The sequence below is a fragment of the Gorilla gorilla genome, chromosome X, assembly GCF_029281585.2.
Source record: "Gorilla gorilla gorilla isolate KB3781 chromosome X, NHGRI_mGorGor1-v2.1_pri, whole genome shotgun sequence".
In the NCBI taxonomy this organism is placed as follows: domain Eukaryota; kingdom Metazoa; phylum Chordata; class Mammalia; order Primates; family Hominidae; genus Gorilla; species Gorilla gorilla.
Genome location: NC_073247.2, coordinates 51,867,354 through 52,444,069, shown reverse-complemented (window position 1 = coordinate 52,444,069; position 576,716 = coordinate 51,867,354). Strand labels below are relative to the sequence as shown.

At 39.2% G+C, this 576,716-nt stretch overlaps 4 protein-coding genes, 1 non-coding gene and 2 pseudogenes across 24 annotated transcripts; 4 read left to right on the top strand and 3 right to left on the bottom strand.

Moving 5' to 3' along the window:
* Window positions 1-142,067: 142,067 nt before the first annotated feature.
* Window positions 142,068-554,767, top strand: CASK (calcium/calmodulin dependent serine protein kinase). Of its 17 annotated transcripts, none has more exons than XM_055376433.2 (27): window positions 142,068-142,337; window positions 211,956-212,086; window positions 277,809-277,914; window positions 321,230-321,307; window positions 327,414-327,486; window positions 396,699-396,801; window positions 402,776-402,951; window positions 407,665-407,787; window positions 431,474-431,557; window positions 441,426-441,525; window positions 445,495-445,512; window positions 458,736-458,857; window positions 479,177-479,254; window positions 481,784-481,864; window positions 490,278-490,466; window positions 499,059-499,137; window positions 508,096-508,181; window positions 509,894-509,962; window positions 512,641-512,709; window positions 514,109-514,144; window positions 515,832-516,028; window positions 526,936-527,051; window positions 534,763-534,828; window positions 534,935-535,015; window positions 538,493-538,695; window positions 545,685-545,768; window positions 549,121-554,767. In XM_055376433.2, the coding sequence occupies exons 1-27, from the start codon at window positions 142,279-142,281 to the stop codon at window positions 549,295-549,297; spliced, it is 2,784 nt and encodes a 927-aa protein (XP_055232408.1). In that variant the 5' UTR covers window positions 142,068-142,278; the 3' UTR covers window positions 549,298-554,767. The 17 variants fall into 17 exon arrangements, with proteins under 17 accessions (XP_055232408.1, XP_055232410.1, XP_055232407.1 ...); XM_055376432.2 differs by having other exon boundaries at window positions 142,072-142,337; window positions 534,748-534,828; XM_019019388.4 differs by having other exon boundaries at window positions 142,075-142,337; window positions 211,956-212,068.
* LOC115932511 (uncharacterized) lies at window positions 145,914-146,009 on the top strand (annotated as a pseudogene).
* GPR82 (G protein-coupled receptor 82) lies at window positions 336,724-342,675 on the bottom strand. Its single transcript, XM_004064026.4, has 3 exons — window positions 342,567-342,675; window positions 340,014-340,084; window positions 336,724-339,866 (listed from the first exon to the last, which is right to left on the bottom strand). The coding sequence occupies exon 3, from the start codon at window positions 339,830-339,832 to the stop codon at window positions 338,822-338,824; it is 1,011 nt and encodes a 336-aa protein (XP_004064074.1). The 5' UTR covers window positions 339,833-339,866; window positions 340,014-340,084; window positions 342,567-342,675; the 3' UTR covers window positions 336,724-338,821.
* GPR34 (G protein-coupled receptor 34) lies at window positions 371,419-380,401 on the bottom strand. Of its 4 annotated transcripts, none has more exons than XM_031005772.3 (3): window positions 379,600-380,401; window positions 378,849-378,941; window positions 371,419-373,140 (listed from the first exon to the last, which is right to left on the bottom strand). In XM_031005772.3, exon 3 carries the CDS (start codon window positions 373,058-373,060, stop codon window positions 371,915-371,917), a length of 1,146 nt encoding a protein of 381 aa, XP_030861632.1. In that variant the 5' UTR covers window positions 373,061-373,140; window positions 378,849-378,941; window positions 379,600-380,401; the 3' UTR covers window positions 371,419-371,914. The 4 variants fall into 4 exon arrangements, with proteins under 4 accessions (XP_030861632.1, XP_030861633.1, XP_055232419.1 ...); XM_031005773.3 differs by having other exon boundaries at window positions 371,419-373,066; window positions 378,849-378,938; window positions 379,600-379,711; XM_055376444.2 differs by having other exon boundaries at window positions 371,419-373,066; window positions 379,600-379,697.
* LOC101138239 (14-3-3 protein zeta/delta-like) lies at window positions 391,730-392,589 on the top strand (annotated as a pseudogene).
* Window positions 497,780-497,886, top strand: LOC115932492 (U6 spliceosomal RNA). The gene has a single exon (XR_004068768.1). It is a non-coding gene; the product is annotated as a U6 spliceosomal RNA (small nuclear RNA).
* LOC115932141 (thioredoxin domain-containing protein 9-like) lies at window positions 507,067-508,007 on the bottom strand. Its single transcript, XM_055376446.2, has one exon. It carries the CDS (start codon window positions 507,889-507,891, stop codon window positions 507,211-507,213), a length of 681 nt encoding a protein of 226 aa, XP_055232421.1. The 5' UTR covers window positions 507,892-508,007; the 3' UTR covers window positions 507,067-507,210.
* Window positions 554,768-576,716: the final 21,949 nt, after the last annotated feature.

Sequence of the window (576,716 nt, the reverse complement as noted above, 5' to 3'; positions counted from 1 at the left end):
AATAAAACTTCTAGAAAATAATATAAGAGAAAATCTAGATAACCTAGTGCATAGTGATGACTTTTTAGATATAACACCAAAGGTATGATCCATGAAAGGAATACTTGATAGGCCAGACTTCATTAAAATTAAATTTTTCTGCTCTGCAAAAGACACTGTCAAGAGAATAATAGAAAAGCCACAGATTTGGAGAAAATATTTGCAAAAGATAGATCTGATAAAGAACTTATTAACATCAAAAATATACAAAGAACTCTTAAAACTCAACAATGAGAAAACAGACACACTGATTTTAAAATGGGCAAAAGCAAACTAAGCTTCATAAGGGAAGGAGAAGTAAATGTTTTCCAGATGAGTAAGTGCTAAGGGAATTCATTAATGTTAGACCAACCTTACAGGAGATCCTTAAGAAAGTTCTAAACATGAAAACGAAACAATATCTGCTACCACAAAAACACACTTGAGCACATAGCCCACAGATCCTATAAAACAACCACACAGTAGAATCTACAAAGCAACCAGATAACAACTTCATGACAGGATTAAAACTTCACATATCAATATTAACCTTGAATGTAAATGTTCTAAATGCCCCATGTAAAAGGCACAGAATGGTAAGTTGGATTACAAAAATAAGACCCATTCATCTGCTGTCCTCAAGAGATTCATCTCACATGTAAGACATCCATAGGCTCAAAGTAAAGGATGAGAGAAAGATCTATCACACAAATGGAGCACAAAAAAAATAGCAGGAGTCACTCTTCTTACATCAGATGAAACAGACTTTAAACTAACAAGTAAAAAAGGACAAAGAAGGACATCACATAATGATAAAGGGTTCAATTTGACAAGAAGACTTAACTATCCTAAATACATACATACCCAGCATCGGAGCACCCAGATTCATAAAACCAGTACTTCCAAACCTACAAAAAGACTTAGACAGCAACACAAAAATAGTGAGGGACTTCCAACACCTCACTGACAGCATTAGACAGATCATTGAGGCAGAAAACTAACAAAGAAATTCTGGACATAACTTTGACACTTGACCAATAGAACCTAATAGACATCTACAGAATACTCCAGCCATCAACCATAAAATATACATTCTTCTCATCTGCATATGGAACATACTCCAAGAATGACCACATGCTTGGCCATAGAGCAAGTTTCAATAAATTAAAAAAAAAAACTCAAAATCATACCAACCATACTCTTGGACCACAGTGGAATAAAAATAGAAATCAACACCAAGAAGATCTCTCAAACCCACACAATAACATGGAAATTAAACAATTGCTTATGAACGACTGTTGGGTAAACAATAAAATTAAGGCAGAAATCAAGAAATTATTTGAAATAAATGAAAAGAGACACAACATACCAAAATATTTGGGATGTAGCAAAAGCAGTGTTCAGAGGAAAGTATATAGGGCTAAATGCCTACTTCAAAAAGTTAGAAAGATTTCACATTAATGATCTAATGTCACACCTAAAGGAACTAGAACAACAAGAGCAAACTAACCCCAAAGCTAGGAGAAGAAAAAAAAATAACTAAAATCAGAGCAGAACTGAACAAAACTGAGACCCAAACATCCAATGAAAGACCCAAAGAATCAATGAAGCCAAAAGTTGGTCATTTGAAAGAGTAAACAAGATTGATAGATGAATAGCTAGATTAACAAAGAAAACAAGAGGGAAGATCCAAATAAGCACAATCAGAAATGACAAAGGTGACATTACAACTGATCCCACAAAAATACAAAAGATCTTCAGAGACTATTATGAACACCTCTATGCACACACACTAAAAAATCAAGAGGAAATGGGCAAATTCCTGGAAACACACAATCTCCCAAGATTAAATTAGGAAGAAATTGAAACCCTGAACAGACCAATATAAAGTTCCAAAATTCAATCAGTAATAAAAAACCTACCAACCAAAAAAAACCCTGACCAGATGGATTCACAGCCGAATTCTACCAGACATACAAAGAATAGCTGGTACCAATTCTATTGAAATTATGCCAAAAAATAGAGGAGGAAGGACTCCTTCCTAACACTTTCTACAAAGCCAGCAACTCCCTGATACCAAAACCTGGCAAAGACACACTGAAAAAAGAAAACTACAGGCCAATATCCCTGATGAACACAGGCACAAAAATCCTAAACAAAATACTAGCAAACCAAATCCAGCAGCACATTAAAAACTTAATTCACTATGATCAAGCATTCTTTATTCCTGGGATGCAAGGTTGGTTCAACATATGCAAATCAATAAATATGATTTACCATATAAACAGAATTAAAAACAAAAATCATATGATCATCTCAATATTTGCAGAAAAAGCTTTTGATAAAATCCAACAACCCTTCATGAAAAAAACCCTTAAGAAACTAGGCACTAAAAGAAAATACCTCAAAATAATAAGAGCCATCTATGGCAAACCCATAGCCAACATTGTACTGAATGGGCAAAAACCAGAAGCATTCCCCTTATGAACTGAAATAACAGAAGGATGCCCACTCTCACCACTCTCACCACCTCTATTTAACATAGTACAAGTTCTTGTCAGAGCAATCAGGCAAGAGAAAGAGAGAAAAGTCATCCAAATAGGAAAATAGGTCAAATTATCTTCATGGATGATATGATTCTATACCTAGAAAACCCTAGACTCTACCAAAAGGCTCCCGGAACTGATAAATGACTTCGGTAAAGGTTCAACGTACAAAATCAATGTACAAAAATCAGTAGCATTTCCATACACCAATAGTGTTCAAGCTGAGAGCCAAATCAAGAATGCAATCCCATTTACAATAGCCCCCCACCAAAATACCTAGGAATACATCTAACCAAGGAGGTGAAAGATCTCTGCAAGAAGAACTACAAAACACTGCTCAAAAAAGCATATATGATACATACAAACAAATGAAAAAAAATCCCATGCTCATGGATTAGAAAAATCAATATCATTAAAATGCCCATACTGTCTAAAGCAATCTATAGATTCAACACTTCCTATCAAGGTACAAGCATCATTTTTCGCAGAACTAGAAAAAACTATTCTAAAATTCACATGGAACAAAAAAAGAGCCTGAATAGCCAAAGTAATCCTAGGCAAAAAGAATAAAGCCAGAGGCATCACATTACCCACCTTCAAACTATACTACAAGGCTACAGTAACAAGAACAAAATGGTACTGGGACAAAAGCAGACACTTTTCAGTTCCATATACCAATGGAACAGAATAGGGATCCCAGAAATAAGGCCTGTACACATCTAATTAAACTAAAGAGCTTCTGTACAGCAAAAGAAACTGCCAACAGAGTAAACAGACAAACTACAGAATGGGAGAAAATATTTGCAAACTATGCATCTGGCAAAGGTTTTACCTGTCTAAAGATTCTACTCCAGAATCTGTAAGGAATTTAAACAATTCAACAAGAAAAATGCAAAGAACCCCATTAAAAAATGGGCATAAGACAGAAACAGACACTTCTCAAAAGAAGACACAAGCAGCCAACAAACATATGAAAAAATGCTCAACACCACTAACCATCAGAGAAACAGAAATCAAAACCACAATGAGATACCATCTTGCACCAGTCAAAATGCCTGTTATTAAAAAGTCAAAAAATAACAGATACTGGTGAGGCTATGGAAAAAGTGAACACTTATACACTTTTGGTGGGAATGTAAATTAATTAAGCCACTGTGGAAAGCAGTCTGTAGATTTTTCAAAAAATTTAAAACAGTACTGCCATTTGACCATTTAACAGAATCCCATTACTGGGTATATATCCAAAAGGAAATAAATTGTTCTACCAAAAAGACACATGCACTCATAATGTTCATCATAGCACTATTCACAATAGCAAAGACATGGAATCAACCTATGTGCCCATCAACAGTGGATTGGATCAAGAAAATGTGGTGCCTATACACCATGGAATACTACACAGCCATATAAAAGAATGAAATCACGTCCTTTGCAGCAACATGGATGCTGCTGAAGACCAGTATCCTAAGAAAATTAACGCAAGAACAGAAAACCAAATATCGCATGTTATCACTTATTAGTGGGAGCTAAACAATAGGTACTCATGGACATAAAGATGGTGACAATTGACACTGGGGACTACTAGAGGGAAGAGAGAGGGAGGGGGCTAGGGCTGGAAAACTAATTATTGAGTACTTTGCTCAGTACCTGGGTGACAGGATCAATCATGCTTAAATCCTCAGCATCATGCAATATATCCGGGTAACAAACCTGCACATATACCTCTTGAATCTAGAATAGAAGTTGAAATTATTTTGAAAAAAAGAAGAAAGAAAATTATTAATGTAGCATGACATACATAAACATCTAGTTCATTTTTAAATGAAATATACTGGGATGCCTACAAAGTTTTTACTACTTTTTACTGTCTTTGCCATAATGCAAAGGCAATTTTCTTCTTACATCACTAAGAAAATTTTAATGAAGAACAAAATTTTGGAGAAAATGCTATGAAAATTAATCAGTTGCAGCCTAGGTGTTGCCATGAAAATCCTCAGGAAAATTCTGTTCTGGCAGATGTCTTTGGCATCACCATGCAACAGTCATTATATCCTCATAACAAGAAAAGAGGGCTTCCACACATGAATTGTGGCTAAGCTGCATGGATCTATTCCCTCACAAGAAAATAAGCTATACTTTTAGAAGTAAGAAATAAAAACTTGTTTTTTGGTTATTCGAATAAATAAGTAAATAAAATGGGCAAAAGACATGGACAGATACCTCACCAAAGAAGATATACAGATGGTAAATAAGTATATGAAAAGATACCAAGATGCTCACATTATGTCACTGGGGAACTGCAAATTAAAATAGAATAAGATATCAACACATACCTATTAGAATGGCCAAAATCCAACACATTGCCAACATCAAATTCTGACAAGGATGTGGAGCAAAAGGAACTGTCATTCATTGCTGGTGGGAATGTAAAATAAGGCAGCCACTTTAGAAGAGAGTTTGGCAGTTTCTTACAAAACTAAACATCCTCTTTCCATACAGTCCAGTAACCACATTACTTGGTATTTACCCAAATGAGTTGAAAACTTAATGTCCATGCAAAAACCTGCACACAGATGTTTATAACAGCTTTATTCATAATTGTCAAAACTTGGAAGCAACCAATATGTCCTTCAATAGGTGAATGAATAAATAAACTGTGATACATCCAGACAATGAAATATTTTTCAGTGCTAAAAAAAATGAACTATACAGCCATAAAAAGACAGGGAGGAAGCATAAATGCATATTACTATGTGAAAGAAACGAATCTGAAAACACTAACTAATATATAATTCCAACTACATGACATTCTGGAAAAGGCAAAACTATGGTGACAGTAAAATGATTAGTGGTTGCCAGGAGGTGATGGGAGGAAGGAATGAATTGGTGGAGTCCAGAGAATTTTTAGGGCAGTATCTGTATGATACTACAATGGTGAATACATGTCACTATATATTTGTCCAAACCCGCAGAATGTACAAAACCAAGAGTGAACCCCAATGTAAACTGTAGACTTTGCGTGTGATATGGTTTGGATCTGTGTCCCCACCCAAATCTCATATTCAATTGTAATCCCCAATGTTGGAAGTGGGGCCTGGTGGAAGGTAATTGGATTATGGGGATGGATTTCTCATGAATGGCTTAGCAGCATCCTTTTCATCCTGTTCTCATGATGGTGAGTGAGTTATCACAAGATCTGGTTGTTTAAAAGTGTGTAGCACCTGTCCCCCCACCATTGCTCCCCCTTCGCCTTCCACCATGATCGTAAGTTTCCTGAGGCCTCCCCAGAGACCGAGCAGATGCCAGCATCATGCTTCATGCAAAGCATGTGGAACCATGAACCAATTAAACCTATTTTCTTTATAAATTACCCAGTCTCAGATATTTCTTTATAGCAATACAAGAACGGCCTAATACAGGATGATAATGATGTGTCAGTGTAAGTTCATCAGTTGTAACAAATGTACCATTGTAGTAGCGGATATTGATAGTAAGAGAGGTCGTGCATGTATGGGGGCAGCAGGTTTATGGGAACACTTTGTACTTTCTGCTCATTTTTATGGTGAACCTAATACTGCACTAAAACGTACAGTCTATTTCAAGGGGAAAAAAGTGAAAAGAAACAAGTGACCTTGATTTTGATATTACATTTTATTTATCCCAGTATATGAAAAATATTATCATCAAAACATGTAAGAATATTATCAATGAGATATTTTATATTTCTTTTATCACACTAAATCTTTAAAATCCAATGTTCAATTTACATTTACAGGTATCTCAATTCAGAGTAGCTACATTTCAAATGCTAATTAGCCACATGCAGCTAATGACTACTATACTGAACAGTGCAGGTGTATGGCCTATTCGAGATGAGTTCAGTGAATATGTACTTGGATATATTTGTAATGTCGGTTTTTAGATGCTTACTCTCGATTTTTAACTTATCTCCTCATGAACCAGTAGTGACTACTTTACCAATCACATAGAACGGTCCTCACTACGGGCAGATCTTGTTTAAAAAGCCTCATTCTCCTCCAGAGAGGAAGCAATCAGTAATGCAACTGAAGGCATTATGGGCATGGATGCCTTCTCAAGAATATTTTGTTTAGAGTGGAACCAAGCTAAGACATGAGAGGCTCTTATGTTGGGGAACAGTCAGAGACCCAGTGTATAAACATCTTTTCTTCTTGCAAAGAAAAGTGGAAAACACCAAATAAAGCTCAGAGCAGGTAGTCTCTTACAGCTCTGGGTACCTACTGTCAAATTTTACAAGGTGCTTGGAAATGAGTAAATACAGCTTAAAGTGAGATTTGAATAGATAAAATAAAATAAAAATCTATTATTTTCAAATACAGTATAGGTTTGAGTGGAGACAAATAAAAAATTCTCTCAAGTGACAATGGCAGTTCTGGGGAAATGGCCTTGTTTATAGATGTATTAAAACCATCACAAACCTGCAGGGAATCATTTTTCTGAAAAATAGTTCCCTTGAAATAAATAAACAAAACTTATTTGCTCTAAAAGAGGGGGCAAAATTCACATAAAACAGCTTCAAACAGCAACTTTTCAACCTAAATGAAACAGAAGAGCTTCATCTCTGAAAACTAGTCATAACATAGCAAATCGGTGCTCAGGAAAAAAAAGTTTAAAATACAAAGAAAACTTGAATAGAAAACAGGAATTAAAAGTTAAAAACTTAAACCACCCCCAAGTGACCATCCAACTGGGAATAGCCAAATTTAACAAGTCCTCATTCTACAAACCTTATAAGAGGTCTGAAGATGTTTTCTTCCTTTTGACAATGCAGAGCCTGTGAACACTTAATATTCTTGAATAATTATTTAGGAGAAAGTCAACATCACTTTGTGCATATTCACTTATGTATAGCTAACTCTTCCATATGAACAGCTAATGACTTACAGCAGTGAGTGATTTGCTTAACTGATTATCTAGTAACTAGATAATTACACAAGTGCCAATACCAAATTTAGATTGTTATGGACTGTATTGTGTCCCCGACTCCAATTCATATATTGATGGCCTAACCACCAGTGTCACCGTATTTGGAGCTAGGGCCTTTAGGGAAGTAATTATGGTGAAATCAGGTCATAAAAGAAAGGTCCTAATCTGTTAGGTCTGGTGTCCTTATTAGAAGAGGAAGAGTGAGGGCTGGGCGCGGTGACTCACGCCTGTGATCCCAGCACTTTGGGAGGCCGAGGTGGGCGGATCACAAGGTCAGGAGATCGAGAACATCCTGGCTAACATGGTGAAACCCCGTCTCTACTAAAAATACAAAATTTAGCCAGGCGTGGTGGCGGGTGCCTGTAGTCCCATCTACTTGGGAGGCTGAGGCAGGAGAATGGTGTGAACCCAGGAGGTGGAGCTTGCAGTGAGCCGAGATCTTGCCACTGCACTTCAGCCTGGGTGACAGAGCAAGACTCTGTCTCAAAAAAAAAAAAAAAAAAAAAAAAGAGGAAGAGAGGGATCTCGCTCTCTCCCTACATGCATACAGAGGAAAAGAAATGTGAGGACACAGCAAGAAGGCAGCCATCTGCAAGCCAGGAAGAGAGGCCACACTAGCCTCCAGAACTGTAAGAAAATTAAATTTCTGTTGTTTGAGCCACCCAATCTATGGTATTTTGTTATGGCAGCCCAAACAGACTAATAAGAGATATTTTGGAAGTACAGAGCGTACAAAGTGATTCCCAAATCATCTGTAAGATCTATCAGTACACACAGCAGCCAACTGACTGAGCTGCTATAATGTCAATTAACCAAAGTTTGTGTCTGTGTCTGTGCCTGTGTCTGTGTGTGTATCTGTGTGATTCTAATGGTGATGGTTGGTCACAAGGGTTTTAGAGTTAATCAATCAATAAGAAAATGGTCCTGCAAGAAATAGGAGAGACCATTCATCCCAACAAAAAGCTCGCAGTCTAGTTAGGGAGAGAAAGCTAATGTATAATCTATAAAATACTTAAATATTCTCATTTAATGTCCTTCATGTAGTAGGAATTCTTCCTTTAAAGACAGAGGATCAGTGCTTCCCTCACAAGAAACTGACAACAAAGAAATATCATTTTGTGCCATTGGTCCTGAAACTGTCCCAAAAGACTCTCTTCATGTAATTCTTCTAATTATCAGAAAGATCTGAATACACAGAGCACTGGGATAGCCAATGTAGCTCATTAAAACCAAGGTGATAATAGTGAGAATACTAATGAGATAAGAATTAATCATGCAGTGTGCTCTAATGCATTGAATCGCCAAATGTTATAACTTTAAAATGTTGGAACTAAACTGACATGGTTTGGATATTTGTCCCTGCCCAAATCTCATGTTGAAATGTAATAATCCCCAATGTTAGAGGTAGGGCCTGGTGGGAGGTGTTTGGGTCATGGGGGCGGATCCTTCATGGCTTCATGCTGTCCTTGCTATAGTAAGCTCTTGCAAGATCTGGTTGTTTAAAAGCGTGTGGCACCTCTCACTCCCTTCTCTTGCTCCTGCTCTTGCCATGTGACCTGCTTGCTCCCACTTTTCCTTCCTCCATGAGTAAAAGCTCCCTGAGCCTCCCCAGAAGCCAAGCAGATGCCACCACCATACTTACATAGCCCAAAGGACCATGAGTCAATTAGACCTCTTTTCTTTATAAATTACCCAGTCTCAGGTATTCCTTTGTAATAATGCAACAACAGCCAAATACATAAACTTAAAGATCACGTGATCCAAGCTCCTAATTTTAAAACCCAGGCCTCTACTTAAGAAGAACTATGCAAGAATATTGCGTACACAAGCTCGACATTGTCAAAAGGAAGAAAACTTGAGAGAAATGCTAGAGAGGATGAGGAAGGAGCAAGAAAAAAGGAAACTCATATGAATTGGGCATCTTCGAAGTGCCAGGAGGCACAGTGCTAAATATCTAATATTAGTCATCTTACTGAAATTCTTGTATCTTACCCCTTAAAGGGAAAGAAATTGTTTACAACATTTTACAGATGAAAAAAAGGCTGAGAGAGTATAAGTGACTTGCATAAGACCATACAGATAAAACAGCCAGAACTAGTGTTCTGATCCAATCTCCATCCAACTCTGAAGCCCTCACTCTACTTTTCCACCTCAAACACATCTCCAGCTTTAATCCTTAAGCATACCTTAGAGTAAGAAAGGTTTGCACTGTAAGTATATCTCAAAAATAATAAAGTCCCTGAGAAAAATCACCCAGATCCCCCTCCAGAGCCAAGACACATTCTCTTCTTGTTGAGAGTGTTGGTTGCTGAAGGCTGGAAACTGAGTCCCTTCCAAGAATTTGCCCTTGGTAAGCAGGAACTTGCCAAAGTTACACTCACTCGCTCAAGGACAGTCAAATTCAAGGTTTGGTCCATGGGTGTGGGATATGAAAGTCTGGCTCCCCTGTCTCAATTTGGGGTAATTCTGAAGGACCATGCCAGTTTCAGAGCTCCCCACAGGGTCAGCTGAGGCCTCAGTTGTCACTGCATCTCAACTTAACTCCTCCCTCTACCCAGTCATGCTTCTCTTATCTCTGAAAAATTCTAATCCTAAGGACACACTCCCATATACAGAAAAAACTGAGAATCTGGCCTAAGAAATACATTGTTTTTAAATTCATTGATAATTTTACATAAATTTTACATAATGTTTCTGAAACAATGTGCAAAAATATTGTTCTTTTAACAGCCGCTACATCAGAATCACTCCTCACAATGGGAAAATATTAAAAATCCCTTGGAATGTGAATCCCTTGGAGGTGGGGATGACAGCCTCAAATGGCATGGCTGATTCACAAATTATGGTCACTAATTGGCTGAGATAGTAAAGGACATTTGAAGACTGAGAAGAACTTGGTGAGATTGAGTGCCATATGTAGGAAGAACTGAAAGAAGACCTTGGACTATGGGTCAACAGAGAAAGGAAAGGGAGGAACTTGGAGGTAAGTAAAACATCCAAAGATTTCAAGTCATTTGCAGTGAGGTGTGCAATACCAGCTCTCTCTCTTCTGTCTCCTCTGAAAAATCTTCAGTGAATTGGACACTGTTTGCTTTGTGTGAGTAAATTCCCCTTGGGGAGTTCAGAGAGGTTGCTATGGAGCTATCTGTTCCTGGCCTTCACTTTCAATGAAAAAGAGTCAAGTTCTAGCTCAGAAAACGGGAATGTGAACTCTCAGAATCCAAGGAGACAGACATACTGTGCCTCTCTGATTGTAAGGATCCGAAGATGAAGCCCACAGTTTATTTAAAAAGAACCTATATCAATACAGCAAAAAAGGGCATATTAAAACCAACAGCATTTTCACTATCAGTTTATCAAAGTGATTTTTAAAGAAATTACCAATATAGGAGAATAAACTGCACAGAAATGGACTCTCCTACACTATTTGAAAAATTGTACATTGTTACAATCTTTCTTTTCTTCCTAAACTGGAATTATATTAGAGAAAAATGAAAGTTCTCAAGTTCTTTATTTTCCATGAAATTGTGTTACAACCTTTCTAAAGGGCAATGTGGTGATATAGAGCAAGAAGCTTAAACACGATCATGCTCTTTGAACCAATAATTTGCCATTAAGAAACATATCCCAAGGAAATGGCGATAAACACAAAAATTTATGTACATGGAAATATTTTGAAACATTATTTACGGTAGCTAAAAACTACTCAACAGTGGGAAAATGTTTAAATAAATTGTGCTGCATTACTGGAAATTCTTTCCTCAAAGAACATTTAATTAGATGGGAAAGAGCTCATGATAATATTAAGAGAAAATATATGTACATCAGCTTTTACACACTAGAATCCCAGTTCTGCTAAAAAGAAAAAAAAAGACTATAAATCTTTAAACTATTTCATCTAGGTTATAATGCGTGTGGATGTGTGAATAAGCTTACAGATATATTTGTATGTAGATATATTTGTGAATTAAGCAAAATGGGTCACAATTTTTTTTTTTTTTTTTTTGAGACGGAGTCTCGCTGTCACCCAGGCTGGAGTGCAGTGGCGCGATCTCAGCTCACTGCAACCTCCGCCTCCCGGGTTCATGCCATTCTCCTGCCTCAGCCTCCAGAGTAGCTGGGACTATAGGTGCCTGCCACCACGCCTGACTAATTTTTTCGTACTTTTAGTAGAGACAGGGTTTCACCATGTTGGCCAGGATGGTCTGCATCTCCTGACCTTGTGATATGCCCGCCTCGGCCTCCCAAAGTGCTGGGATTACAGGCGTGAGCCACTGGGCCCGGCCACAAACTTTTTTATAGATGGAAAAAACTGACTTGAAAATGAGAAGTCAAACTAAAAGGCAAATGCAAAACGAAATCATTTAACCATGCAAACAAAGTACCTGCCCGGTTGTATAAACTATGGAACTAACAAAAACATCCTTCCATATTTTCCCAGGGTATGAAAGAAACAATCCCTATGAAGTCCAGTTGTTGGATCATCTTATTTAACAACATTTCACTGCAGGAAATGTGATTATGACATCCAAAGAATAAAGAGCCTTGATCACTGTTCTGTGGAGAAACCCGCTTAGTCTTCCCCTAAGGTTTCACTCGGGGGTTTTCATTTCCTTCCTAACACGGCAAGCACTAATAGAGAAGTCCTTCAGGAAGCATGTTCAGGTTTGCACTTTTGTTTTGCCCTTACCTTCTCTATGAACTGTGTGTGCTCAGGCTTTCCATAGACAAAAAGTTCATCAAAGTGTTTTCCCCTTAAGTAAAACAGCAGTGTAGGATCCTCCACAGACTAATCAGCTACCCCTTCAGGAACAATAGGAAACAAACAAAATAATTATTGTTAGCTTTAAAAAATACTTTGTTACTCCTACCAAAATGAGAGGAGACATCATTTCTCCCCTACAGGACCTCACAAACTACTAAAAGCATAAAACGTGTAAACAATTACAACATAATGAGACACATATTATAAAGAAGTATGGACAAAAGGTGGGGGGACAATAAGGAGTTTGCTTCTGGGTTTTCACTGCTCAGTACCTGGCTTATAGAAGATGCTAGATGTATTTTCTAAGTAAATGGAAGAATGGATGGCTGAGACAAATAATGCCTGTTCTCACTCATGTGTGAGAGCTAAAAGTGGATGTCATGAAGATAGAGAGAAGACTGGTGATTACCAGAGGCCAAGAAGGGTAGGGGGAGGAGGGGATGAAGAAAGGTTGATTAATGGATACAAATATATACTTAGATAGAAGAAATAAGACCTGTTGTTCGATAGATCAGTAAGGTGGCTATAATTAATATTAATCAATTCTAGTTAACATGAATCAATTTCAGAATAGCTAGAAGAGAATAATTATAATGTTCCTAGCATAAAGAAAAAAATAAATGTTGAAGCTAATGGATATCCTAATCACCCTGATTTGATTATCTGAATGTATCAAATTATTACATGTGCCCCCAAAATAGATACAGCTATTATGTATCAATAAAATAAATAAGTAAATAAGAGAAAAAAATCTTCAAATTCAAGTGAAATAACAGAATGGATGGCTGAATTTAAAAATAATTAATGAATAGGGAATGCTTGCAGATGAACTTGACCTTAAAGTATATATGGGGCTGTGATCAATGTAGCCACAAGATTTTGCAGCTCCTCCCATTAAGATGTAGAGTATATTTCCCTACCTCTTCAATCTGGATTGGCAGCCTGGATATGCGAGTGAGGCCACCTTAGACCTTCCAATGCCAGCTGCGCTGGCAGCTGACTGCAGCTGCATGAGTGAGTCAAGATGCGAAAACCCAGTTAACCCACAAGTTTATGAGAAATAATAAATTACTGTTATTTTCAGCCAGTAAGTTTTGCAGTGGTTTGTTACACAACAATAGAAAACTAAGAATTAGGCATTATTTGAGAAAGGACGGAAGGAAAGAGGGAGAGAGGGAGGAGGTGGAAGGGAAGGAGAGAGGGGGAGGGAGAGAGGGAAGAAAGACGAAAAAGAAAAAAGAGAAAAGAAAAAGTTGGGGGAAAGGTCATTCTAAACAGCAAGCGCAACATTGCAGAGTGTGAAAGAACACAATGTGTTTAGGGAATGGCAGGAAGTTTGGGTGGCAGGAGTATAGAATTCCAGTAAGAAAGTGGCAGGCAGATGAGGCTGCAGAGTTTTGTTGAAACTAGATTGTGAAGAACCTTGTTTGCCGAGTTAGAGATGGTGGAGAATGGGAAGGCTATATCTAGCACTTTGAAATTGATATGACTGGGCTTGTTTTCTAGAAAAATGACCCTGGCAGGGGTGTGACACTGAATTGGAGGGTGAAAGACTGGTAACAAGAAGAGTGGGTGTGAGACGCGTGGATGGTGGATGAAAAGGAACAGAACATGCTATGCTCACAGGGTGGGCACATGCGAACTTGAAGGCCTCAAATGAGAGCAGGTGAAGTGGCATAAAAGAACCACCAATTTATTATGCACATGGACTCTGTGGGCTAGGTATCTGGACTGAGTACAGTGGAGACATCTCTCCTCCACAATGTCTAGAATGACTTGAACAGCTAAGACCAACTCAAATAGCTGGGGCGGGAAGATCCTCTCCCAGATGACTTCCTCACTCATATGGAGGATGAAAGACTGGCAGTAAGAAGAGTGGGTGAGAGATGGTGGTGCAGATTCAGGCACAAGACAGTGAAGACCCAAATGAAGGCAGAGTCACGTGGATGGAGGATGAAAAGGAACAGGACATGCTATGCTCACAAGGTGGGCCCATGGGAACTCGAAGGCCTCAGATGAGAGCAGGTGGGTCTGGTCTGTTATGGCAGAAGGACAGGCTGAGCTGAGACTTTGACTGGAGTACCCACACGTGGCCTTTCCATATGGCTTACATTTCTCATGACACAGGGACTGGGCTCTGGGAGGAAGGGCCCTGAGAAGGAGCGCCCCGAGAGCTAGGATTCCAAGACACCCAGGTGGAAGCTACATGGCCCTTTCTGACCTAGCCCACAAGTAGTCATTTCTACCACATTCTATTAATAACTAACCTTCATAAATATAAAAACTACAAGTAAATTTCCCCAGTAGAACGTGGTGGAAGTGATGTTCTGTGAGTTTCAGAGCCTAGACCTCAAGAGCCTTGCCACTTCTACTCTTGCTCTCTTGGAATGCTCCTGCAGCCATGTAAAAAAGCATGGGCTAGACTCCTGAGTGATGAGAGAGCCAGCCAAATAATCATCAATAGCATTAATTAATAAGAATCTTAATGTTAATTATTGAAAGAGTCACTAAGGCCAGCCCACGTTCAAGAAGAGTGAAATTAGACTTCATCTTCTGATGGGGGAGTGGTAAGTCCCATCATAGAAGAGCCTGTGGGATGGGAGCTTTGGTTTGGCTATCTTTGGAAAATACCATCTCAGCAATGTTGAGGGGAAGGAGAGGAGGAAGGTGGGGACAGGCAGAAGAGGGTCTGAGGAAAAATGGACCTTCGATGGACAAGGCCCAGCTAGCAGCACTACGGCTGTGTCAGAGGTAGGGGAGACTGTCATTAACGTCTCAAGAGGGCAGAGCACAGTGGCTCACACCTGTAGTCCCAGCACTTGGGGAGGCCAAGGCAGCAGTGCTTAAGCCCAGGCATTTGAGACCAGCCTGGTCAGCCCCGTCTCTACAAAAAATACAAAAATTAGCTGGGCATCATGGCACACACCTGTAGTCCCAGCTACCCAGAAGACTGAGGTGGGAGGATCGCTTGAGCCTAGCAGGTCAAGGCTGCAGTGAGCTGAGATCATGCAAGACCCTGTCTCAAGAAAAAAAAAAATTCAGGGGCACAGGTCCTGTGTGCAGGGCATGGTGGGTGATTCTCAAAGTCGGGTGGGAGGTGGCACCAGGTCAAAGCAACTCATCCACTCTCTACTGACCATCCACCCACCTAGCAACGTGACAGGAGTTTTAAAAGTAGAAGAATCAGGCCAGGTGTGTTGGCGCACGCCTATAATCCCAACACTTTGGGAGCCCGAGGCGGGAGGATCACTTGAGCCCAGGAGTTTGAGACCAGCCTGAGCAACATAGTAAGACCCCATCTCTACAAAAAATATAAAAAATTACCTGGGTTTTGTGGGCACATCTGTAGTCCCAGCTACTCGAGTGGCTGAGGTGGGAGGATCACCAGAGCCCGGGAAGTCAAGGCCACTGTGAGTTGTGGTCACACCACTGCACTCCAGCCTGGGCGACAGAATGAGACCATATCTCAAAAAATAAATAAATAAGATAGAAGAATCAGAGCCTATTAACTCACCATCGCAAGCAGTGAAAGGTGGCGGGATAAGCTACAGATTCATGGTCACAAAGACACCCAGAGTGAATGCCTAACCCAACCAACAGAAGGTTTTGGGCAGCAATGTTTTATTCTAGGCCATACCACACATGGCAGCTAAGGCTGATAATGAGCATTCTACTGTAATAATAGTAATGATAACTACTAACATTTATTAAGCACTTACTATACATCAAGGCACTGGGCTAAGCACTTCACATACATTAAATCCCAGAGAGCTGGATACTATCATTATAAGCATTTTTCAGAAAAGAAATTATAATGCGGAAATGTCATAAGGCTAGTAATCATAGTGCCACACTCATACATGGGGCTCAGCCTGTCCTACTTTCTAGGAGCCAAGCTTTCCTAGACCATCCTGGGACAAGTCACGGAGCTAATAGCAAGGGGCAGAGCTAGGATTGGAGCCCAGGCTGTCTGATGAGATGCAGGCATTTTTCCACTAAGAATTTCTACCTTCTGTGACCAGCCTAGCAGCAAGGTAGGCCTAGCCTCCAAGGAACACATTTCACAAATGCAATGAATGGCTGATTGCTGTTCAAGGCACGGTTAGGAGATGCAGGAAGGAGCTGACAGGGAGGATGACTTGGAAGTTTCTAGATTAGGAAACTGGGTGGATGTGGTGCTGTTACCCAAGGTGGGGAATGCTAGAGAAGAGGGGATTTGTGGAGAAAAACATGATGAGTTCAGTATTGGACATTTTAAGTATGGGGGAATGCTATTTATTCACTTTTTGAACACAGAGTGCAAAAGAATACCATCCCTCTCTTGAATTCCCTACTTAAAGAGAAGGAAAAGAGCTATTAAAGACAATTTCAGTCAAGCAATTTAAGGAATCAAATATAGAACATGGAATTTCATACATGGACGAGATCTTAAAATTCATGCGGCACCAATCTCCTCATTTTACAGATAAATAAATTGAGGCTCAGAAAGGCTAAATGTTTTGCCCAAAGTCAGCCTCCACTGTAATGAAGTAAGGGTCATTTGCCAAATCCTAAATTGCCAAGAGTTTTCTTTTTTTCATTCCTTCTTTGGCTTGGAAATACACGAACATTTTAAATCCCCAAACAAGAACTGCAGCTATTTGGGGAAGAACCAAAAAAAGACCCACCATGGTTTGTGCTCTGCTTGCAGCTCTGAAGGAACCGTTATCCAATCACTGCAGTTGCCATAGCTCAGCTCACATCCTACAGAAATCCCCTGACAGCAGCAAAAACTCAGTGCAAAGAGCCGGCTTATTTTGAACAACGCTCAGAACCAGACGGAGAAAGGAGGAGACAGAAATCATCATTTATCATTCAGGACAAAAGGCACAGTCAGTGGGAAAATCTGATTTTCAATCATTTAAAGGGTATTAAAGTGAAAAAGAGATAGACCTGGCAAGATGTGTCTGAGGAGGATTTTTTTTTTAAATGAAAACAGCACATGGTGGGCTTAGTTACTGTATGGATTTAAATCAGATGCGATGTTAAATCTATATGCCGAAGAAGAGTATGAAAGTCCTGTGGCTCACTGATTCCCCTCATTCAACCCCAGCTCGATATTATTTTATTAGCTCGTTATTGATATTTTGATTCATAGTGCAGTGTTAAAATGCAGTACATAAGCGTGAACACAGTGGAAGTGATTACTTGAACACCAACCAAAAAACACTCTAACATAAGGATAATCTAGGTGGCGTCATCAAAGCTCTCAGGCCATCATAGTGCTTTTTTTCTTAAGCTCTCAGGAAATAAAACAGAAAAATGGAAGCAGTCGGGGGCACTGTGCAAACAGTGAGTTAATACGGGGAGCCAAATAAAAATACATATTTCTTTGGACTCTTTTCTCAGTAGCCAGCATATTTGTCCCCAAATTGATTGTCTCCAAAATTAATTGCTTGAAATTAAAGTAACTGAGGAGCTCAAGACCACGTGAACAGCAACAAAAGCTTTCATATACAGGCCTCACCGGAATGTGGCTGAGCTCTTGCAATAGAGAGATGGGAGGATGGATTGGTCCTCCTCTCTGTACCCACACTTGTTAATATGGCCAAGCAAGATTTATCCATGCTTCTCTTTCCCAACTCCATTATCCCCCGCCATTTTGGCCTTTATTCATGAATGTGGAAGGAGAAGGGAAAAGAAGACAAGAAGCAGCAGCAAGAAGGGACGGCTTGAGGGAAAGCAAAAATTAAGCTACTGAAATACCTGTTCCCAGCAAGCAACTCCACTCTAAAAATGGTTGTTCCACAGTCTAGAGAGTAGGCTTTCATATGTATATTCTCTCCTATGTCAGGGTAGGGCCATATTCCATTCAGATTCTCAAACATCTGTAGATATGGCTATGTCCCTGCGGCAAAAATAATTACTTGTCCACTAAAGTTCTTGCCCCTTCAATAAAATAGACGTTGCTAAGACACACAGAGCTACATTTCCCGGCATCCCCTATTATTTAGGTGTGGCCATATAACTAGTCATTACCAATGGAATGAGAACAAAAAATGAAGTACATCATTCCAAGTCAAGACTTTTAAGAAACAGGTGTACCTTCACCATACTCGTTCCCTTTCCATGGCTATATGCAGATAATGAATATAAGGTCCTAGGGTATAGCTGAACTGTAAGGTGGAAGGATCCTGGGTCCCTGAATCGTCATGCAGAGGAAAACCAACCATTAATGAAATTAATGAGAAATATCCAATTGGAATATTAATGAGCAAGAAATAAACTTCTATTATACTGGGGCCATTGTACATGTCATAGTTATTTGGCAGAAACAGAATGGACCACCACTCAAAATTTGGTTTGGATATTGAGATTGATGATGCCACACATACACCAAGAACATACAAAAGGGTTTATTACTTCACATAATGAGGCTTTCTGGGCAGGCTCCCAACAAGGTCAGAAAATGACTTTGAGTGAAGATGAAAGAAAAAGTGAGTGCCTTGGTCCCTCTCCATAATGTCTGGAACTCTGAAAGGGATAATGAGTGTGTCCATGAAGTCTTGTATTGTGACTTTAGGATGTGTAGACACATGTGATATTCATTTATACTTTGAGGCTCTATGAGGTAGGAGCTTCCCAGAGCTCCTTACCTTGAAGAGGGCAAGCTTGGACAAGGAATTGTTGCTGCTGCCATTGCCCAAGCCAGACAGCCAGATCATTGGCAATGGCCCATGAGTGTATAAATGTGCAAATGGGGCTAACTATTGGCCAGGGAATTCATTATTAAAATGACTGCCTGAAGTTCAGCCAATTGTGCTGAGGTATCATCCTTGATCAGGTAAGATCTGGCTAAGGGATGAAAACAGCAGCTCTCCCACAAGATTCATTATATGTAATGGTGGTGATACCATACATAAAATGTATAAAGTCCCATTGTCGCTCACTCAGTTGATCCCAAGGGGTTTCCCAGATAAACAACGGGGACTTGGAAAGGGGTGACCTCCAGCTCCATGGCATCTAGCAAGAAACCAAGGACAGAGGAAGCTATCTACCACCTTCTGCAAGTGGGATACACCAGAAGACCCAGGTTTGACTCCATTGGATAGCAAGGAGTCCTCAGTGTCCATGACAAGCTTGCAGGGTGCTGCTCTCATGACATAATAGGCAGCTGGGTGTGGAAGGTCATAGGCTCAAGGTCTATGTGAGCCTTCATCTTCAGAAGCACCCAGTATGTGGCCAGCACTTTTCCCTCTAATGGTGTATACATGACGGGGGAAAGGAGGGCAGTTTCTTGCACCAGAAGGCATTGGCAATTTATGACCATCATGGGTGGTCCAGAGACTCCAGGAGGCCCAAGAGGAGATTGCTAAGGCCTCTACAGTAAAGGAGTCTCAGGGTAGGGTGGGGCAAGAACAGGAGTGCCTGTTTTATTGAAATTTGGACAGATTCTGGAGGCTTTTGTTGTTGGTGACTCTACTCAAGGTAAGCCAATCTGTAAGTAACAAAAATGGGCTTAATAAAATTTGTACATGAGGAATGCATTACCTCCAGAACCCAAAAATGACTAAAAGATGTTGGGCTTTCTTTAACGTTGTGGGCACTAAGAGAGTCAATGTTTGTTTCCCGACAATAACAGGAATTTAACTGAGATAGCAGGGCCTAGTACTATGTGTGAGGCAATGGTCCATCCCCTTTTTGAGAGTTCCTTTGTGTTTGTATGGCCTAAATAAGTATGTCAAGTGAATCCCGTCAGAGGAGGATGTCATCAGTTTGATGTGATACCTGTGTTCCTTGAGAAAGATAGATGTGGCTAAGATTTTACCTGTGAAATTGTGTGGGACAGCAGGACTGCTGAGATACCCCATGAGTAGCCTGGTAAAGGTGAATTGTGTCCCCTCAGAGGTGAAGGCAAATCGTGGCTGAGAACCTATTGAAATGGTCACTGAACAAAACATATTAGCCAAGTCTATGACTGCAAAGTATTTACCAGTTGCTGATTGGATGAAAAAATAATTTCAATAGTGCTTGCTATGGGGCCTCAATGGATGGGACCACAGGATTAAGATTTCAATAATCCATCCCGAGGTGCTATGCATTCTTTCCATGCTTAAGAACAAGTCAATTTGGTTTGTTAAACGGAGAAGTGGGAAGGATAATCAACCCTTCCCTAAAGTATAATGGATTTCAATCCTTGAAGGCCCTGTTCTAATTAACATTAGGCTGTCAGACAAAATTCACCTTTATTTTACAGTTTTTTCCCAGCTGCAAAAATGGAAACTATGAAAAGACTTATTTAGTTTCCACAGCTGGTTGTTTATATGATTACTTCATCCTACGAAGCATTCTGAAATCCAGACTCTAAGAAAGGGTGGCCTCCGAATCTACCGACCAGCTGCGTGGCAGCTTGTTTTCTGTTTCATGCTGTCGTTGTCTGTGGTGGTCACTTCCAATTCCATTGGGAACTTGCCATCTAAGTTACTTGTTGCTTCCAACTGAGCTTGCAGTTGTCTTGGAAACTCAAGGGAAGCAGGACTTATACAAAGGTGAAGAGAAAGGGGTGAAATTGCCCTTCATTATCACGAACTCAGCTTTCCTAAGGAGGAGACAGGAAGCTGATGATATGCCTTCTGCATTTGTTTCCTGTTAGAGCATTGATTTATTGACATATGGCTGAGAGATGTTGCCATTAATGAAGCTTCAGCCTGCTGAATGATGCCAGCCTAAACTTTTCAGCAAGGTGAAGCTTCCAGCTCTTGAATCTGGGATCGAGACCAACAGCTTCCACATGAAGAATGCCACTAACACAGGAAGAAAAAAAAAAGCACTCTGTGCAGAAGTCAACCTTGAAGACTCAAGTTAAGTACAAATATTGCCGACAAGAGTTTTTTACATTTTTGTTTAGCTTTCTGCCTGTTACGCTGTTTGCATAATTTCAAGTATGGTAGTTAATTTCTAATTATGCAGGCTGCTCATTGCTTTCTTTAGAAAATAAATACTGCCCTTGGACTCATACAATTAGGACATATCCTTGGTGTATCTACCGTGCTATTTAATGTCCCAACAAGGCCCAACAACTTGGGCCACATGATCTGCCTGTTTTGACATTGGTTTTCCTGTGATTGGCTCTGGTTGCTGAGCCCCATTTCTCAGGAAAATCATTTTCCTGCCCCAGGTTTGCTGCTGGAAAATATGAGATCTCATAAAGTAGGATTGCAGACGTTCCTACTTGTTAAGTAATTAATGCAGAGTTAATTCCTTCAAAGTTCATAACATCAATTAGGAAACTGCCTTCTTTCTACCTTCTGAGGATGCACAGAGGGGCTACAGGCATAGAAGCAGACACACCTGAGTTTGAATCCTGCCTCTCTCTAACACCTCATCACTTAAGTAATTGTTTCACCTTGGGCAACTTAACCCCTCTAAGTCTCAGTTTCCTATTCTGAAAAATGAGGATGGTGACAGTGTCTACCTCAAAAGGTTGTTGTGAAGTGTCTGGGAGACAATGTATGTGTTCTTCGTTTTCCAGGGTTGGTCAGCCTCCCTTCCCATTCAAGCCTAGAGTCAGCTTTAAGTTCCTTGCCTGGAGGAAGGGTGGGGAGAGGAACCGGGCTGAAAGCTGAAATAGTCTACACATTTCCCAGCTTCAGTTTACAAAAGCCTAATCCCCTAGGACCTAGGAGAACAGAGAGCCTCTGAACTGCAGAACAAAAGTTTGAGGAAAAAAATGAAGGAAGAAAGATTTCAGAACCCCGATTGGAGCAAGATTCCTCTAAGGAGAGATGAGGGGAAAAGACAAGAAGAGCAGGGACAGTTCTCAACTCTGGGCTCTGAAATCTAGTAGGTTGGGCTCTAAACTGTGCTTCCCAGGAAGAAAAGACCCTAGAGATGGGCCAGGCCCTCTCCAGGGGACTTAAGGGTTGATTGTTATAAGCAATCACACTTGCTTGTCCTAAACTATCCTGTCTAAAATGTGTTACATTCATTCCTCCTTCCTGAACAAGGCACCTTTTCTTCTTGTCGCAGTCATTATGCACATTCATTACTGGGCAGCTCCAGTGAGTGATACCTTACGGTTCTTTCAAAATCCATAGGGCCATTTACCTCTGCAATCCGTGGCCCTAGACTACAGTGCTAAACTAATGTTTGAATCTTCTTTTCCTTTTTTTTTTTTTTTTGTCTCCTGATGGCTGGCAACCTCTTGTCCAATGTCCCTTCCCGCCTGGGGTCAATCAGTATGTCTCCCCACAGCAGTTCCTCTCCTTTTTCACTTTCATTTGCTATTACAAACTTTACGTTGCCTTAGAAATGGAATAAAAAAATTTTAGGCTGGGTGGAGTGACTCATGTCTGTAATCCCAGTACTTTGGGAGGCTGAGGCAGGAGAATCGCTTGGACCCGGGAGGCAGAGGTTGCAGAGAGCCAAGTTCGTGCCACTGCACTCCAGCCTGGGTGACAGAAGGAGCCTCCGTCTCAAAACACACACAAAAAAATTTAGAATTGAAAGGTAAGCAGATTCTGGGTGAGAGAGCAAGGAATGTTATAATTTTGAAATATCTGTCTTGACTGTGTTATGGGCCAAGTTGTGTCTTCCTAAATTTCTGTTGAAGTCCTAACCCTCAATGTGACTGTATGTAGAGACAGGGCCTATAAAGAAAGAATAAAGGTTAAGTGAGGTCATAAGGGTGGGACCCTAATCTGGTAAAACCAGTATTCTCATAAGAGGAAGAGACACTGGAGAGCTCTCCCTCTCTCCATGTGTGTATAGAGGAATGGCCATGTGAGGACACAGGGAAAAGGTATGACCATCTACAATCCAGGAGGGGAGACCTCATCAGAAACTGGCCCTGAGGGCATCTTGATCTTGAACTTCCAGCCTCTAGAACTGTGAAAAAATTAATTTCTATTGTTTAAACCACCCTGTCCTTGGAATTCAGTTACTGCAGCATGAACAGACACAGACCACATAGGGAAGTGTTTTTGTGTTTTTGCCTCTGTTTTTTGAAAGGGGGTGGGTGTATTAGTCCTTTTTTATGCTGCTGATAAAGGCATACCTGAGACTGGGTAATTCACAAAGGAAAAGAGGTTCAATGGACTCACAGTTCCACATGGCTGGGGAGGCCTCACAATCATGGCAGAAGGCAAAAGGCACATCTTACATGGTGGCAGACAAGAAAGAATGAGAACCAAGTGTAAAGGGAAACCCCTTATAAAACCATCAGATCTCATGAGACTTATTCACTACCACGAGACCACAAGAATAGTATGGGGGAATTAATTATCATTTGATTATCTCCCACTGGGTCCCACTCGCAGCACATGGGAATTATGGGAGCTACAATTCAAGATGAGATTTGGGTGGGGACATAGCCAAACCGTATCAGTGGGGTTGCCAACTTTCATATTCTGCTTGTGTTATGTCAGAGTGGAGTTACTGGATAAGTAAGAAATTACTTTAAAAAATTCAAATATAGTATTAGAAAAGAAAAATTAATGGAGATACTTCATTATGTGGCCTATGGAGAAATATTTTCTAAGGTAAAAGTCCAGTAATCTTCATCCACATACTTGTGCAGTATGTCCTCTTGGTCAATGTAAAGCACAAGTAGCTAGCACACTGATGATACAAATCTAAGCAGAAAGACAATACATTATTATGAAGCCTCTGCAGTGACTGTGTTTTAATTAAACTCTAAATACATTTTTACAATCACCACTAGTTTTCCCAATGCGCCATCAGAAAATATAATTTTTTTGGTTCTCATTGCAAGACCTTCTTGCTGTGGTGGAGAAAATAAACCCAAGCTTCAAGTACTGTCTGGCAGCTTCGTTTTCTTTTCTTTCCTTTTTGTAAGAGAATATCACCAACTACTCAAAAATAGCTGTGTTGAGATGAATATTAGCCATTCAAATGGGGCCCATACTCACTGCCATGAATATGCTTTTTGCTATTGTTCAAAAAGAAAAAATAAACAACCAGCTAACTAATGCTAGTCATGCATTACTTAACTCACAAAGAAAACATTTAAATTTTAATTTTTTTTTCTGAATTCTTCTAGATCAGCAATGGCCAACTACAGGTCATGTGCCAAATCCAAATCCAACCACAGCCTGATTTTTTGTAAGGCCTAGACCTAAGAATGGTTTTTACATTTTTAAAGGGTTGCAAAAGAAGAAGGAGGAGGAGGAGAAAGAAGAAGAGGCAGAAGCAGTGAAAGCAACGGAGACCTTATATAGCTGACAGATCCTAAAATATTTACTACCTGGCCCTTTACAGAAAAAGTTTGCTGGGTGGTAAAATTTTATATTGACTTTGGGGTAGCGTTATGAATGAAAGTATAATTTATATGAAATCACAAAATAGGGACTGAATGTACAAGGCTCTGCATACATTCATTCCATTTACAGTATAAATACCAAATAATCAATCTCTACTAAAACAGAGTCTGTGAAAAAGTGAAAGTATCTGGGAAAAGTGTTTGTGATGAATCTCTGGTATATCCCTTCCAATGCAGAAAGTAGGTTGGTGGTTCTAAAATCAGGGTAGGGAAGGGGTGCTAGGGGCACAAAGGGTGATGAGTATCCAAAGAGATTAATTGGCTACAGTTGGTGGCAAATCAAAACAATTCAATGTCCACTGCAGCACTGTTCAATGGACAATTCAGTGGACAATTCGATGTCCACTGCAGCACTATTCACAATAGCAAAGACATGGAATCAGCCTAAATGCCAATCAGTGACAGATTGGATAAAGAAAATGTGGTACATATACACCATGTAATACAATGCAGCCATAAAAAAGAACGAGATCACGTCTTTTGCAGGGATATGGATATAGCTGGAGGTCATTATCCTTAGCAAACTAACGGAGGAACAGAAAACTAAATACCACATGTTCTCAGTTATAAGTGGGAGCTAAATGATAAGAACTTAGGAGCACAAAGAAGGAAACAACAGACACTGGGGTCTACTTGACAAGGGAGGGTGGGAGGAGGGAGAGAAGAAGGAAAGATAACTACTGGGTACTGGGCTTAATACCTGATTGTTGAAATAATCTATACAACGAACCCCCATGACATGAGTTTACCTATGTAACAAACCTTCACATGTCCCTGCAAACCTAAAATCAAGTTTAAAAAAAATTCAAGAGGAACACTTTTGTATAGCACATGGCTAGAAGGCACACAACGTGACTAAATAGATCATAGATATTAAAATATACCATTTAATTTGGTTGAGAAAAAATCAGAAGCTAAAGACATTTGCATTATTCTTGAGAGGCTCTTTTGCTAGCAGAAATCTGTTTTTTCATCAAGGACAAGTGTACCAAAGAACTCTTATTTATATTGCAGGGGCTGAACTTCAAGAGGAAATTTTTAAAAATAAAGACTGCTTTTGCTGTGAGCAGCCACCCCATGCAGAAGGTGAAAAACAAAAGAGCGTTATTTTACATTAAGTCTTCATTGGGATAGGTGGAAGGGTGTGCAGTGTGTTATTTTGGTTCAAAATCAAATACATCAAATGAGCAAAAGATATAAAGAACTAATTAACATTAGAAAATAAAGATATGAGGAAATGTTTATCCTTCCAAGTAAAGAAGTACATTTTAAAGTAACCTTGAGCTGTTATTTTACGCTTACATCAAATTAGCAAGATTTTTTAATGGCAAGAACATTGTGTGCTGGCAACATAGGGATAAAACTGGTACACTTCTACTGCTCTAGGGTGAGAGTGAGGGAAATACCCCTGGAAATGGGAAAGAAATTTGGCCCCTCATATTAAGAGTCAGCAAGAGTTCCTTCACTTTGACATAGAATATTCACTTTGGGGGAATTGATCTTAAGAAAATAATTTAAGAGAAAAAATAAATTCTTGAATCAGCAAAGATGTTCACTGCTATCCTACACACACGCACACGCATGCATATTACACAGAGGTCATTGGACTCACCAAATGTTCAAAAATAGGAAACGTGAATAAATAGTTGATGTCATATTGACTTGAAAGAATACTATTTAGTCATTAAATCCTAATAATAAAGACCATGTAATAACATTGAACAATATTTTAGGATTATTTTCAAGTCATAAAGCAAGTTGGAAATACAAAACAGTACACGTGGTGTGTTTATAACTATTAAATATGTGTTTACTGGCCGAGCGCGGTGGCTCATGCCTGTAATCTCAGCACTTTGGGAGGCCAAGGCAGGCAGATCACTTGAGGTCAGGAGTTCGAGGCCAGCCTAGCCAACATGGTGAAAACCTGTCTCTCTCTACTAAAAATAAAAAATAATTAGCCAGGCTTGGTGGCGCATGCCTGTAATCCCAGCTACTCAGGAGACTGAGGCAGGAGAATCGCTTGAACCCGGGAGGTGGAGGTTGCATTGAGCCGAGATCTCACCATTATACTCCAGTCTGGGTGACAGAGCAAAATTCCATCTCAAAAAAATAAATAAATAAATAAATAAATAAAATAAAAATAAAAAATAAATGTGTGTATTGAACACAAAAGCAATATCCCAAAATAAAACATTGTATAGTGAGTAAGGCTGTAAGAGGGTGGATGCTTTCTTGCCTGTAATTTTTTTTTAATATTGCTATATTGTTTTCCCTGTTGAAGAAAAAGCTTGCCAGAGCTGCTTGCATGTGCATATGAGCATTCTGCTGAATTAACCTAGGCACTGGAATTTAACACATCCCATCTTGAACTTGTTTGAAACTCAGCTTCCGGGCATTCAGTGATGAAACACTTGAAACTAGCCACTGGCATAGAAGAATTTACAATCTGTTTTATGAGCCAGCCGGAGACCTGAATTCAGAATGTCTCATCATTTGATGTACTTTCTCCCTTTTCACTCCATACCTAGACCTTTATTTCTGCTAAGAGAGTCTGCTGATCCAGTATTTGTGTTGTCAGGCAAGCAAATAAATTTAGCTTTGTTACAAACTGCCATTTGGTAGTCTTCTTTTTTTTTTTTTTTTTTTTTTGAGACAGAGTCTTGCTCTGTCGCCCAGGCTGGAGTGCAGTGGTGCGATCTCGGCTCACTGCAAGCTCCGCATCCCGGGTTCACGCCATTCTCCTGCCTCAGCCTCCTGAGTAGCTGGGTCTACAGGCGCCCACCACCATGACCGGCTAATTTTTTTGTATTTTTAATAGAGACGGGTTTTCACCGTGTTAGCCAGGACGGTCTCGATCTCCTGACCTCGTGATCCCCCCCGCCTCGGCCTTCCAAAGTGCTGGGATTACAGGCTTGAGCCACCACGCCCAGCCTGTAGTCTTCTTTTTTATCCTTTCCATCCCATTACAATGAGATGTATTAGCTATAGCTCTCACTGCTTCTGGGAAATTGTCTGCCATGGTAGCTTCCCCCTCCCCGGTAAAGACCACAATGACCATTTGACTTCAAAAAAAAAAAGCACACCATGAGCCCCTCTCCTTCCAGGATATGGCCAGCCATAGAAAACCCTTCATCCTGGCCAGGCACGGTGGCTCACGCCTGTAATCCCAGCACTTTGGGAGGCCGAGGCAGGCAGATCATGAGGTCAGGAGATCGAGACCATCCTGGCTAACACGGTGAAACCCCGTCTCTACCAAAAATACAAAAAATTAGCCAGGCGTGGTGGCGGGTGCCTGTGGTCCCAGCTACACGGGAGGCTGAGGCAGGAGAATGGCGTGAACCTGGGAGGCGGAGCTTGCAGTGAGCCGAGATCGCAGCACTGCACTCCAGCCTGCGCGACTGAGCGAGACTCCGTCTCAAAAAAAAAAAAAAAAAAAGAAAAGAAAAGAAAGGAAAACCCTTCATCCCAACACTAAGCAATCCTTCCTCTTACGAAATGTTCCCAAACAGCTCACTTGCCCTTGCAGCCAACCTATGACTGCTAAATGTACCTAGGGGCCATTAGAAAGTCTCCCTCCCTTCCAAAAAATCTCACCTCGATAGAATGCTTGCCAATCAGACTGTCTCAGCACTTCTTCACTTGCTATAAAACTGACTCTCCTCTCCAACACCTTTGAACCTGTGCGGAAATGGAAATGACCTGGACAAGGGTTCCCTTGCAGCAAGCTGATGAATAAACAGCCTTGGTTAATTTTGCCACAGACTTAGTTTTGTCTTTGACACTTTGTTTTGATAGTTTCTCTAAACGTTAAATAATTAAGATGATACAATCAAGAAGGAATAAAGACTCTATAGTTCTTTAGAATTATAACTCAAATCCTATTAAAGGAAACAAAAAGCTAAACTTTTAGGAGCTCAACTATGAAACAACCAATGATGAAGCAAAATTTAAAAACTTACGAATGTGAAATTTCAATCACTTCCCAAATCTATTTAAATTAGAGAGATGTGTTTTACTCAAATCATGGATCATTGTACCAAGATTTCTTTCCTTCTGGACTCATCTGAAATATCACCAAAGTCCTTTAATTCCTATTTTTCTGTCCAGCTGTAGCTACTGTGTCTTCTCAGCCTCCTCTTTTTTGTTATGGTCAAATTGGCAGAGAGTCACAGGGCCACAGCAGACCCACCCTCAACATTAATGTGCAGTTAACAGCTCATTTCCACTCTTTTCTATCTGCCCCATCCTCCATTATCCTGTCTCTGATTCTGAATTCCTTCTCAAATAAAGTCTGCTAAAACTGCTCCCACTAAACTGCAAGTAACTGACAATAATTAGTGTTAACGCTTATTGTAGGTTCCACTGCATCCCCCAAAAGATATGTCTAAATCCTAATCCCTGGTACATGTGAATGTGATGTTATTTGGATATAAGGTCACTGAAGATGTAATCAAGTTAAGACAAGGTCATATAGGATTAGGGTGGGCCCTCAATTCAACGATAGCTGTCCTTATAAGAAGAAAGAGATTTGGAGAGACGGAGAGGCAGACAGGGAAGAAGGCCATGTGACCACAGATACAAAGATTGAAGTGATGCAGCTATAAGCCAAGGGATACCAAGAATCGCAGGCAACCACCAGAAGCTAGAAGAAAGATGTGGGACAGTCTCCTCCAGAGCCTTCAGTGCTGGAGTGTGGTGCTGCAGACAAGATGATTTCAGACTTCTAGCCTCCAGGACTATGAGAGAATACATTTGTTTTCTAAAGACACCAAATTTGTGGTCTTTGTTACAGCAGCCACAGGAAACTAATATAACCCTCTCATTTGCACTTTTAAGAAAGGTGTATCTCTGATGATGGAATTGCAGGAATCAGTCTGCTGGTGGGGATGATTTTTGAAGAGTTATAGGGCCTATGGGTAATCACCCTTAAAGCACACCAGGTATTTTAAGGCAAAAACCAAACCCTTGAGAGAGCATAGGGATCAGTGTGGCCACCACAGGTATAAGGAGAGGGAAGAAAGAATATTTGAAGTGTTACCAAATACTGTTCACGCCTAGCGTTGCTACACATGTAGTTTAATATCAATTAATAACATAGGAGCCTACTCATCGAGCAGGCTAAATTAACCTAGTCCCCTAAACTTCTTCTTTACTTTTTTCTCTCTTTCTTTAACCATCTTGCTAAGACACTCCACTAAAGAGTAGACAAGGAATAAGGAGAAAGTGGTCCCTACAGGCTATTAGTAACCATGAAAAAATTATTTATTGATGAGCTGATTTGACTTTGCTTTTGCTGTATTTTTCCTTTCCCCAAAGAAAGGACAAATGCCTTTGTATTCCTTTGTGTGGGGTATGGAAAGATTGTGCAAGCAAGAGGGGAAAACGTTGTTACACAGCAGAAAGCAGGAGGCACACACACTTTTTGGATTTGGTTTTCAAATCCTTGAGCTTATTGGGGTGATTAAATTAGATCCTAGAAAGGAGGGGAAAGGGATTATCCCCTTTGGCATTGGGGAATTCAAGAGTAGAAGCAGCTAAATCAGAGGAGAGGGCATCTCTGAGTCTGGTATGGAACCCTGACCCCTCACTTGGAGAGGACCTCAGTAGGGAGAGACTGGAGAACCACCTAGAGACCTGCACCATGGCATTAGAAGCCCCAAGAAAAATTTCCAGTGGCTGCTTGAGCTGGAAGCAGCCTAGACTTCAAAAAAAAAGGCAGTAGTAATCATGTGATCTAAAAACCAGTCTCCAACACAGCCCAAGGAAGGAAGAGATAAGGACCTGTCTGTATCTGAGGTAGTATTTCTCACAGCCCAGGCAGGATGGAGACTAGAGTCAGATTTGATTTGATTTTAGAAAAATAAAGAGTGCAATGTACTGTCTCTTATCCACTCAAGTTTGTGGACTAAAATAAAATTTAGTTGAGGAGCCAGGGGGTTTATTAACTAAATTTAGTTTAGGGGTTCATAGGTGGATTTAGGGGTTCATACGTGGATTGCAGTTTTGCAAGCGTTTCCCCTGAACTAAATTAACACAGAGAATTAAAAGGTGGCATGAACACACTTGTCCTTCATTTGCGAAGAGGTTTATTGCTGCCAAATGACAGGTATTCTGCCTATGTGGGAGCATCCACATATGCCAAAACCTTGTTCTATGACAACTAAAGCAATTACCCACAAAATAGTTCCTGGGAAACTGAACTCTTGATGGCCATGTTAGAAACTCTGAAATCACCAAGACTTAGTCCTCAGGCAGTAAAAGCAGGCTTCCTGCTCACCTGCTGCACTGTGACTGGCAAATGCCCAGAACAAAATTCAACTCAGTTTAGTTCAGTTCACTCAGGGCAATGTGTGACCATAGGTTGCACTGACCTGTGGATGAGACAGCAAATTTTCCATTAAAAATTTTAGAATTGTTCATAGCTTTGAAATATGCTTTAAAACACAGTTTAACCTTTCTTTTTTATTTTTTTTAAACTTGTAGATAGTCCTAATCAATGTATAGAAGACTTTGATTTAGTGTTTTTTCACTCCTGCTGATTAGAGGACAACATTAAGACAGACGACTATGGAAATCAATACAGCCAGAATCTGGTTATGGAAAAAACAATAATCTATGCTTGGAAATGAAATCACTGGAGGAGTTCAACTTCTGACATGACAACACAAAAAGCTCCATGGACCTGCTCCTCAGCTATTAAGAAATTGGTGAAAACTGTTTTAAAATAACCATTTAATCCTCTGGAAATGGCGATATGAGCATATGGCAAATGAAGAAATGTTTACTCAAGAAAACCTACTAAAACTTGGTAAGAGCTGTAAGAGTCTGTAGTATAAGAACCAAAACCTATGCCCTTCCACTTCCAAACTAAGTGAGCTGGAAACTCCACTTCGGATTGGTACAACCAGGAATACAGTACTCCCCTTTACCATGCTCCCAGTCAGAGGGCTATCATCCAAGGAAGGGAGCAGGAAAATAGCATTTCGCATCCTGCCCCCAGCTAGCTGCTGCTAAATTTAAATTCCAGGTGAGTGAGACAGAGAGGTATGTGCTCCCTTCTTCTGCCTAGCCACTACTCACAAAATAGAAGTTCTACCTTTGGTTCAGTGCCTCTAAGAATAATGGAGCCCCAGTTGTCTTTGCCTTAGTTCCTTGGACAGGGTTTTCATGCCAAAATAGGCAAGTCTAGGAGATCAGGATTGTTGCCCCCACTCTATCCACCAAGTATTCAGCTCCTAATACAAGGATGTCGTTCAGAGACCAGCCATTGACTCTACCATCAGCACCAGAGCCATGACTAAGAGATGTTGCCTGAAGGGAGAAGCAATCCATAGAACAGAGAGTTCCAAATCCCACTACAAAGGAATTGGCTTCATTTGGAACAGAGAGTGAAGAAGTTCAAGCCTAAGGGCACTCTCAAAAACAGTGGAAGTTGTGCTGAAAAGCAATGGGGAAATGATTAGTAGATTCATTGGAGATATAGGCTAAATTGTAGGCCAACTAATGTGCTGGAGAGAAACAAGGAAAGAAACAGCTGAAAAGACCTCTCTTGGGGTCAGAACATATCTAAAACACTGACCTCAGGAACTATTCCTTTAAAGGAGTCCAGATGTTATTGGATTAGATTCAGAAGTAATCTATGCACCAGGGCTTTGTTGGAAAAAAAATAGAACATTCAACTGACAATTAGAGAAGCATCTTAACAGTTGAGTGTAGTCAGGGAAAAAGACAGTCAAAGAGAGTACTGCCAAAACCACTATCATCACAAGGTGACTATGGGCATACTCAAGACTGACACTTCTGAGGAGCAACATCAGAGCCTCATGCTGTGAGTGTAGGAATAAGTATACTTCACTAAAATAATCCAGCTGGTTACTAAATAAGTAAGGAAGGAAGTAATAATAACAAGCCCTGAAGACAGTGATGGGGAAGTGCCCATGTGCTGTAATATATTATTGAAAATGTCTAGTTTCAAAAATATGAGATATTCAAAGAAATGAGAAAGTATGACCCATATGCTAAAGGGGAAAAAATCAAGCAACAGGAGGTGCCTGTGAGGGTGACCAGATGTCAGATTTAACAAAGATTTCAACATACCATTATAAATACATTCAAAGAACTAAAGGAAATAATAATTATAGAAGTATGGAAACAATGTTGCACCAAATATAAAATACCAGTAAAGCAAAATGTGTATAGCAAGAGTACCAAAAGGAAAAATGAGAGAGAAAGGAGTAGAAAAAATATTTGATGAAATAATGGCTAAAAACTGCCAAAGTTTATTGAAAAATATTAATCTATACATATAAGAAGCTCAATAAGTTCTAGGTAGGATAAGTACAAAGAGATCTACAAAGTGACGCATCATAGTAAAAATGCTAAAAGCCATAGACAAGGAGAAAATCTTGAAAACAAAGGAAAACAATCACTTACATGAGAACCGCAATAAAAATAACTAACATCTCATCAGAAACAATGGAGGTCAGAAGACAATGGAATAACATTTAAAGTGCACAAAGGAAAAAAACCTGTCAGTGGAGAATCCTGTATCCAGCAAACCTAACTTTCAAAAATGAAGACAAAATTTTAAAAATTCCCAGATAAACAAAAACAGATATTTGTTGCTAGCACAGCAATCTTGCAAGACATAGTAAAAGTTCTTTAGGCTGCAACCAAGTGACTCCAGGTAGTAACTTTAATCCACACACAAAACACAAAGGACATCAATAAAGCTAATTATGTAATTATAAATGACAGTAAAGATGCATATTTATTCTCCTTTCTTTGCTTAACTGCTTTTAAAAATCAATATTATTAAACAATGTGTATATAATGTATCATTTAGCCTATAACATATAGGAATGTAATATATTTGCCAATAAAAGCACAAAAAGTAGGTGGAAGTAAGCTGTATTGGGCTAAAGAAAAGAATTCCAAATGGTAACTGGAATCCACAAGAAAAAATATAGAGAACCAGAAATGATGAATAAGAAGATTAATATACTGAAAGCTACAAATATATACTTATTCTCCTTTTCCTCTTAGACTCTATAAAAGACATAGAATTTTATAAAGTAATAATTATCACAGTGTGTTTTTGGATTTTTAACATTTATAGATGTAATATGTATAATAATGCTGCAAAAAGTAGGAAAAGAAGAGAACTATAGAGAAGTAACATTTCTGTATCTTACTAGAATTAAATTAGTATAAATCTGAAGCTATTTCTGATAAATAACTAATAAATATACAGTGAGAAAATCATTAAAGAAATGAAAATGCTACATTAGAAAATATTCATTTAATGCCAAAGAAAGCACACATGCAGGAACAGAGGAACAAGAAAAATATAAAGACTGAAGACGTATAGAAAACAAAAAGTAAAATGGCAGATATAAATGCAGCTATATTGATAATAACATTAAATGTGGATGGATTAAACAATCTAATAAAAAACAGATTGTCAGACTGGGTTTAAAAAATAAGATCTAACTATATGCTAACTAGAGAAGAAACGATTTAGATTCAAATGTGCAAATAGATTGAAAGCAAAAGGATGCAAAAAGATATATCATGCAAATAACAACCACAAGAAAGCTGAAGTGAAGTGACTCTAGTAATATAAGACAAAATAGGCTTTAATGCAAAAAAGTTCTAGCGATTAAGATGGACACATTATAATGACAAAAAGTTCAATCCATCAGGAAGATAAATGAACCTAACAACAGAGCACCAAAATACATGAAGCAAAAACTGACGGAAATAATGAGAGAAGTAGACAACTCAACAATGACAGACAGAGATTGCCATACTTTCTTCTCAATAATGAGCAGAACAACTAGTTTGAAGATCAATGCGAATAGAAGCCTTCAGCAACACCACAAACCAATTAGAACTAACAAACATCTACAGAACACTCTACCTAATAAGGACAGAATACACATTTTTCTCAAACAACTCAAACAAATCAGCAAGAAAAAAACAAACAATCCCATCAAAAGGTGGGCTAAGGAGATGAATAGACAATCCTCAAAAGAAGATATACAAATAGCCAACAAACATGAAAAAAAGGCTCAACATCACTAATGATCAGGGAAATGCAAAGCAAAACCACAATACCATACTCCTGCACAATACTCTTGCACAATACTCCTGCAAGAATGGCCATAATCAAAAGAATTAAAAAAACAGTAGATTTTTGGCGTGGACGCAATGAGCAGGGAACACTTCTACATTGCTGGTGGGAATGTAAACTAGTACAGCCACTATGGAAAACAGTGTGGAGATTCCTTAAAGAACTAAAAGTAGAACTACCATTTGATCCAGCAATCCCACTACTGGGTATCTACCAAGAGGAAAAGAAGTCATTATTCAAAAAAGATACTTGCACATGCTTTTTTACAGAAGCACAATTCACAATTGCAAAATCGTGGAACCAACCCAAATGCCCATCAATCAATAAGTGGATAAAGAAACTGTAGTATATATATACATTATATACATATATAGAGATAGATATATAATGGAATACTATACAGCCATAAAAAGGAATGAATTAACAGCATTTGCAGTGACCTGGATGAGACTGGGGACTACTATTCTAATGGAAGTAACTCAGGAATGGAAAACCAAAAATCATATGTTCTCACTGATATGTGGGAGCTAAGCTATGAGGACACAAAGGCATAAGAATGATACCATGGACTTTGGGGACTTGCAGGGAAGAGTGAGAGGAGGAGGGATAAAAGATTATAAATATGGGGCAGTGTATACTGCTTGGGTGATGGGTACACTAAAATCTCAAAAATCACCACTGAAGAACTTACTCATTTAACTAAATACCACCTGTACCCCAATAACTTCTGGAAAAATTAAAAAATAAAAAAAAGTTTTAAAAAAGAGAGCTATGGCCCTATGGCCATTTGTCATGAGGGAGAGGGACAGCTCTAGGATTCATTTATTCATTCATTCATTCAATATGTGTTTATTGAGTGTCTACCAGTTCCAGGCACACTGCAAACTTTTCTAGAATGACTGACAGGCTTAGGCTGGGTTTCCCAGAAGCAGATCCCTGAGTTGAAGATTCATGTGCAAGAGATTTAATAAAAACTTGCCCTCCAGGGAAGCCAGGAAGGGAGTGGGGGAAGCAAGACAGAGATTGGGAGGAAGCCAAGCAAGAGGGTGATTGCAGGCGAAGTCCCTTGGAGAGGAGTGCATTCTGGCCCCAAGAGGAGAATTCTGGAGTGTAAGTTACACTGCAGAGTTGTCCAGACTTAAGTAAGGCAAGGGAGCTGGGCTTTGATACTCCTAGGTGGAACCACCACAGGGTAAGCTTTCTAAATCAGCCTTAACTCTTAACCTATTTACCTTGCTTGATTTAATCTAGTGAGAGACAATTCTACCTCACTGAGTGATTTCCTCTCACCTGCATCCCAAATGCCTCCTCGTTAATCGTCACTATCACTCTTTAAAGTTTTCTTCCCTCCCCTCTCCACTCAGTTCAGGCATACCAACTCACTCATTCAACAAGCATTGATGGAGAGCTTGATATGTGCCAGTCATCGAATTAGGAGCTGGAAGTAGGAGAAACAGCAAATATAAATAAGGCTCAAACCCTTACCCAGACAGCTTCTGATGGCACCATGATATATAAAGACCTCTAACTTTGTAATTAGATAGAAAGAGCCCTTTATTTACTGACAATCTTGGACCAAACCACATAACCTCTCTAAACCTCAGTTTTCTTAATCTGTAACATGAGGATTCTAATTCCTCCCAATAATCTTTGTCTCCAAAGGTTTTTATAGAGATTAAACAATGTATGTAAAGCACCTAACAGTGTCTGGTACATTAACAGTACACAAAAAGAAGTTTTGTTAATTGTGGAGAGTTTTGGAAAAGTGAGGGAAATGAATTCTCTGTCCTCTTTCAAATAGTTGCGGTAAAACAGCTATAGTATAATGGAAAGATCAGTCAGACTTCGAAGGCCTCGGTTTTGTTCAGCTCCAGTGCTTACCATTGTCCTTGGACATATAAACTCTGCTTTCCTCATTGGAGTAGATATTTACTAATGGGGTTTGGAGGCTTCCCAGCATCTGATCTCCTTTCCCATAGGGGAGAAGATCCCGTTGTGTGAACCTTGGAGGAAGCAACTACAAAATCCACAAAGCTGCAGACAGGACACAGGCACGTGACCCAGGCTTAGCCAATCAGAGGTCTGAGCCAGCATTTGAGGACTCTGATACAATGGAATCTACCACTTGGTGGGAGCAGTGGGCACAACAACCAGTGGCCCTTGGCAACGGTATTAGCAGAGATAGTTCAAGGTTCACTATTTTTTAAATGTCAGGATACATTCTCTTCTGAAAATGAAGAGAATATCTACTTCACAGGGTTTGGGGAAAATTATGCCAAAATAAAAAACTGATCACAGGACCTGGAGCAAAATAGATGCTTAATAGATGTTTCTTGAGTCTGTTTAGGAGGCTTTCCCAAGTTTTACAAAAAAAGGCTGGTAGTTTCTGGGTTGGCTTCTACCAAAACATAGAATTCCCAAGGACTATTTTATCCAGCTCCCATCCCAGTTATGTATTTCTCTTTGATCACCACTCCAAGTTCAAAGTACATTTAATTCTGATATGCAGAAGAATTCAGTTCATTATCTCTGGTTAAAAAGTAACTACTTTATCTGGTGCCTTCTGAAAGGCAAGATCAGAGGGTTTTGTAAATAGCTTCCTTCCCTCAGTGTAAGGTCTAGGTGAAGGAGAGAAAACTCACAACCAGAGAAATCATCTCAACAGCTACAGTGAAACAGATGGCTAAGTGCTAGATGTAATTTATGTCAGCAAATCTTGTCACAAAAAAGGAATCTCCCGTGGCAATGCTCTGTGCATCCAGGCATTCACTAGGGTCTACTTCATAGCCCTCTTCCTTGGCTCTACAAGGTTTTCTTTTGTGAAATCTCTTTCACTGTTTCGGTTTCAACCATCACCTCCAAGCTGGTGGCCCTCCAAGCTGGTGGCCCTCCAAGGCTGCAATGCCACATTGCCAGCCACCTGCTGTACCTCTCCACCTGGTTCCACCTACACTTCTAACTCAATACCTAAAACACTAAATTCATTATCTCCTACCTACCCTGCCCCTTTGCCCAAACAACTCCACTCTGAGTTTCTTATTTTTGCTCAGGATGCCACCATTCTCCCACTTACCCAGGCTCCAATCCTCGATGTTATTTCTATTTGTTTCCCCTTATCCTAGAATCTATTCTCTGTGTAGACATTCATATCCATTCACCCCTTTGTTTCCATTCCCACCCTGGTTGGGGCCCAAATGTTTTTTATGTCTCGATTACAACAAAGGCTTCCTAGTTGTCCTTTATCATCTCTTTCTTCTAGTCTGGATATGTGCTCTCTCTCCTCCTCACAGACCTTAAATGACTGAACATTGCCTATTCAAGCCAAAAAACATTTATTGCAAACCTAATTGTGCATAACACTATTCTAGGTGTTCTCTGAGATTCGATAATTGAAAGACATAGTCCTTAATTGGAGGGAAAAAACAATTGCCCTTAAAGTTATTTGTGTATTTGTGTTATTTGTGTAAGTGCCTTGAGAGAAGTATACGCAAAAACGTGCACACACATCACATCACATCACATCACATCACATCACATCACATCACATCACATACTAAACCCTATCAGTGTTCACAGAGAGGGATCAATAGATTTGGTGTAAATTTGAAAACCAAACTTTAAGACTCCATCATTTGCACAACACCTTTGAGGACGATTAGGATTTTGACAGGAGAGTTCAGTAAAAGGGCATCAAGGGGAAAAAGATCATATTAGGAAAAATCTTGGGGCGAGGGCATGCAGGAGAGAATTTCAAGGAACTACAAGGAGTCCAGTCAGGATGAAACAAAGGGGACTGACCAAAAGATGAGCTGGGGAAACAAGGTAAAGCCCCGATGATAGTGGGCTTTGAGTGCCAAGTTGTGAGATTTATACTTCACTTCCTCTACATTATGTGGTAGGTTTGGAGCATTTTGCTTGTTTTTAAAGAATTGAATATTTTCAGGCTGGGTGTGGTGGCTCATGCCTGTAATCCCAGCACTTTGGGAGGCCAAGGTGGGTGGATCACCTGAGGTCAGGAGTAGGAGACCAGCCTAGCCAACGTAGTGAAACCCCGTCTCTACTAAAAATACAAGAAATTAGCTGGGCGTGGTGGCAGGCGCCTGTAATCCCAGCTACTTGGGAGGCTGAGGCACAAGAATCATTTGAACCTGGGAGGCAGAGGTTGCAATGAGCCAAGATCAGGCAACTGCACTCCAGCCTGGGTGATGGAGTCAGACTCCATCTCAAAAAAAAAAAAAAAGAATTGAATTTTTTTTTATCATGGAAGTAACACAGTCAGTGCTATTAGTCTAGTGATGATCAAACCTAAAAATAAAACAGCTCAAACAATATCAGGAAGTTTGCCAAAAGAAAATAGAGCAGGTACAGAGTGAGAAACTTCCTGTCTTATTGTGGGAGCACCTAGTACAATGGTTACACAGAATAAGCACACAGTAAATAGATGAACAAATGGATGGAGAAATGGGTAGTTAAAAGAAGTGATGGGAAAAGGACACTGTCAAAGCATTTTTTCTACTTAATAATTTAGTTTAGAGAACCTGGATATCAGTTCTGGTACTTCATATCTTGAAGACTACGAATGTAACTTTTTTTATATTGTCATTTTTAACATTCATCTCAGCCTAACAACTGAATATTAAGCAAACTTCTGGGGAGCTTACCTATTACAAAAATGAGTAGGTACTCTGAGCCTGCCAAGTCCAAATGAATTCAGGGTGCAGTAAAGTAAATGTTGAAAAGACAGCTAATAGACATAATGTCTACATCTTCAGAAGAAGACTGAGATACTCAGAGAGAAGTAGAGAGGTAATTCCAGTGGAAGGAAATGGTGACTACGGCAAAGATTGGTCTGCATAGATGGATGGGTTTGATTGGATGCCTGGAGGCAATATTCTACAGAATTTTCAAAAACCAGAAACATCAGGAAAACCTGGTAAACTGAGTTACTAAACAGGAAGGTAACGAAGTGTCAGCAGCTAGATTAGCTTTTTGGTACTGTGAACCTTAGGTTAATAAGTTTAAAGAGCTCTTTTTAGAAGCTCTCATATAATTTTCTCCTTCTTTGTTGCACCACTCTCCTCATTGTCTTTTGTATTCTGTATAAGGCCTCTTGCTTTAAGTTTGTTTTCTCTTATACGCTGATGAGTCCTTGTACTCCTCAGGAAATGTCCTAGATTTTGCTTTATAAAGAAGGTAAAATTTTGAGGTCTAGATGGTAGGCAGTGTACCCTAGGAAATGACTTCACGGTGACATTTTCAACTAGTAGTTATGCACAGTAGATTGTATGTAAGGGACTGTCTCCATGGGTGTTAATTGTAACATGTCAGTGAAAGGACCCAGCTCCCTGGGCTGGTGGGCCGAGCCTCCCGCTGCTGCCAAGTGTTGTAATGTTAAACAGGGACACAATTTTTGACCCTGACAGTTTAGAATTTGGTGGCTTCCCTCAATCAAGCACTCACAAAGGCATACAATAAGTAATATTCTGAATTTATTTAAAATGCATACCACCCATGAGAGGAAGAATGGTGAGGTAAACAGGTACCAGATGGGAACAGAGGATGAATCAAAGATCTTGTGTTTGAAAAACAGCAAGTGGTCCATTTTAGCTGAGACATTTTTAAAAGTTAGAGAAATATTGGAGGATGAAGCCAAGTTATTAGCTTGGGACTATGTTCTTTGGGGGTTGAATACCAGAGTGAGGAGCTGGTACTTAATTTGGCAGACGGTGGAATGTCACAGAATCTTTGAGCAATTTAACTGTTATAATTAGAGCTACTTAATTCATTATCAATGTGTAGGCTAGATTTAATCAAGGAGATAGAGCAGACCAGAAAACAAGTTAGGAGAGTGTAATAGAGACAGCTAACTGACCAGTAAAAATACACCCTTCTCTGGTATGGAGTTGGGGCTTGAACGTGGCTATCCAGACAGACTACACTCACCAGCTCCTCCTGCCCCTATCCTGCAACTATTTGAGATTATGTGATTAATTCTTGCCAATGGAATTCAGCGGAACTGATGCTCATTACTTCCAAATTAAGGTGGTGCTGTAGTTTGGTTTGTTTGTCCCCTCCAAATCTCATGTTGAAATTTGATCCCAAATGTTGGAGGTGGGACCTAATTAATGGAAGGTGTTTGGGTGATGGAGGTGGATCCCTCATGAAGGGCTTGGTGCTGTCCTCAACGTAATCAGTGAGTTCTCATTTTATTAGTTCCCCCAGAGAGTTGGTTGTTATAAAGAGGTTGGCACCTCCCCACCTCTTCCCTCCTCTCTTGCCATGTGATCTCTGCACATGTTGGTTCTGCTTCCCCTTCTGCCATGATCAAAAGCAGACTGAAGCCCTCACCAGATACAGATATCAGAGCCATGCTTCTTGTACAGCCTGCAGAACAATGAGCCAAATAAACCTCTTTTTTTTTAATAAATTATCCAGTCTCAAGTATTCCTTTATAACAACACAAATGGACTAAGTCTGGTGGTTACATGGTTGATCCTCCATGCTTTCTCTTGACACTGTCTTCCAGCCCCTTGACACCAGGACATCCTTGGAGCCATAATACAGTAGAGCCATAAGATGGAAGCACAGACCTTTTTCACACTCTGGGAAATTTTAAAGGTGTAGGAATATGTTCAGTGAGAGACACTTGGTTTAGTTACAATACAAGGCTCACAAACTATAAATCATAGATTTCACTTTCAGGAAAGCTAGTTTCTTTGCACAGAGAGAAGCTAGAGTTACTCTACTGACATTCCTATCTTTGTCTGTCTGACCCAGGTCTTTCTTCCCATCTCCCACCTTAACATCTTGTCCCAAGGAGGATCTGATGAAGTAGTGTGGCTCCGTCATTAAAACCTGATTTTTTACTGATTTTTTACTCATTTATGGTATAAGGAGCCAATTGGTGATTCAATGGCCTAAGGACAAGTCTTTCCCAAATATCTTCTTTATATTACTTGAACTTCAAACACCTGGAGGCTCATTTACCACTTAAAGAAACATATACACTTTTATAGGCTAAATGTGCTTGCCTTAACGTCTGAGGAAACCACATGGCCTATGGCTTCACAGAATAGGTGAGTCAAGGTAGCCATGTACTATGTCATTTATTGGTAGCATGAGTTGGGCAGAACTAGGCAGAGGGCCCAAGATTAGTCAGTACCCTCAAGACCCCTAGCCTTCAAGTTAACATTTCCCAAGAAAATCAGAGCACCTCACTCCATAAAGTAACTTGGAGTTACTTATAATCCTGAGTGCCTCACAGGATTATAAGAAGCAGACAGTAAGGCGGGTGCGGTGGGTCACGCCTATAATCCCAGCACTTTGGGAGGCCAAGATGGGCGGATCACGAGGTCAAGAGATCGAGACCATCCTGGCTAACACGGTGAAACCTCGTCTCTACTAAAAATACAAAAAAATTAGCTGGGCATGGTGGCGGGTGCCTGTAGTCCCAGCAACTCGGGAGGCTGAGGCAGGAGAATGGCATGAACCCAGGAGGCGGAGCTTGCAGTGAGCAAAGATCGTGCCACTGCACTCCAGCCTGGGCAACAGAGCGAGACTCTATCTCAAAAAAAGAAGAAGAAGAAGCAGACGGTAGAAAAAAAGAAAAGAACAGACCAAAGCCAAGTCAGGGCAGATCCTTGTGTGAAGCAAAGATGATGCACAGAACTGAGGGAGAAAGACTGGTTTCTAGAACCACATCAATTGCTGATGTCTTCCTACTCTTTATTTCTAGTATGTAGACATCCAAACAATAAGTCCTCCTTTCTCCAGAGGTAACTTGAAGGAGGGAGCTTAAAAGGTAAATTGGCACAACACTTAAACAGGATTACAAAAAAGGCTTTCATATGCTTAAATAACCAATATTGATGTTACTCTAAATCCTCTCTCAATTTTTATCAATATACAGCAATATATTTTTTCTTAGTTGGCCAGTGTATACTTCCTAAACCTTGTCCTTTTTTCACTTAACATTATTTTGTATACATATTTCCAAGTAGCAGCATACTCACATCATTTCTTCCATCTATGTGTCATGCTCATGAGTGTATGTGTCTATTTTGAGGTATTTGAGTCATTTTCTATAAAGTAAATTACCAACATAGTAGAATTCTGGACACAAAATGATACAAACCAATACTGAAGTTAAAGTAGGTAAACAGGCTATTGGTCAGTCAAATGTGCGTGACCTTTCCTTCTGACTTGAAAGCAAGTGCATGTTGAAGCTGCAATAGGGGTGAGAAAAGTAAGATCCAGGATGAAGAAGAAAATGTTAGAGCTTGGGAGGAAAGGTCTCATGGGCAAGCCTCAGTCCAGAGACTCTTTGGTCAATAAGCTCAAACAACAAATGTTTGTGGGGTCTGCACTAACTCCCAAGTAGTTAATGTCACAATTGAATTAAATCGCAGGACAACCAGTTGGTGTCAGATAATTGCTGTCAGAACAAAAGCATCATCTACATATACAAATGGCAAAACAGTACTCAAGAATGTTTAGAGCTGGGAGCAGTGGCTCACACCTGTAATCCCAGCACTGTGGGAGGCCGAGGCAGGCAGATCGCTTGAGCTCAGGTGTTTGAGACCAGCCTGGGCAACATGGCGAAACTCCATCTCTACTAAAAATACAAGGTTGATCTTTGTCATTTACCATCGTGATATAATAAAGAATATATCTGGTCTTTGTCCACTGTTCCTGGCACAGAGTTTCAAAACTCTTGGAATTCCCCATAAGAGTGTCTTTATTTATAACAAGCCCCTTTCCTTCACATCTGAGTTTATGCTAATGAAGTGACTTATGGTGGCTTCCCTAGATAGCTTCAGGACAAGAGCTGGTCATCAGAAAGACAGCCCCAAGAAAGGGAAAGGGAACTGGAGATTGGGTTCAATCATGTGGCCAGTGATTTAATCATTCCTTCTATATAATGAAAGCTCAGTAAAATCACTGGACCTTGAGTCTCAGTAGAGCTTCTAGTTGGTTAACACACTGATGTTCTTGGAAGGTGGTGTGCCCTGATTTCATGAGGACAGGTCATAAAAACTCTGTGCCTCCCACCACACACATTTCCCACCCAGACCTTGCCCTATTCATCTCTTCCATTTGACTGTCCCTGTGTTGTATCTTTTATAATAAAACTATAATCATAAGTATAGCACATTCAGTGAGTTCTGAGTCATTCTAATGAATTAGTGAACCTGAAAGGATGAGTGGTCATAAGAACCCCCAAATACGTAGCCGGCTGGGCAGAAGTGCAGGTGGCTTGGGAACACCCAGAACTTGTGACTGGCATCTGAAGCAGGGGACACCTTGTGAGACAGAAACCCTTAACCTGTGGGGTCTACACTAACTCCTGAGTAGTTAATGTCACAGTTGAATTGAATAGCAGGACAACCAGTTGGTGTCAGATAATTGCTGTCAGAACAAAACCATCATCTGCATATACAAATGGCAAAACAGCACTCAAGAATGTTTAGAGCTGGGAGCAGTGGCTCACACCTGTAATCCCAGCACTGTGTGAGGCCGAGGCGGGCAGATCGCTTAGCTCAGGTGTTTGAGACCAGCCTGAGCAACGTGGCGAAACCCCATCTCTACTAAAAATACAAAAGAATTAGTTGGGTTTAGTGGTGCACGCCTGTAGTCCCAGCTACTCGGGAGGCTAAGATGGGAGAATTGCTTGAGCCTGGGAGGCAGAAGTTGCAGTGAGGCAAGATCATGCCACTGTACAGCCTGGGTGACAGAGTGGGACCCACAATCTCATGGTTGGATGCAATAAAATTTTTTACTCATACGAAATCAAAAAGTGGTGTTCTTCATTGGGTGGTCTTCCATCTTGGGTGTCCACCTTCTACTGGGCCTCAGAGTACTCCACACACTCAACAAATGGGGAAAGAGCATAGGAAGGCATATACAGAAAATGTTCTACTCACATTCCATTGCCTAGAATTTAGTCTGCCTCTTACTACAAAGCATCTCAGGAAATGCACTCTAGCTGTGAACCCAAGAACAGGAAATGGGTTTGATGAGCAAGCAGGAACTCTCTGTCACAAGGATATAAAATAATTTCCTTATTCCTGAAAATACTATAACATAACTGAGATTTTTAACCTGTTTAATCTCAATAGTCAAGAAAGTTATAATGAGGTAGTTTCCTCATTGCCAGTTGTCATGCTAACATATTTCAAAATGGAGCAGAACTACTATAGTATTTCAGTTCATTGCAAGAAAGGTTTCTTCAGCACTTACCATCCAGGACCTATGATAAGCAAAGGGTATATGAAAAAGAATAAGACTTAGTCCCATTCTGGAGAATCTTACAGTCCAGTAGAGAAGCTTATAGACCATTGGAACTTTCCATTTAACTTTCATACATTAAAACTGTACACAATTAATGCAAAGAGAAAAGTTATTTGCAAGTAGGAGGACAGTTCAAAAGTAGGAGGACAGTTCAAAAGTAGAGATGCCTTAAAAATACTATATCAATACCACATCAAAAATGAGCGTATTATCCAAAGGAGCAATTGGACATATTGATGGATGGATGAACAGATGTTCTAGTATAATATCAAAGAAAACTATTTTAATTGATGTAGTAAAACACACAAAGCAAGATTCAGAAAAGTATGGCTGACTTAAGGAAAGAAGAGGAAAAGTCACTTTTTAAAAACAACTACATCTCTAGCTTCCAAAACAAGCAGTTCCCAACTCAGGCACTGACTGTGTTTTTAAAATCATGTTTTAAGTCCATTATTTGGAACACTGTGTGCATATTTCTTTAGGAGCAGTGTCATAAAAGGTTATTTAGATTCCCAAGCCAACCCGAGCTGTTGGTCTATTTAACCCATAATGTACCTGCAAAATTGTACTAAGCGTCCTATTTCCTACAAGAAAATGCATCTGGTTTCTAACTCACAAAAGGGCCACCCCCACCTCCACTATTCCAACAAAGATTACAGCAGGTGAGGTGGGGGGATATATTGTAGTCCAACTGTGGCCCAAGTAGCAATAGATTCTTTAAGAAACCAGAATACAGCATGGAGAAAGAGACGAAGTTTTCATCATATGGGGAAGTCACAAGGAATAGATGTTTCTGGGCTTCAATACCAGGTTAACATCCATAGATCCAGATTCTCTTGAAAACTCGGAAGACCTCAATTCACATTCTCACACAGCAAAAATCAGCTCTTCGGTTTAGCCAGTCCCCACCCTCCCTAGTATCTTACCCTTGTTCACTGCTCTTATTTAAGTTACCTGCCCAGCATGGTCAGTGCTACAGACAGCTAAAGTAAAATAAGAACTGAAAAGTCAGGGCCGGGCGCAATGGCTCAACCGTGTAATCCCAGCACTTTGGGAGGCAGAGGCGGGCGGATCACGAGGTCAGGAGTTTGAGACCAGCCTGGCCAATATGGTGAAACCCCGTCTCTACTAAAAATACAAAAATTAGCCAGGCGTGGTGGCACTCATCTGTAGTCCCAGCTACTCGGGAGGCTGAGGCAGAAAAATCGCTGGAACCCAGGAGGTGGAGGTTGCAGTGAGCCAAGATCCACTCCAGCCAGGGCGACAGAGTGAGACTCTGTCTCAAAAAAAAAAAAAAAAAAAAGAACTGAAAAGTCCTAAATTTACAGAGATGGAGTGTAAAACTGTGGGTCTTCATGTCTAACATCTATCTATCTTCTCCTTGAAACTGTCAGTTCATTTCATCTGTTGAAAGTAAAAGGGCAGAGGTGGGGTAGGCGGATTGATATGGGCATTGTAAATTAGCTAAATTTAGAGGCCATTATTATTTGTGATGTTATCCCCAAGGTTGCTTCATTTTCTTCAGCAGAGATCAGCAGATTACGTGTTTAAGTGGAAAAACCAGAAACATCTCAAAATTTTCATAACAGAAGGTACTTCTTGAAAAGTTATTTCCCAGAATGTCCGAATTGGAGAGAAAAAGAGCAGCTATATCTGAAAGAGGAAGGAGGATAATATAATGGTTTTTCTTCACAGGCCATCACTTGATCTGTGTAGGTCATCCTTTAGTTCAGAGTTTCCTTTATCTGGTTCTCAATCTTCCCAGGTCCCATGAACCAATACTTCACAGAACATGACAGACCAATAGAAAGTAAATGAAGTCATATTTTTAAATGAACTACTATTATATGACAGTGACATATTCCAATACGGTTTACTTGGATGAAAATTTTTCAGTTTGGGGCTGTTTAAATCTTGTGGCAGTTTCAGGTGACTAACACTTTTTGAGGAGAAACTGCTAAGCAGCTATGATCGAATATTTACTCTGGAACTTTTTCCAAAGAAAAAGAATATGACACATGAGTTACTATGAATAAAGAGCTTGAGGAAAGGATGGGTTACTCAAGGAATCTAGATAAAAATTGTCATCAAATGGCTCACTTGGAAAAAAATTACTTCCAACTTGTAAATTATTAATTTCAAATATTGTGCTTTTCTTTTTATTTTATATAATATTTTATCCATGTGAAAAGATAAATGCTTAAGTTTAAAAAAGGAAGGAATGTAATAAAAGTCAATGAAACCCTTACCTAAGCACTATAACATTGTAAATAACTTGTATCTACTTACGTGTTCTTCCCTATCCAAGTCTCCCACCTCCCTACAGAAGTACTTACTATCTTGATTTTGTGTTCATCATTCTATTCCTTTTTACAGTTTTATCAAATATGTATGTGTGCTTGAACCCTATATTATTAAGCTTCCTTATTTTGAGTATAAAAGTGTGTATTACTAAAAAAGTAATACGGGCTAAATACTGTATGAGTCCATTTATATTAAATTCAAGAAAAATCAAAACTCTAGTGATAGGAAAAGTTTATTACTAAAAAAAGTACAAACGTTTATAGCTAGATTTTTCACTAACGTTATGTTCCCCAAAATAATTCATATTGTCACTTGGAGATATAGTTCATTCATTTGTGTATAATATTCTATTTTAATGAATATTATTTTCATTTGTGTATAATATTCGATTTTATACATACAGCACATTTTGATACATTCTTCTGTGGAACATTCAGTGATTTTGTTTTATGTTTTTTCCATGTGTGTATATTCCCTGGAACACACAGGAAAAATTTTACTTTGGGTATTTAAAAAAGAAGAATTGCTAGCTCATAGGGTAAGCAAATGCTTAACTCTACAGCATAAATGCCAAAATTTTTTCAGGAATGGTTGCAACAACTTACAATCTATCAACAACATATGAGTTCCCATTAATCGAATCCTCTCCAGCGCTTGGTATTGTCAGACTGCATCATTATTACAAATATAGTGAGTATAAAATCTTATTTCATATTGATACACAAAACAACATGGGTGATCTCAGATATTAACACATGCTAAGTGAAAAAAGTCAAACATAAAAGGATATATACTGTATGAGTCCATTTATATTAAATTGAAGAAAAATCAAAACTCTAGTGATAGGAAATAGGTCAATGTTTGCTGGGGCCAGAAGAGGGGATCATTAAGATGATGGAACTGTTTTATATCTTGATTGTGGTGGATGTTACATGAATGTATGCAATTACCAAAATTCATCACACTGCACTTAAAATGAGTGACTTCTATTGTATGTAAATTGTATCTTAACAAGCTAAGAATTTTTTTGTTTTTGCTGTTGTTATTGTTTTTGTTTTTGTTTTTTGAGACAGAGTTTTGCTCTGTCGCCAGGCTGGAGTTCAGTGGCAGGATCTCGGCTCACTGCAACCTCTGCCTCCCGGGTTCAAGCGATTCTTCTGCCTCATCCTCCCGAGTAGCTGGGACTACAGGTGCGCACCACCATGCCCAGCTAATGTTTGTATTTTTAGTAGAGACAGGGTTTCCCCATGTTGGTAAGGATGGTCTCAATCTGTTGACCTGAGGTCAAGATCCCCCCTCCTCAGCCTCCCAAAGTGCTGGGATTACAGGCGTGAGCCACCGGGCCTGGCCAAAATGTTTTTAATATTTTATTTTGGTCACAATTTCCATTTCCCTGACTACTAACAAGAGTGAGTGTAGCAGACACTATTGGTGCCCTGAGCAGATCTCCTTTATTGGGCCAGTGCATTTTTCCTTCAGATGTGGCCAGATTGGCTGTTAGTGGCTCATAGCTTCTCTCTTCTCTGGAGAAATGCTCTTGGCCAATGTGAGTCATCTCACCTGAAGAAGCCTGGGGCAGCTCACTGCCAACGACTGGCCATATAGGAATAAAAAGGCCCAGTCCCTTCTCTTCTAGTGGGACAAATTTATCAACAATTTTTTTGTAGTTTGAAACTTATCTTGTTTAAGATAAATCTGTAGTGCCATACCATGGGATCAGACTGAGAACATATCTCTTGTTTGGCTTCTTCTCCTGCTCTGTCCTACTTCTCTCACTTCCTTACAGGTTTCTCCTTACAGCACTCCCCTCTCACTCAAGAATCCCTGTCTCAGGCTTCTAGAGAATCTAGCCTAAGATAGTCTCTCTCTCTTTGTCTCTCTCTCTCTCTCTTTTTAATAAAATGCTAACTAATGTCTTTTGCCCATTTTCCTAATGGGTTGCTCTCCTTTTCTTATTAATTTTAGGAGTTCTTCACATACTGTCAGTTTTACGTGTTATAAATATCTTTTCACAATATGTGGCTTATTTTTCATTTGCTTTTCAGATGTCATTTGATAAACAGATGTTCTTAATTTTAATGTAGACAAATTTATCAACAATTTTTTTGTAGTTTGAAACTTTTTATCTTGTTTAAGAAATCCTTCCATGCCCCTAGGTCTGAAATATATTCTTCTAGATCTCCTGTTAGAGGTTTTTAGCTTTTGCTTTTTACATTTTTCTCATTTATCCACCTGGATTTGAATTCTGTGTATGGTGTAGGGTGGGGATCCAATTTTACTTTTTAATATATTCATATACATTAATATCCATTTATTTAAGAATTCCTCTTTTTCCCCACTCATCTGCAAGGACATCCACAGCATAAATTATAGTTCCATATATGTATGGATCTCTTTCTGAGCTACGCATTGCATTCCTGGGATAAATCCTATTTTTACCTTTCTTATACGTGACTGGATTGGGTTTCCTAATGTCTGTTAAAGATGTCTGCATAGATTCAGTAATAAGATTGGTCTGTAATTTCTTGCTATAATGTCCTTGTCTGGTTTTGGTAACAAGCTTATAGAATAAGTTGGGAAGTATATCAATTGCTAACTTTTCTAGAAGACTTTGAATAAGACTTTGTGGAAAATTAGGATGATCTGTTGCTTACAATTTCAATAAAACTTACCCACAAATCCAAGTAGATCCGATGATGTAACTTACTAATTAAATAAAACAAAATCACCAAATCAATAAAAGTCAAACTGCAATAATTTAATGTAACAGATAATAACTGGCTTACACTAAATTATCCTCTTAAACTTAAGTATGGAACTGAATGTTATGGCCCAAGTTTGGTGGTGGTGGTGGCTATTGCTGTTATTTTTGGCACACCTATATTGCAATGCACCTGTGATGACTAAATCCTCCCACTTCTTTATTCAAAGCCCTGGAACATCTTCATTGTACACTGGTGATGTCATTTGGCTTCAACTAGGGCAAAGACATCAGGATCATTTACTTTTTCCGACTGTCTCTAATTGCCTAGGGAGTCCTAATAAAACAACTCAGTTGGTATTATTTTGTGCCATCTAATCACTGAAGCCAGTGCAGCCTCTGAAATCTTATGGCTGTCCTCAGTTTAAAGGGTCATCCGGAACACATTGAATTTATTTTTTTTAGACTGTCATTTAGATAAAAATAAAAAATTCTTCAATTCTCATAGACATTATTTGGCCAATGAAATGCATCACTTCTGAATAAAAGCTTCAAAGGACATTGTATGGCTTCCCATAGTTGTCTTTGCTTCTGCCCTGCCAACCAGGAATGTTCCAGATAGATGCCATTGTAAAAGCTTGGGCCCTGGGGTAAAGCAGAGCCACAGCTGGCCCAAAACGTAGATGTAATGTGAGCTGGAAATAACCCTTTGTTGCTGTAAAAATAATCTAAAAGAAAAGACATGGATCTTGTAGACTAGGTCTGTAGATCCCATTTTAAGAAATACTGGTCAAAAAAGTAAGCATCTTACACTGGCATGTTTTAAAAGCCTTAGATAATCTGTTAAAATCAACATTTCCCAAATATTTGCTTATCACTGCACTGAGCAATCCCTATACTTTCTTATCATTGAGATTTTACTCATGGAATTCTCTCTCCCTAGACATTTACCTCTCTCCCCATCTCTGCTCCCTACAGATAATCAAAGACTCAATTTTTCTTCAATCATTCCAGTGGAATGACTATTGAACTTTACATCTCTTTAGTGACACATATTACATCATTCCTTCTATTTTACTTTTTCTCTATGTGTCTTATATTCCGTACCAGATTCTCTCCCTGAAAGCTGGAATGGGTCTTCTACATCTTTGTATACCTCCCAGTGCCTAAAACAATGTGTTGTTTATACTAAGGGTGCAATAAACAGTTGTTGAATTACTGAGTTTATTTAATCTTTATTAATGTGAGTTTAATAGCAATAACATTAAGATTGGTAGACATGACAAATCTAGACCATGCAACTTTCTTTGTAATGCAGCTGCAAAAACTGCTGTCCTACAATGGCTGATTATGTTTTTGAACAGTTGTAAAACATTAGTTATGGAAAACGCCACAGAGGCAGAACTAATTTATCTGGTATTTAGTTAAAATTCCACAGGGCATGAGGCAAGAGAGGAATTATTGTAAATGCTCGTTCTTATGAATGATTTAATTAGCCTTCTCTACCTATAGAAAAAAATTAATTTAGAGACAAATATTGCTGGAAAATTTTTCAAATGTAAACTTTTTCAAAACCTAGAAGTTCTTGTTAAATTTCATAAGGTGTCTTTAAAATAATGCAAAACAGTCTCCTTAAGCATCAAGATAATTTTTCATCAGCCACCTTTAGGAGGTGGGGGTGGTGAAGACTAGCTAGACAAGACAAAAACCAAGGGACAGATGAGGGATTAGACTCTAGGACCTTCAACTCTTTGCCCTACCAGTCTTGTTTCAAAACCCCACACTGCTCTAGAGTCTGTGTTCCTCTAGACCCTGACTTCTGGCTGCTTTGGTCAGCCTGTTCAATGCCCTGGCTTCACTCACTATTAGCTTCATGAGAGTTGAGGCAGGAGCAAGAATAGGGGGCTCAGCTCTGCACCACATTTCCTTAAACACCACACCCAAGCCAGCTGACATTCTACTACCCAGTGCTCACCCCCATAGTCACAGTAGGAGACTAATGCAAAATGCCCTGGAGCCCTTGTGGGTTGAGAATTGAGGAGTGGGGGAGTCACACTCTGGGGAAGAATTAAAGCATAATCTGAGGACAGAGGGAAGGGGCCACAATTGTTACAGGCAAAGAACCATCATGTGTAAAGGAAGAGAGCATTGTTGTTTTTAGGAAGCTATTACATGTTCAGATGTGTGGGACCCAGATAGAGGTTGAGGAGTGATGAAAGACAAGGCTTGAGAATATCATCATGATTCAGTTTTTGTCTTGAAAACGTCATTCTGGAATAGGAAGAAGTCAGATGGGAGCCAGGGAGACCAATTCAGAGGGGATTGCAGTCATATGGGTGAGAAATAATGAAGGGGAAACCGGGACAGCTGCAGTGGGGACAAAGAAAAGTGAACGGATCTGAGAAATTTATGAAGATACAATTAAAGAATTAATCACTGCATTCAGGGGGATGCCCAGTTAAAATCAAGCTGAATGGTTTGGTGCAACAGAGCCAGTGTGTTAAAAAGGCAGTGAGTTCTAGACACATCATGGGAATAATTTCCCTCTGTTAGTCAAATCAGCTTTGCTGACCTAAGCTATGGATCCTGGACATTTGTTATTCAACCCAAGTCCCTAACACTCTTACAGCTCCATTGCCCAGTCACTTCAACTTCTCGCTCTCCATCCTCCTTCAGTCCAGGTCTCTGATTCAGAGACCTCACGTAAATTTCGGACCCAGTAATTACCCTGGCTTTTCTTCTAATTCAGCCCAGGGAACAAAAGATGCAGATCTGTTTAAGTCAACTGAGGCCATCCCGGGAGCCTGGAATTGGGTCAGCTCTCTCCAACATACATGGGCTGTAAGGGTAGGTTACAATTAGGAAGGGGACTGGGTAATATGTCTCTTGTGAATGTCCTCCTGCATGCCTATTGAAATAATCCTACCAATCTGTCAGGATAAGATTCAAATGCGACCTCTTTACTTTTTTTTCAACCTTTATTTTAGTTTCAGGAGGTACATGTGCAGGTTTGTCACATGAGTAAGTTTCATGTCACTGAGGTTTGGTGTACAAATGATCCCGTCACCCAGGTAGTGAGCATAGTACCCAACAGATAGTTTTTAAACCCTTGCTCCTCTCCCACTCTCTCCCCCACAGTCCCCAGTGTCTATTGTTCACATATTTATGTTCATGTTTACTCAATATTTAGCTCCTGCTTATAAGTGAGAATATGTGATATTCAGTTTTCTGTTCCTGCATTAACTTACTTGGGATACCTGCCTCCACCTTCATCCACGTTGCTGCAAAGGACATGATTTCATTCTTTTTATGCCTGCATAGTATTTCATAGTGTATATGTACCACATTTTCTTTATTCAGTTCATCACTGATGGGAAGCTAGGTTGATAGCATGTCTTTGCTATTGTGAATAGATGCTGCAATGAACATATGAGTGCATGTGTCTTTTTGGTAGATCCATTTATTTTCCTCTGGGTATATATCCAGTAATGGGATTGCAGGGTCAAATGGTGGTAGTTTTGCTTTAAGTTTTTGAGAAATCTCCAGACTGCTTTCTACAGTGGTTTAATTAATTTACATTCCCACGAACAGTGTATAAACATTTCTTTTTCTCTGCAACCTCACTAACATCTGTTGTTGTTGTTTTTTACCTTTTAATAATAGCCATTCTGACTGGTGTGAGATATATCTCCTTGTGGTGTTTATTTGCATTGCTCTGATGATTAGTGATGTTGAGCTTTTTTTCATATTTGTTGGCTACTTATATGTCTTCTTTTAAGAAGTGTCTGTTCCACTTCTCAAAAGAAGACATTTATGCAGCCAAAAGACACATGAAAAAATGCTCACCATCACTGGGCATCAGAGAAATGCAAATCAAAACTACAATGAGATACCATCTCACACCAGTTAGAATGGCAATCTTTAAAAAGTCAGGAAACAGGTGCTGGAGAGGATGTGGAGAAATAGGAACACTTTTACACTGTTGGTGGGACTGTAAACTAGTTCAACCCTTGTGGAAGACAGTGTGGCGATTCCTCAAGGATCTAGACCTAGAAATACCATTTGACCCAGCCATCCCATTACTGGGTATATACCCAAAGGATTATAAATCATGCTGCTATAAAGACACATGCACACATATGTTTATTGCAGCACTATTCACAATAGCAAAGACTTGGAACCAACCCAAATGTCCATCAATGATAGACTGGATTAAGAAAATGTGGCACATATACACCATGGAATACTATGCAGCCATAAAAAAGGGATGAGTTCATGTCCTTTGTAGGGACACGGATGAAGCTGGAAACCATCATTCTCAGCAAACTATCTCAAGGACAAAAAACCAAACACTGCATGTTCTCACTCATAGGTGGGAATTGAACAATGAGAACACTTGGACACAGGAAGGGGAACATCACACACCAGGGCCTGTCATGGGGTGAGGGGAGGGGGGAGGGATAGCATTAGGAGATATACCTAATGTAAATGACGAGTTAATGGGTGCAGCACACCAACGTGGCACATGTATACATATGCAACAAACCTGCACATTGTGCACATGTACCCTAGAACTTAAAGTATAATAAAAAAAAGACAAAAAAAAGTGTCTGTTCATGCCCTTTGCCCATTTTTTAATAGGTTATTTCCTTTTTGCTTGCTGAATTTTTTAAGTTCCTTATAGGTTCTGAATATTAGACCTTTGTTGGATGCATAGTTTGTGAATATTTGCTCCCATTCTGTAGGTTGTCTGTTTACTCTGTTGTTAGTTTCTTTTTTTATTTTATTTTATTTTATTTTTATTTTATTATTATACTTTAAGTTTTAGGGTACATGTGAACAATGTGCAGGTTAGTTACATATGTATACATGTGCCATGCTGGTGCGCTGCACCCACTAACTCGTCATATAGCATTAGGTATATCTCCCAATGCTATCCTTTCCCCCTCCCCCCACCCCAAAACAGTCCCCAGAGTGTGATATTCCCCTTCCTGTGTCCATGTGTTCTCATTGTTCAATTCCCACCTATGAGTGAGAATATGCGGTGTTTGGTTTTTTGTTCTTGTGATAGTTTACTGAGAATGATGATTTCCAATTTCATCCATGTCCCTACAAAGGACATGAACTCATCATTTTTTATGGCTGCATAGTATCCCATGGTGTATATGTGCCACATTTTCTTAATCCAGTCTATCATGGATGGACATTTGGGTTGGTTCCAAGTCTTTGCTATTGTGAATACTGCCGCAATAAACATATGTGTGCGTGTGTCTTTATAGCAGCATGATTTATAGTTCTTTGGGTATATACACAGTAATGGGATGGCTGGGTCAAATGGTATTTCTAGTTCTAGATCCCTGAGGAATCACCACACTGACTTCCACAATGGTAGAACTAGTTTCCAGTCCCACCAACAGTGTAAAAGTGTTCCTATTTCTCCACATCCTCTCCAGCACCTGTTGTTTCCTGACTTTTTAATGATTGCCATTCTAACTGGTGTGAGATGGTATCTCATTGTGGTTTTGATTTGCATTTCTCTGATGGCCAGTGATGATGAGCATTTTTTCATGTGTTTTTTGGCTGCATAAATGTCTTCTTTTGAGAAGTGTCTGTTCATGTCCTTCGCCCACTTTTCGATGGGGTTGTTTGTTTTTTTTCTTGTAAATTTGTTTGAGTTCACTGTAGATTCTGGATATTAGCCCTTTGTCAGATGAGTAGGTTGCGAAAATTTTCTCCCATTTTGTAGGTTGCCTGTTCACTCTGATGGTAGTTTCTTTTGCTGTGCAGAAGCTCTTTAGTTTAATTAGATCCCATTTGTCAATTTTGGCTTTTGTTGCCATTGCTTTTGGTGTTTTAGACATGAAGTACTTTCCCATGCCTATGTCCTGAATGGTAAAGCCTAGGTTTTCTTCTAGGGTTTTCATGGTTTTAGGTCTAACGTTTAAGTCTTTAATCCATCTTGAATTGATTTTTGTATAAGGTGTAAGGAAGGGATCCAGTTTCAGCTTTCTGCATATGGCTAGCCAGTTTTCCCAGCACCATTTATTAAATAGGGAATCCTTTCCCCATTGCTTGTTTTTCTCAGGTTTGTCAAAGATCAGATAGTTGTAGATACGCGGTGTTATTTCTGAGGGCTCTGTTCTGTTCCATTGATCTATATCTCTGTTTTGGTACCAGTACCATGCTGTTTTGGTTACTGTAGCCTTGTAGTATAGTTTGAAGTCAGGTAGTGCGATGCCTCCAGCTTTGTTCTTTTGGCTTAGGATTGACTTGGTGATGCGGGCTCTTTTTTGGTTCCATATGAACTTTAAAGTAGTTTTTTCCAATTCTGTGAAGAAAGTCATTGGTAGCTTGATGGGGATGGCATTGAATCTGTAAATTACCATGGGCAGTATGGCCATTTTCACGATACTGATTCTTCCTACCCATGAGCATAGAATGTTCTTCCATTTGTTTGTATCCTCTTTTATTTCATTGAGCAGTGGTTTGTAGTTCTCCTTGAAGAGGTCCTTCACATCCCTTGTAAGTTGGACTCCTAGGTATTTTATTCTCTTTGAAGTAATTGTGAATGGGAGTTCACTCATGATTTGGCTCTCTGTTTGTCTGTTGTTGGTATATAAGAATGCTTGTGATTTTTGTACATTGATTTTGTATCCTGAGACTTTGCTGAAGTTGCTTATCAGCTTAAGGAGATTTTGGGCTGAGACAATGGGGTTTTCTAGGTATACGATCATGTCGTCTGCAAACAGGGACAATTTGACTTCCTCTTTTCCTAAATGAATAATACCCTTTATTTCCTTCTCCTGCCTAATTGCCCTGGCCAGAACTTCCAACACTATGTTGAATAGGAGTGGTGAGAGAGGGCATCCCTGTCTTGTGCCAGTTTCCAAAGGGAATGCTTCCAGTTTTTGCCCATTCAGTATGATATTGGCTGTGGGTTTGTCATAGATAGCTCTTATTATTTTGAGATACGTCCCATCAATACCTAATTTATTGAGAGTTTTTAGCATGAAGTGTTGTTGAATTTTGTCAAAGGCTTTTTCTGCATCTATTGAGATAATCATGTGGTTTTTGTCTTTGGTTCTGTTTATATGCTCAATTACACTTACTGATTTGTGTATATCGAACCAGCCTTGCATCCCAGGGATGAAGCCCACTTGATCATGGTGGATAAGCTTTTTGATGTGCTGCTGGATTCGGTTTGCCAGTATTTTATTGAGGATTTTTGCATCAATGTTCATCAAGGATATTGGTCTAAAATTCTCTTTTTTGGTTGTGTCTCTGCCTGGCTTTGGTATCAGGATGATGCTGGCCTCATAAAATGAGTTAGGGAGGATTCCCTCTTTTTCTATTGATTGGAATAGTTTCAGAAGGAATGGTACCAGTTCCTCCTTGTACCTCTGGTAGAATTTGGCTGTGAATCCATCTGGTCCTGGACTCTTTTTGGTTGGTAAGCTATTGATTATTGCCACAATTTCAGATCCTGTTATTGGTCTGTTCAGAGATTCAACTTCTTCCTGGTTTAGTCTTGGGAGAGTGTATGTGTCAAGGAATTTATCCATTTCTTCTAGATTTTCTAGTTTATTTGCGTAGAGGTGTTTGTAGTATTCTCTGATGATAGTTTGTATTTCTGTGGGATCGGTGGTAATATCCCCTTTATCATTTTTTATTGTATCTATTTGATTCTTCTCTCTTTTTTTCTTTATTAGTCTTGCTAGTGGTCTATCAATTTTGTTGATCCTTTCAAAAAACCAGCTCCTGGATTCATTAATTTTTTGAAGGGTTTTTTATGTCTCTATTTCCTTCAGTTGTGCTCTGATTTTAGTTATTTCTTGCCTTCTGCTAGCTTTTGAATGTGTTTGCTCTTGCTTTTCTAGTTCTTTTAATTGGGATGTTAGGGTGTCAGTTTTGGATCTTTCCTGCTTTCTCTTGTGGGCATTTAGTGCTATAAATTTCCCTCTACACACTGCTTTGAATGTGTCCCAGAGATTCTGGTGTGTTGTGTCTTTGTTCTCGTTGGTTTCAAAGAACATCTTTATTTCTGCCTTCATTTCGTTATGTACCCAGTAGTCATTCAGGAGCAGGTTGTTCAGTTTCCATGTAGTTGAGCGGTTTTGAGTGAGATTCTTAATCCTGAGTTCTAGTTTGATTGCACTGTGGTCTGAGAGATAGTTTGTTATAATTTCTGTTCTTTTACATTTGCTGAGGAGAGCTTTACTTCCAAGTATGTGGTCAATTTTGGAATAGGTGTGGTGTGGTGCTGAAAAAAATGTATATTCTGTTGACCTGGAGTGGAGAGTTCTGTAGATGTCTATTAGGTCTGCTTGGTGCAGAGCTGAGTTCAATTCCTGAGTATCCTTGTTGACTTTCTGTTTCATTGATCTGTCTAATGTTGACAGTGGGGTGTTAAAGTCTCCCATTATTAATGTGTGGGAGTCTAAGTTTCTTTGTAGGTCACTCAGGACTTGCTTTATGAATCTGGGTGCTCCTGTATTGGGTGCATATATATTTAGGATAGTTAGCTCTTCTTGTTGAATTGATCCCTTTACCATTATGTAATGGCCTTCTTTGTCTCTTTTGATCTTTGTTGGTTTAAAGTCTGTTTTATCAGAGACTAGGATTGTAACCCCTGCCTTTTTTTGTTTTCCATTTGCTTGGTAGATTTTCCTGCATCCTTTTATTTTGAGCCTATGTGTGTCTCTGCACGTGAGATGGGTTTCCTGAATACAGCACACTGATGGGTCTTGACTCTTTATCCAATTTGCCAGTCTGTGTCTTTTAATTGGAGCATTTAATCCATTTACATTTAAAGTTAATATTGTTATGTGTGAATCTGATCCTGTCATTATGATGTTAGCTGGTTATTTTGCTCGTTAGTTGATGCAGTTTCTTCCTAGTCTCGATGGTCTTTACATTTTGGCATGATTTTGCAGCGGCTGGTACCGGTTGTTCCTTTCCATGTTTAGTGCTTCCTTCAGGAGCTCTTTTAGGGCAGGCCTGGTGGCGACAAAATCTCTCAGCATTTGCTTGTCTGTAAAGGATTTTATTTCTCCTTCACTTATGAAGCTTAGTTTGGCTGGATATGAAATTCTGGGTTGAAAATTCTTTTCTTTAAGAATGTTGAATATTGGCCCCCACTCTCTTCTGGCTTGTAGAGTTTCTGCCGAGAGATCTGCTGCTAGTCTGATGGGCTTCCCTTTGAGGGTAACCTGACCTTTCTCTCTGGCTGCCCTTAACATTTTTTCCTTCATTTCAACTTTGGTGAATCTGACAATTATGTGTCTTGGATTTGCTCTTCTGGAGGAGTATCTTTGTGGCGTTCTCTGTATTTCCTGAATCTGAACGTTGGCCTGCCTTGCTAGATTGGGGAAGTTCTCCTGGATAATATCCTGCGGAGTGTTTTTCAACTTGGTTCCATTCTCCCCGTCACTTTCAGGTACACCAATCAGACATAGATTTGGTCTTTTCACATAGTCCCATATTTCTTGGAGGCTTTGCTCATTCCTTTTTATTCTTTTTTCTCTAAACTTCCCTTCTTGCTTCATTCCATTCATTTCATCTTCCATCGCTGATACCCTTTCTTCCAGTTGATCGCATCGACTCCTGAAGCTTCTGCATTCTTCACGTAGTTCTCGAGCCTTGGTTTTCAGCTCCATCAGCTCCTTTAAGCACTTCTCTGTATTGGTTATTCTAGTTATACATTATTCTAAATTTTTTTCAAGGTTTTCAACTTCTTTGCCTTTGGTTTGCATGTCCTCCTGTAGCTCGGAGTAATTTGATCATCTGAAGCCTTCTTCTCTCAGCTCGTCAAAGTCATTCTCCATCCAGCTTTCTTCCATTGCTGGTGAGGGACTGCATTCCTTTGGAGGAGGAGAGGCGCTCTGCTTTTTAGAGTTTCCAGTTTTTCTGCTCTGTTTTTTCCCCATCTTTGTGGTTTTATCTACTTTTGGTCTTTGATGATGGTGATGTACATATGGGTTTTTGGTGTGGATGTCCTTTCTGTTTGTTAGTTTTCCTTCTAACAGACAGGACCCTCAGCTGCAGGTCTGTTGGAGTACCCGGCCGTGTGGGGTGTCAGTCTGCCCCTGCTGGGGGGTGCCTCCCAGTTAGGCTGCTCACGGGTCAGGGGTCAGGGACCCACGTGAGGAGGCAGTCTGCCCTTTCTCAGATTTCCAGCTGCGTACTGGGAGAACCACTGCTCTCTTCAAAGCTGTCAGACAGGGACATTTAAGTCTGCAGAGGTTACTGCTGTCTTTTTGTTCGTCTGTGCCCTGCCCCCAGAGGTGGAGCCTACAGAGGCAGGCAGGCCTCCTTGAGCTGTGGTGGGCTCCACCCAGTTCGAGCTTCCCGGCTGCTTTGTTTACCTAAGCAAGCCTGGGCAATGGCAGGCATCCCTCCCCCAGCCTCACTGCCACTTTGCAGTTTGATCTCAGACTGCTGTGCTAGCAATTAGCGAGACTCCGTGGGCGTAGGACCCTCCGAGCCAGGTGCGGGATATAATCTCGTGGTGCGCCGTTTTTTAAGCCCGTCGGAAAAGCACAGTATTCGGGTGGGAGTGACCCGATTTTCCAGGTGCCGTCCGTCACCCCTTTCTTTGACTAGGAAAGGGAACTCCCTGACCCCTTGGGCTTCCCAAGTGAGGCAATGCCTTGCCCTGCTTCGGCTCGTGCACGGTGCACGCACCCACTGACCTGCGCCCACTGTCTGGCACTCCCTAGTGAGATGAACCCGGTACCTCAGATGGAAATGCAGAAATCACCCGTCTTCTGCGTCACTCACACTGGGAGCTGTAGACCGGAGCTGTTCCTATTTGGCCATCTTGGCTCCTCCCCCGACCGTTAGTTTCTTTTACTGTGCAAAAGCCCTTCCGTTTAATTAGATCCCACTTGTCAATTTTTGTTGTTGTTGCAATTGCTTTTGGGGACTTAGCCATAAATTCTTTGCCAAGGCTGATGTCCAGAATAGTATTTCCTAGGTTTTCTTCTAGGATTTTTATAGTTTGAGGTCTTACATTAAAGTCTTTAATCCATCTTGAGTTAATTTTTGCATATGGTGAAAGGAAGGGGTCCAGTTTCAACCTTCTGCTTATGGCTAGCCAGTTATCCCAGCACCATTTATTGAATAGGGAGTCCATTCCTCATTGCTTGTTATTGTCACCTTTGACAAAGATCAGATGGTTATAGGTGTGTGGCTTTATTTCTGTATTCTCTATTCTGTTCCATTGGTCTGTGTGTCTGTTTTTGTACCAGTACCATGCTGTTTTTGTTACTGTAGCCTTGTGGAATAGTTTGAAGTTGGATAATGTGATACCTCTGGCTTTGTTCTTTTTGCTTAGGATTGCTCCAGCTATTCGGGCTGTTTTCTGGTTCCATGTGAATTTTAGAACTGTTTTTTGCTAATTCTGTGAAAAATGACATTGCTAGTTTGCCAGAAATAGTGTTGAATCTGCAAATTGTTTTGGGCAGCATTGCCATTTTAATAATATTGATTCATCCAATCCATGAGCATGGAATGTTTTTTCCATTTGTTTATGTCATCTATGATTTCTTTCACCAGTGTTTTGTAGTTCTCCTTGTAGAGATCTTTCACCTCCTTGGTTAGATGTATTCCTAAGTACTTTGTGTCTGTCTGTGGCTAGTGTGAGATTGCATTCTTGATTTGGCTCTCAACCCGAACAGTATTGGTGTAAAGAAATGATGCTGATTTTTGTACATTGATTTTGCATTCTGAAACTTTACTGAAGTTGTTTATCAGCTCTAGGAGCCTTTCAGTCAAGACTTTAGGGTTTTCTACAAATGCTACCTCTTTAAAGAAGTCTTCCCAGACTCCACCACCATTAACCCAAACTGTAAGTATATACTTAGTTAAAAGTCTTCCTCTTTTATATTTTTTTAACATTTTTTTTTTGAGATGGAGTCTCACTCAGCAGTCCAGGCTGGAGTGCAGTGGCACGATCTCAGCTGGCTGCAACCTCCACCACCGGGGTTCAAACGATTCTCCTACCTCAGCTTCCCAAGTAGCTGGTATTACAGGCTCATGCCACCATGCCCAGCTAATTTTTGTATTTTCAGTAGAGACAGGGTTTTGCCATATTGGCCAGGATGGTCTTGATCTCTTGACCTCATGATCTGCCTGCCTCGACCTCCCAAAGTGCTGGGATTACAGGTGGGAGGCACTGTGCCCGGCCTTTTTTTTTTTTTTTTCTTTTTTTTTTTAACATTTTTAACCTGTCTTTGAGTACTTACACAGTCTATAATTTATAATATTTATAAATTTATAATTTGACTACATATGTTTTGTCTCATACTAGATAATAAATACCTTAAAGTTGAAAACTGCCTTCTTAATCTTTCATTTGTTCATTCAACAAATATTTGAATGATTGAATGAACTAAGGGATGAATCTCTCTCTACTCCCCAGTGCCTTATATATAACATCATCCTTCCTCAGAAAATCTTCCCAGAGCTATTAAAAAGAGAAAACTTTATCAACCTTAAAAAGAAGGAAATCTTGCCATATGAAACAACATGGATGAACCTGGAGGACATTCTGCTAAGTGAGATAAGCCAGGCACAGAAAGGCAAACAGTGCATGATCTCACTTATACACACAAATTTTAAAAGTTGAACTTATAGAAAGAGAGTAGGAGAGTCATTACCAGGGGTCAGAGAGTGGGGGAAATGGAGAGATGTTGGTCAAAGGGTACAAACTTTCACTTATAAAACGAATAAGTTTTGGACATCTAATGTACAGCATGGTGACAATAGTTAATAATCCTGTATTGTTTGCTTGAAATTTGTGGTTAAGTATTCTCATCACAAAAAAAGGTAACTGTGTGAGGTGATTAGTATGTTAATTAGCTTGATTGTGATAATCATTTCACAATGTATACATATATCAAAATATCACTTTGTGCACCTGAATGTATACAATTTTTATTTGTCAATTATATCTTAATAAAGCTGGAAAAAAATAAAATGGGCTACTTTTGGTAGTCATGACTGATACCTCCTTCCTCTAGGCTAGGAGTGAAACTACAAATAGATAAAATAAAGAATAGAGTAAAAAGAGGAGCTTAGAAGAAGAGGGCTAGATCCAATTGATCTTCCTCTTTCTTTCACATTACTTTTTCCATTTTTTTTTAAAGAAATTGCTTTGAATGGCTGATAAAATCCCAAAGGCTTCAGTATTTTTATAGCCCAATTTGAGGTAAACTATTTTTCCTTATCCTGTCAAATCTCTTCTCTATAAATATATCAAATAGATTCACCTTATTTTCCTTCCATCAATATAAGTGTAAGTAAAATGATTTACGGGCTGGGGGCAGTGTCTCACTCCTGTAATCCCAGCACTTTGGAAGGCCAAGGCAAGAGGGTTGCTTGAGGCTAGGAGTTTGGGACCAGCCTGTGCAACATGGAAAGACCTTGTCTCTACAAAACAATTAAAAGAAAGCCGGATGTGGTGGCGCATGCCTATGGTCTCAGCTACTCGGGAGGCTGAGGTGGGAGGATCACTTAAGCCCAGGAGGTCAAGGATGCAGTGACCTGTGATCTCACCACTGCACTCCAGTTTGGATTTACAAAATGATGATCTGTAATAGGATGCCAATATGTGGCACATATTTGAAGCACTGTCATAATGGAATTTTTAAGTAATTAAAATTATTTCACAACTAATTAACAACAGTTTATAACCCCATAAAGCATTCCAACTTAAGCATTTCTATTCATACTCCATCTGCTAAATATTAAGTAGAACAGTACAAAAATAGGAAAGGGGAAGCCATTTCCAATTATGTTCCCATTTTTTACTTATTTAGGGCAATAGCTTAACTCATTTACTTCTCTTGATTAATAGCATTTAATATATATAAATGACTATAAACATTCATTATGAATGCAGAAGAAACACTGTTTATTCTATTTTAAAAAAGCAAAATGCAACTATCCTGACTTTTAGATTTGTCTAAACAAAGGCCAGTACTAGTTAGAGAAAACATCTGTCTGAATAAAGTCAGAAAATTCCCAAGGATATACTTAACTACTTCTAAGCATGCTTTCAGAACAGACGTACCCATATACGTGTCTTGCAGTCCAGATGGAATGATGAAACTTCCAAGACCCTCCTGGCATTTATTTAAATGTTTGGCTGTCCAGATACAAACTTTATCCAACAAATAAGAATTGCCATTCCAAAAATAAGTGGTTCAAACCATCCACTTGCTTGTAGAAGTAGCAAGTGAATTCTTCATGCTTTAATTCATACTGTGCTAACACTGTTTCTATTCTAGAATTTGAAGACCTTCAGTCAACACACATTGACTGGGCTCCTGTCCGGCACAAGCCACTGTGATACAAGTCTAGAAAAATGAATGAAATACATCTATCTCTCTGCAAGTGTCTTGGTAGGAGAGAGAGAATTTACTTATGAATACCTATAATGCAATAGCAGGAAATTACACAAGAGAAGACATAGTATTTGACATAGAATGTAAAGTTGGTTAGGATTTCAAGAAGCAGCAGTACCAGGAATAAAGGGAAAAAGGCAGAAAATATACAGTGTAAATGCATGAGCTTTTGCGATATTATTTACGATATGTGGCAGACACTACTGACACTCAACCCATATCCCCTTGTGACTCTCTGTTCTCTACACACAACCCTCAGACGCAGAAGCATGAAAGCTGGTTAATCAATTCCTCTGCTTCTTCGCCTCTCAAGTAGGATGTACTGTACCCTCTCCTAGAGGTCCCCAGCGGGATAGAACCCAATTACCCACATTAATAGACTATGTATTGGCTAATTTTCCTTCCTTGTCTAACTTCCCTATGTCCCTAGCAGTGCTTCCCAACATTACCTCCCATGTAAAATTCTTCACTCAGACTACTCATAAGATCAGCTTTTTGGGGAATCCAAACTAAAACACAATAACTCAGCCAAGTGGGAATGTTACTGATGACTGACAGAATGATCTGTTATTTCACAAGTCACTGGAATAGAGCAGCATTTCCCCAAACAGCTATACACAGGATATCTGTGACCACTGATTTGTTCTTCTTGGAGATTTACAATACACATTAGGATAAGGACAACATTAAAAAGTCCATTAGCATGCCAGGCACGATGAGTCATGCCTGTAATCCCAGCACTTTGGGAGGCCAAGGCAGGTGAATCACCTAAGGTTGGGAGTTCGAGACCAGCCTGACCAACATGGTGAAACTCCATCTCTACTAAAAATACAAAAAATTAGCTGGGCTTGGTGGTGCACACCCATAGTTCCAGCTACTTGGGAGGCTAAGCCAGGAGAATCGCTTGAACCCAGGAGGCGGAGGTTATGGTGAGCCAAGATCACGCCATTGCACTCCAGCCTGGGTGACAAGAGCGAAACACCATCTCAAAAAAAAAAAAAAAAAAGTCAAGTGGCAAAACCAAAACCTATTTAACATTGTTTAAGAGTTAACCAAACTTTTTGGCACCCTTATTAGCCTCCCAGTTAAAGCCAGTTTGGAAAGTTCTGGAATTGATATTGATGCATTTCTAATTTTAATGAAATGTACCCTTCTTTCATAGAGACCCAGAGCTAAATTAAAACATGTTAACTAGTGTCCAAATATTCAGAGTTTTAAGCCAAATTTTCATTTTTTTCAAGTATATTTTCAGTTGTTTGCTAATGATGAGATCGATTTTTGAATGCCTTAACCTAAGCAATGTTCAATACTGTTCAGACTCTCAGCTCACATGGCTTTCTATGCACCAATGGCCTTGACCTAATTTTCTGTGGGAACCCCCTACACTCAGAGGTGGAAAGAGGGTTAAAAAGGATTCTAGAAAGATGTCAACAGAAACATGCATCCCTGCTGCCCAATGCCTCACATCGCCAATCCAATGTGTTCAGGGGCAGCCACAGGGCCCAGAGAGCAGGTGAGGGCTGAAAAGCGTGAGGAAGGCCTCGTCAGACATCTCGGAGTTCTGAGGAAGGAACTTTCACACAATTTTGCTTCCCTCCAGACTGAACTAGAGTCTAGGAAATTCCTGTGGCAAGAAACTCTAGGATTGAGAACCAGAGCTTCTCAATTCCTAGAGATACGTTTGCTCCCTAAAAATCTCAGAACTCACCCCACCCAGAGGTAGGGTAGTGAAAGCCACTGGGAGTGGTCCAGAGAGGAGCTGTCAGGGAGCTAAATCTGGAAGTGAGTCCTCGATGCCAGAGAGATTGCGAGGATCTGGTCTTTCATTCTGAAAAGACAGTGAACAGTGTAGCAAACAACTTGCCCAGGAGGAGCTGCAGTACTAAAACAGATTTCCTAAAGGACATCATAAAGGAAAAAAAAACCACCGAATGAGGGTCAAACAGTTCAAAATAAGAGTTTCTGAGGCCAATAAACATGATTTTTTTTCACTTTTAAGAAAATCAGTGGATGAAATGAAAGAGAAAATGAACACTTTTGAGACTCATATTGATGGTATGAACGATCAAAAGGGAAAAATATTACAAAACACAATGCAAAGAACTTCAGCTTCCAGCCACAAAGGAGCAATATTTCCGGGAACAATCTTCCTGCCAACAACCATTATAAAAGTTATTGGATACATCAAGTATCTGTCTAACATTATTGGACAACAAGGCAGGCAAAACTTCAAGGGTCAAAATGTTAGAATTGGGAGGTACATTGAGGTGAGCCCCACATTCACCTGTGACTTTTCCTTTAGGACATTTGCAAGTTCACTGCACTGAAAGTTGGAGCCTAGCAGAAATCAGTGGTCAGGGGCTTGTGGAAATCTCTTTGGGCTGCAGAGAAAAGAGTTAGTTTTGTGTTGCCCAGGGGACCAGTGTCTCAAATAAGAGGAGAGAAGTAAACTAAAAAAATTCTAGAATCAACCTCACCTTGAGATGTTTTCTAATTCCTAAGTTGTGTGCATGCTTAAGTGAGAGTCCCAGAAACCAAGACGAAAGCCACATCTGGGAGGCTAAAGAGTTATTAAAGGACTTCAGCAGTCTAATAGCGCTAGGGAATCAGCAAATGAAGTTCAAGCTCAGCAAAGTGTAATGGTCCTTTTAAGCATACAAGGGTTTAAGTTGGGACTCCAGAAGGGAAAATTCCTAAGTGTAAAGGTAATATTCTGCCAGTAACAACAAACTGGAAATAGACCAGCCATGACAAAGGCTAACACCTGCCATCATTTGAATCAAGGCGCTCTTCCAATGCTGTGTGCTTGTGAGCTAACATCAGTTGAAGCAGCCGCAATTTTTCATGCACAGTGTCCTGCATCCAATTAATAAGAATTTATTGACACATCAAGAAACATGAATAGATGCCTGAAAATCAAGAGATAAACTAGACAATAAAAATTGGCGATTTAAGTGTTGGTGTTATCAGACATGGAACTTAAAGTAATTATGAACAATATGTTTAAGAAAGCAAAGGATGAAGAATCTCACCAAAAAACTGAAATTATATACATATAATTCAAGAACTTCATTATATATAATTCAAGAAATTATATATAGATAGATAGATAGATATAACTCAAGAACTGAAAAACACATTTATTGAAATGAAGAATTCAATAGATGAATTTGGTAGTAGAAGAGAGAACTGGCAAACTGAAAAATAGATCAATAGAAAATATCCATAATTGAGAGAAAATAAAAAGATGGAAAATGCAGAAAATAAACATATGGGACAAAATTGAAGGATCTAAGATGTGTAATTGAGTCCCAGGAAGAGAGAAGAAACAAAAACAATGATTAAAGAAATACTGGCCAAGATTTCCCAAAACTAAAAAAAAAATTAATAATAAAAATATCAATTCAAGAATCTCTATAGACTCCTAACAGGATACTTTATAATAAGCTTCCTAAAAACTCAACACAAATAGAAGACATTTAAAGCTTCCAGAGGGGAAAAATGACATATAACCATCAAAACAGTAATAACACCAACAACTGTCTTTTGCAAAGAAACTGTAGAATCCGGAAGACAATGGAATGACATCTTTAAATGATTTAAGAGAAAAGTGCCGACAGAGAATTCTACACTCAGTGAAACTATTTCAAAAACTAAATGTTCTAACAAATAAAAATAAGACAATTCCAGCAAAACTCCACCAAAAGAAATACTAAACGGAGTTTTTCAGATGGAAGGAGAATAATCTCAGATAGAATAATTCAAGAAGAAATTAAAAGCACTGGGAAGAATATGTGACTAAATCTAAATGTATACTTTACTTTCCTTAGGGTTTAAAATGATAACTTTAATATAACCTCATAAAATTTTAAATATATGAAGAAGTAAATATTGATGTCAGTAACACAAAAATGTGAAGGAGAACAAATGGAGTTGAGTTATAAAGAACCGGGTGCAATGGCTCACACCTGTAATCCCAGCACTTTGAGAGGCTGAGGCAGATGGATTGCTTGAGTCTAGGAGTTTGAGACCAGCCTGGGCAATATAGCGAGACTCTGTATCTACAAAAATTAGCCAGGCATGGTGGTATACACTTGTAGTCCTAACTACTCAGGAGGCTGAGGTGGGAGGACCACTTAAGCCCAGGAGGTCAAAAGTGCAGTGAGCTGTGATCACACCACTGCAATACAGCCTGGGCGACAGAGTGAGACCCCGTCTCAAAAAAAGGTTATGAAGTTATTAGGTTGCTCAAGAAATGATAAAAGCATTCGTTTAAACTAAACAGTAATATGTTGATTATGCATGTTATAATCTGTAGAATGGGCACTAAATTAAAAGTTTTATACCAGCTTCATTAAGATATAGTTCACGTGCCATGCAATTCATGCACATAAAGTGCACAGTTCAATGGCTTTTTGTATACTCAGAGATATGGGCAACCATCACTACATTCAATTTTGCGCATTTTTGTCACCTCAAAAAAAGAACCAAAACCCTGTACTCTTTAGCTATTGCCCAATCTCCCCATCCCAGTCAGCTCTAAGCAGATTTATCTATCCATGATGTTTCATATAAATGGAATCATACATCTTTAGTGACTGGTCTGTTTCACTTAGCATAATATTTTCAAGGTTTATCCATATTGCAGCATATACCAGTACTTCATTCTCTTTTATGGCTAAATAATATTCCAGTCTAAGGATATATCACATTTTTTAATCCTGTGTTTGGTTGAAAAAAATGAGTAGTTTCCACCCTTTGGCTATTATAAATAATGTTACTCATGAATATGTTTTTGCGTTGACATAGGTTTCCATTTCCTATGTGTATATACCTAGGAGTAGAATTCCTGAATCATAGGTTAACTCTATGTTTAACCATTTGAGAAACTGTCAGACTGTTGTCCAAAGTGGTGGCACCATTTTACATTCCCATAAGCAGCGTATGAGAATTCCAAATTCTCTGCACCCTCACTAACACATGTTATTATCTTACTTTTTAATTATAGTCATATAGTGGGTATGAAGAGGTATCTCACCATGTGGTTTTGATTTGCATTCCCCTGACAAGCAATGAGGTTGAGCATTTCTTCATGTGCTTATTAGCCATTTATATATCTTCTTTGGAGAAATATCTATTTAGATTCTTTGCCCATTTTTAATCATGTGATTTGTTTTCTTATTATTGAATTATAATTGTTCTTTATACACTAGTCCCCCCCTTTATTTGCAGTTTCACTTTCCACAGTTTCAGTTACCCATGGTTAACTGCAGTTCAAAAATATTAAATGGAAAATTCCAGACATAATCTACATTTTAAGTTGCGCTCCATTCTGAGTTGCATGAAATCTTCCTCCATTCCACCCAGAATGTGAAGCATCCCTTTATCCAGCATATCAATGCTGTATATAGTAGCCAACATCACTTAGTAGCCGCCTCAGTTACTAGATTTTAAAAATAACATAGTACCTATAGAATTCAGCACTATCTGTGGTTTCAGGCATCCACTGAGGGTCTTGAAATATATCCCCTGCAGGTAAGAGGGGGAGATTACTATACTTCCTAGAAACAAATCCTTTATCAGATATATAATTTGTGGATATTTTCTTCCATTCTATGAGATATTTATGCTTTCTCTTGATAGTGACCTTTGAGGCATAGCAGTTTTTTATTCTGATAAAATCCAATTTACCTACTTTTTTTTTGTACTTTTGCAGATTTACCCCTATGTTTTCTTCTAAGAATTTTATAGCTTAAGCTGTCACATTAAGGTCTTTGATCCATTTTGAGGTAATTATTTTACATGGTGTGAAGACAAAGGTCCAACTATATTGTTTTTCAACCAGTTGTTCCAGTATCATTTGTTGAAAACACTCTTCTTTCCCATTAAATGGTCTTTGTACCCTTGTAAAAAATCATTTTCTCTGTTATGTAGTCTCTATATCATTTTAGTCTCTGTATCATTAATTTCCTTTCTAATGTTTATTATTTCCTGCCTTCTGCTACCTTTAGCTTTACTTTGCTCTGCTTTTTCAAGTTTCTTAAGGTGGAAGGTTAGGTTATTGATTTGACATTTTCTTCTTTTTTAATATAGGCATTTACAGGTATAAATTTCCCACTAGCACTGCTTTAGCTTCATCCCATACATTTTAGCATCTTGTGTCTTCATTTTTATTCATCTCAAAGTATTTCTAATTTCATTTTTTATTTCTTCTTTGATCTATTGGTTATTTAGGAGTATATACTAATTTCCACATTTGTGAGTTTCCAAAATTTCTTTCTGTTACTGATTTCTAATTTTGTTCCATTATGGTTGGAAAACATACTTTGTATTTTTCTGTCACTTTAAATGTATTCAGTTAATGTATGTAACATATGGTCTATCCTGGAGAATGCTCCATCTACTCTTGAGAAGAACGTTTATTCTCTTGTGTTAGATGCAGAGATGTTTGTTAGGTCTAGATGGTTTGTGGTGTTTTTCAGTTCTTCTATTTGCTTGCTCATTTTCTTCCTGGTTGTTCTTTCCATTCTTCAAAGTGGAGTATTGAAGGCACTATTACTGTAGAATGGCCAGTTTGTTTGTTTTTTTCCTTTATTTCTGTCAGTTCCTACTTTATGTATTCTGGTGTTCTGCCATTAGATATACATATGTTTATCATTCTTACATCTTCCTGATGGTTGACCCTTTCATTATTACAAAATGTCCCTATTTATCTCTAGTAATATTCTTTCTCTTAGGGTCTATTTTTTCTCATATTAGTACAGTCACTCCAGCTTTCTGTGGTTGTTTGCATAATACATCTTTTTCCATACCTTTACTTTTGATTTATTTGTATATTTGCATCCAAAGTGTTTCTCCTATAGACAGCATATGGTTGGATATTGTTTTCCTACCCAGTCTGAAAATCACTGCCTTTTTTATTGGATTATTTAATTCATTCACTGGCAGCGTGCTTAACAGTGCCCCACATTTCTCTAAGACTCTGTTTATCATCATTCTTTTTTCTCGGTTGCTTAGATTGCATAATCTTTTTCAATCTGTCTTTCAGTTTGCTGATTCTTTCTCCTGCCAGTACTAATACATTAACAGCACCTCTAGTAAATTTTTCATTTAAATTACTGTACTTTTCAATTCCAGAATTTCCATTTTTTAAAATTTCTCTTTATCATTTTCTCTACTTGATGTGACATTGTCATTATACATTCTTTTACTTGTCTAATAATGGTTTCCCTTAGTTTTTTAAACATATTTATAATGGCTATTTTGAAATCTTTGTTAATTCTGACATCTGGTCACTTTACACAAACACTTCAGCTGCCTGCTTTTTTTTTCTGGTGTAGGGACTATACTTTCTTGTTTCTCTGCATATCTCATAATTTTTGTTGAAAATCAAACATTTTAAATAATATATTGTAGCAATTCTGGGTACTTACCCTCCCTGTCTGGGCCTGGTCATTGTTATTTGCTTGTTTACTAGTTTAGTGAATGGCTTGTTTTAAGGAACTCTATTCCCTTCTCCCCTGTAGTGTGAAGTCTCTGATGTTGCTCCTCAGGGATACAGCCTTGGATATGCCCAGAGTCACTCTAGGATGACAGTGGTTTTCCACCGCTCTCTTTGACTATCTCATTCTCTGACCACATCCCATTTTTAAGCTCCATTAATTGCAATTCTAGCTCCTTTGAAGAGATAGTTCCTGAGGTCAGGGTTTGAAATTTGTTCTGACTCCAGGAGGTCTCCCCAGCTGTCTCTCCTGTTTCTCTCTAGCAATATGGCCTATATGTCTAATAAATCAATCAATCTTTTTGCAGTTGCCTTTCACTACCATTTCCACTGTTTCTGTGAGCTTCTTAGGCTTGAATTGCTCCAGGTGTGTTGCAAATAAAATTAGTTTTTGGGAGTAGAGATTTGTAGCTCTATGTTCTACAGTCTGCTTTCTCTTCCCAGCTCAAACCTTTGAGCCAAGGTTCTAGCACTGAGTACAGAGAGAACATGCTTCTTTCCCAGTGACACCACTGCTTTAGAAGCTGAGCACTCAATGGATGGGGGAGGAGAGAGCATCAGCTTACACCTTTCAGCATTGAGCCCCTGCCCTATGGGCTGGGTGCAAGGGCAATCTGGACCCCAATATTCTAAGCAGCACCATGCCCAAGGTAGAGCCTTCATCTCACAAGTAGTGCTGGGCAGAAGGGGGCCCCATCTCTCAGCCCCACTCATGTGAAACTTAGTCTCAGCAACAGGTAGCTAGGAGCAGGATGAGAAATGTTAACACTCTGCCTCTCCTTGGAAGCTAGCCTTTTTTCTGGGAGCTGGGGAGAGGGAACCTTGTGTTCTTGGTTTACCAGTCTGGAGTGGAGCTTCCATCTCACCAAAGTGGGAAGGGGAAGGATGGCACAGATATTGGTTCAAATACCAAAGACTCTTGCAATTCTTACCAAGTTTTAGAAGATTTTCTTAAATATATGTTTAGTCATTTGTTGTGTGTCCATAGGGCCACTGGACCAGCACAGTGTGACAGAGCTTGTCACACTATCATATTGGAAGTGGAAGTACTAAAATAAAATTGTAAACTATATAACTAATAAGCTAACAGAAGATGAAATAATAAGAAATACTTCAATAGTGTATGAGAAGTCAATAAAGGAAGAAAAAGGAAACAAGAACAGATTAGACAAATATATAAGTAAAATAGACAAAATCAACTCTATCATTAATTACATTAAATCTGAATGAACTAAATTCTCAAAACACAGTTATCAATCGATTATCTTCTTTTGAGAATGTCTTTTCAAATCATTTGCTCACTTTTAAATCAGATTGTTTTGTTTTGTTTTTATTGATGCATAACAGTTGTACATATTTAGGGGTACATGTGATATTTTGATAATGCATACAATATGTAATGATCAAATCAATGTAATTAGGATATACATCACCTCAAACATTTATCTTTGTGTTGGGAACATTCTAATTCTTCTAGCTATTTTGAAATATACAGTAAATGATTGTTAGCTATAGTTGCCCTACTGAACTATCAAACTCTAGATTTTATTCCTTTATCTAACTGTATTTTTATACCTACTAATCAACCTCTCTTCATCCTCCCCTTTCCCTACCCTTCCCAGCCTCTGGTAACCACCAATCTACTCCCTATCTCAATGAGATCCACTTATTTAGCTCCCACATATGAGTGAGAACATGTGATATTTGCCTTTCTGTGCCTGGATTATTTCGCTAATGTATTCCCGGTTCATTTATGTCTCCACAAAGGATAGAATTTCATTCTTTTTTATGGCTGAATAATATTCCATTGTGTCTCTATACCACATTTTCTTTATTCATTCATCTGTTTATGAACACCAAGATTGATTCCACATCTTGACTATTATGAATAGTGCTGCAATAAACATAGGAATGCAGATATTTCTTTGATATATTAATTCCTTTTTTTTTTTTTAGATATACACCTAGCAGTGAGATTGCTGGATCATATAGTAGTTCTATTTTTAGTTTTTTGATTAACCTCATTGCTGTTTTCCATAGTGGCTGCACTAATTTACATTCCTACCAACAGTGTACAAGGGTTCTGCACGTTAATCTGCATTCTTACCAGCATCCATTATTTTTTGTCTTTTTGATAAAAGTTCTTTTAACTGGGGTGAGATGATATCTTATTGTAGTTTTGATTTGCATTTCCCTGATGATTAGTAGTAATGAGCCTTTTTTCATGTACCTGTTGGCCATTTGTATGTCTTCTTTTGAAAAATGTTTATTCACATCTTTTACTCAGTTTTAAATCAGATTGTTTTTTTTTTTTTTGCAATTGAGTTGTTTCAGTTCCTTATACACTTTAGTTATAAACCCCTTGTCAGATGGATAGTTTGAAAATAGTCCCTCCCATTATGTAGGTTGTCTCTTCAATCTGTTGATTGTTTCTTTTGCTATGCAGAAGCTTTTCAATTTGATATATTCTATTTGTCTATTTTTGCTTTTGTTGCCTGTGCTTTTGAGGTCTTATCCATAAAATCTTTTCCCACCAATGTTCTGAAGCATTTCCCCTAGGTTTTCTTCTAGTAGCTTCAGAGTTTCAGGTCTTCCATTTAAGTCTTTAAACCATCTGGGGTTGATTTTTGTATATGGTGAGGGAAAGAGTTCTAATTTTATTCCTTTGCGTGTGTATATCCAGTTTTCCCAGCACCATATATTGAAAACTGTTCTTTACCCAGTGTATGTTCTCGGTGCCTAAATGGCCAGAATAAATGTAAAAAAAACAAAAAAAAAGGTCAGCATCACTGATCATTAGGGAAATGCAAATAAAAACCACAATGAGATATCATCTCACTCCAGTTAAAATGGTTATTATAAAAAAGACAAAAAAGAATGCTGGTGAGGATGTGGAAAAAGGGAACTCTTGTACACTGTTGGTAGGAATGTAAACTAGTACAACCATTATGGAAAACAATATAAAAGTTCTTCAGAAAACTAACTATAGAACTACCATATGATCCAGCAATCCCACTGCTGGGTATATATCATAAGGAAAGGAAGTCCCTATGTCCAATAGATATATGCACTCCCATGTTTATTGCAGCACTATTCACAATTCAACATATGTAATCAACTGAAGTATCCATCAATAGATGAGTGAATAAAGAAAATGTGGTATATATACACAATGGAACATTATTTAGTCATAGAAAAGAATGAAATTCTGTTATTCACGTCAATATGGATGAGTCTGGAGAACATTGTGTTAGGTGAGATAAGCTAGGCACAGAAAGACAGATACTGCATCTTCTCATTCATATGTGAAAGCTAAAAAAGCGGATCTCATGAAGCTACAGAGTAGATTAGTGGTTACCAGAGACTGGGAAAGGTAGGGGAGAGGGAGGATGAAAAGAGGTTGATTAATAGGTACAAAAAATGCAATTAGAAGAAACACGAGCTAGTGTTTGATAGTTTGGTAGGGTGACTATAGTTAATAATTTATTGCATATTTCCAAATAGCTGGAAGAGAGGTTTTTGAATGTTCCCAACATAAAGAAAAGATAAATGTTTGAGGTAATGGCTATCCTAATTACCCTGATTTGCTCATCACATATTATATACTTGTATTGAAATATCACACTGTATCTCCAAAATGTATACAATCATTATGTATCAATTAAAAATAATAACCAAAAAAAGTAAAATAGAAAATAAAAGACAAATTTATCAGACTGGAATTTTTAAATCAACTATACACTGCTTACAAGAGACACACTTTATATATAATGACACAGAAAGTAAGAAACTAAAAGGAAGGAAAAATACTAACCAAAGGAAAACTGGTACAACTATAATATTAGATAGAATGTTATTTAAAGCAAGAAATATTATTTGAGATAAAGAATGATATTTTATAACAATAAAGCATTCAATTCAACAGGAAGCTATAACAATCCTAGATTTGTATGTGACTAATAAAAAAGCTTAAAATATGTATAGCAAAATTGGCAAAACTTAGAAGAATATTATAGGGAAATCAGAAATAATATTTAGAAATTTTAATATACCTCTTTTTAGTAACTAATGGTATCATTAAGAATGTAGAAGAATTGAACAACAGGACTAAAAACTTGCCCTAATAGACATATATAGAACATTGCAATAAACTGCAGAATAAACATTATTTTCAAGTGAATATGGAACTTTTGCCAAAATAGAACATAAGGTAGAGCCATTAGTCAAGTCTCAACAAATTTCAAATGGTTAAAATCAGACACAAATTGAATTACCTAAACAGGTGAATTAAACTTGAAATAAAATCCCCAAATGTGTTAGAATTAATCAGCATGCTTCTGAATAATCCATGGGACAAAGAAGAAATTGCAAAGGATATTAGAAAATATATGAACCATATGGTAATGAAGATACAACATATCAAAAGCTTATAGAATTCAGTGCTTAGAGAGAAACATGTAACCATAAATGCATAAATTAGAAAATAAACAAGGCTGAATAATAAATAAGTCATCTAAATATCCACTACAGAAAGCTAAGAAAAAAGCAGCAAATCAAACCCAAAGAAAGAAGAAGGAAATAAATAATAAAGATGAGAATAGAGCACCATAATATAAAAAACAATTGTGCAAAAAAGAAAATTACCAGAGCCAAAAAATATTTCCTAAAAAGATGAATATAACCAATAAACTCCTAGCAAAACTGATCAAGAAATAAAGAGAACAAAATTATCAATTACCAATATGGGGAATGAAAAAGAGGACATCATTACAGATCCAAAAGACACTAAAAATATAAGAAGAAGATATCATGAATAATTTTTTAGAAAGTAATTTGGCAATATTTATTAAAACTGTAATTACATATACTTTTCAACTCAGAAATCCTACTCCTTGAACTCTAATGCATAGAAATAAAAACACCAATTGAAAAACAAATCTCCCATGTATATGGAATGTATCCAAAGATGTTTATTGCAGCAATGTTAGCAGTCCCAAAAAAAACCCATGAAAATAAAGTAATGTAAACTAATTGGAGAATGGAATATTAGGCAGATATAGAAAAGAATGAGGGGAAAAAAAAGCAATGTACAATGAGAAAAGGAAGATACATCACAAAGATTCTGGGATTTGGGTTTTTCCATTTTAATTAATTGATTTTTAAATTGATGAGTAAAAATCATATATTTATGATATATGATGTGATATTTTGATATATGTATACATTGTGGGATGAGTAAATCAAGCTAATTAACATATTCATCACCTCACATACCATTTTTGTGGTAAGAACATTTAAAATTTACTATTAGCAATTTTCGAATATGCAATACATTATTATTAACTATAATAGTCATCATGCTGCACAATAGATCAAAGCAGATCTCCAGAATTTATTCATTCTAACTGAAACTTTGTACCCTTTGACCAACGTTTCCCTACTCCACTCCCCCAGCCTCTTGTAACTACTGTTTTACTCTTTGTTTCTATGGGTTCCACCTTTTTTGTTTCCACATGTAAGTGAGATCGTGCAGTATTTGTCCTTCTGTGTCTAGCTTATTTCACTTAGCATAATTTCCTCCAGGTTCATCCATGTTGTTATGAATTACAGATTTTTTAGAGCTGAATAGTATTGCATTGTATAGAATACTGCATTTTCTTTATTCATTCATTTGTTGATGGAACTTAGGTTGCTTCCATAGCTAAGCTATTGTGAATAATGCTGCAATGAATACAGGAGGGCAGATATGTTTTTGATATACTGATTTCATTTCCTTTGGATATATACCCAGTGGTGGGATTACTGGATCATATTGTAGTTCTATTTTTAATTTTTTGAAGAGCCTCCGTATATTGGTTTCATAATTGCTGTACTAATTTAAATTCCACCAACAGTGTACAAGAGTTCTCTTTTCTCCACATCCTCACCAACACTTGTTATCTTTCATCTTTTTGATAATAGCCATTCTAATAGGTATGCACTAATACCTCACTGTGGCTTTAATTTGCGTTTCCCTGATGATTAGTGATATTGTGCGTATTTTTATGTATCTGTTGGCCACTTGTATGTCTTCTCTTCAGAAATGTCTATTCAGGCCCTTTGTTCATTTTTTTAATCAGGCTATATATTTTCTTATATTGAGTTGAGTTCATTACATATTTTGCATATTAACCCCTTATCAGATGTATGGCTTGCAAAGATTTTCTCCCATTCCATAGGTTGTCTCTTTACTCTGTTGACTGTTTCCTTTGCTGTGCAGCTTTTTAGTTTGAAACAGTCTCACTTGTTTATTCATGCTTTTGTTGCCTGCGCTCTTTTTGTTTTTTTGTTTGTTTGTTTTAGAGACGGAGTCTTACTCTGTCACCCAAGCTGGAGTGCAGTGGTGCGATCTCGGCTCACTGTAATCTCCACCTCCCGGGTTCAAGCGATTCTTCTGCCTCAGCCTCCTGAGTAGCTGGGATTACAGGCGCACGCCACTACACCCGGCTAATTTTTGTATTTTTAGTAGAGACGGGATTTCACCATGTTGGTCAGGCTGGTCTCGAACCCCTGACCTCGTGATCCGCCCGCCTCAGCCTCCCAAAGTGCTGAGATTACAGGTGCGAGCCACTGTGCTCGGCCGCCTCCAGCTTTGTTCTTTTAGCTCAAGATTGCTATGGCTATTCATGGTCTTTTGTGGTTCCATACAAATTTTAGGATTGTTTTTTCTATTTCTGTGAAAAATGTCATTGGAATTTTGATAGGAATTGCATGGGATCTGTAGACCACTTTGGGTAGTATGGACATTTTAACAATATTAATTCTTCTAATCCATGAACATGAGGTATCTTTCCATTTTTTTGTGTCTCCTTCAATTTCTTTCTACATTTTATAGTTTTCAGTGTACAGATCTTTCACCTCCATGGTTAAATGTATTCCTAAGTATTTTTTGATACTACTGTAAATGGATTGTTTTCTTGATTCCTTTCTCAAACAATTTGTTGTTAGTGTATAGAAATGCTGCTGATTTTTGTATGTTGATTTTATACCCTGCAACTTTACTGAATTCATTTGTCTGTTCTAACAATTTGTAGTGGAGTCTTTAGGGTTTTCTATATAACATCATGTTGTCTGCAGAGAGAGACAATTTAACTTCTTACTTTTCAATTTGGATGCCTTTTATTTATTTTCCTTGCCTAATTGTTCTGGCTAGGACTTCAAATACTATGTTGAATAGAAGTGGCAAAAGTGAGCATCCCTGTCTTGTTCTTGCTCTTAGTGGAAAGGCTTTCAACGTTTTACCGTGGAGTATGATGTTAGCTGTGGGCTTGTGATATATGGCTTTCATTGTATTGAAGTATAGTGCTTACATACCTAAATCCTGTTTCTGTTAAATGATTCTTAACTCTGTGTGTGTGTGTGTGTGTGTGTGTGTGTGAAATTCTATGATCTTGAGAAAAGGTCTGGGAAAATAAATACCAAGTCATTTATACAGGTTAGTGGAGGTGTCAGTGGGAGGTTGAAGTATCAATAAAAAATTAAACAAAATTCATTTTTTCAATGCATGTCTGTATCAAAACATCTCATGTACCCTCATAAATATATACACCTACTATGTACCCACAAAAATTAAGAATAAAAAAATTTAAATTTTTTAAAAAGAAAAATCCTGTTCAAAAAAAGTTGTCCACAATTTAAAAGATAGTGTGTATCATATTTTCTCTTTTATGTAAAAGTACCCATGTAAATATGCATGCATCAACATGAAAGGATAGTCTCCCAAAACATTAATGGTGAGGATCCTGGGGTGGTGAGATTTCAGAAAACTTTTATTTTCTTCCACACATGTTTTTCTAAATAGTTTGAATTTTTTGAAAAGCAAAAATGTTTTAAAAGCTATTTTCATTGGTAAAACAATAAGTAAAAATAAAGGTAGAAAGCTGAATGGAGGGAAAAGCCAAAGCAGAATTAGAAACTGGGCAACGAAGCATCCCAGAAACATGGTGAGAAAATCTCTCTGTGTCTTCTTTTAGTGGAACCTGTCACCATGGCACCAGAGTCAGAAGATTCCAGATAATCTCTCTTTTATTGTTTCTTAAATGACCGTCACCAATATCTGAACCAGAGATGACGGACAATCCAACCATGAATAATTAGCCTGGGTCCCTCTGAGAAGCCAGAAGAAACCAGGGCATAATATTTCTGGCAGGCCTCCTTGCTTTGTCAGTTTTCCTGTGATTCTGCTTGGTGTGGGCCAGTGTAACTGTTTCCTTAGATTTGCTTATTCAAGATGATGCCATGGTCCATTATACTCAGGTACCAGGTTCCATTATCCAATCGGTCACCTTCTGCCTACTCTGTGTCAGTTAAAACAACTGTGCCCCAGCCACCACCCATGCAGGCTATAAAACCGGTTTCAGGTTTTCATAGTGAATCACATCCCTGCGATGTTAACAGGAGCCTGCTTTTCCCAGACTGACATGTCTTTCCTTGAGGGTAACACCTTTCATTTTCCACCCACACACCACCCATAAAAGTTCTTTAGTCATCTTCAGTTCTATTTGCTCTGAATAAATCTTATTCACAGTTCCTGATGGGCATGTGGGATAGAAGTATGCTATCACTTTTCCTTTGCCCAATAACAACACCCATTTTCTCTTTCCTAATGACTATTTCCGAGTTTTTCCAGAACCACTGAGATCATGTCACATTTAACCCTGTTTCTAAATTCTATCCACCTCTTTCATTATTATTTCGCTCAGGCCAAAGTCCTTGAAATCATCCTTAACTCCTCACTCTCTTTCGCATTCCACATCCATCACATCAGTAAATCTGGCTCTACTTTGCTCAACATCATTAGTTGTTAGGAAAATACAAATTAAAATCACAATGAGATACCACTTCATACCTAAGAGAATGACTAAAGTAAAAAGTACCAACAATATTAAATACTGACAAGGTTACAGAGCAACTGGAACTCTCTTGCATTGCTGGCAGGAATGCAAAATGATACAGCGGCTATGGAAAGCAGTTTGGCAGTTTCTATAAAGTTGAACCTGCACTTACCACATATACCAATCATATTCCCAGACATTTACCAAAAAATGAAAACTTATGTTCATACAAAAGCCTGTGCACAAATATTTATAGACACTTTATTCATAATCACCAAAAAGTGGAAGCAACCCAAGTGTCCTTCAGTTGGTGAATAGAAAAACAAACTGAGGTACATCTATACAGTGGAATTCTACCCAGCAGTTATTAATAAAATAAATAAACCTTGATTCATACATCATAGATGAATGTCAAATGCATTTTGCTTAGAGAAAGACGCCAGACACAAAAGTCTACAAACCATATGATTCCATTTATGTAAAATTCTGGAAAAGACAAAACCATGGGGGCAGAAAACACGTCAGTGGTTACCAGCTATTGGGCTTGAGGGACTAGTGTGACTACAAAGAGGCAGTATGAGGCAATGTTTAGAATATGAAACTGTTTTATACCATGACTTTGGTGGTGGATGTGTGGGTATATGAATTTGTCAAAAACCCCCTTGTCCAAGCCACCATCAACTCTTCCCTAGACTCCTACGGTGGTCTCCTAACTGCTCTCTTGCCTCCAGTATTGCCCTTTTACAGTGCATATGGTAGCCAGAATGATACTTTCAGATCTAAGTCATATCATATCATATCATACCCATGCTCAAAAGGCTTAAAATAAAATCCAATGTTCTTGCCATGATCCCTATGGCCCTACATGATCTGGCCCCTTGATAACTTCTCTGACCTCATCACCTAGTATTGCCTTCCTCACTCGTTGTATTCCACCTACACTGGCCTCCTTGCTTGTCCATGAACAGGCCAAGGATACTTCAACTTCAAGGTCTTAACCCTTGTTATTTCCTCTCGTGGGAATATTTTTCACTAAATACCTGCATGGCTTATTCCCTTGCTTAAAACTACACTGGCTCTCCATTGTGCACAGGATAAAATTTCAACTCCTCAGCATGGCACTTAAGACCCATGATGTAACCCACACCTATCTCTACATTCTTATCTGTCACACATTGTGCCCTGAACATAGCAAATTGTGTTTCTGAATTCTATCCACTTCCCCTTTTTTGCCTGATGAATATCTACATATTTTATTTTTTGAGACTCCCTTCAAGCACTGCCTTCAGATAAAACAGATGGCTCCCTCTTCATGTACCTACCATGTCCTGCACGTGCTTCCATCTGGACATGTGTTTCATCAAGCTCTCCAGGTGATTCTTATGCATATTAACATTTAAGAAGCACTGACCCAACATTTATCACATGTGATGTATGTGATTATATGTCTGTTTCCCCTGGCTGGACTGAAAAGCCTTTTGATCTATCCCCACAGCCTAACACGTCTGACTCCCAGTAGGAGCTCAATAAATGTTAGATGAAAGGACAATTGAATGAATACATGTCCACGTTTTCTACTTCCATGTTCCTGACAAAACAGAGTTCTCTCCCTGTAATGATCACATGTCCAACCAGAAATTAGAACAGCACAGAAGTGCAGTTGGATCTGGCACATACCTGCCTTGTGTTGTTGGAACCAGACTGTGAGTTTTGTTTCTTTTTAGGCTGGCTCACTAGGTCATCACAGACTTACTCAGGTTGTTGTTAATTTAGCTAGATATTTAGTCACAAGACAGTCCCTGAAATCTAAGTTTGAGGGCTACATTCATTAAGTACACAGCCTGAGTGCAAAGGTCTAGGGGTCATTGTAGATTTTTAAACCTAAACCATGTATTTCACTGACTAGATCTCCATCTTTCTTTGAAGGAAACCATCCCTTAGATGTAGAAAATTTGATATATTCATACTAAGTTCTTTTTTTAAGTTGACGCATTTCATAGTTACTGCTTCTGATTAAAATTCACTATTCTAGGAAATAATATGTTGAACAAAATCTTTATCAATGTTAGTTTTTTATTGAACTTAACTCATACAAAGAATTTTAATCTGTAAAGTCCTTGACCTTCTCAGGCATTTACTGAAAGACAACATAGGTTCTCTCCACCCAGCTGCCTTTTAGTAGTATCACAATTGTTCCTTTCCGAGTGGGGATGATGAATTGCTAAACAAGGCCACTGGCAATTAAGAGTAGGGTACATGATATTTGTTACTATTAATGCCATCAATCCTGAGAACTGTCATGAGGGTTTATTTCTACCATCTAACAACTTATCTTCACTGTTTCAACAACCTACTCCAATGCTAATGCTTTCCAATAAAGCAGTGGTAGGTTGGAAAGAAAGAAAAGAGTAAAGGGAAGTAAGTGTCTTTCTAATTGTTACAAGGAAGCTGGGGAATCGGGGATAGAAGGAGGTGGCTGCCCAGACATTTCGCTTGGAGTGATATGCTCATGCCTACATCAGCCTGAATATTAGGTAGGTGTGGCCAGGAAAAAAAGAAAAGGTTTTTAACTGATCGTGACTCATTCCCACATAGTGTATACTAATTAAGCTCCCACCCACTTATTTTTCCAGCCCAAAAAAAAAAAAAAAAAGATTTATGACAAGACAGTCTGGGTTGCTTGCACTGTGACTCAGCAGTTTCTGTCTATGAAACCCAAACTGCTATAAAATCTTAAAGAAATTAGGATCAAGCATCTCTAAAGTTGGAATATTATATATTAATGGATCTTCTATCCCCAGATGTGTTTGATCTAATTTTTCCAAATAGACTCCTCTAGTGGGCTTTAGGCATACACACAGCCCTATGGCTAGAAAACAGAACATGTCAGAAGCCTACCAATGCCATCTGACACTTTCCCTCTTGCATCCCTTCTATATGGGTTTGTACAGGAGGGTGTGAGGCTCAGTTGAAAACTGACACTGGTTTTTGCATGATTAAAATTATCGCTGTGTAAATTTTCTGAGAATTTATTTCTGAGAATTTAAACAAGAGGCTGTGGCTGAGACTGCTTGTTGTCCTCCTAAGTCCATTCTCCTTGACTTTCATAGTGACGGCAATGGCACATGACCACCCAGAATACATTACCCAACCACCTTTGCAGCTAGGTATAATAAATTATCCAGTTCTGGCCAATGGAATGTGAATGGAAGTAGTATGTTCAACTTTCAGGTTGTGCCCTTATAGAGCAGAGGCCTGCCCTCACCTTGCACTTGGCTCATTCCTATTTATTAGACCGCTGGCATGACGGTGGGAACTGAAGCAAACATCTTGGACATAAGTTGGAAGCAATGAATTAAATGTAGAGGAGAAGCAAACAAGATAGAAGGTGCTTGAGTCCAAGATGATTATGGAGCCAATATACCAGCCTTGAATGGTCTACCTAGATTTTTATATTAAAAGGAAATTAAAAACTACCATCTTGTTTAAGCCACTATTAGTTTGGGTTTCTCTGTTACAACAGCTGTAGCAATATCCTAACTAGTATAGATACTTTCTTTTTTTTTTTGGAAGCAAAATCAACCCTGTAGCAGGCAGAAAAACAGAATTTGAGATTAGACCACACCATGCTCAGTCATAGCAGCAAATAAGGATAAGACAAGGTATTATCTTAGATGGATGGGCCAAGACCAGGCCTAGAGGCAGGACCAAATTACCTTGGAGGAAAGTAGTTGCCAGCAGTCTCTGTAAGCAGGAATATTAAAACCCTTCCTTAGAGAAGCTGAGAAGTATGGAAGCAAGTCTTTGTTGTTTTCAGAGAAGGAAAGAAAGAGATGTTCCTAAGCCCTGTGGCATAATGAGATTGGAATGTATCCTAATATTCCAGCATTTCATCTCTGATCATCCCCTTCTTTACTGTATGAGTAACTGTATTCCCTTGACTTCTACCTGTATTCCTTCTCAAACAAAAATGGCCAGAGTGGACAACTTTGGGTCAATTTGAACATCAAAGTAAATAATAATGGTAATACATTATAACACGTTGACTTTTACAATAAATATTCAAAAGTCTACAGTGATACTCTAGAAAAGAGGAGGGAGGCAAAGTATTTTTTCTCAGAAGAATGCCAGCTAACAACCATAAGAAAATGATAAAAATTAGAACACTATCTGATATGGTTTGGATCTGTGTCTCCGCCCAAATGTCATGTCAAATTATACTCCCGAATGTTGGAGGTGGGGCCTGGTGGAAGGGGATTGGATCATGGGGTCTGATTTCCCTCTTGATGCTGTTCTCTTGATAGTAGGTGAATTCTGAGTTCTCATGAGATCTAGTTATTTAAAAGTACGTACCACCTCCTTCCTTTTCCTGTTCCTTCTGCTCCTGCCATGTAAGACCCCTGCTCCTTCTTCACCTTACACCATGAGTAAAAGCTCCCTGAGGCTCCCCTAGAAGGAGATGCCACCATGCTTCCTGTACAGTCTGCAGAACCATGAGCCAATTAAACCTCTTTTCTTTATAAGTTACCCAGTCTCAGGTATTTCTTCATAGCAGCGCCAGAACAGACTAATACGTTATCATTTTGCAACCACCACTGTAATAATTTATTCAAACTTTGGTGAAAATCTTGTTGAAGAACAAGATATTTATACACAGTCTTGCTTTCTTCACCATAGACCACTTTTTTTTTTTTTTACTTTAAGTTCCGGGATACACGTGCAGAACGTGCAGGTTTGTTACATAGGTATACATGTGCCATGGTGGTTTGCTGCACCTGTCAACACGTCATCTAGGTTTTAAGCCCCGCATGCATTAGGTATTTGTCCTAATGCTCTCCCTCTCCATACCAACCTGAACGTGCCCGTCTCCTCTGACCATAGAACACTTTTTAGGCGCAAAGGAGAAAAGGTCCAATGGAGAAATCCACTCAACACTTACCTTAGCCAAGTGTTCAAATTCAGTGCAATGATGAGAAAGCCTGAGACAATATGCATCCCGATGTGATGCACTGAACACTACACACTAGCGATTCTTGCAAAAAATGTGTAACTGAATCTAACCATAAGCAAATATTTGGACAAATTTGAACTGTGAGACAACAAAACAACTTGTCTGGACTCCTCAAAAATGTCATTGTCGTAAAAGTTCCCTCCTCGACCTTCCCAGAAAATAACTTCAAAAATTGTTCTAGATTAAAGAAAATAAAAGGCACCATGGTTAAGTGCAATATGCGGTCCTCGAAAGCATCCTGGATTTTTTAAAAATAGCTATAAAAGCTGTTACTAGGGACAATGGGGATATTTTAAATACAGATTTCAAAATAGATATTATTATAACAATATTAATTTCTTTGGTGTAAAAATGATAGCTCATTATGTATTCTCATTATGGCCATGTTCTTAAGAAATACGTGCTAAAGTATTTAGGGGTGAAGAGTCATAATGGCTACAATTTACTTTCAAATGGTTTGGGGGAAATTTTTATGTATACAGAGAAAGAGGGAGAGAAAAAGAGAACCAATTTGAGAAAGTGTAAATAATTGGTGATTCTAGGTACATGGTACATGGGTGTCCATTGTTCTGTTTTTCCAACTTTCTTTATTTGAATTTTCATTAAAAACAAAGGAAAATGGCCAATTTGCCTAATGATCCAGATTTATCTTTATTCCACATATTTCTCTCAGTAAACAAATTAGTTAAGAAAAGCGGGACTATGCTTTTATATAGTCACTCACAATTCCTTCTTAACCTCCAAAGGCTATTATTTTTCAATGAAAGCCCAAAGATTATGAAATATTTATACATTCTAATCAAAAATCTTACTGCTTATTTGACAATTAATAAATGCAAAGGGGATCTTCTTCAAAATTGTGTTTTGATTCTGGCAACTTTAGTCTGGTAGGCTCTGATGAATTGAACAAAATCTTGGCTTTCCTTCTGAAGAATATATGTACCTGTTCCTTTCTAGACCAACAACCTTGAGCATCTATTGACACATGAGAAATAGCTATTTGAAGTCCTTGAAGCTTGTCAGTATTTGAGTTTCTGTCCCAAATATTTCCAGTGGAGGATTCAGCATTCTTCTATGAGTAGGGGAAATTAGAATAATGGCGAGATGGGTACATATTTGAGTTTTGCTGGGGTTAAAAGAACATTGTTTCATATGGTTTTACAATACACTGATATAGTTCAGTAATTTTACAGAAAGACTGTTCCACTGTCCTTGCGATGGTTCATAAAATCATCTTGGACCATGCAGTGAACCAAAAAGTGGAAAAGTGGACTTCATCTTGAAAAAGAAGAATTAAAACTCAAAGAAATTGGTGGTTTTCAAGATGAAGCCTACTGTCGATTACATGGAATAGACTTTCTTCACTGAAGGAAATAGGGATATGGCTGTCTCTAGGGATGGAATTGTTTGGCTCACTTGTCCAGAAAAAAAGCCTTACAATTTAGAGCATTAGTGTAGTTAGCAAATAAGTGTCCACTCTCTATATGAAAATTACTATTTCCTTCAATCTGCTCATTTGGATAGGTAAACTGAGGCACCTCAGGAGCTATTATGATGTAACCAAGTAGCAAGTTCTATTTTCACTCTTTATATATTTCCAGGGCACTCTCATGGATGTCCATAGCTCTGATTACCATCTCTACGTGCTGACAGTTTCCAAATCTGTATCTGTAGCCCAGAGTTTTCTTCTAAGCTTCACACCCATATATCCAATTGTCTAGATGTTATTCTACTTGGAAACCCCACAATTCTCTCAACCTGCATGTATCCAGAACAGAATCGGTGATGTGCTCCTTAAATCCTGCCCCTCCTGAATCCCCTCTTCAGTGAAAGGCATTACCATCCACTCAGTTGTACAAACCAGAAAGCTTGGCATCATCTGTGACTCTTCTCTCTCCCTCACTCCCCACGTCTAATCAGTTACAAAGTCCTGTAATGTCTGCCTCTTATATATCTCCCAAATCCACCCACCTTTTCCATCCCCCTGGATTCAGAAGATATACTTCCAAATAGATTATTAAAATTGTCTACAAGCTATACTTCAATTTTCTCCTCTTCAAAGCACTCTCTATATTGCGACCTCAGTAATTTTCCCAAAGTGAAAATCTAGTTCTAAATCTCTTCTGCTTGAAATCTTTTAATGGATCTCCATTGCATTTAAGATGAATTTCAGATTCCTTGGGCTTAAAAGGTGCTGTAAAGGTCCTGTATGGTAGGGGCCCCTGCTAACCTCTTCCTAATTTATCTCTCACCAGTCAGCCCTTCAAACCCTGTGCTCCAGGAATACTGAGCTTCTTTCAGTTTCTCAAAAATGACTTGTTCATAACATACGGTATTATACTGTATTGTGGGATAACTGTGTGGATTGAGTGTTTGCTTATCTATGTTCCTTCACCAGACTGTAAGCTCCATGAGGACAAGAATTGTGTCTATCTTGTTCACCATTTTATCCCCAGCTCATAGTGCAGTGCCTGCATGATTTCGCTTTTTGAAGTTTTCTTTAAGACATAGTAAAATCAATTTTGTAATTATGGTGTGGCTAATTAGAAAGAAGATATATTCTCTGCAGGGTATTAAGTTCAATATTTTTATTAAATTAACTTTATTAATTATGTTATTCAAATTCTACACATCCTTTTGTTTTTATAAATAATAGGGTTGTATCAAAGTCTCTCAAAGCTATTAGATTTATGTGAATTTGTCAATGAGTTTCTAACAGCTTCTGCTTTATAATAGTGACACTAAGTAATTTAGCATATACAGTTTATTATATCTTTGCTCTGTATAATGCTTTTGGTCTTGAATTCCACTTCACCTGAAATTAATATTGCCACCTCTGCTTTCCTTTTGCTTGCATTTGCGAAAAAGATAAATTTTTGTCCGTCTTTTTCTTTTTAAGACTTAGTGTCTTTTTGTATGCTATTTTGCAATATATAGGTATATTTTATATTACAATCTAATCACAGAGTATTTGTATTTTAATAAGAAGTTTTAGCAATTTATGTTTGTTATAACTGATGTTTTGTTGCTTTTATGACATTTTTCATGTTCTCATTGTTCCTTTAAAGCCACATATATTCTACACATTGTGCTTACCTCATTTGGTCATTTAGAAAATATAAACTTTGTTTATATTAAAGAGAATATTTAATTTTTAAAGAATAGTCTTTAACCTAGTACCTAAGTCTTCCAAGTTAAAAATGGTAGTATGATATCCTCTGGCTCTTCCACTTAACTTGCCCTCACTTGTTATGCCATTTTCAAATTTTTATTATTTGTTGGTAGTTATATAATCTTAATAATTTATCTTCACTTTCAGGAAGTGTGTGTGTATATATATGTGTAATCCATATAGTAAATGTTTACACAGAAGGAGTATATCTTCAACTTATTTTTCAAGAAGTAACATGGATGGAATATTTTCTGAGTCCCTGATATTCATGTCTTTCTATTGCCTTCATTCCTAAAAGAAAATTGACTACTTGAACCAAATATTTTTCTATCCAAACATTTTAGTCATTGCTTTGTAATCTTTTAGCACTTGCTTTAGTGGAAAATACAGACGTTAGCCTTATTTTTTCTTCTTTTATATGCAAATTAATTAAATATCTAGACACTTATAGAATATGTTTAAATCTTTAGGATACAAGATATGTCTACGTGGGAAATTCTTTTTATTTTCCGTGCCTGGAAGATTCTAGACTCTTTCAATCTTCACAATCAGACCTTTGTCTACTCATGAGCATTTTTTGCAATTATATCTGATTGTTGCTTGTATTCTAATCATTTTGATCTCTTTCTCTAGTATATCTATAATTTTTAGGTTTGATAATTGTTCTTACTCATGCTGTTTCACTTTTTTCTACTTGTTCCATACATTCTAGGGCAAAAAAAGTGTTTGTTTTCTGCATTACCACTTCAATTTTTAGTGTCAATTCTGCTCTTTTCCATCACCAGAAAGGATTTTTGATTCTGCTATTGAAGTTTTAGCTCTCTCATGGTTTCTTTTTTAAATTTTTTTCTTTACCTCAATTGTTTTTCTGTTATTCTCTTACAATTTTCTTCATTTCTGTTAGTTTCCCTAAGCTTTCAGATCCTCCTTTATAGAAGTCACATCTTCTAGCCTTAAAGATATGATTTTCTTTCTTTAACTTTTATTTTAAGTTCAAAGGTACAAATGCAGGTTTGTTATATAGGTAAACCTGTGTCATGGCGGATTGCTATACAGATTATTTTGCCACCCAGGTACTAAGCCTAGTACACATTGGTTGTTTTTCCTGATCCTCTCCCTCCTCCTATCCTCGACCCTCTGATAGGTCCCAGCGTGTGTTGTTCCCCTCTATGTGTCCATGTGTTCTCTTCACTTAGTTTCCATTTATAAGTGAGAACATGCGGTATTTGCTTTTCTGTTCCTGTGTTAGTTTGCTAAGGATAATGGCCTCCAGCTCCATCCATGTCCATGCAAAGGACATGATCTTGTTCTTTTTCATGGTTGCATAGTATTCCATGGAGTCTATGTACCACATTTTCTTTATCCAGTCTATCATTGATGGGCATTTAGGCTGATTCCACATCTTTGCTACTGTGAATAGTGCTGCAATGAATGTATGCATATATGTGTCTTTACAATAGAATTATTTATATGCCTTTGGGTATATACCTAGTAATGGGATTACTGGGTCGAATGGTATTTCTGTCTTTAGGTCTTTGAGGAGTTGCCACACTGCCTTCCACAATGGCTGAACTAATTTAAGACTGCACACCTACAAGATATACTTTTCTACTGGTTTCAATAGTAAATCATTTCCACAGTCCTATTTTTCTCCTGAGTCTTCACTGTGGTGTTTCTCTTGTTTTGCAGAGTTTTTTTCATAGGTTCCTATGTACCTCTTTTCTATTTGCACATTCCAAAAATAAAGAGAGACCTAGCCTGGCCCAGTTCTTGACAAAAGACAGACTTTGGTTATTCTCATTTTCCTTTGGGTATTGCTCAGTTCACTTTCTGAGAGTTCAATCATGTTGATATTCACTGTTCTCAATCCAATTTTCACTGCCCAGAAGATATTAATTTTGGGCAACTCTGATATACTAAGTTGGAACTTTCTCCCACCCCTATAGCTTGGTTTTGTAATGCTCTAAGTCAATAAAGAACGTGGAAAACTATAATGACATTAAGTTGTTTCCAAAAAATTAGTTCACCCCCAAAATACAAATGACAACATAGATTGAATCAAAAGTGCAACGCTTATGTACATGTAAGGGTTCTTTTGGTCTTTTCAACTGCAATGAGGTATTATTAACTGTTTTCTGAAAGATTTTTGGTCTCTACTAAATATAAGAAGAGATATACTAATATAAAAGTAGATATGCAAGAAAGAATGCTCTGGCTGTCTCATAAAATCTCCCCGCTAGCAAATGGATGGCTGCCATGTTTTCTGGTAGGTCCATACCTGATGATTCTGAGCCACAGAACAGAAAGTGAAGGAAGCATGAAATAACCTCCTTTATAACACTGGCAGATTTTGTTTTCTGTAATTGATGGCAAAGTACCAGATCACAAATTATACTTTTCAAACAAGTATATCACCCTTGTAATTAAGTGAAATTCTACAGAGTTGGCAAACGACAAAATGTCAGTCTTGATTTTCTTTGTTATTATGAGCCTTCATCTTTTTCTGTGTTCATGATTATTTTAATGACAAGAATTATAGCAGCAGAAACCACCAGCCAGATACCATCTTAAGACAAAAATTACACCTTGATTTTGACACATTACCTCCAAAATCCCTCTTCCCAACCTGTCCAAAAAAAGTAGAATCAAACCTAATTATATAACTTGTATTTACGATGTTTAGCTTGGAAATGACATTAAGTTATTTCCAAAAATTTAATTCACCCTCAAAAGACAAACAAGTGACAACAGAGACTGATTCAAAAGTTCAGGCCACAGGCTCTCAAAGCAGGAGTTTCAAAGGTTCTTTGAACCATGGCCATATTGAAAGAATGAGTTGAAAAAATTCCCATGAAACTACTTTGAAGAGAATGGTTCTCATTTGTATGCTGAAGTTTTAGCATGTTGTTAAAAATTCAATCACATTACTTTATAGCCACACCTCTACATAAGGTGTTTCTTTCTCACTCACATACTGCCTCATTAATTGCCATTAATCAAGCACTCATGTTAATGTTCTTAGGCCTGATCTTCACTTTCCTTGGGATAGAAATCTTAACTTTTCTGAGTTGCCTTATTGTCAAAAGTTGTTGTGCCAGTTCTTAAGCTATTCTCTCTCAGCTCCAAATCCAGCCTTCTATACTTTGTTTTATGATGCAAATAAATACAAACCACATTTCTGCTTTGCTAACTGCTCCCTGTTAGGCACTGCCTGTAGGGAACGCTAGAGAGAGATACAAGATTAGAAGGGGAAGAAGAGACATGCTCCTTCTGGTTTACTTCCTCTATTTGGGATTTTCTATCTGCTTCTTGCTTCTGTGCGAGTCACCCCAACCTCACTTCCTAATTCCAGCAGTGACAGTTCCTACCTGCAGCAGCAGCTGAATCCAGTTTGCAGCTTTTCCCACACGCATAGAACCAGTCTCATTGTGCCCCCATCCCAGAGACACCCAGCCAGCCAGCACCCCCTCCTCAGGAGGCTGGGTCCAGGCCCCATGAAACCTCTTCTCTCAGCACAAAGACACCAACACCAGCCAACTGGCTGGTGTCCCTTCCTCAAGCATCTGCAGCTCAGCCTCATGTAGTCCCTCCTCCTGGCCTTTAAGTTTTAATGATTTCAACTTCCTCCCTTTGTTTCCTCGGCCATAGGGATGGTAGCTGTTTCCTAAAGTTGCTACCTACATGATATGTTAGAATTTTCTTTTTGCCTCTTTAAGTATTTTTTGGGTTGAACTGTGTCCCCTAAAAAGATGTTGAGCTCCTAGACCTCAGTACCTGTGAATGTGACCTTACTTGGAATTAGGGTCTTTGTAGATGATCAAGTTAAGATTAGGTCATTAGGATAGGCTCTAATTCAATTTGACTGGTGTCCTTACAAAAAGGGGAAATTGAGGCACAGGGACAAACATATACAGAGAGAAGGCAATGTGAAGACACAGGGAGAAGACCATCTACAAGCCAAGGAAAGCCTGAAGCTACCAGAAACTAAGAGAAAGAGACCTGGAACAGATTCTCCCTCATAGCCCTCAGAAAGAACCAATCCTGCCAACACCTTGATCTTAGATTTCTGACCTCCAAGGATGTGAGGCAATAAATTTCTCACTATTTAAACCACCCAGTTTGTGGTACTTTGTTATGGCAGCCCCCCAAAAAAATAATATAAATACTAAGTTGACTACTTTACACTTAATTAACAATTTTTACAGTAAATTCTCTGTTAAAATAAGTGGTGGGGGGCCAGGTGCAGGGGCTTATGCCTGTAATCCTAGCACTTTGGGAGGCTGAGGCAGGCAAATCACTTGAGGTCAGGAGTTTGAGACCAGCCTGGCCAATATGGTGAAATCCCATCTCTACTACAAATACAAAAATTAGCTGGAAATCACTTGAACCCAGGAGGTGGAAGTTGCAATAAGCCGAGATCATGCCACTGCACTCCCGCCTGGATGACAGAGCAAGACTCTGTCTCAAATAATAGTAATAAGTGGTGGGATTTCTGTCTCCTGACTAGACCCAGACTGATACTTGGGATTCCCTCCAGAAGCAGACCCTGAAAAAAGGATGTGAACGCAAGTAGTTTATTTGGTTTCCAGGCAGTGGGCGAGCAGGTCTGAGAACTTGCCCCAGGCTACCAGCCTCGCAGCTGAGAAAGCAAGCAGGGCTTTTGCGCCTCCCTGCCTGTCAAGTCTGCACACTGGATTCAAGCCCTTCCCCAAGTTCTGGCCAGGAGACTTTGCGATCAGTTGGAATTGTTACAAAGTTCAGCTAGAGGTTTCCTTCTCCCTGTGGTCTTTTCCCAGTACCTCTGGCAGCCCTTCCCAAGGACCCCTGTGAGACAAGTCAGAAATAGGTTTCCTGGGGACCCAGAAAGCCCACAGGGCTTTTCCCGCTGCTTCCTCTACCCCTGTATTTCACTCAGCTCTCTAAATTGACTCAGCTTCAGTTAAGGTTGAATCCTTCTCCTGTGATCTAGACCTTCAGGTTCCCCAGTGAGGGTGTGTGTTCAGAGGCGGACAATCCCCCTTTCCCACTTTCACAGCTTTAGCACTCACAGTATTTGAGCTGTCTCCCAGATCCTGCAGGAACAATCCACTTCCTTCAGAGGATCTGTGGATTCTCTCAGCTTTCCTTGTATATTTCTGCAGTAGGTCTGGAGCAAAAGTTCACAATGCAAGTCTCCACATGCTGCTCTGACTGTCTGAGTGGGAGCTGCAATCTAGTCCTGCCTCCTATCTGCCATTTTCCCTTTCTTTTCCAAGCAGCTTATTTGGGATGTAGTTTATTGGGGAGTAGTTTATTTTGGAGGTGATACCAAGAATAACCAGTAGGAGAGACAAGGAAAGGAAGGAAGGCAATACAGGGTGGATTATGAAGTTACTGCTATGGGCAATTAGGGTTTAACCCTGCTGGGGGCCTCTGAGTGACCCTGTAGAACATGCCTCAGGATGATGAAGCTAGGATATTTATCCATCAGCTCCTGTCCTTCATTACTGGAGGGCTAGTCCTGGAGACATTAACTCCCTAGCACCTCCAGTCTTCTTTGTGCAGTGACTAAGCATGCTCCTATGGTCAGAGAAAGCCCTCAGGCAGAGTCACAGGTGCTTATGGCAAGAACCAGTCTCATTATGTTCCCTTCCCAGAGACACCCAGGCAGCCAGTACCCCTTCCTCATGGGTCTGGGTCCAGACCCAGTGAGACTTTTAGAGAAAAAGACACTCAGCACAAAGACACCAGCACCAGACATATATATATATATGGTCATATGCAGGAATGGTGAGGACAAAAAGATAGGTGAGTACCAGCAGCATCTGCTACATTGATTGTTAAGTCTTCAAGGTCTAGCTATTCAAAGCCCAAAGTTACCTTAAGTGGCACAGGAGATTATGAAATGTGAGCACCTTTTATTTTGCCTAAAGAATTGTACTGAAGTGGCTGGGTGCAGTGGCTCACGCCTGTAATCCCAACACTTTGAGAGGTCGAGGCAGGCGCATCATGAGGTCAGGAGTTCGAGACCAGCCTGGCCAACATGTTGAAACGCCGTCTCTACTAAAAATAGAAAAAAAGTAGCCGGGCATGGTGGCGCGTGCCTGTAATCCCAGCTACTCAGGAGGCTGAGGCAGGAGAATCACTTGAACCCAGGAGGCAGAGGTTACAGTGAGCTGAGATCACGCCATTGCACTCCAGCCTGGGCAACAGGGTGAGACTCCGTCTCAAGAAAAAAAAAAAGAATTGTAGTGAAGCCTTTGCAAATCAAGAGCCTCAGCAGAGTTGCACAATACAATATAATAACGCTCCCTTTGCACTTGCTGTCTGAACTTGTTGAATGCATGAAGGTATATTATGAAGATTTATTTAAACTATTTTGTTTATAGTCCTGATCCTATATCCTCTTTCCAGTGACTTGACAGAATCACAGAAAGTAAGAGAACGTCTAAGAGATCAACTTGTTTGCAAGTTTAAAAAAAAAAAAAATCAGACTCAAGTCTTTCTGCAAACAAAATCTTACAATAGCAAAAACAGCTGAAAGTGGAGTTGTTCGAGTTGACACTTGTGACAGGGCAAAAGTTGAGGGGTTTTATCTTTTTTTGTGTGCCCTCTCCCTCACATTCCACTGGCACCCTCGAAGGGAGGTCAGAAAACCCCTAGTGCTCATTTGGCCCAATTTAACAAGCAGTGATCTACTCCAACCTTCTCTTGCTAATGGGGAGAGAGAATTCCCATTTTTCTCCCCCAAAGTCTACAAAATAATACCATGTTATCTAACATTGACTTTATCTTTGTTTTTAAAATCCTCATAATTTGGATCAGAATAATTCAGAATGGCTGACTGGATTTTTACTTGAATGCTTACTACTGCAAACAGGATTCGCAAAGCGAATTAATTAGGTTAAAATAAAATGGTTTGATGACCATTTCCACTTAAAAATCCTTCCAGCCACTTTATATAATGTGTTTTCATTTTTTAAACTGGGAAAAACAGCTCAGTGGAGGGACAGAAGTGAAAAGTGAGATAGGAGAAAGAACTGGCAGCTACCGATGTAAGAATCAGCAAGTAGTTCTTGAAGGAGTACTGACATCGTATGCGTGGATAAGCTTCTTGAAAGTACGAAGCCCAAAATGAAAAGAACAGAAACCACAGGGTGGGGCTTAGAAGCCAACTATAATTAACGGAGGAGAAAAATTAGCAAAGACACAGGAGAGTCAAACAGATAAGAAAAAACACAACTAATGTCAGAATTTAACAGAGAAGAGAGATTTAAAGAGATTCAAGTAGTTAATGTAGCACAGCTGAGTAGTTAAGAATGAAAGTTAAATTTGTGCCACTGGCTTTGGCCAAATGGTTTTAATGGTGCTCTTAAATGACACAGTTCTAATGAATGGTAATGCAGATTCCAGAGGATTCTAAAGAACATAGGTGTGGCCACCTGTTGGGATCTTTACTAATTAAAAAAGAAAAAAGTCTGCTTTTCATGAGGTTCTTTTCAATGAATCTTTTGTTAAACCTCAATTACCCGTAGTCTACTTATTCCTTAATTTGTCCTCTAGCCAAGGTTATGGGTACCAATTTGATGAATCTGTAGTTCAGCTAAAGGCTCTCCTATTTTAATCTGCATCACAGCTTGATTTCTTAGTATAGTTATGTTTGTGGAATGCTAAGAGGCTGTTAAAGCATTTTTGTTGTATCTTCTGAAGATGGCTCGATTCTGGACATAATTCTTCAGTCTCATAATTTTTTCAGTTTTATATTTATTGAACAGTCATAATTTATTTGAAAAGGCCTGCAGCAAGCATCAGTGGTAGTTTTCATTATTTAACAGTTTTCATAAGAATTCAATATGTTAGAATGCATTCCTTACTGGCACTTCAATATGCAGGTCTATACTCTATCCAACTGACAATAATTCTTGTGGGCTGGTCAATCCTTACTCAGGGTCATCCTTGCTGCAATGAATTGAAACTTTAATACTTTTGAGAATTTCTGTGGTGTTCCTCATGGTACTGAGAATGGCAACAGGGAGATTTTTATCAAAACAGAAGGGATCCCTCATTTTGATGCTGCTTCTGAGGGATAAGTGATGATCACGTTTCTGTCCTTCCCTGATTCTTCGCTATCGCTGGCAATCTGCATGTCATGAGTAATGAGGACCACCATTCCCTTAGCCCTCAAGCAAGAGACTCAGGAACGATCTTTGCCTCTTCACTCTAATGCCTCCCTGTGGGTGTTACTAAATTCTGTTTTTTCTTCTTTCACACGTATTCTAGGTATCTATTATTGTGTAACAAAACACCCTGCAATAGTTTGTTTCATGTTTCAACTTGACTGGACCACAGGATGCCCAGGTAGCTGGTGAAATGTTATTTCTGGGTGTTTCTGTGAGAGCGTTCCTGGATGAGATGAGCATTTGAATTGGTGGACCGAGTCAAGCAGATGGCCCTCCCCAGTGTGGGTAGGCATCATCCAACCTGTTGAGGACTTGAACAGAACAAAAACGTGGAGGGAGGTTGGATTCAAGCTACTCTGCCTGACTGCTTGAACTAAGACATCAGTCTTCTTCTGCCCTCCTGGTTCACAGGCCTTCAGACTCAAACTGGAATCTACCCCATCAGCTCTCCAGCTCTCAGGCCTTTAAACTACACCACCAGTTTTCCTGCATCCCCAGCTTGCAGACAGAAGATTACGGGACTTCTCAGCCTCCTTAATTATGAAGCAAAACCACACACATACACACACACACATATCTTATTCTGTTTCTTTGGAGCATCCCGACTAATACACTAATACACACCTCAAACTCAATAGCATAAAACAACAACCATTTAATGCTCACAGATTCTGTGGATTAGAAATTTAGACAGGGCCCAGAAAGGATGGCTTGTCTATGTGCTATAATTTGGGGGACACACAGATTCAGATTTAGCTGGAGGTGGCTCAAATGACTGGGAGCTGGAATTATCTGAAGGCTTCTTCATTCACCCATCTGGCACCTGGACTGGGATGACTTCAAGGCTGGGCTCGGTTGGGACTGTTGACCAGGGCACCTACATGTTGTCTCTCTGTGTGGCTTGGAGTTCCTTACAGCATAGAGCCTCACTTCCAAGAGGCAGTGTCCTGAGAAGTAGCATGTACAGGATTAGTATTTCAAGGGAAGCAGGTAGAAACTGCCTGGTCTTTTCTGACATAGCCTCAGATATCATGCAGCATCACTTTCATTACATTCCATTGGTTACAAGCAAGTCACTATGGCCACCCCATATTCAAGGGGAGGGGCCCCTTGATGGAGAAGTGGCAAGTTCTCACTGCAGAAGAGCATGTGGGATGGGAGATATTGTTGTAGCCATCTTTGGAAAATACAATCTGCTACAACACTTTTGATGGTCATTTTTGCTCTCTGTTTTGTAACAACTCAGCAAAACCCCTCGTCTGAGCCCTGGCTATCTTCCAGTCACATAGTAAAAGCCTTCTCTGCAATAGCTTCTATATTTCTTTTCTTTTCTAAAACACAAATTTATTATTTTACAGTTCTGTAAGACCAACACAGGTCTCATCAGATAAAATCAAGGTGTCGGCAGTGCTGCGTTCCTTTCCACAAGGCTCTAAAGGAGAATCTGTTTCTTTGTTCATTCAGGTTTTTGGCAGAATTAAGTTCCTTATACTTGTGGGACTAAGGTCCCATTTCCTTGCTGGCTGTCAGCTGAGGGCTGTTCTCAGCTTCTAGAGGTCTCTGAATTCCTTGGCTCATGGCCCCTTTTCTCTAGCTTCAAAGCCAACAACAGTGGGTGAGGCACGTCCCTCTCACACTGCCTGTCTCTCCTGACTCTTCTTCCATGACATCTCTGACCTACTCTTGTGCCTTCCTCTTCTACCTTTAAGGCCCCTTGTGACTACATTGGGTCCACCTAGGTAATCCAGGATAATCCCCTTATCTTTGGATCCCTAACCTTAATTCCATCTGCAAAGTCCCTCTTGCCAGATAATATAACACATACAGGCATAACAGCAGGGATTAGGATATAGACATCTTTGGGGGAGGAGGGCCTTATTCAGCCTGCTGCAGTGACTCCACATGAGAGCATTGCTTCTGTTTCTCGTTTTATTATTATTGTTGTAAAATATACGTAACATAAAATTTGCCATTTTAACCATTTTAAGTGTACAATTCAGTGGCATTAAGTACGTTCACAATGTTGTGCAATCATCCCCACTATCCATTTCCAAAATCCTTTCACCATCCCAAACCAAAGCTCTATAACTGTTCATCAATAACTCTCCATTCCTCTCTCTACCCGGTAACCAATAATCTCCTTTTTGTCTCTACAAATTTGCCTACTCTGGATATTTCATATAAGTGGAATCATATACAATTTACCCTCTTGCATCTGGCTTATTTCACTTTATTCCTTTGTATGGCTGAATAATATTCTGACATATGTATATACCACATTTTATTTATCCATTCATCTGTTGTTGGGTACTTGGGTTGTTTTCACCTTTTAGTTTGTGAATGATGCTGCTTTGGACATTAGTATACAAGTACCTGCATGAGTCCTTGATTTCAGTTCTTTTGGGTAAATACCAAGGAGTAGAATTACAGGGACATATAATTCTAAGCAGGAACCAATAGTTCTATGTTTAACTTTTTGGAAAAAATGCCAAATTGTTTTCCACAGCAACTTCACTATTTTACATTCATATCAGCAATGTATGAGGGTTCCTATTTCTCAACATCCTTGCCAACACTTGCTATTTTCTGTTTTTTTTTAAATTATCCTAATAGGTGCAAAGTGATATCTCACTGTGGTTTTGGTTTGCATTTCTCTAATGACTAATGATGTTGAGCATGTTTTTATGCACTTATTGGCCATTTGTATACCTTCTTTGGAGAAATGTCTATTAGAGTCCTTTGCCCATTTTTAAATTTAAGTTGTTTGTCTTTTGTTTGTGGAGTTGTACGAGTTTTTCATGTATTCTGGATATTAAATGCTTATCAGATATATGAGGTTTTAGTCTGCTCAGGCTGCCATAACAAAATACCATAAACTGGGTGGCTTTAACAACAGAAATTTGGCCGGATGTGGTGACTCATGCCTGTAATCCCAGTCCTTTGGGAGGCTGAGGCGGGGAAATCACCTGAGCTCAGGAGTTCAAGACCAGTCTGGGCAACATAGCAAAACCCCGTCCCTACAAAAAATACAAAAATTAGCCCGGCATGGTGGTGCACTCCTGTAGTCCCAGCTACTCAGGAGGCTGAGGCAGAATGAGCCCAGGAGGTGGAGGTTTCAGTGCGCCAAGATTGTACCATTGCAGTCCAGCCTGGGAGGCAGAACAAGGCTCTGTCTTTCAAAAAAAAAAAATTATTTTCTCACATTTCTGAAGGCTTGTGAGTCCAAAATCAAGGCACTGGCAAGATAGGTTTCATTCTGAGGCCTCTTTGCTTGGCTTGCAGGTAGCTACCATCCCACTTCTTTTCTTTGTGCAGCACAGAGAGCAAACATGCTCTGGTCTCTCTTCCTCTTCTTACATGGACACCAATCCCATTATGAGTTTCCACCCTCACGACTTCACCTAAACCCAATTACTTCCCAAAGGCCTCACCTCCAGATGTATCACATTGGGGATAGGGCTTCGCCATACAAACTTTAGGTAGGCATGAATATTTTGTCCACAGCATATGCAAATATCTTCTCCCATTCTGTGAGTTGCCTTTATACTCTCTGAACAGTGTCCTTTGATAGACAGAAGTTTTTAATTTTGATGAAGTTCAATGTATCTCTTTTTTCTTTTGTCACCTGTGCTTTTGGTGTCATATTTTAGAAACCACTGCCAAATCTGGGTTATGCAGAACTTCCCGTTATGTTTTCTTCTAAGAGTTTTAAGTTTTAGCTCTTATCCTTAGGCCTTTGATCCACTTTGAGTTAATTTTTGTATATGATGTCAGGTAAGGGTTTGACCTCATTATTTTACATGTGGATATTCCAATGCCATTTGTTGAAGAGATTGCTCTTCTCCCATTGAATTGCATTGACACCCTTGTTGAAAATGAATTGAACACTTCTCTATTTCTTGAGCAACTTTTATAGGGTAATTGCTATTTGTTGCTTCTTTAATTTTTCCCTCTATTCTCATTAGTTTTGTTGATCCTGTCCTCAGAATATCACAGTAATTTCTGTGAACTAAGGTCAAGGCTGTTTATTTCAGTGAGCAGTGCTCAGTCCACCTGGTCTGTCCCCAAGTCCCTCTATACTGTCATATAATTCTCCCCTAGCAGAGAATGTCCTATGGACAAACTGCCGTTTGTAAATTGTCCTCCTACTCCTCTTTCAATAGTTTTTATAAGCACTCCCACCCCACCCTTTGTTGCAGATTGTCAGATTGTCAGAACTAGATCAAAGAACATTTCCAGATCCTGCCTCTCATTCTTCTCCCAGTCACGCATTCCATCTTGTGGCCTCAAGTTAAAGACTCATTGCTTCATTCACTCATTCATTCATTTAACAAATACTTGTCAAATCCTTCTATATGCCAGGCACTGAATTTGATGCTGGAATTTTCTATTTTCTGCCAAGTTGCTTTGGAGTAGTATTTCCCTAGGGCTAGCTCTTTAATTGTCTGCTTCAGCTTTGGCCCTGGTTGTAGCTTTCTTTAACGCCTTTGGCTCCATGCCTATCTTTCCTCAACTTCCTGAAATTCTACCCTGTGTTTGAACCCTGTACCTCCCGCTTGGCTAGAAACAGAGATTATACAGTCTTCCCAAAAACATTATTCATCTCCTCATGATAATAAAAGAGGCTACCTTGAATTGACACCTACTCTGTGCTGGATATTGTGCTGGACACTTGACAGTTTATCTCTAATGTTTATTCTGCCAATCATTGTTTTGGCCCTAAGGATACAACAGGGGACAAAACAAAGTTCCTACCTGAAAGGAGCTATGTTCTCTTGTAATCCTTGACATGATTCCGCAAGGCACAAAGAAGCAAAGGGGCCCAGAGAGCTTAAGTAACCTGCCCCAAACCACACAGCTATTAAGTGTCAGAGCTGGAATTTGAACCTAATTCTCTGACCCCAACGATTATATTCTCTATACTGAATCAAGCTACCTCTCATGGTCTCACTGTAGTCAGTAGCTCACATTTTCCAGCAGAAAATTTCTCAACACCAAAACTGTCACATTTTATAAATGGATTAAAACCTTGATGAACGATAACAACTGCATGTATTAAAGTACATGTAATTTGTAGATCAACTAGAAATTTTTATTTGTTTCAACCTTAATTTTTGGCATCCTTTAAAAAATATATTGGTTAGGTTTTCTGCTTTTATAAGAATAGTGCCGGCCGGGGGCGGTGGCTCACGCCTGTAATCCCAGCACTTTGGAAGGCCAAGGCGGGCGGATCACGAGGTCAGGAGATCAAGACCTTCCTGGCTAACACGGTGAAACCCCGTCTCTACTAAAAACACAAAAAATTAGCCTGGCAAGGTGGCGGGCGCCTGTAGTCCCAGCTACTCGGGAGGCTGAGGCAGGAGAATGGCGTGAACCCCAGGGGGCGGAGCCTGCAGTGAGCCGAGATCGCGCCACTGCACTCCGGCCTGGGCGATAGCGAGACTCCGTCTCAAAAAAAAAAAAAAAAAAAAAAAAAGAGTAGTGCCTTGGGTTGCTCTTTATGTGCAGCAGTAGTATCCCCTTTCTATACTAGACATGTTTTCGAGGTGCAATAGTTTGAGCGCAGGCAGGCTACCTCCAGGTCAAATAGCTAATTTTTGTATTTTTAGTACATCTGAGTTAGTAGTCTATATTCTAGCCTTGGCTCTGCTACAAGTTAGATGACTTCGTACAACTTGGGTCTTTTCTTGAGCCTCAATTCTGCCTTCTTTAATATAAAAGAGATTGGGTTAAAAGCTATACTGTTAGACCGGGCACAGTGGCTCGGTCCTGTAATCACAGCACTTTGGGAGGCCAAGGCAGGCAGATCACCTGAGGTCAGGAGTTCGAGTGCAACGTGGCCAATGTGGCAAAACCTTGTCTCTACTAAAATTACAAAAATAAGGTGGGTGTGGTGGCACGTGCCTGTAATCCCAGCTACACGGGAGGCTGAGGCAGGAGAATCGCTTGAACCCAGGAGGTGGAGGTTGCAGTGAGTGGAGATCATGCCACTGCACTCCAGCCTGGGCAACAGAGTGAGACTCTGTCTCAAAAAAAAAAAAAAAAAAAAAAGAGTAATACTTTTCGTGTAGTGTTTTACATTTTTCAGTCAATATTTGCATATCAGCTGATTGATCATAATAATGACCTCATTATCCCAATTTTATAGATGTTTCAGATTATGTTTAAGGACATGCCCAAGTAATAAAGACTTAATCTTACCCTTTGTCTGTAGACCCCAATCCCATGTTATTTCAGAAGAAAGGATCTTCAATGTCTCCTGCAGTTTCTACAATCTAAAATTTTACAGCCATGCTACTTGAGTTCTGATTAATCAAGGTTGTACTTATTCCAGCTCTATTTTATCATTTTTCTGAATATGTGCTACTATGTTCACCAGTATGAACAAAATAATTATGAAAAAACTTGTTGGAATTCAGGTTACTAGAAATCAAGAACTTTTGACTTTTCTTGCTTAGAAAATAGCTTAAGTATGAAAAGTTGACATTTATTGAGCTTTTACTATGGGCAAGGGACTGTTCCAACTACTTTATACATATTAACTCATATAAGTTTCCAACCAGCCCTCTAAAGTAAATAACATTATGATGCCCATTTTGCAGATGATGGCTACTGAGGTACAAAGAGATTTGCCATATTAACCAAAGTCCCATGGTGTGTTAGATTGCATTATTTGCTCGCAATTTTTGCTTCTTGCCATGTCCCCCCTCCATAGGAGAAGTATACTTCCCTGCTCCATTGACATAGGCTTTGGCCAATCAAATGTTAGTTGGCGTAACACAAGTAACGGTTTTAAAAGTGCCTGTGTAGTTTGGCTTTCTTTCTTAAACTTCTGCCCATCTGCCATGGGGCAACATGCCCTGAGTAACTTCTCCAGAATACGGAGACACATGGAACAGACCTGAATCCAATCTGCACCCTGGAATTAAGCCCAGCTGATTCCAGCTGAGCTCAAGAGAACCACAGTCAACCCAATGGCTTACTAGTGAGAAAAATAAGGGAGATTTGATAGTTATTTGTTACACAGTATTAGTTTAGCAAAATCATGAATAACACACAGAGCTGAGACAAGGTACAACCAGAATTCAAACTCCATAGCCCACATTTGACTTGAACTACTTCTAATCAATTTAAGACACTGTTCTATAAGTACTCAGTTCACAGCTATTTGACCTGGAGGCAGCCTGCCTGTGCTCAAAGTATTGCACCTTGAAAACATGACCAATATATAAAGGGGATACTATTGCTGCACAAAAACAGCAACCCAAGGCAGACAGGCTTGTACTTACTTAGACAGGCTCTCACTCCACTAAAAATAATTCATAGATTTTGCTCTTGGGGGCCACATAGCCCAGTTCAGTATGTTCTGCAAACCAGCTTGGACAAAGTGATGTGTACTTAATCACTTTTCTTAGATTTACTAATCGCTTTATTTTTCTTTTGTACTAGAATCATAAACTTGGGTGAGATATCCTGTTTTAATGGTGCTGCACAAAGGGCATGGGAAGTCTTGTAATGGTTCTTTCAAGATTTTTTTTCCTCTGGTAGCACCTGAGGCAACATTATTAATTGTGTCTAACTCCATGTGGCACCCATAAATGTCAGTACTTGTTTCTGCCCACTAGTCTCTCACTTGGCTTATCTGTGTGGGGCCAAATTGAATGGTGCCTTCATTCCCAGATGGCGTCCCTGCCACTCCCGGATGCCTGGCTCAAGATTCCCTGGGTCTTAGGTAATCAGGAATGTAAATCTCTTCATCCACTCAGTAAATATTTGTTGAGCATTTGCAAGATGAGGTACCATGCTAGGCAGGCACTGACATGTCCTTTGTTGTTTTCTCTACACCATAAACAGGTGACAAAAGAAGATGTGGGTAGACTGAGGCTAGAAAGCTCTTCCTGCCTCTTTTCTTCACTTTTCTTCTGGTGAGTCTTGGTATTGTCACCTCCCAGGTATCCTTCCAGTCTTTCTCAATTCTCTCTAGCCTCTGGCTACCCTCTTTCCCTTCCACTCCACACATTTAAGCTCCTTCCTAAGGCAGATCTTTTCCATACCCCTTAAGTAATATCATTTGCCCCTTTACATGTCAATCGAATCTACCTTGACTACAGTTTAGGAATTATACACTCAGGGGCAGCTGATATTTCTGGCATATGTAGATAAGGCATCATCACTGGTGGGGATGAAACTGCTATTGACAATATTTCCAAGTGTAGAGGCACAGAAAGTGGTGTTACTTTTGGTATGATCAGGCTTCTCTACCTCTTTGAGCCTCAATCCCCTCATTTGTTAAAAAAAAAAAAATGCATGCAAAACAACTTGAATACACCCCAGCAAAAGGGTGGTTAAAGAAGATATGGAATATACACAATTTGGGATTCTATGCAGCCATTTTTTAAAATGAGGTAAATTTATAGGAACTCACATGGAGAGATAAGTTATTACTGCAAGTAAAAAGCAAGTCAGTAATGCATGATCGCATTTGCAATACAAAACACATATTATTAGGACTTATTTTAGTCAGAACCTGTGCTAGGCACTCCTCGTGTGTTGTCATATTTAATCTTCATAATAACACTACAAACTGGTCATTATTATTTTCCCCCACATTAAAGGTGAGGAACTAAGAGATGATAAGTCACTTCCAAGGCTAGTAAGTGTTGCAGAAAAGATTTGAATGCCAGACCCCCCAGCTTGAGATATTCCTTGAGTTATAATTCTCCTGTATAGAAAATGGAGTAAAAAAAAAAAAATAAAGCACTGTTCTGATTCTTCTCCCTGATTCTAGGCTTTTAGTCTCTTCAGAACAGTGGTTTCCCATTGTGTGGAATTTGTACTACTGATGGTGGTAGGAGAGATAATTTCAGAGATGGCTTTTGGCAGGCCTCACGCCTACCATTAAATAACATTAAGTCACATAGTGACAGCATTATTCCTTGTTCAATTCTTTTTAATCCTCTGATTACATCACTACCAAAGTTTCAATTCAGTGTGCTAGTCTGTAATACTCTGTAACACTTTCTCTTTCTCTCTCTCTCTCTCTCAACAGAAAGCTGATCTCAGGCCCTGAGCAAGCAAGTGTATCTAGTTAGAATTCAGTAACACTGTGCTGTTTTCATTATATTTTTCTCTATGGTAATCTTCTATTTAAGGCAAGTGATACAGGATATTCATTTATGGTGATAATGAAGTGTTTCCTCCTTTAAGGTAACATAGTTAACATTTTTCTTCATTTAAGCTTATTAATTTAAAGACAAATATTAAGTAGTAGGATAAGTGGTAAAATAAAACAAGTCAGTACTTATACGACTAAAATGTGAAATACTGTACTGTGAAATAAAGCAAATGCCTCCAAATAGTCATAAAACTGAACTTACCTGTCTACACACACCAACTATTTGTCAATCAGTTGATATCAATAAGATAACATGAATAACATATATTTTATATAAACAAAATTTGAACAGTAAAGTGTAAATAAAGTTTTGACTGCTAAGTAAGGAACCTAAGTTCAGTAAGGAACATAAGAAATATAAAGTCACAATAACTGATGCTTATTTAACACTTAATATGAGCCAGGCACCATAAGCCTATGACCTATTGTCCAGTCAATGACACCCAGTCATCCAATGAAGTCTGTGTTGGAGACTCCAAATTAACTAATTAATTACATGTATTATGTTTTACATATATTAACTGACAACAATGCTATAAGATAGATATCATTATCTCCATTTTATAGATGAAAAATCTGAGGTACAGTGAAGTTAAATAACATGTCCAAGGTCACATAGATTGTTAAGTCTGACTCCAGAGTCCACATTCTTAATTACTATGCTATACTGCCTCTTGATGTTTAGATAACAAAATTATTCTAAACATTTATTCAAATTCTTCTTCTTCCTAATTACTTTCTGAGAATCAAGAAACTGAATCTCAGCCTTCAGTTGTCATGCCAGTCATTACTTTGCCACCTATATTCTCTTCTTTGAAAACTTGCTTTATCTTCCACCATAGAAATGGCAAGCTTACTACATCCCATGTTATGTCATCCCCATCCTTAGTCACAGTTGATTGCACCAGGGGATTACACCTGACCCAATCTGTGACAATCAGTTACTTTCTCCTGGAAATTTGGAATTGGAACATGGTGAAACAATTCAGAAATCAGGGTGCTGAGAGACTGAATCTTGGATAGAAAATCGAGTAGAGACAGGGTAGGAGCCAGTGCCATGGCAAGCTAAATCCACACATGAGCTGAAGTTCTGGATGTATAAAAAAAAGCCATGCAAGACAGCACCAAGCAACCTTGCCAAGAGAAGAAATTGTGCTGTGGCTCCACAAGAGTTGGCAGGACCCCCTTCGGTGCCTGACGTCCCAGTTCCCATTCCTCTGTGGTGTGGCCACAGTCCAGTTCTTATCCTTGAGTGCTTATGAGATTGTAGCATTTTATGTGACAATAAATCCTGCTTTACTTCTAGGTAGCTTGAGTCGATTTTTATCTCTTGCTATCAAACATGTCTAAATAGGAATGAAGTTGCATACAATAGAGAGATAATCTGAAACTACCCATAGAGTGATGGTAGAATCAGTGGTCATAAGGTGTCCCCAGCCCCGGGCTGGGAAAATGGCAATACGTGTATAGGTGGCAAAGCAACTGCTTAAGTTATAGCCAGCAGTCTCAAGTGCCTGTGAAGGGACACCCATCGAGAAGGAGGGTTTAGGGGACTTGGTAGCCAAATGTAAGGATGTCTGGGTGACTGAGCTACATCATGGTAGCCAAATGTAAGGATATCTGAGTGACTGAGCTACATTAAGTAAAGAACATCAAGAAAAAGACAAATTCTTTCCAAAGTGCCCAGCTGGAGGAAGATAAAGAAAAGCAAGACACTTAGGTCATTTTCATAGGCTGTTCTTCCTGTCTGTAACAGTTTGTCCCAGGGAAATACTGGAAAATCTCTGAAGTCTGAAATGTCTTCGGCAGGAAAGTTTATAATACTTTACTGAGTGATGATTTGGAAAGTTGTTAGTAGGACTGATAGTCATAAATAAGTCATCTTGCAGAGATAATTTAAATTACACATCATTGGTAATGATTATTCAGGTGTAATGAGTTTAATTGATTACAAGAGAGTGGCTTTTTTTTTTTAAGATGATGTAATAACTACCAGTGCTAGTTCGCTGTTTGAAGTGCATAGTGGTGGGAATGACTGAAAATTTTAAGGTATCTGATTTGCATTCGTTGTGAGAGATATTTTAAAATATGTAAACAGGATTGACGCTCTCCCATAGCCCTGGATTGCCCTATCTGTCACTAAAAGATAAGGCTTTGGTTAATGCTCAAAAGCTCCTATTTTAAGGCAGTTATCTCAAGCAAATTCACAAAATCCAGTGTTATTGGTTCTTGTCTCCCCCAGCCAAAGAGGGAAAAAAGAAGAAAGAAAAGAAAAGAGATCTTGCCACCAACCCCTCCTCAGCTAATTGAGGGCAGGCCTACAACCCCCAGACACAGTGAATTATTATGTAAGCCTGCCTTCCTTGTTCTTTCTTCCCCAATCCACCATGGGCCAATTTGGAGATCCAGGAGTAGTCAAAATAATAACAATAAAGTGAGTATATGTGGCAGTCATAGAGATGTGCTGCTCAGATTGTCCTTCAAGAAAAAAGTTGTCATCCAGCTGCAAGAAGCTCAGGCAGCTGACCGCACCCAGATGTAATGTCTTCAGCATCTGCCTCAGCTCAACCAACCCCAGCCAATGACTCATCATGGCAGAAGAACCAGGGACTGGCCATTTCTGCCTAATGCAGGACTCCTCTAATGGCAATCAGATCATGTAGGGCCTTGTAGGCCACAATGAGGACTTTGACTTTGACAAGAGTGAGGAGTCTGGAGGGTTTTGATAAGAGGAGTAACATGATCTGGCTTATCAGGATCACTCTGATTGCTCTGTGGATGGGGAGCTTGAGTGGAAGAAAGGAGGCCAGTGGCAGTTTGTTGCAACAGTCCAGGAGACAAAGGTTAAAATGATATTGATTTGAAGCAAATGGGGTAGCAGTGGAAGTGAGAAGAAGTAGCTGGATTCTGGATATATTTTGAAGGTACAAATGATAGGATTTGCTGATGGATCGCATGTGTATGGTGTAGACGAGAGGCACTAAGGATGACTCCAGGGGATTTGGCCAGAGCAACTGGAAAGGCAGCTGTTTCCTGAGATAAGGGACACTGCAGGAGGAGCAGTTTTAGAAGGAAGACTGGAAACTCCGTTTGGGACATGTTTTGTGTACGATGCCAATTACACACCCAAGTGGACCTGCTAAGGAGGCTGTTGTATCATCAGAAAATTCTCAGGATCTGAAACAACACAGCAATCTAGCCAAATAATTGCTAGGCTTCAATTCAAAGGATGCCGACCCTTGCCAGAAAGATACGTTTTGATGATATATCTCCCTACAAGAGACTCCTTGCCAGTTTTCTTCCTTCAAAGCTGAACTTGCTCCAATGTTCCGTATCTCAGTAAGTGGCAACACCATCTATCCTGAAACCCAGAAGCCACTATCTTTTCCCTAAATATTCCTCTCAAACATACATGCAATCAACCACCAAGCTCTATTTATTCACCCTCCTCTATATGTCTTAAATTCATCTACGTTTTTCATCATCACTCTTATCTCTCTGATTCAAATACTGCCGTTGTTCACCCCGACCACTGCAGATGGTCTCCTGTGTTCTTTCACATCCCTTATATCCATTCTGGATTCTACAGAGAAAGGGAAAATTAACACACAAGTTTGCCCAGGAGTACCCAGGATCCCACCCCACCTTGGGCTCAAAACCTGGGATGGACAGTGCAAACTCAGATAGTTGTGTGAGAATCCAGGAATATCAGGAGTGGTGTTGGATGGTGGCAAATAATAATAATTGACATCCTTTTGAATTGGTAGTGACAAATAATGGTTATTGAATTTGGGGAAATATTTAATAAATATAGTGGAAAATGATAAAATAAGTTATCTGCTTTAGCTAAAGTTTCCTTGATCTAGCTTGATATGGTTTGGCTCTGTGTCCCCACCCAAATTTCATCTTGTAGCTCCCGTAATTCCCACTGTTGTGGGAGGGACCCTGTGGGAGATGATTGAATCATGGGGGTGGGTCTTTCCCGTGCTCTTCTTGTGATAGTGAATGGGTCGATTTTAAAAACTGGAGTTTCTCTGCACAAGCTCTCTCTTTTTGCCTGCTGCCATCCATGTAAGACGAGACTTGCTCCTCCTTGCCTTCCACCATGATCGTGAGGCCTCCCCAGTCATGTGGAACTGTGAGTCCAATTAAACCTCTTTCTTTTGTAAATTGCCCAGTCTTGGGTATGTCTTTATCAACAGTGTGAAAACAGACTAATACATAGCTAAAGTTGAGTTTGATAACAAAAAATGATGTTATATTTATTTGCACATTTGGGCCATGATATGTGATGTCAACCTGGCTCAATGAACCATTATTACCTTTTCGTCTATAAGAAACACACCATTCCTTCTACCCAAATGCTCTTTCCCCACCCCAAATGGATTGCTATTTATCCTTCAAAGCTCAGCTTCAATGGCCCTTCCTCAAAGAAATATCCACCCCCAGATTCAGTGGGTTCCCTTTCTACCCATTCTTAACACCTTCAGCATGTCCTTTCCAGCATTTACTACAAGTGTAACTGTATACTCATTTAAATCACTCTTTCACGTCTGTCTCCTCTAGAATGCAAGCACCTAAACGGAGACTGTACTTAACTTGTTTACAAATTGTATATTATAAGGGCATAGCACAGTACCTAGTATATAGTAGATGCTCAATAACCATGTGTTAAATGGATAAATGAATATGGATATTTTGCAATTTCATAATTCCAAATTCATAATCTGGAATTTTTCCTTTTTTTTTTTTCATTCACACCTTCAATCAGATAGCCAGGTCTGAACCTCAGGGAAGGTATGTGACAAGACAGAGAGTGGAAAAAGTCTGCAAATCTTCCTGACTTTTGTTTTCTAAAAGCCTAAGTCTTTTGGAAAAGATGTGTAGGTTTATATAGAGTTTCTTGAAGAAACATGTAAAGAAAAGGATTTCCCTCAGACTAGAAAGAGATTTCCTCAAACTGGCAGAAGTAAGGGCTCATGGGACCTTAGAGCAAAGGGATTGGTGCCCTGCTTCTCAGCAATGCCCTTGGGGAGGGAGCAACACCTAAGAGACCAAAGGGCACCACATGGTCAAGGTTAGAGTATGTCTCAGTGTGGACCAATCACAGAGCACCAGATGGACACTTCCGCATACACAGTATATTGACTCGAGGTAAGATCCCAGCCATGGGAATTAAATAGGCTTTAGGGAAGGCAAACCAAAAAATGATGAAAGTGGCATTTTAGAAAAATTTACAAAAGGTCATTTTTTGCACGCATGGGTTTGTGCACTGACATTCATTAATGCTACACGCTTGCTTTACCAAAGAGATATTTACATACAGTTGAGCTTTCATGCCATACACAGTTTATTCTAGCCCAATCATATAAAACTGACCCCCTGCGGATGGTGTTGAAAAAACCTTGTATTTACAATCACTTTTGTTCCTTGCAATAATCCTGTGACATAGAAAAAGTATGCATTATTCCCACCACTATCCCATTTTACAGATGAAAAAAAGACTAATTTGGTGAGGTCAAATGAATGGACAAATGTTACCCAGCTATCTCAGAAGCAGAGTTGATCTTCTGAACCATAATTGCATAAAATTCTTTATGTAATGCCATGCTACCTTTATTAATCAAAATGTTGATTTACAGGAACATTGCATCTCCTGACTCTATTAGACAACTATGAGTTTTCTGTATTTTGGATCAATTTTTCCCAACAAAGTTAATTTGCATTTTCCCACATTCAGTTACAATTTTCAAATATTCTTTATAGAACTGATGTCACATTATTTGTTAATTGTTGCTAAATTATTGAATATACTTGTCTGTTGGTCCAACTAAACTTTTTTTCCCTTTTGGATGAGATACATTCTGCTAAAATTACCTGCTGTTGTTTGTGATTCTGGTGGTGATGCTGCCAGCTGGAAAGAGGAACGACAGCTTGAGTGAAATTTTCATGTTTGATATCTTCAAAGTGAGGCCTGCAATTACTTCTCTCCATTTTAAAATTTAAAACACGGTCGGGCTACTCAAATTGCACAATGCGGTCCTGAGGTGTTCTGATGTTTCCTCAAATTCTAAGACTTGTTTTATAATCATGACTATAAAATCTCTCAGTGTCTCCAGCAGCAAACATGGCTACAAAGGAAGCTCACTTCATGAAATGCTGATGGAATAAGAAATATTTTCTTTGGTATTCGGCTATGTTAATGTTACCAGGAGGATAATCCCACATCAGCCCTTCACCTTAAAATTGTATATTGTAATAATAGCATTCCAGAGGCATTTGTCAAAAAATAAAAATATGATAGACCACTTCATTTCTTTCTAACATCTTCACATAGAGGAACAAAAGAGGGGACAAAGTCTTAAGAAAAATGGCTTTATAAACACAAACATTGACCAGTGACTATTTTAACAATATGGTAAAAACAGTATTATAAAAGGTCTGCTTTGTCTGGTTTTCTATTTTCATCCCCAAAGCAAGCATGTGGTTAATGATGAAAACTAGTTTCACTGAAAGTATGACTGCAGAGATAGAAGTGTGATGGTGTGGAGCAGAGAATGCTGGGCTGGGAGAGCTGCCATGAGGACCGGTTTTGTTGCTGGCTTGTCAGCAAATCATTAACCTCTTTATGTGTATGAGTCTTATTTGTGAAATGAAGATACTACCACCTGTTCTTAATCAAGTGTAAATGGATGTTAGGAGGATTAATTGTACAATCCCTTGAGCTCCAAAGGGAACAGTGAGGTACATAGACAACAGTCGAAGTCTATTAACTAGATGCTAATAGACCATTATAAAAGCAGATTGCCTGTGTGTTGACATTTTCATTCTCTTATTTAGGAAAGATAAACCATCAAAAACTAGTTTTTAAAGAATCAATAGCTTTAAGAATAAAGAATAATAAACATAAGCACCATCTATCATTGCCAGATACAGACATCTATGTTAGAAACTCCTAATCAGTTAATCTATCAAGTTAACAACCAGGAGTAGATGTGCCATCTAGAAATTTGCTCCCCCTCCCCCCCCATTTTTTTTGAACCCTCTAGAAGAGATAGAGATTATCCAAGGACACACGCACACCAAATCCTTTTTTAAGTCGTCCAAATAGCTCAGGGCATAAGGTTCCATGTTACCCTGCGGACTCAGAATGCTAAATTGTAAATATAAAATTTCATACATTGTGCCCTAAAATGTAATCAATTTTGAAAATTAGACAAAACATATCTGATTATTATATTGCTCTTATTAAATATAAATTTAATGAATAATAATTGTTTTAATTTTCCAGGGTTTAAAAAACCAGACTAAGGCGATAATTTGAAAAGTTAAGAAGTCTTAGCTAGCACTCTTAAAACATTTATAGGATCTATCAGTTTTATCTCTCAGATAATTGTTTCTATATAACAGCTGGTCTTATACCCCTCATAAACTTTCAAATTAAGCTTGTACATGCTCTCCTGATTCATAATTTTGTTCTTATGGATACTACTGATATCAGTTGAAGTCAAGTCACCTAATGCCTTTCTCCTAAGAAAACGCACAACTAGCTGCTCATCTTACTTAGAATGAACAATTATGTTTGTAAGAGATAGAAAATACACTAAATAAATGCAATGTGTATAGATAATAAAGAACAATAACAGAATCAGAACATGGAATCCTCAGCCTACTCTTTGACTGAGAGAGGGTTAGTTCTACCGTCCCTGAATAATAGAATGAAACTTACCAAAAATCACATCAGTGTATTTCAAGTCAGATTCTTGTCATTTGAAACATAGTACAGTTAAGTTACAAATTAATTAAAAATTATGTTAAGAAAAAGAAAAGTAAAAAGAGTTTTCTTAGAAGCAAGCAATGAGCATTTAGTGAATGCAAGGCCCTAAAAATATAAAAGGACTATTATGGTGCCATGCACATTCTTCTGCTTGGGGAAATTGGCTCCTAGAAAGAAGATAATAAGCATTGAATCAACTGAAACACAAACTAAATGATGCTAATGTCATGTTAAAATATAGCAAATACTAGTTTTTGTTTTCCATGGCCTCTATTCAATCTCGTCACTGGTTTATCTCACAGACACAGGATTCATATTGTGTATTCGTGTTCTAGTGCTGCACTGCAAATTACCACAGATTTAGTGGTTTCAAACAACACAAATATATTATCTCACAGTTCTGTAGGTTAAAGCCTGGGCACAGTGTACCTGGATTTTTCTGCTTAGTGTCTCACCAGGCTGACATCAAGGAATTGGCCAGGGCTGCGGCTCTCATCTGGAGCTTGGAGTCCTCTTCCAGGATCACTGGTTGTTGGCAGGATTTATTTCCTTGCAGTTATATAATTTAGATCCCTATTTTCTTGCTAACTGTTGGCTGGGGACGGTACTCAGTTTCTGGAGGTTGCTTGTATTTCCTTACCATATAGACCCTAGGTGCTTCACGTGGATGTTTGCTTTCTTCTGGGCCAGCCAGTGTCACTCTGCCTTCCTCTTCTGTGACCATCTGGAGAAAACTCTTGGCTCTGAAAGACTCACTGCATTAGGTCAGCCCCACTAAGGATAATCTCCCTTTCTTACAGTCAACTGTGTCTTATAACATAAAGTAATCACGGGAGTGATATCCCATCACATATATAGCTCCCTCCCACTCTCAAGGGGAGGAGATTATATAAAGGTATGAGCCATTGTGGGTCATCTTAGAGTTCTGCCTATCATACATAGTTTACAAAACGTTTCAATATAGTTATCATTTCACAATCTCAGAAAGCTAATGCCTATTTTTAAAAATAAGAAAATCAAGATAGGAATAGGACAAAGAGGGGGAGGAACCATCAATTATGGGATTCCTATTGAATTCCAGGACAATACTGGGTGCTTCTTATTTAGTGCCTCTTAATTTTCACAAAGCTTTCGAGATGAGGGCCTTATCCAGCTTTATACATGAGAAAAACTAGGTTTAGAGTAGATGAGTAATTTGCCCAATGTTACAAGGCATGTAAGAAATATAGCTAAGACTTGCATCCAAGTCTTTTGATCTCAATTTCCTTTTTTTATTTTCTTTTTAAATCGTTATTCATAATGAGAACAAAATATTTTGTGTGATGTGTGCTTGACAAAAAGAAGAAAAGAGTTACTGATGTAAGAGCGTCCTGGGTGTGGCAGTTGAAAAGAATATGGGCAAATGTGCAAGTGTGATTCAGATACAGTGATGTTGCTCAGAAGGAAATACAACACCAGCAAATGGGAATAACTCTGTGAAGGACGATTGGACCACATCTACCCAAATTACAAAAGTATATGACCTTTTTTTTTTTTTTTTTGAGATGGAGTTTCGCTCTTGTTTCCCAGGCTGGAGTGCAATGGTGCAATCTCAGCTCACTGCAACCTCTGCCTCCCAGGTCCACGCGATTCTCCTGCCTCAGCCTCCCAAGTAGCTGGGATTACATGCATGCATCACCATGCCCGGCTAATTTTGTTTTTTTTTTTTTTTTAATAGAGATGGGGTTTCTCCATGTTGGCCAGGCTGGTCTCGAACTCCCAACCTCAGGTGATCCACCCACCTCGGCCTCCCAAAGTGCTGGGATTACAGGTGTGAGCCACCACGCCCAGCCCAACAAAAGTATACGAGCTTTAACCTAGCAATTCTACTTCTAAGAATGATTTCCTACTTCTTAAAATAAAGTCTGTGGTAATTTGCAGTGCAGCACTAGAAAACTCATACACGATATGAATCTTGTGTCTGTGAGATAAACCAGTGATGAGATTCAACAGAGGCCATGGAAAACAAAAACTAGTATTTGCTGTCTTTTAACCTGACACTAGCATCATTTAATTTGTGTTTCTACAGATAGATTTCCTCATGGGAAAAATGAAGCACGTACCAAGTTATGCTTTTCAGTACTGTTTGTTAAAAAAAAAAAAAAAAAGAATGGGGGCCGAGCATGGTGGCTTACACCTGTAATCCCAGCACTTTGGGAGGCTGAAGAGAGTGGATCACCTGAGGTCAGGAGTTCAAGACCAGACTGGCCAACGTGGTGAAACCCTATCTCTACTAAAAATATAAAAAAATTAGTGGGACATGGTGGTGCACGCCTGTAATCCCAGCTATTTGGAAGGCTAAGGCAGAAGAATCTCTTGAACCCGGGAGGCGGAGGTTGCAGTGAGCTGAGATCGCGCCATTGCACTCCAGCCTGGGCAGCAGAGGGAAACTCCATCTCAGGAAAAAAAAAAAAAGAATGGAAATATTTTAATTTTTCATCAGTAAGGGGCTGGTTAAATAAACCATGAAACATCCATGCAATAAAGTGCTATAAATCCATAAAAAAGAATGAGGTGGCTCTTTATGCATTAAAATGGGATTATTTCACATTTTGTTAAGTGGAAAAAAGCAAGATGCAGAACAGTATGCATGGCATGTTACCGTTTTTGTAAAAATGGGGGAAGAAACATAGATACATGTTTGTGTGTGTATGTATAAAGTATATATGTGTGTGCATGTGACTTGTGTATGCATAGTATATCTGGAAATACACACACACACACACACACACACAAACTGCTAACATGATCACCTCCAGGCAGGAGAACCGGGTGGGTGAGAATAAGAATTAAAAAGAAACATTTTGCTATGTAGACTGTGTATCTATTTGACTTCTGATCCATGTGGATATGAAAATATATATATACAAGTAGGTGGTCTACTTGCATGGTGGAAGAATACAAGGGAAAGGGAAGAAGAGGCTCGAGCCATGGAAGATATTTGTGTATAGAAATTTGTTTATTTGGCAAGGGACATGGAGTTATTTCTGAAATTTTTGTTTGAGGAGCCAGTGTTGAAATTTATGTCACTGCCTATTAAGTCCAAAAAGCTAATAGCAAAGAAAAATAAAGGTGAATAGAAGCCACTAAGAGAAGTTTGAGGCACAGAACATTTAGAAATTAAATAAATGAAGAATGAAGCAATGTAAGAAGTCTCATGGAATCAGGACTGGAAATATGAGAAAATCACTTTAATGAAAGAAGTTACTGCTTTCTGTCCATGCCAAGCAGGTAGAGTAGATTCAGTTTATTCTCCTGAAACTTGTCATTTCCTACGTAACTTATATCTTTATACTTTTAAATATAACGTAGTAAATAACCATCCTCTGTTTTCTTAAAACAACTACAATTTTGGGAGCTGAATCAGGTGTGGATCCTGTCACAGACTTGGTGGCAGAATATGGGACAGAGAAAGAATTTAGATATCAGTCACGATGCTCCACATGGGGTCTGTTTAGTGCCAAGGAAACCAAGTTTATCCTCAAACTTTCAACATAAAATTTTCAAAACTTGGGGTTTCCAGACAGCATCTGCATTAAATGCTTCCAGGACTTACACACAGAAACTTCTGCAGATCACAGTCCCTTTGATCCCCTCTCCTCAGAGGCAGCCTGGTGGTATTTAACGCTACAGGGGAAGGGCCAGATGGGGGAGAAACTGTAAGCATAGAGAAAGGAGCAAGCCCAGAAGGTCAGATAAGACACTTCTCTTTCTCCTGTTTGCTCTGTCCTTAAAGGAATTGTTGCTTCCTTTCACAGCGAAAAAACTGGGAGATTCAACTGCAATTGGATTATGCCCTCTATACCTAGGCTGACACCAGAGAGTATCTAGCAAGCAACGTTTCTTGTTCTATTATGCCTATGCTGTCGTCATAACCCTGCATTTCCATTTTGCACCAGAACCAAGCCAACCGGTAGACCTTCATGAATCATCAGTGGTTAAGTACCCTCCTCCAGCATTTCCTTGAGAAGCTCTCCCTTTTAAATTTATTTTTTGTTTGCAAATAAAAAATTTTCCTGTAGGTGCTATGACAACAGTGTTTCACGTCTATTTGCTCTTGAAATTGTGTACATCCTTTTCACCTACTCTGTGTCTAAAGACCTCAATTTCTGAAACATTCTATTTATTTTTGGCCTTTCTCCCTCACAACCCTCAGGGGGTGGAAATTTAGTAATTAAAATCTGAAAGAAAAAGTCTAATTTGCATTATAGCTTTAAAATGAAATTATTTTGCTGCAGAAAGTGCCACTGCACTATATCTAAAAATCGTGACGTATAATGGAGCCTGTAACGTTTTGTTGGAACAAATTAACTCAACATATTGCCAACTCACAGTTCACAGGACAGTAGTAGCTTTATGGAATTCCATGTTTAATCAATCCACTAGGGACAAAGAAATCTTTTCAGTTTGGTCACTGACTGCTTATAAGATGAGTTTAAGTTTGGAGAATCCAAATGAACCCTAAATATTTGCACTCACATTGCTTGGGCAGAATTAGCAAAAGAAAAGACCATAGCAAAAAAACATAGCAGTCAGGTAAGGCCATAAAGGGTTGTAAAGATTTAAAACGGGAGGCCACGTGTGCCAATTGTTGCATATTTTAAAATCTCAGAGGACAAAGGGCACAGGCATCTGTCACATCCAGGATGCTAGAGGGAGAAAACACCACATTCAAATGAGAACAACAATCTCTACACTTCAGGGAAAGATTATTTTTGAGCTATGGAAGAATCAACAGCATTATGATTGTTCTCAAAAGTTTCCTCTAATCATTTGAAACTAAAAGCGCCAATGCCTATTATGAACTCTCTGAGTTTGAGAGATATTTTGAAAGTAAGCTCTTAGGAATCAACTCTACTATTGTTTCATGGATTGTAAACGGTAGAGATTATAAAAACAACATCTAGGAGTAAGGATTAGTTACAGGACAATTCATCAGGGTAAAATGTAGGTTAGGCATAGGCCTTAATTTGGGGTCCCTCCAAAGTAGTCCCTGAGAAAAGAACTGGAGTACAAGTCGTTTATTTGGAAGGCACATGAAATACCCAAAAGCAGAGTGAAGAAGTAAAACAGGAAACAGAAAGGAGCCAATAAAACTGCCTGTTTTCATGTTGGCGACTTGAATTCAGGTTCACTGAGGAATCCTGGTAGGCAATGGAGCACATACACCTGAGAGTTGTTACACACAAGGGTCCAGACAGCTGGGGTATTTATACACCAATTCCTGTTCTTTATTGAATAAGCAATACTCCCAGGGGAGCATTAATTTTCCTGTACTTCCGGCCTGCTACATGAATGGCAAAGTAGGCCCTGGAGGTCAGAGAAAACTTTCAGGCCAATGTGCTTTAAGGCTGTAAGAGTGAGGGGATTCAGGCAAGGTGCCATTAGCAACCATTACCCTCTCTCATTGTACACTCCAATTTGCCACTGAAGTAGTGACTGTAACTGAATTTACAAATCCTTAACAATGTGATTGCTGGCCTCCAAGCCCCAACCTTTTGCACCATGCTGTTACGTGTAGTTCCTAAAACATATTGGTTGAATGAATCAACAAATGATTTATCCCATCCGTTATTATTATTATTGGTGCAATATTTAAACAGCAAAAGCTCATCACACAATTTGAAGATTCTTTCCAAATGTGTTCTCCTCCAAAAATATCATCTAAAACCCTAAGCAGCACGGCCAGATGTGTGAGGAAATAGCAATTTGCACACTGTTAGTGAGCGTGCAAATAGGAGCAAGCTTCTTGAAGGCCAATTTGTCAATATTTATCAAAATGTTAAATGTATATATTTTTGGACCCAACAAATACACTAGTAGGAATTTATCTTACAGACATACCTGCATAAGGGTACAACAATATATATATATAAGATTTCTATTGCAACATTCTTTGTAATAGTGACAAACTAGAATATAAGTTAACTATCAACAGTGTAAAGATTAAATACATTATAGTAACACCATAGAATGAAATGCTGCGCATAGCCTGTAGGCATTAAAAGGAATGAGATATAGCCATATGGGCTGACAGAGAAAAAGTCCAAGATATATTTTTTTAAAAAAACACCAAATTGCAAAACAGTATGTTCAGTATGATCCCATATGTGTAAAACAAAGGGGAGGCTGGATATTCATAACATAGGTATGCTTATTTGTGCAGATAAAATACCTAGAAATCAAACCACTGAGTTTCCAAATCCATGAGACATCATAGAATCTTTATTTAATCTGGCTCTTACCCTCCAACTAAATTGATTGGCTATTTTGACAACTATATATTATATATACTTCGCCCTTACCAAAAATTCCACAAACTGGACAATAGCATCTTCTAGAGTAGTTACTGTCAGTGCCCTATTCATATCCCATGACCCACTTCAGAGGTGATCTACAGAAAATTCCAGTACAGGCCCTGCTTCCTGCATCTCTTTGCCTGGGGACATTCCCTGGGTACAGGAACCTTCCGGACTTGCAGGAGGTGTGGGGTGGAAGTGCCCCTCATCCAATGAGTGACAAGGGATGGTGGATAAATACCCCAGCTTCCTTGGCTTTCATTGGCAATGTTTTCAAGGTGCGTGCTACACAGTCCCTCAGAACGTCCCCAGTAAGATTGAACCCCAGTTGCCCATAGCAGTCACCTGCTCATCAACACATCCTCTGCTGGCTTTCTCCTTTCCTTGTCTCACTTTCCCCACTCCTTCACTGGGTTTCCTGCAAAATTCTCCGAAACAAAATAATTATACCTAAATCTTTGTCTCGGAGCCTACTGACCAAATGTTTATCTCAGGGTTCTTCTTAGGTTACAACATCACCATGTAATAGGTTAAGAAACTGAGACTCTAAGTGGATAGGTAACGCACACCACACCACATAGCTGCTAGGTTGAACTAAATGAAACTGTTGTTTCTGCAGGTCAAAATGGTCAAATATCAACAATTTTATCCAACTGAAACTAATAGTAAATATTAGAGTGGAGCTTTGAATCCAGATTGAGAACAAAGCTTGTGGGTTCAAAGTGATTCTAATAGGTGTGGTCCAGGTTGAATAAACTTTGCTTCAATAGACAATAAAGGTTTGTTGTACACATTTTGCATGCTGGTTATGAGTATCGGCTTTGGATTGAGTCAGACTGGGGTTCAAATCCTGCCTCTTATTAGTGTGCAATGTTTAGCACGTTCCCTAATCCCGCAGAGCTCCCATTTCATCACATATACAATTTAGCTCCCTGATAAATTTCCTGTGAAAACCATAAGAGATATCATGCAGCAAGTGCCTGGCACATAGTAAGTGTCCAATAAATAAATGGCTACTTGCTCAACATGAAAGAAACAAAAATTTTGTTTTTCTTTTTTCTTTTTTTAAATTGTTATTTTTATTTTAAGTTCCAGGGTACATGTGCAGGATGTGCAGGTTTGTTACGTAGGTAAACATGTGCCATAGTGGTTTGTTGCACTTATCAACCCATCACCTAGGCATTAAACCCATCATGCATTAGTTAGTTTTCTTTTGCTTGCAACGGACAGAAACCCAATTCAAACAAGCTTAAGCAGAAAGGGGTTTATATTGGGCCATGGAACCAAACAAAGAACATGGGTAAGCTGGCCTCAGGTGACTGGATGCTGGGACTTTGGACACTGTCTTTCTGCCCATTGCTTCACTCTGCTTTGTTTTTTGAAACATTCATCAGGTTTTGGGGCATGGAATTGCAGGCAGGCAGCTGGTAGAAAGAAGACTTACTCCTTTCTCCCAGCTCCAGTTTGAAAAATCCCAAGGAAGGTCTCTGAGAGGTCTGCCTTTGACTCATATGATCTGGACCAATTCTTGTGACCAAAGAAAAGTGTCCAGGTCTGGGTCACTTACCCACTTACTGAGATGGGTAAAGGGGTCTGGCTACCAGCAGAAGTATGGAAGAAGGAGCTCTTGGCAAACAAAAACAAAACTGTTCCTATCAATTTTAGCAGTCATTAACATAGACAGAAACAGGGTCTGTTTATTTTTAAATTAATTGGTTTTTATTTTTAGAACAGTTAAAGGAAAATTGAGCAGAAAGTACAGAGAGATACTATATACTCCCTCTCTTCCCCTTCCATTTCCCCTATCTTGCATTAGTGTGGTACATTTGTTGCAACTGATGAATCAATATTGGTACATTATTATTTACTAAAGTCCATGGTTTACATTAGGGTTCACTCGTGGTTTTGTATATTCTATGGGTTTTGCCAAATGTATAATGGCTGTATCCACCATTACAGGATCATACAGAATAGTTTCACTACCCTAAAAATACTCTGTGCCCACCAATCATCTTTTCCTTCGCTCCTCCCATCCCTGAAACCATTGATCTTTTTACTGTCTCTACAGCGTTGACTGAAACATTGTTTTGAACAAACACTTGTAAAGGATTTGAAAATGATAACATTTTGCTTTATCAAAATTTCTATTGTTTTCAAAGGAAGAAATGGAGATTATTTTACAAACTGATAAACTTGCTTTTTTGAATAGACAACCTATGTATCAGATCCTGTTGTGTTCTCACAAATTTAGTCTTACCCCAATTTGCCTCTTCTTACTCTTGTGCACTTTAATACCCCTCTCCCTCTACTTCTGGCATCTTTTAAGCTGCAAACACATGGCATTTGGATTAATTTACTGTCTATTAATTGGAAATCAAACCTGCTGTACTTGGTATGATGTTAAATTATTGGGTAGGTAAATTTTTGTGGCTTTAAGAGAGGTGTCTTCAGGAGGGTGGTTGTAGGGATGTTGTTTGGCACTTGCTTTGTTTTCTTTTGATTTTCCGTTCAATTTTATTCCCTAACCTAAATGCCATGGGAACTGATATAGCAGCTGTAACGTCACTCACAGCCTCTTGCCGTTGCTCACAACTTGTTTATTTCTTTTCTTCATTGCTTCCTTCAGATCCTCCAAACTGATTTCTAAAGCATCTTTTTCAAAAACAAACAAACAAACAAAAATGTATTACAAAGAAAACCCACAGCTAAGAATTCATGCTGCATTCTTCATATTAAAAAGGCACTTTGGGGATCGCCTTCATTTCTACCAACAAATAAACATTTTCCCAAGGCTTAAACAAAGGCACTGCTTTAACAGTCTATAAAGAGACTGGCAAAGTCTGATACTATATTAAAACGCTGATGTTATCATGTTAAAAATTATACAGATAACACATAAAGATTATATTGGCTGAATAATTTGTTTAAAGATATTTCAGTACCACTTGATTACATTTTTCTTTACTGGTTGTATGTTTAACAATGTTAAAAATCTTCACAATGATTTTTGTCATATGATGCTCTGTGACAGGGGGAGAGAAAATCAAGAATAATACTGTCTTAAGTCCATAGTAAACCGTTCAGTTCAACTAGCATTTATTGGGTGTGTACTGTGGCCTTAACAAGGTTTGGTTGTTAGTGATCAACACCTGTGAAAGGAACATGGGGAGAGTGGGATTGAGCCGAGAGAGAAGTTGAAGTGCAATCCAAGTCTGACAGTCTCTCTCAACCCAGCAGGGAGCTCTGAAGCAAGAATTGTTCATCGAAGTTGTTCCGAATTTGAACTGGGTGAGGCTGAACACCAGCAGCTTGATCAGTCATTGATTGTGGGCTGCCTAGGAAGGGACCTAGGGCAAGGGAATGCCACAGCAGAAACAGACCCTGAAGGAGCTAGCCACCCTCCCTGCAACTGGACAGCAAGTCCTCCCTCAAAGGAGGATCTGGGCAGTGCATCGCTGTGTCTGCCATAGTCTGGTGGGAAGGACATAACCCAAATGTAATTCTAATCACAATATGGGGAAAGCTATGACAGAGTGTGTGTAGGTTGCTATAGAAATACAGAGCAGAGTCTGGGCCAGAGAGGGGATCAAAAAATGGCTTCTAGGCTGGGTGCAGTGGCTCACGCCTGTAATCCCAGCACTTTGGGAGGCCGAGGCAGGCAGATCACGAGGTCAGGAGATCGAGACCATCCTGGCTAACACGGTGAAACCCCGTCTCCACTAAAAATACAAAAAATTAGCAGGACGTGGTGGCGGGCACCTGTAATCCCAGCTACTCAGGAGGCTGAGGCAAGAGAATGGCGTGAACCCGGGAGGCGGAGCTTTCAGTGAGCAGAGATTGCGCCGTTGCACTCCAGCCTGGGCGACAGAGCGAGACTCATCTCAAAAAAAAAAAAAAAAGGCTTCTAGAGAGAAGTGACCCCTCAGCTAAAAAGTAGCCAGGGCTGAAGAAGTGGAGGAAGATTTGTATTTTCACAGCATATTTGATCTGAGACTCTCTAAGCATTGGCTTCATTTGGTTCCTCTCTGGATTGGGACTTTGAAGAATTTAATTATTTCCCTTTCACAGCAGGATGAAATAAGCTATTCAAAGTCATTTAAACACAGAGCCAGAAAGAAACTTCAGCAGTCTTAGGGGCTCATATTTTAACCACTAACTTGATGGCCAAGGTGCTTGTTAGTTGAAGAAAATATTCCAATCTGCTAATGGCAGGCTTGGTAGGAGGCAGTACCCTGAGGTTGAGTCTAGTTATTGAAGGTTGAGCACCCATTTGTTTGTTGCATAATATGAAATATCTAGCTCTGGGGAAAGATCCAGGTAACTAATTGAATGTTTCACTTTTTTTTAGTTGTTTTTTGTTTTGTTGTGTTGTTGTTGTTTTTCAAGATAGAGTCTCACTCTGTCGCCCAGGCAGTGGTGTGATCTCGGCTCACTGCAACCTCCGCCTCCTGAGTTCAAGCAATTCTCTTGCCTCAGCCTCCCAAGTAGCTGGGACTACAGGTGCGTGCCACCACGCCCGGCTAATTTTTTGTATTTTTAGTGGAGACGGGGTTTCACCGTGTTAGCCAGGATGGTCTCAATCCCCTGACCTCGTGATCCACCCACCTGGGCCTCCCAAAGTGTTGGGATTACAGGCGTGAGCCACAGCGCCCGGCCCCGAATGTTTCACATTTTTTATGAATTTTGGTGTCAGGTAGACACAGCCAAACTAGTAGTTATTATCAAAACAGTACAAAGAAGAGGAAAATACCAAAAATTAGCAAAGGTAATTATCACCACAGGTAGTTTGTTTCTCATCACTGAAATTTGCAAAACTTAGTTCCAGCTCTCAGATTTTGCCTAACATAATGAATAAAACATTGTATCTGTGTGTGACAATAAACATAACCAGGGCTGGTTTCTGAGGCAGACCACCTATGCAGTCGAACAAGACTCTACAATTAGAAGGGGCCCACACTTCATTTAACGCTCTGCTGTTGCTGACTTGAAATTCTTAATAATTTTTTAACAAGGTTTCATTTTACAATGGACCCCACAAATTATGTGGTCTGTCCTGATTATAAACAATTGCTTAAACTATGAAGCAGGTCTGTTTTCTGGGTCTATGCAAAATCTAGTGTTAATCGTTTTTAGGAAATTTGAATTTTAAGATCTGGAAACTGAAAATATTTTGTGTTTTTATTTTGTATTTTTTAAATTAGATAACTATGTTTATTGTAGAATATTTGGCAAGTACATAAAGCATAAAAAAAATCACCCAGAAATATACCTTCCTCGCGCCCCCTCTGTGACTGCAAAGATATTATTAATCATATCATTAATTAATGTTTCTTTGATTGTTTCCTGCAACACTTAAAAACATTACTAGAGAAGTATGTCTTGTACCAGGTTCCAAAACTAAAGGGGATGAGGAAAGGAAGACCCATACGAATTCTAATTAATCAGGGTGCAGTGGCAGATGCCTGAAGTCCTCAGCAGACTCAGGTGGGAAGATCATTTGAGCCCAGCAGTTCGAGGTTACAGTGAGCTATGATCATCCCACTGCACTACAGCCTGGGCAATGGAGGTAGACCTTGTCTCTCTCTCTCTCTGTAAAATTTTTTAAAAAAGCTGAGATGATTAGGGTGGTGAGAACTTGAAGATGAGATGTGTATTAAAACCCAGAGCTCACCTCCCATCCTTAGCGCTCCCCGCCAAGAATAAGCACAATGGAAGGTTTCAGAGGGAATGAACATATTAGCAGTGTCTTGTTCACCACTGCACCTCCAAATCTAGCACTATACTTGGAAAATATTTGTTCAATTGCCATTGAATTGAAGGAAGATTTTGATACATGGAGAGATAGTAGCAGAACACTTATGCAATAGGAGCAAATGAGGTGAATTTTGGAAAATGATGTATGTTTAGAATAGACAAATAGGAATGATGCTGGGGTAAGTCAAATAATGCCTTCTCCCCACCAAGATGTCCATGTCCTTATCCCAGGAACCTGTGAAGATGTTACCTTATGTGGCAAAAGGGACTTTGCAGATGTGATTAAGGTAAAGATCTTGAGATGGGGAGACTATCCTGGATTATCTGGGTGGGCCCCATGTAATGACAAGGGGTTTATAAGGGGGAGGCAGGAGGGTCACAGACACAGAAGACAATAGGCAATGTGATAATGGAAGGAGAGACAGAGAAACAGAGAGAGAGGGAGGGAAAGAAGATGCTACACTGTTGGCTTTCAAGATAGAGGACAGGGCCATGAGCAAACAATGCAGAAGTCAAGGAAACAGATTGTTCCCTAGAACCTCCAAAAGAAGCACCTCCTTGCCAACTCATTTGAGGACCTCTGACCTCCAGAACTGTGAGAGAAAAAAAAAAGTATGTTGTTTTAAGACACTACATTTGTGGTAATTTGTTACCACAGCAATAGGAAACCGTTACAGAAGCTAAAGGTTAACTCAAGGAAATGGAGCAGATAATTCTGGAAAGATCAAGTTTTCAAGCAAATGAACATTTTTTATTCATCGTATAATGGCAAGCTAGTCTTAATCTCCACAGAAATCAGGAAGAGGCATAGATTTGTAACATCATTAGGCATTTTAGTTCACCAAAGAAAATTGCGGTGTCTTCTTCAGAAGGAACTTAAACACTGGGGGAGTTTAATTTACCACTCTGGTATGGTTTAGGTGCAATCCAGCTGAAAGCAAAATCAACACCAAACATTTATGGGTTGCGCAGATCACAAGCGACCTTGCAATAGATTTGCTTATATTTCTCTGTGATTAGAAAGAGTTTAGGAGCAAAGCCCAGGGGATGCTACCAGGGAATATGTGTTAGAAAAACAGGTAGAATAATTGGAGAAAGTGTTTGCCTAGAATTTGGATCTAAAGTTATATGACTCACTTTCCTGTTAAGATATTCAACAACAGATTTATGGAAGGAGAAGACAAGCAAACTAAAAAGGAAAAAAAGGAGGGTTAAAGTGGAATTCCCAAATACAACTTTTCCATCACTGTCATCTCCCTTTTGCTATTAGAATCTTGCTGCTTTTGAAAATCATGATTCCTGTAAATGACAATGAACACAAATATTATTATTCTCAGCTAATTGTCCATGGCATCTATTTTGTTAGTAATAAAAACAAAAGTACTATTACTTTAATATTTTATGTCTATAAATAATGTTTTTTATGATCAGCAAATCTGCTAACTTAACCTCCTAACTACATCTCTAATCTGTTCATTTCCCTTCATACCCTGCCACCACCTACACCACTGAAGGTACCAAGAGGAAACATGTGACACACTCAAATTAGGAGAATTGGAAAAAGGTTTATTTACAAAAGTGTGAGTGCAGAGAAACCACACCAAATAGAAAATATAGAAACCCTTGGCAACAAGAGCAATGCTTTTACCACCCCCAGTCCTGAAGGGACCAGAGGAGGGAGTAGTTACTAGAGCCTGGAAAGAGAGCCATGTGCAGAAGGTAAATTTGAGAGGAATACATCTCTTGTTGAAGGACACAGCCAGCCAGAGGCAGCCCAGGAGGAAAGGAACTGGGGAAATAAATACCCTGATCTCATTCTCTCCTACAGGGGCTTCCCGTTGGCCAAACTCAGCCAGAAGCCAGAGGGCATAGAATGCTGTTTCTGTAGTTCATACAGTTCAGCTTCCCAGGGCATAAAGCAGGATGAAGAAGGTGGAGAGCAAAACTGGGGGAGGGGGGATGGAGAACGTCCAGCACAGCCCCCTCATACCGTTGATCACCATCCCTCCACCACACGAAAGCCTAAATGGTTACTCACCATCCACTCTGGCTCCCCTCCAGTATGTGCTCCAAACTGCAGCTGAAGTGATCTTTCCAATATGCAAATCTGATTATGGTAAATCCTTGTTTAAAACCCATCAATGGCTTCTCCAAAAGGATCAAAATCCTCACTATACCCCCAATCTCATCTTGGGTCAATTTTCTCCTCACTCCCATTGTTCCTGCCACCACAGGCCTTCTTTCAGTTCCTACAATATGCCTTGCATCTTCCAAACCCAGGGCCTTTGTATGTGCTATTTTTTTCTGTTTGGACTTCCTCACTCCCCACCCAACCCTTGGCCTAGTCCACACCTCCTCTGGAGAAGGCTTACCTGACCTCCCACTGTCACACCCCCAGTTCTAGGTTAAGTTTCCATTTTATACACAATGGTGTCTTTCCTGAGTGTACTTCTCTTAGGTTGTAATTCTTTATCTATTTGGTGTGATCCTTTGATGAAGTTATCTTCCTCTGTTTTGTCATCCAATGTGTATTCTGTGCTGAGCACTGTGCTAGGAACTCAGTGGGCACTAAAGAAAAAAAAAACAAAAGAATGAAAGACATATTAAATAAATTATGTAAATGTAAAAAAGTCTAATATTAGTAAATTACCTTGAAATTGAGTTAATTTTTTTGAATTCAAGCAGAAGCTAAAGTGGATATGGGAAAGAAAATTAGCTTTAAAATCCAGTTATAGAGGAACCTGCTAAAGAAAGCAGTTTTTTCCTTGCCAAAATGTGTTCCATCCCTTCATTTCTGAGAGCTATGACACCTTCCATCATTCTCCTGCAACCATTTTCTCCAGCACAGCCTCAGCGCCTGGTCTCCCAGAGGAGTCAATGCTTCCCACAAGTGCCTGGTAAGGTACAATAAAACTGCCTCCGTGTTCTAGACATAAATGATGACTTAACCAAGAGCCTCTCCCTGCCTCCCTCCTCTGCATTTGTCCTACCTCTCAGGTCATGAAGGAGAAGAATTCATGACTCAGGAAATTTCAACTTATAGACCAGCTGCAGTATTTATTCCTCTCAATCTAAAGGCTGATATAAAAAGAGATCATAGTACTTGGTGGTATAATTCTTTGTATGTATGTTGATATGTAATGAATTTTAATGGTGGGTTTTATGACTTCCAATAACCCCAGGCCTAAAAAAATGACTCCCTATGTCTTAGAAGTATGTAAATTCTAAACATTGCAGTTTAGTAGATTTTTCCACAAGCCTAGTACTAACTTAGTTTCTTAGTTTCATGGGTTTTTTGTTGTTGTTTTTTGGTTTTGTTTTTTGTTTTTTGTTTTTTTTTTTAGACAGTCTCATGCTGTCAACGAGGCTGGGGTGCAGTGGCACGATCTTGGCTCACTGCAGCCTCTGCCTTCTGGGTTCAAGCGATTCTCCTGCCTCAGCCTGTGCAGGAGGGATTACAGGTGCCCACCACCATACCCAGCTAATTTTTGTATTTTTGGTAGAGCTGGGGTTTCGCTATGTTGGCCAGGCTGGTCTCAAACTCCTGACCTCAGGTGATCTGCCCACCTCGGCTTCCCAAAGTGCTGGGATTACAGGTGTGAGCCAGCGTGCCCAGGCCAATTTAGTTTCCTTAATTGAAGTATTTATAAGGCAATGGGCATCATGTACTTTGGCTGGAGAGCCTCAACTTACTATTCCAAGTACTCTATATGATTTTTCATGTGATAAATCTGCTCAAATGATGCCTTATCTCCTGAAAACATTTATTCCAAACCACTGTGGATTCTAGCATTCTTTTTAACATTTCTTACATTGCTTTCAGAAAAAGCAATTGTAAGGAAAATAGCTCACAGGCTAAGGGGAGGACAGTTTGCCCAGGTTTTTCTTCTTATTGAAAAGCATCACATTTGACAGAGAAGCTGTTTTATCAACACACCCAGATTCTTCTTCCAGCCATTTTTATATCCTCAAGTTCATGGCCCTAAAGAATTTCTAGAGACTTAGGCCTTCTGGGAATAAAGCTCTAACCTGTGTGTGCAATTGTGAGCTCCACCTACCACCTCCATGTTACCCCAGTATTTGTGAGCTTATAGAGGAATGGCAGGACTATATTCCTTCACTTGACCCAAGTTTTGTCCCTGTTTGGTCCCACTTAAGCCAGTAGCAGGTTCATCTCTCCCCAACTCCATTCTTGACACCCACTGCCTGATCCCAGGCTGCCTGACAGTATTTCTCCTTTGGCCTAAAGCACAGCATCCATCAACCTTGCTCTGCTCAACAATTTTGTGTGAATGGCTTTTTCTTTTTCTTTTTTTTTTTTTGAGACAGAGTTTTGCTCTTGTTGCCCAAGCTGGAGTGCAATGGCACGATATCGGCTCACTGCAACCTCCGCCTCCCGGTTCAAGTGATTCTCCCGCCTCAGCCTCCCGGGATTACAGGCGCACACCACCAAGCCCAGCTAATTTTTTGTATTTTTAGTAGAGATGGGATTTCACCATGTTGGCCAGGCTGGTCTCGAACTCCTGACCTCAGTTGATTCGCCCTCCTCAACCTCCCAAAGTGCTGGGATTACAGGTGTAAGCCACTGTGCCCGGGTGTGAATGGCTTTCTTTAATGTCACGGTAGCTTCAGTCTGAAGTGCTTCAGTAGCTCCAACAGGTCATAACCCCCACACAGTCCCCATGATTATCCAGCCAGGGCATCTGCCATTTTTTTCTCCTTTCCCTGGGAGAACCGCTGTCCAGCTCACACCCACCAACTACCTTATTTAAGTGAAAGCAATCTGTGATTTAACCTGAATTTTGTGATTTAACCTGAACTCAAGGTCTTTGTCTTAGGAAGTCATGCCCTCAGTTGCCACTCTGCCTTGCCAACAACAGGCTTTTAAGGCAGCTACTCTACTTTAAAAAAAAATCTAGGCTCTACCTCCACCAGGGTTTAAAAGTGTTATATCTTTGGTGCAAAAGGAAAGAAAGTTATTGGAATAAAAACAAAGAAAACCCAAAACTTTTATCCTGATTCCGCACATAGATGCATTTCTCATTGGCAGGGTGGGTAGAGGGACTGTCGTCATTATTAGAGATAAGCCCTTTATGAGCACCCTTGATATACACTGGTACCCATACTCTAAACTTGTTGTTCTGTGATCTCTTTAATGGCAGTGATTCAACCCAACAAGAGGTGGTTTTGCTCATTCATTTGAAGACCTGGTTATCTAAGCTGGGTAACAGTTTAGAGCATGAACGTTAAGCACAGGAAATGGGCTCAAATTTTATCTCCACCCATGACTAATCGTGTCACCTTGAGCAAGTGACTTGGCCTTTCTAAAACTGAGTTTGTTCTATAAAATGAACACAATAAAAAGCTCTCTCACAGAGTTGTTTAAAAGATCAAAGGAGATAAATGTTTTAATTTTACATTTTAAATTTTTAAAAAGCTTTTAATTGCAATAAAACACATTTAAAATTTACCATCTTGGTTTTTTGTTTTTGTTTTTGTTTTTGTTTTTTGAGACAGGGTGTTGCTCTGTCACTCTGGCTGGAGTGCAGAGGCAAAAATCATGGTTCACCACAGCCTTGAACTCCTGGGCTCAAGTGATCCACCCACTTCAGCCTCCCGAGTAGCTAGGATTACAGGTGCACACCACTGCACCGGGCTAATTTTTGTATTTTTTGTAAAGACAAGGTCTTACTGTGTCACCCAGGCTGATCTCCAACTCCTGGCCTCAAACGATTCTCCCACCTCAGCCTCTCAAAGTGCTAGGATTATAGGCATGAGGCAGTGCACTCAGTCATCTTAACTATTTTGAATGTACAGTTCAGTAATGTTAATTATATTCACATTTTGCAACCAATCTCCAGAGCTTTTTTATTTTGCAAAATTGAAACTGTATACTCATTAAACAACTTCTCCTTTTTCCATCCCCCTAGCTTCTGTCAACCACCATCCTGCTTTCTGTTTCTATGAGTTTGATTTCTCTTGATGCGTCATATAAAGGAAACCATACAGTGTTTGCCTTTTTGTGACTAGCCTCTTTCATTTACCATAATATCCTCAAGATTCATCCATGTCGTAGCATGTGTCAGAATGTCCTTCTTTTTTAAGGCTGAATAATATTTCATTGTATGTGTATACCACATTTTGTTTAACCATCCGTCTGTCAATGGCCATTTGGGTTGCTTACACTTTTTGACTATAGTGAATAATGCTGCTGTGAACATCTGTGTACAAACATCTCTTTGAGATCCTGATTTCAATTCTTTTAGATGTATACCCAGATGTGGTACTGCTGGATCATATGGTAATTCTATTTTTAACTTTTTGAGGCACCCACCATACTGTTTTCCATAACAATTGCACCATTTTACATCCCCACCAACAGTGCACAAGGGTTCCAATTTCTCCACATCCTCACCACACGTTATTTCGTGTTTTTTTTTTTTTTTTTTTTTTTTTTGGAGAGCAGCCATCCGATGAGCATAAGGTGATATCTTATTGTGGTTTTTATTTGCATTATACTCATTTTGGCCATTTGTGTATCTTCTTTGGAGAAATGAATATTCAAATCCATTTTTGATTGGATTATTTGGCATTTTGTGGTTGAGTTGTAGTTCCTTGTGTATTCTGGATATTAACCACTTATCGGATATGTGATTTGCAAATATTTTCTCCCACTCTTTAGGTTGCCTTTTCACTGTGTTGATTGCACAGAAAAATTTCACTCTTTTGATGCACACAAGATTTACTTTTGATGCAGTCCAATTTATCTGTTTTTGCTTTTGTTGCCTGTGCTTTTGGTGTCCTATTCAAGAGATCATTGAGAAATCTAATATCATGAAACTTTCCTCTATGTTTCCTTCTAAGAGTTTTATAGTTTTAGGTCTTAGATTTAGTTCTTTGATCCATTTTGAATTAATTTTTGAGTATGGTATAAGGTAAGGCTGGCTCCAACTTCATTATTTTGCATGTGGATATCCAGTTTTCCCAATACCATTTGTTGGAAAGACTATCTTTCCACCCTGTGAATGGTCTTGGCACTCTTGCCAAAATAATTATACATTTATTTTTGTGATTATTTGATTCATGTCTGCCTCCCTCACTGAGCTATAAGCTCCAAGAGGGCAAGAATCTTGTTGATTTTACTCACTTTTGTACCTTTAATCTCTAGTACATAATAAAGGCTCAATAAAGTTTGATTGAATAAGCCAATAAATGCTTGAAAAATACTTAGCACAGTGCCTGCCACTAAATAAAACTTCGATAGACAGGAATGATTATTGTCATTGCTGTTGTTATTCAACCTATTGTACCTTTTGCCTGGGGCATACATTGCTTAATATGAAGAAAGTGAAGATAAGACTTACTGCCTCAGAGAAATACACAAAAGCCAAAGGCAGAGTATACAATGATTCAGCCTTTGAGATATGGCAGATTTGGTTCAAGCATTGGTCCTGTCTCTTTCTTGTTGTGTGATCCTTGGCATATTAATCAACCTCTCTCCAAGTCTCAGTTTCCTCATCTGTAAAATGAAGGTGATAATATTTATCTTATAAGTTTGTTATATGGGTTGAATGAAACATGTATAATGTCTTTGCATAGTGTCCGGCATTTATAATAAGCCTCCAATAAATGGTCCTTCTGTTATTTCTTTATGGATCATTAGAATCTCTATCTTTTCCCCTTAGTTTGATTTTGCTACCATCTCTAAAAATGCTACTGTCTTAGCTATTGTCTCCATTTATAAGACAATTTAAAAGCGATGACAAAGGTAAATAAGCCTGAATGGAAAATATTCGATTAGGACACTTAAGGTAAAATATTACTAAAGAGTTCCTAACAGACCTGGAAATTAGCACAAACAGCCTACGTATTTTTTCTCTTGATCAAAATGGAAAACATTTCATTAGTGCAGATCCTGACATAGGTTACCTCTGTGAGAATAAAGATTTTTCAGGAAGAGCGCCTCCATTTTTAAGAAGATATCATTTTATGAGAAAGTATGCTAAGAAGGAAATATCTCCTTAAGAGTTTTATAGACTCAAACTGCCAGAAAAGACCCCCAGAAAGGATCTGCTTCACCGAAGCCCCAAGGAGAGTAAATGATTAAACCTTCCAGTGTTGATAGGCTTGTATCTCATATTGGCGACTTATTAATTACTTGACCTTTTCCATAGTGCGCTTAGCATAGTAAATTATACTCATTTCTATTGGGACTTGGGTGACTTACATGACTCTTTGCAACTTAACCAGGGCTGGGCTCAATATAAGTCACCCAGTGAACATATTGTAGCTGATTGTGTGTTTTTACCATGTTGTGTGACAGTTTCACGGCAGCTTGGAAAGAAAGCACCAAGAAATACAGATAAAATAATTTAAGGGAGAGATTTAATTTCTCGCGTTTACCTTTGAAATCTTTCATAGCTAAAAACAGAAGGAAAAATTCCAGTGATGTGTGAAATTTTGTTTTTCTACATAAAAGATAGCTAGTAGAACTATTTTCAATTAGTAGAAATAAGTCCTGTGCCCCCTTTTCTGTCCCTGTTCTCTGATACCTTTTCAGCTCTAATATTGTTGACTCTCCCCTCCTCTGAGAAAATCTTGTTTCTTCTGTTAGGCGTTTTCTCCCCAAGAATTGAACCACTTTGTTTCTGTTGACTTCTCATTCTTTTTCCTAACTATGCATAATTCTCTAATTCAATAAATACGTAGTAATTTATTTCTTTACCAAATATATATGGAGTACCCACTATGCTTCAGACACTTTCTAGGAGTTGGTGGTGAAGAGAAAAAAAAGGATGTAAACAAAATGAATAAAAGGGAATTCCAAGAAGTGATAAGGGATATGAAGCCATTCATTCATTCCACATTCAACAAATGCCTTTAGAATGCTTACTACATATCAGGCATTGTTCTAGATGCTGAGAATCCTCTCTCAGGGACGTGAATTGAGCCTCCCCAGGGTGAGTAGGATAGGACAAGCAGTTGGAGGGAGGGTCCCAGTTATTAAAGTGGAGTGACATTTTAGTATGGGTTGATGGGGAAGTGAATTGGGGTGGGGACTGAAGAAAGGGGAAAGAAAGGAGGATCTAAATGAAATTTTGAAATAAAAAATTGACAGGGTGTGGTGACTAGCTGAAATGTGGAAAAAAATAGAGTGCTAAGAAAAAGCCAATACCAGTGTTTGGAGGACTAGGAGAATAGGGAGCCTTCCCACCATTCATTCTGCCCTTCTCCTGCTGAAAGTGTCTTGATTTTCCTTTGTGGATTTTTCCTATCCCCATTCCCACCCCCAGCTTAATAACTTAACCCTGATTGGTTAAGTTATTTAGTGATTCTCATTCCCCAGCTACATTGATTGGTTCAGGGATAATTATGTGCCCCACTATCAAGCCGATGAAAGAGAGTGAATCATAGAACATGGGCAGGATCTATTGGAGAAGCCTCCTTTTTTCTTGTCCTAGATGTATAAGGAGATGAAGTCTGAAACAGTGGCAGCTGGTTTGCTACATCAAAGGGAGAGCCTGGAGCTCTGGGTGCTACGTTGTTGCACCTAAGTAAGGATAAAGCCAATACCACAGAATGCATAATGTTGAGACTGGGAGAAAGTGGATCTTCAGCGATATTATTCGAGCCCTTGATCAAGCCTCACCTGAAGCTAGCATACATCTCAATTTTCAATTATGTAAGCCAATAGATTATTTGTATTTTTAAGCTTGTTTAAGTTTTCTGCCACTTGCAACTCAAAGAATCTGACACTGCGCTGTTTCCAAAGGCAATATTATTTCCACTGTCAAAGTTTCCAGTGACTTGTTCATTGATATTAAAGAAAGAAGGGCAAAATGAATCATTTTTATTTGTATGGTACTAGTACAGTTTGTAACATGGATACATCACGTAGTGGCAGTGGGGAAGTCTGGGCTTTTAGCACAACCATCACCCGAGTAATGTACTCATTAAGTACTCATTAAGTAATTTCTCATCCCTGACCCCCTCCCACCCTTCTGAGTCTCTAATGTCTATTATTCTATACACCATGTCCATGTGCACACATTATTTAGCTCTGACTTATAAGTGAGAACACGCAGTATTTGACTTTGTTTCTGAGTTGTTTCATGTAAGACAATGCTTTCCAGTTTCATCCATGTTGCTGCAAAAGACATGATTTCATTCTTTTTATGGCTGAATAATATTCCATTGTGTGTGCATGCATATGTATGTATATATACCACACAAAATGAATCTTTAGACACAGGTTTACGGGACTGGCACCAGAAGAAATTGGGAAGGAAACACATTTGTAATCAGGTCCTCTTCTGCTCCCTGGCGTGTTCTTTTGCATTTCTTATGCCTTCTCCACCCTAGTGATGAGGTCAACCCTGGATCCTTTTTTCCAGAGAGCTTATTCAGCAGCCAGTGTTAGGACAGTGGTTCTTAATTTTTAGGTGTACTAGACTTACTCGTGGAGCTCATAAAAATACAGATCCCTTAGGAGGCTGAGGCAGGAGAATTGCTTGAACCCGGGAGGTGGAGGTAGCAGTGAGCCGAGATTGCGCCATTGCACTCCAGCCTGGGCAACAAGAGTGAAACTCCGTCTCAAAAAATAAAAATAAATAAAAATACATACAGATCCCTGCAACATGTTCCAGGAGATTCAGGTTCAGTATGTCTTGGGTGGGGCCCAGGAATCAACATTTTTAACACTTTTCATAAGCTTCCAGGTGATTCTGAGGCAGTTATCACTTGGAGAAACACCATTGTCTTAGGATGGATTCCTCAAAAGCTGATCCTGATAGGGTATTCATGAGCAAGTGATTTAGTAAGGAAGTGGGCCCAGGAGAAACTTGGTAGGTAATGAGAGAAGTAGGAAAGGGAACCAAACAAGGGTCGGATTTCAGGCAAAGTCCTGGGAAGGGTACCTTCAGCCTGATCCCACAGAGGACCTCTGGACTGTAAGTAATCCCTCAGAGTTGTCCTCTCTTCCCCAGTCAAGGCTTTCATATTCTTGCACTATGGGTCATTGGGTAACAGCTGATCAACCTAAACTCCCAGGCACTTCCGCGTGGGCAAAATGATTCCAGTAGCTTGCGGGAAGTCCTTTGGAGTCACAGGTATGAACTTTGGAAGCAAAAATACACTGAAGCTGGAGTGAGGCACACATAAATGGGAAAGGGGATCCGAGGGAATTTGAATGGAGCACCTACAGTGTCTGCTGAAACCATTTAAAGGATTTCATATTTACTACAGGAGTATCTGGATTTTTAAAAGTAAGGGAGAGAACAACATGCACCCAGTGCAAAGGGAATAATTACTTAAAAGTAGAATTCTGTTCATGCTTGGGGTTTCAGGGTAACTCAGTCTACACATAAGACTCTAGTACCACTGAAATCTGTAATCTTTCAGTGAGTGAACTCTTTAAAATGGTAATTGATGCCTTTCAGTATCTGGCCCCTGCCTATTTCTCTAACTCCCTCTGGCCTCTTTCTTCCTGTAGGCTATGATCTAGCCGTGACCTACTTCTCCAAAAGAGCATATTCTTCTTCTAGAAGAGCATATGCTTGCTCACCTCCAAGACTTCAGAAATGTTGTTTTCTCTACCGATAATCAACTGGCCCCTACTCCCTTCACCTGATTAATTTCTATAATTTCTATAGTCTTGTTCTAAACATTTTTTCAATTGGGCCTTCCCCAACCCATAAGTCCTCTCAATATGTGTTCCCCATACTTCCCAAATCCTAACAAACATCACTCTTCAATGTAATTACTTGCCGACAACTTGTTTTCTTTTAGAATGAAGTTCAGAGAGGGCAGGAACCATTTGCAGCTATAGCCCCCATGGCTAACACAGACATTCATTGAATAAATATAAAATAAATAACTTGCAAAATGATATCAGAGTATAAGTCTAATATATGTAGCTTTTTCTGGAGAGATGAAGGGTGTCTTTCATTTTAGCTTAGAACATCCTGTTTATACCATGAGGCAATAACTATTCCCGTTGAGAACAGTGTCATTCTTAATTTTATTCATTAATTCAGTAATAATTTATATCCTTAAACAATCATACTACGGAGTGAGGCTGAACTCTAAATTGCCTAAATTAGCCCCGTGCCACACTGACCTCTGTGTGTGGCCCTCATGCTAATATTTCTCTGGAGTGTGTTTTTCCCTTGTATGTCTGTGTCATGCTGAAATGATGTGGGAGCCCGACAACCTGAGAATGTCTAGTGCAGTTGTGAGGAAAGTCCAAGACCTCGAAGTCACTGAAAATTTGCACTGACATCTGAGAATCAAATTTGTTTAGCACCAATTCCATCCTTGTGGGGTTTTAGATGTTTCTGAATTTTTTAAGGCCTATCAGTTATATACTAGAGGTATAGCTACATTATGATGAAGACGTAGAACTGTTTTATTGGTAATTTTCCTAGCATTAGAAATCAGCCGGGTACAGTGGCTCAAGCCTGTAATCCCAGCACTTTGGGAGGCCGAGAAGGGCGGATCACTTGAGGTCAGGAGTTCAAGACCAGCCTGGCCAACATGGTGAAACCCCAACTGTACTAAAAATACAAAAATTAGCTGGGCATGGTGTCAGGTGCCTGTAATCCCAGCTACTTGGGAGGCTGAGGTCGAAGAATCGCTTGAACCCAGGAGGTGGAGGTTACAGTGAGCCAAGATCGTGCCACTGCACTCCAGCCTGCTGCCGAAGCCCATTTTCCCCCTACTTCTCCCTTGTCTACCTCCCAAGAGGAGGCAGAAGAAGACAAATACCCGTGTCCCCAGCTTCTCTTGCAGGTAAGTGTTGCTGCCTGTGACTCTGTCCTGGCCCGTGAGATGAGAAAAAGATATTTTCTTTCCCTAATAGATGAGAGACAGAGCAGAAAGGCCTCTCCTGTCCTTACTGCCCTCCTGCTTCCTCCCTTTAATGTCTGAAATTGCAGCAGCCATCTCATAATGATGAGGCAACAAGCCTGAGGATGAGCTGCTAACATTACAAGAATGGCAGAGTGGAAGGAATAAACCTAGGTCACTGATGACGCACTTGAATAGCTGATCAATGTTAATAACCACACATCTCCTTGCTACATGGAAAAGAGCACCCCGCCCCCTTGCATTTGTTAAACCACTGTTAGTTGAATATTCAGTTGCTAACATCTGAACACAATCTAATAGATGCACTTACTTTAACATTTTCTTTGTGGAAACGAAAACAGAACCAAATTATTGACACCTGACTCACTAATACATGGGCTTATTTGTTGGAACAGTATTGGATTTTTGGAAGACACCCAGAGAAAAATTAATTTAAAAGGTTTGCTTAGTTTAGTCCCCGAAGCAGAGAGGATCTACTTCTAACCATCATACATGGTACAACTTCTGAGGTATGTGTATTGCAGAGAATTTCTATATGACTAAATATTACACTGGGAACTGGGAGATCTAAGTACAGATCAGGAGAAAAAGTCCTCAGCTTTGTGCTGATTGGCAGACCTCAAACCACTCAAAGCTTGTGACCAGGGAGTGCCAAGAGCTGATTAAATTAGGCTTATCGCTGTGGCAAGGGGGCTGCATGTGTTAGTTTAATTAATCAGAGCCCACCTCTCCAGTAAAGATGGTTACAATCTCACCTCAAGTCCAGAGCTGCTACCCCATGGTGGGGGAGAGGGGTGGGATGGCTTTTGGGAGAGCAACCACCACATTCTTCCATCTGTAAGTGAGGGAGTCTCTTTCCAGATCCAAACCAACTGTGATCCTATGAGCAGAGCACTTACTTATCTTTGCAATCGTCTGTCTCTCTTTTTTTCACCTGCACTTTTTCTGCTTTACTTTATAATTGTCCTTTTCTACCTCTGAGCATAGGTCCCTGTGGAAGACAACAAACCCCAAAATGAAGTCGACAAGGCTTGGTATAGCTCAGTCTTGGGCTGGGGAAAAGAAGTGAAGCTGACAAGGTGACTTGAGAGGGTCCCTGTGCACTTCAGGGCAGAATGGAGTGACGCCTTATTCATTAGACATGAGCTGGACATGCCAACTTGTGGTGAGTAACTCTTGGACCCTTAAAGGAGGCAATGTTTCTCAAGTTCTGAAGCCCCCGTCTCTAGAGAATGCACAAGCTCTTTGAGAAAGGAGGAAAACCGTGTGCAATTACACTTGTCCTCTGATCTGCATTTAAAAAAAAAAAAAAAAGGTTTAGTACCCAAATCCTTAGCAGGCAAATCTCTCAGCCTTTTGAGGGAGTGGTCAAGGGTTTGCACGAAACGTTTCTGAAGAGAAAATAGGCTGTGAGTCTCCACATCACCCCCTCCACTTTGGTATTAATAAATACTTTTTTAAAAAAAAATACTGCACTGAGAAATTTACCAGACGATTTCTGGAAACTGACTTATGAACTAATTGGGCACTTTTGCTGTGCGGAGGAACAAAGACACTATTGGTCTTCAACTGAGGCATATACCTGTCTGATGGCGTTGGCTCATTCCGCACATGCTCAGTTGAACAGAAATCTTCATATTGAATGCAACCTAGCACAGCGGCAACACCCAGAACCTCACTCCCTGGCTGCTCCTGTGCCTGCACTCCCTCTAGTTGCATTTTGTTCCTGACAAGTCTAACATTTATAGGGAGTATAGAGAGCAGAGTAGGTGCTGGGAGTTTGAGGACAATATACAAAGGAGCTTAAAGTCGCGGTTTGTCCCTGCCTTCCTAGCTTCTCTCTAGGTTGGTCTCTAGTGAGGGTAGTCGCTGGATAGATATTTGTCGAGTTTGGGGCAGAACGTGGGAGAAGCTGTCTCTATAGATGACCGTTTGCTGTCGCACACCTTCCTAGGCAGTTTTTGTTTAGTCCTTTTCTTGGACGACCTCCCCTTACCCCCAGCCCTCATCTTCATTAAGGAATGACAGGGTAGCACTAAAAGCATCCGCTGCCAAGCACGGATTCAGTGACAACCTCTCTCCACCTCTCTTTTAGCTTTCTCATTCATTAGCACCCTTTCCCTGCCTCTTTTCCCAGCAAAAAACTGGGAAAGGCTCCCTGCGATTACAAAAGAAGGAAAGGGGAGCGGCCAGAGTTTCGTGCCTCTTGCCGGACAACGAGCGTGCAGCCGTGGACCTTTTGTCTCCAGCCCCTTTCGCGGCTTGGTCGCGGCTAGGCGCGGAGGCGACGACCCCAACCAGCCCCGCCTCGGCAGCTGCAGCCGGCGCGCCCCGCTCAACCCCCCGCGCCCTCTAGAATCCCGGTGCCCGCCCGTTCGCCGTGACGCGGCCGGCGCCCCGCGCATGCGCCGCTCAGCCCGCTCCCCTTTCCCTGGGCCACCGCCTCCCGACGGGCTGGAGTGGGCGGAGCCTGTGGTTCTGGAAGCCGCGCCGCCGACGGGGGAGGAGGGCGTGTCTGCGCGAGGCGGGTGAGCGGGGCTGGAGAGCCGGTCGGCTGCTGAGGCGTAGGGGCGGAGCAGAAGGCGGCGGCCGCGGCTCCCGCCCGCACAGAGCGCCAGTCCCGCGAAGCCCCCTCCCACTCCCGGGCGGGCGGTGGCGGCTGCGGGAGGAGGAGAAAGAGGAGGGAGCGTCTCTGCCGCCGCCTCCTGGTCCCCAGCGCCGATCCGCCGCCGCCACCTCCCTCCGCGGCGATCCTCGCTCCATGGTCCTGCCGCGGCCCCCTCTGTAGCCCGAGCTGCTCCGCGACGCGACGGAGCCGGCCTCGGACAGAGGGAGCGGTCGCGGCCTCGCGGCCCGCGCGGGCTGACGAGCGGAGAGCGCGACGCCGCGCGGTCCCCGAGGATCCGCACGCCGGGCAGCGCGGCCCGAGCAGCGCGAGAAGCAGCGGGCGGGCGGGCGGCGCCGGGCCCGGGCCGCCCTCGCTCCCGCGCCCCGGCCCCGCCGCCCGCGCCGGGGCGGTCGCCTGCAGAGGAAGGCGCCGCAGTCTCTGGGCCTCGCGGCCCCACTCGAGCGTCCTCGGCACCGAGGGCTCGCGGGTCCTGAGGGGAGGAGGCGATCCCGGGGCTGGGCACTGAGCTCTTGGGCGCCCCCACCCCCGTTTTCGAAGCCCTCCACGCTGCGGCCGCTATCCCCTCCGGACCATGGCCGACGACGACGTGCTGTTCGAGGATGTGTACGAGCTGTGCGAGGTGATCGGAAAGTGAGTCTCCACGCGAGGGAGCGGGAGTGTGGAAAAATGCATTTCAGTGATGCCCCGGTCTTCCCGCACCCGCTCGGGGCCTGCCCCCTGCCTTCCCTCCTTCCCCTCTTCCCCTCTCGTCCTTCTCATCCTGGAGTATTTATAGACGTGTACCTGGAGCTCCTGCCAGGCGGGGGCCTGGGGGTTCTCAGCGGTCCATTGAGGCCACCGAGCCGAGGTTGGCCACCCCGTAAGGCGTGGGGCCGGCTGCCTGCATTTTATCTGACGGTTGCACAGGGACGTGGCACAGCCGATTTTATAGTTGCTTCAGTTGGGGTTATTGTTACCTTGCATGTACCATAGACCATTTTTGAAACAGAGCAGCTTGCATTTCCTTTGCTTGTGTGGTGAGAGAGAGAGTCCAGGGTTTTAATTGTGGGGTGTGTGTCTATTGTGCGGGATATTAGACAGATGCCTTTGTGTACACCCCATGCTCGGATTGGAGGGGATCATTTAAGACGGGGTGCGTTCAGTTTCAGCAAATTCCCTCCTGGTGTACACGAACGTGGAAAGAGTTGGGGGCATTCGAATTTTTAATGCCTTGTTATGCAATGACTGTTCAATCAGTGCTCGAGGCTCCCCTCGACTGTTGTTGGGATGGTGGTTAGCGTGGTAGAGCCGTCTGCTTTGAGTCACCGGGCTGGTCTAGAATATAGAACTGACAGTCCAAATGCTCATCCTTTCATCTGTGTTGTATAATTACGCTGGGGAAAAGCAGGGAATCAGATTAATCACAGTGCTGATTGAGAATTAAATCTGCAGTTCCTCATCTAATTGTCCATTCCTTAAATCTATTTTGAATAGTTTCCTTTTCATTCTTGTCAAACAGTATTCCAAGTGCACAATCCTGCTAATTTGCTTGTGAAGGAAATGCTGGCAATCTGAAGTTGATTTCCTAACACAGCGTGTATTCTGCGGCTTTAGAAGTTGAGGAGATAAGATTTAAGAGCAAATTTTTGCTTAATAAGGATCGCTAGAGCTAACATTGAAATATCTTACCTCTTTTTTTTTTTTTGGAAGCGGTGCTTTATTGTCTATTTTAAGGTCCACAGTTGGGAAATGAAACCAAGACCTTAGAGCAGTTGGCCCTATCTCTTTTAAGTTGTCTGCAGTACTCAATTTCAATTTGAGTGCTAATTTGTTTCCTTTTCTTTCCATATTGAGGTATTACAGTGTTTCCTCACATGGTGAAATTGTGGGTAGAGCTTGCTACACACTTTACTCAGACCCAATTGATGTGAGGACATGTTACTCCTTGCCCTATTGTTACATGACCAGCCAGACTTAAAAGGAAAGTATCCAAATGTGTCCTGTTAAAGTGCTTGTGGAAGTGTTCTAGAACAGCACTGTCCAAAAGATATATTATGAGCCACATTTGTAATTTAAAATTTTCTAGTAGCCACATTTAATAAAAACATACAGGTGCAATTAATTTTAATAAAATATTTTATTTAACCCGGTAGAGCCAAACTTAACATTTCAACATGTAATCAATATGAAAAATATTAATGAAATATTTTACATCTTTTATGCTAAGTCTTTGAAATCCCAATGTGTATTTTACGCTAATAGCACATCTCAATTCTGACACTAAGCTACATTTCTGATGAAAATCAGAAATACTTAATCTGTATTTAGGTTTCATAAAATTTGCGTTTGCAAAAGTATATTCACATACCCAAGTTGTTCCCAATATACATAAAAGTTTTCCAATAACCGAATCAAGTACCTTTTTCTAAATTTAAATTTTAATTAATTAAAATTAAATACAATTCAAAATTCAGTTTCCCAGTCAGGCCAGCCACGTTTCAGGTGCCCAGTAGCCACATGTGAATAGCACAGTTCTAGAGAGAAAAATGTATCAAAAATCTCCTTGGTTTCCTCATTCTTAGGAGCACCCAGTGAAGATAAATTAGGTGTTTCCCAAAAGCCTCCAAATGACTGTATGTGTGGGTGAATGATGTTTGTTGCATCTTAGTTATAGCTGATGTAAATGAACTAACAAAGTCATAATTGGAAAATGTGAGATTAAAATGTTAATTGTATTGTGAAGATGTAAAATAGCCATCTCTGAATCAGTTTTGGTAACTAGTTCTGATTCCTTAAAGTCTGGAAGGGTGATGATGTGATCTCTTTGGATATCAAAAAGAAATGGTCAGAATCACATTAACACAGTCCGTATTCTGCTGATTTGTAATTGATAGAATATTTTTCAGGAAACACCCCTGGGAGAAAAAAAATCATCTTTTCTGACTGTGTCAGAGCTGCATAAAGAGGGGCAGCAAGCTAATTTTGAGGTGATAGGTACTCTATGGCTACCTTAACTACTATGAACTGTGAAATCTCATTCATATCCTACAAAATCTGACTTGGTCAGTGCCAATTATAAAATGCCATTATGTGAAATAATGAATTCAAGCTAGCCTTATTGTTAAAGAATGTAATAATAGTGTTCCTCAATCTGAGTAAAGGTTGAAGGTTTCTCTAGTAAATTGTCTTAGGATATATTGATCTGGAAATTGAAATTAGCTTGAGATTTTCTTGCAGGGACCTTGACAGCATACATTTTTAACTTATAATTTGTTCACCTCTGAATTTGAACAGAAAGCCCTTGAAGATGTTCACATGTAGTGAAAACCTTTTTATTGATTTCTATCCAAGTTCTATGGAATTTTGATTTTCTTTTTTACCAAATTAGTATCACAAGTTGTTTTTCACCACTAGATCTTAATAGGTTTTAATTTTTACTAAGGTACTTTAAAATAGATTTCACTTTTCAAGACTAATTGACTACCCACTCACTCCTCTACCTACGCAACCACCTACTCACTTACCCACTGTGTACTTGGCCTTACTTGATGGCATAAATGAAAGTTCTCGTTTAATTTAGACCCTTCAGTGTGTTTTTTTCCCCCTTGGTTGAGAAAGATAACTTACAGAGTTAATGAGGTTTTGAAATATAAGATCATTATTTGGAATATGTTTTCTTTCCAGTGGTTGCAGCCTTTACCCTTGTTAAAGCTGTCTTTGAGGGAACATGTGCCCAATTTGTTACAAATATTGGAAGGATGCTGTTTCCCTTTTTAAAAATTAAAACTCTTTTCCCTGTGTTTCTCATTTTTGAAAATTTACTTGCAGAAACTCCTTTCAATGCCTGTTGGTTCTATAACATTTTCTATGTAACTATCTTTTAAATGACTGAAACAAATCTCCAATAATACGACATTATCATAGTCCCAAAACTTCTTGTCTTAGCAAATGTAGCAATTACTGGAAAGGAAAGGCATTATGCAAATAAGGTTAATGACTAATTTTTATGTCATGATCATTTACTGTATCTTTTACAATTATAAGTAAGTGTACAACCGGTAATACTACATGAAGGAAATTTAAAACAATTCATCGAAATTAAAACATAGAAAAATGCCTACTTTCTTGGTACAGCAGTGTGTATGAAAGGGAATAACAAAATACACACCATTTTTACCTTGTGTTAGGTGAATACTTGCCCTGTTTAGTAGCCTGTAGCTTCAGACTTTCCTGCTCTGGTAGGACATACACTAAAATTGGAATGATGCAGCATGACCCTTGCTTAAGGATGACGTGCAACTTTGTGAGGCATGCTGTATTTGCTTACACCTCGAGAGCACTTTTATTTAATTACAGTTACTTATTTATGGATCTCTCTAGTTCACTAATAAGGAGCTTCTTGAGGGCAGGGAATGTTTCTTACACATCTTTCTCCATTAACACAGTGCTTGCAATGTAACTGCCTTTCATTAGCTGTGGAATGAATTGAGTAGTTTTAATAAAATCTCATTAAAAGGCAAAAAAGCATGTTTATCAACCTCAGAGCAATTATTGTCCCAAGAGCCTGCATTAGTTTAAAGTGGTGGTTCTCCACCTGGCTGCATATTAGAATCATCCAGGGAGCTTTTAAAAAAGATCAACGCCAGAGCCCTGTGTCAAAGCAGTGAAGTCCAGTTTCTGGGACTGGGTCCTGGTCACTGACATTTTTTTAAAGCTCTCTGTGTGATTCTAATATGCAGCTGTAATGAGGAATCATTGGCTTAAAACTTAGATTATGTATGTAATATTTTGGGACTGGCTTTTCAGAGGCTTGCAATTCTTACAAAGTAGAATAAATTCTTTTTGGAAGGTATTGAAGCTAAATGGCTAAAACATGGATTTTATCTTCTATGCACTTGTGTTTCTCAGCCTTATTGTGTAAAAATTTAGTTTTAGCTTGTGTTTGGCTTTGATTTCTTGGGCCTTTTAAGATCCACATTGATTTATGACACTCATCTAATGCTAACATGGCGATTGTCTGACGTTTGGAACAACACAGAACAAGGATTGCTTCAATAACAGTTGATGATGGTTTTCCACTATAATGGCTTGATTTAATATGAAGAAATTTATCAGTTTAGTATGGATTGTGTTTGTACATACACTCTATTAAAAGAGTGTGGTTAAGTTGCTTGCATGCTTTAAATTACATACTTGTGATTCCAGTAATGCTGTTAGCTGGAGAATTGAGTTAATGCAGTCTTTATGTAAATACTGGATTAATAATATGTAAAGTATATAATTCAGCATACAGAAAAATTCAGCTTTACTAATTTGTACTAATTACTACGACTTTCACATGTATTGATTCATGCAGTGATTTGGGTTTCTAGTACCATAGGGAGAATTTCGCATTGTGTTGAAAAAATGTTTCCCGGAAATTTTAACTAGACTTTGTAGGTAAACTAGTTTTTAATGTTAGGAAAAGATCAAGTGTTTGCCTGAAGGAACCGAGAATTTTCCAGAAATGAGTAGATATTCCAAAAATACCAGTGATCGTGAAAGCAGTGCATGATCACAGTGACAGCCAAGTAACAAGGTAAAAGAAGTGATCAGCAGCTAAATTGTTGGTGGCCCAGAAAGAATGCAAGCCATGGGAGTTAAGCTGTACTTCTACATAGGAAAAACCTTTTGAACTCAGGGTGTGGATCCTACAGATAGCAGGCCTCAATGGGAGTGGGGAAGCAATATTGATTCCTGATGATCCTAGGATCATTTGGAGGGAGAACAGAGCTACTCCGTTGCTTTTCTGCATGTATACAACCTTCTCTAGTCTCTTCCTGTCTGCTTTTTACAGATTGCTTTAGGGTGTATTGTTTGAAGTTGTCTTCATAAATACTTCCTGTGGACTCCCTTAATTTTTATGTCCGTAACACGCTTCTATGTACTTGACATACGCAGTTCAGCTCTCTCCATTTTTTCCTTGTATCTGCAACAGTTTCACCTGATGAACTACGTCTCAAGTGTCCCTAAATTGTGTACCTGGATATTTCCTTTAAACTGAAAATTCTGTCTCCAGCTGTAGTTCTACTCAATAAATTAAAGGAGCAGATATACCTTGCTTCTTGAGATTATTCTTGAATTATTACATTTTCGTAAACGTTGTCACATTTTAAATGTGGTAGGAGCACTGCATTTAAAGGAACTTTGACATAAGGTTGTTTAAAAAACTTTTATAACTTAAAGCTTACTTTGTAAAGGGAATTGACATTTATCCCTCTAATGTTAGGCATTTTGGATGTATTATTTAATCATACCCATTTTACAGAGAACACTGAGATTCAGAGGGGGTGATCAGTAATTCGCCTAAGATCACACATTCCAACGCGGTTCCATGGTTTTAAAGTCTATTCATTTCATGCTGCATTCTGCTGCTAATTCAAGTTGTGAAAATACTGTGTTGGATTTTCTTAAAGACACATGTCTTCATTTTCAGAGTTTCTATACTGCAAATTTTAGTTGTTTGACTTTCTGGTTAAATTTCTTATCTCTTCAGTAGAGGTTCCATATACTATTCATTCTTTCATCTGTTTCTTTTTTATTTTTGTCTTTCTCTTTAATGAAACATCAGCATTTGTTACCAAACTAACTGGTAAATCTAGCAATGGAAATATAGACTCTTGGCCATCTGTCCAAAATATAATTTGTTTTGGAACTTTCTCTACTTCTTTTACTCTCCAAATTTTTTCTTCCATTTCCCTTGCCCCAACAGACAGGATAGTTGATTAATTACCCCTAACTTGCCAAACCAGAAGTAATAAGGTTTCAGAGGTAGATGTTTGTTGGAAGTGGGGTGGAGTGGTTTCCAAAGGATAGTTATTCCTTTATCCTGTGATAAAAATACGGAGATTGTTCTCTCTGATTCTGAAAACCATGTAGTGAGCTGCAGCCGCTGAGTCTGTGAGCTTCTAGCTGTTTGCCAGCACTGTACACCTTAAATAATCAAGAGACTGAGTTAACTATTGCAGAGCAGGTACCGGACCCCAGCCAACAAGCTGATGGGATGTGCTGTTCTCACATTTTTTGGTTTTATTTTTTAGTTGCAACTGACAGTGAAGATTCTAGAAGCACCAAATATGGCTCTGGATTTATGCTGTGGGATTTAAGATGCTACAGAACTTGCTCTCCTTCCTTTCTGTCCTGGAGCCACTATGGTATTGGTTGTAGAGCCCAAGTCAGTATAGAGTCTCTGACTTCTACCCTGGGAAAATTTCATTTCCGAAGCTAGTTTGTTTTGAAGTTAATGTTTATTTCCAACATTGAGATTTAATAATTTTGTGTTACTTTTCTTTATTAATTAGTTTTTATACAGTAAATTATAAAAGTAATGATGCACGTAGTAAATTTTATTTTATTTTCTTTTTTTGAGATGGAGTCTCGCTCTGTCTCCCAGGCTGGAGTGCAGTGGCACGATCTTGGCTCACTACAACCTCCGCCTCCTGAGTTCAAGTGATTCTCTTGCCTCGGCCTCCCAACAAGCTGGGATTACAAGCATGCACCACCGCGCCTGGCTAATTTGTGTGTGTGTGTGTGTGTTTTTTTTTTGAGACGGAGTCTCACTCTGTCGCCCAGGCTGGAGTGCAATGGCGCGATCTCGGCTTAGTGCAAGCTCCGCCTCCCGGGTTCACGCCATTCTCCTGCCTCAGCCTCCCGAGTAGCTGGGACTACAGATGCCCGGCTAATTTTTTTTTTTTTTTGTATTTCTAGTAGAGATGGGGTTTCACCATGTAAGCCAGGATGGTCTCGATCTCCTGACCTCGTAATCCGCCCGCCTTGGCCTCCCAAAGTGCTGGTATTACAGGCGTGAGCCACCGCGTCCAGCCTAGTTTTTTATTTTTAGTAGAGACGGGGTTTCACCAGGCTGGTCTCGAACTCCTGACGTCAGGTGATCCACCTGCCTTGGTCTCCCAAAGTGCTGGGATTACAGGCGTGAGCCACTGTGCCCGGCCATACAATTTAAAATATAGGCGATACAAAGATAAGTAGTGAGTCCGTCTCAATTCTCCTACCATCCATATCCCCATTCTCTAGAGGTAACCATTGTTCAGTTTCTTCTCCATCTTTCTGGAAGCTTTTTGTTTAAAAGTGAGATATTTGTATACTATGCTGAAATATTGATTTTTCATTAATAATCGTATATACTTGATGATCTTGTCATATCCGTCAATGTATCTGGCTGTCTCTATCTCCTCTTTAACTGCTGCCCAGTATTCTGTCGTATGGATTGTTACTTTGGCTTTGGATTGAGTGCAAGCCATTTGTAATTTTACATTGCTGGAAATGCTGAGCTGGAATTTGGGTGAGAGGTATGGAATGGCAGTGAAGATTTGGGAGTCATCTGTGTGGAAGTAAAACTGAGTGAACAAGTTCTTGGGGGTTGACTGCTCTAGGGCTCGTGGTTTGGAGTATAACTCATAGAGTTAGAAGAATCAGGATAATGGACTGCACAGAAGTTTAAAAGTGGGGGGAGGATCAATAATGTAAAATGCCAATATACTCTGAGGACTAAGAACACATGTGGCTATAACAGACAGACAATTTAAAGCACGTATCAAAATGAATATTATGTTTAATCGTCAATTCGTGATGTGTCTGAGAAGCTAGGTCTGGCTTCTTTTCTGTGGATACTAGTAATTTTATACTATCTCTCTGTAAATCTATCTCAGAACCAACATATTTAGGGTAAAAACAAAGTAGATTTCTTTTTCACTCTAATTGTGTTTTGCAGATTTCTGATGACTGGCTTTTAGGTAAAATCATTTGGTTTTCCTAAGATTATGTCCTTTTCATTCCCGAGCTTGTGCATGACTGTCAATTAAATGGAAGCCTTTCATGAAGTGACAAAGTAAGTTTTAGATACTTTACATTTACTTTAAGTTCTTGGTATGTGTCAAACCACTGTTATTGTCTTATATCTTTCTACTGTAGGAAACTGAATTCTTTCTAGCCTCAAGGATTTTTGTCCACGTTGGATGAATGTGGTACTGTCCTCCTCTTTCACATTTCTTCTCCCGTCACCTCCTAACTAAATTTGTTCATTGGCTATTTTTGGTTGTCCACATCCATTCACAATAAGAAACGATTGCTTCGTTGTACATAAGCCAGTTTTTTGGTATCTAAGTGCGTGCTATTTCACTTCAGCTTCTTGTATTCTATTTATTACTGGGCTGTTGTACATTGTTTTTTCTCCCAATCTTTGTGATTTCTTTTAATATACTTTCTTTCCTTTTTGCTTTGTAATCATCGTTTTGAGTATTTGAATCATTTGCAGGTAAGAATGTGGATTGTTCTGTCTCTCATGTAGTTTAATAATATCTAAAATATACTATGTTCAGTCTGTATTTCAGGCTTTTAACCCTGAAGTTAGAGTATTTTGGTATATTTAAATCTAGGATAGAAGTACACTGTATTACCACTCAACTACATGCAGATTTTAATGTTTTCTTAAATTAAAGGATGATGATATTCATTCAGTTACAGAGGTCTCTCTCTCTCTAGTCCTTCCATGGTGTGCAGATTACCATTATACTACTGCTATTTCATAGATTCTAATTTGTGTTTTTAGAAAGCATCATCAATTCTTGGCCTTCTTTCTTACCCTTGGTATGTGATTTCCCCTAAAGGTATGGAATGCGGTTGCTCCGTGGCTTGTTAGGCAGCCCCCTTCTGATCTGGTAACCTTTGGGCACAGTGTGGCTATTTTCTCCTTATTTATAAAAGGAATGATAGCTGCTTCACAAACCATTTGTGTGGATTAGTGAATTGTAAAGTGCAGCATGAGTATTTTTTATTTCTAGAATGTCTCTGAGATACTCAAATTACTTTTGGCAGTTATGTACATAAGTTTCAACAATTTCCAAATGTGCACATTCTCAGTGCTAAACACAGGCTCTATTACATAAATAATATGGTGAAATGAACATTCTTTTCTACCATGTGTGTAAAATTGTTAGTGGTGCTAACTTTTATTCATTGTTCATTTATGCATTCATTTCTAGCTATGAGGTCCTGGGCAAGTTAGTTAGCCTCTCTGACCCTCAGTTTCTTTATCTGTAAAATGTGGTTAATGGTATATACTTTGTAAGGTTGTTGTGAGGATTGAATAGCATGATCTATGTGAAATGTCTAAAGGTTGTTATTTTAATTGCCATTGTCATTATTATTTTTTTAATTTTATTATTATTATACTTTAAGTTTTAGGGTACATGTGTACAACGTGCAAGTTTGTTACAAATGTATACATGTGCCATGTTGGTGTGCTGCACCCATTAACTCGTCATTTAGCATTACGTATTGCTATTCACCAAACACTGTTCCCTGAGTTCTCTGGCCTCAGGGAGCTCAAATGAGTTATTCACACACTCATGCACATATCCTCTGCATAACTTGGTAACCAACAGACACATAGTAAAATATTTGGTCAGCAGTTGTTGAATGAGTGAGTACATTAACTGAGAAATCCAGAGACTGTGTGACCACCTAGTAGGAGAAGGAAGTTGGGGAAATCATTACAGAGGAGGTGAGGCTTGAATGATTTGTCGGTCTTCTCCTTGGGTAACTCATGTTATCTTTGTAGGCATGCTTCCTCATTTATAAAAAGGAGTAGAGGAATACAGGTAGGGAAAATTGAAGAAATTTTAATAAAGTCATATATATTACTTAAAAAAAGTATAACTTTCATAAATTATATAATAACATATATATTTATATATATATTTTTTATATATATATAAATTACTTGCAAGAGGGAGGGAGAGAGGGTCTCACTATGTTGCCCAGGCTGGTCTCAAACTCCTGGCCTCAAGCAGTCCTCCTGCCCCAACCTCCCAAAGCGCTGCGATTACAGGCGTGAACCACTGCACCCAGCCTAGGAAATATATTGAAGAGTGCTTTCTGTCTTTTTAAAAACTGTCCAGGCCGGGTGCAGTGGCTTATGCCCGTAATCCCAGCACGTTGGAAGGCTGAGGCGGGTGGCTCACCTGAGGTCAGGAGTTTGAGACCAGCCTGACTAACGTGGTGAAGCCCCGTCTCTACTAAAAATACAAATATTAGCTGGGCATGGTGGTGCGTGCCTGTAATCCCAGCTACTTGGGAGGCTGAGGCAGGAGAATTGCTTGAACCCAGGAGGCGGAGGTTGCAGCAAGCCAAGATTGTGCCACTGCAGTCCAGCTGGGGCAACAAGAGCAAAACTCTGTCTCAAAAAAAAAAAAAAAAACAGAAAACAAACAAAAAAACTGTCCAGTGAGCTGTAATCACTGCACTCCAACCCAGGCAACAGAGCAAGACACTGTCTTAAAAAAATTCTTTTAAAACTGTCATTGCTCTCATTGTTCAACTCCCACTTATGAGTAAGAACATGCAGTGTTTGGTTTTCTGTTCCTGTGTTAGTTTGCTGAGAATGATGGTTTCCAGCTTCATCCATGAGAACATATGGGCACAGGGAGGGGAACATCACACACCGGGGCCTGTCGGGGGTTGGGGGGCAAGGGGAGGGATAGCATTAGGAGAAATACCTAATGTAGATGATGGGTTGATGGGTGCAGCAAACCACCATGGCACATGTATACCTATGTAACAAACCTGTACGTTCTGCACATGTATCCCAGAACTTAAAGTATAATAAAAAAAGTTAAAAAAAAACTGTCATTGCCTCTTATGTACATAGAAAATACAGTATTGAGTTACAGATTTTCATAATTTGTTTCCAAGTCTGTTCTAGATTATAATTCCGTAGTGTTGTGAAAAACTCCCAAGATTGTTAAAAGAAGGAATTTTGTATCACACTTCTTATGTTTGCATTTAGACAATTGACAGATTAATTAATTGTTCATAATGTGAAATTCCAAGACTGAAAAAAGGAAAATCCCAGAATATATATTTCAGAAACACCCATATATAGGATTTATGAATATTGTAGTGTTCCTTTATGTAACTTCCCAAAATTTTATTACAACAGCAATTTCTACATCTTAACAGTGAGCAAAATGAGGTGGAAAGATTCTGAAGTTGTAGTCTCTGACACTACTGGGCACTGAATCTAAATAACCTAAATCCACAGAACAGTATTTCATCTTCTAGTTCTTATTACATTGTCAGGTGTAAGAATGATCATGTTGAAATTGAGTGGTTGGTCTGTTTAGATCACTTCTATGGAAATACTGCTTAGATTGGTTTCAGAAATCCTTGGACAGTATTATTTATATTGCATTATTTAGGTTAGAAATTTTTGCTGACTTCCATCTGAGTTATTAGTTCAAAAGCAGAATCATCAGCCTTTATATAGAATCTCTGCTGGTCCTCATCTTAGGCTTAGTATCGTCTTAACTGGGTTTTTGTTAGCAGTATAGTGTGGCATTAAATTTGAGAGTATCTTTTTAATAAATTTTTTAAAAATTTTGTCAGTTGTAGAATAATTAGATACTTGTAAAACAAGCAAGAAGCTGTTTTCACTGAGGACTTTCTTTAATTACATTTCATATAAATTTAAGAGAACTGTTACTAGAATATTAAAATCACAGGTTAAAGTGAGAATGTATTTCACATAATCAACATACATAACATTTTTAACAGCATGCTAAAGATGGAAAAAACCTTTACCAACCATACATATTATAGGCAAAGCTTTAAAAAAAAACAAAACATTTTGCTCTTATGGATGTGAAAGTAATCTGTGTAAATATGTATTTCAAATGAAAATATCTATTCATTATCATTGCAGAAGGAGTGTGGGTATCTGGAGAGGGAGCATTCTAAACTTGCTGCTCTACTTTTTGGATTATCTACATTAATATTTCTCCCATTGCTGAGTATTTCTGTTATACAGCTGGATCATCATACTTCCATAATCTATGACCCACTTGCTCTAATGGTAGAGTGGGCTTTAAATTGCCATCTGATTAAAGTTCAGGTTTCTTAGTTAGACTTGCCTGGGTGGCTTCAGAATTAGGCCCACAAATATGAATATGGACTTGAAGATCTTACTAGAACAATATTTTCCCTGATAAAGACACATCCATAAACATGGTCCTAAAAAGATATGTGTAAGTTGGATTTGAAAAATGCAATTTAAGAGTTACTAGGAAAAAGGGATTTTAAGGAAACATTTTAAATAATTTGTGTGATATCACCAGTTGGTTTTTCTTCAGTTTCTTCATCTTGTAAAAGAAGGATAGTAATGGCTATATTATCTACCTCATGAGATTCTCATGCACATAAAATTACATAATTCTTAAGTCTTAAACTACCTTACATATGTTATTATTTCAATTTTATTGAAATAAAACACTTTTATTTATTTATTTATTTTTTTGTGATGGAGTCTCACTCTGTCACCCAGGCTGGAGTGCAATGGTGTGATCTCTGCTCACTGCAACCTCCGCCTCCTGGGTTCAAGCAATTCTCCTGCCTCAGCCTCCCGAGTAGCTGGGACTACACATGTGCACCACCACGCCCGGCTTAGTCTTGTATTTTCAGTAGAGACAGGGTTTTGCCATGTTGGCCAGGCTGATCTCAAACTCCTGAGCTCAGGTGATCTGCCTGCCTCGGCCTCCCAAAGTGCTGGGATTACAGGCATGAGCCACTGTGCCTGGCCCAAACTAAAACACTTCTAGTGGACTTGTACTTTGGCTGGGCACGGTGGCTCACACCTATAATCCCTGCACTTTGGGAGGCCAAGGCGGGTGGATCACTTGAGGCCAGGAGTTCAAGACCAGCCCAGGCAACATGGTGAAACCTCGTCTCTACTAAAAATGTCATAAAATTAGCCGGCCATGGTGGCGTGTGCCTGTAATCCCAGCTACTTGGGAGGCTGAGGCAGGAGAATAGTTTGAACCCGGGAGGCAGAGTTTGCAGTGAGCCGAGATCATGCCATTGCACTCCAGCCTGGGTGATAGAGCGAGACTAAGAAAAAAAAAAAAAAACAAGAACATGGGCTTTGTTGACTTTTCTTTGATTTTGTAAGAATCATTTACCTTTGTCTTTAAAACTGATTTTATTTTCTTGTTTGATTTATAGACATTAATACTTCTCAACTCCTTATAGGGCTCAGAACATGTTAGGTGAAAATATTGAATAAAGAGATTTGAGAATGAATGGGGCAATGATAAATTTACACTGAAGTCAAAGTAAAGAAAGACTTCTGAGTATTTTGTTTTCCCCAGCTTCTTTTTAAATTGCTTAATTTTGTTGGAGCTTTGATGTGTGGAACTTACTACAAGTGACAAATGTTTGTGGCCAATCAGATGGCACATCCTGTTCCATCTGATATTGAACATCCTGTTTAGTCAGTGAGGTTTAGATCAGTGGTTTTCAAAGTGTGGATCTTCTGACCAGTAGTAGCATCTGGAAACTCATTAGAAATGCAGATTCTCAGGCCCTGCTCTGGCCCTACAGAATTAGAAGCCCTGGGGTTGGAGCACAGCTATTTCTGTTGTAACAAACCCTCCAAGGGAATTCTGAGGCACGCTAAAGATTGAGAACCACTGTCTTAGAACTCTAGATCAGGGGTCAGTAAACTGTGGTCCATGGGCCAAATCATCCTACTGCCTGTTTTTGTAAATAGTTATTTGGAACACAGCCACCATCATTTATTTAAGTATCATCTATGGTTGCTTTTATGCTATGGGGCAGAGTTGATTAGTTATGACAGAGACCAAATGGTCCATACAGCCTTAACCATTTCTCTGGCTTTTTACACAAAAAGCTTGCCAATCCCTACACAAGATAAAGCGTTCGGGCTGTTTTCTTTCCTTTAATTCTGAACTGTGAACAGCTAAAATCATTAGGTAAACACTTGGGTTTGCCTTTACACCTGACCCTCCTATTTCTACAGATCCATTCTTCTCTCTGATATCAAATTATTAATTCAATGAGTAGAGACTTGTAAATGAAAATAACATACTACTCTACCCTTTCCTTTTCTTTTAGGTAGTGGTGGTAGCCTGTTTAACAATTCCGTGACCTTTTCTCACTGATTGTGTGCTGGTGTGTCCTTGGTTTTTCTGTACTCTAGTGTAATCTAACTTAATCATGTATTGTAATCTTCATTTTTCCCAATTCTTACTGCCTTTTTACTTCCTCAAGAGAAAACCCACCTTGTGACTGCCAAGTTTAGGGATTCGTGTGAGCTGTTTGGAATGTTTGTTTGTTTGACAGAGTCTTGTTCTGTCGCCCAGGCTGGAGTGCAGTGGCACAATCTCAGCTCACTGCAACCTCTGCCTCTCAGGTTCAAGCAATTCTCCCTGCTTCAGCATCCTGAGTAGCTGGGATTACAGGCCACCACGCCTGGCTAATTTTTCTAATTTTTGTATTTTTTAGCAGAGACGGGGTTTCGCCATGTTGGCCAGGCTGGTCTTGAACTCCTGACCTCAGGTGATCTGCCTCCCTCAGCCTCCCAAAGTGCTGGGACTGTTTAGTGTGTTCTAAGCCAGGGGTCCCCAATCCTTGGGCCGCTGACCAGTACCGGTTTATGACCTGTTAGAAACCAGGCCGCACAACAGGAGGTGAGCAGCAGGCCAGCCAGCATTACTGCCTGAGCTCTGCCTCCTGTGAGATCAGTGGCAGCATCAGATTCTCATAGAAGCACAAACCCTATTGTGAACTGCACATGCGTGGGAACTAGGTTGCATGTTCCTTATGAGAATCTAATGCCTGATGATCTGAGATGGAACAGTCTCATCCCGAACCCCCCACCCCCACCCCGGTCCCCATCGTCCATGGAAAAATTGTCTTCCACAAAACCGGTCCCTGATGCCAAAAAGGTTAGGTACCACTGTTCTAAGCCATTGAAATAGTGCCATCCCTTCTGGAAAATTGTTACCCTTGTCCTGGAGTGCTGTAGTCACTGGTATTTCACCAGGATGTTAGGGTATTTCACCAGGATGTTAGTGAGCACATAGATACTGAATATTTCGGGCAATCTTAGAATATTTACTGGGAGAGTTTTAAAAGTTAGCCTTCCCACATCCCTCCAAGGATAGCTGTTTCTCTTTGTAGCTGGAATGTCATGTTGTACTCTTGATTCTCCTTTGTACCTGTTCTTAGCCATTAAGGTGATTGGTGGTCAACTTCGTATAAAATACAACTGAATTTTACCGTTGTTCTTATTGATGCACATGAATGTTTCTCTTTACGCATATCACTGAGGGAAGTATAATAGCCTTTGAAAGAAAGGCCTTCTTGTAGTCTCCACTGGCTCTGGTAGCAAGGTCAGGCAAAAGTGTTGTTTTTGCAGTTGTGACTCCATGGTTGTATTTTTCTTTACGTAACTGATGTTTTAAGTCAGGAAATATGACTTTGCCAAATGATACTGAGCTATATTACTGGTGAGTTTGTTTGGTTCCTGATTTCTTTCAGTAAATCTGGGTTGAATACTTTAGTAGTAGATGCTGGGGAAGATACAGGAAATAGTGAGTTTGAGACTAGAAATGATTGAGTTAGACATTTAATTTAGGCTTTCCCAATCAACTTACTTCATACCTTTTGCCCTGCTTACTCATCCCAGAGGTGAGGAACAATGAGAAGAGGGGTCAGGCAAAGGCCATCCCTCAGAATGTGGTTACTTAGGTCTGTCGCCAAAGGCAACCTATCTACTGGAAAATTTGAGCTTTACTGTCTTCTGCAATATAGTGTTGGAAATGCAGTATTTTAAAAACTAAATTGTTATTTTTAGCAGTGAATAAAATGTGAACTCTTTAAAAAAGAGCAGTGTTACTGTCCCAGCTAGCACAATAGCCACCCACATGAATCATCTGAACAACCTCCTCATTTCTGTTTTATCTACCTGAAATAGGGGTCAGCGGTAGGTGATGATGAAAGCTTGGGAAATCATGCCATGCATTAGGCAGGAGAAATGCTGTGGTGACTCTTTCTGTGTTGTCCTGCCCTCATGTGCATAGGAGGCTGGGGCAGCCCCAAGAGCTAGAGGTAAGCTTTAATATTTCCCTGGGTTCCTTGGCAGCTGGCTGTGCTTAGGAGCCGGGTGCTACTTCCAGAGTAGCAACTGCTGTAGAAAAGTTCTGCCAAATGTGTAGATTTTGAACCATTTTAAAGGCTATAGTGTTCAGACTCAAATTTTTTAGTAGGCAGAGAGTATTATTTAATGGTACTTGTGCTGCAGTATTGGATAAGGTTCGTTGTGAAATAGATAATACAACAAGGCCTCCATGTGACATAAACTTATTGGAACTTGTGTACTTTTAAAACCATATGTTTAATACATATTTTGAGCTTCATTAGGTCAGGATTCTTGGCTATCATAGTCATTGTTGTATCTCTACAACCTAGAGTAGTGTCTGGTACATAGTAGATGTTCAGTATATAGTTGAATCAGTTCAAACAAGGGGAAGAAGTGGCTGAACACATTAGAAAAGATAAAATTCATGGCCTATAATGCACAAAGTCAGAAGTTCATATTTTCTTTTAGTGCTAATATCTTGCTGCTTCAAAACCATTTAGTTCTCATAATGTTCTTTTGAAATAGGTTAGTAGACATAGAATTGTATAGTATATGCCGAACATAGTAGTGGAATCCTGAATAATACCTGGTTTCCCTAGTTGAGATCTGTAAGACCAATGCTCTAATTAGATGAAGAAAAGAAGTTTCTAAGGTTGAAATGGAATGGAGAATTTTATAGTGAGTGGAATTACTAATGACTGGCTTACTTGATCTATCTAAAACTATTTCATTGCTTGTTAAATGGAGACAGTAGACTTTAACTGATAGTATTGTTTGAAGATTAAATAAGATAGTGAGTATGAAGTCCTTGGAGACTTGCAGGTGTGCAGTGAGCATGAATTGTTTTCAACATCAACAGTAATTTTTGAGAGCTTCCTAATCAGTCACCTAGCTAGTCCCACCCAGCCTTGGGCAAAGCGAAGGGGCCATAGGCCAAATCCTGCCATCTGCTTTATATTGTAGCCACTAGACAGATGTGGCTATTTCAAGTTAATTAAAATTAAAATTTAAAATTCACTGAACAGACATTTCTCCAAAAAAGATTTATAAATGACCAGTAAATACACGAAAAGGTGCTCAACATCAAGTCATTATGGAAGTGCAAATCAAGACCAAATGAAATACCACTTCACGTGCACTAGGATGGTTAGAATCAAAAAGACAATAACAAGGGTTGGCAGGGATGTGGAGAAATTGGATCTCTCATACGTTGGTGGGAATGTAGAATGTTGCAGCCACCTTGGAAAACACACTGGCAGTTCCTCAAAAAGTTAAATATAGAGTTTCCATACAGCCCAACAATTCTATTCCTAGGTATGTGCCCAAGAGAATTAAAAATGTATATTTACACAGAAACTTATACATGAACATTCATAGCAGCATTTCATAATAGCAAAAAGGTGAAAACAACCCCAGTGTCCATTAATGGATGAATGGATAAACAAAATGTGGTAGTTGCACACAATGGAATATCATTCAACTATAAAGTAAATTAAGATAAAGACACATACATGTGTATGTTCATCACAGCACTATTCATAATAGCAAAGGCATGTAATTGACCTAGATGCCTGTCAACGGTGGACTGGATAAAGAAAATGTGGTACATATATACTGTGGGATACTATGCAGCCATAAAAAAGAATAAGATTATATCCTTTGCAGCAACATAGATGGAGCTGGAGGCCATTATTCTGAGTGAAGTAACACAGGAACAGAAAAACAAATACCGCATGTTCTTACTTGTAAGTAAGAGATAAACATTGAGTCCACACAGACACAAAGAAGGGAACAATAGACACTGGGGCCTACTTGAGGGTGGAGCATTAGGATCAAAAAATTGTAGGATACTATGCTGATTACCTGGGTGACAAAATTATCTGTACACCAAACCCCTGTGATATGCAATTTACCCATGTAATATGTATCCCCTGAACCTAAAATAAAAGTTGGAAAGAGGAAAAAAAAGATCACTTTGGGAAGAATTGATAGCTTAAATTATTGTGTCATCCAATGTATGAACAAGGTATATCTCTATTATTTGGGTATTGTTTAATTTCTCTCAGCAGTGTTTTGTAGTTTTAAAAGTACAAGTCTTGTACATCTTTTGTCACATTCTTAAATATTTCATATATTATGTTGTGGTAAATCTGTTTTTCATTTGAATTTCTGATTGATTGTTGTTAGTATATAGAAATGTAATTGATTTTTTGTATGTTACTCTTATGTCCTGCAACTTTGCTAGATTCACTTATTCTAGTAGAATGATGTATATTGCATTGGATAGTCTACATAGATGATCATATCATCTGTGTATAAAGACTTCCTTTCCCCAAAAAAAGAAATAAAGTACAGATACATGGTGCAACATACATTAACTTCAAAAACATTATGCTGAGTAAAAGATGCCAAACACAGAAGACCACATATTGTATGATTTCATTTTTAAGAAATGGCCTCAGTAGGTAAATCTGTTGATATAGACACTAGATTAGTATTTACTAGGGACTGGGAGGAGGAGAGTGTGGGCAGTGACTACTAATAGGTATGGGGTTTCATTCTGAGGTTATGAAAATTTTAATGGAATTTAGGTAGTTCTTAGTGATCAAGGCACAACTTTGTGAATATACTAAAAACCACCAGATTGTATACTTAAAAAGGGTGAATTTTATGGTATGAATTATATCTCAATAAATGTTATTTTTAAAAATTCAGTTCCTTGGTTACTTTAGCCACATTTCAGTTGCTCAGTAGCTACATGTGGCTAGTGACTGCATGGTAGACAGTGCAGATTTAGAACGTTTCCATCATCACAGAAAGTTCTGTTAGACAGCACTGATCTAAGAGTCTCAATCTGAGACCAAAAAATAAAGGAAGAAGAACCAGTCTAAAAAACACATGGAGTGGAGAACAGATTATGTTCTGAAGAAATGTTACTTTGGGGTAATTTTACCCTTTGTTGCCCTTTGACTGTTCTACTAGGAGTCCTCAACATGATTTTCATTTTATTCTCAAAACAAATGCCTGTAGTAGGTACTGTTATACTCACGTTTTATAATTGAATTATATGAGTTTTAAGATATTTGTGTAGTAAGGGTAGAGCAAAATTTCTAACCTAGGTACATAATCTCTGTTACATTGTTTACCTCTGTTTATGGTATTTGATTTTCTTACCAACCATCCTTCACTCCCACTTTGTTGCTAGCCCAATAGAGCTATTTTCAGTACCCTAAATGCACAGTTCTTTTTGTGCCATAGCAGATGCTAGCCCTCCTTCCTCCTTCTGCCGTCTCCCAACACTAGTATGTGCATGTGCACACATTTACTGGCCCCACTTATCTGAAAGTGTGGTGCACATCTCTCTTCCTTTGTGAAGCTATCTGATACCACAGTTTTCGGGGCTACTCTCTCACCTGGTTAAGGTTACATAATGTCGCAAGATATAAGCAAGAATGCTGACAGGATTCTTGTTGTGACACTATGACACATTGAGCCCAATTCATAGCTGCTGTGTTGGTGACTCTAACAGGGAAGTGGTCTTCTAGTCCAGGCCCTTGGCTCCCATTTATACATTATCTCCTTTCCATTCACAGCCTTCTTTAATCCCCACCCTCACTGCTACAGTACCTGACTGAACTTTGCCTTTCTTTGCCTCTTCATATGTTTTTCTGCTTAAGCTTTTTGAACTTGATGAGATACTGCCATGTTTTTATATTTTTCTGCTCACAAAACTCTTAATGGTAAAAAGATACCTGATTGAATTCTGAAGTGCTTTCATGGCTTTGCCTGATTCTGAGGTCATATTTTCTAACTTTATGCTAACATCAGTTTACTCTCTGGTTTTATATGGAGCATGTACTCCTGTAGCTTCTGAAGAAAGGTTTAATGGGAAGCAAATTTTGAGACTACATGTAGTAGGCTAAATCATGGCCCACCAAAGATGTACACATCCTAATTACTAGAACCTGTGAGTATGTTACTTTACATGGTAAAAGGATCTTTGCAGATCTTATTAAATTTAGGATTTTGAGATGGGGGATTATCCCAGACTGTTTGGATGGACCCAGTTTAATCACAAGGGTCCTTATAAGAGGAAGGCAGGAGGGTCAAACTAAGTAAAAGGAGACACGACAATGGAATCAACCAGAGTTTGGAGTGATGCACTTTGAAGATGGAGGAAGAGGGCCACAAACCGGGGAATGTAGGCAGCTTCAAGAACATGGAAAAGCTTCTCCCCTGAAGCCAACATCTTGATTTGAGATTTCTGACCTCTGATCAGAACTGTAAGAGAATAAATTTGTGTTGTTTAAAGCCACTAAGTTTGTGGTAGTTTATTACAACAGTGGTAGGAAATTATGAATACGCCATGTATAAAAATGTCATTATGCCCTTTGACTTGATTGATAGTTTATGTAGACCTAATATATATGTACACATACTAGTCTCCATGGCTCCATGCTGCAGTGGACCCAGGACCCAGGCCCACCATCCATGGACTCAGGTTCCAAACCCACCCCAGCAGACTTGGCCTCCAGACTCACCCTGGCGGATCCGGGCTCCAGGATCATCCCTGGTTGTCTCAGACTCCAGACCTGCCCCTGCAGACCCAGTCTTCAGGCCTACCTTCGTGATCCCAGGCACCAAGCCTGCGTCCTTGAATCCAGGTGCCAGGCTCATTCTAGCACCAGGCTAGTCCCTTAAGACTCAGGCTCAAGGCCCAGTGCAGCACCAGATTGAGCTTTACGGACCCAGGATTCACGCTGGCCCCTGTGAATACAGGCTTTAGGCCTGCCCTGCATGCCCAGCTGACAGGCTTACCTGAGTGGACCCTGGCACTAGGCTGTTCCCCATGCACACCAGGATTCAGATCCACCCCAGCAAACTCAAGCCATAGGCCTGTCCTAATGGACCCAAGTTTCAGGATAGCCCACCTGAAAACTCCAGCAGCAAGCCCACCTGCCAGACAGCCCTCCGGAATTTCTGGACAGGCTGACTGGTAAAAGGCTTTTCCTGCCAAAGCCAGTCTGTGAAGACTGCAAGTGCCTACTTCTTTTTTTTTTTTTTTTTTTCTGAGACAGGGTCTCACTCTGTTGCTCAGGCTGGAGTATAGTGGAGTGATCACAGCTCACTGCAGCCTTGACCTCTCAGGCTCAAGCAGTACCACTGCCTCAGCCAATCCTACTGCCTCAGCCTCCTGAGTAGCTGGGACCACAGGCAAGTGCCACCAGGCCTGGCTAATGTTTGTATTTTTTGTAGAGACAAGATTTCTTCAAGTTGCCCAAGCTGGTCCTCAAGCAACCCACCCGCCTTGGCCTCTGAAGTGCTGGGATTACAGGCGTGAACCACCATGCCCAGCCAAGTGCCTGCTTTGTAAAATGTGCAGACACTAATGCAAAGCTGCAAGGATCACCGATAATCAGGGAAACATGACATCACCAGAGGAACAAAATGAAGCACCGGTAACCAGTCATAAAGAAATGGACATCTATTAATTGACTGATAAAGAATTCAAGGCCAGGTGCAGTGTCTCGCATCTCTAATCCCACCACTTTGGGAGGCCAAGGTGGGTGGATCACTTGAGTTTGAGACCAGCCTGGCCAACATGGTGAAACCTCATCTCTACTAAAAATACAAAAATTAGCCAGGTGTCATGGCATGAGCCTGTAATCCCAGCTACTCGGGAGGCTGAGGCAGGAGAATTGCTTGAACCTGGGAGGCAGAGGTCACAGCGAGCCGAGGTCATGCCACTGCACTCCAGCCTGGCTGACAGAGCAAGACTCCATCTCAAAAAAAAAAAAAAAAGATTTCAAAATAATCAAATAATCATCTTAAAAGAAGTTCAGTGAGTTAAAAGAGAATATAGATGGACAACAAAATCAGGAAAATAATACACAAACAATATGAGAAGTTCAACAAGGAAACCTCAAAAAAAAAAAAAAAAAAAAGAAGAACCAAACAGAAATTCTAGAGCTGAAGAACACAGTGTCTGAACTGAAAAATTCCACAGAAAGCTTCAATAGTAGACTTGAAGTAGAAGAAAAAATTAGTGAGCTCAAAGATGGTCATTCGAAATTACCCAGTTAGAGGAAGAAAAAGACAACTAAATGAAAAAGAGTGAAGACAGCCTATGGGAGTTATGAGATACCATCAAACAAAGCAATAAATGCATATGAGATTTCCAGATGAAGCAGAGAAAGAAAAAGGGGAAGACAGCTTAAAGAAATAATGACAGAAAATGTCCCAAATCTGGAGACATGAATGAACATCCAGATCCATGAAGTCCAGAGAACCTCCAACTAGATTAAAGAGATCTTCACTGAGACACTTTATAATCAAATTCTCAAAAGTCAAAGATAATTTCAAAAGCATCAAGAGAAAAGCAAACCATCACCTACAAGGAAACCTCTATAAGACTATCAGTGGATTTCTCAGTAGAAACTTTCCAGGCCAGGAGAGAATGGGATGATATATTCAAAGCGCTGAAAGAAAAAAAAAAAAAAACAAAACAAAAAACCTGCCAACCATGTATTATATACCTGGAAAGGCTGTTTTTCAGAAATGAAGTAGAGATAAAGACTTCCCTGTGGGAGTTCATGTCCCACTAGACCTACTTTACAAGAAATGCTAAAGGGAGTTCTTCAAGTTGAAACAAAAGGACTCTAACAACACGAAAACATATGAAAGTGTAAAACTCACTATAAAAGTAAGAATATAGTTAAATTCAAAATACTCTAATGCTGTAATGATGGTGCATAAATATCTCTTAATTATATTGTAAAAGTTAAAGACAAATATTAAAAATGACTATAGTTGCAATAATTTGTTGATATGCAATATATACAAGCTGTAAATTGTGACATCAATAATAGTGGGGCAGAGGAGAAAAAGTGTCGTACTTTTGTATGTGGTTGAAGTTATCAATGTAAGATATTTTATAATTATAGGATGGTTTATGTACACCTCATGGTAACCACAAAGAAAAAATCTGTAGTAGATTCACAAAAGATAAAGGAATCAAAGCATTCTCTTACAGAGAAATCATCAAATCAGAAAGGAAGGGAGCAAGAGAGGAAGAGTGGAACAAAGGAACTACAAAACAGAAAACAAGGTATCAGTAGTGAGTTTTTACCCATCAATAATTACTTTAAATGGCTTAAATTCTTCAATCAGAAGACACAGAGTGAATGACTGGATAAAAAGAAATAAGATTCAACCATATGCTACCTACAAGAAACTCACTTTAGTTTTAAGGACACACATAGGCTGGAAGTGAAGCGGAAACAGATATTCTGTGCAAATGGTAACCAAAAGAAATAGAGGTGGCTATATTTATATAAAACAAGATAGACTATTAAGTCAAAAACTGTCACAAGAGACAAAAAGGATAATTATATAATGATAAGGGGTCAGTTCATCCAGACGATACAACAATTATAAAATATATATGCACCCAACATCAGAACATTTACATATATAAAGCAAATATTAATAGAAGTGAAGAGAGAAGTAGATAGCAATACAATAATACTAGCAGATTTTAATACCCCACTTTCAACAATGCACAGAAAATCAATAAGGAAATAGCAGATTTGTACTACACTGTAGGCCAAATGGACCTAAGAGTCATCTGCAGAATATCGTATCCAACAGTAGCAGAATACAATGTTCTTTTCAAGTGTGCATGGACTAGTCTCTAGGATAGATCATATGTTAGGCTACAAAACAAGTCTTAACAAATTTAAGAAGATTGAAATCATACCAAGTGTTTTTTTCTGACCACAGTGGTATGAAACTGGAAATCAAAAGAAAACAGAAAATTCCTAAATATGTGGAAAGTAGACAACACACTCCTGAACAACCAGTGGATCAAAGAAGAAATTGTAAGGAAAATAAAATCTTGAGGCAAATGAAAATGGAAACACAACATACCAAAACTTATGGGATGCCATGAAAGCAGTTCGAAGAGAGAAGCTTATGATGATAAATACCAATACATGAAGAAAAAAGAAAGATCTCAAATAGACAACCTAACTTTACACCTTGAGGAACTAGAAAAAGAACAAACTAAGCTAGAGGCCAAAAAAGGAAGGAAATAATAAAGATCAATGCAGAAATAAATGAAATAGAGACTAGAAAAACAATAGAAGTTATCAACAGAACTGAGTTGGTTTTTTGAAAAGTAAAATCAACAAATCTTTAGCTAGACTGAGAAAAAAAGAAGACTCAAAATTATAAATAAAAGAGACATTGCAACTTAAAGAGATACAAAGGTTTATAAGAGACTGCTATAAACAATTATATACCAACAAATTTGATAGCCTAGAAGAAATTGACCAATTACTAAAAATACAGCCTATCAAGACTGGATCATGAAGAAATAGAAAATCTGAACAGACCTATAATGAGAAAGGAGATTGACTTAGTAATCAAAAACCTCCCCCAAAAGAAAATCCCAGAACCTATGGCATCAGTGGCAAATTCTGTCAAACCTGTAAAGAGGAATTAATGCCAGTCCATTTTAAACTCTTCCAAAAAATTGAAGAGGGAATACTTCCAAACTCATTTTATGAAGCCAGCATTACCCTGATGCTAAAGCTAGACAAGGACAGTACAAGAAAAGAAAATTACAGAAAATACAAGAAAAAAATTCCTGGTGGATATAGATGCCAAAGTCCTCAATAAAATACTAGCAAGCCGAATTCAACTGCATATTAAAATCATGCATGCTTGGTACAACAGATATATCTGAAGAGACTCTTTTCTCTATGGTTGGTTTCTTCTTGATCGTCACTACCTCTTAGTGTACAGGAAGCTCAAAATATTACTGTGTGACCTTAACAAAATAAATTTACTTCTCTGGTCTTTAGGTTTTTTTCAGTGGGAAAATGGGAAGGTTGGCTCCATTAGTTTCTAAAGCCCCTTTGAGCTCTGAAATGAGTAATTTTATAATTTCTAAGTGTTTAATTCATTAACTACATGACTTTACCTTTTTTCTTCATTACCTGTCAAATTCACTTAAAAACTATTATCACACTTCATTTGCTTTTTAATAAATTTCTGGCAGCATGAATGGGAGAAAAAAAGGGACTATACAGCATGATCAAAGAGGATTTATCCCTGGAATGCAAGGATGGTTCAACATATACAAATTGATAAATCACATTAACAGAATAAAGTACAAAAACCATATGATCATCTCAATAGATGCAGAAAATACGTTTGACAAAATTCAAAATCTTTTCACAATAAAACTCTCAAGAAATTAGGTGTAGAAAGAACATACCTTAACACAATAAAGGCTGTATATGACAGGCCCACAGCTAACATCAACACTCAATACTGAAAAGCTGAAAGCCTTTTTTCTAAGATTAGGAAGACAAGGATATCCACTCTCACCACTTATAGTCAGGATAATATGGGAAGTCTGTCCTAGCCAGAGTGCACAAGAAAAATACATCCAAATCAGAAAGGAAGAAATAAAATTTTCGGTTTGCAGATGACTTAAAATTATATATCAAAAACTCTTAAAACTCCACCAAAAAAACCTGTTAAAACTAATAAGCAAATTCACTAAAGTGGCAGATACAAAATCAACCTACAAAAATTAATAGTGGGGGAGGAGGGAGTAGGGATGGTTAATGGTCACCAAAATATAGTTAGATAGAATGAATAAAATCTAGTGTTTGATAGCACAACAGGGTGATTACAGTCAACAATAATTTATTGTACATTTGAAAATAACTAGAAGAGTATAATTGGAATATTTGTAACACACAGACATGATAAGTGCTTGAGGTAATGGATATCCCATTTACCCTGATGTGATTATTGTGCCTCTATCAAAATATCTCACGTACCCTATAAATGTCTACACCTACGTACCCATAAAAATTAAAAATTAAAAACAATAGCATTTGTATGCACTAGCAATGAACTGAGAAAGAAATCAAGAAAGTCTGATCTACAATAGAATCAAAAATATATAATTCATTTCTAAGAGGTTTTTTTGTTCTCTCTTCTTGTATATAGCTTCAAGATTTTGTTTCTTGTATGCTATGTCTAATGTCCTCCAAGAGAAAGAAAGGGAAATGGAATTATAATTAATTTAACATTGTCTTTTCCCTATATTATCTGTTTTCTCTGATTTTCTTTTTTCCTGTTTTTTAGCTTTGGTACTTGTCTGTCTTTCATGTTAGAGGTGTTTCTCAAGCATCTTTAGCTGTTTGTTGCTATTAAGGAAAAGTTTATTGGAAACTGTGTTCATGACTGTGGCTTGTTCAGTGATGGACCTCATGTGGTGTGATTGAGGGAAACCTGGCTATTTATGGGGAGCCTATCAGTTCTTTTTTCTTAAGCCAGTCAGCTTTTCTAAATAGGATTTCTAAATTGAATCTTTTGTGGGAGGGAGTTTGGGAGTAATAAGCTCACGTCTGGGGCTGGATCCTTAATCATTGGCTGCAAAGACTTATTTAATCCTTGTTTTCAGTAAGGCATCCCATTTTTGTTCTCAGTTATGGCTGGTGTTCCTGAGTTCAGGGGCTCTGATTTAACCTCTCCAGAGAGTAACTTAAGCCCTCTGCTATGTGGAGAAAAGGCAGTTGCCAGATGCTCTGGTTGGAGTGAGAGTATGTGAAAATCTTACTTCTCTTTTTTAAACAATTTTTCAGCATCCCCCCACCACTTGCTTTAAAAAAAAGGATTATTTTCTTCAAATGTGCCCATAAGCTGCAATTCCTGAGCTTTTACCTTCTGTTCTTCCAGGGTGCTCAGGAGTGAACTGGCTTACTTGCCTCAATTTAGATTCCCCCACTGCAGGTACTTGGCACAAAGAAGAAAGATACAATCAAGTCAGTTACCTCTTCTCCAAATGCTTTTCATTTTAAATTTTGTGGATCTATCTCCTTTGCTGTCATCATCTCCCCACTCTCTTCATCTTGTTGGTTTATATCTTTTCTAATTCTTCAGTCTTTTGATTTGTAGAGGGAGTTAGATAAATGCTTGTGTCTGATCAGTTATGTTTAAACAAAAGTGCCTCCCTCCCTTGACACCTTCTCTTTTTCTTGGACTTCTGTTTCTTAGACTCTGTTTCCACCATTAGAATAAGAGCTTGTCAAGGGCAGGAACCAGGGTATTTAATAGCTCCAGCATTTGTATAATGCCTGGAGTATAGTAGGATTATTAAATAAATGAACATACCTTTATTTTCAATTATAGATTTCTCTGACTTGAGAAATAATTTCAAATAAAACAGTGAAGTCTCTCTTACAGATAAGTTAGGAAGCTCTCCTCTTTCCTCGATTCTTGCTTATTTTTATCCACAGTGTGTCTCGTGAAGGAAAAGAATGGATCATTCTTTCTTGATTTCCTCGTTGGTAAAGTATTTGGCTTTAAGAGCTATTCAAATTAATGTGCAAAGTAAGAGTAAGTTGGGCGTATTTCTAGCACTAAGTTGTTGAGGTTCTAGAAAGGTAGTTTTGTGCCTTCTAGATACCATGTCTGTCTTTCCTAATGAGCCTGGTATGTATACTATTCTGCCTAGCATAACTAGGAGCAATAGGATAGAGAAGTGGGATATACCATTTCAAAGATTCACTGATGCTGCTTAGAAACAAAAATCTAAATGAAAACCAATGTACATAAATTAGATAATTCACATATACCATTAGAAATTCCACTTAAAGTCAGTACTGCTAGAAACCTTGTCATTACCTTGCTTTAAATGCTAAGCGCTTTCTGATTAATTCTTTTTCAGTTTATTTACCTGGGAGGTATTCGATCTAAGCACCAGCATCCCTGCCCCCACTTTTATCTATTAATATTTACAGGTTTTTCCCTCTTTGAAGCTCCCTACTGAATTCTGAATGACTTTGAACTTGGAATTGTTCTGGGTCTGCTTTTCACCTCCTTTCTCTACCTCCCACCTCAACCTTCACTAATTTGCTTTTTTTTTTTTTAATATTTGGGTGGTTTCTTCTTGCATTCTCTTTTTTCTATATGTTCCATGACAGCCTGGACCACATTTCTGTTACTCACTGCTGCATCCAGTGCTTAGCACATGCTGGGCCTTAAGTCACTGTTTATTGAAAAGAATAAATGGATTACTCGTTGAAATTTTTTTAATTATGAATAACAAAAATTAGTAATCTAACTATATATTATCAATCTTTTGCTGTCTTATCTTACAGGTTTTCTTTCTGGTTTTCATACTGGATAGTCTCTATTGACCCAGCTTCAAGTTTGCTGATTTTTTTCTACTGTCAACTTAAACTTGCTGTTGAGTCCTTCTAGTGAATTTTTCGTCAATTATAGTACTTTTCAACTCCTCAGTTTCTATTTTTTTTAAGAATTCTTTTTCTTTATTGATGTTCTCTATTTGGTAAGTCATTATCCTCATACTTTAAAAAACTTCTTTAAGTATAGTTTCCTTTAATTCTTTGAATATATTTATAATAGCTAATTTAAAGTCTTTACTAAGTCTAACAGCTGAGCCCCCTCAGGAAGTTTCTATTGGCTGCTTTTTTTCTTCTGTATGGGCCATCTTTTCCTGTTTCTTTGAATGTCTCATAATTTTTCTGTTGTTGATAACTGAACATTTTAGATAATATATTGTAGCAACTCTGGATTCTGATCCGCTCAGGTAGTGGTTATTGTTTTTACTTTTGTTTTTCCATTGCTTAATGACTTGCCTGGACTAATTCTACAGAGGCTCTCTTTGCTGAAATGTGTGGCCACTGAAGTTTCTGCTAGGATTTTTTGTTTTGTTTTAAATTCTTGTTTTTATGTTTAAGCCTGGCTTCCTAGGGTTTTCCCCTTGGTCATCCAATGGTTGGCCACAAGTTTTCCTTAAACACTTTGAGCCAATAAGCCTTCCATCTTTTGCTGAAGGAATCTCTGTGTGGGTTGGGGCATACGTTGAAAGTTCAGGCAGTTTAAAAGTCTGCCTTGGCTTTCACTTTCTGCTTGTGTAGGGCCTCACAGTCAGCCAGGAGCAGTAGATAATTGGGAATCTTTCTGGTCTCTCTTGAACATGCATGCATGCACAGAGCCCTCCAAATGGATACAACCTTCCAGAACCCCCAAGTATGTCAGAGCTTTAAGCTTTCTATGGCTGTCTCATTCCCCACATCTACCTTTTACATGCTGGCTAGTGTCTTGCTTACCTCAACCAGTATTGCAGACTTAAGCAGCTGTGATTGTTTCTAATGATTGCTATTGTTTTTGACAGTGCCCCTAGCCATGGGGCTTTCTCTTGGAGCTCCAAATCAAGTCAGCTTCCTTCAGTGGAACTGTCCACAAAGCTACAAGGCCAGCGAATTGTGGTAGAAGCGGACCCAAATTAAAATGTCACAGACCCTGCTGGTCTTACCTAGGATCATTAGTAGCTGAGGTCCTCACTCCGCCATTCCAGGAGTCCTGCCCCCCACCTCTGCCTTAGGTTTTCAATGTGTTTTTATAGCTGTTTATAGTTTTGTGGCTTTTCATTTAGTATAAATATTTTCTCATGTTCTTGATAACTCATTATAACTAATTTCTACTGGCTCTCATCATTTGAATGTCTCATAATTGATTTGGTAATTTCCCCTATTGTTGGACTTCAGATAATCACTGGTGTAATTTGCCTTTCCCAACAGGCTCTAACCTGAATGAGGCCTGGGACTGCTTTGTTTACTACTTCATCCTCAGTGCCTGACACAGTAATTCTTGTTAAATAAAGGTCACCCCACAATTTTTTAAATGTTATAAATAACACTTTGAGGTGGATCGTACTGCCAAAACTGTATTCAGATTTCAGATTTTTTTTACGAATGGAGTTTCAGAAATGGAATTGCTTGGTCAAAGGATATAGACATTTCTAAACCTCTTGACATAGGTTGCCAGATTGATTTCTTAAAAGGTCCTATCAAAATAGAACCTTTTGGCCGGGTGTGGTGGCTCACACCTGTAATCTCAGCACTTCGGGAGGCTGAGGCAGGTGGATCACTTGAGATCAAGAGTTCGAGACCATCCTGGCCAACATGGCAAAACCCTGTCTCTACTAAAAATACAAAAAATTTAGCTGGGTGTGGTGACGCGTGCCTGTAGTCCCAGCTATGCGGGAGGCTGAGGCAGGAGAACCACTTGAACCCCGGAGGCAGAGGTTGCAGAGAACCAAGACCACGCCACTGCACTCCAGCCTAGGTGACAGCCAGACTCTGTCTCGAAAAGAAAAAAAAGAGAACCTGTTTTTTCAGCAGCATCCTTATCTGTTGCATTGTATATTTGGCGACATCAGATGTGCTAGTTGCTCAAGTTTTATTGACCTTATTGGCCAAAAAAAAAAAAAAAATTCTCGTTGAACTATTTTGTGTCTTTTTTTGAGACAGGGTCTCAGTCTGTCACCCAGGCTGGAGTGCAGTGGTGCAATCACAGCTCACTGCAGCCTCAACCTCCTGGGCTCAAATGATCCTCCCATCTCAGCTTCTCAAGTAACTGGGACTACAGGTGTGTGCCACCACACCCAGCTAATTTTTTTTTGTTTGTTTTAGAGATGGGGTCTGACCATGTTGCCCAGCCTGGTCTTGAACTCCTGGGCTCAAGCAGTCCTCCCACCTTGGCCTCCCAAAGTGCTGGGATTACAGGCATGAGCCACCATGCCCAGCTATTTTGTGTCTCTTCGATAACCAATGAAAGTATTCGTTTTCCTCATACTTTTTTAAAAAAATTCTTTCTATAAGTTGGCCATTTGTTTTTCCCCCATTTTGCTCTTAGTTGCCTAATGTTTTTCTTGCTAATTTATGTAAACTTTATATATCAAAGATATTTATTATTGTCTTTTATATATTTTTAAAATTTTTCATTTTGTTCCTGATGAGTTTGGATGTGCAGAAACTAAAAATCATACAGAAGAAGCCTCTTTGTTTGATATGATTGGATATTACAACTGGTCTGCTAAAGAGGGAGGAGTATAAAAAAAGTCTACAGATATCTCTTCAATATTTTAACTTAAAGACAAAATATACATTAAGTAGCTAATCCTTTGATATTGTGTGACCCTTTTCTTTGAATAAGTCTAATTGATTCGAAACCTGCTCTATATTTCTTTTATATATCTCATCCAAAATGCATCATCAACGATGTCCAGTTTTGATTTATTTAAAATGGGGTAATGACTTAATGAGCTGTAATCTGAGTACAAAATCCTTTTGGATATTTTATAGATCCTTGCTCCCCCTGCCCCCCCACCCAGTCTTTTGCAGTTTTGTCACCCACATTTAATTCAGTATCTCCTTTATCTGGTCTTTGCAGCCAGTTCTTCTCTTTTGTAGTCACATTCAATTGCTGTAACATATATGTAACATATAATTAAGAATTATAGGCCGGATGCAGTGCCTAACACTTGTAATCCCAGTACTTTGGGAGGCCGAGGTGGGCAGATCGCTTGAGGTCAGGAGTTCGAGACCAGCTTGACCAACATGGCAAAATTCCATCTCTACTAAAAATTAAAAAAAAATAGCTGGGTGTGGTGGCACGCACCTGTAATACCAGCTACTTGGGAGGCTGAGGCATGAGAATCACTTGAACCTGGGAGGCGGAGGTTGCAGTGAGCCAAGGTTGCATCACTGCACTCCAGCCTGAGTGACAGACCGAGACTGTCTCAAAAAAAAAAAAAGAAATTATAGTAACACCTACACAACCAACATAAAGAGGTACACATTTAGGAACAAATACAAATAGCTCTTGGTATGTAGACAACTTAATTTGTGGGGTTCATGGGCTCATATGTACTACACAGTACCCTGTCAGCATTGAGCAGTCAGCATGCAGCAGGCATTCATTAGGTTTTTACAGAGGGAATGGAGAATGGATCAGTCTGTGAAATTTGTTAAGTGGGGTCAATTAAGAGTGCTTCTACCACGGTCAAAATCTAATCAGTCTTTTTCTTTGTTGTGATTGTTTCCATGCTTAGAAAGTCCTTCCCTTCTTGAGAGTTATGTGAAAATTCACCTACATTTTTCTGTCTTTCTTTTGATTCATACATTTAACTCTTTAGTTCATCTGAAATTTATTTTGTTTTTTAGTAAGAAGTAAGGATGTAAGCATCTAAATAGATTTTCCACCTTCAAATAATGTGCTGTTTTTTTCCCCCAGCACAGCCAGTGCATTCTTCAAAGGCAAAGATCAAAAATGTAATTTCTAGTTTTCAACAATTAGAATAGGGGTTGAATGGGTCTGGGTCTCGGGAGTGGAAGGTCAGTATGGTCCTTGAGGCTGGGGAAGGGCAGGCAGAGCATAGAGTGGAATTTAAAACACACACACATACACACACACACACACACACACGCATGCACATACACATGATAAGGAGAAAAAGATAACTGAGAAATTGGATAATAACAGAGATAGTAGGAAGAGGATATTGTCCGAGGAACCCTCTTTAGAATGCAGGCCCTTTCCAAAATGAAAATTTGAAGGGTACTTGGGCCCTATTTGATGAATTATAGTGAGGTAAAGTAGTTTATTAAGCATTTTAATAAACCTAAATAGTTAATAACCTACTGTTTATTAATAAAAGGTATGCCAACAAGGAAGTAATTATGCAAAGTTCTATAGAGCTGTCAAACTTGAAAGCATGTTTTTCCCCACCAATTTTGCCAGTCTCTACTGGGAAATTATTTATGATCATTCCCTCAGTCTTTTGAATAAGTCAACTTCTCTCAGTGCAATCATTGCTTTTTCCTGGGCCATAGCATTAGGTCAATTAGTGAAATATTAGGCATAATACTCTTTAAGGCTATGAATGGCCTTGAAGTACTGTATGAAAAATATGAGATTAATATTAAGAAGCTGCTATGAAGCAAATGTTACCAGTGGAAAATTTTATTATACAGCGGTGTTTATGCTGGTTTTAAGTTTTAAAACATTTTATCTTTAAATGACCACTGTATAAATGTTACTTTCAAAATATTGTTTGGTGTTGATAGGTTCTATTTACTCTTCCCAACATTTATTTGTATTATGAGTCACTTCATACTGACTCACCAGCATTGCATTAAAATAACCAATCACCATCAAAAAGTGGACTAAGGACATGAATAGACAATTCTCCAAAGAAGAAATACAAATGGCCAGCAAGCATATGAAAAAATGCTCAACATCACTAATGATCAGGGAAATGCAAATCAAAACCACAATGCGATACCACCTCACTCCTGCAAGAATGGCCATAAATCAAAAAATAAAAAAAAATAGATGTTGGCATGGATTTGGTGAAAAGGGAACACTCTTACACTGTTGGTGGGAATGTAAATTAGTACAACCACTATGGAAAACAGTATGGTGATTCCTTAACATCTAAATAGATTTTCCACCCTCAGATAACGTGCCTTTTTTTTTTTTCCAGGATAGCAACTGCATTCTTCAAAGGGACAGATCAAAAATGTCATTTCTAGTTCTCAACAATTGGAATAGGGGTTGAATGGGTCTGGGTCTTGGGAGAGGAAGGTCAGAACTAAAAGTAGATCTACCGTTTGATCCAGCAGTCCCACTACTAGGTATCTACCCAAAGGAAAAGAAGTCATTATACAAAAAAGATACTTGCACACACGTTTATAGCAGCACAATTTGCAATTGCAAAAATATGGAACCAGCCCAAATGCCCATCAATCAATGAGTGGATAAAGAAAATGTGGGGTGTGTTTGCGTATATATACACACACATATATATATACATACATATATACATATATACATACATATACACGCATATATATACACATATACACATACATATACATATATACACATACATATATACACATATATATACATACATGTATATATAATGGAATACTACTCAGCCATAAAAAGGAACGAAATAATGGCATTTGCAGCAACCTTGATGGAATTGGAGACTGCTATTCTAAGTGAAGTAACTCAGGAATGGAAAACCAAACATTGTATGTTCTCATAAGTGGGAGCTAAGGTATGAGAATGCAAAGGCATAAGAATGATATATTGGACTTTGGGGACTCAAGGGAAAGGGTGGGAGGGGGGTGAGGAATAAAACACATTGGGTACAGTGTACACTGCTTGGGTGATGGGTGCATCAAAATCTCAGAAATAAAAAAAAATAATAAATGAATCACCAACCACCAACCAACCAATATGGGAGATTTGTTTCAGCTGGAGGGCCTTAGTTTCTTAAAGTAGTTTTCTTCTCTTGCTCTGGAAAGTACTAATTCCAAGGCCTCTTTTCTCCTCCCAGTTGTAGGATATTGGGGATTCTTACTAGAAAGCGTAGGCAGAGCACATGCAGCCAGTGTCCCCAAGTTTTTTAGACCATCTGGAGCTACCTGTGGCTGCTATGTAGCCTAAAACTTCAGAAGGCCTTATGATCTATTGGCAGATGGCTAAACTGGGATCCTTGTGTCAGGGTTTTCTTTTATGTTATTTTCAAATTCCAGAATAGAAGAGAAAATGAAATGGTGAAAGAAGACATTGAAGGTTTTGGTGTTTTCTGTGAAGTTCAAGAAGTATTAACATTTCTCAGAAGAGTATGACTATAGATGATATTGTTACTGTTTGGGGTTTTTTGTTGGTCATGGTGGTAGTGATGGATTTTTTTTTTAAGAGTCACGTTTCTTCACCTAGAATTAGCTGAGGAAAAGTGGCATCTGTATTGATGGTTTTAATAGATATGATTTTATTGGTGGTGCCTTCAGAGTAGTGGCTTAGAGTAATTAGAAAGACATCATTGCTTTGTATAGGTCTTAAAAAGATTGTTAAACTTTTAATTCAATGTTGGCTGAGCCTGCTGTGCCTGATACATTAAAAGAAAAAAGTCTTATGATTTACTGAAAAGAGTAAAATGGTCCTGATTTCAGTTACTCCCTTCTACTCATGCACACTGCGTTGCTTACTGCCCTTTTTAAATCCAAGGTGATTCTTCAACCTCATACGTTGTTTTAACATTTCACTCTGTGTCTAGGACATGTCTAGAATATTTAAGTGCCTTTTTCTTGGAAATAATAGAGATGTATCATACCCAGTTTTATTTGCTTAGGTAGCAGATAAAGACTTCAGAAATACTCAATATTTGAGTATTTGGGTTGGAATTTGACACGTGTGTGTGTGTGTGTGTGTGTGTGTGTGTGGACTCAACTAGCCTAAAAGAAAGATAAATGCCTCTTAGAAGCTAGAGGGGAAAAACCTATGAAAACTTAGTTTGGGATGTACCTATGATGAAGAATTTGCCCTCTGATTTCTCTTCCATGTGGCTGATTTTGAAGGTTGTATAGTATTTTGTTTTTATGTTTTGATACAGCTTTTAATTCTTGACCATTTTCCTCAGAAATTGGCATTTCCAGATTGGCAAAATCTAGTATCATTGTAGGTAGCTCTTTACAGATAAATTTGTACAGGAGAGTATGCAATATATTTTGAAACTTCTGTTTTTGTGTGTACGAATCTCTAAATCAGCCCAGATGGTGGCCATTATGGATTAGTAATAGCAAGGAAGAAAGCTGTTAATATCACAGCTTCTAACATATGTCTCCTGATTGTGGGTATATATGCCTGGTGTCAAAGATAACACTACAGCATACCTATTACAGCTTTTAAAAAGTTACTAAGGCATTTCTATCTATATCAGCCAACTAGAAGGATGGATTAGACAACATGATATATGTAGTGCTTTTATCTCTGGCAGGTAGCTAAGTCTTTGAAAGAAGATATATCTTCTCATCTGGCCAGAATGTTTTGATTTTAACTTGAAATTTCCTAACAAGAGTTCTTATGTGTTTATTATTGCGTGTTCTTATGTGTTTATTTTTAAAACTATCCTTTAGCATTTAGGCACATTAATTTATAGCACCTGTAGAGCAATCAGTTGCAATATCTGCACATATGCCTTTTATTTTCTGTAGTTGAGATCTGTATTATATTTATATAATCAGTGTGTAAGTTACTCTAAAAGTTATCTAGTCAAGCTTGACTTTAAAGATGTCTTTGTAACTTGTTCTACATTGTTACTGTTTCCTTCAGAAAGTTAAGTTTCCAAGCTTCTTTAAGTTACATTCTGGACTTTCCGAGGGGTTCCAAAGTGTTGAAAAGGAAATTGAAGTAAGCTTTGGAATATGTTAATAAGCTTCAACTGGAAACATGTATGGTAGCAGCTGTTTTAAAGGCCACTGATAGTGAGATGTTAATTGAGTACTTTTAAAAATATATTACCCAACCTTCTCTAAGCTCTGAAGCTTCAATTACATTTATCCTAGGCACTAAGACTTGAATCCAAAGGGGTTACTTCACTGCTCTTCTTGAGGTTGGGGGTCCTATGTTATTCACTATTGTAACAGCAACAGATTATAATGATTGGTAGGCAACCAAATGCTTGCTGATTTAATTAAACTTGCCTAGTTATTTTTACCTTATTGTAAATTTTGGTCTATAGAGCTGAAGAGATTTCTCCCCTTTTCTTTGAATTAAGAAAAAGCCACATATGTGTGGTAAACTCCCCTTCACCATAATGGAACTACTTTTTCTTCATTCTTTGTAAAATATTAACCCAGTAGGGTAAAAACTGAATTCTTCCATGAATGGTGGTATTTTTTCTATCTGGCAAATTAAAGCAATGGAGACCATTAGGGTATAACCTTGAACTTTTTGTGCTCCCTCCACCCTGGTCCGTTATTTCTTTGGTATAAAATCAGAAGAATGAAATCTTAGTAGAGTTCTCGTACCACTACACAAGACAAGGTAACCATGCTCTTGAAATAGATTTAATTTTAGATGTTGAGTGTTCCTAATGGGTGGCAAATTATTTATGCTAATTGTGAGGAATAAATTACTTATAGATTTATTAATAATTTACACATAGTAACTTAAGGTTCAAAGTTTGTTAACACTTATTTTATATATGACATTCACATCAACTGTATGAGGTAACTAGATTTTTCTTTTTCCATCTCATAAATGAAAAAAACAGGTTTTTTGTGAAAATGCAACTTGCCCAAAGTTGTACAATTAGATTTTTATAAACAGATCTGAGTTACTTAATATGTGTAGAAATCTTTACTTGACAAATTTTCGACATTGTAAGGTTTGTAATTTTATCTCAGAATCCTAGAATTCTAGAGCTGAGAGAAACTTAAGTTGATACAAATGGAAAATAGGTTCTTTATTGAGTGCCAGGTTAATATCAGTTGTAGCTGTTGAGACTTGGAGTTGAGACATTTTTATTGACTTATTTCCAGTTTATTGGCAGAGAGTGCCCTAATTGATTAACCATGCCTGAAGTGGACATGGGGCAACATATAGATGACAAATATGTGGCAGTCAGACTCAGTAAACTTGATATAGCATTTTGAAAGTACCTAATATAGCTTTTTACAGATTCTGTCTAACGTGAGTTTCTGTTAAATTTGGCAAATTCCTCAGTAAGTTACAGGATTCTGTATGTATCAAGAATTGAATTTTGCAATGTGGAACAGAAAACCCAAATAGTGGCTTAAGTAAATTTGGATTCATTTTTCTGTAATGAAATGAGAGAATTAAACATTCCAGGGTTGATAGGGTGCCTCCAAGATGTCATTAGGGCCCTAAGCACCTTCTCACCTTCTTCCCAGCCATCCTTGTTGTGTGCTCCTAGTTATAAGATGGCTCCTGAGGCTCCAGTCATCCCATTTGCGTTCCAGGCAGGCTGGAAGACAGGGAGGAGCAAAATGGTGCCTGCCAGCTGAGTAAGACCTCTTAAAAGAGCTTTGCTGTAAACCACATCTATTGAAGTTTGCTTTTATCTCATTGGCCAAGCTGTATCACATGACTGTCTCATCTACTGCAAAGTTAGGAAATGTATTTTTACTTAAGCACATTGGAACCCAGCAACAATGGCCTTCTGACAGCAAAAAAAGAAGCAGATGGATGATTAATAATCTTTGCTACAGTATACCTCTTTAGCTATCCAGTCCTTACTCAGTTATCTTCCCACACAAAGAACATGCTTACCCCTTCCTTAATGGAAACACCTCCAAAGTCTTATCTAGTTACTATATCCAACTTTTAAGTCTTTGATTTCTTGGTGATGTACAGTCCTCTCAATTAGGTCTAGGTGTGGCTTCTTGTGGTCTGGTGTCCCACAAACTGCCCCCTCCTTCATTGTTACATAGATAGAAAAAGAATAGGATAACTTTAGTAAAAGTTCCCACCCAACCAAAAAGGAGAGAGTAGGAAACGTAGCATTTAACAGATCCTATTGGGCAGGAAAAGCAAAGACTCTCTGTCCTGGCTTCTTGGATGGCCCATTTGGCAGGCCCTGGCTCTGCTCTAGGGGAATTTCCTTTGCCTGGGAAAGAAATTTGTAAGGGAAGCCCCAGCATCCTTGAAGAACTCTGCGATCAGTGAGAAATTAACAGCGGGAACTGCGGCCACTGATTGGGAAGCCTAAATACAATGAGGGTAATTGGATCCCAGGATGGCAAGGAACAGTAGCACTTAATTGCCAAAGGAAGGGCAGGTATGGTTACTGAAATGGACAGCAGAGTCAAAGCAACAATTAGAATGAACTGACTAGTACAGGGTGATTTCTTTTGCTCCAAGCAGGCCCCTGGCTGTTCTCTGGAGATTCTTTATTGTCCATTCTTCTCCATGGCCCTATCTGAAATGCTCTTTGGGGAGCACATTTTTCTTGGGGACTACACAGCTTTCATAGCTAACATATTACTGTTGAGGGTTTGGAGCCGTGAATTATTTTAGAGATTTAATAGCTGTTGGCTGCTGCAGGGCAGTTTTGGGGTTTCCATGACAATATCGTTTCGTCAAAAAATGTCGATATTTTTCTTCTTGTTTTTAGTAAGCTCCACGGGGCAGAAGCCACATCTAGACATAGTTTCTTAGCCTGAAAAGTCTTCTACTTACTGGCCTCTGTGCTCTGCCCTTTTCTTTCAGCTTTTGAGTTAATAGCCAGCTGCCTCGAGGTAGGCAACACCCTTAATCTGATTTTTGCTGGCTAGTTTTCTTTCCTGTCCTGAAGGGAACTCTTAAAACAGCTTGGGGTTGTGGTTTCATCTCCTGCTAAGACAGCCACTTCTCTGAGTTACTGCTTATAATCACCTCAGTTTGAGAGTACAGGAGCTGTTGATGTTTATAGTCCTCCAAAGCTTCAAATTATGTGACTTTCAGTCGATTTAGATTGAAGGCTGCAGGCACAGAATGGCTGGCTCAAGTTCTATTTGGTCTCTCCTAGGACTGGGCTCAAAAGCTGCAAGAGGAAACCATCATACATCCATATCCCGAAAATGTCCTACATTTCCATAAACTGTAGCCTCATTTGGCATATGGTATTACCAAATGTTTTGCCACTACCTAACAAGAGTAACCAGCTTTAAGAGTCACTGTGAATTGGTTAGAGACTGATGGGATTAGTTAAGACTAATTTTCCTTAAAGTCTTTTCTTTTCCTTGATATAGGTATATTCCAAGTGTTGATGGGCAGCTTGGGGTTTATTTACTTTTTAGACTTATAAATTGGGAGAAATTAGGACTAAGGGAAATGATTTTTTCTAAGGACATGAACATTTATAAAAGACAAGGAAAAAGTATGACGGAAGAAATATGTGGATGTAATTGCCAAGAAAGGAGTTCATCAGTGATGGGTAAATGGTCAAGAAAAAATGGACGGTGTGATCTCTGTGTGATCCTGTTAATATATATTGTGCCAGCCATTTTCCTATTTCAGCCACCAAGTGATGCAGTTTACCCAGGGTCTGGGTTCCAGTCCTCATTGAGAGGAACCATGGTTAAGAAGAAAGTGAACTTACAACCAGGAGTTTATATGTTCTCCCACATTTACCCTTCGGATGGTATCTAATCATTTTCTCCTCTAAATGAAATGTATTACATTCTCTTGTGGCTGATTTTTCTAGTACTTATATATTCTTAAACTTACCTTTATGTAAATGTGCTCAATCAATTTTAGTGAGACTTAAACTTCCTGAGCTCTACCTTTTAACAGCATCCTAGACTGAGAGTTAGTCTCGAAAGTCAAGTTCTACAAGAGAATCCTTTATGCTGTTTAACTTAATATGTTGTAGTGTTGTGACTTCTCTACCTTTCAGTGTTTCTTGATTAGGATTCTTCAAGGTATTTCTTTTGTTTTTAATCTTAAAAAAATTAACCTGTCAAATAAGAGAATAAATAGTACCTGGCCTTTATTAGAATCTTATTTTCTATAATGTTTTAAATATTTTCATATCCTATGAGATATGAAGGGAAGAGTTATCAAACAATAAACATTTGAACACCAATTATCAGCCTTTTACTACACCATAAGGCTTAATAATAGTAAATAGTAGTTGGTTTTTATTGATTGCTTAATAAATACCAGGCACAGTGGTAAACATTTTATCTTATATATATTCATTTTATCCTGACAACAATCCCAAGAGATAGGTGGTGTTATCTTCGCTTTACGGATATATGTAAACCAAGGCTCAGAGAGTTGTAAGCCACTTGCCCAGAGTTACCAGGCTATTGAGTGGTAAAGCTAGGAGTCTAAGGAAGTTCAACTCCAAAGTCCGAACTGTGTAGCTACCTTGCTATAATTGTAGATGGTCCCTGCCATTTGGGAACTTGGTTTAACAGAGGAAGTAAACACGGAAATAATAAATTGAATGATTTCCCTTTCTTAGTTTGGCCATAGTTATGATCATTTCATAATAATCATTTCTATAAATGTAAGTTGGCACATATGAAGCACCTTTGGTATGATGTCAGAATATCATTTTTGAAGTAGTGAACTAAAATGGCATATCAAGTGACCCAAAATGTCATGAAGCTTTTTGGAAACATTCACTCTACGAAATTTATTGAACAATTATTATGGTCCAGGGTCTTCTGGGCCCAGAGGGTACAGTTGTGAATAATATAGAAGCTGTCCTTTCTGTCATGGAACTTGCAAGTTAGAGAGGGAGAGACAGGTTAAATAATTCTACAAACAATTGTTTAAAATTCAGTGGTGGTGAGTGCTGTGAAGGAAGCCATGGAAGTGCTGCGACAGTATAAAAAGGGAACTGAACCTACTTCAAGAGTAAGAATCAAGGGAGTGATTCACCTTCTGAGTAGAGCTGTCTTTCAAACTCCATAACATACTTTAATATTTTATCAGTGAGTCTTGTAATTCTTGATCGTTATTCTTTCTACTAGTATACTGCAGTCTTGTGCTTTGTGAGCACCAAGGGGAAGAGAGCTTAACTTGGTCTGAGGGGAAATGAAAACAATTCTTAGATACTTAAGCTAAATGTTGAAGGGGTAGTAGAGAGGAATTAGACCAGGGGAAGTATATTCTAGGCAGAGGAAACAGTTTGTACAAAGTTTACACAAAGGCATTGGGGGCAGATGAGAACATAATCCTTTAAAGGTAATTATGGTTAGTATAGCTGGATGCGGTGTGTGTCTAGATGGTATTGAGAGATGAGGCTGGAAAGATAGATAGAAGATGTGAAATATTTATGTAACCAAATCTGGTTTCTGTAGAGTTGGTCTATTAACTTTTCCCCATATTTCAGAGGATCTAAGAGATATGAGATTTTCTTTTCTCCCCCATATTTTAATTGTTAGCATTGTTAAATGAAGTGTAAGGATTGGCCTAAATAGATGTATAGTGAGATATCTTATAGTTTTAAAATGTACGTAATGCAGTAATTTTAAGAGTTGCAGTCAGATATCCAAAGCAAGGCAATTAATTAGTGAAATACATTTGGATCTCCTGGCTAGACTGAGGCTTGAGTGTTGTAGAAATGCATATTACTGTGTGTGTATAAGATTGGGTCTGCCTGAAGAGAAGGTTTAAGTGTGGTGTTCCAGGTATATTCCAATGGTGAGGCAGAATATATTTTGTTAATGATCAAAGGAGAAATAAGAGATCAAGTGGGAGGAAATTATTAACAGTGAAAGCAACATGGGCAGTTTGATGTAGAGCACTGAGAACTATGTAGGAGACACATGGCTTGCATCTGAGCTGGCCTCTACCACTGACCATAGGCAAGTCTCTGGGTATTTTGGAATCTGAATCCAAACTTCCTATTGAAGTATAACATGGCATACAGAAGAGTATATAAATTATAAGTATGTAGCTTGATGAGCTTTTACAAACTGAACACATTCCTGTAACAGCACCCAAGTCAAGAAACTAGAATGTTACCAGAAGCCCTCTTTGTGCTACCTGTACTTCCATTTGTTTAATCTTTAAAATAGGGGTAATAATGTCTTCTTCACTTTTAGAAGTGCTGAGAAAATGACAACTTGAAAAGTGCCTTGATCTCTCTCAGTGTTGTTATACAAGTGAAATGAGATGCTAGGAAGTAGGACCAGCTTCCAAAGTTGTAGAAGTACATAGAGCTTACTTATAGTATTATTAGTAAACCTATTAAATTGGGGATGCATAAGGAGATAACTCTGAAAACCACAAAGCAAAGGACAAAACAGTTGTCTAAAATGAATCATAAGGATGCATGGGCATAGTATATGTGATGTCTTTTGTTCTTATAAGGTGTCATTCTTGGGATTCAGGAGAGCAACTTGTGTATTTTTACCTGTTCAAAAAATGTGAAACTATTCTCATTATTTGAGGATGCTGGAGAAATGGTAGCTTCCTGAAATAAAAGTAAGTTCTGTTTTAAAAATAGCCATAAGTCTTGAATTCACCAAATATTTCTGTTTGGGTTTCAAGAGGTCTGATGCTGAGTCTCTTTTTGTTAATATGAATGCTTACGAATACTTTCAGAACGGGAAGTCCTCCTTCATGTTCTTAATGCCATTAGCTAAATTGATTTTTTTCAAAGTAACAAAGTCATCATAAATGAAATTACATACAGTAGTCCCCACTTATCCAAGGTTTTGCTTTCCATGGTTTATTACGTGTGGTCAACAGTAGTTCATAAATATTACAGTAGTTCAAAAATAAAGTATTTTGAGAGGGGGGAGCCACATTTTTGTAACTTATTATAGTATATTGTTGTAATTATTCTATTTTATTATTAGTTGTTAGTCTCTTACTGCACCTAATTTATAAAATAAACTTTGTCATAGGTATGTATGTATGTATCAGAAAAATCATAGTATATATGGGATTTGGTGCTATCCACAGTTTCAGGCATCCACTGGGGGTCTTGGCATGTATCCCACGTGGATAAGGGTAGGGGACTGCTGTACTCTTGTAGCACTTTTTGAAAAAGTTTCAATTTTGTTTAGTGTAATAACAGATTAATGCATACCATTTCTTACACGGCACTAGCTGTAGTCACCACAATAATCTGCATTTTTCTATCAGGCCTGTTTGCTTTCCAATTCTCCATCATCTCCCTGTACAGGTATCTTATTAGATCCCCTTAAGATCTATTCTGTCCTTTACCTGTATACAGTGAACTAAGACTTTTAATTTCTATAAGGTAAGATCATTTTATTAGCATATTTTTGTCTTTGATATATAAAATTATCTTTGCTGAGCTCAAAAGTTTAGTAAATTTTTTGATTGATAATTTAAGAAAGTCTTTAACATAGGCAGTACAGTTATAAGGGATAGACAAATAGAGCAGCTTTATTTATAATAAACATTTGGCTCTTTGCAGGATTTCCAGATTTTTAAGATACACTGAACCCAGTTTATAGCCTTTTATCCCTCACACCCCCCACCTTTCCCTCCCACCAGTCCCCAAAGTCCATTGTATCATTCTTAGAAACATTCTAAGAACTTCATGTTACAGTTCTCAAAACTGTCACATTTACACTTGTTGTATTTCTGAAGACTTTGTTACATGTGAGTTACAGGTGAATGAATTTGAGGGAAAAACTGACAAAACTCAGCTTGAAAAGGAACCCACAGTGATTTCTCTACAAGGGTATTTTTTGAATTTGTGAATAATTTATTGGCAGCTTGCTTTGCAAAAAATACACAAAAACCTATGGAAATAAAATTTTTTTAAAAAAGTCAGGAAAGACTGCAAAAACCATGACCTTGCACAAAGGCCATTGCAACCTTATACAAAAAAAAGAACACTTCTGTTGAGGACATCTGCCCAGCCTTGGACTGGCATCACCCTTATTATTGATCCTTGAAGCCAAGGACAATGACCTAAAAACAATTATGTAACCTTCCTCATTTTATCTTTGAAAACCTTTGTCTTCCTTTACTTCCCTGAATACACGCATAGTTTACTGTAGCACACATATTTTCATTGCAATGCCCTATTCCCAAATAAATACCATTTTCTGTTTTTTTTTTTAAGAATATTTTGTGCTATTACGTGATTGATGTTGGTTAGTGCTATTAGTGAAGAAGTTGGTGCTTTAAAATTGAAGCACCAGAGTCTACTTATTTCGCTTAAAACACGTGCTAGTTAATTTTTAAAACATATCTTCACACCTCATGAAAATAAGAGGCATTGTGTTTAAAATGCATTTTTTTGTTTCTTTCCCATTAAAAATTTAATTGTGGTAAAATTATATAACATAAAATTTGCCATTTTCACCATTTATAGGTGTACAATTTAGTGGCATTCATTGCATTTACAATGTTGTGTAGCCATCACCACTATGTCTATACCTTTGTGCTATATTACCCTACGTAGATATTATGGGAAGAAGGAAAAATTCTTCCCATAATATCTACAATGGTATAGAATTGTTAAATGATTTCTTAAGATAGTTTTATTATTTTAGATCTGGATTAAGAAAATCCTTTGGTAAATGTTATAGTTGGATCCGATTGGCCAGAATTCAAACCAGCAAGTACCTTATTCAATAGCTGCTTTTGTAGGCACAGGTATTCCAGTACCACAGGGTAATGAGTCTTTCAAACAAAAGAGGGTTAGAGATATGTCTAATCTTTATTGCCATACCCTCACCCTCTGGGCTTTGATCTTTCTGGTGGTCTTAAGTTACTACTATAGATTTCTTCCTTGCTCATAATATCTATTTGGCAATGGGACTGAAATCTGGTAACTTCTATTGGGAACAAACCATTCCTCTCCACTGTGGAAATGGCTGTTGTCTCATAAGTATTCTCCCTCCTGCTCCCGATTGTTAATACTAAATCTTTGGGTAAATAAAGTTACTCATCTGTACAAAGAGATTGGAGACCAGTCTAATTCCCCTATTTGAAGGAAGCCCCAGAGAGTTGGAACTAATAGTTAGTGATGCATTTAGAATTAGAACACACCTGTTCCAATCTCCAATCAGGGAAGTTGATTGTCTTGTGGTGGTTGAAGAAACAGAGAGGGACAGGGTCAGCAGAAAAACCTATGAATAAACCTCCAGTGCCTTATGGTTTTTCCTGAAGTCAAAATTTAGAGCTTGACAGAATGAAAGTATTTATCTAGTTCTAACCCACTCTATTAAAAATGAGGAAACTGGCGCAGAGTGACTGTAACTTAAAAATATATAACCAGTTAGTTGCAAAGCTAGAACTGGACACCTGTATGTCTTGACTTTTGCCCTAGTGCCAAATATATGAGAGTGTGACTCTGGCCCTGCCTCTAATAGTTTATTTGCCTACAAGATATTTAGTGGAATTGTCAGTGCCACATTACTGTAGAATTATTTCAAAAGAAATATTTTTGATATTCTAGTTTTGTATCACCTTCTAACCAATTAGGAACAAGATGTTTTTAGTGCCAGTTAATAGTGCAGTCTTTCAGCAGAAAGGGATCTAAATCAATATGCAGTGTTAAATTCACTTTAATAAATGTGAAAATTGTTTTTAAAGTAAACATTGATTATAAAGAGAGATGCTTTCTATACATTTTGGTGGGTACATATACAGTATTTTTCTCATATAAGTGAATACTTACTATATACTATTTTTTAAAAGCCTAAAGTCCTACAGTACATAAACATATAAGGCAACTGAAATCTGTACACCTTCTCAATATATAAAATAAGTGAATATTTGCTTCTAATGAAAGAGATAAAGATTAGATAACTTCAACAGGGGACCTTGGCATATGTCTGATAATAGGTATGAGACAGGGATAGCATATTGATTAAAAAAGTCATGGACTTTGGATCTGGAATTTTTAGGACCCGGATTCTCACTGAACCAGTTACTTGATCTGGGGCTATAGCCAAGTTATTTAACTTCTCTGAAACTCGATTTCCTTATCTGTAAAATGGGGATAAATATGCTACCTTAGAGAGTTATGAGAATTAAGTGAGTTAATACCAGTACCTCTTAGAAAAATGACTGGCATATAATAAGTACTCAATAGCTGTAATAATAATAATATGCCAATACATACTAATACTAATAAAGTATCTGTTACTAATAATTTTATCATTGCTACTGTTGCTCTTGTTGGAAGATTATGGTAAAGGTGACATGTGAACAGATAATCCTTTTATGCTTCTATGGTAAGTATAGGACTTTTTACCTGTGGATGCTTTTGACTACTTGGATTTAAATAGAAATATTTTAATCATAATTAAACAACTATTAATGAAATTTTTTGTTAAGAAAATATTTCCCAGTCCAGATGGTTCCACTAAGCCAGCTCCTTGATCAGTTTTCTGTACCATGCAGTTAAACTGTTTTTTCCATTTTCATGTTTATGTTCCTGAAAGTATATTCATTGGGATTACTTTTTTCTGTTTAAATACTAAAACCAGGCTTTTTAAAGTATCAAATTGTATTAATCATGGTTTCCACTATTTTAAGTCTTCTTTTGTACTGGTATTGAAGTACATTATTTTTTTCTTTATCATTATACACTAATGTACTAACCAATATAGCTTTTTTAAAGAAGCATTGTTACGCCTCCCTGATTATGCTTCATTTAAAATGCAGTCCCCTACAGTCCTCTCCACCAATCCCCACCCCCAACCTTCATATTGTTCTTAACATCACTTTCTTCAATAACTCTAGAGTGAGGGAGCATAAACAGTAGGTTATGGGTGAAAGTGAAATGGCCCCATAGTGCTGTTTCTGATGACTAGAAGAGTAGCATGGCTGAGTCTTGGAGTACACCAAGATGTTCTGCATGAGAGGATAAAGGTGGGAAAAGGAAGAAAGCTAAAATGATTTCGCAAATGCTCTACAGCATCTGAGTTATGAAGAGAGGCATTTCAACAGGAAAAGGAGGCCACAATGTTTAGTTAAGTGGTAAAGAAGACTCACTGAAACTTAAGGAAAAACCAGAGTATTTCCATGGTTATTTTCAAATATTTGTTCTCTCATCAATTCTACTCTGGGCAAATATATAATGCAGAATTTCACTTTTTAAAGATCACATTATTGAAACTATTCTGCTAAGCAATGACTTCTTGGTTTACGGTAGGACTCACCAAGATTTTAAATAAAGCAATAAAATCAGATTTGCTCTAATGGCTTTAGTGTTATACACTGTGGTTGATAGTGTAATGTTTTATTAAGATTGATAAACATTAAGCATTGTGTATTTGAATCAACCACTAATCCAAACCAGTAAGCATCTGTTACCGTTCGTGATTGTCTGTTATGTGAAAAGCAACATTATTGCAGAGCTAAGAGTATCTTGAGCAGTAATTGAAATAGTAGCCTTTGCTAACTGGACTGATCACTACAACTGTCTTTATTTTCTGATCATTATAATGCATTTTATCTACTAGAGTTGAGGTTTTAGCTGAGTGATCACTTTCAAAAAGAATGATTAGTCTTGATCAATAGTGTATTACCTATAGATGAGACTTTTAGCATAGTGCAATTTCCTTAGCTGGTGTTGAGATCCATTTCATCTGTTCAGGAAATGAAAGCAGGAGATACATAGTACTTTGGATTGTTTGTATTGCAGATTAGCTAAATATTTGTGGGAAATCAGAGGTCTAAAACATGCTTAAAATTCTAGTCTGATATCTGGATAAAGAAAATGCAGTACATATACACCATGGAATACTATGCAGCCATAAAAAGGAACAAGATCATGTCATTTGCAGGGTCATGGGTGGAAGCCATTATCCTCAGCAAACTAATACACGAACAGAAGACCAAACACTGAATGTTCTTACATATAAGTGGGAGCTAAACAATGAGAACATATGGGCATGGAGGGGAACAGCACACACTGGGGCCTGTAGCGGGGGAGGGAGAGCATTAGGAAAAGTAGCTAATGCATGCTGGACTTAATACCTAGGTGATGGGTTGATAGGTGCAACAAACCACCATGGCACACGTTTACCTATGTAGCTAACCTGCACGTCCTACACATGTACCCCAGAACTTAAAATTTTTTTAAAAAATCTAGTCTGTTATATGGTAGTAACAGGCTATTAGGTTGGTGCAAAAGCAACTGTGGTTTTTGCCATTAAAAGTAATAGCAAAAACTGGCTGGGCATGGTGGCTCACGCCTGTAATCCCAGCAATTTTGGAGGCCAAGGTGGGCAGATTGTCTGAGCTCAGGAGTTCGAAACCAGCCTGGGCAACATGCTGAAACCCCGTCTCTACTAAAATACAAAAAATTAGCTGGGCGTGGTGGTGTGCGCCTATAGACCCAGCCACTCAGGAGGCTGAGGCAGGAGAATTGCTTGAACCCAGGAGGCGGAGGTTGCAGTGAGCTGAGACCGTGCCACTGCACTCCAGCCTTGGCAACAGAGCGAGACTCTGTCTCCAAAAAAAAAAAAAAAAAAAAAAAAAGTAACAGCAAAAACTGCAATTACTTTTGCACTAACCTAATACAATCTCATTAAGCACAGTAACTCTGCATTGTGTATTGTAGAAGCACCAGAATTTTCTTACAAATGAAATGATAATGGCTTTTTGATGTGTTCCCTAGAAAGAATTGTGGTCCATCATCTTTTCAGTAGATACACTTTTTGTTATTTAGTGCTTTAGGTGTTATTTGCTAATATTACAGCCAAAATAAAATAGGAATGTGCAGTGGAACTCATTTCTTCTCTGTTATAGCTGGCTCTTTGAAAGTTGTTTGAGGAAACTCTAATTGCCTACAGCCCTGCAATGAATTGCACAACAGATGTACTGTTTTAAAGTCTTGATTCTTGCATGCATTTTTCACCTTTTACTTCAGTTTTAGTCTTTCATTTGGAGCACTTAATGTTAAGCAGTATAAATGTGTCTTTCTAGGTGACATAATTGGATTCTCTCTCTCTCTCTCTTTTTTTTTTTTTTTTTTTTTTTGTGAGGAAGAAAGCAAGGTCAGCATTAGCTTTGCATTTTCTTCCCAGGTTGTTGTTCCTTGAATGGAGTCAGAGTTGGGTCAGGGTCAAAAATACTGACTACTACTGCTACTACTATTTCTTCTTCTTTAGCTAAAATATTGTAGTAGAATCTACATATTTTTGATAAAAACCCCTTCTGAAATTTTGCATTTTAGGTAATATTCAAATGACATCATTTCAGTCCTTTTGTTTGTTATTACTTCTGACAAAAGCACTTTTCTGTAAGCTTTTCATTTATTTTACTCTTCAGCCATGAAGTATTTGATTATATGAGGACACAGGAAGAAATAAGGAGTAGCCCATGGCCCCAGCTAATGTGTTAGACATCTTATACAGGATTAGTGCTAGATTAGTTCCATGAGGTGATTTGAACTGTCAAGGTCATCAAAAACAAGGTAAGTCTGAGAAACTGTCACAGCCAAGAGGAGCTGAAGGAGAATGATGACTAAATGTAATCTGGTATGCTGGATGGGATCCTGGAGCAGAAAAAGGGCATTTAGGTAAAAACTAAGGAAATCCAAATAAAGAATGGACTTGAGTTAATGCTGATGTATCAATATTGGTCCATTAATTATAACAAGTGTACCATTCTAATGGAAGATGTTAATAATAGGGGAACTGGATTCAGGGTATATGGAAGTCTCTGTACTATCTTTGTAATTTTTTTGATAATCCAAAACTATTCTGAAAAATAAAGTTTATTCTTTTAAAAGAACAGCATCATAAGAGGTGATCTTTCTGTTTAGATGACCTCTTGGTAGTAAGGTATAAGATAACTGTTTAATAAAAGCACAAGGAGCATAGGTAGGGGTATGCCATGAGATCTAGAATGTGATAATCCTGGTAGTGCAGTATCAATTCTTGGACAAGGGCAATTCTAAGTCAAATTGACATGCTGAATTCACTTGAAGCAGAATTGAAGAGGTAGGAAACATAGTCATTTAGCATAACCTGAAACCTTTGCTCCAAATGCATTATGTAATTGAGATTAAAACTTGTTGGGAACATCTAAGTGAGGGGTGGACAACCTTGTTTCTGTAAAGTGCCGGACAGTAAATATTTTAATCTTTGCAGGCCATACCGTTTTTGTCACAACCACTCAACTCTGCTGTAGCAAAAAAGCAGTCATACACAACGCGCAAGCGAATGAGTGTGGCTCTACTCCAATAAAACTGTATTTACAGAAACAGGTGGCAGTCTGGATTTGTCCTGTGGTCTGTAGTTTGCTGACCCCTGATCTAAGTGATCATACTGCCCAGCTCCATTAGGTGTACTATAATATCTATTTCAAAAAGGAATGCAATCTGGGCAAGATAGAATAATATTGCCTTCCCTCTGTTTTCAAGGAGAGTAGAAATGGCAGCAATGGAGGGACAGAAGTACATGGTTTACTTGTACATATGGTCATTGTGCCTCTGGAAACCCCAAGGTCTATGTATCTGAACTCAGAGCAATTTATTAACCACACTCTTTTTAGATTTAGTCTGATTATGGTCTTTTTGTTTATTTGTTTATTCTTAACTGATTTTACTATGACACAGTATTCAAAATCCTTTAGGGAAACCCTATACCACTTCTCTTTCCAACGAAGTTTCTAATCAGGGCTTAAAGTAGTATTTTCCCAAGTGCATGACAGGTATTGTGGTAGGCTGTGTTTTTAGGTGGTACCCCAATAAGTCATTAAATAAACAGTAATAAACAGAATTATATCTAGTCTTCTTTCAGTCTTTCTTATTAATACATTTGAGAAAATTTAGTTTTAATGTAGCATAAACAACCAACATAGCCTCTGTTTTTGGTTTTTGTTTAAGTGAGAATAGCCCTCAAGTTCACAGCATTTGGAAAGGAACAATACTTTCCTGGACTTTTGTAGTGCTATTGTTTTAGTTTGTTCTATTTCTTTTTAAGGTTACCTTCTGTTTATGGCAAGTGATACTGTTTCCTGTTAATGAAAGTGGTATAATAAAAAAAAATTACCTAAGTAAAGAGAGTCAACTTAAAGGAGATTTCCTGAAGAAAGAGATTCAGATTATGAGAAGAAATTGGTATGAAAGAGATTCTCCATTGCTGGCTTGAAGATGGAAAGGGTTGTGGCACAAACTGAGTGGCCCCTGCCTGATAGCCAACAAGGAAATGGACCTTCAGTCCTACAGCTGCCAACAACTTGAATGAGCTTGGAAGTGGATTCTTCCCTACAACCTGTAGATAAGAACCCAGCCCAAGTAACTTCTTGATTTCAGCATTGTGAGACCCTACGCAAACAACCTAGCTGAGACACCTGGACTCCTGACCTACAGAAACTGTTAGATAATAAATGTGTGTTTTAAGCCGGTAAATTTGTAGTGATTTGTTGTGCAGCAGTAAAAAACTAATACAGCCTATAGGCTTTGTTCTTACTGCTCTTCAAACAGAGACCATGCCCTCCTGCACCACCACCACCAGTTCCCCTAACACTGTGTCTCAGTTCTTTTAGTGGTTACCCTTAAAATAACAACATGTATTATATACTTACCAAGTATAATATTAGTCAGTCTCATTAGCCTTATCTCAGCCAATGCAAGGATCTTAGGACATTTTAACTTTATTCCTTCTTGATTTACATGTTAATGTCTATCATATATTTTAATTCTTTCTGTATTTGAAAACTCAGCAAGACATTATTATTACTTACATAGTCAGTTTACTTAGGTTCATTCACATATTTATGTTTTATTTTACTCTTCATTCTTTGCTGTATCTTTGACTTTCTATCCGGGGTAGTTTTCCTTCTGCCTGAAGTATCCTTTAGAAATTTGTGTAGTGTGGATCTGCTATGACAAACTCTCTGTTTGTGTCGTCTTAAGTTTACTTTCATCATTGAAGATTATTTTCCCTGGTTATAAAATTATTTGGATGGCACTTTATTTTAGCTCATCAGGTACATCATCATTCTGTTGTTTTCTGATTTCTATTGTCCACTGTCAAACTGTCACTTCTTTGGAGATACTCTGTCCTTTTATTACCTCTGGTTATTTTCAGGTTTTTGCTTTGTCTTTATTTTTCTGTGGTGTGTCTAGGTATAGATTTCTTTTGTTTATCCTGCCATGATTCAGTGGAATCTTGAATTTGTAGATAGACACATCTGATGAAAATTCTATAAAAAGATCCTATGAAAAATTCTCAGCCATTTCCTCATAGATTTTCTCTAACTCATTCTCTCTTTCCTCTCCTGCTGGGACCCCAGTTGACATACATTAAATCTTCTCATTATTTCATCTAAGTTTCTTACCCTAATTCTGTGTTTTTCACCTTTTTGTTTTTCTCCATGGTGTATTCTGGATCATTTATTTTGACCTATATTTCTCTTCATTTTATTCAGCTTTCAGTTCCTCTGAAACCCATCCATTGAGTTTTAAATTTTGGCTTTTTTTTTTTTTTTTTTTTTTTTGAGGCAGAGTCTTACTTCATCACCCAGGCTGGAATGCAGTGGCGTGATCTCGGCTCACTGCAACCTCTGCCTCCCGGGTTCAAGCAATTCCTGTACCTCAGCCTCCTGAGTAACTGGGAGTACAGGCGCGCGCCACTGCACCCAGCTAATTTTTATATTTTCATTAGAGGCATGGATTCACCATGTTGGCCAGGCTGGTCTCGAACTCCTGACTTCAAGTTATCAACCTACCTTGGCCTCCCAGATCGCTGGGATTGCAGGCGTGAGTCACTGCTCCCAGCCTGTATTTTTTGTTTGTTTCAATACCTCATGTCTTTTGTCTTATTTTTGCTCATTCTAAGATACGGTATCTTTTCTTGAGAGCATCTGCCTACCAGGTTTAGGGGATAGGACAGCTCATGGCCAGGACTGCTTTAATCCAACTTTAAGATTTAAAATTCCATGGACCACCAGATAAAAGAGAGCCAGGCTCCAAGTCCATGCGAGGCCAGGTTTGTTTTGGGTTCACCTCCACCCTAGGCGTAGCCTTTCAGAAGAAACCAGAATAAGGTGGAGGTTGGTTTATCAAATGGACTGTAGGTCTTCACTCACTCATTCATTCCTATGAGACCCTATGAGTCCTATGGGGCAGTTGCTTCCCAGGGGTGGAGAATTAACCTCCAGGCAAAAGTAGTTTTATGTGATTGAACTCACTACTGTGAGTTCCCTTTTTCTCCTAGATCATCAACTGGCAAAATTTAAGTACCTTATAAGAAATTTGATACTTTCAAAAAATGATGGAGAGGGGAAGGTTTTATTTTGTTTTTCAGTAGGAAGGCTAGTGCAGGTTATCTGTTTCATGATCATTGGAAGCAGAACTTTCTCTGGCTTCTTCCTTGATTCTTTGTTTTGTTAGTGAAAGGGTACCCTTTTGGTATGGCAGACATGATACTTTTTAGGGGAGAAGTAATGAAGAAGTACTTGTACAATAGCAGATGAGCCCCAGAAGAAGTCTCCTGTTGTTCGTATGCGCCAGACACAACGCTTTATGCCTTGTTATTTCCTGTACTGCTGAGAACCCTCCAAAGTAGCTATTATCTCCATTTCACAGTGTAAATAAAGTAGCCCCAGAGAGATTGAATAACTGGCCTCTCATTATAGTTAGTAATGAGTAATGGGCACATCCAGGATGCAGCCCCAGGTCTTTTGAGCTATCAAGCCCTTGCTCTGTTTATGTTGTGGTGGCTTTGATTCAAAGAGGAAAAAGTTAAAGTCTATCAGGGGCTAAAGTGCATTCTCTCAAGGGGACTTTCCCATAATTATGGGGTGTTTGCAGCTGGAGTGTCTGTACTTCCAGGTTGCCTGGGCTTGCCAAAAGGAAGTTGTAAGTTCATTGTAAAATATTAATGTGCAGGGATTCTTGGTTAATAGAATAAATTATTTTTTCTTTAAAAAGTTCAATGGTCTCTCAGTGGAGCTGCCTAAAAAAATTCATGTTAAAACATCTTGTTCTTTTACATGATCTCAAGCCATCTGTTTGCATCTATGATAGATATTCTTCATGCTTCATTCCTTATTTTTTCCCTACTGGTTGATATAAAATAAAGGATTCCATTAAAGGACAGGGCATAGTAATTGCATATGTCTTGATTTTTAATGAATTGATAAACAGTGATTGGCCAAAATGTTTCTAATTTTATGATCTCATCCTGTGTCTATTTACTGGTTTAAATTTGTGCTCAAAATTGTCAGTCTTCAGTCCAGCATTAATTAGGAACCATGAAGTTTTCTTTGTCATCTGAGTCTTAATTGAGTTTATATACCTCTAACTTCACAAAAAAGTGATCATGTGGATAATATAAGTAGTTTATTTCCATTTAATGATATTTTCTGGTGGTAAGCTATTATAGTAATTGAGTGTCATATTTCATCTTGCCAGATCATACAAACTGAAATTTTTAAGCAAACTATTAAAACATCCAAACCAACAAAAAGCTTGAATTAATTCTGAGCTAATCATTGTCACAGCTGATTTTGTAAACCTTTAGGTTGAAAAGCTTTCTGAATTTTAGGAGCTATGTTTGGTTCAGTTCTCTGCTATTACAAAATACTATTTTGTAAAATGCCTCAAGTTTATAAGGCCTATTTTAAATCATTAAAGTATTTAAGAACAGATGTTATTACATGGTAAAAGTTAAAAAGTCTGCTTTCTGAGTCTTAGTTATGGTATCACTGGAAGGATTTTGAATTAGCAATCAATGTCTCTAGTAAAACAAAATTATTTTTGAAGCTGTGTTTAAAAAATAGTTAACATGTTATATGATTTTACAGCTTTTGTTTACCTTTCAGTAATTGGCATTGACAAATTAACATTTTTATTTGTATTAGATAAGTGAAAATCTCCCCCAAGGTATCAGAGAGCTATAGCTTCAAATTAACTTAAATGTAACTATGCTAATGTAAGTGTCTGGAAGATGGCACCCATGTTTGTGCATCCTAAAATGGATTTATCTATTTGTCCATCCAGTAGCATTTACTGGGTCTTCATTAGCACAGTGTCAGGCACAGTTCTATATGTTAGAGACTCAGGATGGATAAGAGAAAATTCCTGCCTTCAAAGAACTAGTTTAGTCAACTGATAGGTCCTTTATTAAGAGCTGACCTTCAGTTATGCATAACCGTGTTTGTGTAGAATACTGTAACCCCTAACTTTCCTATTTGTGTAATATGGAAGGCCAAGTAATGAAATTGTTATTAAAAACACCAATTCCCAAACAGTGTGCCGTGATTTTAATATGCTAAATAGACTGTGGCAATGTTAGATTTCCTTTTTGACTCAGGAAGACTGTGAGGGTGAGTGAGTGAGTGAGGATGTATATATGTGTGTGCATGAGGAGACAACAGAGCAGAACCCCTAGTCTAGTATGCTTTGGTTAGTTGGTATTCGTCAAACCCCAAAAGATTGAGAAACATCGTTGTTTGAGACCCTAAAATTCTAAGGTAGAGTGAGGAATCATGGAAGACTACATTGTGGACCTGATGAATTTAATGCCTGCCATTTTTAACTGAGTATGTTGATCATAAAAGAACTGTAGCTTGTACTCTCATTTTAAATAGACTGGACTCCTTCTGTAATAGGGATTGTCAACAACAACAATAAAAAGAATGGACTCCTAATGCTAGCCAGAATAAAATAGGTTGAAAATGCACAGATTTCCGTTTCCAGAACAAAAAGGCGTAGACTTACTTTTCACTGCCCCTTCCTTCCTCTATAAATATAACTAAATGTCCTGGAAATTATTCAACTGACAGCAATAAAGGGATTCTGAAAGTTGGGAAGAAAGCAGAGTAGCTTGGAACCTCAGGACTAGAAGTTTGAGGACAATGAGTATAAGTTCACTGGGTTTTCTTTTAATCTCCCATTTTCTCCTAGACTGGGTGCTGGAGAGACCTACAACCCAGAATCACCAGTGGGCAAAGAAAGCAGAACAAAAAGCCTGCTTTCTCTGGCTAGAAGACCAGGAAAGGGAAAGCCCAACAAAGACCTAAGTGGGAGTGCTCATCCCCACTGTTTCACAGTGGGTCCCGGTGGGCACTCTGATCTGTCCCCATTATGGCCCCAGTTGCTGCAGGAGCAGCAAAGCCCCTGGCCCTCCCACCCACTGTTCTACAACTGGGGCCATGACAGGTGGTTTGTTCTGCCAACTACGGTGAAGACCAGACCATTTCAGCCCCTGTGGTCTGCTCTGTAGACAGCAGCAGCAACAGCAAAGCCCAGGCTATACTGCCTTTGCTCCCAACTGGCCCCAGCAGGTGGTCTCTTCTGTAGGGAGCAGTAAGCAGCTGCAGCCGCAGTGAAGCCATGTGTCTTCCTGCCCTCCACCTCATGGCTTAAGGAGACCCAGGCCCCAGTAGGTGACCCCCTCCCCCTCAAGGTTTCCCAGCAATAGCAAGTGGCCCTGGGAAGTACCTTTTATCCCTGCAGATGGCATCAGCAGGGATTGAGTGGGAGTCCCAACATCACCAGAAGAATGAAGCACACCAAAATAGCATTGTGAGGGCTCAGAAAACTAAACTGTCATTGGAACTGAAGCCCACAAAAGTAGTCTAGAACCTACACACTAAACCTAAGCAGGGTGACCACCCTGCTAAAATAGAAGATCCTGTCATCAAGTCTAACAATAAGCAAAACATCCAGGGTACAATTGAAAACCACTTGTCATAGCAAGCACCACAAAATATCTAGGATACAATATGAATGAAAAAAGACATCAACTGATGCCAATACCCAGTTGAATCAGATATGGGAATTTGATGAGGTTTTTAATTCAGCTGTCATGCAATTTATCCAACAGTCAGTTGCAAATTTTCTTGAAACAAATGAAAAGATAGATCTCAGGAAAGTAGAGCCAAGAGCATTTCCTAATGAACTGGAATGTCAGAGAAAAAAAAAGGGTCAAGAATGGTGCCATAATTTTTGGCTAAGCTATCAGAAGGAAATACGGAGTTGCCTTCAACTGAGATAGCAAGAGGAGAGATTAGAAAGCTCAGTTCACTCAGATGTTTTGGGGGATCTGATTGCCCTTTCTCTTGTCTTCCATGCTCTCTTGTGTGCCTTATTGATTAGCAGGAGTCATTACAGAGACTGAGAGGTTGGTCCATCCATGGGAAACTCGTTAAAAGTGAGCATTACTAACTTGCATACTCACATGCAGGGAGTTTGGTTTCTTACCTAACTTGAAAAATTCCCCAAGTGTTTAGATGTTTGATTTTACTATGTCGCCTAAACAGTTACATCCACTATACTCTTATTTTCAAATTTTTTCCCCTAAAGCAATTATTTTCCAGATCATCTACTTTATGTCTTTAGACCTAGAAACTGATTATTACAATTATGATTCAAAACCTATTTTCTGCTGCCCTGCACTGAGCTGAGTAATTGGGTGTAAATGGTTATTTCGTTTGCATGCTTTGCCTTTGTGTTAAGTGTTTTTTGGTTAAAAGACCAGAGGTTGCATTATTGCCTGCTGAATATGCTTATATTAACAATTGTAAAAAAGTAAATTACTTTTGGGAGTATTAATGAATAGGCATTTAAATTGCATAGTTAAATCTTTTCCATCCTTTACTAAGCAAACAATTGGATTACCCCCCATAAGAATTTAATTGACAATTTCCATGCCACATTGGGTAGGGAATATTTCTTACAGAAAAAAGTTGTTTGAAATCAGAAGGTTCTTAGCCATTTCAATTTCATAATTTGTATTTGTCTTGTTATTATAAATACTAAAATTTAGATTATCATGTCCAAAGTCCACTGATAATAAACGCTACATGGGCAACGGGGTGGAGTGTGACAGAAGAGAGAGGTTTCTTAACCACAAGACTGGACTGCTAATGTGTAATATGAGTACGGGGGCAGGAGGTAGGTATTTTATATGGTGTTTCCCAAACTTACTTGAACGAGAAACTTTCATTCTTTAAGGACTCCACAAGATGCCATTTTGGGAAACCCTGACTTAGAGTGTTAGGTAATTACATTTTTGTTTCTGTTTTACAGTATAATTTTGTATAATCCTGATGCAACTGAAATGAATAGAGAGAGGCATATTGATGGCTTTGAGATATCTTTCACTAGCTTATTTAAATTAGATAATTTAATTTTATTTAATTTAGAAGTAGGTTTACCTGGTTATGGAGATCTTTAGAACATGGTTTTAAATGAGAAGAGATTAACGGTATTCCACAGAAGTATCACTGAAATAAAAATCTCTTAAGGAGGATAACAACTTCAGAGTGCAGATATTAACCTCCGCCCCCTAGCTGCAGAGTTGTGATTAATGGCTTGCAACAATACTATTATAGGATAATGTAGCATTTGGAAAACAACCTATTGTTAGTGGCATATTAACAGAACACACCCCTTAGAAATATGATTTACAATGTAATTTCAGACTTCCAGACTTCCATAATTATTAGTTTCCATTTACAAAGGGTGGATATGCACAGAGAATTTGACAATTGTGATAATGCTAGGTACTAGTTAAAAGTAATTAGGTTTATGAACACTAGTAGAGAAGGAGGAGTGAAGAGGAGGAGAAAAAGGTCAATAGTGAATTTCAAAAAAGTTGTTTCTCTACTAAATATTTTCATTGGGCCAATTTCTGATGTATAGGCCCACATTTAGAAAATAACAAAATGTGAATATATAGCTCTTAACATAAAAATGAAAGTTATGGTTTTCTTGCACCAGCCTTAAGAGGAGTGTTCCTGTTTAGGGCAGACCCTGCTAGGCCTTCCTGTTTGTTATTTCCACAAGATATTGTACCTTAAGAGCTTGCCTTTAGCACTTTTTCTTTTTCCTTTCTGGGCTTCTTACAGTCTTTCTATGGGGATGTTTCCAGCAGTCCCTTGGGGAGGGGTTTGGGGATATATTCATGTTTTCTGGGGCTCTGTCCTCTGTATCCTGAAGTGCTGTCATTAGCAGCAATGGCTTCAATTACCTCTCATTCACTCATGCTACCTAGGGAGTATAGAGGTTAAGAATTTAGATTTCAGAGTTCCATATGTTTAGGCTCCAGTCCTAGCTCTAACATCCACTAGCTGTTTGACCACAGACAACCTCTTAGCCTCAGTTTCCTAATCTATAAAATGAGGCTGATATTATATTAGCTATGATGACAAATAAATTATGATAAATAACGAGAATCTATGTAAACTTCTTAGCAGCATGCTTGCTGCTGACATGTTATATTATAAATGACAGTTGTTGATGTCTTCATTATCATGACCCGTTCCTTGAACTTTATACTCCTATCTATATGCCCTCTATAAATCTCTGCCTGGATATTCCATGGAAACCAATATTTTCCAAACATAGCCATGTGCTTCGTTTCTTTCTCAGCCTTCTATCAGTTCTTTCTCTTGTAATTCCTTTCTCATTTGGTGGTATCATTCACCCAGTAACTGTTGCCAGAAATTTGTAAGTTTTCTTACAACTCAACCCCAACCACCATCTAGCTAATCATTCACTGTGTTATCTTGTGAATTTATTTTCTTAAGTATCTCTCTGTCGCCTTTACTTTATCACCTCTTGCTTGGGCTAATGCGATAACTTCCTGAGTGGCTCCCACCCACTCCACAACGTCTCTCACTCTCTGTCATAGTGATCTTTGGTCCCCTTTTCCTTTTCCAGCCACTTCTCACCCTCCAGTTTTTCATGCTAGCAGTACCAAATAGCTTGAAGTGCCCAGCACACACTTTTTTTTTTTTTTTTTCTGAGACAGAGCCTTGCTCTGTTGCCCAGGCTGGAGTGCAGTGGCATGATCTCTGCTCACTGCAACCTCCGCCTTCTGGGTTCAAGCAGTTCCCCTGCCTTAGCCTCCCAAGTAGCCGGGATTACAGGCATGCACCACCATGCCTGGCTAATTTTTGTATTTTTAGTAGAGACAGGGTTTCACCATGTTGGCCAGGCTGGTCTTCAACTCCTGGCCTCAAGTAATCTGCCCGCCTTGGCCTCTCAAAGTGCTGGAGTTACAGGCATGAGCCACTGCGCCCTGCCAGGGCCCAAAACACCGTGCCCTGTGTTTTGACTTGGCTGTAGGCCATTGCACAGGCTATTACTTACCTCTGGAATCCTCTCCTTTCCCTGCTTAGCCCAACAAACTCCTATTCATTGTTTCAAGCCCTCCAGGATGTCCGTGTATCATAGAGGCCTTCTCTCAGTACCGTGCTATCCACAGATTTTTAAAACTCATAGTGTTATACTATTTCTATACTTTATAACTTTACACTAACATTATATATAATGTATATGTATACATACATTATATATACATACATACATTATATATGTATATATAATGTATGTATACATACATAATGTATATATGTATGTGTATAATGTATATATACATATGTATACATACATATATAGTATATATAGTATATATACATATAATGTATATATACTATATATTATATATTATACTATATATACTGTATGTATATTATACTATATATGTATATATTGTATGTATATATACATATATACAATATATACATTATATATACATATATACACATATATACATGTAATATATATGCATTATATATGTGTATATATACACACACACACATATGTCAACAGCAGCCTACTAGATTGGAAGTTCCCTGAGGACAAGAATTGCTTTATTAATCTTTTTCTTGTTTATTCTTTATATTCTTTGTCTTATTTTCATTGGGGAAATGAGGTAAATAAGATAAAATGTGCAAATGTCAATAGAATTTTAAAAATCTTAGTGCTTTAATATTTATTTTTGATTTAGCTAAGATTGCCTAAAGTGTGTAACCAAGTCAGAATTCTCACTTTTGTAAGGTTTATCTTCATATGTTTTCTTGCTTGTTTCTTTCCATGCATGTCTAATCTCCTTCTTCACATTTCTTATGTTATAAAAATCTTTTTTCTTCTCTATTAATAGTTCTTGATATATCCTCCATCAAGTATGGGCTAACAAAGACCTAGAATCAATGTCCCTCTACATTGGCTCTAACCCCAGCCCTTCTCACACACGCATGCACACGCACACACGCACACACACACACACACACACACACACACACCAATCAAATTTTCCAGAACCTTTGCTTTGAGCAGAAATTGCCTTATGTGACCGGCAGTCCTCTCATAAAAGTAGTAAATGATGAGTGTATTATAGTTAGACTCAGACCAGAAGATGGTGTGCTACATGAAATCTAAAGTGAAGTCTACTAAACTTCACTGAAGTATCAAGGTGTGACAGAGGTACTAATTATGTCAATATAAGTACTGAGTTAGTAAATGCTAGTCTTAACTCTGAATTGTTCAGCTTTGACAGGTGAGCTAGATTTGTTCCATTAGCTTATTGGAGATTCATTGCTAGCTGTTTCAAATAAACCTCCCCCTTCTATTTTCAAGGAATGATCTGAATCATACTCCTTTGTCAAGTCTTTAATTGTTAATATTTAGGCAACAGTTCCTGAGACTTTTATTTTAATAATTTTCCACTCCGTGTGTGTTTTTTGCAGTAGCAATGAGTAGGAAAACTTTTTTTTCTTTGGTTTAATCACTGTACCTAAAGCAACGCAGCTTGGTGAATGTATGTAAGCATATGTGTTGGAGCTGGGGATGGGTACCAGAAGTGTTAAAAAGTGTCAGGACAGCATCTCTGTTCCCTTACTGCTATCACATTGATTACCGCGATAATCATTGTCACAGCTGATTTTGTAAACCTTTAGGCTGAAAAGCTTTCACAAAGCTATCACAAAGCACAGGAAGACAAGGAAAGGATTTATTGATGAAATTATATGCATAAGCTCTTATTTAGTGGCAATGACTACACTAAATAGTGTTGAAATAGGGAACAGACCATCATTATCTTTAATCGGTATAGTTTTTATATAAATTTATATATGTCTATAATTTTCAAGATTTTATTCTTACTGCTAATGTTGTCATTTATAGTTATTTTATTTTAGCTTTGTTTCCTTTTTGCCTACCCACCATCTATGTCCCTCAATTCTTAACGTCAGAACTGTATAAAAAGTAGTAGGAAGATCCAGATTTAGAAAATGGGTAGAGAAATATCTAGAAGCACCATGATTTATCAAAATTTTATGTACTTACATAAAATTGTGTTAATAAATGTATCAATGGCTTACTCATTTCTAGTTCGTCATTTTTCTTATATCATTCACCAGATATTTTTTGAGGGCCTAATGTGTACTGGGTACTCATTAAGTTTATATTTTAATATGAATACACACACATAAATATAACATTACATATTATAAGTAGATATGAAATAATATAAATACATGTATGTGTGTATATATGTGAATACACACAGTTTATTCTCATTATTCATGGTAGTTGTGTTCTATAAAGTTACCATGAACGCTGAATGAACCAATACTGAACCATTGCTCCTAGGGGAAGTACAAGGTTGGGTTCCTTCAAACCTCTGGTCACAACATTTTCATCAACCGATCAATACATAACCTTGTTTTATGTGTGCTTCTGTTTAAAGATACTGCATGTAATATATACTGTTGATTCATTAACATTGAACTCACAGCCAACATTGTTATAACTCATGCCTGAAGGAAGCTTCCCTAACTTACGTATTTTCCCCATAAGGCACATCACAGCCTTCTTGTGCTTAGGAACACTAGACAGTCCCTTCAGCACTATGCTTGGTGACCATATTAAACAGCAAAATCACCAAGAAAAAGCGCAAAATGCAAAAAAATGCTCTAAATAGACTTTGAAAAGATGACTTGTCGATGGCATGAGAGCTGAAACAAGAAGGCAGAGCGTCATCTTGTTTGCCCTCAGCTGGCATCATGCACATTGGGTGACTCAAATTTTTCACCATTACATGCGTGCCTGTAAACGACTGAAAGTGCCATGACTGTTGATTTGGGGGTTATAAGTGAATTTTACCAAGTAGGCGAATTTACAGACATGCACTCTGCAATGTAATGAGGATCAGCTGTATATCAACTTTGTGTGTGTGTGTTGTGTATATATGTGTGTAAAAATTTGTTCTTGGCCTTCACTTTCCCCATCTTTGTCTTTTCTTTTTTAAATCATTCACGGTTTTCCTACGTATCTTGTGGTACATTGCACAATTCATTATAAATGTAATGGGGCTTCTAGGCCTGTTGTTATGGACAGAAATTTCATTGCGTTTATTAAAGGTTTCCTGAGACATGATGTGTTTTTGTTTATAGACCTCTCATAAGGTGAAAATTTAACATGTAACTCCAAAGTTTATATGTAGCAACTCAAAGTATTATTTTAAATTTATTACAATTAGATATAAAATTACAACTGACAATTCATATTGACTTTATTATGTTTGAGATGCAGTGTTTTTTTGAAGTGCCTTCAAAAGCCCTTTGTGCTCCTCCCCAATCACAACCCCCTCCCCCTCAAACCACTATCCTGCCTTTTATATTAATCTTTTTAAATTCTCTTTATAGCTTTACCCCCTATGTTTGTATCTCTAAGGAGTATATTGTTTAATCTTTTAGAACTGAGTAGCAAACACAAACTTAGCTGGGTAAAGAAAGGACAATATTACTACTATTGTATGAAGACTTAGGAGAAGAGAAGCTGAACAAGCTCTTGTTCATAGTCTGGCTTCAGATGTTCTGAGAGTGGTTAGGAGCCCATTCTGGGAAGTCGGTTGGCAAGGTCATGCACAAATAAATCCCAAGACAAGGGGCTCTTCACAGGCAGGACATTTCCACTGTAGTGCAGGATAGGGGGAGGTACTGAGCACCCAGCAGGAATGTGGTGGGGGGCACTGGCTGCCCTGCATTTCCTGCTCTTCAGCTCCCTGATGCCTGCCTCCCATTCTCAGGAATAGGTCAAAGCAGGCAATGCTGTACAGTGAAATTAAGAGTCCTCTGCTAGTCTAGGCAGCAGAGAAGGACAGAAATCTCCTCAGCCAATTGTCAGGAAAAGAAAAACGGAAGAATCTGGATGCAGCTCACCTACCTATTCTGTTTTCAGGTTAAAAAGGTGGCCCGTGGCAGTGGGAAACTGATGGCTCTCAGTCTGGATTGGTTGTCCTCTGTGCCTGAGGCACAGCTGTCAGCCCGAGATTTCCGTTCCTTGCATTCCTGGGGATTCCCTTCATCTCTCTTCTGTGTTGGATCTCCTATTTGCTGTCTCCAGGCATGCTTTTTATTGGTCTATTCTTGTTTTAGCAAACACATCCTACAATAATTTCTTCAGAAAGTGTGCATGGCAAGTAATTTATTGAGCTTTTTTGTGTCTGAAAATGTCCTTATGGTTAATGATGGTCTGGCTGGATGTCGAATTCAAGATTAGAAATCATTTTCCTTCATGATTATGATGGTGTTGCTCTATTGTCTTCTAGCGTTGGCATTGAGAGATCCAAAGCTATTCTGGGTGAATTGTGTCATCCTTCCTCACTGCACATCTTTAACCCCACTTCTGGAAACCTGACAATCTCCTTGTCCACAGTGATTTTAAATTTCACAGCAGTGTGTGTATGGACATGGGTCATTTATTTTGCTGAGTACTTGGTGGGTCCTTTTAATTTGAGCTCCTTATGATTTAAATTCTGGGAAGTTTTCTTGGATTATTCCCTTAATTTCTTCCCCTTCATTTTCTTTGTTATTTATGCTCTGCTTTTCCCAAATTTATCGGCCAATGCTTCTATTGATAAATTTCTCTGTGTGTTTTTCAAGGGCTCTTTTGTTTTCTGAAAGTTCTGGTTTTTGTTTCACAATTGTGATATCTTTCTGAGAATATTAATGGTAATTTGAAGTCTTATTGTGTAGTGTGTTTCCTCTAAGTTGCTCTTTTTGTTTGTTTTTGGTTCTATCTTCCAAATTAGAGACTCTTCAGATGTCTTAGGAGCCTTGGTTGTTGTATACTTATGATTAGAAATAGAGCAGTGATTCTCAACTGGGGGCAATTTGAACCTTCCACACCCCAGGAGGATATTTGGCAATATCTGGAGGCCTTTTTGGTGGTTAAAGCTGGAGGGGGTGCTATGCTACTAGTATCTAGTAAGTAGAGGCTAGGGATGTTGCTGAACATCCTACAATGCATAGGACATCCCTGCGCAACAAAAAATTATCTAGCTCAAAATGTTAATAGTGCTGATATTGGAAACCCTATAATAGAGGGCCTCAAAGCTGATTAAGAGAGCTCCGAAGGTGCAGGTGGATCGTGTTGACTTTGGGTTTTGCTGGAGGATGATCTAGTTGAGTAGTTTGGAGAACCTCTTCATTATCTTTAGGTCTTTTCTTCTGAGCTAGTCAGTTATTCAATAGAAAAGTCTTTCATCTCCTGCCTTAAGGGTAAAGATCTGGCTTCCAATATTCCCCGTTAGTCAAAAAGGGACTCGGGCTGTCTGCATTCAGTGTATATGTGACCACATAATACCCTTGCTTTTCATATAATACCCACTTCCTCAACAGCCTTGTGTTTCCAGTTGTGAGACCCTATAGTTTGGTGGTTTTTTTTTTTTTTTTTTTTTTGAGACGGAGTCTTGCTCTGTCACCCAGGCTGGAGTGCAGTGGTGCGATCTTGGCTCACTGCAAGTTCCGCCTCCCGGGTTCACACCATTCTCCTGCCTCAGCCTCCTGAGTAGCTGGGTCTACAGGCGCCCGCCACCAAGCCCAGCTACTTTTTTTCAGAGACCCTATGTTTTATTTACTCTTTCCAGATAATTAACCTGTTGGGATGACGGAGCGGCAGTTATCCATGGTATGGAGTACAGGAGACCACCTAGGGCTCTAACTGCTTCTGTAACACATTTCATTCAAACCTTGTTACTTTAACTCTACCCTCTCTTCACTTCCAGTTCCAGAGTTATCTGGAACCCATTCATGAGTTTCTTGAGGATTCTACAGTATAGATGGGTTTGGTTCTGAACTTTCCTTATTTTCTCTTTGCAGTTCAGCTTTTCCAGGTCTGCCAAATCAATTACCACTCTCCATCTGCTTTCTTGGATTCCAAATTTAATTATTACTATTATCTCCTCTCTTGTACTCCCAATCCTTTTTAAAAACCCCTTTGGTATCATTGTAGTGGAGTTTGGATAGGGAAACAAATTAGATACATTGTGCTCAATCTATCCCATGATCCTGGAAACCAACATGCTGTATTCTAGCATAATTTCATTTAATTCTAGTCTTATTTTGGTATATTTACCTTTGTTATCAGAATTATTTCCTAGACTTAGGTTTTCTTCACATAAATGAAAACTGGAGGATATTAGTCTGTGTCTGCATAGGGACATAGTTGAATTCTTTTCAAAACCTTAGGGGATATTGTAGTGATATTCACTTCTGACATATTCTGGTTTAATTTACCTTTTTGCTTAAAAACATAGACTGCTGTAAGCAGCCATCTGCCTCAAGTAGAACCTTGTTTTACCATCCCAATCAATATTCAGAATTTGTAAAGAGTTGAATGAAGAATATATATTTCATTAAATCTGAAATGCTGTCAATTATCTTATTCCATTTTTAATACGGTCATAATTAGTGGAAATATGAGAAAGATAGTTGTTTATGATGACGGCTTATAACTATCTCTACCAGTATTTTCCCCCACATAAATATTCAAGAATTGACTGTACCTTAGATTTAAAATTTTAAGGGTGATTTCAATCATCAATAAAAGGTACAGGCCAGACTGAAACCTATACCTCCTGAATTTTTGCTGTTCCCTAAACTGTCATCCAAGCATAAGTAATAAGTGTAATATAGTAGGTGTGTTACACTACTTTATCACTCCTCCCTTTTTAAGATGGGAAACCAAGCCAAATTTTAAATTTTTTATCAGTTTCTGCTGAGTTTCCAGTTAATGGGTTAAATTGCAAAAACCTCAAAACATATTTTAGTATCTTTTTAGGGTGTTAAATTTGGTTTACCATTGTTAACCCCCTGGATGTCATTGACGGACAGACCCTTAAAATGCTTTACTTGTAACCTGTCTTCAGGTCTTCAGTAGTTCATAGATATAATTATTTTCTTTGCCTCGTACTATAAAATTAAAGAATTGGGGATTTGATTTGATTTTTATTCACAGATTTTTAAAAGTTTGTGTTTTGTTGTCTAAGTATTCTCTCTTCTCCCTAGCTCTATTAATTTTATTGTTACTAAAAGAAAAGGGGGGAGAAGATATGCTTTCTTCCTCACCTTTGTTCAAGCAGGAAAAAGTAAAGAATTGACTCGATTGACCATGAACAATCAACCCCACATACAGGTCTCGGGAAGTTTCCAAAAAGATATAGTGAATTGAAGCAGACTACACAAATGTATCATAAATAGAGTCCCAAGGGTTTATGTGTGGACAAAAACCAATTACATGAAGCATTTCCTGAAATTGCTTGCTATTGTCAGGATAAGTAATCAGAAGTAAGACATCCAGGTTGAGAATGAAAACGTTTGTCCCTCAGTTTGTAATATTGTCTTCTCACAGAGGAAAATCTTTGAACAGTTTTGAGGGATTATCAAAAGGATCCTCTTTCTGTAGAGTTCTGAAAGATATATTATTACCATTTGTTTTCCTCCCAGGTTAGCTTTTTTAGGTTGCTTGAAAAGAGAGATTTGAAGCTGTGGTATAGTTGATGTCCTCATGATGTCATCTTGGATAAATGTTTAAGTCTAAGATTAAATTTAGTAGTTCATCCTGTAGTTGAAAGAAGAAAAACTTTAAGACCAGCAGTATCACAAGTGTAGTACTATAAATGAAGAACTTTTCTCTATCTGCTAATTGAGCACATGCATCTAGGTGTACTGTTTGTACCTGTAATAAGCGAATGAAGGTGGTTTTTTTGTTTGTTTGCCTTCTCCCCAGGAGGGGGAAAATACACGCATGTGTACATGTACACATGTATTTAATGACCACCATATTAACCTTCAAATAAACCAATCACATTGCTATTGCATTCTGTATTTTATAGTCAATTCAAACACACACAAATCTATATTTGGATTATCTTAATTGTGTTCAGATATTTCTTTTATAACTGTTAACCACAGGGAACCATGTGTGTGTGTGTGTGTGTGTGTGTGTGTGTGTGTGTGTGTGTGTCTGTGTGTCTGTGTGTCTGTGTGTCTGTGTGCGCGCATGTTCCCTGGACCAGGGTATGGGCATCTTTAAATCATCTCAGCTGATTCAACTGTGAGGTCTGGGTCAGCAAATAGCTAGACCAGTGGCTGTGCTCATAGAAATTACTTCCTTTCCTCTAGTAATTTCAAACAATTCTAATTTGAAGTTTGAGGAAAATTAAGGATTTCTCTGTGATTTCAGGTGAAACTGGAGAGGGTTGGAGACCAAACCACGCAGGCCTTTCTCTTTGTAAAGTGTTTGTTCAAGTCTTTTGCCCAGATTTTATTGGAGTGTGTTTTTTTCTTATTGTATTTACAAGTTACTTATATATTTTGGTTCTTGACTTGGACTGTATATTGCAAATACTTTCTCTCTCTCTGGTGTTTTAAACAGGGATATCATGTCAGATTTTCATTTTTTAAATATCATTACAAGAATGAATGGGAGAAACAAGTTTTTCAGTAGTTCTAGTAGAAGATGGTAGGATGTGGGACATGGAGAGAAGAGGACAGGTTCAAGAGATATTTGAGATAAACTCAGTAGGATTTGTTAGTGATGATTAGGTAAATGGTGGGTAAGATGAGAGGGAAGTGTCAAGAATGGCTTGGGTTTCTGGTTCATAAGAATACCACCATTACTATGGACTTCACTTATTTTGTTTAAGATGTTGATAATCTATATAGAATTGTACAGTCATTATTTGCCTTGAGCATAAGACTACTATTTAGAATTTTTAAAAAATTACTGCAAATTGCAAATTTGTTGGTCATTTTTATGGTTTTGGTAATCTTTTTAAATTATTATCTCATGAATTATAGAAAAATATGTTGGAAGTTATATTACTTAAATTTTATTTTGAAAACTGTGTTCAATTTGGAGTCTAAAGTAGAATGGCTTTGTGGTTATATAATATGGCTATTATATAGCCATATTGTATATATTATCTTAAACATTATCTATATTATATAGATAATGAAACAATAAGACATTAGTGGGAAATAGGAACTTAAGAGAATCAATGAATTAAAATTGACTTTTTGTTTTATAGGGGTCCCTTCAGTGTTGTACGACGATGTATCAACAGAGAAACTGGGCAACAATTTGCTGTAAAAATTGTTGATGTAGCCAAGTTCACATCAAGTCCAGGGTTAAGTACAGAAGGTAAGAGATGGATTTCAAGTAAGTTATTTGATGTCTGGCTTTATTCCATCTCCAAAATCCATTTACCAACCTAACCTTCATCTGGGGGTGGGGAAGCAGAGGGTATGATGTAGAGGGAAGTGGGTGGAGACAGTTTAAACTCTATTCTAGTTTGTCAGAATTCTAGGACATAGTATTTGAAAGGCAGGGTAATTTACAGAGTTATAAAATCATCTAGGATTTCTATGGGCCTATGTTTTTTGACTAGGAAGAAAGCAAAAATCTGGACTTTTTTTTAGGGTCTAATTTTGAATTATATTGTGTGGGTCATGGGATGGGAAAGGAAGGAGGTGAAATAATGGCAAGGATGATAATTGAAGATTCAGAAGAAACTTAGTTACCTCAAAATGCATCACTTACTACCTTTAGGATTATGATTTAGTGGAATCAAAAGATTCATATCTCACATTTGGCTTAAGTCACATATGATATATGTGTAAAAATTTGAAAGGTCAGTACTGTTAGGACTTTCAGGACTTAAAATTTTGTTTCAATACATTATTATAGATAATCATATTTATATGTATATTTATAAACAGTACGTAAACATTTTAAAGTTTTATTTTGTTTGTTTTTTAAGCCATAGTTTCATGTAACTGTGACGTACATGCTCATACTTCAGATGGCACAATTGATCATGATACTAACTTTTCTAATTAGCCCATTACTAACTTTTCACTTTTCCACAGTTCAGTAAAAAATGAATCCTTCTTTAGTCCTTCCCTTTTTAATCCCAAGAGCAATACAGTTGATAATTTAGATTGGAAAATCTAGGGCAGTGTAGCCTATTTATATTTTATCCAGTTATTTTACTTTGGGAAGTAGAAGCCCACATATTGTGAGCTTCAAGTTTATCTGTTCCTGGAGATCTTTTTTTCTTTTAAATACTTTTGTGACCCTTTGAATTATTATTATTCATATAATGATTATGGAAGAGTCTTAGAAGTTGCTACTCACAAAGAATAACTGATTTGTTTTTAGTGCTTTAATATTTAAAATATTATGGTAAGATTTAGAGATTTTATATTTTATGGTTTTATGCTCTAGAATTGGCTATTATTGCTTTTGAATATAAATTATTTTGTAAATCTAGCAACATTTAAAATTGACTTTTAAGTGGGGTTTAGAACAAAATTATATTTCCTTACACTTTTAACTGCCTTTAAGCTTAATATTCTATATTTGATTTTTCTCTACCTCTGTTGTCTGACCAAATACTGAGGTAATTTTGTATAAACCTAATTCATTAAACATATGTTCTGATCCTGTTTATAAACTTAGTAAGATTCCAATTTTAAATCACAAGTCTAAGTCAGTTACTCAATTACCAATATTAAATTGGAATAATATAAGCCAAATTCTCTTAAGCATTGTTATAAATAATTAAAATAAATATTAATAACTTCTTTTTCAACCCAAAATTATCAATACCAGAGTTTTGACTTATCTCATTGTTGTACCAAATTCTAAATCTCTCCAGGCTAAAGACATTCTTTCAGGAAACAATTACTTACCTTCTCATTGGCTGAGGTTGTTTATTGACAGATTTCTTCAGCCAGATCTCTTGAGCTACAGACTCAGCATGCCAAGCTGAACCTGTCTCTTGTCACTTGGTCAGGGAGTCAAATTCGAAATTTACAAAAGGGGAAAGGACTTAGTATATAGTTCATATACCTGGTATTAAGTCCTGTCTTCATTTAATATAATATATGGGAGTCTGTTGCTGAAGTTATAGCTCACTCCTTCATTACTTTGCCATTGCTTTGGCTATATAAATGTCTTCAAGTCCTATTCTGAAGACAAAGCCACCCATTCTATTGATCCCTCATACTCTTAAGCCTCCTTGAACTTAATAGAATCCTGTACTCTTTTCATATCCTTCCTATATGGTAGGACCACAGCGTATAGATATTAAATGACATCCAGTTGGATTTGGGATATTACTCATGACTTTATCTGATTTTGGTCGGAGTTCAGTGGTATTCAAGTGAAAATATGCAATTGGCCCTTTATGTTTATGGCACCAGAATTAAGTTTTTCCATCTTCTTTAGCACAGCGACTCAGTATAAAGTTAGGAAACAATCAAAATTTCATCTCCACCACCTCCACCTTTTTTTTTTGCGATGGGATTCCCATGCCCTCTATTGCTCATGTTCACACAAGCTTTCTTGATTCTGACTTGGACACATTTTATTATAAGATGTATAATATATGTAATAAATAGTAAATTATTTCATTATATAAAGTCTCTATGAACACTGCTTCCCCTCCCTCAACTTCTTTCAACCCTTTTCCAGTCACTATGGGCAACACATCTTAACTCCTCTGCTCTTCTGATCCATTTACAAATCGTTAGGGTCCAAAAATGACCTCATTCATGGCTTAGCATAGAAGGAGATGCTACGTAAGAAGACACATATTTTGAAGTAAAATTTAACACAGTAAAAAGGAATCCATAAGTTCAAATAATATCTAGAAATATCTATATTTACCATTACATTCTTTCCCAAATAAACTTATCTCTTAAGCAACAGATAATTTAAAATCTATTTTATTCTTTATTCTTTCCTTTTTGTTTCATTTTATTATTTTATTTTTGGCTTAGTGGTTTGTTTGCTCTTTGTTAATTACCTCAATATTTTTTCTTGTTTTCCTAGTGTACCTGTATTCAAATACATTATTGAGTGAAATAGGTCTTTAAAGGGTTATCTAAGAACCTACCATATGCTATTTATTTGGATAGGTCATTATAATACAAATGATAAATAAAAAGAGCCCCTAGCCTTATAGGACCTATGTTTTTTTAATAGTCTCCAACCATTGTTTATAACATGGTTTTTATTAGGAAAACAATGTGTAATAAATTCGAAGTAAATCATTTACAAATTAATTTTTTTTGAGATGGGGTCTCTCTCTTGCCCAGGCCAGAGTGCAGTGGTGCAATCATGGCTCATTGCAGCCTCGACCTCCTTGGGCTCAGGTTATCCTCCCACCTCAGCCTCCTGAATAGCTGGGACTACAGGCATGCGCCACCACACACAGCTAATTTTTTGTATTTTTTGTAGAGATGAGGTTTTGCCATATTGTTCAGGCTGATCTCAAACTCCTGAGCTCAAGTGATCTACCCACCTCAGCCTCCCAAAGTGTTGGGATTACAGGCATGAGCCTCCACTCCCAGCCTACAAATTTACTTTTGAAATGAAATGTGTTGATTTGTTGCAGACCACCTGTACATGTTTTAATATTTTAAATTCTCATTGCTCTAATGAAGATGAGATATTATAATTGGTGAGGCTAAAGATGAGACATTTCATAACAGATGAGATATTTTTGAATATCTGTTCTCCACTTTTGCCATCAAAATCATAATTTTTATTTTATAGGGCTTCTTAACTTGCAGGTTGCCGACTATTCAATAATCCCTTGAAATACTAAGCAGAATTATGTTTATTTTTTTAGAGAGTCCATAGCTCTTATTAGATTCCTAAAAAGGCATATTATTCCTAAATGATTTAGAATTTCTCCTTTCACATGTATGAAAAAATGAAATTCATGCTTATGAACATGAGATGAATAAGAAGTTTCTACTAAATCAAAACTGGATGAATTTATATTAGGATATGACTTCTGATTGGGGGATTTTTTATACTTACATATACAGCTTGCATTAATGAGTTTCCTAGATTATTATCTTGAACTTTTAATTAATATACTTTTTGTCTCTTACTCTACTGAGCCACTAATTTAGAGTTTTTGTCTTAAAAATAGGTATCAAAATTAATTCAGACAAATTATAATAAGGAAACTAAAGGAAAGTAAGATGTATAGAATTGGAAACTAAATTATCAAAGTTCTGAGTTCTTGATAGGACTCAGTTCTTTATGGTTTATTATAAAAGTCCAAAATTAACTGTTTTTATTTGGGAGTATTATAAATTGTGTTCTAGAAAGAGTATATTTTGGGCTGCAGTTTGCTTAGTCTTCAAGAATGTCTCATTCTAAAGTCCCAGATAGTAGGTGATATCAGTGAAATTGAAGAAGTAAGGACCTTGACAATTCTCACTTTTCATTTAAAAAAAAGAGAAAACTGACAGAAATGTCAGAATCAACTTTTTCAGGGCTCTGGAAATTGACCAAAGGCTTACAGCTATCCAGAAATAATTTATTCAAGAAAACTGACTGATTCTTAGTAAGAACAGTGAACTTCATAGCATTGTATAATAATTTGTCCCATTCACATCCCCCTTTCTTCCAGTTCTGTAGTAACCTTGAAAACAAACAGTTCACAATCACGATGAAAACCAGCAACTTGACAGCCATCAAAGGAGGCTGAATGGGGATGGAGCTCCTCTAAGGCCGCATTCCCATGATATTGTCATTTTTTTACTTGTCTGGTAGTTCCCTGGAAGACTTGTCTTAGTACATTTGTGTTTCTATAAAGGAATACCTGAGAGTGGGTAATTTATGAAGAAAAGAGGTTTATTTGGCTCATGGTTCTACAGGCTGTACAAGAAGCATGACACCAGCATCTGCTTCTGGTGAGGGCTTCAGGAAACTTCCAATCCTGGTGGAAGGGGAAGGGGAACCAGTGTGTACAGAGATCACCTGGCAAGAGAGGAAGCAAGAGGGAGATGGGAGGTACTAGGTTGTTTTTAACAACCAGTTCTCATGATAACTAACAGAGTGAGAACTCACTTGTTACTGCCAGGATGGCACCAAGGCATTCATGAGGGATCCACCCCCATGACTCAGACAGCTCCATTGGGCCCCTACCTTCAACATTGGGGATCAATCTTCAACATGAGGTTTCAGGGGACAAACATCCCAACTATAGCAACCCCTCTTGCAATACCATCTTTAATTGGCCTGACTCAGAGATCACCCAGTGCAAAAAACGTTTCCTCTGGGGGCATTTGCCAAAAACCTTTAGAGGTAGTTGTTTAATTTCATTGCTGCCTGAGGCATAGATAACAGCTGGGCAAACAAAAAGCTAACCTAAAAGCTTAAAACAAAAAGCTAGCTAATGAGATGCCCATAGAGGCTTTGAAAAAGCTACAACGTATTCTCTAGAAAATACTATGTTAAAGAAGGCCATGCACATATATAAGGCTATGAACAAGCTCAGGAAAAATCTAAGAAGGCCTTAATTTCTCACCTCTAGCTGACTTTCAGGCTACATAAACAGGAATTGAATGATAAGGTGGAAATGTGAACTCCCTGACTGAGTGTTGAAGGTATGCCCTACACATCCACAAAACCCTTGAGCAAAGACTAAACTAAATAAGCAGAGACTTAAGTGGCCACACATAAAAAAGAATACAGACTGCAGAATGTGTTCCCCCAAAAAATCACTAAGCAAAGAGCAGGAGTAACAATAAACAGCAACAATAAATCCTGCAGAAAAGGAGATTCTGATTTTCAGAGTTGACACATAATATTATTTAAGACACTCAGTTTTCAACAAAAAATTATGAAGCATGCAAAGAAACAAGAAAATATAGCTCACACTTTGGGGGGAAAAGCAATCCATAGAAACTGTTCCTGAGCAAACCCAGATGTTGGACTTACTAGAAAAAGAGTTACCAAATGGAAAGTATCAATAATGAGATAGAAACTATAAAAAACAAAAAGAGAAAATCAAATCAAAATTCTGGAATTGAAAAATACAGTAACTAAAGAGGCTCAGCAGCAGATATGAGCAGGCAGAATAAAGAATCAGAACCAGAAGACATGAAGATAGGTTCATTATAATTATCTGGTCTTCAGAACTGAAAGATAAAAGAATGAGCAAAATGAGCAGAGCCTCAGAGACCTCTGGGGATACCATCAAGCATACCAACATATGCATAATGAGAATTTCAAAAGGAATGGAGAGAAAGGAGTAGAAAGAATATTTGAAGAAATAATAGTCCAAAACTTCTTAAATTTGATGAAAACATAAATCTACACAACCAATAAGTTCAGCAAACTCCAAGTAGGATAAATGCAAAAACAAACCATTATCAAGTTGTCAAAAGCTACAGACAAGGGGAGTATCTTGAAAATAGCAAGGGAGAACTGAATCATCACATACAAGGGATCTATAAAAATATTAACAGCAGATTTCTTTCAAAAATCAAGGATACTGAAAGGCAACAGGATAACATTCAAAGTACTGAAAGAAAAATAATATCTACCAAGAATTCTTTATCCAGCAAAACCATACTTCAAACATGTAGGATAAATGAAGATATTTTCAGATAAAGAAAAACGGATAGAATTTGTCACTAGCTTCCTTGTCCTACAAGGAATACTAAAAGTAGTTATTTATGCTAAAAGGAAAACTTATTTTTTTAATTTTTAATGTTTATGGGTACATAGTAGGTATATATATTTATAGGTCACATGAAATATTTTGATACAGGCATGCAATCACATCAGGGTAAATGAGGTATTCATCACTTCAAACATTTAACCTTTGTGTTACAAAAAATCCAGTTATATTCTTTCAGTTATTTTAAAATGTACAATTAAATTATTAAATTATTTTTGACTGTAGTCATCCTGTTGTGCTAGCAAATACTAGGTCTTATTCATTCTTTCTATTTTTTGTACCCATTAACCATCCCTACTTTCTCCACCCCCTACTAGCCACCCCCCCCCCCGCCGCCAACTACCCTTTCCAGCCTCTGGTAACCACTCTTCTACCTGTATCCTCCTGACTTCAATTATTTAGCTCCTACAAATAAGTTAAAACATGCAATGTTTGTCTTTTTATGCCTGGCTCATCTCATTTAACATAATGACTTCCAGTCCTATCCATGTTATTGCAAATGACAGGATCTCATTCTTCCTTATGGCTGAATAGTACCCCATTGTATATATGTACCACATTTTCTTTATCTATTCATCTGTTGATGGATTCCAAGTCTTGGCTATTGTGAATAGTGCTGCAGTAAACATGGGAGTGCAGATACCTCTTCAATATTCTGATTTCCTTTCTTTTGGGTATATACCTAGGAGTGGGATTGCTGGATTGTATGATGGCTCTATTTTTAGTTTTTTGAGGAACCTCCAAACTGTTCTCCATAGTAGTTGTACTAATTTACATTCTCACCAACAGCGTACGAGGGTTACCTTTTCTCTACATCCTTGCCAGCATTTGTTACTGCCTAACTTTTAGATAAAAGCCATTCTAAGTATAGTAAAAGGAAGTGTAGTAAAAGTATAGTAAAAGGAATGACAAGAAATCAAAGTAGAACACCATAAAATATCTATTTAACACAAAAGGAGGCAGTATTGGAGGAATACAGGAACAAAAAAGACAGAAAACCAGTAGTAAAATTAGAAACATAAATTGTACCTTGTCAGTAATAATATTAAATATAAATGAATTAAACATTCCAATTACAAGGCAGAGATTGGCAACATGGATGAAAAACAGGTGAGATGGTATCTCATGTCGTTTTTTGCTGTCTGGAAGAGACATACTTCAGATTTAAAAAATACATATAAGTTGAAAGTAAATGAGTAGAAAATGATATACTATGCAAATAGTAACCAAAAGAGCTCTGAAGTGGCTATTACTAATATCAGATGAAATAGACTTTAATCATTAAATCAGAAATTTAATAGTCAAATTGTTACTAAAGAAGGACATTTTATAACAATAGCAGCATTAATCCATCAAGAAGATTTAGCAATTATAAACATATATGCACCTAAGAACAAAGCTCCAAAATACATGCAACAGAAAAAGGCAGAATTGAAGGGAAAAATAGAGAATTCAGCAATAATAATTGGAGACTTCAATACCTGACTTAATAATGGATTCAACAACTAAACAGAAGATCATTAAAGAAAGAGAAGGTAGATTTGGGCAACACTAGAAACCAACTAGACCTAACAGACATCTGTAGAACACTCCACTCAACAACAGGAGACTATACATTCTTTTCAAGTACACATAGAACATTATCTAGGATAGACTGTGCATTAGCCCATCAAATATGTCTCAATCAATTTTAAAATATCTGAAATCATACAAAGTATCTTCTCTGGCCACAATGGAATGGAATCAGAAATCAATAACGGAAGCAAATTTGGGAAATTCACAAAGATGTGGAAATTAACATAGTAGCCAGTGGGTCAAAGAAGAAATTACAAGAATACTTTAAAAATACTCTGAGATGAATGAAAACAAAAATATAACATACCAATATTTCTGAGATGCAGCAAAAGCAGTGATTAGGGGGAAGTTTATTATTGTAAATGCCTATATTGAAAAGTAAGAAAGAGCTCAAATCAATAATTTAACCTTTCACTTTAAGAAACTGGAAAAGAAAACTAAACTTGACAGGCAGAAATAAGGAAGTAATAAGGATTATAGGAGACATAGAGACTAGAAAAACAGTGGAAGAAGTCAATAAAACCAAAAGTTGTTTCTTTGAAAAGGTAAAAATAAAATTGAGTAGGCTTTAAACTGACCAATAAAAAAGAGACAACTCAAAGTAATAAAATCCATAATAAAAGAAGGAACATTACTACTGACATTATAAAAATGAAAAGGATTATAAGAGAATATGCTGAAAAATTGTATGCCACTTAATTAGATAGCCTAGATTAAATGAGCTAATTCCTAGAAAGAGGCAAACTACCAAAACTGACTCCAGAAGAAATAGAAGATCTAAGTAAACCTGTAATAAGAAATAGACTGATATGTACTCAAAATTTTCCCATAAAGAAAAGCCCAGGCCCAGATAGCTTAATGGTGAATTCTACTACATGTTTATAGAATTCATATAATTCCTTCACACATATTTCTGAAAAATAAGAGAGGGAACACTTCTCAACTTTTTGTATAAGGCCTGCAATACCCTGATACCAAAACCAGACAAAGACATTGCAAGAAAGGACCAATATCCCTTATGAATATAAACACACACATTCTCAAGAAAATACTATCAAACTGAGTTTAGCAATTTAAAAAATGTTCTGTAGTTCTTCAGAAAGTTAAATCTAAGGTTATATGACCCAGCCATTTTACTCCTAGACATATGCCTAAGAGAAATGAAACATATATCCAGATAAAATCTTGTATATGAATGTTCATAGCAGCATTATTCATAATAGCTGGAAGATAGAACCCAAATGTCTACCAACTGATGAATGTATAAACTAAATATGGTATATCCGTACAATGGAATGATTTTTTCAACCATAAAAAGGAATGACATACTGATATAAGCTACAACATGAATGAATCTTGAATATATTGTGCTAAGTGAAAGAAGCAAGTCACACGAGATTACATATGTTCTATTCATGTGAAATTTCCAGAATAGGCAAATCTATCAGAAGGAAGTAAATTAGTGGTTGCCCAGGGTATGGAGAAAGATGAGATGGGGAGTGTCTGGTAATGGGTATGGGATTTCTTTTCGAAGTGATTAAATGTTCAAAATTTGAACACAGTAATGGTTGCATGACTGTGAATATACTAAAATCCATTAAATTGTATACTTTGTGGGCAAATTGTATGATAAGTTAATTGTACCTGAATAAGGATTTTTTTAAGTACCACGAGTAAGTAGAATTATAACAGAAATTCAAGCTTGTTTAAACATTTAAAAATCAATGTAATACACCTTATTAATAGAAAAATGAACAACAGTCCACATGATCATCTCAGCAGACAAAAAGCATTTAACAAAATTCAACCCCCTTTCATGATAAAAACACTCAACAACCTACAAATAGAAGGGAACTTCTTTAACCTTTTAAAAGACATCTAAGAAAAACCAAAGTCTAACTTTATATTTAATGTTGTAAGATAATGCTTTCCTCCGAAGATCAGGAATAAGATAAGAGTATCTGTTCTCAACATGTTTATTCAACATTGTACTGGAAATTTTAGCCAAGGCAGTTATGCAAGAAATAGAAATAAAAGCATCCAGATTGAAAAGGAAGACTTAAAATGCCCTCTATTGGCATATAACATTATCATGTATATATGAAAATCCAAAGAAATTCACAAAAAGACTTAGATGTAATAAGTGAGCTTAGCAAGGTTGCAGGATACAAGATAAATGTACAAAAACCAATTGTATTTCTATACACAAGCAGTGAAAAATCTAAAAATGAAGTTAAGAAAGCAATTCCATTTACCATAGCATCAAAGAGAATAAAATACTTAGGAAGATATTTAACCAAGGAAGTGCAAGGCTTATAAATGGAAAACTATATTGTTGAGAAAAATTAAGGAAGTCCTAAGTAAATGGTAAGATTTCTCGTGTTTGCCTACTAGAAGACTTAATATTAAAGTGCAAATATTTCCCAAATTGATCTATAGATTCAGTGCTATCTCTATCAAAATCCCTACTGGCGCTTTTTGCAAAAATTGACAAACTAATCTAAAAATTTACATGGAAAAGCAAGGTACCCTGAGTAGCCTTAACAATCCTGAAAAACAATGTACAAAGTTGGAGTACTCACATTTTTCAACTTCAGATTTTTTTTTTTTTTTCCTGGAGACAGAGTTTCACTCTTGTCACCCAGGCTGGAGTGCAATCTCGGCTCACTGCAACCTTCGCCTCCTGGGTTCAAGTGATTCTTGTGCCTCAGCCTCCCAAGTATCTGGGATTACAGGTGTGTGCCACCACACCTGGCTATTTTTTTTTGTATTATTAGTGGAGATGGGGTTTCACCATGTTGGCCAGGCTGGTCTTAAACTCCTGACCTCAGATGATCTGCCCACCTCGCCTCCCAGGGTGCTGAGATTATAGCCATGAGCCACTGCGCCTGGCCCAGAATTTTCTATAAAGCTACATTAATACACATAGTATAACCCTGGCATAAGGATAGACATATAGATTGATGAAATTGAATTAACAATCCAGTAGTAAATCCATATATTTACAGTCAAATAATTTTCAACGGTGGTGCCAAGACAGTTCAATGGAGAAAGAATAGTTTCTTCAAAACAGTGGTATTAGGACAACTGGAGGCTGACATGCAAAAGTTTTAAGGTGGACCTCTACCCTACACCATATACAAAAATTAACTCAAAGTAGATCAAAGATCTAAATGTATGAGTTAACACCATGAAATTTTAAAAGAAAACATAGGCATAAATCTTTGTGACCTTGGATTAAGTAGTGGTTTCTTCATTATTACACCTAAAGCACAAGCAACCAAAGAAAAAAATAGATAATGGGATTCATCATAATTTAAAATTTTTATGCTTCAATAGACACTATCAAGAAAGTAAAAAGAGGCTAGGCGTGGTGGCTCGTGCCCATAATCTCAGTACTTTGGAAGGCCGAGGCATGCAGATCACTTGAGGTCAAGAGTTCAAGACCAGCCTGGCCAACATGGCAAAACCCTGTCTCTACTAAAAATACAAAAATTAGCCAGGGGTGGTGGTGCATGCCTGTAATCCCAGCTTCCCAGCTACTCAGGAGGCTGAGATACGAGAATTTCCTGAACTCAAGAGGCAGAGGTTGCAGTGAGCCAAGATCATGCCACTGCAGTCCAGCCTGGGTGACAGAGCGAGACTGTCCCCCCCACCCAAAAAAAAAAAAAAAAACAAAAAGGAAAAAGATAATACACAGCATTGGGGGAACTATTTGCAAATCATATATTTGATAATCTAGTATCTCAGATATACAAAGAACTCTTAAAAATCAACAATAAACAAAAACAGATAACCTGATTAAAAGATAATGGATTTGAATAGACATTTCTTCAAATAATATTTACAAATGGTCAATAAACACATGAAAAGATATTCAGTGTCATTGGCTTTTAGGAAAATGGAAATCCAAACCATAATGAGATACCACTTCACACCTACTAAAATGGCTGTAGTAAAAAAACAAAAAAAAAAACAAAAAACAACAGCATGTGTTGGCAAGGATTTGGAGAATTTGGAACCATCATAAATTGCTATTGGGAATATAAAATGATGTAACCACTGTTGAAAAGCTTGGCAGTTCCTCAAAAGTTGAACTTAGACCACCCTATGACCTAGCAATTCTCATCCTAGGTATATACCCAAAAGCATTGAAAACATATGTACACACGAAAACTGGTACATGAATAGTCATTGCAGCATTATTTGTAGCAGGCAAATGTGGAAACAAACCAAATGGTCATCAACTGATGAATGGGTAAACAAAACGAATATTACATACAATAGAAGATTCATTGTTCAACCTTAAAAAGGAATTAAAGGTATGCAAAACTGGTTCAACATTTGAAAATCAATTAATGTAATACATCACGTCAACAAGCTAAAGAAGAAAAATTACTTGATCATATTAGTAGATGGAGAAAAGGCAGTTGACAAAATCTAACACCCTCAACTTGATAAGTCTACAAAAAAAACCCTACAGCTAACATCTTACTTAATGGTGAGAAACTGATGTTTTTCCCCTAAAATTGGGAATGAGGCCAGGATGTTCCTGTTCCCTACTCCTGTTCAACATCCTACCAGAAACCCTTGCTAATGCAATAAGACATGATAAGGAAATGAAAGGTATACAGATTGGGGGGAAAGAAGTAAACCTGTCTTTGTTCTGAGATGACATGATTGTCTATGTAGAAAGTCCCAAAGAATCAACAACAACAACAAACTCCTGGAACAAATAAGGGATTATAGCAGGTTGTAGGTTACAAGGTTAACATATAAAAGTCTATTGCTTTCTTACATGCCAGCAATGTGCAAGTGGAATTTGAAATTTAAAATATAACACATTATATTAACACCAAAAAATTGAACTGCTTATATATAAACATAACAAAATATATACAAGATACATACAAAGGAAATTTCTAAACTTTGATGAAAGAAATCAAAAAAGATCTAAATAAATAGATATTCCACGTTTGTGGATAAGAAGACTCAATGTTGTTAAGAATCAGTTCTTACCAACTTGATCTGTAGATTCAGTGCAATCCCAAGCATAATTTCAGGAAGTTACTTTGTGGATATTGACAAATTGATCTAAAGTTTATATGGAAAGGCAAAAGATTCAGAATAGACACCATATTATTGAAGAATAAGAATAAAGTTGGAGAACTGACACTACCTGACTTCAGTACTTGAGTTCAATACTTTAAGGCTACAGTAATCATGACAGTGTAGTATTGGTGAAGGAATAAGTAAATAGATCCATAGAATAGAATAGAGACCCTAGAAGTAGATCCACACAAATATTGTCAATAGATCTTTGACAAAGTAGCAAAGGCAAACCAATGGAAAAAGTCTTCTCAACAAGTGGTGCCAGAACAACTGGACATCCACTTGAATAAAAATGAATTTAGACATAGACCTTACATTTTTCCAATAAGTTTTTTCATAATACTTTTCCCCTAAGACCAGGAATAAGGCAAAGTTGATCACTTTCACCATTCTTCTTCAGTATATTTCTGGAAGCTACCACAGTAAGGGAAGAAAGGTAAATATAAGCATATAGATTGGAAAGAAAGAAATGAAACTGTCCCTGTTTGCTGATGACATGACAGTCTACGCAGAAAAATTAAAAGGAATCTACAAAAAAAAAAAAGACTCCTAGAACTAGTGAGTGAGTTTGTCAAGGATATGAGATAAACATACCAAAAATCAGTTATTTCTCTATACTTGCAAAGAACACCTGGAAACCACAGTTAAAAACATAGTACCATTTGCAGTTGCTTAAAATAAAATGAAATGCTTAGGTATAAATCCCACAAAACATATACAAACCTTGTATGGTGAAAACTACAGAACTCTGGTGAAAGAAGTTAAAGATCTAAATAAATGGAGAGATGTACTCTGTTCAGGGATTGGAAGACTCAACATAGTAAATATATAATTTCTCCCCAAATCTATCTCTAGATTTGACCCAATTTCAATTAAAATCCTAGGAAGATTTTTTATGGATATAGAAGGCTTATCCTAAAATATTTCTGGAAAGGAAAAAGAATAAGAATAGCTAAAACAATTTTGAAAAACTATGATAAAGTGGGAGGAATCATTCTACCCACTATATAGATTTATATAGCTATAGGAATTAATATAGAGTAGTACTGGCAGAGAGATAGACACGGTAGCTTGATGGAACAGATTAGATTACCCATAAGTACCCCCACACAAGTACAGCCGAATAGTTTTTGAGAAAGATTCAAACCCAATTCAATGAAGAAAGAGTAATTTTTTTCTACAAATGGTGGTGGAGCAATTGGACATCCACAGGCCAAAAATGAACCTCAATTTAAACCTCATGCCCTATAAAAAAAATTAACTCAAAATAGATCATAGATTTAAATATAAAACATAAAGCTACATAGCTTTTTTTTTTTGAGACAGAGTCTCGCTCTGTCGCCCAGGCTGGAGTTCAGTGGCGCGATCTTGGCTCACTGGAACCTCCCATCCCGGGTTCAAGTGATTCTTGTGCCTCAGCCTCCTGAGTAGCTAGCTGGGACTACAGGCACACACCACCATGCCTGGCTAATTATTTGTATTTTTAGTAGAGACGGGGTTTCACCATGTTGGCCAGGCTGGTCTCAAACTCCTGACCTCAGGTGATCCACCTGCCTTGGCCTCCCAAAGTGCTGGGATTACTGGCATGAGCCACCATGCCCAGCCAAGATACATACTTTTGAAAGAAAATGTACCCTAATATCATTAGGACATGGAGGGAGATGAAGAATTCTTAGACATGACACTAAATGCACAATTTGTAGATGAAAAAAGAAAAAAAAAAACCTCAACAGTAAAAAATAAAACAAATAGTCCAATTGGATAGTGGTTAAAAGACATGAACATTTTTCCCAAAAAGGGTTATACAGGTTCTAAACAATTACATGAAAATATGTTCAACATCATTATCCATTAGGGAAATGCAAATTAAAGCCACAATAAGATATCGCTCCACACTTAATAGAACAGCTACAATAAAAAGGTGAGGCCAGGGGCAGTGGTTCACACCTGTAATTCCAGCACTTTCACAGGCTGAAGCGGGAGGATTGCTTGAGCCCAGGAGTTCAAGACCAGTCTGCGCAACATAGGGAGACCCTGTCTCTTAAAAAAAATAAGTAACAATAATGACAATACCATATTCTGGCAAGGATTCAGAGAACTGGATCTTTCATATATCTGGTGTGAATATAAAGTGGTACAGTCACTCCAGAAAAGAGTTAGGCAGCTTCTTTAAAATACTAAAACATACATTTGCCATACAACCCAGCAGTTGTACTCCTGGGAAATGTACATCCTAAGGAAATGAAAACTTATGTTCACAGTAAGACCTGTAATCAAGTTTTTATAGCAGCTATACTCGTCATAGCTAAAATTTGGAAAGTACCAAAATATCCTACAATGGGTTAATGGTTAAACGAATTATGATACATCTATACCATGGAATCCTACTGAGCAATAAAAATGAAAAATCTACTGATGCATGCAACTACTTGGATAGATCTCAAGAAATTCTACTTCGTTAAAAAAAATCTCTTAATTGTCGTGTACTGTATGATTTCCTTTATATAAGTTTCAAAGTGATAAAATTATAGAACTGGAGAACAGATTAGTGATTGTCAGGTGTGGGACACTGCAAAGTTTAGGTGAGGATTGTGAGATGGGTGAGTGGGTGTGACTAGAAAGGGTTAGCACTTGGGGTTTTTGTGGGGGATTATTATGTAGCAGTTCTGTATTTCTATTTTGGTGGTGACTACTTGAATTTACACATGGTGATAAAATTGAATAGCTGTGCACATAGACACATGAGTGCATGTAAAACTATTGAAATCGAAATAAAGTCTGTTGGTTGTATCAATAGTCAGTTTCCTGGTTTTGATATTGTACTACTGTTATATGCTACTATGGGGGAAAATGGGTTAAAGGTACACAAAATCTCTGTACTACTTTTGCAACTTTCTGTTAACGTACAATTATTTTAAAATTTTAAAAAATTGTAAGGTTTCCCTTATGAACTGTATGCTCTTCCATGAAAGAGATAATTAGCCCACAAATATTTAGGAGTATAGGTAAAAGCATTTTAAGTAAAGGTTTTGGTTTCCAAACATTCCAAATTGTTCTGTACAGGCAAACCCTGACTGATGTAACTGATAACATCATCAAAAACTGTCACTCGTTTTCCTCAAGAAACATGAATATTTAATAGATTTAATTTACATAGGAAATTTGTATTCATTTTGTGGAATAGTTACTGGTTTAGTTAATAAATCTGTATACCTTCCTTTTGCATGCAGAAATCATTTGCCAAAACCTTTTATTTGCAGTTGCATTTTCTTAGTGTCATCATTTGCTTGACTATGGCTTGCTATTGATATTGTTAGAAGTAATCCAGCAAATTTCAAGATATTAAGGCTTATACTTTCGTTTAATTTTGTCATGCAAAATACTATAGAATATGCTTCCAGAACAGTTTGATCATGTATTTTTAAATTCCCATCCCATATTTAATATATCAAATTATAGTTTATAAATTTAATATTTAAAATGAAAACTCATTCTTTGAAACATTAATGAATTATGTTCATTATGTGACATAATACGTCACATAATATAAATGTGCAATATTTTGTTTTTGAGTTGTCAGATAATCATTTTGAGCATTGGTATTATTAATTATGGATTCTTAAGGATGATGAAATCCTTAAACCTGGCTAGTATTTAAAAAACGTATTCATTAATTGTGATTCTATGGGGAAAAGGTTTTGTGTTTCTTGGAATAGTTTGAGCAAAACTGCTAGAGACCAGCTTCTAGCTGCTGTAATAATTTTCAATGAAACACCTCCTTTTCACAGTTCCTGATCATAATAGTCATTTAATTATTGTTTTGCTCATTGGCTAGTATTTTCCTAAATGGGATTTCCCTTAGGTTTTTTTTTGTTTGTTTTTCTTCACTTTTAAAGCAAATATTCTTTGTATAGAATTTCATATATTTCTGTAGACCTTATATCTTTTTTTCCCCACAGGGCAAGTTCTATCTGTAGACCTTAGACAATAAATTATGAGTACTGTTTTAGCAAACTGTACATCTTTGGCTGTTTTTCCTAATGGTTTTGTGTATGTGTGTCTGTTTTGAATTTTTTCAGGCTAATGAGAGTCAACTTTAAATACGTGTTTCTTAATGATTAATTTTGCGTATTATGACAAGCATTTCTGGATAACTATTTAAAATGAGATACAAATATTACAAATGTAAAGTTTATACTTGTCTTGCTAATCAGATCCTGCTATTCTGTGAAAAACTGCTGATGAATCTCTAAACCTAAGACAATTTATAGTGATTATGCTTGAGATCAACTGCATGGGAAAAGAAAACTTACTTCTTTCATCTTGTTTTTTGCCTTTTAAAAAATAGTGTAGATTACCTACTTCTGAAAGTATGTGGCTATTTGTTAACTAAAATGACTCATACTTGTTCAATATAATTCTAGGTGTAAACATGGCTTGATATTACATGTAACATGTTGGCCATAATCCCCAATATCAACATTTTATTTTGTAAATGTCTCTTAACCTGAATTTCTCATCTTATATGACTTCAGTATGTAGATGAGGAGGCTCATGTTTATATAATAGAGCTCTTAAAGTTCATTGGCTCATATATTCAATTTTTCTTAGTATCATCTTAATGTTACATTCGGGAAATATAGCAATATGAAAAAAATGTGAGATGAGTTTCTCTACTCATTTTTTATTCTGAAATAAAGCAGCTTTTAAAAAATGTTTTTCCAGGCCAGGTACAGTGGCCAGGCATGGTGGCTCATGCCTGTAATCCCAGCACTTTGGGAGGCCAAGGTGAGTGGATCACCTGAGGTCAGGTGTTCAAGACCAGCCTGGCCAACATGGTGAAACCCTGTCTTTACTAAAAATATTTATTTTTAATGTTTTTCCTCTACTATAAGTGGAATTTGTGTTTCACAAGTTAAAAATGATTTTTATCATTGTTTTCTCTTTTTCTATACAAATAGCTACCTATTTTCTTTCAAATCTGCATTTTGCTAGCTTTTACATTATGTGACGTAGAGAATTCCTTAGGAAGCTGTGGGAATAGAAAATAGATAAAGACAGGAATTTGGTGGGTTGACATAACCCTTGATATATGGGCTACAGTAGCTGGAAAATTCAGTCTGTACACTAGGTACAAGATGAATTTTGGAGTATACTTGCTAATTAAAATTTGAGTCTGAAGAATTAGATGGGGGTGTTCTTAGATGTATTGAATAAGTTACTGTTATCCCATCTATATGATTAACCTTTGGAAATAACCTAAGAAGTGTCTTTTGTTAAGTTTGCTCTGTAAGAAATTTGTATTACACAATTAAATAATACATGTCAGATAGAAAATATAATAAATTCTAACTTAGCAGACAGTTTATTCAAAAGAATTATCGCAAGGGGGAGAAACTATTGCAATAGGGAGTGGGGTCTATTTTAATAGAACACTCTCACCATAAGATCTATGAGTATCTCAAGGGTTAGGCAAAAAATATTTTTCTTTTATGGGAGGAATAAACAAGACTAGAAAGAACTTGGTGGGAGGAAGTGGGAAGGCCTGGGGGAAGGAGAGAAGCTTAACCGGTTTGATTAACAGGCAACTTCAAATTGGGTACAAGAGCTCCTAATTGTTCACAAAAACTTCTATACAATATCAATCACGAATAGTTTTAAGGGAACCACTTTTCAAATGCTTACTTCTATATATACTCTTCGTAAAGTTGATATGCTTAAGAAAATGTCTGTAATGGACATAGAAGTTCTCCTTTCTCATATCCCCTTTCACAAATTTTTCTTCTCTCATTTTACTATTGTCCTTCCTCTTACCCATCCAGAATCTTAACAGTGGTGTGTTACAAGATCTGTTGTAATATGTATCAAAACCTCCAGGGCGCCAAACAAAAGGACAGTTTGAAAATTGGCATCAGTGTTGAGAAAGTGAATGACTCTGAAAGACCAATAACATACTTTTCAAGTTATATCTATTCTTGCTTTGCTTTCAACAAAATTGATGGATGACCTTATCAATTTGTAAGTTGATGGATTATTAAGAGTAATTTTTGTGGCTCACTCCTGTAATCCCAACACTTGGGGAGGCAGAGGTGGGCAGATCACCTGAGCCTAAGAGTTCAAGACCACCCTGGGCACAACATGGCAAAACCCCATCTCTACAAAAAGTACAAAAAATTAGCTGGGCATGGTGGCATGTGCCTGTAGTCCCAACTACCTGGGAGGCTGAGGTGAGAGGATTGCCTGAGCCCAGGAAGTCGAGGCTGCAGTGAGCTGTGATTGTGCCACTGCACTCCAGCCTGGGCGACAGAGTAAGATCCTGCCTCAAAAAAAAGCATAATTTTTATTAAGTCATTATAATTCATGGTATATAACTCAAAAAGAGATTGCTTTAACAGAACTCCATCTATTCCCGTATACTTGGTTTTTTTCAAATAGGTTTATTGAGATATAATTCACACACCATAAAACACTCCTTTAAGTTGTATAATTCAGTGGATTTTAGTATATTCAGAGTTGTGCAACTGTCATTGCTACCTATTTTCAGAACATTTTCATCTCCCCCAAAAACCCTATACCTTTTCATAGACACCCACTATTTTCCCCCCTCCCGGCCTCTGGCAATTACCAGTCTACTTTCTATTTCTATGGATTTGCCTTTTTTGGACATTTTGTATAAATGGAACCATAGAACATGTGTTGCATCTGGCTTCTTTCGCCTTACATATTTTCAAGGTTCATCCATGTAGTAGCAGGTATCAGTACTTTATTCCTTCTTATGACTGAATAGTATTCCATTGTGTAGATATATATCGATTCATTAGTTGATGTACATTTGGGTTGTATCAGTTTTTTAGCTGTTATATATAATCTTGATATGAATATTCATGTGTAGTTAAGCCTCGTTATTCAAGGATTCTTTATTTAAAAATTCACCTACTTGATAATATTTATAACTCCCAAACTCATACTCTTGGCGTCACGCACAGACAGGTGCAAAGTGACAACAAATTTGAATCATTCAACATGCACATTCCCAGCTAAGGTCGGACAAGGCAACACTCTTCTATCTTGTTGTTTGGGCTCTCATACCATAAATGAGTTCCCTTTTCTATGTCTACTTAGTTCCACATTTTTTCACATTTTTGTGTTTTTTGCTGGTGATTTTGCTTCTTAAAGTGGCCCCCAAGCATAGTGTTGAGTGCTGTCTAGTATTCCTAAGTGTGAGAAGGCTGTGATGTGCCTTACAGAGAAAATAAATGTATTAGACAAGTGTCATTCAGGCATGAGTTATAGGGCTGTTGGCCATGGGTTCAGTGTTAATAAATCAACAATATATATGAAATAACATGTCTTTAAACTGAAATACACATATGATAAGGTTATATATTGATCTGTGGACAAATATGGTGCAACCAGAGATTCACAGTAACCTGTATTTTCCCTAAGGAACAGTGTTTCTGTGTTTCCTCAGTCAGTGTTTGTGTTGACTTTATAGAATATAAGTACTGCAAATAATGAAGATCGACTGTATATGGTTTCATGTAAACATACGTTTTCAGTTCTCTTGGGTGTATACCCAGGAATAGAATTGCTAGGTCATATGATAACATTGCTTGTTTTGTGAACAAGGTTTCTCAGCGTTCACATCTATAAAAGTGAAAATAGGAATAGAATTTGTGTTGAGCCCTGTCTTATTCTACCACATGCAAGAAAATGAGATCCTTGTTGGACTGGTGTGGAACTGGCCCCATGACACACAGGAATGTCACCTTTTGTGACACTTCCATAGACATAACTTCCAAGGACCCCTGAAGAGACATGCCCAAGTGGAAGAAATCACCACATTCAGGAAAGTCCAAAGCTGTTCAATTGTAATTTTCCTAGAGTAGATTGTTTTCTTTGTTATTATACCAGCTTTCCACCATCTGTCTCACTTTCCTCTTTCCCAGTTCCTAGATGGCCGCTTTATGGGATTGAATCTAGAGAGTTTAAGCCTTACATAGAAAGTTGATGAGCCTACAAGTGGGTTAAAGCTTAGTGTTTTTTTTTAAGTTTCGTGTTTTTTAAAAAAGCATTTTCATATGAACTGTTGCTTTTTTATTTATTTATTTATTTATTTTGAGACAGAGTCTTACTCTGTCACCCAAGCTGGAGTGCAGTGGCACGATCTCAGCTCACTGCAACCTATGTCTCCTGGGTTCAAGCGATTCTCCTGCCTCAGCCTCCCGAGTAGCTGGGATTACAGGCGTGCACCACAATGCCCAGCTAATTTTTTTGTATTTTTAGTAGAGACAGGGTTTCACCATCTTGGCCAAGCTGATCTTGAACTCCTGACCTCAGGTGATCAGCCCGCCTCGGCCTCCCAAAGTGCTGGGATTACAGGCATGAGCCACCACGCCCAGCTGAACTGTTGCTTTATAATATCTCAATTGTTTACTTCTTCAATAGCATGAATAATTTACTATATAATTAAAAGATTTTAGTGATAGTACATCAAAAAGAGTAGTATCTGCAAACAGAAGCAGTTTTGTGCTTGTTTGTAGTAAAGACTGTATCTATAACTGAGTCAGTAAGCATATTCTCCTTTTTAATTGCTGCCATGTACTAATCAAACACTATTTAAAATGCCAGGCATGTTGCTAGGTGCTGTTCATATCTGTTGTCTTATCTTCAGAGAAACCCTGCAAAAAAAATACTTTATCTACATTTTGCAATTGAAGATTAAAGAAGTTAAATAACTTGTGGATTGATGCACAGGAAGTAGTAGAGCCAGGTGAATCCAAGTTGGTCTGTCTTTTGGACTGCAAAAGCTGTATTTTTCCCACATCTCAAGCTGTTAGCCCTCACCCTTTATATCCTAGTGCCCAGCTACTTTATGTGTCCTGCACCCCTAAACCCAAAAGTGGTACGTGTGTGAAGTGAAGGTAGAGAGTTTTGTTTTTCTGGATTTGTTTTTTCACAGCTTTACTCTGACCACCTAGAACCATGCCTGGCACAATATAGGTAATACTTATTGAGTGAATGAAGGAATGCCACGTAAGTTTTGTGAATTTACTGAGGAGTCTCGGGATGGTGCAATAAGAGAACAGTGTGACAGTTGATAAACAAAGGAAGGTTTCTGCTTTTTGGCAAAGATTACATCTGTAAAAGGTAAATAGGCTGAGTAACACTTTCATGGTCAGGACTACAAAGCTGGGCTATAAAAACACATTATTCTAATCCATGTTTATCTATCACTTCTTTTTTTTTTTTTTGGCAGAGTCTCACTCTGTCGCCCAGGCTGGAGTGCAGTGGCGCGATCTCGGCTCACTGCAAGCTCCGCCTCCTGGGTTCACGCCATCCTCCTGCCTCAGCCTCCTGAGTAGCTGGGACTACAGGCACCCGCCACCACGCCCGGCTAATTTTTTGTATTTTTAGTAGAGACGGGGTTTCACCGTGTTAGCCAGGATGGTCTTGATCTCCTGACCTTGTGATCCGCCTGCCTTGGCCTCCCAAAGTGCTGGGATTACAGGCGTGAGCCACCGCGCCCGGCCATCTATCACTTCTTACCTGGCTGGCACGCTAGTTTATCCAAACTACTTTATTGTACACGCTTGTTGTACAGCTTGCTATTAATATAATGAGGTCATATAATTAGTTATGGTAGTAGATGGTGACCCTTCTCAAACTATGAGGAAGATGTTTAGGTATCCTCAAAGTAAATTCTGCAGTGATCCCAGAGACAATTAGGAAGTCTCAGAGATGGACAAAAGACTTGAAAGATATTTCAGAGGCTGGGCACAGTGGCTCATATCTTTAATTCCAACACTTTGGGAGGCCGAGGCAGGAGGATCATTTGCGTCCAGGAGTTCGAGACCAGCCTGGGCAACATAGTGAGACCCGATCTCTACAAAAAATAAAAAAATTAGCCAGGCATGGTGATGTGTGCCTGTAGTCCTAGCTGCTTGGGAGGGTAAGGTGGGAGAATTGCTTGAGCCTGGGAGGCTGAGGCTGCAGTGAGCCGTGATTGCACCACCGCACTCAGCCTGGGCAACAGAGTGAGACCCTGTCTCAAAACAAACAAACAAAAAAAGATATTTCAGAAAAAAAATGTATCCACATGAGCAGTAAACAAGGCACAACTCCATTAGTCGTCAGAGAAATGCAAATTAAAACCAGATACCACTGCATTCCTAACAGGATGGCTAAAAAATGAAAATGACAGTTGTAAAGTGGCAGTGAGAATGAAGAGCCACCAGAACTCTTACTGCTAATAGGGATGCAAATTAGTTTAACCACTTTGATAAACTGTTCAGGAATAGCTACCAAAGCTGACATATATATATATATATATATCTTGTGACCTAGCATTTGCATCCCTGGGTATATACCCAACAGCAATGTCTTAACATATGTTCACCCCCCCCAAAAAAAAAAAAAATGTACAAGAATGCTTTTAGCAGAATTCTTCATAATAGCCCTAAATTAGAAACAACCCAAATGTCCAACAGTGGCGGAATGACATAAATAAATACCACTGTATTCATACAATGGAGCACAACAAAGCAATGAGAATGGATGGAACTTTGTTACACAAGAAACACAGATGAATCTCACAAGCATAATGATAAGTGAAAGAAGCCGGGCTTAAAAAACTACCAACTCTATGATTCCATTTATGTAAAGTACAAAAACAGTGTAACTAATATATGAAGTTTGAGGTCAAAGTAGTGGTTACTGGTGGGGGAAGGTAGTGAATGGGAGGGGACATGGTGGGAGCTACAGAGGTGCTGGTCATGTTCTGTTTCTTGATCTGGATGCTGGTTAAGTTCACTGAAAATTCATCAAGCTGTACATTTATGATATTTGTAGGAAGGATAGGTATACATTGTCCGAAGGGAAAGAGTGGAGCAGTTTTATTTTGTCAGCTCATGTGGTCTGGCATGAAGATCTGTCTGGGCTATTTAAATATTTATATTTTGCATAATGGGGATCTGACTTGTTCACAAAAGTATTCATTCAGTCTTGGGGAGAAAAGGGTGATGAGATACCTGTTGTGCCAAATGCTAAGTACTGGGATATGTAAAAATAGAAAGAAAACATAGATATCTTTAATAATCCAGACATAAGATTCTCTTCCTCAGTAGTAAATGCTAAAGAGACAGAGTGACTCCGTGTACAGGTGAATCTGCTTTGTTATCCTTATTGGTTACTTTAAAAATAATGACAGAAGGCATTGGTGCAAAATGTATCTAAAGTTACAACGTAAGTGCCATTTCTAAAGCGTTTGGGAGAAAATTCCACTAGTCTATTTGAACTGGCGTTGTGTTGTCTGTGGTGTTTGGCTTTCTCTTGGGTAGCTTAAATTTACTTCCCATCAGTATAGTAGATTTTATCTATTTTGTTTACTCTTCAGAAATAACTGCCAGGGGATTTTTAAGACTACTGATTGAGGAATGATTGCCAAATTACCCATTTTTAAGTGTAAAGTCAGTAAGCAATGCCAGCTTTCTGAGGAGCTTCACCAATTTGTCTCTATAATGTGTAGTATTTTTTTAACAGTTTTAATATATGAATGAAAATACTACCAAGTTTCTCCTGGATCCCCACTTTTGTTCATTCAGTGATTTTTTTTACTGAGCTTTGGAAATGAACCTTTTGTCTTTTTAGTATGATCCTCTCCCCTCATGTCGTTTGAAAATACCCATCTCTTGCACGAGACTAAGAACAATGCTGTCCTGTTGAGTTCTTATAAAATCCAAAGAAAATTTAAGTACTAAGTGGATGATAGTTAAAGGGTTTACAGCTTTGCTTACAGATCCATCAAAGTGGGAAAATCATGAGAAGAGTTGGAGTCAGACATGCCAGACATTCCAAATCTGTCCTGTACAATGTGACCTTAAGTAGTTCCATAAACCTCAGCTTTCCTAGTTGTCAAATGAGGAGAATGATACTGTCCTCATGGGGCTGGTGCAGGGATTAAGGGTGATGATATCTGTGAAGCATCTCAGCTTAGTGCTTAGCACACTGTAGGTGGTCAGTAATTTTCCTGTTCTCTGTTGTGATATATCCTCTACTAATTCTGGAGTTATCTTTATCTTGCCTACCTCAATCCATTCTCTACAATTTCCATTTGTTTATCTTAATTATTTTGTCTTCTTCTTACTTTTTTCCTAAATAAAGCTACAGGAGAGTAGTTTTTCTGTACTCTGACAAGACATACATTTTTCTTCTTTTAATAGTGTTAAAACAAATGTCCAAAAAAACCTTTAAATAAAAAACCAAACATGTTCAAGGAAGTTACCATCTTTTCTAAACTCTGTCAGCAGGGTGGCTGATAAAATAAATTTTCTACTCATTAGTCTGAGATGCTTATTGAAGACTGCTAATTTAGGAAGTATGGGCCTGCTATGGTCTGAATGTTTATGTCCCCCACCCCAAATTTATATGTTGAATCCTAATTGTCGAGGTGATGGTATTAGAAGATGGCGCCTTTGGAAGGGCTCTGCCCTCGTGAATGCTCTTATAAAAGATGCCTTAGAGAGATCACTTGCCCCCACTACCATGTAAGGACACAGTGAGAAGATGCCACTTATGAACCAGAGAGCAGCCTGCATTAGATACCAGATCTGCTGGTACCTTGATCTTGGACTTCCCAGTTTCTAGACCCATGAGAAATAAATTCCTGTTGTTTATAGACCACCTAGTCTATGGTATTTTGTTATAGCCAGCCCAAACAGACTAAGACAGGGCCCTTTTATGTTCTGGCTTACCGTATTTAACTATGGCTATTTTACTAGTCAGAACCCCTCTTTTCTCTAGTGTATGTTTCTGTGACTTAGATTTAGTTTGAGGGCATTTTCATGTTTACTTTTTTCTTAAAAATTTTCTCAAGATTATTAACAGATACTAAATGAACTTCCCTCTTCCATTTCAATTTTATATGGTATCTCTTTTAGATCTTTTTCTTAAAGTAAATGCATTACATTGTATTTTTAAAACATTTTTTGCCTTAATAAACTGCTAGCATTTCAGTTAAGAGGAGCTAATAACAGTTTCACCAATGCACATTGAAAATGATGGGTTCCATTAAATAGTCAATAATTATTAAAATTAAGCCAAGAATAATGAAAGGGATACAATTACACTAAAGTGATATTTATGTCTTATAAAGATTTCTCTTAAGTGAAAATTGACAATTATTAGACTAGCCATACACAAAATCTGGTATTTTAAAACTAATCTTGGCTGGGCGTGGTGGCTCACACCTGTAATCCCAGCACTTTGGGAAGTCGAGGTGGGCAGATCACTTGAGGTCAGGAGTTCGAGACCAGCCCGGCCAACCAACATGGTGAAGCCCTGTCTTTACCAAAAAATACAAAACTTAGCCAGGCATGGTGGCATGGACCTGTAGTCCCAGCTACTCAGGAGGCTAAGGTGTGAGAATTGCTTGAACCCAGGAGGCAGAATTGCAGTGAGCCAAGATGGCGCCACTGCACTCCAGCCTGGGCAGCAGAGTGAGACCCTGTCTCAAAAACAAAACAAAAGACTAAACCAAGGGCCAAAGCAGTATGGTGACAGGGAAATATTTTATATTTTCCCTTAGAGACTTCAGAGTCCTGATTCACCCCTTCCACCTACCATGTGAGGATGCAGTGATAACACACCATTGATTAATGTCCAAGAATATATTGAGGAAAATACTGTATCAGGCTAACAGGGAAACTGGCACAGTTTTGTTTCCACTATATTTTATTGGTTAGAGAAGTCACAGAGCCACCTGGTTGGAAGGAGAAAGGATGTAGATCCCACCTCTGGATGGGAGAGATGACAAAAAAATTTCTGGCCATCTTTAATCTGCCACATCAATTAACTTTAAACTTAAACTTTGTTGCCTTAATGTTTGAGTGAGATTGTAGTAGTTGATGCTACTCCATTCCGAAGCAGTACTAAAATCCTACCAGAGGATTAAATGTCCTCATTAAGTCCCAATTCAGGATACATATGACAGCAGTGAATGATTTGTCACTGTGAATAGGAGACTAAAATAAGGACATACCATGTTGCACAATTACAGACTATTTGAAATCCAGTCTGGCACTGTTTGTTAAAACAGAATTTTAATATTTTTGTAATCAAAAGATAGGGAAATTATTTCAGGCAGGCTGTTTTTATAATTTCGTTTTGGCATTCTTCTCTTAAGAATGAATAATAATATAAGGAAACAGGTAGTGATTGCCTTTTGAACTATAAAGTGCTTTTCATTTTTAGTAAGAGGTTTATGTCTATAAAATTATTTGAAAAGACAGGTCATCTGCTAACCAGTGGTAGAGTATCCACTGGAAGGCTCAGGACTCCTGAAACACGTCATAAAATTGTCATGTAAGGAAATTCTTGGAGCTGGGTGCAGAGCTAGTTTGATTTCATCATAATAGGCAGATATTGATGGATTAACTTTGAGCATTTCATGAAATAAAACATACTTTGCTGTTTTTGGTTTATAATACATTTTAAAACATTTGCGTCTGAAACAAAAATTGTAAAGCTGATATTTGTCTTTCCTTTCATTCTATATGTGACCAGTTTAATTTTTATGATTCAGGGCAATCAAAGAATTTGCTGGGTATCTAGAGTGAATATTTTATCACTTTAGATAATCTAGTCTAATCAAAGGCCTCTTAAGCCCAGTAATAACAGTTTTGGTTATTTTTTTCACAGGTGGGGTAGTATATCAAACAGGGTCCAGTTAGGAGACAGAAACCAAACAGTAATTTAATGTGTTTCTTTTGACTTTTTAAAAATTTTTGTTGGTACAGAGTAGGAGTATATATTTATGGGGTACGTGAGATGTTTTGATATAGGCATGCAATGTGTATTAATCACATCTTGTAAAATGGGGTATCTGTTCCTTCAAGCATTTATCCTTTATGTTACAAAAAACCCAATAATACTCTTGCAGTTATTTTTAAATGTACCATTAAATTATTATCTGCTGTAGTCACCCTGTTGTAATATCGAATACTAGGTCTTTTTCAATAGTAATTTAATTTGAACATGCAAAGTTTAGTATAAGGAATTATTGCCAAGGGGTTGGGGTAATTGGCTAGTAAGAATTAGAGAACTGTGAGAAATACAGGCATAAGGAACAGCCGCTATTCCAACGGCTGAGATAGAGTGCTCAAGGAAGAGGTTTGGCCTTCCTCCTGGCAGCACTAAGATCTGAACCTTGTTGAAGAAAATATGGCCATGACTCACCGGATCACAGTGAGGTTCACTGAGACACCATGCTAGTGGGACTCATTGGAAATCTGCCCTCTGGAGTCCAGGGGAAGCCATCCTTAGGGACAGACCTCTGAACATGCAGCAAGCTCACTGAGGGGCTGCTGGAGGAAGCCAGTAACAAGGAGAGTACCTTGCCAGCAGCGCTCTGCTGTAAAGGCACCTGAAGGGGGTTCCAAGAGAAGCTGCATATGGAAAGATGCATGCTGCTGGCCACTGTGCACTGCAGATAAACTGCACACACTGCAGGAGCCTGATGAGAAAAACACTGGAACTGGGACAACAGAACCCTTTCTCCTCCAGTGCCCCTCCAGTGCCCTTAATGGACAAAGCTTAATGTTGTGCCAGTTGGAAAAATATTCACAGTCAATCTCCAGTAGTGCAGAGCAGGCAATGAAGTGTGGATTTGGAGCTGACAGACAATAGATTGATAAGTGGCATGAGGAGTGGAGAGATTGTCTATATGACAGTGAGTATAGTTTTGATGACATGTATCAAGCAACCTCATTCATTATACTTGGCAATGTTTTTATTTCATTTTGCTTTTTTTTCCCCCTCCTTTAAGGAGATTCATTCAATACAACTTAGTGGTATAGGGCTTAAGGAAGGAAATGCCCACGTTTTTGCTTCATATGACTAGTTGGATAGTGGTGCTACTTATTTTATTCAAATGGATACTATCAAAGTGTCAGGGAGAATAAATGAGTTTTTGACATCTTGCATCTCAGTAACTTTTGAAGTATAGATGTTGGTCAGTTAAATATTTTAGTCTAAAATTTAGGACCACAATCTGAACAAAAGAGAAAAGATTTGAAAATCTTCATCGTTTTGGTAATAGACGAAACTTCGGAAATACCTGTGATTGCTTTAAGAAAGTATATTAAGAGGCCACAATGAAAAAAAATGATCATGAGGAACCATTTTTGGTCATGAAAAATGGTCATGAGGAATAATCCTGATGAACACCTAAATTTAAAGAAAGGATGGAAAGAGACAGAGGAAACCAGGAGGGGGAAAGAGAAGTAGAAGAATTATTATCAGAGAATGCTGTCATAGACGCTGAGATCAAAAAGAGTTTCTGTGTTGTCAAATGCTATAAAGAAGCCAAATGAGGGAACAACTGTAATGTCTATGGAATTTGGCAACATGGAAACCAGTGTGAACTTTGGCCAGAGCAATTTCGGTATTGCACTGGGGACAAAAGCAAGATTGTAGTAGGCAGAGGAAGGAATGGGGAGTGAGGAAGCAGGGAAAATAAATATAGGATAATTTTCAAATGGCTAGACTGAGAAGAGGAGAGAGAAACAGTCATAGATGCAGGGGCATGTGGAGGCAGGGGTAGAGATTAAAATGGGAAGGATTCCAGTATCTTTTTTTTTTTCCTTTTTTGCCAGAAGAGAGAGCTAAGAGGAAAGAAAAGGGTGTACTGATGGACTGAGATCTTTGATAGGCAGCAGGTGGAGGGTGGGCCCCTCTTCCATCAAGACCAAAAGAAAGTCAAGGTACTGATAGAGCTAGGCCTGCAGGCAGGAGAAGGAACCAGAGGATGTCCCTCAGCTGATGGCCTGATTTTCAGCAGGTGGGAGGCAGAGCCACCTGCTGAGAGTAGGCATGGTGGTAGAGAGTAGAGAGATAAGAGAGTTAGTAATAGCAGGTTAAGAGAGAGAAGAGAAATTGCTAGGCTGCCTCAAGGCCCCTCCCCCCGCCCCCGCTGAGGCTAAATGCAAGGAATTTGTAGCAGCGCTTATCAACATGCAGATATGATTTCTCTCAGCAACACTAAGTAGCCTACAATTGAGGAAAGGAAAATTGTATGGGTAGATTGTGCTAGAGTGAGAAGTATTACACACAGCAGACGTGATGGACAAAGGAATCAAGAGAGATGAAAGTAATAGTAATAGCAAGAGAAAAGACCATGGAGCTGGATGGGGAGGAAGATTTTAGAGGTGCATCAAACATATTCTAGTTGGTCAGTCTCCTCACCAGTCACGATAGTTTTCACGACATCACCGTAAGAGGGACAATAGTATGGTAAGTAAGAAAAGGAAGTTAATTTCAGGAGACTTGGGTTCAAATAATGATCCTGCCATTTATTTATTTTGACCTTGTGAAAGTTACCTAACTTCTAAGCAAGCCTGCATTTTTCTTTCTTTCTTTTTTTTTTTTTTTTTTTTTTTTTTTTGAGACGGAGTCTCACTCTGTCACCCAGGCTGGAGTGCAGTGGCGCCATCTCCACTCACTGCAACCTCCGCCTCCCAGGTTCAAGCGATTCTCCTGCCTCAGCCTCCCAAGTAGCTGGGACTACAGGTGCACACCGCTACGCCCAGCTAATCTTTTGTGTTTTAGTAGAGACGGGGTTTCACCATGTTGCCCAGGCTGGTCTTGAACTCTTGAGCTCAGGCAGTCCGCCCGCCTCGGCCTCCCAAAGTACTAGGATTATAGACGTGAGCCACCATGCCTGGCCACCTGAATTTTTACACATAGTAAATGCTCAACAAATATTTAATATGAAGTGATATTTCAAGAAATAAGAAGGTGCAATACAACACATTAGAGACGCCATTCTGGCACAAAGAAACAAGTCAGTGCCTGCTCTAATTTTAATTTAATGTTACAATAGCCAGTTTTGATTAGAATATTTTGTTTCACCACATGGTGTTCAAGGTACTGTGGCTGCATAACAAATTACCCCAAAACTTAATGTCATAAAGCAACTATTTAATATACTCACAGCTTCTGGGGCTCTGCAGTTTAGACAGGGCAAATCTGGGGTGTGAGCCAGAAGACTCGAGGGCTAGGGCAGGAATCTTCTAAAGGCTCACTAACTCACATCTGGCCATTGATGCTGGCTGTTGACTGAGAGACTTTACCTGGGAACTTTGGCTACACTTCATGTGACTTCTCTATGTGAAAAGGCTTCCTCATAGCATGGCAGCTGAGTTCCAAGGGCAAATATTGAGAGAGACATCCTTTTGCTCAGAATAATGGTCTTGAGATTCATCCCCATGTCTGTTGTATTAGTACTTTTTAAATTGGTTAGTAATGTTCCATTTCATGCATATAGCAAAGTTTTTAAATCCATTTTCTTGTTCTTAGACATATATGTTGTTTCCACTTTGGGGCTGAGTAAAGCTGCTTTGAATGTTTGAATGTAAATCTTTTGAGTTGGACATATTGTCACTTCTCTCACATAAATGCAAGAGTGCAGTTGCTAGGTCATTAAGAAACTGCCAAACTATTTTCCATAGTGGTTGCACTATTTTATGTTACTACCAGTAATGTATGAGAGTTACAGCTTTTCCACATCCTTGCCAATACTTGGTATTGCCATCCTTTTTAATTTTAGCCATTCTGGTGGGTATGTCATGATATTTCTTGTGGTTTTCATTTGCATTTACCTTATGACTAAAAATGTTGCACTTATTGGCCATTCATATATCTTTGTTGAAGTATATCTTCAGATCTTACACCGATGTCTATTTTTCATTGAGGTGTGTGTCTTTTGTATTAAGTTGTAGGAGTTCTTTGTATATTCTCGATACACTTCCTTGGTCAAATATACATATTGCAAATATGTTTTCCCAGTTTGTAACTTTCCCTTTTATATTCTTAATGGAATCTTTAAAAGAGTAGAAGTTTTTCATTTTGATGAAGTCCAGTTTACAGTATTTTTCCTTCATGGTTCCTGATTTTTGTGACCTAAGAAAATTTCACCTACATCAAATTTGTGAAAATTTTCTTTATATTTTCTTGTATAATTGTAGTTTTGGCTACGTTTATGATCCACTTTAGCATAAAAGTTGTGTATCGTATGAAGTGTAAGGGTTGAGATTCATGGGTAGCCATTCGCTCCAGCACTATTTGTTGAAATAACCCTATTGAGTTATTTTAGCACCTTTATCAAAAATAATGTGTTGGTCTGTTTTCTGCACTTTCTATTCTGATCTGTATGTCTATCCTTATATCAGATTCACACTGTCTAGATTATTCTATATTAAGTCTTAAAATCCAGTAGCCAAAATCCTACAATTAGGATTTTGTGTTTAGGCTATTCTAGCTACTTAAATTTTCATAAACAATTTAGAGTAAATTTGTGAATTTCTGCAATGAAGCATGAGATTTTGATTGGTGTTACTTTTAATCTATATATTAATTTGGGGAGAATGGAAATCTTAACCATATTGAGTCCTCCAATCCATGAACACTACTCCATTTATGTAGATTTTTTTACATTCTCCCAGAAAATATCTTTGTAGTTTTAAGAGTAGATATTTTATTCATATTTCATTACGTTTATTGTTAGCCCTCATGTTTTTGATGCTATGGTAAATAGTATTATGTTTAAATTTTTAATTTAATGATTATTGATAGTATATAGAAATACAGTTGATTCTTGTATATTGATCTCATATTTGGCAACCTTGCTAAATTTACTTATTCTAGTGGCTTAAAAAAATCCTTAAGATTTTCTATTTGAACAATTGTGTTATTTTATTTCTGTCCATTCTGTATCCCTTTTATTTCTTTTTCTTACCTTAATGCCCTAGCTAGGACATTCAATTCAGTGATCTTATATTAATCTCATATTTGGCAACCTTGCTAATTTCACTTATTCTAGTGGCTTTAAAAAAATCCTTAAGATTTTCTATTTGAACAGTTGTGTTATTTTATTTCTTTCCATTCTGTATGACTTTTGTTTCTTCTTACCTTGATGCCCTAGCTAGGACATACAATTCAATAATCTTAGGGAGCAAACCAGTCTCTTACCATTAAGTATTGTCTGCAGGTTTTTCTTAAATGCCCTTTATTAGATTCAAGAATTTGTTTTATCGTCCTAATTTGTTGAATTTTTATTATGGATAAGTGTTGAATTTCTTAGAATGCTTTTTTTCTGAATTGAGTTTTTGTATAGTTCTCCTTTATTCTGTTACTTACGTTGATTGAATTTTGAATGCTAAAGTAACCTTGCATTCCTAGGATAAACCCTACTTGGTCATGGTTTATTAACTTTTTTATATACCCATGTGGTAAAAATACTAATATTTTACAAGATTTTTGCATCAGTGGTTATGATGGTTATTGCTTTCTAGTTTTCTTTTTAAAGTTTCTACTGGCTTTGGTATCAGTAGAGTCAGGTTTACTGGTCTCATATAATTAGCTCATTATTTTCTCAAAGTGTTTGTATTGGATTGCTATTACTTTTTCTTAGTGTATTGTGGAATTCACCAGTGTCACTATCTCCTGGGCTTGGGATTTTCTTTGTGGGGTTATTTTAAATTATACATGTAATTTCTGTAATAAATTTAGGGCTATTCATATTTTCTATTTTTTCTTGTGGTAGTTCTTGTAATTTGAGTATTTCAAGGAATTTGTCAGTTTCATTTTATTTGTTGGATATATTGGTATATCTTTATTATATTTCTTATAATTTTCTTGTCTGACATATCTGTACTGATGTCTCCCCTTTCATTGCTGATATTGATAACTTTTGTCTTCTCTCATTTTCCTTGATTATTAAAATCTTTCCAATGGAATCTTTCAAAGAGCAGAAGTTCTTAATATTGACAAACTCCAGTTTATCATTTTTAGCTAGAGGTTTATTATTTTCATTGATCATACATTGAACAAGCTTTTGGTATCATTAACTTTATTGTTTGTTCATTTTCTGGGTAATTTCTATCACTGTTTTAATAAAGTCCAATTTGTCGATGTATTGTTTTATGAATTGTACTTTCGGTGCTCCTTCTAAGAAATATTTGCCTAATCCAAGGTTGGGAAGCTTTTCTCCTTTTTTTTAATAGAAATTTAATAGTTTTAGGTTTTCCATTTAGGTCTTTGGTCCATTTTGAGTTAATTTTTAGATATTTTGTGAAGTCTGGATACAAGTTGTCTTTTTTTTTGGTCTTGTCTTTTTTTTCCATATATATAGTTGTTCCAGCATCATTTGTTGAAAAGATTATCTTTTCTCCATTGAATTTCCCCTTGCAATTTTGTTAAAATTTGATTGTACATACCTGTGTGGGTATGTTTCAAAACTCTATATTGTTTCATAGACTTATTGATCTGTCTTTAGGGTAATACCACACTATCTTGATTACTGTAATTTTATGTGTCTTTGGATTTTTTTAAAAATAGAGACAGGGTATCTCTCTGTTGCCCAGGCTGGAGTGCAGTGGGGTGATCTCAGCTCACTGTAACCTTGACCCCTCGGGTTCAATCAATCCTCCCACCTCAGCCTCCCGAGTAGCTGGAACTACAGGCGTGCACCATCACACCTGGCCAATTTTCGTATGTTTTGTAGAGATGGGATTTCACCATGTTGCCCAGGCTGGTCTTGAACTCCTGGGCTCAAACAATCCACCCACCTCAGCCTCCCAAAGTGCTGGGATTACAAGTGTGAGCCACTGCACCCAGCCCTATAGTTTTATACGTCTTGAAATCAGGTGTCAGTGTCCCAACTTTGTTCTACTTTATCAAAATTGTTTGCACTTTTCTAGGTCCTTTTCGTATGAATTTTAGAATTAGTTTGTCCATTTCAGCAAACACACACACACACACACACACACACACACACACACAGAAGGCCTCCTGGGATTTTTATTGGGATTATGTTGAATACAGGTAGTCCTCACCTTGCATGGCACTATGTTAAATGAAAAGTGCATATTGAAACCAAGGCCTCACCATGCACAGTTCCAATATTCATGTTTCAGTTAACACAGTACTAGCACTGTGCAAAGTAAGTATGGCCTATATGTAGAATAATTTGGGGGAGAACTGACATATTAATGATACTGAGTCTTCCAACCCATCAACCCAATATCATTCTTTTATTTGTATCTCTCATATATCTCTCAGCAGCATTTTATAGCTTTTAGTATAAATGTTTTTTCAACCTTTTGTAAGAATTTTTCTCTGTATTTCATGTATTTGATGCTATTACAAAATTTTTCTAGTTTCAATATCCTTTTTTTAACTTCTGGAATATATAAATACAACCGATATACAATTGTATATCAGTCTTGTATTCTACAATCTTACAAAACTCAGAACACATTGAGCTCTCTAGTCCAAAAATTCAGAATGCTCCAAAACCTGAAATTTTTTGAGTGCCTATATGACATCACAACTGGAATATTCCATACCTAATACCTAAATCCAAAACACTTCTGGTCCCAAGGACTTTGGATAAGAGATATTCAACCTGTAGTTCTAATAGCTTTTTTGTAGACTCTCTCTGATTTTCTCCATGGATGATTATATGTCAGTTATGTCATCTTGAATACAATCAGCATTAATTACATCTTCCTTTCCAATCTGGATTCCTCTTGTTTGGTTTTCTGGCCTTATTGCACTGACTGGCTAGATGTCCCCTCCAGTATAATGTTGAATAGAAGTCATGACAGCAAATGTTTTCTTATTCCTTATCTTAGAGAAAAAACATTAGATTGTTTACCATTAAGTATTAATATTAGCTGTAGGTTTTTGTGGATGACCTTTTTAAGGTTGAAGAAGTTTCTTTCTATTCCAAGTTTGCTGAGAATTTTCAGTAGGAATGGATGTTGGATTTTGTCAAATGCTTTTTCTGCATTTATTGAGATGACCTTTTTAGTTTATTGACATCATGAATTATATTGATTAATTTTGTAGTGATCAACCAACCTGTATTCTAAAAACTGCATATTGGCCTCTAGTTTTCTTTTGTTATAATAGTCTTTAACTGGTTTTGATATCAAGGTAATGCTGAGCTCATAGAGTGAGTTAGAAAGTGTTCCTTTTCAATTCTGGGGGAAAGGTTTGTGTAGATGTGGTATTATTTCTTCATGTTTGGTAGAGTTCATCTTGGCCTGAAGTTTTCTTTGAAGGACGATTTTTAACTAAAAATTCTATTTTTTATAGTTATAGGAATATTCAGTTTATTTTGTCTTAAGTGAGGTTTGGTTGTTTCTTTCATGAAATTTGTCTGTTTTACCTAAGTGGGTAAATTTATTGTCATGGAGTTGTTTGTAACATTCATTATTCTTGGTATATCTGTAAAACCTTTAGTGATGTTACCTTTCTTTGTCCTTAACATTATTAGTTCATGTGTTTTCTCTCTTTTTTTTTTTTTTCTGAGCAGCCTGGCTAGAGGTTTATCAATTCATTGATCTATTTCAAGAACCCATTTTTTGTTTCATTTATGTTTTCTGTTGATTTACTTTTTCCTATTCTATTTATTTCAACTTTGGTCTTTATCTTTTCCTTTCATGGGCTTATTTTGCTTTAATTTTCTCATCTTCTAGTTTATTAAGTTGGAGACTAAGATCAAGTTAGTTAATAGTATTGTTCAACTTTCCTATATCCTCATTCATTTTCTGCCTACTTGTTTTATCAATTATAATTTTGGATTTGTCTGTTCATATACTTTTATCACTTTTGTCTTTTATGTAGTTTGAAGTTCTGTTATTAGATACTTATACATTTAGGATTATTATGTCCTCTTGATGAGTTGACTGTGTTATTATCATGAACTGATCTTTTTTTCTTTGTTCTTCCTTTATGCAGTGTATCCTTTTTTCTGAATTAAAAAATTTTGTTTTTTTGGCTGGGCACAGTGGCTCATGCCTTTAATCCCAGCAGTTTGGGAGGACGAGGTGGGTGGATCACTTGAGCTCAAGACTAGCCTGGGCAACATGGCAAAACCCTGTCTCTACAAAAATACAAAAATAAGCCAGGCATGGTGGTGTGTACCTGTAATCCCAGCTACCTGGGAAGTTGAGGTGGGAGGATCATTTGAGTGTGGGAGGCGGAGGTTGCAGTGAGCCAAGATTACACCACTGCACTCCATACTGGGCAACAGTGCCAGATCCTGTCTCAAAAAAAAACTTTGTTTTTATCACTGGTTTTATGCAATTTGTTGATACTCTGCCTTAGTGCCTTTTTTTATTTGTATTTTAATTTGCTTGAGATTCTTTGAGCTTCTTATATCTATGGGCTTATAGTTTACATAACATTTGAAAATTTTTTGGGCTTTATTTCTTCAGGGTATTTTTCTTCTCCATTTGTCTCTTCTCTCCTTTGAAGGGCTCCAGTTACATGTATGTTAGACCCCTTTATATTGTCCCACATGTCATTAAGCTTCTGTATTTTAATGTTATACTTTTCATGCATTGTCTAATCTGTTTAGTTCATCCAGTGACTTTTTCATTTGAGATAATGTATTTTTTTAATTCTAGAAGCTCCATTTTGTTCCTATTTATTTTTTTGTATTTCTTTTCTCATTATGTCCATGCTTTCTTTTAAATCTTTGAGCATATTCATAAGCTATTTTGAAATTCCTGCCTTGTAATGCCTACATAGCTATCATTTATAGGTCTATTTGTATTGACTAGTTTTTCTTTTGGTTATATTTTACAATTTGCTGCTTTCTTCATTAGTCTATATCTAGAATAGCCATTATTTTAGTGCCAAATTTAGCTCCACTACTTAGGTGTGAATTATCCTTAGCATTTCAGTGAGGTCTCTCTACTGTGTCTGGTTAGAACTGCAGTATCTCCCTGCTCTTTTTGACCAGCCTCATGGAGTTTCAAGTTATGCAAGGACAAATTATTATTAAAGTATTGTTGGGACTTTTTTTATACCTCAGTCCCTTCTTTTCAGTACCCTCTCCTGAACATTCCATCTCCCTCATCCTCCCCAAACCATAATCTCTGTTTTCTCTACTCAGTGACACTGCATGCACTGCTTTGCTTCCCCTCCCTGTGCTGCATGCTGGAAATTGCTTCCAGGAAGAAGCCAGGCTCTCATTTGGTACTCATTCCATTCATTTCCCTTTCCATAGGAATCACAATCTTTTACTGCCTATTGTCTCAGTGCCTGATAATATTTGTTTCATACATCTTATTCAATTTTCTAGTTCAGTGGGTAAAGAAAGTCCTATTCCAATTAAATTTGCATGATTAGAAGCTCTTTTTTTTCCCTTCAAAATCTTTATTTGCATTTCTTTTTTTTATTATTATACTTTAAGTTCTAGGGTACATATGCAAAACGTGCAGGTTTGTTACATATGTATACATGTGCCATGTTGGTGTGCTGCACCCATTAACTCGTTATTTACATTAGGTATATCTCCTAACGCTATCCCTCCCCCCTCCCTCCACCCAACGACAGGCCCCGGTGTGTGATGTTCCCCACCCTGTGTCCAAGTGTTTTCATTGTTGAATTCCCACCTATGAGAGAACATGCGGTGTTTGGTTTTTTGTCCTTGCGATAGTTTGCTGAGAATGATGGTTTCCAGCTTCATCCATGTCCCTACAAAGGACATGAACTCATCATTTTTTATGGCTGCATAGTATTCCATGGTGGATATGTGTCACATTTTCTTAATCCAGTCTGTCATTGATGGACATTTGGGTTGGTTCCAAGTCTTTGCTATTGTGAATAGTGCCGCAATAAACATACTTGTGCATGTGTCTTTATAGCAGCATGATGTTTAATCCTTTGAGTATATACCCAGTAATGGGATGGTTGGGTCAAATGGTATTTCTAGTTCTAGATCCTTGAGGAATCGCCACACTGACTTCCACAATGGTTGAACTAGTTTACAGTCCCACCAACAGTGTAAAAGTGTTCCTATTTCTCCACATCCTCTCCAGCACCTGTTGTTTCCTGACATTTTAATGATTGCCATTCTAACTGGTGTGAGATGGTATCTGATTGTGGTTTTGATTTGCATTTCTCTGATGGCCAGTGATGATGAACAGTTTTTCATGTGTCTTTTGGCTGCATAAATGTCTTCTTTTGAGGAGTGTCTGTTCATATCCTTCACCCACTTTTTGATGGGGTTGTTTGTTTTTTTCTTGTAAATTTGTTTGAGTTATTTGTAGATTCTGGATATTAGCCCTTTGTCAGATGAGTAGATTGCAAAAATTTTCTCCCATTCTGTAGGTTGCCTGTTCACTCTGATGGTAGTTTCTTTTGCTGTGCAGAAGCTCTTTAGTTTAATTAGATCCCATTTGTCAATTTTGGCATTTGTTGCCATGGCTTTTGGTGTTTTGGACATGAAGTCCTTGCCCATGCCTATGTCCTGAATGGTATTGCCTAGGTTTTCTTATAGGGTTTTTATGGTTTTAGGTCTAATATTTAAGTCTTTAATCCACCTTGAATTAATTTTTGTATAAGGTGTAAGGAAGGGATCTAGTTTCAGCTTTCTACATATGGCTAGCCAGTTTTCCCAGCACCATTTATTAAATAGGGAATACTTTCCCTATTTCTTGTTTTTGTCAGGTTTGTCAAAGATCAGATGGTTGTAGATGTGTGGTATTATTTCTGAGGGCTCTGTTCTGTTCCATTGGTCTGTATCTCTGTTTTGGTGCCAGTACCTTGCTGTTTTGGTTACTGTAGCCTTGTAATATAGCTTGAAGTCAGGTAGTGTGATGCCTCCAGCTTTGTTCTTTTTGCTTAGGTTTGACTTGGCAATACGGGCTCTTTTTTGGTTCCGTATGAACTTTAAAGTAGTTTTTTCCAATTCTGTGAAGAAAGTCATTGGTAGCTTGATGGGGATGCCATTGAATCTATAAATTACCTTGGGCAGTATGGCCATTTTCACAATATTGATTCTTCCTATCCATGAGCATGGAATGTTCTTCCATTTGTTTGTGTCCTCTTTTATTTCATTGAACAGTGGTTTGTAGTTCTCCTTGAAGAGGTCCTTCACATCCTTTGTAAGTTGGATTCCTAGGTATTTTATTCTCTTTGAAGTAATTGTGAATGGGAGTTCACTCATGATTTGGCTCTCTGTTTGTCTGTTATTGGTGTATAAGAATGCTTGTGATTTTTGCACATTGATTTTGTATCCTGAGACTTTGCTGAAGTTGCTTATCAGCTTAAGGAGATTTTGGGCTGAGACAGTGGGGTTTTCTAAATATACAATCATGTCATCTGCAAACAGGGACAATTTGACTTCCTCTTTTCCTAATTGGTTACCCTTTATTTCTTTCTCCTGCCTGATTACCCTGGCCAGAACTTCCAACGCTATGTTGAATAGGTGTGGTGAGAGAGGGCATCCCTGTCTTGTGCCAGTTTTCAAAGGGAATGCTTCCAGTTTTTGCCCATTCAGTATGATATTGGCTGTGGGTTTGTCATAGATAGCTCTTATTATTTTGAGATACGTCCCATCAATACCTAATTTATTGAGAGTTTTTAGCATGAAGGGTTGTTGAATTTTGTCAAAGCCCTTTTCTGCATCTATTGAGATAATCATGTGGTTTTTGTCTTTGGTTCTGTTTATATGCTGGATTACATTTATTGATTTGCGTATGTTGAACCAGCCTTGCATCCCAGGGATGAAGCCCACTTGATCATGGTGGATAAGCTTTTTGATGTGCTGCTGGATTCAGTTTGCCAGCATTTTATTGAGGATTTTTGCATCGTGTTCATCAGGGATATTGGTCTAGAATTCCCTTTTTTTGTTGTGCCTCTGCCAGGCTTTGATATCAGGATGATGCTGGCCTCATAAAATGAGTTAGGAAGGATTTCCTCTTTTTCTATTGATTGGAATAGTTTCAGAAGAAATGGTACCAGTTCCTCCTTGTACCTCTGGTAGAATTCGGCTGTGAATCCCTCGGGTCCTGGACTTTTTTTGGTTGGTAGGCTATTAATTATTGCCTCAATTTCAGAGCCTGTTATTGGTCTATTCAGGGATTCAACTTCTTCCTGGTTTAGTCTTGGGAGGGTGTATGTGTCCAGGAATTTATCCATTTCTTCTAGATTCTCTAGTTTATTTGCATAGAGGTGTTTATAGTATTCTCTGATGGTAGTTTGTATTTCTGTGGGATTGGTGGTGATATCCCCTTTATCATTTTTTAGTGCGTCTATTTGATTCTTCTCTCTTTTCTTCTTTATTAGTCTTGCTAGCAGTCTGTCAATTTTGTTGATCTTTTCAAAAAACCAGCTCCTGGATTCATTGATTTTTTGAAGGGTTTTTTATGTCTCCATTTCCTTCAGTTCTGCTCTGATCATAGTTATTTTTTGCCTTCTGCTAGCTTTTGAATGTGTTTGCTCTTACTTCTCTAGTTCTTTTAATTGTGATATTAGGGTGTCAATTTTAGATCTCTCCTGCTTTCTCTTGTGGGCATTTAGTGCTATAAATTTCCCTCTACGCACTGCTTTAAATGTGTCCCAGAGATTCTGGTATGTTGTGTCTTTGTTCTCGTTGGTTTCAAAGAACATCTTTATTTCTGCCTTCATTTCATTATGTACCCAGTAGTCATTCAGGAGCAGGTTGTTCAGTTTCCGTGTAGTTGAGCAGTTTTGAGTGAGTTTCTTAATCCTGAGTTCTAGTTTGATTGCACTGTGGTCTGAGAGACAGTTTGTTATAATTTCTGTTCTTTTACATTTGCTGAGAAGTGCTTTACTTCCACTTCCAACTATGTGGTCAGTTTTGGAATAAATGCAATGTGGTGCTGAGAAGAATGTATATTCTGTTGATTTGGGGTGGAGAGTTCTGTAGATGTCTACTAGGTCTGCTTCGTGCAGAGCTGAGTTCAATTCCTGGATATCCTTGTTAACTTTCTGTCTCGTTTATCTGTCTAATGTTGACAGTGGGGTGTTAAAGTCTCCCATTATTATTGTCTGGGAGTCTAAGTCTCTTTGTAGGTCTCTAAGGACTTGCTTTATGAATCTGGGTGCTCCTGTATTGGGTGCATATATATTTAGGGTAATTAGCTCTTCTTGTTGAATTGATCCCTTTACCATTATGTAATGGCCTTCTTTGTCTCTTTTGATCTTTGTTGGTTTAAAGTCTGTTTTATCAGAGACTAGGATTGCAACCCCTGCCTTTTTTTGTTTTCCATTTTCTTGGTAGATCTTCCTCCGTCCTTTATTTTGAGCCTATGTGTGTCTCTGCACGTGAGATGGGTCTCCTGAATACAGCGCACTGATGGGTCTTGACTCTTTATCCAATTTGCCAGTCTGTGTCTTTTAATTTGAGCGTTTAGCCCATTTACATTTAAGGTTAATATTGTTATGAATGAATGATCCTGTCATTATGATGTTAGCTGGTTATTTTGCTCGTTAGTTGATGCAGTTTCTTCCTAGCCTGGATGGTCTTTACAATTTGGCATGTTTTTGCAGTGGCTGGTACCGGTTGTTCCTTTCCATGTTTAGTGCTTCCTTCAGGAGCTCTTTTAGGGCAGGCCTGGTGGTGACAGAATCTCTCAGCATTTGCTTGTCTATAAAGGATTTTATTTCTCCTTCATTTATGAAGCTTAGTTTGGCTGGATATGAAATTCTGGGTTGAAAATTCTTTTCTTTAAGAATGTTGAATATTGGCCCCCACTCTCTTCTGGCTTGTAGAGTTTCTGCTGAGAGATCTGCTGCTAGTCTGATGGGCTTCCCTTTGTGGGTAACCTGACCTTTCTCTCTGGCTGCCCTTAACATTTTTTCCTTCAACTTTGGTGAATCTGACAGTTATGTATCTTGGAGTTGCTCTTCGTGAGGAGTATCTTTGTGGTGGTCTCTGTATTTCCTGAATTTGAATGTTGGCCTGCCTTGCTAGATTGGGGAAGTTCTCCTGGATAATATCCTGCAGAGTGTTTTCCAACTTGGTTCCACTCTCCCCATCACTTTCAGGTACACCAATCAGACGTAGATTTGGTCTTTTCACATAGTCCTATATTTCTTGAAGGCTTTGTTCGTTTCTTTTTACTCTTTTTTCTCTAAAATTCTCTTCTCGCTTCATTTCATTCATTTGATCTTCAGTCACTGATACCCTTTCTTCCAGTTGATCAAATCGGCTACTGAAGCTTGTGCATTTGTCACGTAGTTCTCGTGCTGTGGTTTTCAGCTCCATCAGGTCATTTAAGGACTTCTCTACATTAATTATTCTAGTTAGCCATTCGTCTCATCTTTTTTCAAGGTTTTTAGCTTCTTTGCGATGGGTTCAAACTTCCTCCTTTAGCTCAGAGAAGTTTGATCATCCGAAGCCTTCTTCTCTCAACTCGTCAAAGTCATTCTCTGTCCAGCTTTGTTCCGTTGCTGGCAAGGAGCTGCATTCCTTTGGAGGGGGAGAGGCACTCTGATTTTTAGAATTTTCAGCTTTTCTGCTCTGTTTTTTCCCTATCTTTGTGGTTTTATCTACCTTTGGTCTTTGATGATGGTGACGTACAGATGGGGTTTTGGTGTGGATGTCCTTTCTGTTTGTTAGTTTTCCTTCTAACAGTCAGGACCCTCAGCTGCAGGTCTGTTGGAGTTTGCTGGAGGTCCACTCCAGTTCCTGTTTGCCTGAGTATCAGCTGCGGAGGCTGCAGAACAGCGAATATTGCTGAACAGCAAATGTTGCTGCCTGATCGTTCCTCTGGAAGCTTCGTCTCAGAGGGGTACCCAGCCATGTGAGATGTCAGTCTGCCCTTGCCGGGGGGTGCTTCCCAGTTAGGCTACTCGGGGGTCAGGGACCCACTTGAGGAGGCAGTCTGTCCGTTCTCAGGTCTAAAACTCCATGCTGGGAGAACCACTACTGTCTTCCAAGCTGTCAGTCAGGGGCATTTAAGTCTGCAGAGGTTTCTGCTGCCTTTCGTTTGTCTATACCCTGCCCCCAGAGGTGGAGTCTACAGAGGCAGGAAGGCCTCCTTGAGCTGCGGTGGGCTCCACCCAGTTCGAGCTTCCTGGCTGCTTTGTTTACCTACTTAAGCCTCGGCAATGGCGGGCACCCCTCCCCCAGCCTCGCTGCCGCCTTGCAGTTCGATCTCAGACTGCGGTGCTAGCAAGGAGCGAGGCTCCGTGGGCATGGGGCCCTCCAAGCCAGGCGCAGGATATACTCTCCTGGTGTGCTGTTTGCTAAGACCATTGGAAAAGCGCAGTATCAGGGTGGGAGTGACCCGATTTTCCAGATGCCATCTGTCACAGCTTCCCTTGGCTAGGAAAGGGAATTCCCTGAACCCTTGCACTTCCCGGGTGAGGCGATGTCTCGCCCTGCTTTGGCTCACGCTTGGTGGGCTGCACCCACTGTCCTGCACCCACTGTCTGACAAGCCCCAGTGAGATGAACCCGGTACCTCAGTTGGAAATGCAGAAATCACCCGTCTTCTGCGTCGCTCACGCTGGGAGCTGTAGACTGGAGCTGTTCCTATTCAGCCATCTTGGAACTGCCCCCCTAGAAGCTCTTATCATGAGTTTTAATGTGATTTTAAAGAATCTTAATTCTAATGATATTACTTTCAAATAGAGACAGACTACTACAGAGTTTTATCTAACAAAGCTAACATTTATTTAGCATTTCAGTGATGTGAGACGCCTTGCTAAGAGGTGTCTCAGTTCCCATTATAATCCTATTATAAAGGTGCCATGTTATGCCTATTTTACAGAAAGGAGGACTGCAGCTTGAAAACAGTTAAGTGACTTGTTCAAGCTCACATATCAGTCGAGTAAATGGCAAAACCTAGATTCAAACTCAATCTTGTCAAACTGCCAAGGCCTTGCTTATCATCACCATGTGCTATGGTTTGGATGTCCCTGCCAAAACTTATGTTGAAATTTAATTGCCATTGTAACAGTATTGGGTGCTGGATCCTTTAAGAGGTGATTGGCCTGGCACAATGGCTCACACCTGTAATCCCGGCACTTTGGGAAGCCAAAGCAGATGGATCACCTGAGGTCAGGAGTTCGAGACCAGCCTGGACAACATGGTGAAACCCATCCCTACCAAAAATAGAAAAATTAACTGGGCATGGTGGCAGACACCTGTAATCCCAGCTACTTGGGAGGCTGAGGCAGGAGAATCGCTTGAACCTGGGAGGTGGAGGTTGCAGTGAGCTGAGATCATGCCACTGCACTCCAGCCTGGGTGATAAGAGTGAAACTCTGTCTCAAATAAATAAATAAATACATACATACATAAAGAGGTGATTAGGTCATGAGGAATCCTCCGTCATGAATGGATTTATGTTGTTATCGCGAGAGTGGGCTAGTTATTGCTGGAGTGGGCTCCCGATAAAGGAATGAGCTTGGCTCCATTTTCTTTCTATGTCTTGTGCTTGGTTGCCCTTCTGCAATGGGACGAACCTTACCAGATGCTCATGCCATGCTCTTGAACTCCTCAGCCTCCACAACAGTGAGCCAAATAAACCTGTTGTTTATAAATTTCCCAGTCTGTGGGTTTCTGTTATAACAGCAGAAAACAGACTATGATACCATAGTATGCTGCTTTGAAGTGGGTGAGCAGCTGGGACAATTAAGGAATCAGCTTCAGTACTAAGTGTCTGGGATGCAATGCTTTGGGGGCCATCTTCAGGTTTTGTACAGCAGTCTTTCTTGGGTCACATTTTCACTGCTCTTTACTTCAAAAGGTCAAGTCAGACATCTTTTAAGCAACATTTATGGGTAGGTTCTGATGGCATCTTCCTTATATCTGCATATGATTGGAAATCTAAGAGCATTTGGGAACCTTGTCACTGACCATCTTTTTTTGTTGTAACTCTACATTAAAGTGGAGTGTTTTTTGTTGTTGTTGTTGTTGTTTGAGAATGATAAGGTACCATGGGAGCAGAATTACATTACTGGAAAAGTGGTGGCTAGGTTTATAAAAGCAAAACAGTCAATGATGTTCTCAGTCTCAAATTATTTCAAAATAAAAAGATTTTTAAGAAAAATTTACCTAAAATAATTAGTCTCTTTTCTGTTTAGCCACCAGCTTCCTATGTTCTTAGATTGTTTTATTTTGATTTTTGGGGTTTTTTATTGTGATTTAATTTTTTATAATCATGTAAAACATTTACATGGTTCCAAAGGCAAACTATAAAAGAAAGTATATTCAAAGAAGTATGTTTTCTATCCCTGTTCCCACCCTCCTTCATAAGTAATCATTTTCATTAGCTTTCAGTTTATACTCATTGTCTTTGCTTTAAAATTATAAATATTGTAGCTGTGTGTGTTTTTACATACACATACATACACACACATTTCCCTCTTCCTTGGATAAAAGGTGGCATATTCTACACACTATTCTACATCTTCTTGTTTTATTAAGTCATAGATACTCTGGAGTTCACTCAATAGCATGGTATTAAGATTGTCCTTTTTTCTTTTTAAAGCTCCAGGATATTCCACTGGATTTAAATTTTTCAAAATCTCATTTGTTAAACATTTATTGTCTACTGTGTGTGTCATCTGTCAAGGGTAGTGCATAGCATTGTAGGGCAAACAGAAATGAACAACATATAGTCTTCACCCTCAAGAAACTTACAGAATTTTAAAATACTTTTAAAAATGTGTACCTCTCACAGTAGCTGATCCAGTAACAATTATTTTTATTTTTACCCATCTCCTTTTTAGAGAACAGAGTAAAAATTTTTGTTGCCATCTATTGTTTCTGTTATATTTAATGTCATTTCAGTAGTATTTATAAGCAGTCTAGGAACACATCCCAACATTTAAAATACTTAGATATATGATTGTAAAGTGTGAGGCAGAGAAGTACATCATATGAATGTATGCTATTTCTAAATACTTGCTATTAATTTTAGTCACTCTAAAGTCAGAATATACCAGACAGTCCAAATTACTGTAATTATACCATCCTTTTAAAAACTTGGCACCTCTTTATTCCCAATATTACTCCAACCATTATCATTGTAACAGGTTCCTGTTCTGTACCTCACTCACATCTGTACTCTTCTCCAATATTTCTTATTTCTTTAATGTCTGTACCTCATAAGATGCTGAACTTTTCTTTGAAGACTTAGGCATTGGGGCTGTGGGGGTACTAGCCTAGACTTATTGAAAGCAGCTCACCTATGGTACTTTGTCACAGGAGTGGGTATATCTGTGCTAGGTATTGTCCTTCCTATCTCTTTGTTGGCTCTTAGGGGCACTCCGTCTCTCAGGGTCCTGAGTCTGACTTTGCATCTTTGAATATGGTGTCTCTCCTTAAAGTCATCTTGGTTACGCCTTGGGTTTTCCTTTTCTTTGCCTGTCCTCCAGTAGTGGCCCTGAAGCCTATCCATGTTATCATTTGGCTACTCCTGGCTCTTCCATCCTGGACCTGTTAACCTAGTTGCTCTTGAACTCTGCATATAATGCCCCCTTCCCTTTCTCTTTCCCCTTTCCCCAGTTGCTCTCTAGGTTTTCTAATTTCTTTCCTGACACTATATATGGCTTTAGTCAAGCGTAACCCTTGTCCCTAAATCCACAAATATAAAGCTAAGACATGTTACTTGTCTACTTTTCCTAGAGAAGGAAACTTCTCAGGTCTTTGTATGCTTCCTCATACAATTGTAGGTTGCAGCAAGGTTAAATGACTGAAAAGCGGTGAAGGAACATGTTCAAGAAGTTTCATATGATTTCACTACATGAATGTAGATGTGGTAATCTAGCACCTACTGTACTACTTAAAGCATTTCCTACAGTGAAGGCTTCTGAGAAAATAAATACTATTCCTGAAGTAGTCTCACAAAAAAACCTTTTTTAATTCAGAAAATTGATTCCAGGTTCACTAAGTCAGCATTTTCTCTCATCAGGCATTGCAACTAATGACATTAATGAGAGCCATGCCATATTTTTTAAAACAAAGGATAAAAATGGGCAAAACTGAGAATTTTAAAAGGGAGTTGTTTCCAGTAGTCTGTTTGAACATTGTAATTAACCAAGAAATAAAACAAGAAAAGGCCATTTTAATTGTGTTTTTTAGTACTCCATTAACAGTGCATCAAGCTCCTTATGAATTGAGACAGTATAAAATGAGTGCTTATGTTAAAGTAGGAAAGCCATCAGTCTGCAGTACAGAGCATTGTATTTATTAGAGTATCCCAGACCTGAATGAGTATTACCACCATTAGGTAATGCTTAAGTGTCTATTTTAACGAAAGGTATTTTTTTTTGTTATTATAGAGAACAAACACTAAATTGACTAAATAAATGAAGTTTGAACAAGAAATAAAACAGCTAGAATTTGCTTGCTTTTGTTGGTGGTGATATGCTCTTGCAGCCCCAGCAAATTACATCAGCACTGTTACCCTCGACAGGGAGCTTTATAATTTGTAGCATGTAAAACAACCCTTCCCAAAAAAGAAGAGAGCCAGGACCTGTGTTGAACTACTTACAAAGCAAGCATGTCCCTGGTGTCACCTTAGTAGTTTTAGTGAGAAAGATGGGATTTCTAAGGACAGTTCACAGTTGTGCTCTCTCTGTTTTCTGTCTTTCATGCTTTAAGGTTTTTTTGCTCTCTTATTTTAATGTGTGTGTCTCTATGTATGGGCATGTAAATAAATATGCAGATGGTGGCACCTATGTAAGAAAATGTTTGAACACAGCCCCAATTTCAGAGCTCAGTATGGCATGGGGAATTCTTGGGAGAATGTGACCTATTGAGGGTTGTTTGTTTGTTTTTAAGATGGAGTCTCCCTCTGTCACCCAGGCTGGAGTGCAGTGGTGTGATCTTGGCTCACTGCAACCTCCGCCTCCCGGGTTCAAGCAGTTACCATGCCTCAGCTTCCCGAGCAGCTGGGACCACAGGCGCCCGCCACCACACCTGGCTAATTTTTGTATCTTTAGTAGAGACAGGGTTTCACCATGTTGGCCAGGCTGGTCTCGTACTCCTGACCTCAAATGATCCACCCACCTCAGCCTCCCAAAGTGCTAGGATTGTGGGCATGAGTCACCGCGCCTGGCCAATTATCATGAATATATGCGTTTTAGTGGACCATATAGAAAGTTCTATTCTGGTTCTTTATATGGTTGGGTTTTACTTTTATCCAAGTAACGTAAGCACATGGTTTTAAAAGTCAAATCATGCTACTTCTAACAACAAAAAAGCAGTGTCTCTCCTAATTTGTTCCAACTCCACCACTTTAAGCATTTTTGCTGTTTCTTCTGTAACTAACAACATATATTACTATTTCTTGATTTCATAGTTTCAGATATCATCAGTTATCGCCTTTTTGCTATGAAAGATGTAGCTGTTTTATGTTGCTACCCTCCTACCCCACTTCCTGGTGCCTACTTACTTTCCCTTCCCCATTTTTATAATATTCATATTTCAGTTATTCATATAATATGATTGTATTTCTTGTGTAATTTATTGTTATATCTGGGGTGAATCATTGACTCATTTCTTTGATTGCTTAGTTTTTTGTTGTTGTTGTTTTTGAGACAGTCTCGCTCTGTCACCCAGGCTGGAGTGCAATGGCGTGATCTTGGCTCACTGCAGCCTCCACCTCCTGGGTTCAAGCAATTCTCCTGCCTCAGCTTCCCAAGTAGCTGGGATTGCAAGAACGTGCCACCACACCTGGCTAATTTTTTTTTATATTTTTAGTAGAGATGGCGTTTCACTATGTTGGCCGCGCTGGTCTCAAACTCCTGACCTCATGATGTGCTCACCTCGGCCTCCCAAGGTGCTGGGATTACAAGCGTGAGCCACCGTGCCCAGCCCGATTGCTTGTTATTTTATGTATTATTGCTAATTTATCCCTAGGCTGTCCCACTAAACTGTGTAACTTTCCTCAGTACATTTAACCCCGTTGGATAATTTATCACATTCATTGTTTTTCTTGGTGACAGAGGGCCCCCTGCCTGTGAGCCTTTCATCTGTTTCATTGTAAGTTGGTTGCTGTCCTGGCCTGCTGGGCTCGTCATGAGAATTCCTTTTGCCTTTCATCTGTGCTAGAGTCTTTGTTCCCTAGGTTTCTTGTTTTTTTGCTTTTTTGGTTTTTTTGGCTTCCTTCTTCATTTTGATAAAGTATGCCCTCTAGTAACTTTCTGAGAAGAAGTGCTTTTTTGAGATACCTGAAAATGTCTTTATATTACTCTACAATTTGATAGTTTGGCTGGGTGTAGAATTCTAGGTGACAATTTTGAAAATATATAGCATATGGGTGAAAGTTTATATGATGCAACGAGAATACTTAGGTTCATATCACACTTAACCAGCTGTGTGTGACATGGGCACATCACATAACCCTTCTGTGCTTAAGTTTTCTCATCTAAAAATCAGGCGTAATATCTTACCTGCCCTTACAGTTATTGAGAGGATTGATTGAATAATGTATGTAAAGCACTTAGGGCAGTTCCTGGCCGTTTTTCTCCCAAAGCTTTAATGATATTCTCTTTACCCCAGTGCCCTAAAATTTTACAATGATGTGCTTTACTGTGGGCCTTTTTAAAAGTCGTTATACTGATTGCTTAGAAATATTTTTAAATCTGGAAGCTCATTGTTCTTTAGTTCAGAAATTCTTTAAAATATTTCTTAGATAACATCCTTTTCTCCAGTTTCTTTGTTCTTCTTTTCAGGAGTTGCTGTGATTCAAATAATATAAGGGCTTATAAGGTTGGGCTTCATCTCTAACCTTTTCTTTCCTGTTCCTCTTTCTTTATCTTTTTGCTCTACTTTGAGAGATTTCTTCAACTTGATCTTCTAACCCTTCTGTTTGAGTCTCGTGGTTTAGCTCTCATTTTTTATTTTCAAGGACTTTTTTGTGAATTTTTTTTTTAAACTATTATGTAGTTTCATACTCTTGTCTTCATAGGTTTCATATTCTTATCTATCTCAAAGTAGTATATTTTTGAAATTTTCTTTGCCTTATACAGGGAACAGTTTCCTCAGAAAAATATTAAGAGGGAAATGTTAAATAGGTGCCTGGGAACACTCTGTATATGGGTAAATTCATTATCAGTGATCAGACAAAGACTAGGCCATTTTTTGAGCGCCTTATGGATATCCGTTATCTGTAGATCTTTTGTTCTTAAGCAGGTCAGTTTGACAGAAGAATCTTCTGATCTTCTGCCTTGGGCTAAGGGTATCTGTATTAGGGGGAGAAAGGGTACATAGGGGCATTTAAGTCTGACTGCAGTGGTTCTGAGAGATAAAGGCTGAGGGTCTTTATTTTAACATGTTTAATACATGGAACTTTCCAGTTAATCCTCTTGTTTGAGTACAGCACTTCAGTTTGACGTGAGCTAGGGGTCTGGTGTCCAAAGTCTCCAAAAAGTGGGGTAAGGATAATTTGCTTGGCCAAAGATATCCAAGGTCATACTGCATACCTATAAAGGTTCAGCCAGTCCTCCTGTTATCTGCTCCACCATGCAACCCTGCCCTCAAAGATACCTGGTGCTTCCTATTGCTAAACCTTTCTTGGGGACATTTTGACAGGCATATCAGTGTGCTTCTTACTGGCTCGCCTTATTGAAAGCTTGTGTTCAGGTTCTACAGAAAGCTTGTGTTCAGGTTATACAAAAAGATGTCAAGAAGGGATTTGATGTGCAAGAAATTTATTGAGAGTGAAAATGAATGGTAGGGAGCTGGAGAAGGCTGGGACAGCCATCACAGGTTATGCAGGTCTGATCCCGTTGGAGGAAAAAGGGTAGAAAAAGAGGAGGATTGGGTGGGGAAATTATTTGACCAAGGTGCAGTTTCAAGGATGTTTTGGCAAGGCCTATTGGGAGTCCTTGAGCCAAAGTTGACCATCAGAGACCCATATCTCACAGGAATTAGCCTGCTTAAGTATTCCTGCTGCTCTTAGTCACCAGCTGAGAGTATTTATAATAGCTGCTTTGAAGTCTTTTCTGCTAATTCCAACATCTGGGCTCCCTCAAAGGCAGTTTCTATTTTCTGCTTTTTTTTCCCCTCCTTTGTAAAGGTCACACTTTTCTGCATTTTGCATGTCTCCTAACACTTTGTTATAGCAACTATGGATACTGACACCTTCCTTCACTCCAGGGTTATTCTTTTTTAGTTACTTGCTGGACTAGTTCAGTGAAACCTCTGATGTCCCTCTTCAGGACAGGTGTGGTCCTTATCCATGCATTTCTCTGCTACCTCTATTGGTGTTAAACTTAACCAATCGATAGCTGATTGCTCCCTTCTTTTTGACAATGCCTTGTGGTATAAATTGCTCCATAGTCTGATCCAATTAAAATTGGGTCACTTCATGGATGAAATTGGAAATCATCGTTCTCAGTAAACTATCGCAAGGACAAAAAACCAAACACCGCATGTTCTCACTCATAGGTCGGAATTGAACAATGAGAACACATGGACACAGGAAGGGGAACATCACACTCTGGGGACTGTTGTGGGGTGGGGGAAGGGGGGAGGGATAGCATTAGGAGATATACCTAATGCTAAATGATGAGTTAATGGGTGCAGCACACCAGCATGGCACATGTATACATATGTAACTAACCTGCACATTGTGCACATGTACCCTAAAACTTAAAGTATAATAACAATAAAAGAAAAGAAAAGAAAAGAAAAAATAAAAATAAATAAAAATAAAATAAAATTGAGTCCCTTGTCAGGGACAAGTTTTTCTAGTCTTTGAGACTTGCTATACCCTTCCCTGACCAGAATCTCTGCACTATAGAGTAGGAGCTGGGGAAAATGGGGAACTCACTCCTCATTGGCTGTTCCACCCAGATCCTCCCTCTGAAGCAGGGTTTTTGTGTTGCCGGGAAGGAGGAGGTATGAACTGTGCCTCCTTTTGCCTCTGCTGCTACTCAGTGTGGATCTTCCACAGCTCAAAACCAGGGAGTATGATATCTGTCAGTGTTCACCAGGTGCTGAATGTACTCAGAATAGTTCTTTCACCCTAGGAAGTTGAAGGAGATGGGAGCTGCCACTCAGCTGCCAAACACATCTCTGTAGCTCTCTTGACAACACAGAGCTGTGTGGGCAGGGGGGACTACACTGTTTACCAGCTTCCTCACCTGATTCCTCTGTTTTTAGCTGGAGTTTAGGGGGGAGAAATGGCTGCTGCCATCAGCTTCTGCCGCTTGCTCTATATAGGCCTTCCACAGCATGGAGCCATGGAAAATGGGATCTGCCAATGTTTACTAGCTGCCAAATCCACCCCGAGTAGCTCTTCCATCTCAAGGGGCGGATCTGCCCTTAGCTGCTGAACTCCTTAAAACAGTTCTTTGGCAAAACAGAGTTGTGGGGGGACAGGTGCAGTCCCTGTGTGGTCCCTATCTCGAATGCTACAGCCTCTTATTGTTCTTATCGAATTTCTGTAGATTCTATTGAATAAATGCTTCTCTATTTGTTGTAAGCCCTTTGATCAGTCTCCAAGGACTTTGAATGATTGTGATTTTTGACCAGCTAAGTATATGTCTCTCCAGGGGAGAGATATCCCTGAGCTCCTTTATACAGCCATTCCAGAAGTCCCACCTTGTCATTGTGGGGGTTTTTTGGGGTTTTTTTGAGACAGAGTCTTGCTCTGTCGCCCAGGCTGGAGTGCAGTGGTGTGATCTCAGCTCACTGCAACCGGCTCACTGCCTCCCGGGTTCAAGCGAGTCCCCTGCCTCAGCCTCCCGAGTAGCTGGGATTACAGGCGCACGCCACCACACCCAGCTAATTTTTATACTTTTAGTAGAGACAGGGTTTTACCATGTTGGCCAGGGTGGTTTTGAACTCCTGGCCTCAAGTGATCTGCCCACCTCAGCTTCCCAAAGTGCTGGGATTACAGGCGTGAGCCACTGCACCTGGCTGTCATTGTGTTTTTAATGATTCTGTCTTAATAGAAAACTAGTTTTACACAAATATAATCAAGTGACTTAAATTGAAAGGACTAAGATTGAAAACTGAATTGAAATTGAAAATTGAATTGAAATTGAAACCTAAGATTTTTTTGAAAGGTATGATTTTATTACGGAAATTTGCTTGATTGAGCTTTATTTTAATCAAGACTTTATATTTCCATTTTTAGAATTAATTCAGAGAAATAGCTAACCTATAAAGTTCATCTTCAGAATTGAGTCATTGTAGACCTAAGAAGCAATATAGCAGAGTTATTAAGAGCATAGGTTCTGGGGCCAGACTACCTAGGTTCCAGTCTTTGCTTTGCAGCTTATTGGTTCTACCTAGGTTCCAATCTTTGCTTTGCAGCTTGTTAGTTCTTTTTATTTTTATTTTTGAGACAGAGTCTTGCTCTGTCACCTAGGCTGGAGTGCAGTGGCATGATCTCAGCTCACTGCACCCTCCGCCTCCCAGGTTCAAGCAATTCTTCTGCCTCAGCCTCCCAAGTAGCTGGGATTACAGGCATGTGCTACCACACCCGGCTGATTTTTGTATTATTAGTGGAGACAGGGTTTCACCATGTTGTCCAGGCTAGTCTCAGATTCCTGACCTCAGGTGATCCACCTGCCTCGGCCTCCCAAAGTGCTGGGATTACAGGCGTGAGCCACCGCGCCTGGCCGCAGCTTATTAGTTCTGTGAATGAGTTACTTAACTGCTCTCTGTCTATTCATATATAACATGAGCATCATCTGCCCCTTAGAATTATTGCGAGGTTAAATGGGTCAACACATCTAAAATAGAGCCTGACTCATAGTAAGTACTCAGTAAATGTTAGCTGATGGTTATTGTTGTTAGACACGTTAAAGGCAAATAATCATCTCATCTTTGTATTTTATTATTGAGACCAATAATATTGTCTAAAGCCAGAGACCTTGGTGAAACGCTGGGTGCCCAACTAGCTATAATATGATCTTTAGTTCCCTCTAGTGGAAGGAAATTAGATAGGCTCTTTGCATAAACATGCTGCTTTTGGAATTGTGATCATTTAACCTAATAAAATTACCCCTGAATAATTAACCAAAGACAATATCCACATACATAAATGGATTTAAGAAATTGTTAAAACTTACAATCTTAAATATTCTTTCCAAGTGAAACTTTTTTGGGAACATGTAATTTATAATATTAAATAATATAGTATATAAACCATCCAGTGACATAAAAAGTTAGGCATATATTACTTTTGTTTAAAGCAAGTGCATTCAGTAGTAGTAGTACCTTGAAGTTTTCCATTTTAACATTCATACCCAGTTATCTGCAAGTAGATGGCATTTCTTGGTCATTCTCTGAGAAGTCTTTAATCATTGTGATATGCCACCTGGAGTAGATTTCCTTGAAGTTTTGGCATTTTTAGTATCCTCTTCCACATAGCATATGGGGTAACAGAAAGATTGCTAGATTGGGAATCTGAGACCTGGGTTCATCTTCCAGTTCTGCTATGAAATGTCTGTGTGACTTCGGGCATGTCTTACTAGGGCCTCATTTTCCTTCTGAGTAAAATTTGAGGATAGAGAGGAGCATGTGATGATGACTGTCTTACTGTCACTTCTGTTTCTAACATTCTCTGATTCAGTGATACATACACTTTGATGTGAGACAGGAGATGTATAATAGATGTTGAGTCCAAGTTGGGTAAATGGGTCCTGTATGCTTGATGTTGCCTTCTAGCAGGATTGGCAGGAATGGAAATCACCAGCAGTGGAATGATTTGGTAAATGCCAAGATCTTGAGGCATCTGTGGAGGCGGTTGCTAGATTGCAGCAGGGTATGCCTTCCTCAGCTTGGGAGATTGTTAAAGAGAACTTTGAGGCAACGCCTAAGTGGGATCTTGATGAACAAGTAGGGGTTTACCAGGCAAAGAAGGAAGCACGTGGAGTATCATACAGAGGGAACAACATTTGTCAGGGGACAGAAAGCAGGGGGCCGGTGCACAAGCTGCGGGTGGTTCAGGATTGGGGTCAGGGAGGCTGAAGGAAGAAGCTACTGGAAAGGAATGTATAAATGTGTGACTTCAAAAAAAGAAAAGCAAGAGCTAAATTGTTTGACTAAGAAGCCGGAGAGCTAGCTTCTATTTCCAGTTATACTGTTAAATAGGTCTGTGAACTCTAGTTAAGTTGTTGGACTTAAAAGATTTTTTGGAAGGCTTTCAAAGCCATGCTTAGGGATTATAATGTCTTGCTGTATGGAATGGAGCTCAGTGAAGGTTTTGGAATAATATAATATCTGTTTTAGAGTAAAACTATGATGACACTTTAATGAGTCTGAAGAGAAGAAACTAGAGGCAAAGAAACCCATTTAAAGATCTTTGCTGTGATCCAGTCAAGAATTGTTGAGGGCTGAAACTAGCGTAACCGCAGTAAGGGAAAGATAGTTTTGACAGGTGTTGCAGAAATAGAATGGACAGGTTTTGGCAGCTGCATATAGGAAGTAGAGGAGAAGTGGTAGATGGTGTGAAGATGACTCCAAGGGCTGTCTGGAAGATTAATAATTTTGGTAATCAGTAGGCCACACACATACAGCTACATGGGTTCTGTTTTACTTTTCTTAACTAGTGTCCTTATTATTAAACATTTTGAGTGTGTCTAGTTTTTTTCCCAAATAACCCTATGGTCATCTTGAGGTTTTTTATGAAATATGTGATTTCTCAAAAAACTGTAGATGAAAAACTGCAAAGTTAAAGTAGGCATAGAACTACACTATATATAGCAGTGTGGTTTACTAATAGATGTTCACATTGCTGCCTTCTTGGTGTCAAACTCGGTTTGATTGACATTTGTTAAACATAGGAAAGAATGATTTCCACCAAAAATGATGAAAGGAAAAGAAAACAAAACTTATTGTGCATGTGCACTCTCACATACTTTATTAATCATCCAGGCCTAACTACAACCCTGTATAGGAGTTGTTATCTTACTCTTTCTATTTTACAAATGAGGAAACAGATGTTCTAAGGTTATGCAGCTACTAAGTGATGAAGACAGGAAAGACAGGTCTTTTGACTACAAGTCTATTGCCCTATCTATTATATCATAACTGCCTGCCAGCAGAATGTGTTAGTGCTTAAAAGGATAGATGCCAGATCTGTGGAAGTAGGGTGACCAGTCATCTTGGTTTGCCTGGGGATGAGGGTGGGTTCTCAGAACCCAGGACTTTCAACCTGGAAAGATCCTCGGTGCCACAACTGAGAAAGTTCCAGGCAAACCAGGACAGGTTGGTACCCTGTCCAGAAAAGTCACTTATATGAAATAAACCATTATCTAGAATGACTTAAATAAGGTATTTACTGTATTTCTTTCCCATAATATTGTGTCATCAATGCTAAATGACAAATGATTCCTAAGTGAAGAGGAGTTAAGGCCCCGCCTTCCTTCCATCTGTTTGTTTTCACTGGCTCTGAGCATCCTGCCTTGCTGCAGTTACACTCAACTGTGTGTGAATCAGATACTAGATGCCTTTGCTTCTAAGTCAGTTTTATTTTATTTTTTATTTTTATTTATTTATTTGTTTATTTTTAGACAGGATCTCACTCTGTCTCCCAGGCTGGAGTGCAGTGGCATGATCTTGGCTCACTGCAACCTCCACCTTTCAGGCTCAGGTGATCCTCCCACCCCAGCCTCCTGAGTAGCTGGGACTACAGACACACGTCACCGCACCCAGCTAATTTTTGTATTTTTTGTAGGAACAGGGTTTCACCATGTTGCCCAATCTGGTCCCAAACTCCTGGGCTCAAGCGATCCACCTGCCTCAGCCTCCCAAAGTGCTAGTAGAATTACAGGCACGAGCTACCGCGCCTCGTCTCTAACTCGGTTTTTAAGGAAACTTATGCTTTGCCCATTCCAAATTTGATGAAATGGCAAAAGAGCTATTCAGGGAAAAATCAAGGAGGGCTGTCAGTATCTGTGACTTTAAAGTATTTATCAAAACAATTAACTCATTTTTCTTGGTCCTTTTTCAAATAAGTATCACATATTGGTAGTTATTTCTTTACGATAAATTTGTTTTATACTATTTTTATGAGACTTTGTTGACAAAAGGATTCTGTAGCTGGATGGGGAAACCCATATTATTAAAAGAAAAAAAAAACCTCAGATAATCATTTCACTATGCCGTACAGAATTTTTACCTCATTCATTTTTTACATATTGAAACAGACCACAAATTGCTTTCTGGGAAAAGTTTTGGCCCTGCTGTCAGTATTTCCTGGGCTGGCCCCATCCTGGAAGAAGGAGATTTCGGGGAGAAATGGGTGGTAAGGAAATCTATCCTGTCAACATGTCCTTGTTGAGCTCCTCAGCTATCAGTTAATAAATATAGAAGGTAAATTATAGATAACACAATTATGAAAGTATAAAGCACAGGTATGTGAAGAACATTTTTTTCTTTGACATATTAGTTGAATTCCCATTTTATTTCAGTAACTTCTCTTTTGCTTTTTAAATTTTATTGAAGAACGTATGCACAATAAAATGTACCCGTCTAATTGTACACTTCAGTGAGTTTTGACAAATGTATGCATTCTGTCATCCCACAAAGTTCCTTCGGGCTCTAACATGTATGATTTTTAAGACTTTAATATTGAAAAGTAATTGAGTTATAAACTGATATTTCTCTAATTTTCTTGTATAAAGTAAGGAATACCATGTTGAAATAGGTGTCTGGTTTTTCTAATAGTCAAATGCCCTGATCTTCCCCCCTTTGGTTTACATTTCCCAAAATGAAAAGCAACAGAGCAATTGCACCTTTTAGACAAACTTAGAGCATTGTATTTCTATTTTTGTCATATACAAATTTGTTACACTTATCAGAACTGAAAACTCTTTGGGAAATATATTACCAAAACCCCATTAATTTGTAAATGCTTAATGCAGTTAAGATTGATTTCTAATTAATACACATTTGCCTATTTAAGAAAATTTTCACATCAGTCAAACACTGAATTAATGGTATGCTGCTTCCTTTCTTTATTCACCTGATGATGATATTTGGGGCCATAGGAATTTTTTTTCAGTGGGCAAGAACTCAAAGAAATTAGAAGCTGCTTGGATTTCTGTTTGTGTGTGTGAAAAAAGACAACAAAATGTATAGAGCTAGTAGTGAAACATGTAAAAAAAAATCAAAGAAATTATGAGTTTGCAGTTGACCCAGATTTCTATGGTGGCCTGTCTAGGCCTCTACTCTTCACTAGCTGAGGTCAACTTTCCTGAAGGTCAATGAGGAAGATAGCCTCATTAAAGCCAACCTGACCTGTGTTGTTGCCAAAGGCAGCTGGGATCTTTATTCTTCAACTTGATTATTAGATAAAGGTAGAACCCAGCAGCAGAAATTGACTTTGCTACTATAATCCTTCCAAGGTTCTGCTTGGATTCCTTTCTTTAAGTATCATTTGGTCATTAATTTCAGTACACTAAGGAAAAATATGTTGAGTCAATAATGACTTTCATTTACTTATTTTGTTATTAATATTTATTGAAATGAACACATTAGTACTTGTCCTAGTTCTTTCTATGACTAGATTAGAATATTCTTTATTTTGATTTTGAGTCCAGGTCAGCTCTTAGCGAATTTTGTTTAACTGTTGAATTTCTAACACAAGCTAAACATTGTTTGGAAATGAATGAGAATACTTGTATATCTGTTAGGAAAAGCGCAGTATCTAGTTTCTGACTATCACTAGTTACAATGCAGCTGAAATAAGCCGGTTCTGTAACAGTCTTGATAGCCTGTCATTCAAGTCAGTATTACCATATTAGCACTATTGTGTGATTGGATCTTAGGATATATAAAAACTATGCAGACCCAGGAGGCACTGTGGTGTGATGTAAAGAGCAAAGGGCTTTGGTTATTAGTCCTGCTTCCTCCACTTACTAGCTGTGTGATTTATATCATTGAGCCCTGGACCTCAGTTTCTACCTCTGTAAAATGGGGAGATATATGTGTATATATATGTATGTGTATATGTACATGTATGTCATGCAGGGTTATTACAATAACAAATGAGGACTTATAGAGGGGCACTTTAAAGTCTCAAAGTTTGCATTAGATTAACAATAGTGAAGAAATTCCAGATTTAGTTATTAAATGATGGATTTGGGTTATTAAAAGAAGCTATAGGATTTCCTTCTGTGAAAGTATTTTTTAAAAACACATCTGTTTGAATTTAGATTCTTTTTGGAATGACTGACATTATAAATATCTGTAAGAATTACAGAACTCACAATCAGGAGAGGGTAAGAATTAAAGCAAGTCAACTTATCTAGAGTGGCACCATTCCAATTTGGTAGACACTAGCCACATGCAGTTATTGAGCACTTAAAATGTGGCCAGACCAAATTGAGATTTGCTATAATTGTAAAAATACATGCTAGATCTCAGAGATATAGTACAAAAGAAGTAACTTATTTTATTAATTTTAGTATGATTATATGTTGAAATAATACTTTGTATACATTGAATTGGATAAAATGTTATTAAAATGAATTTTACCTGTTTTTTTTACTTTTTTAATGTGGCTACTGGAAAATTTAAAATTATATGCATGGCTTACATTATACTTAAATTGGATGGTGTTGATCAAAATCTTTATTGAGCTAGGTGCAGTGGCTCACACCTGTAATCCTAACACTTTGGAAGTCCAAGGCAGGAAGATTGATTGAGGCCAGGAATTCGAGATCAACCCGGGCAACATAGCGAGACTCTGTCTCTATAAACTATTTAAAAATTAGCTGGGTGTGGTGGCACGTGCCTGTAGCCCAGCTGCTCAGGAGGCTGAGGTGGGAGCATCCCTTGAGCCCAGGAGTTCAAGGTTACAGTGAGCTATGATCACACCACTGCACTCCAGCCTGAGCAACAGAATGAGACCCTAGCTCAAAAAAAAAAAAAAAAAAAATCCTTATTGAATGCTCTCGAGCAAACAAAATCTTAAATTTAGATCTTTTAAGTTCAGATACAGATAGAATGAAAAGTTCTCCTAGTTCTTCAAGAAAAATAGTAGTAAAATAATACTTTACAGGAAAATCATTTTTAAAACAGACCACTTGAACCAGCTTCCCTAACTTTCCCTTACTTCACCAGTCTGATAGGCAGACCCTGGTGGGATACTTGCTTTACTATTGTTGGAGAGCCCAAACTTTTTAGGAAAATAATAGTCATTCTAATGCCATATGGCAGGTTGATTTCATTTAAGTTTCTAATTTGGGTTAGAAAATTAAATATTGCTACCTATATTACTAGTTCCCCTTTTAAAGGGAAATAAATTGATAAAATAAATATAGGCACATAGTTAAATATAAGGACACTAAACACAGAAATAGATTAGTTTAAAATATTTTTAAAATTTCCTGAGAAATTGCAAAAAAGAAAGTACAACTTAGCCATAAAAAGGAACAAAATAATGCCATTCACAGCAAGCTGGATGGAGTTGGAGACCATTATTCTTTTTTTTTTTTTTTAATCTGAGATGGAGTCTCCCTTTGTTGCCCTGGCTGGAATGCAGTGGCGTGATCTCGGCTCACTGCAACCTCCGCCTCCCAGGTTCAAGCAATTCTCCTGTCTCAGCCTCCCGAGTAGCTGGGACTACAGGTGCACGTCACTACACCCGGCTAATTTTTGTATTTTTAGTAGAGACGGGGTTTCACCATATTGGTCAGGCTGGTCTCGAACTCCTAACCTCAGGTGATCCACCTGCCTCAGCCTCCCAAAGTGCTGGGATTACAGGTGTGAGCCACTGCACTCAGCTGGAGACCATTATTCTAAGTGCAGTAACTCAGGAATGGAAAAACCAAACATTGTATGTTCTCACTAGCATGTCAGAGCTGAGCTATGGGGACGCAAAGGCATAAGAATGACACAATGGACTTTGGGGAAGGGTGGGAGGGGAGGTGAGGGATAAAGACTACACATTGGGTACAGTGTACACTGCTTGGGTGACGGGTGCACCAGAATCTCAGAAATCACCACTAAAGAACTTTTCCATGTAACTAAACACCACCCGTTCCACAAAAGCTATTGAAATTAAAAGAAAAAATGTACTCATTTAAAAAAAAGAAAGTACAAAGGAGAGTGAAGAGAGGTACCAGTTACTAGTCTGTAAACAAAACAATACTTCAAAATAGAGATGGTAACCCTGGGTCATGTCATTCACAGGTACATTTTGTGCTAACATATGTAAGCAGTCAGATAATCACCACTTTAAATCATATTTTCATCACCTGCTTTCAAATTCCTTCCTACTTTGCCTCTAGAGTTGATTTGTAGGCAAATAGTGTTTTTAGTTTGCTATATCAGCGTGGACTTAATAGCACTTAATACATATATCTTTAATTCACATTCATATTTAGAAACAAACATTTTGAGTTTAATATTCGTGGAATCTGTAGTTGGAATGGATATATTTGTGTTTTTAATTGTGCTATTTGAGCTATTTAATTTATACTTGAATTCAGGAAAACATGACCACAATTTTTCTAGATCATTGCCCTTATCATTTGAAATATATTTTTATGTTGCTAGTTTCATACTAGCAAATCAAGTCAAATCAGTGTTCTGACTTTAGTTCTGAAATGTCAGATCCGGTGACATTTAAATTGCTTTGAAGGCTGGCCCCCCAGCAATTCTGCCTTTATTTTGAGAGTGGGTAGGTGATAAGAGACTAGACCAAGGACTTGTTCAGCCACTTACCAGATCAAAATGTGAGGCTCAAATGGAGCCAAATGTGTGGCAGAAATGGAGCATCCATTTCTGCTTACAAACTTTCAGTATAACCAATGTATCACATAGCAAATGGTGAATGTGGAGATAAAAATACAATTTAGACTGGGCACAGTGGCTCATGCCTGTAATCCCAGCACTTTGAGAGGCTGAGGAGGGTGGATCACTTGAGGTCAGGAGTTCAAGACCAGCCTGGCCAACACGGTAAAACCCCATCTCCAGGTGCTAAAGTTGAACGAGCTGATGGATATGAACCACCAGGCCAAGAATCTGTTTAAAGTTCAGACTTAAAATAGTGGCAAATAAAAAGTCCTCATTTGTGATGGTTTGCTTCTGAAAGAAAAAAAAAAGTCTCTACTAAAAATGCAAAAAGTTAGCCAGGCATGGTGGTGCACACCTGTAATCCCAGCTATTCAGGAGGCTGACGCAGGAGAATCTCTTGAACCTGGGAGGTGGAGGCTACAGTGAGCCATGATCACGCCACTGCACTCCAACCTGGGCAACAGAGCAAGACTCTGTCTCAAAAAAGGAAAAATACAATTTAGTTACATGAAAGAGGCAAAATAGAAAATAAACTGAAAATAAAGAGAAAATATCAGTTTTAATTGTGGCAAACACCAAATCTGTTTACTTCATGACTCCTATGTCATAGGATAGAGTTAAAATCAGGCTTTTGATTAGAATAGAGAGGAATGGAAAGAGAAAAACTTAAGTTGAAAACAGAAGATATGAAAGGGTGAGTTCTAATAAAAATGGGAAGCTAGAGATAAACATAAAAATGAGTAATAAAAATTTTAAGCTTTTCCTAGAATTAGAAGGCAGAACACTCCTGGAGAGGAAAAATCTGTGCAGGCATGTGATTGATGTTGTCTGGCTCAGCCTGGCCCTCCAGCACACTTGTTAAAAGCTTTCCTCATGGTTATGACTTCCCAGCACAAACCCCACAGCTGCTTCACATCCTCCCCTCCTGCGGGGCCTTCCTAACTACTTTTGGAGATGGAGGCATCTTTCCTGTGCCTCTGATCTCTTCCTTTGCAGTAAACACTGAGCCCCCAGCCCCGCCATGCTGGGCTCCACACATCCAGCTTCTCATTAGAATCTTAACACTGCCCTTTCCAACTGATTTGGTAGACTCTGCAGGTACCACATCACTTGTCACTGCCCCATTTCATTGACTGTAAGAAAGTCATTTGTAGAAGTTAGCAGTCAGCTTGCAGATGGTAGGACAAAGGCAGGACCAGCACCATATTTTCCGACTCCAGATCCTGTAGGCTTTTCCTCACTGCCACTTACGAACACACAGAGTGCTTCCTTTAAAAAAACAAACAAGTAAAACCTTCTCTTGACCCCGCTATTTCTTTCCTACTGCCAGATTCTTCTAATATGATCGTGTTCAAACCCAGCATGGCATTATTGGAAGGACTGCTGACTTTGGAATTGGGCAGGCCAGGGTTCAAAACCTACCCTCATGATAGCTGTGTGATCTTGAACACGTTTCTAAGCCTCAGTTTATCCATCTGTAAAATACCTACCTCACAGTGTGGTTGGGACATCAAGTGACAGTGACGATATTAAGTACTTAGCCCAATGAGAGGCGTGATAATTTTAATTGATTATTACATAGTTGTCTCTGGCATACTGACCTCAACCCTGACTCCTCCCTAAAAGTTGATCTTGCTCAGGATTCTCATTACCTTTTCTGGCTGAATCTTGTGGTCTTTTCTCAGCTTTCAGCCTTCTCCAGCTACTTACAACTTAATTTCCTCTGTTCTCTTGATTTTCTTAATATTATTGATTCTTCCTTTCCTTGTGGCTTTTTTGTCAAATTTTCTGACTTCTTTTTCTCATTCTACCCTTATGTAAGTCAATCTTCTAAGGTTCCATCTACGATCATTGCTCTGTTGACAAGACTAAGTTGAATTAATAAATCAGAAAGGAGATAATATTATCTATTTTGCTTTCTGCAGTACATCCTTAGCCTTGGTTCTTCCTTACCTGTCTCCCTTCTACTTTCTAATATAAAAATGTCACATTGGATTTTAGTCATCAGCAAACGGGTAAAGCCCCAGTGCTATTAGCACTGGATGGCTTTCATTATTCTATTCCATGTAGACATGGCAAGCGATTTCCATGCCCAAACTGTTTTGTATGATGATGATGATGATGATGATGATGATGATGATGATGATATTAACAACTTTGTTTTCCAAATAGTATTATAGAGTTTACACAGTAGTCTTACATACATTATTTGGATTTGTTCTTCAAAGTAATATTGTGAGGTAGGTAGAGTTTGGAATTATCCAACACTTTTTTTTTTTTTTTTGTGACAGAGTTTCACTCTTGTTGCCCAGGCTGAAGTGCAATGACGCGATCCTGGCTCACTGCAACTTCTGCCTCCCGAGTTCAAGTGATTCTCCTGCCTCAGCCTCCCGAGTAGCAGGGATTACAGGTGCCCGCCACCATGCCCAGCTAATTTTTTACATTTTTAGTAGAGATGGGATTTCGCCATGTTGGCCAGGCTTGTCTCAAACTCCTGACCTGAAGTGATCCACCTGTCTCGGCCTCCCAAAGTGCTGGGATTACAGGTGCGAGCCACCACGCCTGGCCCCAGCACATTTTATAAATGATATTTTAAAAATTCTGACTTTGACTCTAGGAGTAGTGCCTTTTCTGTTTAAACCATACTATTTTTTGTTCCCTATTCCGTATAACTTCCCTGATAGGTCTATAAACGCTAGATTTTAGGCTAAAGAATAGACAACATATGTTTATTTTATTTAGGGAAAACTAAGAAAAAGAGGTAAAAATCAAAACAGTAAATTGAGTTATTAGTTTATTAGCAGATCAAGGAAGAGTTACAAATTTGGAGGCTAAGATTTTATTAGAAGAGTTGGGGAAAGTATTTGTGTTTTTTTTTTTTTTTTTTTTGCTTTTGGGGAAAGTATTAAGACATGTGAACTTTTTTTTATTAAAAGCTCACTCTATACTGTATATAGATTTAAGCTTGCAAAAAATATGAAAAGCTATAGTCAAAGATTTTAAAGGGTAAAAAGTTAAGCTAAGTTTAAATGGGGGATTTCATCTCTCTAGTTAGAGAAGTATCCATGTTACCATAGATCACATCCATTCATTCATCATTCACTCTAATTGTCTTTTGTTCCTACCTAATGAAGTATGCTGTATGTTTGTTTTACAGATCTAAAGCGGGAAGCCAGTATCTGTCATATGCTGAAACATCCACACATTGTAGAGTTATTGGAGACATATAGCTCAGATGGAATGCTTTACATGGTTTTCGAATTGTGAGTGTGTATTTTAATTCTTAAAGGGTAAAACTTTAAGCAATGTTGGTGTTGGATAATGCTAACACTTTTCTCTTGAAATTTAGCAGTAGTTGTGAACTTATCTGTTCAGAAAGACCTAAAGTCACAAGAAAAAAGGATTATGTCATCATAAGGTTTACAGTGGCAAAGGAAGCAAAAGCTGGGCATATTCAGTTACTCTTCATGCTTTCAGCATGCTTCAGAGAAGAGACTCCAAAAGGAAATTGAGTTCAGAGGAATAGGAGGACCCCAAAATATAAACTTCTGACCAGTAGAAGTCTTAGTGAAGAAGAGTAGGATGAAAGTGGAGGCATCCATGTAGCAAGACTCTTGGCAACTAAAAACAAGTAACGACAGACTTAGTTCCTCTTTTGATATAATCACCATGTGGCATATAAGGGCAATTTTATAGATCACAGTGTATCTTGATTTCAATAAGTCACTTGATATGTCTGTCGTAGACTTTTTGTTGGTAAGATGGAGAATTGTGAGCTAAGGATAGTACAACTGGGTCATCCAGCTCTGGTCGGATGATTGTGTCCAAAGAGATTATATAAAGCTTTATAGGACAGCATCCTACAGGGTTTTATCTTTGATCCTATTCTGTTCAAAATTGTAATCAGGCCGGGAGTGGTGACTCATGCCTGTAATCTCAGTGCTTTGAGAGTCTGAAGCAGGGAGGATTGATTGAGGCCAGGAGTTCGAGACCAGCCTGGGAAACATACCAAAACCTATCTCTATTTTTTTCTAAAAAAAAAAAAAAGGTTGTAATCAGTGACTTTGATTAGGAAAAAAAACAGAAGATACACTTGCTAAATATTCAAAAGATACCAAGGTCAGAGGTTATATTCGTTACCTATTGCTTCATAACAAAATGCCCCAAAATGTAATGGCTTAAAACAACATACATTTATTATCTCAGTCTCTGTGCATCAGGAATGTGTGTTCCAACTTAGCAGGGTCCTCTGGCTCTGGGTCTCTCACAAGGTGATAATAAAGCTGTTGGCCAGAGCTGAAGTCATTTTGAGGCTCCACTACAATGTGGATCTGCTTCCAAGCTCACTCACATGATTGTTGGCAGTCTTACCTTCCTCACAGGCTACTGGACTGAGAGCCACAATTCCTTAAGAGCTGTTGGCCCAAGCCTCCCTTGGTTCCTTGTCCGTTGGGCCTCTCCATAGAGCAGCTTCCAGCATGGCAGCTGGCTTCATCAGAGCAAGCAAGAGGACAAGTGAGAGTATGAGCAAGACAGAAGTCACAGTCTCGTAACCTAATCTCCAAAATTACACACCATCACTTCTGCAGTTAGAAATGAGTCACTAGATACAGCCTATACACAAGGGGGATGGGATTATACCAGGGCCTGAATATCAGGAGGTGAGGATCACTGGGAGGCATTTCACAAGTTGCCCCCTACAAAGGGCTAGCTAACATATTGGCTGTCTACATCAAAATTCAAAAATATTTTTACAAGTTTGTAGGAAAGGAGCTGAAACAAAGAAGGTGAAATTTAAGACCAGTTGATGTTAACTCCTTCATTCAAATATGAGTTAAGCGCAAGATCAGTGTGAATTTAGTTGTGATTATGTGAAAAAAGATGTAAACATGTTAGTTATTGTTTGCAACAGCTTAAAAAGCACTGAATGGAAGGTTATGCTACATTAATTAGGAGTATATAGTATTCAGAACAAAGTCATACTCCCCCCGTTCACCCTGGACCATTCATAGTAAGCAGGACACTGGAATGTCTGCAGAATAGGATAACCAGAATGGAAAGGAGCCTGAAAATTGTGTCATAGAGACACAGCCTTCAAAATCTTTTCTGGCAAACCTGCTAAAAGAATTTTGAGGCCAGGTGTGGTGGCTCATGCCTATAATCCCAGCACCTTGGGAGGCCAAGGCAGGCGGATTGCTTGAGCTCAGGAGTTCAAGACCGGCGTGGGCAACATGGCGAAACCCTGTCTCTACAAAAAATACAAAAACTAGGTGGGCGTGGTGGCACACACCTGTAGTCCCAGTTACTTGGGAGGCTGAGGTTGGAGAATCACCTGAGCCTGGGAAGTCAAGGCTTTAGTGAGCCATGATTGCACCACTGTACTCTAGCCTGGGCAACAGAACAAGACCCTGCCTCAAAAAAAAAAAAAAAAAAAGAATTTTGAAAAACGTATGTACCCCTTCACATATTTTTTAGGTTGATATATAAAAACTTTTATTGTGAGAATATAATTCTCAGTATCTTGAATATTCTTTTAAATATGTTTTGTTTGTTTGTTTTTTTGAACAGAGTCTCACTCTGTCACCCAGGCTGGAGTGCAGTGGCGTAATCTCGGCTCACTGCAACCTCCGCCTCCTGGGTTCAAGCAATTCTCCTGCCTCAGCCTCCCGAATAGCTGGGACTACAGGCATGTGCCACCATGCCCGGCTAATTTTTGTATTATTTAGTAGAGATAGGTTTCACCAAGTTAGCCAGGCTGGTCTCGAACAGCTGACCTTGTGATCTGCCCACCTCAGCCTCCCAAAGTGCTGGGATTACAGGCATGAGCCACCACGCCCAGCCTTAAATATATTTTCTACACAACTGTAGAATTGCCTGTTTATCTCATTCACTGTATGGAAAATGTCTGCTATGTGACCTACATGGCAATGCTAGTCCTTATTGTCAAATCACTCAGCCAAATCAGACTCATTTTCTGTCAGGGAAAAAAAAAAATCAGACTTCATTTTTCAAACAAAATTAAAGTGTTAAATGGACATCCCTGTGACACTCATCTTAGTATTGATTTTGAATTCTTAAACAGCTTACCATGAATATATTGCCTGGATAAAGTAAGGTGGAACCTCCCTTTTTTTCTCAAACTCTCTTTGTTTTGCTTTCAAAGGTCTCTCCCTCCCTCAGGGGCTGTGCATTTCCCAGCCATCTCTTTGAAGTTAGGCTTTTTGGGTTGGAGGAGTAGTTTGCCTTTTGGATGGGTAACTGGAGATGTGGAGATGGGTGATTGTAGATGTGGAGATGTAAAAGAAAAACCAGCAGACCACAGACTTGTTTACAAACAGACAAAATTATGGAAAATGAAGATATAGAAATTGATTGCCTTAAAAATATCCTAGTTCATGTGTCTCCTGGAAGGACTTTGGGTATTCCCAGAGATACCCAAATCCTAGGTTGAAGACCACTGGCCTAGAAGAGCTGTTGAAAAGACTGGGAGGCTTTGGTTATCCACGAATGTATTCGTTTCATTATTCTGCTAGAAGAGTCCCCAAAGCAGAAGCCCATAGATAGAACATAATCAATGTCCACAGTTATTTGAAAGATTGTCATATATAAGACTATATGCTTATTCAGTGTGGCATCAGAGGCTGTAACTAGAATCAACAAGTGGCAGACGTCACCTCTAACTAAAGAAGACCTTTTTGATGATTAAACTTACTCCATGAATGAAGCAGCCTGTCTCACAGACTATGTAGTTTCTCACTAGAAGCACTCAAGTTGAAGCTGGATCCTTCCAAGGGGCCTGAAGATAAGGTTTTAATTTTGGACTAGAGATGGCCTCTAACATCCCTTCTAATTTTAAGATATTGTAATTCTTTTTTTTTTTTTTTTTTTTGAGACAGAGTCTTGCTCTGTTGTCCAGGCTGGCGTGCAGCGGCGCGATCTTGGCTCACTGCAACCTCCGTCTCCCAGGTTCAAGCGATTCTCCTCCCTCAGCCTCCCAGGCACATGTCACCACGCCTGGCTAATTTTTGTATTTTTAGTAGAGACAGGGTTTCACCATGTTGGCCAGGCTGGTCTCGAACTCCTGACCTCAGGTGATCTGCTTGCCTCGGCCTCCCAAAGTGCTGGGATTACAGGCTTGAGCCACTGTGCCCGGCCAAGATATTATAATTCTTTTAAAATTACTTATCTGGTTTAATTTTATTCTTTATTCAAGAAATATATTTCTGTCTGTATGTTTATTTTCTGAGAAAACTAAAAACAAGTTGGGTTTGTTTTTTGTTGTTGTTGTTTTTGTTTTTAACAGTCTCACTCTGTCGCCCAGGCTGGAGTGCAGTGGCGCCATCTTGGCTCACTTCAGCCTCCACCTCCTGGGTTCAAGCGATTCTTTGCCTCAGCTTCCCATGTAGCTGGGACTACAGGCGCATGCCACCATGCCTGGCTAATTTTTGTATTTTTTGAAGAGACGGTGTTTCATCATGTTGGCCAGGCTGGTCTCACACCCCTGGCCTCAAGTGATCAACCCTCCTCAGCCTCCCAAAGTTCTGGAATTACAGGTGTGAGCCACCACGCCCAGCCTCCTAAAAAGCAAGTTTTACATACTATATAAAGTAATGATCACAGAAAGCAAATTTTAAAAATTCACCTAAATTTCACCATGTATGCTAATTGTATCAAAGGGGACTTAGTGACAGTGTAGTAGAGAAAAAAGGATCTTTGGTTTCATAAAACCTGGGTTAACATCCCAGCTCTGTCACTTTTACTAATTATGTGAGGTTGGCCAAGTTTTATAAGTTCCCTGAGCCTCAGTTTGCTTACCTTCAGAATCTTCCTAAGATTATGAGAACTAGATGAGAAACTGTATGTGACTTCCCTTTGTAAGTGGTGAAGTGCTTTTTAACTATAAAGTATTATTTCCAGTGGCTTTAACAGGATAGTTTTAGTCCCTCATTGTTGAAGTAGTCTGTATGGGATTTTATGTAACTAATTTTGTATGTTGTGATGGAAATAATTCATGGTTGGCTGTATATTGAGATGAGACCTGGTTAAATTGGGTATTTTCCAGTGACCTGATCCCAGTGTTAACCCAAATCACTAGAACATGGCCTTATGTTTTCTTTTCTTTTGTTTTCTTTTTTTTTTTTTAACAGTGTAATTGTGGAAAATTTCAAATGAAAAGAGAGAATAGTATAATAAACCCCAGCATACTGGTCACCAAGCTTCAATAGTTATCAAAACATTTTGCCATTCCTATTCTGTTCCTCCTGATGTCTTTTTCTCCCCTGGAGATTTCTAAAGCACTATAATTTCACCTATAAATACTCTCGTTTGTATTTCTAACAGATAAGGATTTTTTAAATGATCATATTATTATTATACCTAACAAAATCAACAATAATTCCTTAATATCATGTCATGATCAGTTGATACTCAGTTTTCCCTGATTGAACATGAATTTTAACTGACAAATTTCTGAATTTATAATTGTTTTATTAGCTCTAGGGACCTGAAAGTAGATTATAAATTCAGTTAAAATAACTTAGTTATTTCTCAAAAGGGCCAGAAACAAACTAGAAATAGAAAATTGTTCTTTTGTATCGTTTTTTTGTAAATTCACCTCAACAATTGGCCTTGCCCAGTTTTTTGCATCCTCCTTATCTCCTGGGTTTCAAACAAACCAAAAATATCGATTACTCTAAGATTTAAAGTCATGTGGAGCAAAAAACAAAGCCAATGCACTTGTGTATAGTTCCACCTACTGGCTAGGTGAGAGATTGCTTCTATAGCTGCTATGTAGACTAAGCTACTCCAGAATTGCCCTGATGTTTCTGGCAATAGATGTAATTACCCCTGGTATTTAGGGGCTCATTGCTCAGGTTATGGGTTATCTGGATCCTTTTTACAGTTTTTGTAATATGACACCCATACAGTGTAGACAATGAAAGGCAAAAAAATAAAATAAAATTAGGTCAGTTAGTTTTGTTGTTTGTTGGCTACTTAGAAGCAGCATTTATCATTTTGGTGGAGAAAAGGCTAGACAAAACAACATATTTGGATTATGAGTGAGTTTCTTAATATGGTGTCCATATCTGTCTTTGCCACAGACTATGTATAACCAACACTCCTTTTTTTCTTCCTAAACTGAAGTCATAAAATTATATGGCCCGAGAATGTTGTTTATCATGTTAGAAAATCCTTAGAACTAGTTGATGGCTGGGCTCAGTGGCTTACGCCTATAATCCCAGCAGTTTGGGAGGCCAAGGCAGGAGGATCACCCAGGGGTTTGAGACCAGCCTGGGCAATATAGTGAGACCTCATCTCTATGAAAAAATTTTAAAAATTAGCCAAGCATGGTGGCACACACCTGTAGTCCCAGCTACTTGGGAGGCTGAGGTGGGAGAATTACTTGAGCCACAGAGGCAGAAATTGCAGTGAACCAAGATCATGCCACTGTACTCCAGTGTGGGCAACAAAGTGAGACCCTTTCTCAAAAATAATAAGCCGGACTTGGTGGCTTACACCTGTAATCCCAGCAGTTTGGGAGGCTAAGGTAGGCGGATCACTTGAGGTCAGGAGTTTGAGACCAGCCTGGCCAACATGGCAAAACCCCGTCTCTACTAAAAATACAAAAATTAGCCGGGTGTGGTGGCACACACCTGTAATCCCAGCTACTCGGGAGGCTGAGGCAGGAGAATCACTTGAACCCAGAAAGCAGAGGTTGCAGTGAGCCAAGATAGCGCCACTGCACTCCAGCCTGGGTTACAGAGCAAGACTCTGTCTCTAAAAATAAAATAATAATAATAATAATAATAGTTGATATCTACTTAATCACAAATGGTTTATAAGTTTAAAGCATGCTTAAAAACAGAGACTCACAAAACCAGAATTTTAGATATGGAAAAGATTAGATTAGTAAATTTCAAATTTTAGGTTAGAAAATCCGGTATAAAACTTGTTAAACAAGCAGGTACCCAGGTCCCACCTCTAGACATTCACTTTTGCAGATGTGAGTTCTGACCGGGCAGGTCAAGAGATGATTGACCTTTAAAATAGGGGTGATACAACGTAAAGGCTATATCATCATTGTCCCAACACACACAGTAGTTTTGTAGACATCTGCATATATTTGCACATCCATTACTTTGGGATTACACTTAAATTTGAACCTGTCTGTAGCAATTTGCTGAAACATATTTTAAATACAGGTTCAGTTTTGAAGACAGGCTGAGTTGGGTTATCCCCACAAGTTAAATATTTATTTCTAAGTGACACATTTGGGCTTGTCTTTAGTAGTATCTGGTACTTGAGTTAAGCTGTAAATCCTAAATTGGCTGGCCAAGGAATTTTAATTACCTTATTACAGAGCGATTACATATACCACGGGGAGACTTTTACAATAATTAAATATTGATTTAAAACACATCCGACATGATGTGTATCTTTTAAAATAATTTTTTTGTATCTTTTAAATTTTTTATCTTTAATATTTTTATCTTTTATATCTTTAATTTTTTGTATCTTAAAATAATATTAGCAGTTTGTGTTTTTGTAGCTCACAAAGGCGATAAACTGAAAGCTCTTTTTTTATTATTTTTTTTTTTGGTCTAGTATTTATGCCTGGGGAAGGGAGTGTTTGTGAAATTTATTTATACTGATAGAGTGGAACTAATTACTACTTACCAGCAAACTTGCTGCTTAAGGGAAAATATGTTTGTCTCATACCAAGCAATAAATATCTGTACTGTAGCATTTTAATCTATTTGAAGATTTGCTCATATTTTCATAGCTAGTCTTATATAATCTATTTTGATTTTTTCTTTTTATGTGTGATGATATAAATTGCTATTTGTTCTTTCAGCAAAGTAAACATCTCTTTTGACTCACAGTATCAAAATGTTTAGTTGATTTTAGTTTTGCAAACTGTGTGTCAGGGATCCCCAAGACCACCCCCAGGCTTGATGATTCACTAAGAAAACTCAAAGGACTCAGCATATAGTCATATTCACAGCTATGATTTATTATAGCTAAAGGATATAAAGAGAAATCAGCAAAAGGAAAAGATACATTAGCTGAAGTCCAGGGGAAACCAGGCACAAGCTTTCAAGGGTCTCCCCAGCAATGAGTTGTGACAACACATGTGAAATGGTGCCAACCAGGGAAGCTTATTAGAGACTCTGCCCTGGGTTTTTACTGGGGGCTGGTCACATAGGCATCTTCCACTTGGCACTTAACCAAATTCCAGACTCCCAGAAAGAAAGCAGGTGTTCGGCATAAATCACATTGTTAGCACAAACAGTTTAGACACAGTGAGTCAGTCTTTTCAGTTAGGAATGTAGAGGACCGTCCTGAAATCCAGGTTCCCAGATAAACGTCTCAAGGGCCAACCTTAGTAGGCCTTTCAAGCCTTTTACGAGATAGTAGTTTAGGCCTGCTATATTAACTCTTCTGCACAAACTAAAATAGAGATAAATAGAAGAAGGGTTTTAAAAGAGTTGATATAAACTCCTGGATCTGCAAACAAAATATAATTGACTGTAAAGATGATGACAGGGTTTGGAGTTTGGGGTTTTTTTTTTCTTTTTAACTGTAAATACAGTATCATTTTTATATCTGTTAAAAAAAATTTAGGTGGTCAGATTTTTGTATAAAACAAATCCTGGATTGGGATGTTACAGTATAGAACAGATTTTAAACTTTGAATGCTATATGAGAAAATAAACTGTATTCAGATGCTACTGTCTTAGAAATACATTTGAAATTGTCACTCCGATAACTTTTCGTCTATGACAACTAATCTTCAAGCCACTAAAATGATTTTGAATAAATTTGTGTACATATAAAATATGAAGAAAATTCAGTTAATTTTCTGTTATTTAAAAGAAGTATAGTTTGTTCATTTAAAAATAAAAGTTATTGGCCAGGCACGGTGGCTCACACCTGTAATCCCAGCACTTTGGGAGGCCAAGGCGGGTGGATCACTTGAGGTCAGAAGTTTGAGACTAGCCTGGCCAACATGGTGAAACCCCATCACTACTAAAAATACAAAAATTAGCCAGGCATGGTGGTGGGCGCCTGTAATCCTAGCTACTCGGGAGGCTGAGGCAGTAGAATTACTTGAACCTGGGAGGCAGAGGTTGCAGTGAGCCGAGATCGCACCACTGCACTCCAGCCTGGGCGATAGAGCGAGACTCAGTCTTGAAAAAAAAAAAATTCTTAGTGTACAACCTTTGCCATATACATAACTTGTAAAAATTTAGAAATTACCGAAAATTTTGACAAAAAATAATGTCTTAATTTTGTTATAAAAATTGTAACAGAAATAAATGTCATTCACAAACATTTTGGACCATTTCCTTCTATTGGAAGCATTTTGCTATACCATTAAATATTTTTTGGATACAATATTTTAATGACTTCATTAAGACATCTAAATGTGTGCATGTGCCATGTTTAATAAATTCCCTATAGTTCAACATTAACATTGTTTTTCCCTATTAGAAATAATTTATAATTAATATCTTGTATATAATTACTTGTTCACGCCCCTTGATTGCTTTGTTTCCTCAGAATACATTTCTGAAAGTAGAATAACTGGGTAAAAGAGTATATGAATACATACAAATACATACATCATACTTAGATTTAACCTTTTTCTCAGTACAATGCCTCACATTTTGAAAAATACATTCACATAAATATACAACTTAAAGAATTATTGTAGAAGTGAACAACCATGTAACTATAACCCAAGTCAAGAAATTTTAAAACTGCCAGTACCTCAACAGCCCCCGAATTCCCCTTTCTCATGATAATCCCCTTCTTCTCTCAGAAATAACTAATCTGGACTTCACTTCTGTGCTTTTATATCCCTAGCATCAAAATAGGAATTCTCAGAATTCTCAAATAATAAAGTTCACTGTCATCTGCTAAAATCTATTTTTTTTTTTTATTTGAGACGATGTCTCGCTCTGTCGCCCAGGCTGGAGTGCAATGCTGTATCAGCTCACTGCAACCTCCGCCCCCTGGATTCAAGCAATTCTCGTGCCTCAGCCTCCCGAGTAGCTGGGACTACAGGCATGCACCACCACGCCCGGCTGATTTTTGTGTTTTTAGTAGAGACAGGGTTTCACCATGTTGGCTAGGCTGGTCTCAAACTCCTGACCTCAAGTGATCTGCCCGCCTCCGCCTCCTAAAGTGCTGGGATTACAGGCATGAGCCACCACGCCTGGCCTAAAATCTTTATTTGAATGGAATCCTACAGTATATACTCTATTTTTGGTCTCTGAGATTCATCTGGTTGCTTTGTGCAGCTGTTCCTTTATTTTATTGCTATGTAGTATTGCAGTGAACAAACTCGCACTATTTATTCATTTTAATGCTAATGAGTATTTGGGTAATTCCCAGATTTCACTATTTTGTAGAGCAGATGCTTCCACGTTGTTCTTCAGCCATGTTTTAAGGGATGTACTTGTCTGCATTTCTCATATACATTTTAGAATGAGGTTGTCAATTTCCACCAAAACAAAAAAACTATTGAGATTTTTGTCTTGAATTACTATATCAAATCTTGATAGCAATTTGAGAATAATTGACATGTTTACAGTGTTGAATCATCCAATTCGTGAACATAGTGTCTATCTTCCCATTTATTTAGCTCTTTGATTTCTTGCAATAAAGTTTTATATGTTCTTCTGTAGAGGTTGTGTACATCTGTATTAGATTTATGTATTGTCAGATTTATTCTTAGGTATTTTGTTTTTAGGGTAAGTCAGTTTCTCTCATTCTCCCTTCTCTTTCCCTTTCCTTGTACTAACTTTGTGTTCCTGTTCATCAGGCTTCATTAATTCCAACAATTAATCTGTAGACTCATTTGGATTTTCTCCATACATAATCATATCATCTGTGTATAAGGAGGATTTGATTTGCCCTTTCCAATTTTTTTTACATCTTTTCTTGCCTTTATTACAATGGATAAAACATTCAGGGCAGTGGTGGTGGCAGTTATCTCTGCTTATTTCTGATCTTAGAGTTTGCTAAGCATGAATGGATCATGAATTTTATCAAATGTCTTTTTTCTGCATATGCAGTCATGCATCCTATAATGATATTTCAGTCAACAACAGACTGCATATACATGGGTGCTCTCATAAGAGTATAATGGAGCTGAAAAATTCCTATTGACTAGTGGTATCATAGCTGTCATAACATTATAGCTCAACACATCACTCACATGTTTGTGGTGATGCTGCTATAAACAAGCCTGTGCTAGCAGTCATATAAAAGTATAACACATACAATTATATACAGCACACAATACTTAATAATGATAATAAATAACTATGTTACTAGTTTATATATTTACTATACTTTTTTTGTTGTTTTGTTTTTATTTTAATTTTATTTATTATTATTATACTTTGTTTTAGGGTACATGTGCACAATGTGCAGGTTAGTTACATATGTATACATGTGCCATGCTGGTGCACTGCACCCACTAACTCGTCATCTAGCATTAGGTGTATCTCCCAATGCTATCCCTTCCCCCTCCCCCCACCCCACAACAGTCCCCACAGTGTGATGTTCCCCTTCCTGTGTCCATGTGTTCTCATTGCTCAATTCCCACCTATGAGTGAGAACATGTGGTGTTTTATTTTTTGTCCTTGTGATAGTTTACTGAGAATGATGGTTTCCAATTTCATCCATGTCCCTACAAAGGACATGAACTCATCATTTTTTATGGCTGCATAGTATTCCATGGTGTATACGTGCCACATTTTCTTAATCCAGTCTATCATTGTTGGACATTTGGGTTGGTTCCAAGTCTTTGCTATAGGGAATAATGCCTCAATAAACATACGTGTGCATGTGTCTTTATAGCAGCATGATTTATAGTCCTTTGGGTATATACCCAGTAATGGGGTGGCTGGGTCAAATGGTATTTCTAGTTCTAGATCCCTGAGGAATCGCCACACTGACTTCCACAATGGTTGAACTAGTTTACAGTCCCATCAACAGTATAAAAGTGTTCCTATTTCTCCACATCCTCTCCAGCACCTGTTGTTTCCTGACTTTTTAATGATTGCCATTCTAACTGGTGTGAAATGGTATCTCATTGTGGTTTTGATTTGCATTTCTCTGATGGCCAGTGATGGTGAGCATTTTTTCATGTGTTTTTTGGCTGCATAAATGTCTTCTTTTGAGAAGTGTCTGTTCATGTCCTTTGCCCACTTTTTGATGGGGTTGTTTGTTTTTTTCTTGTAAATTTGTTTGAGTTCATTGTAGATTCTGGATATTAGCCCTTTGTCAGATGAGTAGGTTGCGAAAATTTTCTCCCATTTTGTAGGTTGCCTGTTCACTCTGATGGTAGTTTCTTTTGCTGTGCAGAAGCTCTTTAGTTTAATTAGATCCCATTTGTCAATTTTGGCTTTTGTTGCCATTGCCAATGGAACAGAACAGAGCCCTCAGAAATAACGCCGCATATCTACAACTATCTGATCTTTGACAAACCTGAGAAAAACAAGCAATGGGGAAAGGATTCCCTATTTAATAAATGGTGCTGGGAAAACTGGCTAGCCATATGTAGAAAGCTGAAACTGCATCCCTTCCTTACACCTTATACAAAAATCAGTTCAAGATAGATTAAAGACTTAAACGTTAGACCTAAAACCATAAAAACCCTAGAAGAAAACCTAGGCATTACCATTCAGGACATAGGCATGGGCAAGGACTTCACATCTAAAACACCAAAAGCAATTTACTATACTTTTATTGTTAGTTTAGAGTATGCTGCTACTTATTTTTTTTTTAAGTTAACTATAAAACATCCTCAGGCAGGTCCTTCAGGAGGTATTCCAAAAGAAAGCATTGTCATTATAAGAGATGACAGCTTCATATGTGTTATTGTCCCTAAAGACCTTCCCATGGGACAAGATGTGGAGGTGGAAGACAGTGATATTGATGATCTTGACCCTGTGTAGGCCTAGACTAATGTGTGTGCTTTTGTTTTTTAACAAAAAAGTATAAAAAGTAAAAAAATAAAAATAAAAAATTTCAAAAATAGAAAAAACTTATAGAATAAGGATATAAAGAAAGAAAATATTTTTGTACAGCTATACAGTATGTTTTTTTTTCCAAATAAAATTTTATTATTATTATTATTATACTTTAAGTTTTAGGGTACATGTGCACAATGTGCAGGTTAGTTACATATGTATACATGTGCCATGCTGGTGTGCTGCACCCATTAACTCGTCATTTAGCATTAGGTATATCTCCTAATGCTATCTCTCCCCCTTCCCCCGACCCCACAACAGTCCCCAGAGTGTGATGTTCCCCTTCCTGTGTCCATGTGTTCTTATTGTTCAATTCGCATCTATGAGTGAGAACATGCGGTGTTTGGTTTTTTATCCTTGCGATAGTTTACTGAGAATGATGATTTCCAATTTCATCCATATCCCTACAAAGGACATGAACTCATCATTTTTTATGGCTGCATAGTATTCCATGGTGTATATGTGCCACATTTTCTTAATCCAGTCTATCATTGTTGGACATTTGGGTTGGTTCCAAGTCTTTGCTATTGTGAATAGGGCCGCAATAAACATACGTGTGCATGTATCTTTATAGCAGCATGATTTATAGTCCTTTGGGTATATACCCAGTAATGGGGTGGCTGGGTCAAATGGTATTTCTAGTTCTAGATCCCTGAGGAATCGCCACACTGACTTCCACAAGGGTTGAACTAGTTTACAGTCCCACCAACAGTGTAAAAGTGTTCCTATTTCTCCACATCCTCTCCAGCACCTGTTGTTTCCTGACTTTTTAATGATTGCCATTCTAACTGGTGTGGGATGGTATCTCATTGTGGTTTTGATTTGCATTTCTCTGATGGCCAGTGATGATGAACAGTTTTTCATGTGTCTTTCGGCTGCATAAATGTCTTCTTTTAAGAAGCGTCTGTTCATGTCGTTTGCCCACTTTTTGATGGGGTTGTTTGTTTTTTTCTTGTAAATTTGTTTGAGTTCATTGTAGATTCTGGATATTAGCCCTTTGTCAGATGAGTAGGTTGCGAAAATTTTCTCCCATTTTGTAGGTTGCCTGTTCACTCTGATGGTAGTTTCTTTTGCTGTGCAGAAGCTCTTTAGTTTAATTAGATCCCATTTGTCAATTTTGGCTTTGGTTGCCATTGCTTTTGGTGTTTTAGACATGAAGTCCTTGCCCATGCCTTGTCCTGAATGGTAATGCCTAGGTTTTCTTCTAGGGTTTTTATGGTTTTAGGTCTAATGTTTAAGTCTTTAACCCATCTTGAATTAATTTTTGTATAAGGTGTAAGGAAGGGATCTAGTTTCAACTTTCTACATATGGCTAGCCAGTTTTCCCAGCACCATTTATTAAATAGGGAATCCTTTCCCCATTGCTTGTTTTTCTCAGGTTTGTCAAAGATCAGATAGTTGTAGATATGCGGCGTTATTTCTGAGGGCTCTGTTCTGTTCCATTGATCTATATCTCTGTTTTGGTACCAGTACCTTGCTGTTTTGGTTACTGTAGCCTTGTAGTATAGTTTGAAGTTGAGTAGCGTGATGCCTCCAGCTTTGTTCTTTTGGCTTAGGATTGACTTGGCAATGCGGGCTCTTTTTTGGTTCCATATGAACTTTAAAGTAGTTTTTTCCAATTCTGTGAAGAAAGTCATTGGTAGCTTGATGGGGATGGCAATGAATCTATAAATTACCTTGGGCAGTATGGCCATTTTCACGATATTGTATTCTTCCTACCCATGAGCATGGAATGTTCTTCCATTTGTCCTTCACGTCCCTTGTAAGTTGGATTCCTAGGTATTTTATTCTCTTTGAAGCAATTGTGAATGGGAGTTCACTCATGATTTGGCTCTCTGTTTGTCTGTTATTGGTGTATAAGGATGCTTGTGATTTTTGTACATTGATTTTGTATCCTGAGACTTTGCTGAAGTTGCTTATCAGCTTAAGGAGATTTTGGGCTGAGACAATGGGGTTTTCTAGATATACAATCATGTCATCTGCAAACAGGGACAATTTGACTTCCTCTTTTCCTAATTGAATACCCTTTATTTCCTTCTCCTGCCTAATTGCCCTGGCCTACAGTATGTTTTAAGCTAAGTGTTATTACAGGAGTCAAAAAGGTTTTAAAATTTTTTAAGTTTATTATATAAAAAATTTATAGTAAGCTAAGATTTATTGTTGAAGAAAGAAAAATACTTTTATATAAATTTAGTGTAGCCTAAGTGTACAGTGTCTAGAGAGTCTACAATAGTAGAAAGTAATGTCCTAGGTCTTCTCATTCACTCATCACTTACTGACTCACCCAGAGCAAGTTCCATGAATGCAAGTTCCATTCATGGTAAGTGCCCTATACCAGTGTACCATTTTTTATCTTTTATGCTATATTTTGATTGTACCCTTTCTATGTTTAGATATGTTTAGGTACCCAAATATGTATTACAGTTGCCTGCAGCATTCAGTACAATCACATGCTGTGTAGGTTTGTAGCCTAGGAACCATAGGCTACACCATGTAGCCTAGGTGTGTAGTAGGATATCCCATCTAGGTTTGTGTAAGTACACTCTATGATGGTTGTACAGGAACGAAATCCCCTAACTATGCATTTATCAAACTATATCCCCATCGTTAGCAACACATGACTATATTGAAATAATTATATAATACCATCCTTCAATCTATTGTTGTAGTGAATTGCATTGATTCTTGGGTTAACCAAACCTGGTCATGATTTATGATCTTCATAATCCTTTTTACATATTGTTGGTTTTGGTTTAGGCTTTCTGTGTCTCTCTTTTTTAATTTATTTTTACTTTTTTTTTTTTGAGACAGGGTCTCATTCTGTCATCCAGGCCATAGGGCAGTGGCACCATCACAGCTCACTGCAGCCTCGACCTCCTGGGTTCAGTTATTCCTCCTACCTCAGCCCCTTTCTGAGTAGCTGGAACCATAGGCACGCCACCATGCCTGGCTAATTTTGTAGAGATGAGATTTTGCCATGTTGCCCAGGCTGGTCTCGGACTCCTGGGCTCAGGTGATCTGTCCGCCCAGCCTCCCAAAGTGTTGGGATTATAGGTATGAACCACTGTGGCTTCCTGGTTTTCATACCTAGATTACACTTGCCTCATAAAATGAATTGGGGAGTGTTCTCTCAGTTTTTTTGTTGTTACTATTGTTCTATTGACTGATTGATTGACTGAGATGGAGCTTTGCTCTTGTCGCCCAGGCTGGAGCGCAGTGGCGCAATATCAGCTCACTGCAACTTCCACCTCCTGGGTTCAAGCAATTCTCCTGCCTCAGCCTCCCACGTAGCTGGAACTACAGGTGTGCACCACCGCGCCTGGCTAATTTTTTGTATTTTTAGTAGAGACAGGGTTTCACCATGTTAACCAGGCTGGTCTCAAACTCGTTACCTCAGGTGATCCGCCCACCTCGGCCTCCTAAAGTGCTGGGACTACAGGTGTGAGCCACCACACCTGGCCTCTATTGTTCTCTTTATGTGATTTGTAGAACTCACCTCTAAATCCATCCAGGCCAGAGTTTTCAATCTTAGTTCAATTCCTTAAATATTTATAGGAATATTCAGGGTTTTTATTCATTACTGTGTCACTTTTAGTAAACTGTATTTTGCTAAGAATGAGTGCATTTTATCTAAATTTTAAACAGTTTTGGCATAAAGTTCATAATACCACTGCAGGTTCTGTAGTCATGTCTTCTTTTTCATTCTTGATACTGGTAATTTGTGCCTTCTCTTTTTCTTTCTCAGCCTTGCCAGACATTTACCAGTTTTTTTATTCTTTTCAGTGACAACTTGTAGCTTTGTAATTCTTTTTTTTTTTTTTTTTTTTTTTTTTTTTGAGACAGAGTCTCACTCTGTTGCCCAGGCTGGAGTGGCATGATCTCGGCTCACTGCAACCTCCACCTCCCAGGTTCAAGTGATTCTCCCACCTTAGCCTCCCAAGTAGCTGGGATTACAGGTGCCTGCCACCATGCCAGGCTAATTTTTGCATTTTTAGTAGAGACGGGGTTTCACCATGTTGGCCAGACTGGTCTCAAACTCCTGACCTCAAGTGATCCGCCTGCCTTGGCCTCTCAAAGTGCTGGGATTACAGGCATGAGCTACCACGCCTGGCCTGTAATTTCTTTTTATTGTGTGTTGTTTTCTATTTTAGTAATTTCTACTTGCTGTTATTTCCATCCTTTTATTTTGGGTTTAATTTTCTGGGAGCTTTTTCCCTTTTAGTTTCAACCTTTTTGTATCCTTGGGTTTTATTTGTGTCTCTTGTTAAAGGCATATAGTTGTGTTTTATTCCAGCCTCTCAATCTTTGTCTTTTACTTGGATCATTTAGTCCATTTACATTTAATTATATTTTAGTATATTTTGAGTTTTATCTATGGTCTTATGTGTTCTCTATTTGCACCACCTATTCCATGTTTTTTTCTCTCTTGATTTATTTGAATCAAATGAATATTTTTATCATTCTATTTTCCCTCTGTTAATTTTGAAGTTTAAGCACTCTTTTCTGTTACCTTAGTGTATATCCCAGAAATTACAGTATGCTTCGTAACACATCAAATTCTGATACTGATACCATTATTGTCCTCCTGAACAGTGCAAGTACTGTAGAACATGTTAATTTTATATAATTCCTTCCTTGACTTTTAGGCTATGTTTTTCATGTATTTAAATTATATTCGTGTGTATAAAAACATAAATCCTATGTATTTATATCATCTCCTATTTCTTATATTATTTGTATTGATTTGGATTTACCCACACACTTATCCTTTGTTTGTTCTTTATTCTTTCAGCATCTCTAAGGTTTTATCTGGGTTCATTTTCCTTGTGTCAGTCTGCTGGATGCAAACTTTCCATTTTTCTTAGTTTCAGAGTTATTTCTTATATCCCCTTCAGTCATGAAGGATATTCACTGGGTAGAGAATTCTAGATTGGCATTTTCTTTCCATTAGATATCATTCCACTATGTTCTGGCATCCATTGATGTGGAGAATTCAGCTAGCAGGGGCTGTAACTTCTCTGAAGGTAATGTCATTATTTCTCAGGTTATTAAAAATTATTTCATCATCTTTTGTTTTCTGTAGTTTGTGATGTGTCTTAAGAGTGTGCGTATGTGTGTTTGAACCTTGCCTTAGGTTCTTTGTTTTTTCAATCAGTGTATTGATATTATTCATGGTTTTAGAAAATTCTCAGCCATTATTTCTTCAAATGTTGCTTCTGCCCCTTTATCTCTTTCGTCAGCTTTGTGACCAAATTAAATATTGGTAGAGGTATACCTTGTGGTATTTTCTATGTCTTCTACCTTCTTTTCTGTATTTTGCATGTTTTTTTTTCTCCATGCTTTGGTCTTTTTGTTTCTTCTGTCCTCTCTTACTGGTCTCTTTCTCTTCAGTACTGTTTAATCTGATGTTAATCTATTCACTAATTTTTAAATGTTAATTATATTTTTCAGTTTTATGTTTCTATTTCCTTTTTAAAATCTACTGTATTATTTTTTGGCCGGGCACGGTGGCTCACACCTGTAATCCCAGCACTTTGGGAGGCTGAGGCAGGCAGATCACCTGAGGTCAGGAGTTCAAGACCAGCCTGGCCGACATGGTGAAATCTCGTCTCTACTAAAAATACAAAAAAAATTAGCTGGACGTGGTGGCGAGCACCTGTAATCCCAGCTACTTGGGAGGCTGAGGGCAGGAGAATCGCTTGAACCCGGGAGGTGGAGTGAGCCGATCAGCCTGGGCAACAAGAGCAAAACTCCATCTCAAAAAATAGATAGATAGATAGCCAGCCAGCCAGCCAGCCAGCCAGCCTGGGCAACAAGAGCAAAACTCTGTCTCAAAAAACGGATGGATGGATGGATAGGTAGGTAGATAGATAGATAGATAGATAGGTAGATAGATAAATAGATTGTATTATTTTTGGCTTTTATTCTCTTGCAAAAAAAAAAAAACAAGCTCAGCTTTTATGTTCTAGGGCATAGTAAGCTTCATTGTTTGATAATCTGTGCTGGATAATCTCAGTATATGAAGTCCCTGTGGATTTGCTTTTATTGTCTGTTATTTTTGCTGGTTATTGGTCGAGATCTCTTATCCCTTCATGTACCTTATTCATTTTGATCTTGTGCTAGAAATTATGTTGAAAATTATTGGCCTAAGATGATGCTTTCTTTCTCCAAAGAGGAATTTTTTTGTTGTTGTTGTTGTTGAGACAGGGTCTTACTCTGTTGCCCAGGCTGAAATACTGTGGCTCAATCACAGCTCACTGCAGCTTCTACCTCCTGGGCTCAAGTGATCTTCCTGCCTCAGCCTCCTGAGTAGCTGGGATGACAGGCACACACCACCACAGCCACTTAATTTTTTTTATTTTTAGTACAGACATAGTCTCACTGTGTTTCCCAGGCTGGTCTTGAACTCCTGGGCTCAAGGAATCATCCTGCCTCCTCAGAGTGCTGGGATTACAGGCATGAGCCACTGTGCCTGGCCCAAAGAGGATTTTTATTTGCTGCTTCTACTGCGAACCTTCAGGCACCTAGCTGTTTAAGACTTTCTTACTCAAGATTTAAGGCTTAGATTTTCAGTGCCACCTAGATGTAAAGCCAGGTTGCAAGTCTGTGAAGGGGCTGATTGCTTCCAGTTCACCCCTAGCTCTTTAGGGCATCAGCTCAGTGCTGGAGAGTAGAGTTTATCAGATTCTCTTGAATTCTCACTCATTTTCCCTTTTGAGCCCAGGAATTAGAGACCAGCCTGGGAAATATAATGAGACCTCATCTCTAAAAAAAGTTTAAAAATTAGCCAAGCATGGTGGTATGCACCTATAGTCCCAGCTACTCAGGAGACTGAGGCTGGAGGATCACTTGGGCACAGGAGGTGGAGGCTACAATGAGCCAAGATCATACTACTGCACTCCAGCCTGGGCGACAGAGTGAGACTCTGTCTCAAAAAAAAAAAGAAAAAGAAAAAGAAAAGAAAAAAGTACTTTTTTTTTTACTTATTTAGTTGTCTTCAATGGGAGACATCATCTAGTCTACCATTACAAGAAGCAGAACTCTAGCAATGTATTTAAAACTCTTTTAACGTAGTTTTCATATTACTCTTCATAAAGATTTACCAATTTATATTTACACATGGTAAACAAATGTATCTATGTTTACATTTTGATAGGTCAAAAGGATGTTTTGGTTTAATTTGCATTTATTTTGTCATTAGTGTGGTCAAATATTTTAAAAGTAAATTTACCCATTTCTTTTGCATCTAGTCACTTTCATTAGTTGTTTAGTTTTCCTTAGTTGTTTTAGTTGTAAGAATTCTTTTTTGCTTGTTTGTTTTTGTTTTTTGTTTTTAATAGAGATGGGTTCTCCCTTGCTTGCCTAGGCTGGTTCTGAACTCCTGGGCTCAAGCGGTCCTCCCACCTTGGCCTCCCAAAGTGCAGGGATTACAGGCATGAGCCACCACATCTGGCGAAGAATTCTTTATTTGCTAAAGATATTTACCTTTTTCATGTATTTGTAAATATTTTCCCCAAATCTGCCTGTTTTATTTTGCTTGTTGATTTTTTTTTAACATGCAGAACATTAAAATTCTGTCAGAAAATTACAGATAAGCAATAGGGAAGGCTAGAATGAACTCTTAGCTACTAGATTAGAGTTGAAGACAGCAGTATAATCTCATATTGAATTTATTATATGTACACACACATGCACACATACACATATACATGTACAGATGTATACAGAAATCATAAATTATATGTGCATACATGAGTTAGTACACATACATTCCTAGCTCTGTCCACTTAGAGAGCCTAAAGCATACCCACACCTAGATTTTTGTTTCTGAATGTCCTCCTCTAATTTAAGCAGCCAGGGATCCTCAGAAAAATGATTATAAATTCTAGGGCTGGAAAAGAGACAATATAAGATAAACATGAAGCATCTTAGAGTGCCTGAAGGTAAGGAAGTATTCAAAAAGATGGGGGCGTATCAGAGAGACATAGGAACCAACCTGAAAGCATGTCCAGTGGCCAAAACTGGAACAATTTGAGCAAAAAATAACACAGTATTAGATTACAATCCAAAGTATAAAATAAATACATATGAGTGCATAGTGATATAAAGAAATAATTAGATAAACAATCGAGAGAGAAAAAAAGAAGAATTCCAAGTGTTAGGTATAGATAATTTCCCTCCACCCTTGAGTGTAGGTTGGACTTAGTAACTCTCTTTCAAAGAACAAAGTATGGAGAGGGAAATAGTAATTTTACAGTAGAGAGAACTAACAGATTATCTTCACCAAGTGATCACATTAGCATTACCAGTGATCATTCCTGCGTATATCATCTGCTCCTTGATATGATGTGATGAGAAGGGCATTTCACTTCTGATATTCTTCCCAAGAAACCCATAACCCTGACCTAGGCAAGAGGGAGACGTCAGACAAACCCAAATTGAGGAACATTCTATAAAATACTTGGCCAGCATGCTTTAAAACTATCAAGGTCATGAAAAACAAGTAAAGACTAAGAAACTGTCACCAACCAGAGGAGACTAAGGAATCTTGACGACTAAATGCAACGTGGAATCCTAAATGGCAAGGGAAAAAGTATATAGTTGACAAACTGATGAAGTCCAAGTAAAGTCTGGAGTTTAGTTAATAGTAATGTACCAGAGTTACTCTTAGCTTTTACAAGTGTACTATAGTTACCTAAGATGATAACACTAGAAGAAGTTCATTTAGTGGTATACAGGAACTCTCTGTACAATCATTCCTCAGTATATATGCAGGGGATTGGTTCCTGGAACCTCACGTGTACTAAAATCCACGCATCTCAAGCTCTGCAGTCAGCCCTGTGGAACCCATATATAGGAAGTTAGCCTTCCATATAGGCAGGTTTCGCATTTAGCAAATACTGTATTTTTTATCTGCATTTGGTTGAAAACATTCTGCATATAAGTGGACTCATACAGTTCAGACCTGTGTTGTTAAAGGATCAACTGTACTATCTTTGCAACTTTTACGTAAATCTAAAATTATTCTAAAATAAAAAGTTTTCTTTACTCTAAACAAACAAAAAAGAAACCATGAGTTTACACCACTATTTCCAGTTTAAAGTAGCAATTACAGATTTTTATTTACAAGACAGTTATTAAATTATAAGGAATTATTATAAGTAATTTTGGTATTATAGTTATATAACAAAAAAGAGTTCTTGCCTTTTGGAGATAAGTACTGAAATATTTATGCATAATGCTCTTGTTTTTGTTTTTTTGAAACAGGGTCTCACTCTGTTGCCCCAGCTGGAATGCAGTAGCCCAATCTCGGCTCACTGCAACCTCCACCTCCCAGGTTCAAGCGATCCTCCTGCCTCAGCCCCCCAAGTAGCTGGGACTACAGGTGCGCGTCACCATGCCCGGCTAATTTTTGTATTTTTTATAGAGACAGTGTTTTGCCATTTTGGCCAGGCTGGTCTCAAACTCCTGAGCTCAAGTGATCCACCTGCCTCTGCCTCCCAAAGTGCTAGGATTACAGGCGTGAGCCAGTGCGCCCAGCCATTTATGCATAATGTTTTATTGATGTCCGGGATTTGCCTCAAAATCAAGCAGTGGGTAGGCAGTGGGTACTATATTGGAATACAGGTGAAACAAGATTGGCCAGTGTGTTGTTAATTGTTAGAGCAGTGTAATGAATGTATGAAACTCTGTATTTTCTACTTTTGAAATTTTCCATAATATAAAGTTTTTTTAAGTGAGAAAGAAATTACAGAGTTTTTAACTTTTTAAGTTTTATATTTGTATATCTTATCTCTGAAAATCTGGGTTCCTTGCCACATTAATATACTTATTTGCTTCATCCTACTAGTTTAAATATGCAATAAAAATAAGACTATTGAATGCAGATTAGGATTTCTTTGCACTTCTTTTCATCCGAAGGGTATATCCCACAGGAATGCACAATCAAAACCCTGGGTTTTACAGAAATTTTAAATAACCCTTCTCATTGTGGTTTTGCCACAAGCTTGATATAGATAGATTTAAGTTTGTTTGTTTCAGTTTGTTTTTTTATTTACATAGTTTTTATTACAATTTTAGATTCACATACGGCTATAAGAAATATAGATCCTTGTAGACTTTGCCCAATTCTTCCCAAAATTAACATTCTGCAAAACTACTGTGTCACAGCCAGGATATTGACATTGATACAATCCACTGATCTTATTCAGATATCTGCATCAGTTTGTTTTTAATTTTTAAAATTGTCTTTTTCTTTTCCTTGCTTTAATTTTGGTTTTAGATTATGAAAAACATGTATATGATTACACAAAGTCAAACCTGCGAATAGGGTTCATTCAGAAAGGTCTAGTTTGCATCCCTGTCCCCATTCACTTTCTTGCCCTAAAGAAAACTATTTTTAAAAATTAGTTATTTTATTTTTCCATTATTTTTATTTGAAAATATGAGAAGATATGTATATGATTTTGTGCCACCCCCCCTTCTTACACACTTCCATATATTCTCATCTAAACCTTGATTTTTAAAAAATTTTAATATGAAAACACTGGGGATCACTCCATGGCAGTAAGTAGACATCTTCTTCATTCCTGTTTATGCCTGCTGAATACTCCATTATGGCAAAGAATTGTTTATTAAACCATTCCCCTAATGATGGACTTTGGGATTATTTTCAGCCTTCTTTTACTACTTGAATAACCTTGTGCATACATTATTTCATACTGTTGCTAATGTCAAATTCCTTCCTCAAATGTTGTGTCATTTTGCATCACCACCAGCACTGTCTGAGGGTTGTAGGCTTCAATTTTAAATTGTGATTTAAAGGACTAATCTCTGTCATATAAATTAGTATATGTCTTACTTCATTAAAAAACTGTACTCATATGTATAAGGCTAGACAAAGAGAGTCATAGATAAATTCTGATTTATTTTATGGCCCTCATTTATATCTGTGGACTTGACCAGAATGCTTTTAACTAGAGTGGGTTTCTTATCATTGTAAGGTCACTAGGTCTAAGAAAATTTGTAATACTCAGAAACAGAGAGAAAGTCATTTGTCCCTCTGCCATTTGTTTACTTTAGATAGTAGGCAGAGTCATTGAATCTTATTAGGAAATATAAAAAACATACTTGCTCTTTTTGCCAGACTCGAAAAAGTACTAAAGCTATTCATATTTCTTATACACACCATTGAGAGCTCAAGAGGTTCACAGGAAATAAAGGCAAGATTTTGATGGGACTTTTAAGACAAGGCAAGGATTTGGGGTTTATCTTGAAGATGTGGATGCCATCCTAAGGCATATGATCAGATCACCATTTTTAAAGGTTTTTTTCTTTTTTGGCTACAGTATGGCTATAGTATAGGAAGGAACACATTTGGATATGGGGAGAATTGGGAGGCCATTGCCATTGTTCAGTATGGATATTGATGGCTAGGATAGATCAGTGTCAGCAGAGAGCAACAGAAGTGAATTAGGAATTAGAAAGGATAGGGTTTGATGATTAGATAAAGGAGGTAAAGGAGGAAGAGGAGTCAAAGCTGACTTGCCATCTCTGGCTTGGGCACCTGATATATGATGGTGCCATTGACTAACTTGGGCAACCCTGGAAGCAGATGATGCAGTATACTTTGGACATGCTGAGTTTGAAGTCTCTGTAAGATATCTGAATGAAAGGACTAAATAGGAAGTTAGATATGTGGATTAGGAGCACAGAGAGAGATCTTGGGTAGATACAGAGATTTGGGAATGGTTGCTACTTAGATGATTTAGAAAAGTATATAGAGGGAGAAGAAAAAAGGACTTGAGGACTGAGGTTCTTCCAAATTTTGGAGGTTGTAGAAAAGGAGGAATAGCTAGCAAATGAGATAGAGAAGGAATAGCTGAAGAGATAGAAAATCACGACAGCAAGGAGTTGCAGAAGCCAGAAAAAAAAAAAAAAGTGTATCAGGAACAATATTATAGGAAAATGAAGGGTTTGGGTAATTCTTAGTTCCATCCTTTACTAAATTCCTGTATTCTTCAACTATTGTCGAGTGTTCATGCTCTGCACAGCTCCCATTCGGCCTCATTTCTGAGATGTGCTGCCTTTTGGTATCTATTGGTATCTCTTTGCTGCCATTTGGTATTCCTATCTGATATCTCATTTCCTTAGTGAGGGACATAGTGAGTGAAAGAACATTAGAGGACAAATGGAAAGGCCTATACTGTTGTCCTAGCTCTGTCACCAACTTTATTTAGTAATTTTGTTTCTTTATGCCTATTATCTGTGAGATATAGCTAGAATTTCAGGACAGAGATGGCTACACATGGAAACAATTACAATGAGAAGTAAAGAGAGAGAGGAAGAGAAAGAGCCGTCATAGAGGAGGTGATACTGAGAATTGAAGGATGACCAGGAGTTTGCCAAGTGGTAATGGCAAGGATGAAACTAGACAGAAGTAGTAAATATATTATAAAGATACAGAAATATCATAAAGCTTTCTTTTTGAGACAGGGTCCCACTCTGTCTCCCAGGCTGGAGTGCAGTAGCACAGTCATGGCTCACTGCAGCCTCAACCACCTGGGCCCAAGCTGTCCTCACACCTCAGCCTCCAAGTAGCTGGGACTACAGGTGCACACTACCCCACGCGGATAATTTTTGTATTTTTTTGTAGAGACGGGGTTTCACCATGTTGCCCGGGTTGGTCTCAATTTCCTGGGCTCAAGCGATCCACCCGCCTCCGCCTCCCAAAGTGCTGGGATTACAGACATGAGTCACTGCACCTGGCAAAATAATAAAATTTAAAGAAAGAAAATAGAATGAAGCCAGGCCTCATAGGAACTAGGAAAAAAGATCTCAGGAATCCAAGTTACTGTTCTCTTCATTCCTTAGGGTTTTGTGTCTACTTTGCTCTGGAAGAACCAGCTTTCTCCAGTTACTCAAGCGCTTGCACATGACCCCAAAACGGGCACCCCAGTTTCCAAAATTTGTATGACCTTGAAGCCCAAGTAATTTCTTTCTGCTTTTCTTACTTCACATTCCAGATAGAAAAAAAATAAACATGAATGAGTGAATGTATCTATCTGATTATCTCAGTTTCCCCCCCTTTTTTCTAGAACTGAGTATCCTAAGTTGTTGACCTGACCCCCCTATAGATAACCTTCTTTTGAATCAGGGATCTGTTTCAACCAGTGGCAAACAGAAGCCCACTGCTGTTTCCATGCTTGGGCTGGGGCTTTAGATGGGAGAGTTTAATAGAATATAGATGGCAAATCGACTATATGAGTGGGAAAAGAGAGAGGCATTACAGGCAGGCAAAGAGCATGTGGAATGAATGGCCAGAAATATGAGCCAGCTTGTGTGGTTGGGACACTGCTAATAGTGGTGGGCTATGACTTTGGAACAAGGTGCAAGATGAGAGAATGGAGATTAGTTTGGATGTGTACAAATAAAACCATCGATAAGTATGAAAGAGAAGCTGAGAGTCATAGAGGCCAGTTGAGAATATCCAACACACATAAACAGGAATTCTAGAAGTAGAACATAGAGGGAATGATGAAGAAAAGAGACCTTATTCAAAAAGATAATAGCCCAGAACTTTCCCAAATTGAAGAAACATTGTAACCTCAGATAGATGTAAGGTTTGGAGAAGAAAATTGCTAATTTTCTTGGATTATTTGAGTTTATGGTGGTTGTAGGATACCCACATGTAGGTGTCTACTCCAAACTGCCTGAGTCTGGCCCCCAGGAGAAGAACCTAGGCTAGCAATAAGAGTTTAGGAGGCATTACCATTAGCACAGGGTCCATTTCACTTCTTGGCACCTCAGTTTCTACCCTAGCAACTTTTGAGAATGAAATGAAGTGTAAAAGTACTCTGATAATCACAACACTACATAGTTTTACCATTGTCTTCATTGTCATTGTCATAAATTCTATTGAGTATAGAGCCTCAGTATTAGAGGAGAAGAGCTAAGGAACCTGGAGCCAGATTTCCTATATTCAAATCCTGGCTCTGCTACTTTGTAACCATGTGACCTTGGACAAGTTATATAACATTTGTCTTAAGCCTCAATTTCCTCATCTGTGAAATAGTACCTGTCTCCTAGTGTTTTTATGAGGATTAAATAAGTTACTACTTGTAAAGCACTTTAAATGGCACTTGGCATATAGTTAAATGCCCAGTAAATCTTTGCTATTAGCTATTAAAGTACCTGCATTTCACAGGAACCTTCAGTATCTTATTTCAGAGGAGTGACTAATGTAAAAATCATAGTCTATGAGGATAATAAATTTAGGTATCTGTGTCTTCCTGTAATACTCAAAGGATCACTTTAGTTAACTGCTGGCTTTTGTCTATGTAAAGAGTTTTGTGGTTGTTTGCAAATTGCTCATGATGTTATTTGAACATTCAGGGACTTCTATTTTTTTCTTGGTAATGTCTGAAACTTGGAAATAATTCATGGGCATATGGGATATTCTCCTGAGGACACAATAATGGTTCCATTTTTCTTGCTAAGTTGGAACAATTTAATCTTGAGCAAATACCTATGCTTGTGCTTCTGTTTTTGTTTATATCTGTATACATCTATAGTTTTGCAAATACCAATATTGACATTTTCATTTTAGCCAGAAACTTGCCTAAAAGTAAGATTACACGAGCTAGTTTGATTTCAGAGTGCAAATGGCAGTAAAATGAAAGCAGAAAATAAAAAATTAACCATATGATTATTTTGTAATCCCCAGTGTGTTTGTTCAAGGTGAGATCATTTTCCAGATTCATCCTTCACCTGTACCACCTTTCTGATCTGCAAGGCCATATCAGGGCTGGCATGGTTATTTACAGTTATTTAGATGTTCTGTGAGGCAGATAAACAAAAGACATGACACAAGTAGAACTGTCAAAAAAAAACCCCAAAATCCATGAATTCCACAAGCGACTAGAAGGAACTTGTTGTGGTTTTCATATCTACATCGTTTGAAAGGGCACTCCCTCTCCTAGAGATCAGGAGCTGTGCTGTTAGTGATGGCAGGGGCTGCACTGATACACCTGCCTCTGAATGAAGAGAAGGTTTTGAGGAGCAAGAAGGAGAACTTATTTCTAGAGAGAAGAATGGAAATAAGGGCTAGAGAGACTTAGGAACAATCGCAGATACTCATCCATACCAGAGTTACAAGAACTTACACAGGATAGCAAGCAAACTGATGCAATGGTTATGACTGATTTGGTTTGGGGTGGCAGAGGATCCATCCCAGCTTCTACCTGCAAAAGTAAGTAGGACTAGGTCAAAGGTCTAAGAAACTTAAAAAAAAGTGTGTTTAAACTAGCTGAACTAATACATCCAGTAGATAAAGAATTGCGCATAAGGTATTTGTATAATAATTTTTTTTGAATTAATGAAGTTAAAAAATTTGGGGAGAGAGGGCTGGGTAGAAGAGAGAGAAACTCAAGAACTTGGGCCTTTAAACACTGCAAGCATAACTGGGGCCATTTAACTAACCAACGTCCTAGTTGAACAGAGCTCATTTTGAGTATAGAAACAATAGTAGCTTGGAAACTTAGTTCTACCTAACCCCATGAAACCCTGTCTGTCTCCTGGTCAGTTGGGAAAGAACTTGTGAGGATTTCAGTAATTAAAAAAATAATCCCCTTGAAGAATTAGAATGTCACTGTTCTCTCGATAAGCCCCGTAAGTCCAAGTTAAGGCAATAGCAGCCTCCTCCTTCAAAAAGGTGAACAGGAAGCATGGAGTTATACAGCGGGCTGAGAATCAAGAGACTGAGGTTCTAGTCCCATCTGCTATTAATTAGTTACTAACCTAAAGCAAGTCTCTTAAACTTCCAGTTCTAAGATTCTGTGATGTAACTCATCGTGATTTATATCTGGAGGTCCCTCCCCCTCACTTTAGTGTTAGAGGTTAGGGAGGTGGGTGTTTAGCTGTGAGGATTAGTGAGTACACTGAGGGCTAACAGTGAAGTTCCTACATGGTAGAAGCTAGAACAGAATAGGGGCTATTGCTCTTATCTGCCTTGCTTTTTTTCTGGAAATTATTAGAAAGCCATACAGATATGTATGTTAACATAAACAACAAATCCAGAGGTCATCTTAGAATTATTTGCTATCCCTTGTAGCTGGAGTTTCCTTATCCACTAGGAGGCACCATTGTCAAACAACATTGATTAGGGATCAAGAGCTCTTGATCATTTAAGCAATTGGAGAGGAAAAATGTCTAGAAAGAAGAAAAAAGAGGTAAATATAGGACCCTGGAAATTGTGACAAATCAATCTTTGTTATCTAGATGGACATTAGAACAGTTCTCAGTTTCTAAAATTCGATAAACAGTATTTCAGACTACGTATCAATTTTAGAAGTGGCAAAATCTTTCAAGGCAGTCTTTTTTTCGAAGAAACAAATAGGATATGAAAAAAGACCTTAGAAATTACTAAGCCAAATCCCATCTTTATTGAGGAGTCATGATCAACCCAGAAAGGTTAAGTGTCATGACCAAGATCTGCCAGGCTTGAGCCTAAAACCAATGTGTAGGGGGGGCATTTCTCATTGATTTTGGCCATCCCAACACCTGAACTCTCTTCAAGTATTTGGAGAATCCCTCATTTTAAGAGCCTTGATAGGGGAAAAAAATCCCATATTCTACTATAAAAGCTAAAAATGGCAGATATTTGCAATACTAAACATTTAGACCCACAGAACTACCACAGGACACACTTGGCATCAGATTCGCTTAGAAGGATACAGGACAGGGGGAAAGAAAAAACAGCTTTTTAGTCAGGCAGCACCAGGCATTCCTCTGCAGTACGAGTCCTTTCAGTAGTATATACAATAAAGTTCAGTAAATATAACAGGGAAAAGAAAGATTTTTAAATAGTGTTGAGAAAACAAGTTAACAGTTCAGAAATCAGTTTAGATTCACCCTTCCCCACACACATGCACATACAACAAAAATACTACAAACAAAATGGAGTTGATAGAAGCTAATCAAATCATAGGAAAGCTAGCAAAAGATAAAATTATTTAACAGATCTTTAGAGAGCTTTTAAAACTTCAAAGAACTGGGATCCACAAAGAAAAAAGGTATCAATAGATTTAACAAAAATTGAAAAAACTAGAAAATTAATTTGCTTCAATCTTGACATAAAAGGTTTACATTCTATTGAACATAAAGAGTTCACCCCAACGAAAGGGAAGATGTTAAGCTTCATACACAAACAGGCAAGGACAGGAATAGACAGCTTCCACCAAAAGAACTACAATTGGTAAAGAGGCATTTGAGGATATGCTCAGTCATTTTAATGTCTTTGACAGTATATCAGAATTGCTTTATTAAACAGTGAATATTCCCTTTCTCCATTGAAAAGGTGAAGGTTTCTATCTACTTGCATATCTTAACAATCCTGAATAAGCACCATTCATACTGAAAAAATATGATTATATCCTATTTACACTATCAGTGCAAGAGGAGGCCTTAGCTCCATTTATAGCACCTCAGACATTCCCAACCCCAAACCCACCTACTATGTTGACACATTTCCTGGTGCTCCAGGCCTTATTGTTGTTTGTCGGAACAAATGCCTTGAAATGCTGCTGTCCTCTTAACTACCATGTAGTCACCACCACTTCCCCATGCTCTCACCCTTGCTTCTTGAGGACCTGTCTCAGAGGCTGACTACTCCATGAAGACTTTCTTTTTTTTTTTTTTTTTTTTTTTAGATGAAGTCTCGCTCTTGTCACCCAGGCTGGAATGCAATGGCATGATCTTGGCTCATTGCAACCTCTGCCTCCCAGGTTCAAGCAATTCTACTGCCTCAGCCTCCCGAATAGCTGGGATTACAGACGCCTGCCACCACACCTGGCTAACTTTTGTATTTTTAGTAGAGACGGGGTTTCACCACGTTGGCCAGGCTGGTCTCGAACTCCTGACCTCAGGCTATCCGCCCGCCTGGGCCTCCCAAAGTGCTGGGATTACAAGTGTGAGCCACTGCGCCCAGCCCATGAAGACTTTCTTAATCCCTCCTTCTGTAATGTAGGCTCTTAGAAGATGGGATCTTCATGTAACTGGTCCTTCTATCCTCTACAAATAGTGGATGTTTAATGATTGAATACTGAATGAAACATAATCCCCCCACAAATACAGAGTAGTTTAGATGGGGAAAGGGTGAAAAAGATTGTGCGTACATGACTGCTTTCTTTCAGAAATGAATTCGCCACCAACAAATATTTGTATATATTCATCAATATGTGGGATAGTATGCTGAAGACAAAATACCTGTTTATGCTCTCTATTTGTCTATAGACAATTGTACAGACCAGAGGGCACCTACCCGTGAAATAAATAATAGTAACTGCCAGGTGCAGTGGCTCACGCCTGTAATCCCAACACTTCGGGAAGTTGAGGTGGGAGGATCACTTGAGACCAGCCTGGGCAATATAACAAGATTCCATCTCTACAAAAAAAATTTAAAACTTAGCCAGACATGGTAGCACTACTTGTGAGGCTGAGGCAGGAGAATCACTTGAGCCTGGGAGTTCAAGGTTACAGTGAGCTATGATTGCACCACTGCACTTCAGCCTGGGTGACAGAGCAAGACTGCCATTCATTGACTTATAAATAAATACATACGTACACACAAACAAACAACTTGTAGTGTAGGTCTAAATGACCGTAGAGAGGTACAGATTGTTAGGGCCTCATAAGTTCATTGGAAGAAACAGTTAGGAGCTAGAATAGGCAGGCAGGCTTGTAGGAAGTTGATAAAGGGCATCAACACCAGTGTAGGAGTCAGATGGGTGGAAAGGTAAAGAAAGGACATCCCAGGCAGGAGCATAAAGAATGCAAAAGTGTTGGGAAAAGATGGTAGTTATGGGACATTTGTGAAGACATCAAAACAGTACCACAAACAAAGCCCTGAATTAGAAAAAAAACAGAATTAAAGTTTTTTTTTTAAAAGACTGATTTGTATATGCAAGGATTACAGCATTTATCAACAAACTTACTAAATATAGACAATTCATTTAAATTATATCAATAATATAGTATTCATATGTATCATCTGGAAAGATGGGGACATAGGCTCTGTATTTTAAAAATCCCCCTATATGGTTCTGGAACATGGGGCCCCCGTAATAGGCATGAAAATGGATTTCACATATGGAGCCTTTCTTTACATTATGATTTTACCTACTTAGTTGTAATCTCTTGTCTTCCATTAAGTAACTGAAAGCCTGGAGCAGAAGTGAGGAAGTTTCCCTCTTTGTAACCTGAGCATTTTGTGGAGGATAATGCATGGACTGTAAATCAGCTTGCCTGAGTTAGAATCCAGGCTCTACCCCTTACAAGCTGTGTGATCTCTTGGTCAAGTTACTTAACCTTTGCTGTTTCTCAGTTTTCTCCTAAGTAAAATAGGGGAGGTAGTCATAATACCTATGTCGTAGACTTCTCGTGTAAACATTGAATGAGTTAATGCATATAAGGGACTTAGAAAATACCTTTCACATAGTAAGCACTCAATAAATGCTAGCTTTAATTATTTATTACAGCAAAATAAGGTTACTTCTGTCTTTGAACTGTATATAAAATAAACCAAGCAGTTTAGGTTTGGCTACATCTGCTTCACTCAGTATTTTATCTTCAGGATTCAGCCATATTCCTTTGTGTAGCTGTAATTAATTTCCTTTCATTGCTATATAGTATTCTATACCCATTTTATCTGTTCTACTATTGATGGACATTGGGTTGTTCACAGTTTGTGACCATTGTGAACAATGCTGCTATAAACATTCAGGTACACATATCCTGGTCCACATAAGCACACATTTCTTTGAAGAGACTGTGTTTGCCCAGTATCCTCCTTTGTCATAAATCAAGCCTCTATATATGTATGGTTATGTTTCTAGGCTCTCTGTTATGTTCTACTGTGCTGTTGTCTGTCCTAGTGTCAATATCATACACTTAATTACTGAGCTTTATAGGACATTCCGTACATAGTACCCGTGGACATGGAGGTGGGGGCTAAATTTTGAAATCAAGTACAGCAAAAACTCCAAGAGGTGTTATTCTTCCAGAATATCTTCAGTCTTCTTGGCCTTCTGCAATTCCATATACATTTTAGATTCTGCTTTAGAGTTTCCACAAAACCTGTTGGGATTTTCATTCAAATTCTGTTGAATCTATGCTTCAACTTGGAAGAGATCGGCTGTTTACAATATTGAGTCTTCTTGTCAGTGAACAGGATAATTTTCTCTCCATTTATTTCATTTGTTTAATTTCTCTTTAAAAAAATCATACTTTTCTCCACAGAGATCGTATATACCTTTCTTTTAGATTTATTTCTACATTCTTAAAGAAACACTCTTTTAAAATTTCATATAACTTACAATGATTTTGCTGAACTCTGATTAGTTCTAATTTTAACTTAGATTATTTTGGATATTCTATATATACCATCTGTAATTAATGACTGTTTCTTCCTTTTCTATTCTCATACATTTTATTTCTTTATCTTGCCTTACTGCCCTGGCTAGGACCTCCAGAATAATATTGAGTTTAAATTGTTAGAGTGGACTTTCTTGGCTTGTTCCTGATCTAAGAGTTTTTTAAGTTTTTTAATCACAAATACATAGTTTTAAGTGTTTTGACATTTATTGACATGATCACATAATCTTTCATCTTTAATCTATCAGTGTACACAATTATATTAATTCCAAATGTTAAAAGTTTTGCATTCCTCGGGTAAACCCAATTTGGACCTGGTGTAATTCTTATATATTGCCTGTTTGGGGTTGTTAAACTTTTGTTTAGGTTACTTGCATCTATGTTCTTTAGTGAGGTTGTCTTTTAATTATCTCATACTGTCCATAGTAGGTTTTAGTATATGGATTAAACTGTTTTCATAAAGTGAGTTGGAAACTATTCCTGCTTTTTATTCATTGTATTTCTCCTTAGAATGTTCAACAGAACTTGTCAGAAATGGGCTGGGTGCAGTGGCTAATGCCTGTAATCCCAGCACTTTGGGAGGCCGAGGCAGGCAGATCACGAGGTCAAGAAATCAAGACCATCCTGGCCAACATGGTGAAACCCCATCTCTACTAAAAATACAAAAATTAGCTGGGTGTGGTGGTGCACGCCTGTAGTCCCAGCTATTCAGGAGGCTGAGGCAGGAGAATCTCTTGAACGCGGGAGGTGGAGGTTGCAGTGAGCCGAGATGGCACCACGCACTCCTGCCTGGTGACAGAGCGAGACTCCATCTCAAAAAAAAAAAAAAAAAAAAAAAACTTGTCAGAAATGGCATCTAGGCCTAGAGTTTTCTGTCTCAGAAGATTAAATTACTGATTCAATTTCTTGAATCAGTAAAGGATTATTCAAGTTTTCTAATTCTTTTTGTTAATTTTGGTGAGTTTTATTTTTCTGAGAATTTGTCGGTTTCATATACATTTTTAAATTTGTGACATAAAGTTTCAGTATCATCTTTTATTTCTGCAGCATATGAAATGATATCTCCTTCATTGTTAATACTGGGTGCTATATGTGTCTTTTCTCTTTTCTTTTTGTTATCAGTCTTGCCAGAGATTCATCATTTCACAGGGAACAACTTTTAGCTTTGTTAATTTCTTGAATATGTTTGTCTTCCATTTCATTAATTTCTGCTTCTATTTCCTTTCATCTAATTTCTTTGAATTTAATTTGATGATCTTTATGCAACTTATACAGGTAGATGTTTAGTTCTTAAATGTTTAGCCCTTCTCTTTTTTTGAGTCAGGGTCTCACTATGTTGTCCAGGCTGGAGTGTAGTGGTGCAGTCATGGCTCACTGCAGCCTTGACCTTCCAGGCTCAAGCAATTTGGCCGTCTCAGCCTCCTGAGTAGCTGAGACAACAGGCCCCACCATGCCCAGCTAATATTTTTATTATTATTATTTGAAGAGATGGGGGTCTCACTATATTGCCCAGGCTGGTCTCGAACTCCTGGGCTCAAGTGATCCTCCCACCTCAGCCTCCCAGAGTGCTGGGATTACAGGTGTGAGGCACTGCACTTGGCCAGCCTTTCTTTTCTAATATGTACATTTATAGCAGTAAATTTCCCTCTAAGTACTGCTTTACCTACATTTTACAAGTTTTGATGTGTTTACTGTTATTATTCAGTTTAAAATATTTTCTAATGATTCTGAGATATATGTAATAAAAGTATATTGTCTAGTTTCCAAATGTTAGGAATTTTCTAGATTTATTAATTGCTTTAAAATTTATTTATTTACTTTTTTAGAGATGAGGTCTTGCTCCATAGCCCAGGTTGGAGTGCAGTGGTGCCATTATAGCTCACTGCAGCCTCAAACTCCTGGATTCAATCAAGCCTTCCACCTCTGCCTCCGGAGTATCTGGGACTACAGGCATGTGCTACCATGCCCAGCTAATTTTTAAATTTTTAGTAGAGAAGGAGTCTCACTGTGTTGCCCAGGCTGATATCGAACTCCTGGCCTCAAGTGATTCTCTCACCTTGGCCTCCCAAAGTGCTGGGATTATAGGCATGAGCCATTGCACCTGGCCTTTATTAATCATTTCAGAGAATCTATTTGTTGCTTTGCTTTTTCTCTATTTTGTCTTTTTACTTCATTAATTTCTGCTTATTATTTCCTTCTACCTTCATTGGGTTTAATTTGCTGTTTTTTAAAACATGTCTCATGATGAGATGTCACTGACTTGGTAACTTTTCATATTTTCTAATATTTTAAGTCAGCATTCACAATATTTCTATTAAATTTCTAATTAAAGTTTTAAAACAAGTTTATGGATACAAACTACTTTGTAAGTACCATTTCATCTGCATTCTGCTTTTTTTTTTTTAACAGAACTGATTTCCTATGACAAAAGTATAGTGCCCATTCATTTTTTTAAAAGTAAAGGTAAAAAGAAGAAAACAAAAAATTTCAAATAGAATTCTTCCCAGTCTTTAACACCCCATTTTAATAGCAAAGGCTTCACACTGCATCTACTTATACATAAATATGCATATATGTTTATACATGTTAATGTATTATGAACATCTATGTCAATAAATATATGTCTATAACATCATTTAATGGCAATATAATATTCTACTCTAGTTACCACAATTTATGTAACCATTCTGTTGGGAATTTAGGTTGTTTCTAATTTCTCCCTATTATAAATAGCTGTGATAAACCCTTGTCATTAAAACTTGACCAATATTCCTAATTATTTCCCTTGGAAGGAAATAATTGAGCCGAAGGACATATACATGTTTAAGGTTTTTGTCACACATTATAAAATTGCCCTTCAGAAAGTTGTATTGGTGTATTTTTCTATCAATAGTAGATTACCTACTTTAAGCAAGGTTTCTCCAGTGCCAAGTTGTGTATGTAACATGGATCACCAGCTTCTTAACCTGTAAGATTGGACCTATGCCCCTCCTCCTTTCAGCCATTTTTCTATATTTGTGGGTCTATTAATGGCAAAACCCTGATCTTGAAATGTAATGTACCAATCCTGTACAAGTTTTGATAGTACTCTTTTCATTATCATTGTTAGGAATATGTTCTGCTGGGCATGGTGGCTCACGCCTGTAATCCCAGCACTTTGGGAGGCCGAGGCAGAGGGGATCACTTGAGGCCAGGAACTCAAGACCAGTCTGGCCAACACAGAAAAACCCTATCTCTACTAAAAATACAGAAATTAGCTGAACGTGAGGTGTGCGCCTGTAATCTCAGCTACTCGGGAGGCTGACGCAGAAGAATAACTTGACCCTGGGAGGTGGATGCTGCAGTGAGCCAGGATCATGCCATTGCACTCCAGCCTGGGCAACAGAGCAAGACCCTGTCTTGGAAAAAAAAAAAGTTCTAATTTTCATTATGATGATTTCTTATTTGATTAATTGGCTATTTAGCATGATTTCTCAATTTCCAAGCATTTAGGGTTTTCTAGTTATTTTGTTAATTTATTTCTAACATAACTACTTTGTGGTTAGGAAACATACTCTGAGTGCTCGTTTCTTGCAGAAGTTTTTAGACTGAGCTTTTGTCTCCATAGTAAGCATTGAGGTTTTTGGGGTTTTTTTGTTTGTTTATTTTTTGTTTTTGGTGGGTGGGGATGGGGTCTTGCTCTGTTGCCCAGGCTGGAGTGCACTGACAGAGTCATGGCTCACTGCAACCTCAATCTCCTGGGCTCAAGCAATCCTCCCACCTCAGCCTCTCGAGTAGCTGGGACCACAGGTGTGTACCACCACACCCAGCTAATTTTTTTTATTTTTTGTAGAGACAGCATCTCACTCTTTTGCCCTGGCTGGTCTTGAACTTTTGTGCTCAAGCAATCTGCCTGCCTCAGCCTCCCAAAGTGCTGGGATTACAGGCCTGAGCCACCACCATGCCCAACCAGCATTGAGGTTTTTCTGTGCTACCAACATGACATACCAGAATATATTCTGTACCCCATTTTTCATAGTGCAGCTCTATGGTCCCAGCCAGGAGCAAAGGGTGTTTCATCAGAGCCTTAACCTCTTAGATCACCCTGGTGCAAAAGCAACTGGACCCCGTCATTCTCCATCTGACCACCCCACCGCCTCCTACCTCTCTAGAGTTCCTAAAAGTGCCCCTCCTTTCCAAAACCCACATTCTTCCCCTAGGGCAGAAGCAGCTCTTGTTCACCTCTTTGAGTTGTAATCCTTTCTCTGTTCTCAGGACTAGTTTTTCACTCACTGTACTGTTAATTCTCACAAGCTTTAACAAAAACTTTTTGTTTGACTGGGCACAATGGCTCATACCTGTAATCCCAGCACTTTAAGATGAGAGGCCCAAGCAAAAGGATCGTTTGAGCCCAGGAATTCCAGACCAGCCTGGGCAACATAGCCAGATCCTGTCCTTACAAAAATTAAAAATAAAAAAATTAGCCAGGTGTGGTGGTGCATGCCTGTAGTCACAGCTACTTCAGAGGCTGAGGCGGGAGGATCACCTGAGCCCAGGCATTCCAGGCTGCAGTGAGCCATGATTGTGCCCCTGCAGTCCAGCTCTAGGTGACAAAACGAGACCCTGTCTCCATTTAAAAAATAAATAAATAATTTTAAACATTTCATACAGTTTTTGTAGTTGGCGTTTTTGTCATCCTCAGAAAAAATGCTGGTTGGAAAAATCCAGATTTGCTCTGTACAACAGTGTTCTTCAAGGATATTTGCAGATAAGTACCAATCTGTCACCAGTCTGCCATGAGATACGTACAGAAATTGACAGTAAACATTTAGAAACTGTTACAGCAATTTGACATTGCTGTGAAATCATAGCACGTGATTTTGTGCCTTCAACTCCAGATAATCCTGTTGCCAAAACAGCATATTTTGGAGTGGCATATTCTGATCTCCCTCAATGTGCAGCCAGTAATACCTTGTGCCTCAAGACCTGTGATCTGTTTTGTTTATTTGATGAGTTTGGTTTTGGATAATTTCTTAATTATGTAAATAATGCATGTTTATTATAAATTTTAAAAATTCAGATGGATGAAAAGGAGAGACAGCTAAGCTCATTCATAATCCCATTACTTTTCACAATTCAGACTAAACTGCCCTTAATTTCTCTCTGCATGCAGTATAGAAGTCCACCTCCCCCATACTCTTCCGTAGGAGGGTTTCTTCTCCCTCTCCTTTCATTCCCTCAGAATGGAGCCAACTAGGAAAATTCACAGTGTGTTCTTTGGGGGTTCTTGACAGCCCCAGAAGCACCCCAAGATGGGAAGCCAAAGAGAAAAGCAATAAAAGATGCCTTGTCAGTTTGTAGAATCATTATATTATCAAATAAAGTTTATCAAAGAATTGAGTCATCAACTTTGTTCAAAAGGTTCAAGGTTAGGATATCAGGATGGTATGTATTATGAATATGTGTATTTTAAATTTCTTTGAATAAAATTTGCATAAATAACAGTATTTTTAGTTTTTATTTCTATATCTCATGAAATTTAAAATTAGTGGATTGCTTCTTTTACTTTAATATCAATATTATAAATAATCAAATAGCTTTAATAATAGAAAAATATTTTCACAGTGATGCCTCTCTTTCAGAGTAACCCTTCAAAGAATGTGCCTGTATATTTACTAAGTTGCACAGGTGGTTTTGTTTGATATCTGTGGTTATGAAGCATTGAATTAAAAAAAACATATAATAGCTAAAAGATCCCATTTACAATAGCAACTAAAATATAACATGTATAGGGAAAAAACCTAATAATAAATACTTTAAACCAATATAAAGAAAATCGTAAAACTATAACTTAGAGACATGAAAGGAAGTGGAGAGACATATCATGTTCATTGATGAGAATATTAGAAAATGTTAATTTCTAGAAGTTAACGTATACATTTACCATCTGAATCAAAATACAAAGATTTTTTATAGTTTGACAAAATGATTTTAAAAGTCAACTGGGAAGAAAAAAATCATAAGAAAATGTTGGTGAAGGCCAGTTGTGGTGGCTTGTGCCTGTAATCCCAGCACTTTGGGAGGCCGGGGTGAGCAGATCACTTGAGGTCAGGAGTTCAAGACCAGCCTGGCCAAGACGGTGAAATCCTGTCTCTACAAAAAAATACAAAAATTAGCTGGGCATGGTGGCAAGCACGTGTAGTCCCAGCTACTTGAGAGGCTGAGGCAGGAGACTCACTTGAACCTGGGAAGCAGAGGTTGCAGTAAGCTGAGATGGCGCCACTGCACTCCAGCCTGGGTGACAGAGCAAGACTCTGTCTAAAAAAAAAAAAAAAAAAAAAAAAAAAATTGGTGAAGAATAATGAGATTTTTTTTGCCAAATATTAAAATCTGCTACTACAGTATTTTATTTTGTCTGTCCATGTTTTTGTTTTTGTTTTGAGATGGAGTCTCGCTCTGTCAACTGGAGTGCAGTGGTGCAATCTCAGCTCACTGCAACCTCTGCTTCCCGGGTTCAAGTGATTCTCCTGCCTCAGCCTTCAGAGTAGCTAGGACTACAGGTGCAGGCCACCATGCCTGGCTAATTTTTTTGTGTTTTTTTAGTAGAGACAGGGTTTCACCATGTTGGCCAGGCTGGTCGCGAACTCCTGGCCTCAAGCTATCCGCCCGCCTCGGCCTCCCAAAGCGCTGAGATTACAGGTGTGAGCCACTGTGTCCGGCCCTACAGTATTTTAAATGGTAACTTGATGCAAGAATAGGCAAGTCAGTGGAAGAAAGTAGAAACCTAAAAATACCCCCATGTGTGTATGCACATGTGTAGAGATTGTCATTTCAAGTACCAGTATTTCAGATATGACCAGACAAAATGGACTGATCCATGCTGATAATTATAGCACAGGGCAGTAAATAATTTCCAAGTATTTCTCACGGACTGGTTCCCTCCTTAGTCTTTATACTTCTCACCACTTTGCTGCCTCCTCCCCAGGCTCCGTCTTTTCCCTCATCCCTTCTGGGTCCCTCCAGAAAGTCCTCTAGCTCTCAGAACATCTCCCAAATTCTTTTTGGAAACACCAGAGTCCATTGAGGCGTTTTATTTGTAAGTATATATTACATCCCTAGAAAAAGAATTCCAGGATTTTCCCTCCTATATGTTTTCATCTTGCTTCTTCATGGTCCATGATGCCAGCTGAGGTCGTTAGTACAGTGAATCCAAACTGGTGGGATGCAGGTTATTCTGCCATTTTACTAGATCTTTGGGTTGCACATCAAATCTGGGATCTGGGGCTGATCACTCCACACTTGTTTAACCTGCCTCAGGTTCACAACAATTTTCCCAGCTCTATGATCATCAGTGATTTCAAATTCACCAATGTAACCATGCTTCATCATCACAGTTAGAAACTGGACAGTAACTTTGGAGCACAACCTAATAAGAACCTGGTGTTTGCCTCTTTTTGGTATTGTTGATGCTCTGGATAGCATCAGCCAGGACATTCATGCACACCATTATGGCAGCATGGAGAGATGGCAGAAAGAGCCTAAATTCTTATTGCTTCATTATGCAATCAGTTTAGCTCTCTCCTTTTCCTAACCCCTCTCTCATCTAAGTTGAATCGTGCTTACCCTCATATATCACAATTACAAAGGAAAATGCCTAAGCAAAACTGATTCCTTCACTATGAGGTGTTTTTTAGTCTTCATAGATCAACTAACCAGCTTAAACTACAGCCAGTTTTTAAAATAGCGTTTCTTTTCTCCCCACAGGACAAAGAAATGAAAAATATTTACTCTCTGTAGTAATCAAGGAAATGCAAATTAAAGCAATCATGAATGACTTTTTTCCTCTTATCTAATTGGCAAAGATGGAAAAAAAATAATCATTATCCTAGTAGAGCAAGGGACACATTCACACATGGTAGTGGGAGTATAAATTGTTAAACTGTTTCTGGTCTTGTGTATGTATCAAAAGTGTTATTGTAGGCCGGGCGCAGTGGCTCATGCCTGTAATCCCAGCACTTTGGGAGGCCAAGGCGGGCGGATCACGAGGTCAGGAGATCGAGACTATCCTGGCTAACACGGTGAAACCCCGTCTCTACTAAAACAAATACAAAAAATTAGCCGGGCATGGTGGCGGGCACCTGTAGTGCCAGCTACTTGGGAGGCTGGGGCAGGAGAATGGCATGAACCCAGGAGGCGGAGCTCGCAGTGAGCCGAGATGCACCACTGCACTCCAGCCTGGGCGACAGAGCAAGACTCCGTCTCAAAAAAAAAAATGCTATTGTATATACCCCTTGTCCTAGCAACTCAGCTTGTAGGAATTTTCCCATACAGATAATCAGAGTTGCTCACCAAGATGCATGATCACGTTCATCCAGGCTTTATTTCTGATGGTGGAAAATGAGTGCTGCCATACTAGGGAGTAGACTAGACCATTATAGTAATGTTTATAGTAGACTAGGCAACTATAAACATTATTTTGGAGAAGAATCCTATTTGACATTGGAGAATGTTCCTTAGGTGTGAAATGGAAACTTGGTAAAGTTTTTAGAGCCTGTATAAATGTGAAAGTATTTTCATTCATTTATATAAAACCACACCGAGAATCAAATAATACAATCAACTGTTCATTAGGTGTCTACAGTGTGTCTTCTGCTGAGTATTAGGTAGGGGTACATTGAAAGTATAAATATATTTTTTCTCGTTCTTTAGGACTTTACACTATCATGGAACTGTTGTAGGGCTTAAAGATGTGCATTTGTTCCTTGCACACCCAGTAGGTATAGCTATAATCAATGGGAAGAGCACAGGACATAGCTAGACAGGGATTTCAATCTTGTCCCTATCACATACTTGTCCACTCACTTAGACAAATTATTTGAAAATGATGCTGACCTCATGGGGTGGTTATAAGTATGAAGGGAGGCATAACAAGGACTGCTTCCTATGATGCCTCATGAATAGGAAGTATGTTAGTTCCTTTACTTTCCCTTCCAGAAGTTTCTATTTCCTCAGTATAATGTCTGCAGCAGGTATATTGGGAAACTGAACTACTGAATGAATGAATGAATGAATGAGATACTGGATTTAAAAATATGTTATAAGCCTTAAAGCATTATGAAAATGTTAGCTATTAATATTTGCATAGTTTCATTAATATGTATAATATGGCAAAATTCATGTATACATATATAGGTGTATGTGGGGGGAGGGGGAGGTGTTTGTATGTGCTAAATGTTATGGACCATATAGAGTTGTTATAGAATGAAAAGCAAAGGAAGGCGTTAATATGGCTGGTAATCATTGAGGGGGCTTCCAGGGAAGGTAGGATTGGAATGAAACCTTGAATTAAGGTAGGTTTTGAAAATGAAAAGCAATATATACAAAAGTAAAAAAGAAAATGGTGTACTCAGGGAGTGATAATAAGACCATTCTGCCTAGAGAGGAAGATTTTCTTGAAACATCAGTGGACAAGGTAGGTAGAAGAGGCAAGGTGTGGCCAAGACAACAAGAGGCCTTACTTATCTAGTAAGAAATAGAAAACTACTGTAAGTTCTAAGACAATATCGTGACATTGTGTTACCAACACATCTATGTGTTACAATATGTTTGTAGCGATGAACTTTGGGAATGGCAGTGTAAACAAAAATAAATTTTATTTTATATATAAGTCATTGTTTTTTCCTTCCACAGTATATAGCCTGAATTTTCCATTTAGTGGTAATAACAATAGCAAGATTTTTTTTTAAATCCTTGTATTCTACATAACTGAATATTTTTGGAATTTGACTTAAAAATATGCACACAACCCTAGCATTGCTGTTTTCTGATGCTTCTTTTTGTGAAAACCTAAAGAAAAATTATAGTCAATTTTATATACTCATGTTATTTGATATTACTGTTAGCCTACTCTTCCTGTTTCTTTCCCTGCAGATTTTCAATGTGAAGATGACTGTCATGCCCTTTATAATTTATGTCTATATTTCATTGAAAGAAAGGAGATTTAAATAACATAACCCTTAGCAGTAAATCAACTAATAACTTAGTTACAATGTATTCACTTTCAGTGTTGTCTTCCTGGAATTTCCTCTTTTCTTATGTTCTTTTTCACATTTTTTTACAGTATGGATGGAGCAGATCTGTGTTTTGAAATCGTAAAGCGAGCTGACGCTGGTTTTGTGTACAGTGAAGCTGTAGCCAGGTATGTAGTGTATATCTAATCACCAGAGGTCAAGTTGAAAGTAAAAAAAGAAAATGACGAAGACATCACATGACAAACTGATAAAGAGCATGCTGCTGCTCTTTGCTACAGGGAACATCTCTGTTTTAGTATGTGTTAGTAGAACCGATAGTCACTGGAAATGCAAAATACCGAACAATGAGTTTATCTATTAACATGGGTTTATAGGGGCCAGGCACGGTGGCTCACGCCTGTAATCCCAGCACTGTGGGAGGCCAAGGTGGACAGATCACAAGGTCAGGAGATCGAGATCATCCTGGCCAACATGGTGAAACCCCTTCTCTACTAAAAATACAAAAATTAGCTGGGCGTGGTGGCATGCACCTGTAGTCCCAGCTACTCGGGAGGCTGATGCAGGAGAATCGCTTGAACCCAGGAGGTGGAGGTTACAGTGAGCCGAGATTGCGCCACTGCACTCCAGCCTGGCGACAGAGTGGAGGTTGCAGTGAGCCGAGATTGCGCTATTGCACTACAGCTTGGGCAACAAGAGCGAAACTCAGTCTCAAAATAAATAAATAAATAAAATGAAAACGTGGGTTTATAATACAGGCTTACATTTTCAGTACTGCTGTCTTTCCCATTTCTGATGATTTTTGTACAAGAAGCGGGGATCTAATAGCTCAGGAACCATGTAGAATTCTACTTGGGTTTTTTTATTTTTGTTTTGGCAAATCTGCCTCATTAGTTCTTCATTTTGCCTTTTAGTGATATCAAATTATCTCACAATAATTAAGGAAAAGTAAAGAACAGTAAAAGGAAGAGAAATAAAAGCACCATTTTAAAAAATATATTTGCTTCAGGCCAGTGTGAGACCTACCAATCAAATGGCAGCTGTTGTTCTAAGTGGATAAGTTGTTTGTAAAGACCTAATGACTCAAAATAAGAAGGAAATATGGGCCAGGCGCGGTGGCTCACGCCTGTAATCCCAGCACTTTGGGAGGCCGAGGCGGGTAGATAACGAGGTCGGGAGATGGAGACCATCCTGGCTAACACAGCGAAACCCCGTCTCTACTAAAAATACAAAAATTAGCCAGGCGTGGTGGCGGGAGCCTGTAGTCCCAGCTACTCGGGAGGCTGAGGCAGGAGAATGGCATGAACCCGGGAGGCGGAGCTTGCATTGAGCAGAGATCGTGCCATTGCACTCCAGCCTGGGCGACAGAGCGAGACTCCGTCTCAAAAAAAAAAAAAAGAAGTAAATATGAAAAATCACAGGAGCCATACACGTGCTGGGCCACTTGCTTATACATTTAGAGCAACACAGCTTTCTGTTTTGGTTACATTCAATCATATCATAATTACCCACTCCTGTAGGTTGCCTTTTTAATACATGGAATACAGCATCCCTCCTTAGTCACCAGCCATAGTATGTTGAAGGGTTCAAACTCACAAACATATTAAGTTTCTTTTTTTTGCGGGGGGCGGGGGGCAGCGGGGGACGGAGTCTCACTCTGTCGTCCAGGCTGGAGTGCAGTGGCACTATCTCAGCTTACTGCAACCTCTGCCTCCCAGGTTCAAGTGATTCTCCTGCCTCAGCCTCCCAAGTAGCTGGGATTACAGGATGCGCCGCCATGCCCGGCTAATTTTTGTATTTCTTTTAATAGAGATGGGGTTTCACCATGTTGGCCAGGCTGATCTTGAACTCCTGACCTCAAGTGATCCACACGCCTCAACCTCCCAAAGTGCTTGGACTGTAGGCATGAACTACCTACTGTTCCTAGCCTAGGATTTATGAAAACTTTCTATCATTTGAAAAACAGTTATATTAAATGATTTCCTCTGTCTTACCATTTCTTTTATAATTATAGCATCTTAGACAAACATAGCTGGAAACAACTTGGAGACCACCTTAATACAGCTTTGAGCTCAGCATGACTTGAATGTCTTCAAATTCATTGCCCTGACTCCTTCTGGCTGAAGAGCAAGGGACCTAGTCTCAGGGATGGAGCAGCCATGGCTATAGCACAAAATAAAGAATATACTCAATGTGTGGTCGCTGTGTTTTTGTACTGCTGGGGCTAGGGCGAAGGAGCAAATGAAAGTTTATGTGTGTTCTTTAGGCTTCTGATCTATACGTGGTAGAACTAAAGCTAAATATTCTCTTTTCTTTTGTGCAATGTTCTCTAAAGCACATTCCAGGGTTTTTTTAAATCCCATCTTCTATTATTTTGAGTTTTTATTACAATTTTAAATTTTTATTCTTTCTTGTCCCTCAAAATTTTAAAGCATTCTTTCATACCAAAGATAGTCAATACTAGTGAAACTCAGTGGAAGAAGGGGATTTTTTCCTTCTTGAACCACAATAACATGGGGATACCTGGCAGGTATGCTGACAGGATTGATGTGAAACCAGTACCACTTTTACTCTGGTCCCCAGTCATCTTTATTGCTTTTCCTTAACTTCAAGCCTATCTCTGCCACTGGGCTACATGTCAGGATAGGCAGGATGGTAGTGTGAAGAGATGATGTCATACAATGACGTGACTTGTGGTCTCTCCTAATCTTGAGATTTATAGAAAAGGTAGATGTTTATACACATCAAAATGAAAGCCTATTGATTTTTAAAACCACCTGTATAAGCTGTTAAAATGGTGAAAGGAACTTTCCAGAGTGGACCAGAAAAGAGTAGCATTGGGACCAGTAGATGACATTGCAAAGAGAGAGGTTTGGAGGCAGTTTATTAAAGGTTCTTCCTCTGAACAATAAAAAAAAGTAGGCGGGGACTCAGAAAGTATTATTATGTGTGTTTGCTATTGCAGAGGATCAATGACCATGCAACAAGGGCACGTAGATTCTTCCGTTGGTTTAATGACAGATGACTTCTAATCTTTCTTCGTCCTCTCTGATTCTGTGATTTATTGTTAGGAAATTCAGCTTGTATCAGTATTCTAGTGAGACCGACTGCAAGAAGACTCTGAGACACCAAGTAATCAAATTGATAATGTTGTTTTTCTCCAACTGGCTGAGCTTCAAGAGGAGCAGCAAAGCATGGCATAAAATAAAACTGTGTTCAGTCCTTAGTGCAACCCAATTAGTTATTACCTCCATCCTTTCAGGGGTGATGAGTTGTGGAGTGAGCTAACACACAAGATCAGATTATCCAATCAAACTCTCAGAGATCTTCTTAACTAGTACCAAGCTTTACTAAATAATGTCAAGGATACAGGCAGTCAGAAGGCTCAAGTGAAGCAGAGAAGGGAAGGGCAGCCCCCCACGTCACTTCTTACTGCCTCAGAAATGCACCTCTGGCCCAGAATAGATGAGGTTTATACTGGGGTTTGTGGGTTTCCACACACAAAGGGGAGCATTGCAAATATCTTCATTTTACACCCCAGAGATTTGGATAGCCCCATGACATTCTCCAGGAAGCCATCTGTGCTTCAGAGATCCCGTGTTCTACTTACCATAGTAATCCTCAGCCAGAGATATCCTGTTAAGGGCATTTCAGAGATAAGGTCTCTTCTGCCTAGCAAATAGCATTAGGCTTTTCACCTGCATTGACAAGAATAGCAGACTGAATCACCTCTCTTCTACCATGCTGCACCCCTGAAATGCCTCCTTCCAAAGGCAGTAAATGCATTGCTGGCCAGCTTTTTCCTTCCATGGAGTTATTATCTTGCTGATCCTTAGGAAAGATAAAGATAAACAAATATATTGCTGAGTTTCTCTGAAAGCACAGGTCCCTATGATGCTTCATGAAGTGAAGTTTTTTGATTAAAAGTTTAGTCAGCAACTTCCTAGAACATGTGGGCAGATTTTAGTTCTTGTTTTATTCTGCTTGCACACTTTGACATGCATTGCCTCGCAGGATCATGACTGGGAGGGTGGAGAAAGATAGTTCAGTTCTGTTATAACTTGGGAAGAAAAACAGTTCTACTGTCTCCACACACGCCGCAAAGATTCTGCTGTGTACATACGTTTGGGTCAAATAATTGAGTGTTCTCATACGCAAATGAAAAAAGCCTCATTCATTGAGTTTGGTTTTGTGTTATGAGACTTTGAGATAGGAATTTTCTTTAGGTTAAAGATAATTTAGGTGGCTGTCTCAGTGCTTTGTATCCAAAATAGTTCATTCTGTAGGTACAAGCTATGTCCACTTTAACTAATTTAAATTTACCCAGTATTTCCATGTTGACATCTAGATGGACAAATAAGCTATTCCTAAATCTTTGATTGAACTTAACAATAATAATATTGTAATAATAATGTCTTAACCTTTGTAGCATGGTTTAGAGTTTACAAAGCACTTTGACAGGTGTAGTCTGTTAGCCATTTCAAGGGGTTACAGATCTTCCAAAGCCTGATTTGAACCAGTAATGGGCCACAACACCAAGTTAACCCCTCATTTGAACAAAGCTTATGGCCAGGCGTGGTGGCTCATGCCTGTAATCCCAGCACTTTGGGAGGCTGAGGCAGGCTGATCACTTGAGGTCAGGAGTTTGAGACCATCCTGGCCAACATGGTGAAACCCTGTCTCTACTCAAAATACAAAAACTAGCCAGGCGTGGTGGCGCATATCTGTAATCCCAGCTACTTGGGAGGCTGAGGCGGGAAAATCGCTTGAACCCAGGAGGCAGAGGTTGCAGTGAGCCGAGATCCCACCATTGCACTCCAGCCTGGGAGACAAGAGGGAAACTCCATCTCAAAAAATAAAAATAAAAAATAAACAAAACTTAATTACAGGCTACAATGGCCCAAGCAAAGAGTATATGAGCACAACCCCTTATATGTATGTGCATTTGCAAAGTAAGATAAATTAAAACATCAGAGCTAATGATTACATGAGCCTAGCTCTCTGGCTTAAAGCCCCGTTGTAAGGAGCCTGTGATTAGTACAGGAACAAGGCTTGGGTTTGTTTTTGTTTTTTTCTCCTACCTTTCATTTTTAAAATGGAACCCTTCCAATTAATTGTAATACATGAAATAATGCATATGCTAACTAGAGGAATATTCCTGTGAGCTTGATTAAATGGTATCATGCCGAAGAGGGAACTTGATGGAAATGTCTTTTCATTGTAAAGCCAGGATAGGGATTTTTTTTTTTTTTTTTTTAGTCCTGAGTCACATACACATGTTCAAGGTCACTTGTATCAGAAATATAAGATCTGGAAACAAAACAAAATTCTATAAATATTATACAATGAACAGTGTTAAGTCTATTGCATTTCTGTCATGCTGGTTGGGAAGGAAAAGGGAAAAAATGAGAAAAGAAGGGGAATAGGAAGAAAAGAGAAAGACAAATATGGAGGGAATAAAATACAGAAAATGAAACAGATACTCAGAGAAAGAGTAATAGGGCAATTATAGAAGAACTTTAGAAATAGGAGAAGGAGGTTCTAAAGTGGTACTGAATCAACTGCTCTTGTCACACATGGTTGCTGGTTAACCCCATTACCATTTTTTAATTCCTGTTCTTTAAAATGCTGATTTCTTCTTTGTTCTTCACCTGTGCTCCATGAGGGCTCCTCAGCTGGCCATGTAAGGAGTCAGGCTTTCTAGGACATGTGCCTAGAATTAACTCCACTTTGTTCAAGGGAGCCCCAACTAAAACTTGATTATGTTACAAAAAGAAATTGTCCGATAAGGGTGGTTCTTCCCTCATTTGTCCTCACAGCTAAATAGAAGTAAGATGGAGAGCATCTTATTATTTGCTGGCAGATCAAAGGCTCCCACTGCTTGAGTCTGAATCCTTGGGGTAGCCCTGAGCACTGTTTACATAACAGCAGTCCAGTTTAAGTAGAATTACCTGAGTATTGGGGGAAAAAATTGTCATGTTTTAAGCTTGAATTTTTAGTTTGCAAAGCAAATTTACTTATGAACTATGTGTAATTCTTTTGACTTAGATAGCTTAGAAAATATAGAGCATACTGTTTCTTCATGAAGCCCATAAACTTTTGAGTCTGCCAACATTTTCATTATTAAGCCTCACTTTACACCAATCTTGTCTGCTCAAATCAAATGTGTCCATGGACAGCTAATATGAGAGTGGGAGTTATAAACTAGGAGCACTGTATATTAAGTTTTAAAATAAAAATTGTTTACAGTTTTTAGATTTCTTTTGTTTTTTACAGCCATTATATGAGACAGATACTGGAAGCTCTACGTTACTGCCATGATAATAACATAATTCACAGGGATGTGAAGGTAAGTCATTTGTTATCACTAACTTTAATGTTTGTGAAGAAAAACTGATATAACAATGATAATCAAGAATTCTTCTTTAATATTGTCATAAAGAACATCTTAATTTTACTTCTAAGTAAAAATGTATTTAACTGCTTTGTATTTGGGAAGTCATTGTACTAATTCTTACTAGGAACACTATAATTTCAATTTATTTATTTTTACTAAAGTGTTCATGCAATCTAAAATTGTATTGTTTCTCTTTTGCCATTGTGTGTGAGAGAGAAATGAAAAATCCAATAAATAGGAAAAACCAAACAATATCCTATACTGAGTTAATTGGGGGGAAAATTAGAATTTGGTTTATATAGTAAAAGTTAATCATAACATATTTTCATAATATTGCAATGCAGAGTAGTCAGCATTGTATTTTTTTGCAGATACTTTTTAAATATAGTATGAAATCATAATTATACATGTAATACGATTTTATGCTTGGAATACTGGTATTATCATTATTCAGTCTTTCTGCCTATTTCATCCCAGTATCGGGTTAATGAGAACTCTCAGTTCCTGGTTCTTCAACAGTGTCAAGCCAAACATAGAGGGAGGCAAGAAATGAGACCAGTAGGCCTTCCTCCTGATCCCTAGCTTCTCCCAAGGCCCAGAATCACTAGGGAGCCCCTGAGGTCCCTTTGACCCTGGGCTACACTTTTAAGCTCTGATATTTTGTCACTGGCCTTTCTCTAACCTCCAGCATGCACATACATAGTGTTCCTTCCCTCAAGATATATTATTAAAGGCCTGGCTTCTTCGATGTATTTAATACTTTAAATGATTAAGAAAATTAAGTAGAGTTTAATTAAAGTGTCTATAATGTTTGGGAAATTTTCACAGAAATCCTTGTAGTTAAAAGCTGAGGGAAAACATGAGCAATTCCAAAACCATCTAGTAAAATATTTTAATAGCAAATGAAAATCACTGGAGAAATATACAAAATACACATTAGTGTAAATTAGTTGTAAAATATCTCATCCTTTTCAGATGTGTTAAGAAAATGATATTATTATTATCAGAACTCAACACTGAGCATCTCAATGGGTCCCCCTTTATGAAAAAGTATTCTGGCCAAGCCCGGTGGCTCATGCCTATAATCCCAGCACTTTGGGAGGCCAAGGCGGGTGGATCACCTAAGGTCAGGAGTTCAAGACCAGCCTGGCCAACATGGTGAAACCCCATCTCTACTAAAAATACAAAAATTAGCTGGGCATGGTGGCACATGCCTGTAGTCCCAGCTACTTGGGAGGCTGAGGCAGGAGAATCGCTTGAACCCAGGAGGCACAGGTTGCAGTGAGCCGAGATTGTGCCACTGCACTCCAGCCTGGGCGACAGAGCGAGACTCCGTCTCAAAAAAGTATTCTTCAGTTATCCAAAGAGAAATAAAAGCGTGGAAAGGTAAAAGGCGGGAAATTGTCAACTGTAGTAGTTTGCTGTGCAGTTATTTTGCATTAATTAATGTAAGAAAGTTCATATGTAGAGAGTAAAATATATCTCTTTGTATATATTCTAAACTATGTACAAGAAAAAAATGATAATTTAAAAACCTAAAATGTGTTCATGTAATAGCATTATGTTAAGAACTGTTTTGCTCAAGAGGCAATTTTATTTTGAATGAATTATTCTCGAAAGATAATTATATCAACATCATATAATAAACAATGATTGACAGTATATTCTACTGTAATACTTTGAATAATGTAGTCAGCTTTTGATTAACTGGTATTTGATATGACAACCTAAACCTAATTAATATCCAAAAGTAGATAATTTGACCTCACCTTTTAATTTACCTTCTGATTTATTTATTTAACAAATATTTGAGTGCCTACTTTATACAGATTACTGTGCTTGGAGCCCTAAAAGTATTATGGTCTCAGTAGGGAGATAAGGCTCGGTATCTCTTATCTACTGCAGCAGATCAACACATGCCAAAACATAGTGACTTCAATCAATAACTGCTGCTTACTTGCTCACAATTCTGCAGTTTGGGCAGAGCTTGATAGGGACTGCTCAATTCTGTTTCACAGGATGTTGGTGACGTAGCGTGGCTAGTTTCCACATAGGCTTCACTCATTTTTCTGGCATCTCAACTGAAGTGACTAGAACAGCTGGGAGCTGGCTGGGCGCTCTTTGCGGTCTCTCATTCAAAACATCTGTCTCTCTCCACATGGCCCTATCTCCAGCAAGACAGTGTCTTAGGGCTCCAAAAGAGCAAAAATGGAAGGTGCTAGGCCTCCTGAAGCAAACTGACACTGTGTCACATCTTATGCATTTCATTAGTTGAAACATACTTCACAAAAAGGTCACAAGGCTAGTCTGAGTTCAAGGGGAAGAAACATAGATTCATATTTTGATTGATGGAGTGCCAGATATATACAAGGATGGGAGAACTTGTTGGTGGCCACCTTTAGAAAGACAAATAATTATTGTGCAAGGTAGAAGGTGATAAGTATCATTAAAAGATGAGGTCAGAGAAATTTCCTGGGGGAGGTCACAGTGGAGCTTGTTCTTGAATCATGGGGTAGTTATATGGAGACAAAAAGACATTTCAGGCAGAAGGAACAGTTCGTGCAAAGGCCCAAAAGTAGTCTTACGTTGGAGTATGTTAGTTTATTATTTCTAAAGTACATGCTAAATAGTTTAGAGGAAGCACGTAGAAACATGCCAAGGAATGAAAAAGAAGTAATTCTCAAACTGCAAATTAGTAAGAAGAAACCACCCCAAAAATTGCCATTGTTCAGTTGGGAGACACACTCAACACAGAGCACACGTTAATGTTGATATTCTTTTTTTGTTTGTTTGTTTTTGTTTTTGTTTTTGTTTTTTGAGACAGGGTCTCGCCCTGTCACCCAGGCTGGAGTGCAGTGGCGCAATCTCGGCTCACTGCAACCTCTGCCTCCTGGGCTCAAGCAATTCTCATGCCTCAGCCTCCAGAGTAGCTGGGACTATAGGCGTGTGCCACCACACCTGGCTAAATTTTTTTTGTAGTTTTTTGTAGAGACGAGGTTTCACCCTGTTGCCCAGGCTGCTCTTGAACTCCTGGGCTTAAGCAATCTTCTTACCTCAGCCTCCCAAAGTGCTGGGATTACAGGCGTGAGCCACCGCGCCCGGTGTTGATATTCTTTATATTTCAGAAGCCGAAATCCACACATTTTTACATGGGTGAATAGAATACTCACATTTAGTTAATTGAAAATTTTTAATGTTGGTGTATTTTTCTTAAGACATTCATCCAAAAGATATTTATTGAGTGCCTACTGTGTGGCAGGCACTGTCCTAGGAACCGGAGCTACGTCAGTGAAGAAAACAGACAAAAATCACTGCCCTCATGGAGCTGACATTCTAGTTCAGGGAGGCAATACTCAGTAAACAAATGAACTACATAGTAGGCTAGAATGTGAAAAGTATCACAGAAAAAGCTAGAGTGGTCAGAAGGTTAGGGAGTGTCCAGAGAAGGGCTTGCTTTTGTAAATACGGTGGTCAAAGCAGGCCACATTGAGATGATGATATCTGAGCAAGGACTTGGAAGAGAGGAAGTGGGCTAATCTGACAGCTGAGGGAAGAGCATTTCAGGTAAAAGGAACAGCCAGTGCAAAGACCGAAAGACAGGAACACAAGTAGCCTGCTCGAGGAACAGCAAGGAGGCCGGTGTGGCTGAGGCAAAATGTGCAAAGAGGAGAGTAAAAAGGAGACAGGAGATGATCCTGCCTGGCTCAGACCAGAGTAGTAGCAGTGGAGGTAGTAAAAAAAAAAAAAAAAATTAGTTAGATTCCTGATATATTTTGAAGATTATGCCAATAGGATTTCCTAATATATCTTTGATAACCTAGGCAAAACTTAGTTTTATTCAAGACCCTGTTACAGGGGTATTCCAACATAGTGGTCATTGTAAAACTTCAAGAACAATACATTTCACATGCTAATAATGTAAATTTTCACTTGGTTTGATTTGTTAATATTTTTGCCAATAAAGCAACCTATGAGCTTTTCTTTCCATTCAGATATATATTCAGTGACTTATCTGTATGTAGATTTGGTTTGTATGTAGATTTTTGTTTCTGCAGTTAAAGTTTTTGTCTAAGTTTTCTTTCCTTATATTTAATAATGAAAACAGAAGAGCATTGCAATATTTTATTTCTCTAAGAAAAATTTATTTTATCATCTGTTTCATCTAGCCAAGAATATTCTCATTCTCTCTCTCTCATAATTCTTGGCATATGATCCAAAAGCATTACATTCCTCAAGGATCCTGTTATTATATTTATTAATACTTTTTTCTTTACTTTTTTACAAAAGGTATTTCCTTTTGTAATCATTGTAACTGAGTCTTAAAAGGATTATTTGGTTAGATTTGAATATATGGTACCATGTAATCTATTTTTGGGAACTGCTTGCTCTGAAGAAGCAGTTTCACATAAAACTGCATAAAAAGCAATCATATAATCCTTTGAAATTCGAGAGATGTGTGAACATAGTACTGGGCCTCCCCACAGCCACACTTAGTGACATATCAGGCTATATTCTTTGCTGTGGGAGGCTGTCCTGGGAATTGTAGGATGCTGCTAAGCATCCTTCACCCACTAGATGCCAGTAGCATCTCCCCCTAGTTGTGACAACCAAAAATGTCTCCAAACATTGCTAAATGTCCCCTGGGGCACAAAAATTGTCCCTGGTTAAGGCCCACTGTCATAATACACTGTTATAATTCTCAAGATTTGCCTCCCTACAGGTATTAATTAAGGCATGCATATAAATTTCTATTTTTTTCTGTCATCTTCTTCCCTTTAATTCTACTTTTTCTGGTGAAAGAATGTGAAAACTTTCATTATGTTTCTGGTATTTTTTTTTCTTCCTCTCACCCCTAAATTAAAAGTACTTTAGAAAGAAATAGCACAGTTGTCAAGGTAAATGCAACTCCTGGCTCTTTGCCTTCTTTCATGGGCTCTACTAAGCACTGAGAGTTTGTGGAATTTTCTCCTCTCTCCTAACTCTTGCAGGCAGCCTTACATCATGAGGGTGTGGGGAGACTTAGTTTTAGACCTTTCTGTCACTCTGACCTACTCATGTATAATTCTAATAACTGAAGTTGAAGTGAAACAGTTTCTCTGAGAATGCAAATTGCTACACACAATCACTTTCTATTCTGAATGGTGCCTGTGCCCAGAAGGTCTGGGTGCTGTTTTTAGTTCTTAGAACTGTGCAAACCCCAGTCACACACACACTCAGCCAGAGGCCAGAGTGTTTCTGAGTGTGCTTCCTTTAAATGGTTTTCCTTGCTAACCTGTGTGAACACGCCTGGCTGCTTTTTGGTTCCCTTCTGGTCTCAGTTCTCCTTTTACCTATTTAAGGCCAGACTTTATGATAAATTTGTGTTTATCATATAACACTGGTTGGCATGACATTGTGGATTTCTTAAAGCATTCCGTAGTCTCTTGTTCTCCGTTACTGATGTTTCTTTTACACCTGATACCACGACTCCCCAAAGTTTATCATGTTGTATAGAGAAATTTAAATTCTCATAAAACAAAAACGTATTTATTCTTTATTTATTTTATTTATTTATTTATTTTTTTGAGACAGAGTCTCACTCTGTCGCCCAGGCTGGAGTGCAGTGGCGCCATCTCAGCTCACTGCAAGCTCAACCTCCCAGGTCCACGCCATTCTCCTGCCTCAGCCTCCCGAGTAGCTGGGACTACAGGTGCCCGCCACCATGCCCGGCTAATTTTTTTGTATTTTTAGTAGAGACGGGGTTTCACTGTGTTAGCCAGGATGGTTTCGATCTCCTGACCTCATGATCTGCCCGCCTCAGCCTCCCAAAGTGCTGGGATTACAGGCGTGAGCCACCATGCCCAGCCACTATTCTTTATTATTATATTAACATTGGTTAATCTTCTGCATTTCTTTTATAAGATTTTTTAACATAATGTGCACGTTCAGTTTTAATGTGGCATTTTAATAATTGTACTTAGGAAGATCTCATGGATTACATGATTATTATAAATTTATCTTGTGTTTCTAACTGCTATACTTCTCTTTGCCCAGCCTACTCCTACAAAAAAAGAAATCAACTCCTTGGTTTTAAGTTTCTCAGCCTGAGCAACATAGTAAGACCCTATCTCTCTCTCTCCTTTTTTTTTTTTTTTGAGATGGAATCTCGCTCTGTTGCCCAGCTTGGAGTGCAGTGGCACGGTCTCAGCTCACTGCAACCTCCACCTCCCACATTCAAGCAATTCTCCTGCCTCAGCCTCCTGAGTAGCTGAGATTACAGGCGCCTGCCACTACGCTCGGCTAATTTTTTATATATTTTTTTTTAGTAGAGACAGGGTTTCACCATGTTGGCCAGGCTGATCTCGAACTCCTGACCTCGTGAGCCACCACGCCTGGCCAGTAAGACCCTATCTATATCAAAAAATAAAAATTAGCCAGGTGTGTTGGCACAAACCTGTGGTCCTAGCTATTCGGGAGGCTGAGGCAGGAGGATTGCTTGAGCCCAGGAGGTTAAAGCTGTAATGAGCTGTGATTGTATCACTGCACTCCAGCCTGGGCAACAGAGTGAGACTCCATCTCAAAAAAAAAAAAAATTCTTTTGCTTATTAGAAGTGAATCCTTTTACTGTTCCTCTCCTTCTGAGCCAGGAGTAGCGTGTATGATATAGCCAGAGGTTTTTCTGTCAGGTGCAACTATAGCTGTAGTAACTCTTCCCAGTGTTATCAATTCCATTTGAGTGTAGGGGCCATCAGAGGAAGGTTTGTGGCATTAGGCTGCTGGATTGAAATGCTTATGCTTAGCAGATTACCAGTGTTCCCTCTGTTCTCCCTTTGTGGTTTGCCAGCAGGATTTCCTTTCACCTTGTCTTCCCAGATTTGCCCGTAACTCCCACCCTGACAGAGCACAAGGCCAGTGATAGGCCTAGAGTCCTCAGCAAATTGAACATAGTGGGCCATCTTCCTCTTCTATCCAGGGAGTAGAAACTTACTTCCCTGTTAAGTTGTTTATCCTAAATTTTGTTTGTCTAGTCTTAATGGTTTGTGTTCCTGATTATAGTTTGAAAGCTGCCTTAATGAGAGTATGTGTATGCCTGTTTTCTACAGTTTAAGATAAAATCTTGTTGGCCTTTGAGTCAAAATTTGAGATTCCTGAAACCCCAAATTTGTGTTTGACTGTAACTCACACAGACACATTAAAAACACTGTTTTTTTGAAATCCAAACTTTAAAATAGGGTAAGTTTTGAAGGTGATTTTAAAACCAGGCACAGTGGCTTGCACCTATAATCTCAGCACTTTGGGAGGCTGAAGCAGGAGGATCGCTTGAGCCCAGGAGTTCAAGACCAGCCTGGGCAACATAGCAAGAGCACATCTCTACAAAAAAAAAAAAAAAATACAAAAATTAGCCAGGCATGATGGCACACACCTGTAGTCCTAGCTACTCAGGAGGCTGAGGTGGTGAGATCACCTGAGCCCAAGAGTTTGAAGCTGCAGTGAGCTATGATCACCACTGTACTCCAGCCTGGACGACAGAGACAGACCCTGTCTCCAAAAACAGAAGTGATATTGTAAGTAAAATACTTACTATGCCATTAAATAGCCAGTTCTTCAATTACATAAAAAAATTCAACATGATTTAAAATCAACTGTTTAGGAAAGCATCTATGGTGTAAAGATATCCATGATGATAATGAGCTGAGTATATAGTTCATTCTTCAGTATAGGAAATTAAAATGTGAGTTTATCAGAATGAGTAACTTAAAGAGAAATTGCATATCTCTTTTCCTGCCTTTTTAAATGTAAGAATCTCTAGAAATATGTTTTGTTTAAAGTAGTGGTAGAGCTGTAAAGTGATTGTTTTTTAAATAATTATTTTTAGAAGTTATATTTTTTGGGTTTTTTGTTTTTGTTTTTGAGACAGGGTCTCGCTTTGTCACCCAGGCAGGAATGCAGTGGCGCAATCATGGCTCACTTCAGCCTCAACCTCCTGGGCTCAACAGATCCTCCCCCCTCAGCCTCCCAAGTAGCTAGGACTAGAGACATGTGCCACCATGTCCAGCTAATTTTTCTATTTTTTGTAGAGACGTGGTCTCACTATGTTGATCAGGTTGGTCTCAAACTCCTGGGCTCAAGTGATCCCCCCACCTCAGCCCCCTGAAGTGCTGGGTTTACAGGCATGAGCCACTGTCCCTGACTGGAAGTTGTATTTTTTTAAAACTCCTAAGTCCAGTGAGATTATTACATGCAGTATAGCTTATGTTAAACATTACTGTCTTAGTCGGATGAGTTTTGGTCTCAAAACTCATGTAAGAATAAAACTACTTAGGCTGGGCACAATGGCTTGCCCCTGTAATCCCAACACTTTGGGAGGCCAAGACGGGCAGATTACTTGAGCTCAGGAATTCGAGACCAACCTGGGTAACATGGCGAAACCCCGTCTCTACAAAAAAATAACAAAAATTAGCCGGGCATGATGGTGGGCACCTGTGGTCCCAGCTATTCAGAAGGCTGAGGTAGGAGAATCACTTGACCCCGGGGGGGGCGGAGGTTGCAGTGAGCCAGATCACGCCACTGCACTCCAGCTTGGGTGACAGAGTGAGACCCCATCTCATAAAAAGAATAAAACTACTTTTGTAACTGTGGAGAAATCTGTGCATCTCAGGAACTCTCCCTGATGGACTTTGAGTTTACTCTATGATTTGCATGTCTAGAAGTCACTAGATTGGACACTTCCATTTACAGCTAGCATTCAGGGAGGTCACCTCAAGTTCCCAAGTCTCCTTTGTCTCTGCACATTAATGAGCCAAAAATCCAATTACTACTATAAACGAATTGATACTCACTGTAAATATTGAAGCCAGAATGTGTTCAGACTTTTCTCAGAACATTTTCATGTCTCAGTTAAGCATCAAAGTAGAAAAGGAAAAAAAAAATTTACTGGGTTTTTGTGTGTGTGTGTGTGTGGTTTTTTGTTTGTTTGTTTGTTTGTTTGTTTTGCCCCCGGAATAACCTCTGGTGATTTTTGAACACATGGCTCTTGGGCAATGTACTGTGAATTGCTTTTACAGCTCTAACTCAGGAACAAAGCATGCTATGAGATTAAAGCCTTGGAAGGATTATGTGAACTTACTTTAAACTTCATTTTGGACACTGAAGTAATTACTATGTGAAGAAAAAAATGAGTCTTTAAGCAGTCTCTAACAAAGTGGCAAGTTACTATTAATGGTTGATTTTATTCAGCTGTTTTTGTTTGGTTATCTGAGAAGAGAATACCAGTACCATGGAAGTAGAAATAGACAAGAAGTTTATAGCTCCAAAGTGCTTATGATCTCTTTGGGCAGATAGAACACGCTTTTTTTTTTTAATCATAATATATGTACTTATTACAGAATATAGTCACCATCATTTGTCTACTGACAAGATTACATGGAAGAAAAGAAATTAACATTAAGAAATGCTTATCTTTAAATGTTCACTTAAATATTAGAAAAAATTGGGGTGATTTACTTAACTATGCACATATACATACATACATACATATATATATATATATATATATATATATATATATATATATATATATATATTTTTTTTTTTTTTTTTTTTTGAGACAGAGTCTCACTCTGTCGCCCAGGCTGGAGTGCAATGGCATGATCTTGGCTCACTGCAATCTCCGCCTCCTGAGTTCAAGTGATTCTCCTGCCTCAGCCTCCCGAGTTCAAGTGATTCTCCTGCCTCAGCCTCCCGAGTAGCTGGGACTACAGGCACGCACCACCACGCCCAGCTAATTTTTGTATTTTTAGTAGAGGTGGGTTTCGCCATGTTGGCCAGGCTAGTCTCGAACTCCTGACCTCAGGTGATCTGCCCACCTCGGCCTCCCAGAGTGCTGGGATTACAGGCATGAGCCACCGCACCCAGCCCACTTCAATATTTTCATCAGTAAATTAGTATACTTTAGAGTTGTGGTGATTAAAATAATATATGTAAAGCATATAAGTAGAATGCTTGGCAAACAGCAAGTGCTTACTAAGCGTTAGCTACTCATAGTAGTAACAGCTGATTTAATAATAGGATCTGTAAATAAGTATTTTCTGCTCTACAAATGAAGAAATTAACACATACAGAGGATAAGTTAATTTGCCTAAGATTGTCCAGCTAAATAAAAAGTAGAGCCAGACTGAACCCAAGAAGTATAACTTCAGAGATCAATCTCTTAACTGCAATACTATTACACTCACTTATTATTCATTCATTTATTTCACAAAAAATTAACTGCCAGGTACTGTTTGTCACTAATAACATTATTTATATTGAATACAGAAGAAAATATGCACAATGTGATGAAGATGGGCATATAATGACATAGCTTTTTACTTTGACAAAGCCTAATCCAAATATTTAAGCATTTTTATAAGTATCATCTGCTTTAAAAATATAGTCAATGAATATTGCTTCTCCCCAATAACATGAGCCAGATAATTTCAAATAAATAATATGTTTATAAAACCTTGGATTTTTTTCACTGTATTATTCATGCATTTAGGTAAAACGTGAATGAGGATATTTCTTATTTATTTTTTTACTTATTTTTATTTTTTTGTTTTGTTTTATGAGACAGAGTCTCGCTCTGCCTCCCGGGCTGTAGTGCAGTGGCACGATCTCCGCTCACTGCAACCTCCGTCCCGGGCTCAAGCGATTCTCCTGCCTCAGCCTCCCGAGTAGCTGGGATTACAGGCGCCTACCACCATGTCCAGCTGATTTTTGTATTTTTAGTAGAGACAGGGTTTCACCATGTTGCCCAGGCTGGTCTTGAACTCCTGACCTCAAAATGATCCACCCACCTCAGCCTCCCAAAGTGCTGGGATTACAGGCGTAAGCCACTGTGCCCAGCTACTTATTTTTAAAGATTTTTAAATTACCAATAAACACTAGCCATAGATTGACCCTTGTATTCTAACTACCAGAAAGCAGACAAGTCATAAACCATTTGCTTCTTTATCCTAGTCATGAAATAACGTGTTCTGAACAGAAGCACTCACAGTTGAGTTTAAACAGAAAACAGCCTGTTAGTTTCATATGAGTGGGATCCTTTCAATATGCTTAATTTTTGCTTCTGAAAGTTTCTGCCATCTCAACGTTCAGTATAACTGTTTTTTGAGTTTTATGAATATATGTTTATTTTTAAAAACCAAAGAGATTTTCTTGGTGATTATTGTCAACCAAGCTGTGACATGTTAATGATGTAGTTTAGTGTCCCTAATAAAGTCACATGAATGCTTTTCTTAATATTGTGGGGTTTTCCATTCAAAAGTCAACCATATGATTGCATATGTGCTGAATTAGACTTTGTAAAGAGATTATATAGTGTCTTCTTGAATGTTTTATCTAATAAAAGAAATATAATGGGGTCTGTGCTACTTCTGGCCGAAGCAAGACAGGTGAGGATATTTTTTGTTTCTATTAAATAATTCAATTGCTGACAGTTATCTCTTTGGTGTAGAACATAAAAAATGGGTTTAAAAATACTATAAGGAAGGAAGCAAACTATTAGTAGAATCTGGATGACCAAAAGATGTCTTTTCACAGAACTGTAAGTCAAATCTTTCTCCATAATGGACGTACAGGTTCTTATTTTTCTCAGATGGCTTACAAAAGAGTAGTATGATGTTAGTACTACTAAAAAGGAAAATCCAATAAATGTGGTTCCAATGAGTCCTGCAATCTGAGAGATCATGGCTCCTAGTTCCATCTGCCGATTGTAGCATAGGCTCTCTTCTCCTTCTGTAGCCTCTATGACTGAGTAGTATACGGTAACTGGAATGATTATGCCCAGTACAACTCCCCATATGTAAATGCATAGTTTTCTAGCAAAGTTGGGCTGGCGAAATTTTTTCAGTAAATGGCCATAAAATATTTTCTCATAGCATGAAGTAGTCTCTTGCGAGGAATCCTTTTGCATTAAGGTAGCATAGCGGCTTATGGCAATCCAACTTAAAATTAAGAGACTGACAAACATACTTACATGCATGGATAGAGTTCCCAGAAAATTGACCACTCTGCATTGAGCAGATTGATATTCCCATTGGAAACCTTTCAGGAAATAGATACTCATGAAAGGCATGGCACTGCACACAAGTAAGTTTGCAGTCACAAGGTGTGACAGGTAGATGTGCGTTGATGTTTTTTTACCTATTTTTGTTAAAAATATCCATTGAGAGAGAGTGTTTCCAAAAACACCAACAATACAAAGGAGGATGTAAATGATTGGTAAAGCCATGGAAGAGATCATAGATGGTTGAATACATGTTGTGTTGTTGTTCATTTATGTCAGGTTTTCTTGAATTTTGTCACAGGAGCTAGAATAGAATTGCAGATATTTAATGTTAAAATTATTTTTGGTACAGTATTTAAGCTGAATAGTTTTTTAAAAAAAAACATTGAATTAAATAAAATAGTAACAAAAATGTATTGGATGGAACGGGAAAGTATAGATGGCTTCTTACCTTTTCCAATCACGATTGTCCGGTTGAAATAAAGACAAAAAGTTACTTATTGTGATGGATAATGCCTTTGTCTGAAAAACAAAATTTGATGTGAATAGTTACATGCCTGGGATTTATAATTTTACTTAGAGAAATGTATAATTCTTAGATTGTAAAACAATTTGTAAGTGATGATTGATTTTTCCTAGAAATACAATTTAAAAAATTTTAAGGCACATGTAACCAATTCATGTTGGCCAAAGTATTACAGAAGTATTTTGTGGCCACAATAATAGAGAGTTGACTGGTTTTTAATTACCACATTACTTATATATAGTTTTCAAAATGGTGTCTTTTTGTGGCTAGGCTAAAACATCCTTTATAACCTAATACTATTAGAAGAGTCTCTTTTCATATTTCAGAAGTTAACTCAATTCCACATGAACAAAAATTCAGGCAAGATCCTGAATTGAACAGAAGTGTAGCAACCAAGGACAGACTCCAAAATCCCAGGGTCATTACCAAAGAATATTTAAAATGTCCTTTCAAATATTTAATGTTAAACTGTCATACTTCAATAAAAGTTTACACATGTATGTCAAAACTGTAGTTACAGCCAGATGTGGTGGCTCTGCACCTGTAATCTCAGCACTTTGGGAGGCTAAGGTGGGAGGAGTGCTTGAGACCAGGATTTCAAGAACACCCTGGACAACATAGCGAGACCCTGTCTCTATAAAAAATACAAAAACTAGACCGGGTATGGTGGCTCATGCCTGTTATCCCAGCACTTTGGGAGGCCAAGGCCAGCCTGGGCAACATGGTGAAACCATGTCTCTACAGAAAAATTAGCCAGGCATCCTGGCATGTGCCTGGAGTCCCAGCTACTTGGGAGGCTGAGATTTGAGGATCAGTTGAGCCTAGGAGTTCAAGGCTGCAGTGAGCTATGATCATTCTACTGCACTCCAGGCTGGGTAACAGAAAGAGACCCTGTCTCAAAAACAAACAAAAAAAAACTGTAGCTGCTATGCTTGTTGGTTAGAGTGTCCTTGTGTGTAATTTGGTATCTGAGTTTTTCAGAAGATTTTTTTTAAAGGATATGGTGTTTTAATCACAACATAAATGCTGGTTTTTACTTTTTTCTGTCTCATATTTAAATCTTTCTCGCTTCAAAGGGTACACATGAAGTACTGAAGAATCATATACAAACTGCTTTTATTCTTATTTTTCTCCTTATTTCCTCACTTCTTTCAGGTGAGAATAACAAAAGTTACTGGATTCTGGTCAAATAAGAACCATGATCTCTATTCAGAATGTGCCATATTCTCTGTGTTCTTCACCATAGCCTTCTGAGCACCACATTCTCCACTCTTTCATGATCTAGAGCAAGGTTTCTCAATCTTCTTTTTAATCATGTTCTCTTTTGATAAACATAAAAACTGTACCATACACAGCCCTTTGAAATTCTTATATCCCCCTAGCCCCTCAGGGCAATTTTACTCTCTACCCCCTTCAGAATTATGGTTTGATTTATTTTCTGCATCTTGGATTACAGAAATTGGGGTTTTTTTTCAAATATGATATTATAATTTTATAATAACTTTTTAAACCAATCCACACCCAAAGTCTTGAAAACTTGAGGACTGTGCAGTGTCTGTGGGTTTAAATAACAAGATTCTTAATTAATGTTTACCATTGTCTTTATAATTTTATTTCTTTGCTATTTTTATTTAGAAAACAGTCCATATGCGTCATTGTAAGTTTGTATCTGAATCTAGTGGAACCTGATGAATTATAATCTGGTTTCAGTTAATGTAGACCCTGGTATAAATATATAAAACCTAATCTGTAACTTCACCAGTTCAAAAATCAGTCAGACAGTGAAATGAGCCAGTTTATTTAAGAAAAAATTATCTGCTCACAGTAGGTTTTGATTTTATATAAGGATTGGAGCTTCCTTTTATGATGCTGTTAAAGAAAAGCAGTAGCTCCTACCTTGTGCAGATAATGCATAGTATACTAAAAACTGCAAAGGTAATGGTGCTTCTGTATGAATATTAAATGCTTCCAAACAAAAGGGACATAGACTTCTGCAGAGGCTAGCTTTATCAGACAGAAGTTGAGTCTCTGTAGGACTCTCAGTGTAGCAGTCAACAACTAGGTCACCATCTTTACCTTCCCAAACTTGTATCTACTATGTACATCTCCTTCAAAAATAAACTTGGATCATAAAACTACTAGATAACTATTTTCCAAAATTTGGAAAGTACTATTAAGAAATCAAATAAAAATTACATGTTACAGATGCAAAACTGGTCTCCAGAAAATGTCTCTAAGTCTATATTCCCCTCAGGAGAATGTCTGTCTCAAGTCACTCATGCATACATTTTGTCTCTGCTAATTTGACAAATGAAAAAAGTTCTACAACTCTTAACTTCAGTTACTAATGACTGTCTACATAGTTAATATGCTGACTGCCTTTCTTAATGATCAGCTTTCAAAATTTAAACCATTAGGTCCTGTTTATTTTTATAGAGTTTAATTTTTAAGCTAAAAATGAATAATAATCACTCTTACCTGTATGAGTAGTTTATGCCAACTAAGGTTATATTGTTCAGGGCAGTGATGCCAAATTTCAGACTTAAAATTCTCTGATCTTCACTCTTCCAATATCTTTAGTCAGTGTGAATAGATTCTTGCATGACACCAACTACAGTGGGAAGAAAAGGGGAAATTAAACAGAATATTGAAGAAATTCAATAGTTATGGTCAATGTGGCAACTGCCTCCTCAAAAAACCCTCATTTCTCTATTTCTGTAGTGGGAGGAAGTTGGTGAACAATATACGTATTATACTTCCTTATGATTATTTCATGAACTAGTTACACTCCAGTAACCTTTGTTTGCACGATTGACTGAAGTTAAGTTCACAGGTTTAATCCCCCATGGCCAGTTTTATATGACACAGTGATAGAAGGAGCCACTCTGTAGTAACCCAATACAAATATTGGTGCAAACTCGTCTGTAAAATTGTTTGTGGATGGCTTATTTGCAATCCATCTTTATCAAAAATAGAAACAAAACTCAAAGTTTTCTTATAACTTACTAGAATCAAATATTATAGAGCTAAAATAGAACTTCATGATCATCTGTGGACTGAGACCCTTTGTTTTAAAGTTGAAGAAGCTAAGGCCCAGAGGAACTCACTGTAAGCACAGACTGCACCCAGGGTTGGGTCCCAGTTTGGTTACTAATGAGTTAACCCACTCTGTTTCTAATTGCCCTGCACTATCTCCATTTGTCAACATAATACACTGTTTGGGGCATTTCATAATGGATTTGGCAAATCCTGGGAAGTGCCAAGTATGCCTCAGATCAAATGAATAGTTATAAAGAATTGTGAAACCATGACTAGTCTAAAACAATAAAAATTTTAAAAATAAAAAATAGAATTGTGAAACCAATTTTTTTGTTCAGGATTGTCGAATCAGTCTGTGACCTACTAACTAAATGAAAGCTAAGTGTGTACATCTGGGGAGGAAGACTTGCATCAAGCACTCCCTCTCATCCTTGAGTAGTTAAACCAGTGGGAGTCTGAAAAAGAGAACAGAAATCTAATTTCATCAAACCTGAGCATTTTAGTTATCAGTAAATCTTCACTTAAAATTTACAGAAGTACCTTGCCATTTCTCATAAACCCCCGATGCTTACCTTATTTCATGTTTATTTCATAAATTCTCTATGATGTTTGCTAATATTTCTCTCCAAAACAAAAGTGAGAACTGCCTAAAGTGTCCAGATTGTGTTCTGCTGCTGTTCATCTTTGCCTTGCCACCATTTACTTAAGAACAGTGACTCATCCAGGGTTACATGGCCATTCATTACAGAGTAGTTTGGCTTTTAGAATTCCCATCACTTTTACTTCCGTAGTGTATCATGTTCCAGGAAGGAATTACATAGAACAAAAAAACAGTTTTAATTAATTTAGAGAAGAACAGAAATGGAATGCTATTTCTAAGTGATTGAAAGATAGTTGTAATATTATCTGTTCAGGCATAAGCGTCTTTGGTCCGAAAAAAGAACGCTCTTGTTTTCCTCCATTGTCTCCAAACTCAGTAAATGATACCATCACTCCTTCAGTTATTCAAGCCAAAAACTTAGGAATCATCCTTAATTCCTCTTTCTTTCACATCTCACATCTAATCAATTGCTGGTACTACAGCTTCTACTATCACTACCATCATTCATTAGCCACATTTCATGAGAGCTTACTATGTGCCAGATATCTCGCTATGTGCCTTACATCCAAGTCTTATTTGGTTTTCACAACACCCTGTGAAATGTCTCATTTTAAAGGTGAGGAAAACTGAAACTCAGAAAGATCTCATAAGTTGCCCAAGGTCACACAGCCATCTGTCCTCACAGGATGGTGATTGGCTCACCTCAAAGCAACTAATTCAAGAACAAGTCCATAGCTGCAATGCCTTTTTGTGATCTAGCCTCTGAAGTCAACAGTGTCACTTCTGCAGTATTCTATTGGTCACACAGAGCCAGCCCTGCATCAGTGTGGAACGGGTAAATATCAGGAGGTGATGATCACTGGGAGCCATCTTGGAAACTGGCTATCACAGATGTCAATCAACCATTGAAACAAAGGAAGAGTCAGAAGTACTGCTTAAAAACCGTTGTCAGTCCACTGATTGTTTATTGGACAAGCATACCTGGATAGGTGTAAGTTTTGCCAGTTCTTACACTATTTTGGTTTTTAGGTCTATTTTTGTTAAACAGTGTAATTCATTCAACAAATATTTATTGGAGTTTCTACTATGTTCCTAGCAGCATGTGGAGGTCACAGAAGTAGGATGTTTAGTCACAAGCTAATTGAGGGTCTCTGGAAATTGAGCAGATTCCACAAGCAAGCCAAGAATTTAGATTAATATGTGATATGTGATACAGATTTCAAATGCTCTGTGAATTAGAGAAGGGCAGAAACAGTGACTCAAAGTGGTTCTGAAAGGCTTTGTGAAAGCAAATGGAAGGAAAGAGAGGAGAACATAACCTAGCAAGTGACAGTTTTGTGCCAGGTATGGGATAGAGCATTTTATGCCTAAGAACCCTAGAGATGTGTGGTGGGAGTCCCATTTTACACGGGAGGAAATTGAGGCTCAAAGAGGTTAAATAGCTTGCCTAGAGGAATACAATTAGTAAATTAGCTTTAAAATGACCTCATTCTCTGCCTTAGAAAGAAATTATTGGTTGTTCTAGGAGGTCAATAAGGGTACCTTATGGTACTCACAATAGGGTCATGTTTTAAGTATTTTTAACTTTGTTCAGATAGGGTTTCCTGTTCTGATTTATGTATTTGTGTATCCTGTTCTAGACTTGAGGTAGCAGAAACTGACCATGGAAGAAGTCAAGTCCAGTTTTTTTCTATCTTTGAAAACTCTGGACTTTGTTAAGCAAACTATTATTCCGACAATGGCAGTATAAATTCTTTAGGATTCAGTGATTTTGAGTTCCCCAATTGAAATATATGTAAATTTTATTTTCATTCTTCTAAGAAATTAGGAAATATTGTTACAATTGGTAAAAAGAGTAAATGTCAGGGAATACTAGATTAATAAAGTATGTTACAAGTATCTGTAAAAGTGGCCCCTTTGGACTTTTCTCATTGAAATCACCAGTAGTTTTCTTTGGTTCTCATTCATCTTGCCCATCCGTCTCTTCAAGGTTCCCCTTCTATTGTCCAAGTCCAAATGCTCTTGGCGTAACAGTTCTAGTTGATTCCTGTATCATCTGCCAAATATTGATCTCCTAAGTGTTCTGCTGTCACCCTTAGGATTTACTTCCTTGAGGTGTTAGAGTTATGTCCTACAATTGAAGTTCTGTCTTGTATTAATTTTCCTGCTTTTGAGATGGATTTGTGTATCAAGTGTGTTTTTTAATCTGGCCCCAAAATTCATCTGGAGTGGTTCAGTGAGAGTGTTTCAAAGGGCAGGCACATACTTACCTGGCAGAGGAGATACCATGATCAAAGGGCAGGCATGTGGACATTTATTTTGGCAATCCATGGTGGGCTATACATAGCAGGGGGACATGAGAGCTTTCCTGACTCACATGGATTGTTGGGGTTAGAATTAGGGTCCCTTATCAATTTCCCTCAGAGCCAGAACCCAGAGGACACAGGACAGCTTAGTCATTCCTGAAGCCATGTGCTTCATCTAGAAATTATTTTAGGCTATCCAAACTAGTGTTTAAACTGGCTGCAATTGGCCTTTTAAGTACTCTCACTAACCAATCAGGAGCTCAGGGCATTGGGAGGCTGGTATGCAGAAAGAGAAGACATGACTAATTTAGTACACATTAGAATATCATATTCAAAAGATAATTATTTCTTTAAATCAGGGGCAGTGGTAAGTAAGCCTTGTCCAGTTCAACATACACCCAAGCCAGTGGTTATCTTTAGGAGGAGTGAGGCACAGTGCAGTTACTCAAAGCTATGGTTTGTTCAAGGCTCACTGAGCCCCCTGCCCTCTCCAGGAAGTGGTGTCTGGCCACAGCCTTGTTTCCAGTCACACTGTTCTCAGGCCCTCACCGCCTGCCACAAGCAGCTCTGATCGTGGGTGTCCCACCCTTAATCAGAGTGTGAAGAAAAACCTCTCCTTGTTCTGAAGAGCTGGTTTCTCAGCAAGCAATGGGAGCGTTTCTCTCAAGAATTACTTTTAAAAACAGCAGAAAATACAGTCTGAAGTTTGTAAATTTATAATAACACAGAAAAGTTATCAGCTTTTGTAAAAAGTAAAGCAGAGGTTCCTCTTCGAAGACTTTCCTCCCCATTTAATTAGGAATAAATAGTAACTTCTCTTAGAAGTGAAATTTATTCAAAGACCTGTGCTAACATTCTTAAATATCTGCTAGCCGTGATAAAGAAATCAATGTACTTTATGTTCTTAGCTCCCACAATTTAGCCTAAATATTTGCCCTGGCATGCTTATACTGGTGCAAGCAAGCATTGGGTCATAGCCTGTTCCTCTTCCTTATTTGAAGGTTTTTACTTTTCTCAGCATTCCACAAGTTACTTCCTCCTTCCTTTGTTCTCCTCTGCCTTTGCCTTTTTTAAAAAGTTCTAAGTTGCTAGCCAATCGGGACAAATACAGAATGTGAGGTCCCGTTCCAGCCAATGGAAACCGGACACAGCAGTAGGGTGGACACGTCAGCTTATAAATGACCCTGTCTCCTTTGTTCAGTGTACTCTTGTGGCAAAACTGCTGGCGAGTGTACCCTTTCTGCAGGAAGTAAAAATGGCCTTGCTGAGTAAATTAAATTTATGTTCAAGTGGTATTTCTTTATGGCACCGGGGAACAAGCATTTCAAACGCTTTTAAGAAAAGACTAATGACAAAACAGAAATGGACTTGGTGAGTTGAAAAACACATACACAAACTCAAAGGGCATTTTCTTATTAGTTTGCATTTCCTTGTGCATCCAGTAAACCAACTCCCCAGGAGTTGGATCCATCTCTAAATTCCGCTAGTAACTTCACCTTCAGTAACCGATTGCAGCACAGCTGCTGCTCCAAACTGTGGGTGACCACCCAGGAATTAAAGGTTCCTCATCTCCCAACCCTTTCATCCTTTGTCTTACCAAACCACATGTTTCCGTGAACCTGAACCAGAGCCATTCCAGCAAACCCCACTTCATTGACACAGAGAAAGAGTAGAGACAGGCTTGGCTTCAGCTCACCTCCACTAGAGCACTCCCACTGATCACAAAACCCACACCACTACCTCAAATGCTAATAGTTCTTAAAGAATTCCAGGAATTGGCCTTATGAGATAAGTAAGATTGCCTCAGGAAGGAATGCTGAACAATTGATTTACAGCCTTGTTGCCACAGGCCACACCACCAGATGGCCCATTACTCAAGATAACCATAGCAACCAGATCTGCTGACCTGCTTTGCTCAGCCCAGCCTGCCATACCCTTCCCCTGTTACCAGTTCCTGCACTTTGCCTAATAAGAAAGCCCTATGACTCTTTTCAGGAGGAAGCCCGGGAATTCTCTCTCTCTTGTGCTGCCTCCCTTTTGTTTGGGCATAAGCTCCAGTGAAGCTTTGTCTATGAAAGCGCTTTTGGCCTCATATCAATTTCTATTGCATTGAGAGTCCAAGAACCCATGATCGGTAACAATGCCAATTGAGGGTAGAAAAAAGAAAAAAAATCACACACAAACCCAAAGTGCTTTTTCTATTCTCTCATTCAACAAGAGTCTAAACAGATGACCTCTGTGACCAAATGTGTGGGGATTTCTCCCAATGAACAAGCAAGCAAGCAATTCAGTGGACACCAGCTGTGTGTCCTCTAATTCAGTTCTATTCTGACACTATCTACCTGGAGATAGCGTCAGATCCCACAGGTTGAAGGCTGAGTCCCCAAGACTTCTTCCTACCTTCAGATGCCAATGGCAAGCCCCAGGTTGTTTCACCTGTGCTTCTGACCGACAGGCTATAAATCAAAGATCCCACAGCCCCTCTTTGGGTCCAATTAATTTGCTAGAGCAGCTCACAGAATTCAGGGAAATACGTTTACCGATTTATTATAAAGTATATTACAAAGGATACAGTTGAAGAGATGCATACAGTGAGGTGTGGGAGAAGAGAGGGACGCGGGGCTTCCATGCCCTCCTGGGCGTGTCACCCTCCAGGAACCTCCACATGTACAGCTATCCAGAAGCTCCTTGAACCCTGTCATTTTGGGGTTTTATGGGGACTTCTTTACACAGCCATGATTGATTAAAGCACTGGCTACTGTTGATTACCTTAACCTTCAGCCCCTCTCCCCTCTCTGGAGGGTTGGGAGTAGGGCTAAATGTTCCAACCTTGTCATCCTGCCTTGGTCTTTCCTATGACCAGCCCCATCCTGAAGCTACCTAGGAGCTGCCAGACCACAGTCACCTCATTAGCATACAAAAAGACATCACTTTGGAGTTTTTGAGGATTTTAGGGGTTGTATGCCAGACAACAGACGAAAGACCAAATATATATTTCATAGTATCCAGTCCACCCTCTGTCTTGGATCCCTCACATTAAAAGGATGTACAACTCAAAAGACACCGCCAAATTACTAGAATCTCATTCAATCAGTAATAATCAGTCCAGCCCATCATATTGTATGAATGTCTCCCAAGGCGAGGCCACTCAGGTTTGCAGGCTTCCATTCAGTCTTGTCAGAGTGCTCTCGGCAAACATATAGCTTCACCCTTTACAGCAGCTGGTATAATTAAGCTAGGAGACAGATATCATTTCTTGCTCTAAGCCTCTTTCAAGGTATTAATATAATACTGGGTTTCTTTCATTTCATAACCCATTTATTCTTTACTCTCACTACTATTTTTCCTTATCTCTATAAACTCCCAAACTTTTCCACCTTTGGATGGGACAATTGAATCAGCCACTGTGCTTATCTAGATTGCAGGCAACAATGCTAGTCTAGCAAGTGCTGCCCCCTCAGTCCACTCCCATTCATGTTAGAAATAAATTTTCGGTGCCACAAAGAAGAATCGAATCAGCACTCCCGCAAAAAGTTTTCTCAGCAAGGCAAATTAACTTCTATAGAAGGGTGCGTCTCACGGGTGGAGCAATGGCGAGAGCACACAGAACAAACGAAAGCAGGGGTTTTTATTCCTAATGCAATGAGTTTCTACTACTGTGTCCTGTCTCCATTGGATGGAGCTGGACCACACAATCGAAACTGGTCTTGGTTGGCTAATTTGAAGTGTGCAGGGAGGGGGTTACACTGGCAGGAAGGGCAGTTTTGGGGGTAAGAGCTGTTATGGCAGGAGGGGTAATTTGCAGAGTGAGTGACTAAGGGCAACGAGCAAGAAGCAGCTGTGGACTATAGACTGGCGGGAAGGTTGTTTACTTCAGTCAGGGGCAAGGAGACATGAAAAACAAGGAAGTTGAGATTGAGAACAAAGAACAAGGGAGTTAACATGCCAAACTTTTGAAGAGAAACTGATTGTATCTGACATTCAGATAGGGTAAGGTTCCATAGGCACAGCAGAACAAGTGGGCTGTTTTTACCACCAGGGAGTATAGCTGCATTTATTGTTAGCCCCAATTTTGCCAGATGGGATAAGGCACAAGCCACCCCTTAGGAGTCCACCCCACAATCAGACCCTTAGGAATTCTGACTCAAAGTTTAAAAACATAGTTACAGTTTCTTACTTAGGAATCGCCCCTGCTTCCAGCACTTGTAGTTGCAGCCCTGGTCCTAGGACCAATGCATCAGGTAGGGGAAATGTAAAAAAAAAGTTGAGGTGATGTGGGAAAGAAAAATAGAGAGTGATCATTATACCAATGTACTCCTCCCTTAGCAAGAAATGCATAGTCATACCAGCATCCTTCCACACCTCCTCTTCCCGGATACCTCAGAAAAGCGGAGAAATCTACTGAGTGGGGAAATTCCCTTAGCCCCACTCATGTTGAATGTGAGCACACACTTGCGAAGGCAAATAAGGCAGCTCTTCGTGCTTTCATCTCCCTCTGTTTTAGACAACCAGTGTTTTCATTGCCTGTTCCACTCTCTATCAAACTGTTACTCTGAGGAAGATATCTCTCTGCCCATTGCTGAACATTATAGGCTATATAATGTGTTCCTGGGTCTGAAGAAGTGACAGCCATCCAAATCTGTGCAATATCTTCTGCTCTAGCTTTTATGGCACTCTGAGCAAACTATTACTCTGAGAAGAATATCTCTGCCCACTGCTAGAACATTATGGGCTGTACCGTGTGTTCTTTGGCCTGAAGAAATGGTGTTCAGCTCTCCAAATATGTGCAATATCTTCTGTTCTGGCTTTTTTATGGTATTCTCATCATTCACATCTTCCACCGGGCAAGCAAAGCCCAGTCCAGAATCAGTGTCTACTCCTGTCAAAACCCATTTGTGGCCTCCCAGGGCTACCAGCATCAGCCTCACTTGCCAGGTTGTTCAGGGCTTTCCCACCAGGGAAATCTGCCTCACAACCATGGGCAATGTCTGTCTCTTTTGCTGGCAGACAGAACAGTTTTTATTGGCATTTTGTGCCTAAGATGGTGCAAAAGAAACATGTCTAAATGCAGCCTATCTCTGCACTGTTGCACTACCCGTTTATCCACTCATTTCACGGACCCAGGTGGCCACTTCAAGGGAGCACCCAGGGTTGTCTGCTTGTGATATCAATCACTTTCTGAACCAGGATCTTTTTTTTTTTTTTTTCAAGTCAGAGTTTTGCTCTTGTCTCCTGGGCTGGAGTGCAATGGCGCAATCTCGGCTTGCTGCAACCTCCGCCTCCTGGGTTCAAGTGATTCTCTTACCTCAGCCTCCCAAGTAGCTGGCATTACAGGTGCGCACCACCATGCCCAGCTAATTATTTTGTATTTTTAGTAGAGACGGGGTTTCGCCATGTCGGCCAGGGTGGTCTCAAACTCCTGACCTCAGGTGATCCACCCACCTTGGCCTCCCAAAGCGCTGGGATTACAGGCATGAGCCACAATGTCCAGCCAAGAAAGGAGCTCTTCTGATGGGCATTGACATGTTCTACTTTAATGCACTCCTCAAATTTCCATAGGGCCATTCTCCATATGGGCATCCCTTTAATAAATAGGCCAGGTTTCCACTGCCCTTCTGCCTGACCATGTGGCCAGGCCACTGAGTCAGTAAAAAAATCAAACACAGGGGCTTTTGCTATTGTTCATTTCTTCAGAATGCAATTCAGCCACCAAGCTAATTTGATCTTACCTTCTTTGATGAAGAGTGGCATCCTTCCAAACAAGATTGTTCACCTTGGAACTGTCATTTACACACCAAGCAACTCTTTGTTGGTCAGTTGAGAGCTGTTTACGGGGCCCTGTCCAAGTGTCAGTAGAATCCCGCAGTTCCTCACACAGTTCCACAGTCAGTCCTAGGGGAAAAGAGGCTCCCTGCATGAGAGTATTTCCTCTTTGCACTTCCCAGGGAGGATGCTCCTGTATAAACCATTTTCATTTTATTATGGAAGTGTTCTGGGCACTGCCATCCCCATTTGAATGTTTCTCTGACATCATGTGAGAAAGCATGGGTATTTCAGGTGTCAAGATCATTTTATGTCCTTCAGTCATAGGGGTTAACTTCAGTTAATGTCCCATAGCAAGGTAGTAAATACCCCCAAGTGGAAATTCTCTACTGCAAAGTCCCAGTAGTTGTCACTGGGAGATGCTCACAGACTTCTGAGTAAGCCCCAGTAAACGCTCACAAAGGGGTAGCAAATGGAGAATTTGTCCCTACTGATATTCCAGCTTCTATTCTACAGATTGTGGGCTTGGGTAATCTTACTGGTTTCCCATTTAGCATGTTCAATTAATATTGCTACAAGGGTGTTTTACAATACAAGGTAAGGGAAACATTCCCCAGTCAGACACAATATCCCCATAAATCAGTCAAGTGAAAGAGATACAACCACTTCATGTAAAGTGTGTTCATATGTACCAACTTACCTTAATTTTCTCAATGCTTACTTTCCTAACTGTAACCTCTGTTACGACTTTACCAACAGGTTTTGAGTTTACAGTACTAGGTAGGGGAAGTGTTCCCCACCCAGACATAATATCCAGTTCCATCAAACATTCAGGTAAAGGAGACATAACTTCTTTACATAAAGCCTGTTTATAAACATTCTAAATCTCGTATTCCTACCAACCCTTACTTTCTGTCCCAGTCCCAGAATTTCTCTTCTTCACTCCCAGACCATTTTACCATTTTCTCCTTAGAAAAAAGCTTTGAATCCCCAGCAGAGGGTTGAGCCAAGGGACCTTGGCCCTTTTGTCAATCTTTGTCTTGATTAACCTGCCTCAACACTGCCCCAAGTAATTGTTGGTCAGCTTTCTCATTGTAATCTCTTCCTCTCATTTTTTCAATTTCTCCTAACTGGGATAAATACACCAAACCTGTTTGGAACCCCTTACCGTTAGGAGAACAGCAGAATCTCCCTACCAACCTTCTATAGTGATGACCTTTGTTTTAACCCCATCAATTTCAACTTTATTCATCCCATTTTTTAATAGCCCTCTAAAGACTCTACCCTGCTTAGATGAGTCCCATGACTCTCCTTTCTTTTTCTCTTAGTTTCACCTCATCAATGTTTTCTTCATTCACCTTATTTCTCAATAACCATTTAAACTTTCCACCTTCCTGGGATGAGTCCTGTGACTCTCCCCTCTGCCTTTCCCCAGTCTCTTGTTAATTACACTCATGTTTCCATTGGTACCCATACAAAAGAGGCTCCCTTAGCCACAGCATTTGTCACGACCTGGGTAATAGGCATATTCAGTCATCATAAAGCCAGTCCCACATGGTCTACATAGGAAGCAAATGAGCTGCTGCTTCAGGGTACACCACTTGGCATTTATAGGTGAAATTGGACAGTGTCCTTCTCAGGGTAAACAGGTCCAGTCCACCACGCTGGCCATTCCCTTGGAAATAACCTCCTGTGTGTCTGGAAATCTACCTTTCCATCTGTGATTGTTCAATAATGAACTGCAGGTCCTACCTCAACCAAACATGCTCTTCCACTCTTGAGCATTTAAAACCAAAGAAACTGCTCTGACAGTTCCTTCACAGTATACCCTCCAGTTTCAATAGTTTATCAGTTTTACCCTTTCCCCACATTGACTACCCTTCTTGATAACCACAGGTTGTGTAACTGCCCAGTGGGTTCATCTTGCCCGCTGTCTAGACAGAGCTGATTTATCAATACAGGGAAATTGCAATAGAAAAAAAGTAATTCACGCAGAACCAGCCGTGTGGGAGAGCGCAGTTTTATTATTACTCACATCAGTCTCCCAGAAGACTCGGGGATCAGAGATTTTAAGGATAATTTGGTGGGTAGTGGGCCTGTGAATCAGGAGTGCTGATTGGTTGGCTCTGGAATGAAATCATAGGGAGTCAAAGCTGTCCTCTCACGCTGATTCAGTTCCTGGGTAGGGGGCCACAGAACTGGTTGGCAGGTCCAAGTGGGGCCATCCAGTTGTTAGAAATGCAAATACCTGAAAAGATATCTCAAAAGGCCAATCTTAGGTTCACGATAGTGATGTAAGTTGCAAATCTTATGACCTCCAGAATAATGGCTGGTAACATTTAGAATTCCAGCACCTCTCATCCGTAGTTGGTGGCTGGTGGCCTTTCATTCGTTTTACAAGAACAGTTTAGCTTTTGGGAAGGGCTATTATTTAAACTATAAATTAAATTCCTTCCCAAGGCTAGTATGGCCTATGCCCATTAATGGACAAGGACAGTTTAGAGGTTAGAAGCAAGATGGAGTTGGTTAGGTCTGATATTTTTCACTGTCATAATTTCCTTAGTTACAGTTTTGCAAAGGCAGTTTCAATCGTAAAGGTACTTCATTGTCCTTGCATAATTTTTTCCTTGGGGGTCAGCTTTGAGGCTAGTGGCCTGGGCTCAGACAGACAAAGTCTAACCTAGCATTCTCCTTTAATTTCATTTAGCTATTAGAGATAAACACCAAAGAATTTAGTATTTCACTTTTTCATATTAGTCTGCATACCCTCATGCAACCAGTGAACCAACTCCCCGGGAGTTGCATCCATCTCTGAATTCCACCAGTAACTTTTACCTTTAGTAGCTGATTGCAGCACAGCTGCAGCTCAAAACAATGGGAAACCACATGGCCACCCAGGAATCAAAGATTCCTCATCTCCCACCTTTTTGACGCAGGATTTTTCTTGGCCACTTTGCCAATCAGGGACCTCCACGGCCAGCAACGCCCCCCTACCTGGCCTTTGCTTGGCCATGGGCCTGCTGAGGCGTCAGGCCCACTCACCCCACCTGTGCTATGGCTTGTACCTGTGTTCAGCAGTTCCCAAGCTCCTGTCCTTATTCACGAAGAATGAGGATACGCTGACAATTTGAAGGGTGAGGATGGGTAGGGAAGAATTTTATTGAGCAGCAGAGCAGCTTTCAGCAGAGAGGGGACACAGGGGTGGCCCCCCCCCCCACCCCTGCAGTTGGGTGGTTTGTCTCTCTCAGTGTGGCTGGGTCCATGGTATTTTATGGATTCAGAATGGGGCGTGTGTGCTGATTGGTTTGTGAGTATGCAGAAAAGGTTAAAGCGAAGACACCACTCAAAGGTGGGCACAACAGTGTAGAAAACCAATTAGGGAAGGGTAGGTATATGTAAAATAGGTGAGGGGCGGGGATCAATCAGAGGAAAGCGCACCAAACAGGAAGACAGGTTCTCAATCCAGTCCATGGATTTACCCGGGACATGTAGGTAGGCTTTAAACTGTCTTCAGCTTGAAGGTCGGTTTCACTGAGGACTCGCCCCTATCTGTCTAGGCATTTTGTCTGCCTCCTGCTGCTGTCACTTTCATTCTTTCTCTTCCCAAACCACATGTTTCTGTGAGCCAAGTCCATTCTAGCAAACCCTACCTCATTGAAACCAATTCATAGTTTGGAAAGAAAACAAAACTCACAAAGTACTTTTCTACTCTTTCAACAACAATTAACACAGATGATTTCTGTGACCAAATGTGTGGGGATTTCTCCCCAACCAACAAGCAAGCAAGCAATTCTGCAGTGGACACCAGCTAGGTGTCCTCTAATTCAGTTATGTTCTGACACTATGTACCTAGAGATAGCATCAGATTCCACAGGTTGAGGGCTTAGTCCCCAAGACTGGCCCCCACCTTTAGATGCCAATGGCTAGCCCCAGGCTGTGTCACCTATGCTTCTGACTGACTAGCTATAAATCAGGGATCCCACGGCTCCCTCTTTGGGCCCAATTAATTTGCTAGAGCGTCTCACAGAACTCAGGGAACCAGTTACATATACCCGTTTATTATAAAGGATACAGATGAAAAGATGCATAATGCTGGGGCACAGAGCTTTCCTGTCCTCTCTGGACAGAGGCACCACCATCTGGGAAACTCCACAAGTTCAGCTATCCAGAAACTCTCCGAACACTGTCCTTTTGGGGTTTTATGGAGGCTTCATTATGTAGGCATGATTGGTTAAACGATTGGCCATTGGAGATTAATTTAACCTTCAGCCCCTCTCCCCTCCTTGGAGGTTGGGGATGGAGCTTAATGTCCCAACCCTCTAATCCTGCCTAGTCTTTCAAGGCTACCAGCCTCATCCTGAAACTACCTAAGGGTTCCAGCCATCAGTCAACCATTAGCATACAAAAAGACATCATTCTGGAGTTTCTAAGGATTTTAGCAGTTGTATGCCTGGAAAGAGGGTTAAAGACCAAATATATATTTTATGGTATCACAGACCTGATCATCAAAGTTTCACTATCCTTCAGCTTTGGCTTTTGGCTTTTCATATAAGCTTGAGTGTGCTGGCTAAACATTGTCTTTTAGGAATGCACAGCATAGAAACTCTAGCGACTTCAGTGGCAGTCATAAGAATTGGAATCATTTCAGGGGTGGTAGTTGAAAAGCAGACAGGAAATTAGCAGGTTTAGGATAGGGGAGAAACTTTAGCATTGAATTACATGAGGCAAAAATATCTTTGAGGGACAAATTTTGAATTTTGACATCTTCAAATCAGTCAAACTTGGTTCATATTATGCTTCAGAACTAACCATTCTTTTCTGTAGATTCTTTAAAAAGCCAAAAGTAGATAAAGATTTCTAAGAATGAAGCAGTTGAGGATAGAATTCCAAAAATAATGCTGTTCCATTGTATCACCCCAGGTACAAAACACACACACACACACACACACACAAAATCTGTACCCTGGGAAACAGTGACTTGGATTGCAGTGAGATTTAGCGAATTTAAAAGGCATCATATATCAGTGCCCAGAATTCTCCACTTCACTCTCTTTCTAGGACCAAGGTTTCCTGGCCATTTTATTACCAATCACTTCTTTTGAATTTCTAGATACAATTGTCTTAAGGTGAAGTCCCCTGCTCCATGTAACTTCCTGTCCTTAATCAAGGGAAAAAAAGAGATAGATGTCAAGGGAAGAGAAAGAAGAATTGAATATCTCATGTCTTCCCTCCTATACCCATTAGTGTCTGTATTCATTTTCTCTTAAGCGCCCCAAGCATGAAAGTCACAGGTTTCTCTGAGAACCACATTTAGAAAATTAATAATAATAAGTGACAGCCACTGATCTGCTTTTATATATATATTCATATAATTTTAGAAATATCTCTGAGATAGATTCTATTATTACTGTCACTTTCTAGATGATGGATGTGGGTCCACAGAGGATAACTTGCCTACAGTGATAAAACTGCTGTATTATAAGGTCTAGATTTGAACCCAGATAGTCTGACTTTAGAGCCCACATTCTTTACTGTTTTATATGGACTCTCATAATATATGATAATACTCAATAGAATCTAGTTTATTGCTTTAAATAAGGAGACCAGCTATCCCCAATGACCAAAAATATATCTCATTTATGTACTTGTTTCCAATTTTCAATCTCGAGATTTATTAACTCCTGCCAACTCTCCACTGTAAAGGTACCCTGTTTTCATTGTAATTGATAAGTAATCTGAAGGTCATATTTTAAGACTCTATGAATATACTGTGTTTCCCTTTCACCCACTGGATTTTAGCATTCTTCGATGATTCTCTTCTTGCCTAAATCAGCTGTTTCCTTGGTGGTGGCATCTTGGTAATCTTTTGGTGAATGGATATATTAGATTTGAAGTAGTCCTTTTAAGACATCTTTTGGTGAATGGATGTATTACATTTGAAGTAGTCCTTTTAAGACATCACTCTAAACAAGTCTTGTTGTTTTATATTATTTCTCAAACAGCACTGTATGTGGCATAGTTTCTAATATTTTCATGTTGCCTCTTCTTCCCTTTCCTCTATCAAAAGCCAGCCTAAAAATGTATGGTTTTAATAAACCTACAAATAAAGTATTGAACTGGGAAGTATAAGTTCTCTAGAGTTCCAGAAATATCTGGAGAAAAAAAAACTGGAAAGAAGAAACCTGCGTTAAATTTTATAATAACACTGAAAAAAGTCTTTAAGAGGGTCACTTTTTTAATAGTGCCTTGGCCAGCAGAGGGCAATATATTACCAGCCCTGGTTAAACCACTTTGCTGACGCATAAACTGCCCACGTTGCACTATTTTCCAGCTAGAAACATAAAGCAATAGAAAAGTTTGGGGATTTTTTGAAGCTCTAATACAACAATAAATTTCTTTTAGTAGCTGAAAACCACTTTACACATGATAGAAAAAAAGTAATTGTATAGACAATGGATTTCTGTCCTTAAGATGAAAGCCCAGTGCCACTCATCTGCCCTTAATAGGGTATGTCCTTTAGGGATAGTTTTTGTTGTGTTTTGTACTAGTGATTATCACAAGAGTTACTTTTGTAAAGTATTCACAACTACAGTTATCCTAGTGGTAGAAAGAAAGTCTTACATTTTAGTATGTGAAAGTTTTTATTACTGTATCTTTTAGTTTTTCTTTAACTTTTTTTAATCATAGAAATTGATGGACATAGTTTTAAAAGTCAAATAACACTGAAAAGCTTGTAATAAAAACATGTTATGTCTATTAATAAATGTAATTTAAAGTATTTTCACCTAATGAAGACAGTATAGGAGAAATCACCTCTATCCTCGACTATAGTCACTTCCTCCTGTCAGTGTAACAACTTACGCTACATATCCCTTCCACTTAAGTGATAATTTTTTTTTTTTTTTTTTTTTGAGATGGAGTCTCGCTCTGTCGCCAGGCTGGACTGCAGTGACACGATCTCGGCTCACTGCAACCTCCAACTCCCTGGTTCAAGAGATTATCCTGCCTCAGCCTCCCGAGTAGCTGGGATTACAGGCACGTGCCACCACGCCCAGCTAATTTTTGTATTTTTAGTAGAGACAGGATTTCACCATATTGGCCAGGATGGTCTCGATCTCCTGACTTCGTGATCCACCAACCTCAGCCTCCCAAAGTGAAGAGATAGCTTATAATAACCATTCCCTCTTTATTCAGCTCTCTTCATCAGGGGGAGCATGTACTTGTTTTTATCTCCTAGAACATGTGGTTTGTTACTAAATCTTCAGCAGCTCCACTACTCCCTGCCCTTCATTGGTTTGGAAGGTACATTTTGTCTCTCTCTCTTTCTCTCTCTCGCTCTCTCATGCACACACACAAAGCTTTCAAGTAAAATAGCTCAAGGCATTGTCTTTTTTGTTAAATTACTATATTTATTGTCATCTTTTTAGAAATCAGTGCTACACATATTCTTCATTTATAATTTTTATGCATCATTTATCTATTGCTGCATACTTAACTACCCCTAGACTTGGTGGCTTAACACAAGAACCATTTATTCACTCTCAATTCTGCAATTTGTTCTAGACTCAGCTGGGTAGTTCTGTTTGTCTCACCTGGTGGTCATTCATGCAGCTTAGTCATCTGTCAGCTCAGCTGAGGCTAGCTGGTTCAACATGGCCTCACTCACGTGTCTGGAGCATCACCTGGAAGAGTTGAGCAGGCTGTGCCCCTCCCTCCATGTGATCTTTCATCCTGGGCTTCTTTACAATGTGATGGTCTCAGGTTCCAAGAGGGCAAAACTGGAAGCTGCAAGGTCTCTTAAGACCTTATTGAAATGTCGTACAATGTCTACCACATTTTATTGGTCAAAGCAAGTCTTAATACCTGCCCAGATTCAACTGGGAAAGTAGACTCCACCTCTGGATGAGAAGAGTGGCCAGGAATTGGGGGCAATTTTTAATCTAACACATTTCCTTGGATGTGCTTTCAACTTTAATGTTCTAACTAGACTTGTTATATTTTCTCCTTGAAATGCAGTGAATTGGCTCTTTCTTTAGGGATTACTATAGTATGTGTATCTCAGAGTTCATAGTTTCCTGGGTAATATTCCTAAAAGAAAAGGGAATTTTGCTTTGTGAGAGATACCCACCCTGTCCCACTTTGGTCTTGGAGCTGTCATGTTGTTTTGGTTGTTTCTTGTATTAAAAGGTATATTCAGTGTGCCATGAATCCAGCTGGGTACAGTGGCACTTGCCTGTGGTCCCTACTACGTGGGAGACTGAGGCAGGAAAATCGCTTGAGCCCAGGAGTTTGAGGCTACAGTGAACTATGATCGTGCCACTGCACTCCAGCCTAGGTGACAGAGTGGGACTGTGTCTCTAAAAAAAGTATATGTGTATATGTATATATAATATGCTATGAATCCATGATGTTTTCTTTGTGCTTTTTATCTTCTATAAATCCTCTCCTTTTACCTTCTCTTTCCAGAATATTAATCTAACTTTTCAGTAAAACCAGAAGAAAAGTCTGTTGCTCTTGCTTCCCAATAGCTAGTTTGATCCTGAGAGCTGGATAAGTTCATTGACATCTTCAATACCAGAGCTTAAAAGGATGTAGAAAGATGATTAGTCTAGCATGGTGGGGTAGCTTTCCCTCCTACCATGCTTATTCCCTCCTACCATTATTCAAGGTTTCGTTATTTTCAGGATCATAAATGTCAAACTACTGGGCCATGAGACTTGCATTCACTTACTTAGCTGCATCCTCTCCCTACTTGCCACATCTTTTTGGAACCCTGTAATCAGTCCCCACAAGAGCTGACCCTGTGTGTTCCTGTGTTTTTCAAGTTTCACTAGCCACAAAGGGGAACTGAATATGAACATGCATGCAAACCTCACCAGTTCCCTTTGCAGCCAGCTGAAAGTTGTTTTTCATGTAGAGGAAACAGCGTTTTTCTTTTGAGAACAAACTGAATTTCCATACAAATATGAAGTATTTCATCTTCTGACAGATCAGAGGACCCAAGAGAAGAGGGCACCAAATTGTGAGAAAGGCCATTAAAAGAGAAACTAGGAAAACAAAGAGACAAACTGAATTGGGGAAGAGAGAGGTGCTGCTGAGTACAGGAAAAGAAAAAAGCAGACCACGGGGAGGGGTGCCGGGGTGCTAGAAAGTCTCAATAAGTAATGGCACACAGGACAAGGCAGGAAATGTAGGAAGGAACTGTCTGTAAAGGGCCTATAATAGCTATGCCAGCAGTATTAATGGAAGGCATTAAGAACTTTTGGTTTAGAAATTTGCTGTTGGACAAAATTTCAAAATATACCATATTTGCATGATTACTGGGCCTGCCTGAGTTCATGCTATGGAGCCAGGTTTAGATGAAGGTGCCTTGTCCTCATTTCAGAATGCAATATGGTGACCTGTTTGGTGTCTCTGATTACACGGAGGAAAACCAAGAATCAGATATGTATTAACATCTCTTCTAATTTTTTTTTTTTAGAAGATCTCTGTCACCCAGGCTTGAGTGCAGTAACATGATCGTAGTTCACTGTAGCCTCAAACTCCTGGGCTCAAGTGATCCTCCCACCTCAGTCTCCTGAGTAGCTGGGACTACATGCACATGCCACCATGCCCAGTTAATTTTTTAATATTTTGTAGAGACTGCTTCGCTATGTTGCCCAGGCTGGTCTGGAACTCCTGAGCTCAAGCAATCCTCCCACCTCAGCCTCCCAGAATGCTGGGATTACAGGCATGAGCCACTGTGCCTGGCCCAACATTTCTTCTAATGGCATCCTGCCAGGTGCCCTCACACTCTCCTCCTTACTTGCTCAAGTTTCAGAGTATGGTTCTGATTAGCATAAAATACAATGGATCTGTTACCTCTCCTGTCCTGGACATTGCTATTCTTAGTGAAAGCTGAGGCTGAATAAAATAACTCTTTCTGAGTTACTTCCGCCACCTCCCTTGATCCAGATCAACTTCCACTATGTATCTTCCTAGTTCTGATGTTTACCCTCAGCTTCTAGCCATTCCATTTTATGTATTTTCTCTGCCTTTCCCTTGGCATTTGGGTATTTAGATACCATATATTGCATGTTTCTACTTGGCCAGGTACATTTATTTACTCATTGAGTCCTCATAACAACCCTATGAGTTAGGTACTACTATAATTCCTGTTTTCTTAGTAGAGGAAATAGAGCTTACCCAATGTTACATTGTAAGTGATGGCAGCAGAAATAACTCAGGCAGTCTGACTGCATCATTCACCCTTTTAACCAGTCTTTTATGCTGCCTCTCAGTTTGTTATTTAATAATGCTTAATATTATTGGGATAAGAAAACCTATTGGATTCAGCCTTACCATAATTCTTGCCATGGCCTTAACGATGGGACCATAATAATCCATATACATTGGCCAAGATCAATCCCCTGGACTGTGTTGGATGGGCAATACCAACATTTTTCTAGCACTTTTTTTTCTTCTAATTTTCCCTCATCCCCTAGTGAACAGCCAATTGTTTCTGTAGATATGCTAATGCATTTAATCAGGTCATCTCCTGGTCTAAGAGACTTTCTGTCTCTGAAGTTATTTTACATATTTGTACTCAGGTATTTGGATTTTGTAGTTGAACTCTTAGAAAACATTTCTATTTTCATGTTCTCAAGGAACACCTGATTTCGACTCCGCTATACTATTTATAACTGAAATACCAAGCTATCTAATTATAAGATAATTTCATCTGCAAGTTCTTTAGCTTGGTCCTTGAGGAATGCATAAGGGCCAGTGTTTATTTCAATTTATTGATTAGAAAATTTTTTAGCTTTGCTTCTAGTGTCTGACAAAAGAAACCATAAGCAAAGTAAAAGACAAGTGCATAGTGTTAGAAGTTATTTGCAAACTATATAAATAACAAAGGATTTAGAACCCAGAATATATAAAGAACTACTTCAACAATTTTTTAAAAAGAAAAAGGAAAAAAAAAGATAAGCAACTCATTAGGGGAAAAGGGAGGGGGAGGGGTATAGATATGAATAGGCCATTCACCCAAGAAGAAAACTGAATGAGCAAAAAGTATATGAAATGATGCTTCATTTCACTAGTAATCAGGGAAGTGCAAATTAAAACCACAATGCGATACCATTTCATACCTACCAGATTGGCAAAAATTAGTAAATCTGATAAAACCAAGTGTTGGTAAGGTTGTGGGTAAACAGGAACTCATTTCTGCCTTGTAGTGAGATGGGCATATAAATTGGTAAAATCACTTTGGAAAGCAATTTGTCAAAGCTGAGATAAGCTGAAAATGTACATACCCTTACAACCAAGCATTTCTGCTTTTAGGTGTTAGCCATAAACTTCACACATGGGCATTGGGTATACAAAAGACTTCACTTGAGCATGGTTTCAATTAGTGGAAAAAGTGGAAACCACCAAATTGCCCATTGTTAGGGGAAATGGAGAAATGAACCGTTGTTTATTCATGCAGTAAAACACTACATCAGTGAAAATGAATGAACAAGACCTACATGAGTCTACATAGATAAACAAAATTTGAGTGAAAAGAGTTACAAAGAATGTAATAGTAAGATACCATTTGTGTAAATTTTTAAAAGAAAAAGTGCATATTGTTATGCATATGTATGTTGTAAAAGCACAAAAATATACGTCAGAGTGATATACACCAACTTCAGGAAAGAGGTTTCCTCAGGGAAGGATGTGAAGTGAGCTTTAATATATCTAACATTTTGGATGATGTATATGGGTATGAAAAAACTTTTAAGTAAAACCAAAACGTTAACATCTTTTCAATTGGGGTGATGGGTACTTAGCTGCCTGTTATGTTGTGTTTTTCCATTTTTGTATGTTTGAAACGTTTTATAACTAAAAACTATTTATATGTGAAATTACCAAAAAAGAGTATAAGTGTAACAGTTAACTGTTGCTCCCAAAAAACTTGCATGACTTATTAAAGCAAAAAGAGATTCCCTGTATCATCAACACCTGTATCCAAACCATAATTAGAAGGCCTTTCCATCTTCTGATGGTTCTTTATGCATTTCATGGGCCAGAAGCAAAACTAATAAGGGTAGGATGCTCTAATTTGATTCCATTTTTTTTCTTCTATTCAACCTGTATGAGTTTGTTCTGGATTATCGTACATGTTTCAGAGAGAGCTTCCAGAGTATATAAATGTGTGATGGTTAGAAGACTAGTTTTAAAGATTGTTTTTTGTTTTTGTTTTTGTTTTTGTTTTGAGACAGAGTCTCACTCTTTCATCAGGCTGGAGTGCAGTGGTGCAATCTCAGCTCACTGCAACCTCCACCTGCCGGGTTCAAGCGATTCTCCTGCCTCAGCCTCCCGAGTAGCTGGGACTACAGGTGCGTGCCACCACACCCAGCTAATTTTTGTATTTTTAGTAGAGATGGGGTTTCACCATGTTGGCCAGGATGGTGTCGATCTCTTGACCTCGTGATCTGCCCGCCTTGGCCTCCCAAAGTGCTGGGATTACAGGCGTGAGCTACCATGCCTGGCAAAGATTTTGTTTCTTTGACATCACACAATTATGATGAGTGGTAAGCAGAAATTTTTGCCCCCAATACATATTAATGGCAATTTATGTTTTTTTATTTTATTTTAATTTATTAATTTATTTATGTTTTTGAGACAAAGTTTTGCTCTTGTTGCCCAGGCTGGAGTACAATGGCACAATCTCGGCTCACCACAACCTCCGCCTCCCGGGTTCAAGCGATTCTCCTGCCTCAGCCTCCCGAGTAGCTGGGATTACAGGCATGCGCCACCACGCCTGGCTAATTTTGTATTTTTAGTAGAGACGGGGTTTCTCCATGTTGGTCAGGCTGGTCTTGAACTCCTGACCTCAGGTGATCCACCCGCCTTGGCCTCCCAAAGTGCTGGGATTACAGGCGTGAGCCACCGTGCCCGGCAAAGATTTTGTTTTTTTGACATCATACAATTTTGATGAGTAGTAAGCAGAAATTTTTACCCCCAATACATATTAATGGCAATTTATGTTTTTTAAAATAAAAGACATCTCAGCAATCACCATCGTGCTTGGACAGAACTAAACAAAAGTGAAAAGCATTAGCAGAGACAATGTCAGTAGAATGGAAGTCTACCAACTTGCATCCCTACATATGTAAAATACAATTGCTGCTTACATCACAATGCCATGAAGATTAACTGATGATAATGCATGGGAAGCACCTAGAACAGTGAAGGGCACATAAATAAACAAATGTTACTTTGCTTCCCATTCCCTTGCACGTCAACTTGAAGTGGGGAAATAAAAGGAAAAATAGAAGTTTCGAACAAACTTAACTACCTCCTTTCCAGTTCTGTGCTCACTGTTACCATCCCCAACCAGCTCTCCAAGTCTTCATCTGAAAACATGGACTAACTGAGGCACTATGGCAGCCACTCAGCTGGGCCATATAGCTATGACAGAGGACACTACATCATCCAACATGGGAATGCTGCATAGTTTATCTCTCGTCTGAGTTGACATAATTCAGATTATATTCTGAGTTTCAAATCTTTTCTTCTGATTAAAAATACTCCTACAAGCTTCTTTACAAGTGAAGTTTGTTTGTTGGTGGCTGAAATAAAAGGCTCTCCAGTAAATGTCATATCTGTTATGAATATTTTTCATGCTTTGTACTTTTGCTTCAGTTTTTATGGTTTGGGACAAAGAATCTAAATTTTTAAGTCAAATCTATGAATTTTTCCCTATAGTTATTTCTATTATTTTGTTTGAAAGTTCTTTCCCATCTACAGATGAACTAGTCATTTTTTAATCTTTTATGATCTCATTATTTACACTTAATTCTTGCGTGTTCTTATAAATTTTGGGGTATGATAAAAGGTAAGGCTGTAAATTGGCCTTTTATTTTAAATAGGCACAGCACTATTATTTATTAATCCATCCCTTCCTTCCTGATGCTTTTTGTGATGTTTCCTTTATATGCAGTGATTTTCTCTGAGGGAGGAGAATGTATGGGGGTCACCTGAACTTTGCAAAAACACACTTAACCCCACCTTTGCAAGATTCCAGCACATCTTGACTAACAGGATCTTTTTTTTTTTTTTTTTTTTTTTTGAGACAGAGTCTCACTCTGTCGCCCAGGTTGGAGTGCAGTGGTGCAGTCTCAGTGGGGCATGGTGGCTCACGCCTGTAATCCCAGCACTTTGGAAGGCAAAGGCGGGCGGATCACCTGAGGTCAGGAGTTCCAGACCAGCCTGGCCAACATGGCAAAACCCTGTCTCCACTAAAAATACAAAAATTAGCCAGGCATGGTGGCACGCACCTGTAATCCCAGCTACTCCAAAGGCTGAGGCAGAAGAATTGCTTGAACCCAGGAGGCAGAGGTTGCAGTGAGCCAAGATTGCACCACTGCACTCCAGCCTGGGTGACAGAGTGAGACCCTGTCTCAAAAAAAAAAAAAAAAGTCATATACGTATTTTGTACTTTTCTCATATATCATCTAGGATCTGCTTAGACATGTGTATTCAGTTCCACAGATAAGTTTATCCTTGTGTCTGCTCCCCAGTGTTATCCTTACTGAAGGATAAGAATATATTTTAATATCTGATAAAGTATTATATTTTGAAAACCTAAAAAATAATTAGCCCATTAACATGTTGCTGCAGCATCCAGGTTGCTTGTTGGGAGAACTCTCTTCATATTGCTTTTCTTTTGTGGGGTAACTTTCAGTAAGTCTTTCGTTCAAATAGTTATATTACCTCTACTTTTATGTCAGCAGAAATAAAGAATCCATTTTTTAAAGTTGAAAATAAAATATACTGGAAGAGAATTGTCTTTTTCTACTGACCTAATCTTGGAAATTCAACCACCGTCAAACCTGGCTCTATACAGCATACTTTTCTAAAACTAACAGCAGTATTCAACACTGAGGTCTCACTCTGACAGCCAGACAATTCATTTTGCCCATATTTGGTTTTGCATGTATGAGATGTTATTTAGAAAGCTGTTCTGAAGGTCTTTGCAAGGTAAAGATACGTATATACTTCTGAATTTCCTTTTCCTGTATGCTTCTAGAACTAAACCTTGGGTTAGGAGAGGTAGGAACTGTTTCCTGCTTGCAAATACTAATGCTTAGTAAGAAATGAAAGATTATATGTCATAAGTAGCCTTAACTTTGGTAAGTCAGTAGCATATTTTTTCTAAAAATTTAGAAACCTTCTCAGGATTCAAGTTACTCTAAGGCATGTTATCAGATTTCTCTCAGTAAGCAATCTGTTATAAATAGACAGATTGATTTATATCAAAATGTATTTTATTCCAAATAATATAGCAATAATTAATTGAGTATACTTTAAAATTTTCTTAAGAATGCCATTGTGCAGAGCTTTATAGTAATCATCTAGTATAATGAGACAGCTTCTAGAACTATGAGTGTATTTATATTCATTTTAATGTTCCTTAAAAGTGATAATAATTGATAATATAATTTCACCAAACTGTATACAATGAGATATGTAAGATGTTTACCAGTAATGTAAAATAAATTTTTAAGTTTGAGGACATGAAGGAAAATAGAAGTTTTCATAACTTAAAACCATACAAACAGAAATGCTAAATTTCATTTAGATGGTATGTGTTAACATTGTCAGGGCAAAGTAATTAATATAATTTTGTCACCTTTTTCTGACCCTCTAATTTTTCTGCAAATTTCAGTATTTATCCTCAGATATCACTTATTTTTAAAATATACTTTCGCTTTGACTTATTCTTTTTTTTTTTGAAATATTTTATTTATTTATTTATTTATTGATCATTCTTGGGTGTTTCTCGCAGAGGGGGATTTGGCAGGGTCATAGGACAATAGTGGAGGGAAGGTCAGCAGATAAACAAGTGAACAAAGGTCTCTGGTTTTCCTAGGCAGAGGACCCTGCGGCCTTCCGCAGAGTTTGTGTCCCTGGGTACTTAAGATTAGGGAGTGGTGATGACTCTTAACGAGCATGCTGCCTTCAAGCATCTGTTTAACAAAGCACATCTTGCACCGCCCTTAATCCATTTAACCCTGAGTGGACACAGCACATGTTTCAGAGAGCACAGGGTTGAGGGTAAGGTCACAGATCAACAGGATCCCAAGGCAGAAGAATTTTTCTTGGTACAGAACAAAATGAAAAGTCTCCCATGTCTACTTCTCTCCACACAGACCCGGCAACTGTCCGATTTCTCAATCTTTTCCCCACCCTTCCCGCCTTTCTATTCCACAAAACCGCCATTGTCATCATGGCCCGTCCCCAATGAGCCGCTGGGTACACCTCCCAGACGGGGCGGCTGGCTGGGCAGAGGGGCTCCTCACTTCCCAGTAGGGGCGGCCGGGCAGAAGCGCCCCTCACCTCCCGGATGGGGCGGCTGGCCGGGCGGGGGGCTGACCCCCCCACCTCCCTCCCGGACCGGGCGGCTGGCCGGGCAGAGGGGCTCCTCACTTCCCAGTAGGGGCGGCAGGGCAGAGGTGTCCCTCACCTCCTGGACGGGGCGGCTGGCCGGACGGGGGGCTGACCCCCCCACCTCCCTCCCGGACGGGGCGGTTGGCTGGGCGGGGGGCTGTCCCCCCCACCTCCCTCCCGGACGGGGCGGCTGGCCAGGCGGGGGGCTGACCCCCCCACCCCCCTCCCGGACGGGGCGGCTGGTCAGGCGGGGGGCTGACCCCCCCACCTCCCTCCCGGACGGGGCGGTTGGCCGGGTGGGGGGCTGACCCCCACCTCCCTCCCGGACGGGGTGGCTGCCGGGCAGAGACGCTCCTCACTTCCCAGACGGGGTGGCTGCCGGACGGAGGGGCTCCTCACTTCTCAGATGGGGCGGCTGCTGGGCGGAGGGGCTCCTCACTTCTCAGATGGGGCGGTTGCCAGGCAGAGGGTCTCCTCACTTCTCAGACAGGGCGGCCGGGCAGAGACGCTCCTCACCTCCCAGACGGGGTCGCGGCCGGGTAGAGGCGCTCCTCACATCCCAGACGGGGCGGCGGGGCAGAGGTGCTCCCCACATCTCAGACGATGGGCGGCCGGGCAGAGACGCTCCTCACTTCCTAGATGGGATGGCGGCGGGGAAGAGGCGCTCCTCGCTTCCTAGATGGGATGGCGGCCGGGCAGAGACGCTCCTCACTTTCCAGACTGGGCAGCCAGGCAGAGGGGCTCCTCACATCCCAGACGATGGGCGGCCAGGCAGAGACGCTCCTCACTTCTCAGACGGGGTGGCGGCCGGGCAGAGGCTGTAATCTCGGCTGTTTGGGAGGCCAAGGCAGGCGGCTGAGAGGTGGTTGTAGCGAGCCGAGATCACGCCACTGCACTCCAGCCTGGGCACCATTGAGCACTGAGTGAACGAGACTCCGTCTGCAATCCCGGCACCTCGGGAGGCCGAGGCTGGCGGATCACTCGCGGTTAGGAGCTGGAGACCAGCCCAGCCAACACAGCGAAACCCCGTCTCCACCAAAAAAAATACGAAAACCAGTCAGGCTGAGGCAGGAGAATCAGGCAGGGAGGTTGCAGTGAGCCGAGATGGCAGCAGTATAGTCCAGCTTCGGCTCGGCATGAGAGGGAGAGGGAGAGGGAGAGGGTAGAGGCAGAGGGAGAGGGAGAGGGAGAGGGAGTGACTTATTCTTTATTCAGTTAATTATATTTGTGGGCACTTATTGAAATATAGTTAACTGGCCGGGCGCGGTGGCTCATGCCTGTAATCCCAGCACTTTGGGAGGCCAAGGTGGGTGGATCACCTGAGGTCAGGAGTTCGAGACCAGCCTGGCCAACATGGTGAAATCCCGTCTCTACTAAAAATACAAAACAGCCGGTCATGGTGGCAGGCGCCTGTAATCCTAGCTACCCGGGAGGCTGAAGCAGGAGAATCACTTGAACCCGGGAGGCAGAGGTTGCAGTGAGCTAAGATCACGCCACTGTACTCCAACCTGGGCAACAGAGTGAGACTCCATCTCAAAAAATATATCTATATATAGTTAACTGAGCACTGTATACAAGCCAAATCTCATTAAAATAAACTCAGTTCTGATCAAAATCTTCATGGTCATTCACATTGATTTCTCAGCCAATGGCCTACCTTAAGTTTTAAGAAGTATTCTGACTCTAAAAAAATTTTATACACCATGATAGAAACTTTCAGATGAGTCCTTGGAGTTTGTCCTAAGATGCTTTTACATAAATTCAGTTAATAACATTCAGGTTCTGTGTATGACCAAAGAACTGGACAAATGCTGGCCAAACTTTCAAGAATGTTTGCCTAATGACACCCCCTAGATTGCAACTGTATGGTGTTCTATACAGCTGTATTCAAATGGACTAGGAAAAAAGCTAATTACTCCCAACTTTTTTTCTTGTAAGCACCCCTTCCTTCCCTTTCTCCCTATCTTATTCATCCATCCATTCTTAATTATTCAACAAATGTGTATTGATCTCCTATAGCCAAGAAACGTACTAAGCTCCAGGGAGGCAATGACGAACAAGACTAAGACCGCTTTCTTTTAGAGCTTGCTGTCCTGTTATTTTTTAATGTACATGAAAATTGCAGAGTTTGCTCCTTTTAATTCTAATTTGCAGGTTTTTATTGTTGCAATGTATTTCAAATACCCAGGAGTTTACCAAAAATAATATAATCACGTGCCGACTACCTAGATTTAAGACATTAACATTTTGCCATATTTGCTTCAAGTTTCTCCAGATATAACCATTAACTTTAAGTTGGTATGTATCTTGTATATATTACCATACATGTTTTGTATCTTTATTGTATATGTATTGATCCATAAGAATGTGGTATTGTTTTCTACCAGGCGCGGTGGCTCACGCCTGTAATCCCAGCACTTTGGGAGGCTAAGGCAGGTGGATCACCCTGAGGTCAGGAGTTCGAGACCAGCCTGGCCAACATATGAAACCCCGTCTCTACTAAAAATCCAAAAAGTAGCCGGGCGTGGTGGCATGCGCCTGTAATCCCAGCTACTCGGGAGGCTGAGACAGGAGAATTGCTTGAACCTGGGAGGTGGAGGTTGCAGTGAGCCAAGATCGTGCCACTGCACTCCAGCCTGGGCAATAAGAGTGAAACTCTGTCTCAAAAAAAAAAAGAATGTGGTATTGTTTTATGTTTTTATATTTTACATAAATGATTTCATGCAGTACATACCCTTTTGCAATTTTGTGGGGTTTTTTTACTCAACATTATATTTGAGATATACCCGTGTTTATGCATGTGAGTGTAGTTCATTTCATTGCATCGCTACATGATATTCCATTTCGTGAGTAAACCAGTTCACTTCTCCATGCCTTTGCTGTTATGTACTTATTTCCAGTTGTTTCGTATTATGAATGTTAGTTCACTGAGCATCATTACATGTTTCTTATGTACGTATTTGAGTGATTCTGTAAGATGTATACCTTGTACATGACTTGCTGGATCACAGAATATGCATGTTCAATGTTACTTTATCAAACTGTGGCTGAAATGACCCTATTGTTTATAAACCTGTTTTAAGTAAGGTGTGGTTTTAAGACCTATTGCTAGGCTATTGAATCGTTAGCTTATCTGTTAATTTTTACTATACAGTATTTAAATTCTTTCCCTTTTTATCTAAGCAGTGATAGATAGTGGGTGATCTCATTTTTAAATTAGGATTTTATTAATTATCTTTTCATCTGTTATAGAGATTTAGGCATAAATGAGTACAGTGGCAAATTATACAAGATTTTAAAATGATAAATGAACATATATTTTCTGACACATTGTCAGTTCCCAAATCATTTACTTTTAAACACACTTCAAATTAGTATCAAGTGCTTGATTTTAATAACTACTTTAGTCACTTGAGAAACTATGGCACTTTAATTATTTTGCTGTTAGAGCCATAAATTTCACTTAACTTCATAATCTATGTTAAGAGTATCAGCTTAAAAATGTATTTTGAAAAGATTTTACATACAGATTTCAAAGATAGTACCTTGAAATGGTTTACAGTTAAGCAAATGAAATATCACAAATACAAGCAGAGCTTTGAGATCTGAGTTTTGTAAATGCTAGAACTTTGTTTCCTAATTTTTTAGTTCTTCAAAGAATTAAGAGGCTGCATTATATAATTCATTTTAGTATGTTTACCTCAAGTACTTTTAGAACTAGACTGTATTTTCACTGCCACAGATGTATCATGCAGGGAGTATCCTGGTTTAAATTCTGAAGTGCTTTCACTCCTACTTGGTTCACCTTGAAATCGTCTAAAAAGAAGTTGGCACATTATTTTGCGAATGTTACTGGACATCAGGAAATACATGACTGGATCTAAGCAACTATTGAAAGATGAGAGAACCAGCATGATCTCATTGGTTTTGTGAACAATTTCTTTCCAGTAGCAAGATGATACATTTAGCTGTGAAGAAATGTAGATGAATCGAAAGGCATGATAGGGAACAAAACATATAGTAAAAATGATAAGTACAATAAAGGAGTTACGAGCTGTAGTGGCATATTTACCAGAATTAGGAAATTTTGACCTCCTTTTAGAAATCCTCAATAGATTCTTCCCAATCTTAATATATGAAAGGATTATTAGTAAGAAAATTAGCCAGAACATTACCACAAGAATGAAGTTAAAAATGGCTTCTCCTTTTGCGTTATGCTTATCTCTGTAATGGAAACACATTGTGGAATTATGCCCTCCTTTCTTAAGTGTTAAAATAATCATAGTTAGGAATCCACCAAGAGCAAGCATCCATACTATACAACAGACATAAATACTTTGTTTGGTTGTTATTGCCTTCCGTTGCTGTATAGACCGATTAATTTTTATATAGCGATCCAAACTGATGAATCCAAGCAAAATAATGCTAATGTACATGTTCATATAAAATAGTGTTCCCACAACCTTGCACAGAATCACACCTAGTGTCCACTTGTTTTGGTTAATATGATACATTATTCGGAAAGGGAGGCAGAAGATGAGTAGGAGGTCTGCAATGGCTACGTTAAGTAGATAAATTTGAATGGAATTTCTTTTACGGTGAATACCCAGAAATACATAGAGGGCGATTATGTTCCCAACCAGTCCCACGATGAAAATAACAGAGTAGGATGTTGTTAACACAGTAGATAGCAATTTTTCATCCATGGGACAGGTAGTAACATTTGGTGTTGCTGAGAAGTTTTGTGGCGGTTGGTCGCTATGATTGGTTATAAAGCGCATTCTGTGGGAGGAGTAAGGCCAGCTGCTGACTGAAGTTGTCGTCATTGTTATGGTATGACTTCTCATTGTCTTCTGTGGAGATCAAAAAGTGAAAGTGCTAAATGACATATTCCTCATGTGTCATTCCTTATGTCTTCAGATTTTTCCTACAACAGAATGCCAAACATTGAGTCATTTGCTGTTTTAATAACAGTTACTTTAACTAAAAGTGTAAATAATAGGCTGGGCTTCCCAGCACACGCCTATGGTCCTAGCTACTCGGGAGGCTACAGCAGGAGGATTGCTTGAACCCAGGAGTTCAAGGCTGTAGTGAGCTATAATTGAGCCACTGCACTCCAGCCTGGGCAACAGAACAAGACCCCATCTCTTTTAAAAAAAAAAAAAAAAAAAAGAGTGTAAATAATAAATGATTTATTTTCAGACATTGTGAGAAACTTTACTTTTATCCTACTGTATGTAGTAACATTATTGTATCATTAAACAAGCAGCACATAGTGTGGTATCTCATGGAGTTTCATGCTCTAACCTTTCCTGTGGCCATGGCCTACATTCAAGTTCTGTTTCATGTATTATATTAAAATAACTCAATTTATGAGATCATCTTCTCTTAGGGAAGTTCTTATGGGAATACAGATGGTGGTGAAGAGAAACGACAGCTCATATTTCTCAAAGGTGAGCATCAGTTTCTCTAAAGGTATGTACAGCCGTAAGAGAGCTGGGCCCACTGCTGGCCCTGCCCAGCTTCAGAACCACTTCCTGCCTTGACTTTTTCCCTCATATGTGGCATTCATTCATTTTGACATGTATTGCTACATGGCGTGTGACTTGTGGTGGTCTCATTCTATAAGTGGGAATAAAGAAGAGGATCCTAAATTTCTTTTCAGCCTAAGACCAAGGTAGGGGTCTTAGGGCATGCAATTAACATAATAGACTAAGAGAATACAGCACCTGCAAGGTTACACAGACTCTTGTATCACTGGACAGGAGAAAAAAGTAACCAAACAAAACCAAGTTAGCTGGCAGCTGCTAGTTAGCCACTCCTAACCTAGAAGCATAGAGTAATAACGTAGATGGGAAACAGCATGTGCAATCCAAGATTTTGGAAGTAACCTGACCAAAGCTTAAATGTGCCCTGGGTTCAATAAATTGAGACTTGCTAGAACCTTCAGAGAGATAGTGTTTGAATTCTACTTGTTTGTGGCAGCAGAGAATATTTGCAAAGCTACTTATTATTGGCCCATTGACTGCTGTGAAGAGCTTAGTCTGAGAGCTGGTCATAACAAGTAAAGAAAGCATTTCTGGAGGTCTCATCACATTCCTCTCATAGAGTGACTGCCCTATTTCTCTACAGCAGCCACTTAGCAGGGTTAACATAAAGATGCCCAGAGCAAGGTTCTCAAAATCAGACCCAGCTAACTTGTGACCAAGGGCAAATAACTTAATCTTTTCTATGCCTTAGTTTTCTCATTTGTGAAAATGAAAAATGCATAAGAAGAACTTAATCCTGGCACATAGTGACTGCTTAATAAAAGTTAGCTTTAATAAACACCTTTTGATTAATCTCATTTTAGTAAATATCTCACACTTGGCTAAGTACTGTGTGGGAAAGGAAGGTGAATAAGACAGAGACCCTATTAGTAAACATTTTGGAGGAGTGGACATTCAAACCCTGACTGCTACCATGCAAAGTGGATTTGAATTACATAAATTAAGTCCCTGATTTGATCTTATACACGGAGAAAAATAGCCTTTCTTAAAGCTCTACACATAATTTGATTAAGAACAAAGCATTTTGGTAGAGGGTAACATTAAGGTTTAAAATGTTGTAAAGTTGGGGAGCATTGATTCCACAGAAGAGGAACTGGCTGGTGAAGAAGAAGTTATGTAATCCCTGGTAAGAGCCTGTTTCCAGAATTCAGGAAAGTGGAGGGAGAAAGGAAGGGAGCGGGGAAGGACTGAGTCTAGTCTGTCATGTGTCTCAACTGCAGGAAGACAAATTTCAGAAAGTTTATAGAAAGGTATAGGCATGTTTCTTGTGATCTAAGATTCTGGTTTTTGTTTGTTTGTTTTGTTTTGTTTTTGAGACAGAGTTTTGCTCTTGTCACCCAGGCTAGAGTGCAATGGCGTGATCTCGGCTCACTGCAACCTCCGCCTCCTGGCTTCAAGCGATTCTCCTGCCTCAGCCTCCCGAGTAGCTGGGATTACAGGCGCCCGCCACCATGCCCGGCTAATTTTTGTATTTTTAGTAGAGATGGGGTTTCACCACGTTGGCCAGGCTGGTCTCGAACTCCTGACCTCAGGTGATCTGCCCACTTCAGCCTCCCAAAGTGCTGGAATTACAGGTGTGAGCCACTATGCCCAACCTGTGATCTAAGATTCTATAAGCAAAGGGCAATCTAGAAAGAATGTCAGGCTACCAAAAATGAAACTGATAATGCAACCTGCATTACCAGGAAAAGGAAAAGGGTGTCTGTAGAGGAACCACCTATATTGTGTGGTTATGTAGGGAGCTCTCATAGGTTCAGGGAATTGAGGCACAAGAAGTAATGTGATTTTGAGAGCTCAAGTAGCTGAAATGACGTGAAAAACTCACCTGTGAGTAGTTATTTTGGATTTTTTTTATTCTCTCATGTTAGATTTTAAGTTCCATTAGGATTAAGAACCAAGTCAATTTTGTTCGGCTCTCTGTACCTAATGCTTAGCATAATAAATATTATTAAATCAAAGAGGGAATTTAGTAGAAATGTATATGAAGTTCTACATGTGGATATTAAAAGCAGCTGTACAAGTACAGGAAGAGCTTTAGCTGCATTAACAAACACAATTGCAATTGCTCTATCACTAGCGTAGTGTGGTGGCAACGAAAAACCCATCTTTAGTTGAATTCCTAGATACGTGGTGTCTGAAATGAAAATTGTTACTACTGTGCTGCTTCCGTCCCAGGCTGGTAGGGTCTCACCTGGAATGCAGTGTTTGATCCACAGCAGCACACTTAGAAAAGGCCATGGACCAAATGGAGAGAAGAACTCAAATCATGTCAAAGAAGCAAGTTGAAGGAAATAGGCACCTTACCCTGGAGATGAGAATGCTTTACAAAGCCATAGAGAAAAGGGTTTCACTTTGTTATATGTGTCTTCACAAAGCAAAACAAGAACCAATGATAGAAATTGCAGAGACAGATGTTGCCTCCTTTTAAGGAAATCATTTTTTTCTAATGAAATGATCTCTCTTGGGAGGCAATATAAGGATCTTACCACTGGAGATTTTTGAGACTGCCACCAATTGGGTTCTTTGTAGAAGGGATTATCAGTGGTTCTCAATCCTGGCTGCATATTAGAATCCTCTTGAGGATTTTTTAAAGATACCAGTGCTTGGCTCCTTCCCCAGATATTCTGATTTAATTGGTCTGGAATGGGTTTCAGGCACTGGTTTCCTTTAAAAGCTCCTTAGGGGATTTTAATGTGCAGTCAGAATTGAACTCTTAAGCTAGATGGCCAAACCATTAACTAATATTTATTTAGTACTTTCTGTGTACCAGACACTGTGTTAAACACATTTATATTACTTCCTTTACATAATTCTTGCAATACTCTGTGAGGTAGGTATCACAAAAGAGGTAATGAAAGATCAGAAGGTTGGCCAGGTACAGTGGCTCACGCCTGTAATCCCAACACTTTGAGAGACTGAGGCTGGAGGATCACTTGAGACCAGGAGTTCAAGACCAGCCTGCCAGCCAAGGCAACATAGCATGAACCTGTCTCTAAAATAAAAAAAGGAAGGAAGAAAGAAAGAAAGTTCAAGAGGTTATGATCTTTACTCTTGGCCACACAACTCTTTTTTTTTTTTTTTTTGAGACAGAGTCTCACTCTGTCACCCAGGCTAGAGTGCAATGGCATGGTCTCAGCTCACTGCAACCTCCGCCTCCCGGGTTCAAGCAGTTCTCCTGCCTCAGCCTCCCAAGTAGCTGGGACCACATCCAGCTAATTTTTGTATTTTTAGTAGAGACGGAGTTTCACTATGTTGGCCAGGCTGGTCTTGAACTCCTGACCTCATTTTCCACCCGCCTCTGCCTCCTAAAGTGCTGGGGTTACAGGCGTGAGCCACCGCACCCGGCAGGCCACACAACTCTTAAATGACAGTGCCCAAGTTAGGACTCAGATCTGACTTTTAGAGCCCATGATGCTTTTCACCAAATCTCACTCCTTATCACATAGGATCAGCATTTTCTTTATTAATATTGAGTTCTATCAGCAGTATTTTGACATGATTCCTTTAACATACACTTTAACAATTTTAAGAACAGGTTATGCCATCTAGCTTTACTTCTTTGGAAAGGGTATTAATCTTATTTGCTATGTCCATTATTATAAGGAAGTAAATCCAGAGTTTACAGAATCACAAATCATTCATCAGAATGATTGCCACTACCCACAGAGCATATCTTTTTAAACTTACTTCTAGACCCGATAGCCATAATCAAGATGTCTCCAGAAAGCTGTTAGCACAAAGCACATATCCTGAAACCATTTGCCTCAGCTCTAATCTGCAAATAAAATAAGTAATAGTTGGACAAATCTGTCAGTAAGCATTTCTGGTTTTGCTTTAGTCTTCAGTTTAAAGAGCATAAAGCAAAGCCAATGCATTTGTTTACGTTATAATAGTGGCCATCATTTAGAACTATGTATTAGACAGCTAGCATACAATTATTGATTCACAAATTGACAGCTGAGCACCATGGTTCATGCCTGTGATCCCAGCACTTTGGGAGGCTGAAGCGGGAGGATCACTTGAGTTCAGGAGTTCTAGACCAGCCTGGGCAAGATGGTGAAACCCTGTCTCTACAAAAAATATAAAAATTAGCGGGTATGGTGACGTGCGCCTATAGTCCCAGCTACTCGAGAGGCTAAGGTGGGAGGATCGCTTGAGCCTGGGAAGCAGAGGTTGCAGTGATCCTAGATCACTCCACTGTACTCCAGCCTGGGTGACAGAGTAAGACCTTGTCTCAAAAAAAAAGAACATTAAAAAAAAAATTGGCCGGGAGCAGTGGTTCATGCCTGTAATCCCAGCACTTTGGGAGGCCGAGGCAGGCAAATCACGGGAGGCCAGGAATTCGAGACCAGCCTGGCCAATATAGCGAAACCCCGCCTCTACTAAAAAATACCAAAAAAAAAAAAAATTAGCAGGGCGTGGTGGCACGCACCTGTAGTCCCAGCCACTCCGGAGGCTGAGGCTGGAGAATTGCTTGAACCCGGGAGACAGAGGCTGCAGTGAGCTGTGTTCATGCCACTGTACTCTAGCCTGGGCAACAGAGCGAGAGTCTGTCTCAAAAAAAAAATTTTTTTTTTAATTAAAAATCACAATTACATTCTGTTTTAAACTTGGTGACTGTTTTTTTTTCTCCTTTGAAGTTGGTTAGTACATTACAATGTCATTCACTATATAAGGCTATTTACTGATATTTTTAAAACTACCTGTTTGATATGTTAAGAATTGCTTGTGAAGACAAGAAACAAACCACTGTGTTTACATAGGGGATTAATTTCCCAGTGGGCATTGCTTGTGACCCATGTGCTATATTGAAGTGGTCACAATAGTTTTGTCATAGTAGATAGTGTTTTTTAAATGTTGTTACTTGGCAAATCCTATTCACAAGTTCAAAAACCTAGTATTAGTGCATTGTACCCCCGCACCACCACCTACTCCTGCAGTTTTTTTCAGCTGGCTCATGTAGGAGTACTGGACCCAGAGGGCAGGACCCAACAGATTCCACTGTGACTCCAGATGAGCAGAAGCTTTTAAAATGCAGTTTGGGTATGTTTGTGAAAATATCACATTGCTGTGTTGAAATACATACCTATTTGGTAATAGTCGCAACCTTTCACCGTTTTTAGTTTGACTTGATAATGACTGAATCTATTCAGGGCATGCTTCAAAATTGCATTAACTGCTGTATACAAAATGAAAATTGGAAACATATTACTTTGGAAATAATACTATTAGTAGTGTGTTAGGTTTTGTTACAAATTTAACTGTGTCCATAGCAACACATTTTAAAAAATTATTATTTGAACTAAAGCATATTTTGCTTTCTCTCTTATCTAATATTCACCTTATTTACTTCTGAAACACCAAACTTAAATGTTATATGGTCTGGTAATACTATAAAATAGTAATAATATAATAAAGAAAAGACAGTAATTTAAAATAGGGAGACAGCATAACTTAAAGTCAATAAGTTATAATTTATAATACATTAGAAATAAAATGTATTGCATATGAAAATAACTTTTAATTCATGCAAGTAGATCTGCAAAATCTTGATGGCAGTATCCAAATGCAGTATCAACAATGTGACTATATTGACAGTAGGAGCTTAAATACCTTGAATGTCTTAAAGCACTTAAAGTAACTAAAAAGACAGTCTCATTTGAAATCAAGGCAGAGGTGTCATTCAAGCAATTTACTCAGTAGTTCTAAAAGCGAATAACTGCTGACATTAGAGTAGCCTTATCACCATGAATCACGTTTCACTTTGAATGTTCAGATAATCAAATTTTAGCTGAAATAAAGGTTCATTTATGTAGCTGAAATCAAGAAATACTCACAGTTCAGGTTCGCCAGAAGTAAAAGGAACAGAACCCCAAGCTTCCCTAGACACTGAGACTCGTCTTGGTTGTGTCAGCTGGGCTCTTCCATCCGGTCGTGGTGCAATTGGTTGGGGTTCTCTTCTTTTGTATGTTCATATGTGGTGGTAGGGTTTTTTTTTTCCCCCTCTTTTTTTTTTTTCTTTTTTCGGTATGACAACTCTCAGATTCCTTTTGAAAATATTAAAAAGCCCTACTACCATGGAACAACTTTAAGCTCAACCAACACTGAACTTTAGGAAATTATTTATATCTTCTTTATGAATACCTTCCAACTTAACAATTGTGGAACGTTTTCCTGCCCCCGCTCAAAATTTAAAAGTTTTATAAATTCTAAGCAGAAATATGTATTTTCTGTGTTTTGTAAGAAATGATACATAATATGCTATATGGACTTTCAAAGCACAAGCACTGAATTTCTGTTTCTTAAGTTTTCATCTGTACATTATTTTAGCATATTTTCATGTATTCCTTTAAGACCTTTGCTAAAACAAACTTGTATTATTAGGACTAGATGAGATTTCTGATGGTGTTCTCCCCTTTTGATCACTATGATAAACTCTCCCGAGCAAATTAAAACATCACCTGTATTTTAAGCAAAATAATGATGGGATTCTGCAGTCTTGGTTTTGATCCTAGTCCAAAATTTAACCACTATCTGTCCATCTATGTAACTGCTGGCCCTGCAGTTTAGTGTTATTTCCCTTTTTTTGTTGTCATTTGAAATGAAGAAGTTAGTTTTTATTCTCCCCATAATTGTTATCCTGCAGCTTGTTTGCAATAAATATTTGACTCATTGGGCTGTATCTAACATTCTAATTATTTCTAGGTACACTCTTCTGAACATTATATTCTCCAGAGCTTTTTGTTTGTTATAAATATGATATATGGGACAGGATATTTTTAAATTAATAGAATAAAAATGTTTTGTAGCTCTTACTTCCCCTTAGAACCTCTGAGAAGGAAGGTGGTTGCTGTATTGGTCCTGCAATATTGTTGTATTGGCAGGATTTTATTTTATTGTGGTACAATATGTAACATTAAATTTACCATCTTAACTTTTTTTTTTTTTTTTTTTTTTGAGACGGAGTTTCACTCTTGTCGCCCAGGCGACAAGAGATTGTACGATGGCACAATCTCGGCTCACTGCAGCCTCCACCTCCCAGGTTCAAGCGATTCTCCTGCCTCAGCCTCCCAAGTAGCTGGGATTACAGACATGCACCACCATGCCCGGCTAATTTTGTATTTTTAATAGAGACAGGGTTTCGCCATGTTGGCCAGGCTAGTTTCAAACTCCTGACCTCAGGTGGTCCACCCACCTCAGCCTCCCAAAGTGCTGGGATTACAGGTGTGAGCCATTGAGCCCAGCCCCATCTTAACCATTTTTAAGTATACAATTCAATAGTGTTAAGTATATTCACATTGTTGTGCAACAGTTTCTAGAAGTTTTTCATCTTGCAAAACTAAAACTCTTCACCACTAAACTATTTCTCTCCTCTCCCCCTGCCCTTGACAGTCATGATTCTTTATGTTTCATTGATTTGGACTACTTTGGACACTTCATATGAGTGGAATCACACAGTATTTGTCCTTTTGTGACATGTTTATTTCACTTGGTGTCATATCCTCGAGGTTCATCTGCGTTGCAACATGTTACAGGATTTCCTTCTTTTATCAAACTGCATTATATTCCACTGTATATGCACCACATTTTCCCTATGCATTCATCTGTTGATGGATTTTTGGGTTGCTTCCACCTCTTGACTAATGTGAATAATGCTGCAGTGAACATGAGTATGCATATATCTCTTCAAGATCCTAGCAGGAATTTTTTAATGACTAAATGGGCATTTAACTATGTGCATTCTATTTCATATAATCTAGTATGAATATATTTTTTTCTATATTATTTTCCTACACCTAAGCCAACCCTTTTCAAAACACTAATTGTTTTAATCTTCAGTTTCCTCATATTGTGACCACATTTTCTCCTCAATGTGAGTCAGCACAGCTACCACCAGATTTGAGTATAATCTTTTTCTAGTTCTTTCTTTATATAAGCTTTTTCCTGTTCATTCTGAACATTCTGGTTTGTCTCTGCGTTCTTAGCTCATTTTCGATATGTCCTCTTCCCTTCACGCTTCCTCTTTCTCTTGTTGGGATTATAAGGTATTTACATTAAGATAGAAGTAGAAAAGAACAAATGTATACGCTTGTTTGGTGCCATCTATTACTGATATCACTGTTCTCTTTAAATCCCAACCCTGGTTAAATTCAGCTCACCACCTACTCCAGGCCTGAACCTTGCCATGTAAAATGAGGACTGCTGGATACAAACACTCAATGATGCTGATTGGTCTCACTTCAAATTCATGACTACAAACCTCAAGTGGGCCCCTGGGCTGCCAACAGTCCTAGTATATTTCCTTAGTCCAGTGGTTCTCAAAACAGGGGTCCCAAACGAGTTGCGCCAACATCACTCAGAAGCTTGTTAGAAATGTATGTTCTTAGCTGGGCATGGTGGCGTACGCCTGTAGTTCCAGCTACTTGGGAGGCTGAGATGGGAGGAGCACTTGAGCCTGAGAGTTTGAGTCTAGCCTGGGCAACATAGCAAAACCTTGTCCCTAAAAAAAAAAAAAAGAAAGAAAGAAAAGGCCAGGTGTGGTGGCTCACGCCTGTAATCCCAGCATGTTGGGAGGCCGAGGCGGGCAGATCACCTGAGGGTCAGGAGTTCGAGACCAGCCTGACCAACATGGTGAAACCCCGTCTCTACTAAAAATACAAAAATTAGCTGGGTATGGTGGCACGCACCTGTAATCCCAGCTACTCAGGAGGCTGAGGCAGGAGAATCGCTTGAACCCGGGAGGCAGAGGTTGCAGTGAGCCAAGATTGCACCATTGCACTCCAGCCTGGGTGACAGAGCGAGACTCCGTTTCAAATAAAAAAAGAAAAAAAATGCATGTTCCTGACTTCATCCCAGACCTGTGAGCCAGAAATTCTGGGGATGGGGCTCAGCAACCTGTGTGATTCTGATGCTAAGGTTTGAGGACCACTGCTTAATCAGTTCATTCTTCTATTCCTTGAAAATACTTTTTCACACCTGTACTCTTCTCAGACTGCCAGGAACCCCCCTCCTTCCTCACTCCCACCTGGTGATCACTTTTTATTTCACTGAGAAAATAGAATCACTCAGAAGAGAATTTTATTGTCTTCCAGTGTCCACCTCTGCTAGTATATACAAATGTCTCTCTCTAAGAAACAAAAGCCGGGCGCAGTTCTTCATGCTTGTAATCCCAGCACTTTGGCCAGCTGAGGTGGGCAGATCCCTTGAGCTCAGGAATTCAAGAGTAGCCTGGGCAACATGGCGAAACCCTGTCTTTACAAAAAACTACAAAAATTAGCCAGGTGTGGTGGCACATACCTGTAGTCCCAGCTACTCAGGAAGCTGAGGCAAGAGGGTGGCTTAAGCCCCAGGAGGTGGAGGCTGCAGTAAGCCATGATTGTGCCACTGCACTCTAGCCTGGGTGACAGTGAGACCCTGTCTCAAAATAAATAAAATAAAAAATTTTAAAACCTCTATAAAAAAGCTCTAGGTACTACTATGGAATTACCTATAGAATATATTGTTATGTGGAAATTTTGAATATTTGTACATATTTTCTTATTTTTAAAAAACTGAAGGATAAACTGAAAACTGATAAAAATAGTTACCAATGGGGAAGAAAAGATTGGGAGTGGGGGAAGAGTGCAAAAGCCAGACCTCTCTGAATAGTATCTGTTTTACAGTTTGTACTTTAGAACCTATGTACATGTTTTATACAATTAAAACACCAAATTAAGGCAAAATCTAGTTGAAACAAATGAACCTCACTCTATTGCAAAGTGAAAGCATAACCACAAGGAGAATTATTTTTGGTAACTTTTAAAATAGGGTAGGGGTTTTTGTTTTGTTTTTACGTAATTTTAGACTTATAGAAAAGTTATGAGAACAAGTACGAGGATTCTAGATACCTTTTACTCAGATTCTCTATGTTAACATTTTTTCCTTCATTTGTTTAATCCTTCTCAATCTCTCACTCTCATCCATTTATGTATTTCCTAAAAATAGGGAATTCCTTTACATAGCTGCAGTACAGTTATCAAAATCAGTTAATTTATGTTGACCTAATATCATTATGTATTCTACAGACCTTGTTAAAATTTCATCAGTTGTCCTAGTAATATCCTTTATAACAAAAATAAAAACAAACCGGGCATAGTGGCTCACACCTGTAATCCCAGCACTTTGGGAGGATGAGGCGGGCAGATCACTTGAGGCCAGGAGTTCGAGACCAGCCTGGCCAACATGCCAAAACACTGTCTCTACCAAAAATGCAAAAAATTAGTCAGGCATGGTGGCACGCTCCTGTAATCCCAGCTACTTGGGAGGCTGAGGCACGAGAATTGCTTGAACTCGGGAGGTGGAGGTTGCAGTGAGCAGAGATCATGCCACTGCACTCCAGCCTGGGTGACAAAGTGAGACCCTGTCTCGAAAATATATATATATTAAAAACAAGATCTATCTTTTTAGTCTCCTTTAATCACTTTAACCTGGAACTGTATTTGAAGAATATAGGCCAGTTACTTTCTAGAATGTCCCTCTTTGGGTTTGCCCAGTGTTCCTTCATGATTAGATCTGGTTATGTACTTTGGCAGGAATACCACAGCAGTGTTGCCAAGTTCTCAATGCATCATATCAGGAAGCACATGCTATCAATCAGTCCCATTAGAAGCAATGTTAACTTTGCTAGTTTCTGCTGGGTTTCTCCCCTGTAAAATTACTAGTTTCCCATTTGTAATTAATAAGTATCCTGTAGGGAGATATTTAGAGATCACATAAATATCTTACCACTCTTCAAACTTTCACTCACAAGTTAGCATCCTTGATGTTTCTTACCTGAATCAGTTATGATAATGAAAACTGACAGATTCCAGCATTTCTTCTACATTTAATTGATTTTCTACTTAAAGCTTTTCCTCCTTCCCCATTCATGTATTTGTTTATTTATTTACATCAGCATAGACTCATGGATTCTTACTTTACTCAGTAGTAAAATGCTATTTTGACCGGGCATACCTAGTGGGATATATCTTAAGGACAAAAAGAACCACAAAATCTTAAACATCATTCAGTGGTGTTGTTATTGATAATGTAGGTATATTACTATTATTTTAAAACTTTCACACACACACACACACACACACATTCTGAAGCACAAAGCAAATGAGTAATTATGTTAGTATCATTAGGTACCAAGATTACAGTTGACCCTTGAACAACATGGGGATTGGGGTACTAATCCCCGCACAGTTGAAAATCCATGCATAACTTTTGACTCCCCCAAAACTTAACTACTCCTGGAAGCCTTACCAATAACATAGTTGATTAACACATATTTTGTGTTATATGCATCAAGGGAGCCTCAAGTGATCCTCAAGTGATCCTCCCACCTCGACCTTCCAAAGCACTGGGATCATAGGCATGAGCCACCACTCCCAGCCGGTTTGATAATTATAGAAAGAGGTTTGGCTTTAAAAATGTCAAAATAGCAGGATGCAGTGGCACATGCCTGTAGTCCCAGCTACTCAGGAATCTGAGGCAGGAGGTTTGCTTGAACCCAGGAGTTCTGGGATGTGGTGCATTATGCCAATCAGGTGTCCACATGAAGTTTGGCATCAATATGATCTCCCGGGAGGGGGGTACCACCAACTTGCTTAAGGAGGGGTGTGAACTGGCCCAGGTTGTCAGCAGAGCAGGTCAAAACTCCCGTGCTGATCAGTAGTGGGATTGTGCCTGTGAATAGCCACTGCGCTCCAGCCTGGGCAACAGGGCGAGACTCCCACCTCTGAAAATAAATTAAAATGAAATAATGTCAACATAACAGGAGGATCAGTTTTTGTCAGCAAAGAGGCAGCAGATGAGTTCTCAGATGCCATTCAGAAAAGTATTGAAGAGGAGCAATATCTGCCTGAACAGGCTGTTAATATGGATGAAAAGTACCCTATTCTGGAAAGAAAATGCCACAAAGAACGTCTATTAATAAGGAACAGAAGCAAGCACCAAGATTTAGGGCAGGAAGGGATACACTAACTCTAATAAGCATAGTCCTGATATAATTCCAACTGCATTTGCACAAAACAGTAGAGTCAGCCTATCTGCCTCACTTGAGGCCAGGAGTTTGAGATGACCCTGGGCAACATAACGAGACACTCTAACCCCCCAAAAAATGTTTTTAATTAGCCAGGCATGGTGGCACACACTTGTAGTGCCAGCTTCTCTGGTGGCTGAGGCAGGAGGATCGCTTGAGCCCAGGAGTTCAAGGCTACAGTAAGCTATGATTGCACCAACTGCACTCCAGCCTGGGTGACAGAGTGAGACCCTGTCTCTTAAAAAAAAAAAAAAAAATTTATCAAACTGTCTTTTGCCACCATTGTATTCTCCAGCTTTTAGATCCTTCACTTTTTTTTCTTTTTTTTTTCCTGAGACAGTCTCGTTCTGTCACCCAGGCTGGAGTGCAGTGTCAGCCTCCTGGGTTTAAGCAATTTTCCTGCCTCAGCCTCCTGAGTAGCTGGAACTACAGGCACGCGCTACCATGCTGGGCTAATTTTTGTATTTTTAGTAGAGATAAGGTTTCGCCATGCTGCCCATGCTGGTCTCAAAGTCCTCCACTCAAGTAATCTGCCCACCGCAGTCTCCCGGAGTACTGGGATTATAGGCATGAGCCACCACACCTGACCCCTTCACCTTCTTTTTGCTTTAAGTTGCCATTTCGCTTTTTCTCAAATTATGTTAGAATCTATAGGTATATCTTTTTTATACCCACATAAAAGCTGCATTTTCAATACTACTTAAAAAGGTATTTCACAAAAAATGCAAGATTTTAGCACCTACTGGTGTTAGCTGCAGGAGTAGCTTCATGAATTTCCTTTCCTTTTTTTTTTTTTTTTTTTTTACAGTGGTCCTTATGTTGGATTCATTTATCTTGAGATGGCAGCCAATTGCAGTTGCAGACCTCAATCTACAATACATATCAAGCAATTCAGCTTTTCCTTTTTTTTTTTTTTTTTTTTTTTAAGGTGGAGTCACCCAGGCTGGAGTGCAGTGGTGCAATCTCGGCTCACTACAACCTCCGCCTCCCAGGTTCAAGCAGTTCTCCCACCTCAGCCTACTCAGTAGCTGGGATTTGCAGGCGCCTGCCACCATGCCCGGCTAATTTTTGTGTTTTTAGTAAAGATGGGGCTTCACCATGTTGGCCAGGCTGGTCTCGAACTCCTGACCTCAGGTGATCCACCTGCCTCAGCCTACCTTTTTCTTGTAATGTCATGACTTTCCTGTTTCTTAGGAGCACTTCTAGCATCACCAATGGCACTTTTTATGGATCCTATGGTTTAAGGTATTGCACTAAACACAGTGAAAATAATATGAGAACTGTGAGATTACTTTTACTGTGATATGCAATTTATTGGAGAGATGAACTGCTCAGGCAAAGATAAGAAGCATCACACAACATATTAGGTGAATACTCACGAGACTTGAGCTCACTGCAACAGCAACAGGAGGGAGCTGTGAAATTATTACAGTAGTATAATATGTACTACAGTTAATTTTATGGTTATGATTTAATATTGCATTCTTTGCATTTGTTCACATTTCTCTTGACTGAATGGCACCATTTACAGTCTGTGTAGGTGTAAGTTTTGATAAATTTTAACTCTTTATAATAGATTTGTGTACATTTTTATAGTACTAAATAATAAAATAGTATCTAAATATGTTTTATGCATTTATGATATAGCTTTTTCTTAATTTTTAATTCCAGAAGTCATCCTTCACCTTTTTCTTAATTTTTAAAATAGTTCTAGGCAACATGGTTGGTCCACGAGTTTTTTCAAATTGTTACGAATCTCCAAAAAAAACTTTCAGTATATTTTGTTGAAAACAATCCATGTATAAGTGGACCCACACAGTTCAAACCCATGTTCAAAAGTGAACTATACTTGCCAAATCAAAGAATTAAAGTAAAAACGCTATAATTGAATAGGAAGAAATATTAGCTTGAACTTGTGGTTTATTTATTTATTTTTTTTTTTGAGACAGAGTTTTGCTCTTGTTGCCCAGGCTGGAGTGCAATGGCATGATCTCGGCTCACCGCAACCTTCACCTCCCAGGTTCAAGCGATTCTCCTGCCTCAGCCTCCCAAGTAGCTGGGATTACAGGCTTCCGCCACCACACCCAGCTAATTTTTGTATTTTTAGTAGAGATAGGGCTTCACCATGTTGGCCAGGATGGTCTCAATCTCTTGACCTCGTGATCCACCCACCTCGGCTTCCCAAAGTGCTGAGATTACAGGCATGAGTCACTGCGTCCAGCCAATTTTTTTTTTTTTTTTTTTTTTTTTGATACAAGGTGTTACTCTGTCACCCAGGCTGGAGTGCAGTGGTGCAATCTCAGCTCACTGGGTTCAAGTGAAGCTACTGCCTCAGCCTCTCGAGTAGCTGGAATTACAGGCATGTGCCGCCACACCCGGCTAATTTTTGTATTTTTAGTAGGGACAAGGTTGGCCGGGCTGGTCTTGAACTCCTGACCTCAAGTTATCCACCCACCTTGGCCTCCCAAAGTGCTGGGATTACAGGCATGAGCCACCGCACCTGGCCCACATCATGGATTTAAATCGTTTTTTGCACTAAAAAGAAACAGGGCTACTTAGAGAAATGGCTGATTCCAGATCTGGGGCAAGAAATGGACATGACAAGCCTGGAACATCATCTTGTGACTGAAAGCAAGGAAGTTATCAGACTTCTGGAGTCTTACAAAAATACAGAAGAACTGACTTAAAGTCCCACTGGCCCAAAATGGGACAATTTGAGCACAAAAATTTGTAAAGGCAGCAATTGATTAAAACACATTAAATATATAAAAATCTGTAAGTTCATAATAATTAAAAAAAAAAAAAACCTCATCAGTCACCTTTGGAGGTTGCCTAGAAACTAACTTGGTATTCTGGAAATAAATTATAACAGCTTTATTCATAATATCCAAAAACTAGAAATAGCCTAAATGTCTGTCAACAGGAGAATGGACAAACTGATATATTCATACAATGGAATACTTACGCAGTAGTAAAAAGAAATGAACTACTGATCACAACAAAATGAATGAATCTCAGAACATGCTGAATGACAGAAGCCTTACATAAAAGAATACATACTTACGGTTTTGTGTCTATCAAGTTCTAATATAGGCAAAACAAACCTATGGTGAAAAAATATCAGAGTAGTGGTTTGCACTGGGGGAGATGGCAGCAGAGATTGAATGGGAAGGGGATGAGGGAGGGAGGTTTGTGGGATAATGAATTTTTTTAGGGATTTGGGTTACACAAATGTATGCAGTTCATCAAAACTCTAATGGTACGCTTTTGTGCATTTCACAGTATATACATTTTTTACCTTAAGCATAACTGTATTTTTTTTTACTTTTTATAGAAGTTTTAAGAGACAGGGTCTTGCTGTCACCCAGGCAGGGGTGCAGTGGCACAACTGCGGTTCACTGCAATCTTAAGCTCCCAGGCTCCAGTGATCCTCCTACCTCAAGTTACTGGTCCCAAGTTACTGGGACCACACGTGCACGCCACCAAAACTGGCTTTTTTTTTTTTTTAAGTAGAGGCATAATTTTAAACAAATATTAAATTTCAATGATATGTGTGCTAAGGTGTATTAAAAAGTAAGATGGATAGAAGGATAAAGAGATAGATATTTGATAAAGCAAATGTAACAATATTTAATTGTAGAATCTAGGTGGCTCTTTACAATATAATTCTTTCAATTTTCTATATGTTTGATAGTTTTCATAACAAAATGTTGAAGAAAACCTCCATTTTGGCACCTCTAATTATGGGTCTAGGCATCAACATCTGCTAACATCATTGAGTGAAAAGTTGATGGTGAATCTTATAATGATGGGTCAGGCAGACAACACCTGAACCCACTGCTCAATCCTGTCACTAAAAGTAGGATAGCCAGGTGCTATGTTCTTCCTGTTGCAATACAATAGATATATCACCTATGAAGTATTAGTGCATACAACTAAAATTGAATCTGAATCTAATCAAGATTCTAGATCTAACTACAAATTTACAGGAAATACAGGAGAGTAAAGAACATTAAATAATACCATGTAGGTACCATTAGTCAAGTACAGATTGTGGGAGATTTCACAGGAAAAATTACCTAGTATCTTAACAAATCAATGGCATGAACATTGGAAAAAAAAAAGCATAAGGAAGGGGATCTGTTACAGAGTAAGAGACACTCACAAGACACAGTCATCAAATGCAATGTACAGACCTTGGATCCTGTCTAGAACCAACCAACCGTAATAAGACCTTTCTTCTTTTTTTAGTCTGTTCTACTCCTTCAAGTTATTGGTAGAGAAAAGACATTTTTGAGACAATCAAGGAAAACTGAATGTGGACTGAGTATTAGATGATACTAAAGAAGTATTGCTCATTTTGTTGGACTTAATAATGATATTATGGTTATTTTTAAGTCCTGTGTTAGAAATACTGAACTATTAACAGGTTAAATTACATTTATGTTAAAATACTTCTGGGGAAAAAAGTAAACAGTTGGGGATAGATGAAGCAAAAATGAAAGAATGTCCTTGTTTTTGGGTTTTTCGTTTGTTTGTTTTTGTTTTATTTTTGCTTGGAGACGGGCAAGTTGCCCATACATCCCAGCAGGCCAGGGGAGGAGCTGAAAGAATGTCAGTAATTGCCAAAGCTGGGTGATAGATACATGGAAGTTTATTAATCTATTTTCTCCACTTGTAAATGTTAAAAAGAGGCATCCTCAGCTTCACACTTTCTTCTACATCCCATTTCTCCATTTTTACTACAGTAAGACTGTGAAAGATATCTGTATTTACTGTCACTACATCATCTCCTCCCATTCTCTCCTGAACCTGGTCCAATGGGGATTTTTGCCTCCATTGTGCCACCAAAACCACTCTTATCAAGGTCACCAGTAACTTCCAAATTGCCAAATCTAATGGTCAGTTCTCAGTTCTCATTTTAAATGACCTTTGTAACATTGATGACTACTAATCATTCCTACTTGAAAAAGTTTCTTCACTTGACTTCCGGATACCAAACTGATTTTCCTCCTGCTTCACTGTCTAGACCTTGTTTTCTTTGCTAGATTTTTTCTTCTGACTTCAGATACTGGCGTGCACCAGGACTCAATCCTCTGACTCTTCTCTGTGACTTCCTAAGCAATTTCATTCATTGCCATGGCTGTAAATATCATCTGTGTACTGTTGATTCCCAAATTTACACCTCTAATCCCAGCTTCCCCTTAATGTCATCTTATAAAATCTCAAACTCAATACGTATGAGACCAAATTCTTTTTTTTTTTTTTTCATTTTTCTATGAAATAGAGATGGGGTTTTGCCATGTTGCCCAGGCTGGTCTGAAACTCCTGGGCTCAAGCAATCTTCCCGCCTTGGCTCCCCAAAGTGCTAGGATTACAGGTGTGAGCCACCGCACCCAGCCTGAAACCAAATTCTTGATCCACCTTACAAACTCCTCCCTCAGTGTTCCCTGTTTCAGTAAATGGCATCTTCATTTTCACTCAGTTGCTCAGACCAGAAACCTAATTGTTATAATTGACTTGTGTCTTTCTCTCACGCTCATATCCAGTAGCAATTCCTGTCAGCTTTACCTTTAGAACATAAACTGAATTTGACTACTTCTCATCATCTCTGCTTCTGTCACTCTAGTCTAGTCCAAGTCACCATCTTCTCTTGCCTGGGCAACAGCAGTAGCCTCTTAATTGGTCTCCTTTTTCCCTATTTCTTCACAATCTCCTCACACAGCAGCCAGAGTGATCCTTTTAAAACCTAAAACTGATGATAGTACTCCCCTGTTCAAAACCTTATGGTGATTTCCCATCTCGCTCAACATAAAACCCAGAGTTCGGAGAGCAGGCCAGAGCCCAGGCCCGGCCCAGCGGCGCCCGCCAGGTAGACCCAGGCGAGGCCGCGTGCCGGCGTGAGGGGAGCCCACTGTGGGAACATCCAGTCATGGATAAAAATGAGCTGGTTCAGAAGGCCAAACTGGCCGAGCAGGCTGAGCGATATGATGACATGGCAGCATGCATGAAGTCTGTAACTGAGCAAGGAGCTGAATTATCCAATGAGGAGAGGAATCTTCTCTCAGTTGCTTATAAAAATGTTTTAGGAGCCCGTAGGTCATCTTGGAGGGTCGTCTCAGGTATTGAACAAAAGACGGAAGGTGCTGAGAAAAAACAGCAGATGGCTTGAGAATACAGAGAGAAAGTTGAGACGGAGCTAAGAGATATCTGCAATGATGTACTGTCTCTTTTGGAAAAGTTCTTGATCCCCAGTGCTTCACAAGCAGAGAGCAAAGTCTTCTATTTGAAAATGAAAGGAGATTACTACCGTTACTTGGTTGAGGTTGCCGCTGGTGATGACAAGAAAGGGATTGTGGATCAGTCACAACAAGCATACCAAGAAGCTTTTGAAATCAGCAAAAAGGAAATGCAACCAACACATCCTATCAGACCAGGTCTGGCCCTTAACTTCTCTGTGTTCTATTATGAGATTCTGAACTCCCCAGAGAAAGCCTGCTCTCTTGCAAAGACAGCTTTTGATGAAGCCATTGCTGAACTTGATACATTAAGTGAAGAGTCATACAAAGACAGCATGCTAATAATGCAATTACTGGGAGACAACTTGACATTGTGGACATCAGATACCCAAGGAGACGAAGCTGAAGCAGGAGAAGGAGGGGAAAATTAACCGGCCTTCCAACTTTTGTGTGCCTCATTCTAAAATTTACACAGTAGACAATTTGTCATCCATGCTGTCCCACAAAGTTTTTTGTTTACGATTTATGACAGGTTTATGTTACTTCTATTTGAATTTCTATATTTCCCATGTGGTTTTCATGTTTAATATTAGGGGAGTAGAGCCAGTTAACAGTTAGGGAGTTACCTGTTTTCATCTTGAGGTGGCCAATATGGGGATGTGGAATTTTTATACAAGTTATAAATGTTTGGCATAGTACTTTTGGTACATTGTGGCTTCACAAGGGCCGGGGTAAAACTGCTTCCCTGTCCAAGCAAAGAAAACTGCCTACATATTGGTTTGTCCTGGTGGGGAATAAAAGGGATCATTGGTTCCAGTCACAGGTGTAGTAATTGTGGGTACTTTAAGGTTTGGAGCACTTACAAGGCTGTGGTAGAAACATACCCCATGGATACCACATATTAAACCATGTATATCTGTGGAATACTCAATCTCAATGTGCACACCTTTGACTACAACTGCAGAAGTGTTCCTTTAGACAAAGTTGTGACCCATTTTACTCTGGATAAGGGCAGAAACGGTTCACATTCCATTATTTGTAAAGTTACCTGCTGTTAGCTTTCATTATTTTTGCTACACTCATTTTATTTGTATCTAAATGTTTTAGGCAACCTAAGAACAAATGTAAAAGTAAAGATGCAGGAAAAATGAATTGCTTGGTATTCATTACTTCATCTATATCAAGCACAGCAGTAAAACAAAAACCCATGTATTTAACTTTTTTTTTTAGGTTTTTTGCTTTTGTGATTTTTTTTGATACTTGCCTAACATGCGTGCTGTATAACAATCCAAGCATAATTGTTAAGAACACATGTATTAAATTCATGTAAGTGGAATAAAAGTTTTATGAATGGACTTTTCAACTACTTTCTCTACAGCTTTTCATGTAAATTAGTCTTTTGGTTCTGAAACTTCTCTAAAGGAAATTGTACATTTTTTGAAATTTATTCCTTATTCCCTCTTGGCAGCTTTTACCAAGTTTAAACACAAAATTTATCATAACAACAAAAATACTACTAATATAACTACTGTTTCCATGTCCCGTGATCCCCTCTCTTCCTCCCCACCCTGAAAAAAATGAGTTCCAATTTTTTTGGGAGAGGGGAGATTGATTAGAAAAAAATGTAATATGTTCCATTTAAAATTTTGGCGTATGGCATTTTCTAACTTAGGAAGCCACAATGTTCTTGGCCCGTCATGACATTGGGTAGCATTAACTATAAGTTTTGTGCTTCCAAACCACTTTTTGGTTTTTAAGAATTTCTTGATACTCTTATAGTCTGCCTTCAATTTTGATCCTTTATTCTATTTGTCAGGTGCACAAGATTACCTTCCTTTTTTAGCCTTCTGTCTTGTCACCAACCATTCCTACTTGGTGGCCATGTATTGGAAAAAGGCCGCATGACCTTTCTGGCTCCACTCAGTGTCTAAGGCACCCTGCTTCCTTTGCTTGCATCCCACAGACTATTTCCCTCATCCTGTTTACTGCAGCAAATCTCTCCTTAGTTGATGAGATTGTGTTTATCTCCCTTTAAAACCCTGCCTATCCTGAATGGTTTGTCATTGTCTGCCTTTAAAATCCTTCCTCTTTCTTCCTCCTCTGTTCTCTAAATGATGGGGCTAAGTTATACCCAAAGCTCACTTTACAAAATATTTCCTCAGTACTTTGCAGAAAACACCAAACAAAAATGCCATTTTAAAAGAGGTATATTTTTTCTTTTAGAATGTAAGCTCCTCAAGAGCAGGGACAATGTTTTCTGTATGTTCTATTGTGCCTAGTACACTGTAAATGCTCAATAAATATTGATGATGGGAGGCAAAAAAAAAAAAAAAACACCCAGAGTTCTCACCACAGTTTCAAGGCCCTACACCTTTGATCATCCCTCAGATCACATTTCCCACCACTCTGCCCCTTGCTCTCATGCCTTTCCAGACACACTGGCTTCCTTCTTCTTCTCCAAACAACCCTCCTTATTCCTGTGGGCCTTTGTATTGGCTGTTCTTCTCATCTGGAACTTGCTTCCATGTGGCTTGCTTTTTCACTTCGTTCTGGTCTCTGTTCAGATATTACCCATTAGAGAGGCCTTCTCTGACCCCAACTAAAATAGCATTTCCCTAGTCCCCATCCCTATAACACCTCCTTACCAGCTTAATTTTACTTCCTAACAAGTAATACTACCTGGCTTTACATTCTGTTAATTTGCATTTATGGCTCTATTTGCTTTCTTAAATTCAACTCTTTAGGCCAGGCACAGTGGCTCATGCCTGTAATCTGGGCACTTTGGGAGGCCAAGGTGAGAGGATCACTTGAGACCAGGAGTTCAAGACCAGCCTGGGCAACATATCAAGACCCCTTATCTCTTTTTAAACATAAATTAATTTAACTTAATTAAGTTCACATTTTATAACTTGTCTTAAGGATTCGAGAATGACTGAATCTACACAGAGGAGAATTATATAGATTCCCTTGTAACATTAACTTAAGCATAAACATCATCAACATACTATTAAGGGCATACAGAACTTTGGAGTTCTGATTTCAGCTTCTACTCCTTCCTAAGGTGATAATAGTCACATAGGCATGGCCAGAAGACCCTGTTGGAGTCTAGTTTGCATTTTTTTCTTCTGTATCATGTTCATTCTTTTCTAGGCTTGCTCACTTGCTGTGTCCCATACTGGAATCATGCTAGGGGTATTGCCATCTTAGTCTGTTGTCATTGTTCTCTCTTTGAACCAACAGAAAGTTCTAACTAACAGCAGTCTATCAGTTGATTTCGGTAGAGGTTTGCCTGCTCTCCCATAGACTCTTCTTGCTACTTTGTGTCATGCTGTGGTTTGCTCACTATTCATTTCTACACTTGCCTTCCTTCTTTCTCTGGCTCTCACATACACACTTGTATTTCCTGGCTCATCTCTGTTTGTGCTAGACTATTGGAAAAGTCTTTAAACTTCTTTGGACAGAAAGAATAACTTCCAAGGTAGAATCCTGATGCTCCCATTGGGCAGAGTAAGGATTCCTCCCACCTGTGTGTCATCATCAAACACAGGTGTACCAGCTCAGTATGATTGCACACGTTTTTTTATACCTATTATGTTGGCTAAAACTGAACAAAAACTGTGTCCTTTTATGAATGAGAAAATATAGGAGAGAATTTTTAAAAACCTTTTGTCTTCCATGACTAAAGAGACTTGCTTTTTTTACTAGCCCCTGTTTTGAGAGCCGGTCAGATGTAGTTTTAGTCATATTGGGGAGGACAGTGTTTAAGCAGATACCAGAGCTCCCCATTATGAAATTCTTTCCTGACACCAGCCCCAACTAGGTCCCAGTAAGAAATAGATGCAGAGGACAACATCCTACAAAGGAAACCCTCATTGTTATCACAAAGCATATGATATAAAGGAGCCCTGGTCAAGCAGGATACCCCTTGGGGAGAGGATGTCTTTGCCCTGGACTAGGAATCAGGCAAGTGGTTTTCTTTCCCCTTCTCCTTTTTCACCTCCCACTCCCACAGAGAGGAAAAGCAGATCCAGAGAAGACATGCCCAGGAAGAGCGTTGAAGTCCCTGGGAACAAGGCTTAATTAAAATCATTAAATCTGACCCATCCATGTAGTACTCCTTGGCTTAAGGGTGGAATGAATAAAGCAAAGCAAAGAGGACTGGGCAGGGTGGAGAAAGAAAGGGCCATGACTATCCCCTAACAACCAGGATACAATGGCTCTGTAGGTAAAATCAGAGGTTTCAAGAAACATTTTGGAAGTGTAAAATATATTTTTTCTTAAAGAAATCTAGACTGTCACTCAAAGGAAGACAATATTGCATAGTAAGGCAAAAAAAATGTATCTGTGTTTCTTAAACATCCATGCTTCCTTAGTAATTCTTAGCACTGTACTCTAACCTTACAAGCAAATAATACCTAAAGAACATTGGATGGAACAGGTATGTATTTGGAGAAATCAGCCAGACGTGAGAATATGACAAATAATTCAAGCATCCAGAATAATTTAGAAGTTTTTAATGTGTTTCTCTATTATCATGTTATCTAATTTTATGTAAACTGCATTGTTCATCTTCAATTAATCCTTATCTTCGGGTTTGTTTTTTGTTTGTTTGTTCATCTGTTTTTCTTTTCAGCCCCACTGTGTTCTCCTTGCCTCAAAAGAAAACTCGGCACCTGTTAAACTTGGAGGCTTTGGGGTAGCTATTCAATTAGGGGAGTCTGGACTTGTAGCTGGAGGTAAGACTGCTTTAAAAAAAAAAGAAAATTCTTCAAAACCTGGTCACTTGCAACTGGTATAAAACTTTCAAGCTACATATTAGCCCAACCTCAGTGTTTCATACCTCATTCCACCCCACCCCAACTACCAAAAAGCATCATCAGATAGTTTTTAATTTAATAACTCTGTAGTCATAACTAGAATTTTAGTCCCTTAAGAATAGACTCTTTTTTCTCTTTGTACCTCCAGTACTTAAGAGACTGTACGAGATTAAGACAGTGTTCAAAGAAAATAAGTTTGAGGCATAGTGCCTTTTAAAGTTGAACTGGCCAAATGAAGTCAAATCTAAAATGTGTAGATTAGCCACTTCCTGGTTTACACTGATGGCTAATTTTTAATTTCATACTGTTTTCCTTTTTCCATTTATCAAAGAATCCTGCTCAAGCCATCAGCCTGTATATTAGCAAAGAATAAGCAGATGTGAATGCAGGCTGATTTTATTATTAGCCAAAGCAAAACATAATTTTTAAATTCCCATGTCAGAATAAAAAGAAAAAAGTTACAAATTATATAATCTTGCACAGCACATTTCATATAACTCAATTCCTTATAGCTAGAACATCAAGCAGTAACAACATAGACCATCTTCAGAAAAATGAGCCATAAGTCATAGTTGTAATTTTTTTTTTTTTTCAGACAATATCTTGCTGTGTCACCCAGGCTGGAGCGCACAGTGGCACGATCATGGCACACCGCACTGCACCCTTGACCTTCCAGGCTCAAGTGATCCTCCCACCTCAACCTCCCGAGTAGCTAGGATCATAGGCGTGTGCCACCATACCTAGCAAACTTTTTTTATTTTTAGTAGAGGCAAGGTCTCACTACATTGCCCAGGCTGGTCTCAAACTCCTGGGCCTAAGCAGTCCTCCTGCGTCAGCCTCCCAAAGTGCTGGGATTACAGGTGTAAGCCACTGCACCCAGCCAATAGTTGTATTCTTTAAATAATTTTTTCACCACAATGCCCTCTAAAATTAAATTACATTCAAATTTTCTTTTAGTTTCACATTCTTTTCCAGTTAATCATTTCCAATAATATGCAAAACTGCAAGCTGAGTATAGTTTCAAAGAATGCTAATTTTTTCCCCTAATTAGAACTTTCTGTTAGTGATTGGAAGACTGACCAAAGGGTCAGGTAGTAAAGCACAGTTTAATCATAGAATCTCAGGACTCCAAAGGGCCTTAACTTCTCCAGTCTTGTAACTAATGATTGAATTCTTCCATAATATTCCCAAGAAAAGATTGAGTTCTGGTATTAAACCTCAGAGAGCAAAGTAGTCACTACATCCCAAGACAGTTCATTTCATTTTTGGACAACTCCTTAAGTATTAAAAAGCTCATCTTTGCATCTTTCTGTAACTTCTACCCAGTCATCCTAATCCTGACTTTTGAAACCACTCTGAACAATTTTCATCCTTCCGTATGATAACCGTTCATCTGTTTGTAGACAACTACCATGTCCCCCTAGGTCTTATCCAAGTTAACTTCCCTAGGGTGATTTGGCCATTCTTCATATAAACTGGTTCAAAATCTCTTCAGTATCCACAAAGTACAGGGCCTGAACTGAACACTCTAACTACAGGTAGTACAGTACAGCCAATCCAGTGCACAGTAGCATTGGGCTATCACTTTTTTGTGTTCTGGGCCTTAAATTTCCCTCGAGTTCCCCAAATTGCATTAGCTTTTTGGACAACTACATAGCACTGATGGTTCATACTGATCTTGTAATCAAGTGAAAATCCTAAATTATTTTTTAAACAAATGTCACTGTTAAGCTAACTCTCTCAATTCTGGTACTTATACAGATCATTTCTATGTTAAGACTACGTAATTATAACAAATAATTTCTGATGATTATATTACCAAGGTTAATGGGATGAAATGAAATGAATTTATTTTATATGTTATATACTGGCCATATATAATGACTTTGTTTCTGTTGCTCTGGATCTATATCCTGTTGGTATTTAGAATGTCATGTTCTTCGTATTTTATTGTACATCTTGACTGGGGGGGAAAATAGATGCATTATGTTTACCTGGACATTTTCTCCATATTAATCTTTTTCTAAAGTCCATGAACCTTTCACCTAAATTGTTTATTTTTAAAGCTAATTTTGAACTCCCCCCACCGCCCACCGCCGGTATGTCAGTATTCAAAATTTATTTTTCTCCATGCTTCTAGAATTAAAATACTTCCTGATGGTCAAAATATTGTCATTTCTTAGCGCACCTTTTTTTGTATTCTTGAAATAACTGAATGTTACGTTTTAAAAAATAGAATATGAATAAATTAGAGATAAATTATTTCTCTTAGAAAAAGCTTTTCTGCTGTTTAAGGTACTTTTGAAATTTTGGTAATTAAGGTTGGGCACGGTGGCTCACGCCTCTAATTCCAGCACTTTGGGAGGCTGAGGCGGGCAGATTGAGCCCAGGAGTTCAAGACCAGCCTGGGCAACATGGCGAAACCCCATTTCTCCAAAAAGATGCAAAAATTAGCCAGACATGGTGACAAGAGTCTGTATTCCCAGCTACATGGGAGGATCGCTTGAACCCGGGAGGCAGAGGCTGCAGTGAGCTGAGATCGCACCACTGCCCTCCAGCCTGAGCAACAGAGCAAGACCCTATCTCAAAAAAAAAAAAAGAAAGAAATTCCGTCAATCATTTAATTATTTATCAACTTTAAAGCAGAAAGCCATTTTCCTGTCAGTTTGAAATCCCAGTCCCTAGTCCTCCAAATAGAAAGGAATTCATTTCTTTATATGTTGCATATAGTAAAAATCATTTAAACATATTTACACTCCCCCTACCTGAAACTCAGCTATTTAGGAAACTTACTTATCCAGAATACAACTAGAAACCTAGAAAATAACTATAATAGCAGCAAAATTATTCCTACCCTTAAAAATCCACTCATGCTCCTCACAATTGAGCATCTAAAGACACTCTCTAAGGCTGACTTGCTCCCATGTTTTAAAAAGTTGTATAGATTCGTGTTCCTTCATACCTTGCACATGCTATTCCTTCTAGTTGGAGTGCCTTTTGTTATTTTATCTATCTGGTTAACTCCTACTGTTCTGGAAGGCTGAGCTAACAATTATCTCCTCTTTAAAGCAGGCTTACCTTCACCATCCCGAGTTGGATAGCCCTATTCCTTCTCTCTATATTCCCATAACTATCTGGGCTACATACCTCCATGTAGCATTGGATGCAGGGACTTACATCAAAGACTGTGATTTGTAAGAGTAAGGGGGACCGTGGCTGAGGGTATCTAGGACCTAGCAAGCACTTAGGAAATTGCTATTAAATGAAATAAACTGGTTGCTAGTCAGGTTCTAGTTAATAGCAGATTATAAAAGCAACAAATTAGGAGAACGCAGAACTAAAGCATAGTGAGAGAAAAGAAATAAAAGCCTGACAAAAATATATATGATATATACTGAGCAGACACCAAAACTTGGAAAGCACAACAGCCTTTCAATATGAAAGAAATCAACTCTTGCATACCTCTGAAGTTCCTGAGGGTGCTTTCTGTTCTACAGCCTAGGTCTTTAATCAGTATCTACAATGACAACTCTGAGTCATCAAGAAAAGGTTAAATTATGAGCAGCATTCTGTGTAAAAGAAGTCAGGAAATTGTAGAAAGCCATACAAAATTATTTAACTAAGGTGGGCACTGTGACTCACACCTGTAATCCCAGCTACTTGAGAGGCCAAGGCAGAAGGATCGCTTGAGCCCAGGAGTTTGAGACTAGCCTGGGGAAAATAGTGAGACTCTGCAAAAAAATTATTAAAACAAAAAGGATTGTGCGCATAAAGATTCAAATCACAATGTATTTAAAAATGTAGCTATTCAGAACAATTCTCCCCCTGAGATTCTGGTAGGAAGATTTTATTGTATTATCAAAATATATAATATTTAAATATTTGTCCAAAATATCTCAAACTGCCATTTAATTTAGTTTGCTAATTTGTTTTCTTTTCTTAAAATTTTGTGGTCAAAGTCCTAAAAGTCAAGAAGAAGTATCAGCAAAAACAAGGATTTTTAGGAAGTTGGTGTATATTAAAGATTAACTCCAGTCCTTTTTACCTTCTACTGATTTACATGAAATAAAAGAGCATTCCTCTACATTCTTTCTACCATGGTTTTTCCCCTATCATCTATGAGCAAATTATTGAACCAAACAACAGGCATCTTCCCGAAGACTGAACACTAATTCTCCAGAATTGGGTAGTCTTCGTCTAGCTAAATGGAGAGAACCTTCTCAGGATGGCTGGGACTGGCCATGGTCGCTCTGATTATTCCCAGGTTAAGGCCCCCATTTTGAGTGGCTTGGCCCAGGAAGTGGTAGGAGTCAAGTTGAGTTTCAAAGCATCATCCAAACTGTCAGCAGGTACCTAACTGGTACCCTGGTACCAATTGAATGATACTGGTTTCCCCTACTCCTGCTAGCTCCTGTCCATCAGAACAAGGCTAATTCTCCAGTGGCCCCTCCCTGTCCAGGCTATTAATGAAGTATGGAAGGCTTAGTTCCCATCCCTGCAGCTTCTTCATGTTACTTGAGGAAGCAAAATGGGGCAATACAGAAATAAAAGTATTTCTCTAGCCAGGTCTTTCTAGTCAATAGTTCTCACTGATCTATCGTACATTTTAAATGAAAATATTTTCACTACTGGAACCCTGAACTTAAGCTTTTCTATTATGGGGGGAGGAAGGGAAACCATATGATCTGCAGCAAAGGTACATCCTGATACACAAGCTAAGAGCTCTTTTATCTTTCTGCATCCCAACTGAGTTTGATAATCATGAACAGAACTTGATATATTCTCTCTAGCTGAACCAGAAGATCTCTAAGGTCTTTTAAAACCACCGTTCTGAGTTCTAGATAAAGTATTGCACAACCTTCAAACTAAAAATTATCTTGAACTCAGTATGATGAAAGAGAGAGACAGAGGGAGGAAGGCAGGTGGCTGGGCTTGCATATATCTAGAAGAGCTGCCAAGTCTAGTGGGCAGTGCCCCATCCCACAGTGATCTTCCTGCAGGGTATAAGCCTTTCATTCCACAATAGAAGACTTCTTTTGGGATACTGAGTTAAAGATAGTTATGAATGTGCAAACAGCTAGTATCAGATTCCTTACAGAAAGCTAATTTTTGATAGAGAAACAAAAGAAAACTCTTTAAAGAAGATGAAAGTCAAAGAGGATTGAATGGGAGGAGCTTCATAATTTTGCTTTTGTTTATGCCATATATTTGCTCTCATTCTCTTCATATGTTAATGTTAGGAGGAAGCTAAAAACTCCTACTATAATAAAATATTACTAACTATTGTTAATTGCTATAATTAACCCATAAAATCAACTGAACAGGATTTCAGAGTCAAATTCATATTTCAAATAACAGTTCTCAGCATTTGGTTTCATTGGGGAATTTCCATTTGGCAGTCAAGTCATCTTTTTTCCACCGATTTTTTTCTCATGACTTCCTGCCCCCTCCTCTCCTTTCCCCTGCCTCTGCCTCTGCCCAGGGTAGGCCTCCCAACTCTTTCCTGGACAGCTACAGGCTCTGCCTGTTGACCCTTTCACCTGCCTCTGCTCTATATATTTGGTGACTTTCAACCATGTGAAAATTAGAAAATTAAACTTCTTCATGAGGTAAGAACCACATAAATACCTACTACGTAGCATGCAGAATTCAATAGGGAGTGCCAATGTACAAGACAGAATACCTATTCTGGGCTCAATATTTTCAGGAAGCAATTAGATAAGTAATTATTTTCACCTATGTGAGCTTGATTTTATGGAGAGGTGGAGGAGTGGTGAGAGTATATGTATTGGTAAACTTTTTATTTGGATTGTTATTGTTCTATTATTTTTAGTTTTCAAGTGAAAATCCCATTTTATGTAAACATTTTTCCTTAATGTTGTTTTAAATGTAGGACGTGTTGGAACACCTCATTTTATGGCACCAGAAGTGGTCAAAAGAGAGCCTTACGGAAAGCCTGTAGACGTCTGGGGGTGTGGTGTGATCCTTTTTATCCTGCTCAGTGGTTGTTTGCCTTTTTACGGAACCAAGGAAAGATTGTTTGAAGGCATTATTAAAGGAAAATATAAGGTAATGCATCATGAACATTTTCTTTTTCCATTGAGATTAATTTATCCTGAAAAATGTTTTTTTGAAGTTACTGTCTGTTTTTGCCCACTAATTGACATCAGGTAGTTACCCCATCAGAGAAAAGGTCTTTGCTTACATCATTGATCCAGTGGCCTTGGTAGGCAACATAGGCCTCAAGTAAATTTCTGAGTCATTGTCAGCTGAGCTATCACCCTGGTGAAGAAAACATTTATGAACCTTCTTTGTGTAATTTGAGAAAGGGGCTTCATTTTTAAAGCCTCCTGCTTAATTTGTAAAGTTAAAATGGAATTTCATCCAGGTATAATTTTAGTCATTCTTTATCTTAATTTTAAATTTAGGCCAGCACAGCTGAAAACATTTGCCATTTACATTCCAGGATAAACTGAAATGCCAGGATGACAACTGCATTTCATGATACAATATAGAGGCATTTCAGTGTGGCTTAAACATTCCTATTCTTCTTTGGCTATTAGGTGTTGGCAGCCTCATGTACTATCACAGACTTGTGATTAGTAAATCATTACTTTAACTAGTAAAAAATTGAAAATTCATTACTGACATTATGAATAGCTATATCACAAACACCTAAGGACTTCTTGGAAATAAGTAAGCTTAAAGTTGATTTCACTACCCCAGCTTTTAGACTCCTTTGCCCTGTCCCACAAGGTACAACTGACAGTGACTAGGAGGCTGGGCATGGGAAGCATGGGGATGTGTGTGTCTGGATATCAGGTTAAGGCTGTTTAAGTTGGGGAAATTCTTTTTCCTCTCATTATTACTGAAACTCATACTTTCTATTCAACCTCATCACTGTTTCATTTTCAGCCATGACTGACAACATAAAACCAAAAACATGTGTATGTAACACTGGACTCTAAAACTATGAGGCCCCTAAAGTTTTCTCTTCAATTCCTCGGTAATGTTAGAATTTTATATGGGACTTGGAAAAATAAAATTTAAAAAGAAGAAAAGTAAAGTGGTTCCAGAGTTACAGTCTTATCCTTTTAAGCCATAACTGAAGTTTATGGAGATGAGAATGGTATATACTTTTGTTGGTTTATTTACCTCACTCACCATCAGTTTATGAGTGCATATAAGTTTGTCTTTTGTTTTAGTTAGTTTAAGATATATACCAAAACTCTGTTAACAGAGAAAGATGTTTTCAGTGTAGCATTTTCTGCTCCTCCCAGAGTCAGTTGGCCACTGGGGAATAAAATCAATACTTATCAGGTAACTAAATGTCTCAGGAAACTGCTTGTAAATAGTCATCCCTCTTCAATCCAGGGAAGTTGTAAGTTGCTCTCAGGAATGCACAGCCAAATTCTGGTTGAATTTAGCCAAGTGAAATCACAGATACTAACGTTTTAAAAGAAACATGATTAGTGATACATCAGCATAATAATAATACTAGCAATAATGATAGCTAACTCAGGCATAGCACATAGCATAGCATACTTTACATAAGTAAAGTGCTTAGAATAGTTTAATTCATTTAACCCTCACAGCAACTTGTGAGGTAGGTACCATATAATAATAATCCCCCACCTGCGTTTTTGAGTTATAGGCATTTGCTAATAATAGAATTCTTCCTTTGTGTTTGTTCAGTTGTTAACTTCCTAGTTTCCAAGGCAATGTGCTTCATTCCAACAGACTCTGGTATTTTATTTCGTCTATTTTTAAAACATTGAATAGTTATTTTTGTTTCTTGGTAAAAAGACTTAGACTATTCGCATATGTGCAAAAATTAAGTCATTTAAAAATTCCCTCTTCCTAGTATTATAGTAAGTCAGATGGATGGTGGCAGCTACATCATAATTTTTTTTTGTACCTGGGGTTTGAAGCTTTGAGGTTAATAATTTATTTACTTTTTTACTTGGCTAACCTCACCTCTCATTTATCTTCAGGACTTTCCTTACAAAAGGCCTAGGTTTTCACCACCTTAGTTTGAAGTATAGATCTATCTCTACCATCTATGATGAATCTCGGCCTTTTTCTTTTAGTATACTGTCATATGATTCTGTCAGCATTTATTTTTCTATCTTTTATTATCAAAAATTTCAAACAAAAATAGTAGAGAGAATAGTATAATGAGCTCCCAGCTTCAGTAACACAGACAATCTTGTTTTATCTGTATTCAACATATTATTACATTATTTTAAAGCAGATCTCAGCTGGGCTCACTTGAGCTCAGGAGCTCAAGACCAGCCTGGGCAACATAGGGAGACCTGGTCTCTACAAAGAGTACAAAAATTAGCCAAGTGTGGTGGCACACACTTGTAATTTCAGCTACTTGGAAGGCTGAGGTGGCAGGATTACCTAAGCCTGGGAGGTCAAGGCTGCAATGAGCCATGATCACACCACTGCACTTCAGCCTGGGCAGCAGAGCAAGACCCTGTCTTCCCAAAAAAAAAAAAAAATAGATTTCAAAAAAATTATTTCATCACCTTGGTGGTTCTTTTTTGAGACAGAGTCTTGCTCTGTCACCCAGGCTGGAGTGCAGTGGCACGATCTTGGCTCACTGCAACCTCCACCTCCCAAGTTCAGGTGATTCTCGTGACTCAGCCTCCTGAGTAGCTGGGATTACAGGCGCATGCACCACGACACCCAGCCAATTTTTGTATTTTTAGTAGAGACGGGGGTTTCACCATGTTGGCCAAGCTGGTCTCAAACTCCTGGCCTCAAGTGATCCACCTGCCTCGGCCTCCCAAAGTGCTGGAATTACAGCTGTGAGCCACCGCGCCCGGCCGCATTTCATCACCCTAATGGTTCTGAGCAAAAGAACTATTAACAAAATTCTTGATCTCTATGGATATTTTAAAGAAAAGTTTGATGACACCTTTTAAATGCAGTACTTTTTTTTCTTTTTTTACCTCCAGCAGTTGCAAATGTGAGACCACATTAGAAAATACTGTTTCACTGGAGTATATGCTAACACTTAACCTCAATTAACTTCTTTGTAAAGGGCAAAAATATATTTCCCAAACCATATATAAGAAGTGTAATGTCATATCATTATTACAGGTAACCAGTTAGTATATACACAGCAAGATTCTAAGCTGCTATGGGTTTGGTATTCAAATAAGTAAAATTGTTTTATAGCCTTATTTTGTTCCCCGGTATAGATTCAATCTCCCCAATTTGTTTTAGCTACTCTTCTCAGCTGAAGGAATAGAAAATCCTGTATTGGACTGTCTTGTAAAAAGGACAAGGGAGTATCCTTCTAAACCTCTACTCATTTCAGAAATCTTACTACCCCTTTCAGATGATTTCTCAACCACTTTGTCAAGGAAAAATTATTCAGACTTTAAAGAGCACATTCACTCCAGGATAGGGAGAGGAAACAAGTCTACCCAAGCCCTGTCTAATCACTTACCTCATTTCAAACTGGTCAGTTGACCACAATTTCACTAGGATGAAAAGTGTGGGATTTCATCCCTCCCAAAGTGTGGGATTACAGGCATGAGCCACTGTGCCCGGCTGGATAATGATAATTAAACAGCCTCATGGCATTAGTCTTAATGGGATTTGACAAGCAGAAGTGGCTACTATTTGAAATTCTGCCTGTTGGGGGGAAAAATGAAGCACACTTCAATTTTAAGGGCTATCCCCATCATAAAGACACTTTTCACTCCCCATCTTCAAGTACAAAGTCTCACATTAGTCAGAGCTAATGCTAGCCCTTGCTCAAATTGTGATGATTCATTTATACTGCAGTGCAAGTACTGCAGTTTCATTTGGCTTTAAAATGTTGTGGAGTTTATTCTTCATCTTTCTTCCTTAGAAGGTGATGTAGGTCTCTGCCTGTTAAAGCCATGGCTTTGCTTGAAGGTCCTGGCACTGGGTAGCTCACATAAACTCACCCCATCAGTAAACCTATTGATATTGAACAAGGAATGAGACCCTACTCTGTCTCTGCCTCCTTTCCCCACTTGCCTTCCCAACCCCATGCCCTAACCACTCTGATTTTTTTTTTTAATGATTCTGGGTCTCAGACATATCCCTTTTCCCAGGAGCCTTCTAGCACTTGGCTCACAGATCCACAGCCTTTCTCATAAGTCCTGTGTCTTTTGAACAATTCATAATTATTTTTGTTTGATTTTAATCAATATACCATGTGGCTTAGTTGTCTCATCTCTAAAAGAGACAAAAGTAACTTCACTGAGGACAGTATTCAAGCAAATCTGTTATTCTGTGGGACCTACGGTAGTAGAATACTTTTTCCTAAACACCGAAATTGATATGCAGTGACCAAAATATCCTATTAAAAACTTTGCATAGTTCACAATTATTGCTAACCTCGATTTTTAAAAACATATCTTAAAAATATTTCTTTAAAAATTTTAAGTTTTATTTTAGTTCTTTCTGGATCGATGTATTCTAGTCTCCCTAGCTAAGGATCTAAAGATAGAAACTGGAATAATGAACATTCTAGTCTTCAATTATTGAAAATATTATCACTTACATAACAAGAATATGGGTATGGAATATTTACTAACACAAATTCTTATGTAGTAAAGAACAACAGAAGAATTGCATTTGTCCTTTTCTTAGAATGCAAGCTTTTAGAATCAAATTTCTGTTCTTTGCTCTCAGAACTTTATTCACATTGAAGCAATATAGGAATATTAAATAATAGTGAATGTTAATGTCTCATTTAAGGTAACTATGTAGTTTTCCTTTCCTCCTCCTCAGATGAATCCAAGGCAGTGGAGCCATATCTCTGAAAGTGCCAAAGACCTAGTACGTCGCATGCTGATGCTGGATCCAGCTGAAAGGATCACTGTTTATGAAGCACTGAATCACCCATGGCTTAAGGTACATGAGCATTCACAGGTCACCTTCTACACTTTGTCTGAACACTTCCAGTGACAGGAATGCATTGCTCTATGAGATGGTCCTTTTTACCTTTTCTTTTTTCTGAGCAGTTTTCATTAGTTTTTTTCATCTTGTTTGCTGTTCCTGCACATCATCTGTGAACATCTGAATAGAAGACATACCATTTGAGTGTCATGCAGCTATCAGAGGGTAAAAAACAGGATTAAGACAGAATATATCAGGGGAAGGCCTCTTTGTTCTCTGCCAACATGTGTTCCAAAGATATGCAACATCAACAACTGAAGTAATACTATGTGATAATAAATTAACTATCTTTATTTTGGGTGTGACTGTGTGCTTTATAGCATTAACTATTTTTCAGTAGATACTAGGTATAAATTTTCTGTCTTAGGAAAATGGCAGGTTTTTTTTTTTTTAGACAAGGTCTGACAACATTGCCCAGGCTGGAGTACAGTGGCACCATCTCTACTCACTGCAACCTCTGCTCCTGGGCTCAATCGATCCTCCCACTTTAACCTCCCCAGTAGCTGGGAGCACAGGCATGCAGTACCACACCTGGCTAATTTTTGTATTTTTTGTAGAGATGGGGGTTTCACCATGTCGCCCAGGCTTGTCTCAAACTCCTGGACTCGAGCGATCTGCCCGCCTCAGCTTCCCAAAGTGCTGGGATTACAGGCATGAGCCACTGCGCCCAGCCAAAAGGCAGATTTTAAAAGTTCATTTTATATCCCATCTTGCCAGTGAGTATTAAGGAAAATTATAACTTGGGACAGCAGTGAAACAGTACTTTTTGATTAAAACATTATACAGCCCAATAATTCCAGGCAATTTTCATTTTAGATGTTAGAAAAACTAACGCTTGGAGAGGTTAAGAATTTGTGCCAAGTTGGCCGGGTGCGGTGGCTCATGCCTGTAATCTCAGCACTTTGGGAGGCCAAGGTGGGTGGATCACAAGGTCAGGAGTTTGAGACCAGCCTGGCCAATATGATGAAACCCCATCTCTACTAAAAGTACAAAAATTAGCCTAGCGTGGTGGCGGGCGCCTGTAGCCCCAGCTACTGAGGAGGCTGAAGCAGGAGAATAGCTTGAACCCGGGAGGCAGAGGTTGCAGTGAGCCAAGATCGTGCCACTATACTCCAGCCTGGGTGACAGAGCGAGTCTCCATCTCCCAAAAAAAAAAAAGAATTTGCACCAAGTCACAGAAGTTGTCAGTGGTGGAACCAGGATTCTAATTCAGCCTGCCACTACCCTTTGATTTGTGCACTAGATCCTATCCCTTTTTATCTGACCACATTGACCCAACAACTTCCTCCCTTCCTGCATCATCAGAGTTCTCTCTCTGTTGGATCTAACATGCTATAGGTTATTTGTATTATACACACTCTTATATAGACATAATACCTTCTCCTGACCCTACAACCCCCTCCAGGTTTTGCCCCTATTCTTTGCTTCCCTTGACAGCAACTCCTGAAAAGAGTTGTATAGACTACTCACATTGTCCAGTTTCCCATTCCTTTCCCATGAACCCAGTCTAGTCAGTATCACAATCTTATTTATTCCACTAAAACAGCTCTGGTCAAGTCACTACTGACCTTCTTGTTGGTAAGTCCAGTGTTCAAATCCCAGGGCTTGTTCTTGGCCTGTCAGCAACATTTGACATCCATCCTTCTGAAACACTGTCTTCTCTGGGCTTCTGGAACACCTGCTCTCTTGGTTGTCCTTCTACCTCCTGGCTGCTCCTTCTCAGATCCTACTGATTCTTCCTCATCTCCCCTCTCCCACCTCTTCACACTGGAATGCCATAGGCCTCCATCCTTGCTCCTCCTCTTTTTCTCTATTGAAGCTGAAAAAACTCAAACTGCTCTCACACCACACAGCAACAATCAATACAGAAGACTTCTGTGACCAGAAGTGTGGAGATTTCTTCTCACCAACAAGCAAGCAATCAACTCTGCAGCAGACTGCAGCTGGGTGTCCTCCCAACTAAATTCAAACACTATCTACCTGGAGATAGCATCAGATCCCACAGATTGAGGGCTCAGTCCCACAACCCTCACCTCTTCAGACACCAGTCATAAGTCCAGGCCGCTGAAACTTCTGCCAACCAACTACAAATTGGGGACACCACAGCCTCTTCCTCTTTGGGGTTGGTTAATTTGCTACAGCAGCTCATAGAATTCAGGGAAACATTTACTTACGTTTACCGGTTTGTTACAAGAGATATTACAAAGAATATAGATAAAGAGATGCACAGGACAAGTTATAGGAGAGGAGGGGAGCAGAGCTTCCATACCCTCCCCAGGCACAACACCTTCCAGGAACCTCCATGTGTACAGCTATTCAAAAGCTCCCCAAATCCTGTCCTTTTGGGGTTTTATGGTGGCCTTATTACTATAGGCATGATTGATTAAACCATCGGCCATTGGTGATCAACTTAACCTTTGGTACCTCTCCCCTCCCCAGAGATTGAGGGGTGGGGCTGAAAGTCCCAACCCTCTAATCCTGCCTGGGTCTTTGTGACCCCATCCTGAAGCTGCCTAGAGGCTGCCACCCATCAGACATCTTTGGCATTTCTAAGGATTTTAGGAGTTGTATGCCAGGAAATGAGCTAGAGGACCAAATATATATTTCACAGTATACCTCTGGTCTTCAAACCTGGATTCCTTACATTAAAAAAAATAGGCCAATGTGGTGAAACCCCATCTCTACTAAAAATATAAAAATTAGCTGGGTGTGGTGGCAGGTGCCTGTAATCCCAGCTACTTGGGAGGCTGAGGCAGGAGAATCGCTTGAACCCAGGAGGCAGAGGTTGCAGTGAGCCAAGATCACGCCATAGTACTCCAGCCTGGGCTACAAGAGCAAAACTCTGTCTCAAACAAAAAATAAAAAAAAGAAATATAAAAGAATATATAATTCAAAAGACACTGCCACATTACTAGAATCTCATTCAGGCATTGATAATTAGTTCAGTCCATCATCATAATGTATGAATAGGTCTCCCAGCATGAGGCCACTCAGGTTTGCAGGCTTTCCATTGATCTTGCCAGGTTCTAAAAGCAGGAATGGTCTTGGTTTCACCGTTTCAGACACCTGATATAATTGAGCTAAGAAACAGTATCCTTTCTTGCTCTGAGTCTCAAGGTGTTAATGTAATGTGATAATGGATTTCCCTGAATTCATAACACATTTATTTATTCCTTTACTCTCAGCTGTTAATTTTTTCCTCACTTTATTAATAACCTTTGGAAGAAACATTAGAATCAACATCGTGCTGGTCTAGATGGCAGACAGCAATATTCATCTAGTAATTACCTCCTCCTCAGTCCACTCCCATGCAGGGAGACTAAGGTTACATAGGTGCCAATTTAGTGGACCGTTTTTACCACCAGGCAATATAGCTGCATTCACAATTAACCCGTTTTGCACAACCCACCCCCATCAGGTCCTTAGGAATTCTGACACAAGGTTTAAAAACATAGTTACAATTTCTTGTTTAGGAATCATCCCTGGTTCTAACACTGGTAGTTATGGCTCTGGTTCTAGAACCACTGCATAGGGAGGGGCAGGGGGAGTTTAGATGATATGGGAAAGAAGGAAAGAAAAAAGTATAGTCATTATATCAGCATACTCCCCTCTTGTCAAGAATTACATAGTCATAACAGCATCCTCTACCACCCCCTCTTCCCCAGATCAATCAGAAAAACAAAAGAATATCTAGTGGGGACACTCCTTTAGCCCCACTCATGTTGAGTGTGAGTACACACTGGTAAAGGCAAGTAAGCCAGCCCTTCCTGCTTTCATCTCCCCCTGTTTTAGACAACCAATGTTTTCATTGCCCATTTTAGTCTCTATCAAACTATTACTCTGAGAAGAATATCTCTGCCCACTGCTGGAACATTATGGGCTGTACCGTGTGTTCTTTGGCCTGAAGAAATGGTGTTCAGCTCTCCAAATATGTGCAATATCTTCTGTTCTGGCTTTTTTATGGTATTCTCATCATTCACATCTTCCACCGGGCAAGCAAAGCCCAGTCCAGAATCCGTGTCTACTCCTGTCAAAACCCATCTGTGGCCTCCCAGGGTTACCAGCATCAGCCTCACTTGCCAGCTTGTTCAGGGCTTTCCCACCAGGGAAATCTGCCCCACAGCCATGGGCAGTGTCTGTCTCTTTTGCTGGCAGACAGAACAGTTCTTATTGGCATTTTGTGCCTGAAATGATACAAAAGAAACCTGTCTAGATGCAGCCCATCTCTGCACTGTTGCAGTACCCGTTTATCCACTCATTTGATGGACCCAGGTGGCCACCTCGAGGGAGCACACAGGGTTCTCTGCTTGTCAATGTCAATCATTTTCCAAACCCAGAAAGAGGATCTTATGATGGGCATCAACATATTCTACTTATTGCACCCCTCAAATTTCCATAGGGCCATTCTCTATATGGGCATCCCTTTAATAAATAGGCCAGGTTTCCACTGCCCTTCTGCCTGACCATGTGACCAGGCCACTGGTGACTGTCCATGAGTCAGTAAAAAACCAAAGACGGGAGCTTTTGTTATTGTTCATTTCTTCAGAATGCAATTCAACTGCCAAGCTAATGTGATCTTACCTTCTTTGATCAAGAGTGGCATCCTTCCAAACAGGATGCTGTTGATTCACCTTGGAACTGTCATCCACACACCAAGCAGCTCTTCATTGGTCAGTTGAGAGCTGTTCACGGGGCCCTGTCCAAGTGTCAGTAGAATCCCACAGTTCCTCACACAGTTCCAGAGTCAGTCCTAGGGGAAAAGAGGCTCCCTGCTTGAGGATGTTTCCTCCTTGCACTTCCCGGAGAGGATGCTCCCACATAAACCATTTCCATTTTATTATGGAACTACTCTGGGCGCTGCCATCCCCATTTGAATGTTTCTCTGACATCATGTGAGAAAGCGTGGGTATTTCAGGTGTCAAGATCATTTTACGTCCTTCAGTCATTAGGGATAGTTTCAGTTAATGTCCCATAGCAAGGTAGTAAATGCACCGAGATGGAAATTCTCTAGTGCAAAGTCCTAGTAGTTGTCACTGGGAGATGCTCACAGACTTTGGCCATAAGCCCCAGTAAACATCCTGCAAAGGGCGAGCAGATGGAGAATTTGTCCCTACCAGCACTCCAGCTTCTCAACTCCACACTGTGTGAGCTCAAGCAATCTTACTGGTGCCTAGTTAGCATGTCCAATTAATATTTCTCAAAGTGCAGATTTACATTTCTTCTGTTTTACAATACTGGGTAGGGGAAGTGTTCTCCACCCAGTCATAATTATCCAGTTCCATAAAACATTTAGGTAAAGGAGACATAACTTATTTATGTATATCCTGTTTAAACATTCCAAATCTCATACTCCTATCAACCCTTACTTTTACCCTTTCTTGTTTAAAAAAAAAAAAAAAAGATGTTGAGTCCCCAACAGCAGGTTGAGCCAAGGGACCTTGCCCCTTTTGTCAATCTTTGTATTGATTAACCTGCCTCAACATTACCCCAAGTAACTGTTGGTCAGCTTTCTCACTGTAATCTCTGCCTTCTGACTTTTTCAATTTCTCCAAACTGGGGTGAATACAGCAAACCTGTTTGGAATCCCTTAACATTGGGAGAACAGCAGAAGCTCCCTACCAACCTTTGATAGTATTATATTGAGATCTTTGTTTTAACCCCATCGATTTCCACTTTATTCATCTCATTTCTTTTTATTTCTTTTTTATTTTTTTGAGACAGAGTCTTGCCCTGTCACCCAGGCTGGAGTGCAGTGGCGCAATCTCAGCTCACTGCAACCTCCGCCTCCCAGGTTCAAGCCATTCTCCTGCCTCAGCTTCCCGAGTAGCTGCGATTACAGGTGCCCGCCACCATGCCTGGCTAATTTTTTTGTATTTTTATTAGAGGGGGGGTTTCACCATGTTTGCCAGGATGGTCTCAAACTCCTGAGCTCAGGTGATCCACCCGCCTCGGCCTCCCAAAGTGCTGGGATTACAGATGTGAGCCACAGCATCCGGCCCTATTCTTCCCATTTCTTATTAGCCCTCTAAAGATTCCACCCTGCTGGGATGAGTCCCATGATTCTCCTCTTTCTTTTTTCTCTTAGTTTCACCCCATCACTGTTTTCTTCATTCACCTTATTTATTAATAACCATGTAAACTTTCCACCTTCCTGGGATGAGTCCTGTGACTCTCCTCTCTGCCTTTCCCCAGTCTTTTGTTAATTACGCTCATGTTTTCATTGGTGCCCATACAAAAGAGGCTCCCTTAGCATTTACTACAGCCAGAGTAATGGATGTATTCAGTGAGTGAATATCTCAGTCGTCATAAAGCCAGTCCCACATGGCCTGCATAGGAACCAAATGAGCCGCTTCACCTGGGGTACTCCACTTGGCATTGATAGGTAGAGTTGGACAGTCTCTACCTTCTCAGGGTGTACAGACCTTACAGTGGCTTTTATTCCATTCACTAGGCTGACTGTTCCCTCAGGAATAACTCCCTGTGTGTCTGGATCACATTATACCCATTGTTGATTGTTCAATAGTGAGCTGTGGGTCCTGCATCAACCCAAACATGCCTGTCCACTCTGCAGCATTTAAAACCAAAGAAAGTGCCCTAAATTAGTTATTCTCACAATCCATTTTAGTAAAGGATTTTCAGTAAACTGATGATACCAATCTATGAAATGCGACAATTTCTTCACACTGTACCCTCTGGTTTCAGTAGTTTCTTGGTTTTGCCCTTCCCTCACATCAACTACCTTCGTGGTAACCACAGGTCGTAGAGGTACTGTCATCCCTGTATAATTTTTCCTTTGGGGGTCAGCTTGAAGGCTAGTGGCCTGGGCTCAGATAGACTGAAATCTGAGCTTGGTCTAGCATCAAGGCCTCATCCAGCATTTGTTTCATTTCCGTTCAGCTGTTACAGACAACCACCACCAAGGGAGTGAATGTTTCATCTTTTTCTTACTAGTTTGCATATCCTTATGCATCCAGTGAACCAACTCCCTGAGTTGGATCCATCTCTAAATTCCATTGGTAACTTTTACCTTTAGTTGATTGCGACACAGTTGCAGCTCCAAACCATGGAAGACCACGATAATGAACCAGGAATCAAAGGTTCCTCATCTCCCACCCTTTCATTCTTTCTCTTCCCAAACCACATATTTCTGTGAGCCAGGGCCGTTCTAGCAAACCCTACTTCACTGACACTAACTGAAGGTGGAAAAACTCAGAACTGTTTTCCTCTGCTCTCGCACCACACAACAACAACAATCAACACACAAGACTTCTTTCACCAAATGTGTGGGGATTTCTCCCCATTAAGAAGCAAGTAATCAGCCCTGCTGCTGGGTATTCTCTAATTCAATTCTGACACTGTAGTATCACATCCCACAGTTTGAGGGCTTGGTCCCCAAGGCCTCCCCTTCCCACCCTTTCAGACACCAGTCACAAGTCCAGGCCTCCAGAATGTCAGACTGACTGGCTACAAATCAGAGATCCTACACCTGCTCTTTGGGTTCCATTAATTTGTTAGATCAGCTCACAGAAGTCAGGGAAACACTTTTACCATTGTGTTATAAAGAAAATTACAAAGGATACAGATGAAGAGATGCATTGATGGAGGTATAGGGGTGAAGTGGGAAGCTTCCATGCCCTCTGTGGATGCACCACCCTCCAGGAACCTCCATGTGTGCAGCTATCCGGAAACTCCCTGAACCCTGTCCCTTTGGGTTTCTATGGAGGCTTCATTACCATTGACCATTGGAGGTCAACTCAACCTTCAGCCCCTCTCCCCTCTCTGGAGGTTGGGGGTGGGGCCAAAAGTCCCAACCCTCTCATCCCTCCTTGGTCTTTCCTGTGACCACCCCTCATCCTGCAACTGCCTAGGGGCTGCCAGGCATCAGTCAGTCATTGGCATACAAAGATAGCCCTTACGCCATTCTAAGGATTTTAGGAATTGTATTCCAGGAAACGGAGCTGTAGACCAAATATATATTTCAAAATATCACATCCATCTACACTCCGGCCCTTGGAGAGCTCATCTAGTTTTGATGGCTTTAAATGCTATCTGTACAACAATGACTCCTGAATCCAGGCCTCTCCCCCAGGTATTCTTTCTTAATTCTCTATACAGTTTGGCTCCCTGACACTTGACTCATGTCACCCCTTCCTACTCTCCCTTCTTACTCCATTCCCATCATATCAGCCTCCTTGCTGTTCTTCAGACTGCAGGCACATTTCACCTCAGCACCTTTATATGACCCTTCCCTAGAATACTCTTCCCTCAGATATCATGGCTTGTTCCCTCACCATCTTCAGGTCTTTGCTTAGGTATCAGCTTCTTAGTAAGACCTTCCCTGACCACCCTATTTAAAATGTGGGGGAAGGAATGCCACCAGTATTCCCTATCCCCCTTCCCCTCCCTTATTTTTCTCCATAGCATCTGTCACCCTAAGACATACCTATATGTTACTTATATGTTTATTGTCTGTCTAGGTCATAAAATATAAGTTGCATAAGTCTAGGGATTTTTGGCTCTTGGTTCACTTCTGTCTAGCACCTAGAATGTATCTGGCATGCAGTAGGTGCTCAATGAATATTAATGATTTAATCAATGAATGAATGTTCGTTGTATTATACCATGCTACTTCCTCAGATTATGCAAAACAATAAAATATTTTAAAAGTAGATTAATAATGTATCTTAAGGTGATGACATGGAGTAGTATTACAGGACAATTTTGAGATTTCAGTGGATCTCGATTCTCCTTAAGAATATTACTTCTTAGCCCAGGCAACATAGGGAAATCCCGTCTCTACAAAAATAAAAATAAAAAAATTAGCCAAGCGTGGTGGTGCGCACCTGCAGTCCCAGTGACTCAGGAGCCTGAGGTGGGAGGACTGCTACTTCAAAAATATGCATTCACCTCTCTGATACTCAGTGCTAGTTATTCCTGATTTCCCCCAGAAAAGAGTAGTGAACAATTTTTAGATACTTTCCTTGTTTTGTTTTGTCTTTTGTTTGTTTTGCCCTCCCAGATATATAATGAACAGTTTAGAGGTAATTCCTATTTCTCCTTTACTTTTCTCACTTTCTCCATAACGGGGATCTTTTGTTCATTCAAAGCTGGTTTAAATGCCAAATAACGATGAAAATGGCAGCCATTTTAGTCATTTTTCAAATCTCTTAGAAGATAGTTTAACATTATACCATACCTACTTACAGTGCTTTCAAAGCTTATCTTGGCTAATAGCATATTTATTTTTGGAAACCTTTGTTCCTGCCAATGATTATAGTTCTCGTTCTAAGTAATTTGAGCTTAATACATAATAAATTTCTAGCACAAGAAAGACAAAAAATGTCAGTAACTTAAATGAAAAAGTTTAAGACGGCTCTTTGAGCTGAGTATCGCATGCCATGTCTAAACAACAGTTTAACTTCACTACTTATGTCATCTGAAGATGGAAAAACTCAATTAGAATGTTATCCAGCTGGTAAGAGCAGGCTTATGTTATATTTCAGTATTTGTCCATGTGTATTTATAAATCATTACTGTGGATGTAAGAGGTATTTTTTTAGAATGGTTGAAATTTAAATATGAAAAACTCCTGGATAACTTGCAAATTGAAGAAATAAAATGATACTGGTTGCAGTGGCTTGAGCCTATAGTTGTCTCAGCTACTTGAGAGGCTGAGTAAGTAATTACTGAGTAATTACTCTAAGTAATTAGAGTAAGGTGGGAGGATTACTTGAGCCCAGGAGTGAAAGGCTGCAGTGAGCTACGACCATGCCACTGTACTCCAGCCTGGGAGACAGAGCAAAACCCTGTCTCCACAAAAAGAAAAAAAAAAACAAATAAGATGAAGAAAAACTTTGTAATGAAGGCTACCCAAAGTCATAATACCATTGCTTTGTGTCAAAAAAAAAAAAAAACAAAAACCAGGCATGATGCCATGCACCTATAGTCCCAGCTATATAATTTTTTAAAGTTCACAGCCACTGCAAAGCATGCCAAATTGTAAAGACCATCGAGGCTAGGAAGAAACTGCATCAACTAACGAGGAAAATAACCAGCTAACATCATAATGACAGGATCAAATTCACACATAACAATATTAACCTTAAATGTAAATGGACTAAATGCTCCAATTAAAAGACACAGACTGGCAAATTGGATAGAGTCAAGACCCATCAGTGTGCTGTATTCAGGAGACACATCTCACATGCAGAGACACACATAGGCTCAAAATAAAGGGATGGAGGAAGATCTACCAAGCAAATGGAAAACAAAAAAAAAGCAGGGGTTGCAATCCTAGTCTCTGATAAAACAGACTTTAAAACAACAAAGATCAAAAGAGACAAAGAAGGCCATTACATAATGGTAAAGGGATCAATTCAACAAGAAGAGCTAACTATCCTAAATATATATGCACCCAATACAGGAGCACCTAGATTCAAAAAGCAGGTCCTTAGAGACCTAAAAAGAGACTTAGACTCCCACACAATAATAATGGGAGACTTTAACACCCCACTGTCAATATCAGACAGATCAACGAGAGAGAAAGTTAACAAGGATATCCAGGAATTGAACTCAGCTCTGCACCAAGCAGACCTAATAGACATCTACAGAACTCTCCACCCCAAATCAACAGAATACACATTCTTCTCAGCACCACATCGCACATTCCAAAATTGACCACATAGTTGGAGGTAAAGCACTCCTCAGCAAATGTAAAAGAACAGAAATTATAACAAACTGTCTCTCAGACCAGTGCAATCAAACTAGAACTCAGGATGAAGAAACTCACTCAAAACTGCTCAACTACATGGAAACTGAACATCCTGCTCCTAAATGACTACTGGGTACATAACAAAATGAAGGCAGAAATAAAGATGTTCTTTGAAACCAATGAGAACAAAGACACAACATACCAGAATCTCTGGGACACATTTAAAGCAGGGTGTAGTGGGAAATTTATAGCACTAAATGCCCACAAGAGAAAGCAAGAAAGATATAAAATTGACACCCTAACATCACAATTGAAAGAACTAGATAAACGAGAGCAAACACATTCAAAAGCTAGCAGAAGGCAAGAAATAACTAAGATCAGAGCAGAACTGAAGGAGATAGAGACACAAAAAACCCTTCAAAAAAATGAATGAATCCAGGAGCTGGTTTTTTGAAAAGATCAACAAAATTGATACACCGCTAGCAAGACTAATAAGAAAGAGAGAAGAATCAAATAGACGCACTAAAAAATGATAAAGGGGATATCACCACCAATCCCACAGAAATACAAACTACCATCAGAGAATACTATAAACACCTCTACTCAAATAAACTAGAAAATCTAGAAGAAATGGATAAATTCCTGGACACATACACCCTCCCAAGACTAAACCAGGAAGAAGTTGAATCCCTGAATAGACCAATAACAGGCTCTGAAATTGAGGCAATAATTAATAGCCTACCAACCAAAAAAAGTCCAGGACCAGATGGATTCACAGCCCAATTCTACCAGAGGTACAAGGAGGAGCTGGTACCATTCCTTCTGAAACTATTCCAATCAACAGAAAAAGAGGGAATCCTCCCTAACTCATTTTATGAGGTCAGCATCATCCTGATACCAAAGCCTGGCAGAGACACAACAAAAAAAAAGAGAATTTTAGACCAATATCTATCGGGGGACTTGCCCCAATAATCGCGTAGGTTCTTTTCTATTTTTCTTAAGCGTCGGCCAGCATGATAAATAAAGGGACAGAGTACAAAAGAGAGAAATTTTAAAGCTGGGCATCCAGGGGAGACATCACACGTTGGTAGGATCTGTGATGCCTTTCAAGCCACAAAAACTAGCAAGTTTTTATTAGGGATTTTCAAAAGGGGAGGGAGTATGCGAATAGGTGTGGGTGACAGACATCAAGTACTTAACAGGGTAATAGAATATTACAAGGCAAGTGGAGGCAGGGCGAGATCACAGGACCACAGGACTGAGGCGAAATTAAAATTGCTAATGAAGTTTCAGGCACTATTGTCATTGATAACATCTTATCAGGAGACAGAGTTTTGAGATCAACTGGTCTGACTAAAATTTATTAGGCGGGAATTTCCTCTGCCTAATAAGCCTGGGAGTGCTATGGGAGACTGGAGTCTATCTTACCTCTGCAATCTTGACCATAAGAGACAGGTACGCCTCGGGGGCAGGGGCCAGTTCAAAGACTTACTCCTAGGTGCGCATTCTCTTTCTCAGGGACGTTCCATGCTGAGAAAAAGAATTCAGCGATATTTCTCCCATTTGCTTTTGAAAGAAGAGAAATATGGCTCTGTTCTGCCTGGTTCACCAGCAGTCAGAGTTTAAGGTTATCTCTCGTATTCCTTGAACAATTGCTGTTATCCTGTTCTTTTTTCAAGGTGCCTACATTTCATGTTGCTCAAACACACATGCTGTACAATTTGTGCAGTTAATGCAATTATTACAGGGTCCTAAGGCGACATAGCCTTAGGCTGACAGGATTAAGAGATTAAAGACAGGCGTAGGAAATCACAAGGATATTCATTGGGGAAGTGATAAGTGTCTATGAAATCTTTACAATTTATGTTTAGAGATTGCAGTAAAGACAGGCATAAGAAATTACAAAAGTATTAATTTGGGGAACTAATAAATGTCTATAAACTCTTCACAATCCACGTTTTTCTGCCATGGTTTCAGCCGGTCCTTCTGTTTGGGGTCTCTGACTTCCTGCAACATCTCTCCCTTTCTTTTTATATAAATGTGCCATGGCGATGAAGGCTTGTTCGTTCTCTCGATTTTGACGCAGGATTCTTTGACTGGTCCGGCACACTAAAAACAAACCGATTAAACAGAGAAACATAATTCTAAAATTTACTACAGTGGAGCCCCCAATAGGCTTAATCTAAGTCGTGGGTTTTAATCTATAAAGATTTTCTGCCACCTGATCTAACGCCTCAGCTCCAGGCAGAATGGATAAGTGAGCTTGAGAGGCTTCAAAAATTTGTTTCTCTAATTATGTCTAATGATAAATTATCTTCTTTACCTAGAAGGTGTCCTTTGACTTTTTCCTATGAATTATCAGTCTCGTTATAGGAATACGGGGTGATGCAGAAATCCGAAGTATTCCAATCGCACTGCATTTGCAATGCGATGTTTGAGACTCACTACTTGATCTCTAAGCCAAATAACAGACTGTCTTAAATCATTAATTTGATTTGCCAATTTTTGATCGATGCCTTGTTGAGAATTCCACATTTGGGTGGAATTGGCTTGCTAATCATTAACAAAATGAGCCCTTTGAATAGATTGGTGTAATGCCATTCTAGCAGTGGTGGCCATTGCAGTGACAGTAATTAGGCCTATGATAACAGCAATTAAAGTGAAAACAAATCTCTTAGATCTTTTTTTAGAATTCGCTGTAGCACTTCATTAATTAAATGTATTGAGGGGGAGGATACCTAAGGTCTAGGTAAAGTTACCGGAACCTAGATTCCTTCTTGAGCTCGAACCAACATTACACTTTTCCTGGAGTCAAAATGGGAGTTAATACAAGTGTATAGATGACAATTGATGCATCGGACAGTTTGATTATTCGTGTAAATTTTGATATTTCCTACTAACAGTGTGTAAGGAGGCTTAACACAACTCTGTATGGGAATAGTCAGGTTGGAGGTAAGTAAAGCAGAATGTCTGGGTCTACGTTGATACTGAGAGAGTGGGACGGTAATGGGAACAACAGTCGAAATAGTTTTCTTTTCCTATACTCGCAGTCCAGACATGGCAATAGCCAATTTTTAAAGTTCTGGGTGTTCTGGGCTCAGAATGGGGAGTATCATGCGAGGCCTGGGGAGGGGGTAATGCCTTTATCTTCCTATTTTAAGAGAAAGAATGAGCTGATCCTCTTATGCACAGTAGAATGATGATTCTCATTCTCCTGATAAGAAGTAAAATAAGTAGCCTCCAGGCATTCCTTTCCACCAGAGGAGCAATTGTTTTTTAAATAGCCTTTTGGTGCCTAGTCTATTACTAGACCATATGAGTCATTTTTTAGTATTACTGCATGTGAGTTAACACAATCTTCCTAAATTAAAGTTTTAGATGGGCCCTCAAAATTTTTAGGGCATGGTTTTCCTGCAGGTTTATATTGAAAGTATGGGGTATCTCCTATTACTCCTCCTTTCATTTGTTTTAAAGGAGAAAGGGAGAGACCAGAGACTAAATGTCCTGTTTTATCTGTAGCTGATGTTTCCGGAAGATAAGCAGCCTAGACTTGAGTTCGTAGATGGATGCAACTAGGTGCATGTCTGAGGCACAGAGGGGGGTATTTATAACCTATGGTAACATTAAATGCAGTGCCTTCTTCTTCTGGTTGAGCACGGCAACGGTCGTCTGTGGCTCTAGGCATCCACACACTATCGTTAGTGTAGATTTCTGCAGGAGCATCTATCTAGGTGAGAGGTCGAATAAGTGGAGGAAAAGGCACATAAGCCTAATAAGAATAATTATGTGTAGCAGGTAAATCAGTGTGAGAGGAAACTGGTGAGACAGAAAGTATAAGGAGGAGAATCATTAAATAAAACCTAGTGTAAGCGAGATTGAGTGCTGAAGGAGGAAAAGAAGAACAGAGGGATGTTATTTTCAGGCTAATAGAAATGGTGAGATTTTTAGGTTTGTAAGGAGAAAAAGAAAAGTAATCAGGAGAAGTGGGATTAGTTAGATGGGTCTCCATTGCCTTCAGGGATGATTGATTTACACCTATTGTGATTTGATGTGCCTGTTTCTGAGGAATCGGCACAGATCTCATCACATCTGAAGGCAGTCTCTGACACAGACGTCTTTTCTCTGTGGTTTTGATTGTCAGTATTCACCTGAAGCTTGAGTCTTCTGGTGGGTACTTAGACAGGGGATTGATGATCTCCTGGTGAAACACAAGCATATCCTCTTCCTCACGTTATAATTGTGCCAGGTTCCTAGGTATTGGTTTGGGAGTTTTTCCATAACACTGGCTTGCCTTCGTTTAAGGAAAATTTTTTGCCTGTATAATGGCGTTCAGCTGCAGTTAGAGTATTATCTTTAGGAACATTTAAAAAATTTAAAGTAAACAATGCCAAATGTAATTGGGAGTGGGGAGTTGTTAAATCATATTTTGGTTGTTCAGACTGTTGGGACAATTGGGTTTTTAAAGTGCAATTGTAAGGGATTCTAGTAGTAGGATCCGTGATGCCCTTCAAGCCACAAAAACTAGCAAGTTTTTATTAAGGATTTTCAAAAGAGGAAGGAGTGTGCGAATAGGTGTAGGTGACAGACATCAAGTACTTAACAGGGTAATAGAATATTACAAGGCAAGTGGAGGCAAGGCGAGATCACAGGACCACAGGACTGAGGCGAAATTAAAATTGCTAATGAAGTTTCAGGCACTATTGTCATTGATAACATCTTATCAGGAGACAAGGTTTTGAGATCAACTGGTCTGACTAAAATTTATTAGGCAAGAATTTCCTCTTCCTAATAAGCCTAAGAGCGCTGTAGGAGACTAGAGTCTATCTTACCTCTGCAATCGTGACCATAAGAGACAAGTACGCCTCAAAGGGGCCAGTTCAAAGACTTATTCCTAGGTGCGCATTCTCTTTCTCAAGGACGTTCCATGCTGAGAAAACGAATTCAGCGATATTTCTCCCATTTGCTTTTGAAAGATGAGAAATATGGCTCTGTTCTGCCTAGCTCACCAGCAGTCAGAGTTTAAGGTTATCTCTCGTATTCCTTGAACAATTGCTGTTATCCTGTTCTTTTTTTGAGGTGCCTACATTTCATATTGCTCAAACACACATGCTGTACAATTTGTGCAGTTAATGCAATTATTACAAGGTCCTAAGGTGACATACATCTTTCTCGGCTGACAGGATTAAGAGATTAAAGTAAAGACAGGCATAGGAAATCACAAAGGTATTGATTAAAGAAGTGATAAGTGTCTATGAAATCTTTACAATTTATGTTTAAAGATTGCAGTAAAGACAGGCATAAGAAATTACAAAATTATTAATTTGAGGAACTAATAAATGTCTATAAAATCTTCACAATCCACGTTCTTCTGCCATAGTTTCAGCCAGTCCTTCTGTTTAAGGTCTCTGACTTCCTGCAACAAATATCCCTGATGAACACCAATGCAAAAATCCTCAATAAAATACTGGCAAACCGAATCCAGCAGCACATCAAAAAGCTTATCCACCATGATCAAGTCAGCTTCATCCCTGGGATGCAAGGCTGGTTCAACATATGCAAATCAATAAACATAATCCGTCATATAAACAGAACCAACGACAAAAACCACATGATTACCTCAATAGATGCAGAAAAGGCCTTTGACAAAATTCAACAGCCCTTCATGCTAAAAACTCTCAATAAACTAGGTATTGATGGAACTTATCTCAAAATAGTAAGAGCTATTTATGACAAACCCACAGCCGATATCATACTGAATGGGCAAAAACTGGAAGCATTCCCTTTGAAAACTGGCACAAGACAGGGATGCCCTCTCTCACCACTCCTATTCAACATAGTGTTGGAAGTTCTGGCCAGGCAATCAGGCAAGAGAAAGAAATAAAAGGTATTCGATTAGGAAAAGAGGAAGTCAAATTGTCCCTGTTTGCAGATGACACGATTGTATATTTAGAAAACCCCATCATCTCAGCCCAAAATCTCCTTAAGCTGATAAGCAACTTCAGCAAAGTCTCAGGATACAAAATCAATGTGCAAAAATCACAAGCATTCCTATACACCAATAACAGACAAATAGAGAGCCAAATCATGAGTGAACTCCCATTCACAATTGCTTCAAAGAGAATAAAATACCTAGGAATCCAACTTACAAAGGATGTGAAGGACCTCTTCAAGGAGAACTACAAACCACTGCTCAACAAAATAAATGAGGACACAAACAAATGGAAGAATATTCCATGCTTATGGATAGGAAGAATCAATATCATGAAAATGGCCATACTGCCCAAGGTAATTTATAGATTCAATGCCATCCCCATCAAGCTACCAATGACTTTCTTCACAGAATTGGAAAAACTACTTTAAAGTTCACATGGAACCAAAAAAGAGCCTGCATTGCCAAGTCAATCCTAAGCAAAGAGAACAAAGCTAGAGGCATCACACTACCTGACTTCAAACTATACTACAAGGCTACAGTAACCAAAACAGCATGGTACTGGTACCAAAACAGAGATATAGACCAATGGAACAGAACAGAGCCCTCAGAAATAATACCACACATCTACAACCATCTGATCTTTGACAAACCTGAGAAAAACAAGCAATGGGGAAAGGATTCCCTATTTAATAAATGGTGCTGGGAAAACTGGCTAGCCATATGTAGAAAGCTGAAACTGGATCCCTTCCTTACACCTTATACAAAAATTAATTCAAGATGGATTAAAGACTTAAATGTTAGACCTAAAACCATAAAAACCCTAGAAGAAAGCCTAGACAGTACCATTCAGGACATAGGCATGGGCAAGGACTTCATGACTAAAACACCAAAAGTAATGGCAACAAAATCCAAAATTGACAAATGGGATCTAATTAAGCTAAAGAGCTTCTGCACAGCAAAATAAACTACTGTCAGAGTGAACAGGCAACCTACAGAATGGGAGAAAATTTTTACAATCTACCCATCTGACAAAGGGCTAATATCCAGAATCTACAAAGAACTTAAACAAATTTACAAGAAAAAAATCAAACAACCCCATCAAAAAGTGGGTGAAGGATATGAACAGACACTTCTCAAAAGAAGACATTTATGCAGCCAACAGACACCTGAAAAAATGCTCATCATCACTGGCCATCAGAGAAATGCAAATCAAAACCACAATGAGATACCATCTCACACCAGTTAGAATGGTGATCATTAAAATGTCAGGAAACAACAGGTGCTGGAGAGGATGTGGAGAAATAGGAAAACTTTTACACTGTTGGTGGGACTGTAAACTAGTTCAACCATTGTGGAAGACAGTATGGCAATTCCTCAAGGATCTAGAACCAGAAATACCATTTGACCCAGCCGTCCCATTACTGGGTGTATAACCAAAGGATTATAAATCATGCTGCTATAAAGACACATGCACACATACGTTTATTACAGCACTATTCACAATAGCAAAGACTTGGAACCAACCCAAATGTCCATCATTGATAGACTGGATTAAGAAAATGTGATGCATATACACCATGGAATACTATGCAACCTTAAGAAAGGATGAGTTCATGTCCTTTGCAGGGACATGGATGAAGCTGGAAACCATCATTCTCAGCAAACTATCAGAAGGACAGAAAACCAAACACCACATGTTCTCACTCATAGGTGGGATTTGAACAATGAGAACACTTGGACACAGGGTGGGGAACATCACACACTGGGGCCTCTTGTCAGGTCGGGGGAGGGGAGAGGGATAGCATTAGGAGATATACCTAATGTAAATGACGAGTTAATGGGTGCAGCACACCAACATAGCACATGTATACATAAGTAACAAACCTGCACGTTGTGCACATGTACCCTAAAACTTAAAGTATAATAAAAAAAAATGTATAACATGAAAAAAATAAATAAAAGTAAAGTTTTTTAATTAAAAAAAATAGGAATTCTTTGATAAAACCACCAAAAAAAAGTTCTATTCACTTATTTCACATCAAAAAAGAATTTGAGTGTTAGACCAAGTAATATGTTAATGTCTTATGACTGTTAAATGATACCTATTTAACACCTTTATCTCTCTGAATTAATGATACTTGGTGTGAATATTTATTCCAACAAAAGTAGGCCATCTAAGATTATATTTTCCTCACAGATGGTTGAGCTCTTCTCACACCCTCTATAGCCTTAATATATAGACTGTAAAGTATACTGTCATTTAAAAAAAAGTGAAAAGGATATTTATATCAGGCTAATCAATTTGAATTTCGGGTAATGAACACACCAATTACACGTGTTTTCCAAATCTCATGTGCACAAGGGACTATGAATCATGTACTTCATTAAAGTGCAAGGCACATTACTATTGAATTTTTTCTGAATTCATATTACATTATTATTATTAGTGTCAGGAGGTACTATTTAATTCAGAAAAAACAGCCTGGACAACATGGTGAAACTCCGTCTCTACTAAAAATACAAAAATTAGCCAGGCGTGATAGCGCATGCCTGTAATCCCAGCTACTTGGGAGGCTGAGGCACGAGAATAGCTTGAACTGAGAATGTGGAGGTTGCAGTGAGCCAAGATCATGCTACTGCACTCCAGCCTGGGCAACAAGAGTGAGTCTCTGTCTCAAAAAAAAAAAAAAAAAAAAAAAAAAGACAAGAGATACCTTAACAGACTTTTTTTTAAATCTTGTGATTTTACTAGCTTAGAAAATAATTGATATCATAATTGAAGCATAATTTTATTTAAAAAAATACATTTTGACTCTGTCCTCACCTCTCTTTCCACATCACCTTAGTGAATGGTGAGCAGAAAAGGTGTTTGCTAAATATAGAGTTCACAGTCAGATATGTAGTAAACTTAAACATATTTGCAATACGTAAAGAATTCTCAAAACTCAATAATAAGAAAACATACAAACAACCTAATTCAAAATGAGAAAAGATTTGAACAGATACTTCAACAAAGAAGATAATATAGATGGCAGATAAGCATAGGAAAAGATGTTCATCATTAGTCATTAGGGAAATGCAAATTAATGCCACAATGAGATACCTGTAAACATGTATTACAGTGGCTAAAATCAAAAAGACTGACCATACCAAGTGTTGACAAAAATATAGAACAATGGAGGCCAGGTGCGGTGGCTCACACCTGTAATCCCAGCACTTTGAGAGGCCAAGACAGGCAGATCACAAGGTCAGGAGATCGAGACCAGCCTGGCCAATATGGTGAAACCCCATCTCTACTAAATATATAAAAATTAGCCAGGCGTGGTGGTGGGCGCCTGTAGTCCCAGCTACTCAGGAGGCTGAGGCAGAAGAATCGCTTGAACCCAGGAGGCAGAAGTTGCAGTGAGCCGAGATCATGCCACTGCACTCCAGCCTAGGCGACAGAGCAAGACTCCATCTCAAAAAAAAAAAGAACAATGGAAACTCATACACTGTTAGTAGGAATGTAAAATGGTATAACCACTTTGGAAAACAGTTTGGCAGTTTCTTAAAAGTTAAACATACTCCTATCATATAGCCCAGGCATTCTACTTCTTAATATTTACCTAAGAAAAATGAAACACGTCTTCATACAAAGACATTAATATTCATAGCAACTGTATGTGTAATAGCCAAAAAATGGAAACAACTCAGGGTCCATCAGCAGGTGAAAGGATAAATTATGATACATGCATACAATGGAATACCACTCAGTGTTAAAAAGGAATGAACTATTGATACATGCAACAACATGGATAGATTCAAAATCATTATGCTATATGAAAGAAGCTGGACAATAATGAGCACATACTATATGATTCAATTTATATAAAAGTCTAGAAAATGCAAACTAAGTGACAAAGTAGATCATGGCTGACTGGGGATGGGGATGGGGGCTACAAAAGGGCATGAAGATACTTTTGAGCATGATGGATGTGTTCATTATCTTGATCATGGTAATGGTTTTATGGTTGTAAATATATGTCAAAACTTATCAAATTGTACATTTTAAACGTGCAGCTTATTGTATGTAATTATACCTCAGTAAAGCTTTTTGGAGAAAACAAAAAAATATATATTCAGAGTCTATCTCTCTTTCACCCTTTTTATTATTTCCAACTGGTTTCATCCACCATCATCTTTCACCTGGATTACTGTAAAAGCCTCCTAACTAGTCTTCCCACTTTTTTTTTTTTAAACCCTCATCTCCTTCCAATCTATTCTCGGCAAAACCACTAATGTTTATTTACAGTTGAGGGTTGAAGGCTGGGCGTGGTGGCTCACGCCTGTAATCCGAGCACTTTGGGAGGCCAAGGCAGTCAGATCACGAGGCCAAGAGATCAAGACCATCCTGCCCAACATGGTGAAACCCCGTCTCTACTAAAAATAAAAAAATTAGCTGGGCGTGGTGGTGCACGCCTGTAGTCCCAGCTACTCGGGAGGCTGAGGCAGGAGATTTGCTTGAACCTGAGAGGCAGAGGTTGCAGTGAGCCGAGATTGCACCACTGCACTCCAGCCTGGCAACAGAGTGAGACTCCATCTCAAAAAAAAAAAAAAAGTTGAGGGTTGAAAATTTACCTATTAGTTCTGTAATTGCTCTGGCTTGGATATCTTGTACTGTGTTGAATAAAAGTGAGGGAAAACAAGAAAAATTACCTATTGAATACGGTGTTCACTATTTGAATGATGGGCACACTAGAAGCCAAACCTCACTGTTATGCAATATAACCATATAGCAAACCTGCGTATGTAACCCCAGAATCTATAAAAATAAAGTCAGATCATGTCACTCTAGCTCAAGACCCTCCACTGGCTTCCTCTCCTACTCAGAATAAAAGCCAAAGGCCCGCATGGCCTACCCCAGCCTTGTCATCTCTCTGATCTGACCCACTATTCTCCTTGACCCCTTCACATCACTTCACACACATTGGTCTCCTGGCTACTTCTTGAAAATTCCAAACATACTCCCTCCATTGGGCCTTTGCATTGGTTATTTTCTCTGCCTAGACCACTCCCTCACCTCTTCTAAATGTCGCTTTCTCCATTGGGCCTACTCTGACCACCCAATTTGTTTTTGTTTTTGTTTTTTAGAAATGGGGTCATGCTCTGTTGCCCAGGCTGGAGTGCAGTTGCAGTCATGGCTCACTGCAGCCCTGACCTCATGGGTTGAAGCAATCCTCAGCCTCCCAAGTAGCTGGGATTACAGGTGCATGCCACCACGCCTGGCTAATTTTTCAATTTTTTCATAGAGACAGGTTCTTGCTAGATCTTCAACTCCTAGCCTTAAGTGATCCTCCCATCTCAGCCTCCCAAAGTGCTGGGATTACAGGTATGAGCCACCACACCCAGCCAACCACCCTATTTTAAATATCAAGGTACCCAATCCCTCTTACCTGCTTTACTTTTTTGCCTTATTCCATACTACTTTTGACATACTCTACAATTTACCTTTTTTGTGTTTTCTCATCTTCTTGCACTAGAATATGATCTACATGAGGGCTGGAATCTTTGTTGGTTTTCCTCATGTATGCCAAATGCATAGGACAATGCCTGGCATATAATCAGCTCTTGAAATATTTATGAAATTAATGAGTGCTTATAGCATATGAATCCTCAAGATACATTGGCAAATTAGAGTAGGACCAAAGTGGGGAGAAGAGTAAGAAGAGGTTTAAAATACACATGAGGGACCAGGCACAGTGGCTCACACCTGTAATCCCAGCACTTTGGGAGGCCAAGGTGGGAGGACCCCGTGTGAGTCCAGGAGTTCAAGACCAGCCTGGGCAACATGGCAAAACCCCATCTCTACAAAAAATACAAAACTTAGCCAGGCATGGTGGCACTTGCCTGTAGTCCCAGCTACTCAGGAGGCTGAGGTGGGAGGATTGCCTGAGCCAGGGAGGTCGAGGCTGTGGTGAGCCAGGATCTCACCACTGCACTCCAGCCTGGGCGACAGAATGAGACCCTGTCTCTAAAAATATATAAATAAATAATGGGGGATTCATTAATTTTTGAGACAGGGTCTTACGCTGTTGCCTAAGCTGCAGTACAATGGTGAGATCCTAGCTCACCACAGCCTCAACCTCCCAGGCTCCAACAATCTTCCTGCCTCAGCCTCCCAAAGTGCTGGGATTACAGGTGTGAGCCACCACACCTGGCTTGCAGTGAGCTATGATCAGCCCACTACACTCTAGCCTGGGCAACAGAGGAAGACCCTGTCTCAAAAAAAAAAAAAAAAAAAAGCGTGTCCTAATTAGAAGAGTCTGTAATTGCTATAGTCCATGACAATGTAGAATGCTGAATCAGTTGTGGAATTGATTTTTCAAATGCTAGTTTTACCTGGCAAATCATGTCAAAGGTAACCTGAGGCCAGGCAGAGTGGCTTACACCTGTAAATCCCAGCACTCTGGGAGGCCGAGGCGGAAGGATCACTTGAGCTCAGGAGTTTGAGACCAACCTGGGCAACACAGCAATACTCCTTCTCTATTAAAAAAAATAAAATTAGCCAGGCTGGTGCACTTATATCCCAGCTACTCAGGAGGCTGAGGTGGGAGGATGACTTTGAGCCCAGGGGTTTGAGGCTGCAGGGAGGTATGATTGTGCCACTGCACGCCAACCTGGGCGACAGAGTGAAACCCTGTCTCAAAAAAAAAAAAGTAACAATGCCTTTATAATAATTACAATTTGTTATTTTAGCCACATAGCCATATATACGAAATTTACGTGACCTATTATTTCAGCCCTTTATTGCTGAAAATGAAATATTATTTTATTACTATCAGTTTAACCTTAATATCCCTCATTTCAGATTGCTTACCAGTATCATGGAATAAAATCTCCAATCTAAAATTCAATCTGAGTTTTATATTTAAGAATTTTAGCTTTATTATTTGTTTTAGATTAAGCTGCTGCACTTTTTTAAACGGTTATATATGTTCATTATCTTTCATCTTACATAGGAGCGGGATCGTTACGCCTACAAGATTCATCTTCCAGAAACAGTAGAGCAGCTGAGGAAATTCAATGCAAGGAGGAAACTAAAGGTAAATTAAACAAATCAGCAAAAAAGCCAAACAGATATAGTTAATGATCATGTTTTTATTCTATTTTGGTGCCCATAAATATGTACTAATGCTGGCCATTGTTTTTGTTGTAGCTAAATTCTCATTTCCAAAAATTACCACCACTTCAATAAGATTTTGGCTTTTTAAATTATTTAAGGTAGTATATCAGTATGAGTCTGAACAATAAATTATAATAGAAGATTAGTTGTATTTTAGATTTGTCTTAAATTTATAGCAGAGATATATTATTATCCATTATTATTGAATATTAATCTAGACCATGTTTTTTCAAACTTAAATATTTTGACAAATGTATGTTTAGTTCAATGGAAATAACTTTGAATTAGAATTGGAATTAGGGGCCAGGTGTGGTGGCTTATGCCTGTAATCCCAGCACTTTGGGAGGCCGAGGTGGGCGGATTGCCTGAGGTCAGGAGTTCAAGACCAGCCTGGCTAACATGGTGAAACCCCGTCTCTACTAAAAATACAAAAATTAGCTGGGCCTGGTGGCAGGCGCCTATAATCCCAGCTACTCGGGAGGCTGAGGCAGGAGAATCGCTTGAACTTGGGAGGTGGAGGTTGCAGTGAGCCGAGATCACACCATTGCACTCCAGCTTAGGCAACAAGAGCAAGACTTCATCTCAAAAAAAAAAAAAAAGAAAGAAAAAGAATTGGAACTAGGATTGAACAACTATCAGAAAGCAGTAAATAAAATCTTACACTACCTTGATCTACTAGAAAATATTTTCAGCTCAGATCACTTTTCTCACCTTCTTTATTCTTCCTAGGTGTCTTTCTCCCTCTTACTACTCTCCCTATCCTCCACCTCACCAAAAAAAAAAAAAAAAGAAGAAGAAAAGAAAACTGGTAATCACCCCATATGGGGAGTTCATTTGACTTTAAAAGGTTCTGAAAAAGACCAGACATAAAGTAATGGAATCTTTTCAGCACTGAGAGAAAATGCTGAGAGAGCATCCCCCACCCAACCCTCCAGAGTAACAAAGGGAAATTGATTATCTTAACTTCTTAGAATTAATTTATGTTTGACTTACTTTTGATACTGAAAAATGTTAACTGTTCTCTAAGTGGTTGATTAGATAGTAGTCTTCCTTAGTCACATGACTCCTGCCAACTATAAAACTTTTCTTCTTAAGTATTTTCAGATATGCCATAAATTCTAATAATACCATTTTATTTTTCAACCCCTGTAATTAGTGAATTATTATGTATAACTCTAGACTTATAAAAACATTTATATGAATTTTGAGGAAACTATTAGGCTACAATATTATCCTATAGACCTGAAACTTTTAACATGGTACCCACTGGCCACATGCAGCTATTTAAATTTAAATTAATTAAAATTAAATAAAATTAAAAGGTCAGTTTCCCAGTCACACTAGCACATTTCAAGTGCTCAGTAACCACAGTTGGCTAGTGGCTACTATATTAGACAGCACAGATGTAGCTTGGGACATTTCCATCATTACAGAAGGATCTATTCAACCATGCTACTATAGAACAAGGGAAATATTAACATATCATTGTTGGTGTTGATTATTCCCATTTTAGCCTTTCTTCTCACTGATTTTGCAGTCAAGGGTTCAAAGTGACTCTTCTCTATTTGCTTTAAAAATCCTTGGCCAAAATAATTATTAATGATAAGCCATTATTGAGATGGTAGCCAAAGAAGTTTCCCAAAACTTTTATTCTTTTTGCCTTGATATCCACCTAAACCTGTGTAGCCTACAAATAAAAAACTCTTTTATTATCCAAAGTGAAATTTGGTCAACTGTTTTTGAAGTTAGTTTCCTCCCCCAAAGAAACTATTATTACACTTTTTTGTCAACTCTTCTATAAGTCATTCTAAACCTAATTGCTTTGGCCTCATGTGACATTATACTGTATGGGGTTGAACCTTTCATTGCCCAAATACAGACATTTCACCAGAGAGCTTGGGCTTGCCCCATCACAAGAAACACATGCTGTACTTCTCCCGGGGCCACAGAATCAGACTTGGGCCTAAAATAGCCAAAGTGGTGACTAAGATTCATTTGGACAGGGCCAAGCTGTCAAAACAGAGAGGGGTCATGTGGATTTACCACATCCCCTTGCAGGGCTATTTAAAGTTTTAAGACCCACCAAACAACCTAGAACTAGGAACATCAGCAGGGTCATTAGTGAATGTGTTTGGCTTCTGATAAGGCTGTATTCTTTTGAGTAGTTCAGCCACCTTGTTAAAACATGTTACACCTACCATCCTCAAGGAACTAATTCCCATTCTGCCGCTTCAGTGGACTTCTAGAACAGAGATTGCAACTTCCTTGGCTTTCAGAGTCCACCACACACTTTATTTTCACACAACTAGGTGCTCATCCTACCCAGACACTATTCTTAACCTCCTCAGTGGTGGGTGACAGTTTAATTTGTAATGACTCCCTTGGAAGTGATTAAAAGGGAGTTCACAGAAAGCGATAGAAAATTACTTTTGTGGCCAGGCACAGTGTTTCACACCTGTAATCCTAGTACTTTTGGAGGCCAAGGCGGGCAAATCGCTTGAGCTCAGGAGTTCAAGACCAGCCTGGGCAACATGGTGAAACCCCGTCTCTACAAAATATACAAAAATTAACCAAGTGTGGTGGCTGTGCATGCCTGTAATCGCAGCTATTGGGGGCCTGAGGCAAGAGGATCACTTGAGCCTGGGAGGCGGAGGTTGCAGTGAGCCAAGATCGCGCCACTGCACTCCAGCCTGGGTGACAAAGTGAGACCTTGTCTCAAAAAAAAAAAGAAAAAAGAAAGAAAGAAAAATACTTTGGTAACTTAGTCATGGCGGAATGAAGGAAAATGTATTTTCCCCATTTTGGTTACCACATGTTTCATGTGTCGAGTTTTTTCCTCCTAATTCATACTAAGCTCTGGAATTGTAATACTTCAGTAAAAAAAAAAAAAAGAATCCTCTAGATAACAATACTTTCTTTAATAAACTACATCGTTCTGAGCACAGAACTGAATATGAGGATATTTTCTCAAACTGAATATTAGGATACATGAGACAGACTGCATGATCTCCAGGCTGTGTGGAAAATCTGTGCTCTGTGGTCTGGGGCTTTTGAGGGGGCACACCTGTACTCTAACCCTGGCTGTCATCTACTGAAGGAGGTACTGAGGAAAGTGGTAACTGTTGTTATCTGAGGATGTCTATCCAGAGAAGAGACTCAGGAAGGAATGTATTCTGAAGTCATCCCTATTGCTTCTTTAATTATTTCTACCCCTAGAAAGCAAATTCCCCACAGCAAAGTGTGTTGAAGAAATTCTATACAAATAGAAGCAATATTCTATGTTTGGGTAAGTTTATTGCAGTCCATTTAAGAAATGGTGAGTCGAGTCCACGTGATTCAATTAAGAGGATAAAATCATTTATTTCCTATATATACAGAAAGCAAGGATTTCTAATAACTTTCTACCGTTTTTCTTTATTATTATTATTATTTTTTTTTTTTTTGAGAGAGTCTTACTCCATCACCCAGGCTAGAGTGCAGTGGCACAATCCCAGCTCACTGCAGCCTCCGCCTCCCAGGTTCAAGTGATTATCCTGCCTCAGCCTCCCAAGTAGCTGGGACTACAGGCACCACCACATCCAGCTAATTTTTGTATTTTTAGTAGAGACGGGATTTCACCATGTTGGCCAGGCTGGCTTTGTACTCCTGACCTCAAGTGATCCGCCCGCCTCGGCCTCCCAAAGTGCTGGGATTACAGGCATAAGCCACCGCGCCCAGCCTTTATTAATTTTGCAAATTGCAAAAGTATTCTCTGACTTACTGATTGGTCACTTGTGTTCCTGAACTGTGCATAACTACGAAAGGTTTGTTTAGGAGTGCCATTTTCTAATACTGTATAAAGCTGTACTATCCAGTACAGTAGTAAATAGCCATATGTAACTGTTTACATTTCAATTTTAATAAATTAATATTAAATAAAATGTAAAATTTGGTTGCTCTGTTGCGCTAGCACCTTTCAAATGCTCAATACCACGTGTGACTGATGGCTACTGTATTAGACAGCACAGGTTTAGAAAATTTCCTTCATCACAGATAGTTCTATTGTATGGTATTGCTATAGAGTCTTGGTACCTGCAGAGTAATGCTTATACCTAAGCAGCACTTTTTGATAGGTCAACCAGGAAGCTATAATAGATATTTTTTGGCAATTTTCTTTCTGTTAGTTCAACAAAAACTAACTTAAATATTTATCAAAGACCTTTGTACCTTAATCAAACCCAGCATGTACATACAGTCCTCTCTGTAGTAAGGGTTTGTACAAAGGCAGTAAATTGAGATAGCAGTCGTTGTGGGCTTCAGCTAATCAGAGCATTAAATCTGGTATCCAAAAGGTAACCTTTGAGCCTGGGCAACATAAGGAGACCCCGGCTCTACAAAAATAAAAAATTTGCCGGGTGTGGTTGCACACGCCTGTGGTCCCAGCTACTTGGAAGGCTGAGGTGGGAGGATCACTTGAGCCTGGGAGGTTAAGGCTGCAGTGAGCTGTGATCACACCACTGCACTCCAGCCTGAGTGACAGAGTAAGACTCTGTCTCAAAAATAAGCGGGGTGGGGACCTTAATTCTAAAAACTGAAAACTTATTCTGGTATGAGCAGTTCCGCAAATATTCTGGTATGAACAGTTCCACAAATAATAAGTGAAGTGATTTTGATCTTACATATTGATTTTACAAATCAACTAATTTGTGATTTTTTTTAAGAAATACATATATAGGCCAGGCATGGTGGCTCACGCCTATAATCCCAGCACTTTGAGAGGCTGAGGCGGGCGGATCACCTGAGGTCAGGAGTTCAAGACCAGCCTGACCAACATGGAGAAACGCCATCTCTACTAAAAAAAATACAAAATTAGCTGGGCATGGTGGCACATGTTTGTAATCCCAGCTACTCGGGAGGCTGAGGCAGGAGAATTGCTTGAACCTGGGAGGCGGAGGTTGCAGTGAGCCAAGGTTGCACCATTGCACTCCAGCCTGGGCAACAAGAGCGAAATTCTATCTCAAAACAAAAAAAGAAAAGAAATACATATATAGATATATGTTGTTTTTTCTTTTTTAATTGAGACAGGGTCTCACTCTGTTGCCCAGGCTGGTCTCAAACTCCTGGACTGAAGCAATCCTCCCACCTTGGCCCCCCAAAGTGCTGGGATTACAAGTGTGAGCCACCATGTCCCACCAGTTTATGATTCTGAAATGTAGAATATATTACTTCCTGTTGGGCAATAGATTTTGAAAATTATGTACATTTAAGACCATCTCTATAAAATACTTTTACATAGACCCAAAAGAATTTCTAAGCTATCTATTCTGTGCAATTACTCTTAAATATAACTATATCTAGTACACTTACAAGTCTCATTTTTCATTTTCTCTAGAGAAAATACTGCAGCCTCTTTTAGTCATATATCCTGACTGAAAATTATGAAATTAAAGGTTTTAGACCTATGTTTAGGTTATGTTTGAGTATTATATATGTATAGGCTATGCTGACTAAACTGAATGATAACTCTGGTTTTGGCTATATGGAGACATATCAAAAGTTCTGATTTAATTAATCATCTCACCTAATTATCATCTAGGACCTAATTATTAAGTATAATCAACCCAAATTCTTTAACATCTCTACCTTGAAATGATTTTCTTGACTTTTGGTCATCTCTGTTCAGCCTCAACCTCTCCAAATTCTCCACCCTTTTTAGGGCTTTTGAGTTCAGTCGTCTGAATTCTAATAGGATGATTATCTTTCAAATTTCTTTGTCACACTCCTATTGGTATGTTCTGGTGATACACTTTCTCCCCTCAGTACATTTCCCTGTTCACTCAGAAATATGACTATATATTACCTTGTTATTTAGGTACAAAGCCAATTATTCTATATCTGATACTTGTATATTTTGTATTTAGATGTTTTAAAATGTACCCTCCTGCCATGACTGTGTATTGCCTTGTTATTTAGGTACAAAACCAATTATTTTATATCCAATACTTGTGTATTTTGTATTTAGGGTTTAAAAATGTACCCTTCTGCCATTGTGCCTATCAAACTTCATGATGCATGTTTCTGAGCTCAGGAAATACCAAAAAGGGAGTATTCGGTTTTTGGCTTTTGTCTTCAAGTCAGCAATACATCTTTGTTCAGCTCTTGTGTTCCTCAATAACTTTGTTCCCTCCTTAAGTGCATTCAGTAGTTAAACTTAGCAGAAATCTGACCTAACCATTTTCTTGTTTTCCACTTCCTTAAATGCCACACAGAATCATCTAGCCAGAAGCATTCCATTTTGATGTTTGACATATTGACATTTCAAGAAAACTATAATTATGATTAAGAATTATTTCTGGTTCTTAACTACAAATTAAAAACTTGTGGTGCTCTTTTTCTCTGAATTTATAATCTGCCTTCTCCTTTCTGGGTTAATTTGCTTGATAGAAAATTTCAACTTTAATATTATTTATCTTAACAGATTGTGAATAGTCTAATTAACTCAAAAGTATTATGTTTCGCCCTTAAAAGATACTAAATTATACCTTCTAAATTAAAGCAGGTAGAAAACTTCTTTGTCAAGGGTTTAATAAACCAGAAAGTTTGAAGAACTACTTGTATAAAATCTGATTTTTTAATTGTTGTATTACATTATTGCTATCGATGAGCAATATTACATTATTAGCAATCAGTAGCAATAATGTAATACAGGGGTTGGCAAACTATGACCTGGGGGTCAAATCCAACCCACTGCCTATTCTTGTATATAAAGTTTTATTAGAACATAGCAAAGTACATTAATTTGCATATTGTCCATGGCTGCTTTCACAGTACAGTGGTAGAACTGAGTAGTTGCAAAAGAGATCATATGACCTTTAGAGCCTAAAATACTTACTGTCTGATTATTTACAGAAAAAAAATTGCTGACCCCTAGTATAGTAGAAATCCTTGAACTGGGGAGAGTAGTCATTGAATGTCAATTATGTCTACTCTTCATTATGTCTCTAAGTTGACAGAGACCTTAACAGGTTGCTAAGCCTCTCTGGACCTCAGTTTTCTCATCTGCAAAATGAGTCCCTTAGAATGAATAATCTCTAAGGTTGATTCTCAAACTAATAAAATTATATGAATCCGTGACCTATTTCAGAATGATGTTGCTGTTTTACATAATGGCTTGCATTGAATATTTAAACCACCTATAGTCACTGGGTTCAGACAACTAAATATTAGGTGGGGCACCATGGCTTACACCTGTAATCCCAGCACTTTGGGAGGCTGAGGCCGTAAGAGTGCTTGAGCCCCAGAGTTTGAGACCAGCCTGAGCAATATAGTGAGACTCAGTTTCTATTATTTAAAAAAAAAAAAAACTACGTAAACAAAACTGCTAGTCATAAGACAGATAAATTTAAAGCATACTACTATTGTTTCAAAAGCATTTGCATCTCAGGGCTCTTTTAGATACTGTTTTCCTAGTAGTATAGGTATTTATTACAGATCTTTGACAATAGTAGCAAGAAGAGGCCTTGAAGCGTATAACTAACATCTTAAGAAATACAGTTGTACTTCATTTGGAAATAAAAATAAAGCATCTCTAAAAGCCTAGTTTCTGTGTGTGGGAAACGTGATTTGATATATAAAAATTCCATTCCCATCCAGCTTTTAGGAAACATGTATAATACGTAAAGTAAAATAAGTTTTTATAAAAAGAAGAACTCAACATTCACTACTGTTTTTTCAACATGGTAGCTATAATTCTGCATAAGAACCTTTCATGCGTTAACTTTAGACTTTCGGAAATCTCAAAAGTTACCTGGAATGTTAACATCAATATCACTTCTCTCTTTTTGCCCTTCCCTTTCTACAGTAAGTAAACTTTGTGGAAATATATTTTATTAATGTTTTCTGGCCAGGCGCAGTGGCTCACACCAGTAATCCCAGCACTTTGGGAGGCCGAGGTGGGTGGATCGCTTGAGCGCAGGAGTTCAGGACCAGCCTGGGCAACATGGTGAAACCCCATCTCTACAAAAAAATACAAAAGTTAGCCAGGCATGGTGGCACACGCCTGTAGTCCCAGCTACTTGGGAGACTGAGATGGGAGTATCACTTGAGCCTGAGAGGTTGAGACTGCAAAGAGCCGAGATTGTGCCATTGCACTCCAGCCTGGGCAACAGAGTGAGACCCTGTCTCAAAAAAATAATAATAATGTTCTCATATTAGCAGATACCTAAACACAAACAAGTTTTATCTTTCCAGAAAAATTCAAGAGTTAATATTTAAAATTTAGACTTAGACTACTTAGGTGATTTGATAAACTAACTAAATGAGTGATTCTACATAGACCAGCAAAAGGCTGTGCTCATGTTCTAGATCTTTATTAGTAGAGTTAGTAATGATATGCACTTACAGAATGCTTTACAATTTGCAAAGCACTTTCATTAATACATTATGACTTTTGCCAATCCTGTAAGATAAGTCCATTTTAATATTCTTTTTTTTTCTTTTTTGAGACGGAGTTTCACTTTTGTTGCCCAGGCTGGAGTGCAATGGCACGATCTCGGCTCACCGCAACCTCTGCCTCCCGGGTTCAAGCAATTCTCCTGCCTCAGCCTCCCAAGTAGCTGAAATTACAGGCATGTGCCACCATGCCGGGCTAATTTTCTGTATTTTTAGTAGAGACGGGGTTTCTCCGTGTTGGTCAGGCTGATCTCAAACTCCCGACCTCAGGTGTTCCACCCGCCTCGGACTCCCAAAGTGCTGGGATTGCAGGCGTGAGCCACCGCGTCCGGCCCAGTTTTCATATTCTTACTTTACAGATAAGAAAGCCTAGAGAGGTTAAATGATTTACTCCCAAATACCACATGTTCTCCCTTATAAGTGGGAACTAAGCTATGGGTACACAGAGGCATGCAGAGTAGTATAATGGACACTAGAGACTCAGAATGGGGGAGGGTGGAGGGGCAAGGGATAGAAAATCACCTGTTGGGTACACTGTACACTACTCAGAAGACAGATTCACTAAAAGCCCACACTTCAGTACTGTACCATTTATCCATGTAACCAAAAACCACTTGTACCCCTAAAGCTGTTTAAATAAAAAATAAAATAAATATGATTTACTGAAGCAGTAACTCCCAGCATTTTTCCACTCTACAGTCCTAAGGGATGTCATGCACTCAAATGGCAGTGATTTCCAACTAGGAATAAGGGGAGGCTATGCATATAGCTTAAAAGAGTCATATGTAGTTGATTCTGTTGTGTGGCCTGATGGAGAATTTCTATACAAAAGTAACACATTGTCATTGTTAAAACAAAAAGAGGGAAAAAAGATTTTAAAAAGAAAAATGACACATAATCCTACCACCCAGAGATAATTAATGCTATTAACATTCTGGTGTATACGCAGTCTTTTATATCCATATTAACTTTTTTACCCAAAAATGAGATTATAATATACATTGATTTTAAACCTTTTTCATGTAATTAATCACAGACATCTTTTCATTCCACTAAACACCCTTCTACAACATCATTTTATAATAACTGCAGAATATTCCATCCTGTGTTACATGTTTGAATTCAAGATGTAAGTGGTTTCATATACTTTTACAATTCCCGATTAGTGTTATTCTGGTATATGCATATGTAATTTATTTCAAGGAATCTGAAATAATTTAAAAACTACCTCTCTTCTAGCCATCATCTCCTATATATTTGACTTAATGGATAATCCTTAAGATAAATAATTTGTTAAATAACTTATTTATATTTGTGTATTTGTTTTAATAATCTATTTTTTCATCTCTTTGTTTTAGGGTGCAGTACTGGCCGCTGTGTCAAGTCACAAATTCAACTCATTCTATGGGGATCCCCCTGAAGAGTTACCAGATTTCTCCGAAGACCCTACCTCCTCAGGTAATTGGATAATTCACTTATTCACCTGTGTGAGTCATTTGTCATTTACATCCATTCTCTCCCATTGTGAATAAACTTTTTCTGTGCATTTAGTTAAATCCTCCAACGGATTCTAAGGAAGTTTGTCAGCAACCAAATCCTGTCTACATGTGTCTTGTTCCTTTTCATTTTAATACCAAAGTTGCTTTCTCCTGTGGCTCCAAAACCAACACTTCATTTTTTTTCTTTTCACCTCAGTAATACTTCTTCCCCTTTCCACACTCTAGACCCAGCATTGCACTCCATCCAATCCAACATCCTAGTCAGTCTTTTGGGATCTTTCTGATTACCTTCTCTCTCAACAAAAACTTCTAATATAAGCTTTTCCCCAGGTCAGTCGTATTAGATCAGACTGTGGGCAGCACTGCTTTGAATGGAATCTTTCAGTGTAGAGCTGTCTTGTGAGTTATCTCCTGAAACAGTTACCAAGTTCTTCTTTCTGTATAAAAATCTATAACACGGCCAGGCATGGTGGCTCATGCCTGTAATCCCAGCACTTTGGGAGGCCAAGGCAGGCAGATCACCTCAGGTCAGGAGTTCGAGACCAGCCTGGCCAACATGACAAAACCCCATCTCTGCAAAAACACAAAAATACAAAAAAAAAAAAAAAAAAAAAAGCCAGGCGTGCTGGCCTGCGCCTGTAGTCCCAGCTACTTGGGAGGCTGAGGCAGGAGAATCACTTGACCCGGGAGGCGGAGGTTGCAGTGATCCGAGATCATGCCACTGCACTCCAGCCTGGGCGATAATGCGAGACTCCGTCTCAAAAAAAGAAAAAAAAAAATCTGTAACACATGCATACAAGTATCCAAAGGGGAAGAACACAGAAGAGTTATTTGTTTTGATGAACTGTATATAAGTACCCCTGAAACAACCTGCCAGTGTTCACAAAATCATTTTATAAGCCAGTGCAGTGGTGTGCGTGTGTAGTCATAGCTACTCAGGAGGCTGAGGCACCCGGCTCAGGAGGATCACCTGAGCTCAGGAGTTTGAGGATGCAGTGAGCTGTGATCACACCACTGCTCTCCAACCTGGACAACAAAATGAGACCTCGCCTCTTAAAAATTAAGAGATAAAAGGCCGGGCGCAGTGGCTCACGCCTGTAATCCCAGCACTTTGGGAGGCTGAGGCGGGCAGATCACGAGGTCAGGAGATCAAGACCATCCTGGCTAACACGGTGAAACCCTGTCTCTACTAGAAATACAAAAAAATTAGCCGGGCGTGGTGGTGGGCACCTGTAGTCCCAGCTACTCAGGTGGCTGAGGCAGGAGACTGGCGTGAACCCAGCAGGCAGAGCTTGCAGTGAGCCGAGATCACGCCACTGCACTCCAGCCTGGGCGACAGAGTGAGACTCCGTCTCAAAAAAAAAAAAAAAAAAATTAAGAGATAAAAAAATAAAAAACCGAAACCATTTTATAAAATGCTCAGATTTCCGTCTTACCAGTGTAATATTCTCAAGAATCATTTACTAAAAACCCATAGGGTCCATTTATATGTATATGTAAATGTGTGTGTGTGTGTGTGTGTTCTAAATTTTTATTTATGCATTTTTTATTTACTTAACTCCTGAATCCTGTGTCCTCTGGCCTCAGCTTTTTTTCTTTCTTTCATTAGAGCCACTCCATATTTGTCATCTTTGATTTTTGTACTCTTGGACTAGCTTCATCAATATTCATATATTACCACTGGGACTGAGGCCCTGGGCCCTTCCTAGAGCCTGAGGTTTTTGTCCCACAGTTAGTAATATAGGAAGAATTAATGTGCTAATGCTTCTTTCCTGTTGGTACCATGAGCATCTGTCAGTATTTATGCTTCTCCTCTCCTCTGTTTATACATGTGTGTGCACCTACACATTCACATACACACACACAGAATTTCTTACCAATTAGTATGTGCTTGTACCTTGTGCAAAATGACAAGATCTTGAGGTGATGGATACCCCATTTACCATGATGTGATCATTATGCCCATATCAAAATGTCTCCTGTACCCCATAAATGCATACTGTGTACCCACAAAAATTTAGAACTTTTTTAAAATGACAAGATCAACTTTCCCATTCCAGCAGTTATACAGTTCCTCATTTTGACCTTTACCAATTAGGATGTGAATCTTCCTCTTTTGAGTGAAGGTGATTTCCAAAAACATTCAGAAATGGGAATCTTAGAGAAGAGACTCTGAGGAGAAAGCCTTGCCATTTTTCTTGTGCTGACTTGGTCATTATCCAGAGCCCTTCCCACATGAAAGGCAGGGATCTAGTTGTGTTTATAGGTGTGGTCCCCAGTGCTTCTTATTGTTTCACATCTGTCTTTTCTTCCACTCCATTTTGTTCCCTCCACCTGTAACTTCTTTTGTTAGCTGAAACCTCTGTCTTCTCTCCTCACACTCAGATTACAGTGGACCCTATTTAAGGGGAGTGGATCCAGTAATGGTTTGTATTGTCATACTGTGGCTGTATGATATAATCACATGCTTATAATATATTTAGGGTAAATCTCTTTGAGATTTTAGGTCAAGATCTCTACTACCATTTTCATCTTTAGAAATGGAGCTAAAGGCTGGGCATGGTGGCTCATGCCTGTAATCCCAACAGTTTCAGAAGCCAAGGCAGGAGGATTGCTTGAGCCTAAGAGTTTGTGACCAGCCTGGGCAACATAGGGAGACCCTCTACTTTGTAAGAAGTCAAAATATTAGCCAAGCGTGGTAGCACACACCTGTGGTCCCAGCTACTAGGGAGGCTGAGGCAGGAGGATCACTTGAGCCCAAGAGGTCAAGGCTGCAGTAAGCCGTGAGTGCATCACTGCACTCAAAACTGGATGACAGAACAAAACTCTGTCTCAAAAAAAAGAAAAGGCGCCAGGCACAGTGGCTCATGCCTGTAATCCCAGCACTTTGGGAGGCCGAGGTGGGTGGATCACTTGAGGTCAGGAGTTTGAGACCAGCCTGGCCAACATGGTGAAACCCCCATCTCTACTAAAAATACAAAAATTAGCCAGGCATGATGGCCACGCGCCTGTAATCCACCTGAGGCAAGAGAATTGCTTGAACCCAGAACACGGAGGTTGCAATGAGCCGAGATCGTGCCACTGCACTGCAGTCTGGGTGACAGAGCAAGACTCCATCTCAAAAACAAAAGGAAAGGAAAATAAAAAGAGTAATACTCTATGCATTTAGGAAAATATGAATATTTAAAATAACAGTTTAAAAACTTGTCATCTAATAAGAAGTCAAACATGTTTAGGTATATCGTTTACAATGTAAAACAATTTTTCCATAAATGATAATTTTCTATTTTGATTATTGAAATTCATACATTATGCATTTACTAGAATTCATTTAATCTTATGATGAACTGTGTATTGCTTGAAGTGGGGCTGGGCACGGTGGATCACTCCTGTAATCCCAATACTTTGGGAGGTGGAAGTGGGTGGATCACTTGAGGTCAGGAGTTCGAGACCAGCCTGGCCAACATGGCGAAACCCCGTCTCTACTAAAAATACAAAAATTAGCTGGGCGTGATGGCATGTGCCTGTAGTCCTAGCTACCAGGAGGGTAGGGAGCCAGGGCTGAGGTAGGAGGATCACTTGAGCCCAGGAGGCAGAGTTTGCAATGAGCTGAGATTGCACCACTGTACTCCAGCCTGGGTGGTAGAGTGAGACCCCATCTCAAAAAAAAAAAAAAAAAAATTCAATGTTGAAATATTCTTTTCTCATATTTCAAATCAAATAATTCAGAATCAGAACCCAACGTTTGATGTCTGAAATCCCAAACAGTTCCAGTGATTGTACTCATGGAACATGAGGGCTCACTTTGGGGTCGGCTGGGGGACCATGCTTCTGGTGGCTCATGTAGTGGGCCGAACTGTGGCTTGATAACCTGCTCGTTCTAAAATCATACTGTTTGTTGTTTGTCCATATGCTGCCTTCCTCCTAGGACTTCTAGCAGCAGAAAGTAGGTATCCCTTTGTTTTCCTTTAAGGTGTATCTTTTATGCAAAAGTGTTTGGCTTTGCATGGTTCGTAATCAGCTTGACTTTTTCCTTGGCTGTTTGTGTGTAGTTGTTTAAGTATTAATTTTAACACTGCCTGGTCATAAAATTAAAACTTGGATATATTGATTTTTGAGGCATTGTTGCACAAACAATATTAAGTTCTCACTTCTTTCATAAGAGGAAAAAAGACAGTGTTAAAATTTGAACGGCACTTAATACTTCACATCTGAATTTCACATACGAATACATTAATTCTGGGGAAAGAGTAACATTTGTTTTAGAGTTTGCTTGCAAGAAAACTTTCAGGGTAAGTGAATTTTTCTTTGACAATTACATCACCTGTAAGTGGTCTTTATTGCTTCCTGTTACTGAGTCCATTTTCAGTTTATTTGGACCTGTGAAATAAATTCTGAAATCATATCTCTTAACAACTTTTACCATCAGATAGAACATTTATAAGGAATAATGTAATAGCTAGATTTTAATTACAAAGGGGCATAATTTGAGTTTGGGAGAAAATTAAAATGTAAGAAATGTACACACAGTTGAGTACATGTAAAACTGAGGAAATCTGAATAAGATGGGTGGATTGTATCAATGTCAGTATTCTGGTTATGATAATATACTATCGTTTTGTAAAATGTTACCAACGGGGGAACTGAGCAAAGAATACAAGGGATCTCTCTGTATTATTTCTTACAAGTACATGTGAATCTACAATTATCTCAATAAAAATTCTAATTAAAAAAATAAACCTTTACCTCAAAGATAAATGAGAAAGCCTGGGTACTAATGATTGAATTCATTTTCACATTTTCTTTTTTTTTTTTTTTTCAATTTTTATACTGCTTTTTATTGTGGTTTTAATAATTTTTTATGTAATGATTTGATTTAATTTAATGTTTTATTTAACATAAATAAAAAATCATTAATATTTCATTTTGAGATGTTATAATTTAATTAAACACTTCCTTTTTTTCTCCTCCCCGAGATGGAGTTTTGCTCTGTCGCCCAGGCTGGAATGCAGTGGCACGATCTTGGCTTACTGCAACCTCCACCTCCCGGGTTCAAGCAGTTCTTCTGCCTCAGCCTTCTGAGTAGCTGGGATTACAGGCATGCGCCACCACACCCGGCTCATTTCTGTATTCTTAGTAGAGACGGGGTTTCACCAGGCTGGTCTCGAACTCTTGACCTCATGATCCGCCCACCTTGGCCTCCCAAAGTGCTGGGATTACAGGCGTGAGCCACCGTGCCTGGCCCAACACTTCCTTTTTTTTTTTTTTTTTTTTTAATTTTATTTTTTATTGATCATTCTTGGGTGTTTCTCGCAGAGGGGGATTTGGCAGGGTCATAGGACAATAGTGGAAGGAAGGTCAGCAGACAAACAAGTGAACAAAGGTCTCTGGTTTTCCTAGGCAGAGTGTTTGTGTCCCTGGGTACTTGAGATTAGGGAGTGGTGATGACTCTTAACGAGCATGCTGCCTTCAAGCATCTGTTTAACAAAGCACATCTTGCACCGCCCTTAATCCATTTAACCCTGAGTGGACACAGCACATGTTTCATCAGAGAGCACAGGGTTGGGGGGGTAAGGTCATAGATCAACAGGATCCCAAGGCAGAAGAATTTTTCTTAGTACAGAACGAAATGAAAAGTCTCCCATGTCTACCTCCCCCTACACAGACACAGCAACCATCCGATTTCTCAATCTTTTCCCCACCTTTCCCCCCTTTCTATTCCACAAAACCGCCATTGTCATCATGGCCCGTTCTCAATGAGCTGTTGGGTACACCTCCCGGACGGGGCGGCTGGCTGGGCAGAGGGGCTCCTCACTTCCCAGTAGGGGCGGCCGGGCAGAGGCGCCCCTCACCTCCCGGACGGGGCGGCTAGCCGGGCGGGAGGCTGACCCCCCCACCTCCCTCCCGGACGGGGCGGCTGGCCGGGCAGAGGGGCTCCTCACTTCCCACTAGGGGCAGCCGGGCAGAGGCGCCCCTCACCTCCCGGACGGGGCGGCTGGCCGGGCGGGGGGCTGACCCCCCCACCTCCCTCCCGGACGGGGCAGCTGGCCGGGCGGGGGGCTGACCCCCCCACCTCCCTCCCGCACGGGGCAGCTGGCCGGGCGGGGGGCTGACCCCCCCACCTCCCTCCTGCACGGGGCGGCTGGCCGGACAGGGGGCTGACCCCCCCCCACCTCCCTCCCGGACGGGGCGGCTGGCCGGGCGGGAGGCTGACTCCCCCACCTCCCTCCCGGAGGGGGCGGCTGGCCAGGCAGAGGGGCTCCTCACTTCCCAGTAGGGGCGGCCGGGCAGAGGCGCCCCTCACCTCCCGGATGGGGCGGCTGGCCGGGCGGGGGGCTGACTCCCCCACCTCCCTCCCGGACGGGGCGGCTGGCCGGGCGGGGGGCTGACCCCCCCACCTCCCTCCCGGGCGGGGCGGCTGGCCGGGCAGAGGGGCTCCTCACTTCCCAGTAGGGGCGGCCGGGCAGAGGCGCCCCTCACCTCCCGGATGGGGCGGCTGGCTGGGCGGGGGGCTGACCCCCCACCTCCCTCCCGGACGGGGTGGCTGGCCTGGCGGGGGCTGACCCCCACCTCCCTCCCGGACGGGGTGGCTGCTGGGCGGAGACGCTCCTCACTTCCCAGACGGGGTGGCAGCCAGGCAGAGGGGCTCCTCACTTCTCAGACGGGGCGGCTACCGGGCAGAGGGGCTCCTCACTTCTCAGATGGGGCGGTTGCCAGGTGGAGGGTCTCCTCACTTCTCAGACGGGGTGGCCAGGCAGAGGTGCTCCTCATCTCCCAGATGGGGTCGTGGCCGGGCCGAGGCGCTCCTCACATCCCAGACGGGGTCGTGGCCGGGCAGAGGCGCTCCCCACACCTCAGACGATGGGCGGCCGGGCAGAGACGCTCCTCACTTCCTAGGTGGGATGGCGGCCGGGCAGAGACGCTCCTCACTTTCCAGACTGGGCAGCCAGGCAGAGGGGCTCCTCACGTCCCAGACAATGGGCGGCCAGGCAGAGACGCTCCTCACTTCCCAGACGGGGTGGCGGCCGGGCAGAGGCTGCACTCTCGGCACTTTGGGAGGCCAAGGCAGGCGGCTGGGAGGTGGAGGTTGTAGCGAGCCGAGATCACGCCACTGCACTCCAGCCTGGGCAACATTGAGCACTGAGTGAACGAGACTCCATCTGCAATCCCGGCACCTCGGGAGGCCAAGGCTGGCGGATCACTCGCGGTTAGGAGCTGGAGACCAGCCCGGCCAACACAGCGAAACCCCGTCTCCACCAAAAAAATACGCAAACCAGTCAGGCGTGGCGGCGCGGGCCTGCAATGGCAGGCACTTGGCAGGCTGAGGCAGGAGAATCAGGCAGGGAGGTTGCAGTGAGCCAAGATAGCAGCAGCACAGTCCAGCTTCGGCTTGGCATGAGAGGGAGACCGTGGAAAGAGAGGGAGAGGGTTCGGCATGAGAGGGAGACCGTGGAAAGGGGAGAGGGAGAGGGAGAGCCATTTTCACATTTTCTTACATTAGTTATCTGTAGCTCAAATTGCAGCTGATTTAATATAAATCTTATAGTATATTAGTTACCTATTGTTGGGTAATGAATTACCTTAAAACAGCAGTTGTCATCTCACAGTTCCTGTGGGTCAGGAATCTGGGCGTGGCTTAGCTGTGTGCCTCTGGCTCAAGATCTCTCATGAGATTGTGGTCCAGTGCTGCTATCTCACCGGAAGGCACAACTGCAGGACGAATCCTCTTCCAAGCTCACTCACATGGTTGTTGCCAGGCTTCAGTTACTTACTGGCTGTGGTCCTCTTCACAGGGCTGGCTGTTCACAGCATGGCAGCTCACTTCCCAGCACGAAAGATAAAAGAGGGGGGCAAAAGTGAGAGACAGTGCCCAAGACTGAAGACACAGTCTTTACAGCCTAATCTTATAGTGACGTCTTATCACTTCTGCACTATTCTGTTCATTAGAAATGAGTCAGTAAGTCCAGCCTGCACTCCATGGGAGGGGACTGATTACACAAGGGTGGAAATACCAGGAGACCAGGTTACTGGGGCCCATCTTAGAGGCTGCCCACCACGTACAAATTAATAACTATTAAAATGTAAGATTCTTCCCATCTAGATTTAGCGCTCCTCTTTTTTTTTTTTTTTTTAATCAGCCAACCTGTCATGTTATTTGAGAATGGGCATCTTGGATGTATCAGTAGTGATTTTCCTTAGTTGTAAAGCTTTACATGAGTGGGTACTTACTAGCAGAATGTTATTAAAGTACTTTGAAAAATCTGTGCTCGAAGATGTTTCTATATGGAAGCATAGACTATTTTAATAATCATAATGGCATTAGAGATTATAACATCTATACGCTGACAGAATACATATGCAGAGTTTACTTCCTTTAATAAATTTCAAGGTATCTGTACCATAATCTACATATGGAGAATCTAAAGCATGTATCACCATATGTAAGTTCTCATAGCTTGAGTTGGATATGGCACAGATGCTTATGTCCAAAATACAGTTTCCATTACAGGATTCATTATTGCTTATAACTTGATTGATAACAAAGAATTTGCTTTGTGCAGTGGGAATAAAAAGTATTGAAGAGGGTGTGGTGATAGAGGGAAGAGATTGGCTGCAAAGGGACAAGAGAGAACTTTTTTGAAGTGATGACAGTGTACACTTAAATGGCGAATTTTAACTTAAAACAGTATACCTTAGTAAGCAGATTTTTTTAAAAAAGTATTGTGCTTGCAAGGAGGGGCTTTGATTGAGTAGGTGATAATGTGTGTGTGTGTAGTAATACAATGTATTAATTGATCACTAATATAATGGAAAAGGCATTGATTACTCTTAGAAGATGCTAGGCTAGATTCAGATTCTAGATTTGCTCAGTGATGCTGAGTTTCATAGCTATACATTGTAAATTAAGAAATACACACACATTGAGAATTTAATGTGTTATTTTGTGAAAATCTGAGAAGCAGGAATGGGATTTAATGATCTCAGCTGTCATCCATCTGAAAAACCTAACTTGTGATTTTAAATAAGATGGCATACTGCCTTCCACTATTCCCTTTTAAAAACAGGAAATGTCCCTGCTTTTATCTTTATGAAGTTTTATTTATGAATAAAGTTTGTACTATTTTAAAAAAAAAAAATACACAAATCTTTATTGAAACAATTACAGTGAAAACTTGGGTATATCAAAACTCATTGAATGGTACACTTAAGATTTGTGTATTTCATTCTATGTAAATTTTACCTCAGAGAGAAAACTAAGCATTGCAATCTTTGCTGAAGTCTTTAAGGGTGAAGTGTACTAATGCTGGCCACTGCCATTTAATTTGAAATGAATGAAAAATACGTGAACTGATGGATAGATGGGTAGACATGTGATAAAGCAAATACAGCAAACTGTCAACATATGTAGGATCTAGGTGGTTGGCACGATTCTTTCAAACTTTCTATATGTTTGAAGCTTTTCATAGTAAAATGTAAGGGGGAAAACTTTTAAGACATACTCAGCCTACTTTAACACTGAGAACTTTTTAGTCTAAACATTTGACTGTTTATTTTTCTGTCCTCCTTTTGGGTTATTTTTACTTGGTCAACCTTTTTATGAGACTTCCACTCTCGTAATGAGATTATTCTAGACTCAAAGCTTTTATTGACCTTAAAAACATATTTCTCTTTAAAGAAATAGAAACATTTTTTAAACAGTTGACATATTTATGCTTTTTTTTGACTATTATTTCATAATAGTAGCAGAAAACTTTTGAAAAACTTGTTTGTACTGGTGAGATTATTTGAAAAAGTAGAAGTATTCAAAGGTAAAATGTGCAGGCCAGTCATGGTGGCTCATGCCTTGCCAGCACTTTGAGAGGCTGGGGTGGGAGGATTGCTTGAGGCCAGGAGATTGAGATCAGCCTGCACAACATAGTGAGATCCCATCTCTATTTAAAAAAAAAAAAAAGTATAATTATAAACCTGATTTTTAGATACAAACTTTATTGCCAAATGAATTATGAAAACAAAATACTATTCTGAAGGCAGGGCATTATAGTATCTAATAAGTTCATGAATGTGGAAGTTTGGACCAAGGGCTAGGAAAAAACCTTATATGGTAAATCAAATTGAGATTAAAGAGAGAACAGAAATTAGACATCACGCCTGTAATCCCAGCACTTTGGGAGGCCGAGGCAGGGGGATCACGAGGTCAGGAGTTTGAGACCATCCTGGCTAACACGGTGAAACCCCCTCTCTACTAAAAATACAAAAAAAAAATTAGCCAGGTGTGGTGGCGGGTGCCCGTAGTCCCAGCTACTCGGGAGGCTGAGGCAGGAGAATGGCATGAACCCAGGAGGCGGAGCTTGCAGTGAGCTGAGATCACACCACCGCCCTCCAGCCTGGGCGACAGAACGAGACTCTGTCTCAAAAAAAAAAAAAAAAAAAGAAATTGGACATCACCTCATTACCAAATGCAAATCATTCTGGTGCATTGCTGAGGATAAAACATGATTTTGTGGGTGGGGGACAGTCTGTTATGGAAGGAACACTGAATTAGGAGTGAGACCTGGGTTCTAGGATTTGATCTTCTGCTTATTGCCTGTGGCCCTTGGAAAGGTTATTTAACCCTACTGAGCCTCTGGTTTTTCAAATATAAAAACACTTGCTGACCAAGCACGGTGGCTCAATGCCTATAATCCCAGCACTTTGGGAGGCTGAGGCGGGAGGATTGCTTGAGCCCAGGAATTTGAGAATAGCCTGGGCAACAGAGAGAGACCCCCAACTCTACAAAAAACTTTTTAAAAAATTAGCCAGGCATGGTAGCATGCCTGTAGTCCCAACTGTTTGGAAGGCTGAGGTGGAAGGATTGCTCAAGCCCAGAAGGTCGAGGCTGCAGTGAGCCAGGATCACGCCACTACCCTCCAGCCTAGGCAACAGAGCAAGATCCTGTCTCAAAACAAAAAAAAACACTTGCCTGCAGAGACAAGGTTATTGTGGAATCACATAAGATAGTAAGTGTAAAAGCACTTTGGAAATTATAAGCTGTTAATACAAATATAAGTATTAAAATAATTTCAAATGTGGCTTTAAGGAAACAGTACTATAAAAGAAATTGTTTTCTGTGGTTGTCTTTCTCATACTTTGTTTTCAATTCTTCAGAATTTACTCAGAAAAAAATCATTTTAATCAGGCCATTTTATGAAGTGTCTTGGTACAAAGGACTCTGCAAAGTACACCCCAGAATACAGAGGTAAATAGGATACCTACAGCCCTGCTGTTAAATCAACTGCCCTCTGAGGTGAACTTGTATACTTTTTATTGATTGATTTTGTTTTCAAGATAGTTACAAGTTTATTCAGAGGTTTTATAGGAAAAACAGCCTTTTTAGTCTTTGAGAAAAATAGTTATTTTATATGTGACAGTATTGATCTTCAAAATGAAAACTAGTAACATCTTAATTAGCATGTGCTGCATGTGTTATATTGATAATCACTACTGCCTCGGGGTTTAAAATCTAAAACAAATAGCAATGGAGAAGCCTGAGAAGTGTCTTTGTGTCTATTTATATCTTATAATGAATTGAAACACCATGGGATTTTTAGATGGTTGGTACTGAACTACAGATATCAATTATACACACATCTATCCAACCAAGAATGTGTTCTGTGGTTCTGTTTGTCATACCCAAAGAAAGAAATAACGGAACTAGAACAGGTGTTAATGGAAGGTGTTAAAATAATCAAGGGTGAAGACAGATTTTGAGGTTAAGCCAAAAATATGTATTTATTCCATTTGAAAAGATGAAGGAGAAATGGAATAAAAACTCTAATTTTTCTACCTAATTACAGAAACTTAAAAATAGGGGCACTTTTCAGAGCTTGAAATAGACAACTTGAGTACAACTAGGGAAATGCTTCTTTTCATGATTGAGAACCCATCAAGTTAATCATATTTGGGTACAAGATAAGACTATAAATCAGTTCAGAAGAGGTGACAGATCCAAGGAGGTTTAATAGACCTGTTGGAATTGTGGCTCTTGCCTACTTTAAATGCCTGCTAACAGATGCCTTTGTGCTTTCCAGCAAAGTATCTGCTGGTCCTGTCAACACAGCTTTGATCCTGTGTGGGGGTGGTGAATTCCTGCTCATCCACCTCTCTGCGGCTCCCCAACTCCTCCCTAGGCAGCCTGTGTGTCAGTTTGTTTTTACCTCTTCTATACCGTTTACTTCAGGGTATAATATGCCTACTTCACACACCAGTCTGAGAGCCCCTTCCTCAGGGCCAGTGATCATATCTCTGATTTCTCTGAAGCCCTTGCCTAGTACCTAGCAAAAAGCAGGAATATTCAATAAAGATTTTGGGGCCAGGCGCTGTGGCTCACGCCAGTAATCCCAACACTTTGGGAGGCCTAGGCGGGCGGATCACTCGAGGTCAGGAGTTCAAGACCAGCCTGGCCAACATGGTGAAACCCCGTCTCTACTAAAAACACAAAAAATTAGCTGGGTGTGGTGGTGTGCGCCTGTAATCCCAGCTACTTGGAAGGCTGAAGCAGGAGAATTGCTTGAACCCAGGAGGCGGAGGTTGCAGTGAGCTGAAATCATGCCACTGTATGCCAGCCTGGGCAACTGAGTGAAACTCTGTCTCAGGAAAAAAAAAAAAAAAAAAAGATTTTGGTTATTGTCTGACCCAATAGGGCATTGTTCAAGTTCTTTTCCAACCTCCATATTCATGCATAAACCACACAACTTCTTGTTGAAGGTTTCCTGTATGTTTCCTAGCATAGCCTATTAGTGTAGTAAGTTAGGCAAAACATAGACTTTGAAGCCAAACAAACCCAGGATTGAGTCCTGGCTCCACCATTTACTAGTTATGCCCTTCCATGAACCTTCTGAAGCTCAGTTCCCTATCTAGAAGGTGGGATAATATATCTGCCTTACTGTGTTGTCCTGAGGATGTTCCTGGAACATAATAAACACTCAAGAATTGGGAGCTGCTGTTAGTGTTTCCTTAAGTACTTAATTCAGTGCATACTTTGAAGATATTATAAAATGAATAAAATAAAGAGCTGCCTTAAGGACCTTACAGCTAAGGGAAAAAAAGAGTGAACAAGCACACACATAAGTAACTCATGGAGTGCGCTGGTGGTACAGGAATGGCATGGAGCACTTGGGAAGTTCACAGACCAACAAATGATACATCCCTGGTCTGGTACAGCCAAAATTGCTTCCTGGTCTTGAGACTGACCATCTTAGTATTCACTTGATAAAAGGTTGTTTTTGCTTTAATCTTATATTATTAATAAACTGCTACATAAACTGTATATCAGCATGAGCAATGCTGGTAAAAGGCCGAGCACAGTGGCTCAGGCCTGTAGTCCCGGCACTTTGGGAGGCTGAGGCAGGCGGATCACTTGAGCCCAGGAGTTTGAGACCAGCCTGGCCGACATGGTGAAACCCCGTCTCTACTAAAAATACAAAAATTAGCTGGGCGTGGTAACCTGTAGTCCCAGCTGCTTGGGTGGCTGAGGCACGAGAATCGCTTGAACCCAGGAGGCAGAGGTTGCAGTGAGCTGAGATCATGCCGTTGTACTCCAGTCTGGATGACAGAGTGAGACTCTGTCTCAAAAAAAAAGAAAAAAAAAAAAACTCAGTAAGATTTCACTAAGATAACTGAGTGAAGATGATAATTAGGTTTCTGTGGTATCAGCTGAATTTTTTAATATACAAAAAAAGCACTTGATTAGTATTTTTGTTATTGTGGTTTCATAAGTCCAGAAGTTTAGAACTGGCTTTAGTAACTTGATAAACCTAGCATCATTTAATTCTGTTGTTGATGACATGCTGGGGTCAGGGGTTCAGTGGGACATTTGGGACTAATTTCTTCACATCATCTCTTGCTTTCCAAGGCTTTCAGTAAAGGATGAAGAGAAAATTGGCTTTTAACTAATTTCCAGATTTTTTGATCGGGGGGGCGGGCACTCTGAACAAAGTAAATCCTGAGAAGATCAGGTAGAAGGAAGTGGATTGGGTTAATACCTCTTTAGGAATAACAGAGGAGATGAGGACTGATTTCTGCCATTTATCTCTTTTATCCCACTTAATATCCACTTAATGTTTTCAGTGAAAGGATACCAACAGCCTGGCAGGCATAATTCAAAATTTAATATTATCCAGCCGGGCATGGTGGCTCACACCTGTAATCCCAGCACTTTGGGAGCTCAAGGCAGACGGATCGCTTTAGCTCAGGAGTCCAAGACCAGCCTGGGCAACATGGCAAAACCCCATCTCTATAAAAAATACAAAACTTAGATGGGTGTAGTGGTCCCAGCTACTCTGGGGGCTGAGGTGGGAGGATCACTTGAGCACAGGAGGTCGAGGTTGCAGTGAGCCGAGATTGTGCCACTGCACTCCAACCTGGGCAACAGAGCAAGACTCTGCCTCAAAAAAAAAAATTATCCAGGCCAGGCGCAGTGGCTCACGCCTGTAATCCCAGCACTTTGGGAGGCCAAGGCGGGCAGATCACGAGGTTAGGAGTTTGAGACCAACCTGACCAACATGGTGAAACCCCGTCTCTACTAAAAATACAAAATTAGCTGGGCGTGTTGGCACGCACCTGTAATCCCCGCTACTCAGGATGCTGAGGCAGGAGAATCGCTTGAACCTGGGAGGCAGAAGTTACAGCGAGCCAAGATCATGCCACTACACTCCAGCCTGGGCAACAGAACGAGACTCTGTCTCAAAAAAAAAAAAAAAATTATCCATAGTTCCTTCAACAGACGAATGGTCAAACAAACTGGTACATCCACACAACAACCTGGATGAAGCCCCAGATAATTATGCTAAGTGAAAAAATGCAGTCCCAAAAGGTTACATACTGTATGATTTCATTTATTCTTTTTATTTTATTTTATTTTATTTTTTAATTTTTAGAGGGACTCCTCCTTGCAGACCAGGGCTACCCCATAGGCAGTATGCCCAGAATAGGAGCCTCATTTATTATCAAAATGACAAAATTGTAGAAATGGAGAACAGATTAGTAGTTGCCACAGGTTAGGAGGGGATAGGGTAGGAGGGGAATGAGCATGGCTATAAAAAGGCAGTATGAGGGATCCTTGTAGTAATGGAATGTTTTATAGCTCGACTGTATTAATGTCAATATCCAGGTTGTGATATTGTACTACAGTTTTGCAAGATGTTACTATTGGAGGAAACTGGGTAAAGGGTACATGAGACCTTTGTGTTATTTTCTTTTACAACTGCATGTGAATCTACAATTATCTCAAAATAAAAAGTCAAATTTTAAAAAATAGCTACAGTAATTTCCACGTGGACAGCCACACCATATGTGGTTTAAGACCCAAATCTTTAACATAATTAAATAGAGCTACAAAAATCAGTAGCTTATATAGCATTTTGTTTTGTTTTGCTATTGTAGAAAAACTTGGAAAGTATGGATAAGAACAGAATGAAATAGAAATAGGACAGTAAAGATAACAGCTGTAACATTTTTGCTGTGTTTCATTCTGTTTTTTGTTTTTCCTGAGTTTGCATATATGTTTTGTTTGGTTTTTTATCGTAACTGGGAATATACAGTTTATTTAGTTTTGCATTCTGCTTTCTTGAATTCTATATCATGAAGATTTCTCTGTGTCTTTGAAATTCTTCAAAAACAATTTTCATTTGGCTACATATTCCATTATAAAGATATTCTATAACCTACGTAATCATCCTCTATTAGATTTATTTTCCATTTTGTATGATAATATCATTATATATAAATCTTCCATTTTTTTCCTTAAGGTGGGTTTTTGTAAATGGAATTACTAAATCGAAGTGCATGAACATTTTTAAGGCTTTTTGATATATGTTACCAGATTGCTTTCTGGAAAAGTGGTACTGATATATATTCTCACCAATAATTGCATGAGAATGGATAAGGTCTAAGTCAGGAAGAATTAGAAACAGAGTTCTGGAGCATAAAGATTTTTATCTTTATCAAAAATATAATTTCTCAACCACAGCACTGCTGACATTTTGGGCCAGATAATTCTTTGTTGTGGGGGCTGTCCTGGGTATTGTAGGATATTTAGCAGCATCCCTGACCTCTACCCACTAGATAGCAATAGCTGCCCTCCCGCTGTAGTTGTAACAACCAAAAATATCTCTAAACATTGGGAAATGTCCACCTGGGTAACAAAATTGCCCCTGGTTGAGAACCACTGATCCAAAGACTTAAATGTGCAATGAGACACTTATTCTTAGAGTTTCTCTACTGTGTACTAATGTTCTGAAGCTTAGCTCCTTGGAGCTCTTTTTTTGTGGAGTATATATGTGTATTCTGCATATTGCCTGCAAAGTAAAAGAGGCTGATCTTTTTTTTAAGGCTGTGTAAATGGCTTTGTTACTCCTCATTGTGTATCTTTCCCTACTGACATCTGCCTGGTTTCCTGGTTATGAGAAGAAACTTAAAGTGATGGCACTTCCATTTGCTTTGCCCTACAAAAATGATTTGCCTTGAAATTTAATACGGTATTTGGAAGTGTCAGTCAGCGTACCTATACTTTGTCTTTATCTTCTGAGTAAGAAGGGTAAGAGTAAAACAGAATGAGAATGACTTTGGGTCTCTTGAGTCTGTATGTAAAGGAAAAAAAAAGGAGTGGACTGGGATTTTTGTTAACTAAAGTTCGAGTCTTAAAAACTAAGAAGCCTATTTTAAGCAGCAGGAGTTCCCAGTTGAAGGTCTGTTCCCTGTATCTACAGCTGGCTTTACCTTCAGTTCTTGATGGAATGCACCTGGGTAAAAGGCCAACCTTGTTTCTATAATATTTCAGAACATCTTGGAGTCCTGAAACCCATACTCTCTTCCTGACATAAAACTTGCTGTGTCCAGATCTTCTAGTGCTTAGGTTATACTTGATAAATTTCATTAATTCAAAGAAGATAAGCTGCAGTTTCCTCTGAAAAATGAAGAGCACACAAATACATTAATAAGAACATGAACTCTCTGAAAATACTGTGTCCTTAAATGATATGAAACTCATTTAAGTCTATCCTTCAGTAAAGACACTAGCCTTTGAAGTTCTGATATGAATTCATTGTTCTTAAGTGTAAGATTTAAGTTTAAAAAGTTAGTTTGACATTGACTTTCTATACTGGCTGTTTCTTTTCTGTTTGTCCCCCTTAGGAGCAGTCTCACAGGTGCTGGACAGCCTGGAAGAGATTCATGCGCTTACAGACTGCAGTGAAAAGGACCTAGATTTTCTACACAGTGTTTTCCAGGATCAGCATCTTCACACACTACTAGATGTAAGTCTGTCTTTTTATTATTCTTGTTTTTTGGTGAATTGAATATTGGCCGGGCACGGTGGCTCATGCCTGTAGTCCAAGCAGTTTGGGAGGCAGAGGCGGGCGTATCAGGAGGTCAGGAGACCGAGACCATCCTGGCCAACATGGTGAAACCTGGTCTCTACTAAAAATACAAAAATTAGCCAGGCGTGGTGGCGCATGCCTGTAGTCCCAGTTAGGACTGAGCTGAGGAGGCGGAGGCACAAGAATCACTTGAACCCGGGAGGCGGAGGCTGCACTGAGCCAAGATCACACCACTGCACTCCAGCCTGGGTGACAAAGCAAGACTCTGTCTCAAAAAAAAAAAAAAAGAAATTGAATATTTAGCATACCTTTTTACTTTACATGAATTCTCAGATGTCTATCATAACAGTCCTTTTCAGTTGCCTTAAGTCTATGAGAAATGTGGGAAATCATCCATCAAAAATTCATGATTGAAATACAGTATATGGCCGGGCACCGTGGCTCATGCCTGTAATCCCAGCACTTTGGGAGGCCAAGGCGGGTGGATCACCTGAGGTCAGGAGTTCGAGACCAGCCTGACCAACATGGGGAAACCCCATCTCTACTAAAAATACAAAATTAGCCAGCTGTGGTGATGCATGCCTGTAATCCTAGCTACTCGGGAGGCTGAGGCAGGAGAATCGCTTGAACCCAGGAGGCAGAGGTTGCAGTGAGCTGAGATCGCTCCATTGCACTCCAGCCTGGGCAACAAGAGCGAAACTCCATCTCAAAAACAAAGAAAAAAGAAATACAGTATATGTACAGTACAAATGCAATAGAGCCTAGCAGGCTACAATGGGGAAAAATTTATATATCTTTATATTTATAAATTATATGTACATAATGCATGCAAGTGGTATGTGAGTTTTAAAAAAGAGTAGAGTACAATCCTACTTTACTGAATTATCTTGTATTTCTGTTAAAAGAATCCATTGAGGTTAGCTGTGGTTACTTTTTATTGCTTTGCACATTACTTTAAAACATTATACCTCCAGCATGAGTATAGGAGAGAGAAAAGCAAATGAGATACTGTGCAATAGGCTGTATTCCCACACACATTTCATATTTAACATTGTTTTGTTCCATAGATTCAATGTCTTCTCCTTAAAACATAAGCATATACTCCATCTTTAAATATTACAGGCTCCACTGACAGCAGACTGGGATACAAAGGAAAAAACAGAAGCTGACCATTTTCATTTCAGTCACATTTTAAGTAAAATACCTTTCTTAGAGAACTTGGTTCACTTCAGCAATGAAAACTCTTGGGTGGTTTCGATGGTATTTGAACATGTTAGTCTTTTTACAAGAAAAATCTTCCCTTAATGAGAGAATCATACTTGCTTTGGGGTGCCTAGAACTGTTTGGTGCTGAATAATTCGCCATATGATGTAAATGAAGCTAAAGCAAAATTTCCCAGAATGTGTTCTACAGAACATTGCTCTGGGAGGTTGCTATGGGTGTTGCCATGGTGGGAGGGGGAAGTAGATCTTAAATTTATTGGTTAAATTATTTATTGACTAAATAAGTTTGGGAAATGCTACATTCTTTAGTCTTTTTATACAGATCCACAATGGGCATTGGTATATTGATAGCTCTGAGATGATCTAAAGCAAAGAAACCTTTTTGACTTTCTTTATCAGCATTTCTCAAACTAATTTGGGCACCAAACTTTTATTCACAATCCTGTTGAGTTCTGTTTTGATGAGGACCAGTTTGGGAAAAGCTCAGCTAAGAGTGTTTGTTGCATTATGCTTCAGCTTCACACTAAATGCAGCCGTAGGTATCTAACAGTTGCTTCTTTCCCCAAATGTGGTCAGTTCAAATTAATTATCGGATTTTCATGGCTAGTTTGGCCTTTGTATATAGTGTACATAGTGTATATAGTGTAATTAGGGCTGACTAACATGTGATTCTAAAATTTGAGTGGCTTAACAGAATAGAAGTTTACTTCTTGCTCACTTCACAGTCCAGTGCAGGTAGATGAGGGAGGTCTTTTTCACACCGTCATTCAGAGACCCAGGCCTCTTCCACTAGGTCACACTGCTATTTCCCAGGGTCTTGGAATCTTCTACTGTATCCTTTGTACCTAGCCAGCAAATGAGAGAAGAGAGAACATGGAGAATCTTGCAGGGTCAAGCTTGGAAATGGGTTTATCTCACATTCTTTGGCAACTGCTAGTCACGTGTCCACCTGGATGTGAGAGCTGAGGAACATAGTTTAGAAATGTGCTCAGGAAGATAAGGAATTGGGTCTTCTCTTTAGTGTAATTTATCTTAAGTAGTATCAATTCACTGTCATTGCTGCAGAAAGTTTTCACAATTGTGTATTTCCCACTGAAGTTTATACCCTTTACTAGAACTAGTTAGTGCAATATTTAGAAAAGGCTGCAGCAGTGTGTGGAGATTTTGTTTATTTTATTGTGGTCAGTGGTTAGGTCATTGCCAGGTAGATTTACTGACCTTCTTTTGAATCAAGGACTTTTTGTAACAAAGACTTTTTGTAATTTAAACACTGAGAGAAGCCCAAATTGGTTTCAAAGCTGGATTTTTTCTTACTGATATAGCAAGGTATCTGAGCACATCAAGCTTGAGATTGCAGGGGAGAAGCAGGAACATTACTGGCTTACACAAAGAAAGGGGCAGCTATTCAGACACGAGTAACTGCTGCACTGTTTGGTATAAATTGTCACAATTTCAGAAGAGATTCTTAGATGTTAGTGAGAAAAACATACCTAACTTTCCTTTGCATTTGTTTACATTATAAAGAAGTATCTGCCTTATTGGCATCTGCCCTGTCAGTGCAGGTCAATTTGAAAGAGGAGCTGTTGGACTGAAAATGAACCATGCCTATTAAAAAGGTGCAGTATAAGACCAGGAGTAGTGGCTCACACCTGTAATCGCAGCACTTTGGGAGGTCATTGTGGGAGGATCACTTGAGCCCAGGAGCTCAAGACCAGCCTGGGCAACAAAGCAAGACCCCATCTCTACAAAAAATTTAAAAAGCAGCTGGGCATGGTGGTGTATGCCTGTGGTCCCAGCTGCTCCAGAGGCTGAGGCTGAAGGATCACCTGAGCCTAGGAATTCAAGGGTGCAGTGAGCCATGATCACACTACTGCACTCCAACCTGGGCAACAAAGTGAGACTCTATCTCTTAAAAAAAAAAAAAAAGGTGCAGTATCTTCTGAATTTTGTAAACAGGTGCCATACATGAACTCCAGTCAAATTAATGACTATGAGGCCAAGCCCTGGACAATATTTGCATGCATGTGGTTCTGAATCTCCAAACTGAGCTATTTCTAAATGAAAGTTTAGGCCAGGTACGGTGACTCACGCCTGTAATCCCAGCACTTTGGGAGGCCAAGGCGGGCGGATTGCCTGAGGTCAGGAGTTCGAGACCAGCCTGACCAACATGGTGAAACCCATCTCTACTAAAAATACAAAAATGTGGTGGGCACCCATAATCCCAGGTACTTAGGAGGCTGAGGCAGGAGAATCGCTTGAACCCAGGAGGTGGAGATTGCAGTGAGCCGAGATCGTGCCACTGCACTCTAGCCTGGTCAACAGAGCGAGACTCCATCTCAAAAATGAATGAATGAATGAATGAATGAATGAAAGCTTAATCATCATGAATGAAATAAACCATCATTAGAATGTGCCCTCATATCCTACATCCCATAAATAAGGCTTATTAAGCTCATTTCACAGCTAACAGGCTACATTTTAATAATATAATCAGTGAAGAATTCAAGTGACTGCCATATAGAGAAATCTAATCATTTAAAAAATTTTAATATTTAAATGTTTGTGGTATACATTAAGGAAGAAAAATGGCCATGACGAACTCTTGAGGAGCAGCTGTTAAAATGTTGGACTTTCAGTCTGGGTGCAGTGGCTCACTCCTATAATCTCAGCACTTTGGGAGGCCGAGGCGGGAGGATCACTTGAGGTCAGGTGTTTGAGACCAGCCTGCCCAACATGGTAAAACCCTGTCTTTACTAAAAATACAAAAATTAGCTAGGCATGTTGGCACACGCCTGTAGTCCCAGCTACTTAGGAGGCTGAGGCAGGAGGATCGCTTGAACGCAGGAGGTGGACGTAGCAGTGAGCTAAGATCACACCACTGCACGGTAGCCTGGGAGACAGAGCAAGACTGTCAAAAAAAAATTGGGCCTTTCATTTTTCTTTCTTCCTGTGTTCCACATACCATGGTTGATTTGGAATTGTTTTGTTTTGCAGGATCAAAATGAATTCTTCTGCCTTTTTTTGTTTGTTGTTTGTTTTTTGTTTAAGACAGGGCTCTCCCAGGCTGGCTCACTGTAGCCTTGACCTTCTGAGCTCAAGCACCCTTCTACCTCAACCACCCAAGTATCTGGACCACAGGTGCACCACCACACTCAGCCTTTTTTTTTTTGAAGAGACAGGTCTCACCATGTTTGCCCAGGCTACCAGGCTAGTCTCAAACTCCTGGGCTCAAGCAGTTCTCCTGCGTCAGCCTCCCAAAGTGCTGAGATTACAGGCATGAGTCATTGCCCCGGCATGAATTCCTTTTTAAGGATTCCAAGTAGGGACACCCAGGGGGCATAGTTTTATGGACCATGGATTAATTAAGGCTAATTAATCCCACTGAGCCATTTTAGGAAATATCTTTACCATTTTTATGTTATTTCTGTTAACTCAATAACATTCTAAATAGCTAGGTATGAAGCCATAATTTTAAGGCTGACAAAAAGAAACAGGATTAAGTTCCTAAGAAATACTAAAGATTATCTATGACTTTATTTTTTCTAGTCATGTTCTTAAAATAATAACAAGCTCAAAATTTGAAGAAGCATTATTAGAATTTGTTTAGAGGAAACAAAACTGCCAAATTGAAACATTTACATTAAAATGGAGAAGTACTGTGATTCTACTGAAAGGGAAATGCTTTCTGAAAGCCTTTGAATTTGAGTAAAACACATTTAGTTTAATCTGTAGTTAGAAACTGATACAGAAAACTCTAAATATTTGCTATCCAAGTAGTTCCAGCCTGGCACACATACACAGCTTCTCATTTTGTGGGAAGAAATACAGAGGCATGAGGAGCTGCTTGGTCCAGCTTGTTGCAGTATGCCTGTATTTAAAAATTAAAAGCACTGGTGCTAAGATGATCTTCGTATGAAATGTATAGATCAATTAGTAAAGTACAATTTGACATTAGTTTGCTAGGACTGCCATAACAAAGTACCACAAGTTGTGTGGCTTAAAACACCAGAAATTGATTGTCTCGTAGTTCTGGAGGCTGGAAAGTCCTAAATCAAGGCATTGGCAGGGGCATGCTCCCTCCAAAGGATCCAGGGAAGAATCCTTCCTTGTCTTTTCCAGTTTCTGGTGGTTGCCTGCAATCCTTGGCATTCCTTGACTTGTAGATGCATCATTCCAGTCTCTTTTTCCATCATCACATGTCATTCTCTGTGCGTGTGTGTCTGTGTATTTACATGGCCTTCTTAGAAGGACACCAGTCATTGGACACCCTAATCCGGTATGACATCATCTTAATTAATTACATCTATAAAGACATTTATTTCCAAATAAGATCACATTCTGAGGTTCTGGGTAAACATAAATTTTGAGTGAGGGACAATATTCACCCCAGTACAGCATGGAAAACTGATTTAACACTGAATTAATTCTTCATGTGTGAGTGCAAATTACACAAATCTAATATAAAATAATGAAATGTTACCCTGTCATCCATTAATTATGCTTTATTGGGAATTGGTGTTAAAGTGTTATTTATGTCTTGTAATGATATTTTGAATCAGTTATGGATTGGAATTTGTATGTGATACATTGGAAGGTCAGTGGGTGGGTGAGTTTTTGATGGACTGAAAAGCCACGTTTTTCGGATTAAAAACATTTTACAAATATTATTTGGTAGTAGTTTTCAGTCTTCTCAGTTTCTAGTATAAATTTTCCTATTAAAATAATAAATGTTTAGTTTGTAAATCACCAGTGTTACAAAACATTGTTAAATGACACATCTCTCTGCCAAACTTTGACAACTAAGTTTTAAACATTAACTGGCCATCTGTCATACCTCTGAACAGCTGTTAGCATTTGTTACACACTGCTGTTTCCATAGTAAATGCCCCCACCTAATTAAGATTATTTTTGTAAGAAGTCTTAAAATTGTGGTTTCTGAAAATATAATGGGTGATTAGATTAATATAGCAATTTATTGATGAATTTTTAAAATTGCAGTAGCAATTAATTTAGGAGTCTTTATAATATTAATTTATAAGTAGACTTTTATAATAGACTTAGTAACTTTTAAATATTGCATTAGCAATTAACTGATACTTGGAATCTTTCATATTTTGTATGGCCAACATCTTTATTATACCTTTTTACCGTTTAGGGAGAGTTAGCATTTTTCCATCTGGCCTGGAGTTAGCCATGGAAAACTACAATTCTTGATTTACTATTTCGCTTTTATGAGATGACATTAAATTAGTAGCCATATTTAGAAGAGCTTATTTTTAGAACTCAGAAGTTTCCTAAAGGAAAAAGATGGAACTTCTACAATAATCTGGAGATAATGTTTTTGAGCAATTTGGGGTCTGAGAAGTAAGTTAAATACAATGTTAGGTCTGGATATTTAAAGAGATTGCCAATCAGGAAATGCCAAAGCTAAGTTTCCCAAGAATTTGTAGTCCAGCCAATTTGCATTTAAATGTCTGGAATAATAAAGCCTATCTGAGGACCTTCAGAGGATGAGCTACTAGTAATTTCTCAGGGCCCCATCCAGTCTTAAGAGTCAGCTTTGGCAATTATGAAACCAGCTGCACAGTGGGCCCCTGCCCAGTGGTGGTGGTCTTTGTGCCTCTTGCCTCCTGGGGCTGTAGACTGAAGTGCATTGCTGTTCCCTTTGAATTTGAGTGTCTCTCCACTGTTTTCTAACTGGAGGGGCAAAACCTCCCATATCTGTTTCCCTCCATGTATTGAAGTAGTATTGTCAGTGTAAAAGTACGGCATGAAACAAAATACCTGAAAGCTAGAAATACCATATGTCGTGAATATTCTCAAAGTATTTTTCCTTCTTTCTTAATGTAAATAAATGTCAATAAACTTAGAGAAAAAAAAAAGCCACTAAGCATATGGTTCTTTGTTAAGCAGCAATAGAAAACTGATAGAACCAGGAACAAGATGAGGATTGTCCACTCCCCACTTCTATTCACCATTGTCCCAGAGACTCTGGCCAGTGCAGCTAAGACAAGAAAAAGAAATTCAAGGCGTGAAGATTGGAAAGGAAGAAGTAAAATCATCCTTTCCCAGAGTTGTTATCTTGCATGTAGAAAATACTAAGGAATCCACAAAAAATCTAATAGCATTATAGGCAAGCTTAGCAAGGTCACAAGATACCAGATTAATATACACACATTATCTAAATTTCTATATGTGAGCAAAAAATAACCCAAAAATAAAATTAAAGAAATATTCACAATATTATAAAAAGAATAAAATAGGAATAAATTGAACAAAAAAATGTGGGATTTGTATACTGAAAACTAAAAAATGCTGCGAAAGAAAGATCTAAATAAATGAGCAGAGATATACTGTTGGATTGGAGGACTTAATATTGTTAAGATGGCGCTTTTCTCCACATTGATCTATAGATTCAGTGCAGTCCCTATCAACATCCCAGTAGGATTTCTTTGTAGAAGTCAACAAGGTGATCCTAAAATTTATATAAAAATGCCAAAACAATTTTGAAAAAGAAAAAAATTGGATAACTGATTTCAAAACTTACTATAAGGCTACAATAATCAAAATAGTATGGTGTTGGCATAAGGATAGATACACAGATCACTGAAACAAAAAAGAGTCCAGAAATAAACCCTCACCTTTATGGTCAATTTATTTTCAACGAGATTGCCAATGCAATTACATGGAAAAGAGGATAGTCTTTTTTTTTTTCAAATGGTCCTGGAGCAGTTGGAGATCCATATGCAAGAAATGAATTTAGACCCTGTCTCATACCATACACAAAAGAAAATTGCCTCAAAATGGATCATAGATTCACTTTAAGAGCTTAAAACTATAAAACTTTTAAAAGAATATAGGAATAAATCTTCATTACCTTGGGTTAGGCAAAGAGTTCTTAGATGTGACACAAGGGAATTTGGGGGGATTACAGAAATGTTCTTAAGCTGGATTGAGATGGTGGTTGTACAACTATATAAATTTACTATCATCCCACTAGATTTCACAGGGCCATTACACTAAATTAAAATTTAGCTTTGTGGCTAAGAATTTACCACTGATTCAAAAATACTAAATATGGTTTTTTCTCCCAAGAACTGCTTTATTAACCAGCGTGTAGTTGTGCCTTATGGAAGAAGTCCAAATTGTGTTTTTTGTTTGAAAATGTTATGAATTACATAACTTTATAGATTTTCAATATGGAAGACACCTTAGAGCAACTTATTTTAGTTCATTCCTTCTACATTCAAGTACATATTTGCCATTTCCAAAAATTCACAGCTTTTTGACACTTTTTTAACATCAATTTTTCGGTCTTTTTTGTTGTGGCAAGATATATATAACATAAAATTTGCCACTTGCACCATGTTTAAGTGTACAGTTCAATGACATTAAGTATATTCACATTGTTATACAACCATCATCACTATCCATCTCCAGAACTCTTTCATCTTTCCCAACTAAATGTCTGTACCCATTAAATACTGACTCCCATTCACCCCTCTCCTTAGCCCCTGGCAACCACCCTTCTACTTTCTGTCCCTATGAATTTGACTACTCTAGGTACCACGTATATAAGTGAAATTATCCAGTATTTGCCCTTTTGTGTCTGGCTTATTTCATTTAGCGTGATATCTTCAAGGTTCATCCATGTTGTAGCATGTGTTAGAATTTTCTTCGTTTTTAAGGCTGAATAATATTCCATCGTGTGTGTATACTACATTTTGTTTGTCTACTCATCCAATATTGATGTTTTGTGGTTGATAATTATGTACTAGGAAAAACCAAATTCTCAGAATAAGGCTGTCTAATTGTAGGGAATTCTGCCTCGTTCCATCTCCACACAATTACTCTTTCTAGGATGCAAGTTAGATCTTATGCTATACATCTTCGTGAAGGAATGTGTGATTTCCACTGAAAGTGTTAATGACTACGGGAGTCCCTCCAGTTCCCTTATTTGTTCAGATAAATTACTTCTTAAAGCAGGGTTTAGAATTTACTCTAGAATACCAAGAATAATGAATCAGCTTGTCATCAGTACCAGTGTTACCCACTGAGTGCCATTCTCTTTTTATGACACCATGATCAACTTTACCAAAAGGCAAAGGAATTTGCAGAAAGCCTTCAAAGTACAACAAGCACTGATTCTTCTTTATGCTATGCTCAAGGAAAGGAGGGGTTTCCCCCTAGAAAGGAATGTGATATGCTCAGTTAAAGAATGTTCGATGGAGTGGCTTGCAGCATTCATAATCCAAGAACATAGCTGTTTTCTTCTCTTTGTGGCCCTTCAAACATGATCTCATAAAACTCTTCTGCCAGACTGCCTTTGTGTTATTCTCTTTAAATTTTTCATGACAGAAATTCATTTTTGCTACAGCTACACCAAGTACAAATGCTTGGTGTTTACCTATGCAAAATAAAAATGCTAGCAAAAGCTAAAAATAATTAAATAAAATATTATCTGACACACCTAATGTAACATAAATGTTACCTTTTAAAGCAGCACATTAATAATTGTATGTTCATTTAATGTAAATATCATTTAACTCTTGTAGTTGCTTAAGAAGAGCCAAGCTAGGAAATGTGATTTTAACACTTTAAAAAAATAGAAAGGAAATTAATATCATAGTGAAAATTTCTCATAGTTGGGCAAGCTCTTGTATCTGATACTAAAAAGTACTGTATTTCAGAAGGTTTTATTAAAACAAAATAAAATCTGCCTACATTATATCATGTAACTGGTTTTTTTCCTCATGCTTTCTTTTGCTTAGGAATAGGCATTATGATTTGTGTTTTACAGGGCTTAATTTTAGAGTTATTTGCCCACTTGAAAAAGGCATAGACAACAGTCAAGCTAGGTCATCTGAGGCCAGTGTTTGAGTTTCTCAGAAATAGCTGCCAACTGACCAGAAATCTGCCACACTGGCCTATGTTGTTAGGCCACCAAAGGCACAGTCTTCTTGGATTGAACTAGGAGGTCAAGCAAGTCTTAATTTCTTGAATTCAAAAATAAATCCCTGTAAGTGCGATGTTCTAATAGGATTAGAACAAAAGCAGCCCTGTATACAGACAAATAAAACCTAAACAAAACAAGGGTCTCCTTAGAGGTTCTTTTGCTGTCAGGATCCAAAGGATTTTTGCAGCTTTTTCAGGAAATCTTTTACTGGCCCAGATGTACTGATTTTTTAATTGCCTTTTTTGCTGACAGAAGAAAACTTTAATAATGGATTTAGAGCAGCGTATTACTAGGCCAGCTGCACTCCTTCTTGCACCTTCAAGTAAGGATATATTCCCCATCATGATTTTACTAAAACTTGATTTAAGCTAGCATTTCACTGCTAAGCTATTAAACTAAAGCTTTCCCAGAACACCTAACTCAAGAGCATCCAGGAGCATTCTTCTTGGCCACTAAATACAGTAAGCAGTTGTCCATTACATGTCCATCTTCAACTTGAGTTATGTAGGTACAAACTGGGCCATGGTATTGGGAGCAGCCCTGAACCTTAGTCCAGGGAAAATCTAAATTCCAGGGTGGAACTCTTGCTCCTTGATTTCAGTCACTAGATTTAGGAATTTATACACTTTTTAAGATGAGAAACAAATTTAGTTTAAGATTTGTGAAATTTTCAAAATGAATGAAATGAAATCTTCAAATCTTCAAATGAATTCCCTTCAAATGAATGGAGTTTGCTATCTCCATGCAGATAGTCATCTGTATGACTATTATTTGAGTGCTTTCAACTATTTAAAATAAATTGATTTTTAGCAATTTTGTAGAATATAAAATTTCAAGAAAAACGATTTTTGGTGCAGGTAGGGTAGGCATTCTTTGCACGTCAAAAAAGAAAAATGGCCTGAGTGATTTTGATTTCTTTTTGTAACTTGTAATATCCCAATGATACAGAATTGTGTTTAGATTTGTAAGAAGGACAGGTTATAGAAGTTCTTCCAGCCGGGTGCCATGGCTCACGCCTGTAATCCTAACACTTTGGGAGGCCGAGGTGGGTGGATCACCTGAGGTCAGGAGTTCAAGACCAGCCTGTCCAACATGGTGAATCCCCGTCTCTACTAAAAATAAAATAAAATAAAATACAAAAATTATCCGGGAGTGGTGGTGCGTACCTGTAATCCCATCTACTCAGGAGGCTAAGGCAGGAGAATTGCTTGAACCCAGGAGGCGGAGGTTGCAGTAAGCCAAGATCGCGCCATTGCACTCCATCCTAGGCAACACAGCAAGACTCCGTCTCAAAAAAAGAAGAAAGAAAAAAGAAAAAAACTTCTTCCTAGTGTTTAATTGTAGCTCCTTAAGTTTTTGAAAGTGCCATTTTAAATTTCGCAGTGTTTCTTTCACACTTACGTTGCCCATCATGCAATCTTTAGGCCACTGCTAAATACACTGCTCTTCTCCAAGCTTGAACTACATGATGTTAATGATGCCAAGGATCTTTGAAAGGAGTGTGTGTGTGTGTGTGTGTGTGTGTGTGTGTGTCAGGGCCTCAGTCTGTCACTCCGGCTGGAGTGCGGTCATGCAATCATAGCGCATTGCAACTTCGACCTTCCAGGCTCAGGCAATCCTCCCACCTCAGCCCTTCAAGTAGCTGGGATTACAGGAGTGCGCCACCACACCTGGCTAATTTTTGTATTTTTTGTAGAGATGAGGTTTCCACATGTGACCCAGGCTGGTCTCAAACGCCTAGCCTCAAGCAGTCTGCCCACCTTGGCCTCCCAAGGTGCTGGGATGACAGATGCAAGCCACTGCACCTGGCCTCAACAAGTTTATATGTAAACTTGAGCAAGAAAAATAGATTTTTAGATCTTACAAAGTTTTCTGTGATCTCCAACTTCAGAAAATCAGTTCCAGTACAGTAATTGAATATCAGTTCTCTGTGTTTCAGTATTAAATCAGCTTTCCCTAATATTTTGCTCAATTTCAAATGTGTATGAGAAAATACCTGTTATGTATTGATGGCTGATCTGCTCAGTTCACTGAAAAGATGTGACATTGGAACTTTGTTCCTATTTACCCACGTAATTCACAGAAACTGAAGAAAGTTCTTAATAAGATAGTCAGTGTTTCCAGAACAAGTTATTTCAATGGTCATTATTGCTACACAGTGTAATTCCATGCACACTGTTATTATCTGTTTTATTAGGATCATCACAGACACATTCATTAAATATTTTGCAGCTAAATATTTGATTCTTGCAAAATTTCATTCTTTTCCAGCAGGAAACTTCTTCAGTATCTATAAAGTAAGTGATAAGATGATGGTTGATAATGAACATCAATGTTCTTTGCAACCCTACAAGCCTATGCCTACAGTATAGTTGCAAAAGTTATAAACTTGTCTCAAACAATATACATTCTGGTCCTTAGATTTGGTTTTCTCTGTGCAAAAAAAGTTAGTGGGACATACAACTCAGTGATAATTATTTTATAGCTTCTTACCATGCATTCCATTTTAAATGTTGATCTTGATAAATACTGCACATAAACTATGAGCAAAACACAGGTTTCTATTTGATAACTAAGAAATCAGAAGATAATGTGATATAATGAGTATGATAAAAAATGAAACTTGATTTAGTGCTTTGAATGTAAATAAAAGGTGACATTAACTGATTTTATCATCTTTATGTTTGAAAGTACAATCTCAGGAGATTTGAATTTAATATCACTACCAAGTTTATTCTGCTTCATTTGAAAACCCATGTCAAATGTAGAATGTGGTCTCTTTATGGAACTGTGGCGACACTTCCTAAGACAGAAAGATGAATGAAGCGTGTCGGTGTAGCTATGTGTGGTCATATCTGACTCAGTGCCAGAGATTTGCAGAGAGCAGGCCTATCTGTGAGACAATATGAGACAGTCTGTTTCCCTTGCAGCTGTTCACATTTCCTTGTTTTGCCCTGGTGTTGTGTGTACATGTTTTTTGTTTTTTTTTTAATAAAAAGTGCTGAATTTGGGTAATGGTAATTTCATTAGAAAAAGAGAGTAAACAGTAACAGATTCATTCTTGTTTTCCCTCTAGGGATAATTTATTAACATTCTTCCTTCTCTCTTCCTCCCCCTTCACACCTCAGCTTTACAAATACACCTGATACCCTCAAATTTCAGGAAAGCAAATAGCAAAAGGAAATACATTTTGTCATTCCAATACAACTTGAATTTAAGCTTCTAGAGCAGGGATTCACAAACTATGGTCCTCAGGCCAAATCCAGCTGGCCACCTGTTTTTGTAAATAAAGTTTTATTGGAACACAGCCATGCTCATTCATTTATGGATTATTAACAGCCGCCCTCATACAACACAACAGGGTTTAGTGGCTGTGACAGAGATCATATGGCCTGCAAAGCCTAAAATATTTCCTATCTTGCCAGGATAGGATTAAGATCCTGATATTCTTTTTTTTTTTTTTTTTTTTTTTTTCTTCTTGAGACAGAGTCTCACTCTGTTGCCCAGGCTGGAGTGCAGTGGTGTGATCTCAGCTCACCTTAACCTCCACCTCTCGGGTTCAAGCGATCCTCCTGCCTCAGCTACCTTAGTAGCTGGGACTACAGGCATGCACCACCACACCCGGCTCATTTTTGTATTTTTAGTAGAGATGGGGTTTCATCATGTTGGCCAGGCTAGTCTCGAACTCCTCACCTCAGGTGAGAATCCTGACATTCTTTAACATGGCAAGGCTTGTAATTGAGTAGCTAATAGTTTTCAAATCATATTGAGTGTATTTTTCCCTGCAGCGTATAAATAGAATTTTATACAGCTTTTTTCCCAAGTATTTGCCAAAGATATCTCCCTGGCACAAGGCATTGTGTATTACTGAATTCTAGTAACAAGCTGAGGAGATCTGGATGAGAGAAAGGACAGCATATCAGCAGGGCAGGGTCAGGTCCCTGCTACTCTGGCTGTATGACCCTGACCATGACAGTTCACCTGACTGGAACTCAGCTTTTGACTTTTTAAAATGGAGGAGTTGAATCATGTTGACATCTAAGATCTCCTCTTTTTTTTATTTTTATTTTTTTGGTACCCCAAACAGAGTCTCATTCTGTCACCCAGGCTGGAGTGCAGTGGCACAATCACAGCTCACTCATCCTGGACTCAGGGAATCCTCCCACCTCCCCATCTTGAGTAGCTGGGACTACAGGCAATCACCACCACACCCAGCAAATTTTTTTATTTTTTTGTAGAGACAGAGTCTCACTATCTTGCCGAGGTTGGTCTTGAATTCCTGGGCTTAAGTGATCTTCCTACCTCATATGGCCTCCCCAAGTGCTGGGATTACAGGCATGAACCACCACACCCAGCCCTAAGGTCTCTTTTACCTTGCAAATTGTATAAAGTAAGTCAGACTTAAAAGATACAAAAGAAAGAATTAAATATAGTCAAAGCACATTTCTTAATTTTGAGGGAAAGTTTTTAACTGCACATGCAGGATCGAAGAGAAATAATATCTGGTTCCTAAAGAAACAAGCTGAAATAAATATTCCTGGTGTGTTTATTTTATGTTACTCTGAATTTTTTTAAATCTATTCACAATTTCTATGTACTAGTCCAAATATAATACTTATTTTTTCTAGAGGAAGCATTTCTTAAACACTACTATGTACTCAGCCTCACGCTAGGGGCTATTACCTAATGTCAGAGAACCCGAGTCTGGTCGTGGGAAAGAAAAAGAACCGCTTAAACAGCATGTTCTATAATGTACCTCAGACATTCAGTTCCCTCTTGGCTGTTGATGCCCTTGGTGTGGCAGACACCCCAGTGTTGGCTCTGTCCTGAGTTGCAGACGTGTGGTTTCTGCATCGTCAGTATACTCAGCACCTGGTCTCAGAAACGTTCTCGTCCCCTGCCCCCAGGGGTTACCACATAGCTTTTTACTTCTGAGTCCTCTTGTCCTCCTGGGCAGGGCTGTATCCAGATGGCTCCAGCCAGGCTACCTTCTGCAGTGTCTCCTTGACTCATGAGAAACACACACATGCTTAACTCAACATACACTACAAGCATGGCCTGCCCCAGGCGGCCTCCAGCCATGAAAGAGGCAGGCACCAGTCTCTTTTTGCTTAGGACCCCAAATGCTACATGTCAAGCTGCCCCAAGGACTCTCTCTCACACAGAGATCCTTTCTAGTGTACCAAGGTGGGCCTATAAGTTGCTACAATTCAGCAAGCATCCCTTCAAAGAATGAGATAGTGAGCTCTTCTGGCTGGCACCTCCAGTGTCTAATGCGTGGTTCTTTTGGGGCATCTATCATCCTTCACTTTGTATGAGGGAGGGTGCAATCCCCTCTCCTTTCCTCCCGAACAAGAAGGAGAAGGGAATAATCAAATACTTGCTCTTCTTAGTCCTGTGACTCCTACAAATCCCAGACTTCTGCCTCTATAGGCAGAATGAGGGGTCCTGGGGTGAATATGGAAGGGCCATTTTGACTGCCTTTCAGCAAGCCCAGGAGAAGTGGTCTAGCAGCTTCATAGCAGGTTCAGTGCCATTTACTTCCTCTTGACCTTAGCTTTGGGCTTTAGCTGAAAGTCCAAGACTACTGGTAAGGTCCCAAGTAACATTTTATATATTCTTTATATATGATAGAATAGGGGGTGGGTAAAGGGTAAGAAAGACAAGCTGCAGTCTTCCTTTGTTCTCAAAACCCAGCTACCTCTCATTTGCCCCAGACCTTGACAAAACTCTACCTAGATTTGAAATTTGAGTCCTGCATATCTTTGCAGGCAGCATATAATATGCAGATGACCCATGAGAATGAGAAATCCAAAAGCACTATGTTTCTAACTACTGTTTTTAAACACTTCAATGTTACATCGCATTCGAACTTTTTTCCATTGATGACTTTTTATTTACCTGCTTTGCCATATTTCTCAAATGCTTTGTATATGCTATGGATATCACTAAAGTATTTTGAGTCTCTAAGACAAAAATATAGAAATTGGTGGGGGGAAATGAAGGTTGACATATTATGCATATACATCAAGATACTTTCCAACTTCAGGTTGCCCACTGAGATCATTGCCAGTTGTTATTGCTGGGGACCAAACTACTTACTCTCAGGTCTCCAAAGGGATGAATCGTTCATACATTTCTGGGCCTTTGGTTATACAGATTTTTGGAATTTGTGAGCTCTTTGAAGACAGAAACTCTCATCTTTTTCATCTCTGTATCCCTAGTACATAGAACCCCACATTTTAGTACCTAGTAAGACTTCAATAAATATTGAGTGGATGGGTATGTGGATGAACCAACAAAGGGTCACTTCTCTCTGACAGTGACAAAATGAGCCCATTCCTCACTCCCTCCTGCTTCAGTTCTTACTTGCCCTTTTGGTTGATGAGCCAGCAGCCGAGATTCACAGTGTATTCTTTGCCACATGGACACCATCCTCTCTATCCTGTGGCTGCCTTGAGAGGTGCAGTTTCTAGGACTTGAGAGCTGCAGTTTTTAGAAGAAGCAGAGCCCAATGCCCCCACCTCAGGTAGAAGCCCCATCTTTTAATTCCTTCCCATTGTATCTGCCTTTCATATTAAGCATCCCACCTCCCCGTCATCCTGCCACTACTTCCACTGAACTTTAGGTGAGTTGAATTTAATTTAGGTGATTGAACTGGATCAGACCAGACCAAAGGCATGGAAGAAAATTTGGTCTGAGTATTTTCCTTGGAGCAGTGCCTCAAAAGAGATTCCAGGCACTTGTGTGCCACCTATGAAGTTGTATGGATAGAACAGCGGTTCTCACTTGACCACTCTGTGCCTCATTTTTCTCATCTTAAAGTGAGAATAGTAGAGGTAACCAACTGCGTAGGATTGTTTGAGGTTAAGTGAATGAGTATATGTTAAGAGCTTAGACTAGTAACTATCATCTAGTAAGTGCTCAATAAAAGTAATATTGTTGCTATTAGTAGTAGTACTATTAGTACTCTCAAAAGTTAGCACTGGACATAAGATTTTCAAATACCTAAGGAGTTTATTAAAGCACAGATTTCTGGACCTCCTTCTTAAATTCTGATGTTGTAGGTCTGGAGGGGGGTCCAGGAATCTATGTTCCATAAGTACTACATCTGATTCGGCCACACATTCTTAAGAAATTACAGATATAAGACCTGAGGAACTGTATATGACATAGTAATACCAGGTCAAAAATTATCTCCAATTTGGGGAGTTGCGGGATTATTTTTTCTTTGTGAGAAAAATTGATGTGCATTTATTAAATGTTTAAATAGAAACGAACCATAATCATAGTTGAAAATGTTGGAAATAATAGTCCTTGATCAAGAAAAAGGCAAAACTTACAGTTTATCATGGAATTAGACATTATAAAGTGATGGTGCTATCAACTTGTAAAGCCTCAAATTAAATTTGCTTTTTTTCTCAAACAGGTTTGAGATTTTTTTTTTTTTTTTTCGAGACAAAGTCTTGCTCTGTCACCCAGGCTAGAGTGCAGTGATGCGATCATAGCTCACTGCAGCCTTGACCTTCTGAGTAGCTGGGAATACAGGCATATGCCACCATGCCTGGCTAATTTTCGTATTTCTTTTGCAGAGACAGGGTTTTGCCATGCTGCCCAGGCTGTTCTCCAACTCCTGGGCTCAAGCAATCTGCCTGCCTCAGCGTCCCAAAGTGCTGGAATTACAGGTGTGAGCCACTGCACCCAGCCGGGTTTGAGATTTTATAAAAATATTTTTATGTATTCACTTAGATTATTTAAACTTTGCTTGATAATTAATATTATGACACGTCAGGTGGTGACTAAATGTGTTTTTAAAGTGTTATGTATTTTTTTAATTGTGATAGGAACACTTAACATGAGCTCTACCCTCTCAACAAATTTTAAAGTGCACAATACAGTATTGTTGGCTGGGCACGGTGGCTCACGCCTGTAATTCCAGCGCTTTGGGAGGCCGAGGCGGGCAGATCACAAGGTTAGGAATTAGAGACCAGCCTGGCCAACATGGTGAAACCCCGTCTCTACTTAAAATACAAAAAAATTAGCTGGGTGTGGTGGCATGCGCCTGTGATCCCAGCTACTCAGGAGGCTGAGGCAGGAGAATCGCTTGAACTGAGGAGGCAGAGGCTGCAGTGAGCCGAGATTGAGCCACTGGACTCCAGCCTGGGAGACAAAGCGAGACTCCGCCTCAAAAAAAAACAAAGTGCACAATACAGTATTGTTAATGATAGACACAATGTTGTACAGCAGATCACTAGAACTTATTCATCTTGCAGATATAATGTAGTGTGTGTGTATATGTGTGTTTTATGGTTTCTTAGTTTTTTTGGTTTTGCATTTTGTTTGGGTTTGGGTGGTGGTTTTTTGTTGTTTTACTATTTTTTATTGCATGCATGCAGTGCAATTCATTTCTATAGGCTAGTCTGGAAACCTAATCACTATTTATAACATTATTTTTGTGGGAAAATATGATCCCAGTTACAACATTGACATTTCTTTAGAGATAGAAAGCATTCAGAAGATGGAGACTGCCCACATATATTTTACAGGGATTTGGGCAAACTTTTGTGGACCAGCCACAAATCGCCATTTCCCTAAAATGTTAATATAATGTTTTAAATAGAGCAGCATTTTACTAGTCTACTTATACTATTTATTTAATCTCTGATTTAGTAGTGCTTTCTTAATTAATACATCATTTAAAAAATTGTCCCTGCTCTATCTTCACATTGATTTGTTAGGCATTTTTATGTATGATGTGGCCCAAATATTTATGTCATAAAAATGTATCTTGCATTAGTATAAGCAAATCTGACTATAATCTGAAGAATGTTTATAGTCAGTATTTGACTTCTCAACTAGCATTGGTGTACAGAGTAGGTGAAGAAAAAAAAAAAAAGAATAAAACCGACCACGAAAATCCCCACCTATTTTAGAGAAGTTAGGAAATAAAAGTGTTCACAACAGCCGAGGTCATCTTTAACTTTTCACTTTTCAAAGCAGACTGTTGACTATGAAACACTTTATTTGAGGTAGAAATTAATATTTTAATTGTATTTCTAAAATAATTAAATGTATGTTCTTCAGAAAGCTGAACTTTGGATCATTTAGGTTTGTGGAATTTTAGAAATATATTTAGTTTCTTTCTTTTTTTTTTTTTTTTTTTGGAGACGGAATCTCGCTCTGTCGCCCAGGCTGGAGTGCAATGGTGTGATCTCGGCTCACTGCAACCTTCACCTCTCAGGTTCAAGCAATTCTCCTGCCTCAGCCTCCCGAGTAGTTGGGGTTACAGGCGCCCACCACTATGCCCGGCAAATTTTTGTTGTATTTTTAGTAGAGACGGGGTTTTGCCATGTTGGTCAGGCTGGTCTCGAACTCCTGACCTCAGGTGATCAGCCCACCTTGGCCTCCCAAAGTTCTGGGATTATAGGCATGAGCCATTGCGCCCAGCGTATATTTACTTTCTTTTCAGTGTCTTCTCCACTCTGAATTGGCAGAGTCAAAAGAAAAAAAGTTTATGTCCTTGACTTCCTGCTGAAGGATACCAGCACTGATTCTGTTAATGAACAGCCCTAGTAAAACAACCATAAACCTTTGTGAGAACATTCCTTCCTAGAAGGAGTTGGGTTTGCCCTTTCACAAGATTTAGGTTTCTGTGAAAATTCTTCCAGACGTGCCTTGGCCAGAAAGCATTCTTTCATTTTACTCCGTATAGACGTGCCTTGGCCAGAAAGCATTCTTTCATTTTACTCTGTATTCATGCTATTGAAAGTTGCTTCTGTCAGAGGAAACAAACACTGTGATTGAGGAAATATTGACGAATTTTAAATGACAAGGAAATTGCCACATTGACAGAATTTTGGTCCATCTATTTAAAGATGATTTTTTGAAAAGATATGCATAAGACTCATATTCTGACAAGTTTCACAGAACAATTCAGAGGTTATTACCAAGAGGATCCCACTGAAATCATCAGCCTGCCTTTTTAAAAGAAAAATATTGTTTAGTGAAATAATATGAAGCTCTGATTTTTAGCAAAGAATTGTGAGTGTTTACTGGATTTTCTTCTTTGCTTTTTAGCTGTATGACAAAATTAACACAAAGTCTTCACCACAAATCAGGAATCCTCCAAGCGATGCAGTACAGAGAGCCAAAGAGGTAAGTGATATATTTTATAGAAGTATTTGGCATCATCATATTTGCCACCTTTATTGAAGACATTTCTGTTGCACATTAAGAGGCAGTTTCCCTGGAGTCACAATTTGACTCATTATATTCAGATTCAGTATTCTAAGTTTATTACTGAACATACAGAAAAGAAAAAAAGATCTCTGCGGCAATATTGCCTAGATTTCTAGTTCTGGTTCTGCGATGTAAACTTGAATACATTACCATGAATTTTACTTCTCTTTTTCTGTTTTTTAAAAAAGAAAGTTATTTTACAACACTTGGTGGAAATAGACATGCTATAAAAATTTGAGTTGCTTTTTGAAGGTGGTAATGTTTGAAAGTTAATTAAATTTCTGTAGCAATTAAATATACTGAGTTCAAAGAAGTCATTTTTGTAAATTGTCAAGGTATGTGGCTATATCTGTCACAAACTTTTAAAAACCTATTTATGATAGAAATACAACATTGCAGAAAGTTTGGAAAATAAAAATAGATCCATAATCTCATCACCCTAACACAGTAGTTTCCATTTTTATATATCGTTTTCTAGTCACTCTCCATTTGCATATAAATTTTTTTATAGTTGTAATCAAAATGTGTCTTTTTTTAACCTACCGTTATATAATAAGCATATTTCCATGTTTCTACTTGATCTTTACAAATATAACTTCTAATGACTGCAATATTTTTCTTTGCTGTTATTAAAGTATAACATATTAGCAATTCTCCCATTGTTAGACACATGGGTTTTTTTTTTTTTTCGTTTTTTGATCATGTCAGTCTTTGTGCAAATAAACATTTTTCTTTTAGAAAAATTATTTCTTATAAAGTGAAATTACTATGTGAAAGACTATGAAGGACATAATCCCTTCCCTACCAGATTTTAGACAGAAAGTCTGTACTGGAAGATGGTGTACGTTCACTGAGAAATGAGACCCATGCAGTGGAGGCTGCCCGGCCTGCCCACTTGGTCAGGACTAGCTTGGAGGGGTTGTCTCTGACTTCACCACCAAGGGCTCATAGAAGGGAATTAAGATATCGCTGATAGAGGCATGAATCACCACCCTGTCTTCACAATACGCAGATAGAAGCAGAGAGACTCTGGGGACAATTCTTTGGCTCAACTGGACAGTGAAAACCTGCTGGTTTCCCCCTAGCCCTGCTTAGGTGGAAATACCACACCTCTGTATTTAAAAATAAACTAGGAGAGGAGCAAGGACCCAGAGAGAGTATGTGGTTTTGTCCTCTCATTTCACTAGTAGAGAAACTCGGAGCATAAAATACACCAAGGATAATTGGTTTATCATCTTGAAACAATATGAATTAACAGCATAACCAGCACTCTAATGAACAGGGTATTCGGATAAGAAAGCTCTGTCATTTTTGCTTGTTTGTTTGTTCTTCCCTGAGGCAGTAGTTGAGTAGCACAGAACATTCTAGTTATGATGCTAAAATCTAAGGCTTGGGCCATGTGATCTCACAACATCCCCCTCCTGCCCCAGTAGGAAGCTTTTGTATGGTTTTCACAGGTTGAGGTGAGAGTCCTCCTGGATGGATGGTGGTATGATCCTGCCATCCAGTTGTGCTGAAGCAATCCTTGATTGGCTTGATGGTTGGAATTCAGTTGAGTGTAATGCAAACCTCTGAATCCAGCCATATGCAGTTAGAATAGCAGCAGGTGTTTACTCAGAAAAAGAACAGAGGCTTTTTCATGGGTTCATGTCCCATAAATAACTTATACAGGTAAACTCCATCCTGGTGGTAAAGGAGAACTTTTTAAAACAATTTTATTTGAAAACAATCAATTTTACCTGTGCAGAAAAATGTTAATGACTAATTAGTGAAGAAAATTTGAGTGGAAAGAGAAAATAAGGCTTTAAAAAATTGTTCTCTTAGGCTCCCTGGCGTTTAACCCTAAGAGCCATTAGCAGAGGCATGACTTTCTCTGTGTGGGCAGATGACTATGGGGAATAACATTGATCCGGCAGGCATTTTTGCATTTTCTACATTACTTAAAGAAAAATTACTTGTGTATTCTTAATTAAGTAGTCTAATTAGTTAGTTCTGTTCTTGAAATCGTTTTTATTTGTGCCTGTGTCATTTTGACATTTCTAAAGGCAATTGGCAGTGCTGTTAATATAAAAGAAAACTTCTTATTAACTTTTTGTCCATATTGATTTTTATGGTGAGTTTGGAAAAAGATATTCAGAGATACTCTTCCGTTAAGTTTCATAAATCTGTAATAAATATATGTTGCAGGCTTGTCATTTTGCTTTATATTTTTCAATAACCTTTTAGGTTGTAGTTGACAGACTTTTAGAACAATTTGCTTCATTTTTATTACCATCAATACAGTTCTTCTATGTATTAATAACATTTGAATAAAATGAAAAGTTTTTCAAAATAATTGTTTTGCCTGCCATAAAAATCCACTCATAATTTTTAACTTAAAAGAATTTAACATTTTGTAAATCTTGTGTCATGTTTGTATTATTATATATCTTGTTTATTTTTTAGGTATTGGAAGAAATTTCATGTTACCCTGAGAATAACGACGCAAAGGAACTAAAGCGTATTTTAACACAACCTCATTTCATGGTAAGTAATAATTAAACTTCCATAGAACTGAAACCTCACTTTCAAAAGAAGTTTTTAAACTACCCTCATAAAATGTAGCCAGCTTCATCTCATGCATTTTTATCCATATCATATGAGACTATTAAGATTACAATACCAGGTAATACCAAATATTTTAAGACTCTTGTTTACTTTGTGTCACAACTGTAAAGACACTCTTGGTGAAGTGGCTTTTCAGGGACTGTACTCATCAGACAAGGGATTTTCTTTCTTATGGGGTAGTCCTTTAGTCACTGGAACTGTTTATGTTACTTAAACCACAAAGAACTAAAATTAGAGACAGTTTTCAATAATAAGGAATCGTCTGAATCTAGGTGATATATTGGAAGAATTACATCTCTTTTGACAATGCAAAACTGCTGCACTTTCTTGGTTCATTTCTACTATATGGAAAATGGGAATAACACTTGTATTTAGCCAAATATAAAGCTAAATAACTAAACAAAGCTCAAAGCTCAAAATAGATAAGATACTTTGCTGTGGAAAAAGGTCCATGCTTATCTACCTAACTGCAATACAAAAACACAATTACAGATGGAAATTCATGTTGAATATACCATTTTAAAAGCATTAGCCACATCAGTTTATGTGAAAAATATGTGAAAAGTGGAAAATTTACCTCACTGCCCTTTGGGAGAAAATCTGACTTAAAAGCCTTGTTCTTATAACTACTATTACAGATGATACTTTGAATTTTTATTTATTTATTTACTTTTGAGATGGAGTCTCACCCTGTCACCCAGGGTGGAGTGCAGTGGCGCGATCTCAGCTCACTGCAATCTCCGCCTTCCAGGTTCAAGCAATTCTCCTGCCTAAGCCTCCCGAGTAGCTGGGATTGCAGGCGTGCACCACGACACCTGGATAATTTTTGTATTTTTAGTAGAGACGAGGTTTCACCATGTTGGCCAGGCTGGTCTAGAACTCCTGACCTTACCTCCTGCCTCAGCCTCTCAAAGTGCTGGGATTACAGGCATGAGCCACCATGCCTGGCCACAGGTGACACTTTTAAAATAATAGTAACAGTATAATATGTGTATCAAAGCAATTACCTGTGAGTTATTATATATATGCTGTTTTATGATAGTGTTTCTTTTTTTCTTTTTGTTTTTTTTTTTTTTTGAGACAGAGTTTCGCACTGTCGCCCAGGCTGGAGTGCAGTGGCACAATCTCGGCTCACTGCAAGCTCAGCCTCCCGGGTTCACGCCATTCTCCTGCCTCAGCCTCCTGAGCAGCTAGGACTACAGGTGCCCGCCACCACGCCTGGCTAATTTTTTTGTATTTTTAGTAGAGACGGGGTGTCACTATGTTAACCAGGATAGTCTTGATCTCCTGACCTCGTGATCTGCCCGCCTCAGCCTCCCAAAGTGCTGGGATTACAGGTGTGAGCCACCGTGCCTGTCCCTTTATGATAGTGTTTCTAAACTTTTAACCAAGTTATTGAAATAAAGTTTTTTTCCTCAAAGTAACTACCTGGAAAGAAGCAATTACCCTATTCATCCTTCCTAACTCTCCCACCCAAGCATTAAAGGCTGAATTCAAGTGTAATCCTTGAGAGTATTTGACTTTATTCTATGGTAACAACACTGTCCAGTGAAATACAATTAGGATACAGGTTCTAATGCCTGTAGATGAGTGCATTTTTACAACCTAGGTGTATAAACACAGAACTTCGTTCAAATCTCACCTCTTTTATCAAGATATCTTGTAACCTCTCTACTCTTCTCTTAAACTTTCTCTTCTCTAACTCTTTTCCACTTGTTTGTATTCACCTGCATAACATTCTAATGCTTGCTGGCCTGCCAGAGCAGGTCCCTTCCCAGTGAATGAGCCAGGGCAATTTTTCTTTGTCCTTCCATATCCCAGCCCAGTTTTGTTGTTCTCATTGAGCTTATGATCTCATTTAGTCATTGTAATTATCTCTATTTCACAGAGCAGGAGAATACAGAAACTATATGCTTTATTAATAATCCTCAAATGTGATGAATCACAAATATCTGCAGTTAAATTACCGTTAATATTATCTTGTTCACTGTTTCATGCATATGTGCTGTGTTTCCCCAGATTATAATTCATTCCCTTTTAGACAGCATGTCTTCTATAGCAGGGGTCTCCAACCCCTGGGCCACTGACCAGTACCCATCCGTGGCCTGTTAGGAACCAGGCCGCACAACAGGAGGTGAGCAGCAGGCCAGCAAGCATTACCACCTGTGTCCCCCTCCTGTCAGATCAGCCTAGGCATTAGGTCCTCATAGGAGTGGGAACCCTATTGTGAACTGCGCATGCAAGGGATCTAGGTTGCATACTCCTTATGAGAATCTAATGCCTGATAATCTGAGGTGGAACGGTTTCATCCCAAAACCATTCCCCGACCTCTATCCCCCACCCCCACCCACCCTGCCATCCGTGGAAAAATTGTCTTCCACAAAATGGGTCCCTGGTGCCAAAAAGGTTGGGGACCATTGTTCTATATTATAAAAGTGGTTAAAGATGTGAATTCAGATGACCTGGGGTTGAACTCCATCCTTGCCACCGTAACTTTATGAACTCTGACTCTGAGCCAACCTCGTGGAGTCAGAATAAGAATTAAGTAGCTGATATATCTACTGTGCGTAGCACAATGCTTGACATATGCTTAATGCCTAATAGATGTTATCTGATACCTATTATTAGTTGCTCCATAGTATCTATCATGTATAGGGCACATAGTAAGTTATCAGTAAAACATTGAATAGATTAGGAACCTGCCCATTTGCAGATAGGTTAGCCTCTCCTTGGCTCACTGCTCTGTGCAGTGTTCCATAGCTAGAAACAGATATATAATAAATTTTGGACCAGGCACAGTGGCTCATGCCTGTAATCCCAGCATTTTGGAAGGCCAAGGCAGGAGGATTGCTTGAACCCAGGAGTCAAAGACCAGCCTGGGCAACATTGGGAGACCCCATCTCTACAAAAAATTAAAAATAAACTAGCCAGACATGGTGGCACATGCCTGTAGTCCCAGCTACTTAGGAAGCTGAGGTGGGAGGATCACATGAGCCTGGGAAGTCAAGGCTGAAGTGAGCCATGATGGCACCACTACACTTCAGCCTGGGCAACAGAGCGAGACCCTGTCTCAAAAAGTAAAAAATGCCAGGAACTGTGGCTCATGCTTATAATCCCAGCACTTTGGGAGGCTGAGGAATGACAGTCATTTGAGGTCAGGAGTTCAAGACCAGCCTGGCCAACATGGTGAAACCCCATCTCTACTAAAAATACAAAAAAAAAAAAAAAAAAAAGTAGCCTGGCGTGGTACCACACACCTGTAGTCCCAGCTACTTGAGAGGCTGAGGCACAAGAATCACCTGAACCCAGGAGACAGAGGTTGCAGTGAGCCGAGATCACGCCTCTGCACTCCAGCCTGGGTGAGAGTGAGACTCTGTCTCAAAAAAAAATAAAAATAAAAAATGAATTTGGACAGACATGTCTTTCTATAAATTGCTAAGTAAACTCAGCTCAATTCAGAGAATGATATAGGGCCGTATGAGACCAATAGATCTTTCGGATTTGAAGTAAGCTAAATAAATTAACATATACCCAAATAGGAGCCTTTTTTTTCATCAAAATCATTAAGGCTCATATAGCCCATTGTATGACAGCTTATCTGTCTTCTAAGTCTCGATATGTTTTGCTTTTCTGAAGTCAGAGAGAAGTTAATATGTGCATTGCTATTAGTAAGCATTTTCAGAAATAATAAGTAATTTTTATAATTTATTGAATACCTAGCTAGGTGCTTAAAAGACATTTTCATTCATTTATCAAATAAGTAAATGCCTACTGTATGCCAGGCACACTATGCCGGGCACTAAGGACCTAGTAGTGAATAAGACAAACAAGATCCCTGCCCTCATGGAACTTCCACTCTAGTGGAGGTGGGGTGGGAGGACAGGTAGGAGAGGTAGAGGTAGACAATGAGCAAGTAAGCTAACAAGATAATTTCATATGGCAATAATAACTATGAAGAAATGAAAGGATAATGGTGCAGAGATTATAGTAAAGTGGGAGCTGCTTTAGATAGTCAGGGGAAAGCCCCTCTGAGGAGTAGACATTTGGGCTGAGACTCCTTTGAGGAAGAGCAAATGCAAAGGCCCAGAGGCAGGAAAGAGCTTTGTAGATTCAAGGAGCAGAAGCCCTTTGTGGCTGAGATACAGTTAACAAGGGAGAGAGTGGTACTTCCTGTACCAAGAGAGGTCAGCAGAGGCCAGACCAATTTATTTATTTTTTTAATATATAAAATAAGGCCAGGCATGGTGGCTCACGCCTGTAATCCCAGCATTCTGGGAGGCCAAGGCGGATGGATCACGAGGTCAGGAGTTCGAGACCAGCCTGGCCAACATGGCGAAACCTGTCTCTACTAAAAACACAAAAATTAGCCAGGCATGGTGGTGGGCGCCTGTAGTCCCAGCTACTCAGGAGGCTGAGGCAGGAAAATCTCTTGAACGCAGGAGGCAGAGGTTGCAGTGAGTTGGGATCGCACCACTGCACTCCAGCCTGGGAGACAGAGTGAGACTCCATCTAAAAATACAATAAAAAATATAAATAAATAAAAGCCTTCCAGGCCATTGTAAGGAGTCTGCAGTTTTCTCCTGATTGCAATAGGATGACACTAAGTGATGGCACGCAGGAAAATATCTGATCTGTGCTTTGCTGGAGCTGATGTGTAGAGAACGGACTGTAGGGGGGATAAGAGTTTAGGGAGACCAATTGGAAGGCTGTTGTGAGAGGCTGTAGAGGCTTGGAGAAAGGTGAGGATGGTAGAACATGGGCAGATGGGGTTTCTGTGTTGGAGACGGTTACATACAAGAGGACTTGCTGATGGTTGGGATGTAAGCTGGTGTAATTAAACCCATTTCACAATTCCGAGAGGAAATTGTGCCCTAACAAGGTAAAGAGACTTGCTTAAGGTCACTCACCTAGTCAGTGGCCTCAATGAGGTTCAAGCCAGATCTTGCTAGCGCCAAAGCCTATGCTCCTAAAAGTCAGTTGACTTATAATGCTAATCAGTTTTCTAATAAATTTAAGTTGAGCTCATTGGTCATTCCTAAATAAGCTTATGTGTGGATAATATCTTATGTGGGAAATATAATTCTGAGATATATATATATATATATATATATATATATACTATATTAAATAAGCTTTTAAATGCTGGGGCTTTCTATCTTATAAGCATTTTTAAAATCATGGCTTCAAAATCTTGGTATTTTTAAAGAAATATTAATAGCTAAGGGGAAATATGTTAATACTTACAATTTTTTTATTATGCCAAGGTTTGGGAGTTATTCTTGGCATATTTATAATTTCACACTTATTTGCTCAGTCATCCGAATTTTTCTTTGCTTTCTGATTATTATAACATGATGATCTAACATTGAATTACCCAACACTGAAAATGCAGATACTTGTAGATATTTACAGTAACTAAAGGAAGAGGAAATAAGGGTAAATTTAAACGACTTTAAAACTCTGTGTTTTTTTTTTTTTTAAGAGACGGGGTCTTGCTCTATTGCCCAGACAGGAGTGCAGTGACAGCTTCTTAGCTCACTGTAGCCTTCAACTCCTGGGCAAAGCAATCCTCCTGCCTCAGCCTCCCAAGTAGCTGGGACTACAGGCATGCACCACCATGCCTGTCTACTTTTTTTTATTTTTTGTAGAGACAGGGTGTCTCACTTTGTTGCCCAGACTGGTCTTGAACTCCTGAGCTCAAACAGTCCTCTTTCCTTGGCCTCCCAAAGTGCTGGGATTACAGGCATGAGCTACCACACCTGGCCTAAAATCTGTATCTTTAGAGGTCATCATAAAAGAATATTATCTCACTGATTACTTTTTTAGTTATTCCATTTGAAAGGCTGACTTTTTAAAAAGAATATTTCCTTTTCTTATTGCAGCTGTAAAATATGAAACATTAAATAGATTTTTTCCACTCTAGTCTGATGTTGTTAGTTGTCTTATACATATCCTTACTATAGTACAAAAAGTGAAAGTGTTTTTTTCCTATTACACGATTGTTACGTAGTTAAAACTGACAGCTATTTCAGCTTAGTGACAACTGCTCACTCATACGTCTTAACATATTTGAAGAAAAATGTTCAAATTTTGGTTTCCCTATTTTTTATTTTATATACTCTTTTAAGCTTTTAAAAAGATAGTCTGTAAGTGGCCCCCTTTTTCTGTTTGGATATGAATTAGAGCTTTAGGTTAAGTTTCGTTTTGTGGTAGCAATCATTTACAGTGCCAAATTGTGGTTAATATCGAGTATGACCTTATTTGGTGACATCATTTAAGCATTTTTCTTTTAGAGTCCAGTTTGAGTGTTATTTTATGATTGTGGGCTTGATTCTTCCTTGTAAATAATGCATTAAATACAAATGTTTGCTTATATAATTTAAAAGAATGAGTAGAGGCCTGTAATCCCAGCACTTTGGGAGGCTGGGGTGAGTGAATTGCATGAGCTCAGGAGTTCAAGATCAGCCTGGGCAACATGGTGAAACCCCGTGTCTACAAAAAATACAAGAATTATCTGGGTGTGGTGGCACATGCCTGTGGTCCCAGCTACTTGGGAGGCTGAGGTGGAAGGTTCACTTGAGCCCAAGAGGTCGAGGCTGCAGTGATATGACAAACATAATTTTAGCAAATGAAATGTTCCAGTTTTTACGTTACTGATTTTTGCTTTTTGCCCTAAATCTTGGTTTCTTACGTGACCACAATTAAATCAGAAAAAGAGGGATCTGCCCACATAGCACAGCCTCTATACTTGGGCTCAGGAGTACCAGTACAAGGTGTAGTTAGGGCACTGGTGAGGAAGCCAAGGCCCCCAGGGCCATCATGGAGCACTACTTTCAAGCTATGTATTGCTTAGTGCCCCTTGGTGCTCCTCACCCAAATCCCAGTTTAGACCAGCCTTCTGAGATTGTGAAAATATCTGCCATTTCCATTAGAAACCCAACTGTGTATAATGCTCAAAGCATATTCTTTACTGGTAACAAATCAGCATTATCTTCTTTATGATTTTACCAGATTGTTACCTTTTTTTTTTTTGCCTCGTATGCATGCCTTTAAAATTAAATAGCCAAGTCATGACTTTTTTAAGCCTTTTAATAAAATAACTTAATTTCAGATGCTATGAGTTATTATTTTTAAAGCAATCTTAACTGCATTTCATTATCTGCAGATATTACCACACAGATCCCAAATTAAAATAGAACCAAATTTATAGTTAGCACATAAGAAAATATAATCTTTGTATAAAGCTCCAGACATTTTGATAGCTGTAGATTCTCTTTGAAATAGAAATGTTCAAATATTTATGCTTAATAAAAAGGGTTTATTATGATGGCACAAAAAGTGTGGTGAGTAGAAGGACATTCTTTTTTAGGGAAACAAGGGACATTTTATTGTCGAAGTTCACCAAGCTGACAAATAGAGATGTCAGTTCAAAGAAATCACTTTCTCTTTGTTAATAGGCTTTGCAAAAAGAAGTCATAATAATAATTCTCAACTTATTTTTTATTTAAACAAGTGCTCCAAAAAATATAATGAACAAAAAAATTTAACGTATTTAGAGTTTGAGTTCCATATCATATGTGATATTTTGGAAGATTACGTTTTTAAGGTACATCTGTGTGTATTTTTTTTCTTTTTCTAAATCATATGCTATAAATTATTTTCATCCTTTGGGTTATATAAAAGTGTCATTGTAAATGCCATTGATGAAAGATACTTGCTCAATACTCCAATTGTTGCACCATTTCTTTTTAAATTTGTTTCAATTCTAAGCCCCAGCACAAATTTGCCAACTCTATTTATAGATGATTCTTTTAGCTAAATTATTTGAAATTGTACCGTCTACCTTCATTTGAACAAGTTAGTTGATAACACCTCTGACCCAGATAATCATCAAACACATCTCTTCATTGATTCACTGATTTATTCACTTACGTTTTAAAAAATCTATTTATCATGATTGTCACAAAAGAATTGAGATAGTTGGATGTCGATATTACACACTTTATGTTCTCTTTAGATGAATGATACCTTTGAGAGGAAAAGAATGAGATATGTTTATAGAATAAATTTGTCAGCCCCATGTCTACAAAGAAAACACTTAAAAATTAGCCAGGTGTGGTGGCATGCACCTGTGGTCCCAGCTACACAGAAGGCTGCAAAGGAAGGATCGCTTGAGCCCAGGAGATGAAGCCTGCAGTGAGCTGAGATCTCACCACTGCACTGCACCCTGGGTGACAGAGTGAGACCCTGTCTCAAAATAAATAAATAAATAAAATAAATTTCTGCTGAAATAGTAATGTTATTAATAATTTTTTTCTTCATAAAACACTAGGCCTTACTTCAGACTCACGACGTAGTGGCACATGAAGTTTACAGTGATGAAGCATTGAGGGTCACACCTCCTCCCACCTCTCCCTATTTAAACGGCGATTCTCCAGAAAGTGCTAACGGAGACATGGATATGGAGAATGTGACCAGAGTTCGGCTGGTACAGTTCCAAAAGAACACAGATGAACCAATGGTAAGTAGGAAGAGAAAGTTTTCAATACTCTCATAAAATCCCAGCATGAGTTATATCAACTAACTTCAACCTATGCTACTAGGAGTTGGGGAGGGAAGGAAGATATGGATAGTTTTAAAGAAATCAGTTTCCAGATCTTCAGTTTCCCCCTGCCCTTCTTTTCTAGAATTGTTCTGCCTGAAACTATGTCTTAGGCGTTCCGGTTCTCTTTCTCACCTCTCCTTTCACAATTGCCCTTCAACCAAAAAAAGGGGAACATACTGTAACATTCCTCCAGGGTGTAAAAACCTCTGGGGCAGCAAAGAAAGGGACAATTTGAAATATTGGTATTGGTATTGAGAAAGTGAATGTCTAGTAACATTGTAAAAATCATCCTTTTATAAATCTTATAGTTTTCAGATCTTTTGCCTTCAACAAAATTAGAGGAAGATTAATTCAGGGGGCATTCAAAGAATTGAGTAACACTGCTGAAATAAATTTCTTCCACTCCCAGCTACCTACTTAATATGAATCAATTTACTCAGTGCTTGGGAGTAGAGTTGGAAGAGAATTGATGCTGAACCTTGCTTCCATTCTCATAGAATTCTCGTAGACTGAGAAGATCAAGGAAAGGCTCCTTGATGTTAACTGAACAGAGCAAGGGGAGTGAGGGGAAGCAGGGGAATACCATTCAGGCAAACCAAATAGCACATGTGTAAACCTGGTAGTAAAAAGGCTCTTATCATAGTTTCCCAATGGAAAGAAGGCACCATGGCTGAACTGCAGACAGCAAGGTGAGTGGCTGGAACAGAATCATACAAGTGTTGGAAGACATGTTAAGGATTATGTTCATTATCTTAAAAACAATGGGAGGCTATTGAAGACTTTCAAGCAGGGGGATAATATCAGATTTTTGTTTTAGAAATATCACTCTAGAGAATGTATGAGAGGGGTCAAGAGTGGATGTACAGGAACCAGTTAAGAGGCTGTTATTGCAGCAGTGCAGGGCAGATATGATGGAACTCTGAACTTGAGGGATGGATGTCAAGATGGAAAGAAGTGAACACATTTAAGAAATAATGAAAGAGTAGGTAAAATCAGTAAGCCTTAACAATGGATTGACAGTTGAACTGAGGGAGAAGCAAGGATCAAGCACAGCCCTTAAGCTTTAGTCTTCTAAAACTGAATGGACGTTGAGACAGGGAACATTGGATAAGTTCCAAGTTGGAGGAGAAACCATATCTTTAGAAGAGGAAAAAAATTCAAATTTATGCATTCATATCTTTTTCCTCAGAACATAGAAAAGGGATATTAGGATATAGAAAAACAAATTACCTACTTCTGAAAGTTGCCTTTTAGATTAAGGGAAAAGTTATAGCAGTGACTCTATGACCATGATTTTTGGAGAGCCCTCAGCTTAGACATTTCTGGTCCTAATCCTCATTTAGTAATCTTTGCCAGTTATACAGTATCTTGTTGCAGCACATGGGGGGCATGCAGATCACCTCACCCCTTCTGGTACTATCCAGGCAACTCTTTGGCTTAAGAGCATAGGCTACAGCAGGTTTTGGGTGTCTTGGGCAAATCACTTCATGTCAGTGGACCTCAGTTGGCTCATCTCTAAAAGCATAGTTGACTAAATGAATGATCCCCAAGATCCCACCTAGCTCTGAAAGTCTAATATTCCATTCATTCATTTTATATATTCATTCATTTATTCACCAAATATTTTTGAAGTCCCTACTAAGTGCAAATCACTCTTATTAGATGCCAGTGATCTATTGTCAGATAAGAGACTGCCCCTTACTAGAGCTCACGTTCCACAGGGCTGGCTACATTAAACAAGTAAATTTGTAGCTTAGCACGGTTTACTTAACAAGCCCAGTTATGACAGAGCTGGAGAGGAGAGAAAGCTGTGTTGGAGAGGCAGGAAGAATGTGTGATGTTCAGCCAGGCAAAGCAGGCAAGAAGTTAGAAGGGACCACAAGAAGGAGGCCTCAGAGTGTCTTGGGATCATTATGTTCTCAAGCAGTCCAATGACAGCTGCTTGATTGTTTGTGTGAAGACTCACTACACAGAAACATAGACTGAATTGGCCTGGTGCAGTGGCTCACACCTGTAATCCCAGCACTTTGGGAGGACGAGGCGGGCGGATCACGAGGTCAGGAGTTCGAGACCAGCGTGGCCAATATGGTGAAACCCCATCTCTACTAAAAATACAAAAATTAGCCAGGTGTGCTGGCACTCGCCTGTAATCCTAGCTACTCAGGAGACTGAGGCAGAAGAATCGCTTGAACCCGGGAGGCGGAGGTTGCAGTGAGCCAAGATCGCGCCACTGCACTCCAGCCTGGGCAACAGAGTGAGACTCCGTTTCAAAAAAAAAAGAAAAGAAAAAAGAAACATAGACTGAATAAAAGCATAAAACTACATCCCTGAGTTACTTTTTCAGAAAGCATAAAATGGTCTTGAGTCTCCCCTAAAAGTCTCCTTCCAAAAGCTTTTCTGTCTTCGATGATCCTAGTGAAGATGTATATTTCTTCTCCTTTTGATGGGTTTCCATGAAAACAGGAATTATTTTATGTGAAATATAAAATATATATTTTCAATAATAGAATGTAAATCTCTAATGCATTTAATACAACTTTATTTGCTTTCTTAGTTGTCTTATTCAAAGCATTATGTTACTGTGCAGGATATTCCTATATGATCTGTTTTGTTTTTCAGATCCTCTACAATGTGTCCATTCCTCAAGGGTGACATACTCCTGTTACACACCTCTGTTTTCCCATTTGTAGCATCATACTCATAATTTTTTTTTATTGATTGGAATTCCCATAGTTGCAAGTGACAAAAATCAAGCTTGAACTAGCTTACAAAATAGAGGAAAGGCTTATATAAACAGGGAAAGGCCAGGAGTATAACTTTCCTAATAGCTCCCCTCAAGCTGGTAGGTTCAGGAGTAGGCACCTAACCCAAGCTATGCCAATGCCTTCCCTAGAATTTGTGAACTTGGGAACAGAGAGAACGTGAATCAGTTCCTCTCTACAGAGAAATGTTTGGGACCTACAGAATAATAAATGTTAACTACAGTTGGTTTGAGGTGAACTTCTCCTGGCCATGGGAGACCCTTTTTGTCTCATTTGCTACTGTACCTAGCAGAGTGCCTGCCTCATAGTAAATTCACGTTAATGTTAGTTGAATGAATACATAAATCTATTAGTTTCAAGGGCGGAACCTCTATTGTACTATCATTTCCCTTATGAAATTAGATTTGACTTACACACTAATTTACAACATTTTTCCAGGAACACTTTTCTTAGTAACCATACAAGCTGATTGAATGTACAAGTTGGAAATGAAACTTGAATATTACAATTGAATCTTAGGACTGGAAACATTTTGATAAATCAGTTTTTCACATTGCTCACCTACCACTTCTGAAAACTGCAAAATAGGAACCATGCAAAGTTATAGTTTGTGGAATGGTACAAATTAAGTTTAGAGTATAAAGTCTCAGGTATTTTTATCAAGCTTTCTGACAGTGTTATTCTCTAGTGAAAAATAAAAGACACAGTCCCTACCCTTAACCGTCTCAAATTCAAGGCCACTTTCCAGCAAGGGAGCCTGTTAAAAAGTACAGATTTCTGTGCTCCATTCCAGGCCTCCTGAGCTTAAATCTAAAGAGTGGGTTTAAGAGTCAGCATTATTTAAAATTTCCCTGTGTGATTCTTAGGATTAACCAGATCTAGTGCAAAAAATATGTTTATGAATGCTTGTTTTTTTTAATAGTGGATAATCAGAAAACAAAAAGTAATCCACTCTGTAGAATAGTATTCTGGCATTAAATGTGACTGTAGAACTTTCATTTCTGGCCAAGATAGAGTAACTGGGAGCAGATTTATCCTCTCATTTGAAACAACCCAACATATAAAAAACAAAATCTCATGAAAGAACAGTTTTCAAGACATTAGACATCAGGCAACTAAGGACAGTGATCTCTTATGAGACAGGAAACAAGGTGACCCATATGAATGCCCCACCATGCTGCCTTGAGAGAGTTTCCAGGCCACAGCACAGGGAGGGGAACTAAGGCAGAGTAGGCAGACTCCCTAAATTGAGGGGACAGAGCTGAGAGTCTGGGGTGACCAAAGCAACTAGAGTTCATAGGACAGAGTACTGAAGAGGAGAGAGCTGCACACAGAGAGAACCTCAGATCTGTAGAGGATCTCCCTCAAGTATTCAGCAGAGTATCAATCAGTGCGTGTCTAATAGGAAATTCCCCAACACTGAGAAACTCCCCAACACTCTCCACTTTGGATGGAAAAAAAAACCATCCAAAAGGATTGGAAGGAACAGCGCCTGCACTACCTGTTCCCACCAGTCAGACTAGAAAAATTTCTAATTCATGGCTCATTGTGTAGAGTGCTCAGGGAAGTCTTATCTCTGTAATGAGAAGTAATTAGCCCCAAACTGACAACTGCTCCAGACCTGCCTAATGGATCATGAACGCAAGACCCAAAGGATCAAACTATGTCCGAGTAACTGATCTAAGTCTCAGAACAAAACATAAGAATATTTTTAGGAATACAAAAACATCAACTATGCAACAAATTCACAATGTCTGACATCTAATCAAAGATTACTAGGCATGTGAAAAGACCAGAAAGTGTGACCTATAATATGGAGAATAATCAATCAAAAATGACATAGAACTGACAGATAATAGAATTAGCAGGAAAATACACTATGGGATTAATGGCAGATTAGACATTTCAGAAGAGATTAGTGAACTTGAAGACAGAGCAATAAAAACTATCCAAAATGAAACACAGCAAGAAAAAGAATTTTTAAAGATGAAAAGAGCATCACTGAGCTGTGGGACAACTTCAGTCAGCCTAATACATGGTTAATTGGAGTTCATGAAGAAGAGAGGAAAAGAAAGAAGAAATGTTTGAAGAAATAATGACTGAAAACATTCCAAACTTGATGAAAACTATAAACCCACAGATCCAAACACCATGGCAAACCCCAAGCACAAGAAACGTGAAGAAAACAATACCAAGCTACATCATAATCAAACTGCTTAGAACCTATGACAAAGAGAAAATCTGAGAAACAGACCAAAAAAAAAACAAAAAAAAAAAAAGAAAGAAATTGGGAGACAGAGGTAGGAGAATTGCTTGAGCCTGGTAGGTGGAGGTTGGAGTGAGCCAAGACATCATGCCACCGCACTCCAGCCTGGGCGACAGAGCGAGACTCCATCTCAAAAAAAAAAAAAAAAGAAAGAAGAAAGAAATTTTACACACAGAGGAACAAACATAAGGATGACATCAGTGTCTTATCGGAAGCAGTACAAACAAGACCAGTGTCATAAAGTACTAAAAACAAACATTTCTCAACTTAGAATTCTAAACCAAGCAGAAGTATCTTTCAAGAACAAGAAGGCAAAATAAAAATGTCTTCAGACATACCAAAACTGAAAGAATTCAGCAGACCCACACTATAAGACCCACAGTATATTTAGGACATTCTTCAGGCAGAAGGAAAATGATAACAGATTGAAATCTGAGTCTACAAAAAGGGAATAAAGAGCACTGGAAATGATAGCTATATGAGTAAATCTATAAGTTCTTTTTCTTATTACTTCAATCTCTTATAATTGGCAATTTAAACAAAAATAACAATGTGTTTTAGAGTTTATAGTATTTGGAAAAATAAAATGTATGACAACAGTAGCACAAAGGTCAGGAAGAAAGACATAGAAGTACTATATACTATTGTAAGGCTCTTATATGATGTAGGGGGGATAAGGGTTATATGTGAAGTGGTATAATATCACTTGAAGGTACACTGACAAGTTAAAGATAGATGCTATAAACCCTAATGCAACCACTAAAACAACAAAATGAAGAGTTGTGAGAGAAAACACAGGAGAGAAAACAGAATAAAAAATAATACAAAGAAAGGCAGAAAAAGATAACAGAACAGGTGGAACAAATAGAAGTCAAATAGCAAGAATATATATTTATACCAGACTGTATCAATCATCATGTTCTGTTTGTAAAACATGTACTTCATACACAAAGAATAGTTTCAAAGTAAAAAGGTAGAAGCCAGGTTTGGTGGTGCATGCCTGTAGTTCCAGCTACTTGGGAGGCTGAGGCAGGAGGATCACTTGAGCTCAGGAGTTCGAGGATGCAGTGGGCTATGATTGCACCACTGTGCTCCAGCCTGGGTGACAGTGTGAGACTTCATCTCTTAAAAAAAAAAAAAAAAAAGTAAGAAGATAGAAAAAGATATACTGTGATAACATTAATCAAAAGGTAGCTGGAGTAGCTTTATTGATATCAAAGTATATTCTTAGACCACACTGGGATTAAATTAGACATGAATAACAGAGAGAGAGAAATCGCCAAGTACTTGAAAACTAAATAACACAATTCTAAGTAACCCATGAATTAAAGAGGAAATCAAAAGGGAAATTAAAAAGTATTTTGTAATGAATTAAAATGAACCACAGTATGTCAGAATTTGCAGGATGCCACTAAAGCAGTACTTAGGGAGAAATATGTACCATTAAACACCTATATTAGAAAAGAAGAAACATCTCAAATCAATGACTTCAGCTTATACCTTAAAAGTAACTAGGACAAAATGGAGTAAATTAAACCCAAAATGAGTAGAAGAGAAGAAGTAATAAAGATCAAAGTGGAAATTAATGAAATAGAAAGCAGAAAGCAATAGAGTATCAATAAAACAAAAAATACTTTTTCTTTGGAAAGATCAGACTGATCAGGAAAAATGGCTATACAGTCACGGGGAAAAAAAACATGAATTACCAACATCAGGCATGAGAGAAGGGGCATCACTACAGAGTCTACAGATATAAAAAAGATGATAAAGAAATAAACAGATTTATGCCAATAAATTCAACAACTTAGATAAAATGGAAAAATTCCCTGGGAGACAGAAACTACTAAAGCTTATTTAAGAAGGAATAAACTGAATTGCCCTATACTATTTGAAAATTGAATTTGTAGTTAAAAACTGTTCCTCAAAGAAAACTCCAGGTCAAGATGGCTTCACTGGTAAATTCTGTCAAACATACAATGGAGAAATAATACCAATTCTATACAAACTCTTTTCAAAACATTGAAAAAAAAGGAATTTTTCCCAGCTCATTCTAGGAAGCTAGCATTACCCTGATACCAAAACCAGTTAAGACATTACAAAGAAAGAAAACTATAGACTAGTATTCCTCATGAATGTAGATGTAAAAATTCTAAACAAAATCTTAGCAAAGCAAATCCAACAATATATGAAAAGGTTAATATGTTCTCACTTTAGCAGCACATATACTAAAATATAAACAGTACAGAAAATATTATCATGGCCTCTGTATAAGGATGACATACAAATGCATGAAGTGTTCCAGATCTTTAAAATATATATATGTTATGATCAAATGGTGATTAACCCAGGAATACAGCTTTACTTATAATAGCCCAAACCAGGAAACAATTCAGTGGGTGAGTGGATAAACTGATATGTCCATACAATGGAATACCACTCAGCAAGAACAAAGAACAAACTACTGATACATGCAACATCATGGTGGAATCTCAAAATAATTATGCTGAGTGAAAAAAGCAACAAAAAGGTTCATACTGTATGATTTCATTTATGTACAGTGCAAACAAATCTGTAGTCAGCAAAAGTTGACTGTATCAGCCTTTGACTGGTCAACAACTATATTATCAGCTTTTTGATTGTCACATTAGTAGTTGCTTAGGGATGTGGTGGGGAGGGTATGGAGGGATGGGAGAATATCACCAACGAGCATGAGGAAACTTTTGGGAATGATAGATATATCACTATCCTGATTGTGGCCATAGTTTCATACATATGTCAAACTTATCAAATTGTACACTTTAAATATGTGTATGTCAATTATATATCAATGAAAACTGTTTTTAAAAATAATAGGCAACATTAAAAATGGAGCAACAGGGAAAATAATCATAATTAGAAGATTTAAAAGCACTATCGGCCAGGCATGGTGACTCACACCTGTAATGCCAGCACTTTGGGAGGCCGAAGCAGGTGGATCACTTGAGGTCGGCAGTTTGAAAACAGCCTGGCCAACATAGTGAACCATCTCTTTCCTTACCCTCGTCTCTACTAAAAATACAAAAATTAGCTTGGCATGGTGGCAGGCACCTTTAATCCCAGCTACTCAGGAGGCTGAAGCAGGAGAATCACTTGAACCCTGGAGGTAGAGGTAGCAGTAAGCTGTGATCGTGCCACTGCACTCCAGCCTGGGTGACAGAATGAGACTCTGTCTCAAAAAAAAAAGAAAAGAAAAGAAAATAGTGTGTTAAAAGCATTATATAAAATGTATGTATATAGCAATCAAAAAGTCAAAAATAGTATTTTTGTCATGGAGCAATTTTGTGTGCGTGGCATACTGGATGGTCTTCTCCATTTTCCATATTTTCTTTAATTTTTTTTAACTTTGGTAATTAAAATTATCTACCACAAAATCACAAATATTAAGAGAAGTACTGTCATAGTAATTCTACTTTTACTGAACTTTTTATTTTTTTTTAACAGGGAATCACTTTAAAAATGAATGAACTAAATCATTGTATTGTTGCAAGAATTATGCATGGTGGCATGATTCACAGGCAAGGTAAGTTTCATATATATTTCTTTCTTTGCCTTCCTTAATTTTTTTTCCCTGTAGCCTAGTGAAGAAAATGTTTTTGTTTGTTTTGTTTTTGAGATGGGGTCTCACTATGTTGCCCAGACTGGTCTTGAGCTCCTAGGTGCAAGCAATCCTCCCGTCTCAGCTTTCCACAGGTGCATGCCATCACACCCAGCTAAGAAAGTATAAAGGATACATATAAAGAATCTTTTAAAATCATCTTTGATTTTAATCATTATTGGCCTCCATTGTTTCTTATTCATCTGCACATGCTCTAGCATGTAGATAATGAAGGGAGAATATATTAAAGTTCTGTTAGCCAGAGCATCTCTGTATTAGATTACTACTTATGGGGACCACGGGAGATAAAGCAAACAATTACACTGGGCCTCACGATGTAGGAGAGACATCTGTTCTAGAGTAAAAGATATATGTAAATAAATAACCATTTAAGAAGTGTTCTCTCATTCATTTAGGAATTAGATATGCTATTTATAAATTAGGACATCATAGAGATAAATAATACAAAAATTAAATGGTAAGAGATGTCAAATCGATGATTAAATTATTAATACCTGCCATGGTGAGTGCAGTCATTCTGTGGAGAGAATTCACTAAGAACTGGAATAGACAAAGAATGATGTGGGGGGTTTTTTTGAGACAAGGTCTGGCTCAGTCACCCAGGCTGTGCAATGGCACAATCTTGGCTCACTGCAACCTCTCCTCCCGGGCTCAAGCAATCCTCCCACCTCAGCCTCCTGAGTAGCTGGGACCACAGGTGCACACCACCATGCCTGGCTAACTTTTGATATTTTTGTAGAGATGGGGTTTTACCATGTTGCCCAGACTGGTCTCCAATTCTTGAACTCAAGCAATCTGCCTGCCTCCTCCCAAAGTGCTGGGATTATAGGCATGAGCTACCTTGCCCAGCTCGAAGAATGGTTTTTTAAGAAGGTGCACCTTCAGTTAACTCTCAAGGATGGGCAGGGTTTGGACATGTGGATTTAGGCTTTTTCTTTGAAAGGATTGAGTTATATGCACTAGTATTTAGAGGATGTTCTAAAAATGATTCTTCTGGCAGACTCTCTGTCTTTGAGATAGGGTTATTTTTGTACTTAACACCTCTTTCCTTACCCCCAGAGAGCGAGAAGTAACACTCTAAGCATTTTAGTGCCTTATTCTCCTCTTGAGAATAAGAGGAGACCACTGTGTACACAACATGATGTCTGGCATCATTGCTGCTTTCAGAGGAATCTTTATAGGCGTGGAGGGTGTACAGCACTCCCACAGGAGGATATTTGGTTTTAGATTCCAGTATGTGTTTTTTGTTTGCTATTTCTAATAATTTTTATATGTTCAGTAAAGCCACAACATCATTATTTCTTTTTTTTTCTTTTCTTTTTTGTTTTTTATTATACTTTCAGTTCTAGGGTACATGTGCACAATGTGCAGGTTTGATACATAGGTATACATGTGCCATGTTGGTTTGCTGCACCCATCAACTCATCATTTACATTAGGTATTTCTCCTAATGCTATCCCTCCCCCAGCCCCCCACCCCCTGACAGGCCCCAGTGTGTGATGTTCCCCGCCCTGTGTCCAGGTGATCTCATTGTTCAGTTCCCACCTACGAGTGAGAACATACGGTGTTTGGTTTTCTGTCCTTGTGATAGTTTGCTGAGAATGATGGTTTCCAGCTTCATCCATGTCCCTGCAAAGGACATGAACTCATCCTTTTTTATGGCTGCATAGTATTTCATGGTGTATATGTGCCACATTTTCTTAATCCAGTCTATCAATGATGGACATTTGGGTTGGTTCCAAGTCTTTGCTATTGTAAATAGTGCTGCAATAAACATACATGTGCATGTGTCTTTATAGTAGCATGATTTATAATCCTTTAGGTATATACTCAGTAATGAGATGGCTGGGTCAAATGGTAATTCTAGTTCTAGATCCTTGAGGAATCGCCACACTGTCTTCCACAGTGGTTGAACTAGTTTACACTCCCACCAACAGTGTAAAAGTGTTCCTATTTCTCCACATCCTCTCCAGCACCTGTTGTTTCCTGACTTTTTAATGATTGCCATTCTAACTGGCGTGAGATGGTATCTCATTGTAGTTTTGATTTGCATTTCTCTGATGACCAGTGATGATGAGCATTTTTTCAGGTGTCTGTTGGCTGCATGGATATCTTCTTTTGAGAAGTGTCTGTTCAAATCCTTTGCTCACTTTTTGATGGGGTTCTTTGTTTTTTTCTTGTAAATTTGTTTGAGTTCTTTGTAGATTCTGGATATTAGCCCTTTGTCAGATGGGTAGATTGCAAAAATTCTCTCCCATTCTGTAGGTTGCCTGTTCACTCTGATGGTAGTTTCTTTTGCCATGCAGAAGCTCTTTAGCTTAATTAGATCCCATTTGTCAATTTTGGATTTTGTTGCCATTACTTTTGGTGTTTTAGTCATGAAGTCCTTGCCCATGCCTATGTCCTGAATGGCACTGTCTAGGCTTTCTTCTAGGGTTTTTATGGTTTTAGGTCTAATATTTAAGTCTTTAATCCATCTTGAATTAGTTTTTGTATAAGGTGTAAGGAAGGGATCCAGTTTCAGCTTTCTACATATGGCTAGCCAGTTTTCCCAGCACCATTTATTAAATAGAGAATCCTTTCCCCATTTCATGTTTTTGTCAGGTTTGTCAAAGATCAGATGGTTGGAGATGTGTGGCATTATTTCTGAGGCCTCTGTTCTGTTCCGTTTGTCTATATATCTGTTTTGGTATGAGTACCATGCTGTTTTGGTTACTGTAGCCTTGTAGTATAGTTTGAAGTCAGGTAGTGTGATGCCTCCAGCTTTGTTCTCTTTGCTTAGGATTGTCTTGGCAATGCGGGCTCTTTTTTGGGTCCATGTGAACTTTAAAGTAGTTTTTTCCAATTCTGTGAAGAAAGTCACTGGTAGTTTGATGGGGATGGCATTGAATCTATAAATTACTTTGGGCAGTATAGCCATTTTCATGATATTGATTCTTCCTATCCATAAGCATGGAATATTCTTCCATTTGTTTGTGTCCTCATTTATTTTGTTGAGCAATGGTTTGCAGTTCTCCTTGAAGAGGTCCTTCACATCCCTTGTAAGTTGGATTCCTAGGTATTTTATTCTCTTTGAAGCAATTGTGAATGGGAGTTCACTCATGGTTTGGCTCTCTATTTGTCTGTTATTGGTGTATAGGAATGCTTGTGATTTTTGCACATTGATTTTGTATCCTGAGACTTTGCTGAAGTTGCTTATCAGCTTAAGGAGATTTTGGGCTGAGACGATGGGGTTTTCTAAATATATAGTCATGTCATCTGCAAACAGGGACAGTTTGACTTCCTCATTTCCTAATCGAATACCTTTTATTTCTTTCTCTTGCCTGATTGCCCTGGCCAGAACTTCCAACACTATGTTGAATAGGAGTGGTGAGAGACGGCATCCTTGTCTTGTGCCAGTTTTCAAAGGGAATGCTTCCAGTTTTTGCCCATTCAGTATGATATTGGCTGTGGGTTTGTCATAAATAGCTCTTATTATTTTGAGATACGTTCCATCAATACCTAGCTTTTTCTGAGTTTTTAGCATGAAGGGCCATTGAATTTTGTTGAAGGCCTTTTCTGCATCTATTGAGATAATCATGTGGTTTTTGTCGTTGGTTCTGTTTATATGATGGATTACGTTTATTGATTTGCGTATGTTAACCAGCCTTGCATCCCAGGGATGAAGCTGACTTGATCGTGTTGGATAAGTTTTTTGATGAGCTGCTGGATTCGACTTTCCAGTATTTTATGGAGGATTTTCGCATCAATGTTCATCAGGGGTATTGGTCTAAAATTCTGTTTTTTTGTTGTGTCTCTGCCCGGCTTTGGTATCAGGATAATGCTGGCCTCATAAAATGAGTTAGAAAGGATTCCCTCTTTTCTGTTGATTGGAATAGTTTCAGAAGGAATGGTACCAGCTGCTCTTTGTACCTCTGGTAGAGTTCGGCTGTGAATCCGTCTGGTCCTGGACTTTTTTTGGTTGGTAGGCTATTAATTATTGCCTCAATTTCACAGCCTGTTATTGGTCTATTCAGAGATTCAACTTCTTCCTGGTTTAGTCTTGGGAGAATGTAGGTGTCCAGGAATTCATCCATTTTTTCTAGATTTTCTAGTTTATTTGCATAGAGGTGTTTATAGTATTCTCTGATGGTAGTTTGTATTTCTGTGGGATCGGTGGTGATATCCCGTTTATCATTTTTAATTGCATCTATTTGATTCTTCTCTCTTTTCTTCTTTATTAGTCTTGCTAGCGGTCTATCAATTTTGTTGGTCTTTTCAGAAAAACCAGCTCCTGGATTCATTGATATTTTGAAGGGTTTTTTGTGTCTCTATCTCCTTCAGTTCTGCTCTGATCTTAGTTATTTCATCTCTTCCGCTAGCTTTTGAATTTGTTTGCTCTTGCTTCTCTAGTTCTTTTAATCGTGATGTTAGGGTGTCGATTTTAGATCTTTCTTGCTTTCTTTTGTGGGCATTTAGTGCTATAAATTTCCCTCTACACACTGCTTTGAATGTGTCCCAGAGATTCTGGTACGTTGTGTCTTTGTTCTCATTGGTTTCAAAGAACATCTTTATTTCTGCCTTCATTTCGTTATTTACCCAGTAGTCAATCAGGAGCAAGTTGTTCAGTTTCCATGTAGTTGAGCGGTTTTGAATGAGTTTCTTAATCCTGAGTTCTAATTTGATTGCACTGTGGTCTGAGAGACAGTTTGTTGTGATTTCTGTTCTTTTACATTTGCTGAGGAGTGCTTTACTTCCAATTATGTGGTCAATTTTAGAATAAGTGCAATGTGGTGCTGAGAAGAATGTATATTCTGTTGATTTCGGGTGGAGGGTTCTGTAGATGTCTATTAGGTCTGCTTGTTGCAGAGCTGAGTTCAGGTCCTGGATGTCCTTGTTAACCTTCTGTCTCGTTGATCTGTCTAATATTGACAGCAGGAAACATCATTATTTCTTTAACTTCTCTTTGTTATATTACTGCACTGGCTAGGACCTGCAGTCTTTCAAGGAGTGGTATAGTAGACATCCCGTCCTATTCTTGTTTTTAAACGGAATCTAAAGTTAGCCGGGCATGGTGGCGCTCACCTATAGTCCCAGCTTCTCAGGAAGCTGAGGTGGGAGGATTGCTTGAGCCCAGGAGTTCGAGGCCGTAGTGAGCTATGATCACGCCACTGTACTCACCTGGGTGTCGGAGAGATACCTTGTCTCTAGAAAAAAATGTTTTTTTAAAGAGGAACCTTTCCAATATTTCTTCATTAAGAATAATGTAGATTTTTAGTACATGCCTTCTATTAGGGCTAAAGAAGTTCCTTTATATTCTTAGTTGCTGAGCATTTTAATTGTGAATGGGTTTTGAATTTAATCAAATGCTCTTTCAGAATCTGCTGAGATGATCATTTGTTTTTTTCCTTTTATCTGTTAATGTGGTGAATGTCTTTTAAAGATTTCCTAATGATAAACTACCCTTGCATTTCTCAGATAAACTCAGCTTAGTCATTACATATTATCTTTTTTATGTACTGCCCGACTGTCTGCTAATGTTTTGTTTATAAGATCTCAGTATGTGCATTTATGAGTGAGACTGGCCCGTAGTTAATTTTCCTCTCTTGTATTTCTCTGATTTTAGTTTCAAAGTTATATTTACTTCACACAATGACTTGGAGAGTATTCCCTCTTCAGTTCTCCGAGAGACTTTATATATTATTGGAATGATTTGTGTCTTGAAAGTTTGGCAGGACTTGCCTATAAAGTATCACAGCCTAGTGTTTTGGTTTTTAGTTTTAAGAAAGTTTTGTTTTTGTGTTTTAACAACTGCTTCAATTTCTTCAACATTAAGAGGCCATCCAGGCTTTCTATTTCTTGAGTGAGTTTTGGTAAATTACATTTTCCTAAAACAAATAAGTTTTAAAATATTGCAGAGAGCTTCTTCATAGTATTCTCTCATCTTTTTATCTCTGCCATCTTTGTCATTATGCCCCTGTTCATTTCTAATATTGTTTATTTGTGCCTACTCTTTTTTTCTTGGTCAACCTTGCCAGAGGTTTGTTCGGAAACCCACTCTGGGTTTGGTTCATTCTCTTCATTATATGTTTATTTTCTGTTTCATTGTTTTATGACCTAATTTTTATTATCTCCTTTTTTTTTTTAACTTTCTATTGGTTTTGGCTAACTTTACAAATTTGACACATAGTTCATTTATTTCCAGTCTTTTTTTTTTTTTTTTTTTTTTTTTGAGACAGGGTCTCGCTCCATCGGCCAGGCTGGAATGCAGTAGCATAATCATAGCTCACTGCAACCTCGAACTCCTGGGCTCAAGTAATCCTCCTGTCTCAGACTCCTGAGTTAGGCCTACAGGCAACCACACTCAGCTAATTTTTTTTAATACTTTGTAGAGATAGAGTCTTGCTTTATTGCCCAGGTTGGTCTCAAACTCCTGGCCTCTAGTGATCTTCTCGCCTCACTCAGCCTCCGAAAACACTGAGGTTATAGACATGAGCCACCATGCCCAGCCTACTTTTCTTTTCTTTTCTTTTTTTTTTTTTTGAGATGGAGTCTCGCTCTGTCGCCCAGGCTGGAGTGCAATGGTGCAACCTCTGCTTCCGGGTTCAAGCAATTCTCCTGTCTCAGCCTCCCAAGTAGTGGGGATTACAGGTGCCCACCACCACGCACGGCTAATTTTTATATTTTAGTAGAGACGGGGTTTCACCATATTGGCCAGGCTGGTCTCAAACTCCTGACCTCATGAGCTGCCCTCCTCAGCCTCCCAAAGTGCTGGGATTACAAGTGAAAGCCACCATGCCTGGCCCAGCCTTCTTTTCTAATATGTGCCTTTAAGACTAAACTCTTCCTCTAAGTACTGTCTTAATGTATCCCACCAGTTTTGATATGAAGCATTTTTATAACTCAGTTCTAAGTATTTTTATATTTCTATTATGATATTTTTCATTGACCTATATTATTTATAATTGTCTGTTACTTTTCACACTTAACAGGATTTTCTGTATATCTTTTTGTGATTTACTTCTAACTTAATTACATTGTGGTCAGAGAATGTAGTCTGTATGACACCATTTCTTTGAGGTTTGTTGAGACTTGCTTTATGGCATAGCACTTTAATCATTTTTATAAATGGCCCACGTGTACTTAAGATGAATGTTTATTCTTTAATTGTTGCATGCAGAGGTATCTTTCTGTAATGAAGCCAGGTCAGTGTGTACATTTCTGCACAATTTATAAATAAGGAAGCAACATTGTAAATAACACTCTAAGCATTGGTTCTTGGTCATTTCTTTCTAGCTGAAGTATTACAAGATGCTGAAATGCCAACCAAAAGATTAAATTATCTTTAACAGAATTTGCTGTTATGTAGATATTATCATGTCACAACTCTTGGAAAATTGACAACCTTCGTATCATATCTGGTAGATAACGATAGCAGCAAACACTGTCATGGTGCTTGGTATGCACCAAGAACAGTTCTAAGCCTTCTGCATTTATTAAATTTGTTTAGTTCTTAAAACAATCCTATGAGATGGGTACTATTTTCATCTCCATTTTACAAATGTGAAAACTGAGGTATGGAGAGTTTCAGTAATTTACCCAAGATCTTAAAGCTAGTAAGCAAGGAAGCTGGAATTTGAACCCAGGCAGTCTGGATCCAGAAGCCATACTTTTAAACCACTATACGTACCACCTCTCTCAGAAAAATAGATTTCTGCAGCCATCCATCAAAACTGTGCCTTCCACAAGTAGATATATCTGTTTTGATGAGGTTACTACATGAGTTAAATAATTCTGCTGCAACCAAATTTGTACCTGTCTCTGAAATATTGGCCCTCAATATTCAACTTAGTTTTTTTTTTTCCGATGTGATACAACTGTATAAAACTTGAGAATATGAGTATTTAGGTGACCAATGTATAGACATTAATAGAATTTTAAAAACACATTTAAATCTGAAGCAGAAAAAAAAGACAATTTACAAAGAATTATTGAGCTCTAATCATCATCAGAGTCTGAATCATATTTCTTTCCTCGGATAGTTTTCCTTTCCAGCTTTGTGAAGTTTGTTCCAAATTTCTTTTGGTTCTGAAATGGTGGCTCCATTAAATTTCCACTGTAATTAAGAATGTCAGAAGAACCGAGCCTCCATTCTAAAGTTTCTGTGGTGAAGTCATCTGTATTTCCTAGGTCAGTAAACCCAACAACATAATCTTGTGTTTTCCCATCTTTTAGCAGTGCTAGTGTGGGAATGACTTTGATACGCAGTCTCTCACAAAGGAAAGGTGCTTTTTCCACATTCAGCTTCAAAAATTTGGTCTCGAGGTGTTTCTTGGACAATATTGCCAGATGTCTGTCTAGTATTTTACACCTGAATGTGGAGTCTCTGTAGAAATGGCAAACCACATTTTCACTCTCCTTGACTTCTTGAAAAAAGTCTCTTTCACTAGGGATTTCTCTGTATTCCCCATGTCCTTTAGAAAGCCATTCTTGTTTCTGCTGTTGAGCTTTCCTTAGTGCCTGGAGTCTCTTTTCTTTAAGGCGTTCCAATTCATCCTCATCCATCTGATCCAGTTTTTGAATTTCAGAATCCAAATGTTCTTCCACCAGTTTGGTAGTCTGAAGCAGCTGATGCTCCAGGACTTTGGAAAACATGTCAACAGATGCATCAGCTTCCATTCTTCCAAATGGTACAGAGTTCAGCCTGGGTGCTGAGCTCTCGGTGACGCCTGAGAAGTGAAACAGCAGCAGTTTCAAAAGACACGTCCACTCCAGCTTTTGCCTTGCTCAACTTAGTTTTTAAAAATTACATTGATGCCTCTGGATTTTGTTACTATGAAAGCATATATCATTTCATGTTTATAATGTTATATAATTTCTTAGGTACACTTCATGTTGGTGATGAAATTCGAGAAATCAATGGCATCAGTGTGGCTAACCAAACAGTGGAACAACTGCAAAAAATGCTTGTAAGTAAATGAAAGTTTTTCCTTTCCTAAAATTGACTTTTACTTTGTTAGCTTATTTTTAAATATACAAATAAGGAGTATTCTTCTGTAATCAGAGAATTTCTGGTACCATATTTATGTGGACTTGAACTTATATAACATTCATAAAACTGACAACTAGAAAAATGTTGAAATACAATAGAGTTTACAAACATTTTGCCTGTCTTTAGCAGTGTGGGCTTTAACACTCTCCTTTTATCCTTTATCTCCTGTTTCTTACTAAGCAGATGATTAAAGAAAACCTTTTCAATGTTTGTACATGTGAACTAGTTTCTCACTGACCTCAACTCTCCTGACATCAGCAGTGTCAGAAACCTCTTTCCTGTTGAGCTGAGTCATAGCCAGCTGTCATGGATTTCTCTACAGCATAGAAGGGAGGAAAGCCACGGTAGACCAGGCCATTTTTGACCATACATATCCAAAATCTGTATTCAAATTAGGCTTTGGATTTTTAAAAAAGCAAAACGACAGCCTTTGCCTATGTTCATTGTTATAGCAAGCAAACAGAGGTGTTTGGGGCCTCTGATCCCTTTTCCCACTGCAGTGTAGTAGCACCCAGGTTATGAATACCTATTAAGTATGAAATAAGCTTCACAGACTCACCAAAAATTTTTTTTTTCTTTTTTTTGAGACGGAGTTTTGCTCTTGTTGCCCAGGCTGGAGTGCAATGGCGTGATCTCAGCTCACTGCAACCTCTGCCCCCCGAGTTCAAGGGATTCTCCTGCCTCAGCCTCCCAAGTAGCTGGGATTACAGGCATGCGCTACCACACCCTGCTAATTTTGCATTTTTAGTAGAGATGGGGTTTCTCCATGTTGGCCAGGCTGGTCTTGAACTCCCGAACTCAGGTGGTCCACCAGCCTTGGCCTCCCAAAGTACCGGGATTACAGGTGTGAGCCACCACTCCCAGCCCCAAATTTTTTTTTTAAAAAAAAGCCAAAATTAATAAGCAAAAAGTGGCTGAGTGCGGTGGTTCATGCCTGTAATCCCAGCACTTTGGGAGGCCAAGGTGGGTGAATCACCTGAAGTCGGGAGTTTGAGACCAGCCTGGCCAACATGGTGAAACCCCATCTCTACTAAAAATACAAACATTAGCAAGGCATGGTGGCGCGTGCCTATAATCCCAGCTACCCGGGAGGCTGAGGCAGGAGAATCGCTGGAACCTGGGAGGCAGAGGTTGCAGTGAGCCGAGATGGTGCCACTGCACTGCAGCCTCGATGACAGAGTGAGACTCTGTCTCAAAAAAATAAATAAATAAATAAATTTTTAAGGTAAAAAAGCATATTCTATGGGGTACACCATTATAATGTGGCATACTCAATATAATTTTTATGTAATTACCTAGTCTATTGTCTAATTCAATGTATATTCACTTTTGAAAGGCATGTCACTTAGAAAGTTTTGTATTCACATCTATAAAAAGGTGACCATTGAAGATCTGTGAGACCATTGCTGTATGAGCAAAAGGCAATCGGCTGCTGGGCTTTTCCCAGGAACTTACTCTACTGTTAATTCGAGCAGTCCCTGCTTCATGACTATGTTTCATTTTCTGGCTATGTGCTCTCAGTTGGCTTGTGCTAATTGCCCCCATGTGTTTTGAGTGGCTTCTTACATGGTTTTGTGAACAATTGTTTGTAAGAAAACTTTTCTTTCTTTCCCACCACCCCCACTCCAGAGGGAAATGCGGGGGAGTATTACCTTCAAGATTGTGCCAAGTTACCGCACTCAGTCTTCGTCCTGTGAGGTAATGATTCTAACAAACCACCCCCATCTGCTCTGAGTTCTTAACTAACTGTCTGCTGATGGCTGTATGTTTTTGCTTTCTGGGAAATTGTTTCTGCCTGTGCTGTTAGATCACTGCACACCAATTTTACAACAAAGATAACGGAACAGAGTAGGTCCCATCCACCTACTCAGCCCTGCTTCCATGTGGATCTCCTCAGCACTTTGAACTTTTTGCAGGCTGAAATCTGAGCAAAATGTAGAGAAGTTACAAATGATGACATAAGGCTTAATAAGGAAAAAATGGAGTGTCTGAGGGAAAAAAACTAAAGGCCATAATTGCAATAATATTTCCAGGAAGTTCATTCACTTCCCTTGTTAAGAAATCACATAGGTAGTTCTTCTTTCCAAGAATCTGAGAAGTGATCTATTTCTGTTGAGATACAGTTGTTCATACAATTGTGACAGGTCTCTAGATGGAAGTTAAGTCTGCAATGAATTGATAATTGACTTCACTAGAGGGAAATAGGCTTTTGCAACCTTTTGTAAAATTGTTTAAATTTAGAATGGTATGTGATCTGTAAACAAGTAAGTTTTCTAGAGTAATACAGCCCCAAAGTTTCTTTCTTAAAATAGGCTTATCCTGTAGAAATTATAGTTCTTCCAACATATATTATTCAGTTTTGTGTTGGTTGTTAAATGAGATTCAAAAATCTATTCTTTTTGTATTGGAAATATAAATGGGCATAAATGATATCATCCTTTGGTCATTGCACGTTCAGCTCGAGTGTTATTTATTGAAGCTTGTTCTTTCATGTGCATCTTCCGAGAATGTGTGCTTCAATATGAAGTACACATTTCCTAAAGTTTATTTTTAAGACTGACAGGTAACTTATTGGATTTGTACTTAGGAGAACCTGAGAGAGAATTGTAATACTTCTAGTCTCTAGTGATGGTGTAAATTTCATAAGAAAAATCAGAGGCTTCATATTTTTTAAAAGCCTATTGAAGATACATATTAAAATGTATAGTTTTGTCAAGTATATTTTTGGTGAGCCATGGCAATTGAGGTGTCCGTTATAACGGGTCTTGAGCTCCTCTTGGTGGCTTTTTATGGAACTTCAATTAATAGTATATTTCAAAAGAAAATGCAGAATTGCTTCTGTTCCAGGATTCAGAGTATTGAAATTTGTTACCTAGAACACAAACTTTGCTGGGAAACAAAGAATGTCACACTTAACATTCGATGTAAATAATTTTAATATTCTAGAATTACAGATGTCGTTATATCATTTCTCATCTGTTGAAGAAATTTTGTAAATACAATTGACTTTTGTCTTTTTGGCTAACTAACCAGAAGGTACTGTTAGTTATTAATACAACATAAGTTTCTCTTTTATTTTTAAGTGGTCGAACTAGTTTTGGGTGGAACCAGTATCATAGATGTAAATTCTATGTTCTTGAGTAAGAAGAACCCCTCTTACCTTCTTTGCCTTTGAATAGTAGAAAAAATAATGATACTTCTCTCCTAGCTCCACCTCCAGCCTTTTTGGCCCTCCTGTTCCCTGGCAGAATTCAAGCTTGTGGTTGGACTCTTCCCAGCTAGGGCAATACTTCAAAAAAAAAAAAAAAGAAGGCTCTCTGGCCACCTGCATCTGCATCCCCCAGGTCCTTGGTTAAAGAGTAGACCCCTGCCCCTCACCCTGGCTCTACTGACTTGAGTCTCTGCGGGTGGCACCTGGAGATCAGTCTTGCTCACTAACATATGAGAATGCTCTTCTAAGGGATCTCATTACCTTTAAGGCTGACAGGTTCTAGAAATGCTCTTAAGTCATCTAGGGGAAAAAAATGTCTTTTAAAAAGACATACACATTTCTAAGGCTTAAAAGAACTCTACAGAAGCAAAAATTAAAAAGTACTTATTTCCTTCCTCTCCTTGTTCTTATCGTTAAAGTTGATTTGGACACTAAGGGAATGGAGCCTGGAAAATATTTTGAGTGTATAGAATAGTAGAGAGAAAGCAAGCGATAGAGGAGCCTGGATGTAGGAAGAGTGGCTGTGGCTCCTAGGATCTTTGCTGGAAGTGTAATATTGTTATAGGCTTGAGATTATTCTTTTAATCAATCTGCTAAAATAGTCTTAAAAAAAGAGTTCTTCTCTGATGTATATCTCTTTTACCCTTACTAGTAATAATATTTATTCTATAATAGAAAGATTCTGAGGTGATTGTAACATGTGAAATCTTAGGTTTGTTTCTCTTCAGATTGGGTCAGTTAGTGACTCTTGACACAGGTACTAAAAATTATTAAATACTTTTCAAACCTAATCTTTAATAAAAATTAGGCAGTTGGTATCTTCAGCATGATAATTTATAGTAATGTTTGTCATCTTATACTTGATACGGTTTTAATATCAAGTCATCTTCTGGGTCTCATTAAAAGAAAGAAAAGGTATAGAATGTTAGAGATAGGAAAGAATTGATTAATGAATGACACAGTCATCGCTTAAAATATGTGAGCCTTCGAACTGCAAAATTTTTTTCATACTTCTGTGAAATCATGCAAGCAAGTCAGTATGGCACCTATACAGCTCAAACCTCAAAGGAAATGGTTGTCAGACTGTGGTTGTTACTGTTGATGTAAATATCTCTGTGTTTCTGTGCTGGTGTTCTGTGTTAATGAACCTTGTGTCTTATTTCAGAGAGATTCCCCTTCCACTTCCAGACAGTCCCCAGCTAATGGTCATAGCAGCACTAACAATTCTGTTTCGGTAAGAACTTTAGCTCCACACAGCAAAGTGTGGCAATTTTGTTGGTGCTCACCTGCCATGAATGTTCTAGTTACATGTGTTCAGTGGAAATAGTGTCTTCTGCTGATATACAAGGCTACTACAGCTACAATGCACTTTACTCCTGGAAAATCTTTTTCAACATTTCCTTCTCATTAAAAATCCCCTTCAATAGTTAAATTTGAAGAAATGTAGTTCAAGACTGCTTTGGTCATTCTAAAAATATTTCTATGCCACCCCACTTGTATGTATGACTTTGCTCAAACCTATGCAAAGGATGTAAACGGAAATTTGTTTAAACTTCTAAATATTTTTTAATTTGAAAAAGATAAATGTAAGAATTTTGCAGAGTAGGCATTTGGGTATTCTTGGGCTTTGTAGTTTTCTATTCTGAGTGATATCAGCAACATGTTTTAGTTTCCGCTATCTAAGTTTACGAATTGGTGTGCCCTCTGTTATTGTGGTACGTGCACATATTTTTGTGAATTACAAGCCTTGCCTGGATATGAAAAGCAAAAAGAACTGGCTTCAAACTGCACTTAAGCCACGCTGTTATCACATCTTTAACACAAAGTACTTTATATTTGACTTGAACTTGGAGTTTTAAACTTTTTCAGAACTATCCATTTTGGAATATAGAAAGAATTGTTTTTAACTTATTTAAACAAATGGAAGCACTTAACAGGTGCAGGCTGGCAATATTTTGGTTGCTAATACTGCTGTTTATGACCCAGTTAAAATTATTAAGAGTTCTAATAATGCAGCAGTATTCTTCTATCCTGACTTTTAATTTGCCCTTTGAGAATATATCAACTTTTTTATCAGGTAAAATTGTAAATAATTTAGAAATTATCTCAAATGGAATGATATTCTAAGTATATCATAAGAGAAATTATGAAAGAAAATTGTCTATGACTTTATTTTCAACTTTAAAATAGGCTACCAAAGGAATTCATTCATAACAGTTAACATTTAATACTTTTAAGATGATGAAAAGCCATATAGCCATTGAATTTTTCAAAATCTAAATGGTTGCAGTGACTAAGTTGAAAAGGGCAACAGCTCCTTTTATTTATTTATTTTTTTTTTTAATAGGCTGTTTCACTTGCAGTGGCTTTTGTGTTGAAGATGCTGAGTTGTTTCTTAAGAACACATTTTCTCTCTGCTTAAACTTACCTGCTTTCTTCAGCTTGCTGCTAAATGGCCTGGGTTTCACTTTTTGATAACTCAACATTTCTGATAAATGGAATAATGTATATTATCTCTTTACAACTTAAATCTAGCTCATTTTTTAAACCATATTGTAACAGAACACACAAATTACTTTGTACTCTTGAAAAATAAATGAAAATTTTTCTCCTGGGTTGGCTTTATTCTACAGGACTTGCCATCAACTACCCAACCAAAAGGACGACAGGTGAATAGATATCCTCTATAGAAACTTCTCTAAACTGAGCTGCTAATAGCCAATCCTTTATTAACCCTTTCCATCCCGTAATGTTTGCATTTTGGACCATAACATTGGAGCATTGAGAGCTTGTACCATTTCATTTTAACACATTACACATGACTAATTCTCTATAAAGAATTTTTCCTCACATCTTTGTAGCTGTAATGGTTATTGTAATTTCAACCTGATAATTTTATATTAATGGTTAAGAATTCAGCCTTCGGGGGTGGCTGTGGGCCTGCCTCTGGCATGCAAAAGAATTTTAAAGGTTATAAAATTCTTAGAATTCTAAGACTAACTAAAAAGTTATTCTTAAAATACTGATGAACATTTTTAAGCAAAAATTTTCTGAAGTTGAAAGCTTTTTCTTAAATTTGTATTTGCATGTGTATTTCTAAAAGCCATTTGCAATGAAAAATAAGAAAAGAATATAAATTATCTTGGCTTCACATCCTGATATACCTGTGTTAGTTCAAACATGAAAAGTTAAGTGCTGCCTAACACTGGCAAGTAACTTTCAAATTGCCAGCACTTTAGAGGTATAGATTTTAAATGCAAATGCAGAGACTTGTTAATTTTATAGGCTGGATTGCTGAAAATAAACAGAAAAAATCACACAGCGGTTCCAAAGTCTTCAGGTTGGTTTTACAGTGACTTAAACATTAATATTCAATTTTAATTTCAAGAGATAGAATTTTTATGGGATTTTTATCTTGAAATATGGTATTAAAAATAATCAGATTTAGTGTTAAGATATGTATAAATTAGTACCTGATAGAATTCACCCATAATTTTGTCTTAAGACTGTATAATTGATGGAACATTGGGTATGAATTACCTTATCTTAAAGCATTTAAAAAATAAAATAATTCATAAAATGCTGCCATATAATAAACCCTTGAATGCTAATCTATTTCCTAAGTAAACTCACATATCATAAAACTCAGAGCCTTGAACTATGCATGTCTTGAAGCTCTGTGCTGATTTCAAGTGTTACATTGGGGGAAGCTAGGGTTCAAATTCATTTTTATTCTCTCAGAAGAGTAAAATACAAACCTAAAACCTAAATTAGAAAAAAATGAAGCTTTTTTTTAACTTTTAAAAAATTGTTTGAGTTACACTTAACTTTATCAGCAGTGTGTAGACACACTGCCAGTTGTCATATAAGCATTCTACAGCAAGATACCAACCCAGAGTTCTTGCTAATTTTATATCGTGTGCTGCTTTAGGGTTAAAACCTATCCTGACTGCTAGTATTTATGGCTTAAAGGCTGCCACACAGTCATAACAACGTATCCATAGTGCCAGCATCACCAATGCAGGCTTAAAAAAGAGCGAGCATACTTTTCTATAATTAGAGGCCTATTCTGTTACAGTAAAAGCATAAATTAAGTCTTTATTTTTATTAAACAAGTATTTCAAGTGTTCCTTCCAAATAAAAACAGCAAAGTTTTGAAGCTATACTCATCAAAGATTACTAGTACATTGTTTCTAGCGGTAGAAGTTTTTTGTGTCGTATTTCCATGCATTGTTTTTGCTTTCACCATCTGATGTCCTGTTTGTATTGTAAGTGTTGGTGTGTGGTTATGACATTAGAGCTAACTTCTCTTTCACATCACTATGGCATCCTTTCTTACAAACTCCTGTTTTATAGATCTATGTAAGAGCACAATTTGAATATGATCCAGCCAAGGATGACCTCATCCCCTGTAAAGAAGCTGGCATTCGATTCAGAGTTGGTGACATCATCCAGATTATTAGTAAGGATGATCATAATTGGTGGCAGGGTAAACTGGAAAACTCCAAAAATGGAACTGCAGGTCTCATTCCTTCTCCTGAACTTCAGGAATGGTATGTTTTTATGCATGTTTTGCTTTGCTTGGTTATAAAAACAAAGCCCTGACCATCCATTTTCCAATTTTATATTATTTTAGAGTGTAAAACCTGTTTGATATATTCCTTCCTTTACGAGCCAAACAAAATTTAAATTAGTCATCCAAGAATTCTATATCTTCAGTATCTAGTGAGATCCTAGTTGCAGAGTCAGGGCTTCATTTTACACACAAAGAAAGGAAGGTCTGGAAAGAGATTGGGTGAGCAGCCCTGAGCCAAGTCATGGTCTCACAGCAGAGCCCTCCACTCCTATATGCTGTTATAATTGTTTTAGAATGGCATTAAAAAAATGTACCTTCTCCTTGCCCTTCTACATGCTTTCATGCCCATCCCATCCCACCACCAGCAAAAAATGTAGGTGCAGTGCTTCAGTGTCACTCAGAGTATTTGAAGATAAAATGTATTTCACTGTTAGAAGGAGGTAGTCAGAAGCTTTGTTCTTTACCTTGCCAGTCCTTTAAAAATATCTTTTCTGCTAGAAAGTTTAAGCCCTAAAAGCAGGCTAAAGTTAGGGGTTTTAGGCACTGTTTTTAACTGAGAGAAAAGGAGTCACAGATCACTGTATATTTTGATAAAATCTATTTCTGCTATTATTGTTACCGTTTCCTTAGTTGAACTGTCTTTTGGAAAATATTGATGGTTTTACCTTTGTTGGTACTTGGGCAATATACCAGATTATTTCTAGCACAAAAGAGATAATGTCTGAGTTTTGTTTCATGTGGCAAAAAATAACAGCCATTAAGCATCCTGCCAGTTCCTCCTAAAATACTTGAACCCAGCTAAAAGAGACCAAAGACATTGAGTCCATAGAAATTTCTACCTGCTTTTATCTATTTTTCTCGCTAGTTAAGAGATTTCTCAGTTAATCTCTTTTGCTTGATCGCCTCTTTCAGCTATCCCATGTTTCCCCAAAAAATAGTATTAAATTTAGAATGTTGGAGCTGATGAGGACTTCAGATGCCATCATTTTATACATAAGGAAACGTGGGCCCAAATGGAGAAGCAGCAGCCTTCCATCTGGCATTGTCTTTCAGTCTGATCTTCGAGAAACAGTTCAAGCATAAGCAAGAGGAAAGCAATCTCTAAGTCGTTGTCATGATGATGCCATTATATTCTTACTGATATTTACATTTTACAGAATGTCTTCTTTAATGTTACCATATATTATGGGCATTTATTGAAAATAATTGTGTAGATTCCAGACCTCTTCTGCCTAGTCAGATCATCTATAGAAACGTTTCACCAATTTCTAAAACTCCGAGTCCTCTGGAGGAATCCTGAGTGATGGCAGTGCAAAAAGCAGATTTGCTTCCTATTTCCTGTAATGGTGGATGAGATTATTTGGATAAATCCTCCTGATGAAAAAAAATGAAAAGTGCTGCAGAAAATATGTTTTTAAAATGACCTTGAAAGCACTGAATAGCTGAAAAGGTATCAGGGGCCAGGCACGGTGGCTCACACCTGTAATCCTAGCACTCTGGGACGCCGAGGCGGGCAGATCACTTGAGGTCAGGAGTTCGAAGCTAGCCTGACCAACATGGTAAAACCCTGTCTCTACTTGAAATAAAAAAAAAAAAAAATTAGCCAGGTGTGATGGCAGGCACCTGTAATCCCAGCTACTTGGGAGGCTGAGGCAGGAGAATTGCTTGAGCCTGAGAAGTGGAAGTTGCAGTGAGCCGTGATCGCGCCACTGCACTCTAGCCTGGACGACAGAGTGAGACTCTGTCTCCGGGAAATAAAAAAAGGTATTGGGGAGCTCAGTGACCAATTTTTTTTTTTTTTTTTTTTTTTTTTGAGATGGAGTCTTGCCCTGTCGCCCAGGCTGCAGTGCAATGGGACGATCTCAGGTCACTGCAACCTCTACCTCCTGGGTTCAAACAATTCTCCTGCCTCAGCCTCCTGAGTAGCTGGGATTACAGGCACCCGCCACCACATATTTTTAGTAGAGACAGGGTTTCACCATGTTGACCAGGCTGGTCGTGAACTCCTGACCTCGTGATCCACCCGCTTTGGCCTCCCAAAGTGCTGGGATTACAGGTGTGAGCCACCGCACCAGGCCTCAGTGACCAATTTTTATGTGAAAGCCTTTAATAAGAATGGTAAGTGGAATATCAGAGTTACCAAATGGCCCATTTTGCAAACAGGGCATTTGTCATTACTGAACACTTCTGTGCCAGAGAACCAAGGTTAAGATCTAAGGCCAGTACAAGTTGAGGAATCTGTTAGAAGACCTTCCTCATTGTTAGGAGTGCAAGAGGCAGTCCCCCCAGGCTAAAAGGAAACAGATAAGCATACCCTTATTTCCCTTCAACACGGGAGGACTGTAGAGAAAGCTGCCTTGTCACTGAGCAAAGCAAAAGATGAGGAAATTGGGAACAAACGTCCAAATTGTGGCCACCAGTCCACCTTGAATGGATTTGCACCCAGGTACACACAGCCTGGGGCAGCCAGGGGAGCTGAAGCCATGTACTTGATTTGAAGTTTCCCCTTTCTTTACTAATAGTTTCAGATGTATGGTATAAACAGAAAGTCTCTGAAGGCAAACACTTTTATCCTAACCCCCACTAACTTCATCCTATCTGCCCGACATAAACTTTTTCCAGGGCAGTAGCCAGCAAGTCAAAATTATCAGGCACACAAGGAAACAAGTAAGACCCAACAGAAATGACAGATAATAGAAACAAACCCAAACCTACTGCATATATTGGAATTAAGAGACAAAGATTTTAAAAATAAGCTTACCAGGTTGGTTCGTTTGTTTTTGAGACAAGGTATTGTGCTCTCGCCCAGGCTGGAGTGCAATGGCATGATCACGGCTCACTGCAGCCTCGACCTCCTGGACCCAAGCAATCCACCCACCTCAGCCTTCCCAGTAGCTGGGACAACAGGCGTGCACCACCACACCCAGCTAATTTTTTTCTTTTTCTTTTTTTTTTTTTTTTGTAGAGATGAGGTCTCACTATGTTGCCCAGGGTGATCTCCAACTCCTAGGCTCAAGTGATCCTTCCACCTTAGCCTCCCAAAGTGCTGGGATTACAAGTGTGAGCTACCACGCCTAGCCCAGGTTTTTAAAAATCAATAATAAGCTTGTAAAATATCTTCAGAGAGCAGAAAAAAAATGTTAATGACATAGCAGATTTTAAAAAGAACCAGAGGAACATCCGGGGGAAACATGCAGTAACAAAATTAGAATCTCAGTGGTCACACCTATTAGAATGGCTAAAATTTTTTTGAAGTTTCATCAGTGGGTAAATAGATCAATAAATTGTGATATATCCATACAATGGAATGCCACTCAGCAATAAAAAGGATCAAACTATTGATATATGCAGCAGTATGGATGAAACACAAGATCATTATGCTGAGTGATAGAAGCCAGGCAAAAAAGAGAACACGCTATATGATTCCATTTACATAAACTTCTGGAAAATGCAAACTTATCTATAATGACAGTTGCCTGGGGATGGGGGTGGAGGGAGGGAGGAATTACAGAGGGACATGAGGAAATTCTGGAGGTAATGAATATGTTTTTCTTTTTTTGGAGACGGAGTCTCGCCCTGTCACCCAGGCTGGAGTGCAGTGGCGCAAACTCAGCTCACTGCAACCTCAGCCTCCCCAGTTCAAGTGATCCTCCTGCCTCAGCCTCCCAAGTAGCTGGGATTACAGGCGCCTGCCTAATTTTTTGTGTTTTTAGTAGAGACAGGGTTTCACCAGGTTGGCCAGGCTGGTCTCGAGCTCCTGACCTCAAGTGATCTGCCTGCCTCGGCCTCCCAAAGTGCTAGGATTACAGGTGTGAGCCACCGCGCCCAGCCATTTTTATTTTTTATTTTTTATTTTTATTCTTCTAAAGTCAAGGTCCCTCTCTGTCTCCCAGGCTGGAGTGCCGTGGTGCAATCTTGGCTCCTTGCAGCCTGGAACTCCTGGATTCAAGCAATCCCCCTATCTCAGCCTCCCAAGTAGCTGGGATTACAGGCGCCTGCCACCACGCCCAACTAATTTTTAAATTTTCGATAGAGATGAGATCTCACTATGTTGGCCAGGCTGGTCTCGAACGCCTGACCTCAGGTGATCTGCCCGCCTCAACCTCCTAAAGTGTTGGGATTACCTGTGTGAGCTACCACACCTGGCTATGAATATGTTTTTCTTGATTGTAGTGATAGTTTCATGGGATGTTTACAGATATCAAAACTGATAAATTTGTATACTTTAAATATGTTCAATATATTGCCAAAAAAATGAACTGTTAAAGTTGCAAAATATATAGAGGGAGAAAAGGATTCTAACTGAGATGATAAGAAAGAGGCCCACTGGGCAGTGTGTACCCCAAGACCTGAATAGGACTTTGGGGGTATAGGAAGCTATTCCTGGCAGAAGAGAAAGATCAATTTTCCTTTGCTTGGAAACTGAATTGGCCTCTGGGATGTCAGTGGGCATCCAATACTAACAAGAAAGATTTGAAACAATTGTATCAGCCAGACCCCCAAAACTTTGATCAAATATATTGCTACCAAGTCACATTCTTCACATTTTCTAGATGAGAAATCAGTTTTTTCGGACCCAAATGCCTTACTCTAGGCACATCAATTTAGTCCTTCGATATATTTTAGCTCCCGGACTCTGTCATCCCTCCCCTTGCCTTGCCTACAAGATCCTGATCTAAGCCATCAATAAATTGTTAGGCATGTGTTTGAAATTTCCTTCCAGGTTGACCTTAACCCTAACACGGTTTCTGTGCACTTACTGAGCTAAAAGAGCTAATGTTTATTTCTGGAGTGTCTGGTAAAAATCAATTTCATTCCTCTGTCATCACACCACATGAGACTATGCCACAATTTTTTCCTGGGAACGTGTATTTTTGTTTTAAGCTTAAGAACATTTATTATAAGATACTCTCTACATTGTAACATAAGCTTCACAAGGTCACACGATTTTGTCTCTTAACCTGTCAAAAAATTCCTCAATTCTGTTTGTTTCCAAAGAGTCTATGCCTTTTAGTTCTGACTAATAGCACTTATTGACTTGCACCAAAAGAATCCCCAAAGCAAGCCTTTATCAGCCTCCTCTGTATGCCACGTGGGTAATATATGGAGATGGACTTTGATACTATTATTGAGAGTTCGCAGTATTTTCCAATAAATGTCTTTCCCCCAACCAAAAATAAATACATAAAAACTTCAGTGAACAAGAGCGAGTAAGAGATATGGAAGACAGCCTCTTTAAGAAAATAGAAAATAATACTTCCCAAATCATTTTATGATGTCAACGTTACCCTGATACCAAAATTCAGTAAAGGCAGTTCAAGAAAACTACATACCAGTATCTGTCATGAACACAGAAGTAAAAATCCTCAGCAAAATATTAGCAAATTGAATCCAGTAATATATTAAAAAGATAGTATATTATGAGCCAGTGGAGTTTGTACTGGGAATGCATAGCTGGTTCAGCATTTGAAAACCAATCAGCCGATCCACTAGATTAACAGACTAAAGAAGAAAATCCACATAGTCATACCAATAGATGCAGAAAAAGCATTTGGTAAAATTCAAAACCCAATCAGATTAAAAGTCTCATAAACTATGAATTGAGGGGAACTTAACCTGATAAACGACATGTATAGTAAACCTACAACTAACATTACTAGAAAGGGAAAAAATTTGCAGATGATATGATTCTGTGTGTAGAATTCAAAGGAATCTGTAGACAATTAGAATTAGTAGCAAGGTTTAGAAAGGTTGCTGATATAAAATCAATATACAAGGGACCAGGCATGGTGGCTCACGCCTGTAATCCCAGCACTTTGGGAGGCCGAGGCAGGCAGATCATGAGGTCAGGAGATCGAGACCATCCTGACTAACATGGTGAAACCCCGTCTCTACTAAAAATACAAAAAAATTAGCTGGGCGTGGTGGTGGGCGCCTGTAGTCCCAGCTACTTGGGAGGCTGAGGCAGGAGAATGGCTTGGACCCGGGAGGTGGAGCTTGCAGTGAGCCGAGATCGCGCCACTGCCCTCCAGCCTGGGCGACAGAGCAAGACTCCATCTCAAAAAAAAAAAAAAATCAATATACGAAAATCAATTCTATTCACAAGCCACAAGCAGAAAATAAAACTTTTAAAGGGTACCATACATAACACCACTTGCAACACCATAATATTATAAAGTGTTCTTGCACACACACAAAACTGGATCTGATTAGGCCTCTAGGTTTTATTACCTATTTGCAGGAAATACAAAGGACAGAGAGACATACTAAAGATACCACAGGGACACAGTCAGAAAAATCCAGACTCTACAGAAACTAAAGGACAAACTAGTTTCTACAACAAAGAAATTGTAAGAAAAGAAAAAGGAGGGAGAGGGAACCTATAGATTTTAAAGGGATTTCAGAAGAAAACTGTACTCTTGGATTTGTTCCAAAATAATCTGTGATAAGGTGGTATAAATAAAATAAGGCCAGGCGCAGTGGCTCACACTTGTAATCCCAGCACTTTGGGAGGACGAGACGGGCGGATCACCTGAGGTCAGGAGTTCGAGACCAGCCTGGCCAACGTGGCAAAACCCCATCTCTACTAAAAATACAAAAACAATTAGCTGAGCATGGTGGCGGGTGCCTGTAATCACAGCTACTTGGAAGGCCAAGACAGGAGAATCGCTGGAACCCGGGAGGCGGAGGTTGCAGTGAGCCGAGATCGTGCCACTGCACTCCAGCCTGAGCAACAGAGTGAGACTCTGTCTCAAAAATAAATAAATAAATAATAAAAAAATAAAATAAGCTATGACTAATAATTGTCAAAGCTGGGTTGTAGATAGCTGGGTTTCATTACACTATATCCTTGTATGTGTTTGAAAGTTTTAGTGTTGCAAAGTGTTTCTTAAAATACCATTTACAAAGCCTTTATTAAAAAATGACCAGGCATGGTGACTCATGCCTGTAATCCCTGCACTTTGGGAGGCCAAGGTGGGCGGATCACTTGAGGCCAGGAGTTCAAGACCAACCTGGCCAACATGGCAAAACCCCATCTCTACTAAAGGGAAAAAAAAAATACAAAAATTAGCTGGGTGTAGTGGCGCACACCTGTAGTCCCAGCTACTCAAGAGGCTGAGGCATGAGAATATGTCAATCCTGAAAGGTGGAGGTTGCAGTGAGCCAAGATTATGCCACTGCACTACAGCCTGGGCGACAGAGAGAGACTCTGTCTTAAAAAATAAAATAACCTAGGAATAAATCTAACAAAGATGTCAAGACATTTACAGAATAAATTATAAAATTTATTGAGACCGGGTACAGTGGCTCATGCCTGTAATCCCAGTACTTTTGGAGGCCAAGGCAGGTGGATCACTTGAGCCCAGAAGTTTGAGACTGTCCTGGGTAACATAGCAAGGTCCAGTCTCTACAAAAATACAAAAATTAGGCCAGGCTCGGTGGCTCACACCTGTAATCTCAGCACTTTGGGAGGCTAAGGCAGGCGGATCACCTGAGGTCAGGAGTTCGAGACCAGCCTGGCCAACATGGCAAATCCCCATCTCTACTAAAAATATAAAAATTAGCTGGGCGTGGTGGCAGGCACCTGTAATCCCAGCTACTTGGGAGGCTGAGGCAGGGAGAATCACTTGAACCTGGGAGGACAGAGGTTTCAGTGAGCTGAGATCGCACCATTACACTCCAGCCTGGGCAACAGAGCGACACTCTGTCTCAAGAAAAAAAAAAACTGGGTGACATGCACCTGTAGTCCGCTACTTAGGAAGCTGAGGCGGAAGGATCACTTGCACCCAGGAGGTCAAGATGACAGTGAGCCAAGATTGCACCACCGCATTCCAGCCTGGGTGACAGAGTAAGACTTCATCTCGGCGGGGGGCGGGGGGGTGGGGAATTATATCTCGTGACATTTAAAAAGATATAAGTAAATGGAGAGACATACTGTGTTTAAGGACTGGAAGACTCAGTATTGTAGGGATGTCTATTCTTCCTAGATAGATTTCGTAGATAAGATGCAATCCCAACAGTTTTGAAATTGACAAGCTAAGTTTAAAGTCTACATGGAAATGCACAAGGTCAGGAATAGCCAAAATGCTCTTGAAGAACAAGGAAGGAGGTCTTGCTCTACCAGATACCAAGACTTATTACAAAACTATAGTAAACAAGATAATAAGGTATGGGTTTAGAGATGCTCAAATAGACCAGAAAGGAATAGAGAACCTGAAAACACTCTCATACATAAATGGACACTTGATGTGTGACAGAAATAGCACTGCACAGCAATGAGGAATGGACAGGCTTTTCAATAATGTAGGACAATTGGGTATCCATTAGGAAGAAAAAAGGAATTGGACCCCTCCTTTACACCATAAGCAAAAATCAGTTCTAGGCCGGGCGCAGTGGCTCACGCCTGTAATCCCAGCATTTTGGGAGACCAAGGCAGGTGGATCACACGAAGCAGGAGTTTAAGACCAGCCTGGCCGACATGGTGAAACCCCATTTCTACTAAAAAAAATACAAAAATTAGCCAGGCATGGTGGCACACACCTGTAATCCCAGCTACTCAGGAGGCTGAGGCATGAGAATTGCTTGAACCTGGGAAGCAGAGGTTACAGTGAGCCAAGATTGCACCACTGCACTCCAGCCTGGGCATCACAAGAAGAATCTGTCTCAAAAACAAAAAAAAACAGCAGTACTAGTACATTAATACCCAAAATGTAAAAGACAAAACTATAAACTTTGAGAAGGTAATATTGGAGAATATCTTCTGGGACAAGGAAGGATTTCTTTTTATTTTTATTTATTTTTTATTTTTCTAAAGTCAGGGTCTCTGTCTCCCAGGCTGGAGTGCAGTGGTGTAGTCTTGGCTTACTGCAGCCTGGAACTGCTGGACTCAAGTCATCCTCCTGCTTCAGCCTCCCTAGTAGCTGGGACTACAGGCACGTAACATCACACCCAATCACACCCAGCTAATTTTTTTTTGTTTGTTTTTTGTTTTTTGTTTTTTTTTGTAGAGATAGGGTCTTGCTATGTTGCTCAGGCTGATCTCAAACTCCTGGCCTTAAGTGAGCCTCCCTCCTTGGCCTCCCAAAGTGTTGGGAAATCCCCTGCTAAGGATTTCATTTTTGTTTTTTTTTTTTTTTAAGACAAGGTCTCGCTCAGTTGCCCAGGCTAGAGTGCACTGGCATAATCTCAAATCACTGCAACCTCCACCTCTCAGTCTCAAGTAATTATCCTGTCTCAGCATCCGGAGTAGCTGGGACTACAGGCACATGCCACCACACCCAGCTAATTTTTGTATTTTTAGTAGAGATGGGATTTCGCCATGTTGCCCAGGCTCGTGTGAACTCCTGAGCTCAGGTGATCCGCCCGCCTCAGCCTCCCAGAGTGCTGGGATTACAGGCGTGAGCCATCGCACCTGGCTGAGGATTTCTTAAGATATCAAAAATACTTCCCATTAAAGAAAAGACTGATAAACTTGACTAAATTAAAACTAATAAGTTACGTTCATCAAGTGATACCATAAAGAGAGCAAAAAGGCAAACCAGAGTAGAAGAAGATATCTGCAACACGTATATTAATAACTAACAAAAGCATAATATCTAGACTATATAAAGAATTTCTACAAATCTATGAGAAAAAGACAACTGAACAGAAGAACGGTCAAAAGACTTGAACAGACACTTAACGAAAGAGGAAATTCAGTAGCCATTAAACATATGAAAAAATGATCAGTCTTACTAATGAGTGAAACATAAACTAAAATGTAAATTAAAAACACAGTGGTATTCCATTATTCATCCACCATGATGGCTAAAGTTAAAGACGGATAATACCAAGTGTTGCCAAGGAAGTGGAACAATAGGAATGTTCATACACTGCTTGTAGGAGTGTAAATCAGTACAGTGTCATTGTAAAGCAACTTGCCATTTACAATAGCACCATATGGCATTCTGATCGTGATTTTGGACTCTTACATGTGACTCACTTGGGGACCCTTGGTTGGCCCCTATGAGCAAAATCATTAGGAGAGCAAAGTCTTCTGTGGCAGTATTCTGAAAGGCAAGTATTTGTTTAGACTGAACCTGAAAGAGCAACTTTTTAATATCATCTTTGTGTTACCAATGCTGGATATTATAGATCAAAATTATAATTTCCTGATTGTGGTTATAACTGTGAATTTAATCAGAGCACACTTTTTATATCTTATATTAGAATCTCCATGTAGCAGTAGTGCCATTTATTAAGCATATACTGTGTGCCTGGTACTGTACTAGGGACATTATTTACATTTTTTGTTCTAAACCTTTACAATAGCCATCCAAAAGGCTCCAAGAGTTTAAAGACACTGCAGATAGAATATTCTGGCTAAGATGATGAGCTCTGGTGCCAGACCTTCCCCACTCTTTCACTTATTAGCTGTGTGATTTGGGGCAAATTGCTTAACCTTTCATTCTTTCAATCCCCTCATCTGTAAAATGGTGATGCAATTCCCTGTGTTGTTATAAAGATTAAAGGAGTTAATACATGTAAAGTTCCTAGAAAAGTGTCTGACATTAGGTGCTCAGTACCAGCTAACAAGTGACAAAGCCAGAATTCAAACCAGGCCTGTGTTGAAACATTCTACTGTATCTCGTGGCCACATGTTTAGGCATCTAATCTGTGTTGTCAGTATATGTTCAAGGAATACCATGCCATTTTAATATAAGCCTATATTTTAAAAACATTTCTAGGAAATTGTCATGAAAACCAAAGAATAGCCTTTGTCCAAATTTTTTAAAAGATTAGGATGAGTATGGTTATGCTGTTTTATATAAATTCTTCAAATGGATGACTCTTCTATCAACCAGAATTATAAATTCATTTTATTTTTCTTTTTGTGTGTGCTAGGCGAGTAGCTTGCATTGCCATGGAGAAGACCAAACAGGAGCAGCAGGCCAGCTGTACTTGGTTTGGCAAGAAAAAGAAGCAGTACAAAGATAAATATTTGGCAAAGCACAATGCAGGTAGGGAAAAGCACAACTGTTACTGAGGCTGGGTTAAGCATCTCCAAGACCTAAAAAGATGTAATATTTTAATTCAGTCTTCAGTGTTCTCTATCCAAAAAATTCTACCATATGAGATCTTCATCAACTTTCAAAACCTTTAAGAAACCCCTACTTCCAATTAATATGTTGGTTATTTGCTAGATATTTTACAGAGCTATACTTTATAGGACAAAAATGTTATTTTGAAATAGTATCCTCTGGAATGAAAAGAATCCAACATGTTAAGTCCTCCCCTGAGAAATGAAAGCTTGAGAGTTTGCTGAGTAGCCAGGATTCTTATCTCCTTGGCTGGGATTGGTCTTGAACAGATCTCCTCCCTCCTGGCTCCTGCCTGGCCCTTGGGCGTGGCCCTGAGATAAACATCTGAGGGTAGAGGTGTGCTCTTATCAGAGAACTGTGCCACAGGTGGTTCTGTGGTTGGTTTGAAAGAGTACAAATGACATGGACACTAACTTGGTTTTGTCCATTTCTGTGAGTCGTCTTCTTCCCTCATGGTATTTCCAAGCTACCACAAGAGCAAGAATCTTATCTTGGCCTTCCCTTTATAGTATGTATGTTTGCCCATATGGAAGTTTGTATTCAACTTAAGTCAAAATGTTCACTTGTCTTGTTGAAAACTGGAATTAATACCAAAAAGGCATGATCTGTTGTTGCAATAGAATCCCCAGAAGATTCACAGGGTGCAACTTAAGCTAAAGAAAATGCATGGTAATATACAGGAGTGCTAATACAAGAAGTTATTTTCAATAACTTCTTAATACAACTCCTTTTATAAGGAACTTTTTCTGAGGAATTGAAAGTCCTGACTGGCATTAGGTTAGTTCCCAAGGTTTCAGAAATAACTCCAAAAATTAGAAATGTGGCCCAAAAAATCAAGTGAATCTAGTCATGCATACCCAGATTGATGGCATAATGTTTCTGACAAGTATGAAATGCATTTTTCTCTGTAAATGTTATAACGTACTCTGAATTGTTCATTTCTCAATCAGAGATTAAAAGTAAACATTTCAAACTGCTGTATAATGTGGAATGAATGTGAGTGGCCACATGGGTTAAGTTTAAATGGCTCAGTTAAATAAGGAATCATTCCCTTCGATTAGTTACATTGTACCACATTTTTATTTCCAAAAACAGTATAATTTCTGGTTATGTACTACTACAGAGCAGTAGTTTCATAATGGCTTTTTTGATTTTATGAAGGGAAGAAATAGTTAAAGCAGACTAGTTACACAAAATGTATCAACTATTAAGTAAATGCTCAAGTATACTATTTGAAGAAATGCACTGCAGAGCCAGGCACGGTGGTGGTGCCTGTAATCCCAGCTACTTAGGAGGCTGAGGCAGGAAGATTGCTTGAGCCCAGGAGTTCGAGGCCAGCCTGGGCAACAGCAATACCCTGTCTATACAAAATAAAAATAAACTAAATAGAAATGCACAGCAGTATCAGCAGAATGTTGCTTCACACAAAACGTCAGTGGTTATTACCAAGTCTCCTTAGTTGCCCTTACTTCTGTCAGCTTCTAACAGTCTAACACAATCTAATAGGCTCACAAGGAGATGTGTTGACATATAAATTGAGAAATGTATGCATCTCACCTTGTAATTTGTACAGCAGTGTTAAATGATACATAGATATAGATGGGATTGAAATTAACTTACACCTAGAAAAGCAAAGAAATGGCTGGTTCAGGCTGTCAGTTTATCATTAGATTTATGCTGTACTAATAGAGGTCATGTAAACAGGAGTATTCAGTTTGCCAATATTCTTTAATTCAGCTCTGAGGAAAGTAAGAAATTCATTGAAAAACTAGAATTCTCTAAATGCTGTCAAAGAGTCAATTTAATCATTAATTTAAGAATTTTGCCAGAGAATCAGCATCCAATCTGGCAGCCAGTGTTTTCACTTTTTCCACTCTTTCACCACCAGGGTATCACTGATCTTCTTCCATTGCTCGCATTCTCTGATTCCCGTTAGATGGTGCACAGTGGTCCTGCAAACACACCTGTAAGCTTAATAGGCAGCTGGAGATAGGACCAGGAATTAGCACACCTGAGTAACCATGCAATTTGGGCAAATCACTTCGCTCCTACGGGCCTTGAAATGAGGGAATTAGGTTAGTCAATCACGGAGATCTTTTCTAATTCTAAAGATCAGTGGGTCTCAGGTTCTTTCATCACTGGGCCTGACAAATGGCGATCATTCAATGAAGCCAAGTATTCTTGTACTGTCTATCTCAGGCTCTTGCTCTCTGGTAGACATTGCCTATCCAGGTTGAAAGCTATCACCCTTGACATAGAAGGCAGGAGGCTAATAGGGGTAGAACAGAATTGCTTTTTCCTCTGTCTTTTGACATTTACCTCCTATCCCAAACCATTGACCTCTCTAAGTTCTTGTCAACTTAGAATGAAGAAAGGAGGGGTTGAGAGGACAGGGGAGCCTACTGCCACCACCTGTTTGGTATCATCAGTATTTTCCTAACCAGCGGTCTTCTGGGCATCAGAACCTTCCTTGCCATGCTTAAGGGGTTGTTCTACATGTCAGTGTGTGTCACTGTGTAAAAGGCCCTCCTTTGAAAGAAAGTCTGAGCTTCTTAGACGGTCCTTGCAGAGCCCCTTAAGTGTCTTTGTAGAACTTTGTGTTTAGGCCTATTTGTGATTCTCTAGTCAGGATATCATTGTTAGGCTTCCCTCACCTGCAAAATAATCACTGTGAGCTCTCTTTTTAGTTTCTCTTTTTGGGAGAAGATTCCCAGCTTTTTTCCTTGACTTTCTGAAATACACTGCCTGCAAAGCCTAGCATTCCTTTCTGTCACCATCTCTTCAGGTTTCTTCTGTGTCATCAACCAACTCTTCCATTTTGTTCATTAGAAAGTCCAGAAGAACCATTTGCTTAGTATTACCTTTGCTTTACAAGAGATCATAGGGTCAAGTATTTAATCAGCTGTTCTGCTTTTAGCTACGATGAAAGGTCATCCCAATATACAGAAGTGTCCTTATAAAGAATTGCTCTAAAAGAGTGAGAAACAAATACTCTTGACTTCCATTGGTGAGGCAGTTGCTTTGAGAACTCAGAAATATCATAGCCTTTCATACCAAACCAGATGGGCTTATGGGCCACAGATCAAACAATATCTCAAAAGGATTTTTCTGGCTTTTTTAGAAGTTGATGGTAAAATACAGTACTCTGTTCTTCTGTTACTACTCAGTAAATTAAAATAAGGGCCGTATGTTTTGTTTCCTGCTTCAAATCTTTGAGAATTCATCATATATTGATGGCAAGATCCAAACCTTATCAAGTTCTGGCATCATTTGTATTTGTGGTACAAATGAAGGTTGGGAATTTTGTCATTATCTAGAACTGGTGGGAATGATAATACTAGAATTATTTCCATTTTTGTCGTCAGGAAATTCTACATAGCTTGTTAAAGTGGAATTCTGTTCAAACTGTGTTACCTACAACTCCCATCATAAAGTGACAGCCTATTCGCTGAATTGACCCATAAGTAAATTTTGTCCCTCTAACTCCCACACACACAGTGTTTAAGTTTTAATAAGTCATCACGTGTGAAAGTCAGGATATTTAACATAAAAATTTGGGTTTCAGAGTTCCCTTAGAAGAACAAGGAATGCAGCAATACCAGGTCCACTTTCTCTTTTAGTAACTCTGGGTGGTTAATATGGCCTTTGAATGGACGCTCATTCTCCAGCACACACTGTCCGCACCACTCCCTGTTTTTGCACCTGGCCCACTTCATTCAACCACATTAGCTACCTGACCCCTGCGGGCATTCAAGTATGTACTCCTTAACCCAGTGCTACCAGTGTGCAATGCTCTTTTGAATTGGAGGTCTTTATAGTATTTGAAGATCTTGATAGCGTTTCCAGCTGAGACAAGGATTCAATGTTAATGGCTTTTTTATGGAAAAAATTCAACCTGGAAAGTAGTTACATAGATACTTAAAAGAAGTGTCTGGAATGTTGAGTAGTTTAGCAGAAAATCAGGGTAATATGAGCAAACTATGCTAGACAGTATTTCTGAATCCTTGGGAATAGATTTGATTATGGTGTGTGTAGATTTTACAGCAAATACGTTTTCTGTAACACATAGAAGGTTTCTAGCCATGTATACTTGGTACAAAAAGCATTGTGGTGTGGCTGGAACAACTGAACTCTAGAGGCATTGAGATTCCTCAGCCCCCAGGACTTCCAAAAGTCATTTTAGATCAAGTTACTAGTGTAAACTTTTTAAAAATTTAGGAAGTCTTCATTAATTTGTTTTCTTAAATGTTAGAGCCCCGAAATACTCTATTTACATACACATATTTGAACATAGGGGACTTCTACAGTACCATTCATAGGTGTGCTTAAATTATGCTTAATACCACAAATTAGTACTGTTGACTTTAAAAGCTATTCTCTTTTTTCTGGAATACAAGCAACTCTAAAGGAAACAAAAAGTAGCCCATAAACTCACTGCCCTGTTGGCATTAAAAATAATAATAGGCTGTGCGCAGCGGCTCATGCCTGTAATCCCAGCACCTTGGGAGGCCGAGGTGGGCAGATCACTTGAGGCCAGGAGTTCGAGACCAGCCTGGCCAACATGGCAAAACCCCATCTCTACTAAAAATACAAAAATTAGCTGGGTGTGGTGGCACATGCCTGTAATCCCAGCTACTTGGGAGGCTGAGGCAGGAGAATCACTTGAACCCAGGAGGTCCGCGGAGGCTGCAGTGAGCCAAGATCCCACCACTGCACTCCAGCCTGGGTGAAGGAGCGAGACCCTGTCTCAATAATAATAATAATAATAATAAAAGTAATAGGCACACATGGTTAGAAATTACACATGGTACAGGAAGGTACAAAGTGAAAAGCAAAAGGCTTCCACGTCTACACTCTCTGAAGAGGTTTTCTTGTAACTATTCTCGATAAAATGTCTATGCATATGCTAGTATATAAAATCCGCTGGCTTTTATATAAGGATATTGTCGAATTTCTATTAAAATGAGTTTGTTTCTTAATGTGATTTATTTGCCTTGTGTTTAGAATATTGCATGATAAAGTTTATTTTATACATATTATACTTTTATTTTACTAATATATGAAAAGCCATATTTCAATGACCCCTGTACATTTTTCATGCTGTCTCACTCCCAATGGCCTCTGTGCATGTAAGTAACCTGTTGAATGACTATGCCTCTGTGTTTTTGGTGGTTTTCTTTTATTAAGTCCTTTTTTTATCAGCAAGCAACTTAAAACCTTTAAAAGCTCATTCTTTAAGTGCTTTCCTAATATTATTTGTATCTCTTATTTTAAAATACCCTTTTTTTATTGTTTCTCAACCCTATGACCGTGTGGCAATTTCATTTAGACCAGAGTAACCTCTTCATGCTGCTCATTTATGGTTAAGATATTGATGTTTAACATATGTTTCATTTCATTTTCATAACATGTCTGTTTGTGGTTTTGATGGTTGACATCTAACTCATTCTTATGTGTTTTTTAAAAAAATGACAAGTCTTAATTTGGTAGGATCAGAGTTAGGGCTCTATAGAGGGATAGGTGTGTGTATATACCATTCGGAAAGCTTGTGTCATCATCATCATCTTGCTCTTTCGTGAGATGCTTGCTTATTTTTATTAAAATATATTAAAACATATCTGCTTGTCAATGCACTTCTTCTGTAAGCATACTTTTTCTTGATGGAAATATCACTCAGAGGGCAATAGGTCTAAAAAATAATGCCATCAGCACTCCTGCTTTTATTTTTGCAACTCTCATCACTCCATTACTACTGCAGTATAACTAACTAGCCCTACCACAGAGAGCCTCATGTTCATTTTAATTTTGTGAGTCTGCCATTCTGAACACAGAAAACATTTCTTGATTTTTAGCTATTGCTAGAGGATATGCTTTAAAGACTTTCAATCAACCTTTATAAATCAAGTTATCAAAAGAAAACAAATGTGCAAATACCCATTAATATACACTAACCTCTATTTTAATATATCGTGTTTCTTTTTTTATATATTGTGATAATGGTGCTTTTTGTTTGTTTGTTTCTGATCTATTCTATTCCCAAGTATCTTATTTTGCATTTTAAGTGATTGGGCAAATCACTAATGTTAAGAACTAAGGTGATATTCACAGTCATTTGGCCATATTGTTTCTAGGAGTAGAAGGTTCTCTTAATAAATGATTGGCTAAAGTAACACAGATTTCGGCCGGGCACGATGGCTCACACCTGTAATCCCAACACTTCGGGAGGCCAAGGCCAGTGAATCACCTGAGGTCAGGAGTTCAAGACCAGCCTGGCCAACATGGTGAAACCCCGTCTCAACAAAAATACAAAAATTGTCTGGGTGTAATAGCAGGTGCCTGTAACTCGGGAAGCTGAGGCAGGAGAATCGCTTGAACCTGGGAGGCAGAGGTTGCAGTGAGCTGAGATCGCGCCACTGCACTCCAGCCTGGGTGGCAGAACGAGAGTCCATCTCAAAAATAAATAAACTAAATAAATAATAAAGCAGCCCAGATTCCTTTATTACATCATCAAATCGATTTTACTGAATTTATTTTAACCCCTCTAAAATCCAGGGTTTATTCAATATTCTTTAAAAAAAGAAATGTCAGTATGTAACTGACAGCATTTGGGTATGACAATACAAAAAATATTACAGGAAACACAGACATATAATTTTAGCACTTTGTGAGAATTTCCAAATGTGTGTGAGAATTGGACCATGTTGAATTTCAACAGGAATGGGCATCTGCTCAGGAAAGTTTTGTACATTGCTTGAAATTGCTTTTATCATAGTGTTAAGAGGCAGGTTTCAGAAAAATATTTGTTAAAGTATTTCTCCTCAGTCTGTAGTGATTAGAGAACTCCACTTTTGCAAAGGTTTCTGAGCTCAGACTCTGCTTCATGATTCTTTCCATCCTGATCCACCATACACAGGCTGCCCATGTAATGGGCGACAAGTTTTCAGGCCCAGGAAAGCATGTAACTCTCCTTACACATTCAAGACTTTCCATTGAGTGGATATCTGGGTTACTGTAAAGCTTGTGAGTTGCTCATTGATAAGCTTGTGCAATAGTTACAGAACTTGCCTTAGAATCTAGCATGCCACCTTCATCAACTCTGTTGAAAGAAAGAACCATGAAGTTAAAGACCAGCTGTCCATGCATTTCTCATCCATCTCTAGAAATGATCTAGCAGGCCCCTCTCCTGGTTAACTTTAGTTGCATTCATGCTATATTCATGTTGGTCACTGTCTGTAGACTTTTTCTTTTTAGTATTGCTGACTTCTTAGAATTGGAAAAATATGAACAGCATGTGGCTTCAAATGAATTCATATGATTTGTTGGATACTACATGAAAAGATATGTAGTATGTTTTAGATTTGGACATTTTAATGCATGTGTTCAGCATCTTTGGATGACCCTGGTTCTAAAGAGCATTTTCATGGGCTTAAAAATGAAGATTTCTCCCTAGATGCTATATGACTTAAATTACATGTAAGCCATATATCATAAGTTGGATTCATATTTTTAAGACATGGTTTTAATATAACTGTAGTTTTGCCAGTAAAATTATAATTTATGTACATGAAATAGTCATTCTACAAATTTACCTTTCTTCTAAATCTTTGCGTTTTAGTGTTTGATCAATTAGATCTTGTCACATATGAAGAAGTAGTAAAACTGCCAGCATTCAAGAGGAAAACACTAGTCTTATTAGGTAAGTTTGATTATGTAAGTGGGTTGCTTATTCTCACTTTCAAAACATTTTGTGAACATTATTAAGAGTTGTCAGTTTTAACATTCTTTTTTTCTAAATGACATAGGCGCACATGGTGTTGGGAGAAGACACATAAAAAACACTCTCATCACAAAGCACCCAGACCGGTTTGCATACCCTATTCCACGTAAGCAATGTCTCAATCTCTTTTCATTATATTTTTCCTATCACTTTTTTAACTCTATAATTTATGTATTTTTTTCTGATTACATAAGGTATAACTGTTCATTGTAGGAAATTTGTAAAATCAAAAAAAGAACAAGGAGGAAAATGAGTTAACAATAATCCCAACCCCTCTTTCCCTATAATAAGTGCTATAAATATTTTGTTGTATACCCTTCTAGGCTTCTCTGTTGTATACCCTTCTAGGCTTGTCTTAGTACAGATATGTGTATAAAGTCTGTGTGTGTGTGTGTGTGTGTGTGTTTTAAATAAAATTAGGTTTATCCATTCTGTTTGTAACAATTTTTCTAGCAATATGTCATACGCATTACCTAGATGAATTATTCTTCAGAAAAATAAGTTTTCATAGTTGTACAGTTTCTGATATGACAATTTTTTTCCCTTAATTAATATTTAAATTGTTGATTTCTTACCACTTTTTAAACCCAATCAATATGCTAACAGTTGTTTCTGTAAAGATTTTCAAATCTGTAAGATTTTTAATTCTCCTTATTTTCTGTATCTTATTCTTAACCTCTTGCCCTCTTCATTTTCTCAATTGTAAAATGAAGTAATTCAGGATTGCAGAGAGGATTTGAGATCATGTGTATGAAGCAGTTAGCAGATGGTGGATAAGTAGAAGCTATCTACCACTATCATTTCATTATTGTCATCATTATTCTAAAGTTTAAAATTTTAGGCCAGGCGCGGTGCCTCATGCCTGTAATTCCAGCACTTTGGGAGGCTGAGGTGGGCGGATCACCTGAAGTCGGGAGTTTGAGACCAGCCTGACCAACATGGAGAAACCCCGTCTCTACTAAAAATACAAAATTAGCTAGGCATAGTGGTGCATGCCTGTAATCCCAGCTACTCAGGAGGCGGAAGCAGGAGAATCACTTGAATCCGGAAGTGGAGGTTGTGGTGAGCCGAGATCGTGCCATTGCACTCCAGCCTGGGCAACAAGAGTGAAACTCCGTCTCAAAAAAAATAAATAAAATTTTAACCCCAGAAGCTTTCTAGCAGCTCAGGGTTGGAAGAGCTAAAGGAAAATTATTTTTTAAGAGCAACAGGAGAAAATGTGAAGATTGGCTCCATTCTATAGGGCCTTCACATGCCTTCCCGAAGCAATGTCAATACCACTTACAGTTATCTGTACACTTCAGAGAGCCAGGAGGCTTCATGAGACAACCTTCATCCCAAAACCCTGTCTGATTTACACAAGAAAAGAAATGTATCCAATAGTGTCTCATTTGGCACTACTGGGGTTTTCTAGTAAAACACTTTGAAGTGTTCTTTTAATTCTCCTTATGTCTAGATCATGAGTGCAGCAAGCTTAGCTAACATTTAGCTTCTTCTTAACCACGTAACAACTGAACTTCCATGTTATTAAATGGCCAGTTAACTAGTTTGGTTTTAAAACCTACCTTTGATGACGTCAATCATGACTAGTCTTTGAAATATTTGACCCTGTATGTGTATATAACATATATCTAACTACTGAGATGACTGAAGATAGTACAACATCAATATGTTATGTAAGTTCTTGGCCGGGCGCGGTGGCTCACACCTATAATCCCAGCACTTTGGGAGGCCGAGGTGGGTGGATCACATGAGACCGGGAGTTTGAGACCAGCCTGGCCAATGTGGTGAAACCCCATCTCTACTAAAAATACAAAAGTTAGCCGGGCATGGTGGCACGCACCTGTAGTCCCAGCTATTAGGGTGGCTGAGGCATGAAAATCGCTTGGAACCCGGGAGATGGAAGTTGCAGTGAGCTGAGATCTTGCTACTGCACTCCAGCCTGGGCAACAGAGTGAGACCCTGTCTCAATAAATAAATAAATAGTAACGCCGGTTCTTCAGCTTTTGATGTGCCTAAAGAAAGGGCTTCTCTTAAAATGTCCACATTTTGATGACCACGAGCACTTTATGTTCTAACAGGCTAGCAGGAAAGGGGGATTCCCCATTAGTTTAGGCTCATGTACACAGAAGAGAGTAGCATAAATTTGTTCTTTCTCAAAGAAAGAAGGAAGCAAAGAAATTGAGAGAGAGAGGGAAAAAAAGGGAAGGAAGGGAGAAAAGAAAGGGGGGTAGGGAGAGAGAATATTAAAACCAGTGTTCCTGGCTCATCTAGAAAAGCATTTCCTAAAGTGTGTTTTGCAGGATACTGGTCCTATTAGTATCCACAGAACTAGAGCTTATTGGCATATACTTCAGTTACACTCACTTAGGTGAGGGGTGGGCAAACCTTTTCTGTAAAGGACCAGATAGTACACATTTGAGGCTTTAAGGCCATACAGTCTATCACAAGCACTTAGCTCTGCTGTTGTCTCATGAAAACAACCATAGGCAATATGTAAACAAAAGCACATGGCTGTGTTCCAGTAAAACTTTGTTTACAAAAACAGACAGTAGGTGGCCAGGTGCAGTGGCTCACACCTGTAATCCCAGCACTTTGGGAGACTGAGGCGGGCAGATCACCTGAGGTCAGGAGTTTGAGACCAGTCTGGCCAACATGGTGAAACCCCGTCTCTGTTGGAAATACAAAAAATAGCTGGGCATGGTGGTACACGCCTATAATCCCAGCTGCTCAGGAGGCTGAGGGCACAAGAATCTCTTGAACCCAGGAGGTAGAAGTTGCAGTGAGCTGAGATCGCACCACTGCACTCCAGCCTGGGCTACAGAGTGGGACTCTGTCTCCGAAATAAAAAAATAAAAATAAAAAATGACAGTAGACCATATTTGTCCCATAAGCCAGTTTGTCACCTCCTGATTTAGGTCTTCCATAATAATTATGGGTATGTCTGGCCACAGTCATTGTGTTTTCAGTGTAACGTGTCTTTTGCTATATCCTAACATTCTCCTTTTGCAAGATGTTATAGAACATCACTTTTCAATAGAACTTTCTGTGACAATGACAGTACTTGATGTCTGTGCAGTCCAGTACAGTGGCCACTAACCATACGTGGTTATTGAATCCTTGAAATGCCGCTAGTGAGACTGAGAAACTAAAATTTGAATTTTATTTAATTTTGGCTTATTTAAATTTAACCATATGCAGTTTTCCATTTTTTTATTCTCCTTTTTTCCTTCTACACAAGACCCGACTGCATTAAGACATACAGTGAGTTATATTAATCTTGGGTCATTTCACGTCTTCCTCCTGTGGTGGTTCATGAAGGGATAAAATACATCTCACCTGAACACTGAAAGATTCACCAAACCAGACAACTCACTGGCTACTATGGTGTGATGCACACAGATAAATATGGTTTCTAGAATTTAGTTCTGCAAAGCCACTGGGGGTGAGAACAGGGGATATGAGATATACGCTAAAGAATCCACAGCTTTTAGGAAGAGACTGGGTTTGAGTAAATCTGTTGGGAGCATAGTAAGCTCATCAGCTCAGCCTTTTAAACCTCTTGTGCCATGCGACTTTGCAGATACAACCAGACCTCCAAAGAAAGACGAAGAAAATGGAAAGAATTATTACTTTGTATCTCATGACCAAATGATGCAAGACATCTCTAATAACGAGTACTTGGAGTACGGCAGCCACGAGGATGCAATGTATGGGACAAAACTGGAGACCATCCGGAAGATCCACGAGCAGGGGCTGATTGCAATACTGGACGTGGAGCCTCAGGTAATGCCCAGCCTCCCCGAATGTCTGACATCCTGCCTGCATGCCAATAAGCACAGATTCTGAAATCAAAAATGCCATCAGAAAGTCACAGGTCACATAATAATTTCATAAACTATAGAAAAGTGTCAGTAATGGAGGCATTGGGGGTTCACAGTCTAGAATGCCAGCTGACTAATCGTTGGACTCAGTGCACACACCATGTATTTAAGAAGCAGAGATTATTCTCTTAAGAGGTTTATTATATGCAGAAGCTCAATAAGGTTCCTGATTGTGTCTACGCCTGCCAGAAATCCTACGATCATCTGACCTCAGGATGAGGCTCTGGCACTTTGTTATCACAACAGCCACCTTCCCTCTCTGGGTACAGCTCACGCTGGACCATCAGAGCCTCTACCAGCACATTATGTTAATCTCCAGTGAGAAACTGATCCTGGGGCCTGGGTCTGAAACACAGCACTAGCTTTATGAAAGCAAGCATGAGTGAGCCCAGATGTCAGAGACAGCAGGGATGGAAACCCATGGTGGCTCTCAGCCTCTGCCATTTCCTTACCTGAGCACAATGCCTGACCCTGAGCAAAAACTAGGAGAGAGATAAAGACTTGGAAGAGGACTCAAAAGAGAGCCAGACACAGAGATGATGAAATGGTTTGTAGATATGTCTTGCAGTAGGAATTATTAAACTTGAAAAAGAGAAAGCTGAAGGCTTTACATCAAAAATGCTGACAAGCTGTTTTTTCATCTCTGAGTACAAACCAAGTAGATATGGGAGGTAAAGTATAGTAGGAAGGATTTGGGAGTTGTAGACGTCAAGGTGGGTTATAGGTGAGGCTTGTGGGTGCCATGTGACTCCTGGGTCTGCCATTTCTAGGACTGATCTGTACCAAATCTCCTTTAACCCTTAGAAATAGAACCAGTATGCTACCTGCTGAAATAGTAGACCAGCTTCCCTCAAGCAGGCTGTGTTTCATCAGGAGGCTTACCTGGCTATCCTAGGCAGGGCGAATCCCTGTTCAAGGGCCACTGTATGAGACTTGGTCCCCTAACCATCCCTAAAGCAAGGACAGAACCTATATAGCCAGAGTCTGTGTGACCTGGGACCTGACAGCTCAGTTTCTGGGCTCCAGGATCCTAATTCGTGGCCAGTGGGTTCACCCATTTCCATTTACAACACCTGATGGGGTTCTTGAACTTGGAACTTTGGAAACCACAAAAGGATCTGTTTAAGGGGCTAGGGAGGAAAGCAGCAGTAGGGTGAACACTGCCGTTTACTTAACAATTAACTTGGACCTATATAGAACTAAATATATGATGTGTACCACAGATTGATTTTTGTTTAACTACTAATCCCTCCTTACTAGGGATTGGAAAAATCTTCTGGCCAGGGGTGGCTAGAGGCAAAGTCTCAATCCTGGTCCTGGTCTTCGACATCCTCTCCTTGGGTTCCACACTGGTCTTCACCTGAACGTCGTTTTCTGCTGGTAGTAATGTCTCTAGCAGTATGCTGGCTGCAGGGCTCCTCAGACTCCCTCTGCATTACCTAAGTCCACTTTCGAGGGCTTTCTGCCTTACCTGCCTCCGCTGCTGCCGCCGCCACCGCCACTGCTGCTGCTGCCGCTGCTGCTGCTGCTCCACCCATAGCGTCCAGCTCTCCCTGTCTCCTTGCCCTTGCACAGCCATGCATTGCTCTGCACTGCTGAGTGGGAGACACTTCTCTCAGCCTCCTCAGGACACCCACAGCAGTTACTTTTACCCATTGCACTTGGCCCCAAAGCACCTCCTCACCCCGGCTGGGCACTCTCCTCTGCTCCCCTGAGTGCTGGATGAGCTCACCTGCACTCTTTTCTCCTGCTTCCTGGGTCCCTGCCACTCAGAACTGTGATCTCTCAGATCCACCTAGCCCTGAGGGCCAGCCATAGGCATCCTGGCTGCCTGAGTCTCTTTGGGCCAGCTGCCCTGGGGATAGGGATTGCCCAGGTCCTGCTCCTCCTGTTGGTCTGGTTGACTACACTGGTCCCAGGCCCTCCTGCGCAGGCCAGCCTCATGCCAGTCCTGGTCTCACAATGACCATTGCATACCACAGTACAGCTGAGAATGCCCGCAGTCTGCACCGACTGGGCTTCACTCTCGGGCTTCTCTGCCCTCAGCCCAGTCTCTCCTCAGCTGGACAAGGCCTTCATCCTGCCTTCAGGATGCCCGTGACCATGAACAACTTGCTTTCAGGCAGAGCCTCACTGCTCCAGGGAGGCTCTCTCCTTAGGACATTTTTCTCCATCCCCCTTTCCCACTCCAGCTTCTTAGATGACCCCTCTACTGTATCTTACAGACAGTTTAATCCAACAAACTTGTATTAAGCCCTTATTATGTGTCAAGCACAGGGTCAGGAGCTAAGAATACAATTCAGAAGACAAGATGGTGAGGATGAAATTCCTTCCTCATTGTACATCCAAAACTGTCCATAACAGAAGGGCCTTGTGGCATTTTTTTAGAATCACCTCACTTCTGCCAAACTACATGTGGACCATAGGAAAACCACCTAACACATGTCCAGCTGTTTTAGTACAGGTCTAATACTTTATGCCATCTTATTTCAGACAACTGAGGCCCAATTGAGCACGTCTAATAATACTATATGATAAGATGTTGTGGTCCAACTTTAAAGCTAGAGGATGATGGTAAAGACATTATACTAGAAAGAAATTAATAACCTAGCTTCTCATAAAATAGTAATAGATTATGTTCTTATAGTGCTGTATATTTTGCCAGGCGTTATGACTCCTTACCTAATCCTTGTAACCCTATGAGCTGGAGATCAGTATCTACTTTTGTAGATGGAGAAACCAAGGCTTAACATAATTGTGACTCGATTAAGGCTTTACAGCCAATTGAAAGTGAGGTGTGAAGTTGAACTATGTTGATTTTTAAATTTTTATTCTTTTACAATAAATCCCCACTTCCTTTCACTGTACCACCCTAGAAGAGGTAACCCTGGGAATCCTTAAGGTGGTTCACCTTATCCATAGTAGTACAATGTAAAGCCTCATTTTTTTTTAACATTCAGAAAAATCTATAATTCAGTCAAACCTAAGAAAAGCTGTAGAATTTATTTCTCATGAAAATAAAGCTATGGCTCAGAAAATAATCTGTGCCCCTAAAGCTGAAACTGTAATAGTCCCAGTGTGTAATCAGAGCTTAATGTGATGGTTTTAGATTTTAACTTTATTCTGATGTATCCATTTGTAGCATGAAAAAGTTAATAGTAGCAGAATATTTGTAGTTTTGCTTTTGCCCACAGCGGAAGAGGTCATCATCAAGAGGCAGCATACAGTCTTGTTAGGAATCCATACTTTAAAACAAGAGCCAGGTTCTGAACCAGAGACTATTTTGTGAAATCAGTTAGCTCTCTTGAGACGGGTTCTGGGGTCACTGCACTCTTCCTAAACCCTTAGATTTTTGTACAAAATGACTCAGATGCTTGCCTCTGTGTGCCTTTTAAGTTTGCAAACCAGAATAGATATCTGCATCTTATACACTTGGGTCAAATGAGTTTCTATTCCTTGAGGATAATAACCTGAGATTAATTATTGGCCATAGCCAAGCCATAGAATCAATTTATCTCCACAAATGTTAGATTAATGTTACTTTGACTATTTGAATCTAGCATGCTTTCAGTGATCTTTCTAAAGCATGCTCTTTCTCTCCCGGTCCATGTCTGTCCCTGTTTCTCTCTCTCTCTCTCGCTACACACACACACACACACACACTCTCTCTCTCTCTGTCTCTCTCTCTCCCTCTCCCCCTCTCTCTCACTCTCTGTGTCTCTCTCTGTCCCTGTGTCTCTCTCCGAATCCGAGAGATTCGGAGAGAAATACTTGCCCATGAACATTAAAAAATTTGTGCCTCATCCTGAGTCAGAAAGGAAGAGGGTTTAGAGTTCATCTTTAAGTCACCTATTAACTGCCTGAGAGAGGGGAATCCTTGTGAGCAATTCCATTTCCTGTCCCTGAAGTAACTCTGAACCTCAGCCAGGCTACCACAGCACCAAAAGTGGCACCCACTTGAGACCCGTAAGTAGTGCAGAGTATGGCCCAAAGACCTTCAAGAACAAGCGAGGAAATGTGTGGTGAGTCTGCTGAAAATATGAGGCTGACTAGACAGGAAAATCTCAATCAGGATTTGAGGCATCTTAGAATTTTTGAAAGTACAATAATAAAGTATAGAAATAGAAAAAGCCACAAAAAGGAGGAGAAAGCAAATATGCTAACCACAGGGCTACTTTAGTTACTGTGATAAACATTAAATTTGGTTCTGAACTTCCTGACAACCAGGGCAAAAAAAAGGAAATCAAGGAATATAACCTGATTCGTAGACATAAGAGGCATTTGGCAATGTGAGGAACATGGCCACCATTGATGGTTTTATGCAGTGAGTGTAGTCTATGGATATAGACCAAGGGCGTGAATGCAGTGCAGAGATGGGCAATCTGCAGGAAGCTAAACTAATGTTCCAAACAGTTTGTTTTCTGCTGTTGTAATGTGATAGCTGGAATGGAAAACATGATAAGGACTGGGTAGCTGGCAGGCTGGGCCACTGAGTGCAGAAAAAAACCATTTCATGCCCAGGGTGTCATTCTCTACTTCATTTGTGGGTTCCGTTCAGCATCCAGGCTGGGTGGACTTCCATCTAGCACTTAGAGTAGCTTTGGGGATAGAAGCAAATAGGATTCTTTCCCATCTCAGTTGCCCAGAAGCAGGCTATGGGATGGGTATATGTGTGTGACCGGGAGTACGGGTGATGAGAAAACCTTGTCTCAGCTGACCCTGTATTCACCTGATCTATGAGCATAGGAAGGAAGGAAAAAAGGCCTAAGATAATACTGACATAAAGGATAAATTTCTAAGTGAAGATCCCTGTTAGCTTGCTTGAGCTATATATGGACTTTGTCATAATGTTTGTTCCTTGCTGAAGTCTTCAGCCACAAAAGGATTGGCAAAGAAATTGCCAGTTACCTCTTTCAAAAATTAACATATGCAAGCTTAAAGAGCTTTCTTACCAGAAGAATCAGAGCCTAGGACTTTAAGAGTTAAAAAACTTTGATGGATAAATACAATGTACCAGTCTCCCTCAACCCACAAGAAGATGCTGTGTGACTGAAATTCAGAAATATAATCCTAGTGAAAGCCAACCTTGCACTAAAAAAAGAAAGAACCTTTCATGTCAAATTTGTCTCTTACATGCCTGTATACACAAAGAGGCTAAGAGAGTCCCTTCAGCCAAGAGAGTAGAGTGCTCTGTAGATGAACCTGCCTTAAAAGACAAGATAAATTCTGTGCAAATTATATCTACTATTTTTACATTTTAATTTTTTCATAAGGGCAGTTTATGCTGGGTGCCATATTGGGCATGAGTGAGACAGCTGAACAAGACACAGTCCCTGCCTTCAAGGAGGGTACCCGGTAGTCCCTGGGGTCTTGGGTTTCCCACGTGATGGGTACTTCAGGAGCACATGGGAGGGTCTCAGAGCTCACAAAGGACTTCCCAAAGAAAAGAGCATCAGTACTGAGTTCTGAAGGATTACTCAGCCAAGCAAAAGAGCGAGTGGGAAAGGGGAAGAGAGGATGGGAGGTTCAGGCAGAGGGAGTAGTAAATCAAAAGGCCAGGAAGCCAGAGAGAGTCTGGCCCTTTCTGGAACTGAAAATAGTTCAGGAAGGCTGGTCCATGGAGCCAAAGAAGCAGAGAGAAAGGCTGAAGAGGTTAACCATAGGCATGCTTGTGAGGGAGAGAGGTGACATTCATGCTGAGGAGTATACATTTTATCCTGAGGCCAAGAGGGAACTGTTGAATTCTGAGCAGGGGAGCCATGGGTTTTGAATTTCAGAAAGATCATTCCAGTAGCAGGATAGAGTATGGATTGGAAAGCAGCAAAACCAGAGGCAGGGCAACCAGTCTAATTACTATTACAATAAGCTGGGCAAAAGATGGAGCAATAGGAATAGCGCGAAGCAAGCAAATTTAAAGACCATTTATTTAGAAAGCAAAATATGTGGGGAGCAGGATAGTTAAATTCTTGTGTAAGTGACAGCAAGATATTTACCCCAGCGCATATGAATTAATCACATGTCAGTCACTTGTGAATTGGGTACCTGTATGTGTTGGGTTTTGTTCCTTGGAAGGGAGTTTGTAACCTCCAAGATAATCATATCCTCCTGGGGAGGAGCTGAAACAGTAATCCCTTAGCAGAATCAACTCCCGCAGCGTCTGATTGCAGCGTTGCAGTATATCTATCCAAACTAGTAGCTGGCATTTAGAGGTTTTCAATGCCTTAGAAGGGAACTGAAAGGGATCTCAGAGGCCCTTCTGTCTTGAGTGCAGCATTTTCTCATGGGCCTATACATTGCCCACAGCCACACAGTGTCTTTAGCGACTGGACTAAGAAACAAAGTCTAGGGCTCCTAACTCCAGCCCTGGGCAAGGTTCCCCCTTCCCCAGGAGTCCCAGGGGGCTTTTCTGCAGAGCAACACACAGTTACAGTGGACAGATTTGCTGGCAATCCTTGGCTAGCAATTTGAAATTTGAAATGTGAGGGAGTGGCCTCCAGATTAGTGGTAAAACCAGCCGGCAGGTCCAAGTCTCCCCTTAAATGCATTTCCTGTTGATTAAAATTCAGGCTAAAACTAATAGCCAGGTTTAAATGAACATTAACCAACATAATCAGTGTTAACTTTTATGAAGAAAAATAGATTGATTCATGAGTCATAAGAAAAATGTCCAGTTTGCCAACTTTTATTTTCTGATGGCTATTGTCCATCCTTTAGAAAAAAAGTAATATAAGTTATGTATAAAGTTGGTAAATTTAAAAATACCTTGCCAAAAATTTGAGCCAAGAGCTTGGAATTTTCAGTTGTATAAAAATTTTTATAGACTCATTTGAAAGTTACGTTAGTTATTTCTTCTTTTAAGTCGGGATTTTTTTTTTTTTTTTCTTAACACAGGCACTGAAGGTCCTGAGAACTGCAGAGTTTGCTCCTTTTGTTGTTTTCATTGCTGCACCAACTATTACTCCAGGTTTAAATGAGGTAAGAATCAATCTGTTTTTCCCCAAATAAGCTGTAAGGATCAAGCCTTACTCCCCAGCACAGTCAGAAGCGTGTCAGTCTACATTTGCAGCAAGACTGCTCTGATGAAATGAGATGTGGAATAGAATGCTACATGGGACAGCCTTATCAGTAAGCTGACTTCTAAAATCTGAGGACAAACACCCTCACTCCCACCAGGACGGAGGCATCCCAGGTGTCTCACAACCTCCAGGGCTGCCAGCCTACTCCCTCTCCGGATAGGGATTGTGTGGCCCCTGGAGCGGAACCTTTGTGGAATTTCTCTCCAGGCCCCTGGAGACTACCAAACCTAGAAATCAGCTCTGTCCACTGTCAAGCCAGCTCAAGTCAGAAACTGCCACAGACATGGTGCTCATGAGACTTGGCTGCCGACTTAGAAGGTTTTCCATTGCTGAGCAGATCAAAGGGTAGTTACCATGTGTCTGCTAAGTGTAGCAGTGCCTATCTTCTGTAGGTTCCTTAGTTAAGGGGAGACTCTTATACAAAGTTATCCTGAAGACCATTGCTTTCACAGCTTCTAGAAATCATCAGAGGACTCTTGATTGACTCTGTTCAGTCAACACTGACCTAAACTCACTCAAGCTTAAAATCTAGTTAAATCATGGCTTGGAAATGTTCCCTTTGTGTACCTTTAAGGAAGATTCAGGATTTTGATTTACCTATGTTACTCATATTTTCCGTCATTATGTTTTTGTCATTTCATCTGCAAGAGGTATATTCCTTTGTAAAATTCTACCTTCCCATCTTATTTAATACATAAGCATGTTTGAAACTCCACATTGTGGTTAGCTTTTATCCTTCAGTTGCCATGTATTTTTCTTGAATCATCATCTTTGCTTTGTTTTTGTTTTGCCTGTTTTCCTGCCCTTTTACTAATTTTCCATAGCTGCCAAAATGGTGCAGAAAATTGCCTGTAAGTACCAGCTAGGAGGTGGTGAAATACAGCCGTGTTTCTTTTAATAGATTTAGAATGTAGGCACTTTGTTCCCACAAATCCTTGCTTTTGCTGTTAGAATAAAGGCATTTTGTTTTCACTGAGTTAAACCCTGCTCACGTGTGAGTCAAGCACACAGACAAGCTGTTGTCGAGGAAGAGACTGACAAATATAGCTTCGTCTTAAAAGATTCTTAAGAGGGAGCTTTATTTTTCTGTAAAGAGACCTACATTAAAAATGTGATACTTTCAGCCATAAATTTTCTTGAATATTTTCATCAGCCCAGCTTGCTGAGCAAATCATAAACTCTGCTAGTGGTTTTTGGAGCTCAGGACTATATATTCAAATAGAATCCCGTGTGCCAGAGAGTGATGTTGTAGGAATTGTTCCTTTTCATCCTGGTAGGAAGCACTCCTGTCTTTGGGTGAATGCACATTTGCTAAAATGGCGTTTTTTGCATTGTGTTGATTATAAAGTAAAGCCACAGTGAAAATACTATGCTTTTTGAGTGCAAGCCGAACTAGAAGGTGATGATTAACTGGGGTCTTATCTACACTGTAGTACTTAACACTAACATTCAAAGCATGCCCTGTCCTGCTTTGAAATGCCAGTAAAAGAGGACAAAACAGGTAGGACATTATTGGTTCAGAGTGCCCTGAGAGAAAAGATTGAGTTCCTGTCTGCTGTGGTGTCTGCACATGCCCACTGCAGTGCCAGGACAGAATCAAGCAAGTCTCTTTATCTCACTTCTAGTCCCCTTTCTTGAGAGCTGTACCCAGAGAGCTGAGGCTTGCCTGGACCTCCCAGCAGCCTCCCAGGAAAGGTCTCTTGCCAATAACAGAGGGGCTTTAGAGAAGAGGAGAGGAGGGGAGGGGCCCTAAGCCAGTACTGGGCACTACGGCTCCTAGGTCCTTGAAGGTACCGCATCTTTTATTTTCTCTGGAGATCTGTCTCTGTCACCCAGGGCCCCAATTTCCTGGAAGAATTGCTCAGTCTCTTGATTTTAGATTTAATACTTGTAAAACCCTATAATGACTGGCACTAGTCAGACAAGTGCTTTTTCTTTTGACAGCATTTATTAAGCACTTACTATGTGTAAGGCACTGTGTCTAATACTGGGGCACAGCAATTACAGGGCACACAAGACAAGTTTATGCCCTAGCTGGAGAGATAGCCACTAATCAAATAAAGAGGTATTTCATTATCTCTATGTATATTTAAGACTCAGCCCAAGAGCTCACCCACCTAGTGTTTGGCAGGTAGGGGGTGGTTAATTTGACTCACAAAGTTCCCTAGTGTCAAGGTTGAACTTGCCCTTTGGGAGTTCAGCATGACGAATATGACTTGCGAAGATATAGAGGCAGACTTCTTTCTGGTGGCTCTTAAGAGACCCCTGTCTTGAAAGAACTGCCACTCTGTAGCAGAAGCTATACTTGCATGACAAAGCTGGGACCCTAAACTCCCTCCTCCTGTTGGATCCCTCTTACAAGAGTTCTTAAAATCTGTGGCAAGCTGCAGCTTAGGGAACATCCTTTGTTGCAGCAAACCTCCCTAGAGTTCAGTACTCCCTAGAGTTGTCTTCCTTCTGTTTTTTTCATAAGAGATGTGAGGACCTACGAACAGTGACATTTGTCTAGCCACTTCTAATGCAGACCAATTTGGGGGGATTCATCAGATGCCAGGTGCTGTTTATTGGGGAAACAGCCTTATTCCAGCCATTATTTGTAACACTCAAAGAGCTTTTGCCTCTGGCATCAGCTGCTATTGACTGAGGGCCATTATATATAATTGAATTCCTGGAACGTGTGGCACCTTTAAGTAGAAGAGGAAAAAATACAACTTAATTTGTCATCCAAGGGCAGGGACTTGTTGGTGCAAACACAGCTGGGCCCTGAGGCCTGGCTCCAGTGAGTGTGGAGGACCAAGGGGAGGGGCAAAGAGCTCCAGCCTTGCCACCGTAGCCCTCTAGCCAATTGGGAGAGTGGCTTGAGGCTAGGGCGGGGGGCTTCCTGCTGGCCTGTTTGGGCCACCATAGCCACTGTAACCCACACCTGGCATGGCCCTACCAAGCCTGACTCTGGGGACAGGCACAGCTAGGCCTGAGTGGGGGTGGCGTGTTTCCTGAAGAGTATCTGTTTTCTCTGGTTCGTCTGCTTTGTCATGGACCCTCTGTTGCATGTTGAGCAATCACTGTCTCCTCTGTCATGGAGCGGACTTGGCCTCATGCTGGCATATGGCATGTCAGGGTCTGGCCTTGACTGTTTCTGACACTGGGATGAACAAAAATGTGAAAAGAGAACGAATCCAACTGATTTCTCTCTTCTGTTTGCTTTTCCCTCCTCTCATGCCCATCCCTACCTCCATCTCATCACGATTTAGGATGAATCTCTTCAGCGTCTGCAGAAGGAGTCTGACATCTTACAGAGAACATATGCACACTACTTCGATCTCACAATTATCAACAATGAAATTGATGAGACAATCAGACATCTGGAGGAAGCTGTTGAGCTCGTGTGCACAGCCCCACAGTGGGTCCCTGTCTCCTGGGTCTATTAGGCCTCTCCCCAGATATCTGAGCATAACTGGGAGCACCTCATTTGTGGAAAAGCCTCTTTGTTATCGGCCTTGTGTCAGCAGGTCATGGTCCCTAGAGACTACCTAGTTGTAGTGTGACCTACATTTATAATTATTGTCATGTCCGAATAGATAGGAGGAGAAAAACAATTACACACTAATTTAAAGAGACAGTATCTTTTTTAATCAGTTCTCCTAAACTTTAATAAAATGTATCTTTAAATGTATGTATTATTCAATCCTTTGGAATGTTATATTTTTGGAAATCATAGCTTTTTATTTCCAAGGCCCCTAAAAACTGCACAAAATAGATGCTGCTTTCTATAATCTATTTTAATAATAATAAACAATGATTCTGTTACCTTGACTGGGGGTGGAACACTACATTCTTTTTAGAGTCTGATTTTATGGATTGGAATATTGGAATATCTTTCTTTCCTTTATTTATTTGAAATAATTAGTGTAGTGATTACAAAACAGTCATAAATTTTTAAAGGCCTTTTTTCTCTTTTTTTTTTTTTTTTTAGAATAGTATTTTTTTTTAAGTCCTTTATGTAACATCCAGATAATGTGATACTGTCTCTTTGAAGCACCCTGTAAACCTTTTAGAGATTTGAAGTTGGGTCTTGACTCTTAATGCATGTGGACAGTCGCGAGCGTTTATGCTGTCGGTGTGTCTGTGTTGGACAAAACAATCTGTAATCTACAGCAAAGTACATTCTACATTCCGTTCATGGGGCACACCCAGGGGAATAAGAATAAAATGCTATTATGACTAAGTTGTAAACCTATGCACATCCCTTGCATTTTGGGCAACTTTATAAAAAAAAAAAAGAAACTGATTTTTATTAATAATAATCATGTAGTGAAATGTGTTTGTAATTTTGTCTCAATTTAATTTGTTGTAAGGTGGGGTGGGGGGAATTGCTGGTTTCACCATTTCAGATCTGTGTTGTCTAAGAGTATTAATGTTTTAATTAAGCAAAGAAATGAGGATTTTTAATCTGTATGTAATTGTTTTAAAGCACCCATTTTAAGAGAAAATACTGTGCAATGAAGAAACCAGTTTAGGCATTTGCTATAAACTGAAATATTCCAAAAGAATCATCTATAACAGCCCTGTAAATTCCTTTAAAATGATAACTAACAGGACAGTTTGACCAATTTTTTTTAAATATACTTCCTTTTATGTGTTCAATAATTAAATGCCTTTGGGTCCTTCATTTCATTATAGATTTGTTCAGGCTTCCAAGCTGATAATCTTTACAATTGTATAATTTGTTAGATGCTCATCGAAGCTTTGAAGGCCCAGGAGTGAATATCAGTTGGCAGGGTGACAAAGTAGCCTGCCAGAGCACAGCTGGACCACGTCTGACTCGCACAGAGCCATGCGCCCAAGGGCCACGGGTGTACTGGAGGCCACCTGTGGTCTCTCCTTCCTCTTGCTGTATCCCTTGGCACAGGGGAATCATCTGTCCTTGTTGCTTTAGAGACATTAACCATCTCATAACCCTTCCATGAAGTCACATTCTTCCAATACAGGAGATTCGGGCTGGGGTTCTCAGACTCTTTGCCAGAGGTCAGTAGAATGTTTTTCATTAGCATGTGAGGGTGTGAAGTGCTTATATTAACCTGTGATCCTTGAAAACATACCATCATTTTTTGCTTCTTGTAGGTTAGATGGCCTTGTCACTTTGTGCCTTGGCAGGATGTGCAGGGTGTGTTCTGAGCTGAACAGCTCCTCTTAAAGGACCAAACAGAGAAGGCATTAGTATACTTCTTTTACGTTGTCAACACCCTACCTACCTCCGCCCCCCACCGCCTATTATTAAATGGTGGCGATTTTTTTTTTCTGATGTTGTTCTCTGCCAGTGACCAGATGAGTCTGCAACTTACTAACAAGGTATTGAGTGAACTACTTCTGTTTGGGCCCCACAGTGGGGTGACCAAGCCACCAAACCAGAGATAAGCTCAACAGTGGTCTCACACTAGATAGAGAGAGAAACCTTCAAAGAGTTGGGTAGGGCTGTGTTAGAACTGATTCGAGTCTGATAGATGCCAAGGCCAGACAGTCATTCCCGGTATGGTACTGACCACAATTCGGACTCTTAGTGTGAAGATGCGCACTCTACCTCTTTTCTGGTGAAGCACAAAGACAACTACAACTAACACATGGGAAACAGAAACTTCCCTCCCTCTTGTGGAAACCCCCACGCCCCCACTTGCCCTTTGAGCCCACATCTCCAGAGATGCTGATGATGCCTGTCTTAAGCCATCTGCCATGTTTATAAAGGTGGATTAAGCAGAGGAGGAGAAAAGCAATGCCAACTTAAATGTCTGTGGCCCCAGAATTCACAAGCACTGTAGCACTCATCCTCAGTGGCTTTATACGTCCTCTGAGAAGCACACAGGCAGGCATCATTCTTGCCATCATTCCGATGGTGAAATGGTGAAATCCCTGCATGCAGAACTCATTGACTTCTCAAAGATGTTACCTGTTCCATTCCACTAATACATGTCTTCTCTAAAGCAGTGTCTTTATGACCTAGCTGCATATACTTACATTTCTGAATTCAGAGTAATTTCAGTACATTGCTGCTGCTGCTGCTGCTACTGCTACATTACAGTTGTCCACTAAGCAATCAGAGAAAATTGCTAAAAGCTTCTTTACTGCTTCCATTCCATCAGCAGAACCTTTTTTTTTTCTTCTTTCTTTCTTTTAAAGACCAGAATCAATGATTAGAGTACTAAATCTTATTAGTGTTCAATTGAAGTATTGGAGAGCCACATTTTGAAGGTTCTCTCCCCCACCCAACTCCATTCCCCACAGCAAGAAAGGGAGTGTTTTTATATGTTGAATTCTTTGTTAAAAAGATGAAATGTCCTGATTTTCCAGTCACAAGACAGTAATTACTTTGCACATACAGCATATCCCATTTTAATGCTAAAAAGGGAAATGTCACTCAATTTAATTCATCTGGAAGTTTCCCAGTGTCAAGATAACATTGTAGCCTTTTTAAATGCAATTAAATGTATCTCTTGTCAGGTGAGATGATTTAAAATCTTTGCTCAGAGAGGAAAAGAAATGGTTGACCTACTTCTTGCTATTTGCATTCAGAAGGCATCGTCCCAGCCCATCCTATTGGTGGCAGAATATCTAAAGATGTCGCAAAGTCCCCCACTGCAGTAGAAATGCAGGAGGTGTTCCTGTTCCCCGTCCAATTCCTTCTTAGGCTGCTAGAGACAGCCAGTGGGCCAAGCCTTCCCCTGTGCTCCAGGCAGGCCTGGGCTGCAGCTACTGTTATCTTTTTACAGCCTTTGATCTGATCGCTGCAGAGTTCTTTTGTTTTTAAATCACTTGTATTTGTCTCTTCATTAAGGCTTCAAGTTTATTTCTTGAAAAAATTTAGTCAATTGAACCACCCTCCAGGAAGATTCCCAGCGTGGAAACTGCCCCTGAAAAACAAGGCAGCCCAAAGCCAGCTCTCTTTTGTCCCCCACTGATGTCATGTCCTTTTTTTTTTTTCATTTCAGGACAGTTTCTTAACTTGGGGCAAAGAGAATGTGTTGCTAAAGCTACCAAGAAAACTGCTTGATTAACAAATTCTTAATAGAAATGCCTCCCACACTGTCTCTTTGGAAAGAGAAGGCACCTTGGAATCGGCATTCCAAAACCAAGCTCCTTGTCATCCTCATCCCTCCTCCTTCTTGCTTCCTATTATCAAACTCGTGTGTGTTTCTTGTTTTCTCAGAACTGAACACAGCCTCCTAATTCCATCCTCTTGACTAGGGCTTACAATACTGAGAGCGATTACAGCCTATAATAGGTTAAAGGTCCCTGAGCGTGGCTTTCTTGTTCTGCGCCTCTAATTAATTCTTCTATTAAAAGATGCTTTCCTTCTCACTGCAGCTTACAGAAAGGCTACAAGCTTTAATCACAGATCATTTCATTTGCCAGAGCCTTTCCTTTTCTAACTCCTTTAGAAATAAGATTTCCCTCTCTGTTTGGAATCTCTGGATACAGGACTCTCCTCCAAGCTCATGGCTTGATTGGCTTTGCCTGTGCACACACACATCAGTTTGCCTTAAACTTGGAGCTATGGGGAGTCCCAGATTTTCCAGCTTAGTGGGTGAAGTTTAGCTGTCACATACATCCAGGAAGTGGGGGAAAAGGGAAAAAAAGAGGATATTCACCACCATGTTCCCATCCGGTCTTTCCCCTGCCTTGCTTTGTGCAGCAGGTGGGCAGACAGAGCCCACAGAAACAGAAGTAGAAAGAGGGCCGCACCATCTCTGGGGCCAGCACTCCCAAGTCTTAGCTCTTTGTGGGGATAGAAAATCCTGAGCTCCCACCACCTCTCATCTGACCCTCCATCAACTCCCTCGAACCTGTGCAAATGGACTGAGCAAAAGAAAATGGAAAGAGATGTTTGTCACCACACAGGAGACATCCTTTCTGGCCCCAAGCACAACTCCATCTCTGCGTATGCTCAGAAACTCAGAATTTAGCTACTACTTATGTGTTAGCTCCATTCTCTCTGGTGTGTGACTGAGAGAACACGCCAGTGTTCTTACTGACAGAGGCTTAGGGGTGACCCTCTCTGGACCCAGAGGAAGTACAACCTCTGTAGTGGGAGTTGTCCTTGGGAACAGAAACAGGCATTCCTCCACAGTGAGTGGCTTCCCCTATTTTTTTTATTTGGAAGAGACCAAGAATTGGGGGAATTGATTTCCAGTCTTAGCTGTTTCCCAGAATGTCATCTGTGCAGGCAGGTAGGCGGCTGCCGGGTGCAGCAGGCAGCTCGACTGATGTGAAGGCCGCCCAATCCTCACGTGCTAAGACCCGAGTATCGTGTTTAATTGCAGTGTAGGCACGTCGCCATTCAAACTCAGTTCTGGGGTGGTTTTGCATAAAGTTTTGCCAACGTGTTCTTTTTTGTGTATGTATTATTGCCTTTTTATAAAAGGTGTTGAAGTATTGTCTCAGTGATAAAAAGAGAGAGATGTTAATGGTTGTTGTATATTTCACCGTATCCAATTGTAAGTATTTGCAGGGTACAGCAGAGCCTTAGCTTGCAAGAGCGTTTGTGCAGGAGGTGTCCCTCAACACCCAGGAGCTGAAGGGATTGGAAAGGTTTGGATTCTTTGTAAATGTCCTGCTTTTCTTTCTCTCTGTGTGTATCTATTTACATGCCTTAGCACACGCCCTCCCATCCTGATCCCTTTGCCCTGTCGCCGGAACAACCAGAATGCTGGTGCGCTGCCGGCACAGTACCAGTTGATGAAACCCTAATCAGTTATCTTGTGTGACAGGGGAAGAAGAGAAACTCCATAGTATTCCTTGTAGAATATACATACCTGTAGGATGCTGTGTAATGGGAAACCATAGAATTGGGCTTTTGTCATTTCAAAGTTGGAGAAATGTATGAATAAAATGTATAAAACATGAAAAGGCAGTTGTCTCCTCAGATTGCAGGCCAAACAGCTTGGGGACAAACAACAGAGGGTTAAAAGAAGAGGGATGGCCTGATTTCTAAAGGCCTCTGCAGAGTTCATCCACACAGTTAGGCCTCAGACACCTTCCCACAATGGTTGGGGTGGGGTGGGGGTATTGCAGAGGGACAGCTCCTGGCCCTGTAAAGGAGCACGACCCAGGCTCCTGGTGCCCATCCTGCAGGTTTCAGTCTTCAGCCATGGCTGTTAACAGACGGCATCCTGCAAGCAGTTCCAGCTCAGTTGCTTGCATTTGGATGCAGGCTTAAAATAGCTTCATCTTAAAAAAAAAAAGAAAAGAAAAAAGAAAAAGTCTAAGTTGTGACATCTCCTAGAAATAGAAGTCTAAATTGATTTCGGTGGTGTAGGTGCCACAGCATGGAAAATGTGGCCCTTGGTTGACATTTGCATCAAGAGCCGTGGGAGGATGCCTGCTCCAGGACTGCCGCTCCGCCCAATGCCTTTGTGATTTCATGGTTTGATTTGGTATCTGGCTGGAGTCTGGGACATGCTTCCTGGCGTGCCTCACTAACCTGGTTTACACACGATTCCTTCCCTGCCCTTGCCCTACGCTTTGCCCAAGCAAGGAACCATGGTGGCTTCAGAGACAACACTTGTATGTGTCACACACACCCTAGAAAGAGCCCAGGCCTGAATGAGCTTACCTGGCTCACTTTCAGAAGACCCATATGAAGGAAGCATAAACTACCAGTGATTATTTGCTTTACTCAAATAAATATCACGCTACAAAAATTGTATAGAAGAGTTTAGACCACATTCAGACCCAAAATTTGAGCCCCTGGCCTTTTAGTTCAGAAAATCCTGTTACCTTTGTACAGACTTCTTACCCTAGATATACAGAGGACGGAAAGCAAAATGCTACCATTAAGCTCATTTTTTGAACTTCATGGTATTTAAAACACATCCAACATGTCAATATTAAGCTGGTAGAAAAATATAAACATGTCTTTTCTGTGTTTTTGCCCAATTTGCTATAACATGATAAACTGAAGAAATAACACTAGGGATCATTCCATGAACCGCTATGAACAGCACATCATGCAGAAAGAATGCAATGAGATTGGTGCAGGGTAATAGACAGAGTTCAAGGTCACTGAAGGTTGCAAGCCCCATGAAAGGTCAGTGTTGTAGTGCAAGTAAGCCACCCAGCCACTAAAGGAAGGGATGCTCTGGGAGAGAATGTTCCAGAAAGTGGTATGTGACTTTAACAACAAGTGAGCACACACACAAGGCATGGGGCCTGCAGCTAAAATCCCATGGCTGTGGCACTGTCGGAAATACTGCACCCACCACACGTATTCCCTAATCTCCTCACCCATCATTACCTTTCAAGCCAGGTGCAGTGGCTCTCTCCTGTAATCCCAGCACTTTGGGAGGCCAAGGCGGGTGGATCACTTGAGGTCAGGAGTTCGAGACCAGCCTGGCCAACATGGTGAAACCCCGTCTCTACTAAAAATACAAACATTAGCTGGGCATAGTGGCGGGTGCCTGTAATCCCAACCACTCAGGAGGCTGAAGCAGGAGAATCCCTTGAACCCGGGAGGCAGAGCTTGCAGTGAGCCGAGATTGTGCCACTGCACTCCAGCCTGGGTGACAGAGCAAGACTCCATCTCAAAAAAAAATTTAAAAATAAACCTTTCAGGCAGTGGTGCCCAGAAATGTTTTTGCCATAGATGCATTCTTAGGCAGGATCTTGAAAAGCTTCAATCTACTGCTGTTGCCCTCTTCCCTCCTCCAAAGGCAGCTTTATAACCCTCCCCCCATGGCCACTTGCCCTGCAGAGAATCTGGCTCCCTTCTGCCACCAGAATGGTCTGATGAACAACTTGAGAGTGACAGAGGGGGCAGCCTGCTGGGACCTCAAAAGTGGCTTCAGGCCGGGCACAGTGGCTCATGCCTGTAATCCCAGCACTTTGGAAGGCCAAGGCAGGCAGATCACCTGCGGTCAGGAGTTTGAGACCAGCCTGGCCAACATGGAGAAACCCTGTCTCTACTAAAAATGCAAAATTAGCCGGGCGTGGTGGCACACGCCTGTAATCCCAGCTACTCGGGAGGCTGAGGCAGGGGAATCGCTTGAACCCGGGAGGCGGAGGTTGCAGTGAGCCGAGATAATACCACTGCACTCCAGCCTGGGTGACAAGAGGGAAACTCAGTCTCAAAAAAAAAAAAAAAAGTGGCTTCGGGCCTGCAGGATGTTAAACTGAGGCCGGAGATGGGGAAATGGAGACCATGTACAAAGCAGGTGGCAGCAGCTTAGCCACACAGATCAACAGCTTACCACAGAATTTCCCTCAGAACTTTCTGGGGGTGGTGGAAATGTTCATTTCTTGTTTTCAGTGGTGGTTACATGGGTGTATACAATGGTCAAAACACATCAGACTGAACACCTAGGATCTGTGCATTTTATTTTCTGTAAAATATGTCTCAGTTACAAAAAAGAAACAAGGAAAACCATGATCATCTTTGCAGCTGCCAAAAAAAAAATCACTTCACAAAATTCAACACCCAGTTCTAATTTAAAAACAAACAAAAAACCCTTAAAAATAAGATAGGAAATATTCTTAACATATACAGAATAACTGTTTCAACCCACAGCCAACATAATCCACCTAGAAGTGACAGAACAAAAGCACTAAAATTGCCATTATTTAAAAATTAAATAACACGTGATCATCATAGAATGATTAGAAAATATGGATAAACAAACAAAAAAAAGGGAGATTCAACCACATTCTGCTATGCAGAGCCAACTGCTATAAACATATCTATGTATATCTGTCAGGCTAGCAGGCTAGTATAAATTTATGTATGTGTGTGTGTGTGTGTATATATATATATATATATATATATATATGTATGTATGTTTTGCTTTTTGGGTTTTTTTTTTTTCATTTTTGAGACAGGTTCTCACTCTGTTGCCCAGGCTGGAGTGCAGTAGCATAATCACAGCTCACTGTAGCCTCAACCTCCTGGACTCAAGTGACCCTCCCACCCCAGCCTCCCCAGTAGCTGGGACTACAGGCCTGTGCCACCACACCCAGCTAATTTTTGTATTTTTTGTAGAGATGGGGTTTTACCATGTCGCCCAGGCTGGTCTCAAACTCCTGGGCTCAAGTAGTCTTCCCACCTGGGCCCCCTAAAGTGCTGGGATTACAGATGTAAGCCACACCTGGCCCTACAGATATTTTTAATACAGTAAGAAAGTCATACTAAACACACTGTTCTATTACATAACATATCTTCCTCCATCATAATTATTTACTATTGCTTTTATTTATTTATCTTTTTAGGGTCCCACTCTGTCACCCAGACTGCAGTGCAGTGGTGTGATCACAGCTCACTACAGCCTCAAACTCGGGCTCAAGGCATCCTCCCACCTCATCACCCCATGTAGCTGGGACTACAGGCACCACCATGCCAGGCTAATTTTTGTATTTTGTTATTATAGAGACGAGGTTTTGCCATGTTGCCCAGGCTGGTCTCAAACTCCTGGGCTCAAGCGATCTGCCAGTCTCAGACTCCCAAAATGCTACTATTGCTTTTAAAGCATTTCTCAACAACAGAACAGAGTATAACCATTGGAAAAGACACAAAATTGTCCATATTTGCTAATAATATCATTGTATACCTTGAAACACAAAAGGACAACTAGACAACAAGTAGCTGAGTTACAAAGCAGCTACTCGGGAGGCTGAGACAGAAAAATCACTTGAGCCCAGGAGGTGGAAGTTTCAGTGAGCTGAGATTGCGCCATTGCACTCCAGCCTGGGTGACAAAGCAAGACCCTGTCTCAAAAAATAAATAATAAATAAATAATAAAGAGCAGATACAAAAACACCCAGAAATCAATAGTATTCTTGTATATTCACAGTAAAGTTAGAAAATTAAATGGGGAAAGGATGCCATTCTCAACTGCAACAAGTGTTTTCAAACTAACAAATCCATGGGATCGATATGAGAAAAGGGCAAAGCTGCACTGAGAATATAAAAGATGCAAATAAACAGAGAAATGTTTTTGGATGAAAGAATTAAATGTTTTAATGGCATCAGTTCTTTCCAAATTAATGTAGGCTTAATATAATACCAAATCAAATGCCACACAATGATTTTTCTGGGCCTTTATAAAATGACTGTTCATTGGCCGGGTGTGGTGGCTCACACCTGTAATCCCAGCACTTTGGGAGGCCGAGGCAGGCAGATCACGAGGTCAGGAGTTCGAGACCAGCCTGGCCAACGTGGTGAAACCCCATCTCTACTAAAAAAAAATACAAAAATAAGCCAGGCGTGGTGGGGCACACCTGTAATTCCAGCTGCTCAGGAGGCTGAGACAGGAGAATTGCTTGAACCCAGGTGGGGGAGGTTGCAGTTAGCCGAGATTGCATCACTGCACTCCAGCCTGGGCGACAGAGCGAGACTCGGTCTCAAAAAAAAAAAAAAAAAAAAATTATATATATATACATGTATACCAAAATTAGTTTCAGCCCAATTAAAGAGTTAAATATTAAAATTCAGTGCTAGAAAATGAAAACAAATAGAATGAGTAGTCAGTAAAACTCTGGAAGAGGGTAACTTTTTAAGCTTATGCAGGTGAAAAAAGTCAGAAAGCAATTGAAAGATTTGACCCCATGAAACCATTACAGCATTTTTTTCTTTTGTTTTTTTTTGAGACGGAGTTTTGCTCTTGTTGCCCAGGCTGGAGTGCAGTGGCGTGATCTCGGCTCACTGCAACCTCCACCTTGTGGTTTCATGCAGTTCTCCCCCCTCAGCCTCCAGAGTAGCTGGGATTACAGGTGCCCACCATCACACCCGGCTAATTTTTGTATTTTTGTATTTTTAGTAGAGACGGGGTTTCACTATGTTGGCTAGGAGTCTGATCTCAAACTCCTGACCTGGTGATCTGCCCGCCTCGGCCTCCCAAAATGCTGGGATTACAGGCATAAGCCACCACGCCCGGCCAAAACCATTACAGCTTTGATATGAAAACTTGTAGACCACAAACAGAAAGGAAAGGCATTTTACAGCAAATATAATATACAAACAGTTAATATATTTATTATACAATGAAGACATAAAGTGGTTAAAAATGCTAACATTCCAACAAATGAACGAAGGACATGATGAACATTGCACAGACTATACAGAGAGCTACTATTAAAAACACTGAAAAATATCTCAATGATCAAGAAAATGTAAGTGACACAGTGGCTCGCACCTGTAATTCTAGTACTTTGGGCAGCTGAGGCAGGTGAAATGCTTGAGCCCAGGAGTTCGAGACCAGCCTGGGCAACATGTCAAAACCCCATCTCTACAAAAAGTACAAAAATTAGCCAGGCATGGTGGCATGTGCCTGTAGTCCCAGCTACTCAGAAGGCTGAGGCGGGAGGATCACCTGAACCCGGGAAGTGGAGGTTGCAGTGAGCTGAGATCCTGCCACTGCACTCCAGCCTGGGTGACAGAATGAGACTCCGTCTCAAAATAAATAAGTAAATTTAAAAAAAATTAAAATAATAAAGGCAAACAGGACATGGTGGCACACACCTGTGGTCCCAGCTACTCAGAAGGCTGAGGCAGGAGGATCACTTGAGCCCAGGAGGTCGAGGCTGTAGAGAGCCATGATTGCGCCACTGCACTCCAGCCTGGGTGACAACAAAACCCTGTCTCTAAATAAATAAATAAAAATAAAGGCAATCAAGCTGGGTGTGGTGGCTCACGCCTGTAATCCCAGCTAGACAGGAGGATCACTTGAGGCCAGGAGTTTGAGACCACCCTGGGCAACATAGCAAACCCTGATTAAAAAATTTTTGTAAAAAGGCAATCAGTACCATTGACTGAGCCGTCACTCTGATGTTCCGGTAACTGAGTGCTTTGCATGCCTCAGCGTACCTCCACCCTGAGTCCTCTGACCTGAGGGCTCTTAACCATAAATATTAATAAATATCCCCAAATTTAAACAGTGCTTTATGATAGGATAATCAATGAAGTTTTTCTTTATTTTACAAGAAGTCTACTTGTAATATTTTATTTATTTATTATTATTATTTATTTATTTATTTTGAAACAGAGTCTGACTCTGTCACCCAGGCTGGAGTGCAGTGGTGTGATCTCAGCTCACTGCAACCTCCGCCTCCTGGGTTGAAGTGATTCTCCTGCCTCAGCCTCCCGAGTAGCTGGGATTACAGGCGCCTGTCACCACGCCCGGCTAATTTTTGTATTTTTGGTAGAGATGGGGTTTTGCGATGTTGTCCAGGCCGATATTGAATTCCTGGACTCAGGTGATCTGCCCGCCTTGGCCTCCCAAAGGTCTGGGATTACAGGCCTGAGCCACCGTGCCCAGCCTCTGTACAGTTTTTAAAGTGAATCAACCTGAGCATTTCTTTTATGGCTGCCTGATGGGAGCGTAGCGGAGAGCATGGCCTGGGAATGGCTGACGCCAGCCACTCTCCGGGTCCGCTTTCACCATGTCACTAGGCCTGGCTGCCACCATCAGGAGCCTGGGAACATTTCTGCTTCCCTGCGAGGACACCCTTCTCTAGCCAGCCAGACCTGAGAACTGGGGGCTCACAGAGTGGCAAAGAGGAAAAGGGATGAAGTCAAAGGACACCTCATAGCAAGACATGAAATTCAGTCCGAATAATTTATTCATCCCAATAAGTGCTTTGGATTTCTGCCTAAGAACTCAAGCTGTCAATTTTCAGCTAAGTGAGCTACACAGCTTGTTCATCTAAACAAACTGCAGTGGCAGAGTTGTACTAGGCTGAAAAGCATAAACATCTTAAGGGCAGAGTTGCCCAATCAGAGAACAAAATACATTAGTGAGCTTAAGTGAAGTAGTGAACACAGTGTGCAGGGCCCTAGGAACAGAATAGAGATCCCAGAAACAGAGCCTGGGCAGATGAAAAACTGAAGATGACAAACATGGGACTTCAGGACGGGCACAGTGGCTCACGCCTGTAATCCCAGCACTTTGAGAGGCCAAGGCGGGCAGATCACCTGAAGTCAGGAGTTTGAGACCAGCCTGGCCAACGTGGTGAAACCCCGTCTCTACTAAAAACACAAAAAATTAGCTGGGCGTGGTGGTACACGCCTGTAATCCCAGCTACTCAGGAGGCCGAGACAGGAGAATTGCTTGAACCCAGGAGGCTGAGGTTGCATTGAGCTGAGATCGCATTATTGCACTCCAGAGCGAGAATTCATCTCAAAAAAAGAAAAGAAAAAGATGGGACTTCAGCGCAGTGGTGAAATCATGAACTCTTCAAGAATTATTCATATGGAAAAAATAAAATTAGATCCCTACCTCATGATACATAAAAAATAAAATTTTAGATGGCTGAAAGGTCTGTGAAAATCTTAAAATATTACATACACATACACACATACACATATACACACACATATTGGGCTATATATATATATACATATATATATAATATAAAATATTTTTCATGACCACAGGATAAGAAAGATTTCTTTGGGTGGTTTTTTTTTTCCTTTTTTATTTTTATTTTTTGAGACAAGGTCTCATTCTGTCTCCCAGCAGGAGCTCAGTGGCACAATCATGGCTCACTGCAGCCTCAGCCTGCTAGGCTGAAGTGATTGTCCCACCAGTAGCCGGAACTACAGGAGAGCACCACCACACCTGGCAAATTTTTTAAAAGTGTTTTTGTAGAGACAGGATCTCGCTTTATTGCCCAGGTTGGTCTTGAACTCCTGGCCTCAAGCAATCCTCCTACCACAGCCTCCAAAAGAGCTGGAATTACAGGTGTGAGCCACCAGGGCCTGGTAAATTTCTTAAATAAAACTCAAAATGTGCCAGGCACAATGGCTCATGCCTTTAATTCCAGCTACTTGGGAGGCTGAGGTGGGAGGATTGCTTGAGCTCAGGAGTTTGAGACCAGCCTGGCCAACACAGAGAGACACCTCAATGAAAACAATTTTTAAAAACCCACAAAATGTATAAGTTATGAAAGAAAAGGATTGATAAAGTTGAATCTCTTGAAATTGAAAACTGAAAAGTTTATTTGCAAAAATCTGCATAAACAAGCTAGGTGCTCCCAGCACTTTGGGAGGCTGTGGCAGGAGAATGGCCTGAGTCCAGGAGTTTGAGGCTGCAGTGAACTATAGATTGCACCACGGCACTCCAGCCATGGCCACAGAGTGAGACCCTGTCTCTTAACCAAAAAAAAAAAAAAAAAATTCCCATAAACAAACTAAAAAGATAAGCCACAGGCCTGGAGACACTAGCAGCACATGGAACTGCCATCCAGAACTTATAAAGAACTTCAAAAATTCACTTTTCTGGTGTGGTGGTACACGCCTGTAATCCCAGCTACTCGGGAGGCTCAGGCAGGAGGATCGCTTGAGCCCAGGAGTTCAAGACCCACCTGAGTGACATAGCAATACTCAATCTCCAAAATTAAAAAAAAAATTATATTTTATATTTCATGAATAGCACGCTATGTAATTTGGACCCAATCCTCATTCTTAAGACAACTAAAGCAGCTGATTGAAATATTTAAAACATCTGTTTGGAAACTTTTGCAAACTAACAAGATAGTTTGGGCCAGGATCTGGGAGAAAATTGATGTCCAAGGGAGGGAGAGAGCACTGAAGGCCACTTCTCCTCAGGTGCCATTTGCCCACTCCGGAAGAGGCAGCCTAGAAGCCGACCAGCACAGGGGTTGGGGGAAGGAATTGGAGTCGGGTGTGTCTGCTGGAGTGAGAGGGGCTAGCGTACTTCTCTCACTTTCAGTGGGGACCCTGAAAGTTTGCCTCCTAGGAGGAAGGGTGGACCTCAAACAGGCCCTCACAGCGACTGCTCACCTTCAGATCTTCTCAAGCCCTGACATTTGATTGAAGTGATCCCAGCTTGGTTGTGTCCTGGGTGCTTCCCAGAAGAAAATGCCATTCATCCCTGGAGGAAGTTAACATACTCCTAGGCCTTAAATAATGTCTACAATTTAGCAGATACAATGTGACAAATGACACAAAATAATTAGGCACATGAGGAGAAAACAGGTAAATAGATGGATACATCTGTATAAACAAATAGCAATCAGATCTTTTGGGTTTTAAATATACATAGGATTAGGCCGGGCGCGGTGGCTCACGCCTGTAATCCCAGCACTTGGGGAAGCCGAGGTAGGTGTCTCACCTGAGGTCAGGAGTTCGAGACCAGCCTGGCCGACATGGTGAAACCCCGTCTCTACCAAAAACACAAAAATTAGCCGGGCATGGTGGCATGTGCCTGTAATCCCAGCTACTTGGGAGGCTGAGGCAGGAGAATCACTTGAACCAGGGAGGTGGAGGTTGCAGTGAGCTGAGATCGCACCACTGCATTCCAGCCTGGATGACAGAGGGAGACCCTGTCTCAATAAATAAATAAATAAATAAATAAATAAATAAATATACATAGAATTAAAATACATGTCACACCTGTAATCCCAGCACTTTGGGAGGCCAAGCCAGGGGGATTGCTTGAGACCAGTAGTTCAAGACCAGCATGGGCAACATAGTAAGACGCCGTCTCTACTAAAAATAATAAAATAAAATTAGCCAGGCACGGTGGCACACACCTATAGTCCCAGCTACTCAGGAGGCTGAGGTGGAAGGATTGCTTGAGCCCAGGAAGTCGGGGCTGCAGTGAGCCAAGATTGTGCCACTGCACTCCAGCTTGGGCAACAGAGTGAGACCCTGTCTCAAAAAAAATTTTTTTAAAGATTTAAAATACATGATAACTCTGACATATAAGTTGCAAAGGAGGTAAATAGAGTTAATATGTCTTAAAGTCTTTACATTGTCAAGGGAGAAGGGATTAGGATTAATTAATTTGGCAAGTCAAGGATGCAAGCTTAGAGCAACCACTAAAAGAAAAATGAGAATGTATAACTTCCAAGCTAAATTAAACAGGACACAAAAGCACAAACCATAAAGAAAGAGATTAATAAATTGGACTATTAAATTTGGGATGTTAAGAATTAAGATCTATTCATCAAAAGATATAATAAAAAGCTGAAAAGGCAGCCTTGGCAACATAGTGAGATCCCGTCTCTACAAAAAATAAAATTAAGCAGGCATGGTTGTGTGAGTCTGTGGCCCCAGCTACTCAGGAGGCTAAGGCAGGAGGATTGCTTGAGCCCAGGAGGTCGAGGCTACAGTGAGCTGTGATCCTGCCACTGCACTCTAGCCTGGGCCACAGAGCATGACCCTCTCTCAAAAAAAAAAAAAAAGAAAGAAGATGAAGAAGAAGAAGCTGAAAAGGCAAACCACAGAATGGGCCTGGCATATTTTGAACAACCTCTGAAATTTGGAATTTCCTACATTATAAGTAAATCTCCTCAAAGTAGAAGCCACAGGCTCTCTTTCTCAGCTTCCCTTGCAGCTGACAACCAGGCATGTGTGTGATCTAGGTTCTGCTCCTGTAAGGCACCTGGATTCAGAAGAAAGCAACATGAGGAGTAAGTGTCCAATGAGGAGCTTTATAATCAGGATGGCAGTGGTGGCATCTGGCTGTCAGGGACAGAGGTGACAGAGGTTCTGACTCCCATGCCCAGCAGCAGTGGCATCTGGCTGTCAGGGACAGAGGTGACAGAGGTTCTGACTCCCATGCCCAGCAGCAGTGGCCATGGGGCTTTGCCGGAGGAACCCCTCAAGACAGTTTGAATTTTCTTTCTTTTATTTTTTTCTTCACTATTGAATGTCTGGTCCATGCCAGAATTCTTTTTTTTTTTTTTTTCTTAAAGATGGAGTCTCGCTATATTGCCCAGGTTGGTCTCAAACTCCTGGGCTCAACCTATTCTCCTACCTCAGCTTCCTGAGTAGCTGGGACTACAGGTGCAAGCCACCATGCCCAGCTCACCCCAGGATTCTTTGATCTACCCTAATAGTTTTTTAAATTCTAAATTTAAAAAATTAAACTTGAAATACTTTGAAACAAAAAAGTTCCAAATATAGGTGGGGCACAGTGGCTCACATCTGTAATCCCAGTACTTTGTGAGGCCGAGGCAGGAGGATTGTTTGAGGCTGAGAGTTCAAGACCAGCCTGGACAACATAGTAAGACCCTGTCTCCACAAAAATAAATGAATTTTTTTCCTTTTTTGAGATGGAGTTTCGCTCTTGTTGCCCAGGCTGGAGTGCAATGACGCTATCTTGGCTCATTGCAACCTCCGCCTCCCAGGTTCAAGCCATTCTCCTGCCTCAGCCTCCTGAGTAGCTGAGATTACAGGTGCACGCCACCATGCCTGGCTAATTTTTGTATTTTTGGTAGAGACGAGGTTTCACCATGTTGCTCAGGCTGGTCTCAAACTCTTGAGCTCAGGTGATCCACCTGCCTCGGCCTCCCAAAGTGCTGGGATTACAGGCATAAGCCACTGTGCCCGGCCTGAATATTTTTTTTAAAAAAAGAAAAGAGTTGCAAATATAGTACGAAGAATTTCCATATACTCAGACTCCCTAAATGCTAATATTTTATATAACAGTATAGGGCCAGGCATGGTGGTGCACGCCTGTAATCCCAGCACTTTGGGAGGCCGGGGTGGGTGGATCAGGAGGTCAAGAGATCGAGACCATCCTGGCCAACATGGTGAAACGCCATCTCTACTAAAAATACAAAAATTAGCTGGGCGTGGTGGTGCACACCTGTAATCCCAGCTACTCAGGAGGCTGAGGCAGGAAAATCTCTTGAACCCGGGAGGTGGAGGTTGCAGTGAGCCGAGATCATGCCATTGCACTCCAGCCTGGGCGACAGAGTAAGACTCCATCAAAAAAAAAAAACAAACACACACACACAGTAAAGGCAGGGCACGGTGGCTCATGCCTGTAATCCCAGCACTTTGGGAGGCTGAGGTGGGTGGATCACCTGAGGTCAGGAGTTGGAGACCAGCCCAGCCAACATGGCGAAACCACATCTCTACTAAAAATTCAAAAATTGCCGGGCAAGGTGGCTCACGCCTGTAATCCCAGCACTTTGGGAGGCGGAGGCGGGCAGATCACGAGGTCAGGAGAGCGAAAGCATCCTGCCTAACAAGGTGAAACCCCGTCTCTACTAAAAATACAAAAAATTAGCCGGGTGTGGTTGCGGGCGCCTGTAGTCCCAGCTACTCCAGAGGCTGAGGGAGGAGACTGGCGTGAACCAGGGAAGCGGAGCTTGCAGTGGGCCGAGATTGCACCACTGCACTCCAGCCTGGGCGACAGAGTGAGACTCCATCTCAGAAAAACATAAAATAAAATAAAATAAAAAATTAGCTGGGTTTGGTGGTGGGCACCTGTAGTTCCCAGCTACTCAGGAGGTTGAGGCACAAGAATTGCTTAAACCCAGGAGGCAGAGGTTGCAATGAGCCAAGATCACGCCACTACACTCCAGACTGGGTGACAGAGTGAGACTCCGTCTCAAAACAAAACAAAACAAAAAAATATATATATATATATATAAATTAAAATTAAAAAATGTAAAATGTAAAACTATAACAGTACAAAGATGAAAATTAAGAAATTAACACTAATACATTACTGTAATCTAATTTAGAGACTTTATTCAAATTTTACCAATTGCCTCACTAATGTCCTCCTTTTTCTGGTCCAGGATCACACATCATCCTAGTCATCATGTCTCCTTCAATCTGGGCTAGTTCTTGAGTCTTCCTTTGTCTTTCATGACCTTGACACTTTTGAAGAGTACAAGTTATTTGTTGAACATTCCTCAATTCTGGTGTCTCTGATGTTTCCTCATGATTAAATTCAGGTATGCATTTCTGTAAGAATACCACAGAAGTGATAGTGTGTCCTTCTTAGTGCATTATATCAGGAGGCACAAGTTGTCAATTTGTCTGATTTCTGGTGATGTGAACATTGATCACTTTATTAAAGTGGTGCCTACCAGGTTTCTCCCCTATTAAGTTACTGATTTTCCCCTTTGTAATTAAAAGCTACCTTGTGTGAACCTAATAGCTTTTAATACATTCCTTCTGTACTTAAACTAGCTAGAATGGTTCTTGATTCTAGAATGCTGACTTATTTTCTATTCCTAGTTTGTCAAGAATGTTTATCAGGAATGTGTTTTGAACATTATCAAATAATGTCTTTTTTTTTTTTTGAGATGGAGTCTAGCTCTGTCACCCAGGCTGGAGTGCAGTGGCGTGATCTTGGCTCACTGAAAGCTCCGCCTCAGCCTCCCGAGTAGCTGGGACTACAGGCACCCACCACCACACCCGGCTCATTTTTTTGTTTTTTGTTTTTGTTTTTTTAGTAGAGACGGGGTTTCAAATGTTAGCCAGGATGATCTCAATCTCCTGACCTCGTGATCCGCCCACCTTGGTCTCCCAAAGTGCTGGGATTACAGGCGTGAGCCACCGTGCCTCGCCCAAATAAATTCTTTGGCCATTATTGAGATAATTATATGGATTTTCCCCTATTAAGGGAGTGAACTGCCAGGCATGGCGGCTCATGCCTGTAATCCCAACACTTTGGAAGGCCAACATGGGAGGACTGCTTGAGCCCAGGAGTTTGAGACTAGCCTAGGCAGCATGGTGAAACCTTTTCTCTATAAAAAATACAAAAATTAGCCAGGCATAGTGGCATGTGCCTGTAGTCCCAGCTACTCAAGAGGCTGAGGTGGGAAGATGGCTTGAGCCTGGGAGACAGAGGTTGCAGGGAGCCAAAATCATATCACCGCACTCCAGGATGGGCAACATAGCAGACCTTATCTCAAAAAAAGAAAAAAAAGGTAGTGAACCATCCTTGCATTCTGGGGGACACTCTTAATAGTCCTGAGAGTTCCTCATAATATCCAGATAATCAATACAAGAAAAAGATCAATAAAAGTGAATCCACTTGAAATAGGGAGCAAGACTGTGTAAAGTAATAAAGAAAAAGTTCTGATTAAAACTCTTATCTTGGGAATGAAACCTAAAATTTATGAAAATAATGAATATATTTGATCTTATGCCCTCAAAAATATGGCATAATTGGCCGGGCACAGTGGCTCACGCCTGTAATCCCAGCACTTTAGGAGGCTGAGGTGGGTGGATCACCTGAGGTCAGGAATTCAAGACCAGCCTGACCAACATGGAGAAACCCCATCTCTACTAAAAATACAAAATTAGCCGGGCGTGGTGGTGCATGCCTGTAATCCCAGCTACTCAGGAGGCTGAGGCAGGAGAATTGCTTGAACCTGGGAGGTGGAGGATGTGGTCAGCCTAGATAGCGCCATTGCCCTCCAGCCTGGGCAACAAGAGTGAAACTCCATCTAAAAAAAAAAAGGCATAATTGCAACTGTGCTGTGATACTTAGAAAAAGTAATAGATTAAATTTTTTATATACTTTTGTACAAAATTGTATGATGGAATATATTATGCCTTTTACTTTATGATTGACTTTTGGAGTAGAAAGATAATCATTTCAGTAAAAGGTTCTGGGGCTTCATTGATTTTCCCAAGGGTCTCTGTCAATCTTTTGCTTATCACATGTCTTAGTCTGTTTTCTGCTGCTGTAACCGAATACCACAGATTGGGTAATTTACAAAGAAAACAAATTTCTTTGGCTCACGGTTCTGGAGGCTGAGAGGTCCGAGATCAAGGGGGCCACATCTGGTGAGGGTCTTCTTGTTGTATCATAGCATGTCAGAAGGTATCACAAGGCTAAAGAGGGCAAGAGAACATGAGACAGAGTAAAAGGGAGCCAGACTTTCAAGATAACTAACCCACTCCTGAAGTAACAACATTAATCCATTCATAAAGGGGGGCCTCGGTCCAGCCCAGGTTGCTGCTGGGATGTGATCATTGGCAGGGATGACATTGACAGGGACAGTCAGCTGGAGAGGACAAGGACAGGGCATAGCTGGACTAGGGTGATGATGGCCACAGGCTTCCCACAGGGTGGGAGGGAAAGGCTTCCAGTCCCACTTGTAAGGGCTGCCTGCCATTCCATAGCCACTGTCTCCTCTCTTGTGAATGGGAAGATGGTGGCACCTTCCTAACCAGTGTGTGGGGAGGACTAGATGGGAGAGGCCTCCTAGTGCAGAGGCTCACAGCCCTCGCTCAGCCACTGGGAGCTGTCGCCACCTGCACTGTCCTCCTGCCACAGGTGTCTGTGGGCAAGGAGAGAGTTCTGCCAAAGCCAGAGCTAGGGTTGGACCCCCAGGGCTCCTTGGTTGGAACCTGGAGGGAGAGTGGCATGTTTGCCCCATGGTCCTGGTGGCCCAGCTCTGCCCATTGCCTTCGGGGTCAGAGGCTCTTCATCCTGGCTGGCAGCTGCTGCCCACCTCTCTGGCTGGAGCTGGTGCCTCTTAGATAGTATCACCATCTGCAGAGGAAAATAGAAATGCTGACTAATATTTGATGAAGACCTACTATGCTGGCAGCACTTCATGTGGCCAGGTGAAGTCCTGAGGGCAGCAGCTGAGGCTCCCTGTTCCCCAGTGTCCCTGTCCATGAGATGGGCATATCTAACTCCTGGGATGACTTTGAGGGTAAGATGCTTCCTGCAGGTGCTTGGACCAGTATCTGGCACAGGGCAGGTGCTCAATGAAAGTTGGATATTAATCGCTGTACTTTTCACTATTGGAAGTAACCCAGTGTGTTTGCTCGGTGGTTGCACAAGCACTGTGGGAGAAGGTGGTGTATCTGTTCACCCCTGGGTCCCCAGTGGCTGAGGCAGAGACAGCCACGTAGGAGGCATTCAACACGTACATTGGACGGAAGATTGAATTGCATAATAAAAGATATTAAAGATTTCCAGCATGAAGGAGTGAGGAGGTCAACAAACCCTCTCCCCAAAATGCACCTGTAAATCTGAACGAAAGCCAGAAACAACCATTTCAGTGCTTTGGAATTTAACCAAAGGCAAACAACAAACCAAGGAGTGTTTATTCGTCAAAGAGCCAGGTGCTGTGGTTCCAGCTACTCAGGAAGCTGAGGCGGGAGGATCACTCAAGTCCAGGAGTTCAAAGCTGCAGTGAATTATGATCGCACCACTGCTCTCCAGCCTGGGCGACAGAGAGAGACCCCATCTCTAAAAAGAAAGAAACCCTGAACTTTAGGATAAAACCCAAAATTACTTGGCATAAGTGAACCAGGAAAATATCAATTTAAATGGAGAACAACAGTCAGTTGTTCTGAGATAGCACAGACTCTGGGATTTGTTAAAAAGCACCAAAACACAGTTGTAAGCCTTTTACATCAAGCAACGAACAGTTGAGCGTTTGACAAAATTTAGCATGCGTTCATGATGAACATCCCAGCAAAGCAGGAACAGAAAATAACTTCTTCAATCTAAGAAAGACCTCTGACGAAGTACAGCCAGTGCTGTACTGAGGTGAGAGAATCCTTTTCCGAGGACCAGGAGCAGGATGAGGACATCCACTCTTGCCCCTATTAACACCTACTGGCCAGGCATGGTGGCTCACGCCTATAATCCCACCACTTTGGGAGGCCGAGGCGGGTGGATCATTGGAGGCCAGGAGTTCAAGACCAGCCTGGCCAACATGGTGAAACCCCATCTCTACTAAAAAAAAAAAAAAAAAAAACTGGGTGTGGCGGTGGGCGCCTGTAGTCCCAGCTACTCAGGAGGCTGAGGCAGGAGAATCGCTTGAACCCGGGAGGTGGAGGTTGCAGTGAGCCAAGATCACGCCACTGCACTCCAGCCTGGGTGACAGAGCAAGACTCTGTCTCAAAATAAACAAACAAGAAAAAAAAAAAAAAACATCTACTGGGAGTCTTAGCCAGTAAAATAAAACAAGAGAAACAAATTACAGGAATACAAATTGAAAATGCAGAAATAAACCTGTCGCGATTCCCAAACAACATTGTTGTCTATGTAGAAAATCCCAAGGAATCGACAAAAAAGCAAATTCAATGAAATTCAATGAGTGGGGTTAGCAAGATTGCAAGATACAAAGTCAACACGCAAAAATCCATTGTATTTGACATGGTTTGGTTCTGTTCCCCCGCCCAAATCTCATGTTGAACTGTGATTCCCAGTGTTGGATGTGGGGCCTGGTGGGAGGTGGTTGGGGGTAGTTTCTAATGGTTTAGCACCATCCCCCGAGTGCTGTCTGGTGATAGAGTTCCCCCTAGACCTGGTGGCTTGAAAGTGTGTAGCACTTCTCCCTTCACTCTCTCTCTCCTGCTGCCACGTGAAGACGTGCTTATTTCCCCTTTGCCTCCTGCCATGATTGTGAATTTCCTGAGGCCTCCTGCACAGCCTGCAGAACTGCGAGTCAATTAAACCTCTTTTCTTTAAATTTTTTTTATTTTAAAAGGCAGGGCCTCATGACCTAATCACATCTTAAAGGCCCCACCTCCTAATACCACTACACTGGCAATTAAATTTCAACATGAGTCTTGGAGGCGACATTCAAACTGTAGCATTATGCTCTTTTGATGTTCCCATCATCACCATTGTCAATTTATTCTTCAATTGCTACTTGGTATCACTACCAGAGGCTCATTTGTCAAGAGCTTTGCAATGTAGTTCAGCATCATTTTCACTGACATTATAAAATCTGCATCTTTTTGCAATGTTTGTAATTTCCATTTGTAATCAAGTGCATAGTACTGTTTAGCACAGTTTAATTAGGTATCACAACATCAGACAATCATCAAGAGACTGATGACAAAGACATGGAAGCAAAGGCCAGGCAGGGCTTCTCAGACAGAGGAGAGTTTAAATGGGGACTAATTTTGTAAATGATGAGTTTATTAGTATATAGTTACAGGTTATGATAATGTTTGCTTTCTGGAACAAAACTCACAAATAGCAGGAACCCGGATACTGTCTACTTGGAAAATAAAGATACTTATGTTATTCTTTTAATTTTTTCATATTTTCTTTATTCCAAAGCAGTTATTTTTTCCCTTTATCTTATCCCAGAACAAATTTTGGGGGGATTATTTGCACAGTTGCTTTGAATAATCTCTGAATGCCTCTATCTTTCTGTCCCTCTCTCAAGATTGAGAGACCCAGACAGGAGTATCCATTTGGGGCTGCCTTGATCACACCCCCACCTGCCAGAGAGGGAGAGGAAAGAATATTTGCCTCTCTTCATCATTTAAAGTGGAAAGTAGGGCTCCACCTCCCCACCTACCTTGAAATATACCCCCAAATAGGAATCATGTTCAGATGCTTGACCCCCAACATTGAGAGAAAGAGTTGGGGAAGAATATTCTTTGTTCTGGTTGCAAAATGACATTCAACAGCTCAAAACCAAACTCATTATTTCCCTCTTGCTTCTACCCAAACCTGCTTCTCCTCTGTCTTCTTCCACTTCAGAGTGAATGGCCCCCAAATCTACCCATCATTCAAGACACAAATTGAAATGTGTTCTAGGCTGGGTGTGGTGGCTCACGACTGTAATCCCAGCACTTTGGGAGGCCAAGGTGGGTGGATCACCTGAGGTCAGGAGTTCGAGACCAGCCTGGCCAACATGGTGAAACCTCGTCTCTACTAAAAACAAAAATAAAAATAAAAATAAATTAGCTGGGCGTTGTGGCAGGTGCCTGTAATCCCAGCTACTCAGGAGGCTGAGGCAGGGAAAATTGCTTGAACTCAGGAGGCAGAGGTTGCAGTAAGCCAAGACCAGCCACTGCACTCTAGCCTGGACGACAGAGCAAGACTCCGACTCAAACAAACAAACAAACAAACAAATGTGTTCTAGATGTTTCCCATTTCCTCCCTCACTTCCCACATCCAAAGCATGGCCAAGTCAAGTCACTTTCGCCTTCTAAACATCTCTCCAATGTGTCCCCTCATCTCTGCCTCCAGTCCTAGATTTTCCAACCTCCCCACTTTGGAAGCCTTCATCCTTTCTTATGGAGGCCGTGGAAATGGCATCCTAACTGATTTCTCATCTCCTCACTCACCAAAATAATATTTCTAAATCACAACTCTTACTCCATTTCTTCTTTGCTTAAAAACTTCCAAGTGGATAAAGAAAGCATGGCATATATACACAATGGAATACTATTCGACAATAAAAAGAATGAAATCATGTCTTTTGCAGCAACATGGATGGAATTGGAGGTCATTATCTTAAGTGAAAACAAGCCAGGCACAAAAAGACAAATATTACACGTTCTCACTCATGAGTGGGTGCTAGAAAAGGTGTAGACATGGATGTAGAGAGTGGAATGATAGACAATGGAAACTCAGAAGGGTGAGGGGAGGGCGAGAGGGATGAATGATGAGAAATTATTTAATGGGTACAAGGTATATTATGTGGGTGTTGGATACCCTAAAAGCCCTGACTTGACCACTATGCAATCTATGTAGGTAATGAAATTGCACATGTACCCCATACATTTATACACATTTTAAAAAATATATTAAAAAGGTTCCAAGAGCCATCAACTGATGGCAAATGAAGAAACACAATGCGGTGCATCCACACAATGGCATATGATTGAGCCATAAAAAAGAATGCTGTGCTGGGCCCGGCATGGTGGCTCATGCCGGTAATCCCAGCACTTTGGGAGGCCGTGGCAGGCGGATCACCTGAGGTCAGTAGTTCGAGACCAGCTTGGCCAAAATGGTGAAACCCTGTCTCTACTAAAAATACAAAAATTAGCTGGGCGTGGTGGCGGGTGCCTGTAATCCCAGCTACTCAGGAGGCTGAGGCAGGAGCATCACTTGAACCCAGGAGGCAGAGGTTGCAGTAAGCCAAGATCGTGCCACTGCACTCCAGCCTGGGCAACAAGAGCAAAACTCCGTCTCAAAAAAAAAAAAAAAAAAAAGAATGCAGTGCTGATACATACTACAACATGGATAGACGTTGGAAACATTATGCTCAGTGAAAGAAGCCAGACACAAAAGGATGCATATGTCAATTCCACTCATATGAACTATCCAGAACAGGCAAATATATAGAGACAGACAGTAGATTAGTGGTTTCCAGTTCTGGGACAGAATTTGGGGGGAAATGGGGAATGACTGCTAATGGGTATGGGGTTTTGATCTGGGTTGATAAAAATGTTCTAAAATTGGTTGTGATGATAGTTGTACAACTCTATGAGTAGGCCCGGGCACAGTGGCTCACACCTGTAATCCCAGCACTTTGGGAGGCCAAGGCAGGAGGATCTCTTGAGCCCAGGAGTTCAAGACCAGGCTGGGCAACATAGTGAGACCCTGCCTCTACAAACAAAAAAAAAAAAAAAAAAACCTAAAAATTAACTGGGCATGGTGGTGCACACCTGTGATCCCAGCCACATGGGAGGCTGAGGTGGGAGGATCACTTAGGCCTAGATGATCAAGGCTGCAATGAGCAGAGTTTGTGCCACTGCACTCTAGTCTGGGCAACAGAGCAAGACCTTGTCTCAAACAAACAAAAATACCACCACCAACAAAAAACACTGAACAGTTTAAGTGGAGGAATTATATGGTATACAATTCATGTCTCAATAAAGCAGACAAGGCTGGGCACGGTGGCTCACACTTGTAATCCCAGCACTTTGGGAGGCCAAGGCGGTCAGATCACCTGAGGTCAGGAGTTCAAGACCACCCTGGCCAACATGGTGAAACCTTGTCTCTACTAAAAAACAATTAGCTGGGTGTGGTGGCGCATGCCTGGAATCCCAGCTACTCAGGAGGCTGAGGCAGGAGAATCGCTTGAACCCAGGAGGCAGAGGTTGCAGTGAGCCGAGATCGTGCCATTGCACTCCAGCCTGGGCAACAAGAGCAAAATTCTGTCTCAGAAAAAAAAAATAAAAATAAAAATAAAGCAGACAAGAAAAAACAGGAAGAAAAGAAGGAAAGACCAAAAGAAAGAAAGCTAGCTAGCTTCCGAAAGCCCTCTAATGCCAGCAGGAAAACGTGTTACTGTTTAAGAGACTAGGCCCTGGTGCCCAACAGACTTAGTTCAAGTCCCAGCCCTACTGAGTCCTTGTTATGCAATCTTCATCAATATGCCTAACCTCTCTGAGTCTCAATGCACTCATCTGTAAAATGGGAAGAATAATAATACCTCCCTCATAGTGTCACTATGAAATTTCAACCAGACAATATCTATAAAGTATTTAGCACAGTGCCAGGGTCATAGTGAGTGCGGGAGACATGTTTCCAATCTTCTTCTGCCTCCACTCCAGCTTCATTTCCCATCATCTCCCACCATGCACCCATGGCCCCAGCCATCTTGCCATTGGCTGCCCTGGGTCACATTCTTCCAAGCTTCTCTGGCTTTGCTCACGCTGTCCCCTCAGCTGGGAATGCCCTTCCTCCTTGTCCAGCCAGGGACCCTGCTCACCTCAGACCACAGTTCAAGCAACGTTTCCTCTGTGAAGTCTTCTCTGATGCCTCTTCGCACAGGCCCGTCCCAACTTCACTGCCCTGCGCTACATCTCCATATTAAGCCCTTGTGTCTTTTTTTTTTTTTTTTTTTTTTTTAATGAGACAGGGTCTCCCTCTGTCGCCAGGCTAGAGTGCAGTGGTGCAATCACGGCTCACTGCAACCTCCACCTGCCAGGCTCAAGTGATCCTCCCACCTCAGCCTCCCAAGTAGCTGAAACCACAAGCGTGCACCACTACACCTGGCTAATTTTTGTATTTTTTTGTAGAGACAAGGTCTCCCTATGTTGTCCAGGCTGGTCTCGAACTCCTGGGCTCAAGTGATCCACCCATCTCAGCCTCCCAAAGTGCTGGGATTACAAGCATGAGCCATCATGCCCGGGCTAAGTAGTTTTGTTCAAGGTCACTTGATTTGTCATATGTGGATGCTTGATATAGATGTTGAAACACTAGGTTCTAGAGAGAAGGAATCCCAACTCCCATCCCCTGTATATTTTCAGAAACTGCTCAATGTCTCCCATATGGGACTGCAGGTGGCCATAGGAATGGGAGAAGTAGTGGCTGTGAGAGCAGTTTTCCCTTCTGGGACCTGGGGAGTGTTCAAGCGCCAGGCTGAAAGC

What these genes read in the sequence shown, in the direction of transcription:
- CASK (XM_055376432.2), top strand. Translation starts at nt 142,279, where the DNA reads ATGGCCGACGACGACGTGCTGTTCGAGGATGTGTACGAGCTGTGCGAG. An exon ending in ATGCAAGGAGGAAACTAAAG is followed by an intron (nt 431,558 to 441,425) that starts GTAAATTAAACA and finishes TCTTTGTTTTAG; the next exon opens with GGTGCAGTACTGGCCGCTGT. An exon ending in TACTGGACGTGGAGCCTCAG is followed by an intron (nt 538,696 to 545,684) that starts GTAATGCCCAGC and finishes TTCTTAACACAG; the next exon opens with GCACTGAAGGTCCTGAGAAC.
- LOC115932141 (XM_055376446.2), bottom strand. Translation starts at nt 507,891, where the DNA reads ATGGAAGCTGATGCATCTGTTGACATGTTTTCCAAAGTCCTGGAGCAT.
- GPR82 (XM_004064026.4), bottom strand. Translation starts at nt 339,832, where the DNA reads ATGAACAACAACACAACATGTATTCAACCATCTATGATCTCTTCCATG.
- GPR34 (XM_031005772.3), bottom strand. Translation starts at nt 373,060, where the DNA reads ATGAGAAGTCATACCATAACAATGACGACAACTTCAGTCAGCAGCTGG.